This window comes from Schistocerca nitens, chromosome 6, assembly GCF_023898315.1.
Source record: "Schistocerca nitens isolate TAMUIC-IGC-003100 chromosome 6, iqSchNite1.1, whole genome shotgun sequence".
Lineage (NCBI taxonomy): Eukaryota > Metazoa > Arthropoda > Insecta > Orthoptera > Acrididae > Schistocerca > Schistocerca nitens.
The window spans coordinates 183609657-184186372 of NC_064619.1; the positions used below are offsets into that span (position 1 = coordinate 183609657).

Consider the following 576716-nt stretch of genomic DNA (forward strand, 5'->3'; position numbering starts at 1 on the left):
ACAGAATCCATCGGAAATTTCGTTAACACATGTTGTGATGCACTGTCCCAGGAAACCTACCAAAGGCTTGTGCCATACAGGATCGAGAAGTAATATGTCCAGCAGCACAGCTTGTGGCTAGATAAACTGCATGTGCTGTTTTTGCCTTACAGTGTGTACTAGGGTGGGTGATGTGTATTGCCTAACTGATGTATCATCAGAGAAATCTGATGTGTGATTCACTTAATTGCAGAAGGTTATTTATTCTGCTGCATATAGTGGTACAAGCGGTGGCTGGTGGCAGTGGCTGCCCATTTAGCTCAGTCCTGCTATTGAATTTGAAATATGTTGGCAGGAGAATTGTGCTACTGTAGCGGAAGGTAGAATTTGACCAGATAGTTATGCTTTGTGTCCAACAGGAGGCACTTGGTCTTACAGCTAGTGTGTCGACATGCTGGCCACAGTTGTTACGGACTTACAGATTCTTACAATGTAGTTGTTTTTTCAGTGTCTATATTTACCATGTTTTTTAGGGTTATGATTCGATTTTAAATAAGTATAAACGTTTATAATTCTCAAATGTGTATGATACATTGCTGTTGCATATAAGAATGATGCGTTAGTAAGCCAAGTGGTGTTGTAAGCCATGACTATAGCTTCCATCATAGCTCTCAACCTTCCTACATATAAATTTTTTCTTGTGAATTTTACATGCATAGTACATGACCCTATATTTTTCTTCAGCTTCAAAGTCATTTGCATAAGCTCCCTCAGAGTACAAGTGTGCATCACCTGACTTTTTTGTACATCCTTGTAGGATGTATGTATCTATTATGTCTTATGTACATATAAATGTACATTTTATATTTCTTCACTCTTTGAACAACGGCTGTGACTGTAGTATACTCGAAAATATACTAACAGTGGTGATTGGAAGCAATACTTTGAATTTTGAATTTCCTGCCATTTTATGTTAGCAGACTTGTTACTACCTGCAGGGTGAAAAGCTTAAGATTCAGGGTCTGAGGGGCAGTTGAGGTGCTAGACCCTGTGAGACGGCCCATCCCCAGTACCAATTGAGCAGTGAGCTAGGTGCTGTGGATGCAATGGTGATGTCTGTTGACATACGATCATTGGGCAGTGGGGGAACTTGACAGCTGATGACCCACTGGTGCTCTCCAACTGATAGCAGTGATGTGGATCAATCCAGCTCTTACAATTAGCATGCTACCATAGATAAGGTGGTGGCAGTGGTGGGATGGTGGTAAGGATTTCATGACCAGATTGGCTAAATTTTGCTAAAGCAGAAAGGGGCTCTCCTGGCCTGGTGTTTGTTTACATTAAGATGCAGTTGTTACCATTCTGTTCCCAGCAGTTGTTGGAATATAGCATAGGTGGACTTAAACTTAGGACAAGTTAGATTCAAACTTAGGATGACGGAGGGGTATGGGGAAATTGTTTAAACTTAATACAGCAGGACTTTAATTTGTGGGAGGCAGTATGTGACAGCCAGGAAAACTCGGTGGGCATCTTGAATTGGTTTGTACTCATATTTCCTCACATGTAGCTAGATGACCTTGCACACCACCAAGTACTTCTCACTCACTGCAATGAAACTTCTGTGGAAGTAAATAATGTGTTCTTCTGACCACATCATAGACTTTATACAACTTATCCCAAATATACTTAGCAGTTAACTGTCCACCTATGCAGACCAACAGTTTTTTACCGTGTAACAAAATGAAATGTTTCTTTGTGACATTAAGCCAGGTATCCACAGGCATGAATTACTTCCAATTGCGGTGGAGGTTCGAGTCCTCCCTTGGGCATGGGTGTGTGTTTGTCCTTAGGATAATTTAGGTTACGTATTGTGTAAGCTTAGCGACTGATGACCTTAGCAATTAAGTCCCCTAAGATTTCACACACATTTGAACATTTTTGAACTTCCAAGTGTATGCCCCAGTTACAACTCATGTACGTCAACCTACATGTGGAATCATTCTACTTGTACATTGTCATGCCAGCTTATGTGTAAGTTATGTAAGCTAAAAAGTGTTTAACTTTATTGCGCAAAGTTGTTTCGCCACCATCAACAATGAGCTTCAAAAATTGCTGCTAGGTGGATCTGTTCTCATTTTGCTTTTGTTTTTGTGACACCACAGATATTAATTCACTTATCTATGTACCTGAATAGTTACTGCCACTGCAAGATGTATCCCTGGTTTAGTCTTCAACTAAGTAAATAAATACTTTGTAAGTGCCTAAACGTTTTTAGACTGTGTGATAGGAATCTAACGTTCAGCAATTACTTATAATAACTTGTTTGTAATAAGGTAAAGCAGCATCATTTCCTCTGCAAAAGTGATTTAACAACTCTTGACCCTAATTAAAGTCTTGTGTGAATAGAATAGTGTTTGCATTGGCACAAACACTGATTTTTCTGCATAGGAATACAAAATTTGGTTATAAAATTACTGCATTGGGTAAAGATAACATTATATTTAGAGTACATATGACCTATCAGAAGCTTGATTAATTGTGAAATTAGAAGCAAAGTACAACTTTTGAGATAGAAACTTTTATTTCCTATACATGTATTGCACATAGCATCCAATACTTGACACAAAATTTTACAAGTAATGCTCTTTGGAAAGTGATACATGTATTGCAGAGACAATAAAACATATCCAGTTGACAGATATTGCAACATTACTGGTAACTAAATTGAGTTGGCTCATCACGTTACATACATGTTTTAGACTTTTGTATAGAGTCAGACATGTGGCTCAAAATGAATTCAGAAGAGATCTTATGCATCCAGCAGACAGCTCCCTTATTAGCATACTGGTTGTCTCCAAATGATTCCTGCAAGATGCCCATTTCCATACTGTACTGTTCAGCTGGAAGAGCCCATATGGAACTGCTGTGCCTCGTTCATGTCCATGGGTAGCAAGTGCTGTGCATTGTGGGAGTTGACTGCTGCTCTCTGGCGCTACTGCAGAGTTATGTATAACCTTTCAGCCGAGCACAACATGTTCTTTGTAGCCAATTTTCTCTCATGATTGATGCAGACTGAAAGACTGCTGGAAATTTAAGCATCAAATTGCCCACAAAATGCTGTCTGGCATAACATACCACGAGATGGGTCCTCGTAATAGCCTCCAAAATTGTGATGGTTCTTCAAATATGCATTGTCAAAATTATTTTTCTAGAGTCTTTGCTGGAGGTGCTTGTAAAATGTCACTGACGATGTGAACGTAACTGGAGAGGTTTTACAGTAAGGGTACAAATTTCTGTGTATCAACCACAATACCATAACACTGCTAAGTGAGTCTGGCAATTCGAAACCAAGCCTCCCGGCGGTATGGTTGAAAAGTAGGCGATTTAATCATAGGACGTGAATGAAACATCACTTCTCCAAAGCCTTGACCATAAAGAGCATGAAAAGTATGTCCAAGAACTGCACCAGACAACTCGATGTAGCAGCACACTGTGGAAGCAAGACCACAGTACACGACACACGGCTCAACCGGTACAGCACAGCTTTGTGACATGAACAGATTCATCTGCTCACTGTCTTGGGAGAACAGAACAGTACATTTATAAGGCCATCATATGGATCAAAGTATGTAATCGAAATAATACTCCAATGGTCTATAGCACCAACAGCAACGAACTGGCGTTTACTGGGCGAAGGTTGCTGATACCTGTATCGGTCACGTGCATGACCGCCGTTAGTAGCATTGTCTGTACACTGCATCATGACACCATTTTGATGTTTTAGTTCAATCTGATTAAGGTCAACAGGCACGAGAAATCTCGGTGGAGCATTCGCGCTCGCACTATTCTGCAGCAGTCATTGGAAAAATCAATGTTAATGTAGTGAATCGAATGTAGAATGAGCACTTGAGTGTCACACAAATCCATAATGGATGAACGAATTGCTCCACAGAAACGGTGTCAGCAATGTAGGTAATCCATAGCAGACTCATGTGGAATGAAGCCGCAACTCGGTATACACTGTGAATACTATTGTATTGCTATTAAACGAAACAAAACACACATGAGCATCTAATCACAAGGCAGTCCCAGGGCAGACTGCTTTAACACTGAAGATTATACATCATCTGTATCGATACTACTTCGTTGTTCAGTTGTATCATGCTAGAGTGAAGTTTCCACACACTATTGAATGAAATAAAATGTGAGGACTATGCTCAGACTTAACATTTTCTGGGAATGTCATATGCTAGTGTCGAACATCTATTGTAATATCAAATACTCGAAAATAGGACACAAAAATGCGGCAAACTGTACCACCAAGAAACGGGCTTTTAGTTACTCTTCGATTTTTGCAGGCAGTATTTATTATTTTTATACCAAATTTAATGCATTTAAATTTATGCTATCATTAAAAATTTGATAAAATTTAAAGATGGTTGTACTGCTATTCTGAATCGCCCTCTGCTGAAACAAATGCTCCGAGGATAATTTCGCACTTCCTTAGCTATGGTCGTCAATTATATATGTTTAGCGGTTCAAATCGTACATTTGTTTTGGCCCATTTGTCTTTATGACAGTCTCCTTTTCGACGCAGACATCTTCGTACTGGAACTGAACACACAAATCTTCTTCACGTTTGAGAACAACTTCTGGCAGTTGGCAAGTACTTGCAGCAAGATGTGAGGAACTGATTCTACAAACCTGTGGAAGCTACTTCTGCAAGTTGGCTAAACTTGGGAGGAGTCACAACAAGGGCCCATCCACATGCAACGATCTGTCAGCGCAGATATCTGTGCAAACAGCTGTGCATGCAACAGGGCACTGTAAATGTGGTATGTTCACATGACACAAGTTCCACTCTACTGCTCGCCCGCCATCTCTCGGTGTAGAAAAGAAATTTCAGTGGCAGGTGAGTACATTGTCGTACAGTAATCTCAAGCTTTATTTCATTTATTCATAAATTGAGGAAATTCTAATATGGCCTGTGTTCGCAGCTTGTGTTGCATTAAAAACTGTGAGAAGCAGAAACACGTATGAAAATGGCTTAAGCTAAGGCAGTTTTTGCACAAAAACTTCACGAGTTGCAGGGCGAATTCGACCACTGACATAGCAGTTTGTCGATGGATTTAAAAGTGTATTATTCTATTTTGACGCTCATAAGTCCTAGTATAATGCGAAAAAGCTTATATGAGGAGAACAATTTCTCCACATGAGAGGCTGACAGTTATGATAACAATCCTGGCAAACGAAGCTACAAGTATCTAGAATTTGCTGCTGCAATTTCGTAAAAAAAACATTGAGTGAATTCATAACCAACACATTTGAGCTATTTACGCTGTCCTGAACGATGATTTCATGAAGGCAAGTTAAGTACTGTACAGGTACTTCAATTCTGACAAGGTACAGATAATATTTTTTAATATTTTGGAATGTGTTTGAGATTATATTCTTAAAAGTTACATATGTGGCCAATGAGCTATAATTTGGTTTGTTTCTATTGCAAGATTTTCAGTTCCCTGCTTGAAGTGTACTAGCGAATTTTGCTCCACAGTATAAAATTCCGTTCTAAACTCTAGAAAGAAATTTATAGTAAATCTGGAAAATTTTACTGCTAGTATTGTGGTAGTGAATTCTACACCACATATAATATTAGGAAGTAAAAGAAATGTAAATAACTGTGTTCCTGAAGACACTGTTCCGATATCTTCCATTATCATTTGGACACGATATTTTGACCACTCTTCTTTAGAACAAATAGGGCTTAATTCTTTTTGCAATACTGTCACACTTCACATTAGATTATGGCATAGGATAGTACTGAGTGGAAGTATGCTATCAATTCCGCCACACCAGATTGAATAGATTTCATTACTTTGCTTAGCTCTTTGCGGGAAACAGTCCCCAAACCCTTTTCTTTAAATTAACTACCGTTTTCCTATTTGCCACAGTGTCAACTGTTCGTAATTTCTCTGTTAAATCACTATGAGCAGTTGCATTCTTATTACTCGCATTACGGGCTCTTAATTTTCCACGTACATGTATGAGTCATGTACAGTACATGTCGATAAATTCGGCACTGAAATATCTAGAATACTCACATGTATCTATTTTAAAAATCACTATGCACACACAGATGAGAAATGTCAGACTGAACAAACAGCTGACTAAACACGTTTCGCGCGCCAGATTTGCGGCGATCTCCTATTCACATGATTCATCTCGTCAACCTGTCTATGTATTGACCTTCTGAGGACACATATTTAACATTGACAATACTAGAAATATTGATGAGCAGTATTGATGGACCTCAAAATATTTTCTATATTATCAATACGTACTGAATGCGTGCGGTCAAATATTAATGGTTTGACAATATTCTCTGTAGTGTCGGCAGACTTGCCAACACTACGCACACTAATTGAAAGAGGCGGCCAAGATGCACGCGCTAACTCACGAAGGATGGAGTGAGGTCTGAAACAGGATACGTAATGAATGCTATAAAGAAAAGTACGTAGCTGCTATAATACTTAACTTTAATCCATCCTTTGTATACATCGTTCTTGATGAGACATCTGGAGATTGTGGCGATACAAGTGAGACTCTTTAGAAACAAGCTATCTAAGGCTAATGGCGCCTTGCTAGGTCGTAGCCATGGACTTAGCTGAAGGCTATTCTAACTGTCTCTCGGCAAATGAGAGAAAGGCTTCGTCAGTGTAGTAGCTAGCAAAGTCGTCGTACAACTGGGGCGAGTGCTAGTCAGTCTCTCTAGACCTGCCGTGTGGTGGCGCTCGGTCTGATCACTGACAGTGGCGACACGCGGGTCCGACATGTACTAATGGACCGCGGCCGATTTAAAGCTACCACCTAGCAAGTGTGGTGTCTGGCGGTGACACCCCATTCCTCCCCCGCAAATCGGCGAACGGTCGTGTTATAAGGCTTCCGCCCGCCGTGGGGAGGACCCCATGTTGACGTATGCGATGAGGTGGGGAGCCTAACAACAGGCGAGGCTGTGCCACCCGCACCCTGCCATTCGGACCGAGGGGAGCTAGGAAACGCCTGAAAACCTAGTCCAGGGTGCACGCCAACATGCGGTGTATGCGCCCGTAGAGATTCAGGAGGGGCCGAAGGGTCGACCTCCATGTGGTAGGGGCACCCGACGGGCGAAGACGACATCTGGTCACGGGAAGCGATCGACAGCGCGTGACCCAGGGAGGCGCCAGGCGGTAGCAGCGACGCGCCCTCTGCGGGCGGCGCCGGCGGGAGAACAGGCGGCAGCGGCGGCGCGTCGCCATGAGGCAAAATGGAAGGCAGCGTCGGTAACACCTGGGGATGAGGCGAGCCAGTAGATGAGTCCCCAGGGCGCTGACCGGACGGCACCGTCGCTGAAAGCAGACGGGGAGCGGCAGAACCCAGGCGACGACAGAGGCGCAGCTGATTGAGATGCCGACGCACCTCACTAGAGGCCCCCAAAACCAAATACATCGCGCGGCCGAGGCAGCGAAGAATGCGCCCTGCGAGCCAACGCCGTGAACCTCGATAGTTGCGATAGAAGACAACATCGCCAGGAGCAAAAGCAGGAGTCTGCCGCTGCACAGGAACCTGATGCGGCGGATGCAGCAAAGAAATCAAGGTTCGATGAGGACGACCATGGAGCAACTCAGCCGGCGAGCGACAATCGCGGGGCTGAGAGCGATACGAAGACAAAAAGAGCAACAACGCGTCCTCCCGCGAATGCGACTCTTTCAACTTCAACATCTGTGACTTGAAAGTCCGGACCAATCGTTCAGCGGCACCGTTTGACTGAGGCAAAAACGGCGCGGATGTCAGATGTTGAATACCATTGGCCTTGCAGAATGACTGAAATTCTGCAGACATGAATTGTGGGCCATTGTCGGAAACAATAGTCTGTGGAAGACCTTCAATGCAAAAAATAGCAGATAACGCTTGAATGGTGGCAGAAGACGTCGTGGAAGACATCCGGACAACAAAAGGAAAATTACTGAAAGAATCGACCACAACCAACCATCGAGCATTCCACAATGGACCAGCAAAATCGATGTGTAAGCATTGCCAAGGGGAAGTGGCTTTTGGCCATGCAAAGAATTTCCGCGATGGTGCGGATTGTTGTGCGGCACACGCCATGCAAGAAGAGCACATATTCGTAATCGCAGCATCGATTCCGAACCAAGTACAGTGCTGACGAGCAAGTTGTTTCGTTCGCACCATACCACAATGTCCTTGGTGGAGAAGCCGTAAAACAGAGGACTGTAACGAACGTGGGACCACGACTCGGGACTGATCATTATCAGAACGCAACAACAAAACACCATGTCGTACAAAAAGTCTCTCCTTGTGAGCAAAAAATCGGCGAACCAACGGATCCGCGATCCGTGACTTCGACAAGGGCCATTGCGTAGCAACAAAACGCAAAACAGTAGCAAGGACAGGGTCAGCAGCTGTGGCTGTAGCGACACGACGAAAATCAATCGGAAACGATTCGACCACGTTATCGGTTTCCGCATCAATGAACATACAAGCAAGTTCGGAAGAATCGAATGCTCTAGCCTCAGCAACAGGCAAAATTACTAAGGGTGAGGCCCAGAGAGAAGCCTGCACACGTTCAATTACACCTTGTGATTCTAAATCGTGTAAAGTTCTTGCGACCTCATCACGCAATGCGTGGGGAACATTGCGCGCTCTGAAAAATTTCGGTTGCGCGTTTACTTTCAGTTCCAAATGTGCTTCATAGTTCTTAGCGCAACCAAGGCCCGGTGCAAAAATGTCTGCAAATTCCTCACAGAGACGAGAAACACTGGCGGAAGGCACAGTCTCGTTCACTGATAGGACCTGATTTACGATTGACAAGTTAAACAACTGAAATAAATCTAAACCAAACAAGTTCACTGCAGTAGAAGAACGAATTACGTAAAATGACACAAGCTTCGTTTGTCCCTTGTATGTTGCAAGAAGAGTGCACTATCCTAACACAGGGATATGCTGTCCTGAATAACTACGTAACTGAACATTTGCGGCACGCAACGGAGGTGCGCCCAGTTGTTTGTACGTGTCGTGATTGAGAAGTGAAACCGCAGCTCCGGTATCGAGCTGGAATGGGATCACTTTGCCTGCAAAGTCCAAGAGCGACTTTCACGTGCAATTTGAACTGATACAGGTACAGAAGCACTTGCGACTTGACGGGATTTCCGGCGACGTCGACGCACACTTTTTGTGGGACGAACACAGTCACTGTTTGAGAAAGTGGCACTGGACGGGGTGGAATGAACTACATGAATGTCCATGGGCGAAGGTTCACGAGCCTGATCGTCCTTGGTTCGATTCCGGCGCGAAGCAAAGGGCCTGGAATGGTTGTGATTGTCTGATCTGAGCTTTTTCCGGCAAACACTTTGAACATGTCCTTTCTTATGACAGTAAAAGCAAATAGCTTGGCGTGACGGGCAATTGTCACGCGAATGTCTAGTTGCACACCGCGGGCATGATTTCACTGCATTTGCTTGCCTACACGGCTCACGTGTGTGAGAGCTAGGCCGCAGCTACGCGGACGTGCGCGAGGGCCGTTTAGCGTTCCGTGCAGCGCGCCCGGCGGGCCGGTTAACGTGACACACGGCTGGCAAAGTTTCAAATGATTCTTGTGCAAAGTCAAGTGTGTCTTGCCTATCCAATATGTCTATCACTTGTGGAAGGGAGGGATTAACAAGTTTCAAAATCTGTTCCCGTATGCGAACATCAGAAACATTCTGTGCAATTGCATCACGCACCATTGTATCTGAATAAGGGAGTCCACATTCACACTCAAAAGCACACTCCCTAGTAAGTCCTTGCAATGTTGCAACCCACTCCCTATTAGTCTGACCGGCCGTACGTTTTGTACGAAAGAACGTATACCTTTTTGCAACTACATTTACTGTTTCCTTGAAATAGGCATCTAACGCCGACAAAATTTCTTCGTAGGACAGAGTTGCTACGTCGCGCCGGGGAAACAATTTCACTATCACACGGTACGTTTGCACCCCTACACATGATAATAAGTGAGGCTGCCGCTCGTTACCTTGAATTCTGTAGGCGGCGAGATGAAATCCAAATTGTCGTGACCACTCCGTCCATGTATCCTCGTCCGCGTGAAACGGACGAAACTGGGGTGCAACAGCATGTTGTGGCTGCAGTAGCGATGAAGCGGCGGCGGCCGCATCGTTTTGCAGCGCACGTTGACCCTGGACGAGCTGTCCAAGGGCATCCAATAACGCCTGCGTCTGCTGATTCTGCAAGCGATAAAATTCGGACAGTACATCTGGCGAAGCCATGACACAAGGAAATGTAAGCAATTAGAAAGAACAAGATCCTGATTGATCCGCGTCGCCACAAATGTAGTGTCGGCAGACTTGCCAACACTACGCACACTAATTGAAAGAGGCGGCCAAGATGCACGCGCTAACTCACAAAGGATGGAGTGAGGTCTGAAACAGGATACGTAATGAATGCTATAAAGAAAAGTACGTAGCTGCTATAATACTTAACTTTAATCCATCCTTTGTATACATCGTTCTTGATGAGACATCTGGAGATTGTGGCGATACAAGTGAGACTCTTTAGAAACAAGCTGTCTAAGGCTAATGGCGCCTTGCTAGGTCGTAGCCATGGACTTAGCTGAAGGCTATTCTAACTGTCTCTCGGCAAATGAGAGAAAGGCTTCATCAGTGTAGTAGCTAGCAAAGTCGTCGTACAACTGGGGCGAGTGCTAGTCAGTCTCTCTAGACCTGCCGTGTGGTGGCGCTCGGTCTGATCACTGACAGTGGCGACACGCGTGTCCGACATGTACTAATGGACCGCGGTCGATTTAAAGCTACCACCTAGCAAGTGTGGTGTCTGGCGGTGACACCACATTCCTCCCCCGCAAATCGGCGAACGGTCGTGTTATAAGGCTTCCGCCCGCCGTGGGGAGGACCCCATGTTGACGTATGCGATGAGGTGGGGAGCCTAACAACAGGCGAGGCTGTGCCACCCGCACCCTGCCATTCGGACCGAGGGGAGCTAGGAACACCTGAAAACCTAGTCCAGGGTGCACGCCAACATGCGGTGTATGCGCCCGTAGAGATTCAGGAGGGGCCGAAGGGTCGACCTCCATGTGGTAGGGGCACCCGACGGGCGAAGACGACATCTGGTCACGGGAAGCGATCGACAGCGCGTGACCCAGGGAGGCGCCAGGCGGTAGCAGCGACGCGCCCTCTGCGGGCGGCGCCGGCGGGAGAACAGGCGGCAGCGGCGGCGCGTCGCCATGAGGCAAAATGGAAGGCAGCGTCGGTAACACCTGGGGATGAGGCGAGCCAGTAGATGAGTCCCCAGGGCGCTGACCGGACGGCACCGTCGCTGAAAGCAGACGGGGAGCGGCAGAACCCAGGCGACGACAGAGGCGCAGCTGATTGAGATGCCGACGCACCTCACTAGAGGCCCCCAAAACCAAATACATCGCGCGGCCGAGGCAGCGAAGAATGCGCCCTGCGAGCCAACGCCGTGAACCTCGATAGTTGCGATAGAAGACAACATCGCCAGGAGCAAAAGCAGGAGTCTGCCGCTGCACAGGAACCTGATGCGGCGGATGCAGCAAAGAAATCAAGGTTCGATGAGGACGACCATGGAGCAACTCAGCCGGCGAGCGACAATCGCGGGGCTGAGAGCGATACGAAGACAAAAAGAGCAACAACGCGTCCTCCCGCGAATGCGACTCTTTCAACTTCAACATCTGTGACTTGAAAGTCCGGACCAATCGTTCAGCGGCACCGTTTGACTGAGGCAAAAACGGCGCGGATGTCAGATGTTGAATACCATTGGCCTTGCAGAATGACTGAAATTCTGCAGACATGAATTGTGGGCCATTGTCGGAAACAATAGTCTGTGGAAGACCTTCAATGCAAAAAATAGCAGATAACGCTTGAATGGTGGCAGAAGACGTCGTGGAAGACATCCGGACAACAAAAGGAAAATTACTGAAAGAATCGACCACAACCAACCATCGAGCATTCCACAATGGACCAGCAAAATCGATGTGTAAGCATTGCCAAGGGGAAGTGGCTTTTGGCCATGCAAAGAATTTCCGCGATGGTGCGGATTGTTGTGCGGCACACGCCATGCAAGAAGAGCACATATTCGTAATCGCAGCATCGATTCCGAACCAAGTACAGTGCTGACGAGCAAGTTGTTTCGTTCGCACCATACCACAATGTCCTTGGTGGAGAAGCCGTAAAACAGAGGACTGTAACGAACGTGGGACCACGACTCGGGACTGATCATTATCAGAACGCAACAACAAAACACCATGTCGTACAAAAAGTCTCTCCTTGTGAGCAAAAAGTCGGCGAACCAACGGATCCGCGATCCGTGACTTCGACAAGGGCCATTGCGTAGCAACAAAACGCAAAACAGTAGCAAGGACAGGGTCAGCAGCTGTGGCTGTAGCGACACGACGAAAATCAATCGGAAACGATTCGACCACGTTATCGGTTTCCGCATCAATGAACATACAAGCAAGTTCGGAAGAATCGAATGCTCTAGCCTCAGCAACAGGCAAAATTACTAAGGGTGAGGCCCAGAGAGAAGCCTGCACACGTTCAATTACACCTTGTGATTCTAAATCGTGTAAAGTTCTTGCGACCTCATCACGCAATGCGTGGGGAACATTGCGCGCTCTGAAAAATTTCGGTTGCGCGTTTACTTTCAGTTCCAAATGTGCTTCATAGTTCTTAGCGCAACCAAGGCCCGGTGCAAAAATGTCTGCAAATTCCTCACAGAGACGAGAAACACTGGCGGAAGGCACAGTCTCGTTCACTGATAGGACCTGATTTACGATTGACAAGTTAAACAACTGAAATAAATCTAAACCAAACAAGTTCACTGCAGTAGAAGAACGAATTACGTAAAATGACACAAGCTTCGTTTGTCCCTTGTATGTTGCAAGAAGAGTGCACTATCCTAACACAGGGATATGCTGTCCTGAATAACTACGTAACTGAACATTTGCGGCACGCAACGGAGGTGCGCCCAGTTGTTTGTACGTGTCGTGATTGAGAAGTGAAACCGCAGCTCCGGTATCGAGCTGGAATGGGATCACTTTGCCTGCAAAGTCCAAGAGCGACTTTCACGTGCAATTTGAACTGATACAGGTACAGAAGCACTTGCGACTTGACGGGATTTCCGGCGACGTCGACGCACACTTTTTGTGGGACGAACACAGTCACTGTTTGAGAAAGTGGCACTGGACGGGGTGGAATGAACTACATGAATGTCCATGGGCGAAGGTTCACGAGCCTGATCGTCCTCGGTTCGATTCCGGCGCGAAGCAAAGGGCCTGGAATGGTTGTGATTGTCTGATCTGAGCTTTTTCCGGCAAACACTTTGAACATGTCCTTTCTTATGACAGTAAAAGCAAATAGCTTGGCGTGACGGGCAATTGTCACGCGAATGTCTAGTTGCACACCGCGGGCATGATTTCACTGCATTTGCTTGCCTACACGGCACACGTGTGTGAGAGCTAGGCCGCAGCTACGCGGACGTGCGCGAGGGCCGTTTAGCGTTCCGTGCAGCGCGCCCGGCGGGCCGGTTAACGTGACACACGGCTGGCAAAGTTTCAAATGATTCTTGTGCAAAGTCAAGTGTGTCTTGCCTATCCAATATGTCTATCACTTGTGGAAGGGAGGGATTAACAAGTTTCAAAATCTGTTCCCGTATGCGAACATCAGAAACGTTCTGTGCAATTGCATCACGCACCATTGTATCTGAATAAGGGAGTCCACATTCACACTCAAAAGCACACTCCCTAGTAAGTCCTTGCAATGTTGCAACCCACTCCCTATTAGTCTGACCGGCCGTACGTTTTGTACGAAAGAACGTATACCTTTTTGCAACTACATTTACTGTTTCCTTGAAATAGGCATCTAACGCCGACAAAATTTCTTCGTAGGACAGAGTTGCTACGTCGCGCCGGGGAAACAATTTCACTATCACACGGTACGTTTGCACCCCTACACATGATAATAAGTGAGGCTGCCGCTCGTTACCTTGAATTCTGTAGGCGGCGAGATGAAATCCAAATTGTCGTGACCACTCTGTCCATGTATCCTCGTCCGCGTGAAACGGACGAAACTGGGGTGCAACAGCATGTTGTGGCTGCAGTAGCGATGAAGCGGCGGCGGCCGCATCGTTTTGCAGCGCACGTTGACCCTGGACGAGCTGTCCAAGGGCATCCAATAACGCCTGCGTCTGCTGATTCTGCAAGCGATAAAATTCGGACAGTACATCTGGCGAAGCCATGACACAAGGAAATGTAAGCAATTAGAAAGAACAAGATCCTGATTGATCCGCGTCGCCACAAATGTAGTGTCGGCAGACTTGCCAACACTACGCACACTAATTGAAAGAGGCGGCCAAGATGCACGCGCTAACTCACAAAGGATGGAGTGAGGTCTGAAACAGGATACGTAATGAATGCTATAAAGAAAAGTACGTAGCTGCTATAATACTTAACTTTAATCCATCCTTTGTATAAATCGTTCTTGATGAGACATCTGGAGATTGTGGCGATACAAGTGAGACTCTTTAGAAACAAGCTATCTAAGGCTAATGGCGCCTTGCTAGGTCGTAGCCATGGACTTAGCTGAAGGCTATTCTAACTGTCTCTCGGCAAATGAGAGAAAGGCTTCGTCAGTGTAGTAGCTAGCAAAGTCGTCGTACAACTGGGGCGAGTGCTAGTCAGTCTCTCTAGACCTGCCGTGTGGTGGCGCTCGGTCTGATCACAGACAGGGGCGATACGCGGGTCCGACATGTACTAATGGACCGTGGCCGATTTAAAGCTACCACCTAGCAAGTGTGGTGTCTGGCAGTGACACCACATTCTCCATACAGATGTCGACAGAGCTTCAGGAACCAGTCACGCAGCGTAAGTGTGCAGTGTTTATTTTTCCAATTCATCAGTGTGTATATCATGTCTCAGATTCAATTTTTAAGGACTCTTTTAACATAAAAGAGTTTTAATAGGCCTATGCAAAGATAATCATTGGATATGACCACTTTAGAATGGTTAACGGAGGATTCTCTATGACACTGTTCACTTTATTAATTGAAAATATAGTACGCATTGTTGCTACACTGTAGTTTTGAAAAACACAAACGCAAAAAAACGATGTTAATTGCTTGAACACTGTGAGGTCGCTTCAGTACATTGAAGGTTTGAAAAACAAGTATTCTCAATAAATATTGAATGTGTGCAGGCCGCTTAAAACTGTGTCAGTGAGCTCAATACTAAACTGGAGAGACTATTCAAAGACGTCTTTGCCTGGAAAACCGCGATGCTCTTTCTTGGAGTCACCATATTGTAATAGGAGAGTAGTACTTCTTTTTGTTTTTCTGTACTTTAAAGTGATTCTGTTTCTTTTTCTAACAAACATGATCAAGAGTTATGTTGCTTACGGATGCGGTAATCGATGGACAACAGTTCCACCTGTAAGTTGCATAATCAATATATGGTAAAGGAAATAGTGTTCAAGAAATTCAAATACTGTAAAAAGATATCTAAAATGTTTTCAGTTTTTCTCACTTGCGCCTAGAACTTTTAAAGAAGTAGGTGCATGCACTATGAAGGGAATATTGGACTCCATCGAAACATAGCGTCGTTTGTAGATCTCATTTAGAAAAGCCAGCTGTATGTTTCGACCAGGAGCTGATAGACAGCTGCTGAAGGAAGACCGTACATCAAGTTTATTCAGTTTTCCAGGCCACTTCCAAGTGAAAATCAATCAGAGAAGTTAACTTGTTATGAGTAAACCATCAGTTTCAGAAGTGAAACCAAGTATTTAACTAGCAACAAGGATAAACATTGATGTTAATGTATCTTTCTGAATTTTTAGTAGCTAATAATTGTTGATGATGGATACTTTCAATTTCATTGCAGGAAATGAATGAGATACAAATGACAATACATTTTGTGAATCCAATGACAATCATGACAAGTGTAATGCAAGTGGTCAGACTGATGTCTCTCACAGAATTGTGGCCCTCAGGAAAAAAGTGAGACGATTACAGATGAAACTGAAGCGGTCTGTGTGTGTGTTTGGGGTGGGGGGGGGGCGTGGAAACAATGGTAGAACTAATTACATTGCTGAAAAAAGAAACCGTGTAAATGACAACCTGGAAAGTGTTCTCCATTAACATTTTAATTTCCTTTAGACTTTATTGTACCCAATCAAATACAGTAGTGCAAAGAAGCAAACAGGTGATACAGTGAACTAACCAAACAATTTACCCTCACTCTGCATGTCTATTCCCCTAGGGCACATAGATTTGTAAGCTCTATTTCTTTTGCCCCATACCAGTATTCTTCACGGTTGGGCGCCATTTGTAATTTGTAAACTTGACTATCTATGAGAGGTTTTCAACTATGCATAATACCATTGACTAAAGATTTCTTAAAGAATGTTCACTTATTTTTGATAGTATGCGAAGTAGGAAGCAGATTATGTGGAACAACAAAATAGTGTATGCAGGCTATGTTGATTTGGGCAAGATTGTGAATACGGATGCAGAAGAACTGGCTACTGAAGCTTTAGTTTTTCATACAGTGACATATTGAAAAGCTTAAGTGTCCAATTGCATATTTCTTTATGAATAAATTGTCATCAGATTAATGACTAAAATTATGAGAGTTTGCACACTGAAACCGTGTTCTGTAGTGTTCTTGTGAGGTCAGTGATATGTGATTGTGCTGTTGTTAACATTCAGACACTGAAGAGTATTGGGTACCCACTGAATCTGGAAAATTTTGCCCCTTACTTCAAGCATGCTGCCAGTGAAAGTAATGCTCATGCAACTCTTGATACATGTCATGTGCTGAAATTAGTTTGTAATGCTTTAGCTGAAAAGAAAATTATTAACTGTGAAGTTGGAGATGTGAAGTGGAACTTTATTTTGAAGGTACAATATCTGCAAGAGTGTGAATCCTTATAATTTGCCAGTTCAGATGTGAATTTCTATAATAAGAAAATGAATGTCTCTTGCAGCCCAGACAATGAGTTCCAGTGTTGCTGATGTCCATGAATTTCTAGAGTTCCCAGCTACGAATTTTCAGGACACCTCTGCCATTGTAGAATTCATCAGAAGTATTGGTAAACTGTTTGATGTGTGCAGCTCTAGGAATGTTCACGCTAAGGGCTTTAAACAACCGTTAGGAACCTTAAATGTAAGTTATTTGACTGAATTTCTTTGTCGTGCAGAAAACTTCCTTTAAGCATTGAGCATTGACAGTGTGTGTGCATTAGTATATCCGCAAACATTTGTGCTGGGATTTTTGAAGTGCATAAATGGTGTTGGAATTTTCTGTTTCAGGATACTCAAACTGTGAAGTATTTTTTAACATACAATGTCTCACAAGATCATCGAGGGCTCCTTTCTTCTTGCATCAGATCTAGGTTTCATTGGAACAATAATCCCATGACATTACAGTTCCAGTCTGCTCTGAGAACAACGGCACAAGGACAGTATTACTGCAGGTGGCAAGAGTAATGTACATGACATGGATAACGTGAGCTCCTCCAGTGCTCATGAAGTCATGTGCCATAAGCAGCAAAGTGATTAGATCACTGATGATAGTAAATATACTAGTTACTTTGAGGCTCTTGATTCAACAGTACTCAGTGAATGTCATGAGAATATTATTTATTATGTATCAGTACAAGTTTATATGCCAACTAGCTCTGCAGATGATGAAGAAATTGATGAAATGTATGACGAGATAAAAGAAATTATTCAGGTAGTGAAGGGAGACGAAAATTTAATAGTCATGGGTGACTGGAATTCGTCAGTAGGAAAAGGGAGAGAAGGAAACATAGTAGGTGAATATGGATTGGGGGGAAGAAATGAAAGAGGAAGCCGCCTTGTAGAATTTTGCACAGAGCATAACTTAATCATAGCTAACACTTGGTTCAAGAATCATAAAAGAAGGTTGTATACCTGGAAGAATCCTGGAGATACTAATAGGTATCAGACAGATTATATAATGGTAAGAGAGAGATTTAGGAACCAGGTTTTAAATTGTAAGACATTTCCAGGGGCAGATGTGGATTCTGACCACAATCTATTGGTTATGAACTGCAGATTGAAACTGAAGAAACTGCAAAAAGGTGGGAATTTAAGGAGATGGGACCTGGATAAACTGAAAGAACCAGAGGTTGTAGAGAGTTTCAGGGAGAGCATAAGGGAACAATTGACAGGAATGGGGGAAAGAAATACAATAGAAGAAGAATGGGTAGCTCTGAGGGATGAAGTAGTGAAGGCAGCAGAGGATCAAGTAGGTAAAAAGACGAGGGCTAATAGAAATCCTTGGGTAACAGAAGAAATATTGAATTTAATTGATGAAAGGAGAAAATATAAAAATGCAGTAAATGAAGCAGGCAAAAGGGAATACAAACGTCTCAAAAATGAGATCGACAGAAAGTGCAAAATGGCTAAGCAGCGATGGCTAGAGGACAAATGTAAGGATGTAGAGGCTTGTCTCACTAGGGGTAAGATAGATACTGCCTACAGGAAAATTAAAGAGACCTTTGGAGAGAAGAGAACCACTTGTATGAATATCAAGAGCTCAGATGGCAACCCAGTTCTAAGCAAAGAAGGGAAGGCAGAAAGGTGGAAGGAGTATATAGAGGGTTTATACAAGGACGATGTACTTGAGGATAGTATTATGGAAATGGAAGAGGATGTAGATGAAGATGAAATGGGAGATAAGATACTGCGTGAAGAGTTTGACAGAGCACTGAAAGACCTGAGTCGAAACAAGGCCCCGGGAGTAGACAACATTCCATTAGAACTACTGATGGCCTTGGGAGAGCCAGTCATGAGAAAACTCTACCATCTGGTGAGCAAGATGTATGAGACAGGCGAAATACCCACAGACTTCAAGAAGAATATAATAATTCCAATACCAAAGAAAGCAGGTGTTGACAGATGTGAAAATTACCGAACTATCAGTTTAATAAGCCACAGCTGCAAAATACTAACACGAATTCTTTACAGACGAATGGAAAAACTGGTAGAAGCGGACCTCGGGGAAGATCAGTTTGGATTCCGTAGAAATGTTGGAACACGTGAGGCAATACTAACCTTACGACTTATCTTAGAAGAAAGATTAAGAAAAGGCAAACCTACGTTTCTAGCATTTGTAGACTTAGAGAAAGCTTTTGACAACGTTAACTGGAATACTCTCTTTCAAATTCTGAAGGTTGCAGGGGTAAAATACAGGGAGCGAAAGGCTATTTACAATTTGTACAGAAACCAGATGGCAGTTATAAGAGTCGAGGGGCATGAAAGGGAAGCAGTGGTTGGGAAGGGAGTGAGACAGGGTTGTAGCCTCTCCCCGATGTTATTCAATCTGTATATTGAGCAAGCAGTGAAGGAAACAAAAGAAAAATTCGGAGTAGGTATTAAAATTCATGGAGAAGAAGTAAAAACTTTGAGGTTCGCCGATGACATTGTAATTCTGTCAGAGACAGCAAAGGACTTGGAAGAGCAGTTGAACGGAATGGACAGTGCCTTGAAAGGAGGATATAAGATGAACATCAACAAAAGCAAAACGAGGATAATGGAATGTAGTCAAATTAAATCGGGTGATGCTGAGGGAATTAGATTAGGAAATGAGACACTTAAAGTAGTAAAGGAGTTTTGCTATTTAGGGAGTAAAATAACTGATGATGGTCGAAGTAGAGAGGATATAAAATGTAGACTGGCAATGGCAAGGAAAGCGTTTCTGAAGAAGAGAAATTTGTTAACATCAAATATAGATTTAAGTGTCAGGAAGTCGTTTCTGAAAGTATTTGTATGGAGTGTAGCCATGTATGGAAGTGAAACATGGACGATAACCAGTTTGGACAAGAAGAGAATAGAAGCTTTCGAAATGTGGTGCTACAGAAGAATGCTGAAGATAAGGTGGGTAGATCACGTAACTAATGAGGAGGTGTTGAATAGGATTGGGGAGAAGAGAAGTTTGTGGCACAACTTGACTAGAAGAAGGGATCGGTTGGTAGGACATGTTTTGAGGCATCAAGGGATCACAAATTTAGCATTGGAGGGCAGCGTGGAGGGTAAAAATCGTAGAGGGAGACCAAGAGATCAATACACTAAGCAGATTCAGAAGGATGTAGGTTGCAGTAGGTACTGGGAGATGAAGAAGCTTGCACAGGATAGAGTAGCATGGAGAGCTGCATCAAACCAGTCTCAGGACTGAAGACCACAACAACAACAACATGTATCAGGAAATGTTGTGAGAAATATTATGCTAATGTTAAGATGTGCTGAGTGAAAAGAACTTATTACTGCTCCCTCCATGTGCCAAACTCCTGTGGCAAATCCAGCTGCCTTTGCTGTGAAGGTTGACAAAGGGGTTTGCTTAACCCATCTGAAGCAGTGTTTAAAATAGTGTAGCATACAGAAAAATGCTTTTATTCTGCTCTAGTGAGATATACTTTAAACTCAAACCATGTTTATGAGAGGATTATTAATTCTGTTTGTTGTTTCTTTGGTGAACAAGTCAATGTACTTGGCAAAGCACATATGCTAGTCTCTGCCATTGATTGTGAAGACGTGTGCGAGTTACGGTTAGTATGGTGTATTGCCACTGTGTACCTTCAGATGAGATTAAAGGTATGCACAAGAGGCAGCAATGCACAGGGTAACTATTCTCGCTTGAAGCAGAGGCTGGGGAAGCTAATTACATTTGCCAATGTATGAAATGTGAATAAATACTGAATGAAGCAAAGCAAGAAATAAAAATCTAATGTTTACTTGTTACTAATTTGACCACCACTTTCCTTTCTCAAAATTTTTGCCTGTAAATTGTTAACATAACATACTGTAAAGAGGTTCATATTAACATTAAAAAAATTTTCCTTGTTAGCAGCCGTAATTAGCAACAAAGCTATGTTTTAGCAGTTTTATTGCCAAATGAAGTGTACAGAACTTTTCTCGTTAGGTGTACAGAGAGATACACTTTTACATCAAATGTGCTATTGTGTCAAATTTCGCCACATATGTTGTCAGGTAACTATAAGAAGAAATTTTTCATGTCCATGTTTTGGTCATTTTGTATTGCTATATAGTTTTGTCACTGAGTGTGAAAAGTGAAAGCAAACAATCTGTTGCACAGAGGTAAAGATTTTTGAGAAGCATAATTTGAAGCAGCAGTATGTACATTACATATCTAAACAGCAGACTAATTGTGAAATTGATATTGCAAGGAAGGGTTAGAAGCTCCAAGGCAATAGCTAACACTGAACTATAAACCAAACACATACAGTGTACATAATTTTTTTTCCTAAGCAGCATTTGACACCTTCCCCCATTTAACATTATGACTGGGACGTCACAGTTTTGCTTTGTGTAGTAGTTTCTCCAGTTTAGTACACTGGGTAACTCTTGTTCGAGGTTACAATAAGAGGAGATGGCACTACTTATGCTGAGCAGCCGTCGATTGAAGGCAGGGTACCATCTTATTGATCCCAGGAAGTGAGTTTCTCGGTTAATTACTGTGTGGCACTTTCCGTCTTAGCACTGGTACGTTTAATAGCCAGTCATTTCTGAGTATGTATTTTGATAAAGCATTAGTGCAATACAGTATGAATACACACTCGACACCAAGTGTTATAGACACAACAATATGGAGATGGTGGCTTCACTTTCATGGCTTAGGGGCACCTACCCCTTAGCTGGGTTCACACACACAACGGAAGTGTCGCCACAGCTAGTGGCATACTCCAGTTGCATTGCAATTACTTGTGTGAACTCCCAGTTTTTAGTGTCGCTACTTAAGAGACGTAACTTTCCTCATGCCACAAAAAGTTCAGCTTGGTTGTATTGTGTTGCGCCCCTTTCCTACCACCACTGCTCCCTGGTGATGATATTTCGAAACACAAGCAATCTGTCACAGTTATCGTGGAGATATTGCCGCTATATTCCATTAGATCGCAATATCTTTTCATTTTATTACAAAAAAAAGTGAAAGCAATGGTCGACAAGTACACTTTCACAGCTACTCGAACTAGAAGAAAAGCAACCTATGTTTGATTTTCTGCATTAGTGTGTGTGACATTTTCGTGAATGTTATTTCTTTTAGAAATGTGTGATTCCCCTGATTTATCCCTGAGTAGTGATGGGCTAAACTGCGATTTTCCGATATCAGTGATTTCTGTGAATGCTACTTTTCAGTATCTGTTATTCTTAACTGTGATTTGTCGCAGTTAAGAGTCGCAGTTAAGGAACATAGGTCGTGTATCGGAACATAGGTCGTGTATCCCTTCGCCACTGCGATTTCTACTACTTCTGCGATTTCTGTGACTTCTGCTACTTCTGCGATTTCTGTGATTCCTGCGACTTACCACCGTATGAAAAAGTTACATCTGTCAACACAGAAAATTGCATCTCAACAAACCTGTCATTGGCAAGTATGTTTTACGTTTTTTCTTCCGTTGGCTTTAATTTTGTATTAAAGAAACAACTGTGAAAATATTAATAGTGTAATTAATATGTAAGTAGTCGTACAGTACCGTAATAGTTCGTATTTAGAAAATGAATTCTAACATATTGTTATGTTCACAGGTACCTGAACTACATTTCAGTCACTCAGTAAAGTGATAACTCAAAATATCATTGTCAACAGATCTGAAGAAATTACCACTGCATCTTTAGACCGTTTTCGTCAGACGAGAGGTTAGTTTCTAAGCGTTTTGATGGACTTAATTACTTCAGTGAGATCATTCTTGCAAATGTGATATTCATTATAGCAAATATTAGCAATCTACTCTGTCAATTATATTGCTAGTAATTAATGACAGCAAAAATTGTTTAATAATCCTTGTGTTTTTGCAGACACAGTTCTGACTCTGATTACTGGTTGCTGCATGTATCTATCCACATCAAGGCTGTTGAGAGAGACTCGTGAAGATTCAAGACAGCTCTTAGAGGATTTGCAGTTTAAAAGTGAAATAATTGTGAAATAAGTGTGTGAATGATTAAACTGTGTTTTATTGAAGTTGTTGTGCGATTTTAAAGGAATAATAAATGTCAAATACAGTGAGTGAATAATAAAAGTCTCATTTCCCACATGTTTAAGCCGTCCTATACCCATAATTTTCCGCCACTTACTTATTGGTAAACACTTGTTGGAGAGTGACATGCCGCCCCCCCCCCCCGCCCCCCTTTCTCCACAGTCTTGGTGTGACACTGACCTGTAACATATCCCGAAGTCTACAATATGCATTTTGAGGTTGTTGATATGAAAGTGGGAAGTACAGATCTTCCAGTTAAATCAGGAATAGCTTAAGTGCATTACTTGAAAGTAACACAGGAAAAGCTTACTTATGTAGGTGGTAGTAGTGTCGGCAAAAAGTTCTTGTGTGTGAAGTTGCCATGTAGAACACCAGGTGTAAAACTTTTCTCCCGAGTCTTGAACTGTGTCGGAACAAAAGTGAGGCATTCATATGACTGTTTTCATTTCTCTACACTTATAGAGATGTCTGAGTTCTGCTGTGTTAACATTGCAAAGTCCTGTAGGCATGTGGAGTATTAACCAAAACTGTCATATTGGAAGCAGAATCAAACACATTTGTTACGTTACTTGATATTTTCAGGAGAAAAAGGCAATGTTGCTTCTTATTAATATAATACATTCAGAGTCACAGCAGTATTTGACCAACCATAACTGATGCTGAATGTGCATGTCGTCATATAATATGAAGGGCTTATTTCAATAGTGGTACAAGTCCATTACCTCCACTTTTCTGTCTATAATGCTTCTGAAATTAGTGATCCAAACAAACATAAATAAAGGTTCATCTCTAGCAAGAAGCCATATGCTTGACTATTTCTGGTATCTCAACTGCAGATTTTTCAGCGCTCATTTAACTTTACGACTCTGTATCTCAAAATGAACAAAAATGGTCTTGTACCACAATTGAAATATAAGCCCTTCATATGCACACACAGCACATCGATCTCGTGAGGCACAAGGCTCTCATAACGAAGTACGTACGTCGGTCAACAGATGACACTAGGAAAAGTATGTTAACTGCGCTTTTTAGTTGCTACTTGCGACTCTTAGTTGCGATTTGTCACAGAAATCGCAGTTTGACTCGGTAGCGAATAGCTAGTATGAATAATCAAAATATCCACGGTTGTACTGCCGGTCTACAGTGTCCAACGGGCACAATATTTCGGCGATCATACATGTCGCCATCATCAGGTGAACTGACGGACTGAGCTCCTGTGAACGTGCCAGCACGGAGATCCGTACACTATGGCTGCTCAGGGGAAACTGGGTTCGGTCGCGGCGGCGGCCGATTTAAATACCCTCCGCCCGCGGCGCGCTCACTCCGCCGTCCGCGCCCCGCGCCACGTTTGCGCGGTGGAACAGATTGCGACGGCGTTGACCCTACAAAGAAGGTGGACAACAAGACGAGGTCGCTTCTCAAGGACGCAGATTTACCGGAGGGTGACGCTAAGAAATTGTTACCCCAAGGTCCGGTACCGCCTAGACTATATGGACTCCCGAAGGTTCACAAAGAGGGGATACCATTACGCCCCATTGTCAGCAACATCAGGGCACCTACATATTTGTTGGCCAAATGCCTGACGGGAATATTAAGTCCTTATGTGGGTAAATGCCCTCATCACATCCGTAATCCGTGGATTTTGTTAAACGCCTTGATAGCTTCACGTTGGGTGAGTCAGATATCATGGTGAGTTTTGACGTCGTTTCCTTGTTCACGAGGGTACCCCTGCGAGAGTCACTAGAATTGATTAGTCAGAAGTTTGACGAGAAGACCACTGAACTGTTTAGGCATGTCTTGACTTCCAAGTATTTTCTTTTTAATGGAGAATACTACGAACAAACGGAGGGAGTCGCCATGGGTAGCCCACTCTCACCGGTGATAGCGAATTTGTACATGGAGAACTTCGAGGAGGAAGCCCTGTCGTCATCCGAATGGAAACCTACTTGCTTTTTCCGTTACGTGGACGACACGTTCGTCATCTGGCCACATGGTATCGATAAACTCCTTGACTTCCTTACACATCTAAACTCCATACACCCCAACATCAAATTCACTATGGAGACTGAAACGGAGGGTAAACTACCTTTCCTTGACGTCTTGGTCAAGAGAAGGCCTGATGGCACCCTAGGCCATGGGGTGTATCGGAAGACAACGCACACTGATCAGTATTTGCACGCAGACAGCTGCCACCACCCTTCACAGAGGAATGGGGTGCTTAAAACTCTAGTACATAGGGCGCGCACTATCTCTGACGCAGAGAGTCTACCCCAGAAATTGGAACATCTGAGAACTGTATTTCGAAAAAATGGGTACTCAGAGTGGCAGATTCAACGTGCTCTCCGCCCACCCACTACAGCACAACCTGTGGAGATGGATGAAATCACGAGGGAGGAGGTAGGCACTGCGTTTATCCCATATACAGGCGCACTCTCGGGGAAAATCGCCCGCATTTTGAAGAAACACCGGGTCGGAACTGTGTTTTGCCCTCCGAATAAAACTCGTGCACTGGTGGGGAGCGCCAAAGATGACCTCGGTTTGAGGAAGGCCGGCGTGTACCAGATTCCGTGTCAATGTGGCAAGTCGTATATTGGTCAGACGATGCGTACCGTCGAGGATCGATGCCGTGAACACCAGAGGCACACTCGGCTGATGTATCCGAGCAAGTCGGCGGTCGCTGATCATTGTTTGTCGGAAAATCACGCTATGGAGTATGAACGCACGAGGATTCTGGTACAGACGTCGAGATACTGGGACAGCGTTGTTAGAGAGGCCATCGAAATTCGCACCAATGACGACCTCATAAACCGTGACTGTGGCTATAATCTTAGCAAGGCTTGGGAACCAGCGATTGGGTTAATCAAGAGTAAATTGAGCAAATGTATAGTTGTGACGACCACGGCGGACAGAGCCATCACACCGACGTCATCTCAGACGCCGTCGCAATCTGTTCCACCGCGCGACCGTGGCGCGGGGCGCGGACGGCGGAGTGAGCGCGCCGCGGGCGGAGGGTATTTAAATCGGCCGCCGCCGCGACCGAACCCAGTTCCCCTGAGCAGCCATAGTGTACGGATCTCCGTGCCGGCACGTTCACAGGAGCTCAGTCCGTCAGTTCACCTGATGATGGCGACATGTATGATCGCCGAAATATTGTGCCTGTTGGACACTGTAGACCGGCAGTACGCCCGTGGATATTTTGATTATCAAATACGCCGGGAGAAACTCAAGAATCACAGAGTAGTATACCGAGCGAGGTGGCGCAGTGGTTAGACACTGGACTCGCATTCGGGAGGACGACGGTTCAATCCCGCGTCCGGCCATCCTGATTTAGGTTTTCTGTGATTTCCCTAAATCACTCAAGGCAAATGCCGGGATGGTTCCTCTGAAAGGGCACGGCCGACATCCTTCCCTAATCCGATGAGACCGATGACCACGCTGTCTGGTCTCCTTCCCCAAACCAACCATCCAACCAACAGCGTAGTATGAACTTTGCTCAACAGATGGCAGTGCTAACTGCGCTTTTTAGTTGCTACTTGCGACTCTTAGTTGTGACTTGTCACGGAAATCTCAGTTGGACTCAATAGTGTGCCGCAGAGATGGGCGTAGTACGAACTTTGACCCACAGATGGCACTGTTAACCGCGCTTTCTAGTTGCTACTTGCGACTCTTAGTTGCGACTTGTCACGGAAATCGCAGTTAGACTCGATACCGTATCGCAGAGATGGACGTAGTACAAACTTTGGCCAACAGATGGCACTGTTAACTGCGCTTTTTAATTGCTACTTGCGACTCTTAGTTGCGACTTGTCACTGAAATCGAAGAAAGCAGTGCTAAATTCGACCAATAGATGGCTCACGTCTTTGAATGTGAAATACTACTTGTGGCCGGCCGCGGTGGTCTCGCGGTTCTAGGCGCGCAGTCCGGAACCGTGCGACTGCTACGGTCGCAGGTTCGAATCCTGCCTCGGGCATGGATGTGTGTGATGTCCTTAGGTTAGTTAGGTTTAAGTAGTTCTTAGTTCTAGGGGACTGATAACCACAGCACTTGAGTCCCATAGTGCTCAGAGCCATTTGAACCATACTACTTGCGACTGCTAACTGTGACTGAAATCGCAGTTAGATTCTGTAAAGTTGCTACTGTGATATCTGTGACTTCTCAGTCACTGTGATTTCTAACAGATACGCGATTTCCTGCCCACCACTATCCCTGAGTGAAATCTATTTTCGGATTCAACATTTGGGTTTCGTCTTCCTTGTATTTAACTCTTGACACAGTTAGCATGCTAATAATTTATTTTTTAAATAGCCTTCACGGTTTTGCCGCCGAGAGAGCTTGAAGAGTCACATTTTTTATCTTGTTAGTGTTGTTAACACATTCTGTGCCTTTCCTATGAATATAATACCAGTACTTCTGCAATGTTCGGTATTATTTTACAGTTCCATCTGATTAGAGAACAAAAGATGAAATAGAATATTTGGCTGTTTATTTGTGAACAGGTGGTTATTTCCGAGTGTGTTCTTAGGCAGAAACCTAACAGGACGGACTAAATTGCTGTGTAGTTCGGAGTGCGTGGTTACGTGGGAACCTAAGAGGACAGCGTAAACCTCTGCAAGTTTAATATTCCATGAAAGTGTTACAGGACAAAAATTGAAGATCCATTCCATTCAGGAAAAAAGTCAGCTTATATAAGTTCACCAAATCAAACACACTCACTCCTGACAGAGAATGCACTTATACTTTCATAACATCAAATATTACAGAAATTATTTCTATTCTTTTCATATGAGACACCCACAACAGTTTAGAAAATACTAAGTTGGGAAAAAAATTGGAAGTAGCAGGACAATAAACCCTCACTCATTCAAATGCCTGCATGACACTGTCCTTCAACTGACGACACTACGCTGTGAGTCACCCACAATTTGTTTTTTTTCTTTACTTTCGTCTCCGAAATGTTGACAATTATATTACAAATCGCAATAAGAACGATACTTTTCTTGAATCTTAAATGGACCATTGCCTTAAAACGGCTTACTTTCATTACACGTGAGTTATAACGCCATAGTACTAAGAAAGAAAATCTGGTGCTTAGAACAGGATACATGTAATGTATAACTATAAACCCATTGCATAAGGGATTCTGCCGAGCACGACAGATACAGTATGGCGTCATGCTTTCTGCATGTTACGTAGCCATGCGAAAGCGGCCCACGTCAAACGCTACAGGAAGTCGATAGCAATGCCTGCTGTCGTCGATATTGAGCGTCAAAATAACGTCACGTTTGCTAAGGGTTTTGCACTAACACTGGTACAGTTGGCCAAAAAACGAAACATGCGAAATGTGCAGAAGTGTCACGAGGGTACAACTTATACTGTATATGTGGAATGAGGTTCGAGTCTCCTTAGTCAGTAGTCACAAAGACCTCCAAGCTCCGCATCACAGTAAAGACAATTTGAAAACTGCTGTACGCACTCGGCTGATTTGACGTTTGTCTGCCGGAAGTCACGTGACTGTCCCTTCAGTAAACACTTTGCTGCGAGGACGGTTTTCATGCAGTTACATCAGTATGGAGACCACCGTGTTGCACACGTGAATACTGAAGGAATTAGTTAAGAACGAAGTAATTTCCATTTTATGTTTTAGTCCTTCATATTCAATAAACAGAATAGTGTAAAAGTTCCGCAGTAGGCCCATACTGAAATTTGTGTAATTGATGTATGTGCGTACAGATACGCCGAAATATTCTGCCGATTAGTGTCAGGTTTTTTTTTTCTTTTTTTCTGTGGATCTTAGTTGTTATAACGAAATGTGCGTAAAATATGGAAAATAAATGTGGTTAAAAAGTTAACACAAGGCTATACTGCTCATAAGTCTGCTACCTCGGTTTATTTCGCATTCACATGTAGGGGGACCAAACCGGGGAATATGAAGTATTTTTAATATTTTGGACGACGAAAAGCGGCCTTTAAGTAACCATAGTATAGTTCCAGCCCCGTTGAAAACCTGTATAAGGAATGCTGTATGGTGAAAAAAGATCATGGCTACACCTGAACAGAGTTATAATTTGTACTACTCTAGAAAACGTCATTAGCTTCCAAAAAAAAAAAAAAAAAAAAAAAAAAAACCTTCCCTAAACATAACAACTTATCAGCTGAAAATCTTGAAAGTGTTTACCCTGAGCTTAGACATAATGTAATGGATAATGCTACATGGCCCAAAAATATTGTGATGTATCGTTTTTTTATTCCAGAGTGTTGCCAATATTCGTGTGAAATACTCTTTTCTGCGACAAACAGAAAGAAGAATTAAGTGTAAACGGGTCACATACTGCTCAGAAAGTTACTCCCATAATGCCTGTGTCTTAGAACTAAACTTAATTTGTTATCACTTTTTATAGAAGTGAAGCCAATTTTACTGTGGCTGTGTAAACATTGGTTATCAGCACAAGAAGCAGGGTAGTATAACTGAATTGAATGCCTAAATTCAATAAGTGCATGGTGCAGAACACCTGCTTCCTTCGGTGGTGTATCTAAATATACCAACAGAAAATCTAGTGTTAAAGAAATTGACTTAAAAAGCTACTGTGTGGACCTAGATTTTGAGTTGGCTGCTTTGGACCCATTAAATCTTATTATAATAATTGTTGTCTAGTATACCATTCTCCAGATGGCAACTTTGAAAATTTTCTCATCTAAATAGAATCTTGGCTGTGCTATATTATGCACTTGAAATCAGAAATTGCACTGGGTGTTCATTTCAATGTACGCTTTTGCAAGGAGAGTTCTAAGGAGGAAAATTTATGAATCTATTAACAATTTATGGACTATTTGTAGCATGTCATTTACCAACCAGAGGTGATGCCTGCCTTGACACTGTTATCCCAAATCTAAATACATGGGACTATGAGATGACTTTAGTTGACCCAATGACGTCTGCCAACAGAGCACTAGTCATGGGACTTTATACAAAAAGAACTAATAATCAACCAGCTGTTTCCTAGCATTCTAATTATGTATTCACAAAAACGATCATTAACAAGGAAACATTAAACTCTTTTCAAGCAGCACTATCTGCAGTAGACGCACAGGTGGGATTACAAGTAATGGCTGTGATTAACGCATTCAAAGAGTTATTTCAGACCATCAAAACCAAATGTGATTATAGCTATCCACAGAAGACCAAAAAATGTCGCAACACAGGCAAACTCTGTGTGTGGTAAAGTATTTTCTCATAACAGACATGACATTTAAGCACTTTTGAGAATTTCAGCCAGTTTTCTTTTACATAGAAACTAAGGAAATACGGAAGCGTCCGATCACGCCCGTCTGCTTTGACCCATGACGTCAGAAATATGGCGGAAACAACCGTACACCACGATTCCAATATGGCGCATATAAAGTCGGTACGTACACATTATGAGGACGAAAATACATCGAAAAACAAACACACACACTTTCCACAAAAAGCCTAATGACACCAACGGGACAAGCGCCGGAAATGAGGTGTTTTTGGGTGGGGGGCAAACTAAATATAAACAAATTTAGACACCCACCCCCATACAAAACCACGAAAAAAACCGACATCACAAAACTCCCCAAATACACAATTATTATCTGGAATTGGACACTTCCCTTGACCTATATAGCTCAACAGCAGCTCCCGATCCCATAAATTATGATCAAACACTTCCTTTGGCCTATATAGCACAAAAACATCTCCCGATACCAATATCAATATACACAGCCACACATTGGGATCGAACACTTCCCTCGACCTGCGCACTGTTAATTTTATCCGTCATATCCATTCCTGAACAAAACCAACAACCGATTAATTTTACTAAAATTATCACACGATCTGCAGCGAACATCACTAAATTAACCTTCACACAAAATCGTTAACTCACTGAAACGAATTCTACTACAAACACAGCCGACACACTAACAATTCTGGATAATGAGCATAAGCAAACTGAGCCCATTACACCACACAAACTAAAACCCTGAACATACCACCAGACAGCACAACAAACCACAACACGACGACATCTACAAACACGCCACACTCACAAACCAAACTCCGCGCCATCATAACGTCACACACGACAACACTCTTACGTCACGGGTCAAAGCCGACGCGTGTGATCGGACGCTTCTGTCGACCCGAAACTAAGACTTGCTGTAGCGTGACACTAAATCCTTGATTTTTGTGCTCAAACACAGTAGTAAAATCATGACAAATTCCATTACTTTCTTTGTTGTCTTTTGTTAACTCAAATTCTTTACCAAACACTGTTACAGACCAATTATGTTTCATTGTGCAAATCAGTTTTATTTACACAATTAGATATCACTGAATTATAGAATACAGTTTGAATGAGCCAAGATGGTGGGACAGCATTATTTTAGTATAGCTACCATGATTAACAAAACTCAAAAAATGCACAAGTAAATTAAAATTTTTATTCACCTTCAACTACATGGAATCTCTCTCTCTCTCTCACACACACACACACACACACACACACACACACAAATTACCATAATGCACAAGACCACCTTTATGTGCATTAACAATATTAGGAAAAGGATAGTTTGTTATTCACTGTAAAGGTGACATGTTGAGTTGCAAACAGGCACAATGTAAAGACTGTTACACATTTAGCTTTTGGCCAAAGCCTTCTTCAGAAAAGAAAACACAAAAAGATTTACACACACAAGCACACTCCCTGCACACATCTCCACTATCTGCAGAGGGAGATATTGGTCATGTGTGCTTGCTAGTGTTAATCTGTTTGTGTTTTGTTTTCTGAAGAAGGCTTTGGCCAAAAACTAAACGTGTAACATTCTTTACATTGTGCCTGTCTGCAACTCAACATGTCACCTTTACAGTGAGTGGCAAACTATTTTTTTCCTAATATTGTTGATATTCCAACCTGGAGTTTACTTTTTTTTTTTCAACACTTAATCACCCCTCACAAAATCCTTCTCTGCTTTGTGGAAAAAAAAAATCTAGCCTGAGATTCAATCTTGGCATTCACATTTACTGTGTTTTCTTGTGAGAAAGAAAAATCTTTATTAAGATTGCCAATGATCTTCTTCAGATCCTTCAATACTTTGGCCTTAGTCTCCTGTCCACACTGTGTTCCTTTGCTGAGTGCAACTATAGTTTCACAGTGAAACATCACATCCTGTTCAAATGTGTCAGCAGATTTTTCTGAGTTGCCAGAAAGCAATGGTGACACATATTCATTGTCTGCACTAGAGGGCAAGGAACACTGTTCACTCTCCTGGACAGCACCAGACAATGATTTGGCACATGCATGTATATGATTACATATGTTAAAATTTAAAATGTTGTCTAAACAGCTGCATTTATACGAATGCACAAATGTTGCAGATGTTACATGTAAGTGAACATTTTCTTTCGCATATCAGTTCTGAATTTTTTACAACAACATACACTTCACAACCAGAGGAAGAAAGCACGTCCCACAACCCATCACCCCAGCATAAAATCATCCCATTTATTATATCTGAGCTATCGTTGTGGCTTGCTTTCACTCTTGACGCCCTAAAGCACTGTTTACGTTTTGAGAGCTTCACTAAGCCCTCATATACTTTGTCTCTCACTAAACATAACAAAGCTTTTAATGACTTGTCCAGCCTTCTGCACTTTTTTCCCTTCTAGATAACTGTATTTAATAACTTTATGTAGGGATTCCAAGTAATTGTTTGTATTAATGCCCAATCGGTGCCTAAAACAATACGCCCACTTTTCCACTCGCTGGCAGTACATGTTAAGAAAGTACCTGCCAAATTCTGCAGTATCCGGATCATTCAATAAGTCTTCCACCACTTTCTCCAGACTACAACTAAAAACATCTATATCCAGTTCAATCTGAAGTCGCTTTAGTGAACTAAACACTGCTGATTTTTTCTCACTACCCCCAGAAGTTCTCCGTAAATTCTGAGACCAGTTACGTTGTATATGCCAAGAACACAGCAACTGGTTTGGCACAGGTCCCATTACTGCTGACAATGCATTATAAAATGCTGGTGCATCGTCAGACATAAACACATTGGTCTTTACAGTGCCCACCCTTTCTCTCACACATTTTAAATAAAAAGACAGTAAGCACATGTCTCCCCTATTTGAAAAACAAAATGCAACTGGCATTCCAGCACCATATCTATCAACAACGACAATTGTAAAAAGTTGAAAATCGTATGCAGTCATGCCATGAGTGCCATCCACACATATTTTATCTTCTCCATACTTTAGAAGTTGTTCGGCCTGAAAGTCTGTCATTATAATAAGAATGAAGTCTTCATCTTGAAAATTAGGATCCACTTGTTTTTGCTGCTTGAAATACAGTACTGGGTTGTCACTTTGTCTCTTCATTTCTTCAACCCACAATTTCACACTCACTGCATAATTTTCATGCTTCTTCGTTGCATAACCAATATCAAAATCCCTTTTTATATTATGCAAATCTTTTTTCTCAAGGAGATGGATTCTCTCCACACTTGCAGCGATTGGTGCACTTCGGACATCTTGTAGAACTCGTCCAACAGGAACACCCTGTGACAGCCGTCCTGAAAAAAGAAAATAAAAATGAAGCACATTGATAGACCCTACGTCTGTTCACACAAATAAATTTGATAATTTCATGTTTCATGTACATACGTGTAACATAATCCATTTTACCTGCCAACTCTGCCCTCTAGTTCCTATGCAGAAATGTTCTTCCAACATCTTGGGTGTGTCCCATATGTTTTGGAAAAATTTAAGCAGCACTTGTCCTCTGTTATTGTCATTTGCATGTTGGATGGACAAGTACTGCCTATTTTATTCGTGCCCATACTTTTGACACACCTGGCACCTGTTCCTTTAGAATTGAAATTGAAAGAGCGATGGCAGTGGTAATATCGAACACGTTTTTCTAGTCACTCCTGCTCCGAACAATTCATTACATAACGAACATGGTTTACTTTTAAGTAAGAAATTTTCCACTCTTCAAAGTCTAAAAAATATGTTAAGGCAGTATTTTTAAGTCATGTACTTGGGACCAACAAAATTTACTAAAACGTGACTAACACAATAAATATAAAAAACAAACCTGCAAGACAACCAAATTCTATCTCCTGGCACTCAAAACTAACGTCATGGTTCTCTTGAATATGCGTTCTCAGTGTGTCATAGGTGAGAAACGAGAGAGAGCACTGTGGCATTTCCGACTGTTTTCCTCCGACTTCATGCCATGCACAGTTATTTGATAACGTTTTAATGAACTGCATCTCATAAATGCAATTCCGCACTGGGGACACAATTCATTGCCTTTTCCTTTTTTAGACACATGGATATCAAGTTCATGAACTTTCCTTATATGGTGTAGAGGATCTTTCGCGTTTTAAACTCTGAACTGCATTCCTCACACTTATAGAGCGTTTCGTGGGAATCACTCATGTTTACTAAAACAAACTAAACAATAATAAGAAACAATTACAAAACGGAACAGCAGCAAAGAAATAACAAGCAGCAGCAACAAACAACGAAAGCAGTTAAATGGAGGAGGATGCTAAGTTCACCCAACCTGGATATGATGTGACGTCATTATGACGTATAAACGCTTTAGTCGATTAACACACCTATCGACTTTTACGAACGTTCGAGATTGTAAACTGTCGTCAGCTAGTGGTTTGTTTTGACACGGTGCGATTCTGATAACAGCTGTGTGGCATCGTATATGTATTTCGCCAAAATAAAAGTAAAAGAGCTGGATATTAATAGAAATATTCCTGACCGTGGCCTTGAAAAAACCACGGACAACACGTTTCATAAAAAAGTGAAGTCTTCTTATGTCCCGACCAGATTAGATTGTGTGATTGTTGTATTGAATGCTTACGCCGAAAATAATATTTATTTATTATCAATATTTTAGTATGGTTTCATACAATTGGTCTTGTCAGTACATATCAGATTGTAGCAGCATACTCTTGCTGACTTTTTTCCTTAATTTACATAGCTGAAAGAGAACTCGTGCAAGTTTGTTAGCTAAGTAATTTATATGTCCATCCCAAGATAGTCTTTTATCAACCATAATTCCAAGTAATTTTACACTCGGACCGCAGAGACAGGTACCTTAGTGTCCAGTAATGACTGGTGTGTAGAATGATTGAATTTCGAACTGAAAAAGAAAAATATGAGGCATTGTTGAAGAAAAATCGTCGACCGGAGATGAAATACAAGGGGAAGTGGATTTCTCAATGTAATCTTAACCAAAGGTTAGTGTCTCGACGCATCTGAAGATTTTGGCTGCTGAGTGCTTCTTCTCACCGAGTACGAATAAATGACGCACTGCAGCTCGGTCAGAAGTACATCAATTTCTGCTTGAGATTCACAATAACCACGTAATTGCCCGTCGTCATCGATACTGAACTCTTTCAGCTTTTCTCTCATTAGTCTCTCGAATGCTGAACACATAATTAGAGACGAGCAAACGAAAAACAGCGCACAGGACACAAACACAGTACAATACACGATTTAAACGCAAGGAACGCAAAACACATTCAAACGAATGGCGCAGAGCACAGCGCCACCCTGTCACAACCTCTCGAAAGTTCACAAAAGTCGAATAGTCGATATACGGTTTGTATCGTTTTCGATGTAGCGTGTGTACGTCATAATGACGTCACATCGTCTCAAAGTCCGGTGAACTTAGCATCCTCCTTAAATGGAGCACAAGGCAAACATCAACATGAATGGCATCTTCGAACAGGATGCCTAGTCACGGGAAACTAACTTCCGGTCAGTAAACGTCAAAACAGCCAAGTGCGTACTGTCGGGAGACACTCCCCTGTGACCAATCATGATAACTTTACTCGAACGAACCCATTACTGTGACCAGTCCAGACTGCTTTTGGCGTCTTGGTCCACTGGAACTGGGAGAACTTCTCAACTGATCATGACTGGCTATGACCTCTACTCAAACGAATCCATCGTCGCCTATGGATCATACAGTATTACAGTCCGTTGCAACCAAGCGAATGCGTTCGACACAGGCATTCTCCCAGTTTCCGTGGTTTGTGACTGGGTGAAAGCTGCTCGAGTTGCGGCCAATGGACGGTTGCAGCCATTTTTGACTGATCAGACGAGATTATACTGTCTACAAAGCCTTTAATAAGCCTCCTCCAAAGAGATAAACGCGCATGTGCAGGGCTTATTGTGCAAGAGCCGATAATTGGCGGCCTCATACTATACTTATTGCTATAAATGACATGCGCATATTAAGTTGGCTCACTTTAGAGAGGATGTGGCATAGGTAAAAATAAACATGCTACGCTAGTGAAATTAAGCTGCACACCACATTCTTAACCAGTGGACATATTGCGGGCACTCCCTACCAACAAAACCAACGATTATTTTTCTTCAGATTAGATAATTTCCAGCATTTGTAATGTTTGGGCATTTAGTGTCTTGTTGTTTATTAACATTGGTACTAATTATCTGCGATGTATTATCAATCGGCAACAAAATATGTATTACCGAAATCAGAGAGACAAGTTAATCAAATTTTCTCTTCATATGCATATAATCGAAATATGTCAAATGGCTCTGAGCACTATGGGACTCAACTGCTGAGGTCATAAGTCCCCTAGAACTTAGAACTACTTAAACCTAACTAACCTAAGGACAACACACACATCCATGCCCGAGGCAGGATTCGAACCTGCGACCGTAGCGGTCGCGCGGTTCCAGACTGTAGCGCCAGAACCGTTCGGCCACCAGCGGCCGGCTCGAAATATGTCAAAGAAAACAGGATCGTTATTAGGAAAGTGGTGTCAGGAATATTTACGAACGTCTTTATTTAACATTTTGTATCAATGGTTGTCCAAGAAGTGCCGACCACAAGTGGGAAGCAGAAACTTTCCATCCTCATACCCGATGTTTTTGGGAAGCCTGCAACTGTCATTCATTCTTTAAATACAGCAGTGAAACACTGTGCTACTTACGTATTTTTTCACGCTTCGCACGAGGCATTTCGAGAATTTTTCATCGTCATGATCAAATATTTACATTACTATTTGTGTGTGTGTTTTTTGTGTCTGCCTGTCTTCCGCTGTTGCCGTCTTTTTGTGGTGTGCCTTTTCCATTATGCAGAAAATATGACACACATACGAACCATCACCTACAATGTTCGTGAAATTTCACACACGGCGTGTGCGCGTGCTTTCCTGTACAATGTAGCAGGCACAATAAGGTACCTTAACCTAAAAAAAGACGACACAAAACAGTTGAAAAGAGGCACAACGCGCATACAAACAGGACACAAAATACTTACTTAACTATATTTACCTGAAAATGAGAATAAATTCTGGATACGCGTATTGTCAAGCATGAAAAAAAAAATACCTCACTGGTGCACAGTTTCATATAAAACCAGAAACATTTGCGCAACGCGAAGACAATAGTGGAATAAACTGGCGCTAAAGGTGGTCAGACAACGAAACACGCGAAATATGCGTTCGAGTACACCCAAAGGGTTCAGATGGTCGAAACTATAACGAAGTTGCGCAAGCGCAGTATAAACAGTTTGAAAACGGTTGTGATAGCTTTACGCGAATGAACCTAGAGACGCACAGTTCACATATAAATGCAAGGACATATTTGAAAACCTCCTTATTGGTCCAATAAGTAACATATGCTAAAAATGGAGTGGCAGTGACTATTTTTCTAAACCTGAGTCTTCGTTGATTCCTAATCAAATGTTTATTCGTCCAATTGATCTTTGGTAGTAATAACTCAGGTACAGCTATCGCCTGTTGTGGAACTAGACGACGCGGTATTTTTGAGTGTTGTGTTGGTATACTACGAGTAGTAGGTATGACGTCACTCAGGGCCGTGTGGTTGTCAAGAATTTCCTTAAAGATTAGTTTTTTTGCATCTCTTTTACTCGTATGTAGCAATACAGTCGCGTCAGTAAGATTTATGAAACATGGAGGAACAGAGACTGACTAAACTGAAAGAATTGGTGAAGACCAATATTGCATCGTACCCCGATTTTCCGAAGCCGGGAATATTATTCAGGTAATTATCATTTTTATAATTTAGTGAAGCATCAGTTTTCCATAGGTATTTGATTTGGCAGATTAAAATACCCACGTGTTCTCATCTTTGTTTTAGAGACATTTTTTCTGTATTGAAGAACCCAGAAGCGTTCCACGCGCTACAGGAGTTGCTGTCAAGCCGCTTATCAAATTTAAATCCCAAACCTGATGTAATAACAGCTTTAGAGTCAAGAGGTTTCTTGTTTGGTCCAGCATTAGCTCTTCAATTGAAACTTCCGTTTGTGCCAATTCGTAAAAGAGGGAAACTACCCGGAAAATTGCACAGTGTGACTTATTCATTAGAATATGGGAATGTAAGTAACTTCATTTTCAATCTACGTTACAGACCACTTACATAAGCAATGCATTCGGTAAACAGAAGGTTATCGTTCTCCAATGTACGTTAAACTGGAATATGTAATTTCTTTGTTCAGACGAATCTTGATAACTTTCATTTGTGTGAAGCATTGTGTTCCTCTACTTCATTCTGTAGGATATAAACCTCCACCCATGTGCCATTTTTGTACTCATAGTGAATTTTATCACATTAATGTTTACATTGGATCACTATTTTCATTGCCTGACATCACTAAGATTTATCCACAAATTGGTTAACTCTACATATTGCAGGACACAATTGAAATACAGGAGAGCAGCATTGGAAAAGGGCAGAATGTTGTAATTATTGATGATCTACTGGCTACTGGAGGTAAGTAACGAAATAAATGGTCAGGAGGAATGTCTGTTAAGAGTTGTCAGCTTTGACCATTGATGTAATGTTGATGGCTGCTATGATGTCACTATTTGGTACATATATTTACTGTTTTGTTAGTTGGTGAAGCAAATGAATGTGAAAACAAAACAACGTGGTTTTGGTAACAGACTGATCTTTAGCTTAGCCCAAGATCTGGGTTAGTTTGGAAGGTGACAGTTTGGTTATTAGTCAAAGTTAAAAAACCTTGTTGTGGTGACAGACTGATCTCTGCATTAGACCATTGCAAAAAATCTTCACAGGGTGTGCATCTGTTGGGTGATGACATGCATGAGACTGCCAAGTTTTGTGCATTGCCCTCAGAAATGGAAGTGAGAGGTGATCTAATCATTGAGTATCAAATGACCCCATTGATTCCACTGTGACTGGATAATTTTAACTATAGGGGTCCAATTTTTATCCAGCTGAAAGCTGTTGTCACGATTTATAATCTTATCAGGTAGTAGCATTTCCACCAGTTCTGTAATTACTGAATCCCAAAAACTGTCATCATTTTGTTTACAGCATTTGTCGCTGGTCCAAGCTGACGACTCCTATCGAATATTCCTACTTATCCAAAATAATAATCTATAATCACCATATATAAAATTGATTTAGTAACTCAATTCGTCTCATTTCCAGGTACTCTTGGAGCAGCTTGTTCACTTATTGAGAAGTGTGGTGCAAATGTACTGGAATGCATTGTTGTGATTGAACTTCTAGATTTGAAAGGGAGAGATGGCATACATCAACCTATACATTCCTTAATACAGTTTTAGGCAAATAATATTGTACATTCCATGGCAGCACTTATATTTACATTCCATATACATGGAAGAAGTAATAAGTCCTTAATACATACCAAAAATGTTCAACAGAAGGCTGTGATGTTTTGAAATTGTTGTACTCATTCTATGTTGTATTATTTGATGCAAAACCTCAACTGTTGAATTAAATCCTTCAGTATTAAACTTTGTTTTGAAAACATTTATAACTTGGTACAAATTAAAATATTTATTTAGCAAGAGTAATTTTGTTACAAAATGCATATGTGGCTACCCATATTAGTAATATTGTGAGATTGATATTTTATCACAATTGGAAGTAATATTTTTTATAAGACTGGAGAGCAAATCACATTTTTTATTAGTTGTTATAGCTGTAGTTGGAGAGTGAATTATTGTACAGTGTTCCTGAATACACCAACAACAACTTAAATAGCATATGCCCCTTTCTGCCCGTGAAAGATGTACTTCACTTTATACCAGTTGTTATTCAAACATTGATTCTAAACAATGCTAGGTTTTACTGCTTGTAAGTTGGATCGAGACATATGTGCTGTGACGGGGCCCATCTCCAGAATGAAACTCATTTTCTCTTCTCTACAATCGAGAGCCCGTTTATTAGCTTTACAAGAGTACTTGCTCTTCAGTCTTTCAGCATACTGTTGCCTATCTCATTTGCTATGTATACACTGCAGCTCTATGCTGCTTTGGGACTTGAATCCAGATTTCTACATTCTCCAATTGATTTTTCTAAGTATTCCCAGTGGATTAACTGAAAGCTTTAGTTTCTCTCTCGAAATATCTGACAGAGCAGATCTGTTGTCTGGTGTCTTTTGACAGCTAGTGTGGACTGCTCCTACCACTCCTACACCAGTGAGAGTCTGAGATTGTTGGCTCCTGCTGTGTTGCCACTTCCACTGTGCAAAGCATTTTGTTTGCCAAATCTCAGCTGAGGAACTACTTCTGTTAACACTTAGGCATTTAGTTTTGCATGCCTTATGATGAAAGTAGTTGAAAGAGCAGCACATGGCAGACACTGATATATCAATGTCAGAATTTTTACATGAGTTTTGTAGGAGATACATACTTGTAAATTCATGCGTGTTGAAAGTTGAATATTGAAGGGGTAGGAGGCATTTCCAGGGGCAGATGTGGATTCTGACCACAATCTATTGGTTATGAACTGCAGACTGAAACTGAAGAAACTGCAAAAAGGTGGGAATTTAAGGAGATGGGACCTGGATAAACTGACTAAACCAGAGGTTGTACAGAGTTTCAGGGAGAGCATAAGGGAACAATTGACAGGAATGGGGGAAAGAAATACAGTAGAAGAAGAATGGGTAGCTCTGAGGAATGAAGTAGTGAAGGAAGCAGAGGATCAAGTAGGTAAAAAGACGAGGGCTAATAGAAATCCTTGGATAACAGAAGAAATATTGAATTTAATTGATGAAAGGAGAAAATATAAAAAATGCAGTAAATGAAGCAGGCCAAAAGGAATACAAACGTCTCAAAAATGAGATCGACAGGAAGTGCAAAATGGCTAAGCAGGGATGGCTAGAGGACAAATGTAAGGATGTAGAGGCTTGTCTCACTAGGGGTAAGATAGATACTGCCTACAGGAAAATTAGAGAGACCTTTGGAGAGAAGGGAACCACTTGTATGAATATCAAGAGCTCAGATGGAAACCCAGTTCTAAGCAAAGAAGGGAAGGCAGAAAGGTGGAAGGAGTATATAGAGGGTTTATACAAGGGCGATGTACTTGAGGACAATATTATGGAAATGGAAGAGGATGTAGATGTAGACGAAATGGGAGATAAGATACTGCGTGAAGAGTTTGACAGAGCACTGAAAGACCTGAGTCGAAACAAGGCCCCGGGAGTAGACAACATTCCATTAGAATTACTGATGGCCTTGGGAGAGCCAGTCATGACAAAACTCTACCATCTGGTGAGCAAGATGTATGAGACAGGCGAAATACCCTCAGACTTCAAGAAGAATATAATAATTCCAATCCCAAAGAAAGCAGGTGTTGACAGATGTGAAAATTACCGAACTATCAGTTTAATAAGTCACAGCTGCAAAATACTAACGTGAATTCTTTACAGACGAATGGAAAAACTGGTAGAAGCGGACCTCGGGGAAGATCAGCTTAGATTCCGTAGAAATGTTGAAACACGTGAGGCAATACTAACCTTACGACTTACCTTAGAAGAAAGATTAAGAAAAGGCAAACCTACGTTTCTAGCATTTGTAGACTTAGAGAAAGCTTTTGACAATGTTGACTGGAATACTCTCTTTCAAATTCTGAAGGTGGCAGGGGTAAAATACAGGGAGCGAAAAGCTATTTACAATTTGTACAGAAACCAGATGGCAGTTGTAAGAGTCGAGGGACATCAGAGGGAAGCAGTGGTTGGGAATGGAGTAAGACAGGGTTGTAGCCTCTCCCCGATGTTATTCAATCTGTATATTGAGCAAGCAGTAAAGGAAACAATAGAAAAATTCGGATTAGGTATTCAAATTCATGGAGAAGAAATAAAAACTTTGAGGTTCGCCGATGACATTGTAATTCTGTCAGAGACAGCAAAGGACTTGGAAGAGCAGTTGAACGGAATGGACAGTGTCTTGAAAGGAGGATATAAGATGAACATCAACAACAGCAAAACGAGGATAATGGAATGTAGTCAAATTAAGTCGGGTGATGCTGAGGCAATTAGATTAGGAAATGAGACACTTAAAGTAGTAAAGGAGGTTTGCTATTTAGGGAGTAAAATAACTGATGATGGTCGAAGTAGAGAGGATATAAAATGTAGACTGGCAATGGCAAGGAAAGCGTTTGTGAAGAAGAGAAATTTGTTAACATCGAGTATAGTTTTAAGTGTCAGGAAGTCGTTTCTGAAAGTATTTGTATGGAGTGTAGCCATGTATGGAAGTGAAACATGGACAATAACTAGTTTGGAAAAGAATAGAATAGAAGCTTTCGAAATGTGCTGCTACAGAAGAATGCCGAAGATGAGGTGGGTAGATCACGAAACTAATGGGGAGGTATTAAATAGGATTGGGGAGAAGAGAAGTTTGTGACACAACTAGACTAGAAGAAGGGATCGGTTGGTAGGACATGTTTTGAGGCATCAAGGGATCACAAATTTAGCATTGGAGGGCAGCGTGGAGGGTAAAAATTGTAGGGGGAGACCAAGAGATGATTACACTAAGCAGATTCAAAAGGATGTAGGTTGCAGTAGGTACTGGGAGATGAAGAAGCTTGCACAGGATAGAGTAGCATGGAGAGCTGCATCAAACCAATCTCAGGACTGAAGACCACAACAACAACAGGAGGCGGCGGCAAATGGTGTTCTCCATACCTTTTTTTAGACATCAGTCTTCTGACTGGTTTCATGCAGCTCGCCACGAATTCCTCTCCTATGCCAACCTCTTCATCTCAGAGTAGCACTTGCAACCTACACCCTCAATTATCTGCTGGATGTATTCCAATCTCTGTCTTCTGCTGCAGTTTTTGCACTCTTCAGCTCCCTTTAGGACTGGAAGTCATTCGCTGATGTATTCAACAGATGTCCTGTCATTCTGTCCCTTCTCCTTGTCAGTGTTTCCCACATATTCCTTCCCTCTTCGATTCTGTGCAGAACCTCCTCATTCCTTTCCTTATCAGTCTGCTCAATTTTCAACATTTGTCTGTAGCACCACATTTCAAATGCTTCAATTTTGTCCTGTTTCGGTTTTCCCACAGTCCATGTTTCACTACCATACAATGCTGTTCTCCGAATGTATATTATTAGAATGTATATTCTCAGAAAATTCTTCCTCAAATTAAGGCCTATGTTTGATACTAGTAGACTTCTCTTGGCCAGGAATGACCTTTTTGCCAGTGCTAGGCTGCTTTTGAAGTTCTACTTGCTACATCTATCACTGGTTGTTTTGCTGTTTAGGTGGCAGAATTCCTTAAATTCATCTACTTTGTGACCATCAATACTGATGTTAAGTTTCTTGCTGTTCTCGTTTCTGTTACTTCTCATTATTTTTGTCTTTCTTTGGTGTACTCTCAATCCATATTCTTTACTCATTAGACTGTTCATTCTGTTCAGCGGATCATGTAATTCTTCTTCACTTTCACTCAGGATAGCAATGGCATCAGCAAATCATATCATTGGTATCCTGTCACTTTGAATTTTAAGTCCATTCCTTTTACTTCCATTATTGCTTCTTCGATGTACAGATTGAACAGTAGGGGCGAAAGACTTCATCCCTGTCTTACTCCCTTTTTAATCCCAGCACTTTGTTCTTGCTCATCCATTTTGTACATATTGTATATATTACCCGTCTCTTCCCTATAGGTTACCCCTATTTTTCTCAGAATTTCGGACCTCTTGCACCAGTTTACATTGTCAAATGCTTTTTTCAGGTCGACAAATCCTATGAACATATCTTGGCTTTCCTGTAATCTTACTTGCATTATCAAGCACAACCTCAAAATTGTGTCTCTGGTTCCTTTAACTTTCCTAAAGCCAAAGTGATCTTCATCTAACACAACCTTGGTTTTCTTTTCCATTCTTCTGCATATTATTCTTGCCAGCAACTTGGATGCATGAGCCGTTAAATTCTTGCACATGTCATCTCTTGCAGCCTTCATAATTGTGTGGATGACATTCTTCTAAAAGTCAGATGGTATGTCGTCAGACTCACACATTCTACACACCAACATGAACAGTCATTTTGTTGCCACTTCCCCCAATGATTTTAGAAATTCTGGTGGAATGTTGTCTATCCCTTCTGAGTTATTTGATCTTAAGGTTCTCCAAAGCTCTCTTAAACTCCGATTTAACACTGGATCCCCTGTGTCTTCTGATATGACTTCTGTTTCTTCTTCTATCACATCAGACAAATCTTCCCCTTGATAGAGGTCTTCAATGTCCTCTTTCCACCTATCTGCTCCCTCCTCTGCACTTAGCTGTGGAATTCCAATTATGCTCTTAAGGTTATCAGCCTTGGTTTTAATTTCTCTGAAGGTTGTTTTAATTTCTCTGAAGGTTGTTTTGACTTTCCTATATGCTGACTCAGTCCTTGTGACAGTCATTTCTTTTTCGATTTCTTCACATTTTTCATGCAGCCATTTCATCTTGGCTTCCCTGCACTTCTGTATTCCTGCATTTCCCTAAATATTTATGTATGTCACTCTTTCATCAATCAGCTGAAGTATTTCTTTTGTTACCCATGGTTTCTTTACAGTTACCTTCTTTCTACCTACATTTTTCTTTCCAACTCCTGTGATTGCCATTTTTAGAGATGTCCATTCCTCTTCAACTGTATTGGCTACTGACCTACTCCTTATTGCTGTATCTGCAAACTTAAAGAATTTCAAGTGTATCTCCTTATTCCTTAGTACTTATAAATGTCAAATGCAATGCAATACTTTGCAAAGATCCATTTCTGAGCAAGGTATTTTTCTGATCAAAGTTAAAAAGTGTTTCAATGAGTTCTATAGTTTTTTGAGATGATGTGGCAAGTTTGAAGCTGTCCCATATGGGATGATTCCACTTTTTAAAAAATATATGAATATAACTATGTTTCTAATTAAAATTAAGAACTTATTTTTGACATGCTTTGGCACTGTTATGTAGATGTCTATGGCACACAGAAGTTTCAGACATTTAATGTTTTTTTGTAGGAGTTGAAGACTTTAAAACAATTTGCTATTACTGCGGAGAATGGAATGCTACGGTGGCTGCAAGCAGACAGTACATGTAGTGTTGTCACAACTTTGGACGTTAAATGTCCAATGCCAGCTAATTTGAATCAGACTACAGCATCTCTGAACTTCTAAGAGTGGTTCATAAGATAATACCAGAAACCTGAATTTCAAGTACATCATGTGAGTCCTTGAACCTAATTACTTTTTTCTCTTCTCATGCTCAGATAATACTGACTGGAAACCAAACCCCTCACCACCCAAGCTGAACTGCAGTGCCGTGTGTGTGTGTGTGTGTGTGTGTGTGTGTGTGTGTGTGTGTGTGGGTGGGTGGGTGGGTGGGTGTGTGCGCGCGCACGCGCGCATGTTTAATAAAGACGGATGCTTGGACAGCTGGTAACAATCAAAATATAATTTGATCTTTTCCATCGAAACATAATAACATTGTTAAATAAGAAAAATGAGCTTCTCATTTCACAATAGGAAATGGAACAAACAAAAAAGAGTTTCTAATGATGTGTTATCTATAACAGAACACCATTACGAATGTGCAGAAACTGAAAAACTAGACAGATGTGCATGGATGGGAGAATGGGTGTGTACATAAAAAATGGAATAAGATCCAGTATAATATAAGGAAACGGAGAGTTGCTGCATACACAAAAATTTGAATAAGGTCCCTGGCCATAGACTAAAATGAGTATGGCATTGAAAAGTTCGTAGAGTTGTACTTCAGTATTAGAATAAGAAACAACACAGCAACTCTTAGAGAATACTAGTACTAGTACGAGTACTAGTAAGATTTAAAAGAAATAACTAGTTAGTGTATGGGGATTCTAGTACTGGTTTAATCTTGGATAGTACTCAAGGGCCCTAGAGTTACTGATGACCTGCTTTCATTTGTTCCTCATGGTAACATTCGCAACAAGAGTAGGGTGATATACCAGAACAGCAGTTAATAATTTATTTGTAGACCTGTCTTTTGTGAAACAGATGTGAGCCCACAATAAATGGTTTGTTTGTCAATGATGGGCAATAAATCATCCCCACAAATACTGTTTAAATAAGGAGAAAAGCACAGTTCCATAGAATCATAATTGTAGAATTGGTCACACAATTCAGAGAGAATATATTGGATGAACAATGGGAAGACATTTCTTTACTACAAAATATCATTACATTATGAATATAGTTTTATTTTACAATGTGTAGTGGACAGCTTCAGCAGAAGCCAAGAGAGACAAGAGAGACGACATTTAACATTTGTGATCAAAGTATGTTTTGTGAGGAAGAGAGAGTTTTATTTAATTTGGAGGACTAGCTCTATTCAGAAATCCTTTCCAATTCAACTGCGTTCTCCCCAACTCTTGACTATTTTACGATAATGGAAATTTCACACATTGTCAGACACGCAGCAGAAAGTCGTTATGTCAGATGTAGTCAGAGTGGCTCTGAAAGGGCTACACATAGGCCCCTATGCTACAAGCAATGCCAGAAAATACTTCACTGTGCCATCAAAAAAGAAAAAGTTGCATTGCAGACAAAAACACGAAGTTCCAATAACAAAGCAAAATCACTCTGGAACATCATTAGGTATGAAACCAAAACCTGGTTTGAAAAAAAGATATTCAACTTCTTTATGACAGTACACATTGGACAGATGTTATAGATTCAGATGGTTGTTTATTTATTCAATGAATTCTTCAGGACAGTTGCAAGGGTGGGGGGGGGGGGGGGGGGGGAATAAAACCACTGAACAAAAATCAGACCATCGAACATAGATATCTTTAGAACAATTTTACAGTTACTTGCCAGTACATAATACTTTTTAAACTTCTACAAACAGAAAGAGATTCAAAGTGCAGCATACTCACCTGTTAGCAATTACTTTTAACACATTGAGTGCCAGCTCATGAGAAGACAAGTTCTGGGCTCTAATTCAGTGCTGTAATGATGTCCTAGTAGTCAAATCATGAAACCAGTAATTGGTTCCAAAGAATTACCATGTCATCCAACTTCACTAGAATTCTCTGGTGAAGTTTCACACAGCAAAATAAATCGCTCTACGGTTCTGTATGTGGCATGTATGACTGTCGTAATCAGTAATACAACTAAGTTTTTGTGTTCTCTGCACACCACTATCACAAGCTACTTGCAGTGTTTTCCAACTTGACATTTACAATTTATGTTGTAACTGCAGCTCAAATAGAATATAGAAAGAGACAGTTGCAAAGGTTCACAGGCATCATTGTCATGTAAGGTGTCTGCATTTAAAACAGGATGATCACATGCATTGAAGTTTGCATTAGCATACAGGGATATGGCAGTGTAACTACTCAATGTTCTAATACAAATAACTTTTTGAGCAAATTGCTTCCACACAGATACCTGTATAAGCATCAAACATAAGGTGCATTAACTACAGATTGATATAATTCCATATAGAATCTTCTTAGCTTTTGTTCACTTGTAGTCACTTGTGCTGTCCAAAGATAACATTTGATCACAGCCAGACGATGAATTGCAAATATCGGAAGTCTTCTCTCCATGCCTCTCATTGCTATCATGCATAACCCACCAATGTTAGTATTCCCATTATGAATGCCATTGAAAAGCATAGAATTAATCTGTTGCAATTAAATTTGATTTTTATCTGATCCTGCAGGATTACAGTGTGTGCATGTGTGATACAGGATAGGTCAAGAGTATTAAAATTCAGTCAGATGATTTAGAGTGAATCCATAGTGAAGAGATCCTCAAGTATCTCATGTTTATCAGAGCAGCAACTTCAGTTAGGATTTTTAGCACTGATTACTGTTGTTGTTATCTTCAGTGGTTTGACTGGTTTGATGTAGCTCTCCATGCTAGTGAATCCTGAGCAAGTCTCTTCACCTTCACTATGTATGGATTTGATTCATTAGGTAATCCATTACACTGCAATATTTCTTTTCCACTATACAGTTATTGAGTGTATATGGGAAGTTGCTGTTATGCATGAGATTGTGTAGGTTTTTGGGTTATTTTCTTACAACCTTGGTAAGCAAGTACTGAGATCATTTTTTACAAGGATTGTCTGTCAGTAGGATATGGTTTTTAACTGGTTTTATCATTCTTGTGTTGCGGGTATGGATGCTTACATTTGTATTCCCTCTAGACTAACTTTACTGAAAGATACAGTTGTTTTATATATAAGTACGGATAAGTAGTAAGTAAAGGTTAGGTGCCTTTTACCATTAAGTGATCCTTATTGCCTGTTTTGAAAAGCAAGCTCTTATTGTTTCCTAAATGTTTGAGCTTCCCCATACTATTACTCCATTATATACTGTGTGCAAAAGCTGTTTGTCTGCATACTGTGATAGCTGCTTCATAATGCGTAAGACTGAGCTTTGTTTTGAGTCACTCTTAAAGTGTTGACCCATATTTACATTTGACTGTGATCATGTTTCCTTCATAACTTTTACTATGTTTATTCTGAGGCGTGGCAGAATTACTTTCGTTGTAAATGCTTGGAAGGAGCTAAGTAAAAAATAATACAAGGCAACACTGATCCTAAAGCTTTTAATACATTTTGACAATTTTCCCCTTAATGTATACAAAAACGAATATATGGAGGAGAAACATTGCCGGCAAAAATCTCGCGAAGTTCTTGACAGACTTACTTCAGATTTTTACACGACACTCTAATAAATGTTTGGAGGGGCACAAGTTACATAGCATTTTTGAACAACAATGTACAGATTTTCTGCTGAAACTGACTGCGAGAAAGAGAATGTTGTGCTGTGAAAAATGTGCAGTTAATTTTCTATCATGCAGTCGGTTTTATGATAGCGGCACGTTTAAACCATTAGACACATCTGTTGTTTCTCTCTATGTATAATTTTATACAAACATTTTTTTAAACACAGCACTGTGTTGTTTTTGGCTTCTTTCTTCTGTTGGTTGTAACAGAAAATCTATGTATTAGGAAAGTTGTATTTATGGCTTATTGACTAATGATTACAAGACTATTATGTAATCTGAATCATCAGAAACACTGTAATGCTACTCATTTGCAGATTAAAACTACACAAAGTAATGTCATTAAAGGCTACTATCCTCACATGTCCACCAGCTGGAGAAGTGTCTCTCATACCCCGTATACCAATTGATTTAACCATTTCATTTAAGTGAATCAAGGTTTCATCTGCAGTAACAATAAAGAAGGCTCAGGATTGGACATTCAAATAAGTTTGAATTGATTTACAATCAGAGTGTTTTTCAGAAGGCCATTGTATGCTGTTCATTCATATACTGGTAGTTCAGAAAACCAGTTCTGCTCTTACCACACTGTATCCAAAAACAAAAGATGTTAAATATTCGGAAGTATTGTAATTGTATTTTGTATAAAAAATTAAAAAAGCATAAAACCAGTAAAAACTGCAAACAAACCAGTGTTTTTAATTTATATTCTATAAGATTTATTGTAACTTCAAGTTCCATACCTTCAAACTGGGAGAAGCTCCAAAGAAGCCAAAATTTGCACACTGACACAATTCCTGGGGGATAACTCAGATTAGGAGGTATATCCAATTCCCATACTTATTCAGCAATTGTGAAGCATTGCCAGGTTTGCAGAAAAAGTCTGTTTTTTCATGAGTTTGTATTGGATTACTCCAATACTTCTATTAACTTCATTGCAATATGTATTTCCCTTTCAATAACACACAAAAAAGTTGCCTTCTCAGCACCAATTTTACAGTTATCTCCTGCGAGCACATTGCTGTTCAGAAATTGAGGCTACACAATACAGTTACATACCCAGTGGTTCAAATGCACAATGGCTGTCATTTCAGCAGATTAACATTGCAACTGAACTACCGTCCCCCCGGTTCATGATGTACCCGTGTCCGGTTAATGGCTGACGCTACAGATCAGTTTGCATACAGATGAATTTATTTATGAAAATACAAAGTACAGTCACCAACAAACTTTACATACTCACATACTCCTTTACCTTTAACCCAAATAAATACAGACTCATTAACAGATATTTTTCTCTTATTACGAGTATACAAAGACAATGCAGAAGGAGAGATATAAGCAGATTTACCAAAGTCCTTATTAGCAAGTTCTGTCATATGGTAGGTATGATAGGCAATAATGTCTCTATCAACAAAACTTTCAAGTCCAGAAACACTAGGTACTCCTGTACCTCCACGTACAATGGCTACAGTGAGCCAACCATTAACATGATCGAAAGTATCGTTAATGTCAATACTAAAATTAAGTCTGCAACCACAGAAAACACAAGGTCTGTCGACAAGTGCAGTAGCAGCAACACTCTTAACTGGTATGCGGTTCTTCTTGTCTCCAGCTGTTGTGGCGAACTCGATGGTTTTATACACTGTCTGTTTAGAACGGCGACGAATTCTCCTGTAAACTGTTAGAATAATGCAACCTTACACCTAGGAATTTAGTGGATGTTACATCCTCTAACCTTGTTTCATCCACCTTTGTAGCCATATGCTCACACTTTTCTTTGTTTCTGAACACTATGGACATAGTGTCTTCAAGTTTATAGCAGTGTCATTTTTCACGAGCCAGTGAATGTGACATTGACCGAAATATATGCTCTTCTTTTAAACTATTCCACAATTGTGTTCACGTTAACAGAATACAGTATTTTCTGCTTTCTTTTCTTTCTCTTCAGTGCCTATACAATTTACAAAAAGATTAAACAGCATGGCACGATTACAGAATCTTGCCATGTTCATATCTGATTGTTTTGGCTACAGAGTGATGTGTTCACCAACATTTTTTAAACTGGAATGTTGATTTATTGCTTTCATACAGGCATGTTCTTGAGTTCATTCAGCTCACACAGTAACTTGTTTTGCAATTCCTATATTTTCAAAGTGTGAGTTAAGCTACTGCATTACAATTCAGCAGATTTCTTTCTGTAGAGCTGGCATTTTAATGCCTCAATGTCACCTAAGAATAACTTATTAATTTTATTTTTGGAGGCTACTGGACTTGCAAGATTTTATTTTCTCTATCTCTACACATAAGCAGCTGTCTCTCATTTGGGGAAAAATCATCTTTAATTACATTTAGGTTTCCTTTTGTGAAACAAGTAATTGCAGTTGACGCATAAAATACCTTTCATGAGGTGCTTAACCCATACTCTATAACTGACTATGACAAAAGACAATAGCAAAAATTGCTTCCATTTACAGTGGAAATAGATCAATTATAAACTTTAATGAGGCGCTTCCTAAGTCTGTTACTCTTCATTATGTTTAGAAACTTGTGAGTCTTCACTGTCCAACAAAACTGTGCCACTTTTGAGTCGGTCAGCAGATATCCATGTAGCAGGCACAAATTTTTAAACTTTATTGTACACAAAGGAGATACTTATGAAATTTTTCTTCTTTATCTTTTGCAACAGTAAGCATAATATGCACTCATAAATATGTTCTAATACTTTCTGAGTGACGCCTGATAGGGCAATCCTATCCAGGCTCCCATGCTCATTTGGTGTTATCAGTCCATAAAGCTATATCAATCTGACAGAAAATGTTTCATGTTTGCGAACTAATCCTCACAAGCAGCTACGCAAAATTATGTTTTCATACAGGCAGTGCCTTTATTTGTGGGTAAGACTAATACAACTGAGAATTAGGAACTACCCTTAGACTGTATATTATGATTGCCTCATGACAACATGTATTCATGTTCTAGGTGCAGTGTTCACTTAGAGGTGATGTGTAGAATGAAGGTAAGATCTTGAATTGCTCTACAATAACACATTACCCAATCACATTCATTGTGGTAAATAACCTATGGACAAGGACTATAAGAATGGCAATACTGACTAAACTCAAACTGTCAGAAAATATCAGCTTTCAAAGTCCATTAGATGACACACACACACACACACACACACACACACACACACACACAGAGAGAGAGAGAGAGAGAGAGAGAGAGAGAGAGAGAGATTTCCAATAGCCCTTTACCCTTCTTTACTTCTCCTCCCACCCCTACCACTGCACATTTCTCCCCATGCTGCACCTAGCAGCACATCACTCTCTACTTGCCATGCCTTTGCATGCTCCTACAATCAGCACTACAGCATCTTCTTTCACCCCCACCCGACATCTCTCCCTCTTTCAACCTAAGCGTCTTCTCTGGTCCCACTATGAACCCCATCTACTCATATATCTACATGACTACTCTGCAGATCACACTTAAGTTTTTGCAAGAGGGTTCATAGAACCACTTTCAGACTGTTCCTTGACCATTCCATGATCTCAAATAGCACTTGGGGAAAATGAACACCTAAATCTTTCCATTCAAGCTCTGTTTTATCTTATTCTATTACAATGATCATTTCTCCATATCTAGGTAGGGCATTCAGAAAAGAAAGTGGATGATCGAAATTTTATAAAAAGGTCTCACCACAATAAAAAATGCCTTTATATTAATGGCTGCAACCCTAACTAGCATATTGTTTTTGTGACACACTCACCTGTTTTGTGATATAAAACGAGCTGCCCGTCACTGAACTTCTTCAATGTCCTCTGTCAATCCTATGTGGTAAGGATTCCATACTGCACTGAAATGCCACAAAAGAGGAAGGGTGTGTATGCAATCTCTTTAGTAGATTTGTTGCATCTTCTCAATCAGTCTGTTCCAATGCTACCCCGTGTGGCAAGGATGCCCATGCCTGCCCCTAAGAATGTGCATTCTGCCAGTAAAACACAATCTTTGGTTTGTCTTCCCCACCACATTTTCTATGTGATGGTTCCAATTTATGTTGTTCTTAATTGTAAGCCCTAGATATTTAGCTGAATTGACAATGTCCAAATTGGTGTGATTTTTCATGTAACCAAAACTAAATGTATTTTTTAGTGCTCATATGGAGGACTTAACACTTTTTATTGTTAGGGTCACTTGTCATTTTTTGCACTATACAGATATCTTGTCTAAATCAGTTTACAATTTGTTTTGCTCTTCTGATGGCTTTGCTACACAGCCAATGACAGCATCATCCACAAACACTCTAAGAGGGCCGCTCAGATTGTCTCCTAAATTGTTTATATAGATTAAGAAGAGCAGAGGGCTTGTAACACTTCTTTGGGGAATCTCAAAATTCAGTTTCACTGGATTACTTCCCATAAATTATTACCAACTTTTATTAACAGATAGTAGCCTAATCTGTCGCATCCATAAAGAGATCATCCATGTTAGCTGTTCCTCTGACAACAGTAAACCTGTTAACCAGTCGGTGACCAGTACTCTGCTGATCAGCTAGTATACCCTGGCCTTGAAAAACTCAACCACGTACTTCACTTGGGCTTTGACTATCTCTCACTGTGCGCCGAGATGAGGGATATTCCCAGCACTACACAGGTGGGAATTCTCTCTCTAGCATATCCTCTATTCTTACAAAGCTTCTGGCCTAAACCTCTGCTAACCTGTTTCCCACTGCCTCCCCTTATATTTACCCTTTTCTATTCTGTCATTGTCCACAACACTCCTTAACCATCCTGATCATGTATTTTGTACACCTTTCCCCTCCCTGTCTCCCTCTCCATCTTCTCCCCCCATCCCCCTCTGTCCATCTCCTCCTTTCTATATCTCTTATATCCTCTATCCTGTCAGAACTCCTTTCAGTTTGTTGTATGGCTGCTAAGTGATCTGTCTTTCCAACTCCTGCCTCACACTACGCCCTCCTTGGCTTGCGTCTTTTCTTACTCCATACCCATAACCATCGGCCCAGATAACTGCTCTCAGAAATTGATAATCAATGTCGCCCCTGGTGTGGTTATGTGTGTGAGAAAGCTAGTGAACACTATCCTCTGTTAAGTATGTCTTTATGTCACACATCAGTCTGCCAAAGGTGATTGGTTGTCTTTACCTTATTTTATGTATTATTATGAACTGTGAACTTTCTGAGATGAAATCAAATCCAGTCACACAATTGACAAATGCTCCATAGGCAAGCAATATGATTAGAAGCCACTTGTGAGCAATTGTGTGAAATGCCTTCTGAAAGCCTAGAAATATGGAAACAGCTTGAGATGCTATGTCAGTAGCACTTATTACTTTGTGTGAATAAAAACCTAGTTTTCGAACAGTGTAAAATCTAGGATGGAATGTAACAATATTGGGAAAGGAAAGTTGCCACTCACCATATAGCGGATAGCGGAGATGCTGAGTCACGAATGGGGTGAGGGGAACACCCTGTCACAAATATAGCTTTCGGCCAGGAAGGCCTTCATCAAAATTAGACAACACACACACACAAATACGACTGCAGTCTCAGGCAACTGAGGCCACACTGCCTCAGCTGCCAGAGACTGCAGTCATGTGTGTGTGAGTTGTGTTTGTGTGTAATTTTGATGAAGGCCTTACTGGCCGAAAGCTATATTTGTGACAGTTTTTTTGTTGTACCTATCTGCGACTCAGCATCTCTGCTATATGATGATTGGCAACTTTCCTTTACACAATATTGTTAAAAACCTAGTTTCATTTCACAATAATGACATTTCCTGAATCCACGTTGATTAGATGTCAATTTGTCATTTTCTTCAAAGTATATTGCAATGTTCAAATGTAGCATAATTTCCAAAATCCTACTGCATATCGGTGTCAGTGATATGAATTTAGAATTCAACAGATTAATTCCATTTCCTTTTTTGTGTATTAGTGTAACCTGTGCACTTTTCCAGCCCTTAAGTATGGATCTTTTGTTAAGCAATAGGTTGTACATGATTGCTAAAAATGTATGTATACAAGGCTACTCTCCAAATCACACTCAAGTGCTTAGCAGAGGGCTCATCGAACCACCTTCCCAACAATTCTCAATTGTTCCACTGTGGAACAGAGTGTGGAAAAAACAAACACCTATGTCTTTCTGTGCGAGCTCTAATTTCCCTTCTTTTATTGATGATCATTTCCGCCTATGTAGGTCGGCATTAACAAAATATTTTCATATTTGGAGCAGAAAGTCAATGATTGAAATTTCATGAAGATCCTGCCGTGACAAGAAATGCCTTTGTTTTAATGATGTCCATCCCAAACCTTGTATCATGTTCGTGACACTCTCTCCCCTATTTCCTGGTAATATAAAACATACTGCCTCTTTCTTTGAACTTTCATGATGTACCCCATAAATCCTATCGCATTTAAGTCCAGGCTAAATTTTGAGCTTCAAAGCAGTACTCTAAAAGATGACTGACAAGCGTAGTGCAGGCAGTCTCTTTAGTATATCTGTTACTTGTTGTAAGTGTTCCGCCAATAAAACACAATCTTTGGTTTGTCTTACCCACATCATTTTCTGTGTGGTCTTTCCAGTTTAAGTTGTTCATCCTTGTATTTTCTAGGTATTTGGTTGAATTTACAGACTTTAGATTGATAGATTCCTTGACAGATTCCTTTTAGCACTCATGGATGACCTCACACTTTTCATTATTTAGGGCCAACTGCCAGTTTTCGCACCATACAGTTGTCTTACCTAATTTGTTTTGCAATTGGTTTTGATTTTCTGCTTACTTTACTAGGTAATAAGACAGCATCATCCGAAAACAATCTAAGACGGTTACTGTTCAGATTGTGTCCTGAATGATTTATATAGATAAGGAACAATAGAGGGCCTATAACACTACCTTGGGAATGCCAGAGATCACTTCTGTTTTACTTGATTTTTCATCAGTCACTACGAACTGCAACATGTCTGACAGAAAATCATGAAGACAGTCCCATAAGTGAGACAATATCCCGTAAGCACACAATTTGATTATTAGCTGCTTGTGGTACGGTGCCAAAAGCCTTCCGGAAATCTAGAAATATGGAGTTAGTTTGTGATGTCGAATGCACTCAACACTTCATGTGAGTAAAGAACTACTTGTTTTTCATAAGAATGATGTTTTCTAAATGTGTGTTGACTATGTGTCAATAGACCATCTTCTTCGAGGTAATTCATAATGATCAAACGTAATATATGTTCCAAAATCCTGCTGCATATCAGCGTTAATGATATGGGTCTGTAATGTAGTGAATTACTGCTGTTACGTTTCTTGAATATTTGTGTGACCTACACAACTGTCTAGTCTTTGGGTATGGATCTTTTGTTGAGGGAGTAGTTGTATAGGATTGTTAAGTAGGGTGTTATTGCATTAGCATAGTCTAAAAGGAATCCAATCGGTGTACAGTCTGGACCAGAAGACTTGCTTTTGTTAAGAGATTTAAGTTGATTCACTGCTCCAAGGATATCTACTTCTAAGTTACTCATGTTGGCAGCTGTTCCCAATTTGAATTCTGTGATATTTACTTTGTCTTCTTCAGTGAAGGAATTTCAGAAGACTGTTTAGTAGCTCTGCTTTATCAGCACCATCATCGATAGTATTTCAATTGCTATTGTCACAGAGAAGGCATTGACTGTGTCTTGCCAATAGCATACTTTACATACGACCAGAATCCCTTTGTAATTTCTGCCAGATTTCAAGAGAAAGTTTTGCTGTGGAAATTTTTGTAAGTCTCTGGCATTGAAGTCCAGGCTAAATTTCGAGCTTTAGTAAAAGATCGGCAATCTAGTGGGTTTCATGTTTGTTTAAATTTGGCAAGCTGCTTTGTTGTTTCTGCGACAGTCTTCTGACCTGTTTTGTGTACCATGGGGGATCATCACTGTTGTTTGTTAATTTATTTGGTAAAAAATCTCTCAGTTGCTGTTGACACTATTTCTTTGAATTCAAGCCACATCTGGTCTACACTTACATTGCTAATTTGGAAGGAGTGGAGATTCTCTCTCAGGAAGGCATCAAGCAAATTTTTATCTGCTTTTTTGGATAAATACATTTTTCATTTATTTTTGGTGGATTTGGGAGTGCATCTTCGGCTACGACAACCCTGTGTTCACTCATCTCTGTATCCATATTGATGCTCATTGTTAGCTCAGGATTATTTGTTGTTAAGAGGTTAAGTGTGTTTTCACGACCGTTTACTATCTGAGTGACTGCATGAACTAATAACTGAAATAATTTTCAGAGAATGCGTTTAGCACAATTTCGGGTGATGTTTTATGCATATCTCCAGATTTAAACATGTATTTTTGCCAATGTATAGAGGGTCAACTGAAGTTATCACCAACTATAATTGTATGAACCAGGTACGTGTTTGAAATTAGATTTAAATTTTATTTGAACCTATCAGCAATTTAATGATGTGAGTTGGGAGGTCGGTAAAAGGATCCAGTTACATTATTATTTTATTCCAGTTGCCAAGAATGAGTTCTACCCATACTAACTTACTATTGCCAACTATATTTAGCCTATCCTTTCGGAACACCGTTAGGTCCTTCGCAAAATGTCAGTTAAAATTATCTTCAGCTATAACAATATGAGCATCGGTGCTTTCTATTAGCACTTGGAACTCTGGTACTTTCCAATCACAGCTACGAACTTTGCAACTGTTATATCAATGGTTCCCAAGATCTACGTTCTTCCTGTATTCGACCTGCACCCTTTGAGACTGAAACCCTTCTTGTGCTTTCCTGAGGCTCTCTAACAACTACTTAGTGGAACCCGGAATGCCAGCACCATATGGCGCAAGCCAAGGAATCTGCAGACTACATGGTTGCAGAACTGTCTTAGCCTCTGATTCAGACACTCCACTCATTGACTAAGCTGCAAATGGTGAGCTCTGCTCGCATCTTGCTAGCAAGACTGTCAGCCTTTACCACTTCTGACAGCCACTTGAAACCAGTGAGAATCTCTTCCAATCTGTAGAGACACACATCATTTGTACCAATATGAGCCACAATCTGCAGTTGGCTGCATCCTGTGCTCTTCATGGCAACTGGAAGGACCCATTCCACATTTGGAATGACTCCACTCAGTATGCACGTGGAATGCACACACTGGCTTTCTTTCCCTCCTTGGCAGCCTGGTCTCTAAGGGACCCCATAATGTGCCTAACACTGGAGCTCTTAGCAACCAATAATCTCATCCTCAGTGACTGCCCATATCTTGCAGGCTGAGAGGTTTCCTCTGAAACAGGTCAAGCAACTGCACCGGGCTGAAGGATATTATCAGCCACAAATAGCACCTGGGACCTCTTCGTCAGACTACCTGGGGACGTCTTACCTTTGGCTCTCTGGGAAGTCTTTCACAGCTTGCTATGTCCTGAGGCAACCTCCCACTCGACCATGGGTGTGTGAGGGGTCAACCTCCGTGCGTGCAATAACTGGACTGGGCGTCAGTGTGGAGCAATTGGCAGACTCCTTGTGGGTCAAATGGATGGGGGAGATAGTGTTAATATTTTGAAGGAATGAAGGTTCCGTATCTTCTTCATAACTCCAAAAGATGAAGCTGTCATTAATGAATCTGCTCCACATGAATGGCTTTGGATTTTAAGTGGATATGAGGCATTCTTTGAAGTGAACATGTGATGGTGTGATGCCTGATATAATAGTAAGTACATATTTCAACAACACAGTTTATTTTAAAAATTATATATTGCACTTACACAGTTCTTTCCATTTTGTGTGTGTCAAGTGTGGGCTTTTCATTAATTTATGCTCAACAAAAATGCCTGTAATTATACAGTACAATGAAGAAATTACCATCTCTCTCTCTCTCTCTCTCTCTCTCTCTCTCTCTCTCTCTCACACACACACACACACACACACACACACACACACACATTTTGCAACTTACTAAAAAAGGTGAAACAACTGCTCTGCACTTCACTATGTGGCTACTGGTTGTATCACTAGTGAAACCACTCTATTAAAAATTGGTTACTTCACTTGTTTTACAGGTGGTTTCTTCAGGAAATGTTTATCTTCTTCCTCATGAACAAATCTGGTTCATATGGCACAATATCAGCTATCTCTGGAATCAGTCCCTGAAAATTACACGAAAATATCTTTATTCAAATAAAAAAATAGCTGAAGATGATTAAGTACAAGCAGGACACATTGTAACAAGAAAATTTGTAAAACGGAATGTGTCATTACTAATATAATACATGGGACACTGATATGCTTATAAAATACAGATTTCAGTGAATGAGCACAAATTTACTTAGAATCTATCTTGAAGAGAAAAGATATGGACAGCAGGAAACGTACATGTAATTTGTTTTAGTAGAGTATAATGATTTAACTTTACAACAGTGTTTTGCAGTCATCAGGACAAAACAACAAAAGAGAGAACATAATAAAGGCACTTCAGAATACCGTGAGTTAGGGGCTTCAGAATAGCTTAAATCTGATTCTGAGTTATTTTTCATCACCCAACACTGCTCTGTAAGTCTCTCTCTTTGTGTATCTATAATTCCACATAGATTAATTTGCCGAGTTCTTGTTTTCCCGTTAAAGCTTGTTCATTCCAGTATGAGTGCTGTTAAGAGCAAATAATGAATTCCCTCCTACATCTACATACATATTCTCAGTTTGAATATATAATAAACTTTCTAGAGACTGAGAATCTTATGTACACAAATCAGCATGGTTTTAGAAAGCTTTGCTCATGCAAAACTCAGCTTTCCCTTTTCTCACATGATATACTGAGAGCTATGGGTGAAGGGCAACAGGCAGATTCCATATTTCTAGATTTTCGGAAAGCATTTTACATGGTGCCCCATTGCAGGCTGTTAAATGAAGGTACAAGCATGAGGAATATGTTCACAGATACGTAAGTGGCTCAAAGACTTCTTAAGCAATAGGACCCAGTATGTTGTCCTTGACAGCGAGTGTTCAGCAGAGACAAGAGTATCATCAGGAGTGCCCCACAAAAGGGTGACGGGAGTGCTGTTGTTCTCCATATACATACATGATTTGGCGGACAGGATAGGCAGCAGTCTGAGGTTGTTTGTTGATGTTGCTATAGTGTGCAGTAAGGTGTCAAAGTTGAGTGACTGTAGGAAAATACAAGATGACTTAGACAAAATTTCCAGTTGGTGTGATGAATGGTAACTAGCCCTAAATGTGGAAAAATGTAAGTTAATCCAGATGAGTAGGAAGAACAAACTTGTAATGCTCAAATACGGTATTACTAGTGTCCCGTGTGACACAGTCAAGTTGTTTAAATATCTGGGTGTAACATTTCAAAGTGATACGAGGTGGAATGAGCATGTGAGAGCACTGTGGTACGGAAGGTGAATGGTCGACTTTGGTTTATTGGGAGAATTTTAAGAAAGAATGGTTCACCTGTAAAGGAGACTGCATATGGAATGCTATTGCAACCTATTATTGAGTGTTTGGGATCCGTACCAGATTGGATTGAAGGAAGACATCGAAGAAATTCAGAGTTGAGCTGCTGGAAGGTTCAAACAACACATACGTGTTACGGAGGTGCTTCAGGAACTCATATGGGAATCCCTGGAAGAAAGGTCACACTCTTTTCGACAAACACTTGAGAAAATTTAGAGAACCAGCATCTGAAGCTGACTGCCGAATGATTCTACTGCCACCAACACACACAGGGCATAAGGACCACGAAGATAAGAGATGAGAAATTAGGGCTCATGCAGAGACATACAGACAGTAATTTTTCCCTTGCTTTATTTGCGAGTGGAACAGGAAAGTAAGTGACAAGTAGTGGTACAGGGTACCATTTGCCATGCACTGTATGGTGGCTTGTGGAATATGTATGTAGATGTAATACCCAAAAGCAGTATTTCTGAAATAAGTGATGAAACCTTTAATTTTAACCACAATGTTATGTAGACTACAACCTGAGTATGGGCCAGCTGATATCTTAATGAAAATAGGCAAACCATTGTATACAAAAATTCAATCTCATATTCTCAATCGGTGCATTTTAATCTCTTAACAAAAAATCATGAGTTATCCCATTTGTCATACTTTAACTAAAACTGACAATCTCAAGTACACTTGGGAAACTTAACAGGAGTCTTTAAAAAAATTGAAGAATCACATATACACATTTCATGCTAAAAGAGCCATCCCCTCTTCCATGTCTAGCCTTCCTGTGAAGTTTTAATTGCACTTTTAACAAACAGATATATTCTTGACTGGCTGCATATTCTACGTAATAAAATCCAGGTCTTTAGTCACGTACTGTTGATTGCATAATGCATTCAAAATTGAATACTGATATCATTGAATAGTAAAACTAATGACAGTTCATCATGTGATTGCTTTTAGAAGAGCTTGCCAGTTATATGAAACACAGTAGCTGTACTACTAACAGCCACTGCTAGATTTCAATTCACATGTTTCACATTTGTTATTCCATCCCAGATTTTTCATAGATTGATATCACAAAATGGACAAATTAGATACACATTTGGAAAAGAACCTGATGACTTGAAAAGACAACAGAAATATTACAAGAATACATTTTTACATCTTCAAATTTGTTTTGTGGAATTCATTTCTTCTGCTTTATGCAAGTGATAGTAACAATAATCTCTGCAAATTCTACATGTCTGTTAATAAGAACACAATCACAAGATTTTTAAACAAGCACTGATCTTGTTTCAAAGGCAACAGGTTGCCTATCTTTAAGCAACAATCCATGGCAACTGATTCTTCAACATCACCCTTCATTGATTTCACCTACGACATAGATGAAATTAGACTGATACTTCCCTAAAATGTATTTAAAATGACAAAGAGAATGCACAAGAGTTGATGCCAGTGTTCAGTGGCTGGCATCATACTCTTTACTTCAATCCAACACAGCGTAATTTGGCCAAAAATTGTTCATAACAATAAAAGTACATGATCAAGACTGCACTTTGATTATAAAATTATAAAACAAGATTACTCTTTCCTCATACTTGCACAATGTCATCAATCTGGGGGGGGGGGGGGGGGGAATTATAAATTTGCCAGAGTCAAGTCAAAGCTCAGATCAAGAAGAAGAATATGTACAGTGATTGTAAATAGTATTCTGACACTTGCGAGTTTCCTAATTTGTAGCTTTTCTGCAAATGAATTACTCCAATGAGAAATATGCAACTGAAAGAATGGAAAATCCAGGGTGGAAAAATGACAATATTATGAAAAGGATAGTTGCTACTCACCATATAGCGGAGATGGTGAGTTGCAGACTGGCACTACAAAAGGCCTTGGTAGCCAGATACTGCGCTCATGTGCATGCGAGTTGCGTTTGTATGTATGTGTGTGACCTATTCTGATGTAGGCCTGTTTGGCTGACAGCTTTATTTGACAGTCTTTTTGCTGTGCCTATCTGCGACTCGGCATCTCTGCTATATGATGAGTAGCAACTATCCTCTTCATAATATTATCAAATATACTAACTGGACGTTTCAGATGCTACAGTATGTGTCTCGATGGGGAAAAAAGGTTATATCTTCATGGGTAAGATGTGAAAGTCATACAGCATGTCTCTTTTCTTTACTGTAGTTTCTTCAGTATGCTGTTGCCGCTATTTTAATATATTTTGTTCTGAATGATTCAAAATCAAGTCTGTATGCCTTTCGTTGTCACCGTAAAACCTACTTACATTATGATATGGCTGCCCAAAACTGTCATTGAACTTCTGTCGTGCTTCACAGTTGAAAATCTGTCTGGAATATTTCTCTTGGTGTTATATATACATTAACACATCCTAGGATATGAACAGTGTACAAGAAGACTTGTGAGATGCTATTCAATGCTAACGCTGTGTACAAGCACTGTACAGGCTGAAGGGCATGTAAGAAATTGGAGGAAATGAGAAATTTCAAGTTTGAAATAAGTCTCATCTGCTCTAGTGCCCTCAGTATCTCAATGTTGAACTATGAATTCATTTGGTAAGCGAACCTTGAGAACAGACTGAATGAAAACTGCTGTAACTGACAGAGAAATGGACACCAGTGAGGAAGGGGTCATCTGCCTACTTATATCAAGGATGGTGCACCAAGCTGGAAGCTTGGCATGACACTGTGGCTTCTCCAGGGGTAAAAAGAAATGAAGCACCATGACAATATGAGCTTTGTATGTACTATATTCCAACTCTTGAACTACTGGCCATCCTTATAACGACAGACTTCATAATGTACTTGGTTTATCAGTGGACACACTCCCTCTAGTTTTCATGTTACTCTGGATATTTAGCTTTTGGACTGGACATGTTTCTGATTTTGAACTAGTAACTCAGTATCTTGGATTCATGGACGATCTACACATAAATTGTGTTGTTTCCACAACACAGCACACAATACCTTACAATTGATAATGTCCTCCTGTTTGAAACTATCAGTATAAACAAAAGTATATCTAAAAACAAAGATGATGTGACTTACCAAACGAAAGCGCTGGCAGGTCAATAGACACACAAACATACACACAAAATTCAAGCTTTCGCAACAAACTGTTGCCTCATCAGGAAAGAGGGAAGGAGAGGGAAAGACGAAAGGATGTGGGTTTTAAGGGAGAGGGTAAGGAGTCATTCCAATCCCGGGAGAAGGTAAGTCTTTCCGCTCCCGGGATTGGAATGACTCCTTACCCTCTCCCTTAAAACCCACATCCTTTCGTCTTTCCCTCTCCTTCCCTCTTTCCTGATGAGGCAACAGTTTGTTGCGAAAGCTTGAATTTTGTGTGTTTGTTTGTGTGTCTATCGACCTGCCACCGCTTTCGTTTGGTAAGTCACATAATCTTTGGTTTTAGATATATTTTTCCCATGTGGAATGTTTCCCTCTATTATATTAGTATAAACAAAAGCATAGTTGTGGCTATAAGCTAAAATATAATAAAACACTGACATAAAAATATACTCTGGTGTGCATTTGTCCTGTACCTCAATTACTTTAAACTTACTCAGCACCTCTTCGATAAACAAGGGTGGGGAAAGGAGATGAAGAATGGCTTCCAACGCTGTTTAGAAAAGCAGTTTATTCCACACTGATTACTACTTAGCACTTTCTTCTGTGAATTCCAAATGGCTTTATTGCCCATTTATATGAAGATGAAATCCACTGCAGAATGAGCAGTGGTGGTAATGCTGGTGACAATGTGTTAGTCAGCCAACAGGCTATATATATTGCCCCCTCTCTCTCCCCATTCTATGAGGAGCTCCCACCAACCAGTGCCAAGATGTAGATGTCAACCTCAGCACAGAAGATCATTATTAATTTAGTAACCCTGCTGGACATGCGACTGGAAGATGCGAACATATCAATAGTTAATGGTGTCTGCAACTGCAGCTATCACAGGCCGATCACATGAATTTATATTGTGGGCAAATATAAGGTCACCTGGTGCCATTATTTTCTCAAGTTGCTATTACTCAAATTTGCTTCTACACGAGAACTACAACAGCTGCTGCTATTTACCTGGACTGATTTAGACTTGTAGTGCTTCAACTTATGACGTGTGGTTTCTGTCACTGCCAAGCTTAATGGGACTTTGCTTAATATCTTACCTACAATATGAATGCATTGTGAATTTGAAGTGCTTGGACTTTTATCAGTCTCTCATCTGGAACTATGACATATATTAACTTCCATCAAGAACTATTATTTTTTGGTTTCATGGACTAATAGACAATTTTAATCTGTTGTTGCAGAAGTTTATTTGTGTTGAATAAATATTGTTGACCCTACAGTGAGAGTTCTAACAATTAGGATGGTGTTAAATATATCTGTCATCAACCTAATACCCTCATGTTGAGTAACATAATATGAATACCTTACTAAATGATAAACCGTGCACCAATAAGCTATTCAGAAGCCCTAAAGTAATGGTGTGATTTGAGTAGACAGGCTCTTTCCATGCTGTACAACTTGTGTTTAAGTCACTTAAAAATGTTTAATACTTTTAAGCATTTTGCGCTTTTAGTTTGCTTAGGTACGACAAGCTTGTTAATATATTACATAATGTGAGGCATAGGTATCTCTCTGAATTTTTAAAATTAAGAACAGCGATGTTCATTCATAGTTCAGGTAGATTAAAGTAATTATGAGAACTGCTCAAATCAAGGTTACTGCTTTTCTACAAAGATAAAAACCACTAGTATGAGCAACCTTCTCCAACCTCTAGTCAGTTTCAACTGGTAGGTGGTAATTACAAGCCTAGAGGTGTAACATAAAATAATGAAGTTACTCATGAAAAATGAGCAATTTATGGATCCCCTCAAAGTGGAAATTATCACACTGACCATTGCTGCAAATAATGCAACACTTAAAACCAAGCCCTTAGGGATACAATTTTCTTGCTCATGGAGAAGAGTCATGTGGTATTTGAAATATGGTATAGACAAGGTCTACATTAGTATTGGAATCTGACTATGGAATTCCCATTTTTGGAGTTATTGTGCAGTGTTAATCCTCTAGTGCATATTTTTTTCAAAGTTGAAGCAAATACTACTAGAAGTTGCCTGCTCAGGGAGGCCTGTTATACAGCCTCCTCTAGTAGTGTCAATTGTTGAATGATATCTGATAAATCAACATCAGTTGTGACTAATGAGCTTTTCTGTTTTTAAAACCCAGATTAGCTCTTAATTCACAATGAGCTCTAGGATCATCCAACACATATCAGAAGGGCAGCACTGAGAGAACTATTTGGGCATGTGCAATCCTTCCCAGGATTCATGGGAGGGATGAAGATTCTCTTTTACCAATAATGTGAAAACTGTCCTGTATCCCAAATTGGATTAAAAAGTGTGAGAAGTTTTTTTTTTTTTTTTTTTTTTTTGCCTAACTATAAAGTTGTCACAATATACAGTACTGGACCCAATCAGCCCCATAAGCTGTATCAAGAGTGGACTCTAGATATCTGAGCACCTATTTTAGCAGCTTCTTTGCACTATTCTTTTATCATCTGAGCTGAAATTCCAGCTATGGCTTCTCCATGATCCATGTGATAATAAAATACTGGACCCACATGAGCTTCAGTTGTCACTCTACTATAAGGTTCTGTTGTTACCAGGCAACATATGTTTTACTTGTGCATAGCCTACATTGAGTATGTACAGCTGATACTCATGATCTGGAATGTGTGTTAGCAAACTACCTGTTGGCTCCCAGTACTTCCGAGGAGCTCGTCATTTGCTTGAGTTCAGAAACTCCTGCCAAGACCTCCTTTCAGCCCAAAATGCTGAGATAGTCTCTGTTAATGGTTTGCACTAGAGCCTATGAAACACTGTCAGCACATCACTGATTGCATTATTTCACTCACGTACAAGTTGCTTATGGTCGAACAGAAATGGATGAATCAGCAGCCTGGCAGATCAAACTTGTGATGTGATTCATGCAGTAATGGAGAGTGTCATGATGTAACACAGCTAGCTGCATGCTCAGTGATCGGTTGGCTATCTGAGCATTCATTTTAGCAGCTTCTTTGCATAGACTGCTCAGTCTGGGAAATGAACCCAGATGGAAAAGTCTGGTAATCAATTGAGGATGGTAGGACAGTAGCCAGACACGAAGTTCTTGAATAATGGAAATTGAAATCAACAGCTGTATTGTAATTCAAATGTTCTTTTTGCATAACATGCTACTAGTTAGAATGCAAAAAGGAGTCATCTTCTGACCCGAAGCGTAATCTGTTGTCAGGATACAATCTACAATGACAAAGACCAATGGAGTCTTCAAATGGAACACTACAACCTATTAAGCATATTATGGTAGCACGTGCAACTAACAAAATCGAGCACAGTTGAGTCAAAATAAACTGGATTCCTCAACTTACAGTAAAAAGCCCACCAATGGTCAGGCGACAACTGAAACTGGGAGTGACAGTTTCGGAGAGGAGCTTTTGGGCATTTTAGTGAACCCAGCAGGCATAATTCATTCTGCTGTTAATTTTATACTGTGTATGGTATCTGATAACATCAATTTTCTTTTGGGATTTTTGTTTCTTGTGTAATGACTCTGATAGGGTGGAAATGATTTGATATCAGTTTTAGTGCCTGGGTTCTTCTTGCCACAAGAGTCATCAACATCAAAAACCTGTGGCTATGATATGTAACGGTACAGTCGTCCACTGGACATCTCAAATGTACAACTCTGGACACTTTGGTTTTCCACCCGGAGGAAATATTGAAATGACACTGATATCTGCTTTCCAGAACCATTTTGCAGCCATCTCCTTTGCATACTGAATGACTGCACTGTTCCCCAAAGATAAATATTTTGTTGTGAGTAGTCACCTAGGTTCCAAAAAGCATCAAACAGATTTGTAGACTGCCCTTTTGTTATTCTTGCAGAGCATTTTAACTGACATGGGTAGATTCTGTTGGTAAAAACCTTTCCTTTAACCAATTGTCCTTTTCTTGTTATATACACTTGTCCAATATTTCAGAGAGTTTTCTTTTTGTTAGTCTCCCAGTTCTACTCTCTGCTTTAATGGCAATTGACTGTTCTCTATAATTCTCTATCTCAGCCCTATGACAAATAATATTATAAAAACCAAAAGTAAAATTTGAGACAAATTTGTGGTTTATATTGCATTAGCAGTTTCAAGATAGGTTATGTTGTCAAACAAATGGGGTAAGTGATAAAAACATGATCTATGTCCATAGTATGTTTTGAATTATGTTAGTTTACCTTCATTTTCTTCTGAACAGTTGTTTCTGTCCACAATAATAATTATTTGGTGTAATGGAACTACAGAACTTTGAATCAAGGCACACAGTGTGGACTTGATTTACTTGTCGTCAGAAATAATAAACAACTGTTTCAGTTGCTAAGTAAAATTCTGCATCCGGCATTATACAGCTCAACTAGGGACTTCATTCACTAGTCTGTGGAAAAGATTCCTTAATACAGAATGTACTACAACTCTTGTTCTCAAAATACAATTTTTGTGGACTTTTTTTTTTTTTTTTTTTTTTTTGCTCAGTTCCATTTCCTTCAATGAGTTCCTCCCTCACGTTGTTGTTGTTATTGTCTTCAGTCGTGAGACTGGTTTGATGCAGCTCTCCATGCTACCCTATCCTGTGCAAGTTTCATCATCTCCCAGTACCTACTGCAACCTACATCCTTTTGAATCTGCTTAGTGTAATCATCTCTTGGTCTCCCTCTACGATTTTTACCCTCCACGCTGCCCTCCAATGCTAAATTTGTGATCCCTTGATGCCTCAGAACATGTCCTACCAACCGGTCCCTTCTTCTCATCAAGTTGTGCCACAAACTCCTCTTCTCCCCAATTCTATTCAATACCTCCTCATTAGTTATGTGATCTACCCATCTAATCTTCAGCATTCTTCTGTAGCACCACATTTCGAAAGCTTCTATTCTCTTCCTGTCCAAACTATTTATTGTCCATGATTCACTTCCATACATGGATGGCTACACTCCATACAAATACTTTCAGAAACGACTTCCTGACACTTAAATCTATACTCGATGTCAACAAATTTCTCTTCTTCAGAAACGTTTTCCTTGCCATTGCCAGTCTACATTTTATATCTTCTCTACTTTGACCATCATCAGTTATTTTGCTCCCCAAATAGCAAAATTCCTTTACTACTTTAAGTGTCTCATTTCCTAATCTAATTCCCTCAGCATCACCCGACTTAATTCGACTACATTCCATTATCCTCGTTTTGCTTTTGTTGATGTTCATCTTATATCCTCCTTTCAAGACACTGTCCATTCCGTTCAACTGCTCTTCCAAGTCCTTTGCCGTCTCTGACAGAATTACAATGTCATCAGCAAACCTCAAAGTTTTTATTTCTTCTCCATGGATTTTAATACCTACTCCAAATTTTTCTTTTGTTTCCTTTACTGCTTGCTCAATATACAGATTGAATAACATTGGGGAGAGGCTACAACCCTGTCTCACTCCCTTCCCAACCACTGCTTCCTTTTCATGCCCCTCGACTCTTATAACTGCCATCTGGTTTCTGTACAAATTGTAAATAGCCTTTCACTCCCTGTATTTTATCCCTGCCACCTTTAGTATTTGAAAGAGAGTATTCCAGTCAACATTGTCAAAAGCTTTCTCTAAGTCTACAAATGCTAGAAATGTAGGTTTGCCTTTCCTTAATCTTTCTTCTAAGATAAGTCGTAGGGTCAGTATTGCCTCACGTGTTCCAACCTTTCTACGGAATCCAAACTGATCTTCCCCGAGGTCGGCTTCTACCAGTTGTTCCATTCGTCTGTAAAGAATTCGCGTTAGTATTTTGCAGCTGTGACTTATTAAACTGATAGTTCGGTAATTTTCACATCTGTCAACACCTGCTTTCTTTGAGATTGGAATTATTATACTGTTCTTGAAGTCTGAGAGTACTTCGCTGTATCTATCTTACCCCTAGTGAGATAAGCCTCTACATCCTTACATTTATCCTCTAGCCATGCCTGCTTAGCCATTTTGCACTTCCTGTCGATCTCATTTTTGAGACGTTTGTATTCCTTTTTGCCTGCTTCATTTACTGCATTTTTATATTTTCTCTTTTCATCAATTAAATTCATTATTTCTTCTGTTACCCAAGGATTTCTATTAGCCCTCGTCTTTTTACCTACTTGATCCTCTGCTTCCTTCACTACTTCATTCCTCAAAACTACCCATTCTTCTTCTACCGTATTTCTTTCCCCCATTCCTGTCAATTGTTGCCTTATGCTCTCCCTGAAACTCTGTACAACCTCTGGTTTAGTCAGTTTATCCAGGTCCCATCTCCTTAAATTCCCACCTTTTTGCAGTTTCTTCAGTTTTAATCTACAGTTCATAACCAACAGATTGTGGTCAGAGTCCACATCTGCCCCTGAAAATGTCTTACAATTTAAAACCTGGTTCCTAAATCTCTGTCTTACGATTATATAATCTATCTGAAACCTGTCAGTATCTCCAGGCTTCTTCCATGTATACAACCTTCTTTCATGATTCTTGAACCAAGTGTTAGCTATGATTAAGTTGTGCTCTGTGCAGAATTCTACCAGGCGGCTTCCTCTTTCATTTCTTACCTCCAATCCATATTCACCTACTACGTTTCCTTCTCTCCCTTTTCCTACTGCCAAATTCCAGTCACCCATGACTATTAAATTTTCGTCACCCTTCACAATCTGAATAATTTCTTTTATTTCATCATACGTTTCTTCAATTTCTTCATCATCTGCAGAGCTAGTTGGCATATAAACTTGTACTACTGTAGTAGGCGTGGGCTTCGTATCTATCTTGGCCACACTATGCTGCTGGTAGGAGCTTACCCGCATTCCTATATTTTTATTCATTATTAAACCTACACCTGCATTACCCCTATTTGATTTTGTATTTATAAACCTGTATCCACCTAACCAAGAGTCTTGTTCCTCCCGCCACCAAACTTCACTAATTCCCACTATATCTAACTTCAACCTATCCATTTCCCTTTATACATTTTCTAACCTACCTGCCCGATTAAGGGATCTGACATTCAACGCTCCGATTCGTAGAACGCCAGTTTTCATTCTCCTGATAACGACATCCTCTTGAGTAGTCCCCGCCCAGAGATCCGAATGGGGGACTATTTTACCTCCGGAATATTTTACCCAAGAGGACGCCATCATTTAACCATACAGTAAAGCTGCATGCCCTCGGGAAAAATTATGGCTGTAGTTTCCCCTTGCTTTCAGTCATTCGCAGTACCAGCACAGCAAGGCCGTTTTGGTTATTGTTACAAGGCCGGATCAGTCAATCATCCAGACTGTTGCTCCTGCAACTACTGAAAAGGCTGCTGCCCCCCTTCAGGAACCACACGTTTGTCTGGCCTCTCAACAGATACCCCTCCGTTGAGGTTGCACCTATGGTACGGCCATCTGTATCGCTGAGGCATGCAAGCCTCCCCACCAGCGGCAAGATCCATGGTCCATGGTTCTCTCACAGCATTAAGAAATTTCATAACCATAAAGCAAGTGAGTTTCTTAGCTTTCATATCTCCCCCCCCCTCCCCACCCCCCCCCCCCTCCCCAATAAAATACCTGACTCCTCCTTCCTTTTCAAAAAGTTTAATTAAGTACTGTAAGTACATTGTTAAAATTATGCACAGAGCTACTTTCGAAAATAAATCAGGAATTAAGAACCAAAAAAGATATGTGCATGGGACAAGTTGAATGTGGTGTCTCTGTTAGGACACTGGATCCAAATGGTCAGAGGATGTAGACACAACCAGTGCAATGAAGTGGCAAACATTGTAAGAGACACATTTTGCATCACGGTGTCGTATTTTGCTTCCTCCTAATCATACCTCAAAAAATATCATGAAGGTAAAATGAGGGATTCATGCTCAGATGGAGGCTTACCAGCAATCACTCTTCCCATGAACTACCAGCAAGTTGGACAGGAAAAGGGGGTGTCAGTGGCACATAAAGTACTCTCCGCCACACACACCATATGGTGGCTTGCAAAGTATAGATGTAGATGTAGACTAGATGTTAATGAGAATGAATTCCTATATATCTTAATAAATTTATCACAAACCTATCAGTATTAAAAGTGCTACAGAAAGATGGTGGTATAAAACACACACACACAAGAAGAATTATTGAACACTGATGTTTGTCAGAGGTGGAACAGAAATAAAATAATTAATAATTGATGATTACACAAATGGACAGAATACATGCATAACTTAATCTGGACAATTTTGTCGGGTGGGGGTGGGGGTGGGGGGAGTAGGAGGGAGAGGGGAAAGGGAAAGGGCAGTTCCTAAGTTCGAAACTCTTTCTATGGTGGTGGTAATGTAACTGCGAAATAGAACTTCCAGTTACAGATATTTCTGGTTTCTTTATGGTTAATACCAGACATGAATTTCAAAGCAGAAAAGACTTTCATTGACTTAGTAATTTAAAAAAATGTCTTTTCACATACAAGAACTGCAATGGAGTACTTACTACCTATGTTCTCATTATGTTCTGCATGTTGCTTGTTGATGCTGACATTGCTCCATATATTATGGCAATGAGGAGAACTAGAACACTGCAACTGATGAAGCAGCGAGTCAGTCAGATTCTTGTATTCTTCATAGGATCTGTTTTGTTCTTTTTGCCTTGTAGTTAGATCCACTAATTTGGAGTGTCCCTTTTTCATTCTCATATCCACCAACTTGCTGACTAGGTGTTCCACTTCTTCTTCCAGAGCTTTTGCTTGGGCTTCCAACTGGACTGCCTGCTTGAATCAGATTATATTTAAGAAAAAATTGATACGGTGTACTATACAAGCAAGTTATACCATCACAATGAGGCAATTTTTGCTTCCTTAAATGAGTGTTTCTTATATTGGGAAACATAGGAAAAATTTTTGCATATAAGCCTGCAAGCTTTTGAGGCCATCGTCACTGATCATAAAAGCTTTGACCTTCTTTAGAATTTTACTGGCATCCATGGGTGGCTGAATACTGTTGAAAGGCATTGTTACAGTCACTTACAAAAGGCTATCTTCCTGCACTTTTTTTTTTTTAAGAGAAATGGAGTTATTAGGTAACCTTCAGGTTGCACTTGGTAGCCACCATCATTGTACAAATACTGAAAGTAGATACTGACTGGAGGGGGGGAGGGGGTTGCATCCAAAATATTACTACATACATCAAAAAAGTTTTGCATCATCCCAGTTCTTTCCCAGAACTCCTCAAGGTAGTTGTTGACTGTGGATATTGTATCAGAGACACAGTTCCTTTGACTGTTTAGAGATGTCACTAAATCCACCCAAAGATTTAAACAACCACATGAGCAGTGCCTATTAGATGGAAGGGGTCCGACAGCTGATCAGTTCCGGTCATTCCACCAGGAAGGAGGCACATGGCTTGTGTTGTCTGTAGTTCAACCATGACTAGACGGTCAATACCATGGTTCGATTGCATCCACATTGTTACTTTGTGCCAGGAAAGGCTCTCAACAAGGGAAGTGTCCAGGCATCTCAGAGTGAACCAAAGTGATGTTGTTTGGATATGGAGGAGATACAGAGAGACAGGAACAGTTGATGACATGCATCGCTCAGGCCGCCCAAGGGCTACTACTGCAGTGGATGACACTACCTACGGAGTATGGCTTGGAGGAACCCTGACAGCAACGCCACCATGTTGAATAATGCTTTTCGTGCAGCCACAGGACGTCATGTTACGACTCAAACTGTGCGAAATAGGCTACATGATGCACAACTTCACTCCCGACATCCATGGCGAGGTCCATCTTTGCAACCACGACACCATGCAGCGCGGTACAGATGGGCCCAACAACATGCTGAATGGACCACTCAGGATTGGCATCACAGTCTCTTCACCAGTGAGTGTTGCATATGCCTTCAACCAGACAATCACTGGAGACGTGTTTGGAGGCAACCCCGTCAGGCTGAACACCTTAAACACACTGTCCAGCGAGTGCAGCAAGGTGGAGGTTCCCTGCTGTTTTCGGGTGGCATTATGTGGGGCCGACGTATGGTGCTGGTGGTCATGGAAGGCGCCATAATGGCTGTATGATACGCGAATCTGTCCTCCGACCAATAGTGCAACCATATCGGCAGCATATTGGCGAGACATTCGTCTTCATGGACGACAATTCGTGCCCCCATCATGCACATCTTGTGAATGACTTCCTGCAGGATAGCAACATTGGTCAACTAGAGTGGCCAGTATTTTCTACAGACATGAACTCTATTGAACATGCCTGGGGTAGACTGAAAACGGCTATTTATGGACGACGTGACCCACAAACCACTCTGAGGGATCTACGCCAATTCGCCGTTGAGGAGTGGGACAATCTGGACCAACAGTGCCTTGAAGAACTTGTGGATAGTATGCCACAATGAATACAGGATCAATACAAGAGGACATGCTACTGGGTGTGTACAGCAATCTGGACCACCACCTCTGAAGGTCTCACTATATGGTTGCACAACGTGCACTGTGTGGTTTTCATGAGCAATAAAAAGGGTGGAAATGATGTTTATGTTGATCTCTATTCCAATTTTCTGTACAGGTTCTGGAACTCTTGGAACCGAGGTGATGAGAAACTTTTTTTGATGTGTGTATTATTGTGCTGCATCTGTTGTTCTTACTAGGTGTTTACTTCTGTCCATGAATTAGTTGAACTATCAAAGAATGAGTACAGTTTCAGTAGAGAAGATAGCTACATGCTTCCATCTTCATGACTATCTGCTATCACTCCAGTAAACAACTAACCACAACAAACATAAACAGCTGCCAGAGCTGACAGGAAACAACAGAGGGAGCACAACAACAATCATATTTTGGATTGTCCCCCCTGTCAATATTTTCTTTCAGTATTTACCCAATGACAATGGCCTGAAGGTTTCTTTTTACAAAATAACTCTCTGAAAAGGTACTGGGAAAATAGCCTTTCATAAGTGAATGTGACACTGACTTTTGGCAGTGTTCTCCAGAGACACCAGTGGGTCCCTGAAGATCCCAGCAGATGATTCAAAACATCTAGCAGTGAAGAAGTTGAAGAGAAATATGAGGTGACCTAACAACTCTGAAGATTTTATCAACTGTGCGTAGTTTGTGCAAAGTCTTATCTTCTTAAAGTCTTTTATATGCCTTGTCTACTTATCTCTGAATTAAGCTATCAGTAAATTATGCCCCTTCTGTAGTGCAGTTTATAGGAAAAAGGACATAACAAAGAAATTCGTCTGAATCAAGATTTCTAAGAATTCTAAACAATGGCCAAAGTACGCATATTAACACATCAGAGTAAATATATCAGTGGTCTGCGTTATTTTACAACAAATGAAATGGTTAGACTGCTATTCACTGACTTCGTACCAATCTACTCATTTCATATTGTTGTTATTTCATCCCAGATTTTCCCTTGTTCAGTTTTCTTATACATATGCATGTTATGATACACAGGATGTCCCAAACATTTAGGGTAAAAATTACACAGATGGAAGGATATACTATAAACTAAGCATTCCGAGATAAGGAACAAATGGCTGAAAATGAGTATTTCAGGAGGCACAAGGTTTCGAATGAGTAATGTATGTCAGGCATGTGTTTGTATGTACACTGCTTATGTTGGTGGCGCTACATTGAAAAACAATACACAATCATCTGTGATGTGTCCATGGTGGATTTTCTTGTGGGCTTGCATGAAGTCTTTTCTGTATGACACACCAATAGAAACTGATATGGTACTGGATGGCAAGGTTGTAGCTGCATGTCTCATAGTTTTACACACCCTCATAATGCAAACATTTAGACTGTCAGTTGTTACTTTGAACAGTTGCTATGAGAAAAACAAACTGAATATTCATTGCTGACCATTAGTCCCTATCTATAAGTGCCCAGTTTAAGGTCATCAACTGTCTGTATTATTTTGACCATAAAGTTGTGATAGAACCTAATAAGATTTATAATTTAAGCAGCAACCAGCCACAAGCAAGGTTTGAAAAAGTTTATTTACACTCAAACCATTACCCATCAGATGAATTCGCAATTGGTAATAATGGCTACCATCGGCTATTGAATGGAATGACGATAATGAAAATTTGTGCCTGACCGGGACAAGAACCCAGATTTCCCACTTATCGCGAGCAGTCACCTTACCATTTGGCTATCTGTGCACAGCTCATGCCCAGACCCAAACTTCCATATGTCATCAAACCAAATTTTCACTGTCGCCATTCCATTTTACAGCCCATGTAGCCATTATTTGCAACTGCGAATTCATCTGATGTGTTTTGTAACAACTGTGGTCACCGCAGTGCATCGTCGTCTGAATAACACAGGCACTGCCATATTGCAAACAATTACTGGTTTCAAATTTATAACAAATCTGTCTTCAGATGACTCTTACAGCTTTCCTTTCTTTCCAGCTGGGACCTCAATTTGTACTCATTACTGGCTTGGTGCAGTGGATGTGGATGTTTCTGCCCAATGAGTTCGTCCTGTATATGTGTTATGTATTATAAAGTTTACACATGTTTGTCCTGTTTAATTCCCTGTAAACTACGATAACATGCACCATTTTATGTTTTTATGATAGCTTCACAGAATGTTAGAGTGATGATCCCAGCAGGAAAGAATGGAAAGCTGAACAGCTGTCTGAAGACAATTTTGTAATAAATCCACAACCTTGAATGCTTAGTTCCACATCTTTAAGACATTTATTAAAGGGCACCTTCTGTATGCCATGAGCTGCATCAGAAATATTTATTTGCAAACCAGATTTCAGGTTTATGACCCCTCATCAGTGGCATCTGATACATAGGAACAAACAACTGTAATGTACACCGATTTCTACAAAATGACAACTGTATGTATAGTAGCAGAAATATAGGTCTACTTCCATTACATACCTCTATAGCAGTGAGATCCTTGTCTGTTAATACAGTAGGATATGAAATCTGTTCTACAACATAGTATACAGGTTGTCATGTATGTTACTGCAGTCAAATCTTAGGCAGTGACAATCCTTGATCATGTCTGACATACTCTTATATAGTGTAAACATACATAGGATTGACAAAAAAACAGGTAATGTAGGCTCTTTGACCTGTCAGTTCCATGTTTACACTGTATGACAGTTAGGCAGTGATAATCCTTGATCACATTTGACATAAGATTTGGTAGCAGTAACATACATGACAACCAGTAGACTATGTTATTGGACGGATTTCATATACTACCATATTAAGTAACATGCATGCTACAGTGGTACATAATGTAAGTAGACCTATATTCTGGTACTATATATACAGTTGTCTTTTGTAGAAATCTGTGTATGTACAGTTGTATATTTCTGTGCATGAGATGCCACTGATGATGAGTTATAAACCTGAAAACCAGTTTTGGCAAATAATCATTCCTAGTGCAGCTCATCGTGTATAGAAGATGCCCCTCAATAAACCCGATACTGGTAATGGTTACAGTTAAATAAACCTTTTTCAAACCATACTTGTGGCTGATTGTTGCTTAAACTATAAACTTCAGAATTGTGCTACAGCTATGTTTCTCAACATGTCAACTTTTCATGAGACAGCATATGACCAGAATATTTTAAGCTATAATTCAGTTATGAGATAAGCCTTACCTTTACAGTATTGTGAACTGATGTGAGGTTCAAATGACTTTGGGCTACTTCTTTTGCTATTTTTGTTTCCACATTCTGCAACAAGTCTTCAGTTAGAGCTATACGGTTTGCCATATCCATCTGTTTTGAAAGATGACCATCAGATGCTGCCTCACGAAGCTATTAACGAAAATGTCAGAGGTTTAATACGGTAATGCTTAAAAATGACAAAGCAATACCAAAAAGACTACTAAATTAAGGAGGCCATTTAAATTTCTCTCATGGCAGTAATCATTATATGTGACAGGAATAAATATTATAGCCAATACTGAAATATTACTTTTGTAACACCATATACACATGTGTCCAAAATTAAAGCAACAAACCACTATTTCTCTGTGTTCTTTCTAATTCATGGTATAATCATACAAACTGCCAACAGATGTCTGTACAGTCGCAATCTGCATGGAAGGTAGCATTCCAGTCAATGGACAACCAAGCCAACGATGACTTCTGGGAACCTATCAAATGGGATAGTGTGTGTTGGGTAGTCCCACATCCACAATCACTGTGAGTACAGTCACAAACAGGGCAGTATGGCGCAAAGAAGATGCCTACTAGGTGCAAACTGATGTGGCCCAACTGCTTAATGTGAATCATTCTGTTGTTTCTCGGGTGTGGCGACAATTTATAGAGACTGAATCAATATACCAAAATCCAGGGCAGGGTCAACCATGTGTGACATCAGAAAGAGAGGAATGTTATTTAGCTGTAAGGGCATGACTGTACCGCCTTAGTACTGCACAGCAACTGGCATTTGACCTCACAGCATCCACTAGACATACTGTATCAAGACAAATGGTGACAGAAGGTTTTGACAGAGCAGCCATTATTGTTAGAGACCTGCTGTATGTGTACCTCTGATGGAATGTCTAGAGTAGAGTTATCAATATGCCACCTGGACGTTGAACAGTGGGCCAATGTTCTTTTCACGGATAAGTCCCAATTTGGTCTGGAGAGTGATTCTCCAAGAATTTACATCTGGAAGGAATGTGGAACACAATTTCAGGATCGTGGAAAGAGATTGGTATCAAGGGGATCCTTAATGGTGCCACTCAAATAAGTTTTCCTCAAATTTTATGAGTGAATTGGCAAGGTTTAACTGCTGTCAGGTATTGTGATGAGATCTTGGGACTCATGCAGTTGTTGCGAGGTGGTGTGGATCCAGACTTCATACTGATGGACCATGATAGACCTCATAGAGAACAGGTGGTTAGACCTCATAGAGAACAGGTGGTTAGGGTTTTCTTGGAAATGAAAAATGTTGCATGCACGGCATGGCTTGTTCACTCTCCTGATTTGCATCCCATAGAGCAGGGCTTCCCAACCTGTGGTCCGCGGACCCCTTAGGGGTCCGCCGGCTCTTTCTAGGGGGTCCGCGACCACCTTTCACCAAATCGTGTAAAATAATGAGTAAAATTGTTGAATAAAAATGTGAAAATCAAATTCATCACTATTTTTTTTCATGTGAAAAACATGTGTACTTTTACTTCAGGTCGTATCCCCAAGCAGCCTTTGCGGTTCCAAAGTGAGAACGTATACGCAGTTTAGTGCCGGAGAATGCGGCTTCTCTGATCGACTGTTTTGCAACAATACGCGGGTCGTTTGTGCGCCGGCTCACAGTGCTAGATGCGCTGAAACCTTTTACGCATGCGCGGAGCGAGCTTTGTCGACCAATCATAGTACTCGCTGGCACGTTTGCAGCCCCAGACATCATTAAATGTTAAACTTGCTTTGTCAGTGCACTACCTATTTCATAAGTCGAGTTTTGACCAGTTTACTACTACTAACATGGATCAGTGGCTGAAGTCAGAATCACTGAAGAAGGCTGCAGTTTCTACATCGCCTTCACAACAAGGGAAGTTTCCAGTTGAAATGAATGAGGAGGGAGGATGACCAAAGGAAGACTTTACATACATTTGAACATTTTTCTTTGAATTTCTCGAAAAACCACACACACACACACACACACACACACACACACACACACACACACACACACACACACACACACGACTGTTACGAAATACGCATGCTCCTTACAGAACAGTAGCCAAATAGTGGAAGTGAACAGACCATAAGCAACAGCTTGTCAACAGCGAACAGTTGGGATGTGACGTTGATTGCTCTTGGAGGAAGAAAGCTCCATCGTGTGAAATTTCAATTACCATGTAATTTTAATCAGTGTTGTTTTCATTCATCTCTAAACCAAAGACTATTGATACTTCGTGGGGGGGGGGGGGGGGGTGTCATTGGGAACATGGCACCTGCATTAAGAAGCTTTCAGTTCCCATGGGTTTCGCTCTGAAATTTGAAGTTACTGTGCTCTTGACTGACTAGGGGTCTGCCATGGATTTTCGACTGAAGAAGGGGTCTGCCAGCTGAAAAGATTGGGAAGCCCTGCCATTGAGCATGTCTGGGATGCACTAGGGAGACAGGCTGCATCATGTCAGCATTCACCAACCACTCTCCAAGACTTGTGAGCAGTTCTGCAGAAAGAATGAGCCGTGTTGCCTCAACATGAGATTGATGACATAATTCACAGTATGTCCCATCATTGTTGGGCATGTATTGCTGCCAGAGGTGGTCACACCCCATATTGAGCACATTAACCAGTTGTCAGAATGTGTGTGCAAATCCATTATGCAAAAAGCAGTTGTTTATGTTCTGTATTCTTTACATTATTTCTACTTTACTATCACCTGTTTATACTGTTTCATGGCAAAATAAATGCAACCTTGCAAAATTTCCATTTGTTGTTTTAAGTTTGGACACCAGTGTATATTACCAAGTATTGACTTGCCTTCTTAGAACAGAGAGCTGAGAGTAGCTTTTAGCAAGTTTGATATGACCAAGTACCACAAATCACCATACCTTAGAAGGTGAAGTGGTGATAAGGAACAGGTATCATTGCCAGGTTTAGCCTTTATTCTTGTCATGTGCACAAGCTCCTCACTGTGACATCAAGAGCGACGAGTCTGCTGTGCAATTATATCAAAAACAAAATGGCTCTGAGCACTATGGGACTTAACTACTGTGGTCATCAGTCCCCTAGAACTTAGAACTACTTAAACCTAACTAACCAAAGGACAGCACACACATCCATGCCCGAGGCAGGATTCGAACCTGCGACCGTAGCAGTCGCGCGGTTCCAGACTACGTGCCTAGAACCGCTAGACCACCGCGGCCGGCTATATCAAAAACAGAGTGTTTGGTTAAGCAATATGTGATTGGTGTGGTGGCTGTTCAAGGTAAGTGCATGGGCATTGTGCAGTGTAAGGAAATGGGGGAGCTACCTGGCTAGCCACTGCAGCCCAGCAATCTGGAAAGCCCCAGAGTGATAAGGAGAAGGTGCTGTAATGAGCTTAAGAAAGTGAAGCGATATGACCAGAAACTGACCATGATAGAACTTAAACGTATCATATTCTCTGGAAACACTAGAACTGTTTCCAAATACGCTGCAAAAAATCGAAATAAAATGTTGAATAACAAATGATATGACACACAATATAAACTTATGACACACAGGTGGTTAGGACTTGGTATCAGCAAGGGAATGATCTTGTCTAAATTGTTGTTGAAGAAATACACAAACTGTTATAAATAATTTACTGAATAATTCATAGAATAATGCAAAAGCAAAGATTCCTTCACATGCATATCACAAATGGTTACCATCAGCATCACTGATTTGCCATATTATTGCATTATCTGGAATTTATTTAGTAAGAATTTGGATAATGTACTGGCCTTTCACCATACGTTCCTAGCTCCCTATGGCCATCTGCTAAAGCAGTGAGTTTCTTCCTTCACTCATTTACTTCTCTTCCAAGCTGTCAACCCTGCCACGCAACCGGATACCTGCATACTGCAGTCGCTGGCTACCGGTACAAGACTATAACTTGGTCACAAGCGATGCTTTCGCCGACCTAGCCTCACTCTCAGTCTTAGTGTTCTCTTCATGGCGTCAACATTGACTTCTGTTCTGTGCCTGCACCCTGACGGACACTCCATGTGGCAACGCTAATTGGAAAGTTTCAATACACACCAGTGCCATTCTGTCTCTACACATACTATGCAGCCAAGTGTGTAAATCAGTGTTTTGCATTATGCCTTCTGCCAGAATATGATTAATTCCACATCCCATATCAAAAAATATTGATGTCATACTGCTGATAGTCAGGGATGAGGTTGTGATTTTGTTCAGTGTCCATTATTCCTGCTGTGCCGTGCCTTCAACTACTGCCTTGTGCTGCACCCAATTAACAAAAAAGTATGTCATATATGTTTGAAATACATAGATGTTGTAATATATATAATCCAACAAATAGTGGTCAAGCTGTAAGTTACTACACTGAATAAAGTAGTTGCTTACATGATCTAGGTTTTAAATATGCAGGCAGCACAGGTTTTATTGTCTTTGGTCTTAGTCTCTTGGTCGGTGAAGTCGGTTTTAGTACTGTCTCTACAGCCAAAGAGCCACTTGGGCTTAAGCATTCCTTGGGACTTTGAAATATTTCAATGTGTACAAGTTTGGTGCTTAGAAATACAGAATCTGCCAGAAAAATGTATATGCACTTTAAGGAACAAAAAGTATTATTTGTGTGTTTATTTTACTTTAAATGTTCAAAATGTTCACCGCTTGGCAGCTATACACATAAAGGAATGATGAGTGGTCACCGCTACTACATCAGTCAATGTCACAGTGGAGATCGCTGCACATGTTGCTGTAATCTCCTGGTAAAGTTCCTCCAGCGTGCATGGCTTATGTTGATAGACCTTATCTTTCATAGTCGTCCGCCCCCCCCCCCCCCCCCAAGTAAAAGTCCACAGGTGTTAGATCTGGCGACCATGGAGGGAACTCAATGGGCCCTTTTCGTCCAATCCAATGCCCCAGAAATTTGTCATCCAGGAAAGCTCGTACGGCTAGGTGGTAGTGTGGTAGCACCCCATCATGTTGGCAGAAGACCTCTTCATCAGCTTGTAATGTCCCCACAGAAAATACCCTCTACCACACACCAATTAATCATTGTCAATCAAACCATCCACATTCATTCACTTTGGAAAAGTATCTGATCTGATTTTCTCGTAACATATGCGGCGACAGCTAGACGACGCCAAAGTATTTTCTAGCGTGTTTATTCTTTGAAAAAACAGAGATGCATATATGCATTCTCCATGGTTGTTAGAGTGGTAACTAGGACAGCTTCTAGAGTATGGATTGAGGGATTGACGTGTTTCTGAGAGATACATATTCTGATTCTCTTCTCGCTAAATCGAGCCACTTAACATTTGTGCCACTAGCGGTTTGTTTGAAGAGAGAGAGACTGTAAAAGAAAAATAATTAAGACGTGGAATCACTGGAGATCTGGACATGTAATGGAGATGGATTTAATACACAATTTCCTTCATAAATAAGGTTTGTGACTGTTTGTTCCGGGGTGAATGAACGAATGAGTTTTTTCTGAACCATTTGATGATCACGTTGGCCCTGTAATTAGTGGGGAAGTTTAAGCTGTGTCGAAGAGAGCCTGCAATCACTGAGTCTGTGTTAAATCGCCCAAAAAGGCTTCGTACACATCTGGAATTAGCAATCTTTCGTAAAAGGAACAAATTGTCCACACGATTGATTCTCCCGACTGAATACAGTGTTTAACAGTAATAATAAATGTAAAGATCTCTTACAGCAAGCCAGCCGCTGATTACCAAGACGAAGGACTCCACCAAAGATCCTATTTGGCTGATTTCACGTAATGAAATATTATATTAAAAACTGTACATAGATAAAGGAGAGAAAGAGAGAGAGCGAATGAAAATAGAGATAATACTAATAATCCTCCATTAGTCTAACTTTTCGCCTGTCTTATCACGGATCAGCCAAGACACGCGAGGCCCTTACATTACTGTATAGATTTATGTGTGAAGGTGAAAGGGTCTTAAAGGCAACAGATACACGTCTATACAGACAAGACATTACACAAAGTTAGCGGCTAGCTACATTCATCATCTATTCTTAGATGAAGAGACGACAACTTATTATTCTTGTTAAAAGCTCCATAAAGCGCACGTATACCTGGCAAAACTGATGTGTGTAACATTTCCAGGTACACTTCTCCAGTGACAATAGCATCAAATAAAAAGGGTCCTATTAAGCCCCTAGATGACAATCCACACCACACATGACCCCTGGTAGACTGACCGCTTTATCCACATAAACATGTGGATTTTCCAGTGCCCAGTACACAATGTTATGCTGATTCACGGTTCCATTAAGTTTAAATTGTGCCTCATCACTCCACACTACCTTCGTCACAAACTGTTCATCATAAGTTACCATTTGCTGGTATTGTCCGCAAAATTGCATTTGGTGATCAGGATCGTCATCATTAATCGCATGCAGTATTGTGGAATGTAAACTTTCCACTTTGCAGCTTTCGGAATGCTTCATACACTTGTACTGCTAACCCCCACTTCATGTGCACATTGCGTAGCAGGCTTCTGTGGAGAATTAACAAATGTTTCCAACACGAGAGCCGATGAAGCAAGACTTGTAGCGTTACGCTGTCTTCCTGATCTTCATTTGTGAATATCACAAATCATTCCACCCAATTCAAACTTGTCAATGATGTGTTTAATTGTTAGGTGGATTCTGTTTAAAACTCCCGCCTTCACTGACATTGCACTTCAATGGCTTTATCAAACTTACAAAAGCACTTCACAATACATTTTCGTTGCTTGAATGTCAAGCGTGCTCCAGCCATCTTGTTTTCTCAATACCAAGATGAAAGTACTAACATCTGTTGAGCCAAAGACCATACTAAAACACACTCTTAACTCAAATTGAATGACAATATCAATATCTCGATAGAGCCTGACAAAGAGTGTATACATTTTTCTGGCAGACACTGTATTTTGGCACTCTGAGCACTAGCAGCCATAAATTCATAATAGGGCTATCAGTGGTTTAACTTTCCTGTCAATATGAATTCTGTTACTGTATAAAGACTTCTGTCCACGTAATGAACTTTATTATACAGGGTGATTCAAAAAGAATACCACAACTTTAGGAATTTAAAACTCTGCAACGACAAAAGGCAGAGCTAAGCACTATCTGTCGGCGAATTAAGGGAGCTATAAAGTTTCATTTAGTTGTACATTTGTTCGCTTGAAGCGCTGTTGACTAGGCGTCAGCGTCAGTTGATGCTAAGATGGCGACCGCTCAACAGAAAGCTTTTTGTGTTATTGAGTATGGCAGAAGTGAATCGACGACAGTTGTTCAGCGTGCATTTCGAACGAAGTATGGTGTTAAACCTCCTGATAGGTGGTGTATTAAACGTTGGTATAAACAGTTTACAGAGAATGGGTGTTTGTGCAAAGGGAAAAGTTCTGGACGGTCGAGAACGAGTGATGAAAATGTAGCACGCATCCAGCAAGCATTTGTTCGCAGCCCAGGAAAATCGACTCGCAGAGCTAGCAGAGAGCTGCAAATTCCACAATCAACTGTATGGAGAGTCCTACGAAAAAGGTTAGTTATGAAACCTGAACGTCAACTACCCGAGGTGATGGATCGGCCGCCAGGCAGCCCGTGACAGAGCACTTCATCACTGGCCTCCAAGAAGCCCTGATCTTACCCCCTGCGATTTTTTCTTATGGGGGTATGTTAAGGATATGGTGTTTCGGCCACCTCTCCCAGCCACCATTCATGATTTGAAACGAGAAATAACAGCAGCTATCCAAACTGTTACGCCTGATATGCTACAGAGAGTGTGGAACGAGTTGGAGTATCGGGTTGATATTGCTCGTGTGTCTGGAGGGGGCCATATTGAACATCTCTGAACTTGTTTTTGAGTGAAAAAAAAAACCTTTTTAAATACTCTTTGTAATGATGTATAACAGAAGGTTATATTATGTTTCTTTCATTAAATACACATTTTTAAAGTTGTGGTATTCTTTTTGAATCACCCTGTATTTTGATGCAGTTTACGAGATTTTATGCATGGTTCTGTGCCTTTAGTATAAATTCATTACTGCCTGCCAATGCTCTGCAAAGTGAATCATTTTGATATCTTGTTTCTAAAATGCCAGAAAAAACTAGCACCAAAAAATAACTAATGAAGAGCAATGAAATTTATGGAATACATTTGTCTAGGTAACATAATTAAGTGATTAATCCTGCAAGATCACAGACAAATGTAAATGCAAGATAAACCACTGCAAATGTGAAATGCTGGTATCTTAACAATCGGTGTAACTGCCAGAAAGTTGAATGCAAGCATGCAGATGTGCATGCATTGTGTTGTACAGGTGCCAGATATCAGTTGTGGGATGGAGTTCCCCGCTTTTTGCACCTGGTAGGTCAACGCAGGGTCAGTTAAGGCTAGTTGTGAATGACACTGGAGTTGTCAGCTGATGACATCCCATATGTGCTTAATTGGAGACAGATCTGCTGATCAAGTAGGCCAATTTCGACACACTGTAGAGCATGTTGTGTTACAACAGCGGTATGTAGGTCAGCGTTATCCTATTGGGAAACACCCCCTGGAATCCTGTTGATGAATGGCAGCACAACAGGTCAAACTGCCCAACTGACACAACTCTGCAAGCAGTATGTGTGGGATAATCGTGAGACTGCTCCTGCTGTCATACAAAATTGCACCCCAGACCATAACTCCAGGTGTAGGACCGAAGTGTCTAGCAGGCAGACAGGTTGGTTGCAGGCCCTCAACCGGTCTCCTCCTAACCAACACACAGCTGTCACTGATACCAAGGCAGAACCAGCTTTCATGAGGAAACACAATAGAGCTTCACCCTGCCCTCCCATGAACTGTCACTTGACACTACTGAAGTCACTAACGGCAGTGGTTTGCAGTCACAGAAATGTATGCTACAGAGTGCCTGGCTTGGAGCTGTCCTTGAAGTAACAAGTTTGCAATAGTTTGTTGTATCGCTGTGGTGCTAATTGCTGCTTAAATTGCTGCCACAGAATCAGTATGATGCACCACAGCCATAGACCAAACTCAATGGTCCTTCCTCTCAGTAGTGCCACATGGCTACCTGGAGACTGTTCTTCTCGTGAGCTTACAATCCTGTGACCACCACTGCCAGCAATCATGTACAGTGGCTACATTCCTGCCAAGTCTTTCTGCTGTACCACAGAAGGAACAACCAGCTTCTCATAGCTGCATTACACAATCTCATTCACACTCTGTGAGGTGTCGATTAATGACATCTGTCACCATAAAGACAGTCTTGACTAACATCCATTTACCACATCCAATCCCACAACTGTTACAATGTGTATTTAAAGTAAACCTGATATGCATCCTCTTAGTGGTGCTCCTAGTGCCACTCTTATGCAACTGACACAAAATCTGAACAGGCATCATGTTTCAGATGTAGAAAGCGCCTACCAACGTTTGTTAATGCCACACAACTCCTCCTGGGTGATACAATTTTTTTCCAGCAATGTATATTGCGTTCAATGATAATCTGTGGGAGACCACCATCTGGAATAAATCTGCATCTGATTTGAATAAATTAACAGTTACAATCAATTGTATGGTTGCATCCCACATTATTATCTTATTGGATTATAATCTTAATACTTTTACTTTAACACTCGCAATCCATTTATTAATTTAATTCACTGATTTGTATGTGCTAAATTAATGTGCCCCATAATACAGGGTGTACATAAAGTCCGGGAACATTTTCAATTATTTATTGCACAAGAACTAAACATTGTACAGATGCCATACATATTGCATTTTAAAGAGAAACTCTGAAAGTTTTTTTTTTTATTATTATTAACGAACATTCAATATGCGAACCCTGAGTGAACTGGCAGGTGTCAATATGGTAATCGAATTCTTGCCATACCCGTCCCAGCATGGTATCGTCGACTGTGGCAGTTGCTTCCCGTATTCTCCCCCTGAGCTCTGCTACATCACGTGGTAGAGGCAGTACATACACCAGATCTTTAATGTGTCCCCACAGAAAAAAGTCACACAGAGTGAGATTTGGTGATTGGGGAGGCCATTTCATGAAACAGCTGTCTCTTTCTGTAGCATGGCTGATCCATCGATGCAGCAGCTCCGTGTTCAGGTACCCACGAACTTCACGATGAAAATAGGGTGGAGCCCCATCCTGCTGAAAGATGAATGGAGAGTCCAACTGCATTTGAGGCATCAGCCATTGCTGCAACATGTCTAAGTAGGAATGTCCTTTGACAGTGCTCTCGGCAAAGAAGAATGGCCGTACAGTTTTTGACGCGACAAGGCACAAAAAGCATTTACCTTTGGGGAATTATGCTCAAATTCAATGCATTCATGCTTTGTACCCCATTCGACAATTATGCCTGTTCACTTTCCCATTAGTGTGAAAAGTGGCTTCGTCGCTAAAAATCAAGCGATCAACAATGCCATCCCCATCCTCATCCAATTGTTGCAACTGCGAACAAAACTCAAAATGCTTGTCTTTGTTGTCATCATTGAGCTTCTGCAATAGCTCCAATTTGAATGGTTTCACAGACAGCTTCTGTTGCAAGACTTTCCACACAGTCATTGGAGCCATTTCGAGTTCACAGGATGCATGATACACCGATTTCTTTGGACTCCTTATGAATGTCTCTCGTACGCACTCCAGATTCACTTCATACACACTGGGACGTCCGCTTCTCTTTGTAGGGCACAAGCAACCCATTGTTATGAATTTGCTGTGCCAGTGGTAAATGGTCTTCCTTGTTAGTGGCTTCTTAATGTACGTTGGTTCTAAACATCTGCTGAACAGCTGTAGCACACTTGTTTTTGTCGAACTCCAACACACAGAAAGCTTGCTCCACACCTGAACTCGCCATGTGTGCGACTAGCTCTGACTATCGGCAAATTACCGAACTGCACTGTGGCGGTATAAATGCAAAATCTTTCAGGATTTCTCTTCAAAATGACATATGTATGATATCTGTACAATGTTTGGTTCTTGTGCAATAAATAATTAATGTGTTCCCTGACTTTATGTACACCCTGTATATCACTGCTTCTGTAAGGGTTTAAAGCAGCAGTGCATGACCAAAGCACTCTTGTTGAGATTAGCCAAATACAAATTTAATGTAGTGTACTTGCCCTCTGTTGTTTAGGTAGCAAGGAATTGATCTCAACTGATGATTAATTTCTCATCATTAAATTGTTGCTGGCGTCCAGTAACATTGCAGTACCAAAATTCATGGGCAGCACTGCAATGGTAAGCCTCTGGACTCACAGGAGTGTAAATTAAAATTTTTAGCTACCAACTGTGATTTATTTTCTCCAAGCATTTCGTAGATGAGAAAGTGCAATACTCAGGCAATGAGCATTTGCAACTACAACAAGCTCCTAATTATCCAGGTTAATATGGAATGTAGAATGTAATTTATTCATCTCATAACATGCAGTTACAAATCAAATAATGGAAAATCCAGGATGGAATATAACAATACCAGAGAAGGAAAGTTGCTACTCACCATATAGCGGAGATGCTGAATCGCGATGCGCACAGCAAAAAGATTCACACAATTATAGCTTTCAGCCATTAAGGTCTTTGTAAGCAGTACACACATACACACACTCACGCAAACGCAACTTGCACACACGTCTGCAGTCTCAGGGAACTGAAACCATACTGCGAGCAGCAGCACCAGTGCAAGATGGGAGTGGCGACTGGGTGGAGGTAAGGAGGAGCCTGGGGTGGGGATGGGGAGGGATAGTATGGTAGGAGTGGCGGACAGTGAAGTGTTGCAGTTTAGAGGGCAGTATGTTTAAATGGTTCAAATAGCTCTGAGCACTATGGGACTTAACATCTGAGGTTATCAGTCCCCTAGAACTTAGAACTACTTAAACCTAACTAACCTAAGGACATCACACACATCCATGCCCGAGGCAGGATTTGAACCTGCGACCATAGCAGTCGCGTGGTTGCAGACTGAAGCGCTTAGAACCGCTCGGCCACACAGGCTGGCGAGGGCAGTAGCGAAGGTGCGGAGGAGGAAGGGGTAAGTAGCGGAAAGGAGAGAAATAAAAACAAATTAAAAGACTGGATGTGGCGGTGAAATGACGGCTGTGTAGTGCTGGAATGGGAACAGGGAGGGGGCTGGATGGGTGAGGTCAGTGACTACTGAAGGTTGAGGCCAGGAGGGTCACGGGAACGTAGGATGTATTGCAGGGAAAGTTCCCACCTGCACAATTCATAAAAGCAGGTTTTAGTGGGAAGGATTCATATGGTACAGGCTGTGAAGCATTCATTCAGAATGGTGTTATCATGTTTGGCAGCATGTTCAGCAACAGGGTGGTCCACCTGTTTTTTGGCCACAGTTTGTCGGTGGCTGTTCATGCAGACAGACAGCTTGTTGGTTGTCATGCCTTCACAGAATGCAGCACAGTGTTTGCAGCTTAGCTTGTAAATCATATGACTGGTTTCACAGGCAGCCCTGCCTTTGATGGGATAGGTGATGTTAGTGACCGGACTGGAGTAGGTGGTGGTAGGAGGATGTATGGGACAGGTCTTGCATCTAGATCTATTACAGGGGGATGAGCCATGAAGTAAGGGATTTGGAGCAGGGGTTGTGTAAGGATGGACGAGCATATCGTGTAGTTTCGGTGGACGGCAGAATACCACAGTAGGAGGGGTGGGAAGGACAGTGGGCATGATATTTCTCATTTCAGGGCACGACAAAAGGTAATCGAAACCCTGGCGGAGAATGTAATTCAGGTGCTCCAGTCCCGGATGGTACTGAGTTACGAGGGGAATGCTCCTCTGTGCCCAGACTGTGGGTCTTTGGGAGGTGGTGGGAGACTGGAAAGATAAGGCACGCAGATTTGTTTTTGTACAAGGATAATTACAGTCAGTGAAGGCTTCAGTGAGACCCTCGGTATATTTTGAGAGGGACTGCAGATGTGACGACCATGGGTGGCTAGGCTGTACGGAAGGGACTTCTTGGTATGGAATGGGTGGTAGCTGTCGAAGTGGAGGTATTGCTGGTGGTTAGTAGGTTTGATATGGACAGAGGTACTGATGTAACCATCTCTGAAGTGGAGGTCAACATCTAGGAAGGTGGCTCATTCGGTTGAGTAGGACCAGGCGAAGCAAATGGGGGAGAACTTGTTGAGGTTCTGGAGGAATGTGAATAAGGTGTCCTCACCTTCAATCCAGATAGCAAAGATGTCATCAGTGAATCAGAACCAGGTGAGGGGTTTAGGATTCTGGGATTTTAGGAAGGATTCCTCTAGATGGCCCATCAATAGGTTAGCGCAGGATGGTGCCATGTACGTGCCAATAGCCGTACTGCGGATTTGTTTGTAGGTAATGCCTTCAAAGGAGAAGTAATTGTGGGTGAGGATATAGTTGGTCTTGGAGACTAGGAAGGAGTTTGTTGGTTTGGAATCCATAGGGTGTCTGGAAAGGTAGTGTTCGATAGCAGTAAGGCCATGGGCATGAGGAATGTTAGTGTACAGGGAGGTGGCATCAATAGTGATGAGCAGGGCACCGCGTGGTAAAGGGACGGGAGCTGTGGAAAGTCGGCGGAGGAAATGGTTGGTATCTTTTATATAGGAGGATAGGTTCCGGGTAATAGGTTGAAGGTGTTGGTCTACAAGAGCAGAGATTCTCTTTTTGGGAGCACAGTAATGGGCCACAATGAGGCATCCTGGGTGGTTGGGTTTATGGACTTTAGGAAGCATGTAGAAGGTAGCAGTGCAGGGAGTGGTAGGGGTAAGTAGAGAGATGGACTCTGGGGAGAGGTTCTGGGATGGGCCTAAGGATTTGAGCAGTGACTGGAGATCCTGCTAGATTACTGGAATGGGATCACTGTGGCATGGTTTGTAGGTGGAAGTATCTGACAGCTGACGGAGTCCTTCTGCCATGTTATCCTTGCGGTTCAAAACAACGGTGGTGGAGCCTTTGTCTGCAGGTAGGTTCAATTTTTGGATGGTGGACTGTGGTTCTTTCTGCAGTTGTAAGATTAGTTTGCATGTTGAGGGATTTGGAGGATGGTGGTGAGGTAAGGCTCAAGGTTAAGAAATTCTGGAAAGTAAACACGGGTTGGTTTGGAGGCAGTGGGGGTAGATCACGGTTGGATGGAGGAGTGAATTGAGTTAGGCAAAGTTCAATACTGGCCTTTGGTTGAGTCTGATTGGCCGGGTAGTGGCGAAAAAGTGTTTCTACTGTAGGGACCGGAAGAAGGAGAGATGGTCTTTAACTAGTCCTGCATTGTTGAATTTGGGAGTGGGGCATAAGGTGAGGCCTTTGGAAAGGACTGATATTTCTGTGGGACTAAGGCATCTGGAGGAAAGGTTCATAACTGTGTTGCAGGTCTGTTTAGGTTCTGGGTTCCGCATGGTGGTGGGAGGGAGTTTTGGAGGGTGGGGTAAGTGTAAAAGGTCTGCGAGACAGGGGTTGTCAGCTATGAGGAGGTGTGGGGGAGGCTTAGAGCTTATTGTAGAAGTGGTGGACAGTGGGACTCCGAGGCGGGAGTAGGAATTGAGCAGCATGGAGAGCTTGAGGTGGCATTGTGTGTGTTGCTCTAGTTCCTGCAGGGCAAGAGTTTTAATGTGTGATATAGGTTCCAGGAATTTGGGATTACATAGCAGAAGAATTCTGCGGATGGAGAGAAAGTACTGCAAGGAGGATTGGGCTTGGTTGATATGGTTTTACAGGACTATGTTGGCAAGGGCTAAGGACTGCGGAATCTGAACAAGTGGAGGTCATTGTGGAAGGAGGGGTGGCAACCAGAGATGGGTAATTTGATGGTAGGGCCATTAGGGGGGATTTCATGAGCCAAGCAACAATGCAGGAACAGTGTGTGGGACTGGAATCTGGCTAGGGATAAGGAAACTTTTCTATACTGACACAGATGGAAGGAGCAAGGATCCATGGTGGTGCAAAAAAATGTGAAAAATTACCTAAGAAATTAGAATTACATCCGAAAACCTACGCAAAAATACACTCAAATACATTTGTAGGGCCGGCTGCGGTGGTCTAGCGATTCTAGGCGTTCAGTCCGGAACTGCGCGACTGCTACGGTCGCAGGTTCGAATCCTGGCTCAGGCATGGATGTGTGTGATGTCCTTAGGTTAGTTAGGTTTAAGTAGTTAGTAGTTCTAAGTTCTAGGGGACTGATGACCACAGATAAGTCCCATAGTGCTCAGAGCCATTTGAACCATTTGAATGTGTGTAGGAGTAGGTGGTGGTAGGAGAATGTATGGGAAGGGTCTTGCATCTAGGTCTATTACAGGGATATGAGTGATGAGGTAAGGGATTGGAAGCAGGGGTTGTGTAAGGATGGACGAGTATATTGTGAAGATTTGGTGGATGGCGAAATACCGCGGTACGAGGGGTGGGAAGGATAGTGGGCAGGACATTTCTCATTTCAGGGAACGATGAAAGGTAATCGAAACCCTTGCAGAGACTGTAATTCAGTTGCTCCAGTCCTGGTTGGTACTGAGTTATGAGGGGAATGCTCCTCAGTGCCCAGACTCAGGGACTTTGGGAGGTGGTGGGAGACTGGAAAGATAAGGCACGGGAGATTTGTTTTTTTACAAGGATGAGAGGATAATTACGGTGAGTGAAGGCTTCAGTGAGACCCTCGGTATATTTTGAGAGGGACTGCTCGTAACTGCAGATGCAAGGACCACGGGGGCAAGGCTGTACGGAAGGGACTTCTTGGTATGGAATGGGTGGCAGCTGTCGAAGTGGAGGTATTGCTGGTGGTTAGTAGGTTTGATATGGACAGAGGTACTGATGTAACCATGTCTGAGGTGGAGGTCAACATCTAGGAAGTGGCTTGTTGGGTTGAGTAGGACCAGGTGTCGCAAATTGGGGAGAAGTTGTTGAGGAATGTGAATAAGGTGTCCTCACCTTCAATCCAGATAGCAAAGATGTCACCAATGAATCTGAACCAGGTGAGGAGTTTAGAATTCTGCCCCCCACACTTTCTCTGTTCTATCCCTGTTCACACCCACTAACTCCACCTCATCCAGTCACATCTGCCGTCCCCCTTCTTTACTCTTATTCACCCTCAAACCTGCTACCCACAGTAATATAAATATATTTATTAATGATAAGTTATTCTCTACTTTGACCCTTGTGACTTCTCGCCAATTTTAGTGAGTTTCGCCTTCCACTATCGTCTTCTTCCTCAAATTTCATCTCTTTTTTTCCCCTTGTGCATCCATTTCTTCCTTTTCACACGTATTTGGGTGTATTTTTGCGTAGTTCTTCGGATGTAATTTAAATCTCTTACGTAATTTTTCGCATTTTTTGCACCACCATGGATCCTTGCTCCTTCCATCTGCGTCAATATAGAAAAGTTTCCTTACCCCTAGCCAGATCCCAGTCCCACACATACTGTTCCTGCATTGTTGTTTGGCTTATGAAATCCCCCCTAATGGCCTTACCATCAAGTTACCCATCTCTGGCTGCCACCCCTCCTTCCACAATGACCTCCACCTGTTCAGATTCCGCCAATCCTTAGCCCTCGCCAACAAAGTCCTACAAAACCATATCAACCAAGCCCAATCCTCCTTGCAGTACCTTCTCTCCATCTGTAAAATTCTCCTGCTATGTAATCCCAAATTCCAGGAACCCATAACACACATTGAAACTCCCAAATTCAACCATGCAGGCCTAGTTAAAGACCTTCTCTCCTTCTTCTGGTCCCTACAGTGGAAACACTTTTTTGCCACCAACCCGACCAATCAGACTCAACCAAACACTAATATTGAACCTTGCCTAACTCAGTTCACTCCTCCATCCAAACATGATCCACCCCCTCTGACTCCAAACCACCCCATGTTAACTTTTCAGAATCTCTTAACTTCGAACTTTGCCTCACAATCATTCCCCAAATCCCTCGACATGCAAACTAGCCTTACATCTGCAGAAAGAACCGCAGTCCACCATCTAAAAACTGAACCTGACCTTATAATCCTACCTGCAGACAAAGGCTCCACCACCGTTGTTATCCGCAAGGATAACGTGGTAGAAGGACTCCGTCCGCTGTCGGATACTTCCACCTACAAACCATGTGACAGTGATCCCATTCCAGTAATCCAGTAGGATCACCAGTCACTACTCAAATCCTTAGGCCCATCCCAGAACCTCTCCCCAGAGTCCATCTCTCTACTTACCCCTACCACTCCCTGCACTGCCACCTTCTACATGCTTCCTAAAGTCCATAAACCCAACCACCCAGGACGCCTCATTGTGGCCCGTTACTGTGCTCCCAAAAAGAGAATCTCTGCTCTCATAGACCAGCACCTTCAACCTATTACCTGGAGCCTATCCTCCTATATAAAAGATACCAACCATTTCCTCCACCGTCTCTCCAAATTACCTGTCCCTTTACCACATGGTGTCCTGCTCGTCACTATTGATGCCACCTCCCTGTACACTAACATTCCTAATGCCCATGGCCTTACTGCTATCGAACACTTACCTTTCCAGACACCCTAGCCGGCCGAAGTGGCCGTGCGGTTAAAGGCGCTGCAGTCTGGAACCGCAAGACCGCTCCGGTCGCAGGTTCGAATCCTGCCTCGGGCATGGATGTTTGTGATGTCCTTAGGTTAGTTAGGTTTAACTAGTTCTAAGTTCTAGGGGACTAATGACCTCAGCAGTTGAGTCCCATAGTGCTCAGAGCCATTTGAACCAGACACCCTATGGATTCCAAACCAACAAACTCCTTCCTAGTCTCCATGACCAACTATATCCTCACCCACAATTACTTCTCCTTTGAAGGCATTACCTACAAACAAATCTGAGGTACAACCTACTGGCACCGGCATGGCATCATCCTATGCCAACCTATTCATGGGCCAGCTAGAGGAATCCTTCCTAAAATCCCAGAATCCTAAACCCCTCACCTGGTTCTGATTCACTGATGACATCTTTGCTATCTGGATTGAAGGTGAGGACACCTTATTCACATTCCTCCAGAACCTCAACAAGTTCTCCCCCATTTGCTACGCCTGGTCCTACTCAACCGAATGAGCCATCTTCCTAGATGTTGACCTCCACTTCAGAGATGGTTACATCAGTACCTCTGTCCATATCAGACCTACTAACCACCAGCAATACCTCCACTTTGATAGCTGCCACCCATTCCATACCAAGAAGTCCCTTCCGTACAGCCTAGCCACCCATGGTCCTCGCATCTCCAGTGACGAGCAGTCCCTCTCAAAACGTATCAAGGGTCTCCCTGAAGCCTTCACTGATCGTAAATATCCTCCCATCCTTGTACAAAAACAAATCTGCGTGTCTTATCTTTCCAGTCTCCCACCACCTCCCAAAGACCCACAGTCTGGGCACAGAGGAGCATTCCCCTCGTAACTCAGTACCATCCGGGACTGGAGCACCTGAATTACATTGTCCGCCAGGGTTTCTATTACCTTTCGTCATGCCCTGAAATGAGAAATGTCCTACCCACTATCCTTCCCACCGCTCCTACTGTGGTATTCTGCTGTCCACCGAACCTACACAATATACTCATCCATCCTTACACAACCCCTGCTCCCAATCCCTTACCTCATGGCTCATACCCCTGTGATAGACCTACATGCAAGACCTGTCCCATACATCCTCCTACCACCACCTACTCCAGTACTGGTCACTAACATCACCTATACCAACAAAGGCAGGGCTACCTCTCAAACCAGTCGTGTTATTTACAAGCTAATCTGCAAATACTGTGCTGCATTCTAAGTAGGTATGACAATCAACAAGCTGTCTGTCTGCATGAACAGCCACCGACAAACTGTGGCCAAAAAACAGGTGGACCTCCCTGTTGCTGAACACACTGCCAAACATGATATCCCTCATCCGAATGACTGCTTCACAGCCTGTGCCATATGGATCCTTCCCTCCAACACCAGCTTTTTTGAACTGCGCAGGTGAGAACTTTCCCTGCAATACATCCTACGTTCCCGTAACCCTCCTGGCCTCAACCTTCGTTAGTCACTGACCTCACCCATCCAGCCCCCTCCTTGTTCCCATTCCAGCACTACACAGCTGTCATTTCACCGCCACACCCAGTCTTTTAATTTCTTTTTATTTCTCTCCTTTCCACTATTTACCCCCTCCGCACCCTCTCTCCTCCCCTCCGTCTAAACTGCAACACTTCACTGTCTGCCACTCCCACCACACTATCCCTTCCCCTCCACGCCCCCGGCTCCTCCTTACCCCCACCCAGTTGCCATTCCCATCTTGCACTGGTGCTGCTGCTCGCAGTGTGGTTTCAGTTCTCTGAGGCTGCAGACCTCTGTGCAAGTTGCGTTTGCCTGAGTGTGGGTGTGCGTGTGTTTACATGTGTCTAGTGCTGACAAAGGCCTTAATGGCCGAAAGCTTTAATTGTGTGAATCTTCTTGTTGTGCCTATCGCAACTCAGCATCTCTGCTATATGGTGAGTGGCAACTTTCCTTCTCTGGTATAGTTACAAATCAAACATTTTTATATTGGAGACACATCAAATTACTTTAAAAAAAAGGTTATAATAACTAACACATTTAAGCAGGCATTCTTGAATTTTTAGATATGAACAATTTAACAAGAACATATATAACACTTATGGTCATTTTGCAGCCTGCAATACAATTTATACACTATATTAACAATTTATTATAATACATAACATTTATTGTTTCTTTTATTTTCTAAATGCCAAACTATCCCACATGAGTTCTTCAATTGAATAACAACATTTTTCCACTAACAATCTTTTTAGTGGGTCAAACTCCATATTTAACAGATTTGTGTAATTTAATTTATCGTAAATTTTTAATCCTGTGTACAATGGGAGTGTTTGAGCATAAAGTTTTAAATTATGAGAGAGAAGTGTGAAACTGTGTCTGTGATGAGTACTGTAATTGTGGTTGAAATGAAAATTGATTTTTATATATGAACCATGGACCTTGCCATTGGTGGGGAGGCTTGCGTGCCTCAGCGATACAGATAGCTGTAACGTAGGTGCAACCACAACGGAGGGGTATCTGTTGAGAGGCCAGACAAATGTGTAGTTCCTGAAGAGGGGCAGCAGCCTTTTCAGTAGTTGCAAGGGCAACAGTCTGGATGATTGACTGATCTGGCCTTGTAACACTAACCAAAACGGTCTTGCTGTGCTGGTACTGTGAACGGCTGACAGCAAGGGGAAAGTACGGCCGTAATTTTTCCCGAGGGCATGCAGCTTTACTGTATGGTTAAATGATGATGGCGCCCTCTTGGGTAAAATATTCCGGAGGTAAAATAGTCCCCCATTCAGATCTCCGGGTGGGGACTACTCAAGAGGATGTCGTTATCAGGGGAAAGAAAACTGGCGTTCTACAGATCGGAGAGTGGAATGTCAGATCCCTTAATCGGGCAGGCAGATTAGAAAATTAAAAAAAAAGGGAAATGGATAGTTTAAAGTTAGATAGGTGAATACAGGGTTATAAATACAAAATCAAATAGGGTAATGCAGGAGTAGGTTTAATAATGAATAAAAAAATAGGAATGCGGGTAAGCTCCTACCAGCAGCATAGTGAACGCATTATTGTGGCCAAGATAGATACGAAGCCCGCGCCTACTACAGTAGTACAAGTTTATATGCCAACTAGCTCTGCAGATGATGAAGAAATTGAAGAAATGTATGATGAAATAAAAGAAATTATTCAGATTGTGAAGGGTGACGAAAATTTAATAGTCATGGGTGACTGGAATTTGGCAGTAGGAAAAGGGAGAGAAGGAAACGTAGTAGGTGAATATGGATTGGAGGTAAGAAATGAAAGAGGAAGCCGCCTGGTAGAAAATTTGCACAGAGCACAACTTAATCATAGCTAACACTTGGTTCAAGAATCATGAAAGAAGGTTGTATACATGGAAGAAGCCTGGAGATACTGACAGGTTTCAGATAGATTATATAATGGTAAGACAGAGATTTAGGAACCAGGTTTTAAATTGTAAGACATTTCCAGGGGCAGATGTGGATTCTGACCACAATCTATTGGTTATGACCTGTAGATTAAAACTGAAGAAACTGCAAAAAGGTGGGAATTTAAGGAGATGGGACCTGGATAAACTGACTAAACCAGAGGTTGTACAGAGTTTCAGGGAGAGCATAAGGCAACAATTGACAGGAATGGGGGAAAGAAATACGGTAGAAGAAGAATGGGTAGCTTTGAGGGATGAAGTAGTGAAGGAAGCAGAGGATCAAGTAGGTAAAAAGACGAGGGCTAGTAGAAATCCTTGGGTGACAGAAGAAATACTGAATTTAATTGATGAAAGGAGAAAATATAAAAATGCAGTAAATGAAGCAGGCAAAAAGGAATACAAACGTCTCAAAAATGAGATCGACAGGAAGTGCAAAATGGCTAAGCAGGGATGGCTAGAGGACAAATGTAAGGATGTAGAGGCTTGTCTCACTAGGGGTAAGATAGATACAGCCTACAGGAAAATTAAAGAGACCTTGGAGAAAAGAGAGCCACTTGTATGAATATCAAAAGCTCAGATGGAAACCCAGTTCTAAGCAAAGAAGGGAAAGCAGAAAGGTGGAAGGAGTATATAGAGGGTCTATACAAGGGCGTTGTACTTGAGGACAATATTATGGAAATGGAAGAGGATGTAGATGAAGATGAAATGGGAGATATAATACTGTGTGAAGAGTTTGACAGAGCACTGAAAGACCTGAGCGAAACAAGGCCCCGGGAGTAGACAACATTCCATTAGAACTACTGACAGCCTCGCGAGAGCCAGTCCTGACGAAACTCTACCATCTGGTGAGCAAGATGTATGAAACAGGCGAAATACCCTCAGACTTCAAGAAGAATATAATAATTCCAATCCCAAAGAAAGCAGATGTTGACAGATGTGAAAATCACTGAACTATCAGTTTAATAAATCACAGCTGCAAAATACTAATGCGAATTCTTTACAGACGAATGGAAAAACTGGTAGTAGCCGACCTCGGGGAAGATCAGTTTAGATTCTGTAGAAATGTTGTAACATGTGAGGCAATACTGACCCTACGACTTATCTTAGAAGCTAGATTAAGGAAAGGCAAACCTACGTTTCTACCATTTGTAGACTTAGAGAAAGCTTTTGACAATGTTGACTGGAATACACTCTTTCAAATTCTGAAGGTGGCAGGGGTAAAATACAGGGAGCAAAAGTCTATTTACAATTTGTACAGAAACCAGATGGCAGTTATAAGAGTCGAGGGACATGAAAGGGAAGCAGTGGTTGGGAAGGGAGTGAGACAGGGTTGTAGCCTCTACCCGATGTTATTTAATCTGTATATTTAGCAAGCAGTGAAGGAAACAAAAGAAAAATTTGGAGTTGGTATCAAAATCCATGGAGAAGAAATAAAAACTTTGAGGTTCGCCGATGACATTGTAATTCTGTCAGAGACAGCAAAGGACTTGGAAGAGCAGTTAAATGGAGTGGATAGTATCTTGAAACGACGGTATAAGATGAACATCACCAAAAGCAAAACGAGGATAATGGAATGTAGTTGAATTAAGTCGGGTGATCCTGAGGGAATTAGATTAGGAAATGAGACACTTAAAGTAGTAAAGGAATTTTGCTATTTGGGGGGCAAAATAACTGATGATGGTTGAAGTAGAGAGGATATCAAATGTAGACTGGCAATAGCAAGGAAAGAGTTTCTGAAGAAGAGAAATTTGTTAACATCGAGTATAAATTTAAGTGTCAGGAAGCCGTTTCTGAAAGTATTTGTATGGAGTGTAGCCATGTATGGAAGTGAAACATGGATGATAAATAGTTTAGACAAGAAGAGAATAGAAGGTTTTGAAGTGTGGTGCTACAGAAGAATGCTGAAGATTAGATGGGTAGATCACATAACTAATGTGGAAGTATTGAATAGGATTGGGGAGAAGAGAAGTTTGTTGCACAACTTGACTAGAAGAAGGGATCGGTTAGTAGGACATGTGTTGAGGCACCAAGGGATCACGAATTTAGTATTGGAGGGCAGCGTGGAGGGTAAAAATCGTAGAGGGAGACCAAGAGATGAATACACTAAGCAGATTCAGAAGGATGTAGGTTGCAGTAGGTACTGGGAGATGAAGAAGCATGCATAGGATAGAGTAGCATGGAGAGCTGCATCAAACCAGTCTCAGGACTGAAGGCCACAACAACAATATGAAAATAAAAATTTCATAGATGTAAAGAGGAGGAATGGTTAGTATTTTTAATTTTTTAAATAATGGGAAATATGATGTTCTTTTTTAGACTAAAGAAATGTTTCTTTTGATTCTCTTTTGAAGCGTAAGTAATCTCGGGCTGTTCATAGTTTCCCCAGAAATTATTCCCTATTGAATTATAGTTTCAAAGTAACTGTGCTATATTATCTTCCTGGTGTCCATATGGGTGGAAGCAGATAAGACATTCATCGCATAAGCTAGGCTGTTTAGTTTGCTTGCTAAGAAGTCTACATGTGCCTTCCAATTTAAATTTTTATCAAGATTTGGACCTAGAAATTTTACATAACTTGCTTCAGTCATTTCCTGATCACTGTATACTATTTTTATGGGAGATGCTGATGATGTTTTAGCACTGAACTGCACTAATTGTGTTTTTGTGAGATTGAGTTTTAATCCATTTTGCTGAAACCGTAATTTTAGGTTTCCTATTATATTTTCCACGGTGTAATGAATTTGTTCTAAATTGTCATTTTCAATTAAAACTGTGATGTCATCTGCAAATAAAATGGAGTGAACATCACTGCTTAAATGTAAATAATTTTTGTACAGAAGGAAAAGATAAGGCCCTAAAATTGAGCCCAACAGGACCCCTGTACAAATCTTTTTTCAGTCCAAGAATAACTTTTTTCCCTTTTTAGTGGAAACTGCTACTTACTGTACTTTGCTACAAGTCGCTCTTGAAAACTCACTGCATCACATATAGCTTACTTACTGGCAAGTACAGGGTTACACCTGAAACACACACACTATCTGGCATCATTTACTTCCAGTTCACTTTCAGGAAATAGTCATCCAATTTTTTTATGTTTCTGTTTTTCATTCACTTGTTTCCTATGTTATTTCCAACAGACGCAAAACATCAGTACAGTCAACTAAATTTTGTCCTGTGCACTCTAGTAACAGTTTAGCAAATTTCAGTGCTTCATTGAGAGTGAACGCAGGTTGCTTGATCACCTCATATTCGCCCTTTTCCTGCACCAAACACACATTGTTTACTATATCGGCATCACTTTGATATTCGAATCACAGTTGATAGGCATTGCTTTTAAGTACTTGCAGGTCATCTATGTCTTTACAACCAAGATCAGTCAGACACATATCACATTTAACACCACAACAAACTTAACTGAAACTTTCAGTGGAAAGTGTTGAAATTTTCTCCCAGAAGTGAGCTATTCTTGTTATCAACATATTGTCCCAAGCCTTGCAAATACTGTGGAGTGTGCTGAGTAGATTCAGTAATTTACAGAAACTGAGGAGGACTGAATCTTGTTTACTAGGTGTTTCATGGGATCAACCAGTGATGATGTTTTCAATTTTGATCACACCTTGGTCCTTGGCTAAACAAGTGATGTAACATAAGGTAACTCACAAAAATTGTTCCGCCATCCAAACAAGCACATCTTCTGTAGGAAGACAAATGCTTTCTCCAGTAAAAGAATAGCTCTCTCAGGCAAAATTTTCCCCTCAAAATACATTGCTGCCCATGAAAACTGTAACACTATGACAGCATGCTACAAGAGTCAAATTGGCATTGATATGTAAATAGTTATCATTTCACCACTATCACACAATGTGCGTAGGAGCAACACCAGCTATATTCTGTATTTAAAGACAGATTAAGCAGTGGTTACTCATACAGAAACTGCATCTGCATACTGTTTGTATGTGAAAAAAATTTTGCTATGCTTCATGTAAGAAGTAGAAACATCTACCAATGTGTGTCAAAATCCAATGGTAGCAGGATCGTGGCCTACTGAGACTGCAGTTTATTGTTCCACAATATTGCTGCTTGTGTCAATCGTAATCTCGTGACTCTCACGCAAATATGGAGCAGATGAGTTCAAGAGGGCTATACACCATGCAGTGTCTCAATGGCCTCCTATGGCTGGCACCCAAGAGGACACACACATCTTTGCAAGGTCATACAGCCACTCCATGTATGTTCAGTCAAGAAATGGAGTTGCTTGCAGCACAACATGCACCCACAGGAACATTTTGGCAATGTCTAGAGCACCAAGCACTGTCTGCACAGTGACCATTATTGCTGCTTGCCTCACTGTGGCAGCTGAAAGAAGTGGGCCCAAGGAGTAGCACTGGACACTGGAGTGTCACCAGTTATCTTTTCAGACAAGCCCCAGTTCTGCATACAGTATCACAATGGATATATCCAAATGTGGAGACTCAAAGGGGAATGAAATGTTGCGTTGCAACTATTTTACTTGGAATGGTTGAATAAAATAAAGACTCTGTCACAGTTAATGGAAAAGCTTCATGAAAGCGAAGGAGTTGGCCGGGTGCTTACATCAGGAGTGACCTGCTGGTACACCAAGTGCTGTCACCACAGAGTCGAGCAGCTGCCACATACCCCAGCCCAGCAGAGGGAGTTTAATATCTTTGATTCAGCAGAAAGGTACAGCCACTGTGGCTTTTTTGTGGCTTGTGTGACGGGAATCAATGCCTTCATTTCTACAAAGAAGTATGCAGTCTGATGGCTGTTAACTATGAGGGGAGGTCCATGGTAGTCTTTCAGCCAACATGAGTTTGCAAGCTTCCATCACTGGAGTCACCTGCTGCTAGCAGTAGCACAACTATTCATACTGAGTTTAATGCTGCTGACTTAGCATCCTTCAATCGGTCTGCCTCCTACAGGCCTACTTCACAGCTTCTGTCGGCTTCCTATGCTGGTGATTTACAGTTCCAGCCAAGGGTTGTGCAGTACCTCAATCCCCCAATGCCTGTGTGGGTAGATTCCTTTGTAGCCACCTCTGCTTATGTGGGATGGTACCGTTGCTAATAGCTTCCTCCCTAAAATTGAGTCCATGGCCTGATTCTGCACAGCCTGGCATGCCCTGTCCAGAGCCACGCCTCTGTGGTTGGCCTTGAGGGCTGCCACCAGTTGCTGGAATGAGCATTCTTGCCGAGTCACTGCCATCATCATTTCGTCAGATGAGTGATGCCGCAGGTGGGACAGCTTACACTTTAGTGGCATCATCATGACTGTTGTTTGCTGAGCAAGAAATGGATGTTTTAAAAATTCTGTGTTCATGACGAAATGTTGAACGACAACCAGGCATCCACTCCTGCTCCACCGTTAAGCCTGCTCAGAGTGGTGAACTACTGGCTTCCTGACATCTGACAACACAGCTCTGCTGGTTACCATAGAGGCCAACCAACCTTGGCCTCTACATCTGATGACAGAAATGGTTGCTGCCTCTACATCAGCAGTCACAACTCACTGCACAACAAACATATGGTAAGAGCAGTGGTGTTTTTTCTTTTTTTTCTCCTGCGAAATGGTTGCTGCCGCCTCTACATCATCAGTCACAACTCACTGCACAACATAACGTATGGTAAGAGCAGTGTTTTTTTTTCTTTTTTTTCTCCTGCAAAGACAATGTCAGCTCTCTGGATTTTTCACCAGGTATCTTATTGTAATTATATGTGCAGTGAACACAGGCACTCTTCTGAGAATTGTAGAATATGCATTTTAGTTTATGATATTTGGAATGGGCAATTATTTGGTTTTGAGCAGGGATATGGCTCCTTGTGTTTAAGTATGTAAAGTTAGAGTCATGAGTAGATATTCAGGAGGGATGATTAGTCTACTGTAAGAAGTGGTGTGTTGGAGGTATATTTTAGTGTACTCATCATTATTTTATGTTGTTCTCTTATTTTCTGTTTATTTTGTGTGTGACTGTTAGAGTGTAAATCATGTCATTTTTTATACCACAGCGTGCTAATCTGGGTGAAACATTGTGAATTTTAGCAGCTGAAGTAGTGCAGTTGCAAGCAAATAATGCAGATATGTGTAAACAAATAAAGGCTGTGGAAGCAGACCAGGCAGTCATATCAGAGAAAGTAAAAGCTGAAAAGCAAAGCAACTGAGACTGGCACAGTCAACTTACTCCAGAAGAGGCAGAGAACAGGGAGAGGGAAGGGGATGATAGGTGGGTTCAATGAGGCCAATATGTTTATCTGGCAGTAAAAAATATTAGGTTTTAAAGGACGCTTGAGAGGTTAAATAAGAGTAGTACTCATGTGGATGCAGAAAAGCATGGAGAAAGAAGAAAGCTCACATGATGCACAAAGTACTAGCATCATAAAAGATGGAGAGCGATGGAGAATTATCAGCTCCAATATCTGGTGGTATGCGGAATCTGAATTAGTTGTAGTAGCAGACTAAGCGTGTGTGCTGCACTGAAGCAAATGAGTGTGAGAGTAGTAACATGCATGTTATTGCTTTATGTTCAGCATTATCTACGCCACTGGGTGATAATGATTGCTGTTTAGAGGCTGTGGAGCCTGGGCCAGATGTCCTGGGAACTACATGTGCCACTGGTTTTCACGTAGTCCACAGTGTAGCTGCAGACAGTAATTTTGCTGTAGATACTGTGAATGATGCACACAGAGCTAATGAAAATGTTAGTTATGTTGCAAATGTTGTGGTTAATGTAGTAATATAGATGGATTTATTTACAAAGGATGTGGATTCATCACCACCTGTGATGGTGCTGCCTCCTCAGAACAGGAGGGGGTAAGAGAAGGAGGAGGAAAAATGCTTGTAGGTTAATAATCAGGCCGTAAAGACTGCATCATTTTAGGAGTGAGTAGCTGAGTATCAAGGACTCACTGGAGGTGATGATACAGTTTTAAAGGTAATAAGGGTAAGGTAAAATGTTATATAATTATTTTTTGGGAGCACACTGTCAAGCTCAACCAAAGGAGACTGCTGCAAATGATACTGAACATAGTTTTAAGGATGTGTTTTCTGAGGAAACATAAAGCAAAACTTCTGTCTCAAAGACAAAGTTCTGGATGATGTACCAAAGCAGCAAGTTAAGAAGTTGCCCGATAAATAGGGATCAATATCAGACATGAGAAGAAATTGAGTGGGACTATTTGCTGTACATGATCACTGAGGAGATTGTCAAGAAGGGAAAATTTGGTAATGTTACTGGACTAGGTTGGAAGTGATGATTCAACGGAATCATGTTCCTATGAAGAGGTAAGAAAAGTACCATTACAGAAAGTACCATTTCGATTAAGGAGCAACCTATCAACCCTGTGGTTTAAGCTGAACCACTGTAAAGGAAAAACTGAATGTACTGTATATAACTGTCAACTTGTGGGATATATATATATCGAGACTCTGCATTCACTGGATCTGGTGGGCCGAATCTTCTGAAGAAGGGAGGCATGTTGTGTTGCAACTACTTGACAGGGCTGAATAAAATAAAGACACGGCCATGGTTTTTGTAAGAGCCCCATGAAAGTGGGTCAGACTGAGGCTGGCCAGGTGAATACATCATGAGTGACCTGCTGATACAACAAGTACTTTCACCATGGTGTTGAGCAGTTACCACATAGCCTGGCCCAGAGTGGGAGTTGTAATATTGCAAATGTAATGAAAGGCAGAGCTGCTTCATTTACAAGCCACGGCTCTGTTGTAGTTTTGATAGGAATCAATGCCTTGGCAAAACAAGGGCAAGCTTGTATAAATATTACTCACTTCTAGACAGAAGTTTGCAGTGCGAAAACTGCCAGCTTTGAGGGGAGGTCCACACCATTCTTCAAGTCGACATAAGTCTGCAAGCTGTGGCCACCGGACTCTGCACAGCTAGCTGGGGCCCTGCTGTTGCACTAAATCTACTGCTGCTGACTTAGCACCCTCCAAGTGGAGGACCAAGTGTGGACCTGCTTCAGATACAGCTGGCCTCCAACCCAAGTGGTCTACAGTTTGAGCCCAGGGCTAAGCAACTGGTCAGCTGCCTTCGCCAGTGAGGGCAAACTCCTTGTAGTCTGCCTCCACTTGTGTGGGCACACCATTGCTGAGAGCCGCCTCTTCCACACTGAGTCCGTATTGTGATTCTGCTGCCCTGGCAGGAATCGTCGGGCTGCCTGTACTATGTGTGGCTGCCATTGTGGACTGCCACATGCATCTGGAGTCAAGTGTCCTTGGTGAGTCACTCACTATTTTGGGTGTCCTTACATTAAAATTAACACTTTGCCGTCCACACGTCTCATACAAATTTATTCGCTTGGCGCTGGCAGCACTAATTTGGATGACTTGGCTTGTCACTGGCCGCATGTCACCTTTCTGTTGATGACAAACTTCAAACAAATTGACTTTTGTGAGCTTTAATTTTTCCAGAAATCCTCTATTTTGCCGTATCGTTCCAAAAACTCGAATTTTCTTTTCAATTAACTTCTCTGCAAGTTCTATACTGTTATAATAATAATCCATGTAGAGGTGATGCCACTTTCCATATGAAGGTGTCAACAGTGCCTTCACTGTTTTTGATAAAGGTTGTCCAGCACCAGAATCTATCTTGAATGAGGAAATGTATCCCGGACTCGAATCACACAGCATCTGAACGAGTATGCCATATTTCGTGATTTTCAATGGATTCTAAACTTTTAAATTTAACTGTCCATGCCATGGTATCATTCCTTCATCAACTGAGATGTTTTGACTTAGATTAAACGTTTCTTTAAGCTTTTTGGAAAAATAATCAGTTATGAATTGCACTTTGAAAAACCAGTTGGCATTATCCGGTTTATTGTTGTTTTTGGAAAAATGTAAAAATTATAATATTTGTCTGAATCGGTTGCGGGACATTGTTTTGCGAAATATCGCTGTGTCTATCAATGGATTCGTTGACCCGTAATCATCGAATCTTGCTTTTTTTTACAATTCCCATAAGGACAGCAAAGCCCAAACCATTTTGTAAGTTCGGGTCCCGTAATGTCGATAAATTTGGCATTTTTTAAAATCCAGTTTCCTTCTATTACAGTTTTGACTGTAATACTTGTTGGTTTCATTGCTAATGTATTCAAATAGATCGTTCCCAATATATAATTCTACGATATCCACGGCACTCTGTGTATCTTTGGGAAATGTGTGTGGACCAGGAGATCCTTCAAATTTATTATTGGTCCTCAGTAAATCATAGTCTGTCTTCTTTGTCTGATTCATCCAAATCAGCTGTCAACCATAGCATTTGCCGAATTCTTCTTGGACGTATTTCACTATCTTCCAACGATTCTGCTTCACTTTCATTTTTTTGATATCCAACATAAACTTCACAATTGGCCAAGTCATCCGGAACATCACACAAGACGTCCGCACATCATCGTAAATAATCGCATCGTCTCTTTCGTCTGCCATGATGAAAGTGCACAAGTACTTATAGAAACAAAAAATATGTTGACGAGTGTATCTTATTGTTACCTAAACAAAACACCAACAGAATGAAAAAGATACTAAAGTGCTGTCACCGGCCACTGTGCGATACTATGCTCACGACACCACTGTAGTGTCATCGGCCACTGAGCGATACTATACACATGACACCACAGTGGTGTCGCCGACCATTGACAGCTATTTCGTTCACGACACCACTGTAGTGTCGCCGGATGGCAAAGTGTTAAGATTAATCAGTGGGAAGGCAATTGTTTGATTGATAAGGTAGCCTGATTTATGGTCTATGTGAACAGTAGTGCTTTGAGAATTTCTGCATAAATTCTAGAACCACTCAGCCTTCTACTATCTTGAACACACAAAAAAACAACTCTTATTCCAGCCTTGCTAGAGGCAAGACATATTTAATGAATCCTGTGATATAGAGTTACGGTTATTAAGCCAACTCTTTTGTGGATGTAATTAGATTTGTTTCTGATGTGAGGCAATACAAGTGACTTACAAGAACTCAGATGTTTATGCGAGGAGAGAGAAGTTTGTTAAAGCAAATTGGTAAAATCTTTGGTTCTGTTAACTTTTAGTATAGAACACAAACCCTTTGGACATGGATGCATAGTTACCACTAGTCTGGAAGAAAATATAGACTATGTTTGCAGATTCATACAAGTATATAAATCTGTTTTGTTTGTCAGGAATGTAGTATGTATGACGATGTGATTCGTAAAGTTCTATCTTATGTATTGTTGATTTTAAATCTATGCCACACTATATTTGCAGGTTCATACAACTATATAATTATGTTTTATAATAGCTCTGTGCTTTAGAATTTGATACATACACTCCTGGAAATGGAAAAAAGAACACATTGACACTGGCGTGTCAGACCCACCATACTTGCTCCGGACACTGCGAGAGGGCTGTACAAGCAATGATCACACGCACGGCACAGCGGACACACCAGGAACCGCGGTGTTGGCCGTCGAATGGCGCTAGCTGCGCAGCATTTGTGCACCGCCGCCGTCAGTGTCAGCCAGTTTGCCGTGGCATACGGAGCTCCATCGCAGTCTTTAACACTGGTAGCATGCCGCGACAGCGTGGACGTGAACCGTTTGTGCAGTTGACGGACTTTGAGCGAGGGCGTATAGTGGGCATGCGGGAGGCAGGGTGGACGTACCGCCGAATTGCTCAACACGTGGGGCGTGAGGTCTCCACAGTACATCGATGTTGTCGCCAGTGGTCGGCGGAAGGTGCACGTGCCCGTCGACCTGGGACCGGACCGCAGCGACGCACGGATGCACGCCAAGACCGTAGGATCCTACGCAGTGCCATAGGGGACCGCACCGCCACTTCCCAGCAAATTAGGGACACTGTTGCTCCTGGGGTATCGGCGAGGACCATTCGCAACCGTCTCCATGAAGCTGGGCTACGGTCCCGCACACCGTTAGGCCGTCTTCCGCTCACGCCCCAACATCGTGCAGCCCGCCTCCAGTGGTGTCGCGACAGGCGTGAATGGAGGGACGAATGGAGACGTGTCATCTTCAGCGATGAGAGTCGCTTCTGCCTTGGTGCCAATGATGGTCGTATGCGTGTTTGGCGCCGTGCAGGTGAGCGCCACAATCAGGACTGCATACGACCGAGGCACACAGGGCCAACACCCGGCATCATGGTGTGGGGAGTGATCTCCTACACTGGCCGTACACCACTGGTGATCGTCGAGGGGACACTGAATAGTGCACGGTACATCCAAACCGTCATCGAACCCATCGTTCTACCATTCCTAGACCGGCAAGGGAACTTGCTGTTCCAACAGGACAATGCACGTCCGCATGTATCCCGTGCCACCCAACGTGCTCTAGAAGGTGTAAGTCAACTACCCTGGCCAGCAAGATCTCCGGATCTGTCCCCCATTGAGCATGTTTGGGACTGGATGAAGCGTCGTCTCACGCGGTCTGCACGTCCAGCACGAACGCTGGTCCAACTGAGGCGCCAGGTGGAAATGGCATGGCAAGCCGTTCCACAGGACTACATCCAGCATCTCTACGATCGTCTCCATGGGAGAATAGCAGCCTGCATTGCTGCGAAAGGTGGATATACACTGTACTAGTGCCGACATTGCGCATGCTCTGTTGCCTGTGTCTATGTGCCTGTGGTTCTGTCAGTGTGATCATGTGATGTATCTGACCCCAGGACTGTGTCAATAAAGTTTCCCCTTCCTGGGACAATGAATTCACGGTGTTCTTATTTCAATTTCCAGGAGTGTATGTGCTATGACACTAAATGAGTAGCTCCTTTTACAATTCTGAATTGGGACAATGCCATTGAATATCTAGTAATAAACTTACTTATCTCAGAATACTGTTAGCGTTAAATACTGTTATTATTCCTATGTACTTTGCAGAGAATAATTAAATTTGCCATGAACTCTTTTGGGTAAAGTCATGGGTGTTCTAGTAAATTAAGTGAAGACTCATTTTATTCATATGTACTGCAAAAATTAGGAATAGTATCGTAGTATATCTGTGTATCTCACCTTACTAGTTCATTTTTTTCATTGCATTTAGATCAGTTTATTAAAGTTTTATATGTGAACACTTTCTAGTCCATTCTGATATAAACCCTGTATGCTTGTTTTTTTTTTTTTTTTTTCCAATATAAACAGGCAACGTATGCCATGTGATGTGAGGGAGGCATTGAATAGCATACTTAGTACACAAAACAATGTTTCAGGATTTGATGTGAATGCTAGACAGGAAGTAAGCTATCTGTAGGAGTGTAAGATGAGAAATCTTGGAAGGAAACTGGAAGATGTGGGTGAATCCACTCTTGACACTCATTGGCTGTACCTCAGCTGGACAAGAGATCATAGGTGATGGGTAATGTACTCAAGTATCTGTCAACTACGTCAGTGTTGTGACTGAAATTTGTGAATTGTTAGCCAAGAAATTACACTATATGAAGAATTCATGGAACTATTTGTTTAGAAAAGTCATCACTGCCATGGACAGTGTTATTCATATAAATGTATGTTTTTTCAAGTAGGGGGATTAACTTAAGAATACATTAGTTAACTTTAAATCAGTATGCACTTTTTTATCAATTGTAAATGAATCTTTTAGGCCTCTATGGCAGAAAGGTGGAAGGAGTATATAGAGGGTCTATACAAGGGAGATGTACTTGAGGACAATATTATGGAAATGGAAGAGGATGTAGATGAAGATGAAATGGGAGATCCGATACTGCGTGAAGAGTTTGACAGAGCACTGAAAGACCTGAGTCAAAACAAGGCCCCGGGAGTAGACAACATTCCATTAGAACTACTGACAGCCTTGGGAGAGCCAGTCCTGACAAAACTCTACCATCTGGTGAGCAAGATGTATGAGACAGGTGAAATACCCTCAGACTTCAAGAAGAATATAATAATTCCAATCCCAAAGAAAGCAGGTGTTGACAGATGTGAAAATTACCGAACTATCAGTTTAATAAGTCACAGCTGCAAAATACTAACGCGAATTCTTTACAGACGAATGGAAAAACTGGTAGAAGCCGACCTCGGGGAAGATCAGTCTGGATTCCGTAGAAATATCGGAACACGTGAGGCAATACTGACCCTACGACTTATCTTAGAAGCTAGATTAAGGAAAGGCAAACCTACGTTTCTACCATTTGTAGACTTAGAGAAAGCTTTTGACAATGTTGACTGGAATACTCTCTTTCAAATTCTGAAGGTGGCAGGGGTAAAATACAGGGAGCAAAAAGCTATTTACAATTTGTACAGAAACCAGATGGCACTTATAAGAGTCGAGGGACATCAGAGGGAAGCAGTGGTTGGGAAGGGAGTGAGACAGGGTTGTAGCCTCTCCCCGATGTTATTCAATCTCTATATTGAGCAAGCAGTGAAGGAAACAAAAGAAAAATTTGGAGTAGGTATTAAATTCCATGGAGAAGAAATAAAAACTTTGAGGTTCGCCGATGACATTGTAGTTCTGTCAGAGACAGCAAAGGACTTGGAAGAGCAGTTGAACGGAATGGATAGTGTCTTGGAAGAAGGATGTAAGATGAACATCAACAAAAGCAAAACGAGGATAATGGAATGTAGTCGAATTAAGTCGGGTGATGCTGAGGGAATTAGATTAGGAAATGAGACACTTAAAGTAGTAAAGGAGTTTTGCTATTTGGGGGGCAAAATAACTGATGAAGGTCGAAGCAAAGAGGATATCAAATGTAGACTGGCAATGGCAAGGAAAGCATTTCTGAAGAAGAGAAATTTGTTAACATTGAGTATAGATTTAAGTGTCAGGAAGTCGTTTCTGAAAGTATTTGTATGGAGTGTAGCCATGTATGGAAGTGAAACATGGACGATAAATAATTTGGACAAGAAGAGAATAGAAGCTTTCGAAATGTGGTGCTACAGAAGAATGCTGAAGATTAGATGGGTAGATCACATAACTAATGTGGAAGTATTGAAAAGGATTGGGGAGAAGAGAAGTTTGTGGCACAACTTGACTAGAAGAAGGGATCGGTTGGTAGGACATGTTCTGAGGCATCAAGGGATCACGAATTTAGTATTGGAGGGCAGCGTGGAGGGTAAAAATCGTAGAGGGAGACCAAGAGATGAATACACCACGCTGATTCAGAAGGATGTAGGCTGCAGTAGGTACTGGGAGATGAAGAAGCTTGCACAGGATAGATTAGCATGGAGAGCTGCATCAAACCAGTCGCAGGACTAAAGATCACAACAACAGGCCTCTATGTACATAGATTAGTTTGTATGAACAATTAGCAAACAGTGTGGCGGACATTTACAAGTACAAACAGTATAACAAGAGGCATAAATTTCTGTTTTCGCACAGTGACTTTGGTCCTCAAGCTAATCGATTATGTCATCATTCAAAGCTATTTATGATTCTGATTACCTGTAATTATCCCGAGTTCTGCATTATTGCATCTTGTTGGAACTTGAGTTGTGGGCAAACTCATGCTTAACTCTGTTTTGGGTAGCCCTGGTCATCACGACTGTGTGTGTACTCAAGAAGAGAGTGCAACTATTGATTGACACTAGATGCTTCCTATAATTATTCTTTACATATGATTGAACTTATTGATATAGGATTATGAACTTTATTCATTTTGTTGTGTCAAAACATATTTGCTTGTGTGTACCTGGGTGGTTTGGATTCATGGGTTGGTCCCCACATCGTAAGCTTAGGCCCGAGTATTTTTTTCATTATTTTATCCTTTCATGAGTCAACATATCCTTGCATACTCTGGTTTATGCGGCTGATTGATTTTGAGCTATATTCCAACTCATGACTGAGTATATTCTTCTGGTCTGTAGCTGTCGTCGTGAGTTTTTTGAGTTAGCTCACTCATCGTGCACTTAGGCTCTGAATTTTTTTCTTCTCTTTTGATGATTTTGAAGGTGTGACTTTATAGACATAAACTTGCAATTTGTAACTCTAGTAATTTACATTTCTATAATTTAGTGTTGTAATGTTGTAGTTCGATTTTGCGTCATTTGTCTTGTGACAAAATGTTCTACAGATCTGAAAATCTGAATGTCATGTCCTGATATATGTATAAATTATGACTTGTGGAATAGATATTTTTCTTATGTTTCTGTAACATGTTATCTATTAGATACTTCTATACATGTGTATTCTACCTTTCGGCAAAATTTTGTACACTATTTGGGAAACCTTATAGTAGGTCACAAAATATTGTTAACACATTGTTTCCATATTTTGTGGGGGGGATACTGTAAAGGGACATCCTCCTCTAGCATTACTTTTCCTCAACAGAAGTAGTCAACACCAGAAATATTTTCCGAAGTCTGGACAGGTTAATGTTGTCTCGGCTGTTTTTCTAAAAAAATTCATACGATTTTGTACACAATGTGTTGTTGTATTTCAACCTAAAATTTATGAAAAGGAATTATTTTGTTTTTGCAATCAATATGTACTAGCTCTGAATGTAGAGATAATTTTTTTTAATTACAAAATATTTGGCATACTTAAAACTTCTATTATTAATTACACAATCTAGTACTGTTTATTATGATTGTTCCTGGATTCATTTATAAAATAATTATCTGATAGAAATTCATTTGTCAAGAAAAATTGTAAACTCTTTGGATATTGTTATTACCGCAGAGTGAAGTAGTGAACAGCATGCCTCTGATGTGATCGGACATATTTTTGTAGTTTGGATGAACAATGTTATTTTGGTTTTGTTAAAGTGAAAATTCAAAACACAGTATACAGTAAAATGTGATGCAAATAAACATTGAAAAAACACAACGTCTGCGCAGACATTCTTCAAATTTATTTAGATCAATTGGACTATGAGAACTTAAAATGTGAAAATTTCAGCTCCAATAATCATTCCCCTAAACATGAAGAATGGGAGCCAACTATGAGAGAAAAGATAAGTAAAAAGTTTATTGTCATTCTTACTACTCTTGAATCTCATGCAAAGACTTCACCATCATAGACTGTAGCGACAACAAAGGAGGGAGGTGTAGATTACAATACAAATACATAAAAAGACCAATTGTCATAATGCAAGGCACAACCAGTAATGGTGCCACTAAGAACAAAAGTTTACTGATCTAAATTCAGATAAATGACGAACATAGGAACAGTGCAATAAGCAGTGGAACACAGTCTAAGAAGTAGTGCCAGCTGCACTGTCTTTATGTAGACGAGGACTCCAGCAGGTGGTGCGGAAGATGTGGTGCCATGCATGCTACTCTTGTGACCCACTGCAGATGGCCTCTGGTGCAGCTGCCATTGATGGCCTGGTGCTGCAGTGCATATCCTGGTGTTGTGTGTGGGGTTATAGTATTAACAAACAGGGATGGTGCACACAGGTTAAAAGTAGGATTGCAAGCGGTCACAATATTTTGAAACACACACACACACACACACACACACACACACACACACACAAAATGGAGTCAGCGCCTTCTAAGGCCACTCCAGAACATACATTCTTTTTTTTTTAAGAGAAATAATTTTTTTTCACAAGCCTTTCAATAATCTTTTCAAATCGGAGCCAAGGAACTGAAAAGCAGTAATAGACATTTACAATTACCGCACACCAAGTAAGGAAGCAATATTTATGCATGTCTTGCATGTTTGTGATATATTTCACTGGTGAATGAACTTTATGTTGCCATGCTAGTCATCGACACATAACACCTAAATAAGTACATTCTGGTGCATTATACTCTACCTGAAAGCACAGTGCCTTAAGCATGATACAAATTGATTAAAAGGCTTAGTTTTATACCATGGGTAATATCTAATCTGATCCCATAATGTTTTAACTGTTTCACTAAGACTGTTGATAATATGAAGATCCAACATAAATATGAGTAAGATATGTAAGGAACATTGTTATTACCTTAGCAAGCTCTGTAACCAATTGTCGCTGTTGCTTTTGCAGGACCTCTGCACCACTTGTGTCATCCACAAGAGACTGTGAAGCTAGCTCAGCTTCCAATTCTTGTTTTCGGGCAAGCAAATTAGTGTAATGCCATTGGATTTCCTCTTCAGTTTCTTTCAGTTCCTCTTCCTCTCTCTGCCTCTAGCAAATAAAAATCAGTAATCTTGCATCAGCTTCAATATCACGTAAGAGCGTGATTTGCTAGAAAGTGTATAAGATATTTATATGATGAAAATTATGAGCAATGTACAGATAAAAAATATTATGAAGACAAGAGATTGGAAAATTATTCTTCATGCTGAATTATATTCTATTTGCACACATTCTATTTGTCTAAAAAATGAATTATATCATTTTGAGTGTTACCAATGTGTTTATGAACACACAAAATATTGCCTGTCTCAGCAGAGTATGCCTCCATTTATACATATATAAAATGTTCTACAATACAAAATATTTTATATTAAGCAAGTCCCAGAACCTTCCAGAAATCACAAATGTCAAATGATAAATAAGCGCAAGAGGACGGAATTGAGCTGATCTGGAAGTTACCAACCAGCAACTATAAACACTACACCATGACAGACAACAAAGATTACATGGAATTGCTTCCCCTCCCAACAAATCAGCAAATCCCTGTTTGGAAGAGGACTATATCTTCATAGATCAGGACACAGTCAGTAGTTCTTGTATGGCAACAATGATGGATCCCGATGTTCTGTTCATGATGTTAGATCTTCATGGTCACTGCCAAGATCAACTGGAGTTGTTCTGTCAAAATATCGTGACTGTTGGGTAGGTCTTAATGTTCCTTGTATCAGAAGCCCCTACCATCAATCTGTGCCTCAGGGCTATGATAAGAGCATCATGTGAAAGGCATTAACAGTGTCTCAGTGGTTATGTCTCCACAATATAGGACAACCATCCTTAGCTTTGTAGTTAATATATGTGTGTGAACACACGGGACACCAGTGGTACAACCAAAGAGATGATCGTGAATTGCCAATGGTGAAGACATCAACATATGGAGGCAATGCGTGCCAGAAAGACTTTGATCTGATCAGAGTTATGTTTGGTTTGGGGGGGCACTCAACTGGATGGTCATCAGTGCCCGTATAAAGTCACAATTTTTTCATAGTCCAATTTCTTCACAATCCAATCTAGCCACTGTCATGAATGATGATGAGGATGAAATGATGAGGACAACACAAACAACCAGTCCTCGGGCAGAGAAAAATCTCCATCCCGGCCAGGAATCGAATCCGGGACCCTGTGATCCAGAGGCAGCAATGGTAGTCACTAGACCATGAGCTGCAGACTCTGATAAAAGTGACTGCATATGTTGAGGGGGCAGTGCAGTAACATGAGGCACTAATTTATTTGCCAGAGTAAACTGCAATGAGTGTGGTCTGTGTAGAAGACGTCCGAGGCAGAATGGGGGCTGTAGGTAGGAAGGAACACAGGGTACAAACCCATTTCAAGCCATTGTTGAAGTTGATTTAGACAGAGGTGCAATCACAGAGACCAGCATTGTTGTGCAAATATCTTGTCACGAAGAGGGACTGAAGTTGTCAGTAGTAGTTGAGGGTGATTTTGGCAACTGAAAGTGGTTGAAAAGGCATTGTGTTGCATTCAGTTCCTCTAGTGTGTTCTGGGTATGGCATTGTAGAGGACCATCCACTCATGGTAGTGTGTGGTAGTCTAAAGTATAACCAGGTGAATGTGGCCAGTGAGGTTGCTGTTTCTGTATGAAGGCCAGCAGCAGGTGGCGGTCGAGCTGTGTGCCAATGAGTCATGCATAAGAGTTGTGGTGTCAGTGTGCTGTACTGCCGGAGGGGCATGCACAATGATAACAGCAGTGGGGTAGCCGGGTGGCGAGGCGGAGCATGATGCAATGATGTGTGCAGGGCTGGTGACAGTGTGGGTACTGGGTAGTGCAGGGAATGGGTATGGACGGATGTCAGATGTTGTGTAACTGGGGCTGTGCACATGCTCCCATTCTCATTGTCACATTGGTTGTGTGTTAAGACTATGACATGCTCATGCACCATGCTTGGGAGGTAGATTTGACATTATTATGTTGTGGGAGCAACGTGTTCTTTGTATGGTGTGCATCTGATGTTGTACAGCAGTTGGTCTAGCATTGGTGGAGCACCAAGAGCTCATCAGCTGAGAATCACACTCCTTCTGTGTACGATTGGATGTACGATTGTCCTCTTGTTATTTGTCTTCAACAGTCACTGTACCAGTTAACAGTGGGGGTTGCAACGGCAAAAGGTCCTGGGATGCAGTAGCCCTTATCAAATTGCAGGAACACAGTATGTTGTACGACTGGGGACAAGTGGAAGTTGTGTAAAAAGTCCATCCCTAAGTTCTTAACAGAAAATGTCCATGTGAGGCAGTGAGACGGTGATTGTTGCAGGGTCTGGGTCATGCATCCGTGCACTGTGATGAATGAACTGACAGTGTCTTGCAGTTGCAATACTGCAGGTTCATCCTTTGTCAATGAACCATTGGGTGGTAGGGGATGAATGTTGAAACTGATGTCCACTGAAAGGTGGTGTATCTGAGGCGATGAGGAAGATGGTGAGGCTGAAAGCCTGATTCTTGGAAGTGGGACCAGCGGAGGTGGAAGCCCCATGGAATAATTGTCAGAGTCCAACTCAATGAGAAGGTCACATTCATGGGCACAATCAGAGGAGTGATGACCAGTAGCAGTCTTTGTCAGTGGATTGAGAGAAGATTCTCTGTCACGCAGAGTGTTGAGGAGACTATTGTAATCTTCTCAAATAGATGAACTTGTTATGTCCACTATCAAGTAGGCACGAGATAGCTGACAGTTGCATACAGTGTTGGTGAACTGGATTTGTACAGATAAAGTGGCATGTGGGGCATGGTTGCTTGGTGTGACACAGTTAGCTGGTCCTGCACAGGCATGAGCACAGTGTGCTTGGCTGTGTTCTGGGCTGAGTGAGGAAGCAGGGTTTTGTCGATATCACACAAAAGTCGTCGTTCCACCAGCACAATGATGTCCGAAATGAAAGCGGTCAGGCGATGTCAGTCAGGCTTGACCACTGTGTGGAAGTAAGCACGTTGAAGCTGGTATTGCGGCCTGTGGCGGCCAGCACTGTTGTCCATGGTAAGAAAGCACTGTCAGTGTTCAGTGAGATGTTTTTGATGTAACTATTTGTCTACTTGGGTGGTGATGTGATGATGTTGCTAATCACATTGGTATGTTTGTGCAGACTGCTGATGAGCATGATGTATTTTGCAGTGTTATTAGTGATGTCGAGTCGTGAGAATGCTGTACACTATCGCAAATCATTCAAAGGGCTGTTCCGAGCAAAATGATGGAAATTTGGGTAGAGCACTAAATCATGCAGGTTTTCTGTGGGAGAGATTGTCACAGTAACATGGGAGAATGTCCCTTGTCCATTTATGGCATGGCTGATAGTGCAGACAGACTGTGGCTGTGTGGGTGACTGTGTCAACATTGGATCAGAAAATAAGTTGTGTGGCATGGAAGAGTCTTCATTCATGACGGTGACTGCAGGTACAGTTGGTCGAGAGACTGGTTCAGTGCACGTCATTAACGGAACAGAGATGGCGGCACAGTCACACTATGAGTCCACCGTAGGGCACCACTGTTTGGCATTATCATTTACTGTCAATGCACTACACTGGCGAGTGTCACACTCACTGTGAATAAAAGGACTGACTCTTAAGCACAGTATGATTCAGTGTTGTACGCATGGGAAAACAATGGAAACTGCGACACGCAATGGCTGCACGTTGGATACATTGTTGCTGCACAATATCTGTTTAAGGATGTATCTGCCATAATTTGCAGTCATTGTGGGTCACCAATGCAATGAGAGTACAGCATGGGTATGATATAATTGAGGTACAAGACAGTACTAAATGATAATACAGTATAACTTCGTTAGTGCAAACTCACTCATAATGAACTCACACTTAACATGAAAAAAATATTGACCCCACCAGGAGTACATCAGTCCTTATTGGAAGTTTTATTAGTTAATACAAATTTTGGTTAAGGTGAAAAACAAACTCTTAATCAGTACCTAGCATAATTAAATTTCACTGTAACACAAACTTTGATGTTACAGTATTTTTAAGTGTTAATTTTTTTATGAAACGATTGATGGAAATTTAACAACAAAGTTAACAACCCATTGTTGACTCATTTCTAATGTATTATGGGTTGCAAGCCGTAATTATTACCTTAACAATCAGGGTGTCTGGTACATTCAAATAAACTCAATAACATATGCACTAACAATGAGAAACGTATCTGATGCCAGGCGTTCTTTTTGTGGTAGCCAAATCGAATCTGAAAACTGAATAAAAACCTACAAATAGTAGCATGTGAAACACAGCAATGGAATGTACAGGTAAAGCTTAAGATTCCATACGAAGTGGACTGTGGTATAAAGAAAATAGCAATTGCAGAGCACTTTGGAATTCCCAAATCTATGGGAAAAAAATCATTAATTCTGCTGCAACAGTTTCTGGAAACAAATGTAAATGACTTCATAGTGCTAAGTATGAAGACACTGAGACATAACTGTTTGAGTGGTTCAATTATATGCATGCATCTAACATACCTTTAAGTGCCCTTTTGAGTCAGTCATCAGTCTTCTGACTGGTTTGATGTGACCCGCTACGAATTCCTCTCCTGTGCCAACCTCTTCATCTCGGTGTAGTGCTTGCAACCTACATCCTCAATTATTTGCTGGATTTATTCCAATCTCTGTCTTTCTCTACTGTTTTTGCCCTCTACAGCTCCCTCTAGTACCATGGAAGTCATTCCCTGATGTCTTGTCAGATGTCCTAACATCCTGCCCCTTCTCCTTGCAGACTTTTCCACATATTCTGCACAGAACCTCCTCATTCCTTACCTTATCAGTCCACCTAACTTTCAATATTCATCTGTAGCACCACAACCCAAATGCTTAGATTCTCTTCTGTTCTGGTTTTCTCTCACTCCATGTTTCACTAACATAAAATGCTGTGCTCCAAATGTACATTCTCACAAATTTCTTCCTCAAATAAAGGCCTACGTTTGATACTAGTAGACTTCTCTTGGACTGGAATGCTCTTTTTGCCAGTGTTAGTCTGCTTTTGATGTCCTCCTTGCTCCATCCATCATTGGTTATTTTGCTGACTAGGCAGTAGAACTCCTTAGCTTACTTCATGGCCATTAATCCTGATATTAAGTTTCTCACTGTTCTCATTTCTGCTACTTCAATTACTTTCATCTTTCTATGATTTGTTCTCAACTCATACTATGTACTCATCACACTGTTCATTCCATTCAGCAGATCACATAATTCTTCTTCACTTTCACTCAGTAGAGCAATGTCATCAGAAAATCATATAATTGATATCCTTTCACCTTGAATTTTAATTCCACTCCTGAACCATTCTTTCTTTTCCATCATTGCTTCTTTGCTGTAAAGATTGAACAGTAGGAGCAAAAGACTGTATCCCTGTCATGTTGTTGTTGTAGTCTTCAGTCCTGAGACTGGTTTGATGCAGCTCTCCATGCTACTCTATCCTGTGCAAGCTTCTTCATCTCCCAGTACCTACTGCAACCTATCCCTTCTTCTAGTCAAGTTGTGCCACAAACTTCTCTTCTCCCCAATCCTATTCAATACCTCCTCATTAGTTACGTGATCTACCCACCTTATCTTCAGCATTTTTCTGTAGCACCACATTTCGAAAGCTTCTATTCTCTTCTTGTCCAAACTGGTTATCGTCCATGTTTCACTTCCATACATGGCTACACTCCATACAAATACTTTCAGAAACGACTTCCTGACACTTAAATCTATACTCAATGTTAACAAATTTCTCTTCTTCAGAAACGCTTTCCTTGCCATTGCCAGTCTACATTTGATATCCTCTCTACTTCGACCATCATCAGTTATTTTACTCCCTAAATAGCAAAACTCCTTTACTACTTTAAGTGTCTCATTTCCTAATCTAATCCCCTCAGCATCACCCGATTTAATTTGACTACATTCCATTATCCTCGTTTTGCTTTTGTTGATGTTCATCTTACATCCTCCTTTCAAGACACTGTTCATTCCGTTCAACTGCTCTTCCAAGTCCTTTGCTGTCTCTGACAGAATTACAATGTCATCGGCAAACCTCAAAGTTTTTACTTCTTCTCCATGAATTTTAATACCTACTCCGAATTTTTCTTTTGTTTCCTTTACTGCTTGCTCAATATACAGATTGAATAACATCGGGGAGAGGCTACAACCCTGTCTCACTCCTTTCCCAACCACTGCTTCCCTTTCATGCCCCTCAACTCTTATAACTGCCATCTGGTTTCTGTACAAATTGTAAATAGCCTTTCGCTCCCTGTATTTTACCCCTGCCACCTTCAGAATTTGAAAGAGAGTATTCCAATTAACGTTGTCAAAAGCTTTCTCTAAGTCTACAAATGCTAGAAACGTAGGTTTGTCTTTTCTTAATCTTTCTTCTAAGATAAGTCGTAAGGTTAATATTGCCTCACGTGTTCCAACATTTCTACGGAATCCAAACTGATCTTCCCCGAGGTCCGCTTCTACCAGTTTTTCCATTCGTCTGTAAAGAATTCGCATTAGTATTTTGCAGCTGTGACTTATTAAACTGATAGTTCGGTAATTTTCACATCTGTCAACACCTGCTTTCTTTGGTATTGGAATTATTATATTCTTCTTGAAGTCTGTGGGTATTTTGCCTGTCTCATACATCTTGCTCACCAGATGGTAGAGTTTTGTCATGACTGGCTCTCCCAAGGCCATCAGTAGTTCTAATGGAATGTTGTCTACTCCCGGGGCCTTGTTTCGACTCAGGTCTTTCAGTGCTCTGTCAAACTCTTCACGCAGTATCTTATCTCCCATTTCATCTTCAACTACATCCTCTTCCATTTCCATAATACTGTCCTCAAGTACATCGCCCTTGTATAAACCCTCTATATACTCCTTCCACCTTTCTGCCTTCCCTTCTTTGCTTAGAACTGGGTTGCCATCTGAGCTCTTGATATTCATACAAGTGGTTCTCTTCTCTCCAAAGGTCTCTTTAATTTTCCTGTAGGCAGTATCTATCTTACCCCTAGTGAGACAAGCCTCTACATCCTTACATTTGTCCTCTAGCCATCCCTGCTTAGCCATTTTGCACTTTCTGTCGATCTCATTTTTGAGACGTTTGTATTCCCTTTTGCCTGCTTCATTTACTGCATTTTTATATTTTCTCCTTTCATCAATTAAATTCATTATTTCTTCTGTCACCCAAGGATTTCTACTAGCCCTCGTCTTTTTACCTACTTGATCCTCTGCTGCCTTCACTACTTCATCCCTCAGAGCTACCCATTCTTCTTCTACTGTATTTCTTTCCCCCATTCCTATCAATTGTTCCCTTATGCTCTCCCTGAAACTCTCTACAACCTCTGGTTCTTTCAGTTTATCCAGGTCCCATCTCCTTAAATTCCCACCTTTTTGCAGTTTCTTCAGTTTCAATCTGCAGTTCATAACCAATAGATTGTGGTCAGAATCCACATCTGCCCCTGGAAATGTCTTACAATTTAAAACCTGGTTCCTAAATCTCTGTCTTACCATTATATAACCTATCTGATACCTATTAGTATCTCCAGGATTCTTCCAGGTATACAGCCTTCTTTTATGATTCTTGAACCAAGTGTTAGCTATGATTAAGTTATGCTCTGTGCAAAATTCTACCAGGCAGCTTCCTCTTTCATTTCTTCCCCCCAATCCATATTCACCTACTATGTCTCCTTCTCTCCCTTTTCCTACTGACGAATTCCAGTCACCCATGACTTAAATTTTCGTCTCCCTTCACTACCTGAATAATTTCTTTTATCTCGTCATACATTTCATCAATTTCTTCATCATCTGCAGAGCTAGTTGGCATATAAACTTGTACTACTGTAGTAGGCATGGGCTTTGTGTCTATCTTGACCACAATAATGCGTTCACTATGCTGTTTGTAGTAGCTAACCCGCACTCCTATTTTTTTATTCATTATTAAACCTACTCCTGCATTACCCCTATTTGATTTTGTATTTATAACCCTGTAATCACCTGACCAAAAGTCTTGTTCCTCCTGCCACCGAACTTCACTAATTCCCACTATATCTAACTTTAACCTATCCATTCCCCTTTTTAAATTTTCTAACCTACCTGCCCGATTAAGGGATCTGACATTCCACACTCCGATCCGTAGAATGCCAGTTTTCTTTCTCCTGATAACGACGTCCTCTTGAGGAGTCCCCGCCCGGAGATCCGAATGGGGGACTATTTTACCTCCGGAATATTTTACCCAAGAGGACGCCATCATCATTTAATCATACAGTAAAGCTGCATGTCCTCGGGAAAAATTACGGCTGTAGTTTCCCCTTGCTTTCAGCCGTTCGCAGTACCAGCACAGCAAGGCCGTTTTGGTTAATGTTACAAGGCCAGATCAGTCAATCATCCAGACTGTTGCCCCTGCAACTACTGAAAAGGCTGCTGCCCCTCTTCAGGAACCACATGTTTGTCTGGCCTCTCAACAGATACCCCTCCGTTGTGGTTGCACCTACGGTACGGCCATCTGTATCGCTGAGGCACGCAAGCCTCTCCACCACCATCTCTCCGTATAGCTTATCCCCATTTTTCTCAGAATTTCGAACATCTTGCATCATTTTACACTGTCTAACCCTTTTTCCAGGTCAACAAATCCTATGAATCTATCTTGATTTTTATTTAGTCTTGCTTCAAATTATCAACCACAACCTCAAAATTGCCTCTCTGGTGCCTTTAACTTTCCTAAAGCTAAACTGATCTTCATCTAACACAACCTCAATATCTTTTCCATTCTTCTGTATATTATTCTTGTCAGCAACTTGAATGCATGAGCTGTTAAGCTGATTGTACGACAATTCTCACACTTGTCAGCTCTTGCAGTCTTCAGAATTGTGTGGATGATATTTTTCCAAAAGTCTGATAGTATGTCGCCAGACTCATACAATCTACACACCAATGTGAATAGTCATATTGTTGCCACTTCTCCAATGATTTTAGAAATTCTGTTATCAGTCTCTTCTGCCTTATTTGATCTTAAGTCCAACCAAACTCTTTTAAATTCTGATTCTAATACTGGATCCCCTATCTCTTCTAAATCAATTTTTGTTTCTTCTTCTATCACATCAGTCAAATCTTCCCCCTCATAGAGGCCCACAGTGTACTCTTTCCATCTATCTGCTCTCTCCTCTGCATTTAACTGTGTAATTCCCATTGCACTCTTAATGTCACCACCCCTGCTTTTGATTTCACCAAAGGTTGTTTTGACTTTCCTATATACAGAATCAGTCCTTGTGACAATCTTTTCTGTTTTGATTTCATCACATTTTTCATGCAGCCATTTTTTATCTTAGCTTCCCTGCACTTCCTATTTATTTAATTCCTCAGTGACCTGTATTTCTGTATTCCTGAATTTCCCTGAACATTTTGGTATGTCCTTCTTTCATCGATTAAATGAAGTACTTCTTCTGTTACCCATGGTTTCTTTGCAGTTACCTTCTTTGTACCTACATTTTTTTCTTTCCAACTTCTGTGATTGCCCTTTTTAGAGATTTTCATTCCTCTTCAACTGTAGTGCCTATTGAGCTAATCTTTATTGCTGTATCTATAGCCTTAGAGAACTTCAAGAATATCTTGTCATTCCTTAATAGTTTTGTATCCCATTTCTTTGCGTATTGATTCTTCATGGCTAATCTCTTAAACTTCAGCCTACTCTTCATCAATACTACATTGTGATCTGAGTCTATATCTGCTTCTGGGCACTCCTTACAATCCAGTATCTGATTTCAAAATCTCTTTCTGAGCGTGGTGCAATTTAACTGAAATCTTCCTGTATCATGCAGCCTTTTCCACTCCTCCACTTGTGATTCTTGAACAGAGTATTCGCTGTTACTAGCTGAAATTTATTACAGAACTCTATTGTCTTTCTCCTCTCTCATTCCTTGACCCAAATCCATATTCTCCTGTAACTGCTTCTTCTACTCCTTCCCTACAACTGCATTCCAGTCCCCTAATGCTCTAAGATTCAGCTGAAAGCAAATGAGATTGCCAAAAATATAGGCATCTAAAGACACCAGTTGTTGTTCTGGTTGACTGTATCATTTCCAAAATAGACATTCAGTTTCATCTGTATAAATTTGCTGTGAAGCAAATTTTCCAAATCACATCCTGGCGATAAAATGTGATAAGTGTCATGGTAGAGTATGCAGCTAACAACATGTAACAGTTGCCCTAGTATGTAATGCAAACAGCAGTGAGAAGTTTTGTGCCTGGGTTATCAGTAAGTAAGAGAAACTGCATTGTTTTAAACACGTAAATATTGACATTTTACCTTGCATCTACTCTCACCATAAGAAATCTTGGATTGACGGCATATCATTTTGCAAGTGGCTTCTTCATTGCAACAGTCAAATGGTTGCTCAAAACAATCATGTCCTCCTTCCACTGCACAGATGTACAGCCCATAATGTACAGGATCTGAACATGATCAAGATTAAAGTCAGTTTTTTCCACCAAACACGGCAAGCTGCCTTCAGTCTTTGAACCAACGTATCATTTCTCTCATGAAGAGAGCTTATCACAAGCAACTTGTAAGAGCTGCACTTCAAGCAGCTTAAAAAAATATTGCAACCACAAACTGAAATCTGCTTGATGCAATAAAAGCATCTGCTGCAGCCTGGAGCCAGGTGACACAGCAACACCAAAAATGTCCATGAGTTAGACGATGCCACTTCACCTGACAAATGGACAGTTGTGTAAGACTGGGATTAGTTTTGAGGAATTCATTAGTACTGACAACAGTGTTGCTGTATGTGCTTCTGTGGAATCTGATGCACCAAAAGCTGTGTCTGAGGTGCAAGGTGGGTCATCAGAAGAAAGTGAGGAGGTTACAGATACCATTCGACCTACCTACCAAGAGATATTTACAGCCTTGGACAGTTTAGAGTGATCTGCTTCAACATTTGACATCACTGCTAGGTTTATGGGTGCTATAGTTACAGTTTGTTGTGATATTACAAGGTATTCATTCCTGTGAACGTCAGTGAATCCTGCTTGAATTTTTTCTAAGAAAATGGTGTAATTTGTGAGTACTTGTATTTTTAGTCAGGTGATAGTGTTATAAGTCTACAATAATGTAACTGTATTACACGTAACTGTAATACTCTACATATGTGCAAACTAAAATGTGTGTTTTCCACTTAACACGAATTTTTTTAACACAAACTCTAGATTTTTCAGTCCCTTCAGATTCATTTTAATAGGGTTATACTGTAAAGCTTTATTGGATGAATATTTACACAGTAAAAGATACACTTGCATTTTGCTTGGAAGCCTAGAACATACTTAAGTCTGTGGTCAAGTCACAGATATTCCACTTATCATACATCAGCGATGTATATCACAGTGGATGTTCCCATATGCTTCTGTCACTGGCATTTCCTCCTATGGTGTCCATAGCGTGACAGATTGGTACAGACCTGGACAATGCTACCTGCTTCTGATTCTTCACATCATTAATGATGCAATGTCAGTGTGTCATGGAATTCTTGAGTACTGGTGTCCACAAATGAGCTGGAATTACAACTATTTCCATCCAATTGGGTCATAATTTCTTTTATAAAATGTTTCATCTATTAACCTGATTACCTTTGATAGCTTCTTCCTTCTCTAGTGTCACTATGGTCGTTGGTACTACAGGACGTTCCCTTTGTTCAGCTGCAATGTTTGGTTAATGCAGCAATGACTGGAAAGTCACCAGAATTGTAAAATTCTTCAAATGGATTCCACAAAGGGTAGTCACCATCCTTATGTTTGCAATCATTTTAGTTCACAACTGTGACAATGCATTTCTAAAGCTTCCGTGAACTTGCTGATTGTCCTGGTGTATTCTTCAGGCTTATCAACAGTATGATGAATGGTGGGCAAAGGTACTCCTTCTCAGTCACAGATTAATTCTTCTGGGCCTCGGAGAGTATTCTGGACATGTAAGCAATCATTCTTACAACACCATCCTGGTTTCATACTAGAACTGTGCATATCCTATAACCACTACCATCTGTGTCTAGTACTGTTTTGACCACTGATGACTACTAGAAAGAGAGGGACACTCAGTACAGAGCTCTGCAGGACCCCATTCTCTTGGATAAGGGGGGGGAGTTACTCTGTGAGAAGCACCAACTTGAACTTGGATTGTACAGTGCAGCAGGAATTTCTGGATAAATATCATGAGCAGACCCCAGAGAACCCACTTGTGTAAGGGAGCAAGGATGTGGTGTTGCCACGTGGTGTCAAAAGCCTTTTGCAAGTCGAAGAAGACAGGTATCAGGTGTTGACATTGGGCAAAAGCTGTTTGGATGGCAGACTCCTGGTAAACCAGATTATCAGTAGTGTAATGGCCTTAGCGAAAACCACACTGGGACGGAGCCAGAAAACCCTGAGACTCCAGGAGGTGACATACGTAGCTACCATGTTTTCAAGCATGTTAAAGACAACAATGGTGAGACTTATTGGATGACAACTGTCCATCTCTGGAGGATTCTTACCCGGTTTCAGCACTGGGACAATGATGCTTTCTCACCAGTAAGGTGGGAACTCGCTCTCACTTCAGATGTGGCAAGGATATGATGCTGCCAATCCACTGACAGGTGCTCAATCCTTTGGTTTGGATGTGGTCCTGTGGTCCAGCTCGGAGCTGTATCAGGGCAGTGGGCTCCGACACTGACAAATTCACCCACACTGAATGGAGCATTATATTCTTCCAGATGACATGTAGTAGAAGATAATCGCTTTTACTCCATGTACTATTTTAGAACATGAAAGGCAGGTTGATAATTCTCAGACACTGAGGTTCGAGCATAATACAGAGCAAAATGTTCAGCAACAGCATCTGAGTCAGTGTAGACAGTGCCATTCAAGGTAGTACCAGGTACATCTGCAGGAGTCTGGTAACTGTACACACATCCAATTTTAGCCATAACTGCCAAGGAGAGGTACATGGCCCAATGATTAAAACGTGCTGTTCCCAGCATTCTTGGTTCCATCGTTTTATTAGGTGATGGACCACAGGGGGGCCACTTAATGGCAATGAGTTGCTCTATCAATGGGTGTTGCGTATGATGTTGGAGAGCCATCTACGGTCTCTAATGGCCTCTGCGATTTCTGATGACCACCAAGATACTGTCTTCCGTGGGGGAGGGCCCGAGAAACAGAGGATCACTAAATCAGCTGCCAAAAGAATGGCCTTTACTTGTATTCTGGACTACCTCATCAATATCTCCATATGGCAGGGAGCCAAGTGCAACAGCAATGGTGAAAGCACTCGTCAGCACTGCTGAGAGCCCATCTGGGCAGGCGTCCATGGGAGTGATGCTGAGGGAGGAAGAGGAAGATCGGGAAGTTGCCATTACCACACAGGTCATTGTGAGCTCTCCAGTGGATGGATGGGAGAAGGTAAGGGCCACCAATGGCAAGGTCAATGACAGAGAAAGTTCTGCATGCCTCTCCTAAGAGGATTTGATGACAGGAAGGGCTTCTCTGAATCGTTTCAGGTAAAGATGATGATCTCAGAGTCCAGAGACCAGTAGCCTGCGGCTCCTTCAGCCACTGGCTGGTGTCCGGTTGTAGACTAGCAGAAAACTTGGAAGGAAATGTCCCAAGGGACCCTCCTCTGGCAAGAAATGCCAAAGGAAGGTGATTTGTCTCCAGCTGGGCAGTGAGGAACAATGTCCCTGGTGGATGGGGAGCCATCAATCCCAAAGTAGGTCTGATGGAAGCAACAAGAGGGGAGCATCGAACCATCAGGGGGCAGGCACAGTTGAGCAGCACTGAGGGTCCACTGCAGCAGTTGTAACAGGCAGGAGTACTGTCGCCAAAGGAGGTGACATCATAGCTGTAGACATGACGCTGTTTGCAATGCTGGATGCAACTCCTCATACTACTTCTTGGCCTCTTGGTAACCTAGTTTGTCCAGAGTTTGTATTCTTGTACCTTCTTCTCTCTCTGGAAAACAGGTGGGTGGGGAGAATGGGGGTTCCCAACAGTTGACATAGATGGGGGGGGGGGGGGGCACAAGGAGCGTTCACATGCAGTGTTCATCCACAATCTCTACAGATGGGGCTAGGGCTGCTATGCAAAGACATGTTCTCGTATTTCAAGCACTGTATGGGGGATGGGGAGTGTGGGGGTGAGGGAGGCAGCGGCGGATGATTTAAGGTTTCACATTGTATTAGTATACCATCACCTTGACCTTTCCAGGCGATGAATTGCCCTCAAAGGCCAAGATGAAGGCATAGGTAGTGACCCTATTGTCATTTGGCCCCCCTATGTATATGATGGACAAAGTGTACACCCCATCACTCTAAGTTGGCGCATAACTCATCACTACACTGAAAGAGCTGGTCTCAGTGGAAAATGATGCCCTGATTGAAATATGTAATGCATCACTAACTCAAGGTATTTTTCCAGAGACACTAAAATATGCCGTTGTTAAACCCCTCTTTAAGAAAGGCGATAGGAGAGATGTCAGTAACTACCAACCTATTTCACTGCTGACATCATCTTCCAAAATTTTTGAGAAGGTGGTGTATTCTAGAATAGTATCTCACCTGGGCAACTACAATATCCTCAATAAATCACAGTCTGGGTTTTAGAAGGGTTGCTCTACTGAGAATGCCACTTACATGTCACACACCAGATATTACAAGCATTAAATAACAAAATAGCACTGGTAGGTATTTTCTATGACCCATCCAAGGCATTTGATTGTGTGAATCATCGTATACTCCTACATACATTGAAGATTTATGGGATTGATGGTATAGCCATGGATCATGTCATATCTATCCAAAAGAATGCAAAAAGTTGTCCTTAGTAGTAATTCAACCAACAGAATCCAGGGACATACTTCTGACTGGGGAGAAATCACATCTGGGGTTCCCCAAGGCTCAATCTTAGGTCCACTACTGTTTTTCATACATATAAATGATCTACCATCTATTGTACAACAAGCAGAATTAGTTCTTTCTGCAGATATCATCAGTATTGTAATCACTCCCAGTATACATACAGAAATGGAAGAAATGGTGAACAAATTTCTCAATAAATAATTGACTGGTTTTCTGCAAATGGTCTCACTATGAATTTCACAAAGACACATCATATTCAGTTCCGAACTTGTAGGAGTACGGCAGCAGTGATAAGTGTAAGACATGGTGATGAAATAATACATAGGGTGGAAACTTAAAAATTCTTGAGTGTCCATATTGATGAGAATTTAAATTGCAAAAGAAAATCACATTTTGGAACTCCTAAAACAACTTAGTTCAGTCATATTTGCACTTAGAACCATAGCAAATCTTGAGAAGAAAGAAATCAGTAAGTTGACATATTTTGCTTATTTTCATTCAATAATGACATATGGAATAATGTTCTGGGGTAACTCATCTTTAAGAAAGGTCTTCATTGCTCAAAAACGTGCTGTCAGAATAATATGTGGTGCTCACCTACAATCATCTTGTAGACATCTGTTTAAGGAGTTGGGCATTCTGACTATTGCTTCACAGTATATCTATTCCCTTATTAAGTTTGTTGTAAATAATCCACTATAATTTAAAAGGAACAATGAGATACGTAATTACAATACTAGAAGAAAAAATGACATTCATTACTCAACATTAAGGTTTCTTTAGCACAGAAAGGGGTGCACAACGCTGCAACAAAAATTTTTGACCACTTACCCAGTGATACAAAATGTCTAACAGACAGCAAGCTAACATTTGAAAATAAACTGAAAAAGTTTCTCCTTGACAACTCCTTGTATTCCACAGAAGAATTTGTACTTCTGTAATGTGTAAAAGGTGGTGGGCAGGAATTGCTATCTCAATCTGTGTATCTTGCTTTCATTTAGGGGGGAGGGGGGAATAATAATAATAATCCCCGTGGAGGCCCGGGAAAAGAATAGGCCTCCGGTATGTTCTGCCAGTCATAAAAGGCGACGAAAAGAACAAACCACTAATAGGGCTAACCCCCCTTTTAGTGTGGTTAGTTGGTTCAGGACAGAACTAAAGAAGCCTCGGACAAGCGCCGTCATGGTCGGGGATGACGCTTGAACCCTATGCCCGCCCACAATGGTAACGACACTGCTAGCCAACTGGAAAATGATTTAAATCCAAATAGAGGTGTTTTGCAGGATATGCTTCCTGCAACCACCCTAGAAGGAAAACAAAGACAGAGGATGAGATGGTCAGATGAAGTTAATCGACACCTCATGTTCTGTTATTACCAAGCAACAAACCTAGGAACCAACACAACTGGATATAGATCACAAGTATACACAACATTTATTACCAGATATACGACTACAAAAATCCGTAATTATTGATACATGTTCAATTACCCAGAAGTTCCTAAATGCAATATAACATATACCGTACAGTTAAAAGGAAGTTACGCTTGATCAAGGTCCGCGTCACTCCATTTTTAACCGGACTTAACGTCTGAGAAAGTGAAGGAAATAATAATAATAATAATATGGTGATGTTTAGAGTACAAATTAATTTCCACATCATGACTATTTACTGTGAAAATGATCCATGGGACATGAAAATAACTAACTAATTAACTAAGTAAGTAACTAATTAACTAGTGGAACTATAAACTTGCAGCACAGGCTAGGGGCCCATGATAGACAAGCATGTATTCACAAAAGAGTTGTAAGCCCCCCCCCCTCCCCGGGGGGGCGGGCTTTATGCATAGCAGAACAATTATTATTTCATGAATAGTTATTGTTGCTAATTTGTTAGGATTTATCCCACACGGTAGGCATAGCAACACAAAGTCCTGTACAAAACATCTTAAATTTTGGCTAAACTAAAACATCAATAATGCATTTTCAATCATTTACAGTGAAGTGAAAGACTTCACAGCAGACAGTATTTGTCACTGAAGAGAGCTACACTCTACTGTATTCTATTAACTACTTACTTTTCGGGCTATATCCTTGATAAGACGATCCAATGCAGCTTGACGTTGCTGAGTTTGTTGATGAAGTAGTTTCTCTCTAGCAGCTTCCAAGTGTTCTAGTTTCTGCATTCGTAGCTCATGACGAAGTGCAGCTAATTTCTGACGTTTTTCTGAAACTCTGTCTTCTTCCTCTTGTAGTATATCATGATAAACCTCTTCTAGGCCTGCAATTAAAACTGTAACTGACTTTTTTGTCCTGACACAGAATGAGTATTTTCATCCAATATGTGTAATTCTGAACTGCCCACCACACACACACACACACACACACACACACACACAAACATAAACACACACACAAACAAACATAAACACACACTGGACAAGACATTATTGTTGTTGTTGTTGTTATTTTCAGTCCTAAAGATTGCTGACTTACACACTAGCATAATATGTGCAAGCCTCTGCATAACTACTGCAATCTACATTCATCTCAAAACTTGCCTTGGTCCACCTCTGTAATTCTTGTCCCTCACACTTCCTTCTATCACCGAACTGATAATTCCTAGATACCTCAGATTGTGTCCTATCAACTGATCTCTTCTTTTAGTCAACACAAATTTCTTTTTCCTCCAGTTCAATTCAATACGTCTCTCAGGGGCACCATCTTAACGTAGCATGGAAGTGTGACACTTGTTAATGCACATGCACCAACAAGTATAAGTGTTGAGGAGGACAAAAGTGACTTTTATGAGGAACTAGAAAGAGTTTTTGCACTTCAATGAAGCTGAGAGCTATACTAGTGGTAGATTAGCTACTGCAGGTCCAAGCTAGCTGGAAAGATCTCAGCATAGGAGCCACACAAGGTATGCCTCATGATAACCCGTCTTCCCTATTTTTCCATTCCTTACCTACCCATATTTTTCTATTCCACAGGACAGAGGAAGCTCTTGAGGTGTAGTGAAACCTATGCTGCTTGTGGATAAAACCTTGATGACAAACCCTGCCAGCACAGGAACAATAAAGTGACAGCCCTGCTTCTGGGCTAACCCAACAAATCACCTTTAATGCGCCTCAGAATAGAATGGAACCATATAAGTTAAAACAGCTAGACGATTTGGTTCACAATTTGGCACATGGAATATCAGAAGTCCACATAGACCAGGAGCTGCCAAATTGTGGTGTCCAAGCTAGAGGAATATAAAGTTGGCGTCACTGCGTTACACGAAACTAAGATGATGTAGGGAAGGAATTTTATATGAGGATAAATCAATAATCTTTTATGGATGCTGCAAAGAGAATGGAAGGCATGAACATGGGACAGGATTTGTGGTGAGCGACAGTTCAGAGAAGCAAGTGAAGGACTCCAGCGCAATACAATAAGCAAGAGGATACTGTGTCTCACTATAATGCAGGAAGTGTAACACTTGTTAATGCACATGCACCAACAAGTGTGTTGAGAAGGACAAAAGGAACTTTTATGAGGAGCTAGAAAGAGCAGTGGGAAGCAGTGGTACTGGAAATATGAGGATCAATTTGGGATACTTCAACACCAAAGTGGGACAAGAAGACATGTATACACCAACAGTCAGAAAAGAGATTATGTGCCCAAAAACAAATTACAATGGAGTCTGTCTAATCAGTTTTGCACAAGACCACAACCTTGTAATAAGCTTGACGGTCTTCCCCCACAAAAAAAAAAAAATTACACAAAGGGACCTGGACTTCCTCAACTCTATCAATCAGATTGATCAAATGCTTACAGATGAGAGATAATGAAGTATATGAGAGGTGTTAGATCTTACAGAAGGGCTGATGCGAGTGCAAAACATTACTCAGTAATCACAAAACTGCAACTGTAGCTGTGCTATAAAATAAAAAGGAACAACATAGGCAAGAGACAGTTTGTTGTTGAGAAGCTTAAGGACCCAGTATAACATCAGGAAGCATAACAAATCTGAAGTTCTGGCATCAAACAACAGTGATATTGATCAAAGGGAAGCTATCAGATAGAAATTGTGCAGAAAAGTAGTAAGCAGTGAAGAACATAAAAAGAGAAAGAAACAGGATTCTGAGGGCAGAGAAACGTGACCAACATGACTAATGAAATGGAGAGGACAAATACAATTTTCGGCAGCATAAAAATGTTTCACATGGTAAAAGACGTAATGAATGATCAAAGAAATGAGGCATTAGTTATTGATGATAAGGATGGAAATACGCTTACTGAGAGAGAGAGAGAGAGAGAGAGAGAGAGAGAGAGAGAGAGAGAGAGATAAGATTACAGGCAGGTGGAGGGAATATTCTGAGGAGTTGCTGAATGCTGAAGGTCCTGAAAATGTCTTCTTGAAAGGAAGAATTGCAGAAGGCGTAGAGGAAGAGAATTTTAATTGATTCAACAAGATGTACACTATGTGATCAAAAGTATCCGGACACCCCCAAAAACATACATTTTTCATATTAGGTTTATTGTACTGCCACCAAATGCCAAGTACTCCATATCAGTGAGCTCAGTAGTCATTAGGCATTGTGAGAGAGTAGAATGGGGCGCTCCGCAGAATTCACGGACTTCGAATGTGGTCAGGTGACTGGGTGTCACTTGTGTCATACATCTGCACATCAGATTTTCATACCCCTAAACATCTCTAGACCCACTGTTTCCGATGTGATAGTGAAGTGGAAACGGGAAGGGACATGTACAGCACAACAGCGTACAGGCTGACCTCGTCTGTTGACTGCCAGAGACCATTGACAGTTGAAGAGTGTCATCATGTGTAGTAGGGAGACATCTATCAAGACCATCTCACAGGAATTCCAAACTGTTTCAGGATCCATTGCAAGTACTATGACAGTTAGACGGTGTGACGAAGCAAGCTGGGATATTTTTACTTCCCCTCTTGTTTTGCCATCTGCCTCCTTAAATTCGTTTTTCAATTTTAACTAATTACCATTAACATATGTGAGTATAATCTGCATTTTCATACAAGAGAAAGGTTGGCCCTCAGTTTTAAGGAATATAACAGCAGATCTAATTTTGTGCATAGTTTTATGTATGTAACTGGTTTTGTAATTCATTTCGACTGTCCCTAGTTGGTATCTTTTGTTATAGGGTGAAATCAGTAATTGTTTCATAACTTAAATTCTATTGTCTACATATAAACAAATATAAATTCTGTAGTAATTAAAAACATTTGGAGGAACAACTAATAGTATTCTTAAAGGATCTATTTGGCTCTATTCGAAAACATGTTAGCAAAGCCAGCTCTTAATTAATTCCAAAGAAATTAACAGTTATGTCCAAAGTATTGTTTGCATACTTATATTTGTTAATTTCATGATTTAAACAAATGAGCCTAACTCTTGTAGTAGAAGAAACTGTTAAAAAGACAGAATTTTTCATTGTATTCAGTTAATTTAATATGTAAAGTTTTAATTGTAACTTCTGTAAATTAAACTTCGAACAATGTGTAGTTTCAGCACCTATTATTGTGAGGATATATAAGGGCCCGATTTTTGCTCCCAAGTCAGTCAGTCAGTCCACGGCCGAGTTTCAGACGAGGACCCTGTACTGGTTAGATTAGCAACAATGCATCCATGAAATAAAGTGAAACACAATTAGGCCATGTGTTAAAACAATGACAGTATCTGCTCCATGTGTACCTGTCCATTCTTCAAGAACTGTGTAGTTAGGTTTTTACTGCTCGTAGATGTTCAATAGTAAACTATTGTAGCAGCTGGTGGAGGTTTGCCTGCAAACTATTAATGAGGCTTATGGAAAGATAAAACAACAGTGCACTGGCCATATATGACTGTGTATTGTTGGAGGGTTGTGAAGAGTGCAAGTAAACTACTGTGAAATGCAACTGTGCACCTGTCGGCTACATTAATTTAACCCTAGCACCACTAAGCTCAGATCTGTCATCTGGATGTCTTGTGGGGGGGGGGGGGGGAGAATTGCACTTACATTCTTTTCACTTTTTAACATTTTCTTTGTTTGTTTCTTTTGTTTTGATTATTTAATGAACTAGGAATTTCTTTACTAGGTTCCAACATACTTTCCATAGTTATCAGGAACATCATAACATATACAAATACAATAAATAAAGTAACCATATACATCAGACTTATATTAAGAAATCATAAAAGAACGTACAACAGCAAACCACAAATAAGAAAGCAAAAAATCAAAGTCAGAAATTACAATGTTTTCCTTCTTACTCACTTTCACTTTCAATTTCACATCCTTTAAATATGATTGTTTTTACAGAATGACTGGAACACACATACTTGGAAATCTGCAACAGACTATAAGACACTTTTGTCATCTTGTCATTATCCTTTTTAGAGTTTTTACTCTTCAAACAGACGTGACATCCTCCTCTTGAATAAAATTCAACTGATTGAACAGTTGCAGTAATTCTGGGCAGTGTTTTCCCTAGAACACTTTCCATTGCAGAGATGACAGGCTTTGTAACCCCATGATATTCTTTGCTCTCTCTTCCACACCTGGCCTAATGAGCTGTTGACCTAATTCTAGCAGATACAGCCTTCTTACATTATGCTTCTTCTTATTCCAGTTTGGGTTGTTTATCATGAAAATTGTTCCAGCTTTGAGACAGGCAATATCTGTCAAGGTGAAAAAGAGAGAGAATGGCCACCTTCTCGTCCCGCGTTTTACTGAATGATGTCGTGCCATTAGATCAATGCTGCCTATGCCCCCTTTGGTTTCATTGTAGTAGAGATTGATGTCTGACTTTTTTTCCTCTGTCAACTCATCCACCTTGTTATCATTATGTTGTGTGGAAGGAAGTAAGAGATTCTTAGTAGGCTTCAGTTTAGAGATGTATGAAATCAAGGTAACAGGTGCATTGCCTGTTTTCAGGTCTGTGAATAAGAACTTAGAGGAATAAAGCTCTCGAACCTGAGTCTTCTTTAGCTGTTCTGGTATATGTTTTCTGTTACTCTTCAACGTTCCAACCAAAGTTAACTTTTCACTGTAAAGCTCCTCGGCTAGGTCTATGGATGTATAACAACAATCTATTGTTACATTTCTTCCACTTCCTGCCAGTGGATTCACTAGGCATCTAACAACTGCCTTTGCACTCCATTCCTCCGCAGGTCGTTCATCCATCCCTGCATAGACCTCAATTTTTAGAACATACCAGGTGTGTGCATCTGATAACATCCTAATCAATAGGCCATACTTACCAGGCTTGTCTTTCATAAAGACCTTAAAGGGACATCTTCCTCGAAATAGGGAGAGCATTTCATCAACCGTTAGATCTGCACTTGGTATATAGTATTTCACAAACATTTCATCAATTTTGTCGAAAACTTCACAAAGGGGCAAAACTTATCCTGCTTTTGTCTTTCACTTCTTGTTTCTTTATCATCAAATCTAATCAGAGACAGAAGTTCTCCACATCGAATACAGCTCATCATAGCTACGTAGATATTCTTTCCTAGTACTTTCCTCCATAAGTCCATAAGTGGCAGTCTAGTGTCATTGTTTGTGCCCACGAGTATCAAAATACCAAAGGCGTACATTTCTTCTGTGGTGGTAAGTGTTAAGTTATTATTATGAGTTTCTTGGTTTGTATAGTCCATGATAATCTTCGTTATTTCCGGAGTTATAAACGTTTTGAAAGAGGTCAAGTCTTCATGAGTCAAACCTTCATGAAAATTCGCTATATTTTGTACTGATCCGCGTACTTGCCTTGGAGGCGCAGTAATATATTCCCTACCGCTTTTTGCTGTAACAACGATGCTAGAAGCAGCTGCATGCTGTTCATTAGGGGATGAACTCTGTGTGAACTTTACTCATTTTCAATAGTTGTGTCACTATCATACGTCACAACTGTATCATCTTCTTCTGGATCATTTTCATCACCTTCACTTGCTTCATTCATTATAGCTGACACTGTGAGAAATCTCTGACACTGACGAGACATTTTATTAGAACTGCGAGTAGTGTACAACTGCTCGAACAACAAAGGAGATTTATTTCAAAAACAACAATAGCAACACAATACAGTGGTACCAACAGTCAGAAACTACATTTCTTTCTGCCATATTGAGAAATATTGTAATGAGAAAAGTTGTCTCATTGATGTCTAAGAGGGGGGCAAAAACTGCCCGCACTTGAATTAAATATAATAGGCAGATCTACATAATTTACAAAAATTATAAAACCATGACAGCACATACTCTAGATATTTTTCTACAACTATCTAAATTCTTGCTTCTTCACTCCAACAAACAGATATATTACACAAATACTGCAGGCAATTTTTTGCCCCCCCCCCCCCCCCACCACCACACAATTGTGCTAGGGTTAAAGTAGTCAGTGTCATACTTCCACACCCCATTTTCCAGCCAGTATCACAACGCAGTACTTCGACACCGAGGACAACAAATGAAGAAATAAAGAAGGCAAACTGTCACAGTAGAAGGTGAGAAAACATGGATATCATGGTGAGCGGCTGCTCGTAAACCACACATCATGCCAGTAAATGCCAAATGACACATCGCTTGGTATAAGGAGCGTAAACATTGGACAAATGAACAGTGGAAAAATGTTGTTGGAGTGACGAATCACAGTATGTAATGTGGCGATCTGATGGTAGGGTGTGGGAATGTTGAATGCCCAGTGAATGTCATCTGCCAGTGTTGGTAGTGCCAACAGTAAAATTCAGAGGCAGTGGTGTTATCGTGTGGTCATGTTTTTCATGGAGGGGGCTTGCACCCCTTGTTGTTTCACGTGGCACTATCACAGTGCAGTCCTACATTGATGTTTTAAGCACCTTCTTGCTTCCCACTGTTCAAGAGCAATTCGGGGATGGCGATTGCATCTTTCAACACAATCGAGCACCTGCTCATAATGCATGGCCTGTGGCAGAGTGGTTACATGACAATAACATATCTGAAATGGACTGGTGTGCACAGAGTCCTGACCTGAATCTTACAGAACACCTTTGGGATGTTTTGGAGCACCGACTTTGTGCCAGGCCCCACCGACAGACATCGATACCTCTCCTCAGTGCAGCACTCCATGAAGAATGGGCTGCCATTCCCCAAGAAAACATCCAGCACCTAATTGAGCGTATGCCTGCAAGAGTGGAAGCTGTCATCAAGGTTAAGGGTGGGCCAACACCATATTGAATTCCAGCATTACCAATGGAGGGTGCCACGAACTTGTAAATCATTTTCAACCAGGTGTCTGGGTACTTTTGATCACATAGTGTAGATAGAGCAATTAAGAAACTGAAGAATAATAAGGTGCCAGTAGAAGATAAGATAGTGACAGAGATGTTGAAGGTAGGAAGTGAAACACACCAGAGAGAGATATACAATCTTGTAAGTGAAGTTTGGAAAAAGGAGGAGGGCCTGAAAGAGTGGAAGTAAACTAGCACTATCCCACTGCACAAAAAGAAGATGTGTAGCAATTATACAAGTATATTTCTGCTAAGTATACCATTCAAATGCTATCATTAATAACTACTGAAAAGCTGAAGCATTTTGCTAAAGACATTGTTGGAGATTACCAGGCAGGTTTCCAGGTGGGAAGATCAACAGTCATTCAAATTTTCACATGAGACAAATCTGGGAAGAGTGCTGGGAATTCAACCATCAGTTTCTGGTAACATCTCTACATTTCTCTAAAGCTTATGATAGTAGACACAGATTAAGTATGTACAACATCCTGAGGAAGCTTGTCATGCCAATGAAGTTAATTAACTTGATAAAAGTGTGTACAGCAGAGACAAAAGAAAAGGTGAAATACCAGGAGGTGCTGTCCAAGAAATTCAGCATCAGAACCAGTGCAAGACAAGGTGATGCCATTTCACTATTAGTTTTTAATTTGGTCTTGGAGAAAGTAATTTGGAAAATAAAAAAGAAGGTAAAGGAGTGAAGCTAAATGGAAGAACTACTGGGATATGGAGATGAAATTGGAGCCATAGTAGAGTCAGAGGAAGGGATGGCAGAAACTGCATGGTACTTAAAGAAGGTCAGTACAATTGGAAAGAGGATTAATGTGGAGAAGGATGAAATGATAGAAGTAGCAGCAGAAGCCCCCAATAATGCACCATTACAGGTAAGAATATGGAACATAGCCACAGTGGAAAATTTTAAATACCGGGCACCTGGTTCAACAGGCATAATATCCTAAAACAAGAAATTAATTGATTTATTGCCAATGAGTCTAAAACTTATTACAGATGGAACAGATAATATCATCAAAAAATATGTCAATTAAGACAAACTTAAAGCCTATAAGCAGCGATAGTACTGGTGTTGTTATATGGGACAGAAACCGTAAGCACTACAAAAGAAGATGTGGAGAATGTATTGATCTTTGAATGGAAAATCACGAGAAGGATCTTTGGGTCAATCCACAAAGAGAACACCTCAAGAAGTAAAAAGAATGAGGAGCTGTATGACCTGATGAAACAACTGATCATGGTGCAGAAAACAAAAGCATAGAGAATAAGCCTGGCAGGGCACATTGCCAGGAGGCTAAACACATGCTGGGCTAAAGCTGTGCTTATAGGAAAACCTGACTCATGATCATGAATACATATGTACCTTTTCATTAATTATTCAATCCAACCTTCAGCATTCTTCTGTAGCACCGGATTTCAATAGCCTCTATTCTCTTCTTGTCTGAACTGCTTATTCTCACACTTCACTTCCCTACAAGGCACCTTCAGATAACACTTAAATTTACATTCAATATTAAAAAATTTGTCTTTTTCAGAAATGTCTTTCTTATTTTGCCAGTCTGTTTTTTATACCCCCTTGACATTTAGTGTCTTGTTTCCTATTTTAATTTTAATCAGCATTGCTCGATTTCACTGACAACACTCTACAACCCTTGTTATACTTCTGTTGGTGTTCATCTTATAACTTATTTTTACAACATTATCTATTCCGTTCAACTGAGCTTCCAAGTCCTTTGCCATCTCTGACAGAATTACAATGTTATTGGCAAACCTCAAGGTTTTTATTCCTTCCCTTCAAATTTCTCCTTCATTTCTTTTACTACTTGCTCAACATAAAGATTAAATATCATCGGGGAAAAACTACAATCCTGTCTCACTTCCTTCTCAACTATTGCTTCCCTTTCCTGTCCATCATCAACTATCCAAGCTCCAGTCTGGTTACTGTACAAGCTGAAAATAAATTTAGGCCCCTGTATTTTATTTCTGCTACTTCAGAATTTCAGAGAGTTTATGACAGTTTGCATTGCCAAATCTTTCTCTTGTGAAGGTACAGAATTTGGCTGAATCAAATTATGAAATTTTTTCGTAATCATTACAGGTGCAAAATTTTCCATACCCTCCTCGTCTATAAATGAGCAAGTGACTCTACAACTAATTTTATTATAATATTAATAATAATCACACGAAACTAAAAGGAGTCCAAAAACATTTTATGTGTAGATATATATAAGTTCAAAGATGATGTGACTTACCATACGAAAGCGCTGGCAGGTCGATACACACACAAACAAACACAATCATACACACAAAATTCTAGCTTTCGCAACCAACAGTTGCTTCTTCAGGAAAGATGGAAGGAGAGGGAAAGACGAAAGGATGTGGGTTTTAAGGGAGAGGGTAAGGAGTCATTCCAATCCCGGGAGCGGAAAGACTTACCTAGGGGAAAAAAGGACAGGTATACACTCGCACACACACCCATATCCAACCACACATACACAGACACAAGCAGGAAAATGTCTGCTTGTGTCTGTGTATGTGTGGTTGGATATGGGTGTGTATGCGAGTGTATACCTGTCCTTTTTTCCCCTAGGTAAGTCTTTCCGCTCCCGGGATTGGAATGACTCCTTACCCTCTCCCTTAAAACCCACATCCTTTCGTCTTTCCCTCTCCTTCCCTCTTTCCTGATGAAGCAACCGTTGGTTGCAAAAGCTAGAATTTTGCGTGTATGATTGTGTTTGTTTGTGTGTCTATCGACCTGCCAGCGCTTTCGTATGGTAAGTCACATCATCTTTGTTTTTAGATATATTTTTCCCGCGTGGAATGTTTCCCTCTATTATATATATAAGTTCAAATATTTGATTTGTATTTTATTATTTGTTGAAGCATTCCCTTGGAAGCCCCTGGAGGATAGCGCTTGACTGCGGAAATCCCTACGTCATAGCAAGTACCACATGAAACTGTCAGCAGTATACAGAGTGCCAAGAAAGACCTCGGAGTATTACAACATGGTTCAAATGGCTCTGAGCACTATGGGACTAACTGCTGAGGTCATAAGTCCCCTAGAACTTAGAACTACTTAAACCTAACTAACCTAAGGACATCACACACATCCATGCCCGAGGCAGGATTCGAACCTGCGACCGTAGCGGTCGCGCGGTTCCAGACTGTAGCGCCTAGAACCGCTCGGCCACTTCGGCCGGCTATTACAACATGATTTGCTTCAATGGAATACAGTGAAACACAACAATAAAACATAAGCATGTTTGTTTTTTGTCACGCTTTTGGTGGAGTACAAGCTTAGCTATTGCTAACCGGACACTTGTACTCAGTTATGTAATGAAAGTTCATAATTGTTTGAAAATGGTAGAAGATATTTGAGGCAAATAATAACAGAAGATAACTAATTCATTATGATTAAAGGAGAGTTTTATTACTAAAAATGTTGATAAGCGAAGCTGAAGTAATTGGAGAAAGAAGATAACAAAAGTCTGCAATATTACACAGTTGCTGATTTTTGAAAATTCAGAAAGGAGAAGAGATAGAATTTAAAAGCAAGTATCCATCACTTTCATTTCGACTCTGACCCCGCTCTACATCTCCATATGCTATAAATGTAGGTTTGATTATATAAATGTTGGTTTGTCTTCCATCAACCTATCTTCTAAAATAAGTCATACAGTCACCATTTCCTTGTGTGTCCATACATTTCTCTTTGACCCAAACTGATCTTCTCCACGGTTGGCTTCTACCAGTTTTTTCCATTCTTCAGTAAATAATTCGTGTCAGCATTTTGCAATCATGACTTATTAAATTGACAGTTCAGTAATATTCACATGTCATCACTGGCATTCTTTGTAAATGGAATTATTACATTCTTGTTGAAGTGTGGGGGTATTTTGACTGTCTCATACATCTTGAACAAGAAGTGCAATAATTTTGTCACAGCTGCATCTCCCAAGGAGGACTTCAATAATTTTAAGGGCCTGCCATCTACTTCCGAGGCCAATGCTCTAGTGACCTCTTTTCGCAGTTTCTTATCTCCCACCTCATCCTCATCTACTTCCTCTTCCATTTCAATAAAACTGTCTTCCATTTCATTCTCTGTGTATAGTTGTTCTATATACACCATCCATTGAAAACATTCAAGGACTGATTTTATTCCCCACATGTAAGCGACGTAAGTGCAGTAACTATGGTCACAGATTGAACTAACAACTGCACATTTTCTGGAATGTTTTGAAGAACAGAAATGTAGGTGCAAAGTTTTTCCTGCACACCTTGACTCTCAAATGAAAATGACGACGCATTGATGGCTGCCAAGACTTGATATTACGAACCTATCACAAAATGACTAAGTTGAGAAACTTACATGAAGAGAAAATGATAAGACGACATAACTGACAGTGAAGGCAGTGTGACAACCAAATTGAACAATATCCTAAAGAAGAACTTTTAAGACAGTTTCACATGACTGACTGTTACACTCAAGTGGGGGGGAGACTACGTACAACATCTGAAGCATTAAAAAACCATCTTAACTTTTCTTTATTTTTTATTAATCTAGACTCAAAACTTCTTAGACTGATGGGATACTCCTTCCACCTTTCCCTTCTTGTCTTAGTACTGTCTTGCAATCTGAGCTCTTGATAATAATACAGCCACTACTCCTTTCTCTGGAAGTTTCTCTAATGTGAAACAACTAGCTCTTTACTCGCATGAAGTGCTGAGTGCTACTGACAAGTGATTTCAAATTGATCCCATATTTCTGGATTTCCGGAAGGCTTTTGAGACTGTACCACACAAGCGGCTTGTAGTGAAATTGCGTGCTTACGGAATATCATCTCAGTTATGCGACTGGATTTCCTGTCAGAGAGGTCACAGTTCATAGTACTTGATGGAAAATCATTGACTAAAACAGAAGTGATTTCTGAAATTCCCCAAGGTAATGCTATAGGCTCTTTGCTGTTCCTTATCTCTATAAATGATTTGAGAGACAATCTGAGCAGACAGCTTAGGTTGGTTACAGATGACGCTATCGTTTATCGACTAGTAAAGTCATCAGAAGACCAAAACATATTACAAAACGATTTAGAAAAGATGTCCATATGGTGAAAAAATTGGCAACTGACGCTAAATAACGAAAAGTTTGAGGTCATCAACATTAGTACTAAAAAGGCTCCAATAAACTTTGGTTACATGGTAAATCAGTCAAATCTAAAGACTGTAAATTCAGCTAAATACCTAATTACAAACAACTTAAATTGGAAGGAACACATGGAAAACGTTGTGGGGAAGGCTAACCAAAGGCTGCGTTTTATTGGCAGGACACTCAGAAAATGTAACAGGTCTACTATGGAGACAGCCTACACTACACCTGTCTGTCCTCTTTTAGAATACTGCTGCGTGGAGTGGGATCTTAACCAGATAGGATAGACAGAGTACATCAAAAAAGTTCAAAGACAGGCAGCACAATTTGTATTATCTCGAAATAGGGGAGAGTGTGTCATGGAAATGATACACGATGTAGGATGAACATAATTAAAACAAAGGTGTTTTTCATTGTGGAGGGACCTTCTCACGAAATTTCAATCACCAACTTTCTGCTGTGAATGTGAAAATATTTTGTTGACGCCATCCTACATGGGCAGAAACAATCACCATGATAAAATACGGGAAATCAGAGCTCATACAGAAAGATATAGATGTTTGTTCTATCCGCGTGCTATACAAGTTTGGAATAAGGTGATTTGACGAATCCTCAGCCAAGCACTTAAATGTGCTTTGTGGAGTATCGATGTAGATGTAAATGTCTCTTTGCCAGGCATGCTTCTACAGCCTCGCATTTTCTCTCTAGGCATACCTACTAAGCTATTTTAACATTCTTTCAGTTTCAGTTTTTAGATGCCTGTATTCCCTTTTGCCTGCTTCCTTTGTAGTGTTTTTATATATTTCCCCTTTTGTCAAATAAATTTAATATCTCCTGTGTTATCCAAGGATATCTACTGGGTCCTGTCTTTTTGCCTATTTCATAATCTGCTGTTTCTCTATTTCATCTCTCAAAACTATCCCTTCTACTGCATCCCTTTCCCCATTTCAGAATTTTTTGTCTATTTCTTCCTTTGAAACATTCACAACCTCCAATTCTTTCAATTTTCCACGTTCCATATCCTTAATTTCCCACCTTACTGCAATTTCTTCCATTTCAGACTGCAATTCCTAACCAATAAATTATGGTCAGTGTGTGACTATGCCCCTGGAAATGTTTTGCACTTAGAATCTGGTTTCAGAATCTCTTTGTTAGCTTTATATAATCTATCTGAAACATTTCAGTGTCTCCAGATCTCTTCAATACACACAACCATCTTTTATGTGTCTTAAATCATGTGTTAGCAATGATTAAATTGTGCTCTGCACAAAATTTTAGCACATTGCTTCATTATTTGTCTCAGCCCACGTTCTCCTACAACTTTTCCTTCTTTTCATTTTCCTACCATCAAATTTCAGTTCAGTATTTGTAAAATTACTCTTAGTGTTCATTAAAAAATGACGATCATTCCACTTGGGACCTGTGGAATGGTACATTAGCTTATTTGTTTTAATTGTAAATATTTGTCATGTATTGTTGTTTTTCTGACATGTTCCACATCCTGGAGGACCTCCTCACTACGGATCAATTGGAATGAAAGTAAATCTAATCTAATCTAATCTAATCTAATCTTCACCATCACAGTTAAATTTTCTTCTCCCTAAACTATTTGAATAATTTATTTTATCTCATCATAAGTTATTTGAATCTCTTTACTTTACCATCTGTGAAGTTAGTAGGTATATAATTTGTACTACCATTACGGGTGTTGGTTTCCTATCTGTTTTGGCATTCCCCAATTTACCCACATTTCTATTTTTTATCCATTATTAGATCTATGCCTGCATTACTCCTGTTGATTTTGTATTTATAATTCTGCACTCACTCGACCAAAAGTCCTGTTCCTCCTGCCACTGTTCTTTACTTCCCACATACCTATACATTTCCCTTTGTAAATTGTCTAACCTACTTATCCAATTAAAGGATCTAACATCCCACACCTCTGGCCTGTGAAACACCAGTTTTGTTTGCCTGATGACATCATCCTCCTGAGTAGATGCTGTCTACAGATCTGAATGTCGGAGATTTTAAATTAGGAATATTTTACCCAGGAGGATGCTGCCATCATCAAGCAAAACTGCTCACACTGCTTTGTGATGGGTCAGCACAGTTATTCCAAGCATCATCATCATCATCACCATCATCAGCCAGATGGTGCATTATCTGAAGATAGCCTACTATTAGAGGCTGTAACTGGGCATATTTATAATAAATGACTGTGCAATTGCGACTGTTTTTTACCACTTTTAGCTACAGAAAACCTGAATCAGAAACCCAGCCAGCAGTCAGAAGCTCTCAGACAGCAGTGTTACCCTGTGTTCCTCAAATAAAGATCATGACTATTCTTCATAACTTAATCTAAAGTGATTCCCTAAAGTTATCTAACAAAACTACAACTTTTTTTATGACTTTTGATTATTTCATATTTACTATTTTTTAATGATAATGAAAGAAAATTGTGACATGCATACTGCCTTACTTTGCAAGCGAGCCTTCTCGGCCTCTGTGCGCTTTTCTTCATTTCTCTTCTTTTCCTGAGCAGATATTGATTTCAGTAATGCCTCTTCTTTTTGTTTCAGTTCTTCTTTTTCTTTTCTTATCTGATCCATTTGCTGAGCCTGTTTGTAAAGTTTTAACAAAAGGTAAAATAAAATATCTGATAACGTTAAAAATATAACTATGACAACTTAACATTACAATAAGTTTACTTTTTGGAATAACAAAAGATAACACAAATATCTCGAAACCTTTTTCTGATTATTGGGACAAGAGGAGAACCCATAAGGAGGAGGGAGGGGGGATTGTCAACAGCAATACTAATGGTGCAAATGTGACTTTTTGATTTGGGAGACAGAAATTCAAGAGAACATTACAATAAATGTACAAGGACTATCTGTCTTCTTTGAAAAGATGAAGCAAACTACCTAATGGAAGATGGGTAAGTGGCATTAGAAGACATGGAGCAACATAGGTGCGTATAATTGGAGATCACAATGCCTGAAAAATTCTGGAGGAGATTTTTCTCCAGTAGTGAATGTAGAATGGCTGATGATGATGAATTTTCTTCAGGTATCATAACGTGTCTCCATCATTTCGAGGTTAAATACAGATTTTTAAATACAGATAACAGAAACAGGTAAGTTTCACAGTGTTTACACAGTTACAGTTCAGAACCTAATATGTATGGTTTGAACAAGGAAATTATATATTTACTGTAATGTGACAAAAGTCATGGGATAGCTCTTAAAACCATGTCGGACCTTCTCCTGCCTGGTGTAGTGCAGCAACCCAAGGTGGCATGGACTCGACAAGTCACTGGAAGTCACCTGCAGAAATACTGAGTCATGCTGCCTCTACAGCCATCCACAATTGTGAAAGTGTAACCTCTGCAGGATTCTGTGCATGAACCAACCTCTCGATCACATCCCATACATGTTCAAATAGTTTCATGTTGGGCGACGCAGGTGGTCAACTCATTCGTTTCAATTGTCCAGAATGTTCTTCAAACCAATTGCAAACAAATGTGGCCCAGTGACAAGGCGCAATGTCATCCATAAAAATTCCATCACTGTTTGGGAACTTGAAGGCCACGAATGGCTGCAAAGGATCTCTAAGTAACCGAACATAATCATCTCCGGTTAATGATCGGTTCTGTCGGATAAGAGGACTCAGTCCATTCCAAATAAACACAGCCCACCCCTTTACGAAGTCACCACTAGCTTGAACAGTGCCTTGTAGACAACTTGGGTCCATGGCTTCATGGTGTTTGCATGACACTCGAATCCTCCCATCAGCTCTTAATAATTGAAACTGGAACTCTTCTGACCAGGCCACAGTTTTCCAGTAGTCTAGAATCCAACCAATATGGTCACGCGCCCAGAAGGGGCACTGCAGGCCGTGCTGTTAGCAAAGGCACTTGTGTTGGTTGTCTGCTGCCATAGTCCATTAATGCCAAATTTTGCCCAATGGATATGTTTATCACGCATCCCACATTGATTTCTGCTGTTATTTCATACAGTATTGGTTGCTTGTAGCACTGACAGCTGTATGGGAATGCCGCTGATCTCGGTTATTAAGTGAAGGTCATTGGCCACTGGTTTGTCCATGTTGAGAGGCAATGCCTGAAATTTGGTGTTTTTGGCACACTCTTGGCACGGTGGATATCAGAATAATGACTCCCCTAACAATTTCCAAAATGGTATGTCCCATGCGTTTAGCTAAAACAAAACAAAGACATGGGAGGGGTAAGCAGTATGCACTTCCATAGTAATAATTATTTGTTTTAGTAATAATAATTATAATAAGCTCAAAAATCAGACCTGATTAACAAGCAAATCACAAGCTAAAGATTCAGAACTTCAGTATCTACAGAAATGGTAATGGGTCATGGTAACTAACCTTGTAGTCAACAATCAATGTAGGGTATTGTTTATATACAGGATACACATCTTTTGCAACTGGAGAAAATGCAGCTAGGTACTTTCTTGGATGTACATCACTGCTTGTCGTTTCCAATAAGTAGTATACTTTAGATATGAAGCGTTTCATATCAATTGGATTCTGGTTGCGATAGAAAAACTGTAACAGAGGCATCACAGAACATGGTAACACTCAGTTCCTGTATTAACATCCATTAGTACTCCACAACTCCCAGAGAGTTATTGAGATAGGACTGCAAAATTGCAAAATAACTGTTAAATCTTCCATAAATAATGTGTGTTGGAAATATTTTATTTTGGCTGTATATAATACATCATATCATACCACCACCACCACCACCACCACCACCACCACCACCACCACCACATCCTACGTCGTTCATCATATTTGATGGATCGGCGAATGAAATTCTCCACAAATTATGGTCCTTAAACTTCCCTTCCTCTTTGATGCTATCCTCTGTGCTCAATATCAGACTTCACCATATCACTGTAACTGAGTCTTAGTCATCGTCTTGGTCTTCTGTCTCCGAGTTTCAAATCAATTTATATATAATACAACCAAAATAAAATATTTTAGAAAGATTTCCTCAGGCTCATAATAGTTAATGGGACATGCGAGTCACTGAAGTAGCATCCTATTAGAAAAACTTGCACCATGTCATTGAGCCACATTAATAATAATAATAATAATAGTTAATTGCCCTGGGGAGAGCAGAAAGACAGCTGAATTAAGTGTGTTTTTCACATAACATATGGCAGTACAGTAGAGAGTAGTTTGGAAAGGTCTTCCAGTAGCAAGGCTTTACCTTTAAAGGCGTGCTTCATCTACATCTACGTGATTACTCTGCTATTCACAAAAAAGTGCCTGGCAGAGGGTTCAATGAGCCACCTTCAAGCTGTCTCTCTACCATTCCACTCTCCAACAGCGCGTGGGAAAAACGAGCACTTAAATTTTTCTGTGCGAGCCCTGATTTCTCTTATTTTATCGTGATGATCATTTCTACCTATATAGGTGGGTGGCAACACTGTTTTCGCAATCAGAGGAGAAAACTGGTGACTGAAATTTCATGAGAATATCTCGTCCCAACGAAAAAAGCCTTTGTTTTAATGATTGCCAATCCAATTCACGTATCATGTCTGTGACACTATCTCCCATATTTTGCGATAATACAAAATGAGCTGCCCTTCTTTGTAATTTTTCGATGTCATCCGTCAGTCCCACCTGATGCGGATCCCACACCGCACAGCAATACTCCAGAATAGGGTGGACAAGTGTGGTGTAAGCAGTCTACTAAAGAGACCTGTTGCACCTTCTAAGTGTTCGCCAATGAATCACAGTTTTTGGTTTGCGCTACTCACAATACAGGGTGATTCAAAAAGAATACCACAACTTTAAAATTGTGTATTTAATGAAAGAAACATAATATAACCTTCTGTTATACATCATTACAAAGAGTATTTAAAAAGGTTTTTTTTTCACTCAAAAACAAGTTCAGAGATGTTCAACATGGCCCCCTCCAGACACACGAGCAATATCAACCCGATACTCCAACTCGTTCCACACTCTCTGTAGCATATCAGGCGTAACAGTTTGGATAGCTGCTGTTATTTCTCGTTTCAAATCATCAATGGTGGCTGGGAGAGGTGGCCGAAACACCATATCCTTAACATACCCCCATAAGAAAAAATCGCAGGGGGTAAGATCAGGGCTTCTTGGAGGCCAGTGATGAAGTGCTCTGTCACGGGCTGCCTGGCGGCCGATCCATCGCCTCGGGTAGTTGACGTTCAGGTTTCATAACTAACCTTTTTCGTAGGACTCTCCATACAGTTGATTGTGGAATTTGCAGCTCTCTGCTAGCTCTGCGAGTCGATTTTCCTGGGCTGCGAACAAATGCTTGCTGGATGCGTGCTACATTTTCATCACTCGTTCTCGGCCGTCCAGAACTTTTCCCTTTGCACAAACACCCATTCTCTGTAAACTGTTTATACCAACATTTAATACACCACCTATCAGGAGGTTTAACACCATACTTCGTTTGAAATGCACGCTGAACAACTGTCGTCGATTCACTTCTGCCGTACTCAATAACACAAAAAGCTTTCTGTTGAGCGGTCGCCATCTTAGCATCAACTGACGCTGACGCCTAGTCAACAGCGCCTCAAGCGAACAAATGTACAATTAAATGAAACTTTATAGCTCCCTCAATTCGCCGACAGATAGTGCTTAGCTCTGCCTTTTGTCGTTGCAGAGTTTTAAATTCCTAAAGTTGTGGTATTCTTTTTGAATCACCCAGTATTATCTATGTGATCGTTCCAATTTAGGTTATTTGTAAATGTAATCCATAAGTATTTAGTTTAATTTACAGCCTTCAGACTTGTGTGACTTATCGCGTAATTGTAATTTAGCTGATTTCTTTTAGTACTCATGTGAATAACTTTACACTTTTCTTTATTCAGGGTCAATTGCCACTTTTCGCACCCTACAGATATCTTATCTAAATCACTTAAGTCGTTTTGATCATCTGATGACTTTACAAATGACAGCATCATTTGCAAACAATCTAAGACGGCTACTCAGATTGTCTTCTACGTCGTTAATATAGATCAGGAACAATAGAGGGCCTATAACACTTCCTTGGGGAATGCCGGATATTACTTCTGTTTTACTTGATGACTTTCCGTCTTCTACTATGAACTGTGACCTTTCCGACAGGAAATCACGAATCCAATCGCACAACTAAGGCGATGCTCCATAGGCACGCAGTTTGGTTAGAAGACGCTTGTGAGGAACGGTGTCTAAAGCCTTCTGTAAATCTAAAAATATAGAATCAATTTGACATCCCCTTTCGATATAGAACTTATTACTTCATGAGTATAAAGAGCTAGTTGTGTTTCACAAGAACGATATTTTCTGAATCCGTGCGGACTGTGTGTCAATAAATCATTTTCTTCGAGGTACTTCATGATGTTCGAATACAGTATATGTTCCGAAACCCTACTGCAAATTGACGTTAGTGATATAGGCCCGTAATTCTGTGGATTACTCGTACTTCCCTTTTTGGGTATTGGTGTGACTTTAGCAATTTTCCAGTCTTTAGGTACGGACTTTTCTGTGAGCGAGTGGTTGTATATAATTGCTAAATATGGAGCTATTTTATCAGCACATTCTGAGAGGAACCTGACTGGTATACAATCTGGACCAGAGGCCTTGCCTTTATTAAATGATTTAAGCTCCTTTGTTACACCAAAGATATCTACTTCTATGTTTCTCATCTTGGCAGTTGTTCTGGATTGGAATTCAGGAATATTTATTTCGTCTTCTTTGATGAAGGAGTTTCGGAAAACCAAGTTTAATAACTCCGCTTTAGTGACTTCATCGTTGTCATCGCGCAGTGAAGGTATTGATTGTGTCTTGCCACTGGTGTGCTTTATGTATGACCAGAATTTCTTTCGGGTTTCTGCCAGATTTCGATACAGAATTTCGTTGTGGAAATTATTAAAAGCATCTCGCATTGAAGTACGTGCTATATTTCGAACTTCTGTAAAACTTTGCCAATCTTGGGGATTTTGCGTTCTTTTAAATTTGGCATGCTTTTTTCGTTGCTTCTGCAACAACGATCTGACCCTTTTTGTGTACCATGGGGGGATCAGTACCATCGCTTACTAGATAACTAACATGTTTACGGAGGTGACAGTAGAACTTTTGGTTTGGTCACCACGTTGGTGCGGGCGTGGAGGGGCCCCATCTCTCTTTAAAAACTTATTAATTTATGTGGTATATATCTCTCAATTGTTGTCGATGTTTGAAAACATTCCACATCTTTTCTACACTTAAATGATCAGATTGGAAGGAGTGAAGACTGTCTCTTAAAAAGGTGTTAAGAGCATTTTTATCAGCTATTTTAAAGAGAGATACTTTGCATTTCTTTTTGATGGTTGTAGGTGTTACGTTATTCAGCCTAGCAGCAACTGCCTTGTGGTCGCTAATCCCTGTATTCGTCACAATACTCACTATTTGTTCAGGATTATTTGTTGCTAAAAGGTCAAGTATGCTTTCGCAACCATTTACGCTTCGACTGGGCTCATGAACTAATTGTTCAAAATAATTTTCTGAGAAAGCATTCAGTACAATTTTGGATCATGTTATATGCCTGCTGCCGGCTTTAAACATATAATTTTTCCAGCATATCGAGGGTAGATTGAAATCACTACTGACTATAATTGTATGAGTGGGGTACTTATTTGAAATGAGAGTCAAGTTTTCTTTGAACTGTTCAGCAACTATATCTTCTAAGTCGGGGGGAGGAGGGGGGGGGGGGTTTGGTAAAATGATCCAATTAATAGTTTAATCCAATTGTCAGGTATAACCACTACCCATACTATTTCACACGAACTATCGACTTAAAATTTCGCTACAAGGCAAACTACCTCTCACAGCAATAAATACTCCACCATCAACTGTATTTAATCTATCCTTTCTGAACACTGTTAGATTGTTTGAAAAAATTTTGGCTGAACTTATTTGCAGCTTTAGCCAGCTCTCTGTCCCTACAGCTATTTGAGCTTCAGTGCTTTCTATTAGGGCTTGGAGCTCTGATTCTTTCCCAACACAGCTACGACAATTTACAACTACAATACCAATCGTTTCCACAACTACCTTACTGTGTTTTACCCACCCACTTTTAGATGGACGCCCCTTCTGCGGTTCCCTGAGATCCTCTAACCTAAAAAACCGCCCAGTCCCTTCCACACAGCCCCCGCTACATGCCTCCTGTGTGTAGCGAACTCCTGACCTATTAAGTGGAACCCGGAAACCCACCACCCGATGGCGCAAGTCAAGGAATCTGCAGCCTACATGGTCACAGAACCACCTGAGCCTCTGATTCAGACTCTCCACTCGGCTCTGCACCAAAGGACCACAGTTGGTTCTATCGACGATGCTGCAGATGGTGAGCTCCGCCTTAATCTCGGAAGCAAGACTGCCAGTCTTTACCATTTCCACTAGCTGCCCGAAACCTGACAGAACCTGCTCCGATCCAAAGCGACACATGTCACTAGTACCGACATGTGCCACCACCTGCAGTTGGGTGCACCCTGTACTGTACTCTTCATGGCATCCGAAATGACTCCCCCCGGAATGCACATGGAGTGCACACTGACTTCCTTCCCCTCTTTGGCAGCCATGTTCCTAAGGGGCCCCATTACATGCCTAATGATTGGAGCTCCCAACTACCAGCAAACCCACCCTCTGTGAATGCCCAGACCTGGTGGGCCAAGAAGCTTCCTCTGGAACAGGGTGGACGACTGCATCCGGCTCAGAGACATTGTCAGCCACAGATAACCCCTGAAACCTGTTCGTCAAACGAACCGGCGAGGCCCTACGATCGGCCCCTCAGAAAGTTTTTCGCTGCCTGCCAGACTTTGGAATGATCTCCCACTCGACCACAGTGGAGGCAGTACCTGGGGAGGTCACAGCAAGGGACCAATGAGAGGACACGTGGGATGTGCTTAACGTCCCTCGCATCCTCACGTCCGTTCCCCCACAGTGACACCCCTTGACAGCAACATCAAGCTGTATTTCCTATCCATTACTGCAATCACTCCTGTTTGAAGCTCGTAAAAATATGTAACAAGCGAATGGTGTACTCGCCTTATTAGTAGCTGGAACTAGCGGTGCGCTCTCGCTGATGGTCTAACTGACAAATTGTTCAAATGGCTCTGAGCACTATGGGACTTAACATCTGTGGTCATCAGTCCCCTAGAACTTAGAACTACTTAAACATAACTAACCTAAGGACATCACATACATCCATGCCCGAGGCAGGATTCGAACCTGGGACCGTAGCGGTCACGCGGTTCCAGACTGAAGCGTCTAGAGCCGCACAGCCACACCGGCCGGCTCTAACTGACACTGAGCTGTTCTAACCAAACAAACAAAAGCCTGCACTATACGAGAGTTGATACAACGGTCGATAGCAATGGCGGTACTGTACACTACACTGTTGCTGAAATAAAAGGTTGTGCCTAGTAAGCACTCTAACAAGAAATTACAAAAATAAACTAGTAACTACACACATAACTGAAAATAAGTCGCTCCTGTTTGAAGTTCGTAAAAATATGCAACATACGAACAGTGTACTTGCCTTATTAGTAGCAGGAATTAGCAGTGTGCTCTTGCCGACGGTCTAACCAACACTGCAGGCATTCTGCAGAGTTACAAGAGTCCCACTTTCTGAATCCTTGGAACTAATTGCAAAAAAGTTGGAGGAATGTTTCACGGAACATTTTATGTATTTCCTGAAATCCACCTACTTCCTGTTCAATGTAAAATATTATGAACAAACTGATGCTGTGGCAATGGGTAGTCCATTATTCACCATTGGGGTGAACCTATACATGTAACACTTTGATGCAAAGGTTGTAGTTGAAACCAATGTGTTTTTATTGGTACATGGACAACAAGTTTGTTGTGTGGCCACACAGAACAGAAAAAGTTGAAGAGTTACTGGAATATTTAAAACCTTTCTCTGCTCAGAAAGCTCTGTGTGCTTGCATTTAGTTATAGTGTGCTAAAGCATAAAGATGTGCAAGCATTTACTGTGTATTGATCAGCGTTATGTGTGTTCTTAGTCTTAAGCCAGTCACTGTAAAGAACACTACTTACATTAAATAAATTAGTATTTTACTTGATACAAAAACATTGTTTGTCTTGGCAAATTTTTAAATACTTCATCAGGTTTTGGGCCTAGGCATCATGCAGTTTGCCTGAGAGAATTAGACAAACGAGACTCGAACTCTGACTTTTGCCTTTCATGGGCAAGTGCTCTACCAACTGAGCTACCCAAGCATGTCTCATGCTTCGTCCTCACAGCTATAATTCCACCAGTACCAAGTCTCCTACCTTCCAAACTTCACAGAAGCTCTCCTCCTCAGTTGGTAGAGCACTTGCCCATGAAAGGAAAAGGTCCCGAGTTCGAGTCTCGGTCCGGCACACAGTTTTAATCTGCCAGGAAATTTCATATCAGCACACACTCCGCTGCAGAGTGAAAATCTCACTCCAGAATTAGATAAGTTGTACAATGAGAAGTTACTCAGAAAAACAGTGTCAACTGTTACGTTTTGTTATTTCAATAGTGATCTGCTTGGGGAAAAAAGGTAATCTAAAATGGTAGAAGAAATTTCTGTGAAGCATATCATGAAATTATATGTGAAGAATTATGATGTCCTGGAAATTCTACAATACAGTACTTCTTAAGGTTTATGAAATTTTTGATGATGTGATTGGAACACCAATTCAACATAGTAAAGACAATGATGAAGCCATGAAAGCATGGATAAGAGAAAATGCAAAGTTTATTTACTGACAGACAACAATCAAAGGTAAAATGTATTACTTTATGAGAGAGCACATGGAATGTAGAATAAGTTGCATTTCATACGCAAGCAACAACCAGAAGCACATATGTTAACCTTAACTCAGCCGTTTCAGAAATATCAGATGAATGGGAATGAAACAATATTATGAAAAGGAAAGTTGCCACTCACCATATAGTGGAGATGCTGAGTTGCAGATAGGCACAACAAAAATAAAGCTTTCGGCCTATAAGGCCTTCATCAAAAATAGACCACACACAAGTACATATGCACACATGCGCGCAAACGCAACTCACACACACACTACTGCCATCTAAGGAAACTGTAGCCACACTGCGAGCAGCATCATCAGTGCATGATGGGAGTGGCGACTGGATGGGAGTAAGGAGGTGCCAGTGGTGGGGAGGGGGAAGGATATTAGGATAGGGGTGGCAGACAGTGTCATGCTGCTAGGGAGCACGTAGGGACAAGGTGGAGAGGGTAGGGCATTTATGTTTAGTCAGGAGGTTAGACAGAGGGCAGGGAGAGGTGGGGAGAGGGGGTAGAGCAAAAGGAGAGAAGTAAAAAGACTGGGTGCAATAGCTGAATGAGGGCCATATGTGCTGGAACGGGAACTGGGAGGTTGGGTGGGTGAGGACAATGACTGATGAAGGTTGAGGCCAGGAGGGTTATGGGAACATAGGATATATTGTAGAGAAAGTTCCCATCTGCGCAATTCAGAAAAGCTAGTGTTGCTGGGAAGGATCCATGTGACACTGGTTGTGAAGCAGTCATTGAAATGAAGGATGTCATGTTTGGCAGCATGCTCATTAACCGGGTGGTCCACTTGTTTCTTGGCCACAGTTTGTTGGTGATCATTCTTGTGGACAGACAGGTTTTTGGTTGGCATGCCCACATAGAATGCAGCACAGTGGTTGCAGTGTGGCTTGTAGATCACATGATTGGTTGCACATGTAGCCCTGCCTTTGATGGGATGGGTGATGTTTGTGATCGGACTGGAGTAAGAAGTGGTGGTGGGAGGATGTATGGGGCAGGTCTTGTATATAGGTCTATTACAGGGTTATGAGCGATGAGGTAAGGGGTTGGGAGCAGGGGTTGTGTAAAGATGGATGAGTATATTGTGTAGGTTCGGTGGACAGCCGATTACCACTGTGGGAGGAGTGGGAAGTATAGTGGGCAGGACATTTCTCATTTCAGGGCACAATGAGAGGTAGTCGAAACCCTGTCAGGGAATGCAATTCAGTTGCTCCAGTCCTGGATGGTACTGAGTTAAGAGGGGAATGCTCCTCTGTGGCCAGATGGTGGGACTTTGGAAGGTGGTAGGAGACTGGAAAGACAAGGCACAGGAGATTTGTTTTTGTACAAGGTTGGGAGAATAATTAAGTCTGTGAAGGGATAAGTGAGAACCGCTCATCACTGCAGATGCGACAACCATGGGTGGCTAGGCTGTATGGAAGGGACTTCTTGATATGGAATGCGTGGCTGCTGTCGAAGTGGAGGCTTTGCTGGTGGTTAGTAGGTTTGATATGGACAGAGGTATTGATGTAGCCATCTTTGAGGTGGAGGTCAACATTGAGGAAGGTGGCTTGTTGGGTTGAGTAGGACCAGGTGAAGCAAATGAGGGAGACGTCGTTGAGGTTCTGGAGGAATCTGGATAGGGTGTCCTTACCCTCAATACAGATTGCAAAGATGTCATCAATGAATATGAACCAGGTTAGAGGCTTAGGATTCTGGGTGTTTAGGAGGGATTCCTCTAGATGGCCCATGAATAGGTTGGCATAGGATGATGCCATGCAGGTGCCAGTAGGTTGTACCTCAGATTTGTTTGTAGGTAATGCCTTCAAAGAAGAAGTAATTGTGAGTGAGGATATAGTTGGTCATGGCGTTTAGGAAGGAGGTTGTTGGTTTGGAATCCGTCGGGCATTGGGAAAGGTAGTTTTTAATAGCGTTAAGGCCATCGGCATTAGGGACTTTAGTGTAAAGGGAGTGGCATTAACAGTGACAAGCAGGGCACCATGTGGTAAATGGACAGGAACTGTGGAAAGCCAGTGGAGGAAATGGTTGGTATTTTTTATATAGGAGGATAGGTTCCGGGTAATAAGTTGAAGGTGTTGGTCTACGAGAGCAGAAATTCACTCAGTGGGGGCACAGTAATTGGCCGCAATGGGGCATCCTGAATGGTTAGGGGGTTTATGGACTTTAGGAAGCATGTAGAAGGTAGGAATGCAGGGAGTGGTATGGGTGAGTAGAGAGGTTCTAGTATGACCTTAAGGATTTGAGGAGTGACTGGAGATCATGTGGATTTTTGGAATGAGGTCACTGTAGCAAGGTTTGTAGGTGGATGCATCTGACAGATGGCAGAGTCCTTCTGCCAGTTAGACCATGTGGTTCAACCACAGTGGTGGAGCCTTTATCTGCACGTCGAATTATAAGGTCGGGATCAGTTTTTAGATGGTGGACTGTGATTCTTTTTGCGGATGTAAGGTTAGTTTTCATGTTGAGGGACTTGGGGAATGATGGTGAGGCAAGATTCGAGGCTAAGAAGTTCTGGAAAGTTAACAGAGGGTGGTTTGAGGGCAGTGGGGGTGGATCATAGTTGGATGGAGGAGTGAACTGAGTTAGGCAGGGTTCAACATTGGTCTTTGGTTGAGTCTGATTGGTAGGGTTGGTGGTGAAAAAGTGTTTCCACTGTACGGATCATGAGTTTAAGATGAAAATCTGGCACTGCCACTACGGAATTGAACAAGCATGTAGGAGATAGCCAAAATGGCAAAAATCCTTGCATCATTGCCATCAAATTACAACACAATTAAAACAGCATGGAAGAGCATGCCAACTGGACAACAAGATGTATAAATGTTAATGGAATGTCTCATCAGAGGAGAATCCCAACTAAACATAGATGATGAATAAGTTGGCGTGTTTGTAGCATGAGCGATCAGTAAGCAAAAGGTTAAAACATTTCAAACTGACAAAAGTAACAGTTCTAAAGAGCCAAAAACACAATACACTGTTGAGTATCTTTACTCCAAAAAGAGTGGACATTTTGCTTGGGAATGTTGGAACAAAATCGGAGACATGGTGAAACATAAAAGTATCAGAGATAAATCAGACTGTGCTTTTATTGTTTCCTGAGGTAAAAGCATGTCCTGTTGTCAAAACATCACAATAGACTTGTGTGAAGTTGCTCGGATATGATCAATGAGACATAAGGTTGATGGACATTGGAGAACTGTGAAACATGACTTTTTGATGGGAATGGTTTTCGGAGGTTTGATCCTTAATGACAGAACACACATCACTCAGTGACAATAAAGAATGCAACGTCATCTGTATGGAAACTGTCACTGTCAAGAAGTTGATGGCAAATGGAAGTATCAAAAAGAATTTGTTTTAGTGTCCAAGCATGTACTTCAGCCACGTCAATACATGGACATCTCAGCAAATGTGGTCCCTACATTAATTGTGTCAGACATGTGTACATCACATTTCATGCATATGTGACATGTCTTACATGGGACAGACTATCAGAACAGTCAAGGAGAGGTGTAAGGAACATCAGTGACACACCTGACTAAAACAACTAAGCAAATCAGTTGTCACCACACATCGACTGAAATATAATCATGAAATCAAGTACAATGAGACCAGCATAGTGGTGCGAATCTCAAACTTCTGGGACAGCATAATTAGGGAGTCAATTGAACTAAAATTGACAAGAAAACTAATAAACAGTGACAGAGTTTTCAATACAAACAAGGTTTGAAGTTTAGCACTCCATTATTAAGATATCGCAGGCCACCATATCTGCCGGAGCAGGGGCATACTGAGAGAATGTATGTTTGGTGGAATACCAGTGTGGGCTTCAAAAAAGCAAAGAAGAGTATCAAAGGGTGTAATGGGAATCAGGAATCCAACTCGGCTTTTAATAGTGCTGTGAGACCAACAGTAGTTCACAGTTTGGTTGGTTTCCAGGCAGTGTGTACAAAAAAGACAAAACCTGCAGCACCTGAAGATGACAGTTGGATTGGTTGTTGAAATATTGTGCATAAAAAAAATCTCAGCAGAAGACTTGGAAGCACAGCAATGATGTTATGCTGAAAAAACCTGAGAGATCACATCATTTCACTCTACTGGGTGAAGAGAAGATCTCCCACAATTAACACAAGTTTATTAAGCTCTGAAGAAAGGTTAATTCCTCAGTGCACTGACCACGCTAATGAGATGCTGAAATGAACAAGTTGAACCTATGTTTGCTAATATCGAACGTCACATTAACCCATCAATGTCAAACAGGACTATGCACCATGCAAATCTGGCACTAGCACGAGAAAGAATTCATGGCATCCAACGAATGCTAGACGTCATTTCAAAAGAGTTTCTTCATCTTCACATTTACGTGTTGGGCTACACACTCTCCACTCTTGGAAATTGGTTGACAATAAAACATGCTGATGGAGCTGAAAACGTCTGCATATCACGAAGCAAAGTTCAATTGCTTGCACAAAAAATCAAGACAAGATACAGGGAGCTGTACTGTAGTACTGTAATTACTCTCGCTGACAAATATCTGGGCAAGGGCACAGTGATAACCCTTGCTAAAGAGCTACACTTTGTATCCATTCCAAAACTGCTACAGCAACAAATTACAGCAGCTCTGTTAGATATGTTGTAGTTTCTCTCCCACTGGAAACAGCCAAAGAGGTTTGCCGTGGAGCAGTTATCAAGATGTCAATGCTAAGATCCAGCATCCTCGAGAAAGAAAGAGTGGCACTAAAAAATCCGTGGAAGGATAAGAAAAGTGTAGTTCAGTCAGCTGATAAGGGCAACACTAAGCTCACAATGTCATGTGAGAACTATAATTAGAAGATTTTTGGTCCTTTGAATGGCACTGCCTGTAGACAGACAAATGTCGATGCTACGAATAAAAACGAGGGAAGATGATAACTCTTCTAAATGAGTCAGGCTTCTCACATAAAGTCATTAAGGGTGTTAGAATATAAGGAGCAGTGTCCCCATGACTATATGGCCTTTCTAGGAAGGAATTCCTCTCTAAGACTCACAGAAACCTTGGTGCACCTACATACCAGCTGGCAAAATACCTGTAACGCGTTCTCACTGAATGTATGGGAAGTGCGAACACCATACTTGCAACTCTGCTGACTTTGTGCAGTGCCTCAGTCAACTGCAGCTCTGGGATATGGCTATTATGGTCAGTTTTGATGTAGATTTCCCTCTGTATGACAGTCCCACTTTATGAATCCTTGGAACTAATAGCAGAAAAGTTGAACAATTGTCTCGCAGAACTTTTTAGGCACAAACTGATGTCAACTTCTTTCCTGTTAGATGGAAAATATTTTGGACAAACTGACGATGTAGTTACAGATAGTCCATTATGAACTGTCTTGGTGAACCTCCATACAATACTTACAATGCAAAGATACTAGAATCCACGGAGTTGAAACCAGGGTTTTTTTTCTGTTGGTATGTGGACAACATGTTTCTGATGTGAGCAGAAAAACTTAGGAACACTTACACTCTGTCCATTGTAATATAAAATTCACAGTGGAACTCACAACGAGAACACATCGCACAGAGACTTCAGACATACGTGGGTGTAGGCAATACACAACAAGCTTTCAGTAAGAATTTGGAAAGTATTAATGTTAGGAAACTGGTGAGGAGAAAAAAATGTTTTGTTGTTACATAGTTAAGCTACACATCAATGCAGGATGAACTAGGAATAGTTTTTGTATGTCCATCCTTGTGATTGGAGGTCTGGGGGACTTCAGCTGTTCCCTTATGTAATAAAATGGAACACCTACAGCCATCCTTATGGCTAACAGTTTTGGTGCATCAGTGCACCATCTTCAGGCCTTAGCTGATGCTGATACGCTGACTCAGTTGATAGTTGGAGAGACAATATCACTGTTACATGTAGTCTGCAAAAAAACAGTTATAGATATGGCCACTGATGAATGAAGTATACGGATGGTGTTAACCCCTTCAGTGTCAGATAAGGCCTGAAGATGGTGCTGTGAAGCACCAAAACTGACAGCCACATAATAAATGACATTGTAAGGATGGCGGTAGGTGTTTCATTTTATTACATACAGAACTAGGAATATTTACAAGATCACCAGGTCCAGGACACACAATATCATTGCTGAGTTTGTATATATTCTTGGCTGCAATGGTCGACCTCATTTAAATTCTAGTGTCACGAGAGAGTTTATTTGGCAGTGGAATGGCTGATTATGTTAGGTGCAAGGTCAAATGTTGGTGTGGTTCTTATAGATTTTATCAGTAGGTGGTATTGCAATAACCCTAGCCTTCAACTCAGTAGGGGAAGAAAAGGAAGAAAAAGTGTCTTGGATGACAGCAAAAAGTAGTGGGAGGGAGGAAGGCAAGGAAGGTGCTGCGATGAGTGGTAAAATATAGCATCGTTTTAGGGTAGGGAGGAAACATCGCCATCATCAGGTGCACTGATGAACTGACTGCTTAAAGGCAAGCACGGCACTTTTAACTCTTCTCCTCCTCCCTCGACCAGCAGCTCTGTCTGCGGTGTTTGCATCCAATATGGGTATGCATACTACTACTACTACTACTACTACTACTCCCACTGACAAGTTGCTCCAGCTGGGGTTTACACCCAGGTATGTGTGCTGGCCGCACACCACAAAATGGAATAAACGCAATGGCCACATCCTCCTGAGGCACCTCTTCTGTTTTTGTCAGTTGTACAGTTTATGTAGGATGTAGGGCTCTCTGAATTTTCCACTCTGTGTACCTGTTCTTCCAGAACACCATCTTCAGATAGTCAACTTCTTGGTTGAGACTCTCATTCTCAGAGAGGGTGTAGGCCCCACATACCAAAGTTTTGAGCCCCCTGTTCCTCTCTGATGCTGTGCCGAGTTGTGGCAGGTCTCAGCCTGTAATTTTAGATCGGTGTGTGTCTTCTTATGGTATACGCTGTGGCCCAAGGTGCTATTTGCTTTTCTTTCCAGAAAGGGGAGCACTCCATAGGCTTAGAATTCCATGGCAAAACTGATGTTTTGGTGTGTGAAATTCAGATGTAAGAGGAAACCATTCAGCTTGTCTCTTCCATGTGGCCACATGATGTAAGTGTTGTCAATATACTGGAAAAAGAGGTAGCTTTTTCACTGAGTTGATTCCAGGGTCACCTCCTCAACATGTCCTTCATACATGCTGGTGACAGTTGCTGAAAGTTGATTTCCTGCACTTTCCATCTGCCTGTAACCTCTACTGAGAAAGAAGTTGCTGTCATCTAGATATGCCTAAAAGGTTGACCGTCTCTATATCAAATTACTGGCCAGTGAGCTCCAAGGATTCTTGTCAAGGCACACTGAAGCACACAAAGTTGTGGGAATCCTTAAGTTTAAAGTAGTTAGGGTGCACAAGAAAATCCATGCAACTACAAATATGATGCAGGCATTTTCAGACACAAGGCCTAAGCAAATTTTTCAGGTAATTTAGTAAGTAAGGACGTCAAGGCACCAATATGCTAACAACTTCGGAATGCCATTGGAAGCTTCAGCTAGCTCCACTAAGGCTTTATGGACTTGCAAAGTTTCGCAAAGGTGGGGCGCCTTTATGCCCCATTGTTAGCAACTGGTGCCTTGATGTACTCACCTGCTAGGTACCTGAAGGATGGGCTTAGATCTTGCATGGAAAATGTCCACAACATAGTCACAACTCCATGGATTTTGTTGTGTACCTTAACAAGTTTATGCTTAAGGTTTCTGACGTCCTTGTGAGCTTCAACGTTGTCTCTCTTTCCAACAGAGTGCTTTTACTAGAATCCTTGGAACTTATTGGTCAGAAATTTGACAGAGAGTCAACAAAAACCTTTTATGCATTTTCTTCTAATTGTGGTTAGTACAAGCATATGGAAAGATTAGGCATGGGAAGTCCATTTTCAGTAGCTGTTGCCAACATGCGGAACATTGTGAGAAGTAAGCTGTGGAGTCAGCCCATTGGAACACTGCCTGTTTTTTCCAGTATGTTGACAACACCTTAGTCATACAACCACATGGAAGAGAGAAGCTGAATGATTTCCTCATCCATATACCATGAGCCACATGGAAGAGACAAGCTGAATGATTTCCTCATCCATATACCATGGGGGTCTAAGTGGATGGAGTGCTCCCCTCCATGGAAGTCTTGGTGAAAAGAAGGGCATTAGTGTGTACCATAAAAAGATGCACACTGACCTATTCTTACAGGCTGACAGCTGCTGCAACTAAACGGTGTCACCACCTGGTGCACAGGAATGGGGTGTCCAAAACATTGGTACACAGGGCTTGCTCCCTCTCCATCAATTACAGACTCAACCAAGAACTTTAATGTCTGAGGATGGTGTTCTGGAAGAAGACCAACAACACACTAGACTGCAGCAGCCTAACAACTCAGCAGCTGCAGAACATTGCCTATCGGAACTACACAGAATGGATAGACATCTAACTTCTGGGACTGTGTCATTAAAGGAACTATCAAGATTTGAGTAAGGGAACTGCTGATCAATCATGATAGTAGCTACATCCTTAGTAAGTCCTGAGAACCTATACTTAGTCTTATTAGGTAGATGAAGGTGATATCCCAGAACAGACTGACTTTGACTTTGGGAACATATGGAGCAAAAGCAGCACATAACCCTAGGCATGAACCTTGGACGTAACAAACTGCTGTAAGGTGGAGGAGATGCTGTACTTGCATCCAGGCCTGGGTGCAGACCGAAGACAGAGTGGCAGATGAAGAGGATGTAGAATTGCCATGCAAGATCCTAAGTAGTCAGTTCATCGGTGCTCCTGGTGATGGCAATGTGACTGCTTGCCAAACAAAAACTCTGTCTACTGCACACTGAAGTCTGCTAGTTCATCTGTGAACGATTTCGTCATGATTTATGCTGGGAGGAGCTGAAGAATCACAAAAGACATTCAGCTTGAAACAAATATTCAATTTGAAAAACTAATTAAATAGCATAATTCTACCATACTGCATTTATACCGAAGACAATTAGCTGATAATTTTCAGCAATTACCAGAATTGTTTTTCTGTCCAATTACAATTTGGTCAGTGTAAAATATCAGTTTTCATTTTTGCATCACAATATTCAAGAACTGAGGAGTAAAATGAATGAGCTGCTTATTTTCATGTATGACTCTGAGTAATCAAATGTATTTGATATAATCGGACTCTCTGGACACCATATGACTACAGGTATAGCTATGTTAAGTCTTATCCAGTTTGTTCCCATTTTAAATTTCCAACTAGGGTGATAAACTTCTTTAAAAAATCTTGTTAGTATGCTAATGAACAAAACTGTATTACAAAACCAATAGTCTGTGGTCACCCAGACGGTGACATGCATTTCCTTTTGCTAAGTATTAGTACTGCTAAGTACAATAAATTTGACTTTTAGGAGCATACTTATAACAGGGCAAAAACATAGTATTTTGAGATGCCAAAAGACATGCATTGGGGAAATGTTTTTAGTGTTCATGATACATGTGAAACATACCACACATGTATTAACAATGTTCTCCCCTCATTTAAAAACGGTTTTCCCCTAAAGTATTTCAGCTTAGACCAAAGTCTGTAAAATAAACCATTAATAATTCGTGGAATATAAGTATCTCATAACACAAAAAGGAATTAATACCATAGTTACTTAATTAATTTATGCTTTGATTGATTCATTCTATTCTGTAGGTCTTATCAAGAAGGAGAACCTTTGAAGATGTGAAACTAGTCAACACAAATATTGACTAAAGAGAAACAACTTGCAGAAAACTCTGTATACAGTATTAACAATAAAATATCACTATTCTGCTCATTATTACTGTCACATAGAATACAGAATGAAGTACCTGTTATGACAGCAGAAAAAACATCTATTGAAAATACTGTTACCTAGTCATGTACCATATATTTTAAAATTTTGAAAAAAATTGCTATTGTTCTTAATCATTTCTTCTACAAGACACTGTAATTGTTTTAAATTTTTCAGTAGAACTGAACTCAAACATTTAAGTTTTAGTTGTAGAGATGACTTTTCACAACAAGTGTCATATTCGTGTTTTCAGGTTCAGGACTATTCTTACATATTTAAATATATTTAAAATGTATGTTATGCATTAAAGGCAAGGACATTAACAAAATTTGTATTTTTTAAAATTTTTTTGTAGCTGTCATAAACTATCGCCTCTTGTTTATGGAAAATATGTTGGCATAGCTAAGATTGTTCTAAAAGCTATTTACAGATTCTGAAACCTACTTACACTTCAATACCCATTTAAAAAGTGTGTTCTTAGCAAAAATTTAACAAATGGTAACAAAAAAAGTTTTCTTAATGTCTTTGTTGTGGGCATAAAGTCTCCCCCCTTTCCCCCTGGTGGTACATGTTACAAAAAATACAGTGGTATTGCTAGGGTTAATGTTAAAAGATAAATAGCTGGAGAAGGCACGAATCAAACTGGTGATCCACACATGCCAGCCAGTAACTATAATGCACAGTATGTGGCACTGCTTGCCATTCTCACAAAACAATGACTCATTGTTTTGGAATGAAAAACAGCTTTGTGGACATGGTTCTAGTCAGTAGTGCTTTAGATGGGGGTGTCACTGCAATGTTCAAATAAAGTAGTTCTACTGAGACACCACGATTAACAAGCAGGTTTTCACATTCTATACATCTGAAGCCCATCAATATGCACCCCAAGACTATGATAGAGATTCACACGAAGGACATGCATGACTTCTTTGCACTTTTGTCTCCTTGATGAGGATCATAATCCTCAACATCATCGGTGATATTTGACAAGTGATACAGTATTCAGTACAGGTCAAAGTAGTTATAAATAATTTTTTTGAAACTCGACTTTCCGCACGGGTGTAAAAATACATACTACTCCACCTAGGTTGTAGCTTACATGATGGTGTTTGGTGTTATAATGTTCACAGTCCTCATCCTGACTACTACAATTCACATGCATAGCACCTGTCTTGCTTCTTCAGTTCTAGTAACTAAGTGTTTAATGTAATCATCCTGAGAACCATTAGGTTGAAATGGAAATAAAATATCCATTGCTGTTCAAACTCTTGACCATGGGTCATGGAATAGTATTTCAGACAAGACTGGTGTTAAAAGTAATGTCCCAATGCAACATCGTTCGCAGGATGACAACAAATGGTTGAAAAGTTGACAGACATATTGGAATCGATTACCGATTACAAGAGCAGATTCATCAATAAGAACTAACACTTCACGCTGAGAACACGTTTATTAAAATGAGCTGCCTGCTTCAACAGAGAGTGTGTTGTAGGCAGTAAAATGGCTTTTGCCACCAGTGGCTTCACCTTCTAGACTTTAAGGATAGCCTAAACTCCATAAAGAAGGCATTCTACTCTGTCTCACTGAAAGCACATCAAAGCACCACTGTAGGAGTTAGCACAACCCATTTGCTGGCAAACACCAGACAACATATGGAATTCAGTGCATTTTGTCCAGCAGCTTCAAAACTTCTGATTTGATCAAGGGAGCTTTGAGGTGGTTTCCTTCACAACTAGCTTATCTCTAAGAGACTCCCTCAACCTTACAGAAGTAAAGTTCAGGCAAATCCCCAATGAAACTCTAAATTCATTCTCATGTCAACCTATATCCTGACTGATGGAAATTACTATTACTGACAGAGTGGAAAATGGCTGCCTGCTGTCACCAATGGTAGCCCACCTATTTATGAAGGCATTTAAAAAGGAAGCCTTTGATTCAGCAGTCCACAAATCCTCATGTTACTTCTGACGATACATAAAAGATATGTTCACAATCTGGCCAGACTGAGGACAGAAATTACAAGACATTTTGCATGTATCTGAACTCATTGCACCAAAACATAAGGTTCATGATGGAGAGACAAGAGAGAACCAATTTGTGTTCCTGGACTTGCTAGACAAGTGAAGATGAATGCCACACTTGGGCATAGTGATTACTGGAAATTGTAAACCAATGCATACAGATTTATATAGAACGTCTCCAGTTGTCAGCTCCGTCATTATGAGAAGTCACCCCAGTATACTAATTAATAGGGCTAGTGAAATCCCAGACCAAGAAAGTTTAGCAATGGAATTGCTGCAGCTACAAAGTTTTCCAGAAGTCTAGGCCGCAGCTTCCAGAAAAAGGAGAGAAGCTTGTAGCAGTCGCATCCATGCTTTACATTGGTAACACATCAGGAAAAATTGAAAGAGTACTTCGGAAGTAAAATGTCAAGTGTGTATTAGGTCTGTTAAGGATGACCTAGGACTCCAGGAACCAACAGTCAGCCACATCCCATGTGGAAATATGTACATAGTTCAGACTAACTTAATGGAACAGAACAGTGTCACACCACAAGTGTCATACAGATAAAGAAAAACCAACAAAGTCAGCTGTCGCAGACCACTGCATCTCTAAATGCCACAGCATGAATTATATCGTCCCAAGTTGTTGAAACAGGCCAACACATTCTGGGATTGTACTTTATAACAATCTGGAGATGTCCTACTACATATGTTATGTATATAAAGCAGAGAGTATGAATGTATGTCTGGGATCTCCTCCCAAACCCCTGGATCAATTTCAACCAAATTTGGGACAGAAACAGCAGGCCTCATGCGTATGAGCACTGTGGTGTTTATAATCTCCTAGCTCAAATAGGAATGGAGATATAAGCAAAAACATGTTTTTTCCAGCCCCTGGCATGAAGCTCCCCAGCATGACAGGCAAGATATGTGGGAAATGTATCGACCTGCAAAATCAACCTGATTTGCATGGCGACCTATATGTCAGGGGCACGAAATGCTTTTCTGGCCCCTGACATGTAACCCACCCTTCATGGCAGGTGTGTTGTGGGAGTAGTATTGGCTTTCTTTATTGAAATGTATTGCAGGTGGTATATGTGGCAATCCCTGCCGCCGTTGGATAAGCAGCTGCAGCAGCAAGTCGTATACTCCTAGCTCACTCATTTCTTACATAGTTTAATTCTTAATTTCTTTGCGTGTTTTTGGTACTTGCATTGTTTGATACATAAATTTCAAGCGTATTATAGTATTTGAGAGTTGTAGCATCGCGTTTTAATACCTGAAGAGTGTAAATTCGCGTAGTCGTTTGTCTTTGTTTTGAACGGCCAGTGTCGGTTGGTCACAGTCAGTGTGCTCCCTGCCGCCGTTGGATAAGCAGCTGCGGCAGCAAGTCGTATACTCCTAGCTCACTCATTTCTTACATAGTTTAATTCTTAATTTCTTTGCGTGTTTTTGGTACTTGCATTGTTTGATACATAAATTTCGAGCGTATTATAGTATTTGAGAGTTCTAGCATCGCGTTTTAGTACCTGAATAGTGTAAAATCGCGTAGTTTCCTTCCGCTGCCGAGCAGTGTGTCAGCAGTGCGCAAGTAGCAGCATTACTGCATTTACTAGGCAATCTTGTATTTTAATAACCGTTTAAATTTTGTCGATTTGTTTGCGCTCTCTGTAGATTAGTTCAGACGTTCTTTGCAAAACAGTTTTTAGCATGGATAGGGACTGCAACTGCTGTGTTCGGATGCAGGCTGAGTTGGCATCCCATCGCTCCCAGCTTCAGGCAGTGTTGGCTTCGGTCACACAGCTTGGGGCTGTTGCCAATGGGCATCACTGTGGGGGTCCGGATGGGGGTTTGTCGGGGACGGCCAGCTCGTCCCTCGCATCCCCCGATCGGACTAAGGCTGTGGTTGCCCGGGATACTGCCCGCATTGAGGCTGATCCCTCACCTGTGGTAGAGTGGGAGGTCGTCTCAAGGTGTGGCAGGGGGCGAAAGACATTCCGGAGGGCTGAACGGAAGGCCTCTCCAGTTTGTCTGACGAACCGGTTTCAGGCTCTGTCTCAGGCTCATACTGATCTTCGGCCTGACATGGCTGCTTGTCCTGTTCCAGAGGTTGCTCCTCAGTCTGCAAGATCCGGGCTGTCGCAGAGGCTGAGACGGTTCTGCGACCATGTGGGCTGCAGATTCCTCGACTTGCGCCATAGGGTGGTGGGGTTTCGGGTTCCGCTGGATAGGTCAGGAGTCCACTACACGCAGCAAGCGGCTACACGGGTAGCAGGGGTTGTGTGGCGTGGACTGGGCAGTTTTTTAGGTTAGATGGCCTCGGGCAAGTACAGAAAGGGCAACAGCCTCAAAGGGTGCGGAGCAAAGTCAGGACATGCGGGGACCAAGCAGCAATCGGTATTGTAATTGTAAACTGTCGAAGCTGCGTTGGTAAAGTACCGGAACTTCAAGCGCTGATAGAAAGCACCGAAGCTGAAATCGTTATAGGTACAGAGAGCTGGCTTAAGCCAGAGATAAATTCTGCCGAAATTTTTACAGAGGTACAGACGGTGTTTAGGAAGGATAGATTGCATGCGACCGGTGGTGGAGTGTTCGTCGCTGTTAGTAGTAGTTTATCCTGTAGTGAAGTAGAAGTGGATAGTTCCTGTGAATTATTATGGGTGGAGGTTACACTCAACAACCGAGCTGGGTTAATAATTGGCTCCTTTTACCGACCTCCCGACTCAGCAGCGTTAGTGGCAGAACAGAGAAAATTTGGAATACATTTCACATAAATTTTCTCAGCATGTTATAGTCTTAGGTGGAGATTTCAATTTACCAGATATAGACTGGGACACTCAGATGTTTAGGACGGGTGGTAGGGACAGAGCATCGAGTGACATTATACTGAGTGCACTATCCGAAAATTACCTCGAGCAATTAAACAGAGAAACGACTCGTGGAGATAACATCTTGGACCTACTGATAACAAATAGACCCGAACTTTTCGACTCCGTAAGTGCAGAACAGGGAATCAGTGATCATAAGGCCGTTGTAGCATCCCTGAATATGGAAGTTAATAGGAATATAAAAAAAGGGAGGAAGGTTTATCTGTTTAGCAAGAGTAATAGAAGGCAGATTTCAGACTACCTAACAGATCAAAACGAAAATTTCTGTTCCGACACTGACAATGTTGAGTGTTTATGGAAAAAGTTCAAGGCAATCGTAAAATGCGTTTTAGACAGGTACATGCTGAGTAAAACTGTGAGGGACGGGAAAAACCCACCGTGGTACATCAACAAAGTTAGGAAACTACTGCGAAAGCAAAAAGAGCATCACTCCAAGTTTAAACGCAGCCAAAACCTCTCAGACAAACAGAAGCTAAGCGATGACAAAGTTAGCGTAAGGAGGGCTATGCGAGAAGCGTTCAGTGAATTCGAAAGTAAAATTCTATGTACAGACTTGACAGAAAATCCTAGGAAGTTCTGGTCTTACGTTAAATCAGTAAGTGGCTCGAAACAGGATATCCAGACACTCCGGGATGATGATGGCATTGAAACAGAGGACGACACGCGTAAAGCTGAAATACTAAACACCTTTTTCCAAAGCTGTTTCACAGAGGAAGACCGCACTGCAGTTCCTTCTCTAAATCCTCGCACAAACGAAAAAATGGCTGACATCGAAATAAGTGTCCAAGGAATAGAAAAGCAACTGGAATCACTCAACAGAGGAAAGTCCACTGGACCTGACGGGATACCAATTCGATTCTACACAGAGTACGCGAAGGAACTTGCCCCCCTTCTAACAGCCGTGTACCGCAAGTCTCTAGAGGAACGGAGGGTTCCAAATGATTGGAAAAGAGCACAGGTAGTCCCAGTCTTCAAGAAGGGTAGTCGAGCAGATGCGCAAAACTATAGACCTATATCTCTGACGTCGATCTGTTGTAGAATTTTAGAACATGGTTTTTGCTCGAGTATCATGTCGTTTTTGGAAACCCAGAATCTACTATGTAGGAATCAACATGGATTCCGGAAACAGCGATCGTGTGAGACCCAACTCGCGTTATTTGTTCATGAGACCCAGAAAATATTAGATACAGGCTCCCAGGTAGATGCTATTTTTCTTGACTTCCGGAAGGCGTTCGATACAGTTCCGCACTGTCGCCTGATAAACAAAGTAAGAGCCTACGGAATATCAGACCAGCTGTGTGGCTGGATTGAAGAGTTTTTAGCAAACAGAACACAGCATGTTGTTATCAATGGAGAGACGTCTACAGACGTTAAAGTAACCTCTGGCGTGCCACAGGGGAGTGTTATGGGACCATTGCTTTTCACAATATATATAAATGACCTAGTAGATAGTGTCGGAAGTTCCATGCGGCTTTTCGCGGATGATGCTGTAGTATACAAAGAAGTTGCAGCATTAGAAAATTGTAGCGAAATGCAGGAAGATCTGCAGCGGATAGGCACTTGGTGCAGGGAGTGGCAACTGTCCCTTAACATAGACAAATGTAATATTTTGGGAATACATAGAAAGAAGGATCCTTTATTGTATGATTATATGATATCGGAACAAACACTGGTAGCAGTTACTTCTGTAAAATATCTGGGAGTATGCGTGCGGAACGATTTGAAGTGGAATGATCATATAAAATTAATTGTTGGTAAGGCGGGTGCCAGGTTGAGATTCATTCGGAGAGTGCTTAGAAAATGTAGTCCATCAACAAAGGAGGTGGCTTACAAAACACTCGTTCGACCTATACTTGAGTATTGCTCATCAGTGTGGGATCCGTACCAGATCGGGTTGACGGAGGAGATAGAGAAGATCCAAAGAAGAGCGGCGCGTTTCGTCACAGGGTTATTTGGTAACCGTGATAGCGTTACGGAGATGTTTAGCAAACTCAAGTGGCAGACTCTGGAAGAGAGGCGCTCTGCATCGCGGTGTAGCTTGCTCGCCAGGTTTCGAGAGGGTGCGTTTCTGGATGAGGTATCGAGTATATTGCTTCCCCCTACTTATACCTCCCGAGGAGATCACGAATGTAAAATTAGAGAGATTAGAGCGCGCACGGAGGCTTTCAGACAGTCGTTCTTCCCGCGAACCATACGCGACTGGAACAGGAAAGGGAGGTAATGACAGTGGCACGTAAAGTGCCCTCCGCCACACACCGTTGGGTGGCTTGCGGAGTATGAATGTAGATGTAGATGTAGATGTAGCAGGCTGGAGACAAGTTTAGATTGATAGAGGAGGGAATGGATAGAGCAAGGGGGAGGAGGAAATGGACAGATAGAGCGTAGGAGGAGGAGATGCATGAGGCAGGTGGAAGATGTAAAGGTGTCGTAAGTGGGAAAGAAAGAGGGGATAGGCAGAGATGGAAACAGGAGGGGAGGAGGACATGGTCAGGAAGAAGTGGAAGGAAAATATGGTGAGAGGCAGGGGGTGGAGGAAATGGACACAAAAAGGGGGGAGGAGTAGATGAAGAGAGAGAGAGAGAGAATGGGGAGGAAGCAGATAGGCAGATAGAGGTGGGAATATGACGTGAACAGACAGATTGACTTGAGAGGGTGGAAAAGACTACGGTAGCTAAACAAATAAATAAAGACATGGTGGCGCCTACCTTCCAAACTTCACAGAAGCTCTTCTGCGAACCTTGCAGAACTAGCACTCCTGGAAGAAAGGATATAGCGGAGACATGGCTTAGCCACAGCCTGTGGGATGTTTCCAGAATGAGGTTTTCACTCTACAGCGGAGTGTGGAGCCGAGGTACTTGCGGTATTAAAGCTGTGAGGACGGGTTGTGAGTCGTGCTTGGGTAGCTCAGTTGAGAGCACTTGCCCGCAAAAGGCAAAGGTCCCAAGTTTGAATCTCGGTCCGGCACACAGTTTTAATCTGCCAGGTAGTTTCAGAACAAAAGGTAATTTGTATAGTGTGCTGGAGCAGACTACCATACAAGTGTCGCCAGAACTGTGAGTGATTCATTATCTGCATGTAAATTACTTCTTTTGATTGATGCATAAGTGTCAACACTTACTGTCATAAAAGAAAGTGTATTTACCCTCATTTCCAATTTCAAAAAGTCAATAAAACATTATTAACAATGTTTCTCAACTTTAAATATCATATAATCTACTGCAGAAAATGATAACTAGTGCTTCCTTATGGGCACAGATGATTTTGCATACACGAAGAAATCAGAAGTATTTATAGTTTTCTGTACCACATTGAAATATGTATTTTATTGGGCAGTCAAACATGAGGTACATGCTATACACATCCAGTGGGAACAATCTATCAGCTAAGGCTCCTGTGATGGCATGCAGTTAAAGGCTCTGAGGCAGGGCGATCACAAAACATAAATCTCTCAGTAATATATTACAGACTTTAAATTGTTATGACATATTCTTAATATTTTCCACATGGATTCAAATAGTGAGGGTCCACCATTTTAGAACTATTGATGTGGAGTGACACTTTTCAGACAGATAGCATGGGTTTGAAGGTGCAACTTCTATGGAGTATTGTTCCTGTAAGCTTCAAGGCGACTCAACTACATGTCGTTAAGGGAATCACACCAACATCCACATTATTTTTACATTCTGGTACTTACAATGAAGGGAAATCAACTTCACTCTTGAAATCCTGCTTCCATATACACTCCTGGAAATGGAAAAAAGAACACATTGACACCGGTGTGTCAGACCCACCATACTTGCCCCGGACACTGCGAGAGGGCTGTACAAGCAATGATCACACGCACAGCACAGCGGACACACCAGGAACCGCGGTGTTGGCCGTCGAATGGCGCTAGCTGCGCAGCATTTGTGCACCGCCGCCGTCAGTGTCAGCCAGTTTGCCGTGGCACACGGAGCTCCATCGCAGTCTTTAACACTGGTAGCATGCCGCGACAGCGTGGACGTGAACCGTACGTGCAGTTGACGGACTTTGAAGCGAGGGCGTATAGTGGGCATGTGGGACGCCGGGTGGACGTACCGCCGAATTGCTCAACACGTAGGGCGTGAGGTCTCCACAGTACATCGATGTTGTCGCCAGTGGTCGGCGGAAGGTGCACGTGCCCGTCGACCTGGGACCGGACCGCAGCGACGCACGGATGCACGCCAAGACCGTAGGATCCTACGCAGTGCCGTAGGGGACCGCACCGCCACTTCCCAGCAAATTAGGGACACTGTTGCTCCTGGGGTATCGGCGAGGACCATTCGCAACCGTCTCCATGAAGCTGGGCTACGGTCCCGCACACCGTTAGGCCGTCTTCCGCTCACGCCCCAACATCGTGCAGCCCGCCCCCAGTGGTGTCGTGACAGGCGTGAATGGAGGGACGAATGGAGACGTGTCGTCTTCAGCGATGAGAGTCGCTTCTGCCTTGGTGCCAATGATGGTTGTATGCGTGTTTGGCGCCGTGCAGGTGAGCGCCACAATCAGGACTGCATACGACCGAGGCACACAGGGCCAACACCCGGCATCATGGTGTGGGGAGTGATCTCCTACACTGGCCGTACACCACTGGTGATCGTCGAGGGGACACTGAATAGTGCACGGTACATCCAAACCGTCATCGAACCCATCGTTCTACCATTCCTAGACCGGCAAGGGAACTTGCTGTTCCAACAGGACAATGCACGTCCGCATGTATCCCGTGCCACCCAACGTGCTCTAGAAGGTGTAAGTCAACTACCCTGGCCAGCAATATCTCCGGATCTGTCCCCCATTGAGCATGTTTGGGACTGGATGAAGCGTCGTCTCACACGGTCTGCACGTCCAGCACGAACGCTGGTCCAACTGAGGCGCCAGGTGGAAATGGCATGGCAAGCCGTTCCACAGGACTACATCCAGCATCTCTACGATCGTCTCCATGGGAGAATAGCAGCCTGCATTGCTGCGAAAGGTGGATATACACTGTACTAGTGCCGACATTGTGCATGCTCTGTTGCCTGTGTCTATGTGCCTGTGGTTCTGTCAGTGTGATCATGTGATGTATCTGACCCCAGGAATGTGTCAATAAAGTTTCCCCTTCCTGGGACAATGAATTCACGGTGTTCTTATTTCAATTTCCAGGAGTGTATATCTCTATTTCTGTTTTGATACTCAAACTGCCTGGCAAATTAAAACTATATGCCAGACTGGTATCTGAACCTGGAACCTTTGCCTTTCTTGGGCCAGTGGTCTACCGACTGAGATATCCAAGCATGACTCATAACCTGCCCTCACAGCTTTGTTTTGCCTGTACCACATCTCCTCCTCCTGTCTAGGCAGTGGCTAAGCTGTGTTTCCACAACATCCCTTCTTTGAGGAATACCAGTCCCACAAGATATATAGGATAACTATAAAGTTCAGAAGGTAGCAGATGAGGTACTATTGAAGTGCTGAAGTAAAGATATGATGGCAGATTGTGAATTGAGCTTGGATATATCAACCAGTAGAGTACTTGCCTGGGAAAGACAAAGGTTCCAGTTCCAGGTTAAAGTCTCATTATGGCACACAGTTTTAAACTGCCAGGAAGTTTCAAGTCAGCGTGGCGTGCACTTCGCTGCAGAGTGAGAGTTCATTCTAAATGCCTTGATATATTATTAATATTTAATATTAATGTTTGAAAATGTTAAAGATACTTTTTTTGTTTCTGGTATTGGAAATTCCATCCACTGTAGAAATGGTATGGCCAAGTTTGTAAATGTCTCGCTAGGTTGCACATATGTGTTACTACCTACCGAGATGTTCACAAATGATTAGATGAAAGAACTGCATGAAACATGAGCCCTTATTTTCAGTTTCTGGCAAGTTGCTTTCCAGCTGAAGATGTTTTCTTGACAGTGTTTCTTTTCATTAACTGTGGTGCATTGTGATGATTTTTTACAAAGTGTACATTACATGGAACTGCCAGAAACACACACTCAGACATAACTGACGGGAATGAAAAACTGATTGGAGATGCAGTCACTCAATGGTCTGTCCACATTATTCACACATTCACAGTCCCTAGTACTGAAAGCATGAGCCATCTCTGCTACAAACACTGCTGTCCATTGAACTTCATTTTTAACTAGATAAGGCATATGGCTTCTAGCTGCCTTGTATCAATTGATCACTTAGGACATTTTTCAAACACACATTTTACTACATTATATGGATTTTCTAAAATATATATTTTCAATTTGAAGTACATCCTCTCACTATTGGTTACTGCATGGTTAACAACAACAATAAACATCTGCAGACTACTATTTATAAACTTAAATTATACAGCAAACATACAAACCCTTCCTGTCTAACAAGAAATAACATACTAATCTCCTCCAGGAAGTTAAGAAGCTTGTGTGCCATGTGTGCAGACAGTAAAGATGTCATTGATGAATCTGAATGAGATCAGAGTTGCAGATAGGCACAACAAAAAGATTTTAACACTTAAAGCTTTCGGCCAATGGCCTATGTCAACAATAGACACACATATGCACACACACACGACTGCAGTCTCAGGCAACTGAAACCACACTGCGAGCAGCAGCACTAGTGCATGATGGGAGTGGCGACTGGTTGGGGGAAAGGAGGAGGCTGGGGCGGTGAGGGCGATGAATAGTATGGTGAGGATGGCAGACAGTGAGGTGCTGCAGGTTGGGCAACAGGCACGGGAGAGGTGGGGAGGGGGCGAAGGGAAGTAGCGGAAAAGGAGAGAAATAAAGAGAAACAAAATAATAATAATTAAAAAAGGACTGGGTGTGGTGGTGGAAAGACGGCTGTGTAGCACTGGAATGGGAGCAGGTAATGGGCTGGATGGGTGAGGACAGCGACTAACAAAGGTTGAGGCCAGGAGGGTTAGGGGAACATAGGATGTATTGCAGGGTAAGTTCCCACCTGCACAGTTCCGAAAAGGTGGTGTTGGTGGGAAGGATCCATATGGCACAGGCTGTGAAGCAGTCATTGAGATGAGGGACATCATGTTTGGCAGTGTGTTCAGCAGCAGGGTGATCCCCTTGTTTCTTGGCCACAGTTTGTCAGTGGCCATTCATGCGCGCAGACAGCTTGTTGGTTGTCATGCCTACATGGAATGCAGCACAGTAGTTGCAGCTTAGCATGTAGACCACAAGACTGGTTTCACAGGTAGCCCTGCCTTTGATGGGATAGGTGATGTTAGTGATTCGACTGGAGTAGGTGGTGGTGGGAGGATATATGGGACAGGTCTTGCATCTATCTCGCCCCTACAGAAACTTGAGCAACATGCATGACACCACCTAAAAAAACTCTCTATCCTACTCCCACCTTGTAGTGCCACTGTCCACCATCTCTACAATAACCTCCAAACCTCCCCCACATCCCCTCATAGCTGACAAACTGTGTCTTGGAGACCTACTACACTTACTTCCCCCCCCCCAAACTCCCACCCACCACCACACAGTGTCCCCTCCAGAAGCCTTAGTCTCACAGAAATATCAGTCTTTTCCAAAGACCTCACCTTTTGCCCCACTCCCAAATTCAATCATGCAGGACTTGTTAAAATTCTCTCCTTCATTCGGTCCCTACAGTGAAAAAACTTTTTCGCCACCAACCCTACCAATCAGACTCAACCAAAGACCAATATTGAACCCTGCCTAACTCAGTTCACTCCTCCATCCAACCATGATCCACCCCCACTGCTCCCAAACCACCGCGTTAACTTTTCAGAGTTTCTTAACCTCAAACCTTGCCTCATCATCATTCTCCAAAACCCTCAACATGCAGACTAACCTCACATCTGTAGAAAGAACTACAGTCCACCATCTAAAAACTGATCCTGACCTTATAATCCTACCTGTGGACAAAGGCTCCACCACTGGTGTTCTGAACCGCAATGATTACCTGGCCTAAGGACTCTGCCAGCTGTCAGATACTTCCACCTACAAACCTTGCCACAGTGACCCCATTCCAGTAATCCAGCCGGATCTCTAGTCTCTACTCAAATCCCTCGGCCCATCCCTGAACCTCTCCCTGGAGTCCATCTTTCTACTGACCCCTACCACTCCCACACTCCTACCTTCTACATGCTTCCTAAAGTCCATAAACCCAACCACCCAGGATGCCTCATTGTGGCCGGTTACTGTGCACCCACTGAGATAATCTCTGCTCTTGTAGACCAACACCTTCAACCTATTACCCGGAACCTACCCTCCTATATAAAAGACATCAACCATTTCCTCCACTGACTCTCCACAGTTCCTGTCCCTTTACCACACGGTGCCATGCATGACACTACTGATGCCACCTCCCTGTACACTAACATTGCTAATGCCCATGGCCTTACCGCTACTGAACACTACCTTTCCCAACGCCCAATGGATTCCACACAACCTTCTTCCTAGTCACCATGACCAACTATATCTTCACCCACAATTTCACAGGGTTATGTGCACGACTTATCGAGTAAGAAACACACTGTTTGGGCGGGTCATATTCAACATTTTGAGAACATTATCAACAACTTGTGGAACGAATTGACAGGATATGCCCCATGTGAGCTTATGTTCAAAGAGAGACCCGGTATCATCATCTGAGAAGAAGTGGATTTCCCTCAGGCAAGTGAAGCACAACAAGATGAAAAGATCAGATTGGCTAAAGAGATGATGAAAAAGAAAACTGCATGAAGGAAGAGAAGGCATGACAAAGGAGTGATTCTGACTAGTTTCAGAGTAGGTGACCTTGTCCTTGTCAAATCCAAAGAAAAATCTAGGAAAGTAAATGATGACATTAAGAAGTTTTTGCATGTGTGTCATGGCCCTTTCAGAGTGGTATGCATTGCCCATGGCAACTCTTATGAATTGGTTTACACAAAAACTAACAGGATTTTTGGGTTAAAGAATATTATTGACCTGAATCCCTATATATCACCAATTAGAAGTTTGAATATTTATCCACAACAGTTTGAAACGTTTCTGAGCTTGGGTAGTATTGATTTTGCTAGGAGAATTGAGTGTGCATTGAACCAGAAGTAAGAGCTACAAGCAAATAGGGGGTTCAACATTCAGTGTTGGATTCATTATGTGGTGATAATGCTTACCAAAGCTGTCTGTCTCAATTTTCATGTTTCCTGAGGCAATCAAACTCTTCTCCTATCCTATCTGTAGCTTGTAAATGAATCAGAATTATGCTCTCTTTGACTTTCAGGTGATTATGTGCAGTAGGACACTTTAGTATTGGGATATGTTAGAAAAAGTTTCTCCAGTGTTGTTTATATATATTATGTTGTGTTAGCTATAAGTAATGGGATCATAATAGGATGGAAGAAAGTAAATTGGTACCATGGTTAAAGAATTTCTGTCAAACAATGAGGTAAGGTAAACTGAAAATAAAAGGTGTCAGCATATGTCAAGAATAATTAACATCTGAAGTAATCAGCTCATTGGTGCAGCAGCAGAGGCAATATGCAGTAAAAGTCCTCTTGAATACTTGGTCTTAATATTAATTGTGGTATAGTAGATATGTTAGTGTTCAGTGCAGTCAGTACACTAGTGCTCCCTGGCGCCGTTGGATAAGCAGCTGCAGCAGCAAGTCGTATACTCCTAGCTCACTCATTTGTTACATAGTTTAATTCTTAATTTCTTTGCGTGTTTTTGGTACTTGCATTGTTTAATTCATAAATTTCGGGCGTATTATAGTATTTGAGAGTTGTAGCATCGCGTTTTAGTACCTGAATAGTGTAAAATCGCGTAGTCTCCTTCCGCCGCCGAGCAGTGTGTCAGCAGTGCGCAAGTAGCAGCATTACTGCATTTACTAGGCAATCTTGTATTTTAATAACCGTTTAAATTTTGTCGATTTGTTTGCGCTCTCTGTAGATTAGTTTAGACGTTCTTTGACAACAGTTTTTAGCATGGATAGGAACTGCAACTGCTGTGTTCAGATGCAGGCTGAGTTGGCATCCCTTCACTCCCAGCTTCAGGCAGTGTTGGCTTCGGTCACACAGCTTGAGGCTGTTGTCAATGGGCATCACTGTGGGGGTCTGGATGGGTGTTTGTCGGGGACGGCCAGCTCGTCCCACGCATCCCCCGATCGGGCTACAACTGTGGTTGCCCGGGATACTGCCCACATTGAGGCTGATCCATCACCTGTGGTAGAGTGGGAGGTCATCTCAAGGAGTGGCAGGGGGCGAAAGACATTCCGGAGGGCTGAACGGAAGGCCTCTCCAGTTTGTCTGACGAACCGGTTTCAGGCTCTGTCTCAGGCTGATACTGATCTTCGGCCTGACATGGCTGCTTGTCCTGTTCCAGAGGTTGCCCCTCAGTCTGCAAGATCCGGGCTGTCGCAGAGGGTGGGCTTACTGGTAGTTGGGAGCTCCAATGTCAGGCGCATAATGGGGCCCCTTAGGGAAATGGCAGCAAGAGAGCGGAAGAAAACCAATGTGCACTCCGTGTGCATACCGAGGGGAGTCATTCCAGATGTGGAAAGGGTCCTTCCAGATGCCATGAAGGGTACAGGGTGCACCCATCTGCAGGTGGTCGCTCATGTCGGCACCAATGATGTGTGTCGCTATGGATCGGAGGAAATCCTCTCTGGCTTCCGGCGGCTATCTGATTTGGTGAAGACTGCCAGTCTCGCTAGCGGGATGAAAGCAGAGCTCACCATCTGCAGCATCATCGACAGGTCTGACTGCGGACCTTTGGTACAGAGCCGAGTGGAGGGTCTGCATCAGAGGCTGAGACGGTTCTGCGACCATGTGGGCTGCAGATTCCTCGACTTGCGCCATAGGGTGGTGGGGTTTCGGGTTCCGCTGGATAGGTCAGGAGTCCACTACACGCAACAAGCGGCTACACGGGTAGCAGGGGTTGTGTGGCGTGGGCTGGGCGGTTTTTTAGGTTAGATGGCCTTGGGCAAGTACAGAAAGGGCAACAGCCTCAACGGGTGCGGGGCAAAGTCAGGACATGCGGGGACCAAGCAGCAATCAGTATTGTAATTGTCAACTGTCGAAGCTGCGTTGGTAAAGTACCGGAACTTCAAGCGCTGATAGAAAGCACCGAAGCTGAAATCGTTATAGGTACAGAGAGCTGGCTTAAGCCAGAGATAAATTCTGCCGAAATTTTTACAGAGGTACAGACGGTGTTTAGGAAGGATAGATTGCATGCGACCGGTGGTGGAGTGTTCGTCGCTGTTAGTAGTAGTTTATCCTGTAGTGAAGTAGAAGTGGATAGTTCCTGTGAATTATTATGGGTGGAGGTTACACTCAACAACCGAGCTGGGTTAATAATTGGCTCCTTTTACCGACCTCCCGACTCAGCAGCGTTAGTGGCAGAACAGAGAAAATTTGGAATACATTTCACATAAATTTTCTCAGCATGTTATAGTCTTAGGTGGAGATTTCAATTTACCAGATATAGACTGGGACACTCAGATGTTTAGGACGGGTGGTAGGGACAGAGCATCGAGTGACATTATACTGAGTGCACTATCCGAAAATTACCTCGAGCAATTAAACAGAGAAACGACTCGTGGAGATAACATCTTGGACCTACTGATAACAAATAGACCCGAACTTTTCGACTCCGTAAGTGCAGAACAGGGAATCAGTGATCATAAGGCCGTTGTAGCATCCCTGAATATGGAAGTTAATAGGAATATAAAAAAAGGGAGGAAGGTTTATCTGTTTAGCAAGAGTAATAGAAGGCAGACTTAAGACTACCTAACAAATCAAAACGAAAATTTCTGTTCCGACACTGACAATGTTGAGTGTTTATGGAAAAAGTTCAAGGCAATCGTAAAATGCGTTTTAGACAGGTACGTGCCGAGTAAAACTGTGAGGGATGGGAAAAACCCACCATGGTACAACAACAAAGTTAGGAAACTACTGCGAAAGCAAAGAGAGCTTCACTCCAAGTTTAAACGCAGCCAAAACCTCTCAGACAAACAGAAGCTAAACGATGTCAAAGTTAGCGTAAGGAGGGCTATGCGTGAAGCTTTCAGTGAATTCGAAAGTAAAATTCTATGTACCGACTTGACAGAAAATCCTAGGAAGTTCTGGTCTTACGTTAAATTAGTAAGTGGCTCGAAACAGCATATCCAGACACTCCGGGATGATGATGGCATTGAAACAGAGGATGACACGCGTAAAGCTGAAATACTAAACACCTTTTTCCAAAGCTGTTTCACAGAGGAAGACCGCACTGCAGTTCCTTCTCTAAATCCTCGCACAAATGAAAAAATGGCTGACATTGAAATAAGTGTCCAAGGAATAGAAAAGCAACTGGAATCACTCAACAGAGGAAAGTCCACTGGACATGACGGGATACCAATTCTATTCTACACAGAGTACGCGAAAGAACTTGCCCCCCTTCTAACAGCCGTGTACCGCAAGTCTCTAGAGGAACGGAGGGTTCCAAATGATTGGAAAAGAGCACAGGTAGTCCCAGTCTTCAAGAAGGGTCGTCGAGCTGATGTGCAAAACTATAGACCTATATCTCTGACGTCGATCTGTTGTAGAATTTTAGAACATATTTTTTGCTCGAGTATCATGTCGTTTTTGGAAACCCAGAATCTACTATGTAGGAATCAACATGGATTCCGGAAACAGCGATCGTGTGGGACCCAACTCGCGTTATTTGTTCATGAGACCCAGAAAATATTAGATACGGGCTCCCAGGTAGATGCTATTTTTCTTGACTTCCGGAAGGCGTTCGATAGAGTTCCGCACTGTCGCCTGATAAACAAAGTAAGAGCCTACGGAATATCAGACCAGCTGTGTGGCTGGATTGAAGAGTTTTTAGCAAACAGAACACAGCATGTTGTTATCAATGGAGAGACGTCTACAGACGTTAAAGTAACCTCTGGCGTGCCACAGGGGAGTGTTATGGGACCATTGCTTTTCACAATATATATAAATGACCTAGTAGATAGTGTCGGAAGTTCCATGCGGCTTTTCGCGGATGATGCTGTAGTATACAGAGAAGTTGCAGCATTAGAAAATTGTAGCGAAATGCAGGAAGATCTGCAGCGGATAGGCACTTGGTGCAGGGAGTGGCAACTGTCCCTTAACATAGACAAATGTAATATTTTGCGAATACATAGAAAGAAGGATCATTTATTGTATGATTATATGATATCGGAACAAACACTGGTAGCAGTTACTTCTGTAAAATATCTGGGAGTATGCGTGCGGAACGATTTGAAGTGGAATGATCATATAAAATTAATTGTTGGTAAGGCGAGTACCAGGTTGAGATTCATTGGGAGAGTGCTTAGAAAATGTAGTCCATCAACAAAGGAGGTAGCTTACAAAACACTCGTTCGACCTATACTTGAGTATTGCTCATCAGTGTGGGATCTGTACCAAATCGGGTGGACGGAGGAGATAGAGAAGATCCAAAGAAGAGCGGCGCGTTTTGTCACAGGGTTATTTGGTAACCATGATAGCGTTACGGAGATGTTTAATAAACTCAAGTGGCAGACTCTGCAAGAGAGGCGCTCTGCATCGCGGTGTAGTTTGCTCGCCAGGTTTCGAGAGGGTGCGTTTCTGGATGAGGTATCGAATATATTGCTTCCCCCTACTTATACCTCCCAAGGAGATCACGAATGTAAAATTAGAGAGATTAGAGCGCGCATGGAGGCTTTCAGACAGTCGTTCTTCCCGCGAACCGTACGCGACTGGAACAGGAAAGGGAGGTAATGACAGTGGCACGTAAAGTGCCCTCCGCCACACACCGCTGGGTGGCTTGCGGAGTATAAATGTAGATGTAGATGTAGATGAGATAACTATCTACCCATGTGTGTCAAGGTACAGCCTTTTCTAACATTAAGGAATTCCAACTTTAGACATAGTTGCCGGGAGTAATGTGTGTGGAAAAAATAAGCAAGATTTGTATGCGTATCACCCTTCTAGCTAGAATGCCACGTAAATAATAGTTTTTCACGTAAATAATAGTTTTTCTAAGTGATAATTTTGTCTGATCAGTAATGAAAGTTAAGTTTGCCTTAGCATAAGGATCTGTAGAGTGGAGTGTTTTTCAGTAGAATCAATTGTGCATTAGATAAGCAGAGTAGGTGTTTATATATTAGATAATGAAGCAATAATGAATTAATAAAACAACGAATAATGTTAGGGTCTTAATGGTTAGAGAGCCTGTCTCTGCAGCAGAGATATTTTTTGAGAATGCAGTCCGCTAGCTAACAAGGTACGAAATGGAAGTAAAATAATGGAGCTGACAGACATGACTGAGTAATGGAAAAAATAATAGTATACAAACATATGTGGTGTAACTATACTGATGATCTGTTTGTGAACTACGCAACATCGGGTACTGTTTACATTGTGCAGTTCATGGCACTGTAGCTGCAATGAGAGATTAACAGAAAGAGCAATATTTACAAGTCATATAATGTTGCATTATCAGATCTATATGTTATCTGGAAACTTATTTGTGTTCTGCAGAATTATGAGCTTAAAGTGGTAATACTGGGATTAAAAAAAGTAAGTTTGCCAATTAACTGATAACTGTGGCGTTAGGATGATGTGAATATTGTGGCAGGTCAACTATTTGGTATCATTTCACGAGGATTTAATTTTTCTGGTTGGATGACAATAGTGCTCAGAAGTGGGGCAATATTTGGTACAACTTGCATCCCCTTGATCTTGATTTTAATAGTAATGAAGTTATGTGATGGTGACTCTATTCTTTTTCCATAACACAGTGATTAGTAAATCTATGCTACTGCACAACTTGAGTTTTTGCTATGTTTCAAATGGGAAAGAGACCCAAATCTTTCAAGTTTCAGACAGTTATGACTTCAAGTAATGTTTTGTAGTGTAATGTGTATTTGATTTTAAATTTTTACTAGTACAATAGGTGTAGTAAAATAGGTGTATTGTACTATAGTCAATTTTAGTGCTAATGTTGTAATGTTATGAGAACTATGTAATGTATTTATTTATGATGTAATGACTATCATTAGCCATTAGTGTCAAACAATTTTTGATTTACTTAGAAGTAAAAGTAAATGTACTAAAGTAGGATATTTTGTTTGATTCATTCATGTACAGTGGCGGTGGAGAACCACTTCCAAGCGAACTGATAGCAGTGCATTTCCTTACTAACTGCCACTTGGACCTGTACAAGGCATGGACAATTTGGTGAGAAAATTTGAAAAAGCTCATTAAAAGTGAGAAAGTGCTTGTGAAAAACAGTAAACATTGAGTAAGTGAAATTTTTGTCTATTGCAACCCATGAGGATTTATTATTGTAAGCAAGACAGGACTTGTGTAAAATGATATGTATCTTTAAATGTGATCTTCACTTACCCAAAAAGGACATCACTTATGATGAAGATGCATAATTTTTGTTAAAAGTAAAACTTGTGGATCTTTTGTGACATTGTACAATGCACTGTATGTAAATATTTTGTATGAGGATTTTCATATGGCCAGTTCATGTAAGTATAAATTTGAGAAAAACATATGTACTTTAGTTTTGTTAAGATTTCATATGTGATATTTTTCTGTGTAGATTGTGAAGCCCAATTTCTAGGGTCACTTGTGGTTATTGAATCACCCAGTTTGCTATTTGCAATATCTATCTGGTCAATCCAATGAAGGGGTGATGTGACGAAGCAAGCTGGGATATTTTTACTTCCCCACTTGTTTTGCCATCTGTCTCCTTAAATTTTTTTTCCCGACTAATTACTGTTAACATACGAGAGTATAATCTGCATTTTCATGAAAGAGAAAGGCTGGCCCTCAGTTTTAAAGAATATAACACCAGATCTAATTTTGTCCTTAGTTTTATGTATGTAATTGATTTTCTAATTTATTCCTAATTAGTATCTTTTGTTATAGGGTGAAATCAGTAATTGTTTCATAACTTAAATTCTATTGTTGACGTGTCAATAAATATAAGTTCTATACTAATTATAAACATTTGGAAGACAAAATGCTAGTAATCTTAAAGTATCTATTTGGCTCTATTTGAAAACATGTTAGCAAAACCAGCCCTTAACTAATTCCAAAGTAATTAACAGTTTTGTCAAAAGTATTGTTTGTGTACTTATGTTTGTTAATTTCATGATTTCAACAAATAATTTGGCTTAACCTTTGCAGTAGAAGAAACTGTTAAAAAGAACCAATTCTTCAATGTATTCAGTTAATTTAATGAGTTCAGTTTTAATTGTAAATTTCTGTAAATTTAACTTCAAACAATGTGTAAGTTCAGTACCTATTATTGTGAGGATATATAAGGGCCCGGTTTTTCATCACGAGACTGTCAGTCCACAGCCAAGTTTCAAATGAGGAACCTGTGTTGGTTGGGGGTGTCAAACCATCATATAATGTTGACAAAGGCCATTGGCTGAAAGCTTTACATGTGAAAATCTTTTTGTTGTGCCTATCTGTGACTCAGCATCTCTGCTATATGGTGAGTGGCATCTTTCCTTCTCATAATATTGTTACATTCCATCCTGGATTTTCCATTGTTTGAATGAGATCAGAGGCTTTCAATATCTGCGTGCATGAAATCCATGAAGAAATTTGCATAAGACTGAGCTTTCTTATTCTTACAGATGTGCTCCGGTTAGCTAGCACTTATGTCTCAGAAGCACGAAATAGCTGTTACTCACACGCACACATCTCCAAATGAACATTGTATCATACTTCTGAACAACACAGGCACTGCAATGTCTGTATTTATTTACTGACATTGGGCAAGTGGCTTTCAATTAAAATGTCTCCCCTGTACCAGAATATACATAATGGATGTACATGTACTGGTTGTTCACACATAGTTGACAACATAAGAAAGTTTAGGTCTGGCTGTGAAGAAAACATCTGAAATTTATCAAAGATCATACTCACAATGTTTAAAGAATGAAAGTGTGTTACTGAAAAGTCCTAGAATGAGTACAAATAATGAAAGGAATAAAAGGTAACTACTCATCATAGTTGAAGCAGTGAGTACTGATAGGCACATACATGAAAATGAAAACTTTTGGTGGTGGGGAAGAGGGGAGCACGAGGTAGCTGACGGCTGGGAAGGAGAAGCAGTAAGAGAATGTGGAGAGCAATGTGGCGTCAGCGACTTGCTCTGGCACAGGCAGAGAGTGTTGTGTGTGGTGCACGATGATGTGAAGGAGTGGACTGAGAGGTGGAGATAGATCAGAGGAAGAGGGAAACTGCCAAGAGGAGGATGTAAGTGTAGAATGAGAGGAATGGGGGCCATGGAGACAGAAGTGAAGGTGGTGGAGAAAGCAAACACTGAAGCTAAGCATGTTGTACTCAGTAGCATATTCCACCTCTGGGTAGTTAACTTTGCTCGCAGCCACCATTTAGTGGTGTCCATCCATTTGGTGGACATTAAGTTGGTGGACATCAAGTTGGTGGCCATGGCCACAAAAAATGCTGTTCATAAGTTATGTGACTGCTTTCACAGGAGTCCTTGCCTCTGGGTATGATATGCCTGTTATGTGACAAGAATAGGATGTGCGGTATGGTTCATATAAAAGGTATTTTACTTTGGTCTTCCACTGGGATATGACCCATATGGCAAGAAGTTAGGAGCAGGTGTATCACAACGTCAGAATATTTTGTAGATTGATGTGTGGTAGAACAACTACCCTTGGCCTAGATCAGTTACCTTCACCCCTATTTGTCTTTCAAGATTATTAAGTGCAGCAATACTGCGCACTCATGGAATCTGGAAAAAATAACTCTTAATTAAATAGATTTTTATAATTGTTGTTGCCAAAAATTTTCATATTAAGCTTAAATTCTTATTGGTTCTTGGTGCTCAAGATTCCATTTCGGTGCCTAGACGGTCCCAATGTATCAATAGGAATTGGCACATGAACTCTGAACTCAAGATGGGAGCAGGAAGGCATCATGATTTACTAGTGTGTTCACAGCGTCCATCAACAATCTTATTACACTGTGTCTAAATCTGGAAGCTTACTGAATTGTAACCTTGTGTCAATTTAGACAATATAAAATACAACATACAAGAGTGATTCAAAAAATAAGGCCTCCTATTTTTCAGAAATGAAAATAAACATTTATTTTTATTTCTCATATGTCATTTAATATCTTGAACATTCCTCTATTTTTCCACAAAATAGTTACTTGAATTAATGAATGCTGGATAATTTTGTCCATCCATGTTTGGACCCCATCTTCCACTTTAACACTCTTGTTGAAGTGATTTTCAGCCAGATGTTTTTTCAAATTAGAAAATAAATGTTAGTCACTAAATGAAAACTCCAGAATTAAGCTGAAGTGGCTGAAATCCTCAGTTCATATAGGTGGCTGGAGCGGTGGCGAAACTTGCTGGCCTAGCGCATGGGGTGCAAACAGAGCTCGCAATTTGCAGCACTGTTACCAGTGTCAACCCTCGTCCTTTGGTTTGGAGCCTAATAGAGGGTCTCAACCAAAGGATTTGTTGACTCTTTGATGGTCTTGGCTGCAGATTTCTGGACCTGCATGATCAAGTGGGAAATTGTAAGACCCTCCTTGACAGGTTACGGGATGCACTACACAAAGGAAGAAGTTATTCAGATATCAGAGTACTTTTGGAGTACACATGGGGTTCTTTGAGGTACTCTGATGAACACTCACCAGATGACATGCAGATATTGAATCAGACTGCATTCACAGTAATGACACTTCACCTGACAAAATTTTATCAGTAAAATGTCAAAGTATCCATAATGAAGTTTATAAATTTACTGTACTCCAGGAAATTTTTTTGTACTCAAATTATTCTCAGAACCAAGAGCTGGCTGATATTCAAAGTACGAAGCTCTGAGATATGTAGCGATTCATGGAATGTATATTAAAAAGACAGATTAGATGCCATAAGAGGAGGAGTGTACATAGCAGGTGGGAAAAATATTTTGTGTACCAAGATAAAATTTGAGTGTGACAATGAAGCTGTCTGGTCATGTATAACAGGTCTAGGTGAAATCAAGTTAACTGTTGGATGCTTTTATCAGCCACTCGATTCTGCTGTGAAAGTTTTAGTCATTCAGAGAAAGTCTGGTGCCAGTAGTGTGGAAATACCCAGATCACAAGTAATGCTAGTTGGACGCGACTTTAACCTACTGAGTATAAACTGGGACATCTATGGATTAATTACAAGGCATACAGACAGACAGTCTTGCAAAGTGCTTTTGAACATGTGTCCTGAACACTGTCTTAAGCAGCTAGTTTGACAGCCCACATGCAACAGAAATATTTTAGACCTTGTAGCTACAGACAGACCTGACCTTATTGACAGTGTCAGTAAAGCGATTGGGATTAGTGATCATAACATCATCATAGGGTTTAGGGTTGCAAAGGTTATTATATTAATCAAGAAGGCTATGAGATTATTTCTGCTAGAAGGAGCAGATAAGGAGTTTTTAGCACCCAACTTAGGTCCAGTAGGATGGACATAGAGGAATTATGGGCGAAGTTTAAACAGATTGTAAATCATGATCTGGAGAAGTATGTGCCAAGTAAGTGGATTAAGGACAGAAGAGACTCACAGTTGTTTAACACCCACATTCAGAAAATGTTGAAGAAGCAAATGCTGCTGCACTCTAGGTTCAAAAGAGAATGCAGAAATGACGACAGGCAAAGGTTAACAGAAATCCATGCATCCACAGACAGGTTGATGCGCAAAGCAGACAACAGATACCACTGTCATACTTTAAAAACAGCTCTTGCTGAATACCTGAGAAAATTCTAGGCACTTGCTGAATATCTGAGAAAATTCAAGGCACAAGGTCGAGGGCTTCTATCCAGTCACTCGTAAATCAGTCTGGTGTGGCAGTGGAGGATAGCAAAAGGAGAGTTGAAGTTTTAAATTTTGCATTTAAAAAATCGTTCATTCAGGAGAATTGTACAAATATATCATTGTCTGCCCATTGCACAGACTCTCATATGGAGGATGTAGTGATAAACATCTTTGGTGTAGAGAAGCAAGTGAAAAAGTTGAAAGAGAAAAAGTCACTAGCTCCTGATGGAATCCCAATTCAGTTTTGCAAAGAGTACTCTTCAGCATGACCCCTTACTTAACCCTACATTTATTACGAATCTCTCACCCAGTACTAAGTCCCAAGTGACTGGAAAAAAGCACACATGACTCCCATATATTGTTGTTGTTGTGGTCTTCAGTCCTGAGACTGGTTTGATGCAGCTCTCCATGCCTAAGAAGGGTAAAACTGTAGACCAATATCCTTAACATTGGTTTCCTGCAGAATCCTTGAACATATTCTCAGTCTGAATAAGACAAATTTCCTTGGGACAGAAAAGGTTCTGTTCACAAATCAGCATTATTTTAGAAAGTATCATTTGTGCAAAACTCAGGTTTCCCCTTTCTCACATGATATCCTGTGAACTATGGATGAAGGGCAACATGCAGATTCCATATTCCTAGATTTCTGAAAAGCATTTGACATTGTGCCCCACTGACTTAACAAAGGTGCAAGCATCTGGTACAGGTTCCTAGATATGTGACTTCTTAAGAAACAGAATCCAGTATGCTGTCCTTGATGGGGAGCGTTCATCAGGCAGAAGGGTATCAACAGGAGTGCCCCAGGACTGCTGTTATTTTCCGTACATATAAATGACCTGACAAACAGGGCGAGCAGCAATCTGTGGCTATTTGATGATGGTGTGGTTAAGGGAAGGTGTCGTCACTGTGTGACTGTAGAAGGGTACAAGATGACTTCAACAAAATTTCTAGTTGGTGTGATGAATGGGAGTTAGCTCTAAATGCAGGAAAATGCATGTTAATGCAGATGCATAGGAAAAACAAACCCATAATGTTCAACTACAGCATTAGTAGTGTGCTCTTTGACCAGTCTCATCAATTAAATATTTAGGTACAACACATTGCAAAGCAATATGAAATGGAACGAGCATGTAAAAATTGTAGTATGGAAGCCGAATGGTCGACTTCAGTTTACTGGGAGAATTCAGGAAAGTGTGGTTCAGCCGTCCATTTGTTACAACAGGTTCAAAAATCGAGGTTGCCACAAGTTTCCCTAAGCAAAATTCCCTGATTTCCAGACAAGTTTCAGCCGTTTTCCCTGACAAATTTTGAGATCTCAAGGGTCAGTTACGATGTAAGTTGACAATCTGTCTTTGTGGCTACAGTACAAGAAACAATAGTGCAAATGAGAAAACATCTAAAAAACCTTGCAAGTAGATGGCGTTTCCTGATGTGAGGAAAAATATTGCATACTAACATCAACATCTTTTGTAATGAATTGCTTTAGATAGAGAAAGCAAGCCATATGGTATATGTATTTAATTAATACCATTTATGTTATTTTATTTCAATAAAACAAAACACATTTGGTGACAGAAATATGCATTTCCTCGGAGTCGCAAGACAGATTTAAAATATCTTCACTGATTTCAGAAATAACCTCAGCAAAAAGTAGGCCTCTTGTATGAAGTGTACAAGGCGGGGAAGACTTGTGTAAACCAACACTGTACGTAGCCACCAATAACATGTTGGGTCTACTATGTTCATTATTGTTGGTTATTACCCCCCTGTGTTATATCTATTATTTTATGGGTGTTGTGCGATTTTTCTTTCGAGAAATATTTGAGTACATAGCGTAAAAACCATCAGTGACTGACAACTTTCTTCTTCTTATCATCCGTACTTTCTATCATATAAACTACTTTTGAAAAGCCAAAATACACTACAACAAATAAAATGTCTATCAAACACCACACTGTGCAACGTACTTGCGGTCAGATAGTGACAATCCTGAAACGCATGGCCTCTGGCCTGCTGAGGAGCACCGCATTCCTAGATCAATGGATAAACCATGAAAATTCGTTCCTTTATGCCACACACAAACAGAGCTGGCCTGCGGGCAGATCGGTGAGACTAGAGCTAATGGGAAGGACACTGGTGAAAGCAGTGATGTGATGTGACAGCTCTGCTGCAGTCACTGCACAGCTTTTTATATTGGTATGACTACCACCCAGCTGTCCATCAGGATGAATGGACACCACCAAACTGTGACCAAGAGCAAACTGGACCACCCTATGGCATAACATGTACCTGAATACAGCTTGCTTCATTTCAATGACTGCTTTACAACCCAGGCCATCAGGATCCTCGCCTCCAGCACCAGCTTTCAGGATTGCGCAGAAGGGACTTACCCTTACAACAAATTCTCCGCTCTCAAAATAATCCCCATCTCAGTCTACAATAACCTAATTTAATTTATAATGTGGCTTGTTGTGGGAGCCAGCATTACTCTCATTCTCAGTATTAATAGTAGCGGAATATTCATAAGAAGCTATTAGTAATTTTGATTCTCATTATATGAGTGGGCTTGATTTCTTCCAAGTTAAGACTGGTATTTCGGCATTGATATTCTGTCTACTGAACACAGAGTTATTTTTGAAAGCGAGAAGTGACCATTTCACACATAAGATGTTGAATATTAGCATCAGCTGGGAGCACAGTGTTTTGGTTTTGAGACTGTAGGAACATGACAGTTGTCTGGCCGTTCAACATTGTGTGCACTGTAGGGTAGCTGTTTCTTTGTGCTTTTTTTGTGTGTGTGTGTTTCTATATTTTAATATTCACATTTGAATTTTATTATCTACTCTCATTTCTATTTAGCCCTGTCTTCATCTTTCCTTTTATTTCTGTTCCTTAGTGCATTGATTTTTATGTAAATACTGTAAGAATAATTAGGACTTAATGCACCTGTCAATGACTCAATGCTTCTGTTATTCAGTGAGTCATCTCCTTTATTCATAAATTATTTCCATTCTGCTAGAACTTTCCTATCTTTACTTACCACTCTGTCCATTTTATCATATATTAACTGAAGCTAGCACAGAGATTTTTAACCAACTAATTTCGATCATCTGTGAACATCATTTTTGCCTCCCATCCCCCTCGTAACACACTTAGGATCTGAGTGGCATGACCCCTCAACCCCCTCTTTTCCAAACTCCCCCACTCAATCACATTTTCCCTTCTGCAGAACACAGTTATAATTCCAAAAAGTTGTATATTGGTTTCTGTATCTATTGTAGCACTGGAAGTTCTCTCCCCTAAATGCTGGAACTGGTCAAATTTTATTTCTCTTTGTAGTTTTAAAGCTGTCTAAGTGACTTTTCCATTTTATATAATCATACATTTCTTAGGCATCTGGGTCTCATGCAATATTCTTTGTGGTCTGATTTCTATCCTTAGGAATTTAAGCAAATAACTACTTTTTTCCAAATTTTAATATCTTTCTATTCCTACAAAGGTCCTGGAGATTGAATTCTAGTTCTTAAATTACATGGTTCTGCCTTTTTTTAATGGCCTTATCTACACATGAACATGTTACACCTATTAATTATGATACTATCAAATAATTTTTGTCCTTATTTTGAATAGCAAAATATAACCTACCTCAAAATCATCCTGTGTTTTGCAACTTGTAATAGCAGTCCTGAAAACTATATTGTATGCTGCAACTGCTATCAACAGAAAGGATGGCTCATTAGATAAAATGTGGTCCCATAACTGTAGCCATTCTGAAGTTGAAAGGACCTTAAACAGAAGGAAATGGGGAGCAACATGCAAAATATTAAGTATAATACTGTACGTATGAATAATGCTAACATACTTAGAGACAACATACCTCAGAAAATGCTACCTCTAACAGAGGCCATGCATAAGTCTGTGACGTAATGTTATGTTTGTAAAACCAAGACATCAATTCATTGTCCTGTTGACTCAGTACATTTTCGATCATAGTTAGAACATTAACAGGCGGAAAAGGAAAATATTCAAACCAGCGCTGGCACCAATTAACTGGAAAAATATTATTTTAATAAATACAAAAGGATAATATTACTTCAGTCAGCTATTGCTTCAAATAATTTTGTAGCTAAGTGCTGGCAGACAAAGAACAGTGGCAAGTCAATACATGATACACAGAAACCAATAATTCTTGTGAACTGGTGTTCCTCCTTTATAGCAGAGAAGTTATAACAAAAATTCTCAAAAACAGGTGTGGCTTTTGTAAAATAACTAAGCAACATAGTACTATGATGATGATACTAACTATAGAGAATGAAGATAAGAAAACAGTGAAGACATTAAAGAAGTTAGGAAGCATATGTATACAGCCAGATTGTGAAACGGTAGAAAACACTGACAATTTACAAGCTAATACAAGTCTCAGTTAACATGAGTATGTCCAAGGAAACACAAATTATAATTCTAGTGGGGAAATAAATTGAAGACAAAAAAATGGTTCAAATGGCTCTGAGCACTATGCGACTTAACTTCTGAGGTCATCAGTCGCCTAGAACTTAGAACTATTAAACCTAACTAACCTAAGGACATCACGCACATCCATGCCTGAGGCAGGATTCGAACCTGCGACCGTAGCGGTCACTCGGTTCCAGACTGTAGCACCTAGAACTGCACGGCTGAAGACAAATTTACAGGACTTTCTCTCTGATGTCATCATTCTTTAAAATAACAGAAGCAATTATAAAAGAGTAACTAATGCATTATCTAAATAAATACAATCTCTCGAGTGGAGCTAAGTTCGTTTCAAGAGGAGTAGTTAATGGACTGCAGAGGGATGACGACGCCAGAAGCATATTTTTAGATCATCCAAGATTTCTGACACTAATGACTACAAAATACTAATAAAGAAGTCAGAATACCATGCACGAAAATTAGTGAAAAATAACATATTACAAAAGACAACAAGGAGAAAAAGCAGAGGCAGCAAATAAAGCAAAAGTTTTAGTTGGATGGATGGTTGGTTGGTTTGTTGATTAAATGGACTAAAGTGCAAGATTATCAGTCCTGTTTTAGATAATCACACAGGTCTTGGACTAAAACCATACTGCAAAAGAATCCTATCGCCTGTAATCTGGGGAAGAAACAAAATGCATTAAACTATGCGTGTAACCACATTGGAGTAGAAAATGAAAGTAACAAGCCGAAACTGAAAACATAGATACAAGGTGTTAAACTATAAAACAGATGGCCTGGGTTTGCTGATCACAAGAATAGAAAAGGACGAGCCAACCGTTCTCCAGCACACTAAAATCTCAATACTACAAACAGAAGGCAAGAGAAACACAGATGGTGAAACAACAAACACCAAGTGAAACAGACAGAGCCAGAAGGAGTGAGGAAGAGTTAAAATGCCATTAGGGGGAGGCCAAGTTGCCCACCATGAAATAGAATGATAAAAAGCCCATACACAGATAAAACTAAAAACGATGGTAACTCAGGAGCGAGAGTAATGGCTACCTTGAGCGCTAGAGCTGGCTACCAGCTCAGCAGTGAAAACACTGCAGCAATCTGGCACAGAGAGTAAGTCGCTATGTCCTGCAAGAGCATAAGCGAACCCAGTGTGACCGTCAACCACTGAGCCATCCATGTAAACTACCTCTGAACCCTGGGAGCATCAAGAATACAGAGAAAGAGGCAGCAGAGAGGCACAGGATGAACTGAGTCTTTTGGGACTTGTGACAAATCTAGACGAAGCTGTGGTTGAGGTATACACCATGGAGGTGCATATGAGTGGACCTGGAGGAGAGGTGGTAGAGGGAAGATTCGGGTTCAGTGAGAAGGGACCGGACACACGTTGAAATTGTAATCCCCAATATGGGCCGCCGTTGCAGGAGCTGGATCATCATGTTATGGAAAAGGAGACAGTGATTTGGATGTTTACGCAAGCCGCAAATGTGTCTGGAATAATTGGCAGGCAGTTGTCACCAAATCCGCAATGGAGGAACACAAGCTCCCACACGTAGGCTGTTCACAGGGTGATGCTGAACCACACGCCAGGGTCCCATAGTCAAGATGGGACTGTACAAGGGCTGTGAACAGCTACACCAGTATAATCTGAACCCGAGTTGGTGCGACTCAGGCAATGAGGAGTGTTAAGATGCTGCCACCACTTTTGCTTAAACTGATGAAGATGGAGGAACCTAGTCAAGTGGGTGACAAAAACCAGTCCTAAAAAGCAATAAGAGTCTACTACATTATGGAAATGAACATCCAGATAAAGTTGTGAGTGGGGGTGAACTGTACAACAGTGACAGAAGTGTATGACAGAAGTCTTGGTAGCTAAAAACAAAGCTGTGGAAGAGGGTCCATGAGTGAGCCTTTCATATGGCTCCCTGCAGTTGATGTTTAGCCACACCAATAAAAAGAGAGGGACACTCAGTACAGAGCACTGCAGACTCCATTCTCTTGGATATGGGGGGAGGGGAAGTATGTGAAGCACTGACTTGAACTCTGAAGATGAAGAGGAACAAAAAGTTCTGTATAAAAATTGGGAGCGGGCCCTGGAGACTGCACTCATGTAATGGACCGGGGATGTCATGTCACCAAGTGGTGTCATAGGCTTTCGTAATGTCAAAAAAGACAGCAATAAGGTGATAGGCAGGAAAAGTCATTCAGACAGCAGACTCCAGGTGTACCAAGTTGTCAATGGCGGAGCAGCCTTGGCAAAAACCACCCAGGTACGGAGCCAGAAGGCCCCGAGACTTAAGGAGGCAATACACCCGCCGGCTCACCATAAATTCGAGCAGCTTCCGCAGAATGTTGGTAAGGCTAACACAATGATAGATACCCATGTCTAGCAGGGTATTACCAGATTTTAGTACTGCAACGATGATACTTTCTCGCCACTGTGATGTGAATTCCCAATTGCTCCAGATGCAGTTGAAGGTATCAAGGAGCTGGCACTGGTAATCCGCTGATAGATATTCAATCATTTGGTGATGGATGCGCTCTGGGGCCAGGGGTTGTGTCGGAAAAATGTGCAAGAGCACTGAGAAATTCCCACTCACTGAATGGAGCATTATATGACTCAGGTGGTGTGTAGTAAAAGATAGGCATTGTCGTTCCACCTGCTGTATGAAAGGCGGGATGGTAATTCTCAGATGCAGAGGTTCGAGCATAATACTATGTCACTGCATCTGGGTCAGTTCATACAGCTCCATGTGTGGAAATCTTGGGGTACCTGCAGGGGTCTGATATCTGTAAAGGCGTCTCATCTCAGTCCAAACCTGGGATGGAGAGGTTTGTGTTCGAATGGTGGAGACATACATTTCACAGCACTCATACTTTCATCTTTCAATAAGCTGACGGACCCGGGCATGCAGCCATTTGAAGGTAATGAGGTACTCCATTGATAGGTGCTGCTTATGATGATAGAGAGCCCACCTATGATCTCCAATGGTTACAGTGATATCTGGTGACCACCAAGGCACTTTCTTCTGCTGGAGGTGACCTGAGCGACAAGGGACTGCCAAATCAGCAGCAGAAACAATCATCATAGTAACATTCTGGATCACCAAATTGATGTTGCCATGCAATGGAGGTCCAATGGTGGTAGCAGGGGCAAAATCGTCCGTGTCAGCCTTGATATGAACCCATCGGGGCAAGCATCCAGGTGAGGGATGCTGGAGGAGGGACAGGAAGAGTGGAAAGTGGTCACTATCCCACAAGTTGTTGCAAGCTCTCCTGTGTATAAATGGTAGAAGGCCAAGACTGCAAATTGAGTGATCAATAGCTGAGTATGTGCCATGTGACACACTGAAATGAGTGGGGGCACCTGTATTTAGGGGGCAAAGATCAAGTTCAATTAATAGGTTCTCAACATCTTTACCACAGCCAGTAATCTTAGTTTCACTCCACAAAGGGTTGTGGGTGTTGAATTCATTCAAAAGTAGAAAAAGGTAGGGGGAGTTGAGAAATTAGAGCAGCCAATACCATTTTGTGGTAATTTCCTGCATTGTACTCACCATGACAGGCACAGCTTCTTCTAAAGTTGTAGGAACGAGCACAGGTTTGCAGTAGACAGAGTTAAAGACATGTATACATACTCAACTTGCCACCCTGTTGCAGTCATTACGATTTGTGGGTAGGGCTGGGGTCCACTTTGCTGGAAACCAGGGCAACACAGAAAGCAGGTGTAATGCTTAAGAGATGTCACAGCTCAGCCAGGTGGGGCGGGAACAACAACAACAACAACAACAACAACAACAACAACTGCACTTCCATTGGAGGATTTCTGTAGTTTGGGATGACATGAAGGGACCAAGGAGGCAGTTTACACCTCAGGGTCATCTGTGGCCACTGGTTGAGCGCTTGTATCAACTACCATTGCTTTGGAGTCACCAGTGAGATTGAGGTCCTTGGGGGATGCTAGAATCTCCACCTTGTCCTCAGATGCGGAACCTGTAGTGAGTGGGGGTTTGGGAGCCACTGAAGACTCAGGCTTCTTAACAATCTTCTTCTTTGTCTGTCTGCCCTCTCGCTGCTCTTTAGGGACTTGCTGGGAGGGCTTGCCTGAAATACCTTTAAGGACAGGTGAAGAGCACGAAACTCTTCAATCAGCAGCTTGTGGCTCCTTCAGCCACTTCTGGAATCAACTTTGGCGTGGGTGGAGACCTTGGAAGGTAGAGTCAGAAGGGACCCCTTCCACGTGAGAGGAGCCAGAGGAGGCTCTTGCTTCTCCGGCTGGGGGGGGGGGGGGCACCAATGTCCCCAGTGTTTGAGGGAGGGGGGAGGGGGGGCATTGCTCCCAAAGTAGGTGCTTTGGGAGTAACAGAAGAAGTGCCCCCAACCACCAAGGAGGGGGGAGGGGGGATGTAGTCGAGTAGCCTTGGAGGCCCACTATAGGAAGCACAGACGAAGGGACAGTTGGAGCTGCAGCTTATGACAACAGCAATCAAACTGGTTCCAAATAGCGATATTTCTTTTTAGCCTCTTTTTAAGTCAGCCTGTCCAGGGTTTTATATTCCATAATCTTCCTCTCCTTTTGAAGAACCGAGCAGTCCAGCTGGCAGGGGGAGTGGTGTTCTCCACAGCTGACAAGGTAGGAGGAGGGGCACATGAAGTATTCAGAACCAATTTATGTCTGCAATCTCTATATGTGGCACTGGAATTGCACCAGGGCGAGATGTCCCCAAATTTCCAGAACTTAAAGCACCGCTTAGTGGGAGGGATGTATGGTTTTATGTCACATCAGTATAGTCACCTTGATCTTCTCAGGAAACGAATCATCCTCAAAGGTCAATATGAAGGCACAGGTAGCAACCCTATTACCTTTCGGTCCCCTATAGACACGCTGGATGAAGTGAACACCCCGTTGATCTAAACTGGCGCGTAGCACGCCATTGGACTACAATAAGAGGTCTTGATGGGAAATAATCCCCTGGACTACGTTTAGGCTTTTATGGGGAGTGACAAATGGGAATATCACTCAGCTTGTCACAGGCGAGCAGCACCCGTGACTGGGCTGGGGATGCTGTCTGAATCAAGAATGACCCATTTCTCATTTTGGAAAGTGTTGCTACTTTCCCAAACTTATTCTCTAGGTTGTCAACAAAAAATAGAGGCTTTGTAGCCAGAGAGGAGTCCCCATCAGTTCTGCTGCAAACTAAGTACCAGGCAAATAAAGCTCTCTTTTTTTTTCTGTAGCCCTACATTCCTCCAATGGTGTCGCTAGGGAGTGGAACTATTTGGGAGTCAAACTTCTCAGCATTGAAATCAAGCCTTTCTTTCTTAGAGACTGCTGGAGCCATTTGGCCACCAAAGACAAATTGGTCCACTTCATTGCGGGTCATCCACCCTGATGTCACCCACTCTGATCAGGGGCTCTCCCCAATGGCACCATCCAGCCTCAACATAGGCAACCTGGCAGGATTGTCATTGCTGGGAGTCCTGATGCCCCAGGTAGATGGGCATCTACTCCTTCACATACACGGGGAGTTTGCAGCTCAGGTATCAGACGTGTGGTCCCTTTGTTGTCAGGTGGCTACAACCAAGTGGGTACATGACTGCCCCTCCACAATGGATTGGCTACCACGCTGGATATTTGATGCAAAAAAATCCAGTACTATCATGGTTGCAGAAGAGGACAGCGAACAATGGATGTAGAATATGCATCCCATAAGGTTTCCTTGTCCAGATAGCTGGATACCAGGTGGAGTTGCAGAGCCATGACAATAATCAGTGGTTCAAATGGCTCTAAGCACTATGGGACTTAACATCTGAGGTCATCAGTCCCCTAGACTTAGGTTAGTTAGGTTAAAGTAGTTCTAAAGACATCACACACATCCATGCCCGAGGCAGGATTAGAACCTGCGACCGTAGCAGCAGCGCGGTTCTGGACTGAAGCGCATAGAACCTCTCGGCCACAGCGGCTGGCAATGATCAGTGCAGAAGGTCTCAGTGCACAAGGGTTATATGATACACCATGTAAGACTTCCTCCCCGAAATGGCCTGCACTTCTGTAGAATTTTGCAAGTTGAAGGTCAAACCCTAAAAGGGGACCATAATTTAACAAACCGGAATGTAGGAGACTCCTTTTACTTGCCTCTTATGACAGACAAGAATACTTCAGGGATAATCTAGCCCCCAAACCTGCAGGGGGTGAAAACATTTTAGTGAAACATTCATTACATCAATAAAGAATTAATGCAAAATTTTTACATGGTGGCAGCTTATGACAGTAATGTTCTTTACATACATCATAAACCTCCAAAAATAGATAGCAACGTTGTATTCGCAGATAAAATACTATAACTCCTTGAAGAGAAAGCAACTGAAACCCTCAAAGATCTTTACAATTTGTCAACATGACATGAACAAATTCTGATCAGCAAACAGTATGTACTCTGGTGTTTACATCACCCTCACTTAAAGTGAAGTGAACAGACAAATACACCAGTAAAGAAAATGTCATCAGCACACCAGAAAAGGGAGACAGGGAAGATAGAATTCAATATCCTGTCAACAATGTGGTCAGTCAAGACTGAGTATAAGACTGAATTGACGAAGGAAATGTCATGACATTTTCTGAGGGCTCACCACAGCATTTTCCTTAAGCAATTACCGGAAATCAGCGTAAACCTAAATCTGGATGACTCGATGGGAGTTTGGACTGTCGCCCTCCTAAATAAGTCCAGCATCTCAACCGTTGCGCCTTATCACTCGATAACACATTATACCCTTAGGGTCTTGTCATTAGAGGTAACAGTAAGTGTCCAATAGTTACATACTATCCTTAAGTACAGCTGGACTTCCAGTATGGAATTGTCTCTTGGGGAATATATGCACATACTAAAAACTACAGAAGCAGATTTGTGTAACTGGCCGCAGTATGAAGACGACACTTTTTTTGTGCACCAGGATTTTTGATATTGTTAGTTTGGTAAGTAGACACTATGTTGTTCACTGCAGGCATGCTAAGATCGAATGTGTCAAAAAAATTGGGTAATTCATGCATTTCACATCTCTTTATTTACATTTACAGTGCTGGTCATTAAAACTGCAATACCAAGGCAACAGCAAACCCAGAAATCTGACTGACATAACATACAGAATAGTTGGGAAAATACATGATCAGATTTGTCGGTGATTTATAGGTGTACACAGTGCAAAATTTTGTACCCACAGTTGCCATTTATGGAAGCAATAATTGCTAATTCCTCTAACCTAGGCAAACACAGAATTGAACTTGGGGGGGGGGGGGGGCTGATATGGGTACATCATTCTGTGCAACTTCAGTTCTACGCCTGAACTCATGAACTGTAGTGGTCGGTATGGGAAAGCATTCTAGCCTCTCAGCAACCCATGTTCTCAGTGGGTGAAAGATCTGGAGACATGCTGGCCAAGACAGCAATCAAACTCCCTCTGTATCAAGATAGGGTAGGAGAATATGAGCGACATGTGATCTTGTGTTATCTAGCCAAATGTAACACTATAAAGTCCTTGAAGATACAAGGCATGTTCAGAAAGTAAGTTTGCTGTATCCATAATGGGCCGCGCTTCTTCTTCTTCTTCTCTCTCTCTCTCTCTCTCTCTCTCTTTTTTTTTTTTTTTTTTTTTTTTTTTTTTTTTTTTTTTTTTTTTTTGTTGTGACAACACTGAGTGGTAGAGGGGACTTAGAACAGCTGACAGAGCAGCACAAGAAAAATTAGGTCAATAGTGCCCAAGAGCTTCTTGAGTGACTTGAAATGGTAGGTGAAGATTTTCTGAGCTCTATTGTGACTGGAGATGAATCATGGGTGGCTCATTACACACCTGAGACAAAGACAGTTGTCACAGAGGCGTCATACCTATTCCCCAGCTGCCAAAAATTTAAAATCACAATTTCAGGCAAAAACATTGTGGCCTCAGTCTTTTGGGACCAAAAAGGCATAACTTTTGAACAAATTTCTGCCTCAGGGAGAGACCATCAATGCATAATGACAATACTCAAAAGGAGCATTCAGAACCACAGGAGGGGAATGGTGATGAGAGGAGTGTGCTTGTTGCATAACAACGCCTGTCCTCATAAAGCCTTGGTCAGCAAGGAGTTCTTGGACTCATCTGACTGGGATTTGTTGAACCACCCACTGTATTCCACTGACATGGTGCCTTCAGATTATCTTCTTTTCACCTCCCTGATAGCACATGAGTAAAATTAAATTTTCAACCAATGAGCAGGTGCAGAGAGATGTTCTGAAGTGGGGGAAGGAACTGACAGGAGAGTTCTTTGAGGAGGGTATAAAGAAGCTTTTATCACTGCTCACCCCATGCACTGAACAGGGTGGTGATATGTGAAAAAACCGTCAACAGGTGTTTCAACAATAAACTGTAATTATTTTCAAACACAGTTTTTCTAAGGAAATGTAAAAATCTAGTACACTTACTTTCTGAACATGGCTTGTGATATAGAGCTGTTGGCCTTACATGTCAGAGATATAATGATTGTTGTGTCATTACACAGATAATCAAACCAGAAGTGATCAAGTTGTCTACCTGGTGGCACCCCATACCATCAAGCCAAGTGCTTCACCCGTATGATGAAGTAGTATATAATTTGGCAACATTCATTTTCCTCCAAATCTTCACTCACGGATACTATTACGGTGATGCTATTTGCAGAACTGGACCTCAACTGATAAGATCATGTGGTGCCATTCCAATCTCCAGTGTTGTCAGGCACACCACTGCCAGCACACTGCTCTCTGTTGCTGTGTTAAGTAAAGTCACAACAATGGCCATTGTTCTGACTCTCAGTGACACTTCACGTGTTGTGTCAATGTATTTGTGGTTACTTGTCTTACTGCTAATGAGCCCATGTCATGAATGAATGTATGTGAGAGCATTGTAAAATCCCGCACAGCCAAGTAAACAATGTATTTGTCCTGTCAGGATATCGTCATCTGGGCCCATTGACATCTTACAACACATAGGGGAATAGCTCTCCTGCATTAATCAATTGCATATTTGGATGACAGTCAAGGGATATCGAACAACATGAGCAGTAATATTGTGGAACATTAAACAACAGTCTCAATAGGCCATGACCCTGCCACTGTTGAATTGCGACATGAGCTGGTAAATATTTTAAGGAGGCATGATATGTTGTTCTCATGAACAAACAACATTCAAATGTGATTTCTGCATGAGAAGCCTGTTGCAAAATCTTTCCTAACACACAGAATGTAGAAAGTGTAACTGGCACATACTTTGTACAACTGCGCTGTAATGCTAAAGACATATATATCCAAATATGCAGTACATTTCACGCCAATCTGACATTTGTTGTATGCAGCTTTCAAGCTGTTGCAGTTTTACTTGCCATCAGTGTCTATGCAGACTTCTGGTATTTTCTTTGTATGTGAGTGGGACCATGTATCACATAATTTTATTTTCTAAATACAGAGACAAACATTTTACACAGAATTTAAACATGCTATTTGAGTCATTTCCCCATTATCTTTCACTGACTGTATCAAATATTATGTCTGTGTATTAGGATATCTTGTGTATTTTCAATTGCTGAGTTCTCCAAAAAATAAAATTCATTCATCAATTGTAAACCACATTTGCACTTTCTACTAATTTTGGCAGTAGCAGCCCAATTCACGAAACTGTTTCCCTTAGTTCAGTTTACACCAACAAGAATAAATGTATCTGAGAATTTTGGGTGTTTACTAGTGTCATGCAAATCAACAGTTGTGAGTTACCATTGTCCATTTAACAAATTTTGGCTACAATATATAGTTTAAAAATCATTTTCCCTAAATAGCTGTGTAGGTACTTGCATGATTACTGCAATATTTTCACCTCTTCCTGCTCTCTAACCATTTTCTTCTAAGAAAATGTTGAAAGGTTAATGTAATGCAGTTTTAGCTATACTGACTGCTGCAGCAAACTTATTTGTTATGCTCATACCATAACCGTTATATTATCATGCATTAAGGTGCGCCTTTCGATGGCAGTGTAAACTGTCTGCATATGCAATAAACTTGCGCAATTTTTGAGTCTTTTAGTGAGCACAGCCATAACAATAAAAGACCCAATTAACTTCAGGATGTGTTGTTGCTGTTGCTGTGGTCTTCAGTCCCGAGACTGGTTTGATGCAGCTGTCCATGCTACTCTATCCTGTGCAAGCTTCTTCATCTCCCAGTACCTACTGCAACCTACATTCTTCTGAATCTGCTTAGTGTATTCATCTCTTGATCTCCCTCTATGATTTTTACCCTCCACGCTGCCCTCCAATGCTAAACTGGTGATCCCTTGCTGCCTCAGAACATGTCCTACCAACCGATCCCTTCTTCTTGTCAAGTTGTGCCACAAACTTCTCTTCTCCCCAATTCTATTCAATACCTCCTCATTAGTAATGTGACCTACCCATCTAATCTTCAGCATTCTTCTGTAGCACCACATTTCAAAAGCTTCTATTCTCTTCTTGTCTAAACTATTTATCATCCACGTTTCACTTCCATACATGGCTACACTCCATACAAATACTCTCAGAAACTACTTCCTGACACTTAAATCTAAACTCGATGTTAACAAATTTCTCTTCTTCAGAAATGCTTTCCTTGCCATTGCCAGTCTACATTTTATATCCTCTCTACTTCGACCATCATCAGTTATTTTGCTGCCCAAATAGCAAAACTCCTTTACTACTTTAAGTGTCTCATTTCCTAATCTAATTCCCTCAGCATCACCCGATTTAATTTGACTACATTCCATTATCCTCGTTTTGCTTTTGTTGATGTTCATTTTATATCCTTCTTTCAAGATACTGTCCATTCCGTTCAGCTGCTCTTCCAGGGCCTTTGCTGTGTCTGACAGAATTACAATGTCATCGGCAAACATCAAAGTTTTTATTTCTTCTCCAGGGATTTTAATACCTACTCCAAATTTTTCTTTTGTTTCCTTCACTGCTTGCTCAATATACAGATTGAATAACATTGGGGACAGGCTACAAACCTGTCTCACTCCCTTCCCAACCACTGCTTCCCTTTGATGTCCCTCGACTCTTATAACTGCCATCTGGTTTCTGTAAAAATTGTAAATAGCCTTTCGCTCCCTATATTTTACCCCTGCCACCTTCAGAATTTGAAAGAGAGTATCCCAGTCAACATTGTCAAAAGCTTTCTCTAAGTCTACAAATGCTAGGAACGTAGGTTTGCCTTTCCTTAATCTAGCTTCTAAGATAAGTCGTAGGGTCAGTATTGCCTCACGTGTTGCGATATTTCTACAGAATCCGAACTGATCTTCCCCGACATCGGCTTCTACTAGTTTTTCTATTCGTCTGTAAAGAATTTGCGTTAGTATTTTGCAGCCTTGACTTATTAAACTGATAGTTCGGTAATTTTCACATCTGTCAACACCTGCTTTCTTTGGTAATGGAATTATTATATTCTTCTTGAAGTCTGAGGGTATTTCGCCTGTCTCATACATCTTGCTCCACTAGATGGTAGAGTTTTGTCAGGACTGGCTCTCCCAAGGCTGTCAGTATTTCTAATGGAATGTTGTCTACTCCCGGACCTTTGTTTTGACTCAGATCTTTCAGTGCTCTGTCAAACTCTTCACGCAGTATCATACCTCCCATTTCATCTTCATCTACATCCTCTTCCATTTCCATAATATTGTCCTGAAGTACATCGCCCTTGTATAGACCCTCTATATACTCCTTCCACCTTTCTGCTTTCCCTTCTTTGCTTAGAACTGGGTTTCCATCTGAGCTCTCGATATTCCTACAAGTGGTTCTCTTTTCTCCAAAGGTCTCTTTAATTTTCCTGTATACCGTATCTACCTTACCCCTAGTGAGATAAGCATCTACATCCTTGCATTTGTCATCTAGCCATCCCTGCTTAGCCATTTTGCACTTCCTGTCGATCTCATTTTTGAGATGTTTGTATTCCTTTTTGCCTACTTCATTTATTGCATTTTTATATTTTCTCCTTTCATCAATTAAATTCAATATTTTTCTGTTACCCAAGGATTTCTACTAGCCCTCGTCTTTTTACCTACTTGATCCTCTGCTGCCTTCACTACTTCATCCCTCAGAGCTACCCATTCTTCTTCTACTGTATTTCTTTCCCCCATTCTTGTCAATTGTTCCCTTATGGTCTGCCTGAAACTCTGTACAACCTCTGGTTTAGTCAGTTTATCCAGGTCCCATCTCCTTAAATTCCCACCTTTTTGCAGTTTCTTCAGTTTTAATCTACAGTTCATAACCAATAGATTGTGGTCAGAGTCGACATCTGCCCCTGAAAATGTCTTACAATTTAAAACCTGGTTCCTAAATCTCTGTCTTACCATTATATAATCTATCTGAAACCTGTCAGTATCTCCAGGCTTCTTCCATGTATACAATCTTCTTTTATGATTCTTGAACCAAGTGTTAGCTATGATTAAGTTATGCTCTGTGCAAAATTCTACCAGGCGGCTTCCTCTTCCGTTTCTTACCCCCAATCCGTATTCACCTACTATATTTCCTTCTCTCCCTTTGCCTACTGACGAATTCCAGTCACCCACAACTATTAAATTTTTGTCTCCCTTCACTATCTGAATAATTTCTTTTATTTCATCATACATTTCTTCAATTTCTTCATCATCTGCAGGGCTAGTAGGCATATAAACTTGTACTACTGTGGTAGGCGTGGGCTTCATATCTATCTTGGCCACAATAGTGTGTTCACTATGCTGTTTGTAGTAGCTTACGCGCATTCCTATTTTCCTATTCATTATTAAACCTACTCCTGCATTACCCCTATTTGATTTTGTGTTTATAACCCTGTAGTCACCTGACCAGAAGTCTTGTTCCTCCTGCCACCGAACTTCACTAATTCCCACTATATCTAACTTTAACCTATCCATTTCTCTTTTTAAATTTTCTAACCTACCTGCCTGATTAAGGGATCTGACATACCACGCTCCGATCTGTAGAACGCCAGTTTTCTTTCTCCTGATGACGACATCCTCTTGAGTAGTCCCCGCCCGGAGATCCGAATGGGGGACTATTTTACCTCCGGAATGTTTTACCCAAGAGGACGCCATCATCATTTAACCATACAGTAAACCTGCATGCCCTTGGCAAAAATTTCGGCTGTAGTTTCCCCTTGCTTTCAGCCGTTCACAGTACCAGCACAGCAAGGCCGTTTTGGTTAGTGTTACAAGGCCAGATCAGTCAATCATCCCTGTTACTACGGAAAAGGCTGCTGCCCCTGTTCAGGAACCACACGTTTGTCTGGCCTCTCAACAGATACCCCTCCGTTGTGGTTGCACCTACGTTACGGCTATCTGTATCGCTGAGGCACGCAAGCCTCCCAACCAACGGCAAGGTCCATGGTTCATGGGGGGGGGGGGGGGGGGGGGGGGGCGGGGGGTTTATGAGAAAATTTTGTCTCAAGTTTTTCTATTGTTACAATGTAAAATAACTTTCGTAACTATTAGTAATGTCAGTTCTTACACAGAACTTCTAAACCTTGTATCAAAACATATTTTGAAATTAAGAGAGAAATAGTAAGGTTAGTTTAAAATTATTCGTTTACCATTCAGAAAAACATTGCTCCAATCATACTGCATACCCACAGCGAATGTCGTTTTCAAGAACAGGATGAGCTGGTTGCTGCTCCTAAGCAGCTGCAAATTGCCCTGCTTGCCGTCATGCTATTGGAAAGTGCAGCTAAGGGTGTGTTGTGCACACTGAAGAGAGACATGTACCGGACATCTAAAGGACCTTCTGTAAACATTGCTTCCTCCATGTAATACAGAACCTATCACCAGTCATCTTAAATTTTGAGTGGCATGTCGGGGACAGGTCTACAATTCACATACAGGGAAGACAAGGATTAGGTAGAACTCAGTTTTTAAACCCATCTCTTTATCCAACAAAAGAAGATGCTGTCTCCCAATGCAACAAACTGAGCCAGTGCCGCACATTTCATCTGCCGAGAAGCCTGAAGTATCCCTCAGAGGAAGACAAACGAAAAAAAAGATAATGATCTGTCAATTGCCAGCATTTCAAGCATACAATGAATAATGGTACTCTTTTGGTAAATGTCAACAAGGAAAGGGGAGGAACACTTAGGAGTGCCATTCAATATGCTGAAGAGGCTGTTCCAGCAGCTGTTGAGGGAACAAGATGCAACCAGCTGCAGATTGTGGCACACACTGGAACTGATGATGCCTTTTGTCATCCGTCAGAGAAGGTTGAGAAGACCAACTCTGCTCACAGAATTGATCATTGAGTGAGTCAAGTAGAGGGCTTGAGTCACAGTGTTCAAAAATATCGTGACAAGCTAGGCTGACTTTTTGATCTTGCACCATAAAAACAAGAACTGTAGATGACCCCCCCCCCCCTCCCTCCCCCAAATGGCTCATGGCAGCACTATATATCAGCAGCTGCTATACTGGGAGCTGACAGTGTGTGAGGTCCATGCAGGGCTTCTCCGATTACGCAACTCTCCATCCCATCCAAATGATGATCTGTCGGAGAACCTGTCGTATCTGTGTAAGCTCCAAATAAATGATCCACACAGCAAGACTATAAAGAAGTGATCGACTGCCAAAACATTCACAAGAAAGTCTCAGAGTTTTAAGCACCTTCAAGAAGCAGTGGATCATACATATTAATAAGTAGATATAACTGGTTTAAACCAAAAATTGGCAGTACTGAAATTTTTATTTAATTTAAATTATAAATTAAAATTTATACGTGTATATTGAGACGATAGGTTAATATGAAGGTGGTGTATATGTCACAGTAGAGGAGCAACTCAGATCCAATGACACAGAAACTGAGGCCAGAAACTTCAGTGAAATGCTTAACTCATTAATACATATATTCCCCAATCATACTGTCAGTGTGATGGAAATACATTAGATCCAAAGAAAGGCAAAGACCTGACCTCTTTCAGGATGTCCAGACTGATATTAGTACCACTGAGCATGGAGCACAGGCATCAGCAATGAATACCAAAGTTGAAAGGAAAACTAGAACAAGCAGAAAGATTTACATACTCAGTAAAGTACATAAATATGCAGCAGTGCCATATCATAAGGAGGCATCTGAAATAATTAGCTTTCCATAGCAGCATGTAGATTAACTATGACTCATATTTAAAAGAACAGCTGAGCAAGTACTGGGTAGAAACGATCCTATTACAAAAGTTCATGATGTGAGTGACCCTTCGATGTATATAGCATGCGTAAGGAAACTTCTAAAGAAACATCAAGTGCTGGATGTGGACAAGAGGTGTAAAAAGGACATAGGTGTATATAGCTGGATGCTAAATGAAATGTGTTTAGCTGTCAACAGAGCGATGCAAGAGGCCTTCAATGACTAAAACAGCAGAAGTTTATGAAAAGATCTTTTACATAATCAAAGAAATTTTGGTCATAAGTGAAGGCTGTCAATGGCACCCAAGCGATCGTTCAACACTCATGGACGACACTGGAACTGAAATTGAGGTTACCATAGCAGATACACTGAAGTCGCCTTTCAAATTTTCCTTTACAAATGAAAATCTAGGAATACTGCCCCAGCTTAGCTCTTGCACCACCGAAAAGATTGCTGACATAGACATTAGTGTCAGTGAGGTAGAGAAACAATTAAAATTGGTACAGCAAAACTGGTCACATCTATCTACAAGAAGGGTAACAGAAGTGATTCATGAAAGTATGAGGGTTGACTGAAAAGTAATGCCTCCACCTTTGTAACTCTTCAACAGTTGGCAGCATTGGTAAGCGGCAGGCACTGGCTTGTTCCGTAGCCTCTTCTCTACAGCTCCAGTTGACGAGAAGTCTTAGCACTGAACGGTTGTTTTGTTACAGTGTAAAGTATGGAACCCTGCACAGACGGTTTGTCAATGCGATTTAAGCAACATGCAGTCATTGAATTCTTGACAGTAGGTGTCACCCCAAAGAAGATTCATCAAAGAATGAAAGCAGTTTATGGTGATTGTGTTGTTGTGAGTACTGTGCGTCTTCATTCTCGTAACACAAGAGGAGTTCCTGGCAAATTACAAGTCTGTTGCTTTCATTTCAGGCGTCAGCATCTGGGGTATCCATCACGCACAGATCTTCTGATAGCCAAGTAAAGCAATAATGTGACCCACACATCCTTGTGAAAGGCTGATTGTGCTTGCAATTTCTCCCTTAGTGATACGACAATCGTCCTAAATCCATCTGTCAACATTTTGCTTGTGAAACTTGGTGGTTGCTGTCACAGGACATCCAACTCTTTGTTTGTCACGCAGGTCAGATGTTCCCGTCTCAACATCTTTACATTATTCGCCCAACGATGCATAGCACTCTTATCAACACAATCACCATTAACTGCTTTCATTCTCTGATGAATCTCCTTTGGGGTGACACCTTCAGCTGTCAAGAATTCAATGACTGCACATTGCTTAAATCACATTGACCGACCGCCTGTGCAGGGTTCCATACTTTACAATGTAACAACACAACTGTTCAATGCTAAGGCTTCCCACCAACGGGAGCTGAAGAGAAGAGGCTATGGAACAAGCCAGTACCAATGCTGCCAACTGTTGAAGAGGTACCCCTGTATCATCAAATATCAATGTCATCCTTCTGTGCAGAATGTCATAACATACTGTGAACTCAAACATAAAAGGGCTCTCTCGAGCAGAATGACCATCCAACCAGTATGGTTTACAAAAAAATCAGTCATGTAAAAGCGACATAGCACTTTTCTGATATGACATCTAGAAAGCCATGGACTGAGGCAATCTGGTAGATGCAGTATTTCTTGACTTCTGAAAACCTTTTGATTCTGCATTGTATCAAGGCTTATTAAGAAGACTAACACAACAGAGATTATCAGATGAAATATGTGACTGGAATGGCGATTTCCTGGTAGGGAGGACATAGCTTGTTATCTTGAACGGAGAGGTGTAGAAGTTACTTCACGCATGCCCCAGGGAAGTGTGGTGAGAGCCTTGCTGTTCATGTTGTCGTTAACAATGTGGGACACAATATCAGTAATAACCTCACGCTTTTTGGAAATGACACAGTAATCTACACTGAAGTAACATTTGAAAAAAGTTGCACAATATATTCAAAAGGGATTATGATAGCTTTTGAAAATGATGCAAAGATCTGCAATTTGCTTTAAATGATCATAAATGTGTATGCACTACACAAAGTGCAAAAGCATAGTATTCTATTAGTACCATATCAATGAGTCATAAATGGCATCATTCAACTCTTACATATATCTGGGTGTAACAACTTTTGAGAATATGAAATGGAATAATCACACAGCCTCAGTCATAGGTCAAGAAGGTGCAATCTTCAGTTCATTGGTAAGATACTGCGAAAAATGCAGTCAGTCTACAAAAGTGACCAATTAGAAAACAGATGTGTGACCCACTACAGGTGTGTGACCCATCTACTTCTAATACATACTAAGTAAACCACTGTTAAGTTCATCACAGAACGTACTTATCTTGTATCACATATTAGGGTTTCTTCCTGTTATAGTCATGTATGGAGTGTGGGAAGAATACCTCCTTAAATATCTCTGTGAGTCCAGAATGAGATTTTCACTCTGCATCTCTGTGAGTGTTGTAATTAATCTAATTTTGTCTTCACAGAAGCAATTTATAGAGGGTACAACAAATAAGGTGGATGATTTCCTCCTGTTATATTTCTCTCCACCCCCCCCCCCCCACACCAAACCCCCGGTCAAATACATATATCCTCCCATGAGCCATGGACCTTGCTGTTGGTGGGGACGTTTGCATGCCTCAGCGATACAGATAGCCATACTGTAGGTGCAACCATAACGGAAGGGTATCTGTTGAGAGGCCAGACAAATGCGTGATTCCTGAAGCAGGGCAGCAGTCGTTCAGTACTTGCAGGGGCAACAGTCTGGATGATAACTGAACTGGCCTTGTAACATGTGAGGTAACAGGCGAGTTATGGCGCCCTGAAAATGTTCTAAGTTTGGAGTTGGCGTGGCCGCGCTGGGACCTCTCGGCGGGCCGCGGCTCTTTGGCGGTCACGTGGTGTCAAATGTAAGCTAGGGTCCAGGCCGACAGCGTGGCTGGGAATTCCATGGTGACACTGTGTCAATGAAGGTGACATGCCCGGAGTGCCAAAGATGGCGGACTTTGTGAAACCATAATGGCAGACATTTCGCAGTTCATATAGAAATTAATAATACCCTGAGGAGTCATGATACCCTAAAAAGAAACATGTATGTTACCATTATTTGCACGACAATTCTAAGCGTGGCTGGGAATTCCATGGTGACGCTGTGTCGATGAAGGTGACATGCCTGGAGTGCCAAAGATGGCGGACTTTGTGAAACCATAATGGCAGACATTTCGCAGTTCATATAGAAATTAATAATACCCAGAGGAGTCATGATACCTTAAAAAGAAACATGTATGTTACCATTATTTGCACGACAATTCTGATGGCGTAATCAGATTTTCAATATCTTTCTTAGTTTAAAGTTTAGTATCTGACTGTAAATTATACAAGTAACACCTAGCAACGAATTTCCAAAATCTAAATGGTTCATTCGATTTTGTCAATCGATGTGTCTTTAGAAAGCTATTAGTGTAAACCTAAATTAGTATAAATTACACAAGCATGTAACTTGAATAGTACACAAGTTATTGGAGGCCAAAGTGGCCGATTACTATTGATCGCATCAGGCCATTAAGTACTCCACAGTCTCATGAAAAAACGGTAGCAGCATGCTTATAAATATATTTATTCATCTATGTCTTTGTTTATATCTGATATATATTATTCATGAAGAAATTGGTTAAATATTTACTGTGTTTTAGAAAGCACAGAAACATTAGGCAACTGATCTACCGTTTGCTTCTATTACTTTGTTACATGTTAATTTGATTTGTTTATGTATTTAATAATGTGTGTTAGAGTGTATTATGGTCCAGCCATAGGAATATTTATTTAATTTCAAGTTATGTAAATGTAAATCCAATATTTCAAATGTGTTTCAAAATGTTTGAGAGTGTGCGTTGGCTTTGAGACATGACGGAGGGCTATCGCCAATCAAAGCGGTCATTACTAATGGAGACGACTACCGAAGTGAATGGAGGGGGAGTTCTGAAGAGGGTGGCGTGAGGGACAGTCACACAGGACACGGAGAGTTCTGGACAGTACGGGAGAGGACACAGAGTGCTGGACAGTGCGGTGTGAGGGATAGTCGCACAGGACACAGAGGGTCCTGGACGGTACGGTGCGACAGACACATGGTCACGGGAGAGACTTGGATTGGAGTAGTTTGCACATGGTTGCAAGAGATAGAAATATTTTGTAGTGCCAACTTGTGTACTTGTGAGATTTCCGTGGCTTCTGCAGTGAAATGTAGTACGCATTTGGAAGTGAATATCTCACAAGCTATGTTGTTATTCATAACTCATTACGTGAAGTAGGAATCTATTGTTTCCCTGTTATTCAACTAATATTTTTTTAATTGCTGGACCATCAACACCAATAAGTATTTTACAGTAATAAAGGGCGTTCTTAAAGGTACTTCTGCTATCGTGCTCATCATTTAAAGTCATTAAAATAGTACCTGCAAAATTTATTTAATTGCAATCTTTCATTTATAAATTTCTATATAAAATTCAAAATTCACAACTGCCGAGTGATCTGAATGGGGAACTATTTTCCCTGCGGAATATTTTACCCAAGAGGACACCATCATAATATATGTTATATCCTAGCCAGTAATGCCACCCGAGCCCGCTGCCAAAAGGTTGGCAGCATCAAAGTCCGGACGCCGTCCGCATAAGCAGCGCCAGCGAGACAGGAAATCGCCGCAAGTCTGCGCGCGCCACCGCTGGCTTCTGGCTTCTTAAGCGCTGGAGTCGCGAGCGCTAGGACAGTTCTGTATTCGCCGCTCAGTTGTATACTCGCCACCGAATTGTGTACCTGCTAGTCAGTTGTGTGTTCATCGCAGCAGAGTTGTTGTTTGTCGTCAGCCGACGCTGACCTAGCCGCTCCGACTCGAACTAGACAGTTTTCTGTAGACCATGTTCACCACTGTGTTCTGTATCGTCGTTAATAAAGATAAGTACCGACTTTCATTTAATCCGAGTGTTTGGGTTCTCATCTTTCTGTTCACTGTTCCAGCGGACCGGTCGGCCCGCTATTAAAAGTGTGGCGGTGACTTCGTAGGCCGTTTCTACAGCGAAGTGTTGTCGCTACGAAGGCCGTCACAAAACTGGCGACGAGGACTTCTGAACTCGTGTGCAGGGCTGGTTCAACTTGTTTCTTGAGATCGAATTTTGGGGGCTGGTTTCATTTGTGTTCACTATGTCTGCCGAATTACAACAGTTGATCTTGTTACAGAGTCAGCAAATACAAAGTCTGGTGGAAGCGATAGCCAAACAAGCGGCTAATCCACCAACACAAAAGGAACAAGCACAGGCAGCACCACCCTTCCGTGCTTTTGATGCCTCACGGGAAGAATGGGGAGAATATTTCGCGCAGTTGCAGGCACACATGACAGTCTACAAAATCACAGGTAAAGAGCGGCAGCTTTATTTAATTTCCACTGCAGGCGTGGAAGTCTATAGACTACTTTGTAAGTTGTGCCCGGAATCCAAGCCAGAAGCTTTAGACTATGACGTTGTGGTTACCAAGCTTGCTGAGTATTTCGAGTCGCGAGTTCATGTGGCAGCAGCCAGATTCAAGTTCTTCAGATTAAAGAAACTGCCACATCAATCTAATAAACAGTGGTTAACAGATTTACGGGGCCTCACCCGTCAGTGCCGATTTAATTGTGTGTGTGGAGCTTCCTACAGTGATGTCATGTTACGAGACACTATTACTCAAAACATTGCAGATTCTAGTATTCGTGCTGCTATCTTAAAGTTGCCTGACTCGTCATTAGAGACTGTGATGAACATTATTGAAGCCCAAGATACTTTTGACTATGCTGAGTGTGAGTTAGATCAGCCATGTATTTCTCAAATTGCCTGTGCTAAGCAAGTTATGTCACGCCCGCGGCCCCATCGGCAGAGTCAGACTGTAAACACTAGCCGGCCGCGTCATGTTAAACACATTCGTCAGCCGCGTGTGCAAAATGATAGGGTTAAGTCTTGCCCTAAGTGTGTTCTTGCTCATCCTCGTGAACGTTGCCCGTTACGAAATGCGGTTTGTCACTTTTGTCAAAGGAAAGGACACATCCAGACTGTTTGTTTGCGTAAACGCAAGAACAATTCTAGTGCTGCCCAGCCCATGGATATTCATGTTCTTCAAAGCCAGCCCGCCCAGAAGGTCGCGTTTAAAGACTCTTCCACGGTTCGTGTGGGTGATAAACTTGTTCGCAATAAGCCACCCACCCGGCCCTCTGCTATGCGACCCAAGCGTAATTCAAATGCTGTAACACGTAATGTACAGACTGCAAGTGAAGCGGGAGTTGTTGTTCCACCCGCCCAACCCATGAGTTGTCGTAAGCAGCGAACACGCGCTAAACGCGCTGATTTTGTGTCTTCCGCCTCCACTGCTCCGATCCAGAGGCAGTGTAATAAACTATTTGTGAAGCTACGCATCCAGGATAAGACCTTCAATTTTCAATTAGACACTGGTGCGTCTGTGACTCTCATAAATAGTGCTACGTATGCGGCTATCGGCCGCCCTAACCTTTCAGCGGCAAAACATTCTTTGGCTACTTATAGTGGCGAACACATTCCTGTGTTAGGTGTATGTAGCGTGCCAGCCACATTCCGTGGCAATACAAAAACAGTTTCCTTCACAGTGCTCCGCGCTACAGACAGTGTAAACATTTTCGGATTAGACTGTTTTGACTTGTTTGGCCTGTCTATCCAAGACAATGTGTTGCAACTTAATTCTGTTGTTGTTCCTCAAGACAGCATAACCGATTTGTGTAAACGATACAGTGACATATTTAAAGACGAACTGGGTTGTGCTGCGAACTTTGCCGCTCATATTACGTTAAAAGATAATGCTCAGCCTCGATTTTTTCGTGCTCGTCCAGTGCCTCACGCCCTCCGGGCACCTGTAGAAGATGAACTTCGTCGTTGGCAAAACGACGGTGTTATTCAACCCATTTCAGCGAGCCAGTGGGCTTCTCCCTTAGTTATTATAAAGAAACCGTCTGGCAAGTTACGGTTGTGTGCTGATTTTAAGTCGACCGTTAATCCTCAGACTGTCATTGATTCTTTTCCTTTGCCTAGACCGGACGAGCTGATGGATAAGTTAGGGGAAGCTCGTTTCTTTTCCAAAATTGATCTCCGTGAAGCATATTTGCAATTGCCCCTCGACAAGCAATCACAACAGTATTTTGTCATAAACACGTCGTTGGGGTTGTTCCGTTTTCTGCGTTTGCCTTTTGGTTGTGCGTCGGCTCCAGCTGTTTTTCAGCGTTTTTTGTCACAACTTCTGGCTAATTTGCCATCGTGTTGCAACTATTTAGACGATATTGTTGTGTCCGGTCGGACGCCTGCTGAACATTTCCGTAATTTGGAGTGTTTGTTTACAGTGTTGTCTCAGGCAGGCCTACGTTGCAACATCGATAAATGTTCATTTTTCCTTACGGAGTTGGAGTATCTGGGACATGTTATTAATGCTCAAGGCATTCATCCCTCCCAGTCACATTTAGCAGCTATTCGTGATTTGCCCGCCCCTCGCAATCTGCATGAATTGCAAGCAGTTCTTGGCAAATTGACATATTATATTAGGTTTATACCTAATGCATCACAGATTGCTGCACCGTTGCATCGTCTCCGCCGTAAGAATGTTCCGTTTGTGTGGTCAGCTGATTGCCAATCAGCCTTTCAGCAGCTAAAAGAGGCTTTATTGAATGATCGTTGTCTGGTCCATTACAACCCTAACAAGCCTCTGGTGTTAGCTTGTGATGCCTCTTCTTTCGGCCTCGGTGCTGTGTTGTCTCACCGAGTCGGTAACACTGAACGTCCTATTGCGTTCGCATCTAAATTGCTAAACAAAGCTCAGTGTAATTATAGCCAATTGGACAAGGAAGCGTTGGCTATTGTGTTCGGTGTCAAAAAATTCCATCACTACCTCTATGGTAGACCATTCTATTTAGTAACAGATCACAAGCCCCTGACGTCACTGTTTCATCCGTCTAAACCAGTTCCTCAGCGGACAGCTCAGAGACTACAACGTTGGGCTCTTTTGTTATCACAATACCAGTATGAGATACTGTATCGCCCTACAGCTCAGCATGCAAACGCTGACGCGCTTTCTCGATTGCCGATTGCTGCGGATGAGGTCTTCGATTCCTCTGACGACTCTTGCCATCAGATTGACGCCGATGAGCATCAATCCCTCCGGGATTTTCCGATTGATTATCGTCAGGTGGCACGTGAGACAGCTACGGATCCTCATCTGAGTTTACTATTACGTTTTGTTCAACGTGGTTGGCCGTCCAAGGCAAAGGACATATCGGATCCTGTGGTTCGTCGCTATTATCCGCAACGTCATCTGTTGTCTGTTTCGCACGGAGTTTTGCTGTTACGCACCGAGAATGACCAGCTTCGTGTAGTGGTTCCCCAAGTGCTCCAATCCAAGGTCCTCGACTTGTTGCACCAAGGTCATTGGGGAGTGGTCCGCACCAAGCAGCTTGCCCGCCGTCATTGTACATGGATCGGCATTGATAAGCAGATTACGCAGATGTCTACAGATTGTTTGACGTGTGCCGAACACCAAGCTGCTCCGCCTCAACGCTATTTTGAGTGGGCACGCCCTGCCGGTCCCTGGCAGCGAGTACATATTGATTTCGCTGGCCCATATTGGCATTCTCGTTGGCTCATCGTGATAGACGCATTTAGTAATTTTCCGTTTGTTGTGCCCATGCAGTCTACAACGTCTGCACAAACTATACAGGCGTTGACTTCAATTTTTTGTATTGAGGGTCTTCCAGAAGTTTTAGTGTCTGACAATGGTCCACAATTTACCTCTGCTGAATTTGAAGGTTTTTGTTCTGCCAATGGCATTCGCCATGTTCTTACTCCGCCGTTCCACCCGCAATCTAATGGTGCAGCGGAACGTTTTGTACGCACATTCAAGGATCATATGGACCGCCTTTGTGCTACGCACTCTCGTCAGCAGGCCCTCATCACGTTCCTGTCGTCGTACCGGACCACGCCACGCGACGGCCCTTCGCCTGCGGAGCTTCTCCACGGCCGTCGTCATCGCACCCTACTACGGTTGTTGCAGCCCCCGGATCGACCCGCCGCTTCTGAGCATCGCACGCGTTTTCAGCGCAACGACGCCGTTTTTTTCAGAGTTTATCACGGTCGCCGTCGTTGGGAACGTGGTACCATGATAAGTGTCCAGGGTCGCGGTTTTTATATTGTTCAAGGTGCTACTGGGGTGCACAGGAGGCATCAGAACCAGTTGCGCCGCGCTGGCTGCCCGGATTCTGCCGCTCGTTCTTTGTCCACAGATTTGGTCCGCGGCGGGTTCCAGCCGCGCCTTCCGACTTCGCTGCCGCCCCCAGGGCAGCAGTAGCAGCCGTCGCCGCTACCACGCCGACAGCCCGTCCCGTTGATGCCTCCCGCGCAGCTTCATCCGGGAGCTGCCCCAGGTGGTCGCTCCGGCGCCTGCGGTCCCTCTTCAGTCGCCACCGCCTTCGGAGCTGATGGACGTCGACGCCTCAGCCGCGCCGCCTTCCCAAGCGGTGGCTGTGCAGCCTGTCCTGCAGCCGCTTTCCTTGGGCACTCCCAAGGAGTCTGACACCGCAGCGCCTTGTCCGGCGCCCACTCGGCAGCCGTCGACGCAGCGTCAGGAGACGCTGCCTCTCTTCGTGGGTCCCGACGCCCCGTCGCGTCCAGTACCAGAAGCTGCGCCCGTGGTCACAGGCGTGCACCCTGACCTCGGTTTTCAGTCGGTGTTTCCCGAGGCCCCGCGCAGCCAATGCTGGTGCGGACCGGGGACTGCCACCAACAACAGTCTCCGCCCCGGTCTCTTCTGCTACGCCTGCGGCCAGACCCCTTCCCCGCCGTCGACGCTCGCCACGTCATTATTCAACGACGGTGCGGCGATTTGGGGGGGAGGAGTGTTATATCCCAGCCAGTAATGCCACCCGAGCCTGCTGCCAAAAGGTTGGCAGCATCAAAGTCCGGACGCCGTCCGCATAAGCAGCGCCAGCGAGACAGGAAATCGCCGCAAGTCTGCGCGTGCCACCGCTGGCTTCTGGCTTCTTAAGCGCTGGAGTCGTGAGCGCTAGGACAGTTCTGTATTCGCCGCTCAGTTGTATACTCGCCACCGAATTGTGTACCTGCTAGTCAGTTGTGTGTTCATCGCAGCAGAGTTGTTGTTTGTCGTCAGCCGACGCTGACCTAGCCGCTCCAACTCGAACTAGACAGTTTTCTGTAGACCATGTTCACCACTGTGTTCTGTATCATCGTTAATAAAGATAAGTACCGACTTTCATTTAATCCGAGTGTTTGGGTTCTCATCTTTCTGTTCACTGTTCCAGTGGACCGGTCGGCCCGCTATTAAAAGTGTGGCGGTGACTTCGTAGGCCGTTTCTACAGCGAAGTGTTGTCGCTACGAAGGCCGTCACAAAAATATAACCATACAGTAAAGCTGCATGTCCTCGGGAAAAATTACTGTTGTAGTTTCCCCTTGCTTTCAGCTGTTCGCAAGGCCATTTTGGTTGGTGTTACAAGGCGAGATCAGTCAATCATCCAGACTGTTGCCCCTGCAACTACTGAAAAGGCTGCTGCCCCTCTTCAGGAACCACACTGGCCTCTCAACAGACACCAATCTGTTGTGGTTGCACCTACGGTATGGCTCTCTGTATCGCAGAGGCATGCAAGCCTCCCCGGCAACGACAAGGTCCATGGTTCATATATATACTACAAATATCTCCACTAGTGTTATTTTTATGGCATCTCCACAGTTCCCAAAATCTTGAAAGTTAGCTCAGGGTTTGGCCAACTTTATTATTCATTACATTCTTTTGGTTAATTGGAACTCATAAGTATAACCAGATTACACAGAAATGTACTAATGGGAAAATACCAGAAATTTAAAACTTCATTAACATTGTTCCTTTGTAAATATCTACCCAGTTGCTAACATTCAGTTGAAGCAGATCAAAAGTCTACAGAAATAAGTGAAGTATCTACACAGCTAATGCTAGAAATGTGTTATCAACTTTTGCACTCATTTAGTTCCAGAGTAATTAGCATTCTTATCTAAAACATTGTTACTGAAGTAGAATCCATATTTTGGCAACCTAGACAGCACAATCCAATCACAAGTTATTGTTTTATCTAGAAGTCCCCAGTCAAACAAATCTTGTTCCACTATTCAGTTATTCATAGATACAATGACAGAAAAAAAAAAAATGCAATACCAAAGAAGAAATTAATGTAAAGCAATGAAATGTAGATAATACATTGTCTGGGTAACATATTTAAGTGATTAACATCACAAGAGCACAGATTAATGTATGCACAAGATAAGCCATTACAAATGTAAAGTGCTGGTACATCAATAACTAAAATAACCACCAACAATGTTGAATGCAAGCATGAAAACCTGCAAGCATTGTGATGTGTAGGTACCATATGTCAGTTTGTGGGACGAAGTTCTATGCCTGCTGCACTTGGTCAGTCAATACAGGGATGCTTAATGCTGGTTGTAGGGTGGTCTCCAGTCGAGCACATAGTGCTCGACTGGAGGCAGATCTGGTCATCAAGCAGGTGAAGGTAACATGTCGAAATTCTGTAGAGCATGTTGAGTTATCCAGTTGCAAAACACCCCCTGGAATGCTGTTCATGAATGGCAGCACAACAGGTTGAATCACAAGATTGACATACAAATTTGCAGTCAGGGTGCATGGGAAACCGCAAGAGTGCTCCTGTTATCATACAAAATCGCAGTAGGTTTTGGCCACAGATAGATTAGTTGCACGCCTTCACCTGGCCTCCTCCTAACCAATACATGGCCATCAATGGCACCGAGGCAGAACCACCTTGAACCGGAAAACACAACCCTGCCCTCCAATAAGCACTTGCTTGACACTGCTGAAGTTGCAAACGGCAGTTGTTTGCAGTCAGTGGAATGCATGCAACAGTGTGTTTGGCTCAAAACTGTTCTTGAAATAACAGATTTGTAACAGTCTGTTGTGCCAACTGCTGCTAAAATTGCTTCCTACAGACAGTACAATGCATCAGAGCCATACACCGAACTCGATGGTCTTCCATCTTGGTAGTGCCATGTGGCCATCTGAAGCCTGGTCTTCTTGTGACAGAACATTCCTGTGACCACCGTTACCAGCAATCATGTACAGTGGCTACATTCGTGTCAAGTCTTTTTGCAATACTGCAGAACAAACATCCAGCTCCTCATAGCCCTACTACATGACCTCGTTCACACTCAGTGAGGTGGTGACAATGGCACCTCTGTCATCTTTTTGACTAACATAAACTCATCATTTCCAATTTCAAGATAACTAATGCTCACAACTGTTACAGTGTGTATTTAAAGCAAACTTAATTCACACCCTCGTAGCGGTGCAACTAGTGCCACTCTTATGTGACTGGCATGAAATTTGATTGGTTGGTTGATTCGGTCCCATCAGATTGGGAAAGAATAGGAAGGAAGTCAGCCATGCCTTTTCAGAGGAACCATCCTGGCATTTGCCTGAAGTGATTTAGGGAAATCACAGAAAACCAAACTCATGATGGCTGGACGTGGGTTTGAATTGTTGTCCTCCTGAATGGAAGTCCTGTGTGTTAGTCACTCTGCCACCTCGCTTGGTCTAGAAATTTGAATAGACATCATCTTTCAGATGTAGAAACACACCTACCAACTTTTGTTTATGTCACTCAACTCCTTCTTGGTGTTATGATATTTTTTCCCATTGGTGTACAAATCTTGACCATAATTTGTAAAAAGACAACAAGCAACGATAACTGAATGTACTGCTAATTATTGTAATCTTATAAAAGGGAGGCTGCTGGGAAACATTTCAGTCAGTCTGTGGCAGGTTACGAGACAGGCAAGATATGTGTCAAAAACTATATCAGAGATGAATTAACACATATTACAACTTGAACAGTGTACGGAGTTTCATCTAAATTTTGATTCCAGAAGATCTTCCTGAATCTCTATGAGTATTTTTCAATGACTGCTGGTGAGCTTTTAATCAGTTTCATGACATGTGTTAATCTTCAATAACATTTAGTGTGACAGTAGTCAGTGAATTGTGTTATTTCCAAATGATATTTACTGTGCAAATCGTTTTCGTTTTGATATGACCATCTACTTGAGAGGATAGTGCAATTGGGAATGTGTTAATGATTTACTTGCCACACATGAACTTTTGCGTAACTTTAGTGTTAAATTACTGCATTTGAATAATCACAATACAGGGCATCCACAGACAGTAGTATGTGGCTTGAACTTTATCAGTGCATAAATTGTAGTAAATGATACTCAATCTGGCCAAGAACAGTAGGTTATTTAATACCAAAGTGCAACTGAAGATTTATGAACTGCAAACAATGTGTGGACAACATATTTTGAAACAGCTGACTTTTGCCAATTACTTTTCAGCCAGATTCAACAGAGGTGCAGCTACTGGAGGCATATTGGCATAGGTAAATAGGGTAAAGACACAGGGTCTGAAGTGTATTCCTAGATTCTTCACTTAATATTTGTTCTTGAAGCTTTGTAAGCAAGCTTTAACAGGATAATTGACATGTCTTCACGCAATGACTAATTAAAATTTTTCAGAATTTTCATGATGCTCACCATTAGGTCTAGCAAACAAACTCTTCATGCTGCACTTCTTTGTTCAGTTTCAGTATCTCCTGTTAATCCTATATGGTAAGGCTTTCCTTTGGAAAGCGACTTATTTTCCTAGTAACCAACCACCGAACTGAAATAAATGTGTAAGCTTTCACAGCTGGTGTCAAACCTGAGAGCCATGATCAGCTCCGGGAACACTGCTGCCGATTGTGAGTTGTTTTAGAATTCAGTAAGCAAGGCTCATCTTCTATGAACCAGGTAAAAGGCATCATTTGTTCCAATGTGCACTAGAACCTGAAACTGGTTGCACTCTGTTTCCTCAGGGGCTGATACTCTTAGACACATTGAATGAGGCCCACAGACAATTCCACTGAGTGCACACGGTGATCCCTCCCATTGCTTGTTTTCATTTCCCTGAAAGGTACCATTATTTGTCATATGTTTGAACTGCAGACGATTGACAGACCCAAATGCTGCCTGAAAGACACAGCAAGCTTCTCAACATGTGAACTATATCACACTTGCTCAGTTGAAATTTCAGTGGTACATAATGCTCCAACCTATTGGTAAGAGAGATGATTATAGAAACTTGAGTTCTCCCTTGTCCCTGCCTTACCCATACACAACCTCTAGATCTACCACTCACGGTTCTTGTTGTTGAGCAGTGACAGGTTTTGTATTGTGCACACAGAAGACAGTATCCAATGGAAAGGGTAGCACCTGAGATATGACGTCAGTATTTCACCCAATACATTTGAAGCAGCTTCCAATTGCTTGACAGCAGTCAGAGAAACTTCCAACTGTTTGTGAACATCATCTAATTTATCCTGAACAGCTTAAAATACAGGGTGTACATAAAGTCCTGGAACACTTTCAATTATGTATTGCAAAAGAACTAAACAATGTACCAATGTCACACATATTGCATTTTGAAGAGACACTATGAAAGTTTTTTTTACAAACATTCGATATGCGAGCCATGAGTGACCCAGCAGACATCAGTACAGTAATCGAATTCTTGCCACACCTGTTCAAATGGCTCTGAGCACTTTGGGCCTTAACATCTATGGTCATTAGTCCCCTGCCACACCTGTCCCAGCATGGCATTGTCAACTGTGGCAGTTGCTTCCTGTATTCTCTCCCTGTGCTCTGCTACATCATGTGGTAGAGGCAGTACATAGACCAGATCTTTAATGTGTCCCCACAGAAAAAAGTCACACGGAGTCAGATCTGGTGACTGGGGAGGCCATTTCATGAAACAGCTGTCCTCTTCTGTAGCACAGCCGATCCATCAATGCGGCAGCTCCGAGTTCAGGTATCCATGAACTTCATGATGAAAATGGGATGGAGCATCATCCTGCTAAAAGATGACTGGAAAGTCCGATTATTGCAATTGAGGCATCAGCCAATGCTGCAACATATCCAAGTAGGCATATCCAGTGACAGTGATCTCAGCAAAGAAGAATAGCCCGTACAGTTTTTGACATGACAAGGCACAAAAAACATTTACCTCTGGGGAATCACGCTCAAATTCAATGCATTTGTGTGGAAGCTTTGTACCCCAGATTCAACAATTATGCCTGATCACTTTCCCATTAGTGTGAAAAGCGGCTTCATCACTAAAAATTGAGCGATCAAAAATGCCATCCTCATCTTCATTCAATTGTTGCAAATGCGAACAAAACTCAAAACGCTTGTCTTTGTCGTCATCATTGAGCTTCTGCACTAGCTCCAATTTGAATGGTTTCATAGACAGCTTCTATCGCAGGGCTTTCCACACAGTCACTGGAGCCATTTCGGGTTCACGAGAAGCATGATGTGCTGATTTCTTTGGACTACTTATGAATGTCTCTCGTATACACTCCACATTCACTTCACTCAAACTAAAATGTCCGCTTCTCTTTACCGGGCACAAGCAACCCGTCGTAATGAATTTGTTGTGCCAGTAGTAAATGGCCTTCCTTGTTGGTGGCTTCTTACCATACTTGGTTCTAAACATCCGTTGAACAGCTGTAGCACACTTGTTTTTGTCGAACTCCAATACACAGAAAGGTCGCTCCGCACCTGAACTCGCCATGCACTGACTATTGCAAATTACCAAAATACGCTGTGGCACTATACATGAAAAAAAAACCTTAAGTGTTTCTCTTCAAAATGACATATGTATGATATCTGTACAATGTTTGGTTCCCGTGCAATAAATAATTGAAAGTGTTCCCAGACTTTATGTACACCCTGTATTGTTAAAGTGTATGAGACCCTTACCAAATACGACAAACAGGGGATACTGCAAGCATGCAGAGCAGGACAGCACAAATGGTCACACGTTTGTTTAGCTCACAGGCGAGCACAACAGTAATTCTGAAAAATCTGAAGTGAGACACCCTTGAAAATAGATGACAACTGTCATGTGAAAGCCTACTTACAAAGTTTCAAGGACTTGTATTAAGTAAGGAATTTAAATATATACAACAGCATGCTATATCTTATTCCTACAGTCCACACCATATGGTGTGGACTGTAACATTTAAGAAGACATTCTTCCCACATTCCACATGCAAATTGAAAGGAAGAAACTGTAATATAGGTACATGGTATAATGTGAAATACTCTCTGCCATGAATTTGACAGTGGTTTGTAGAATATAGATCTATCAAGAGCTTATAATTAAATTTGCCATGTTCGGAGTTCTGTAGTGCCGGCCACATACATCACAGGGTGCTGAAACATCATAGGTATGTTCATTAATCGGTGCACCCACAGAGACCACTGAAAAAAATAATAGTTCCACTTTCTGTCACCAGGTGAAAATATGGCAAATGATCATACATAATAATGGTGTTTCTGGCAAATTTACTGGTGTGTTAGGATATGGCCACACATTAAAAAATGTGTTCAATATGGTCTCCTGACTCAAGACCACACTGCATCTGTAACACGGCATAGTCGACAGTTGCTCGCAACATATCTGGTATAATCAGAGTGATGTGTCATCATATGCTATTCTTCAGATCAGGAAGTGTTCAGATACATTTCTGATGGACATGATCTTTCTGATATGCCCCCCAAGTCAGAAGTCACATGGATTTAGATCAAGGGATCTGGAAGACTACACATATTGAAGTTGCCTAGAGATGACACAGTCATTACCGAAGTTTTCTCAACACAAATCTCTGGTAAGCAATGTGTGGTAGCCCCATCTTGCATAGAAATATCGGTGTGGACATAGCTGTATTCCTGCGTAGCCAGAGTCACGTGTTGCACAGGGAGGTCCTTATAACATGCAGATGTCATTGTACACATAACAGGCACGTGGGGCATCATCTCCTTGAAGGAAAATGGACTGAGAGTTCGGACACTTGAGAAACCACACCAAATAGTCACATAAGATGACTGCAGTGGAAGTTCCTGCACAAGACACAATGGAGCAGACCCTCATGCGCAACAGTTCTGTGCAGTCACTGTACCATGCAGAGTTAAATATGCCTTGTCTGTTCAAAGAATATTTCCTGGCCACATGCCATCCATTTACATACATGCGAAAAAGGCATGGTGTTGTAGCCTATGTTGTGGCTTCGTTTGATGCACATTCTGAATACCAGTGTAAAATTTGCTACAAAATTTTTTGAACTGTTGACCAGTGAAGAGAGAGAAAACCTGCAACACAGTTCAAACATTGGCTGCAAAATTTGAGACAACAGCAGCATGGTCAGCTACAACTACAGCTACAGCACTTTTGTGGATTTTGTCTGTGACTCAGTAGATAGGCAAACACTGTGCTAAAGTTTGGAACACTTGAGTTTAGACAGAGAATATATAAAGTATATCCAAGGAACACTACCTGAGACCTTCAACATCAAAGATAGAAGCAGACATACTGCACCCTCGACTATACGATGAGAGATTGGTGACAAGAATCAAGGAATGGAAGGAGTACGTGGAACACAAGATGGATGCAAGCTGGCATTTCCAGGAGACATTGTGATCTTGTCAAATCACTTCAAGAGGTGACCAATCAAACCATTCAGTTCCAGAGACAGGCAGCTAGAGAAAGATTACACAAGTAGGAGGAAAATTCAGAAGGTAGACAAATTTAAATGAAATAGCGCAACTGAAAATAAGCTATAAGAGGACAAATCAACATCTTACAAGAACCACCTTTTACTCAGTGCCAAATTATGACATTAGCAGACAGTGATCTGACTTGAAGCCTTGTATGGAGCAGGAAGTCTGAATCTTGAAAGAATAGGATTATGAGAAAAAAGTCTTTTGCAAAGGCAATGTTACATAAAACATTCTCAAACTTCTTGCCGCATCACTTAAGGGCAAAACATCAAGCTTTCAATGATTTCCACCATCGTCTTTGTCAGGAGAAACTGACCGAAAATTGCAGCTGTGATGGCCTTATATAGCCCTAAGACAGCTTCCTGTTGGTTGTTAGTTACATCATGCTGTCACAGATGGTGTCAATGTATATGCTGGTGGAGCACCGTGATGAATATCTCTGGCTCTTCTCTTCATTGAGAGCTCACTTCCATGCACCGCTAAAATTATATCTGCCATCATAGTTGAAGGTTTTCTCACACACTCTTATTTCTACAGCCTCTTTAATTACATAGTCCCAGTTAGTGGAAGCTGAGACAAAACTTTAGTTTCTTCATATAGTATTTTATGTTTGTGTGTGAGGCCATGCTCAGCACCTTCACATTTCTCCAGTTCTTGATTTTTAATATGCCGTTGATGTTCTACACACTGGTCATAAATGGTGGGATGGACTGACCAATGTAATTGCTTCCACACTCACATGCGATGTTGAAAACCCAAAGAATCCTGAGGCTGAGGATGTCCTCAACAGGGTGTAGTATCTGCTTTGTCTTCTTAGGAGCAGCTCTTGAGCACTTCCAGCAATATACGGACAGCATGCACCAAAACATACAGTTCACCAGTGACACAGAGAAAGAGGGAAGGCTGCTATTTTCAGATATTCTGATACAGCAAGATTTGGATGGACACCTCAGCCACTCAGTGTACCACTAGCTGACACACTCTGATCTACATCTTGGTGTCCAGAGTTTTCACCATGCTGTCCAGAAGAGAGCAACTTAAAATACTCTGGTACATAGAGCAAAAACCGTTTCTGACTAGGACCACAACCATTCCAAAATTAATCATCTGAAGTATGTGTTCCAAAAGAATGGCTATGGGTCACACGATATCAAGTCAGCATTCTCCAACAAAAGGAAACACGAAAATGTTAATGTTCACGTGTTGAGCCAGCAACTGCATTCCTTCCCTTTTGTGACATTACATCCAGATAAATGAGGAGAGTCCTAGGAAGCTGAGGTATCAGATGTATTTTCCAGCCTCTTAAGAAGAAAAAGCAGATACTACGCCCTGTTAAGGACATCTTCAGCCTCAGGATTCTTTGGGTTTACAACATCCTGTGAGTGTGGAAGCAATTACATCAGTCAGTCCATCTGCACCATTTCCAAGCAGTGTGCAGAACATCAACAGCATATTAAAAATCAAGAACTGGAGAAATCTGCAGGTGCTGAGCACAGCCTCACACACAAACATAAAATACTATATGAAGAAACAAAAGTTTTGTCTCAGCTTCCACAAACTGGGACTCTATAATTAAAGAGGCTGAAGAAATAGGAATGTGTGAGAAAACCTTCAACCATGATGGCAGATATAATCTTGGCAGTGCATGGAAGCAAACTTTCAATGCAGAGAAGTGCCGGAGATATTCGTCACAGTGGCACCACTAGCGCATACATTGACACCATCTGTGACAGCATGATGTAACTACCGACCAATCGGAAGCTGTCTTTGGGTTATAAAAGTCCACCACAGCAGCAATTTTGACAGTCAGCTCCTGACAAAGACAATGGTGGAAATCATAGAAAGCTCAAGGTTTTACTCTGAACTGGCATGGCAAGAAACCAAATTAATAACTACATATCTGGACAGAAAAGATCCTGGCAACCATCAGAAAAATGGGAACACCCTTTTCAGACACTCTTACAAATGAACCAGGAGAGACTGAAAAACATATCAGATAATACAGTTGCTTGTAAGCAAGAAAAGAAGATTACACAAGTAGAAGGAAAATTTCACAAGGTGACAAATTTAAATGAACTGGTGCAATTGAATATAAGCTATGAGAGCACAAATCAGCATTTAACAAGAACAATCTTTCTATCAATGCAGAATTAAGACATTAGCAGACAGTATCTGCCTTCAAGCCTTGTATGAAGCAGGAAGACTGAATCTTGTAGAACACAGGATTACTTAGGAGGCTACTAATTGTGGAATGAAATGTTCTGAAGAAGTTAAGTGATGTCAAAGAAGAAGAGAGGACCCATGTAGAACACCAAACTAACAATTACATATCTGTACAGAAAAGATCTTGGCAATCATCAGAAAAAAGGGACGATCCTCCTCAGACACATTTACAGAATGAAGTACGAGAGACTGAAAAACATAAAAGATAATGCAGTTTCTAGTACGCAAGAAAATCAACAAACATGGGACCTAATAAATAGAAAGGAATCTGGAACAAATGAGAACAGGAAAGAGATTTGCAACATAGTAAGTTTAAAACTGAAAATCATTGCTGCCACACATTTTCAGGGCAGAATTGCACTGTAGACAATATCATCACAGACAGAGAAGCAAGGCTGTAAAGTGCAAGTATAAAAGAATACTGGACAAAGCCAAAGCTCAAAGAAAAGAAACATTGGAATTTATATGATCCAGAAGGTTGAAAAGTGTTAAAAAAAAAAAAAAAAAAAAAACACTTGATGTCAGCTGAGTAAGTGTGTGTGTGTGTGTGTGTGTGTGTGTGTGTGAGAGAGAGAGAGAGAGAGAGAGAGAGAGAGAGAGAGAGAGGAGGGGGGGGGGAGAATTTTTTTTTTCCTCTTGTAGTTTACAAGAGGAAAAACAGGGGAAGCCAGTAAAATGAGCAAAACTGCCATGTTTGAGGCAATGAAATCTTTTAGTGTGAAAATACAGCTGCATGTGAAAAACAGTTCATGAGCCTAGAGAGACGCAGAGTGTGTGAAGCAGTTTGCTTACTGGCCTTGGGTATGTGCAACCAACAGCCAAATAATGCCAGAACATAACAATGCTTTCATAAGGTCAGCTCACTTTTCTCTTTATTAACCTGACATGTGTAACAGAACATAATCAACAGGTATGCATTGTGATCAACAGTGCTCAATTTGTGACAGTTCATGCCAATACGCCATACTGGTATCTCTGGGGGAGGGGTTCAGAACTGCAGATTTAGAGATGTGGTATGATAGAACTGTATTTTTTAGCAGTACATATTTTATATTTCAACTTTTAAAATGCATAAAAATAGCTTTTCAAAAGTCTAAATTTCAAAAACTCCCCCTCTTCCCCAAAATCAAGCACTAGGGAAGAATATCAATCATGTTCCATCAAGGCATATACTGAGAGAAGATAAACCACTTTTTCATTTATGGCAATATTACAGTATTATTTAAAATATAAAGGATTGAATGAATGATTTGGTAGTATTAGTTGTGGCATTATCAGTTACACTGTTTGCAAGTCTTTATTTGCAACCAGCATTATTCACAATATATTAATTATTGTCAAATATAGACCTTTAAATAATTATGAGGGTGCTTCAAAAGAAAAGTACACATTGTTATGGCAAACCAAGTCGCTTTTATTGAATGCTGCACTACACTTCAAAGTGATGCAAATACATGACAGTATTTTTCAACAGTCACCAAATTGCTGTAAACAACAGTCAGAATGTTCTACCAACCGTTCAAATCCTCAGTGCTGGATATCTGCTCCTTGGTCAAAGAGCCATCTGAGAACTGCTGTGTGAATGTCCTCATCATTGGAAAATTTCTTTCCTCCATATGTTCCTTCAGCTTCCCAATTGCCTGTACATTGTAATCTATGTCAATGGGCTTCCCTCCCAGCCAGCATCACCCATGTCTGTGCAGCCATGGTCACACTTCTGGTATCATTTCACTTCAGATGGATGTGACATTGCATTTGGTACATATACTACCAGAACGTGGTGTGCAATTTAGATGTTTTGCGCATAAAAATCATACTGTCCCACTTACTTCAACTGAGAAGTATATTTTCAGCTGCTGCAGCATTTCACACCACCCACATTGTGATGCACCTGTTGTCTGTACTGCTACAGAACTGTGTGTGCAAGAAACCTGGAACATTTACTCTCTCCTGACAATGCAACACTCTTGTTGCGCAATGGTCTTAGCACGAGACAACATGCATAACTTACCAGAATGAAGGTAGGAGGCGAGGTACTGGTGGATGTAAAGCTGTGAGAGCAGGATGTGAGAAGTTCTTGGATAGCTCAGTTGGTAGAGACCTTGTCCACAAAAGGCAAAGATTTCAGGTTTGAGTTCCAGTTTGGCATTCACCTTTAATCTGCCACAAAGATTCACGTGTAATACATACTTGTATACACTTGCCTATTATGTGTCTTTCATGTTTCACTTAATAGAAAAAATAATCTGTTCATAAACATGTTTCTTCTTCTTCTTCTTCTTCTTCTTCTTCTACCACCACCACCACCACCACCACAACAACAACAACAACAAATGAATTTTTGTTACTGATGTTATTACACATACTGTCCTGGAAACAGGAAAAAATGCAAGTCTTATCTTACAGAGTTCCATGTTTAGTAACACACAGAGAGCTGGGAAAGAAAGGGTTAGTTGCCTTTGTGAATACAAGTTCCTGAAATGTAGTAAACGATTTCTCTATCTAGCTTGTCCTCAATACAGGTGGCTCCCTCACATCCTGCCATCAGAGTGACCTGCCCTTCCTTTTTATCCTTCCCCAATGTATACTTTTCTTCTCCCCAAGGAAGGAACTACTAGTTCTGAAAACTAGATAGTGTTGCACCATTTTTACTTTTTGTTTGTGCCTGTCGGCATTGCTCCACATTTCACCTCCCGGAGGTGAATAAGAAACATGTCTGTTTCATAAGTGAGCGATTCAAGGTTTTGCCTGAAGAGGGCTTTTTTTTCCTGTAGCAATTTCCCTTACCGAAATTTTTTTAAAAAATGTGGGAGCTGTAAAATAAATATGTTCCTAATATATATATATATATATATATATATATATATATATATATATATATATATATATATATATATAAAGATGATGTGACTTACCAAATGAAAGTGCTGGCAGGTCGACAGACACACAAACGAACACAAACATACACACAAAATTCAAGCTTTCGCAACAAACTGTTGCCTCATCAGGAAAGAGGGAAAGACGAAAGGCTGTGGGTTTTAAGGGAGAAGGTAAGGAGTCATTCCAATCCCGGGAGCGGAAAGACCTACCTTAGGGGGAAAAAAGGACGGGTATACACTCGCACACACACACATATCCATCCACACATATACAGACACAAGCAGACATATTTCTTTAAATATATATATATATATATATATATATATATATATATATATATATATATATATATGTCTGCTTGTGAGATGTCTGCTTGTGTCTGTATATGTGTGGATGGATATGTGTGTGTGTGCGAGTGTATACCCGTCCTTTTTTCCCCCTAAGGTAGGTCTTTCCGCTCCCGGGATTGGAATGACTCCTTACCTTCTCCCTTAAAACCCACATCCTTTCGTCTTTCCCTCTTTCCTGATGAGGCAACAGTTTGTTGTGAAAGCTTGAATTTTGTGTGTGTGTGTGTGTTTGTTTGTGTGTCTATCGACCTGCCAGCGCTTTCGTTCGGTAAGTCACATCATCTTTGTTTTTAGATATATTTTTCCCACGTGGAATGTTTCCCTCTATTATATATATATATATATATATATATATATATATATATTACATGGATTTTTCCTACTGAAATTTTTATAACATCTTTGACTTTAATTGACTGGTTGAAACATTTATTATCTCTGGTTATGAATCACAGTTTTAACACTGCTTGAGCAATTCTGTTATTTATCGTGTCATCTTTGGTACATGTATTTCTTAACAGTCTCTGAAATAAAGTATTTCTTTTCATAAAAAAGGAGTGATTTCTAACAACCCTTTAAACAACCATTTAAAATCTCAAATCTTGCTGTTCTCTCCACCAAACTACTTCGTTATAGTTACAGGTTTACGTTTCAGACGAGTCCATGTTCTCCATATGTGATGAGAGTGTGGGAGGAGAGTTACAGATGAGGAGTTTACTATGTTATATGTGACTAAAACTCCCAAAAACTCAACTTTTGTTGTGGTGTGGGGCATAATTTTTACACGAGGTATAGGTAGACACTATGTTCTTAAAGGTTCAAAGAATCAATAGAAATTAAAAAAATTCTGGAAAATAATCTGCATTTGTTGAATGAGTGGTTTTCTGGTGGTGATTATCTTCATGCACGATGCATGGTGCCCCACCGTGCCATAAAGCCACTGTGTTGCACTATTCTTGGCTGCAAATGGCATAAACATTGTTACAGCATGGGAACAGCCAAAACATGAACCCAAATAGAGAATCAGTGGGCAGTCTGAAACTAAGATTTAAGAAGACCTCCAGTAAAGGGAAGGTGCAATTCATCGAGCAGCTTACAAAAATATAGCACTTCGATCTTTGCCACTACTAAGAGGAAGTGTGGCAAAGAGGACTGGATAGTTAACAAAAGTGAACAATATGTCCACAAACACTGATGTAATACTCAACTGTTAAATGAATTAGTATGTACCAAGAGAGTTCATTTTTGCATCAGTTTTGCTTAAGTCTAATACTTCTCATATTTTGTATGCCATGTAGCTTTAAAGTGAACAATACTACTTGTTCTGTAGCTAACGGGAATTTTCAATCCTTGAGTCCAGATAATGAGAAAATTTGTAAAAAGAATGGCTGTAAGATATGTATTTTGTATTTTCTTTTGAACTGATAGGGATTATAAATTATATGCTTTACATTACATGGAAACTTGTTGAATACCTTCCATAATTCCTCTCTGAAACCTAAACATGAAGGGCAAGGCCTACATGAAAATTGGCAGTGAGTCTTGTATTGTGACTGTGTGAAATATAGTTCAGCTAAAGCTAGTTTTTATTATCAGCAGTAACAATAATTAAGAAATGAATGTACTTGGCAGAGAACATAAGAATTTCAAGATTTAAGGAGGTCAACGCATAAGACATTTGTTTATCTATTTTATACAATACACACTTTTGTCTTTAAGTAAATACTATCAAATCGTTCTGAAACGAACTTCTTGATTAGTTCATGTTATGTGTTGATTCCCATTGGATTTCAAAGAATTTTACACACTGTATAATTTTGTGCAAGGTTTACCAGTTTTGGTCTCTTAGTGTATTCAAGTTAAGGTTCAGATTGTAGCAGCTTTGGATGTGTATTTTGCAGACATTATAGGATCACAGTTCATGTATGGAAGCCACTCATAGGAAAAATGTTGGACAAAATGCACTGTCATAAAAGTGGACTATGAAATAAAATAAAATAATTTTTTGACCAAAAAGCCAGTCTTCCTCTGCAGGACAAACAAAGTTTAATTTTTCCAAAATGAAATTTCCTCTTTGCAGAGCAGAGCATGCACTGATATGAAACTTTCTGGCAGTCTAAAACTGTGTGCTGGACTGAGAGTCAAAATCAGGAATTTGCCTTTCGGGAGTAAGTGCTCTTCCAACTGCACACACAATTCAGTATCCATACTCAAAGCTTTACTTCCTCCAGTACTTCATCTCCTACCTTCCAAACTTCATAGAAGTTCTCCTGTAAATCTTAAGGGACTAGCACTCCTGGAAGAAAGGAAATTTTGCAGACAGGGCTTAGCCACAGACTGGGGGATGTTCTCCGAATGAAATTTTCATTCGGCACCAGAGTGTGCACTGATACGGAACTTCCTGGCACTCCTTTCTTCCAGGAGCAATAGTCCTGCAAGTTTCGCAGGAGAACAGCTGTGAAGCTTGAATGGTAGGAGATGAGGTACTGGTGGAAGTAAAAATGAGAAGACAAGTCTTGAGTCATGCTTGGATAGCTCATTCGGTAGAGCACTTACCCGCAAAAGTCAAAGACCCTGAGTTTGAGTCTCAGTTCAGCACACTATTTTAATCTGCCAGGAAGTTTCAAAGTTTCATCTGGCCATATTATATGTGAACAAAATTTCATGCCTTTCTGATGGTGTGCAATAACAAGATGAAATGTCTATTGGCAGTACACAATGAAACCCTGTTTGAAGAGAAGTTTTTAGGGCTTTCTCTTAGTATAATTCACTTACAGTGACACATATAAACAGCACGCACTAGAACAGTTCATCCAGGAAACTTTGGTAAGACAATGATGATGCAGTTAATTATCAAAGATCATACACTGAATAAAGATAAGAGATCTCATAAAAACATCAAAGATACCACATTCTTTATTTAGCTCTGATCTAATTTATCTGAAAGAAAATGTTAAGTCACAAGAGCCACTTACTTATTATTGTCACCACAGATTCGAAACAAACAACTGGGTCACTCTGAAACACTTTGATGAAAGGAAAAACAAAAAGTGGTAAAAACTTCGTTTCTCCGAATAATGGACACCAGTGTGCCAAGCAGGATAACAATCTAGAAGATGGAAAAACAATCATTACATCACATCATGATCAGGCTTTCACATAAAAGATTTATTTTACATTCCATTTTTTGAAACAATTACTTACTATTGATTGGTTCTTAAAAAGTAGCTTTACATCTGCAAATGCCTGTTTTACCTACATGCAATCATTTCTTCATCTGTCTAACTTGCAGACATTAAGCATCACATCCACTTTAACCTGACTAATTTTAGTTTTCCTAAGCTTTTATCCTGGCTTTAACACAAAAGCTGAAAAAAATTGAGCAAGTTCCTGCCTCTAATTTGTATTTGTTTTTATTCATTCACTGCGTTCCACAGATCCCATCGAGAAGCAGAAACTTCAAGGATATAAAGAAACAAAGCACATCTAAGAAAATTATAACAAATCTTAAAGCACACATTTTGCTTCTGTTTGAAAATCTTGATCATATCTTGCAACCAGCGCATCATGTGCAAATATCACAAACTCTGATGATGGTTTTTAAAGAGATCCAAAACAAGTCATAATAAATTAAAAGAACTCTTTGAAACAGACAGTGTATAAATTATATACATTGTGGATGGTAACAAACTAAACTGTTTAAGAAATCATTGAATCTTACTCTGCATTACGGATTAAAAATGAACTAGCACTATAGTGCTTAATGGTATTCGTGCTTAAGCCAAGTAAACTTAATGAAATAAAATTAGAAAGAAGGCTGCAAACTTCAGAAAAACAATTAAATAGCTGCCATTTATCTCATTCCATTAACTTAATATTTACTTGATTATAATGAACTCTGCTACTTGTCATATATTTAAGAGAACTTTCCGCTTCTTGAAATTAGATGTTCAGGTAATTTGTAGGAGTGAGTGACAAACTAAAGTTTTAATGTTCTTTTGAATGTTTGGGATTCACAATATCTTGCTTCATGTTAGATGGGAGCTTACTGTATACTTTGATCTTGAGCACTGAACCACAGACAAGGAGGAAATATTTATATAGGAATTATTTTGTGTTTTGTACCGTGATTGTGTCACTGATTTCTACGGTCAGCAACAAAAACCATCATCAAGTCATAAATATATCAGGAAGTAGTAGACAGCTGGTAGTCTAGTGGCTAGGACCGCTGCTTCTACATCGCAGGGTCCCGAGTACGATTCCTGGCCGGGACGGAGATTTCTTTCTTTGGGAGCTAAATGTTTGTGCAACATTCGTCATTTCGTCTCATCTTCACGACAAGGACGCACAAGTCAAACAGAAATACTTGCACCAGGGCCAAACAATCCTAGATGAGGTCTTCCTGCCAATAGTACCATGTGCTCATTTCATTTCGTTGGAAAGTGAGTGTAAGAATTTCAAGATCCTTAAAGAGATACCTCCAAGAAGTGCTATTATCTATATTGCAAGTTCCTTTTTTCTATTGAATAAATATTTTAACTTAGGTGCACCACCCCATAAGATGACAAAAGTACTTCTGAGTCGTGTGTGTGTGTGTGTGTGTGTGTGTGTGTGTGTGTGTGTCAGAATCGATATCTGTCACTTGTCAAACCTCTCAAATAATTAGTGCTTCCCTTTTGCCATCATGGTCACAGGTTTGCATCTTCATAGCCAGCATATTTCCTGCTTCTACTGATATGGTTGTGGATGCTGAGCTGCCAGTACTTACAGCCAAGAACGATAGTAGAAAGAAAAATGATGAGCACCTGTTGTTACTTCTGACTAAGGTGATATAGAGGCTGAATTTGCAGTCTCATCTGCGGCAACATCTAACTTTGACCAGTGACCATTATTTTGGTCTTAGTCGCCCAATGTAGATCAGCATTCCAGGTTGCCAGTAAAGCCCGAGTCACTTTAATCCCACTTGTCAAAAGGAACCAGAATTTACATTTTAGTCTTGATTATTACAATTTATTTCTGTTGTTCTTACTTTGTGTATAAGTGGTTTTAAGTTTTACTCTCTCTCTCTCTCTCTCTCTCTCTCTCTCTCTCTCTCTCTCTCTGTGTGTGTGTGTGTGTGTACACTCTACAATTACTGATCCAAATGAAGGGATGAAACGATGTCTGGGCTGAGCTCCAGGTAGCTGCCTTATGTTAAGGTCGGTTTAATGAACAGATGCATTTGTTTCAGGTCTTTCAACTCTGATAAAAGTCATTATTTTTCTGTTTAAAATGTCTTTAAAAGAGATTCTCTTACTAAAAAAAGTTTGCATATCTCCAACAAATTTCTTTAAGAATTTAATGACTTAAATTATCTTTTTCGTTATGATATGTGTTAAATGTTTTATAATGGTTTCTTATTGGTTATTTTGCAAATTTTAAAATTCCACTCAAGCAAATACATAATGCTAAGAGGCTCTCTAATTTTTGACTCAGTGCTTTAAACTCCCAACTCCAGGTTACCTGCCATTTCATCTTCAAAGCATGAAACTGGGCTCCTTGATTAGCTTATCTATGAGCTGACTCAATTTTTTTTTTTTTAACTGGACCCCAAGAATTTTACACACAATATTTCAATTAGTACTGGTATATGATGACTAATGTCTGCTTCTGATGGTAGCAGGTCATTTTTGCTTGCTTTAATTACATATTGTGAGTTCTGTGAGATTTAGACATATTGGTTAGCTTGTACCACTTGTAGGCTTATTCAGCTATCACGTGAGATTGTCCGATAAGGTTGAGTTTGCATGTTTGATCAGTAATGATTGTGTCATTAACAAACATTATGGTTTTTTGTATCATCCAACATTTGTAATGGTTTTTATATGAAATGCACTTACATTGTGATACAGGGAGATGTTTGTCAGATAGGTACATGAAACCATCAGAAAAACATAAAACTGTGATCCATTTCAAGAGAATTTATCCCTTTTTCCTTGTCACACTGAAACTTGCAATGATCATGCACCCTACAATGAGGTACTGGGTACTTGCTGTACTCTAGTAATGATAATATGGTTGGACAGTTTCCAAAGATTTATTAAGTAATACCCTACTACCCTACTCCAAAGCTATGTATAGCCACAGAACAAGTTTTATACCAAGGTCCATTATAATAAATTACTGCCTGTTTTCATACTTCTTCACACTGAAATCTGCCAAAGCACAATTTTGATGTGTATCATGGAATGTCAGTACCACAAATTGTAGTACATTTCAACACTTGCAAATATAGGACACTTACCTTTTTAGGTGTTTCAGAAGTGATTTGTTTTCCAAAGGGTATTGGTTTTCAATATCAGTGTATGCTGGATGACAATCTCTATTTACAAGAGAAACATATGCTGACTCATTATGAGGCAACTGCAATATTGTCTTCCAAATCAATCTCCTATAAGCTTCAGGATATTCCCCAAATTCTCTCAGTATTGGCTTTAACTGTTGCAAGTCTAGCTTCATCTGCATCTGAAATGATAATAGCAAACAAGATGATTATGTACTCAAATTTATTTTTATTCTGAATGGAGGACATTATATATACAACAGGAAAATGCTTGTTTAATACTTAAAAAGGGATATAAATTCAAATTTCCATTGTTTAATGGGTGTATATTCATTTACTTTATGTAGTTAGCATATAGCTTAAAGAATTATTTTTTAAAAGTACATACAATTACGTTGATATAAGATAAAATTATATGAATTAGTACATGCATATATAGGGTGATTCACGAAGATATGCAAATATTTTAATATGTTATTCTACAAGTAAAACTAAAGAAAAAAGTTCATATAAATGTAGGTCCATAAGTGTTTAGTTACAGGGTTACAGCCAGCAGAAGATTTTGCCTGAAATTTAGCAACTTTGTTAATATGTAGCCATCGCAAAACTGTATGAGCTTAAAGTAAAGCATGATTTCCATTTATTTTGTTGTTATTGATATGGTGAATCTAATAAAACATGTCCCAGATGTGTATCTGCAGTTGTTTCAGAAGATCCAGAGAAGCAAGGATTATTATACAAGAAAATTTGTTTACTTTCCATTAGGAATGTAAAAACGTTTACGTCATTGTTGGCAACCGTACATGAGTTGTTTCAGTCATTTCCTAACCTTGAAACGAGTTAGTTTTCTATACTGTTCAGTGAAAGAACATAATAACAACAGTGTATGTAAGTGAAACTGAAATGAGCAACAAAATTTGTTCATACAAGCGCAGCTAAATGCATTGAACTCGGTGGAGATATTTTTGCACATTTATTGTGAAAATGTATGTACACTGTACAACTTCTTTAACACTGAGCTTTGTTTTTTCCGGTTTAACATAAATTCACCGTGTGCTATGGTATTAATAAAAGCAGATTATCCAACAAGTTCATACAGTTTCAGTTAACGTCATTACCATCATTTTTCAAAAATTAAATTCTCTACCATTTCTGTCGAAAATTTTGTGCAATTGTCTGGAATTTAAAGAACAAATTGAGTCAAATAGTTAATAAGTTAAAAAATTTACGAGATCTTGTTTTTGCTTCTAAGGATGTTCTGGAAAACTACTGCAGGTACACATCTGGGACATGTTTTATTAGATTCACCAGACCAATAACAACAAAAGAAATGGAAATCATGCGTTACTTTAACCTCATACAATTTCACAATGGCTTCATATTAGTGAAGTTGCTAAATTTTAGGCAAAATCTTATTAGCCATATCTACATAACTAAACTTTTGCAGACCTATGTTTATATGAACTTTATTCTTTATTTTACCTGCAGAATAACATTTTGAAGTATCTGCATATCTTCATGAATCACCCTGTATATTATGTAATTGGATAGACAAAAATCTACTCAGCAGGTGGCAGTAGAATACATACATAAAGTTGAACTTGCAAGCTGTAGGAGTCAGTGGGTTCATTTTCTGGCAGAAGAGTAGAAGGGGAAGGATGAGGATTTACATATAAGGAACAGTGAGGATTAGGAAATGGGCTGAGTTCGGAAAAGTCACCTAGAATCCCAGGTCAGGGGAGACTTACCAGACGGGATGAGAGGAAAGGCTGATTGTTGGGGACTGCACCGGACAAATTTTGAAAACCTGTGAGCTTAAAGGAGGAAGATAGGGTAATATGCAAAACAGTGAATACTGGCAAAACATGTTTGAGTTAATAGGAGCAGAAAGCTAACTGCATTGTACATGACAGAGATGGGAGGGGGGAGGGCACGGAAAAATAGACAGGTCAGAAAATAAAATATAAAGAAAATGAAAAGGGAGAGTAGAAATGGATAGTTACTGTGAAGAAATGCTTCTGTCTCTGTGCCGTTCATTTTTGGAACACAACTTACGACCAGCTTAGAGACAGAAGGGATGACACTTTCTGCAGCACCTGACCATCATTTTGCAGGACAATGCTCAAGCATGTACAGTGCAAGCTGTTACTGATTTGTTTGACTGCTGGGGCTGCTGAGTGCTATACTACCTACTGCACTCCCATGACTTAAGTCCTTGTGAGTTCATCTCAATTTCTAAACTGAAGGAAACACTTCACGGCATTTGCTTCACAACTGCTACAAATTCGTCGGGCAATAGACTGCGCCGCTTGAACTGTCAACACAACTGGCACTGCCAAGAGTATCCTACGACTTCCACATCGCTGGCAATGGGTTATACACAATGCTGGTGACTACTATTGCTGGCAACGGGTTATACACAATGCTAGTGACTACTTTGAAGGTCAGTAAAACTTTGAAACACATATCTATTTTGTACGAGCTGTAAATAAATAGTTACCACTATTAAAGTTTCAACCCTCGTAGTTTCAATAAAAGATTGTTTCAAATCTGACTTATGCATATTTCTAACATTTCTGGTCCCAATATGCATTTTTTTCTCAAAATCACTAATGTTCAAAAACTTTTGAGCGATAGTGTAATCCATCAAAGTCAAAGAAAACTACCAGCATGGCTTTGTCATTTGACCTGACTTGACCTGACCTGATGAGCTTTTTTGGTCTTATAGAACCATTCTCATCCCACTGTGGAGATTGAACCTTAGTCTCAATATCATAACCATAGACCCACATCTCATCACCAGTTATGATTCTCTGAAAGAACATCTCATTTACCATCTGCATGATCCAAAAGCTCTTCACAGATTGCAAGATGAAGGCCTTTCCGGTCCTGACTCATGAGCTGTGGGGTAAACTTAGTGGCAACACAATACATACCAAGATGCTGCGTCAGGGTTTCACGACATGATAGAACTGAAATGTTACATTCTTCTGCAATCTCTCAGAAAATCAGTCTTTGATTGGCATGCACAATTTCGTTGACATTCCTGACATGACAGTCGTCGGTAGACGTCGAAGGGTGTCCTGAAAACGGATCATCTTTAACTTCCATCCCGCCATGTTTAAACCTTGTGAACCATTCATAACACTGAGTACGGTTCAAGCATGTATCACCATAGGCTACCTGCATTATTTGGTGTGTGTCTGTCTGTAACGGTTTTCTTGAGTTTCACTCAAAATTTAATGCAGATGCATTGCTACTTTAACTCTGCACCGCACCTCTGAAACTGTGCGACACTACGTTCTACTCAATACAGCACTGAACAATAACTAACAAACATACAACAATGTAACTTACTGCAATTACACATTAAACACAGGTATGTGCAGGGATGCTAACTGCATTTCGCTCCAACACACCATGGGCACGATATTATGAAAGTTCTGGAATTTTTTGAACAGACCTTGTACAAGGTTAAAAATGTTAAATGATGGAAATTATAAATTAGCAGCTTCCTGTTGCAGAAGCAATATGGAGAAAGAACAAGTTGTTACATATGTGAAAAAATCATAAATTCAAAACTTTTGGACACAATTAGTATTTGCTCAGAACAACATACACAAGCATGTGCCTGTGAAGTCATACTGTCTAACAGCACAATTAAAATTATTATGCTTTTGGATTCCCACTGGTTATTTTGAAAAATTCATAGAAAAATCTGAAATTCTATTGGGTCACCTACATTATAAAAGGAGGTGAATGATAATTCGTCGTGATTTCAATATTAATTTTTTAAAGGCTTCTGAGCACTAACACGGTACAGTAATTTTAAATTGCAAACTTTTGCACCAAAACTGTGCTCAGCAGCGCAATCTACTAGACAACATTTTTGTATGTGAGGACACAGTCAACAAAGTTAATGTTCCTCAAGTTTTAAAAGGTTTACTGCGCCACAATGGCCAATTCGTCATACTAAACAACATGACAATTCTAAATAAAAAATGAAAACCATCATAAAATCGAAAAGTCCACAGGTGTACTGCCAGTTCACAGTGTGCAACATGCGCAATATTTCGGCGATTAGACATGTCGCCGTCATCAGGTGCGCTGACAAACTTAGCTCCTGTGGGTGGGCAGCCGCCTTACATCACCTCCCCCCATGGGCCGTTCTCTCCGCAGTCTGTGCCCGCAGGCACATGTCAGTAGTCGCGGGTACGCATGGGTCAGCATCTGTGGCAGTGTTGGTGTAGTTGCTGCTTCCGTCCAGCTCGCCAGATCGTTTTCGTTACAGAGTGTCTTCTTAATTATACTCAGTGCTAGTTCCCATGTCTTGCTAAGATTATAACCGCAGTCTCGGTTGACGAGTTCATCCCTGGTGTGAATTTCGATGGCCTCTCTGACAAAGCTGCCCCAGTATTTAGAAGTCTGGGCCAAGATCTTGGTACACTTGTAATTCATCTCGTGTTTTTCGGACAAACAGTGGTCTGCGACCACCGACTTGTTAGGATACTTCATTTGCGAGTGCCTTTGATGTTCACGTGAATAATCTTCGATGGTGTGCACTGTCCGTCCAAATAAGTCTTACCACACTGACAGGGAATCTGCCAGACACCGGCCTTCCACAAGCCAAGATCATCTTTCATCCTTCCCAACAGCACTCGTGTTTTATTGGGGGAGGGGGGGGGGGTAAAGACAGTTTTAACTTGGTATTTCTTTAATATGTGTCCGATCTTCCCTAACAGTGGGCCAGCGTACAATATAAATGCAGTAGCTATTTCTTTCTCCATGTCTTCTTCCATATCCAAATGTTGTACTGAAGTGGTGGGGTGGAGAGTGCATCTAATATGCCATTCAGAGTACCCATTCTTTTGGAATACAGTTCTGAGGCATTCCAGTTCCTGGGGCAAACTCTATGACCAAGATGATGTGCGCCCTGTGTACCAGTGTTCACCAATTCTCTGAGAAGAGTGCTGTGTTTCCTTCCTGTACACACTGTGACCCAGCCTGCCATCAGCTCATTTCTTGAACATGACTTCCAGGAAAGGTAATCTTCCTTCCGCTTCGGTCTCCATTGTGAATTGGATGTTGGGATGTATGGAGTTCAGATGTGTAAGGAAGTCCAGGAGCTTGTCCCTACCATGGGGGCAGATGACGAACGTGTCATCCACACAATGGAAAAAACAAATAGGTTTCCATTTGGATGACTGCAGATGCATGCCCACGAGCACGGACTGCGGAGGGAAAGGCTGTGAGGGGAAGGGATGTATGGAGGCCGCCTGCCCTCAGGAGCTCAGTTCTTCAGGACACCTGATGGTGGCAACATGTCTGATCGCCAAAATATTGTGCCTGTTGGACACTATGAGCCAGCAGTACAGCCATGGACTCTTCGATCAACAAATATGCCAGGAGAAACTGAAGAATCACCATCATAACAGTTAATAAACTTACAACAGATATATTTAGGAGGAACTTGGAAAGCATTAGTCAGTAAAATGTACATGAGGCACTGTATGCGTTTTCTGCATTTAATGCATTCTAAGTAAATTTCTTTGCATCTGTTTCCGAATGAAAAGTGCAAATCATTGCACCAGTGGTGTATCAAAGAAACTATGTTAACAAAAAGCAGAAGTACAATGTAACAGAAAGATAGAACTGTATCTAATGGTTGGGTTGGCAGAGACGTGCAGCTGATTACATGTTACTGAAAGTATAGTTCTTTATTGAGAAGAGTTACAAGAAAGCCAAAAAGTTTGTACGTCATGTTACAGATTGATAATTTCAAAAACAGAATCAAAATAATATTAAATGTAATAAGCAGGTAAATGGGAAAGTCTATCAGAGAACAAGACAATCTAGTAACTAAATATGACCAAATGACCTTTGACACCAAACATATAGCAAACCTCTTTAACAATTACTTTCTAAATGTAATAGAGGAACAGACAGTCAGCTCAAAATAAAAAGTGCATTGCTGTTTATGTGATATCAGTAACACAATCAATATGGGATCACTCCAACTTCCCCCTGCAAAATCAGGAAAATAATTAACTCTTTTTAAAAGTAAATAGTATCATATAGCTGATAACAGTTCAGCCAAAATATTAAAAGCATGTACTTCTGTTATAGCTGCTGTACTCAGAGATATGTTTAATCCATCATTACACAAGGTATCTTTCTAGACAGATTAAAGTATGCCATTGTTAAGTCTCTCTTTAATAAAAGGAGTAAGAACTGTTTCTCTCCTAAGTTCCTTCTCAGAAGTTTTGGGAAAGTAATGTATTTTGGAACATTAAAATAAAGGTCTTTTGGGTATGGTACCATGTCATATTGTAAACAACAATTACTGATAAAACCAAAGTTTCGGCCATGACCACTGTAACTGTGGCTGAAACTTTCATTTCATTAGTCATAGTTATTTACAACATGATGTAGTATTAGATCCAGGAAATGTATGTATGACTCTGGCCATGGAAGCCTACACAGATATATTTAAGAATGGTTGAGAATATCTCCAAATATACAATTCTGAGTCAGTCATAATTTGGATTCCAGAATGGGCTGTCCATTAACATGCCATATACCATTTCACTGGACATGAATTAAAACAGCTGAATGACAAGATTTCACCTACTGGCATTTTCTGTGATTTATCTAAGACATTTAACTGCCATAAATCACAGCATTCTTTTGGAGAAACAAAGTTTATGGCTTTTGAAATATAATAATAATTTAACTGAAAAGACACAATTCTAACAATAAATTTCCTTGCGAATGTGGACAAATTACTACAAGCATTCTACACAGTTCAATTCTGGGACCACTCCTGTTCCTGCTATATATAAATTATCTTGTATCTTGCACTGATAAAGCAGAAATCGTGTTCTTTGCTGATGATTCAAGTATTATAATGAAACCATGAAACCAACAGAACAAGCAACACATTAAATTATTTCAGAGATTTTAATGATTGGTTCTCGGTAAATGCTCTATCATTGAACACAGAAAAAAAGAAAACACAGTTTATTAAAATCTGTACAAGGCAAGACATATCATCATCAATAATGACACAGCATTGGAGGAAGGGAAATACGTAAAACTGATTTTTCAAAATTCCTGAGTGTGCATGCTGCCCAAAATTTGAAATGGAAATCATATATTACATATCAAACAATGGCAAGTCAAAGTTGTACTATCACTACCAACATTACAGGGTGTACATAACGTCCGGGAATACTTTCAATGATTTATTGCACAAGAATCAAACATCGTACAGATATCATACATACATCATTTTTAAGAGAAACCCTGAAAGTTTTTTTTTCATGTATACCACCACAGCTTAGCTTGTTAATTTGGTGATAGTCAGCGCTAGTCACAAACATGGCGAGTTCAGATACTGTTTCATGAAATGGCCTCCCTGATCATCAGATCTCACTCCGTGTGACTTTTTTTCTGTGGGTACACATTAAAGATCTGGTGGATGTACCACCTCTCTGGGAGAGAATACTGGAAGCAACTGCCACAGTCGACGATGCCATGCTGGGACGGGTATGGCAAGAATTCGATTACAGCATTGACGTCTGCCGGGTCACTCATGGTTCGCATATCAAATGTTTGTAAAAAAACTTTCAGTGTTTCTCTTCAAAATGCAATACGTATAACATCTGTAAAATGTTTATGTCCTTGTGCAGTAAATAACTGAAAGTGTTCCTGGACCTTATGTACACCCTGTATTATGAAAAGGAGTGTGTCCTACTCACCGTAAAGATGACATACTGAATTTGCAAACAGGCACAATGCAAACACCGTTACAAACTACGCTTTCAGCCAAAGACTTCTTCGGAACACAAATATATATTCACACAAGCAAGCACAGCTTATGCATACATGACCGCTCACTCTGGCTGCTGTGGCCAGAAAGCAATGGTGTTGCGTGGAGTGGAAGAAGCAACCTGGAGATGGGCAGGGAAGGAGGAGGGATAGCAGCGTACAGGTGGAGGAAGAGGAGTCAGTGCTGTCTGCTGGAGCATACACAGACTAGATGATGGTCAGACAAGGCTGCCTGGCACAATGTTGGGAGGCTCTGGGGGAGGGGGATCAGAGAGAGAGGAAATGGGAAGTGGAAAAGGAGAGTAGCAGAGAAGGGAAAAAGACAACTGGCAGTGGCAGAGAGCAGAGGGCAGTGAGGGTGGAGGATGTGAACTGCAAGGAGGAGATAGGACAGTGGGCCGAAACTGTTTGGTGATGGAAGTGGGGACAGTGGGTTACATTAGGCTGAAGCCTCTGTCAACTGCCTGAATCTTTCACCTAAAAAATCTGCAAGAGTGATCCCATCTCAGAAGTCCAACATAACAGACAGTCTCTGCTAAAAGCCTTAGGTCCTTCCCAGAACCTCTTCCCTGCACCCATTTCTCTCCTCACCCCTATAACACCCACCACACCTACCTTCTAAATAATCCACAAACCCAACAATCCCTTGGATGCCCCATTATAGCTGATTATTGTGCCCCCATTGAAAGAATTTCGGCCCTCATTGATCAACACCTCCAACCAACTGCCTGAAACCTAGCCTCCCATGTCCTAGATATCAACCTTTTCTTTCACCGACTGTCTACCAACCCCATTCCTTTACCTCCTGCATCCCTACTCGTCACTCCTGACACCACTTCTCTCTACATCAACACTCCTCGTGCCGATGGTCTTGCTGTTACTGAACACTACCTCTCTCCCAATGACCTTCAGATTCCAAACCCACTACCTCATTCCTCATATGCCTTACCAACTTATCCTAACACACAACTACTTCTCCTTTGAAGGGAAGGTATACAAACAAATCCATGGTATGCTCATGGGCACCTGCATGGCACTTTCTTACACCAATCCGTTTATGACCCATCTGGAGGTAACCTTCCTAGCCTCTCAAGGCCCCAAACCCTGGTCTTGTCCAGGTTCATTGGTGATTCATGATCTGCACTCAGGGCCAAGACATCCCGTCCTCATTCCTTCATACCTCAATATCTTCCCTCCCATCCACTTTACCTGGTCGTCCTCAACCCAGCATGCCACATTCCTGGACATTGACCTACTCCTCTCTGATGGCACGATCCACACTTCTGTCCACATTAAACCCACCAACCACCAATAGTACCTTCATCTTGACACCCAGCATCTCCTCTACACCAAAAAATCCCTCCCACACAGTCTGGCCACAGGGGACAGCAAATCTGCAGATACACGAACTCTCTTGACCAGTAAGCTGAAGGTCTCACACAGGCACCCAGACTTAGTCTGTTAACAAATTTCCCATGCCATACACTCACACATCTCCAAACTCTCCACCATTCCCAAGAATCAGCTACAAAGAAGCTTTCCCTTCGTTACCCAATACCACCCGGGGACGGGAATGACTGAACCACCTCCTTCGTCAGTGCTTTTAACACAGGATCCTTCCCACCTCTTCTAAAGTGGTGTTCCACTGCTTATCCAACCTCCACAACATCCTAGTCCATCCCTATACCACTCCCAGTCCCAACCCATTTCCTGTTGAACACCCAGGTACAAGACTTACCAAATCCGCCCACTCAGCACTTCCTATTCCAGTCCTGTCACAGGCTTATCCTAATCCATCAGATGCTGGGCCACATGTGAAATCAGCCATGTCTTATACCAGTTCTTGTAGTAACATTAAACAGCTTTCTATATTGGTATGACGACCAACCAGCTTCCTACCAGGATGAGTGCCCACAGCCAAAGTGTGGCCAAGAACAAAGTGGACATCCTGTGGCAAAACATGCAGTCAAATGTAACACGCTTGATTTCTATGGCTGCTTCACAACACGAGTTATCTGGATCTTCATCTCCACTACCAAATTCTCTGAATTACGAAGATGGGACTTGTCCTTATAACACTCTCGAAATCATACAGGCCTTAAGCTAAGGTAACCTGCCGTCCCCACACCCTCTATCCAATAGTATCTGCCCCCTCCGTCCCCCACCCTCACCCTAATGTGCTCCACTCTCTGCCAATGCCAACAGTCTTTTTCCCTTCCTTGCTGCTCTCCTTTTCTGCTCCCCACTCCCCCCTCTCCCTTCCTCCTCCACAGCCTTCTGACACTGCACCAGGCAGCCTTGTCTGGCCACCATCTAGTCTCTCCATGCTCCATCAGGCAGTGACAACTCCTCTCTCACAATCCATACCGTGCTATTCCCTCCCTTGAATGAGGTGCGTTTGCTTGTGTGTGTGTGTGTGTGTGTGTGTGTGTGTGTGTGTGTGTGTGTTAGTTTTCTTCCTTTTCTTTTCTGAAGAAAACTTCAGGCAAAAGCTTAGCGTTTAGCAGTCTTTTGTTGTACCTGTCATCTTTAAGATGAGTAGCAATTTATCCTTTTCATACATTACATATCTCAAACGTACCTGTTTCTGTAGATGTCTAAGTTTATCTTTCAATGGTTTTGTTACATTACTTGTGGAAGACCTAATTTTCCTTGAAGCTCCCTCATGTCTAACATTTTCTTCTTGGGACACTGTTTTCTCCACTGCTGCAGCTGGGCTCAGTTGCTCCACATTGTCAAGAACAGATGAACTTTTGTAGACATTAATCTCCCCCATATTAAGGACTGTCACTAAATATTTTCCATCTTGACTGCATGTAAAGTGCCCTGAAATTGGCATCATTAAATAGCAGAAATGAAACATACAAAATCTTTATGATTAAATACCAATTTTTTTTTAATTATTTAAGAAAAATATGCTAGAAATAAGGGCAAAATCACCAGTGACAGGTGAGTATATGGCGTGAAGTTTGGCTCAGTAAAATAATTACTGATAAAGTACCTAATTTATGGCATAATCATGAACATTAGATGAATACTTGAGCAAGAAATGAGCCATGCCAGCAGTCTGCCTGTCCTTTCTTTGTCTGCAGCAAAAAAATAAAAATAGCACACATGAAAATATCATTTAATTACTTTTTTGACTATCATTAACATTAGAAAATTACTGTTAAAATGAAATTTGGCTTCCTCTGATTGCTTTGGCAGAACAAAGTTCTGAGTCCTATTGTAGAGCAGTTGGAATCTTTAAGAAAACTGGATGACATCCACACTGTACATTTCCAATGCAAGCACTTTTGAAGCAAATACCTTACACTGACAGTATACCAACACATTCATGAAACCACCATATTTCCGTCATTAGCGTACTGGAGCTGCTTGTTTACGTATCTTTAGCTTCTACAACACATCACTCAACTTCTTCATTACCTCTCCACTATGATGTTCAATTCAGATAGAAGGCATGCTACACAGGAGGGGCAGGGAGGGGGCAGGGGTGTAAGGAAGAAGTTTCTTGAGGTCATTTAGCTTTGCCTCTGTGAATTCCTCTTCTTTCTGGATACAACACCATGGGTTCTGGCGCACTTGTGAGAGGAGCACTACGTACCTTCCGACTAGCAAAGTTCACACATTTCCATGCTTCGATGTCACCAACTGGATATTTACATTCTATATGAAGCCTCAATTTTACTAGCTATACAAGCAAATAGATGAATTTGAAGTGAGGTGCTTAAATTACTCACATATCTTACTACAAATAAATTTTACTTAAAAAACAACTCACTGTTGTGTTTTTAATTACTTTTATCATCTTCAGAGAATCACTGAACAAGGAACCCCAAATCACCATATGCAATTGTCAACACTGGACATGGTTCATTATGTTACCAAAAAAGATCCCACTTCTTTGAAGTACACATATCTGTGAACATATGGCCTGAAAAGACACAATCAATGACACTGTCCATTTTTTCCCTGGCAGATCTCTCTCTCAGCTGTAAGAATCAGAGTACAATGCAAAAATGGACATGGCCCACTTTTTAAATCAAGTGTCAATATAGGTCACAAACAATACCTGGTTGACTACCAATAAATGATGCCTGACATTAATTTCTCCAACCTGTGAAAGGTAGCTTATCAGCAGATCTGGTTAATGTGCAAGTAAATCAGAACTTCCTACTAGTGTGCTCCCTCTGGTTATTTACTGTTCTGTGATTGCAGGTGATGAATAAACACAGTCATTTGACGAAATATAGAGAAATGATATTGGAAGCGTGCGTTCTGATACTGTTCACATATCATACAGAAAATCAAGTATGTTGCAGTTTAAATAGATCCATGAATTGTTCTAGGTGAATGTGCTTTACCCAAGAATATTATTGTATTTGTAAACAGAAAAACAAATATTTTTTAGATATGTCAAAAAAGAGATGGGATGGGTAGAAACTTTTTTATATGAGTGGAGGACCAAAAATAAACTTTATTTTTGTGCCTACAATAACATTTAGTAATAAACAATTAACTGACAGTGTACCAACTTAAGGATAATGCACAAAGAGCAGTGGAACTCATCTAGAACAAAAACTCTGAAAAAAAAAAGAAACAATGTGTAGTTTAATAGTGATTTTCCGTCAACATGAAAATAGATTATCAATATCTTTAGTGTATACAAAGATATATAAATTGAAAGAGACGGTCCATCTTTTTTGTAGGATTCAAGGAAGCAACAATAACCCAAGTTCACAGAAGCTCGTTATTCGAAATTTCCTCGCTCCCTATTCAACTGGGACAACTATGAGGCTCCACCTGAAGAGGGGTGAAAACTTCACCTCAGAAAAAACAGCTGCACAACCACCACTGCTGGAGGGCATTTCTGCAAACGACCTGTGCCAAAATGGCCTGAACAGTCTTCCAGTAATTCCACAGAATTGATGCCATACTGTTTGTTGGCCAATCTTACAGAGATACTTTCTTTCATCACACATAACACAAGATGTCAATAATTGCTGTACTGCAGTCAGAATTCGACATGAATAACAATCTGTTCAATTGTCAATAAGAAACTTGCAAGTTTGAAAGGATAATGGCACAAATTTAGTTACATGAGACTCACCTCATCTGATGTATGACACTATCTGCAGCTGTATCAGTGAAGAACTATTTGCTTATTTCATCATGGCGTGTTATTTTTAACTTCTGTCATAAAATTGTGACTTCTTTACTGATGGACAGCTACATCTGACAGAAGGCATAGCTGACTGGATTCTTTGGTTGGTTCTTTATTTATTCATTCAAAATTAAGACGTTCTTCTCCATTGTGTATATATACACAAATCAGCAGTCTAATCATAAGAGGCAATGTGAAAGGAAAGAATATTGGAGTGCACTAGGTCCCTGAATAAAGACCCATTGCTACATTCAGTGATTTATTTGGTGCACTTATCAATATACAGTGAAACCTCTCAAGAAGACCACCCCTTTAAGCCATCCCACTCTCTAAAAAACCATATTTTTAAGGAGTGGAAATAAACTTCCATAAGATCAATGCATCTTTATACCCTTAAGATGACCACCCCTTTTCCCGAACAAAGATCACTCTTTAACTAACAGTGTTCTCCCTTTAAGATGACCATGAACTTTCATAGACGAGAGAATGGCATTACTGTACGGTTTCTCACTGACAATGTGACACAACAATCACTAAAATTTTGCTGTCATTTGTACTTATAATAGCAAGCAGTTCTGATTTTTCCTCTGTAGTGAACAGGCATGGCCAATTCAAATAACAGAAAACTTGCTGTTCTTTCATTAGAAAAGCGAATTTCTGCTACTAAAGAGAGTGCAAAAGAAAACTCTCAATGTCATTTAGCAAGTGAATTTGATTGTCGAATAAGTCAAATACTGAATACAATTGCAAATCATGGTAGATAAGTTAGGGAATGGGAAGAAAACATCGACAAAAATTCAAAGAAAAGATGGCGGCAACCATTTGAAGATATTAATGCTGCTCTTTCAGAGTGGTTTAATAGAACATGTGCCAAAGGATTGCCCATTAGTGGACCAATGCAACAAGAAAAAGCTCTTACATTTGCTTCTGATCTTGGAATTCCTAATTTCAATGCAAGCAATGGCTGGCTGGACCAATTTTGTGTTTGACATGGGACTGTTTTCCGACCACTCTGTGGAGAAAGTGTAGAAGTTAATCAAAATGTTGTATCCCTCTGGAAGTTGAGACTCTCTGTAATTGCAAGTGCTTATTGTGATAGTGACATTTACAACATGTCTGAAACTGGTCAATTTTTTAAAGCTATTCCAGACAAAACACTAACTGTGAAGGGTGATGAGTGCAAAGGTGGCAAAATGGCGAAACAAAGATTAACGATTGGTCTTTGTGCTACCCTTTGAAGTGAAAAAGAAGAACCACTAGTGATACATACAGCAAATCATCCACGGTGCTTCAAAAACAATGATATTTCCTTGCTGTGTGTCTCTTGGCATGCAAATAAAAATGCACGGATGATGAGTGACATTTTTCATTCTTGGCTGAATAGCGTAAATTCAAAAATACACGACAGTGTTCATCTCACTGAACTTTTGCTTGTTACCGTGAGCTTCTTGAGCAATTTGTTACGATGAGCTTCTTGAGCAATTCTGGGGAGCATTTACCTCATCACAGTATGATGTATTACTGAGTAACAAAACAAAAACAAATTCATCTGTGATTTTCTTTGTCCAAATTGGCAAGGATCTTGCTGCTCATGAACTGCTGTTCTACAAGCACTGTACTTACAGACAAAAAACAGCATGCAATGGTTTAACAGGTCAGACTATACTCTTGGTAGCCAATCAGAATCTGCCACCACAATGAAAGTGGTAGTTTCTTAGCTCTAAGGCAGAGACTCGTTTTTGAGTTAGTTCTTTATGGATGCTTTGTTGTCTAAAGCTTGAATGATGCTCTGTGTCCTAGATAGTAAGATACGACAGGTTGGCTGATTCATAAACCACATAACCATGACACAGGTAAGACTGAGCAGAGAATGGTACTGGTACTGCAAATTCCACTGCTCAAGCAACTGAGAATGCTTAGGGACATCATAGGTCTTTTAAGTCTGTAGGCTTCTGCAACCATAGTCAGTTAAAATAAAAGCTTTTTGGATACGGTGTCATCTAATATTGTAAAACAAATACTACTGGACAGTCACTGAGATGCACACACAAAAGAGAAAGTGATTTTAATAGCTCCTGGAAGAAACCCTTTGATGAGCAAGAGTACACCTGAGAGAGAGAGAGAGAGAGAGAGAGAGAGTGAGTGAGAGAGTGAGAGAGAGAGTGTCTATTTGTACTCTATCTCATCAAAGGATGTCTTCCGAAAGCTAGGAAAGATTCCATTCCCTTTTCTGTGCCTCTTGGCTATTTACGGGATCAGTTATGTTAATGCAATGGAATTTGAGACGTGATTTCTTGATTAATTATTCTCAGGAAATCAGTTTAGTACTATGTTCATTTCAGGGTGGCCAGTTGACAAATTTATCACTATCATCTGGCAACTTCTTGCGAAGGATTCATCAGTGCGATTCACCAAGAAAACCTGTATGTTCATTAAGTGAATTTCTTCCTCTGTCTCCTGATTGTTGCATTCAGTCAATAAGGAACACTATGGATACTACAGTAATCCAAATGATTGACACACAAGGTACTTTGTTGAGGAACAGTGTTTTCTCTAATGACTTGACCAGAGTACATATTACCGACAACATATCTGAGAAAGCACTCTGAAAGTAAGGAATACAACAGCTTTGAGGAATATCCAAGTAAATTATGACTATGAAACAGTCAAAGGATGTGCCTCAATGTTGCATCATAGATCTTATATGTCAACAAAGGACAGTTGAGAGTATTGCAGCATCCATTAGGTGCAGGTCCATAGCTACCTGAGTGCATACTGGAAGGAACAGGTGAATCTGCTGGTCCTCAGAAAACAAACATGGCATCACTTCAGATCCTTGGTCTCCTCTCTGCAGTTACTATGATATTATGGCAGCTATCTGTTACCCTTCTCTGGTTTCAAAACAGGAGACATTACTGCCAATTTCCATGAGCATGGCTACTTTCCAACAACCAGATTCAATAAAAAATTTTAATCAAGAAAGTTTTTGAATATAGATGCAAAATTAATAATATGTCATAATGAGTACGGTCAGGAATTGGAGCTGCATTTTGTGCCTCAGACAAGGTACTTGCCACACAGAAACAGCCGGTGTATGTATGCCCTTTGGTTGGTGGGATTGAATATTGATCCCTGTGCCTCTATGTAACTTGACCGTATGAACATTACACTTGGCAGATATCATTCTCTAATAATGAGATATGTATCAATTGTTTTGGCAATATATAACATCAAGCAGCATTTGTTGTGCACTATCTAACATGGAAACATACAGTTAATTAACTTACGTATACCATCCTCTGGGCTAATAACGCTCTGCAGAAACATTGTTGAGTCAATGTTAAAGAAGTGAATTTTGCATCGACTGGAAAGTAAGCACAATATCTGAAACAAATCATTGAAGACAAAGTTTGCAACACATTTTTAAAAAGTTTGAATTCTTTATACTTTCTAAACAACAGTATTCAAGAACAGGCACTGCCAACAGTATTTAAGAATATAATCAGTACAAGTCAGGAAAGATATGCAACGGAAAAGTGCAACAACAGTTAAACAATTTTGTAAAACAATGAGAAAAGTGTGTATCCTTATACACCCGGCACTGCAACAGATGGTATGTTGCTCTTGTGTTACAAACTTCATATTATTGATCCCCTTGCACCTTATAAATTAGTCACTCTTATTGGTGAACATTGTTTCCAATCTTTCTTATACTGGTGGAATGTTTCCTAGAGAGTTCTTTCTCTCACGAAACATGAGGATTAGAGTTTAAAACACATGGACACAGAAAAGCTGGGGCTAGGGAAGGAAATCAGTGGTGGTCTTTCCCAATGATACCAGCATATTTTTTGATAGCACAATTTGTCATTGACACATTTTATACGTGTTAGGCATGATGTCTTCATGACATAATTTTGAGTTCAAGAAACAGATAAAGTCACCTAGATCCAATCTGACGCAGGTGACCTGGGCATGACAGATAACTGTGAATCAGCAGCAGTCCCACTCATGTGTCTGCGTAGTGCTTAAAGGGCCTGGTATACAATGAGTAGATGTCTTTTCCTCACACCACTGTTTACATTTTTCTTTTGTGTTGCTTTAAGACCTACAACACACAGAATAACATAACAACTAGCATCTTATCATTTCATTAGTAATCTTCTCTGCAGTTCATCTTCTTCCTCTTGTATTTGTCTGGTTTTTATATCAAAATGTTTCTTTTTGAAGAAAGGAGGAAAGATCTCACACAATGTCTAGTTATTCAATGTAATATGATAGCAACAGAATTCTGTGAAATTGCAGTGGAAATTTACCAATAATCAGTGATACTGAAATGGTCTTATGCTAAATCAGAACAAAGTAAAGAAAAATTTTCTCTTGTTTTTGCATAAGAGCATGACCTCCCTCACTCTTGTTTTGTCTTTTCTCCACAAGGATGTCGTATTGAACAGACAGGCTGTGTAAGTTCTGTTTAAAAGATATCATTTGATCAGAAGGTAATTAAAGGAGATATCTGTTTAGAACTACCATAATTATTCTAAATCTACCTACTTCCTGTGTGGATAATTACACTGTTACAGATGGCGACCAACAGAGTTGGTTGATCATTGTGGAGAGAGGTAATGACTGAACGCGTAACTTCACCATCTCAAAATGACATGTTATCCTTCTCAGATCCCAATGCATCACTATTCATGAAATAAACAATGGTGGACATTTTTCATATTTTTTCATAACTGAAACAATCAATTTTTGACAATATAATTTAATTGGATAGATAAATCACTTCCTAGATCATCTGAAATCTGAGCCCATCCCACTCCAACCACACACACCTCGTCACCACCGACGCCACCTCCCCCAAAATCAACATCCCCCACTGCTGCTGAACATTTCCTCAGTCAGTGCCCATATGATTCCAAAACTCGACATCCTTCCTACTCACCTTAGTCAACTTCATACTTATCAACCACTACTTCACCTTCAAGGGGCAGACTTACAAACAGATCAGGGGTATGGCAATGGGAACCAGGATGGATCCTTCTTACGTCAGCCTTTTCATGGGTCACTTGGAGAGAGCTTTCTTGGGATCCATAAATCTTCAGCCCCTGGTTTGGTTTAGATACATTGATGACATCTTTACCACATGGACTCATAGTGAGGCTCACCTGTTAAAATTCCTGGACTCTCTGAATACCTTCTCCCAATTAAATTTCACATGGTTCTATTCCAAATCCCATGCCACTTCCCTTTATGCTGATCTTGTCCTCAGCGAAGGCCAGCTACACACTTCCGTCCACATTAAACCTACAACAGTACTTACTTTTTGGTAATTGCCATACTTTCCATGTCAAACGTTCCATCCCACACCACACAGCCTTGACATACGAGGCAAACATATTTGTTCAGATGCAGACTCTACAGCAATACACCACCATTCTCACCTCAGCCTTCACTGCACGTAACTACCCCACAAGCTTAGTTACACAGCAGATTTCCCGGGCCATCACATCCAATCCTGGTACTGCTGATCCTCCACAAAACAGCTTCAGAGCATACCATTGGTGATTCATATTATCCTGATCTGGCATGTGTTAATCAGCTGCTTCGACAGGGCCATGACTTTCTAAAATCATATCCTGAAATGAGATCCATTCTGTCTGAATCTCCACAATATTCTTGTCAGATCCTATGCTCCTGCACTAATCTCCCTACCCTATGGCTCCTACCCCTGTGACCATCCCCGCTGCAAAACTTGCCATATGCACCCACCTAGCATGACCTATTATAGCCCTGTAACTGGCAAAACATATACTATCAAAGGGAGAGCTACCTGCGAAATGACACGTCATATACCAACTATCATGTAAACACTGTTCGGCCTCCTAAATCAGCATGGCTACCACCAAATTATCAATTAGGATGGATGGGCATAGGCAGAGGGTGTATACTGGCAACTTGCAATATCCTGTTGTAGAGCATGCTCTACAACATGACAGTCATGACCTAGGTGCCTGTTTCATCACACGTGCCATCTGGATTCTTCCCCCAGATACCAGTTTCCCAGAACTCCACAGGTGTGAACTAGCACTACGACATATCCTTGGTTCTCACCACTCACCTGGCCTTAATTTATGTTAATTTCTTCTGTCTCAGCATTTATTCACAGTAGCTACTCTTTTCTTCACTCTATTTTAGTTTTCTACACCTTTCATTGTCTTTCCCATATATTTTTCACCACCCCCTCCCACCTCTGTTACGTACAATGCACTTAGTTTTTCACTCTTTATTAACTCACACATGTTCTTTAAGCACTAATCTCTCTCTTGCGTATTGCCTTGTCTTACACCTTTACGCTCTCAGGTTTTCAAATCTCATCCAATGCAGTCCCCAACAATCAGTCTTTCCTTCTAATACCATGTGGTAAGTCTCCCCGGACCTGCAGTTCTTGGTGTCTTTCCCAAAATCTACACCTTTTCCTAGACCTTTCCAGTCCTTTTCCTTCACTCCTATTCCTTCCACTTCAACCCTTGTGCCTGAAGAAGGAGCCATTGGCTCCAAAAGCTTACCTAATTACAACCTCCTTTTACATGTGCGTTCTACCGCTGCCTGGTGAGTAGATTTTTTTATCAATCCAATTGAATTATTTTTTTCATAACTGAGGTGTACTGAATAAGAAGTACTTGATTGAGTCACATGCATGATCACACATTTTGTAATGTTACCTTATTGATGAATATGTTGTGTGGAACTATATAAAAAGCCTGCTAAATATCAATAAGTATAGGAACCACTGGATTACTGTCACCTATGGCAAGAGTATCTACTGAAAGAAGACAGCTTGTGGTAGCTCAGCAGATTGGTTTGACTTCAGAAAAGTTATCATATTTAAGCACAAAATCAAGAAATTGGAAAGAATGGTACTAAAACTTTAAGTCCCCTGAAAATTCGCATCATGCTGGGATTTAAAAAAGAGTGCGTGAATCAGTGTGTGTGTGTGTGTGTGTGTGTGTGTGTGATATGTGCATAAAGATGGATCTGTAGATGACAAATTTCAACAATTTTTGCCAATGATTTCATTATTAGAGAACATGATGGCAGCTTAATCTTGTACAAAAATTTGATACCATTATAATGAGACATATTAAGATTATCAGATTCTGTTTATAACTGTGGAGGGAGGAGGGAAGTTGGAGGCAAATGTATTGGTGAGAAGGGGACAGAGGGTTAGTGGCAGACATGGAGAGTGAAGGAGCTAGGGGAAAAATAAATAAATGCAAGGTTTGAACCGGGGAAGAGTAGCTGAGAAAATGATGGCTAGGAAAAGAGGGGTAAGGGTATAGGAGGTGGGGATATACAATGGGAAGGGGATTAGAAAAGCTATAAGCCAAGGTGAATGTGACAATGGAGGATATGTTGGAGAAATTGTTCTCACTTGTGTAGTTAAAAAAAGCTGATGTGGGAAGGAGTATCTAAATGGCACCAGCCACTGAATTAATTGGTTTTGTGACATGCAACATGTTCAGCAACTAGTTGGCCAAGTCTGCAGTTTGCTGACTAATTGTCATTCCTACACAGAATGTTGCAGAAGAGTTGCAGTCTGCCTGCATGGAGGGCCACCACCAAACAGCGACAACTGAGAACTCTGCCAATCAGTTGCTGAACATGCTGTACATTACAACACCAACTACCTCAATGGCTGTTTCAGTACCCACACTATTTTGATCCTCCACTACTCCATGCCTGTTCACTCCAACACCCACCCTCCTCTTACTCTCAGACTCAGCACCCCCCCCCCCCCCCCTTCTTCTTCTTCTTCTTCTTCTTCAATATTTTCTGTGGATGCCACCTTCCCAGTTCTCATTTTGCTTCTAATGCTGAGTTACATGTCTCCCATTCTACCCATATTCTACCATATTTATCACCCTCTCCTTGCCTCATACATCTTATCTCTTCTCAGTTGCCACATGTCTTATCACTCCACCCTCTCTTGTGAGCCTAGCAACATCTCAAAACAGATTACTACTGCAGCCAGAAATAGGTCTATTTGGGCATCTGCGTAGTGATGCTTGTGAGAATGGGTACTTATCCTTAAATAATAGCAGTGGCTTGAAAGCTGTTTTTGTCTCTGTGCTATTATGTGCGCCTATCTGCCACAGATAAATCAGCTATAGGTGAGTGGTTATCTTTTGTTATTTGTGTTTATGTGTTCATCCTGGAGTTTCCATTATCATAACACATTTTAATTTCATACACATTGGCTATTATCAAGCCATAAATGACCCTGACTCTGTGTAATTGTGCTCTATTTTTTGGCCCCACAAATCTCTGTTTTCGTTCCACATCTGCTGTTCCTACTTCAACCTCGTGATGCCTGAGTCTCAAGATATACTGAGCAGTAAACTGGCCTCTGCAATATGTAACCATTGCCGTGAACCTTCCTAGCTGTTCATGCGGCAGGTTTTCAGTTCTTACACAGCTTTTATTCAGAGCACCAGATACACTGGAACATTACATTCCTATGCTGGATTGCGATGACTGACAGTTACTGGTATTAGTGGTTATTTAAAAGAAATAGCAATGGGGCCAAAATATTCACTGGGATTTTGACAGACAAAAATATCAACAATTTGCAAGTAAACAGCTTCCTCTATTACTGGTTGCATGAAAAAGGCGCGAAAGTGAACCTAAAATTCATCAGTGATGATATTCCATGGACATGCTACATTTGCTTACTAGTTGAAACAGGCAATATTATTAGTACAGTGGATTCAAAAAACGAAATTATAAAGTTGCTGCAAAAGGACATTGAGCCATTAAATAGTGAAATAGTGACTATAAAAAAAAGAAAAAGATAGATTAATATGGGAAAAAAGGCGGTTGTGTGTGAAATCGAAATAAAAGAAGATACAAAAAACAAAATTACAAAACAGCTACACAATGACATTGAAGCATTTAAAACTAAATTACTGACTACAAAGAAAGAAAGTGATAGATTAACTCAAGAAAAACATTTCTGTGTGTGTGATATCCATCAAACGGAAATTAGCAAAACTGAATCCAGGGTTTCTGAAAAACACCAGCCACATACGAAACGAAACCTTCAAACTACACATGGTGTATGAAATGTGATCAAAAATAATGTAGAAAACTCACCCATCGAGCTATCTGTAAACAAACATAAATAGGAAACAGTGACACACAAAAAGGACAAAGGTGGAAGTGTCGCAGTAAAACCAATTGAAAAAAGGGACTCTCTTGTTGTTGGCAACTCCATACACCCGGCTGTGAAATCGATGTTCATCCCAGATTACAATCGCATCAGATCAGCAGACACTTCCAAAATATTCTAAACTCGAAACGAAGTGAAACTGAAAGTGTAAATGAAAAATAAGGACGAATACGAAGGTGTTTTCATTCATGTCAGAACAAATTCCATCTGGAACAGCAGTGAGGAAGAAATAATCAGTGAAACATGAAACTTGATCCGCTCAGCAAAAAGTGTGTTTGCAAATTCAAGAATTGTCGTTAGTGTAATTTTACACAGGTCAGTGATACATACATAAATAAGATAAACAGTGGAATCAGGGAACAATGTGACAAGCTGGGTGCAATTTTTGTGGACTCAAATAAATTTGTAAGTGGTAAGTGTCTGGGAAAGGATGGGCTACACTTCAATATGTTAGGTTCAATGACTTGCAGCAAAATGATCGTAGACATCCACAGAATCATTAAATGCAAAAGAAACTGAAAACTTTTGAAAGGGGTGAAAAAACAGAAGTGGCGACCCAAAATGGAAACTGTAAATATAATGGGACATGTGAAACTCTTCAAAGTATAAACAAACTAAAAATTCTATCTTTATGCATCTAAATATAAACGGTTTAGCAGAAAAACATCCAAATTTAGGTCACTCTAAAATTGATGAACTGCAACTTATACCTTCTGAACTGGAAAACATAAATGTAGTCTGCTTAAACGAACACTGGCTCACATAAGAATGTGTAGACATTCTAAATAAAATTAGTAATTTCAAACTTGCCAGCAGCTTTTGTAGGGGGGAGGGGAGGTGGGGGGAGAAAAAAATACTTATATATATCTCGTGGGGCTCCTGTATCTTACTGCATGCCTACTTAAACTTGAAAGTGAAAGAAGATTATAGTTACCTAAATGAAGAATGTATTTTTGAAATCTGTTGTGTAGAGCTGTGTGATTTAAATACTGTGATAATATCAATATACAGAACCAGGAGTTCTGCTACTAAATTGTTCTTAGAAAAATTTCAAGATCTCTTACATAAACTTAAAAAAGAAAGCAAGAAAAAGATTGTGATTGCAGGAGACTTCAACTTAAATAGATTAATTGAAAGCAGTGACATTGAAATATTTCACGGTTTCATCCAAAAATCTGGTTTCAAGTTAAACTTTACTATGTGTACTAGAGAAAACTTCCACTCAGCAGCCTGCACAGATAATATTATTACAAATTATCAGTTTGATGATACAAGGAAGTTTTGCCTAGATCTAGGGAGGGATATCTGATCACTCAGCTTTGTTTATAGAGCTCCCCAAAACAGAGAAACTAAAATCTGAATCTTATATAAGAAGGAATTTTAGCAAAGAAAATTTAGAGTTGTGATAAATTAAGTGTTATAAGCAGGCTTTTAGACTGCTGTGATTCAAGCAACAAAAATTATGATAAATTTCTAAATTGTTTTCTGGGTGTATTCAATGAAACATTTCCCCAAAATCTTATCAAAAGAGGGTCAGGAATAAATGAAGTTGGATTAAACCAGGCATAAAAATTTAAAGTGCCAGAAAAAGACAGCTGCACAATAAGCTCAAAGTAAACAGAAACTTTAATTTTGTAACTTATGTTAAGTGCTATAAGACTATATTCAAAAAAGTGATACTGGCAGCAAAAAAACTGGCAAATAGTATAGTCACAAACAAACAAAGAAATAAAACAAAGGCAGTCTGGTCTGTTGTGAAATCAGAGTTGGGAGTCAACACTAAAATTAAAGAAATTCTCAAATTCGGTTTCAGGGTGATATTATTGTAAATCATGTTCAAATGTCAAACTGCTTCAATGATTTCTTTGTCAATATAGCAAAATCAGACATAGACATGGACAGCCCATCAGGACAATATGATTTTGAGGCATAGAGATGTCATACAAATCATCATTTTTTTAAAAAAATTCCAAAAATCACTCAGAAAGATGTGGAAGACACAGTATTATCACTGAAAAACAAAATTTCAGCTGGATGGGATGGAATATCTTCCATGGTAATCAAGGCAGCATGCCATATTATTTCATACCCAATGACTATTATTGCAAACCACTCCTTTGAAAATGGGTCTTTCCCAGATGTCCTAAAATATGCAGAGACTAAGTCATTATTTAAAAAGGGATCACCAGAAGATATGGGAAACTACTGGCCTATCTCTCTCCTTCCTGTTTTTTTCTAAAATATTTGAAAAACTTGTGGCAAAACAACTAGAACATTTCCTTACAGTAAAAGACATTATTTGTAAAAATCAGTTTGGTTTTCAAAGAGGAGAAAGCACCATAAATGCCATCAGAGAATTTACAGAAAAAAATAAGCACATCACTAGTCCAGCTTTTGACTCGGTGAACCACTCATTACTACTTCATAAGCTGAAGAGCTATGGGACTGAAGATGCTGCATTACAGTGGTTCAACTCTTATCTGACATAAAGGAAACAAAGAGTTGCTTTAACACTTGCAATCTGAATGGAAAACAATTTCCCAAGGAGTTCGACAGGGTTCAATACTGGGTCCTTACCTGTTCTGGTTGTATATAAATGATTTACCATCAAATATTGATGCTCATTCAGTCTTGTTCACAGATGACACCTCAGTCCTGACAGAAAATGATACGATAGAAAAGATTCCAGGTAGTATAGAAAACGTTCTGGGGAAACTGGAATCCTGGTTCCATAAAAATGGACTGAAGCTCAATGTCACTAAGATCCAGATAATGCAATTTGTCTCTACATTGTCAGCAATATGTCCTGTACAAATATCCCATAATAATCAACTGATGAGCCATGTGAAATTCTTGGGCCTAAACCTTGAGAAAGTTTAAACTGGAAGACACACATAGACTTCCTGGCAAATAAATTCTCTAGCTTTTGCAATGTTTATTACATCTGGTGCCACTCATATGGATACAAGAAAGACAGTCTACCACAGTTATTTTGAATCTGTTATTCGGTATGGGATACTTTTCTGGGGAAACTCTAGAAACAGTACAAGGCTACTAATTCTTCAAAAGAAAATCATTAGAAATGTGTGCTGCCCACAAAAATGAGTCAAGTCACCCATTGTTCAAGAAATTAAAAATACTAACAGTTACTTCATTGTACATTTTTGAAATTTTGATTTTTGTATATAATAATCCGCATAATCTTGAAAAGTTCTGTTCTAAGCATAGCTATGGTACTCGTCACAAGGAAAACTTCAAATTTCCTTCACATCATTTAAAGCTTTATGCTCAGACACCACTGTACATGGGACTAAAAATATATCACAAATTAAAAGGAAGAAACATATTAACAATGGACCTTGATTCGCTGAAAAGTTTACTCCAAAATATTTTAATAGAGAAATGTTACTACATCATTGAAGAATTCATGGAAGACAGTCTGACATTTGAACAATAAAAATCTATAGTTAATACTGCAGTGTTGTCTGTGTACAACAAAGGAAATTGGTAAATTGTTAATTTATAGTAAATCTAGTTAATGCTATAGTTATGTTAATTTATAGTAAATATAGTAAAACTCCTTCACATATTTGGAGGCTGACAACAAACTTCTCAGTGGACCAGTAAAATACATTAGGCATTGCAAGAGCCATGCCCTAGGAAATGTTTTCAAAGTTCTCTACAAACAGGTCCACTGTGGATGGAGAACTCATTATTTCCATCCACAGTGAACATGTTGTGTTGCTGTCCATATGACTGTATTACTGGTTCTCCATATAAAGTGATAATGATGTCTTGTTGTAGCGTATCTTTTCCTACGTATGCAAGCAAGGTGAAACTGCAGTTGTGGCACTAGTTTCATCTTCACGAGGAGTGGGGGTCCAAATCTCTATTTCACTGTTGTCATTCCATCCTAGATTTTTTTGTTGTTTGATTAGTAATCTACCATATTTCATTGGTGTCATTCCATTCTGGATTTTCCATTGTTTGATTTTGCCTAGTGGTTTCTCTTCCATCCCACAAGCCAGTGCTGTTTCTCTTTGTTACCATTCTAAATTGCATTACATTACTCAGTGACAGTCTTTTACTTTCTCTAATTTACTATTATTCTGTTGCCTCTGAAATTGCAATGCTTTCCATCCATTTACCACACAACCTATGACACGCTGTCTTTCAACCCCCCTGTAGCAATGGTCTCATCTATTTACAACACACAGCAACATTCCGGTGCAGACTGTAGGTATTGTGGTCTGTGTCCAACATTCTCCCTGTAGACAATATTCCTGGATGTTCAAACTGATCCCAGCACCACCTTTCATCCACATATTTCTGGCACCTCATATATATTCCCACTCTTCATACCTGATAGCCATCTCCTCCCCCACATTCATTCATGCACCATTCTGACCTGCCCCCGCCCCCCCCCCCCCCTGCATTTATACCTGCTGCCCCATCTCTACACTCACGTTAGCCCACCAACCTGCAGCCCACACAGTTACGAACTTTTTATATATTTTTTTATTATTTGGATTTCGATCTCATTTTGCCTACACGTTCCATCACACTTTTTTGTAATGCTTCATCTGGTTTCATCCTTTTTTCCTATACTTCATTAGGTTTCATTTTTTCAAAGCCTTTAAGACAATCCCATATATCTTTATATAATTTTATGCATTCTTTATCTTCCACAATGGATCCTTGCTCTCTCCATCTGCACAAATACAGGAGAGTTTCCTTAACCCATCCACACATACTATTACTTTATCTTTCCACAATGACCTCTAACTGTTCAAATTCCATCAGTGCATAGCCCTCACTAACCTAATCCTGCAAAACCACGTATCTCTGGTCCAAACCTCATTGCACTACCTTTTCTCCATCTGTAAAGTCCTCCTGCTCTTCTATCCCAAATTCCTGCATCACATCATCCAGATTGGAACCCTTGCCCTCCTACGATTGGAGCAGCATGCACACAGGCAATTAAAAAAACTGTCTAGTCCATAAACCTCTGCTCCTGCCTTGGACTATTGTTATCTGCCTCCCCAGGTCCCCTTATAATACCACAACTCTGTGGATGATCATATATTTTCTGCATGTTTTACAAAGTTTGTTTTATTAGTTGTGCTGAATGTTAGTCTTGTAAATATGTTGTCAAGTTACAAATGCTATTTGTTATTGGTTGGTTTGGGGGATCAAAGGGACCAGACTGCTACGGTCATTGGTCCCTACTATTTGTTATTCATGAAAGAGAATACGCATGGAACGTTAACATTTTGTCAGTAGACAAGCTGGCCTAGCCAGTGAAAAGCTATTGTCAAAGTGTACAAAGAGTATAGTAAATTGAATGCATTATTGCTGAGCATGTAAATGAAGGGGGGCGGGGGGGGGGGGGAGGTGGGGGGAGGTGGCAGTTCAGAATAGCGAGGAGACTGTTGTTGTCGTTGGTTGTATGTATTCGCCAGTGTGGCTATGCAAAAAGTACGGAGATAAAAAGTCTGTTTCCGAAGCGCGGAGCAGTGAAAACTGAAATGGTTGTTTTGGTGGATGTTTAATATGGGCAAGCTATGTGTATGGCACTTATTCGGCACAGTACAAATGCAGCAAGAGTAATTCACATAACATCAAGAGTACTGTGGGCCCTTGTTATTGGCTATGGTATGGTAAGATGATCAGACCAATGACCTCGTAGTTTGGTCCCTTTCCCCCATCTTTTAAACCAACCAACCAACCAAGAAGATCAACATGTGCCCTATATTTTACCCCTAAATGAGGCCATTTGATAAACCAACGGCATCATAAGGTGAAGTAAAATCTAGACTTTTTATAACTAGAGGCGTAATAGGGAATTTTATGGCTTAAATAACATTGTTTTCATGTGTATTGTCAAGTAAATAATTTTCCTAAGTCATTATCCAAGCAGTATCCATCCCATCCCTTTGTGCAAACCGAGATAATCAGAAAATGAATTGAAAATGAAGTGAACATTAATTTATTAGATTATCAAAACATAATTTTTCCAACTTTTGGACAATTCCGTAATAATAAAATCTTTGGCTGATGTATGAATAGTGTCAGAAATAGAATGATGCAAAAGCCAGTATTAATTCATTTGCTAAAAGTAGAGTAGCTCTAATAATAAAAAGTTGATGATAAAATTTTATGTAGCCTGGACACTGAAATTCACTGTCAAAGCAAAATTTCTAATTTATAGCTTGTGGCATAATTTATAACTTTTATTACAAAGAAATATCAGAGCAACTGCTAGGTAAATGACAGTCCTTACCAATGAGTAACTTCAAACAATCTTTCTGCTTGCTACAATTACAACAGTCAGTATTACAATGAGTAACAAACAAAAAGTTTCTGTCCACAGCCAGTAAGCAATCTTATTTTAACTGATCTTTGAAAATTAACATAATATGTTGCACGTGTTTTCTATTTGATTATTATCTGACTACTGTGGTGTGAAGTACTTGAAAGTGGCATTAGGTACTCTTCCTACATTGTGACGCAACTAACTATTATTACATATGGTTGCATACGAGTATGAAGTTCAGTCTCAATTTAATTATTCTTGTTCCGGTGAGGAACTGACGACTGTTGGTTGTTTTCATTAATGACATACTTTGGAAATCTTTTTTTCCAAATTTTCCATTAACTACTGTTAATTAAAAATTAGTTTACGTAATAAAAATATTTAAAATTAACCAAACTTTGTTTCTAATCGTCATTGCTAAAGTACTGAGCAGTAGTGATTCGGTTATAACTTCATCTACTTCTCTCAGTTTTGCATTATTCTTCGGAGTAGATGCCTTTTCCCCATAGATTAGGGGCTTTAGGTGTCATATAGAAAAGCCTAATTAGCCAGAGAGGTAGGAGGGTTATACCCTCATAGCCAGCAAACCCTGCCACCCTACACAACCTGCAGCCTAAACAGACCATCCAAAGAAAAATCTGACCTCTCCAAACGTTTCACTCTTTCCCCTCACCCAAATTCAGTCATACTAGGCTTGCTAAAGACCTTTTCTCCTTCTCCTGGAGCCTACAGTGGAAACTATTTTTAACCACCAACCAATATTGACCCCGCCTTACTCAATTTATTCCTCTGTCTAACCATGATACAACCTCACTCCGCCTCAATCATCATCTGATAATAGCCTTAGCTCAAACACTGCATCACCATCATACCCCAAATCACTCCACATTGCAACTAATCTCACATCTGCAGAACCAACTACAATCCACCACAGAAATAATCCTTCCTGCGGACAAATGCTCCATCACTGTGGTTATGAACTGCAGAGGTTAGGTGGTTGAGAGGCTCTATTATCACTCCATTCCAGAAATACAGCATGATCTCCAGTCTTCCTCAAATCGCTAGGTCCATCTCAGAACCTCTCTCCTGAACCTATTTCACTACTCAACAGACTCCTACCTTCTACATGCTTTCTAAAATACATACACCTGATCACGAAAGATGCCCCTTTGCGGCTGGATTCCTTGTGACCACAGAGAGAATCTCTTGTCCTTGTCGAACTGCCACCTGCAATTTATTACCTGTAACCTACCTACCTGCTCCCAACCACTTCCTTTACCAACTCTCAACATTTCCTGTCCCTTTACCACCTGATGCCCTATTCGGCACAGCTGATGCCACCTGCATCTACACTAATGTCCACCATGCCCACAGCCTTGCTGATGCTGAAAACTAGCTTTCCCAATGTCTGATTGCTTCCAAATCTACAATCTTCTTCCTCGTCACCATGAACATTATATTCTCACCTACAATTACTTCTCTTCTGTAGGCATCATCAACAAAAACTCCATGGTATGACAATGGGCACCCACATGGCAATATCCTATGCCAACCTATGCATGGGCCATCTAGAGGAATCCTTCCTAACCACCCAGAATTTCAAACCCCTCATCTAGACCAGATTTAATGATGACACTTTTGTGATCTGGACAAAGGGTGAGGACACCCAATCCCCATTCCTCCAGAACCTCCACACCTTCTCCCCTATTCACTTCACTTCATGTGGCCCTCCTCAACCCAACAAGCCACCATCTTCCACATTCATTCTACTTCAATAATGGCTAAATCAGTAGTTCCGTCCACACCAAACTTACCAACCACCAAAAATACCTCCAGTTCGACAGCTGCCACCCATTCCATACAAAGATGTCCCTTCCATATTGCCTAGCCTCCCATCATTGCATCTGCAATGATGAACAGTCCCTCTCTAGATATATTGAGGGCCTCGCTGAGGTCTTCAAAGTCTGAATTTACCCTCCCAACCTTATCCAGAAATTGATCTTCCTCATCCAGAAACCAATCTTCCACACACTGTGTTTCCAGTCACCTACCATTCCCTACGTACTCACTGATTGGGCACAAAGAAGTGACCCCCTTGTGACTCAGTAGCACACAGGACTGGAGCAACTGAGTCACATTCTCCATCAAGGTTTTGAGTACCTCTCGCCTGTCCTGAAATGAGAAATATCCTCCCCACCTGTTTCACAGCCATATCCCACTGCCCACCCAACCTAAGAAATCTCCTTGTCCATCCCTGCTCCTAACCCCTTGTTAAAGGGCTCAAATCCCTGTAATAGACCCAGATACAAAACATTTGCCTACAAATCCTCCCCCTGCCACCTTCTCCCACCCTGTCACAGATATCTCATATGTCATCAAAGCTACAGCCACCTGTGAAACCAGCCATGTGGCCTACTGACTTAGCTACAAACACTGGGTGGCTTTCTACAGGTTCATGACCACCAGTAAGTTAGCTGTATACATGAACAGCCACCACCAAACTGTGGCCAAGAGACAGCGGGCCCACTCAATTGCTAGGCATGTCACACAACATGGTTTACTTGACTTCAATAACTGCTTCACCGCATGTGCCATCTGTATTCTTTCCACTAACACCAGCTTTTCTGAATTGTGCAGGTGGGCACTCTCCCTACAAAGTATCCTTAGTTCCTGTAACTTTCATAGGGTTACCTTCACTAGTCCCTATCCCCAACTGCCTCATCCTCTTTCTTACTCCCACTCTAGCCTGACACACCCCTATTATTCCCTCCCCCCCCCTCCCCCAAGTACACCTGCACAGTCTTTCCTCTTCTGTGTTCCTCTAGCCTCCACCCCCCTCCCCCCTCATACTGCAGCCTCCATATGCAACTAACAGCCAAACCACAATCCTACAGGCATCACTACAACATCTTCCCCACCCTGCTCTGCTCGCACGGCTCACCACATTTGGATCTCTGCAATCAGATGTGACAGTGGTAACACGTGAGGACTTGATCGGACAGCTAATAGTGAATACGGTTTCATTTATTTACTTTTAAGAACATTTGAATTCTTTATCTCTGATTAACAATGAAACATATGCTTGTATAAACAACAATAATTCTCATCTTCATGTGATTTTAAAGCTATGTTTGCAATCTAAATTAGGCATTTCGATACTGTCTACTGTTCAGCCAAACTAAAATTTTTACTGCCCAACATGTATGAGCACATGTGTGTCATTATCTTCTGTTCAGGTCTTATTCTTTACAACATTAAGTTCTTTAGGACCTTCTGTAAGATAATGTACACAAGGCCATACAGAACCAAACATTCTAGTGCATAAATTATAGTAATATGGTTCTACTTTTAATCACTGCACAAATGCCAAAATTGCGGACATCGAGATAAGCGATTGCAGAACATAAAAGCAACAACAATTGTGTAACAGTGCAAAAGGCATCTGGACCAAAGAAAGAACTGTTATATTCTAAAGAGATTATGTGAAATAAAATGCAGCTCTTCTAGCTGTAGTTCACTGGAGCAACAACACATACCTAGACACTGGAAAAGAGCACAAGTCATTCCCATTTTCAAACCAGGTCATAGGAAACATGCAAATAATTATAGGTTTATACTGCGGATGTCAATCTGTAACAGGATCATAGAGGATGGTTTTGCTCACGTATTTTGAGGTTTCTGGGGAATGAAAATCTCCTCTATAGAAATCAACATGCATCTTGGGAAACTAAGCTCACTCTGTTCCTCCTAGAAATTCTGAGAGCTGTAAACAAAGACATCCAGGTCAAAGCCATGTTCCTTGACTTTAGGAAGGCATTTTATAGAGTGCTGCATTGTCATTTAGTGGATAAAATATGAGCCAAACAAGTATGGGACAAGATTTGTGACTGGATTCGAGACTTCTTTACAGATAGAGCTCAACAAGTCATTCTTAACAGAACGGAATTGATAGATGCAAAGGTAATACATTGTTAGATGACTGTAGTGTATTGCAGAGAGACCTCCAGAGGATCAGTGATTCATGTAGGATTGGCAGTTGACCCTGAATATAAATAAATGTAATACAATGTGCAAAGACAAAAAATTCAACTACTGTATGATTACATTATTGGCAGCAAATCACTGTAAATAGTAACCACCTCACAATATGTAAGAGCAACCATCTGAAGCAAACTAAAGTGAATGACCACATAAAACAAATTGTAGGAAGTGGAGGTGCTGGATGAGAACCTTTGGAAGAATCTTAAGGAAAGCTTATTCACCCATAAACGAAGAACCTTACAAAACACTCTTTCAACCGATTTCTGAGTATTGCTCAACAGTCTGGGGCCCTCACAATGTTGGAGACAAGGAAGATCTAATGGAGAGAGTACACTCAGTCACGAGATCATTTACTCAGTGTGAGAGCATAACAGAAATCTTCACCAAAATCCAATGGCAGAAATAGCAAGAGAGATGTTGTGCACCATGGAAAGGTTTGCTATTGAAATTCCAAAAACAGTATGTTCTGGGGAGAGCTGGGCAACATATTACTCCCTCCCACATATGTCTCATGAAATGATCAGAATGAGAAAATCTGAGAAATCAGAGCTAATATAAAGATTTACTGAGAATCATTTTTCCCATTTGCCACCTGTAAATGAAACAGTGAAGGGGTAAATAGACAGTGACACCAAAAGTATCTTCCACCAAATCCATAACATGACTTTTGGAGTATATGCAGCTGCAGAATATCTTAGGGCTGTAAAATAGATTAGTTGTTTGCACAAAAGGCAGGCCAGAATTCACTTAAGATAGTAATACTGAATGGTGTTCTGTAAACCTTACCTTATTGCAGCCTCCATCAAATTGTTGTGGCAAAAATTCAATGTGTCTCACACCTGGAATAGTCTTTGGAAGTTGAATGACCTTTGTTATAGCCCAGCTGTCCAAGGAAATAACTGTCATTGTTTGTGACTGGCAACCAATTACCATAGCACGCCCATTCCTGTGAATTTCGATGGAAATAGGTTTTCAAAAAGTGAAACTAGTAAGCTGCTGTATAGCACAATACACTATAATTTTAAAAAAGAATACTATTCTGCTAATGATAAATAAAAATGAGGATGTCAACAGAACTGCATTTTTGTGCCACCTTAAATTAGCATTTGTTTGTTCACACCTGATACATAGAAAAATTTTTGTGTCTTCCTACAACCATAGTTTAATTTTGGAAAATCTCTTCTTCTTATACATCAAATAACTATCATCATTCCTACTGCTGACATGCGTGCTACATCTCTCACTAAAGACATCCCAATGGACTGCACATTTTCCATTTAATTCTTTTTGTTGTGCTAAACAAATAATGTTAGTGAAGTCTGATGCCAATGAATGAAACAAAAATTATAGAAGTTTTACAGAGAAATGGAACATACTTTATTTATACAACCAGTTTTAGTTGTCTGACCATCATCAAGTTCATAAAAACATTCATAGCACCATTTTAGGCAAAATATAAAATCATTATCATCAGGCAAATTGTCACACAGTAATATAAATTAAATCATCTCACTATAAAAACTGTGCCACGCTGTGTACTCTTACCAAGTTTTAACTTGAATGAGTACACTCCCTAGCACAGTTTTTATAGACTGACAATGGTATCCGTATTACAGTATGATAACAGTGTGTTATTCATGGCTTTATCACCTGACAATAAAGATTTTCTATTTTGCTGTGAATGTTTTTATGAACATGATGGTGATCAGACAACAGAAACTGTTTGTATAAATAAAGTATTTTACCAGCAGTGCAAGACAGTAATAAGACTTTTTTGAAATTTTACAAGACATTAAAGTCACACAACACTGCCTGTCAAAAGGACATACAAAGGGCAAAATAAGGGGGAAAGTTTCTGGGTTGTCCTGTCCCAACATATCTCCATTGAGCATTACACTATGATTACTTGCTTACTTAAGTTTTGAATGTTCCATCTACCTCATCAATTTCTCTCTTTCATCATACGAATGATCTGCCTCAACTACCCCCCCCTCTCTCTCTCTCTCTCTCTCTCTCTCTCTCTCTCTGCAGGTTCACATTATGATGCTGGACTCCCCTTTCTTGTTCACAGTATTGTCAAGTAGTATCTCAAAATACACTGGAGTTTGATCCACATTACCAATTTGCGGTAATATATAGGAGTGTTTGCGGCACAAATTTGTCACTTAGCAATGAAAATTCACTCTCTTTTCCTTATGATCAGCTGAAAGGCATTGAGTGATGATCGTTTTCCTCTGGACTCCTAACCCATTTCAACTGAAAAATCTTGATAGCCTGCCCAAGCTAACTTGGAAACCAGTGATGCCTAGTTCTTTAGCTATAGCTAATGCTTTGAGTTGGCATATTTCACTCCCCACCATCCATCCATATTGTTGTTTCTCATCTATATAACAACAGAGCATTTTTTTCAAGATCTGGATGCTTCACTTTTTGACTGCAAAATGCCTGGTGAACACCGTTCATTTCCTGAAGCCTCCAGTCACAAATACAACCCTCACTCACACCATATTTTCTTCCCGCTGCACTGTTTCCAATGTTCTCTGCTTCTTCAACAACTTTTCCTTTAGCTATGTACAAGCAATAACAAGAACTTGTAGCCATAATTGACAAGTGTCCTCAGAGTCTTTCATGGTGGCATGCTTCAATAAAATCCTCTCAGTTTACAAGCCACATCAATGGTAAGTTAACACATTGTTAATACTTCACTTCTAACATACTACTGACAAGTCACAGACTGAAGCCGCAACAATGCTATCATATAACAGCATCTATAGTTTGAGGTGGAGCAGTACCAACCTTATTTCAATTGTCTGCACACCACAGTTTTTCGTCCTTAAAATCAGGAGTAAATATGTAAGGATTATTCACGTATATACAGTATGTAGCCTTTATCTTCCCTTTGGTAGAAAATTTGAAGTCTGATGAAATCATCTTGGGTCACCAGGTGAGTCATAGTATCCAACTGTCACAATTTTTTGACTAGTTTTCTACTTCTCATATTCAGGGGAAGTGTTGGGTTCATGTCCAGTTCATTACTTTATAGCCAAAGGACTGTAAACTTCTCTATCGAGGCCCAGACGATGTGACAATCTCGCGCCTCTGGGAGAGGTGTTACAGCCAGCAGTATGGGGAGCACCCCCAATGGTTTGGAGGGGTCTCTGGGTATCAAGTACTCATGCTGCCTGTCTATTCTGCTCACTGCCTCCTTTTCTTTTGACAAGATCCTCATGTAATCTTATTTTCAGTGTCTCTATCATGGCCAAAACCCAGAACACTTTGGTATGGCACAGCACCAGTGTTCAAAAACAAACGTGTCATTCAGTGATGCTCTGGTCCACAACTGTTGACTTGTTGGTTTGGTCAACGTGAACACTCCTCAAATGTTCTGAACAACACTGTGAGATGCATTACTGCATGTGGCTGACGTGCAGCACATCGTACGCCCAACTGACGCCATAGACACTAGGTGCCCATAACCCTAGTTGGTTTTGGCTGCCTAAGCATACCCTTGATTTTAATGGTTTTTATATTATGCTCCTCCATTATTCTGGCAATCTTGGCTGTGGGCAGCTCTGGATACAGAAGGAACAACAGGTGCTTGGTTCCTTCTTCTGGACTGTTTTCCTTCTTCTTACTTGGCTGAATAGTGCATCTTATTTGTGTCTCTGGGCAGCCATTGTTGCAAACGGTTTCACGCAGGAGCTGTATTTTAATAGACAGACTTTCCCTGTTACACATGGCTCACACCATGTGTACTATGGTGGTAAGCAAACATTTACATTGCACTGGATGGTGGCACCGACTGGTGTTTAGGTACACATCCATATGCATCTTCTTCCTGCAGATGGAACGACCCTGTGAGCCACCAGTGTTCTTGTTTATCAGAATTTCTATAACCCGATGAAAATTTTTTTGTAATTGACAGATTGCAGTGGCATGGAGCCGTGTTGCTGGCATGGAGCCAGCAATGCATCAAAAGAATCTGGATGAAACCAACAAAATTGGCAACAAAGAAAGCACACTATGCTCGAGAAAAAACTAAGATGGTGGGTGGCTCCTACCACTCATCTTGCCGAAACATCAATCACAAAGTAATTTTAATTGGAGAATAATAATATGGGTTCTTCTTTACCTGAATGTCTAGGAACAGTAAGCTCCATTGCGAACCTGATATGAACACATCTGTTCCAGAAGCATGACTCTTTGTAGAAAGGTTTGTGCTCCAGCATTTCTAAATGATTGACTGAGGGGGTTATGAGACTAAACAGTGAGGTCGTCAATCCCACAATTCAGAGTCACTTGTGTAAGATAGAGGGTCTGAAGTTAAAACACACACAGCAGAAGGCATAAAAGGGTAGACAAAATCCAAAAACTGGAAAAACTAAGGGATAAAAAAGTGGTCATACGGCCCAGACCTAGAGAAAACGTAAAAGAGGCCCCAACCACAATCACCCTGCCCCTTCTGCAGGTGCAAAGTAAAACCTTTTAACTGAAAATAAAAACGATTTTCACATAGGAAACTGAGGATCAGTTCAACCACCCACGAATCGTCTCCCAATATTAAAAACAATTATGAATGCTATACTTAGTACAAAGGGCCAAAAGAAGGGGACATTCCTCCTACACATCAGGTACCATCAGTCTGGCTCCACAGCCACATTGTGGGGGTGGCTTGTTACTCAAGAGAAAACAATGGATGAGCCTAGTATGACCGATGCATAGATGGCATAAGACAGTGAACTCTTTTTGAGAGGATCGGAAGGAAGAGCACCAAACTGTAGTAATCTCCTTGATTGTGTGGAGCTTATTATGAAGAGCAATGGTGCGCCAGGTGTCATTCCACTTTGGGGCAAAGAGACATTTGATATGAATCTGCATATCTGCACCTGGGATCAAGACAGGGAATTGGGTAAGTATTTGCTTCTCTAGCCAGACGGTCAGCCAGTTCGTTCCCTGGGATTCCCACATGATTTGGGACCTAGAGGAAAACAACAGAGCAGGCTGCATGGGCAAGGGCAGAGAGAAGGTCATGGATAGAAGAGACAAAAGGGTGATGAGAGTAGCATCAGTCTATAGCCTGCAAGCCACTCATTGAGTCAATATGTTCTAAAATGCTTTGGAGGAAAGCCTGACAAACAAAATGGAGGGGCCTGTTAATGACTAGCAGCTCTACTGTGAAGACACTACATGATCCCAGCAGTAGTAAACAGTGTTCCATACCAGTAGGAGGCGTAAAAGAGTACCCCACCTTATCTATCATTAGAACCATCAGTGTAGAAGATCATAGCAGCCTGGAACTCTTCAGGGATGCATTGTACAAGATGCCAGAATATCATAGGTGCAACCGAGATCTTGGGACCCTGGAATAAGTCGGCCCAAAATCGTAGTCAAGGCACCATCCAGGGGGGGTTACGGGTGCATGGGATATACAATACAGGATGGTCAGGGAATTGTCAAATGGTGATTGTGTAAGAAACTATGAGTTGGCTCTGTCAAATTTGTAGGGGTAAATCTCCATTTCTGCAAGGAGACTGTTGACAGGACTAGTGTGAAAGGCCCTGACAGCCAGATACATCCCATAATGATGAACAGGGTCAAGTAGTTTCAGACTGGAAGGAGCTGCGGAGCCACAAACGTGACAACCATAATCTAGTCCGGACAAAACCAGAATGTGATTAAGATGGAGAAGAGTTGCATGGTCTGCAGCCCAAGGTGTGTGTGCCAGGAGGCGGAGAGCATTAAGCTTCCGCATGCAGGTAGTCTTCAGGTGGCAAATATGGGGCAACCACATCAGCTTTTTATCAAAAATAATGTCCAATAAATGGGAATGTGTTACTACATCTAGGTGATGATCACCTAAATAAAGTTCTGGATCGGGGTGTACTGGGTTGATGGCAAAAATGTATAACCCTCATTTTGGAGGGAGAAAACTGGGGGCCATGGGAGAGGGTCCATGCAGAAGCCCATTGGATGGCACCTTAGAGTTGATGTTCAGCAGATGCTACCAAGTGTGAGCTGCAACAGATGCAAAAATCATCAACATACAATGCTGGGATAACGAGAGGCCCAAAAGAGGTCACAAATCCACTGATAGCAATGAGGAAGAGAATGACACTTAACATAGCACCTTGTGGGATACCGCTCTCCTGGACCTGAGGGGTGCTGAGTGAAGGGCCAACTCAAATCCAGAAGAGCTAGTGGGGTAAAAAGTCACGGTTAAAAATCAGAAGGGGGCCATGAAAGCTCAAGTCATGGAGGTAACTAAAATATGACAATGTCAAGCTGTGTCATATGCCTTTTGTAGGTCAAAGAAGACTGCGACAAGGAGCCAGCAGTTAATAAAAGCCTGTATGATTGTTGTTTCCAATCTGAGGAAATGACCAGTTGTAGAGTGTCCTTCTCAGAAGCCACACTGATATGGGGACAAAAGGTCCCAAGATTCGAACACCCAACTTAATTGGAAGCTAGCCATCCTCTCGAGCAGATTACAAAGTCTATTTGTCAGGGTAATCGGGTGGTAGCTGTTAAGAGACATTGGATTCTTCCCAGGCTTAAGAACAGGGATAACTATACTGCCTCGTCATTACAAGGGGAAGGCATCTGTGCAGTAAATATGGTTGAAGACCCTGAGGAAATGTTGCCTCTGTGTAATGTCCAAGTGTTGGATCATCTGGTTGTGGATGGAATCCAGGCCTGGGGCCATGTCATGTGAAGAGGTATAAGCCTGCAAGAACTCCCATCAGTAAAGGGTTCATTATAGGATTTGGCCTGGTGGGTGTTGAAACAGAGGAGGGTTTGTTCAAGTCTGCATGTCTGCTCGAGAAAGGTACCAGTATAGGAAGAGGACACCGAAGCTGTCGCAAAGTGTCTCACAAGGTGTTTTGCAAGGACCAATGGATCAGTAAGCAGAACACCCTGTACGAGGAGACCCTGGACAGTTAATTGTTGCTGGCGGCCCAGAAGTTTACGGAGCTTGGACCAAACTCGTGATGAAGAGGCACACATCCACAGGGAGGAAACATTCCTTTTTACTCTGCTTAATAAGGTAGCAAGCCTTAACTTGGAGATGCTTAAAAGCGATAAGGTTGGTCTCTGGAGGGTGTTGTCAAAATCATTACAGCGCCCGTCGGTGGTCCTGGATAGTGACTGCTGTATCCTTGGTTCACCACGGTACTGGTCAATGACAAGGGGGACCTGTGGATAGGGGGATAGCAGTGCCAGTGGCATGAAGAAGAGGGCAGAGATGTCTTGCACGACCGTGTCAATGCAATCTGAGAGACAGGTGTTGAAATGCACAGCAGACACGTATAAAGGCCAACTAGCTCTGCGGAATGCCCAACGCGGAGACCTGGTGGCATGATGGCAGCAGGAGAATGATACGATCACTAGAAAGTGGTCACTGTCACAAAGATCATCATCAAGTGTTCAATGTAGGAAAGCTACAAGAGCAGGGGAGGATATCGGGAGATCAATAGCAGAAAAAATGCCGTGAGTGGCACTGAAGTGGGTAGAGGAACCATCATTAAGAGAAATAAATCAAAGTCTGTGATAAGTTGGTCAATTGGAAGACCCCTACCCATCAAAGTGGCACTCATTCACATGGGGTGGTGTGTACTGAAGACCCCTACCCATCAAAGTGGCACTCATTCACATGGGGTGGTGTGTACTGAAGCCCCCGAGGAGGAGCTGAGGGGGGCAGGAGTTGCTGTATTAAGGTATGCAGGTCAACATAAAGAAGTGGCCTACCAGGAGGAGATAGAATTGCAAATGGTGATTGCTGGGGTCGTTTGCACTTGCATCGCTATTGCTTCCAGGTTGGTATGAAGGGGGATCCAGTCACTAATGACATCAGTGAGAACCAAAGAGCAGACCCCTTCACACAATCCCGGGGGGGGGATTCTTTTTTTCTTTGTATACACTGGACATTCCGGTGAGTGGGGAGAATGGAGACTAGAGCAGTTTGCACAGTTAGATGGTGGGGTGCAAGGGCTCCCCACATGAGGAGGGCGCACACTACTACCACTGGGGCGCCTACAGTAACTACAGACGGGAGTGGCATCACATCGTGAAGACATGTGGCTGAACTTGAGGCAACACAAGCAATGCATGGGAGGTGGAATGTATGGTTTGACGTCACATCTATATATCATTATCTTGACCTCCTCGGGCACAGTATTCCCCTCAAATGCCACGATGAAAATGCCAGTGTCTACATGCAAGGGCTTCTTAGGGCCTCTGTGGACATGCGAGATGAAATAAACACCATGCTGTTCCAAATTAGCCCTAAGTTCGTCATCGGACTGGAGGAGAAGGTCCCTATGGAAAATTACACCCTGTGTTATTTTGAGAGACTTGTGTGGAGTGATGTTTACTGGGATGCCTCTCGCAGGCACTGAGGGAGGCCGCCTGACTGGCAGAAGTTGTCTTTATAAGGAAGGAGCCAGATCTCATCTTGCTTAAGGACTTAACTTCACCGAACTTGTCCTCAATGTGTTCAACAAAGAAAAAGGATTGGGTGGCAGCAAAAGTCTCCTCATCAGTCCTGGTAAACACCAGGAACTGCAGAACGGGTTTCACCCCAAGCCAGTGGGTCTGGTATCCAAGGAGGGTAAGGCTGGTAAGGTGGAAACAGGAACAGAGACAGAACTATTCTTAGGAAGAGACACAGTCACAGAAGAGTGGCCATATAGTTTAAGATGTTTTGTGTTCCAAACATCTGCCCTGGCACCATTCACTCCGAACAGGGGCTCGCCTAGTGGGCACCACCCACCCACAGCAATGGCTGCCTGGCAGGACTGTCTTTTCTGGAAGTTCCAATGGCCCAAAAAGACGGGCAACCACTCCTAGGCTAGCACAGGCATTCACGGCACAGGTACCAGCAGTGTGATCCCTTTGGTGTCAGGAGGCTCAGCCAGATGGATACGTAACAGCCCCCATGAACTAGCTACCAAGCTGGTGACCTAGCAAGGAAGCAAAAGGGCTCTGGTGGGGAGGGAGGGAAAGGGGGAAGGGGAAAAGGAAGAGAAGACTATGCCAAAGATGCTAGGGAGGGAATTCTTCCACATCTGCCTCACACTACAGATTTCAAATGGAGAGATGGAGTTCATACCTCGGAGGGGGGAGGAAAAAAGAAAAGCCAAAAAGAGGAGGAAAAGAAAACAAACCAAATACACAAGATGAAGCAAAGTCGGGAGGATAGCCAGGCCAACAAAGAAGAACACCAAGATAGGGAAAGGAAAAGGCAAAGTGAAAGGAATAAGGACAGGGAAGGAGAAGGAAGGGGAAGGTAAGGAAGCTCGGAAAAGAAGAAAGGCTGCAATAGCTCATACACCCATGTGTGCCACACATGTACCTAAAAATGAGCTGTGGGGGGGTCTCTAAATGAGTGAACTGGACATGTGCACAACTCTTCATCTGAAGAAGACTGCTAGGAAACTTGTCAGAACATTGCAACAACACAATGCCATAACTCTGCTGACAAACCGAGAAGAATTTGTCAATGAAATTTGCCGAGCAAGTCTGCATTACCAAATTTAAAGTTTTGTTATTATTTATTTTTGTTATACATGCATTTCTAACATTTGTTTGTAAAATATGTGCAATATTGCCCCATAGATTCAGCCCTAGAAATATGAGTTACAAGAGAGGGGGATGGACATATAATTAATTAGTAATCATATGGTCTTCTCTGGGCTTGTTGAGGAAAGTACCTCTGGATAATTAAAAGGCTTTACAATTTTGGATTAGTGTAGCAAGCATGCACTGTTTTGCAACTAAACAGAAGTTATATAAATGATCATACACATTTGAATGAGAATGGCATAAAAAGTTCATTCATGTAAGAACATAGAGTTACTTGTCTTCAACATACAATATTTATTCATTTATTGTTTAAATTCTCACATGCATTTATTCTTCTGTTAACCTCTTCCATCCAATCAAACCGATGATGCAATACACATCTTTACCCTTCTTGCATACAATGTTTCATTCTTATTGAACTCAGACACATTTTCTTTGTGTCTTTTCCCTCCGAGACTCCTCTTATTCCATTCTGTTACTACTACCTAGTCTCTTTTCCCACTGTAGCCTATTTATTTTTTTCCTTCTTTCCACAGTCTTGTTTCTTTGTTTCCTTATTTACTCACCTTGCTATCTCAGATTGCTCAGCTCTTACATTTGGACACTCAATTCATATGCTGTAATTTTAGATAAAATTGCAGATGATAAATTTTTATATTTCAAACCAAATGTTTAAGGCTCAGCCTAAGAACTATGTTATGACACTTTTGCACAATGGCTATCTATTTATTCACTTTGGATAATTATTTCTTCCATGACTGAAAAGATAACTTCCATTTTTAACAATTGTGACTTAGATGTATGTGTTCTACTTCATAATCTTAAAATTATTACCTTGTGAAAGCAATACAACGTATGTGATGACTCTTCCACATTTCAGGAACAATTTGTTTAAAACATTCAAAATTTCCATAACAGTCAAGTTTCCAGATGTGGATTGTATCATCTTGGAAACACGCAAGAATATGATTTAGCACCGGCATGAAAAATATCTGAAACAGTTTAAAAGCATTAAGTAATGAAAACTGTGCATCAGAAATTATTACCAAGTGGAAATATATTGTGACTTAGCTTAGGTTCTGTAAAAAATCACATCCTTGTACAAAATTTAAAATGCTATGGAACAGGCAAAAAAGTATCTTTTTATCCTCTTTGTACTGCACACATAGTGTGTTTCAGTTTCAAGTTGTTTACAGAGCAATAGGTAGTTTGAAAGTGAAGCAATCTGGCATGGTGTAGCACAGCGTTTTATCTTTAGTTCTTTGTTGTTTTTAATGTGAATTAATGAACCTTCGATTTTACTGTCACAAGATCTTCATTTTGTCCTTTTTGCAGATAGTAAAATTATAGGACTAGAAATAATACCTGTGTTAATGACAAATCTGCATACAATAAAATATTTGGAAATATCAATATATGTTTCAGGGAAAATTTTAGTGTTGAATTTTGACAAGAATGAGTACATATATTTCAGTGCCTCCCACAAAAATACCAGAACATATCATCTATTCAAACACAATAACTAGACCATAATTTATACAGACAATGTGATAAAAGAAGTTGCTAGTGTTCAAAATTACAAATAGATCTTAACCTGAATTAGAAAAGTCATTTGATGGACTTAAAAGTTTTTTAGTTCAGCTACATATGTAGCAAATACAGGAGGAAAGTCCTGACAGAATTTACCCCTTCTGACCTCAATATCCACTAAACCACTGTCCTCACACCATCCAGCCAACAGTTTCCCCTTCGTCTGTACCACCAACCCACCCAGTTTCAAGTCACCTGCACCATGCACAGCATTCCACCAGCTCCAGTACCCACGCATCATATGCCTAGCTCGTACATCTGCCATCACTCCCTCCTGTATTTCCTGCCAGCAACCCAATAGCTGCCCACCCCAACCTCTCTTCCTGCCTAGCTATTCTCTCTCTACCCACCCCACTTGAACTCCCACTCTACCCTAGTCCACCTGCAGTCCAGCTGGCACAGTGTAGGGGCACGAGGGTGTGTGTATTTTTACTCTAGCTCAACAAAGGATTTATTCTGAAAGCTGACAAGTTTTCTTTCTCTTCTGTCTGTGCCTGCCAACAAATCAATGCTTCTATTATTCAATGACCGGTCTCGTTCACATTTGCAGAAAACATGATTACATCTCTGGGAGAAAACAACTTGTTACTTTGACAACTGTTTCACAATATATATCAGGATTCTTGTCCATTTGCCATTAGTGATCTCAAAGAAATAATAAAAAAATGCAGGTGCCACGAAGACTTCATGTTACTACAGAAAGCAGCAGATGCAGGGTTGCCCATTTATTAAATGTATGCCAGTACAGAACACATGTATTGTGGATAATGTGGAGGAATTGGGTAACTCCTCCAGTTATATCGAAGAATATCTTGATACGGATTCTTGAGGGTAATATATTTGGCTATATTATTATTATTATTATCATCATTCATACTAGCACTGTATTGTATTTTACTAAAATACAATGTACATCTTTCATTTCTTTCTACACCCCAGAGACTCCTTTCCATGGCATCAACAAAATACGGTTTCTGTATGAGAAAAGAGAAGGCAACAATTTCTGAAATGCTATACTTTTACTTACAAATTCAAATCAAATAGGTATCAAAGCACACTAAGAGGAATTAGAAGTGAAAGAACGTAAGATAATGAGGAAAATCATAGGATCAAGAACTAAAGATGGGGTACATTATCCAAAACCCAATGCAGAAATATATAAAAATATCTCCAAAATAACAGACACAATGCACATGAGAAGAATCCAATTCATGGGGCACTTAGAAAGAATGGACTCAAACAGGTTAACGTACAAAATCCATACATTTTTAAAGAACAAAACTACAAGACCGAACTGGTACAAACAGACGGAAAAAGACCTGAGAGAATTAGGGTCTCCAAATCTACATGACAGAAATGAAATCAGAAAAATCACAAACACACGGGGTTTTGAGGAAGAAGAGAGAAAAACTAACCGACATACATGGTCTACGCAACGAAAGCTAGCCCATTCGTTGTTTATGAAGGAATACTGGGCGAAAAGGAAGGCCAACAAATGTTGATTACGCGTGGTCCTAAGTGATCCATCCGCGAAGAAGAAGAAGAATATGGAGGTAAAGTGGTAGTGGTGGCGGGTTTGAGGTGTGGGATAGGGAATACACAATGCTCTTGTAAGGTCATACTGGGAATCAAGAGAACTAATACACATTTTAGTAGCTGAATTCAAAGCACTTTGAGAAATATTTCTGACTGCGGTGTAAAAAACTTCAGTTCTCTACAAGCTGGATGTTGATAGTATTGTAAATCATTTCATTAGATGACAGCAAGAATGGAAATTTTCATGGATGGAATAATATCTAAAATGTAGGATAGGAAATCACTGACCTATAGCTGACTGCAGTCTTACTGCGGATGCAGGTCAGTCATCAGTAGGTAATACATTTCTTTTAATTCAAGATCAACTTATTTCATCATACTGTTAAGAAATGCAGTGCACTGACTTCAGAATGAGTAGGGTGCAATATTCCTGTTTCAATTGGTTAGTACAGTAAACAACATATTTGAAGTACAGAGCATAGAGTATATTGTGTGGGATACATCTTACAACATAATATATCGATATGACAAGGTTAAAAGGATAATAAAATAAAATAAATAAGTCTTCATTATAAATATGCATGTGGAACACTATTACTCTTTGTTGTGCACAGTACAGATTAAGAAACTGTGAAATGCTAAGCTTCATCAATATAAATTTCGGTTAAGAAAGTTGTATGGACATTATGCAATTTCTGTACAGTGGGCAACTGCCTCATCTTCAACACAACAAAATAACATTTGCGTGTGACTTTCTTGATAAGTTTATCTGTGTGTTTGTGTTAATTCAAGTTTACTCTGTTATCCAGTTAGACCTGAAGGAATTGTGCACACATAATGTTTCAGAGTACGATAGTTAATCGTACCACAAGGTAACTGTTGCTGGCTTCAATTGCAAAACACAAACGAGTATATTGGGTTGGTGCAGAAGTTCATGTCATTTTTCCTTAAGTTTAATAAACACAAAGATACACATAATGGAGACTTCAATCACCAATAATAATATATTCTCTTTCACTATTTATGACAGTCTGCTTATGCTGGGGTAACTTTTCACTTACATAACTGTAGAAATCACACAGTTTTGAGGCAAAGAACTCGTCAATCTATGTTTGGAGCACATTTTCCTGTGGAAACAAAGTTCCTTGAAGTTTGTTTGATACAGGGCAGAAAAGCTAAAAATCTGAAGGGGGAAGATCAGTTGAATAAGGTGAGTGTGGCATGACTTCCCAACCCAACTTCTGCATAGTGTTTTTTGTCAGTCTAATTGAACGTCAGCAGGTGTTATTGTGGAGTAGTAGCATTACTTCACGCAGTCTTCCTGGTCATCATTCTTGGGTTGGCGTCTCCAAGGCACTCAGTTGTTGACAATAAATGTCAGTTGTGATGGTTACATCTCGGGGAAGCAATTTATAGTGCTCTACACAGCTGCTATTCCGCCAGATGCACATCATTATCTTTTGGAGATGTGCGCAAATCTTTTTATGGGGAGTTGTTGCTTTGTTTGAGCTCAACCATTCCTTTCTTTCTCTTATTGTTGTTGTTGTGGTCTTCAGTCCTGAGACTGGTTTGATGCAGCTCTCCATGCTACTCTATCCTGTGCAAGCTTCTTCATCTCCCAGTACCTACTGCAACCTACATCCCTCTGAATCTGCTTAGTGTATTCATCTCTTGGTCTCCCTCTACGATTTTTACCCTCCACGCTGCCCTCCAATACTAAACTGGTGATCCCTTGATGCCTCAGAACATGTCCTACCAACCGATCCCGTCTTCTGGTCAAGTTGTGCCACAAACTTCTCTTCTCCCCAATCCTTTTCAATACTTCCTCATTAGTTATATGACCTACCCATCTAATCTTCAGCATTCTTCTGTAGCACCACATTTCGAAAGCTTCTATTCTCTTCTTGTCCAAACTATTTATCGTCCATGTTTCACTTCCATACATGGCTACACTGCATACAAATACTTTCAGAAATGACTTCCTGACACTTAAATCTATACTCGATGTTAACAAAGTTCTCTTCTTCAGAAACGCTTTCCTTGCCATTGCCAGTCTGCATTTTATATCCTCTCTACTTCGACCATCATCAGTTATTTTGCTCCCCAAATAGCAAAACTCCTTTACTACTTTAAGTGTCTCATTTCCTAATCTAATTCCCTCAGCATCACCCGACTTAATTCGACTACATTCCATTATCCTCATTTTGCTGTTGTTGTTGTTCATCTTATATCCTCCTTTCAAGACACTGTCCATTCCATTCAACTGCTCTTCCAAGTCCTTTGCTGTCTCTGACAGAATTACAATGTCATCGGCGAACCTTAAAGTTTTTATTTTTTCTCCATGGATATTAATACCTACTCCGAATTTTTCTTTTGTTTCCTTTACTGCTTGCTCAATATACAGATTGAACAACATCGGGGAGAGGCTACAACCCTGTCTTACTCCCTTCCCAACCACTGCTTCCCTTTCATGTCCCTCGACTCTTATAACTGCCATCTGGTTTCTGTACAAATTGTAAATAGCCTTTCGCTCCCTGTTCTTTCTCTTATGTTAGCATAAAGACACTATTTCTCATTATCAGTAACAATACAGGTTAGGAATGGTTAGTGTTGTTCATGAGCCAACTGATGATGAGCAAGCACAGATGCACATATGGATGCCCACCGATTCTTGTGATTTTGGCTTATAGCTTGCGGTACCCATAAACTCCATTTTTGAACCTTACCTATTGCATGCAAATGTCACATGATGGTGAAAGGATTACAGTCACCACACTTGCCAGTTCTCGAGTATAATGATGTGGATTATTGCGGATTGATGTGTTTAGACAATCTTCATCAAATGCCAAAGGTCTTCCCAAGTGTGGAGTGTCACCCATGTCAAAATGACCCTCCTTCCATACTCTGTCCAATGGCATTATCCCCATATGTAGCACAAATGCTTCTGGCTGCCTACATTGCTGTCACCATTCTGCTGAACTCAAAACAAGAATACATCAGAAATGTTCCAATTTCTCCACTTGGCACTCCATTTTTTAGCATCCACAACTCCACTCACTATCACAAAATGACAATATTTAAACTCAGATAACTACAATGAACTGCAAATAAAAAATGCCAATTGATAAATAAACCCATAGCAACCAGAATACCAACTTGCAAGACAATGAACTTACGCAACAACCAAATATTTATGGAATTAAAACTTAAACTGTTTGCTGTGAACCGGTTGACAGCTTGTACAACTATCATATGGTCTGTGACTGCTATGTCTGTATCTGTGTCACTAATTATTATGTTTATGTCATCTGCAAACATTCAAGTTTTCGGACACTCCTTTAACACCTTTGGAAGGTCAATTATGCAAATTATGGCCATGAGCAGACTGAATACCTAACCTTGTTGGACTCCATATCTTGTGTTCTCCTGTTTCGAGTTTTATTTTATTTCTATGGTACAGTTGGTCAATGTGACAATCTAGTTACTGCTGTAAAGGTTCCATCTAATCCATATTTCATATTCCCTGTGTCAAGTGTAATTTAATTTCTGTAGCGTAGTTACTCAGTGTAATACCCCTGTGCTTACTGTTATAAAGTCATGGCAACAGCCATCCAATAGTAAACCCATTACTAAAAAAAATTTGAATTCTCAAGAAGAATTATGTAGTCCACATCACCAAAAACCTCAAAAAGGTCAAAGAATATACCAACAGGTTGTATATGACTTTATCTGTAGATAATAGTTCACAAAACCCGCACCGATGAGCAATTAACAATTAATGTTGGGAAAATTAGTGTTGAATTGTTGCCCACTTTCTCAATTTTTTTTTTGAACAGGCTAGAACACGTGAAATGGACCTGTAATTAAAGGTAATTTTCTTATCTCAGTTTTTATTGGCATGTGTAACTACTGCATATTTAAGTCTGTGAGGAAATACTTCTTGAATAATTAACTGAAGCTCGAAGATGGTCCTGTTGTGCCAGAACAAGATTTTAATAGCCTGCTAGAAACACCATAGTCCTAAGACATATACGTCTAAGGAACATATGCTTTTCTAATTTCTTTAAAGTCTATATTTTTAAACTGCTGTTTGTTCACGTTGGAACCAAGTACTTGTGGAGTAAATCTCATGCAGCCACAGTTGGTTGTATGCAACATTTACTGCCGCTGAACGACAGTTATGATTGAGGATAGTGCCAGTAATCTCAATACATCATCATTTCTGTGACAATACTGTCTGTGGGTTCAATTTCATTCAACTCAATGTTCATATTCATCTGTAGTTTGTGGATGCTCCATGTTGTTTTTACTTTATTTCTGGAGTGACGTTGTTTGTGTGCAGCACCAATGATTTTGTGTAACACTCTACTACATTGTACTATATAGGTAGTAACAGTCTTTCATCTACAAATTACAGCCTGTCCAAAATATTAAGTAGGCTTCCTGCTATATGGAAGGAAAGTCCGCAGTGTCAATGATCATGGATTCCAAAATCACTGATCACGTGAAACTCAACTTGCACTTTTTTCACATGGCATTGTGAAAGCCATGGGTTAAGGTAGTCAAATAGATGCCATATTTCTCGATTTCCAAAAAACATTTGACTCATTACACCACCTACACACATTATCAAAGTGCAATTGTGTGCTCTATGAAATGAAATTTGTGACTGGATTGAGGACTTTTTGGTAGGGAGGATGTGGCATGTATTCTTTGATGGAGAGTCATCGACAAATGTAGTTTCTTACAATCTACCTTGGGAAAGTGTGTTGGGGCCCTGGTTATTCATGTTGTGTATTGATGGGCTGGCAGACAATACTGAAGGTACCCTCAGACTTTTCGCAGATGTTGCAGCTCTATGAAATACTCTCTGAGAAAAGCCGCGTAAATATTCAGCCAGATCTTGATACGCTTTACGGCCTTGCCATAGTGGATACACTGGTTCCCGTGAGATCACCGAAGTTAAGCGCTGTCGGGCGTGGTCGGCAGTTGGATGGGTGACCATCCAGCCGCCATGCGCTGTTGCCATTTTTCGGGGTGCACTCAGCCTCGTGATGCCAATTGAGGAGCTACTCGACCGAATAGTAGCGGCTCCGGTCAAAGAAAACCACCATAACGACCGGGAGAGCGGTGTGCTGACCACACGCCCCTCCTGTCCGCATCCTCAACTGAGGATGATACAGCGGTCGGATGGTCCCGATGGGCCAATTGTGGCCTGAAGACGGAGTGCTTTTTGATACGATTTCAAAGTGTTGAAAAAATTGGCAACTTGCTTTATATGCTGAAAAATGTAACATTGTGCAGTTCATAAAACAAAAAAGTGTAGTATCTCATGACCACAGTATCAGCAAGTCACAGTTGGAACTGGTCAACTCATACAGACACAAATGCCTGGATGTAACAATTTGTAGGGATACGAAATGGAAAGGTCACATAGGCTCAGTTGTAGGTAAAGCAGGTGACAGACTTTGGTTTATAGGTCAAATTCTAGGGAAATTCAATCAATCAACAAAGGAGAGTGCCACCTATCCTAGAATATTGCTCAAATGTGTGGGACCCATACCAAATAGGATTACCGAATGCATACACGGAAGAGCAGCTTGAATGGCCATAGGTTTGTTTGACCCATGAGATAATGCCTCACAGTTGCTGAAGAAACTGAACTGGAAAACACTTTAAGATGACACAAACTGTAAATGGTGACTAGGAATTTACTACAACTGCCTATGTATCGCTACCATAAGGCTTGTGGAGACAAGATTAGATTAATTACAGCTTGCATAGAGGCATTTAAAACAGTCAATCTTCTGTGCTCCATATATGAATAGAAGGGGAAGAAGCCCTAATAACTGATACATTGGTAAGTGTCCTCTGACAAATCCTCAGTTGGTTCCTGAAGGCATGTGGCACCAGATGTCTATGCATAGTTATACATTACAGACCAGCATTTTGTGGGTGCGGAGCTGGTGCCGTGTCCCAGATGTGTTCCATCAGGTTCACATCAGGCTAATTTTATGGCCAAGACATCAGCGTAAAGTCAATATTGAGCTCCTCAGTCCGCTGTAGGACGATTATGCCCCTGTGAGATACGCAGTTATTGTGCTGGAAGATGCCAGGTGTGACATTTCCATTGAGCCATAGACCACTCTCAATGGTCCAGTGCCCACTGCAATCATAACTGATGTTGACATTGAGTCAACATGGAAACATGTAGACATTGTAGGCTGCAGAGCCCATTTTCAACAATGAGCACTGACAGTATGTCCTGAAACTTTATTGCCTGCTCCATTCATCAACCACTTTCTTTAGATGCTCGTGACAGTAGCACACAAAAAGCCGATCAGTCTGGCTTTGTTCAAGATGTTTATTTTTGGTGCCCTTGTCAACGTCACTTATGTCGGTAGGCTTTACTCATTTGTGCTTTATATAATCAATAGAATGATTCCCCATTCACCTCTGCTTTGCTTATACACTTTCTGTACCAAGTCATGTGCCTATAATGCCACCAGGCTGAATTCAGTCTCTCAGTAGGCATAACATTTTGGTTAATCAATGCAGAGAGTTGTATACCACATTGAACTTAAAGCTGTCTGCTTTCACTATGCCAAATTCTTCTATGAGTTTATCAGGTCACTTGCTAAAATTTCATACTCGATGTGTGATACTGATATGCCAAACGACTGTACACAAAGGGGCAAGTTCATTTATTTTATTTATAATAATAAAAATAATCTACTGAGACAAAGAAACAACTCTCTCTTTTCCAGAATTATTTTTTTCTAATGGCATTCAATAACTAATTAATGAGAATATGTTTCCAAGAAGGTTTGATGGCTGCTTTTCAAGAGCTTTATAGATCATAAATGCAATGGACAATGTCTCCTTTTCTTCAGCAATCCTTCATGAAGTGTGTAAAGTTTCTCAAGAACACATGGCGTATAAAAACACATTCCACAAAAGTTGACTATAGAATCATATGTGTGTCTTTATGCTGTGAATAAACTAGTTAAAAATATGGCGACAACATTGAGACGCTACCACTCTACAACTGTCCATTTAATTGGATAAAGCTTAAATTGACTCAAATGAAGTTCTATTTGGGAAACACCAAACAAAAATATTCTATGGCAGAAGCAGAGAAGCTTATGAGGGGCACTCCAAACAAAACTTCATCATTGGAGTGGCACGATGATGTGAAACACAGGTAGAAAGTAACAATGAAACTGAGGGGAGAAAGAATTTTCAGCAGAAAATAACATTGACCAACTTATTATTTCATTAAAATCTGACAGAGATTCTGGAGACCGTACACATATACCACTGAAAGTGAACCTGAAGGATATTTGTTCATGGTATAGCCCATTGTACCAAACCTTCAGTTGTACACATGCCTGATAATTTTTTGCTTAGTTTTACTACCTTACTGTTTAGTATGTTGCCATGTGTACTTTGTGATGTGACACAGTCATTGAGGCAATGGATTAAGATTTAAGAGAAGAAGGGTCAAACTCAAACAGTTTTCCAAAACTGATGAAAGCAAATTACAAATTTTTTTACAGGATGTACTTCCACTCTGCAGCAGTGTGTGAGCTGATCTGAAACTTCTTCACACATTAAAACTGTGCATCAGGCTGGGAATTTAAAGGAACCTTGCTTTAAGGCTGTGAGGTTCCAGTATCATCACACAAGTTGTGCAAGTTCCGACATAATTTTTTATCTTATCTTTCCAGTTACTTGCATCTCCGGTGAGAATGTAGGTAGATAATGTTGCGCATTACTGGTGAGAGGTAATACAATACAGAGCGTGCCTGTAGCGAAGTGGTATGAAATGACAATGAATATCTTTTATTTATGGATTGAATTTTATAACTATATGCTACATTCTGTGGTATTTGCAGTGAATAAATTTTGAGTGTTTCACTTGTAAAACTGACTTTAAATTCAAAGACTACAAATTCTGCTCCTGCCCAATACTCAGTAAGAGAAATCACAAGAATAAATGGTAAACAGAGTCCCATTTGTTGGTTGTGAAAGGAAAGAAATATATCTGGCACCACTCACGTAGTAATAGAGGCAGACAGCGTTATAACCGCTCAAGTCAAAGTTCCAGGTTTGAGTCTTGGTCCAGCACAAAATTTTAATGTTTCAACACTGTGTACACATACACTCAGCTACAAAGTTAAAGATTAATTGGCTAACCAAAATATGTACAGAAATCGTAGTAAACATCAAATATATAGTAATATGGATTGGAAATAATCATTTTGATCCAACACAGGAAAGAATGAACAACAAGTGTGATGAACCATGTTCTAAAGACTTAAGGCTGTAGATCAGAAAATCTTTACAGTGGTCACATTAAAAATTAAAGTACATTTCGGTAAAGTGACTGCTTGCAAGAAGAGCCATTTTTACTATACAAAGTTACATGTTTAGGAAAACTTTGTGTATTAACTATAAAATATAATTTAATTTATGAGACTCCTAAAAAAAGCAGTAGCCATATTTTAAGTTCTCTGTTCTACCTTGTTGAACATAAAAGGGCCAGTCTTCAAGATGTGTACAACTCGATGGGACATTTCAATCTATGGCCAGTGCTCATTGGATCCAGGCGATGATTATGATAAGAGATTTCAAAAATAAAATCAAACAATGGAAACTCCACTAGGAATATCAACAATGTAGGAAAAGATACATGGCTACTTCCTGTAAAAGAGACACATTAAGTTGAAGACAGGCACAGTTAAAACACACTTACACACAGCTTTTGACCACAGCCTTCATCAGCAAAAGAGAAACACACACCATTCACACACACAAGCAAGCACACCTCACGCACATGAGGCTTGGGCCAGAGCATGTATGTGAAGTGTGCTTGCTCATGTATATGAATGGCGTGTGATTCTCTTTTGCTGATGAATGCCATGGCCAAAAGCGTTGTGTAAATGTCTTTCAATCATGCCTGTCTGCAACTTAACGTGCCTTCTTTACAGTAAGTCGATTTAGAAAATAGATTTTTCCCTGTTACTCGAAAAACAGTAACCTGTGCACATAAGGCTTACGTACATCAATTTTTTAAGAATACCTGAATAGGCATATGGGGATGCAAATTAAATTAAATACTGAAAAATCATAGAATAATAATGTGACTGTGAACAATGGAATACAATTGTGACAGACTGGGAACAGGTTGTGAGGAAACAGTGACCCAGACAGAAACACAAAATATTGTATTAACATAGCAATGACTACTCAATACTTTATGTTGAACCAAATTTCCTTACATAAATACTAGCTGTCTTGAAAAATTACACTTACTTGCTTCAAAGCAACTCCTTCCCGCATAGACAATTTATGTATCTGCATATTTGACTTTAAATCCCAAATAAAAGCTTCTTGAGATGATGCAGACAAACAGTAACTTGACTGAGAAAATGAAATTTGTGTAACGGGAACAGTATGACTATCCAGATGGTTTTCTATGTTGCCTGTCTCTAGAAACACAAGACATAATTACTTATACAGATGCGGCATTGAATATTTTGAACTGCAGTGCTGAAATGTAAAAGAGCACAGTTAGCATTGATAATGGCTTGTTGCTTGTTTCAATGACAGTATCCACAATACCATGCAAGTATGAACAATTTAACATTTCAAACTTTCTCTCTCTGTTCCTTGATTGTTTACACTTTGGAATAAATAAAAGCAACAGTCACTCTTACATTCTCAGCAATGTAATTCTCCAGAAACAATTTGAAATGTGCCACTGTGGTTTTCCTTAAAGGAAGGGATATCAATAATGTAAGATGGAGTTACACAGAATTAGTATCACCACTGACTGATAAAAAGCACATCCACTTCCATACGTTAAATAATCTTAAAAAATCCAGGGCACATGTTTGTGGTAAAAGTTGCCTTTCAGCTCACACTCACACGTAGGCTATCTAGGCTGCAGCCTAGGGGTCCACATCAAAAAAATTTAAATTTAAAAAGTGACTTTCTTTTAATACTGTAGAGCGAGCTATATTTTAATTGTCAAAGATGTAGATGAAATTACTTTGTACAGGCTTATTTGGCTGAATTTTCAGTGGACAGCTAATATGTGACTCAAACCATGCACTACCTCATGTCAAATTCCCAGTGGCGCCCAGTCAAATGTACGGCAATCAGTCAACAAAACTGCTTAAGTCTTTCCAAAGAACGGTTAACAGAATTTTGACAGTCTGAATCAACTTTATAGAAAACCTATTTCTTCCATAGCTCAATTCATGCAAACAAGGACCTGTAAGACATTTTTTACTTTGTGTTGCAACTGTGGATGCTCAAGTTCTTGAGGTTGGGGAAACCAATTTTAAATAACATTATTCTGTAATGAAGTTTTGCAGGAAAAACATAATATGCCTTAAGATCCATACTGTACAACATATCTACAAAATAATCAGTTTTTGGAAATATAATTGGATAGACAAAAAAATGTACTCACTAAGTGGGCACAGGAGAAAACACACAAAATTTAAAGAAATGTGCAAGCTTGCAAAACCTGTGGCTCCTTCTTCTCGCAAAAGGATTGAGGGGAAAGGAAGAGGGATGAAGGTAATTCTCCCCATTTCCTAATCCTCATCAGTCCTTTTCCTTCACTCCTCTACCTTCCGCTTCAACCCTTCTGCCAGGAAGAGCCACTGGCTCCAAAAGCTTGCAATGTCATTAATTCTTATTCATTTTATCCCGACACCACTTGGTGAGTAGGTTTTCTTTGTCTATCCATTTATATTATAGATCCACACTGTCTGACAGATAGTTAATTACTCATGGTGTCACAGCAAAGTCATGTGACCACTGTGAGCATTTAGTGGGAAGTGCGGAAGTCACAGAAATAATTGTATTTTTTTAATTATGAAAGTATTTTTATAAAACTTTTACTGTCATCATAATTATACTGTTATCAATATAATGTCAACAGTGATGTTCAGGTACTTGTACAGAAGAGGGAAGACCAAACAATTAGAAGGTGCTGCACATATCAAGTTATCATAAGATTATGATATATCTGACATTATGCATCACTGATGCACACTTTTATCAGGCACCTTGTTGTCTGCATTCATCTTCACCAGCTGATGGTGGCTCCCTATTAGCAACTTTTGCTTCATGCCGCCTGTTTCCAACTCCATAAATTTGATTGTTGTTAGCTCCCTTTCAGTGTTCTGGTGCCCAGCAACTGTTAAAATGGCCGATAGCATAGGAGGACCACTGCATAATTTGGTTTCCAGCAAGGAACCATCAAAAAGTAACCATTAAATGATCTGGCACCCAAAATAGATCCAGCGAATCATAACCACTACAGTTCATTTGGAAAGAAGTCTGATAGGAGAGGCAGCTGTATGGTGGAGGTACCACATTTGCACGTGGTATGCTGGTACATTCTGTTGATGTGTGTTCTCCATGATTAATGAGTCAGAGAAAATGAGCTGTAACATGGAAACAAATTGTTTCCAAACTTATGTTTACAAAACATACTTTGTCTACATGTGAGCAATGTGTCCTGCAGTTTGTGCTGTACATTTTTGTTACAGCCTGTAAACTATGAAAGTGAGTGCGAATGACATATGTCTTGTACCAGCTATTACATAAATACTGTTTGTTCTTTTACGCTGGCCTAACTACACGAAGTTATCAAGTTACAATAAATGGGTATAGACTGTGGGTTTATACTGGCAACACAGATTATTCTGTTTCAGAGCATGCTCTGTAACATGACAGTCATGACCTCAGTGACTGTTTCATCACATGTGCCACCTGGATTGTTCCCCATACACCAGTGTCTCAGAACTCCAAAGTAGGAACTGTGCTACAACATGTCCTAGGTTCTTGTCACCCATCTGGCCTTAATTTATGTTAACTTCTTCCATCTCAGCATTTCTTCACTGCAATTATTCTTTTCTTTACTCCCCAACACTCATTTTTTCTTCTCATCCCATATGGCAAGTCCCCCTGACTGGGAGTTCTTGGTGACTTTCCCAAACACTACCTCTTTTCCTAAACTTCACCATTCCTTTTCCCTCACCCCTCTTCCTTCCCCTTCAACCCTTCTGCCAGACAAAGGAATCACTGGCTCCAAAAGCTTGCAATGTTTAATACCTTTATATGTGAGTTCTCATGCTGCCACTTATATTTTCAGAATTCAGATATGAGTAAAAGATATGTATCATAACAAATATCTCTTACACCTAACATAATTTATAGATTGTGGTGAGAATAGAAATTAACAAACTTTAGACAGCAAAGAAACTGCAGAATTTAAAAGAGTTGTTTCCTTTTCTAAGTGGAACTGCATGTTAGCTCTATCACTTTTGATAGGGAGAAATCAAGGAGGATATGCCCTTAGATATGATGTATATACATGATCGACTAACATCCAGGTATAGCACTTAGTGGCCCCATCAGTCAAACAAATCAGTAACAGCTTGCACTGTATGTGCTTGAGCATTGTCCTGCAAAATGATGGTCAGGTCCTGCAAAAAGTGTCATCACTTCTGTCTCTAAGCTGGTCATAGGTTGTGTTCCAAAAATGAACAGCACAGAGGCAGATGTGATGACACTTTCTGCAGGACCTGACCAGCATTTTGCAGGACAATGTTCAAGCACGTACAGTGCAAGCTGTTACTGATTTGTTTGACTGATGGGGCTGCTAAGTGCTACCCTACCTACTGCACTCCCCTGACTTAAGCCTTCCTGAGTTCAACTCGATTTCTAAACTGAAGGAAACACTTCACGGCATTCGCTTCAGAACTGCTACAAATTCGTCGGGCAATAGACCGCGCTGCTCGAACTGTCAACACAACTGGCACTGCTAAGAGTATCCTATGACTTCCACATCACTGGCAAAGGGTTATACATAATGCTGGTGACTACTTTGAAGGTTAGTAAAACTTTGAAACATATATCTATTTTGTACAAGCTGTAAATAAATAGTTGCCACTATTAAAGTTCCAACCCTCATATTTGTTATCCAAGATCCCATTTCCATAGTAAGGGTGATTATCTAGGAGAAATGTTAAGGAACTTAGTCAATGTGAAGCATGTACCTATGATTAATAGTTTCCACTAAATGGTGGAGCATTCCACACTTAATAAATATGAATAAATGTGTTCATTGAAAATGTGAGATAGTTACAACTGTAATGGTATACTAACGAGGCAAATAATTTTTAATACTTGTAGTGAAGTTGGAACTTGTTGTTCCGTTAATGTTGCAACACAGAGACTACATCATTCACCTAAGGGGAGAAATCTGTGGCGAATATATTACTTTGATGAAGTGATGAATTGCACAAGCATTTTTCAAATCGATGAATGGTGAACATCACAATAAAAAGTTTATTTTTGTAGTGTATGAGATACTCCACTGTTTGGATGTATGTTTTATTTATGCACATTTGTCATGAGATAGATGGATGCAGCTTATCTGCAAGCTCGAATGACGATAATCATTGTACTATGTTCACCGTACCTGGTGGTTGTGTGGCTTATTCCTTGTCACTGACTCCTGCCTTGGAAATGTGGTGCATGCCATAGAGGAAGAGTGACCGTGATGGTGGCTATGTCGTCACAGTGACAAGAGAAAAGTAGTTGTGTAGATACATTCAATTGGCATCTGTTAATGAAGACAGAACATTTTTGGACTTTGACCTTATCAATGTTTTTGTGATGTTCCACATAAGGCAATAACTTCGTAATGCACAGTTATTGTAAACATGGATGCAATATACAAGTCAATGTTAATGAGAAGCCTTATTCTGAGAGTTGGTTGTTGTATTTGTACCTGTACGCTTAACTTCCAACATCAGCTGCAGAACTTCAAGAAAAGAAGTCTGATCAGATGAAGTTGGCAAGTATGCTGTAATAATAAGGTGAGCAAGATTAAAGAATAGGAAATCATTGGTTCTCAATCAGACTTTACTCCACCATCTGATATCACTGTAAAGAACAAGCAGGACATCACACTGTGCATGCTCCTGCAAGGAGACTAACCACATCAGATGTCGCTGGTGTAGTGCTGTGCATGCACTGCAGAGGTGGTTACAGTGGTCAGTGACTGGGCTGCTGCTGGATGCCAGCTTGGATAGTTGTGAGTGTGTCGTTTGAATGTTGGCGAGTACTACACTTGCCATAGCAAACCTAGCTGTTTTCACAGGCATTAGTGCATTTTTATGTCTTTCCTCAGCTCTACAACAATTTTTCTTGCTGCCATCACTTTTGTGCCCCCTATGCATCAATCAACTTCCTTGTTTTTATCCTCCTAGATTTCATTTTCCCTTTTACAGGTGTCCTTGTTTACTTCTGTATTCATTCTAAGCTACAAGACTATCATGTTTGTCATTGATCTCGTCCAATTATTATACATATTTTTTACAGTTATCTTTTCTTCAGTGCTTTGAGTCCATCACTGTGGGGGCTAGTTCCCTTCTTCTTTTTGTTGCACCAGTATTTCATATGTCACTTTCTGTATTCACTTTTTAATTCATTGGTACATATTCTCCACTGTTCCTTCTTCTAGGTGCTTCAGTTTGTTTGCTACATGTGATTTATAAAGAAATTGAATACACCCTTGTTCAAACCATCTACATTGAAATTCATAGTGTCCACTCATTGTACTCACAGGAATATTTGCCTCTTTAATTTGTCTTTGTTCCTCAGATGTTACTACCACCTTTGCACCTGACAAGAAGTTCTCTGAACCACAGTCTGCATCCCTGCACATTCTAACATTGTTATGTTCTTATACTTGAATTTTTATTTTGAATGATATAGTCACTGACCTGACATTTCCAGAAGGACTCTTCCAAGCACACTTGCACATCTACTTGTGAGGAAAGAAACCATTTCAGGCAACTCCACATACCACAACTCAGAGGACAAAGTCCCATTTATGAGTGTAGACAAATGTACATGCCTTCTTCCAAGGGGAAAACGTGCCCCTGCTAAGGTGAAAAACGTGCCCTTGCTAAGGGGAAAACGTGCCCTTGCTTCACTGGAATGCAAGTTTGCTTAATAAACTGTCCATCGAACAAATATGGGACATGATTTGTCAGCAATTTGTTCAGTAGGGTCCTCCAGGGATCACTACTGGTGCTTTGTGACCTTGTATATACATTGAGGACAGGGAAATCCTCCAAGAAGATTGAAGCCTCAACATTTAGAAGCTCTGATAGCAGGATCAGGAGGGTCCGTGTCATATTGGTAATTAGAAGTCACATACAGGAAATAGATCCTCTTAAATGATTAGGCATGTCAATTATCTAAGCTGCAGTTAAGAAAGATAGAATGATTTATTGCTTATGTTCATGAATTACTTCTATGGGTCACGACATGTGAAGCACAAATGTAGATAAGTCTCATTTACCTTGTATATAATCTTGTGAGGAGAAAAACTGAAACAAAAAATTACAGCCTCCTATCTCTCAGTCAACGAGTGCTACAAAAAATGTAAAGTGTGAATATACTATGTCCTAATGGGAGATAATTTTACATACAGTTAATAAACAAATTTGTGTGTAACATTGATCGTTATATGAAACTAAAGAATGGCAAAATATTTTATGCAAACCTGTATTCACAAAAAGTAAACTGCCATTTTGTATTCCAACAAGCAGTTCATTTTTCTTCCTTGTTGAGAACTTAAGGCATGTGCACGAATCCAGCTTGATTAACAGCCAAAATCTGAAACAGTGTTCAATCATTTTTCTTTCAGTTGAGGAAGACTTAGGTGCATTTCAATAAAAGACTCTTGAAGCAAATTACAAACAATGAAACACATTGTTCTCCATCCTAAAGCTACTGGAATTTTAAACCATATGTAATAAGAACCAAAACCATGATAACAAACATAATTAAAACACATTCTCCACCTGCAAGAAAATTGAATACTGGAAGATATCTAAGACACAGCTAATATTTCTATATATCTGTACTGATTACATCACATGTTTATTTCAGGTTTACATGATATCCACGTCCACCTCCGTAGTTGAGATCGCTAATGTACTTTAGTCAATGGCACTCGATGCAAAGGTAGTCAATGTGGATCCTGCTGAATTTTCATCATCAGTGTTTGCTGAGCAAGAGCAGGAAAGATGATACTGTACAGTTCCTGATTGCCAGTCTTTCACACAATGTTCTGGGTTAAATTCCAAACCTTTCTGCAGTGTCTTGTGTGGTGTGATCATGTGGCACTGTTGATGGTAATCTGTCCGTTAGATGAGGACGTTAAGACTGGCCCTATCTGAGAGGAGTAGCATAGCATTTCACCATCTCCCTTCTTTCACCATCTTACAACACAAACAGGACACTCCGCTATACATACACCCATTACAGTTTCCTTCATTCATCAAATACGTGTAAACACGCAACCCACACACTTCATGAGGGAAAGTGCTGTTGTGCACAGAGGAGGAAAAGCTTTTTCAACTAGACAACTAAGCCTTCCCCTTGGGGTCTCCCAGCCACCCGCACCATACATGTTTGGGTATTTATGATATGCATGACTTCATTAAACATGTCAACAGATTTCACTAAATGTTCTTCTTTAATTTTTATGTTCATATTAGTCTGAACAACTTTAGAAAGCCTGAAGCCTGAAAAAAAAAAAAAGTGAATAGTCACAACAAACGTTTGAAACACAAAATCCTGTAAATACTCTGTACAACAGCAGAAAATTAAAAAAAAACTTTTTACTATTATTTTGTCTAAATAATTGTAATTTTTTTGTCAAATCTCAATCCGCATATACTGTTCAATTACTCCTACCAAGAAATAATACCCACCAAAAACCGGAAAATTGTGTTTCAAATTTCTAAAAGGAATTTCCACATATTCTTCAATTCAGAAAACATGTTGAACAATCTACAACATCTAACCGGATAGAGAAAAAAACCTACTCACCAAGTGGTGGCAGAGCACACACGTAAAAGGCTGTTATGATTTGCAAACTTTTGGAGCCAGTGGATTCTTCTTCAGGCAGAAGGGTTGAAGTTGAAGGGGGAGTAGAAGGAAGAAGGGTGAAGGAAAAGGACTTGAGAGGTCTTGGAAAAAGGACAGATTTTGGGAAAGTCACCCAGAACCATGGGTCAGGGGAGACATACCATATGAGATGAGAAGGAAAGACTGATTGTTGGGGACTGCACTAGATGAGATTTGAAAATCTGAGAGCTTAAAGGTTGAAGACAGAGTAATATGCAAGACAGAGTACTTTCAAAACATTGTGCATGAGTTAATAAGAGTGAAAAGATAAGTACATTGTATGTAACAGAGGTGGGAGGACGGCAGTGAAAAATAGATGGAAAAGACAATGAAAAGTGTAGAAAACTAAAACAGAGTGAAACAAAAAGTAATTACAGAGAAGAAAGGCTGAGACAGAAGAAATTAAAGTAAATTAAGGCCAGCTGGGTGGTGAGAACCAAGGACATGTTGTTGTGCTAGTTCCCACCTGCGGAGTTCTGAGAATCCAGATGGCACGTGTGGTGAAAAAGGCGAATAGGTGGTGGTGGTGGTGGTTAGTGTTTAACGTCCCGTCGACAACGAGGTCATTAGAGACGGAGCACAAGCTCTGGTTAGAGAAGGATTAGGAAGGAAATCGGCCGTGCCCTTTCAAAGGAACCATCCCGGCATTTGCCTGAAATGATTTAGGGAAATCACGGAAAACCTAAATCAGGATGGCCGGAGACGGGATTGAACCGTCGTCCTCCCGAATGCGAGTCCAGTGTGCTAACCACTGAGGCGCATAGGTCATGACTGTCATGTTGTAGAGCATGCTCTGCAACAGGATATTGCGAGTTGCCAGTATACACCCTCTGCCTACGACCATTCGTCCTAATTGATAACCTGGTGGTAGTCATACCGATTTAGAAGGCCAAACAATGTTTACAGAATAGCTGGTATATGATGTGTCATTTCCCACGTGGCTCTCCCGTTGATAGTATATGTTTGCCAGTTACAGGGCTATAATAGGTCATGGTAGAAGGGTGCATAGGGCAAGTTTTGCAGGGGGGATGGTTACAGGGGTAGGAGCCATAGGGTAGTAAGATGGGAGCAGCAGCATACGGTCTGACAAGAATACTGCAGAGATTGGGAGGGCGACTGAAAGCTATTCTAGATGTGGTGGGCAAAATTTCAGACAGAATGGATCGCATTTCAGGGCACAATTTTAGGAAGTCATGGCCCTGTCGAAGCAGCTGATTAACACATTCCAGACTAGGATAATATGAGTCACCAATAGTATGCTCTGAAGCTGTTTTGAGGAGAGATCAGCAGTATCAGGACTGGATGTGATGGCCCGGGAAATCTGCTTTTAAACTAGGCTGGTGGGGTAATTAAGAACAGTGAAGGCTGAGGTGAGAATGGTGGTGTATTGCTGTAAGGAGTCTGCATCTGAACAAATAATTTGCCTCGGATGCCAAGGCTGTATGGAATGGAACATTTGACACGGAAAGGACGGTAATTGTCAAAATGTAAGGACTGTTGTTTGTTGGTAGGTTTAATGTGGACAGAAGTGTGTAGCTGGCCTTTGGTGAGGACAAGATCAACATAAATGGTAGTGGCATGGGATTTGGAATAGAACCATGTGAAATTTAAGTGGGAGTATGCTCTGAAGCTGTTTTGAGGAGAGATCAGCAGTATCAGGACTGGATGTGATGGCCTGGGAAATCTGCTTTTAAACTAGGCTGGTGGGGTAATTAAGTACAGTGAAGGCTGAGGTGAGAATGGTGGTGTATTGCTGTAAGGAGTCTGCATCTGAACAAATAATTTGCCTCGGATGCCAAGGCTGTATGGAATGGAACATTTGACACGGAAAGGACGGTAATTGTCAAAATGTAAGCATTGTTGTTTGTTGGTAGGTTTAATGTGGACAGAAGTGTGTAGCTGGCCTTTGGTGAGGACAAGATCAACATAAATGGTAGTGGCATGGGATTTGGAATAGAACCATGTGAAATTTAAGTGGGAGTATGCTCTGAAGCTGTTTTGAGGAGAGATCAGCAGTATCAGGACTGGATGTGATGGCCTGGGAAATCTGCTTTTAAACTAGGCTGGTGGGGTAATTAAGTACAGTGAAGGCTGAGGTGAGAATGGTGGTGTATTGCTGTAAGGAGTCTGCATCTGAACAAATAATTTGCCTCGGATGCCAAGGCTGTATGGAATGGAACATTTGACACGGAAAGGACGGTAATTGTCAAAATGTAAGGACTGTTGTTTGTTGGTAGGTTTAATGTGGACAGAAGTGTGTAGCTGGCCTTTGGTGAGGACAAGATCAACATAAATGGTAGTGGCATGGGATTTGGAATAGAACCATGTGAAATTTAAGTGGGAAAAGGTATTCAGAGAGTCCAGGAATTTTAACAGGTCAGACACACCATGAGTCCATATGGTAACGATGTCATCAATGTATCTAATCCAATCCATGGGTTGAAGACTTATGGATCCCAAGAATGCCCCCTCCCAGTGACCCTTGAAAAGGTTGGCATGGGAAAGAGTCATCCTGGTTCCCATGGCCATACCCCTGATCTGTTTGTATGTCTGCCCCTCAAAGGTGAAGTATTTGTTAGCAAGAATAAAGTTGATTAAGGTGAGTAAGAAGGATGTCATAGGTTTGGAATCAGGTGGGTGGTTACTGAGGAAATGTTCAGCAGCAGACAGACCATATACATGGGGGATATTGGTATACAAGGAGGTGGCATCAATGGTGAAAAGCAAGGTGTGTGGTGGGAGTAGTGTGGGCAGGGATTTCAGACGATCTAGGAAATGGTTGGTATCTTTGATGTAGGAGGGAAGTCTTTGTGGGTTGCAGGTGTTGATCAAGGAAGGCAGATACACATTCGGTGGGTGCTTTGAAGCCAGCACTATAGGACAGCCAGGATGACTGGGTTTGTAGATCTTAGTAAGAAAGTTAAAGGTGGGAGTGCATAGTTTGGGTGGTGTGAGAAGTTATATGGATTGGGTTGTTAGTCCTTGTGAGAGGCCTGAGCTTTTAAGGAGGGACTGCAAGTCAGTTTGAATCACAGGGATGGGCTCTTGATCGCAGACACTGTACGTAACGGTGTCAGACAGCTGGCATAGACCTTCACTAACATACTCCCTTTGGTCAAGTACTACAGTGGAAGATCCTTTGTCTGTTGAGAGGATAATGACAGAGTCATCAGCTTTTAGGAAACGTAGAGCCTGGAGTTCTACAGAGGATAGGTTAGGGTGATGTTGTAGGGACCTAACAGAGGCTCGTGAAGCAATGCTGGATGTGAGGAATTCTTGGAACGCTTGTATGGGATGATTTTGAGATAATGGTCGTGTATCAAGTTGGGATTGTGGTATGAACTGTTCAAGACAGGGTTCGAAGTCAGGTTTGCTGTAGTAACTTTTGAGGTTGGGTTGCAAAGTGATATTTGCAATTGATATTACGTGTTGGTTAGTAGGTTGGTTGGTTTAAAAGAGGGGGGAGGGACCAAACTGCTAAGTCATCGGTCCCTTGTTCTGATTAAAATAATTCCACGAGGGTGGGAGTAAAATAATCGAGACATACAAAACACAGCTGGAAGAAAGGAGAAAACCACAAGACTGACAGAAGGGTGACAAACACTAAAATGGACAAAATCGGACAACAAAACCACAGAGAGACACAAGAAACATGTAGAAGAGATCAAAACAAGACAGCAGATTACCATGGCTGGCTGATCATGAGAATAAAAAGGGTCTTCTATTCCACTATATTTCTTTCTTGCTAGAGAAATCTGCAGTCTGGTAAACAAGGCAAATGGTGCTCTCTGCAGCTGACACAGATGGGAGGTGGGGCACAGGGAGTATTGGGATGTGAAGGCCGTCCACAATCCCGACAGGCGACGCTGGAAGTACGGCGGGAAGACATATGGCTGAATGCCCAGCACTTAAAGCACTACATCGGGGGAGGGATATATGGCTTTACATCACAGCAGTAGACTATCGACTTGAACTTCTCAGGTAATGTGTCACCCTCGAAGGCCAAGATGAAGGCACTGGTGGCAACCCGACTATCCCTCGGACCCCGATGGATGGGCTAGATGAAATGCACCTCACCGCTCTAAATTGGCGCGCACCTCATTGTCAGACTGCAAAAGAAGGTCCCTGTGAAATATGATACCCTGGATCATATTTAAGCTCTCATGCATGATGGAAACATAAACACCCCCCAGCTTGTCACAGGCGATTAGTGCCTGTGACTGGGCAGAGAATGCTGTTTTGATCAAGACCGACCCTGGCTGCATTTTGGACAAGCCCTCCACCTCCCCAAACTTGTCCTCTAAATGCTCCACAAAAAATTGAGGTTTCATTCACAAGAAAGATTCCCCATCAACTCTCGTACATACGAGGTACCAAGATGAATAAGCTTCGCTGCCATTCCTCCCATGGTGTGGCCGGGGAAGGGGGGGGAGGGGGATGATTTGTGGTCATATTTCTTAGCACTGAAGTTAGACCTCGACCGCTTAGAGACTGCTGGTGTTTGACCACCAGCAAGAGATGACTTACTATGCTTCATGGCGTGTCATCCGCCCTGATGCCACCCACTCCGACCAGGGGCCCTCCCCTCGGGCGCCACACAGCCGCAGTGAAGGCCATCAGCCGCAGTGAAGGCCATCTGGCAGGATGGCCATTGCTGGGAGTCCCGATACCCCAGGGTGACGGGCTTCTACTCCTTGGCATACGTGGGGAGTTAACAGTGCAGGCATCATCAGCGCAATCCCCGTGTGGTCAGGGGGTTACAACCAACAGGGACATGGCGGTCCCATCACAATGGATTGGCTACCGTGCTGGATATCAGGTGCAAATGAGCTAAGAAGTCCATTAACATCAACAGCGAAGAAAGCAATACTGCACAGAGAATGGAGGAAAACGCATCCAGGAAGGTGACCTCGCCCAACAGCTGGAGATGGAGCGGAAGTACATATCCACGTCGACGAAGGACGCGAGAGGTCTCAGCGCATGATGGACACTATGCACCATGTAAGGCGCACTTCCGCAATTGGCTCGCTCTTCCGGAAAATTTTGAAAAATGGAGGTCAATCCCTACAAGGGACCATCACATAAAGGCTCAAGTGTGTGAGACTCCTTGTAGTCGCCTCTTAGGACAGGCAGGAATACCTTGGGCCTATTCTAACCCCCGGACCTGCAGGGGGGGATATTACATGTGATGGAAAGGAGGTCCTTGGGAGAGCACTTTAGATGAGAGGTTAAGGACACTGTCCTGTTGTGACTGGTTCTTGGGATTATGGGTTATTCTTGGTCTAGCAGGCAGTTGTGAAGGCTGTGGGATGTTAAGGAGGTTTGACAAGCTCAGTTTGTGGGACAGTAGTGGTGGTTGATGGTGTGGCTGTTTAGGGAGCTGCAGAGGGACAGGAAGGGAAATACCACTGTTCAGGTAGTTTAGGAGAAGGTGGGATAGCTTTTTGAGGTGAAATCTGTCATATTGTTGCAGTTTGAAGTTGGCTCGGCAGATGATACCATTCAAGGAAACATGAGGGGCAGATAACTACAGTATTTTGTAGAAGGAGGTAAGTCTGTTGCAGAGCATGCTCTAAAACATGACATTCGTGACCTCAGCACCTGTTTCACCACGTGCCATCTGGATTCTTCCCCTACACACCAGTTTCTCAGAACTCTGAAGGTAGGAACTAGCACTACAACATGTGCTTGGTTCTCACCACCCATCTGGGGCCCTATTCTGTATTCCTCATACCGATCGATGCACTAGGTTAGTCTCGGTAGTGACATCATTTTCAGTTCTTTATCCGAATTTCCTATTCTGTAAGCTTCTGAGACCTGTTACCGAACAGTTCTCCCGCCACTTTTTCGACAATTGTACTGAGAGGTTTTGGATTTCAGTACGGCCCTGTCGTTCGGTTAGCTGTGGTTTATTTACACCTATAATTTGTTATTTTAAACATATTGAGTGGTTTTAGCTTTGGATTTAGTGATTGCTTTACTAAAGAATGAGCACAGGATGTGTCTGATTGGAAAGTGAGTTCATAATAGAATATTTTCCTTTGTTAGAAATATGGTTATATTAGGTTGTTACTGTGAACGACTACAACATAAAAAAAAAAAAAAAAGTTTTCAGTCAATATTCTGTCAAAATACCTGTATTTTATGCAAGTAATCGTTTAAAGATCATTAAAAATCAAGACATCAAATCTACTTATGTATATTACAAGAGTGTTAGCTGAAGCTTCTAGTGACTTCGCGTACTCTTTTCCGCAAATGGTTTTCTTATTAACTCTCGAAAGGCGTTTAAAACTTTTAAGTAACGATGCAAAGGAATTTTGTGAAGCCTGATAGAGGAAACCTCCATAAATTTCATGCATTTATGGCTTACACCCGCATCATTAGGCAACGAAGTCAGCCTGCGTCTCTTTCGCTGGGAATTACATAAAATTAAGCAGCGGTAGCCTGCAAGCTGTATGTAGCGAAGTTGATAAGATGACAAACTGCCATGTCAAAGGACTGGGTTTGTATACTGCTACAAGCGAAAATATTTGTTTTCCCCCTTTGTGTTCGAAACGCATTCTGGGACTTTATTAATTGTCAAAGTTAAGCATTTTTCTGAAATATTCATTGTAATTTACACATAAGAGCGCACTTTCTAATTAATGAGTATCTCCGATTTCCTGACTTCCATGTGTTCGAGAAATGAAAGATGAAATTACAGCGAGTGAAACAGCTGACAGTGATAATTCACTATTGCTTTTCAATACATGGTGATTTCCGAGAGTGTGGTCAGACATGAATCTAAGAGCACAACATAAATTACTACAAATGAGACTAGCAGCAATCGTCTTTATACTTTCGCTTGTCGTAAGCATTTATCTGTGATCAAATCGTTAACAACAGTAGACAGAGATGAAAGGTTACCGCCACAATATATTCAGACTGTACCACCATATATGAAACATTTTGATTCATCAGATGCATTTTATAAACTACAACGAACTTCTTTAGCTGCAGTCACCACACGTTCTCGAAAAGGCAATTTTTTAAATTTTGTTTTAATGAACCAAATTGTAGATGTATCAAACAGGGAAGTAGGCTACTTCATCATTTGGATTTCTAGGAGCAAGCTACAACCAAATTTTATGCATCTTCTTATTCTTTCACACTCTTCAACAATCTCTCGGGCTCTTGGAGACGTGTTCCGCCTATGCAACTAATTGAAGGCAGTTTATTCTCATACGCGTTTCACTTCTTTTATTTGTGAAGCATCACCACAAATAAAGGAAGCGAAACGCGGATGGCAATAAACAAACTGCCTTCAATTAGTTGCATAGATGGAATGTACCTCCATGAATCTTAAAGCAACTAAGGAACGGCGGAAAACAGAAAAAATGAATTTTTCAAGTGTTTCTATAGATGTATTTGTACAATGTGGTACTAAACTCCATTACCGAGCGAGGTGGAGCAGTGGTTAGCACACTGGACTCGCATTCGGGAGGACGACGGTTCAATCCCGTCTCCAGCCATCCTGATTTAGGTTTTCCGTGATTTCCCTAAATCGCTTCAGGCAAATGCCGGGATGGTTCCTTTGAAAGGGCACGGCCGATTTCCTTCCCAATCCTTCCCTAACCCGAGCATGAGCTCCGTCTCTAATGACCTCGTTGTCGACGGGACGTTAAACACTAACCACCACCACTAAACTCCATTCCTAACTCATATTCCAAAACAAGATGCTGATGTGAATGAGAATAAGATGACACAACACAGTCAATATTCTGTCGTTATCATGCATTCATGGAAGGTCGCCGTCAGCAAAATCTGAACAGTATTACGTACTCTAACCACACTTTTCAGTACTGTGAAGAATGGCGTGCTTCTGTTGGCTGCTAGCCTCTTCGAGTTCATGCCACTGTGGTGCTGCAGCGCGCATGTACAGATCTGATGCAGATTGCTTTTCATTGGTTAGCGGAAGGAGAACTGACAACAGCATGTCGGTTTGTTAGGACCATTCGGCATCACTTTCGAAATGCGTACTGAATAATGCTAGGGCTCTGTATCAACAACAAGACTGTTTGGTGTGCTCATGTACCAAACCGACCGGCAAAATGGCGGCCTCTGGCCTTGATTTACGTTAATTTCTTCTGTCTCAGCATTTCTTCACAGTAGTTACTATTTTACGCACTTCATTTTAGTTTTCTATACCTTTCACTGTCTTTTCTGTCTATTTTTCACCACCCACTCCCACCTCTGTTACGTACAATGCAGTTAGTTTTTCACTCTTATTAACTCATGCATGTTCTTTAAGCAGTAATCTCTCTCTTGCATATTGCCTTGTCTTACCCTTTTAAGCTCTCGGGTTTTCAAATCTCATCCAATGCAGTCCCCAACAATCAGTCTTTCTTTCTCATCCCGTGCGATAAGTCTGCCCTGACCCGCAGTTCTGGTTGTCTTTCCCAAAATCTACACTTTTTCCTAGACCTCTCCAGTTTTTTTCCTTCACCATTCTTCCTTCCCCTTCCCTTCAAGCCTTCTGCCTGAAGAAGGAGCCACTGGCTCCAAAAGCTTTCAAATCACCAGTCTTTTATGTGTGTGTTCTGCCGCTGCTTCGTGAGTAGATTTTTTTCTCTATCCAATAAAATAATTTTATCAATAATTGATTGCTTTTGATGTTATAATGTACAACATCTGCATCCTTAACCATTTTTCAGAATTCTATTCCAGTTTACTATGATCACAACTTCTTCTATTTGGAGGTAAGCTGCAATTTTTCTGATTTAAATTTTCATATGTACTGAAATGTTGACCAAAGCCAGTGAAGATAATTTTGTATCATTTCTAATATAACAAAGCAACCAACAGGTTAGCGGAAAGTTACATCTGTGAACCTGAAGACAACTCTAATTTGAACCCACACCTTTCACAAACATAGCCCTACATACCCCCCCATGAACCATGGACCTTGCCATTGGTGGGGAGGCTTGCGTGCCTCAGTGATACAGATGGCCGTACCGTAGGTGCAACCACAATGGAGGGGTATCTGTTGAGAGGCCAGACAAACATATGGTTCCTGAAGAGGGGCAGCAGCCTTTTCAGTAGTTGCAGGGGCAACAGACTGGATGACTGACTGATCTGGCCTTGTAACATTAACCAAAACGGCCTTGCTGTGCTGGTACTGCGAACGGCTGAAAGCAAGGGGAAACTACAGCCGTAATTTTTCCCGAGGACATGCAGCTTTACTGTATGATTAAATGATGATGGCGTCTTCTTGGGTAAAATATTCCGGAGGTAAAATAGTCCCCCATTCGGATCTCCGGGCGGGGACTACTCAGGAGGACGTCGTTATCAGGAGAAAGAAAACTGGCGTTCTACGGATCGGAGCGTGGAAAGTCAGATCCCTTAATCGGGCAGGTAGGTTAGAAAATTTAAAAAGGGAAATGGATAGGTTAAAGTTAGATATAGTGGGAATTAGTGAAGTTCGGTGGCAGGAGGAACAAGACTTCTGGTCAGGTGACTACAGGGTTATAAACACAAAATCAAATAGGGGTAATGCAGGAGTAGGTTTAATAATGAATAGGAAAATAGGAATGCGGGTAAGCTACTACGAACAGCATAGTGAACGCGTTATTGTGGCCAAGATAGACACGAAGCCCACGCCTACTACAGTAGTTCAAGTTTATATGCCAACTAGCTCTGCAGATGACGAAGAAATTGAAGAAATGTATGATGAAATAAAAGAAATTATTCCGATAGTGAAGGGAGACGAAAATTTAATAGTCATGGGTGACTGGAATTCGGTAGTAGGAACAGGGAGGGAAGGAAACATAGTAGGTGAATATGGATTAGGGGTAAGAAATGAAAGAGGAAGCTGCCTGGTAGAATTTTGCACAGAGCACAACTTAATCATAGCTAACACTTTCTTCAAGAATCATGAAAGAAGGTTGTATACATGGAAGAATCCTGGAGATACTAAAAGGTATCAGATAGATTATATAATGGTAAGACAGAGATTTAGGAACCAGGTTTTAAATTGTACGACATTTCCAGGGGCAGATGTGGATTCTGACCACAATCTATTGATTATGAACCGTAGATTAAAACTGAAGAAACTGCAAAAAGGTGGGAATTTAAGGAGATGGGACCTGGATAAACTGACTATACCAGAGGTTGTACAGAGTTTCAGGGAGAGCGTAAGGGAACAAATGGCAGGAATGGGGGAAAGAAATACAGTAGAAGAAGAATGGGTAGCTCTGAGGGATGAAGTAGTGAAGGCAGCAGAGGATCAAGTAGGTAAAAAGACGAGGGCTAATAGAAATCCTTGGGTAACAGAAGAAATATTGAATTTAATTGATGAAAGGAGAAAATATAAAAATGCAGTAAATGAAGCAGGCAAAAAGGAATACAAACGTCTCAAAAATGAGATCGACAGGAAGTGCAAAATGGCTAAGCAGGGATGGCTAGAGGATAAATGTAAGGATGTAGAGGCTTATCTCACTAGGGGTAAGATAGACACTGCCTACAGAAAAATTAAAGAAAACCTTTGGAGAAAAGAGAACCATTTGTATGAATATCAAGAGCTCAGATGAAAACCCAGTTCTAAGCAAAGAAGGGAAAGCAGAAAGATGGAAGGAGTATATAGTGGGTCTATACAAGGGCGATGTACTTGAGGACAATATTATGGAAATGGAAGAGGATGTAGATGAAGATGGAATGTGAGATATGATACTGCGTGAAGAGTTTGACAGAGCACTGAAAGACCTGAGCGAAACAAGGCCCCGGGAGTAGATAAAATTCCATTAGAACTACTGACAGCCTTGGAAGAGCCAGTCCTGACAAAACTCTACCATCTGATGAGCAAGATGTATGAGACAGGTGAAATACCCTCAGACTTCAAGAAGAACATAATAATCCCAATTCCAAAGAAAGCAGGTGTTGACAGATGTGAAAATTACCGAACTATCAGTTTAATAAGTCACAGCTGCAAAATACTAACACGAATTCTTTACGGACGAATAGAAAAACTAGTACAAGCCGACCTTGGGGAAGATCAGTTTGGATTCCGTTGAAATATTGGAACACGTGAGGCAATACTGACCCTACGACTTATCTTAGAAGCTAGATTAAGGAAAGGCAAACCTACGTTCCTAGCATTTGTAGACTTAGAGAACGCTTTTGACAATGTTGACTGGGATACTCTCTTTCAAATTCTGAAGGTGGCAGGGGTAAAATATAGGGAGCGAAAGGCTATTTACAATTTGTATAGAAACCAAATGGCAGTTATAAGAGTTGAGGGGCATGAAAGGGAAGCAGTGGTTGGGAAGGAAGTGAGACACGGTTGTAGCCTCTACCCAATGTTATTCAATCTGTATATTGAGCAAGCAGTGAAGGAAACAAAAGAAAAAATCGTAGTAGGTATTAAACTCCATGGAGAAGAAATAAAAACTTTGAGGTTCGCCGATGACATTGTAATTCTGTGAGAGACAGCAAAGGACTTGAAAGAGCAGTTAAACAGAATGGACAGTGTCTTGAAAGGAGGATATAAGATGAACATCAACAAAAGCAAAACGAGGATAGTGAAATGTAGTCGAATTAAGTCGGGTGATGTTGAGGGAATTAGATTAGGAAATGAGACACTTAAAGAAGTTTTGCTATTTGGGGAGCAAACTAACTAATGATGGTCGAAGTAGAGAGGATATAAAATGTAGACTGGCAATGGCAAGGAAAGCGTTTCTGAAGAAGAGACATTTATTAACATCGTGTATAGATTTAAGTGTCAGGAAGTCATTTCTGAAAGTATTTGTATGGAGTGTAGCCATGTATGGAAGTGAAACATCGACGATGAATTGTTTAGACAAGAAGAGAATAGAAGCTTTCGAAATGTGGTGCAACAGAAGAATGCTGAAGAGTAGATGGGTAGATCACATAACTGATGAGGAGGTATTGAATAGAATAGGGGAGAAGAGGAGTTTGTGGCACAACTTGACTAGAAGAAGGGACCACTTGGTAGGGCATGTTCTGAGGCACCAAGGGATCACAAATTTAGCATTGGAGGGCAGCGTGGAGGGTAAAAATCATAGAGGGAGACCAAGAGATGAATACACCAAGCAGATTCAGAAGGATGTAGGTTGCAGTAGGTACTGGGAGATGAAGACGCTTGCACAGGATAGAGTAGCATGGAGAGCTGCATCAAACCAGTCTCGGGACTGAAGACCACAACAACAACAACAACAGCCCTACATAGTGACTCACATGACTACAACTGATGGAATTACTTAAAGCTTCAATTTACCACTCATTCCTCTCCATTATCCCATAATCATAATATTCATTATGAAGTATTAATTATTGTTAGACCATGTAGAATGATCTTGGTGTTGTATGAATAACAGTAATGTGATCTTGGTGAACAGATGATTGGAGATTACACAAAACAGAAAATTTGAGACTAAGTGGCAAACTAACGTCATCAGGGTCTCTACTTCCATTAGAGTGTATGAATTATTATGCTTTATTTACATAGTGTCATCCTTTTTCCACAAGTACGTGTCTACATAACTCAACTACCAATGTATCTGGAGATTCAAGGTTATACACAATGTAATACTGTATGGGTAACTAACTGATCTGTGGCTCCTGTGATACTTATTTTGGTCTAGACAAACTATTTATGCTTATAATTTCATCTCTTTTGTAAGTCATGATCTCTCTCATCAGATTCCTTGAGGCTAGTAGGGATTTAATGTCACATACTACTTTATCAAATGATATCGATAGATAAATGTAGCGAACCAGTCATAGTTTAACATTGAAACCATGATGATATGTTTAGTATTTTTAGCCCCCACTTGATGACCCACTGTACTGCTTTCATGAGAAAAGACAAACAAAATCGTAGAGTAACAATATTCATTGTAAAAATAAAACTACAAATCTGTAGCACCTAGCAGCTATAAAGTTAAAGGAACTGAAGAATTCTTAGCAATACACCTACAACGGGAAAAATGAATTACTTGTGTGTACTGAGAACCTGGAACCTAATACATTTATCTAATAAATATCAAAAACTGACAGCTGTAAGGTCATCTCCCATTTATGTTATAGGCTACAGTTTTGGCAATGTAATACGCCATCATCAGGCCTGAAGCAACAAATTTACAGTATTATTAACAACCAGAATTATGTAAATAAGGATACTATCAGCAGGTACACGAAATCATATGTGTCATTAATTAATAAGATATGTGTAGGTTTGCAACATGAAGCCACCAGTATGGTACACAGCTAGTTCGCCCTCACAGGGCCAGATTTGGTATCCCAGCGTAGAGATTGGTATCCTGATTAGTCTATTATATAATTTTGTAATGCATATGCATACTAACATTTCATCTGTAGTACAAATCTGAGGTTGTACAGCCTTCCTTGAAATGTAGGACAACTGGTAATTTATTTGTGACTGGTTGTTTACTTCACGGCATTTAAATGTACGGAACACTATTATAGATGTTGACATGATAATAAGTCATCTACTTATTTTGTTTACCTACAAGAATGCTTAAGTGTTTGTATATACACCTACTGACAGACATACAAGTGTGCATCAAAATCAGTATGATGCGCTGTTAACAGATCAGATTGGGTTTTTCATCGTAGACATTATTACCCCAGTTAGCACCGAGCGAGGTGGCGCAGTGGTTAGACACTGGACTCGCATTCGGGAGGACGACGGTTCAATCCCGCGTCCGGCCATCCTGATTTGGGTTTTCCGTGATTTCCCTCAATCACTCCAGGCAAATGCCGGGATGGTTCCTCTGAAAGGGCACGGCCGACGTCCTTCCCCATCCTTCCCTAATCCGATGAGACCGATGACCACGCTGTCTGGTCTCCTTCCCCAAACAACCAACCAACCATTATTACCCCAGTTAGCAAGTTTTTTACTTCGTTCGGATATGCATGTGTGTGGTAACATCACATCTGTAGTACAAATTGAAGTACACTGTCTCCCTCATAATGCAGATCGACTGGCACTTTTCTTGCAATTATTTATTTACTTCAAGTGAGTACAATGCACAACACACTACCACGGATGTCAATCTGATTAAAGTATTTTGTTATTTCTGTTGCTTAGAGTACAACTAGATATTTGTAAAAAAGTCAATACATGGACATACAAGTAAGTTTTATTTTACTGTAACTGACAATGCTGTTACTTGCTGACTCGTTGTCATACACACAATTTTGCCTATTATGTTCCATTATATGATGAACATATACACATATGTTGATGCACACATATGGTTCTGGACACACATGTTCTCCGTTTTACTCTAGTACTATGTTTATGTACCCATTTTCACACTTTGACTTCTTTTCAATGCAGAGATAGATAAGTCCCTGTTAATATTTAGTAGAGAGCAACTTTAAGTGCATACTTACCGTTACGTAACACTATTATTTTTCGGGACTGGACTTGTCTTTTCTATACCTTGAACACTATTGCTATTCTGACCCATATAGTGGTCACTATTTTATTATCTTATGTGATTTATATCAGGTTTATTCATTATAACCTGGTGTCGTTTCATGAGGTTTCAATAATACTCCTGAACAGATGACTGTTAGCTTCCACATTAGATTTAGGTACCTATTTAAGGCATCTTCAATTGCAATTGCAATGGAGAGTGCCCTTGCCAACCATGATAGAGGTGACTATGGTTACTGGTATTCAAATAATTTGCTACTTAGTACACATATGAGGTTTATCTTCATGTAGAGTTGTGTGCTCTGACTGGGACACAGATTTTGTGTTTCATTATAGGGGCTATTCTCCTAGTTAGCTGGTTCTTAACTCTTGTTTTGTAATGCATATGTGAATTAACATCCCTTCTATTACACAGCTCCTGTGGTTTATAGACTTTCTTCAAATGTGGGACAATTCCACTTTACTTACTTATATTTCCCTACTTGATGTGTACATAGTATAAAATACACTACAGTAATCTTTGTTCTGATTAAAGCCCTGTGTTTACTTCTGTGTGGAACATACTTTATTCCTATTGCATTCTACTCACTTGACAGCATATCACTACGAGGATTGTCACTACGAATAACAGATATTGTACAGGCATATAGTTCATTTCACTCTTTCCACTCTCCAATGCCAAGTCTACTTTGCTTTTTGATAATGTATAACCAGTATGAATTGCATTATTGTAGTCATACAATGTTTCCATTATTGAAATTACCCCGACCTATGTTTAAGATTTACTTGTAGTGAGCCTAGTCTTCCATCTTTTTGTTTACTCATTTTATTGTCATTTTAACCTTTTGGTGGCATAATTGGAACATGCATTTTACAAACAGTTTAATCGCTTCTGGGTGCTCCTCATTTTTCATATCTACATAATAAACATAGATTTTTGTGTTACCTTCATATTTGGTGACTTCATACTGCAAACCTACTCATACTTACTGATTAGTTACAAATATGATTTTGTGTATCTGCATTTATTATCCTTATTCTATAAGGAGCATTCAAATGAAACCCTATCACTAGTGTGAAGTAATGGTAATGATTTTATTAACTCAAAAATGTAGTTATACACAGTAGACATACTCAAAAATAGAATGAGATTTTCACTCTGCAGCAGAGTGTGCGCTGATATGAAACTTCCTGGCAGATTAAAACTGTGTGCCGGACCGAGACTCGAACTCGGGATCTTTGCCTTTCGCGGGCAAGTGCTCTACCAACTGAGCTACCCAAGCACGACTCACGCCCCGTCCTCACAGCTTTACTTCCACCAGTACCTCATCTCCTACCTTCCAAACTTTACAGAAGCTCTCCTGTGAATCTTGCAGAACTAGTACTCCTGAAAGAAAGGATATTGCGGAAACATGGCTTAGCCACAGCCTGGGGGATGTTTCCAGAATGAGATTTTCACTCTGCAGTGGAGTGTGCGCTGATATGAAACTTCCTGGCAGATTAAAACCGTGTGCCGGACCGAAACTCGAACTCGGGACCTTTGCTTTCGCAGGCAAGTGCTCTATCAACTGAGCTATCCAAGCACGACTCACGCCCCGCCCTCACAGCTTTACTTCCGTGCTTGGGTAGCTCAGTTGGTAGAGCACTTGCCCGCGAAAGGCAAAGGTCCCGAGTTCGAGTCTCAGTCCGGCACACAGTTTTAAATCGATGTCTGTGAATAGCGGTCGAAACACTTGAAAGTCACATGGTGAAAGGTTAGGACTGTACAGTGGATGTTCCAGCATTTCCCACCAAAACTGCTGCAATGTTGTCTTCAATGAAATTGACCGTGTTTGGGCAGGCATTATCATCATGAGGATAACACCATTGGACAACATGCCTCAGTGTTTCGACTTGATGGCTCGTCTAAGGTTTTGTAAAGTGGCTTGATAACGTTGGGCATTGATGGTGGTTCCCCATTCCAGGAACTCTGCAACAGTGGGCCCAGTTGTCAAAAAAGGACGTAATGACCTTACCAGAACTAGTGTGCACGGTCTTTGATTTCTTTGTAGGTGATGGAAGTCGCATGTTTCCACTGCTTGCTCTTATGCTTGCTTTCTGGTTCAAAATGGTGACATCATGTTTCATCACCTGTGACAATACACGACAGAAAGCCATATTCCTCCTCAAGATAACTTTGCAGATGACTCAAAGACAGTGCCACTCAAGTATTGCGCTGTTCAGCAATCAGTTGGTGAGGAACCCACTGTGCACAGATTTTTTGAAATTTCAAGTGTTGATGCATTATTGTGTTGGCGGCACCCACGCTAATACCCAGTAACTGATGGACCTCATCCACCATTTCACAGTCTCCAACTCCCTCCACCGCCAAAAATTGAATCACTCCTTGTTGTTCCCGCTTACTCACCTGCATGTTCGATAGTGGATGATAATTTGTGTGATCATCTTCTCTTCGGCATGAAACCACACTGGCGCTATGTAACATCAAACAGTGTGTACGCGTCAGTCTCTCTACCAATATATGGCGCCACCATACCCGCAGTTATGTGGTGCCACCTTATGTGTAAGGCACAGGTAGACACACTGACCAGGTTTCATTTGAACGAACCTCATACGTAATTCTTGTTGTTCAGACTGCTGTACATTTTTTGTTCAGGGCCCAATGAGGGCATATTATATCATACAAACCAATAGCCTATAAAATTGAAGATGAAATTACAACTGAGGCTTTTTCATATATATTGGCTCTTGTCCCACCATCCAACATAGCAATAACAGATGTGCCTATCTTAATACAATTATCGGCCTGGAGCAAATGGTGACAGCTTTCTCATTTCATTTACAGATCTGTTGATCTGTGTAAGCAAGAAAAACATTGAAAACTGAGGCTGTGTAAATGCAGTAATTTCCAAAAACAGAAACCTCAATGAGTTGACAAATGTTGTCAACAAAAAAATTATAGCTTACATTACATGAATTTGACATGACTCCACTGATGAAGGGGCCAAACAAGGAAACTGATGACACAAAGATATACCTGGATATCACAATAATGAACATGTTCAATTTTTCTTATAGGACAGCTGCCATGAAGTTTTTCATCTCCCATCCCTACATAGTTTAGCTTCAGTTCCACTCAGATGATAACCTCCAAAAAAGGTACATAAGTAAAAGACTTACATATAATGGTAACATCAGTAGTTTCATGAGCCCACTTGAATTCATTTCCTTGCTCAGCAAAAAACATTTTACTTACAATTGTTTTGATACCGATGCAATTACTCCTTGGATGTCATTTGGCCAGAGGCCGCTAATGCTAAAGAAGCAGAAACATACAACCAAGTGTAGTTGCATCAATAATGATATTACACTTCCTAGAAAGAAACTGTAACTATTCCAGTAACGATAAAAGGCAATACAAATCCCAACTAAAACCTACCTTTAATACTTACTATGAGTATCAAAAATTTTGTTGGCTACAACCATAAGTTATTATGTTGCTACAAAGTTTCAAATGCAAATAACTTACTGTTGATACATAGAGTATAACTAATAGTTTTACAGCAATAAGGTGGCAAACAGTACCATAACTTTGGGGACAGATGACCTAAGATGTTACGTCCCATAGTGCTCAGAGCCATCTGAACCATTTGAACCAGTACCATAACTTTAGTGTGAACCAGAATCAAAGTCTTAAAAATACCAGCATAAAACTGCAATATTTTGAAAAGGGTAGACTGCTACTAACCTTATAAAGGAGATGTTGAGTAGGAGGCAGGCACAACAAAAGACTGCTAAAAATGTGAGCTTTCGACCAAAAGGCTTTATGTTGCACCTGTATGCGACTCGGCATCTCCTCCATATGTTGAGTAGCAATCTATCTCTTTCTGGTTATAAACAAATCTACTCACCAAGTGGCAGCAAGAAAACACACACATAAAGGAAGGTTACACTTATGCAAGCTTCCAGAGCCAGTGGCTCCTTCTTCCAGCAGAAAGGCTGAAGGAGAAGGAAGAAGGGTGAAGATTTGGGAAAAGGGGTAGACTTCAGAGAAGCCACCCAGAACCGTGTGTCACGGAGACGTACCGGATGGGATGAGAAGGAAAGACTGATTGTTGGGGACAACACCAGAAGAAATTTTAAAACTTTGTCTCCTGAAGGCAAGCAATGGCCGGTCATTCTCTTTGTAATTTTACAATCAAACAATGGAAACTTCAGATAGGAATTCAACAATGTAGGTAAAGACAGATTGCCACTTACTGTAAAGAAGACATGTCAAGTTACAGACAGGCACGATTAAAAAAAAACACTCACATATAGCTTTCAGCCACAGCCTTCATCAGTAAACACACACACACACACACACACACACACACACACACAAAAGCAGAAGCACGCACACCTCATGGACACACGACTGCCAACTCCAGCATCTTGGGCTGGAATGCAACATCACGTGGGATGCAAGCAGCAATCTGGAGAGTCTGGGGAAGGGGAAGGGACGGTAGCATTCGGGTGGCGAGAGAGACGAACACTGTCTGGTGGAGTGTGCTGGGACTAGACTGCCAACAGGTGCAGTATCAGGAGGTTGTGGGGTAGGGAGGTATGGAAAAAGGGAACAAAAAAGGAGAGGAGCGGGGATAGGTGGGCAGATGCATTAGCAGAGGGCTGCAAATAAACAGGGTGGGAAACGAGAATAAGGAGACGACAGGATAGAGGGGTTGGAAATTGTTGGGAGGAGCTATATGCGAGTGTCTTAATCATGCCTCTCTGCAATTTGACATGTCTTATTTATGATAAGTAGCAATCTACCTTTTCATATATTATTAATTTTATAATTAGATAATTTGTAGAAGTGACTGATGAGATATGTTTTGGATTTTCTTTTCATTTGGTAAGGATTCCCAGTTTCTTATTTTATGTCAGACAGGAGCTTGTTGTAGACATTTGCACCAAAGCACGTAACTGCATTCTGAACCACAGACAAGGACTTAGTCTACATGTTGATAGCCCTTTTATTTCAGCCAAACTTCAGATCAGCTACATAAGAGGCAAATTCCACTAAAAAGTTCTCTGAATGCTAAGGGATGATTTTTCAAAACTTACTTGTTACTTGCGAAATCAACAATGAAGATATTTGCCCTGTGATCTGATGCAGCCAACTTTTCTCCAGCATCTTCAAACGCAATATGTACAAAACGAATCTGCTGACTTTCTCCACGAGATCCAGGGATTGTGTGATGTATCTGCAGTATAGGTCTATATTGGAACAGACATTAATAATACATGAATATTGTTTACAATCCTTCTGAACATAATACACCACAATAGAACGTACTAACAGCTAATAAAAATGAAACCAGTTCTTATACAAAAATAAATAAAAAAAAACACCACAAAGACTTAAAAGCAAAATTACTGAACAATGATCCCAATTATTTACACTGGATAACACAGACAGCTCTGGTTCTTTAATAGTAATCAAATTATTAGCCCTCTTTCAGCTCTGTCTGTTGTCAAATAATATACATTAAATACATCAACGAAAATAATGTCCTTTTTTCCCCCTAAGGTAAGTCTTTCCGCTCCCGGGATAGGAATGACTCCTTACCCTCTCCCCTAAAACCCACATCCTTTCGTCTTTCCCTCTCCTTCCCTCTTTCCTGATGAGGCAACAGTTTGTTGCGAAAGCTTGAATTTTGTGTGTATGTTTGTGTTCGTTTGTGTGTCTGTCGACCTGCCAGCACTTTCATTTGTAAGTCACATCATCTTTGTTTTTAGAAATATATGTAATTGGATAGATAAAAGTGGAGGCAGGAGAGAATGCATGTAAAGGTATTGACATTTTCAGACTTTCGGAGCCAATGGCTCCTTCCTCTGTCGAAAGGGTTGAAGGGGAAGGAAGACAGGTGAAGGAAAATGATTGGTGAAGTTTAGGAAATGGGAGAGTTCAGAAAAGTAACCCAGAACCCTAGGTCAGGGGAGACTTACTGGATGGGATGAGAAAGAAAGACTGACTTGAGTTAAGAAGAGCAGAAAGCTAAGTGCATTGTACATAGTAGACACGGGAGGGGGGAATTACACAGGTCAGAAAATAATAGATATAGAAAACTAAAAACAGAAGAAAGAAATTGTTACTGACAAGAAATGATAAGATGTAAGAAATTAATGTAAATTGTGGCCATGTGGGTAGCAAGAACCAGGGACATGTTGTAACACCAGTTCCCACAGGCAGAGTTCCATGAAATAATCAAGATGGCACATGTGGTGAAACAGGCACTGAGGTCACGACTGTCATGTTGTAGAGCATGCTGTACAACAGGATACTGTATGCTGCCAGTATACACCCTCTGCCTATGCCCACTCATTCTAACTGATAACTTGATGGTATTCATGCCAATGTAAAAGCACAAACAGTGTTTACACAACAACCAGTACACATATGGCTCTCCCTTTGACAGTACGTGTTCTGCCAGTTACAGGGCAAGTGTGGGTGGTGGTAGGAGGGTACACAAGTGCAAATCTTACAGTAGGGACAGTCACACGGGTAGGAGCTTTAGGGCAGGGAAATGGGTGCAAAAGGAGCACAGGGTCTGAGAGGGTATTGTGCAGGTTAGGAGGGCAATGAAAAGCTATTCTAGGAGGGCTGCACAAAATATCAGACAGAATGGACCTCATTTGAAAGCATTATTTTAGGAAGTCAAAGGCCTGACAAAATAGCTCACTTATCAGATTCACAAGTGATCATAAAGTGCAGGATTTCACGACCAGTATTTGCATCCTTGGTGAATTTTACTTTATAGACATTGGCCTATGGTCCATTACTTCTATGCTTAAATTTTGTCACCTAATGCTGAAGGTGCCATCAGAAGCTATGAGGATTCTGATAGCAGTTTCAAACTTAAACAAGCTCAGCAAGCCAAGCATCCAGCAACAGTCAGGTCAGGTAACAATGAGTGACAAGAAGTATACTTCTAAGTTGTGTTTTTGGAGGTATCAGAAGTACCAGGATTGGATGTGATGGCCTGGGAAATCTGCTTTTGAGATAGGCCAGAAGGGTAATTACAAACAGTGAAGGCTGAGGTGAAAATAGTGGTGTAGAGAGTGCATCTGAACAAATACATTTGCCTTGAATGTCAAGGCTGTACGGGAAGGAACATCTGACATGGAAAGGATGGGAACTGTCAAAATGGACTTACAGTTGTTTGTTAGTAGGTTTAATGTGAACAAAAATGTGTTGCTGACCCTCTGTGAGGATGAGATCAACATCTAGGAAAGTGGCATGGGATTCAGAATATGACCATGTAAAATTTAATTGGGAGAATGTATTTACAGATTACAAGAACTTAAACAGTTCAGCCTCACCTTGAGTCCACACAGTAAAGATGTCATCAATGTATCACTACCAAACCAGAGGCTAAAGGCTTATGGATCCCAGGAAAGGCTCCTCGAAGTGACCCATGAAAAGGCTGGCATAGGAAGGAGCAATCCTGGTTCCCATAGCTATGCTCCTGACCTGTTTGTATGTCTGCACCTCAACGGTAAAGTAGTTGTTGGTGAGCATAAAGTTGATTAAGGTGAGCAGGGAGGATGTCATAGGGAATCAGGTGAGTGCTGACTGAGGAAATGGCAGCAGCAGACAGACCATGTACATGGGAGATGTTGATCAACATCTGAGATGAAGTCTCCTATATTAACAACACCAATCATTTCCCAGATTGTCTGAAATCTGTGCCTGTCCCACTCTCACCACACATCTTGCTTATTACCAATGATACCACCTCCCTCTACACCAACATCCTGTAGTGCTACGAGAATTTACAAGTAAATTCCTTTAACCAGCATTATTTCTTCGGAGAAGAAGTTGTGGACATCGACGCAGCCGCATACCCAGAGAAGAGGATCGGCTAAAAGTTTCAAGTAAGTCAACTGCAGTAAGAGAAGCATGAAGTTTGCAATCCAGCTTTGCATCGCTTCTCTTGTCTCTGAAACCGATAGAATCCCCCGTGTACCTTAAAGTAATAAGAAAGTGCCATGAATATTTGCATACTGCAATGGATCTACATCTGATGCTTGCCAAAGCAGAAGTACATAAAGTCTGTAGCACATGTAGTCAGTGTACACACAAACTATAAAAAGAAGTTTTAACACTCGGCTTAAGGAACACAAGGGCAACTGTCATCTGGGAAACACAGATAAATCGGCGGTACCTGGTTATGAGACGGACACTGCAAGTGAAATGTCAAGAACATTTATTTGCTGCCAAATGCCAGAAAAGATTCTTGTCTGAAATTTATCATTTCAAACAATGGAACTCCGGGTTGGAATATCAACAAAAAAGGAAAAAGATAGACTTCTACTCACCATAAAGATGACATGTTGAGTTGCAGATAGGCACAATGAAAAGACAGTTATACATTTAGCTTTCAGCCAAAGCCTTCTTCAGAAAAGGAAACACACACACATGCATTCACACAAGAAAGCACACCTCACGCTTTCCGGTCTGAGTTGCTAGCGATGGTGGTCAAGTGTGTGTGTGTGTGTGTGTGTGTGTGTGTGTGTGTGTGTGTGTTCCTTTACCGAAGAAGGCTTTGGCTGAAAGCTAAATGTGCAACAGTCGTTTCGTTGTGGCTGTCTGCAGCTCAATATGTCACCTTCACAATGAGTAGCAAACTATCTGTTACCTTATATTATCATTTTAGAGTGCAATTATAAATTTTAACAATAAAAATTTAGCATTATTAATATAATTACAGAATGAATGTAATAAAAAATATTTCAGCTGAGCTGATTTAAATTGCAGTCATGACCAGAGAAGAAGTATAATTTTCCAAATCTTCATTTATATTTACATATAGAGTCATGAAACATAATACATAGAAAAAGGAAAGTCATAAGATTGGCCTACCCATCTTTCTGAGCTGTCTTCAGCTGGAATATTTGTTTCAATACACCATTCGAACGAGGAGCAGCCTTCAGATCAAGATTCATGACTGGAAAAAATGATCCTTTTGCAGCACATTAAAAACTGATAGTATTTGCGTAAAGATTTGCATGACAAAATATTATGAATACAGCATTGTGTATCTAAATGGGATACTGCTACAAGGTAATATGAATTCTTGTTATGGAAAACACCAGAAAGATTCTTTTCCCTCTTAATACCCCACAAGCATTTAAGAAACTCTTGTAAAAAGAGCATACCAAACTAAAAAACTTTACAAAAATTTTCTTCACACTAACACAATCATTTTAAAGGGCCCTATTCTTTGACTCTACAACAGGAGGAGGAAAAATAGGAGAAGGGTTTATTCGACATTAAAAATATGTACCCATTCTAAAAAGAGTATCATCACTGTTATCACTGTTGGACAAATATTGTGGATTGAACTGATTGTGTTTTTATTTCCAAACAAATCATCCCAACATTTATCTCAAGTGATTTCGGAAAATGACAGAAAACTTAAAACAGTGATATCTTGATGCATTTCCATACAGTGGCAAGTTGCAGTGCGTCCACAATAGCACAATTTGTCTCACAGAGCAAGGAAATCCACAAATCGGCTACAATTTTATTAAATTTATTAGTGAACCAGAAGCTGTAAATATTTGAATCTGGGCTGCTAATAAATTTCATAAAATTGTACCTTTTTGAGGGATTTCCTACCTCTACAAAATAAGTATGGATGATGGGAGGGGGTTAGAAAATTGATTCTTTTATGTTCACTGAATAACTGTTGTCATGGTTCATTTGGCAGATACTAGATGGATACCTGTTTTGGAAATAGGTAGATAAGTAGTGCAAAATGTTGGTAGAATGTGGAAATCATTTAGAAACTGGGGTCCAAGAAAAGACTGCTATAGAATGGGCAGGAAGAAACGGATTCCACAGTGTTTCCTATAACACTGTTTCTCCTACTGGAATATCTTGCTTTATTTGCCAATATAACTGGAAGTTTTCACAGCATATCAGTAGTGGGATGGTTGTACTGAAAGGTACCAGTTAGTCTGTCAATAAAAATACTATCAATAAAACTACACTTCAACATTACAACTTTTTACTTTTACACAGTCTCAACTGCAATTAATAATTTTGCAGGATCATAGTTTCAGTCCATTGCAGTCATCAGCAGAGATGGTAAAAAAAGTAACTATCTTACAATAACACAAATGGAGTGGTCATATAGCACAATAACAATACAATTTTAAAACTTAAATTACAGTATGAGATATTGTGTAATGAATACAAGTGTGTTACACTGGGGCGACTGGCAGGAATTTCTCTAAACATTTCAGGCAACTAATGTACATGCAGAATAAGACCACATTTGGCTGGTTGGTTGATTTGGACAGGGGGAGGATGCAAGGGACCAAGCAACAAGACCATCAGTCTCTCAGTCTGAGAGACATCCACAGAGAATGTTTCCTGCTAGTCCGGAGGTTCTTAACAGTAAAAGCAAGAAAGCTAAAAACTTAATGGATATCTTTTGTACTGTCAAGAACAAAAGCAAGATGAAAGAAATAGGGCAGTCAGCAGATGGACAAACACGGGACTCTGCAAGTGACAATAAATGTCCCACCCACAGCTGTCCCACCCCTGACCCACTACAGTCAAGAGCACCCACCACTCAACAGAGTGAGACACCTAGAATGGAAAACAGGGTGTGCCAGGAAGGAGACAAATTAAATCTAAAATCAATTAAAACAGAGCAAAAGAGGTTGAAAGAGTAGCCTGGTATAGGGGGTAGGGTCGGGGAACCTGCACACCTAGTGTACAGCAGCGGGAGATGCACCATTCCCATCCAGCCCTCCCCTTCCCTGCTCCAGGGGTAGATTAAAACCTTATACCTAAGAATAAAAACTATTTTCACCGAGAAAACTGAGAACCAGATCATCCATCCATGAATCGTCCCCCTATATTAGAGGCAATAAGTCCGTAAGTCTATACTTAGCACAGTGGAGAAAAAATGGGGGGGGGGGGGGTGGACCCCAAAACACGAGCTACTTTCAGTAAGGCTCCACAAGCACAATGTAGGGGTCACTCATTACACAAAACAAAACAATGGTTAACATGATATGATCAATGTGGAGACAACATAGGACTGTGGATTTATTCTGGGAGAAATGGAAGAAAGAGCACCATGCTGCAGTAGGCTCCTTGATTGTCCATAGTTTACTACATGGGGCAATAGCCCACCAGACATCATTAGATTTCCAAGTGAACAGAGATCTCAAATGCACCTGCAAATTCCCACATGGGATCAGTAAAGCAAGTGGGGAGAGAGTAAGTGCTCCTGTAGCCAAATGGTTGACCAGTTCATTCCTCAGAATATCCACATGACTTGGGACCCAGAGAAAGTCAACTGAAGAGGCAGCATGGCAAAAGTTAGCGAGCAGATCACGAATTGCGAAGACCAAAGGATGGCATGAATAGCATCAATTGACAACCTGGAGAATGCTCATCGAGTCTGTACGCTGTCAAGGGAGGCTCTTTTAATAAAATCCGCTGTCAGTTTTGCCACAAACATACTACAGGGAATAATTCTCCATATCAGCAGGAGAAGTAAAAGCAACCCCACCTGATCTACAGTTTTAGAACATCATTGTAAAAGACTGGTAGCATCCTGTAACTCCTGAAGAACCTAACGTAACAGACGCCAAAAGCTCATGAGGACAACTGAGACTTTAGGACCTTGGAAGAGATCAGTCCTCATCCATAGCCTGACACACAGGAATTCACGGGAAAACATGGGGAGCATAGTCCAGGGAGAGGAGATGGAGATCTTGGCAGTGGAAAGCGAAGCGCATTCCAACTTTTAATCCCATTCGAAGATGGGTAGCAGGACGAGGACACCCTTCATAGGTAAAGAGAATGGGATATAAAAGTTGATCAGGGAGTTGTCGAATGGTGATTGCGTAGGCGGCCAAGAGCTGGTACCATTGAATCTGAAGAGGAAACAGCCCCCCCTCAACAAGGAGAATGTCTATGGGACTAGTCCGAAAGGCACTAGTCATCAGATGCACAATGCTGAAGGAGCTGCTGAGCTACATGTCTGGCAACCATAGTTCACTCGGGACAAAATCATGAGCCAGTAAATACAGATAAGAGTAACATGAACCTTGCCGCTAGATGTTTGGGCAAGGAAGCAGAGTGCTTTAAGGTTGCACATGCAGCTAGTCTTCAGGCGACAAATATGGACAGCCAGGTCAGCTTTTTACTGAAAACAACGCCCAAGAAATGGACTGTGCTTCAACATCCAAGTGTTGGGTATCTAAACAGGGTTCAGGGTCAGGATGGACCATGGTACAGCAGCAGAAATGCACGGCCCACATTTTTGTATGGGCGAAATGGAAACCATGGAAAAGAGCACATGCAGAGGCCTACAGGGTGGCACCTTTGAGATAGCATTCAGAAGCGGCTACGTAAGGGAGCAGCATCAAATGCAAAAATCATCAACATACAACACAGAGGTGACCAGTGGCCCAACAGAAGTCATTCATACAGAGTCCTGTGGGATGCCATTCTCTTGGACCCATGGGGAGCTGAATGAAGTGCCGACAGTGGGACAAAGCCTCACAAATAAAAATCGGTATATGGCCTCTAACACCACTGTCATGGACAGCGAGTAAATTGTGATGATGCCAAGAGGTGTCATATGCCTTACTCAGGTCAAAAAGGACTGTGATAATGTGCTGGCATTTAGAAAAATGCCTGACTCATTGTTGCTTCCAACCTAAACAGATGGTTGGTTGTAGGTCATCCCTGCTGAAAACCACACTAATGGAGAGGCAAAAGGCCACGAGATTTGAGGACCAACATAATCTGCGGGCAACCAACCTTTCAAGCAGCTTACAGAGTAAGTTGGTCACACTAATCACCCAGTAAATGTCGAGAGACGTTGGGTTCTTGCCTGGCTTAAGGATTGGGACAACTATGCTATCTTGCCATTGAGAAGGTTGGTTGGTTGGATTAAGAGGGGGGAAAGGGACCAAACTACAAGGTCATCTGACCCTTGTTCTGAATAAAACAATGCCACAAGTGTGAGAATAATACAAACGAGACTGACAACTCAAAACGGAATGAAAGGAAAAATCACAAGAACAATGAAGGGCAACAAACATGTAAATGGGCAAAAGGGGACAAGAAAACCACAGAAATGCAAGAAATGGGATGAAGAGATTAAAAGAACAAATCAGATTACCATGGCTGGCTGACCATGAGAATAAAAAAGGAGAAACCAGCCACTCAAACACATTAAAACCTCCACCCTAGAAGCACTAGGGTGGAGAACACAGAGGTATGAAGGACATGTGCTAAAACTTAGATCAAATGATATAACCAACCCGCACAAATAAAACGTAAAACTAAATCAACCGATGAAGCATTGTCAGATAAAATTAGTGGCAACGAGTCTGGAAACCCAAGATTTCGTCGCAGGGCAGTCAAAGTGGAACAGTGCACCAGAATATGGGCCATTGTCAACCAGGTGCCGCACCGACACTCAGGCGGGTCTGCACGGCGCAGGAGGTAATCATGGGTCACCCAAGAGAGGCCAATGCGGAGACGGCAGAGGACAACTGATTCCCTGAGAGAGGCCTGCATGGAAGTCTTCCACACATTCGTAGTCTCCTTAATGACATGCAGTTTTCTGTGTGTACTGTCATGCCACTCCGTCTCCCAAAGCCGAAAAACCCTACGGTGTAAATCAGAACGCAGGTCAGGTTCACATATGCCCATCTCCAGAAGCGGTTTCCATGTAGCCTGTTTGACCAGCCTGTCGGCAAGTTCATTGCCTGGGATGCTGACGTGTCCTGGGGTCCACACAAACACCACTGAACGACGGGACCAGTTCAGGGCATAGATGGACTCCTGGATGGACGCAACCAAAGGATGGCGAGGGAAGCACTGGTCGATAGCTTGTAGGCTGCTCAAAGACTCAGTACACAGAAGAAACGATTCCCTTGGGCATGAATGGTTATACTGAAGTGCACGACAAATGGCTACCAGCTCTGCAGTGAATACACTGCAGACACTGGGCAAGGAATGCTGTACAAAATGGCCTCAGTGAACGTAGGCGAAGCCAACATGTGCATCAGCCATCGAGCCATCGACCCATCAGTGTAAACCACTTCAGAGCCCATGAACTTGTCAAGAATCGAGAGGAAGTGACAGCAGAGAGCGGCAGGAGTAACTGAGTCCTTAAGGTCATGCGAAAGGTCCAGACGAATCTGCGGCCCAGGTGTACACAATGGACGTGTATGCGGACGGACCTGCATGGGAGATGGTAAAGGGAAGGACTCCAGTTCAGACAGAAGGAATCGCATGCGAACCGCAATCGTTAGCTCTGACCTGGGCCGCCGATGCGGGAGATGAACTGCCACGGGTGGAAAAAGGAGACAGTAATTCAGACGCTCAGGAGAACTACGAATGTGTGCAATGTAACTGGCGAGCAGTTGAGCATGTCAGATCCGCAATGAAGGGACTTTAGCCTCGACCAGTACACTGGTCACCGGACTTGTTCTAAAAGCTCCCCATCGCTAGGCGAATGACACAGTGGTGCACTGGGTTGAGTACACACAACACCGAGGGCGTCGCCAAACCATAAACCAGACTCCCATAGTCAAGGCGGGATTGAACAAGGGCTTTGTAGAGCTGCAGCAGAGTGGAGCGATCTGCACCCCAGTTGGTGTTGCTCAGGCAGCAGAGGGCATTGAGGTGCTGCCAGCACTTCCGCTTAAGCTGATGAAGGTGAGGTAGTCAAGTCAAACGGGAGTCAAAAATCAGTCCTAAGAATCGATATGTCTCCACTATAGTGAGTGGATCATCATGAAAGTAAAGTTCTGGTTCTGGATGAATGGTGCGAGGCTGACAGAAGTGCTGAAACACGACTTAGCGGCCGAAAACTAGAAGCCATGGGCGAGAGCCCATGATGCGCTTTGTGGATGGCTCCCTGTAGGCACTGCTCAGCAACACCAGTACTGGTGAATCAGTATGAAATGATGAAATGCAGACGTTGTCTGCATACAGAGAGGATGCGACAGATGGCGTTACAGCTGCTGCTAGACCGCTGTTGGCCACTAAAAATAGTGATACATTCATTACAGAGTGTTGTGGGACCCCATTCTCCCAGATATGGGAGGAACTGTGGGATCGGACATGGAAAGCACGGATCGACAGGAAATTCTGGACAAAAATCGGGAGCGGGTCTCGGAGACCCCACCCATATAATGTGGCAAAGATATGATGTTGCCAGGTGGTGTCATACGCGTTGCGTAGATCAAAAAAGATGGCAACGCAGTGTTGGTGTCTGGAATAGGCTGTTCGGGTGGCAGACTTGAGGGACACAAGATTATCAGTGGTAGAGTGCCCCTGGCAGAAGCCGCTCTGACATGGAGCCAGTAGGCCACGTGACTCCAGGACCCAACCCAACTGCCGACACAACATACATTCCAGCAGCTTACAAACAACGTTGGTGAGGCTGATGGACCAATAGCTATCCACTTCAAGTGGGTTTTTAAAGGGTTTGAGCACTGGAACGATGGTGCTCTCCTGCCATTACAATGCAAAGACATTGTCACACCAAACCTGGTTGAAGATGACAAGGAGATGGCGCTTGTAGTCAGACAAGAGATGTTTAATCATCTGACTGTGGATCCGATCTGGCCCAGGAGCTGTGTCGGGGCAATGTGCAAGTGCACTGAGGAGCTCCCACTTCATAAATGGAGCATTATAGGGTTCACTGTGGCATGTAGTGAACGAGAGGACTTTCCTTTCCATCCACCATTTGAGGGTGCGAAAGGCTGGGGTGTAGTTCTCCAATGCAGAGGTTCGAGCATAGTGCTCAGCAAAATGCTCGGCAATCGCATTTGCATCAGAACATAGCATGCCATTGATGTTAACGCCAGGGATACCTGTTGGGGTCTGGTACCTAAAAAGATGTCTGATCTTCGTCCAGACTTGGGAAGGTGACGAATAGCACCCAATGGTCGACACGTACCTCTCCCGACACTCCTGTTTCCATCGTTTTATAAGCTGGCATACACGGGCACAGAGCCGCATAAAGGCTATCAGATGCTCAAGGGAAGGTGCCGCTTATGTCACTGTAGAGCTCGCCGATGCTCCTTAATAGCCTCAGTGACTTCCAGCGACCACAAAGGGACTGTCTTTCACTGGGGGCACCCTAAAGAGCGAGGATTCCTGTTTTCTGCCACAGAAACGATTGTGGTAGTCACCTGCTCAACCATAACATCAATGTTACCATGTGGAGGAGACTCAACGGTGACATCAGAGGTGAAAATTTCCTAGTCCACCTTGTTTAAAGCCCATCTGGGCAGGCGCCCGTGGGCCTGACGCCAGGGCAATGACAGGGAGAATTCCTGGATTGCAAATTGATAAATTAATGACCGAGTAACTATCCTGAGCCACACCGAAATGTGTGGCGGCCCCAGTATTTAAGTGGCAGAGGTCGAGTTGTGACAGTAAACTTTCTCGACATTTCTGCCTCGACCAGTAAGCACGGTGCCACCCCACAAGGGGTTATGGGCATTAAAATCTCCCAAAAGTAGGAAAAGTTTAGGGAGTTGAACAATCAGTGTAGCTAAAACGTTCAGGGGTACTGCACCATCTGGAGGAAGATATACATTGCTGACAGTTATTTACTACGTCATCCGTATTCTGACAGCCACATCTTCAAAGGGGGTTTGAAGGGGCACAGTTTCACTACAGACTGAGTTTAGCAGATAAACGCAAATTCCACGTGACACTCTATTATAGTCGCTACAGTTCCTGTAATATCCTTTATAGCCGCAGAGGGCAGGGGTCCACATTGCCAGGAACCACATTTCCTGGAGGGCAATGCAGAAAGCAGGTGTAAGGCTTAACAGTTGCCAAAGCTCAGCCAGACAGTGGAAAAAACCGCTGCAATTCCACTGGAGGATGCCATCATCATGAGACTGGGAAGGCATGGAACATTCAATGAGGCAGTTTACACCTCAGGGTCACCTGCTGCAACCAACTTTTTGCCTGAACAGTCTATATCCATTGTGTCTGAGGGTCTGGCGAGATCCAGGTCCTCAGCGGATGCCAGAAGCTCCACCCCATCCTCAGACGCAGAGCTTGTAGGTAGCAGTGGTGTGGGTGCCACTGTAAGTTCCTTGGTCCGGGGGTCTTCTTTTTTGATTTCTTGCGCTGTTACTTGGGTTTCTCTGGTGTGGAGGACTTCACTGAATCAGTCTCAGGGACTGAGGATGAGCGTGAAGCCCTACGAACAGCTGCTTTTTGGCTCTTCAGCCAATGGCAGGTGTCATCTTTCCCACTAGCAGAAACCTGGGAAGTGAGTGACCCAAGAGACCCAATCCTATGCAAGAGGAGTTGAAGCCTTATGCTTCTCTGTTTCAGAAGTGGGGACTGAAATCCCTGATGGTTGGGGGGGGGGGGGGGGTGTTGCTCCCAAAGTAAGTGGTGCGGAAGCAACAGGGAGGGAAGTGTGGCCCACCATCAAGGGGGCAGCTGTAGTCTCCCACTTCTGAGGGGCAGCAGGAATTCGAGGAACTGATGGGGCAACAACTTGTTCGTAGCGGCGGCATATGAGGTGGTCATAGCCACAGGATGTAGGCGTTCAAATTTCCTCTTAGCCACAGTGTAGGTCAGTCGGTCCAGGGTCTTATATTCCATGATTTTCCTCTCTTTCTGTAAAATCCTGCAGTCTGGTGAGCAAGGTGAATGATGCTCTCCGCAGTTGACACAAATGGGAGGTGGGGCACATGGAGTATTGGGATGCGATGGACATTCACAATCTCGACACGTGGGGCTGGAAGTACAGTGGAAAGACAGATGGCCAAACTTCCAGCACTTGAAGCACCGCATTGGGGGAGTGACATTTGGCTTGATGTCACATCACCTTGACATCCTCGGGCAATGTGTTACCCTCGAAGGCCAAGATGAAGGCACTGGTGGCAAACTGGTTATCCCTTGGACCCCAAAGGACGTGCTCGACAAAATGAACACCTCGTCGCTCTAAATTGGCGTGCAGCACGTCATCAGAATGCAAAAGAAGATCCCTGCATGATGGTAACAAAAACATCCCCCAACATTCCACAAGCGAGTAATGCACGTGACTGGGTAGAGGATGCTGTTTTTATCAAAATTGATCCAGAGCGCATTTTGGACAAGCCCTCCACCTCCCCAAACTTGTCCTCCAAATGCTCCACAAGATTTCCCATTCTTGTACATACGAGGAAACGGGACGAATAAGCTTCACTGCCATCCTTAGCCTGGCATTCCTCCCATGGTGTGGCCAGGGAGGGGAATGACTTGGGGTCATATTTCTTGGCATTGAAGTTAGACTTTGCCCACTTAGAGACTGCAGGCGGCGGACCACCAGCAAGAGATGACGTACTATGCCTCATGGCATTTCATTTGCCCTGATACCACACAATCCGACCAGGGGCCCTCACCACAGGCACCACTCAGCCGCAGCGAAGGCCACCTAGCAGGATGGCCATTGCCGGGAGTCCTGATGCCCCAGGGTGTCGGACATCTGCTCCTTGGCATACGTGGGGAGTTAACTGTGCAGGCATCAGCAGAGCGATCCCTGTGTTGTCAGGGGGCTACAACCAGGGTACATGGCGGCCCCACCGCAACTGACTGTCTACCGTGCTGGATATGAGGTGCAAAGAAGTCCATGGTCATCGTTGGGACAGAATGTGACACTGCATAGGCATGGTGAAAAACGCACCCAGGAGGTGTCCTTGCCCAAGAGATGGAGAACGGGCTGGACTGCAATGTGATGACGAGACAGTGGGGGGGGGGGAGGGGGAGGGCCGGCGGGGACAGGGAGGGGGCACGGGGGGAGGAGGCGAGGGGGGAGGGGGCGCGGGGGGAGAGGGCGAGGGGGGAGAGGGCGAGATGGACGGAAGAGGGCGAGATGGACGGAAGAGGGCGAGATGGACGGAAGAGGGCGAGATGGACGGAAGAGGGCGAGATGGACGGAAGAGGGCGAGAGGGACGGAAGAGGGCGAGAGGGACGGAAGAGGGCGAGAGGGACGGAAGAGGGCGAGAGGGACGGAAGAGGGAGAGAGGGACGGAAGAGGGAGAGAGGGACGGAAGAGGGAGAGAGGGACGGAAGAGGGAGAGAGGGACGGAAGAGGGCGAGAGGGACGGAAGAGGGCGAGAGGGACGGAAGAGGGCGAGAGGGAGAGGAGAGTTTGAGGGCAACGAGATGGGGAGGGGAGATAGGGAGGGGAGAAGGGAGAGTAGGGGGAAGAGTAGGGCAGAGGGGCAGGGGAGAGTGGGGTGGAGATGGGGGAAGGGGAGGGGAGAAGGTGAGTGGAGAGGGGGAGGGGAGGGGAGAAGGTGAGTGGAGAGGGGGAGGGGAGGGGAGAGGGGAGGGGAGAGGGGAGGGGAGAGGGGAGGGGAGAGGGGAGGGGAGAGGGGAGAGGGGAGGGGAGAGGGGAGGGGGGAGGGGAGGGGGGAGGGGAGGGGTGAGGGGATAGGGGAGGGCGAGGGGGGAGAGAGGGAGGGGAGGGGGCAGGGGGTAGGGGGAGAGAGGGAGGGGGAGGGGAAGGAGCTGCGATATGGAAGCGATGGGAGGTGGAAAGAATGTAGCAGAGGCAGAAGTTGAAGATAGTGACATTGGATGGAGTCTCTCATACTTCTGGCAAGCCTCAGCATAAGACAGACGATCCAGGGATTTGTACTCTCGGATCTTCTTCTCTCTCTAGCAAGTTGGGCAATCCCACGAGCAAGATGAGTGGCGGTCATAACAAGTGACACATACGGGTGGTAGAACACAAGCGATTCCCTCATGGAGTCACGGGTGGTAGAACACAAGGGATTCCCTCATGGAGTCAATGTCCACAGTCACCACAAGAAGGGTCAAGGGTACAGCGGAAAGACACAAAACCACCGAAAGCACCTCATGCATGGTGGTATGTACTGCTTTACGTCACATCTGTAGCACATAGCCTTGTCCTTATCTGGGTGTGTATCCACCTCAAAAGCCAGAATGAAGGCACCAGTATCAGTGTGGTCGTCTTTGCAACCCTTCTGCACATGTCAAACAAAATGAATGCCGTGTCACTCCAGATTAGCACAGAGTTCCTCTTCAGTTTTCAGGCTGAGGTCACTATGAAAGTTCACTCCCTGGGCCATATTCAGAGATTGGTGAGGAGTAATAGACACTGGGGCATTGCCAAGATGATCACAAGCATGAAGAGCAGCAGACTGGTCAGCAGAAGAAGCTTTGATTGACAGAGAGACTGACCGCATCTTAATATGAGACTCCAGTTCACCAAACTTGTACTCGATATTCTCCACAAAAAACAATTTCTTTGTGGTGGTGAGTGTGTCCCCATCTGTCCTAGTACAGATGAGGTAGCATGGAAAGTGTTTCATCCCAAGACGGTAAGCCTGGCTCTCCTCCCATGGTGTAGCCAGGAACGGGAAGTTGCCAGGTCATACGAAGCAGCATTCAATGATCCTTCACCATTCAAAGAGACGGCTGTTTGAGAACAGCCAGATTTTTGCAGCCTGATGTGCTTCATGCGCCAAGCATCTGCCCTGATACCACCCACTCTGATCAGGAGCTCCACCAATGGGCTCCACAGCAAGGGCCGCCTGACACGGCGGCCATTGCTGGGAGTTCCAATACTCCAAGAAGATAAGCAACCACTCCTTGGCAGACATGGTGAGGAAACAGCTCGGGTATCAGTACTGTGATCCCTGTGTTGTCAGGGGGCTCAGCCAGATGGGTACATAACAGCCCCACCACATGGACTGGCTACACATGTTGGTGACCTAGGAAGGTGGAAGGGGCCTACAGTGAGGAAGGGAAGAGGGAAGAAAGGGGGGGGGGGGATACGAATCCACACTGCAGACGCTAGGGAGGGAGTTCTTCCCCAAATGGCTCATACTAAAAACAGAAAATTTAGAAGTGGAGGTCAAACTTCAAGTGTGGACCTAAATGCCAAAAAGGATGAAAGAACAGTCAGAAAGAACAAAATTCCAAACAATACAGGGAACCAGCTGAATAGCCAGGTTGATATAAATCAGAACACCAAGAGAGGGAAGGAGGGGGCAATGGGGAAGGACCGAGGATAGGAAGGGAGGGCAGGGTGAAGGAAATGCAGTCAGGGCAGGAACAATAGGTCAGGGCCCCATGTAAGCCACACACAAACTCACAAAAGAACCGCGAGTCCCTGGGCAGACCAGTATAGCAAAGTCAAATGATTAGGGGAATAGATTATTAGATTGATAGCTGAAAGGGTGCGGTGGGAGGCCCCTACCAGATTCCCCCGTAACGAGGGGTGCACATCGAAGTTCTCAAGCAGTAAGTACGTGGCCTGCATGGAGGTAGGTAAAGGTTGCAAATGGTAATCACTGAGTCATTTGCTCCGGCACTCAGGGGCCAGGATTACCGGTCATGCTGCACGGGCACTGCCTGTCACCAGTGGGGATCGAACCACATTCAAAACATCGGCTCAGAATCCGACTGTGTGGGGGGATCTAGCATGCCCAGATGCACTGGAAGAGCCTTGTCCCAATTATTATTCTTCTCCCTTTCCTTTGCAACCTTTGGTAGGCCGTGTTTGTTCAAGGGGCTGTCACATTGAGTGTGGGGACAGATGAAGAGCAGACAGCCCTGGGACCCAAAGGCCATGGCTCCTTCAGCCATTGTTTGGCTTTCCTTGTATTTATATAAGGTAATTTAATTTTTTTGTACATCATCAAAAAGACTATAGAAAATGCAATGACATACATGACGACAATACTGGAAATAAAAAAAAAAATTGCTTTAGGCAAAGAACTAATCTAAAAATAGCAGACCACAGCCCATACAGCAGTGGTCAAATATGGTTTAACAAACTGCAAAAGACTTATGTGTGCATCATGGAAATCTCTTAAAAAGGTAACTCAAATTATTCCTGACAAAGAAATGTTTGTACTCATTTTCTGAGTTCTCAGTTGAAAATGTGATCTTACAGTTTTTATTACACATATTTTGATTGGATGCCCACCTTTGTGGCTTACATTCCCTTTTGTGTGCTTGTCTTGCAGTTTTGTTAATTCATATCAACTGAGCCAAGCCTCCAGCGGCACTGGAGTACAAGCGCCTCTGCTGCCACAAATTAGGAGGGTTGGCGGCAGCCCCACATCCCACTTGCACTTGGAGCCAGTTCACTACATAACACTATGCAGGACGATGATGATGATTGGTTTGCAGTACGCTCAACTGCACTGTTATTAGTGCCCATACAAAGTACCAATCATTACACAGTACAATCTCGTCACATTCATGAATGATGATGAAATGATGAGGACAACACAAACACCCAGTCCCCAGGTAGAGAAAATCCCCAACCCAGCCAGGAATCGAACCCAGGACCCCGTGAACCAGAGACAGCAACGCTAGCCACTAGATCATGAGCTGCGGACACACTATGTGGGAGCTGCCTAGTCAGGGCTCCAACTCCATTGTTCGTGCTTTAGCAGAGAGAGCCTCATCCTTGTTGCTATTGTACGAGCGGGTCTCTATTTCTTGCTGCATTATTTGTAATGAGTCTTTGCACACTTTGAGAAACACAAGTTAAGTAAATCTTCTGTTTGCAGTGACAACTTTTTCACTAATCATTTCTGCTTCTGTTTACCTTTCCTACGATGACAGTTGCCACAGCACTCTGCAGCCCAAAATATTGTACACAACAGTAGATGGGTTAGAAATAGTGTTTTGGCTTTGTTTGGGTTCTGTGTTTTGTGAGATGTTGGACGTGTTTTTGGGAGATTTAGAAATTGGAAAAGGTCAGCAAGCCATGGCCAGGGGTCGGGAGGATGGGAGTGGGAGGGTAGGTATTGATAGGGAGTGGTACTCCAGAGCAGGAGCAGGACGCCAGTAAATTGAAAAGCTCTTGAAGGTGGTCTCTGGAGCGCTCTTGCAGGAGTCCTTAGATTTTTACTCAAATCGAAGGATGACAGGGGACCCAGCTGTTGTGAGGATGAAAAAATATCGACAAAATTCCTCAACATAGAATTAATAAGTAGAAGATGTGAGAAGTTGGTTGGTTGGTTTAAAAGAAGGGGGGGGGGGAGAGGGGGAAGGACCAAATTGCTAGGCCATTGGTCCCTTGTTCTGATTAAAATAATTCCACAAGCGTGCGAGTAAAATAATCGAGACATACAAAAAACAGATGGAAGAAAGAAGAAAACCACAACAATGACAGAAGGGCAACAAACACTAAAATGGGCAAAATTGGATAAGAAAACCACAGAGACACGCAGGAAACATGTAGAAGAGATCAAAACGAGAGCAGATTACAATGGCTGACTGACCATAAAAAGAAGCCAGCCACTCTGCAACACATTAAAACTTCCACCCTAAAAAAGCATCTACATCTACATCTACATCCACATCCATACTCCGCAAGCCACCTGAGGGTGTGTGGCGGAGGGTACTTTGAGTACCTCAATCGGTTCTCCCTTCTATTCCAGTCTCGTATTGTTCGTGGAAAGAAAGATTGTCGCTATGCCTCTGTGTGGGCTCTAATCTCTCTGATTTTATCCTCATGGTCTCTTCGCAATATACTGCTTGACTCCTCGGTGAAGGTATGTTCTCGAAACTTCAACAAAAGCCCGTACCGAGCTACAGAGCGTCTCTCTTGCAGAGTCTTCCACTGGAGTTTATCTATCATCTCCATAATGCTTTCGCGATTACTAAATGATCCTGTAATGAAGTGCGCTGCTCTCCATTGGATCTTCTCTATCACTTCTATCAACCCTACCTGGTACGGATCCCACACTGGTGAGCAATATTCAAGCAGTGGGCTAACAAGTGTACTGTAACCTACTTCTTTTGTTTTCGGATTGCATTTCCTTAGGATTCTTCCAATGAATCTCAGTCTGGCATCTGCTTTACCGACGATCTACTTTATATTATCATTCCATTTTAAAATCACTCCTAATGCCTACTCCCAGATAATTTATGGAATTAACTGCTTCCAGTTGCTGACCTGCTATATTGTAGCTAAATGGTAAAGGATCTTTCTTTCTATGTATTCGCAGCACATTACACTTGTCTACATTGGGATTCAATTGCTATTCCCTGCACCATGCGTCAATTCGTTGCAGATCCTCCTGCATTTCAGTACAATTTTCCATTGTTACAACCTCTCGATATACCACAGCATCATCCGCAAAACGCCTCAGTGAACTTCCGATGTTATCCACAAGGTCATTTATGTATATTGTGAATAGCAACAGTCCTACAACACTCCCCTGCGGCACACCCGAAATCACTCTCACTTCGAAAGACTTCTCTCCGTTGAGAATGACATGCTGCGTTCTGTTATCTAGGAACTCTTCAATCCAATCACGCAATTGGTCTGATAGTCCATATGCTCTTACTTTGTTCATTAAATGAATGTGGGGAACTGTATCGAACACCTTGCGGAAGTCAAGAAACCTACCTGGGAACCCGTGTCTATGGCCCTCTGAGTCTCGTGGACGAATAGCGCAAGCTGGGTTTCACACGATCGTCTTTTTCAAAACCCATGCTGATTCCTACAGAGTAGATTTCTAATCTCCAGAAAAGTCATTATACTCTAACATAATACGTGTTCCAAAATTCTACAACTGATTGACGTTAGAGATATAGGTCTATAGTTCTGCACATCTGTTCCGACATCCCTTCTTGAAAATGGGGATGACCTGTGACCTATTCCAATCCTTTGGAACACTACACTCTTCTAGAGACCTACGATACACCGCTGCAAGAAGGGGGCAAGTTCCTTCGCATACTCTGTATAAAATCGAACTGGTATCCCATCAGGTCCAGCGGCCTTTCCTCTTTTGAGCAATTTTAATTGTTTTTCTATCCCTCTGTCATCTATTTTGATATCTACCATTTTGTCATCTGGGCGACAATCTAGAGAAGGAACTGCTGTTCAGTCTTCCTCTGTGGAACAGCTTTGGAAAAGGACATTTAGTATTTCGGCCTTTAGTCGGTCATCCTCTGTTTCAGTACCATTTTGGTCACAGAGTGTCTGGACATTTTGTTTTGATCTACCTACCGCTTTTACATAAGGCCAAAATTTCTTAGGATATTCTGCCAAGTCAGTACACAGAACTTTACTTTCGAATTCATTGAACGACTCTCGCATAGCCCTCCTCACACTACATTTCGCTTCGCAAAATTTTTGTTTGTCTGCAAGGCTTTGGCTATGTTTATGTTTGCTGTGAATTTCCCTTTGCTTCCACAGCAGTTTTCTAACTCAGTTGTTGTGCCACGGTGGCTCTTTTCCATCTCTTACGATCTTGCTTGGCACATACTCATCTAATGCATATTGTACGATGGTTTTGAACTTTGTCCACTGATCCTCAACACTATCTGTACTTGAGATAAAACTTTTGTGTTAAGCCGTCAAGTATTCTGAAATTTGCTTTTTGTCACTTTTGCTAAACAGAAAAATCGTCCTACCTTTTATAATATTTCTATTTATGGCTGAAATCATTGATGCAATAACTGCTTTGTGATCGCTGATTCCCTGTTCTGCGTTAACTGTTTCAAATAGTTCGGGTCTGTTTGACACCAGAAGGTCTAATATCACAAGGGTGGAGGACACAGAGGGACAAAGGACATGTGCTAAAACTTAGATCAAATGATAAAACCCACCCTCGTGAATAAAACGTAAAACTAAAGCTCTGTTGAGGCATTGTCACCCAACACCGAAGGCAGGGTGCTGAGAAATTTAAAAGTCCACCACAGAGTGGTTTAGCAAGAGCAGTCCAGCAAGAGGTGGACAACCGCCATTTGTGAGCCACAGCGACACCAAGATGGGTCCTGTACATTGTAGCCTGCTGACTACACGGGAATTGCTTTGCTGATGACTGAGCCGTTAACTACCCATGTATGCCAAGGAGTAGATGCCCATCACCCTGGGGCATCGGGACTCCCAGCAATGGCCATCCTGCCACATGGCCTTTGCTGTGGCTGTGTGGCACCTGTTGGGATGGCCCCTGGTCGGAGTGGGTGGCATCAGGGCGGATGACACACCATGAATTGTAGTACGTCATCTCTTGCTGGTGATCAAACACTAGCAGTCTCTAAGTGGTCAAGGTCTAACTTCGATGCTAAGAAATATGACTCCAAATTGTTTGCCCCTCCCTCCCTTGTCCACACCATGGGAGGAACGCCAGGCTAAGGATGGCAGTGAAGCTTATTCACCCCAGTAACTCATATGTATGAGAGTTGTTGGGGAATCTTCCTTGTCAATGAAACCTCAATTTTTTGTGAGCATTTAGAGGACAAGTTTGGGGAGTTGGAGAGCTTGTTCAAATTGCGGTCAGGGTCGGTCTTGATCAAAACAGCATCCTCAGCCCAGTCACGGGCACTACTCGCCTGTGACAAGATGTTTCTGTTTCCATCACACCCCGTAAGAGCTTAATTATGGCCAAGGGTATCATATTTCAGAAGGACCTTCTTTTTCAGTCTGACGATGAGCTGCATGACAATTTAGAGCAGTGAGGTGTCCATTTCGTCCAGTTCGTCCACCGGGGTCCAAGGGATAATCGGGTTGCCACCGATGCCTTCATCTTGGCCTTCGAGGGTGACATATTTCCTGAGAAGCTCAAGGTGGTGGTCTACCACTGTGATGTAAAGCCATATATCCCTCCCCCCATGCTGGAAGTTTGGCCATATATCTTCCTGCTGTACTTCCAGCATCACCTGTCAGGATTGTGGAGGGCCTTCACATGCCAATACTCCCTGTGCCCCACCTCCCACCTGTGTCAACTGCAGAGAGCACCATTTGCCTTGCTTACCAGACTGCAGGATTCTTCAGCAAGAAAGAAAAATAATGGAATAGAAGACCCAGGACTGACTGACCTACACTGAGAGGAAATATGAGACGTCAACCTACACCGCCGCTATGACTCCGGTTCTACCATCTTCCGTTCTGCCACCTACAGTTGGCTCTCAGAGCCGTCAGACTCCACCTGTCCCCTTGATGGTGGGGACACTTCCCTCCCTGTTCCTGCACAATCTATTTCAGGAGCAACCCCCCCCCCCCCCCAACCATCGGGGTGGTCAGACCTCACTTCTCAGCCAGAGAAACGTAAGTGTTCTTCGGCTCCTCTCACCATGAAGGAATCCCTTGGGTCACTCCCTTCCCAGGTTCCTACCAGTGGCAATGCTGACACTCACCAGTGGCTGAAGCAACCGCAGGTAGCTGGTCGTAGGGCTTCACGGTCCTCCCAACTGGAAGAACCTAAGGAGCAGCCAGAGAAACCTAAAAATAAAAAGACCCACAAGAACCAAGGCACTGCAGTGGCACCCACACCACGACTACCTACAAGCTCTTTGTCTGAGGATGAGGTGGAGGTTCTGGTATCCACTGAGGACCTAGATCTTGGTGGGCCCTCAGACACAATGTATGTCGATCGCACAGGTACTCATCTGGTGGCAGCAGGTGACACTGAAGTGTTGAGTGCCTCATTCAGTGTTTCATGCCTTCCCAGTCTCACGATCATGTAATCATCCAGTGGAATGGTGGCAGTGTTTTCCACCGCCTGGCTGAGCTCTGGCAACTGTTAAGCTTTACACCCGCTTTCTTCATTGCCCTCCAGGAAACCTGGTTCCCGGCAATGCGGACCCTTGCCCTCCATGGCTATAACGGATATTACAGGAACCGTAGCGACTATAATAGAGTGACAGGCGGAGTTTGCATATACGAGGGTCGGTCAAAAAGTAATGCCTCCCATTTTTTTTTCTACTTAAAGAAATTAAGTTAAGTGACAAATTTGAATTTGGCGCCATTCCTCAAACCTTCTTCTGCAATCCACTGCAGTAGTAACTTTCTGTGTCAACAGGTGGCAGCACAGCAGAAGTTTGTAAGATGGCCGACATCGATGTTCGTTTGAGACAGCGTTGTGTGATTGAATTCTTGAATGCAGAAGGTGAAACGCCCATACGCATTCATGAAAGACTGAAGAAGGTGTATGGTGTTGTGACAGTGGATGTCAGCACTGTTAGACGATGGGTTCGTCGTTGTAAGGAAGCTGAAGGGCAAACACCGTTGACTGACGAAAAGCGGAGCGGCAGGCCGGTGAGTGCAGTGACTCCACACAACATTCAGCAAGTTGATGACATCATTCGTGGTGACCGTCGGGTGACTGCAGATGAAGTGTGTCGCATTATTTCTCTTAGTAAAGGCAGTGTGATCACGATTATTAAACAATTGGGGTACTCAAAAGTTTGTGCACGGTGGGTTCCAAGAATGTTAACCAATCAGAATAAAGAGGCAAGGAAAACAATAGCCTCCCAACACTTGCAGCGCTTCCGTTTGGAGGGAGATGAGTTTCTGAAAAAAATTGTGACCGGGGACGAAACATGGGTGCATTTTTTTGAACCCGAATCAAAGAGGCAGTCAATGGAGTGGCGTCACACAAGCTCGCCGAGGAAGAAAAAATTCAAAACTGTGCGATCGGCAGGGAAAGTTATGGCAACAGTTTTCTGGGATACAGAGGGTGTGATTCTGGTTGATTTTTTGGAGCAGGGATGCACAATAAATTCTGTTCAATACGTCACAACCCTCAAAAAACTTAAAGCACGTCTTCAGCGAGTTCGCCCAACAAAATCAATGGCAGATGTTCTTCTTTTGCATGACAATGCAAGACCACACACCAGTCGTCACACCTCTGACGAGATTGTCAAAATTGGATGGGAAGTTTTGCCTCATCCCCCATACAGCCCTGACCTGGCACCATCAGACTTCCATCTGTTCGGGCCACTAAAAGAAGCTCATCGTGGGATTCATTTTGAAGATGAGGAGGCCGTCAAAACATCCGTGCGTCAATGGCTTAGGAAGCAGAGCTGTGATTTTTACCGTGCTGGGATACATGCCCTTGTTCAAAGATGGACCAAAACTGTAGAGATGGGCGGAGATTACATTGAAAAATGACAAAATGATCCTCAATGTTGTGGTTTTCAACCTATGTAATTGCATTTAAATTTCCTGACAATTAAACGTAGAAAAAAAAATAGGAGGCATTACTTTTTGACTGACCCTCGTATGTCCTGAACTCAGTAAGTAGTGAACATGTGCCCCTTTCAAACCCCTCTTTAAGCTGTGACTGTCGGGATAAGGATGACACAAGAAATCCTTCCACAGTGTATATCTTCCTCCAGATGGTGCAGTAACCCTGAACTTATTGGCTGCACTGATTGATCAACTCCCTAAACCTTTCCTACTTTTGGGAGATTTTAACACGCATAACCCCTTGTGGGGTGGCACCATACTTACTGGCCAAGGTAGGAATGTCGAAAATTTACTGTCACATCTCGACCTCTGCTTCTTAAATACAGGTGCCCCCACACATTTCAGTATGGCACATGGAACATATTCAGCCATTGATCTCTTTGTTTGCAGTCCTGGCCTTCTCCCATCTATCCATTGGAGAGCACACGACAACCTGTGTGGTAGTGACCACTTCCCCGTCTTCCTGTCGCTATTCAACATCATGCCCATGGACCCCTACCCAGATGGGCTTTAAACAAGGCAGACTGGGTAGCCTTCAACTCTGCTGTCACCGTTGAATCTCCCCCATGTGTTGCTATCGATGTTGTGACTGAGCAGGTCACTACAACAATAGTTTCTGAGGCAGATAATGTGATCCCTCATTCTCTGTGATGTCCCTTGGTGAAAGACAGTCCCTTGGTGGTCGCTGGATGTCGCTGAGGCAATTAAAGAGCTTCGGCGAGCTCTTAAGCGACGTAAGTGGCACCCTTCCCTAGAGCAACTGACGACGGAAACGGGAGTGTTGGGAGAAGTATGTGTCAACCATTGGGTGCCATACATCTCCTTCCCAAGACTGGTCAAAGATCAGACGTTTTTTTGGGTACCAGACCCCAACAGGTGTCCCTGGCATTAACATCAATTTTTGGACAACATGGTTGTGTAGATGAAGCAGCAATTACTATGATTAATCAATTATTCAAAAACAGTCTTAATTGCATTTATTATTATTATTATTATTATTATTATACTGCCAACCAGTTTCAACTCAACGTAGGTGTCATCTTCTGGGTGTTTACACCATTGGTCGACTGCTGGTGGGGTCACTCCTGTCTACATAGTTTCCTGCTGTTATGTAGACAGGAGTGACACCACCAGCAGTCGACCAATGGTGTAAACGCCCAGAAGATGACCCCTACGTCGGGTTGAAACCGGTTGGCGGTATAATAATAATAATAAATGTGATTAAGACTGTTTTTGAATAATTGGTTAACATCAATGGCATGCTCTCTACCGACGCAAATGCAATTCCCAAAGACTTTGCTGACACTATGCTCAAGCATCTGCATTGGAGAAGTACCCCCAGCCTTTTGCGCCCTCCAACGGTGGATGGTTAGGAAAATCCTCTCATTCACTACATGCTACAGGGAACACTATAACGCCCCATTCACAGAGTGCGAGCTCCTCAGTGCCCATGCACAATGCTCCGACACAGCTCCTGGGTCGGATTGGATCCACAGCCTGATGATTAAACATCTCAACTGGATCTGGTGCGATGGTGTCTTTTCATCACAATGGTGGGAGAGCACCATCATTCTGGTGCTTAAACCCAGTAAAAATCCGCTTGATGTGGATATCTATCGACCCATCATCCTCACCAACGTTGTTTGTAAGCTGCTGGAGTGTGTGGTGTGTTGGCGGTTGTGTTGGGTCCTGGAGTCTTGTGGCCTACTGGCTTCATGTTAGCGCGGCTTCCCCCAGGGGCACTCTACCACTGAAATCTTGTGTCCCTCGAATCTGCCTTCCGAACAGCGTTTTCCAGACACCAACACCTTGTTGCCATCTTTTTTTGACTTACATAAAGCATACGACACAACCTAGCGACATCATATCCTTCCTACATTGTATGAGTGAGGTCTCTGAGGCCCTCTCCCGATTTGTATCCAAAACTTCCTGTCACTCTGTACTTTCCGTGTCCAAGTTGGTGACTCTCATAGTCCCCCCATATTCAGGAGAATGGTGTTCCGCAGGGCTCCATATTGAGTATATCTCTAGTTTTAGTGGCCATTAACGGCCTAGCAGCAGCTGTAGGGCTGTCGCTCTCCCCTTCTCTGTATGTGGGTGACTTCAACCACGAAGTTGTGTCTCATGAACTTCTGTCGGCATCATACTGTTCATCTGGAACCTGAACTTTATGTTAATGACGATCCTCACTGTGTAATAGAGATATATCGATTCACAGGACTGGTTTTAATGCCCGATTGGCTTGGCTACCTCACCTTCATCAGCTTAAGCGGAAGTGCTGGCAGCACCTCAATGCCCTCCTCTGCCTGAGCAACACCAACTGGGGTGCAGATTGCTCTACTCTGCTGCAGTTCTACAAAGCCCTTGCTCAATCCTGCCTTGACTACAGGTGTCTGGTTTACGGTTTGGCAGCGCCCTCAGCGTTGCATGTACTTGATCCTGTGCACCACTGTGGCATTTTCCCAGCGACTGGAGCTTTTAGAACGATTCCGATAACCAGTGTCCTGGTGGACGTCGGAGTCCCTCCATTGAAGGTTAGGCATGCACAACTGCTCGCCAGTTACGTTGCATACGTTCGTAGTTCTCCTGCGCATCTGAATTACCGTCTCCTTTTCCCAATCATGGCGGTTCATCTCCCGCATTGTCGGCCCGTCTGTCTGAACTGGAGTCCTTCCCTTTACCACCTCTCATCCAGGTCCATCCGCATACACCTCCATGGTGTACACATAGGCCGCAGATTCTTCTGGACCTTTCGCTTGGCCCTAAGGACTCCGTTAACCCTGCAGCTCTCTGCTATGACTTCCTCTTGATTCTCGACATGTACCGGGGCCATGAAGTTGTTTACACCAACGGCTCGATGGCTGACGTTGACGTAGGCTTTGTGTATGTTCTTGGAGGACATATTGAACAGCACTCCTTGCCAGATGGCTGCAGTGTTTTCACTGCAGAGCTGGTGGCCATATCTTGTGCTACTGAGCACATCCGCTCATGCCCTGGCGAGTCATTTCTCCTGTGTACTGACTCCTTGAGCAGCCTACAAGCTATCAACCAGTGCTACCCTCGCCATCCTTTCTTAGCATCCATTCAAGAGTCCATGTATGCCCTGGAATGGTCCCGTCATTTAGTGTTGTTTGTGTGGACCCCAGGACACACTGAAATCCCAGGCAACGAACTTACTGACAGGGTGGCCAAACAGGCTACGCGGATACCGCTTCTGGAGATGGGCATCTCCAAAACTGACCTGCGTTGTGTCTTACACTACATGGTTTTTTGGCTATGGGAGACGGAATGGCATAGCAGTCAGCACAACAAACTGCGTGTCATTAAGGAGACTACGATTGTGTGGAAGTCTTTCATGCGGTCCCCTCACAGGGAATCAGTTGTCCTCTGCCAGCTCCACGTTGGCCATAAGTGGTTAACGCATGGTTACCTCCTCCGTTGTGGCTACCGTGCTGGATATCAGGTGCAAATGAGCTAAGAAGTCGGTTATCGTCAACAGCGCAGAAAGCAATACTGCACAGAGGATGGAGGAAAATGCACCTAGGAGGGTGACCTCGCCCAACAGCTGGAGAAGAAGTGGAAGTACAGATCCACATCGATGAAGGATGCGAGAGGTCTCAGTACAAGATGGACACTATGCACCATGTAAGGCACTCTTCCCCAATTGGCTCACTCTTTGGGAAAATTTTGAAAAATGGAGGGCCTATTCTAGCACCCGGACCTGCAGGGGGAAATGAGAAGTGGTATTTATGCTCCACACAGGACATCACGCTGCCTCATACCTTCTTGATACAGAGGTTTTCCTTTCTGTGGAGGCAGTTGGCTTCTTGCACAGGGGAGTTGGATTGTCTAGAATGTCTTTCCTGTGTTTTAAGTTCTAATACATCAGCACATATTGTAAACCTACTTATGAAACACTGCAGCATGAGAATCATTTCCCCTCCAACTATCTCCCTCTGACTGCAAGAAGTGATCCTCAAATGGTTCCTTTGAGCCAATATTAAAGGCCAAATATTACACATGCAGAAGAGTTCATGATCAAACAAAACAGGTGCTATGTGGTCTGTCTTTAGGCTTCGAGGTTCTCCTCATAAGAGCTATGTAATGCCCCCTTTCCTCACATTTCTCATAGTTGATCTTATAACATATGTTCATTATATGCATAAAAATTGTCAGAGACTTGTCTGTTATGTAATATACATTTTTTGAATTCACCTGGCTGTTTCAGTTATTTAAAACAAAAAGTGCACTAAATATGGAGCAGAAATAGAGCTTGGACTACACTACAGATAAATCTGCTACGACAACTTTAAGTTCATGTTCGTAAGGATCGTAGTTGAGTCAGACTCAGTAGCAATAAAATGCGGCAATACATTATGAAGCGACACAGAATCATAAGCAATTTGAAGGACCAGTGACAAAAAAATACACACACACACACACACACACACACACACACACACACACACACACACACACACACACACACGAGTCAGCAAGAGAGACTGTTGAGACAAAAGCTAATGATGGAATCTGTACTTCCATTATGGAGCAGGATAGGAATGACTGCCAAAATGCCTCTGTGTGCATTGTAATTGACCTGATCTTATTTTCAATGTCCTAGCAGTTGTAATTTGCAGGGGGCTGTAAAGTATTCCTTGATTCCTCACTTAATACTGGCCCCTGAAACATGTTAAATAGACTCTTATGGGATAACTGATGTTTATCTGCAACCATTTGCCCGTTGAAGGTTTTTTTAAAAAAAAAAAAACAACAGTGCCCTACTTTGTGTCATACAGTGTTCCATCATTTACCATGTGTAGTATGCATCCCCTATACTTCAGGAATATTCCAAAAAGAGTTAGTTCGTACGAAACCTCTTCTGAAGACTGACTATTTTTTCAGTATGCAACCAATGAATCAAGGCCTGTCATACACTTCACCTACGACTGAGTCTACATGATCATCACATTTTATTTCCCACACCCAAATATTTGTATTAGTTAACTGATTCTAATCGTGACTCATTGATTTTATAGAATTTTTCGATATGATACTTCATTTTTGCTTGTGGTAAGTGCACAATTTTACATTTATGAACATTTAAACAAATTTTCAATCTTAGCACTGCTCTGAAAACTTATGAGAAGATTTTGGCAACTTTTTCAAAAGTAGCAGTTTTTCATTACAAATACCTGTATGATCTGTCAAATGTCTGAGATTACTATTACTATTCTCTGCTAGATTATCACAAAACACAAACAGTAAAAGATCTCATGATATACTTTCCTGGACCCATGCCTTACAGTACTTCTGCATCTATTGAAAACTCTTCATCCAAAACAACACGCTGCATCTTCTTTATCATGAAACCCTCAACCCAGGCACAAATTTAATTTGACAGCTCACAGGCGGTGTTTTTGTTCATAAGCTTTGGGTGATACTGAACCAAAAGATTTTCAGAATTGAAGGAATACTGCTTCCACCTATTGCTTTTACCATGGCTTTTAAGGTGCCACGTGAAAAAACCAAGTTAGGTTTTGTATGACTTACGTATCTGGAATCCATGCTGGTTGACATGATGTAGGTAGTTCTGTTCAAAATTCCTTATTACGTATGAGTTCAGAATGTGTTCCAAGACTCTACAACAGAAGATGTCAATAGGTGTTTGGCAGAAGTATTGTGGGCCACTTACGCTACCCATTTTGTTTATGGTGAGGCCTGTAAGAGTTTTCAAAAAATGGGTACAGCTTCTGATTCAAGATATCTGTAGTATACCAAGATTAAAAAAATAAAAAAAAAAAAAAAATACGGGCTAGTCCAGATGGAAAATTCTGTGTGGAATCTGATTCAGTTTTAACAATTTCAGTTGCTTCTTAGTGTCACAGTGCTAATATCAGTATATAACTCACGTTTTCAATGGTGTGAGAATTAAACTTGGATAGTACTCTACGATCTACCTTCATAATTGAATATCTGAAAGTGGAGTTCAATATTTCCTTCTGCCTCAAGCTAGCCTCTATCTGGGCTCCTGTATCACACATTAGTATCTGAGCATGGACTTTCATGCTACTGGTAGCCTTTGCATATAACCAGAATTATATGGGTTTTATGAGGCCTTTTCATAAAATTCTGTTATAGTCATCAAAGGATTCACATATTTCCATTTTGACATTTCATTCTGCATATAAACTACTTGTCTATAGCCCTACACTTTTCTTTACAAGACTAACAGACGATATCGGGGAGGGCAGTACAAAAGGTCAGAGATTTGTTTTACCCAGGAAGAGTGTCACAGAAATGCTGATGAAACTGAACTGGCAGATTGTTGACGATAGATGCAAACTATGCTGAGAAAGCTTCCTTACAAAGCTTCAAGAACTGGCTTTAAATGATATCTCTAGGAATATACTACAAAACCCTATATATTGTTCTCTTAAGGATCGTGAAGAGAAGCAGATTAATTGCGGCACACACACACACACACACACACACACACACACACACACACACACACAGGCATGTAAACAATATTCAAACAAACACTCTTCCTGTGCTCCATACGTGAATGGAATGGGAAAAAACCCTAATAAATGGTACAGTGAGGGCTACCCTCTGCTATTCACTTCACAGTGTTTTGCAAACTATAAAGATAGATGTAGCTGCATACAATGGAGGGTATATTCCATTATGAATTGTTCCACTAGGTACATATCTATCCAGTGCTTGTTTCTCTATTTTTCTAAACTAGAGCTACAGTTCCTCTACATGATCCTACCAAGTGCTAAATCTTTCGACTTATTCCACGAGATATGAAACAAAACAATTTCATGCAATTTACTGAATATTTAGGTCTTCCTACTTCTTTAGTTGCCATTTGTACTTTGGTAATCATAGTCGCTACTGCCTCTTGGTCAGTTATAGCTGACATCTTTACTGTAGAGGTTAGGTTAAATCAAACTGAACTTTATTTGATCCTGTAGGATTACACTATATACAGCAAAAGTGTATGTAAAATAGAACTCACCAAAAACAGAAAACATTCACTGTCAGTTATATCTTAAGGAGCAACCATTCTGATTACACTCTCTATCATCATTGATTATAAAGAACAACATACACAAATTTATGTTAGCAAATACCCTTTAACACTGTAAAATTCCTTTTCAGTAACATAGTCTTTAAGTTTCTTCGGAAAGTTTGTGTCATCTACATTATGGTGCAGGTTTCTAGGCAGACCTTCTCTTTAAAGCTTTGCCTATCGGTGGGATCTGCTTTGCATATATCGTTCTTCCACCATGTGCTGTAGGTAAGTACATTAGCATTTGTAATCTGCTCTGTATTGTATTTGTTGCCACTGTATCTAATATGTTTTTGTCATGACTGTGTTTCAACAGTGTGCAACCAACTACAGATTGTGGTGCACATTGGAACAAATAATGCCCGACATCTACGCTCCAAGGTCATACTTGGATCAAATAGGTAACATGTGCACTACACATCAAGGCAGCTACGCAAGTAACTGACTGTGTATGGTCTGCAAAGAATGACATTTTACAATAGGCAATTCTCAACTCAATACAGTTAACGATAGCTGTAGGAAACCCATATATATCAGTATAAGATCCAAATAAATGCCTCCTGCAGATGAGCATACGAAAATTCTAGAGGATAATTGCTGAAGCATTCGCAATATAGTCCTAGAGTTTGAAGTGCCTCTAAAAAGCACTTAAGTTCACATAATATTAGGCACAGAAAGCTGAGAAAAGTGACACTAAAAATAGCGAGATCTATGTGGAAAATTTAAGCATATTCTGAATGGATAGTAAAATGAGAAATGGAAGTGGCATTTTTCTCACAGGAGGCAAGAAATTCATATCCACCGAGACAAAAATTGAAGCCCCAAGTGAGACTGTTTAGGCAAGACTCAATACCAGGGGTGGGCAAAAAGTTATGACAGAGTCCTTCTATCAGCCACCTGATTTTCCTCCTGTTGAAAACGAAGACTTTAGAGAAAATGTCAGTTCACTTGTACCTAAATTCCCTAATAATACTGTAATCATTGGAAGAGACTTTAATCATCAAACAATCAGTTTGAATAATTATAGTTTTGTTAGTGATAGACATGTGAAACATTAATAAAGGCCTTCTCTGACAAGTACCCTGAAAAAATAGTTTGGAAAACTACTCATGATGGAAATAGGTTTAATGGCAACAAACAGACCTGACCTCTTTGAAGGATATCCACATTGAAACTGGTATCAGTTACGACGACATAGTTATAGCAACAATGCATATTAAAACACAAAATGCAACTAAAACAAGCAGAAAGATTTATATATTCAGCAAACTAGACAGTGACACAATAGTGTCACACACCAATGAGGAACTTTAAACTTTTAGCTCAGGACAAGAGCATCTAAAGGAAATACTGCTGAAATTTAAAACTATAGTTGACCATGCACTGGATAGATATGTATCCAGTAGAAGAGTTCATAATGGAAAATATCCTAAATGGAATACGCTCACTGTAAAGAAACTTCTAAAGAAACAGAGACTACTGTGTAACAGATGTAAAACAAAGCACAGGGATATAGATAAAGAGTGTTGCTGAATGCAACATGTTTGGCAGTCAAGAAAGCAATGCGTGAAGCCTTTAGTGTGTCGCGGGATATTTTGCCAAGCGCGTGACTTAAAAGTATGTACGAGTTCATAAAGTAAATTTGCGTCCAATTATTGATTGCTTACCTTTACTCTGCAAATCAGAAAGCAGGGCTACGAAGCATACCCCTACTGTCAGCAGTTACATTCTCAGCGTAACCTGGTTCTTTAAAACAACTAAAATACTACAAATGACAGGCAGTAACAAGTTCGTTTAACCAGCCACATCCACTAACCATAACAAACATCATTTCATAATACTTGTATACCTCGACTTGAAACTGGCGGCACAAAATACAAATATGTCACACCAATCGTTTAATCACAAACATCTCTGATACGTGTAACACAGTTTTTAGCATCTCTTTTTTTTTTGTATACGTTGGAAGAATAAAACGCGAATGTGATTAATAAATTGAAAGTGACAGCAGAAATGATTTCCTTGAAAAAATTGTGTTTTTTTATCTCGATGTGGTCAATCGTGCAGCGCGATAAGGTCGATAAATTGTGCATCTGAGTGGGTTATCCTTGTGTTGACCACTGCAAGTGATGATTCTTTGTCATCGTGTGAAAATCTGTTTTGGGTGTAGATTGCTGGCCAAAATATTACATTGAAGTGTAGATATTTGCGTGATTTACTGAGCTGACACTTTTAACGAAAGGCATACGAACGATTTAGTAGATTACGGACTTACCAACATGAGTTTTTTAAGCAAGGTATTTGGTGGTAAAAAGGAGGAGAAGGCTCCCAGCACTGGCGAAGCAATACAAAAGCTGAGAGAGACAGAAGAAATGCTTATAAAAAAACAGGAATTTTTAGAAAAGAAAATCGAACTAGAAATCGCAATCGCACGAAAGAATGGAACGAAGAATAAGAGAGGTAAGTGACGTGGTTTGACAGTTGTACGATTGTCATTATTTTTGTGGTAAGATAACGTTTAAGATATTCAAAAATAAATAGTTAGGGATGATAGCAAAGCAGCAAGTTTCGTTGTGAGGAACCGTACCGTTTAGCTATGTACATTGCATACATTATAACGACATGTGCTTCACTACCATAGCTGTCTGTCTGTCATTTTGTCGACCAGTGACAACAGAAACTATTTTAAGATGTAGGTTACAATTTACCGAGCGCAATATTTTTAATTGATATTGCTGCTGGGGAAATGGAAAAAATTTCCGCATGTAAATTATAGGTAAGGAACGAACTGTCAGGGTGTAGTGTCAAAAAATCTATGGTAAAGCTAACATTTATGAACTGTTTTCCAATTGGTTGGTCTTCTAATTGTTTTATAGATCGTGATCGTGAAGGCTGTGTCATGACAGCCAATCGACACGTTTTCCAACCTCTGGCTCATTACAGAGGTCCCAGTAGAATTATTGGATCCCTAGGAAAGCAGTCAAAATCACTTGAAGTTGAGAAATGAAAAATATGTGCCAGGGGGTGGGGGGAGAGAGAGTAAGACAAAGTTCTTTCTGATGGAGTAAGAAAATAAATACTTGTTTTTCGTAGGATGAGTTCAGAAGTCTGTGCTTGTCTGATGTCAGACTTGAGAGTGATTCCATGTCAAATCAACATACGAGAGTATGGTTTTCAACCTGACCCTTTTGGATTTATTTGAAATTAAGTATGCCTGTATTACTCATAAATAGTTACACAAAACAACTGTTTTCATATTTTTCTGACGAAAGTTTACAGAGTTGTGAGTGCTAAGAAATTTACACTGGATAATAATGATTTGTACACAACTTGTGTTCTTATTAAGCTACAACAATGATGAAACTTACTTCATATAAAGCTCTTTTAAAGGCTCATTGGGATCATTATCGGAAGTAATTTTATGTTTAAGATGGTGCGGTAAAAACCTTCAAACTTTATTATATTGTAAATATCGGGCATACTTCTCTTCAACTATGGGGTGTATAAGAATGTTCAATACGAGCCATCAGCCCTGACCAGTGACCTGGGAAACATGCGCCAAACACTGTAAACAACAAGGCGACTATAACATGATGATGTTGCCTTTTTTATGAGATGAGCTACAGATCAGTCTATCAGCACAACTAGTTTTTTTTAGTATCATATTTGTTGGCTTCACCAACTCTCGACCAGACTGTCACCTTCCAACCTAACCTTGACGTCAGGCTAGGCTACAGATGAATATGTAACTACAACCAGTTTTTAAAGTATTATTACTATTATTTTCTTTCATATTTGTGGACTTTGCGAATTAACAACAAAACTGTTAAAATACGCACGAAAAGGTGATGCGACAGCAGTCATTAACATTATGTCACTGGCCAAAGCTGATTACTGATATTGAACTTTCCTCTTGACCCCAGCTATTGTACAGCAAAATAAAATAACTTGTAATAGATAGTTGACAAAAACAATATTTGCCTTATCAGTGTTTAATTAAAAAATACAAGAAGTTGCAAACCTACAGAAACAAGTGAGTATAGCTGAATACCAGAGAGAGAGAGAGAGACTTAAAATCAGATAGTTATTAGTTTTTGTTGCTGAATTGTATCAGTCCAATTCATCATGCTTCTAGTCAGTCAGTGTGTTGCACATCATCATTTCAGCCTGTTGCAGTCTGGGGGTTCACGGTTGCCTTTACTTCTCTGCCTGTTACAGAAGAATGTCTGTGTGGCAAGGGAATGTGAAAAATGTGGATGTAAGAAACTGTGATTTCATCATTTTCCTGTGATGCCCTCCTCCTCCTCCTCCTCCTCCTCCTCCTCCCCCACTACACAGGCTAACCACCAGTGTTCATTATATTCAGAAGCAATATATCCTTTGATGTCATCAAATGATATTGAATCACTGTCAATAACTGTCACAATTCAGAATTGCTTTCATTAGAGTCTGAATAAGCTTTTGTTATTGTTTTGTTCTTCCTTATGAGAATGAAGATGTGAAGTTTCTGTGTCCGAAAAATTGCGCAGCATTCCTCAAATCTCTGTAGGTTTCCGTTTTTCAGTTTCATAATCTTCCAAAGTAGCGTAATTGAAACTGATCCCTTCTACGCCCCTGTTTGTGGCAAACACATATAGTTGTTTGGGTGTCACAATTTGATTGATGTATGGACACTGCAGATTTTCTCAGCAGCCAGTTGCTTGATTGTTCACCAACACCATCGCTAGCTTCTTTACCATGCCAATTGGCTGAAAAATGCCACTGGATTTCGCTATGGAAATTATCTTCTTGATAACACTGCTTTTTTATTCTTATAATTAGCTGCAACTCCATGGGAGAAGTAGTATATTTTGCTTTTTTTGCCAGAAAATCAATCAAATAGAATTGCAATAAACGCCCAGCAACAGTGTCATGTGAAGCATTGTGCTATGATGATAAGACTTGTGTGCTAAAGTTGTCACCATCCTTGTAATAAGCTACAGAGGGATGAATTATTACTTGTGGTTGGTCCAGTGGTAACCCTGAACTTCATCCTGTCACAACAGTAGTGTAATTCTCAACAAAATCAAAAAAAATACCAAGAGATCACCTTCTTTAAAAATTCCTCTTGAAGCTTCTTGACATACCATTGTGTATGTAAAACCGTGATAATCTAACTCTTCTTCATCAGAAGGCGGCAACAATACTTTGCCTCACATAGTCATTTTTTCTTAACAGCCAATTCACCAACAAACTGCAAAGAAGCATTCAGGATTTCTAGGGTTGCACTTGCAACAGTGTCTTGTTCATCACTTCAGCTTAACACCTTTTCGCTGTTTTGTTTGACATCAGAACACACTAGATTGTTACCATTTGCAATGCGGAGACATATCGGAAACTTCAATTGGTTTGGCACTTGTCACATACTTTCTGAGTTGATGTTAGGAGAGGTTTTCTTTCTATTGTTCATCAGGAAACAGGATGCAGGCTTTCTTATAATTATTGTGACCCATTTCATTAAAAGTATTACAGCACAAAATTGAAATTTTAGGGATTTTATGTCATTCTGAAATGGACAGTCTAATTTTTATGAAACATTTTCAAAGTTCTGTGCATTAGCTTCTTGTAATCAGTAATACACAACATTACTTCTCCATTTTTTTCACATCCGGGATAAAATTTAAGGTCTTGTTAATATTAACTGGTTGTAAGCGTATAAGCATCTACACTTTTGTGAGAATTGTACAAAAGTACCTTTAACCTAATTTCAAAATACAACTCTTCAGAATTAACCACAGTACTTCACTTAATAGGCTGTGTCACACCAAACAAAAATGTACATGTCACTTTCAACAACAGGTGACTACAACTGACAAGAGAACCTCCCCATTGCACCCCCCTCAGATTTAGTTATAAGTTGGCACAGTGGATAGACCTTGAAAAACTGAAAACAGATCAATTGAGAAAACAGGAAGTAGTTGTGTGGAACTGTGAAAAAATAAGCAAAATATACAAACTGAGTAGTTCATGGGAAGATATGCAATGTCAAGGAGACTGAGAACGCATGAGCGCCGTGGTCTCGTGGTAACGTGAGCAGCTGCGGAACGAAAGGTCCTAGGTTCAAGTCTACTGTCGAGTGAAAACTTTAATTTTTTATTTTCAGTTTATGTGACAAACTCTTATGTTTTCATCACTTTTTTGGGAGTGATTATCGCATCCACAAGAAAACCTAAATCGGTCAAGGTAGAAGAATCTTTTTACCCCTTCGCCAAGTGTACAAGTTAGGTGGGTCGACAACATATTCCTGTCATGTGACGCACATGCCGTCACCAGTGTCGTATAGAATATATCAGATGTGTTTTCCTGTGGGGGAATCGGTTGACCTATGACCTTGCGATCAAATGTTTTCGGTTCCCATTGGAGAGGCACGTCCTTTCGTCTACTAATCACACGGTTTTGCGATGCGGTCGCAAAACACAGACACTAAACTTATTACAGTGAACAAAGACGTCAATGAACGAACGGACAGATAATAACTATGCAAAAATAAAGAAAATAAAATTTTCACTCGAAGGAGGACTTGAACCAAGGACCTCTCGTTCAGCAGCTGCTCATGCTATCACAGGACCACGACACTCCTAAGCTCATTTTGTCCATTATGTTGCCTATGCAACCCGTGGACTACTCAGTTTGTATATTTTGCTTATTTTTTCACAGTTCCACACAACTTCTTCCTGTTTTCTCAATTGATCTGTGTTCACTTTATCAAGGCCTATCCACTGTGCCAACTTATAACTAAATCTGAGGGGGGTGCGATGGGGAGGTTCCCTTGTGAGTGAATATTATCCAGTGACAAAATATCACAGAGATGGGAGATAGGCACACCAACCAGTCATTTTATATGCAGTCTTTAAAATGAGGTTTTCCTGCTTGCATTAAGATACATATTTTAGACGTGTATGTCAAATTATTAATTTTGAGTTGTTAATGTAGCTAGTGCAATGCTTTAAAACACACTTTTTTGTATGAAAAGTACAGTTTTGTAGCTTAAGTAATAAATCCCACTATGATTCTGTAAAGTTGATATTTTATATCATGGGAAAGCCCTTTAAAAGATCTTCCTCCCCTCCCCTCGTCTCCTACTTCCCCCTCGCAAGCAAACACAAACACACACACACACACACACACACACACACACACACACACACACACTACTCAGTTACCCTTGGTAAGAAAAAGTGAAGAAATTTGTTTTGTGTTATTAGTTATGAATACTACGTGCGTACTTTCGAATAGATCTAAGGTGGTCAGGTTATAGCAGTTGTTGATTTGGTATGGAATAATTCTTGATGGAATAAAACCTCAGAACAAAACCAACTGTGCGCTGATGACTGTGCAGTTGAGTGTCCCACAAACCAAACATCACCACCCAAACCAACTGTTGATAAGCAATTCTAATGAAATGTTCATTACTTATTGAGACAATTCTATGAAATTGTACCAAAATGTCATGTTGCTTCTTCAGTTGTCCACTAATTGTGTTTTTGCATCATTTACAAAGACTATAAATTGTTGATGGATTTGAAGAAGTGCAGCCTGAATCAAAAGCTTGCATACTGCATCAGTGTGAGTGCTGCTTGGAAGAAATTCACGTATATTGTACATTTCAGACTTGCACAAGGAATTGGACTTGAGGAAACAGTGGATCCAAGTAGATTATGTAATAATAATATACATTCAGCAACAGAAAGATTCACATTAAGCAGAAAGGAAGGAGGAAGGGGATTTATCGACATATAAAACCTACATTATGGACAGGTAGACAATTTAAGAAAATTCTTTATAGAACCAGCAGAAACTAGCAAAATACACAAAGCAATCATTCATATAAATACATTGGCTACACCACTACAATTTCATAACCACTTCTACAACCCTTTAGATCACATAACATCAACAGATACGAAGAAAGTAAATTGGAAAAAGAAAACACTACATGGCAAGCACCCGTATCATCTAACAAAGCCACACATCGATCAAGACGCATCCAACACATGGCTAAGAAAAGGCAATATATACTGTGAGACGGAAGGATTCATGATTGCAATACAGGATCAAACAATAAACACCAGATATTACAGCAAGCATATTATTAAAGATCCCAATACCACAACAGATAAATGCAGACTTTGCAAACAACAAATAGAAACAGTAGATCACATCACAAGCGGATGTACAATACTAGCAAATACAGAATACCCCAGAAGACATGACAATGTAGCAAAAATAATACATCAACAGCTTGCCTTACAACATAAATTTATAAAACAACACGTTCCCACATACAAGTATGCACCACAAAATGTACTGGAGAATGATGAATACAAATTATACTGGAACAGAACCATTATAACAGATGAAACAACACCACATAACAAACCTGACATCATACTCACCAATAAAAAGAAGAAATTAACACAACTAATCGAAATATTCATACCCAATACAACAAATATACAAAAGAAAACAGGAGAAAAAATTGAAAAATACATCCAACTGGCTGAGGAAGTCAAGGACATGTGGCATCAGGATAAAGTTGACATTATACCAATTATACTATCAACTACAGGAGTCATACCACACAATATCCACCAGTACATCAATGCAATACAGCTACATCCAAACTTATATATACAACTACAGAAATCCGTAATTATTGATACACGTTCAATTACCCGAAAGTTCCTAAATGCAATATAACATATACCGTACAGTTAAAAGGAAGTCACGCTTGATCAAGGTCCGCGTCACTTTCCATTTTTGACCAGACATAACGTCTGAGGAAAGAAAGAAACAGTAATTATTATTACATTTTTGTTGAAGAGTCCAAATTGAATCAGCCAGAGTTTCCAAGCAAGGAAGGTGTTCTTTGGCTTCAAGAGTTCTCAGAAACAGGAGATAATCACCAGTTGGCTCTTATTGATTTGATAAACAAAATTCAAGTGAAAAGGGAAACTGATGCTTTCTTATCATTTATTGCCGAAATATCATGACCAGCTAATAGTCTCCCAAATTTTGTGGTTTTAACACTGCAACCAGGGCAGTATGCTACATATATGTATGTATAATGTAATTGGATTTATAAAAAATCTACTTGCTACACGGCAGCAGGAGAACACACATATAAAGGTACTGAAATTTGTAAGCTTCTGCAACTAGAGGCTGCTCCTTGTGGCGGAAGGGTTGAAGAGGAAGGAAAATGCGTGAAGGAAAAGACCTGGTGATGTTTAGGAAATGGGGAGAGTTCATAAAAGTTGGTCAGAACCCCAGGTCAGTGAAATCTTACGAGGCGGGATGAGATGGAAAGTGTGTAAAGAATAACCTCCAACTACAGAAGTCCTGAGTTTTATTAGGCACTCTGGCAATGTAGCATGACATACCTAGGTGAGAAAGTGTATACTGTTAAAGATCATTGCCAAGAACACCAAGAGCGCACCAGACTGCAGCAGCCTAACAAATTGGCAGTCAGAGAACATTGCCTATTAGAAGTACATGGAATGGTTTACGACTGTACTAAGTTTCTGACATATAGGTGTAACTTCTGTGACTGTTATTAAAGAATCTGTCGAGGTTTGAGTAAGGGAATGCCCGACTGATCAATTGTGATAGTGACTACATCCTTAGAAATGCCTGGAAACCTGCAATTAGTCTGATTAAAAAGAGAAATGAGATATCCTACAATTAAATCACTTTGGAGGCAGGTGATGGAGCAGCAGAGGTGCCACCAGCACGCTGTAAACTGGGGAGGAGAGGAGATGCTGGAAGGCAGATGGTGGACAGAGCAGCGTATTTGGGGGGGGGGGGGGGGGGGGCAGCTGTTAAGCAGTAAGCAGTCAGTTCATCAAAGCACTGGATGATCGCAATGTAGTTGCTTGCTGAAAGATTATGCCTGTAGGACACTGGCATCCGGCCGTTCGCCCATGAACAATTTTGTCATGAAGTATGGTGAGAGAAGCTAAAGAATCACATAGATTGTATTTGTTTGTATTTGACATGATTGGGACTCAAATTCTGGTGTGTCCACTGTATTTAAATTTCTGGTGTTTTTCATGCCATTTCACGCAAGAATCAAGGTGGTTCCTTCTGTGTGACAAATCAGTCCTTAGCTCTGTTTGTAATGACATGTTAAACACTCATGTTTCTTCCCCCCCCCCCCCCCCCTCATTTTTTTTTCCCCCAAAGCATCATGTTACTACACAAAAAATTAAATACTGACATCAGAAAATTCAAAACTTTCTTTATGGTCCAGTAGTTTATGATGACTGAAATGCTAATTAGAATTGTGGCAAGTTGTACTTATATCTTTCCAGTACAATTGACTTATGAGCATAGAGGGTGTCCATTATTAAAGTTCCAGTTTCAAAACACTGCAGAAAGAGAACCACTGATTAGAATGACATCAAATTTGAGCAGCATATTATTGACACAGGAGGAAATGTCATTGTACAGAGAGAGGAGGGGGAAAAGGAAAAAAGGTGGGACCGATAGATGGTGCTGTATCAGAATATGCACACCAACAGACGCTTCGCATGCAGCTGTTCCTCAGTTTGCATCCAGGACGCCCAGTATGACTCTCCATTGAAGACTACTAGTAAAGCTCTTTTACAAGAGCAGTCAATGTGTGCCTGTAGCCCTGCAGAAGTTCTCGACTCCCAATAATATGAAAAAGGCATTAGTCTGATGTCTGCTAAGGGTCTGTAGAAAATGATTACAAAATTCAAAATGACAGGTTCTTTTGAAGTGCCGTGTGACAGAGGGAGGAAAACAGTTGATCCAACATCTGAAGATGATGTGGGCACAGCATTTTGGGAGGGGCGAGCGGTGGTATGCAGATGTGCCGTGCATGGTGAATTGCCTGAACATTGGACATGGCTGCGAGCACAACTTATAAAATACAAAGAAACATTCTGCATTGCTGTTCATACAAAGTCACACATTAATTTCTTGCTCGTATGGAAGTGGACAATAAATGGCCGTGGAACATTCTGTGGACAGACAAAGCCCATTTCCATCTCCCAAGGACGTGTCAGTACACAGAACTGCAGAATGTGGACAATGGAAAATCTGCACACTCATAAACCAGTATCACTTCATTCTGCAAAGGTAACTTTGTGATGCAGGTTGATAGCATTGTTTATCATAGGGCCATATTTTTCGAGGAGATAAGTCCTGTGGGTCCTGTGACTTGTACCGTCATTGGTAAATGTTTTGAGAATCTTTTGCACACCATAATTTCAACCCTCCAGCTTCATGACTGTGTGGGTAGGATCATTTTTGTTCAAGATGGTGCTCCTGTGCATTTTGTACAATCGGGAAGCAGCTGCTGCAGAAACATGTCAGAAATACTACAATTATCAGCCGTCATTTCCGTACAGCCTGGCCCCCCAGATCAGGTGATCTTAAGCCGTGTGATTCTGGCTATGGGGTTATCTGAAAGATGTTGTGTTTAGTGCTCTGATTATGAATGCAGCTGAATTCAAGGTACACATTGCACAAAACACACTGAATGCGACTCCCTAGACACTCAGATCTCGTGACTTCAACTTGCGGCAGAAAATAGAGGACAGCTTATTGAACATGTCTTGCACTAGTCTCACGACAATTAGAAACCGGTGTCAATTTGCTTTTCATATGGTTTTTGACCCCAGGGCTATTAAAAAGTGATAATTCTCATCTGTCTCATCTGAATGCGTACGACCTTGCTTTGATGGACGGGCTTACCTAACAAACATTGCCGCAACTATTGAATGCTGAACTTGGGCAGTCATGCGCATTGAACAGTATGGATGGTGTAATGTGCAACCATGTCTGTCATAATGTGATTCATATGTCATTTGTAGCCAATCTCATTTACATTAAGACGCATACAACACGGTCTGTTGGCAAAATTTTCGTTAGCTTTATTTAGTTTCACAATGTTTCCCCCTTTGTTAATAATATGCTACTCAGATCTGTGATCATTCAAAGCAGCAGTTCTACTTCTACAGTGTTTTGAACCTGGAACTTTAATTATGGGCACCATGTATGTGAATAAATATTGTGCCATGAGCATACAAAAAAACATATTATCACTGCTAGCACATCAGTTGTAAGTATTCCACTGAATTATTTGATTCAGTGTATTCTGACCATAAATTATTAATATTTCAACAATGGAAAATTCAAAGTGGAATAAAAGCAGTATCCTACACACACACACACACACACACACACACACACACACACAGACTGTGAGCAACTGCCCGATGGGAGAAGAATTCAGTGAGTGGTGGAGGTAAGGAGGAGGCTAGGGTGGAGAGGGGGATCGATAGCACGGTGTGGAGATGCGGGATAGTGCAGTGCTGCTTGTGGGAGCATGCAAGGATGTGGTGGGAACAGGGTAAGCCTGCTAGGTGCAGTCTGGAGAGTCTCTCTCTCTCTCTCTCTCTCTCTCTCTCTCTCTCTCTCTCTTTCGAGGGGGAGGGGGGAATAGTGGAAAAGCAGGGAAATAGAGGATAGGAAAAAGACTAGTGGGTGCGTTGGTGGAATAGAAGGCTGTAAAGTGCTGGGATTGGACCAGGGAAGGGGATAGGTGGATGAAGGACTAGTATAGTGAGATTTCCCACCTGCACAGTTCAGAAAAGGGTTTCACTCCAGCACTTTACAGCCTTCTATATTCCACTAGCACACCCACTAGTCTTCTTCCCATCCTCTATTTCTGTCCTTCTCCACTATCCCCACAAGGACCCATGTAGCTCCAGGCTGCATTCCATTCAGTCTAGCCACTGTGCCCGTCGCATCTGAAGAGACAAGCAGTCCCTCTCCAAATATACCAAGGATCTCACTGAGGCCTTCATCATCATCATCATCAGCCAATTCAATCATTAGATGATGTGGCCTCTTCGAGTTGTGGATTCAGGTAGGCTTTCAGAAGTCTTCTCCAAGTGGGACGGTCTTGGGCAGTTCTCTGCCAGGTGTTACCAGCGATCTTCTTGATGTCTTTGTCCCATCCGTCTGGTGGTCTTCCTCTAGGCCTCCGGTGCTCTCTCGGACTCCACTCCAGTACTAGCTTCATCCATCTGTTGTCTTTTCTTCTTGCAACGTGGCCAGCCCACTGCCATTTCAAGGAACCTACTCTCTCTAAGATGTCATTAACCTTCGTCACAGACCGGATGTCATCTGCCCTTTTCCTGTCCTTTCTTGTATAGCCCAGCATTGATCTCTCCATGGCTCTCTGTGCTGTCGTAAGTTTCCCTTTTGTGAATGAGTTCAGTGTCCATGTCTCGCAGCCATACGTCATCACAGGGAGAATGCATTGATCAAATACTGCTTTCTTCAGATTTACTGGCATTTTTGATCTGAATACTTTTGAATTCTTCCCAAATGCTTGCCAGCCAAGCTTGATGCGTCGATAGATTTCTGGCCTTATGTCTCCCTTCATATTTATAATCTGGCCAAGGTAGACATATTCACTGACCTCTTCTAGTAGACTGTCCTTGACTTTCACATCTCCAGCTGGGACCCATTTGTTGGATATTACTTTTGTTTTGGAAAGGTTCATGTTCAAACCAACCAGCTGACATTCCGATGCAAGATCTGTAACTAAGTTTTGGAGCTCTGCGAAGTCTTTGGCCAGTAAGGCAATATCATCAGCAAATCTCAAGTTGGTAAGCCTTCTTCCATTAATTCTAATTCCCTTACCTTCCCAGCTCAGCTTTGACATAGCCATTTCCAATACAGCAGAGAACAGTTTTGGGGAGATGGGATCGCCTTGCTTCACACCCCTCATGATGCGGAATTCTTGAGTTGATTCGCCGATGTTAACATAGGCTGAAGAATTCTCGTAGATTTTCCTGAGCACTTCAATGTATGCTGCTCCCACTCCTTGCTCACTCAAAGCTTGGAGGACAGCTACATGGCTAACGGAGTCAAATGCCTTTTCAAAGTCAACAAAGACAATGCAGAGAGGCAGTTGGTATTCATTCGCTCTGCTTATCACTTCACTAACGGTCAGAATGTGGTCAATAGTGCTAAAATTGCTTCGGAATCCAGCTTGTTCCATAGGTTGGGCTGAGTCTCGGGTGGAACTAATTCGGTTTAGCAAGATCTTTGTGAAAATTTTGTACAAAATTGAGAGCAAGCTGATAGGACGGTAGTTTTTAATATTGTGAATACTTCCTTTCTTGTGTATCAAAATAATCTTAGCCTTGTTCCACGATAGTGGGATTGAAGCATAGTGCAGGCAGGAAGTAAATACTTTTGCCAAGTGATTTATTGTTACCTCTCCTGCCAGTTTGAGGATGTCAACGCTGAGCTCATCATCACCCGGCACTGTTCCCTTCTTCATGCTATCTAGAGCACACTTGACTTCCGATGGGAGTATATCTGGAACACTAGGTATATCATTTAAATTAGATACACTCAAATTTTCCCCTGGATTGCTATACAAATTGCTATAAAAGTCTCTGATGAACTTCAAAACCGCCTCCTTTTCAGTGATTCGACTGTCATTTCCATCGAGTGCGATAATCTGCTTTTTACCGATTGTGAGTTTGCGTTTGGCTGACTTTAAACTTGTCTTGTTCTCCAAGCTTGCTCGTAAGGTGTCTTCAGTGAATTTCTGTATGTCAGTTTTCATTTCTCTTCGCACTGCCTTAATTAGTTCGGAATACGCAACCATGTCACGATCGGTTTGGATTTTCATTTCTCTCCTCTGTTGTAAAAGGGTTTCAGTTTTGGCACTGAATTTCTTTGGTTGTTTATTTTTTTGGCATAGGCCACCGACTTCTTGTGCACTTGAAACAATCATTTCCGCCAAATCACAATCTTTAGTTACGTGGAACTTGCTTTGGAGGACTTTTTGGAATTTCGAGGAATGTTCTTCCAGGTTTTTGAGGTTGATTACCCTTCTCTTCCCTTTCATAAGTTTACTCCTTTCATTTCTTACATTGAGTTTGACCCTTGCTCTCACAAGACGGTGATCACTGCCAGTGTTGAACTGATTTAGCACTGACACGTCTTTTACAATCTGCGGAATATTTGACAGAATAAAGTCTATCTCATTTTTGACACTGAAATTTGGGCTCCTCCAAGTCCATTTTCGGTCAGGGTGCTTCTTAAAGAACGTATTCATGATGGACATACTGGTATACTCAGCGAACTGGACTAATCTCTCACCTCTATCGTTTCGGTCGTCAATCCCATAGTTGCCCACCACTGTGTCGCCTTGTTTCTTGGTGCCAACTTTTGCATTGAAATCGCCAATGACCATCTGGAAGTGACAATCGCTACCTTTTTTACAGGTGTTATCCAGACGTTCATAAAACGATTCAATTTCTTCGTCAGGGTGACTTGAGGTGGGAGCGTACACCTGAACAATCTGTATTTTATACCTATTCGACACCTTCAGGACCATTCGAGCTGTCCTGCTGGAAGTTCCTTCTAAGACAGATACTCTATCAGCAATATTTTTGTTGATTAAGAACCCAACTCCATTGAGTTTTCCTTCTTGGTCGCCACAAAAGTAAAACAAGTTGCCAGAGCGCAAACGGAGACAGTCTTCCCCTTTTCGGCGTACTTCGCTTAAACCAACAATACTCCAGTTGATTTTTGTAAGCTCTTTCTCGATCTCTTCTAATCTGTCGCTGCCTATTAGAGAGCGACAGTTATATGTACAGACTTGAAGAGTCTGTATCTTCTTCTCAGCACCACTTGGTGTTTAGGACATCAAAGTTGCTCCCACCTGGAGATCCGAATGTGGGGCTATTACTCCGGAAAATTTAACATTAATGTCACACAACATAACTCGAAGGTGAGAAGCATAATCGGCACGCTTGCTTCAGAACGGATTGGCGATATAATTTCCAGGCCGCCTCTGACATGGGGTACAGGCGCCTTTGGTAGGCCGCTCCACTAGAGTACAGACGCCACCACGCTGCTAGTTTTGGTCCACCCCGGGTATTTCATTTCCCCGGAGCCACCCATATCTGGGAGGCTTTCCCCTATCCGCCACCTGGGGAGGTGCCCGATGGGGGACTAGCAACCCCACACGGGCACTGAGGCCTTCACAGACCGAAATTTCTTTCCCAGTCTTGTACAGAAACAGGATCTCCCATGCCATGTCTCCCCAGTCACCTCCCAAATTCCCACTGTCCAGTCACAAGGGAGCATTCCCCTCATGACTCAGTATCACACAGAACTGGAGCAGCTGAATCACATTCTCTGCCAGGGATTTGACTACCTCTCATCATGCCATGAAATTAATATCCTACCCATTATCCTTCCCTCCTTTCTCATAGTGGTGTTTCTCCTCCTTGTGCATCCCTGCTCCACCCCTACTTCCAGCCTCTTGGCACATGGCTCATATCCCTGCAGTAGACTTAGGTGCCAGACATCCTCCCACCACCACCTACTCCAGCCCAGTCACAGTCGTCACCTATCACATCAAAGGCAGGGCTACCTGTGAAAGCAGTTACGTGATCTACAAAGTAAGCTGCTTCCTTCATGGGCATGACAGCTGACAAGCTATCTGTCGACATGAGTGGCCACCAACAAACTGTGGCCAAGAGACAGCTAGATCACCCAGTTGCTCAACACACTGCTCAACACACTAGGCTTTCATTAGCCCTTGCCCTTCACCAAACTGTCCCCTTTCGTGGTCCAACACACCCACATCTTTTCCCATCCTCTGTTTATCTCCTTTTGTGCTTCCCTCCCTCAAACCTCTTGACTGCAGCTAGCAGTCCTACACTACCCCCACCATGTCCCTGCATGCTCCCACAATCAGTAATTTACCACCCCCACCATCCACAGATTGCTTTTTCCGTTGGTCGCAATTTGCTCTCAGCGACCAGTGGCAGAGGCCATGTGAGTGTAAGGTGTGAATGTGTGTGTTCATGCACTTCATACTTTAGAAGAAGGCGTTTTGGCCAAAAGCTCAAATGTGTTGCACTCTTTTTGTTTTGGCTGGCTGCAACTCAAACATCTTCTTTATGTAGTGTGTAGTAGTCTGTCCTTTTCATAACTATTAACACTATACTTGTTTATGGAACTAGTTTCCGAAGTTATTCTGAAGAGTAGTTTCACTTCTATAGCAATAGTCGTAAAGAGCTTTTTCTCTGTTTCAAATTTGTAGCAGTATAGACTGGTAGGTTAAGTCTGGAAAACATTCTGGTTGAAACACCACGTGAACCTCCAACCATGTACACTCCTATACTATTCCCTTGTCTCCTTGTCCAGCTGCTCATGTACAAGGACAACATTTTGTACTATTATCCCTTTGTGGAAGAGATTATATACATGTAATTTATTATATGAACAGCTTATCGTTCCAGTTGATGTCATCTTTAACTTCATTTTCATTATAGCGGCTATACAGGCACTCAAGAGAAAGAAACGATATGAAAAACAGCTGCAGCAGATTGATGGAACGTTATCGACAATTGAGATGCAACGAGAAGCTCTTGAAGGAGCAAATACCAACACTGCAGTACTCCAGACAATGAAAAGTGCCTCTGATGCTCTTAAAGCTGCTCATCAGCATATGTAAGTGTTTACTTTGTGTTAACATAATTTGTGAAGGATGGCAGATTATATATAACAGGCACCATCATAATCCTTGTTTTTCCCCAAGTAAAATGAATTCATAGGTTAATTAGTAATAAAACATTATTGCTGTTGCAGTGTTTCTTATGTGGAGGATCATTTTACTAATACAAATTCCATTGCCTTTTAACAGGAATGTTGATGATGTGCATGACATGATGGATGATATTGCAGAACAACAGGATGTAGCAAGAGAAATCTCAGATGCTATTTCAAATCCTGTTGCATTTGGACAGGATGTCGATGAGGTATGTAACACATCAGAAAAAAACATTCTGTTTAATGAAGTTATACAGTAATTCTTACTGAAAAAGTGTGTTACTTGTACCATTGTTGTACATTCTGTAACACAAAAAGATGTTCTGAATGGTCAGATAACAAATGGTGTTGCCCCACTGGTGGAAATGATGAAATACATGCCATTGGGAATATTGCTAATATTTTGTCTCAAATCATGAATTTTTGATCCAGGATGAACTCGAACGTGAATTGGAAGAATTAGAACAGGAGGAACTGGACAAAAAGTTGCTCGACACACTCCCAAGCACAGCAAAGGAATTGCCCGAAGTGCCGACAGAAGAAGTTGCTACGAAACCTAAAGCCAGTAAGTTATTCTGTAATCACATGTTCAGCTTACCTGTCGGATATTTAAGCTAATTAGAGAAGAAAGTTGCTACTCACCGTATAGCAGAGATGCTGAGTCGCGATAGGCACAACAAAAAGATTTACACAGTTATAGCTTTCGACCATTAAGGCCTTAGCAACACACACACAAACACACACACACACACACATACACACACACACACAACTTGCACACATGTCTGCAGTCTAAGATAACTGAGACTAGTTTGGGATGCTATAGAGAGGAAAATGCAGTTTTATTGGTTACACTTTTACTCACATATGTTTTCACTGTTGTTCAGCTATTACCTGTGGATTTGTTTAGCTTTGTACAGGAAACAAGTGATCTTGAAAATACATACACACGGTCATGGTCATAAATCTTACTGAACAACTGTCTGTTAATTGTGGCTGTATGTAACTCAGTGTGTCTTCTTTACAGTAAGTAGCAATCTTACCTTATTCATATGTTGTTGGTTTTACTGAACATTTTGTAGGATGTGTACTGTAGCTCCACTGAGTTGTTAATATGGGTTTCTTTCATATATGGATAGGTTAAAGTTAGATATAGTGGGAATTAGTGAAGTTCGGTGGCAGGAGGAACAAGACTTTTGGTCAGGTGAATACAGGGTTATAAATACAAAATCAAATAGGGGTAATGCAGGAGTAGGTTTAATAATGAATAAAAAAATAGGAGTGCGGGTTAGCTACTACAAACAGCATAGTGAACGCATTATTGTGGCCAAGATAGACACAAAGCCCATGCCTACTACAGTAGTACAAGTTTATATGCCAACTAGCTCTGCAGATGATGAAGAAATAGATGAAATGTATGACGAGATAAAAGAAATTATTCAGGTAGTGAAGGGAGACGAAAATTTAATAGTCATGGATGACTGGAATTCGTCAGTAGGAAAAGGGAGAGAAGGAAACATAGTAGGTGAATATGGATTGGGGGGAAGGAATGAAAGAGGAAGCCGCCTTGTAGAATTTTGCACAGAGCATAACTTAATCATAGCTAACACGTGGTTCAAGAATCATAAAAGAAGGTTGTATACCTGGAAGAATCCTGGAGATACTAAAAGGTATCAGATACATTATATAATGGTAAGACAGAGATTTAGGAACCAGGTTTTAAATTGTAAGACATTTCCAGATTCTGACCACAATCTATTGGTTATGAACTGCAGATTGAAACTGAAGAAACTGCAAAAAGGTGGGAATTTAAGGAGATGGGACCTGGATAAACTGAAAGAACCAGAGGTTGTACAGAGTTTCAGGGAGAGCATAAGGGAACAATTGACAGGAATGGGGGGAAAGAAATACAGTAGAAGAAGAATGGGTAGCTCTGAGGGATGAAAGAGTGAAGGCAGCAGAAGATCAAGTAGGTAGAAAGACAAGGGCTAGTAGAAATCTTTGGGTGACAGAAGAAATATTGAATTTAATTGATGAAAGGAGAAAATATAAAAATGCAGTAAATGAAGCAGGCAAAAAGGAATACAAACGTCTCAAAAATGAGATCGATAGGAAGTGCAAAATGGCTAAGCAGGGATGGCTAGAGGACAAATGTAAGGATGTAGAGGCTTATCTCACTAGGGGTAAGATAGATACTGCCTACTGGAAAATTAAAGAGACCTTTGGAGAAAAGAGAACCACTTGTATGAATATCAAGAGCTCAGATGGAAACCCAGTTCTAAGCAAAAAAGGGAAATCAGAAAGGTGGAAGGAGTATATAAAGGGTCTATACAAGGGCGATGTACTTGAGGACAATATTATGGAAATGGAAGAGGATGTAGATGAAGATGAAATGGGAGATATGATACTGCGTGAAGAGTTTGACAGAGCACTGAAAGACCTGAGTCGAAGCAAGGCCCCGGGAGTAGACAACATTCCATTAGAACTACCGACGGCCTTGGGAGAGTCTGTCCTGACAAAACTCTACCATCTGATGAGCAAGATGTATGAGACAGGTGAAATACCCTCAGACTTCAAGAAGAATATAATAATTCCAATCCCAAAGAAAGCAGGTGTTGACAGATGTGAAAATGACTGAATTCTCAGTTTAATAAGTCACAGCTGCAAAATGCTAACACGAATTCTTTACAGACGAATGGAAAAACTGGTAGAAGCCGACCTCGGGGAAGATCAGTTTGGATTCCGCAGAAATGTTGGAACACGTGAGGCAATACTGACCCTACGACTTATCTTAGAAAATAGATTAAGGAAAGGTAAACCTACGTTTCTAGCATTTGTAGACTTAGAGAAAGCTTTCGACAATGTTGACTGGAATACTCTCTAAAAATGGCAGGGTAAAATACAGAGAGCGAAAGGCTATTTACAATTTGTACAGAAACCAGATGGCAGTTATAAAGAGTCGAGGGGCATGAAAGGGAAGCAGTGGTTGGGAAGGGAGTGAGACAGGGTTGTAGCCTATCCCCGATGTTATTCAATCTGTATCTTGAGCAAGCAGTAAAGGAAACAAAAGAAAAGTTCGGAGTAGGTATTAAAATCCACGGAGAAGAAATAAAAACTTTGAGGTTCGCCGATGACATTTTAATTCTGTCAGAGACAGCAAAGGACTTGGAAGAGCAGTTGAACGGAATAGACAGTGTCTTGAAAGGAGGATATAAGATGAACATCAACAAAAGCAAAACAAGGATAATGGAATGTAGTCGAATTAAGTTGGGTGATGCTGAGGGAATTAGATTAGGAAATGAGACACTTAAAGTAGTAGAGGAGTTTTGCTATTTGGGGAGCAAAATAACTGATGATGGTTGAAGTAGAGAGGATATAAAATGTAGACTGGCAATGGCAAGGAAAGCTTTTCTGAAGAAGAGAAATTTGTTAACATCAAGTATAGATTTAAGTGTCAGGAAGTCGTTTCTGAGAGTATTTGTATGGAGTGTAGCCACGTATGGAAGTGAAATGTGGATGATAAATAGTTTGGACAAGAAGAGAATAGAAGCTTTTGAAATGTGGTGCTACAGAAGAATGCTGAATATTAGATGGGTAGGTCACATAACTAATGAGGAGGTATTGAATAGAATTGGGGAGAAGAGAAGTTTGTGGCACAACTTGACAAGAAGAAGGGACCGGTTGGTAGGACATGTTCTGAGGCATGAAGGGATCACAAATTTAGCATTGGAGGGCAGCGTGGAGGGTAAAAATCGTAGAGGGAGACCAAGAGATGAATACACTAAGCAGATTCAGAAGGATGTAGGTTGCAGTAAGTACTGGGAGATGAAGAAGCTTGCACAGGATAGAGTAGCATGGAGAGCTGCATCAAACCAGTCTCAGGACTGAAGACAACAACAACAACAATGGAACACACTTAGTTTTTCTACCATTTATCATCTAATAATACTTTTATTTTAATATCCTTTTTATTCCCAAATTAGATCTTTTAATTGTATTTTTAAAATGCGATTAATTGATCTTCTTTCCCACCCTTGTGTTTTACTTAGCTACTATTAACATAGTGTCCAGTTGTTTCCTGATAGGCATATAAGTTAAAATTTTCATTGCTGTTCTTTCTCATAAGTCAAAAAATTAATTATTTGGGTGAATCGACCAATGGAAAATCCAGGATGGAATGTAACAATATTATGAAAAGGAAAGTTGCTACTAACCATATAGCGGAGATGCTGAGTCGTAGACAGGCACAACAGAAAGTTTGTCACAATTAAATAAAGCTTTCTGCCATTCAGGCCTTCGTCAACAAGACACACACACACACACACACACACACACACACACACACACACGCGCAGGCCTCAATGGCCAAAAGCTTTATTTATTTGTGACAGCCTTTTTGTTGTGCCTATCAGCGACTCAGCATCTCCACTATATGGTGAATAGCAACTTTCTTTTTCATAATATAATTATTTTGATGGTAAGTTGTGAGCTTGGAGTGTTAAAATTTTAAAATAATTACGTTCTGATTCAGCTTACTTTGTTGGCATTTGATTTGGTTCACAAGGGGGCAGTATTACCCAGTCACAATATTATTGCACTTGGCCTTCCGATTCCATAATGGCTTTCTCATTCAGAAATGCTGTTTAAATTTGGTTAAGAAGGTGAAATTTCTACCATTCCGGTTACATGCTGACTCATGATAAGCCATCTGAGACACTTTCACTCCGAGGTGCAATAATATTGTGGTCAGCTTACAAGTAAATATCAAAGCAATGTGTTTTGTGTACAAAGAAATAATTGATTGGAACAGAACTAACACTAAAACAACAGCAACAACAAATAAGTTGAAAGAGAACAAAAACTGCTTGTGGCTCACAAATTTAAAATCAAGTACCATATATTTTCAACTCCTAAGCAAGAAGATTTGAAAATCTGTGATACGTACCTTAAAGCAACTGGACATCATTTTAACCATAGTTCAGAAAAAATAACAGATCACAATACTTTCTGTGTAAAAGCAGCTCAAACAGTCACATTCCAGTAATGTGACTCATATCATTGACAGCACAAGCAACAATAGCAGCTTTTTAACATCCACTGCTTGGTAAAGTCCTGTTCTATACTTTTTATGCATTACAGTCATCAGGTATATGTTTACATGTTACTCCTACATGATTTATAATGCCATAATATCCCATTAGGTCATTCTCTTGATCTTTTGTATCTCTTGAAATCTAGCAAAGAACTTCTATGGGCTATGTACCACCTACTCTCCTGGTTACATGTCGTACCCTCTCACATTTCATTTTAATTACATACATTTACTTCTTTTGCTTCTCCCTGTCCCCTCTCCCATTTTCTTAGTTTTTCCTGTCTCTCAGTGATTTCTAACATTTCTTCATGCTCATTAAGAAGCCCTCAATATTTGATTGGTTCTTGCATTATAAGTCTTAATATTTCATTAGTAATGTGCTTTACTCGAGTTTAAGTGGAATACTTACTCAGTGAACCAGTGTGCTTCTATGGGTCCTGATTAATTAATTAGCGGTTTGAATTATGTCAAACTGTACAGTGAGTTTTTGTGTGTGATTTTCATCAATGAAGTAAGTCAAGGGCCAGGATGGCTCCTTTGAAAAGAAGGCTACTCATTTCTGTCTCGATTCTGGTCCTGCTTGAGTTTGTGTTTCATCTATAATGAAATCTTTATTGACCACATGTTAAACAATAACCTTCCCTCCATCTTTCATGACCTGCATTTCTGATCAAATGAAAGGAGAAAACTGCAACTCGCTGGACATTGAAGTGTATCTGTCGATGGAGACTGTTGTGTAACAAAGTGAATTTTTGTTCACAAAAATATTTGATTGCTTTTTACTACACTTATTAAATGACGTTCCCTAATGATGCTATTGTCTTTAGGAAACTATCATTTAAGATGAATAATAGACGAACATAGATAAAATAGGAAAATAAAACAGTAGTATTTATTTACAGTAATTTAATGTGTTGCACGTAATGATACAGGTGATGGGAAATTGGATGGTTACAAATGTGATCAATCACATTTTTCGAAAACCAGTAAGTCAAGCCTAGTTGACTTACTTGTGAAGAGTAACTGCCACATGTCAACCATTTTTGATTGCTGCCACTGATATTTCAGCTGTTTGTGCTAGTGTAGTAGGTACTTCTTTTAGTGTATGTACAGTGGGTTAAAATATCAATGAAAGAAAAAGTGCTTCATAAATCCAGTTCTTCAAGCCTAAACCAGAATCAGTAGACATAGACCCACAAGCTGTTTAGCAGAGTGTTGCTGGGTTCAAAGAAAGAACAGCTGACTTCTATGCTTCCAGTGTGAGAACAGTGCAGTGACTCACCAATCTGTTGTGTAGAACTGACTATTTTAGGGACAGGAAAAAAATATTTTATTTCGTGGACAATGTCAGCATGTGGTTTTTTTTTCCCCCTATTTCTGTATTATTTTTTGCCTATTTTGGTATTTGTTTCTGATAGATAATTCTTGAAGTACCATGTGTACTTTATTTTTCTCGCACACTTCATTGTTTTACAGTATTTATGTTGGAAATAAAAATATTTCTATAAAGTGCATCATACTTATTGGCACCAGTGTCATATTCATTTACATTATTACGAAAAAGGAAGTAACATTTACATAAAACGTAGTAACGATAATCAGTTTAAAAAAAACCTCTGTAACTATACACATGGAAGTTTTTCAAAAGAAATCGTCATCATATCTTCAAAGTTATTTTGAAACATTATTCCATCAATCTATCAACACTATAGTGCATTTTTTTTTTATGGTATTTGTCTGTAAGAAGCTACAGAGTACTCTCACTGCTTGATATAAATCCTCATATGTGACAACAGTGATATTTGTGTGACATCATGTATCATGCACTGCAATTTGCTGATAGAAGCAAACTGAGTAGACACTATTTTCATCTACCTTTTATTTTTTAAAGTGTCATGTTTGGGTTTTCTAGTATTGAAACTTATGTACTAAGAAAATATGAGGTTTTATTGATGCACTGCATTAAAGGTCTTTCAAAAACACATCATTTCTGGTACATTTTGTTGTGCATGCAAAAGTGCCGGGAAATGTGAAGTTGCCGATTAAAATTGTTAACCTGAATGTATTTCATTGCAAGGAGGAGGGTACTGTCGTTTTACGCCACAGTTTTTGAGGCAGGAAATTAACTCTTGTCTTAAGCTTATATATGAACCTCAGCCTTGAGAAGAATATGAAAATGCAATTTAAACTTTCAATGACTATCGGTTTCCAATATTAGTAAATTGCTTCCCTCAGATTTATATTTGTATACAGCAATGAGGAAAATTTCAATTTTTGTGACGTTTTATGTAAACCACTAATTTCACATTACATCATCTAAAACCATAAATTTCACATTATATTTCACCTTATTGTTTACATGAAATTTTCCTGTCGCTAACTATTGTATAAGTCCATGCACTTTAGTCACATTGGTTACACCATATGTTACAAAATTTTCGCAATTGCACCAAGGGTGAATGGATTAATCTAACACTCAATGCATAATTCTTTTAAGAATTGTGAAAATTGTAATACACAGGGATTGGAGAAAATTGCAGCTTGCATGATCTAGCCAGTCTGTAGGAAGACTTGAAGGAATACTGAGGTGTGTTGCTTATTGTTTGTCAGTATGAAAAAGATGATCTTACTGACGGTTGTTCTGTAGATTTTATGAACTGGCAAGCTTTATTTCTACTGCTTCCATTGCAATTTATTAATTCTTAACAGTTCAGGAAGAGTCTTCTCATCTCACTCCTTTTGCAGAGAGAATAGAAAAAATGACCTAGTAGTGATACAAAGTGCCTCACACTCTGTATGGGGTAGTCATAAAGTTGTAATTATCGCTTTGGGGAAAAATGTTAATATAATTAATGTTTCATTTGTTTTCAATTCCATGTCTGTAGTCCTGATACAAAAATCTCTAGTATGCCACTAGAAGAGCCTAAACAAAATATTAATAGTTAAAATTGATTTAAAAAATATTAATTATGTTACTTTGTTTTTTGAGTTGTTAATTAAAACTTTGACATCCCACAGACTTTGTAGTGGTGTATGGATGTGGGTGTGAAGCATTATGTAACCATAGGCAGATTGAGGTGTTGTAGTATAAGTATAATATTAAGAGAAAAAGGCAATTTTTATTTTAAAGTCTTACAGTGCAATACTTCACCCAGACAATTCATCACAACCTGCAGCACTATATTTTAATAGAACATACACATCCATCGTAATTTTCTGTTTCATCTCGCGTCAATACTCCCTAAAAATTGTATGTTGTAGATACAGCTTAACAACTGCATAAAGTTTGGATTCAGTACTGTTATTAAAGTTCCACAGAACTCACTGGAACTTGCTAGAAGATCCTCAGTGAAGAAGTATCCGACATCATGGTTGGTTTGCGGGATTAAAGGGACCAGACTGCAACGGTCATTGGTCCCTATCCGACATCATGGTTTGACATTAATGAGTCATTGCAGTTGTACAACAAGAACTCGCCTGACGATTCAGATGAGATTAAAATATGTTTAAACTTTTCCCCCAATTTTCAAGTACCTGTTGCTCCCAGGCTAAATAGAAGTAAATACATTCTAATATTGCTACTTTATAACACTAATTTAAATTACATGTGTTATTTCAGAGCAACGTGTGGATGATGATGATGACCTAGAAGAGCTCAAAGCGTGGGCCCTGTAAAGATGAAAAATGGAGGGCTTCATATATAGTGCTTCGATGACTGTGGTTCTTGGAAGTCTTTCCTAGCCTGCTTCTTAATTCTGCCAATTAATTTCTGCCATAACGGTAGCTATTGACAACTGTATGTGATTGGATATGGTGAATTTTGTGGCAGTGTATATAACTCACAGAATCAGCTCCTATATTTTTGATTGTGAACTATTAACATTAAAGCCTTACGTGGTAATTTTTGCTAATGTATTATAGATTTTATTTAATGAAGAATGTGATATGATAGCAATTTGAAATGTCATTAAAAATAATGCTTTCAGTCTGAGTAGTAAAATATCTCACTCAAGTGCCAGCTGGAAACATGCAAGGTTGCAGCCCATGTCAGTATTTGTTGGGAATCCTGCTTTTGTTGTTAAGAATTTGTAGCACACCTTGAACTCACTTTACGGTAAATTTTTAGTTATAATTCCACATCACTGAAGATTTAATGCCAGTCAGAAATGTGTTGTTATATGAAGATTTGTCATTTATGTACTTTAATTTTCTTCCTCTAGTTATCAAATAAAGATTTTATTTTATATTTTTCAGATATATGTATATATTTGATGAACACATTACTTTCAGCTCTGTTTACTAGTGTATATCTTGCTGTATTGTAAGTAGATATTACTGAAAAACATTATTTTTATATTGAAATTGTATTTATGAGGCACAGAGCACAAAATTCAGCAACTTCAAGTTATATTGTCCTATTCGTACTAATAGCAGTGAGAGTTTGCGAGAAATTTTATTATGAATCATAAAACTGGAAAGATAAGAAACTGAAAAAGTTAGTAAAAACTTTCAAAACATTTAAATCAAAATAACAATATTTCTGCTATATTGTGTGAGTTTTACATGTTTGAAGAATTTCATCATGTCACTTGTACAATCTTGATTTGTATGTTTGACCACTACATGTTGGAAATTAAAAGAAAGTTATATACATTGTTAGAAGTAGTTACTGTTTTTGAGAACTGCAGTATGTGTGAATGAATGAAGACAATGGATTAGAATAACTGTTTCATTTTCAGCAGTGGAAATTCTAGGGCGAACACGTAAAACAAAAGCTGAAATACTTACTCTGTTTTCAAATTTTCCTTTATAAAGGAAATCCTTGGAGCATTGCCCCAATTTTCTGTTATACCACAGAAAAGAGGAATGAAATAATTATTAGTTCCAGCAGTATTGAGAATGAGCTGAAAGCGTTAAAATTGAACAAAGCTCCAGGGCCCGATGGAATCACTATCCGGTTTTATACTGAATTTGCGACTGAGTTAGCCCCCTTTTCTAATTATAATCTACCGTAGATCCCTCGAACAAAAAACTGTGTCCAGTACTTGGAAGAAAGCACAGGTCACATTTGTCTACAAGAAGGGTTGCACAAGTGATCCATAAAACTACTGTCCAATATCCTTGAAATCAATTTGTTGTAGAATCTTAGAATGTGTACTGAGCTCAAACGTAATCAGGTATCTCAAACAGAATGGTTTCCTCCATGCTAACCAGCACGGATTCCAAAACATCAATCATGCAAATCCCAACTCTCTCTTTCCTAACATGACATACTGAAAGCTTTGGATCCAGGTAGGTGCAAAATTTCTCGATTGCTGAAAAGCATTTGACTCAATTCCACACCTATGCTTATTGTGAAAAGTATGATTATATGGGCATCCATTGAAATTTGTGACTCGACAGAGAACATTTAGGTAGGGATTGTGCAGCATGTTATCTTGGATGGAGTGTCACCGTCATTTAGAAGTAACTTCAGATGTGTCCCATGGAAGTGTGTTGGGACCCGTGCTGTTCATTTTATATATTAATGACCTTGGAACAGTATTAATACTGTATGTACTTGAATAATGTGTGCACCCTAATTTTGAGGGAGAGAAAAAAAATGCTTTAATTTGTTTTATTTACACAAAAAATTGTTCTAATGTAATGGTGTGTTCAAAATAATGTGCTAATCATTCATCACAGACTGAGGCCACAACAATGCAATAGTACAATGGAATCTATTGTTGGAGGCGGAGCAGTACCAACCTTGTTTCGAATAATCCACACATCCCAGTTTTTCATCCTTAAATTAGGGAAAAAAGTGTGTGGATTATTCGAGTTTATGTGGTAGTAACCTCAGACTTGTTGCAGATGATGCAGTTATCTATAATGAAGTTACTGCCTGAAAGAAGCTGCATAAATATTCAAAATATTTCAAAGTGGTGACAAGATTGGCATCTTGCTTTAAATGTTCAGAAATGTAAAACTGTGCACTTCACAAAACAAAAAAATGAGTTACAGTTGGAACTGGCCAATTCTTACAAATATCTGCATGTAACACTTTGTACAGATATGAAATGAAATGATTACATAGGCTCAGTTGTGGGTAAGGTATGTAGTAGACTTCATTTTATTGCTGGAATACTGTGGAAATGCAATTTATATGTTAAGGAGATGGCTTACAAATCACAACCACGAATAAAGCTCAAGAGTCTGTGGCTCCTACCAAATGGAACTAACGGGGGATATTGAATGTATCTGAGACGGGCAACATGAATGGTCACAGGGTTGTGTGACCTATGGGAGAGTGTAGGAGAGATGCTGAAGAAACTGAACTGGCAGACTCTTGAAGACACAAGTAAACTATTCCGAGAAAGTCTATTAATAAAGTTTCAAAAACCTAGTAATATACTACAACCCCCTACTTACTGCTCACATAGGGATCCTGAGGACAAGATGAGAATAATTACAGCGTGCCCCCCCCCCCCCACACACACACACACACACACGCAGGCATTTGATGTCTTTCTTCCCACAATCCATACATGAATGGAACAGGAAGAAACCTAATAACTGGTACAATGGGATGTATCCTCTGCTATGCATTTCATGGTGGTTTGCATATTATAAATTTAGAAGTAGAAAAGTGAGTAGTAGTGTCAGTTCATCAAATAACAGCTAGGAAATGTAAGTACGGTAACATACATTTTAACATCGGATGCACGTAGTTTTAATAGTGCACATTATTGCCTTTACATTGCATAACTACTACAACTTGTATTTTGAATGGTTGCTAGGTGATCCATGTCAAAGGGGGAGGAGAGGAAAAGGCTTGTAGGCGCATTGGCAGTATAGAAGGTGTTTGTATTCTGGAGTGGGAGTAGGGAAGGGGGTAGGTAGGTGGGGGACAGTCTGGCAAAGGTTAAGACAGCGTGGTTTGGGAACAAATTGTATATTGTAAGGAGAGTTTTTGCCTGCACTTTTCTGAAAAGTTGATGGGAAGAATCCAGATGGCACAGATTGTTATTCCATCTGAACCTACCATTGTTTGATATTACTTTTATTTTGTTGTAACCCGTATCAAAATCTAAAAAATGGACATGTATACATGTCATTATTGCATTCCTTTGTAGATGCTTTCTCACAGTTAACGTTACCCAATGTACAGACACAACATAATGTCTGATATTTTTTGGATCTTTACATGTACTAAACCACAGGTAGAGGGACGAGAAGGGGATGGATAGAAAGGGGGAGGAGGAGATGTATGCGATATGTGTGTTGAATGCATTCATGAGTAAATCTCTCCCTCCCTCCCTCCCACCCTGCCCCTCCTCTGTGTGAGTCAGCATCTCTTTCCAAACTTGTGGATCAATTTTAATGGAATTTACCGCACTCCACCCACGTGTATCAGTGCTGTGGGATTTAGAACCTCCCAGTCCCGATAGGAGTGGAGATATGGGCAAAAATGGTTTTTCAGTCCCCTGCATGTTGGTTGCTTTCACAACAGGTGTGTTGTGTTGGACTGGTATGGACTGCTTTAGGCAACACATAGGGAGTGATGAAGAGACAGAGGGGTGGGAGCAGGAGATGCACAATGTGTGGAGGAAGAGATGGGTAGATAGGAGGGAGGATAAGGTGAACAGAGAGACGGTGAGAAGGAGAGTGGACATGGAGAGGGTGAGGACAGGATGTGTGCAATATAGTTGTTGAAGGCACATGCCATACGCATGCTATGAAGTGAGTGGCATTCTACAAGGTGATTTTTTTCCCACTGTGTACAAACTCGAGGGACTGACTGATGAGAGGATATGGAACAAAAAAGTTCTAATGAACTTATGTCCAGAAATGCGTGGTTTCCATGCAATCATACTTTGTTACAGCGACTGTGATCTAATATGTGATGTATTATGCAGCCACAGTTGCAGTATGCACGATTTCCTCCTTGAGGGTGGTACTGTTCCTCGTATGTCATGCCCTAGTGCCCACTCCTGCCATAGTAACTGGTAATGTTCTATCCGATTCACTCTTTTGCTGACTCAACTGTAGTGGATGGGATACAGCATTGTACACATTGGTTCTGTATTCGAATTGAGAGCTTGCCAACATAGTCTTTACTTATGGAAAGCCAAACGGCAACAGACGGCAGAGAGCATGGTTGTATCAGGAGACCTATCCTCGCCAACAACCGCTACAGCATTAAATGTTTGCAACAGTGATTAGCCATTTATCTGAGACAGGGTCATTTCAGGAAGCAGAAAATCATACCCAAAGTGTTTGAACACCAGACATGGAGGAAAATGTGATTAGTACTGTGGAAGGCAGCCGCCATTTCAGTACCAGGCAGTTGGCCTGCCAGTACAGGTTAAGCCAGACGATCATGTGGAACATTCTCTATGACAATTGTTACTACCCATATCATTTACAGCTTTCCACACGGGGGAAGTTTTGTCAACAGTTTCTTCACCAGACAACCATGATTCCGGAATTTGTGTCACCCATCCTATTCACAGGTGTGGCCACCTTTACATGCAGTGGTATCTTAAACTTCCATAATAGTCATCTGTGGGATAGTAGGCAGAACCCCCATGGTATGGAGATAGCGAATCGTCAGCATTGGTGCAGCCAGGATAAATGGCGACCATATTACCAGCCTAACAGGCTGGGACTATCAGCATTTCTTGCAGACGACTTTGCCTCCCTGCTGCAAGGAGTGCCTTTGGTGATTCAAAGGGTTATGTGGCTGATGTATTTCCTGGTCAATGGATCAGACAAAGAGGTCCATTTACATAACCCACTCGTTCATCGGATCTCAACCCATGTGATTTCTGGTTATGGGACCATTTCAAAAGTATCATGTATGCAGAGCCCATTGCAGATGTGGAGACACTTGAGCAGTGTATGCATACTGCCTCTGAAACTGTTCGGATGCAGCCTGGTCGATGTGAACGTGTGAGACAGAACTTGCTACGGGTGTCTACATGCATGCGTTGAGGCACATGGAAATCATTTTCAACACATACTGCAACTGTGGCTGCATGGTACAGTGTCAGGGTGTCCAATATCCTGGAAAAGCCAGAATATTTTTGTTCTGGAAAACTCGGGGAATTTTTGGAGTTAACAAAAAAAAAAAAAAAAGAAAAGGCTCAGTGCCCGATTCACATTTCAGCCGCTCAGTACCTGCTTCGTTTTTCGACAGAGCTGTTCAGTGCTGTTATCCTTAAGCCGGCCGATACATAAACCTATCTAAATACACTACTGGCCATTAAAATTGCTGCACCAAGAAGAAATGCAGATGATAAACGGGTATTCATTGGACAAATATATTATACTAGAACTGACATGTGATTACATTTACACGCAATTTGGGTGCTTAGATCCTGAGAAATCAGTACCCTGAACAACCACCTCTGGCTGTAATAACAGCCTTGATATGCCTGGGCATTGATTCAAACAGAACTTGGATGGCGTGTAAAGGTACAGCTGCCCATGCAGCATCAACACGATACCACAGTTCATCAAGAGTAGTGACTGGTGTATTGTGACGAGCCAGTTGCTCAGCCACCATTGACCAGACGTTTTCGATTGGTGAGAGATCTGGAGAATGTGCTGTCCAGGGCAGCGGTCGAACATTTTGTGTATCCAGAAAGACCCGTACAGGACCTGCAACATGCGGTCGTGCATTATCCTGCTGAAATGTAGGGTTTCGCAGGGATCGAATGAAGGGTAGAGCCACGGGTCGTAACACATCTGAAATGTAACGTCCACTGTTCAAAGTGCCGTCAATGTCTTGCAAACGTCCTCATCTGTTGACTCAGGGATCGAGACGTGGCTGCACGATCCATTACAGACATGCGGGTAAGATGCCTGTCATCTCGACTGTGTAACGTCCCTTAGCAAAAGACATATTTTGTAGTAAAGAGAAAATATTGTGCATCGTATTCTGTTATTGTATGGAATTATGTATTTTTTTATTAGTTATTTTAGATAATATCTGTGTCGGCGAGTACTGAAACCGCACAGACGATAAATATCAGCAAAGATAAGAATATATCACTAGTATAAATAATACAGAACGAACATTAATTTCTCTGTCTTCTTCTTGGAGTTGTACGAGTAAGATAGCCTGTGAAGCTGCAGTAAATGCTAACGTAGTCTTCTTTTGTCATGGTCAACAGATGTACGCCATTACGTACTCATTGTAACATATTTGAATGTTTTGAATAGAGTTATTTAATGAAACCTTGCATTATTATTTGTAGTAGCTTGCTTAGAATATTATCCCATCCTTTTAAGACATTTTCAGTTATTTAAATATTATCCGTGGTGCAGAGCTGCGCTACGAACGAGCCGCTGCCGCGGCGCATTCAAACTGCATTAAAAGAAATCGATCATACCGCAAAGAAGCGGGAAGGTAACAGTGAAATAAAATCATCTCTTTCAGCTTCCGGACTTGCAGAGCAGAGCAGCAGATTTTATGATGTGTTTTGCAGGTTGACGCGGGCTGCTGATAATATATTGCTAACAGTACAAAAGAGATAATTTACCTTCGTAACATAATAGGAATTTTGCTGTGCTTAGTTCTGGTCTGGCAAACCTTATAGTGAAAACGTATTTTTCTCCGACAATAGTCTCATGTTCTTGTGCTAGTCGTGGTAATTATTGGTGTTTTACTCTTAACAAAAATCCACTGCAAAATTTTGATGTTGAACAATCTTCGTGAACTGTAACATCAGTATTTCATAACAAAGTAATTTTCATTTTCAATAGCTATAAAGTAGGGAAGATATGTTGACTTTTATAGTGAGTTACAGTAACGGAAAATGTTCCTTTAATAGAAAGCCAGATACAGAACAATAAGAATCCAATATATTCTGTTTGTTGAAAATTAATGATTATAAAGAAATTCAAGGCACAGCATTACTGAAAGGTATTTCGCGGCTCTTTTCGTATATGCGTTATTACGTGAGCAATAATAAAACAAAATAAATAGAAAAGAGTATTTACGAGTCGCGAAACTGTCGCCCAAAAACGCGGGGCCCGAATTTGCAGTGGCCACGAAAATAAATGTTTATGTAATTTCTTTCAGTGTCTATTGTTATATATATGTATGTATTTAGTGATAAATGTATGTATGTGTATCATGATTAATGCCATGTATTAATGAATGTACAAAACTTTTTCATGAAAAAACGCACCACTGCAAGCGAGTCTGAGGAAACGATCCTGATAGTACTGAGAAACTGTAACGACTACATAAACCGGGGGCAGCCGAACCCCGAGATCAGATAGATTAAAGGTAAGACTACAGTGTAGTTGTCCTGTTTGTAGAAGCTTAACTCCAGTGAAGTGATCTCATATCGCTAGTGGTGTGTGTAGTTTGATGTTAGTGTTTATGACAGGACAAAGTTGATTGTAGATAGCAATTTTTAGTGTGCAGTGTATTGTAGATAAACTAACATATTTTGTGTGCAAGTGAAAACACTGTCAGGTCTTGTGTTCGAGTAGGTAATTTATGAATATGATTAAATTGCATAGTCAACGTCCGAGCAATATGGATACTGAGGAACAGCCATTAGTTAGTGCAGGAAATGTAGAAACGGGTGCATTAAGCTGTACAAGTACTCTCTTTGAGAATATACCATGCGAAAATGTGGGGGCAGGGGCACAGGAAGTGATACCACCGCCCACCAGTGCTCAAGGAGAGGTAGATAAAGAAATTACACCACCTCCAGAAAAGCAGGAACCAGAGAGTGGTAATCTGCCTGGTGGGTATTCACTTCAGGCGATATTAGAGCGCGTGCTGGATTACCAGGCAAAATTTGCGCAACAACAAGCTGAAAAAGACGAAAAAATTGAGATCTTTCTCGCACAGCAAGCTGAGCAAGATCGCCAGCAGGCTGAGCGAGATCGCCAGCAAGCTGAGCGAGATCGCCAGTTAGAGGAAAAGTTTCTTGCCCAGCAAGCTGAGCGAGATCGCCAGTTAACAGAAAATTTACTTGCCCAGCAGGCTGAGAGGGATCGCCAGCAAGCTGAGCGAGATCGCCAGCAAGCTGAGCGGGACCAGCAACTCGTACAATCGTTAGAAAATATGAAAAAAGAGATTGCCTGTATGAAACAGAATTATGAGTCGATACCTAAGGCCGTGCAGGAGTTGACTGTACAGGTCAACAACCTGTAAGTAGCAAACACTAACAGGGTAGACGAGATAGGTGTCTTAGCCAACCGGTTAGAAAAGCTAGAGGTAGATTCCACACAGCTTGTAGAGCAGAAGTGGAACGAACAAGCGACTAAAATTGAAACCGAATTCAACTCATGGCTAGAAGTGAAGGAGAGTGAGATCGAAAAAAATATTAATTCTAAGGTACAAGCAGCCATAGCAGATAGAGATTCCGAATCGTTCAGTACCGCAGTAAATAGTCAGGTACAGAACGACGTGCAAACCATCAAACAAATACTCAGTGAGGATATTCCGCAGTGGCAAGTGAATATTAACAAACGGATATCCGACTTGGAAAAAGGTTTAGCACAAAGTAGCAGACATCTTGAACATGAAACTATGTCGCCAACAGCCAATGTTTTTGGCAACGCACAAACTTATACGCGACGCAACAATGGTGAATCTTTAGGCGATAATGCGAAGAGCTGTTGCTTCGGTTCAGAGCACACAGCCTATGTCCCAGGAGCAAACCAGTATAGCCCAAAAATATTAGTTGAAGAAAGTTTGATAAAAAATAGGCAGTTTCAAACGTTTACTACTGAACGGAAGTCAGTACACCCAGTAGTATTTATAAAAAGCTTTAAAAATATCTTGCCTAGTGTGTGGAACGAAGCACAGAAAATTCAATACGTAATGTCATACATTCAGGGTGATGCAGCGTTGTGGGCTACGGAAGTAGCAGACAGCTGCATGACGTATGAACAGTTCAAGAGGGCGTTTTTGTCGAAATACTGGTCGCCTTGTATACAAGAGCGGCTAAGAAAAGAAGTATACAATCCCGAACCGTACTCACCCCGTCTTGGGAATCTGAGACGGTATTTCGAGAAGTACATAAACAAAACGCGTTACTGGGACGAGCCTATCTCACCAAGAGACATAATAAGACTCCTAAAATCACATTTACCCATTCATATCAAAGAGAAATTAATACACGTACCAGAAAGCGACATGGAACATTTCCTGTCTGTTCTAGATTCAATAGACTTAATCCAGGAAGACGCAAAAGCAGCGTGTGATCACTCGCGGAATAATGGATCAGGATGTAAACATGACAGAAATAATAGTGCACAAAACCACAACCATGGAAATGGTGGGGGTGGTAACAAGCGGCAAGAGCATTCGCAAAATTGTAATAATGGTAGAAGTCAGAACGGGTATGGGCAGCCGTCCCATAATAAAAAGCGTCGATTTGACGACCGGTACGATTCCGGACTGCCAGGGACCAACCGCTGGAAAAATGCGCGAGGTCAGTGGCATAGCAATTACAATGACGGTAATCGTAATTGGAATCAGAATCAGCGACCAAGCCCAGAGCGGCAGGGTAATGACCGGTACGATGCCTGCATTCTGGGAGTAGATTTTCTCCGTGAGAGGGACGCAGTGATCGACCTCTCCTCGGGAAAACTAAGTATAGTTAATAAAGGTAGGAGGATTGAGTTGTCTATGATGAAATCGAAGGAGGTACTTGTGCCATGTTGCAATCGAATTAATATCAAAGGTAGGAACCCCTGGGTACTACACCTTAATGATTATTCACCTGTGACGGATCTCTATTATCCGAATATAGGAGATAGAAATTTTGAACCAAATGTTGATGAATTTCGAACCAAAGTACAGGAATCTGAAAGTTTAAGCAACATACAAAAGCAACAGTTGACGCAGCTGTTATCGGAATATACCATGGTATTTACCGACCGACCAGGAATAGTCAAAGGGTACCACTATCACATAGAGGTGATGCCTCACAAAACATACTGTCGCGCATCTTACTCCATCGCTTGGTCGAGGAGGGAAGTAGTGGCTAAAGAGATTAGGAAGATGTTAGAATGGGATATCATTGAGCCCTCTCTCTCTCTCCATATGGTAGTCCTCTTGTAGCAGTGGCGAAAGCCAACGGAAAAATCCGGCTAGTGTTAGATGCACGGGATATCAATAAAATCATTATACCCGTCAGAACTCGCCCAGAAAATTTAGATGAGCAGATACAAAAATTCCACGGAGTACAGTACTTGACCTCGGTTGATCTTAAAAGTTCGTACAGGCAAATCCCACTTACACCAGAATCAAGGAAGTACACAGCCTTTATATTCGGAGGGCGAAGTTACCAATTCAAGGTACTGGCTTTGCCAGTAGGACTTTAACTAGCTGCGAGAGAGCCTACTCGGCAACGGAACTGGAAGCGCTCGCCGTAGTCTGGGCTGTAAAAAAGTTTAATTACTACCTATATGGGAAGGAGATTAAAGTGTATAGTGACCACCAGGCGTTAAGTTTTTTGATGTCATGCAAGCTATTCCATACCCGACTAAGGAGATGGATGCTTACATTACAAGAATACTGAATAAAGATTATGTACATAAAAGGACAAGATAACATAGTAGCGGATTCTTTGTCGCGACTGCCGGTAGGATTACCGGAGTTAGCAGAGATGCTCGAACAATCCGCCGAATATCAAGTGCTTTTAGTACGAGACAATGCTTACAGGAAGGATTTTCTATATATATATGTCAAAATATGTCTGAACTACAGAGGTCAGATCCGATCTGGGCAAAAATCATTAACAATATTGAAAATGGTGTCAACAGTAGAGATGAGCAAGGTCTTAAAATTGTGGACAATATTTTGTATTATAAACTTAGCACGAAAGAAGACGGCTGGGCAGTATGCATACCTAACCAGTCTGTCAAAGTCATAATATGGCACACGCACTTGGCATGGGGCCATGCAGGAATCGGGAAGTGTGCAGAAATCATGACGAGATACTGCCACTTTCCCCGAATGAAACACCAAATTCAGGTAACAGTTAGGACTTGCGCTATATGCTAGAAAGCAAAACACTATAATAGGTCCACCAAATTTGAACTTCATCCCATAGTTCCACTCCGGCCGCTTCAATTAGTATCTGTGGATGTAGCAGGTCCCTACCCTATGGCCAGAGGAGGTATGAAATATATACTGGCCATGTACGATATTTTTTCCAAATACTTGGCAATTTATTGTATAAAATCAGCTACTGCCAAAACCGTGGTCAGACGGATCAATCAAGAATACTTGCCTCAAGTGGGGAAACCTGAAGCCATAACGACTGACAATGCCACTTATTTCACGGGTCACACTAGGAAAAATTACCTAATGGAACAAGGTATACAGCATATTCTAGTATCCCGGTTCCATCCAGAAGCAAGTTTAGTCGAAAGAACGTTCAGAGAATTGAATAAGTTCCTTAGAATTTACATAGGGAACCGACACACAAGATGGCCTGAGTTGGTACCTAAATTTGTAGAAATCCACAATTTAACACCCCACTCAAGTACAGGATACCCACCAGTAGAGATATTGAAAGGGGTTAATGAGACACAGAATGAATGGCTCACGCCTTTACCGAGACTACCAGCCAGGGTAGAAACAAGAGAGGAAAAGATAAAAAAGATATGGGACAACCTAACCAGCTGTGCTGCAAAGAGAAAAAAGAAGTACGACCGAGGTGTAACTAACAAACAGAAATACAATGTAGGGGACATGGTGCTTATTCGTAACCACCCCAAATCCTCAGCCACCCTAAAGCGAAATAGTAAGTGGCAAATGGTATATTCAGGGCCCTTTGAAGTAATAAAAGTGCCACACGAATGTAGCTATTTGTTAGGACATCCCCAGACGGGGAAAATAAAAGGACAGTATCCACGTAAAGATGTAAAGTTATTTATTCAGTGACATGTCTGATGTAAATAGTAGTAGTAAGAAGATTTCAATTGTGTTTTAGAGTATAAGTATGTTAGTTTTAAGAAAGAATTTGTGTATAGTTACAATTTTGAGGAAGTAGAATCAGTAAACTGAGCAATAATATGCAAATGGAAGACTTTGTTTACAGACAGTTAGTGTCATTAAAATACTACATGCTCTTCAAGCAATGAATAATCTTTTGTTGATAAAATAATGATTAATTTCTTGAATCATTTTGTAGTAAGTAAGTACAATTAATGATGAAATCTCATATAAATATGTAACAGATGTAATTGTGTTAGAATTAAGGAACCCTGAGAGAGAGTCTATACTAGCCAAAAATTGACTTTGTAGTACGAAATAATTATGTGATGTAATGTTTACTGCCAATAGTGATCTGAGAACGACACTGGAGCAGAATTCACTCAAAAACAAACCCGTTCCGTGTAACCTATGCTTTGTATGTATTAATGCTTCAATTGAAGCCTGTGTACTTGGTACACGTTCTTGAATATTCATTACGCGGTACGCGAATCAAGTTACGCGGAAACTACACTGTAGTCCTGTAGGACAGACCGTTAAAAATAATACTAGTACTAAATGAAGTATTTATTGAACAATATGCCCAAGTCAAGCTGTCATGCACATGGTAAAATCTGTTTGCTAGATGGGTGATAACCTGGCAAGCTACACTAAAAGAGGAAAAGAAAGCTATGTACAAAAAATCACACACCTTTAAATAATTACAAAAAAGCAATATATGCCTAGTAATAGTATTAAAAGTGTGTAATGAGAAGGTAACACAATGGACTCAATGTAGATGAGAGTGATTATGCCAAGAACAGTTGTTATGCATTAAAAATAAACTGTGTGCATAAACAATCTAGGAAAGGACGGAATATTGTGTGTAGCAGGGACAGAAAATGACTGTTGTATCTGCACCAATATATACGTCGGTATAAGTTAAGTGTTGAGTGACTAACTGTCATAGTGCAGTGCTCAACGAACAATACACTGTGAGTAAAAACGGTAGTTAGTGATCCGTTCGGAGCCGATACAAACAAACATCGCTCGACGGAAACATTTAGTGTGTGTGTGAACCGAAACATTTTCGCGTGTTGAGAGACGCTCTGGCAGCGAATCGACCGTGAGAACAAATGAAAGTGTGTAGTACAATGTGCGTGTGACGAACCCTAAATACAAGTGTCACAAGAAAACCGTTATCACGCCAAAACAGCCTGTGCATACCAGCGAAGCGACGGCGTAATGAACAATAAACGCATTTAACCAAAGTGCATTTTCTTCCACAGCTAATAAGTTGTATCCTTAAAGACAGTACACCGTTGTGGAATATTTGTTTCATGCGTTACGACGGGGAGCCATGCGGAGAAGCAGTACTGCTAGCAGGTCGTCGACCTCAGCGGTCGTTGGCACGCCGCGCTCCAGACGACGCTACGCAACAATTGCTTCGCGCCGCCCGCTCCGTACGACATTGTTGACGTTCAACCGAACATTACCAACTACGTTGTTCATGTACTAATATGAAAATGATTTATTGGACACGAAATTACGTGACAAACATTTTTTTTTCCTTTAGTTTACTGAGTATAAACTCATAACATTCACTTGTTCGATGATATATGTCATGTTTTCGTCATATTAGTGAAACAAACTGACACGAATGCCATACAATGGTAGAACATTTGTCGTGAGTACGTGTAGAGACAATCCATTACATTACTGTAAAACTGTTGAATGATTGACTTTCATTGTGACACAGAACACAAATGTGAAAGAGTGTAGAAGGTACATTTTTAACAAGGAGACTAAAGGTTTAACATTTTGTTATCTGTGAACATTGGATAAAGTCCAACCGTTTTTGATTAACAATAAAACGGTGATTTAAGACAAACCATGCGAGATGACCATGGCTCCGGCGCAGTTTTCCCTGGTTTTCTGACCGCACATAGCCCAAATGGGGGAGCCAGAAAACTGTAATGACCCTGGGACTAGGTTTACGGTCACCTCGCCAAGTGTGAAAAAACTATAAAGAGTGTAATTAAAACTATAATGTAAAAGAGCAAAGAAGTGAACAGTGAATATTCCAAACAAGGTGATAGACAATGACAAAACGGACGTTAGTGGCAGCATATTGCCGAACATTCTTAACGTTAGTCAATTGCTGCCAGGGGGCATTGTAACGTCCCTTAGCAAAAGACATATTTTGTAGTAAAGAGAAAATATTGTGCATCGTATTCTGTTATTGTATGGAATTATGTATTTTTTTATTAGTTATTTTAGATAATATCTGTGTCGGCGAGTACTGAAACCGCACAGACGATAAATATCAGCAAAGATAAGAATATATCACTAGTATAAATAATACAGAACGAACATTAATTTCTCTGTCTTCTTCTTGGAGTTGTACGAGTAAGATAGCCTGTGAAGCTGCAGTAAATGCTAACGTAGTCTTCTTTTGTCATGGTCAACAGATGTACGCCATTACGTACTCATTGTAACATATTTGAATGTTTTGAATAGAGTTATTTAATGAAACCTTGCATTATTATTTGTAGTAGCTTGCTTAGAATATTATCCCATCCTTTTAAGACATTTTCAGTTATTTAAATATTATCCGTGGTGCAGAGCTGCGCTACGAACGAGCCGCTGCCGCGGCGCATTCAAACTGCATTAAAAGAAATCGATCATACCGCAAAGAAGCGGGAAGGTAACAGTGAAATAAAATCATCTCTTTCAGCTTCCGGACTTGCAGAGCAGAGCAGCAGATTTTATGATGTGTTTTGCAGGTTGACGCGGGCTGCTGATAATATATTGCTAACAGTACAAAAGAGATAATTTACCTTCGTAACATAATAGGAATTTTGCTGTGCTTAGTTCTGGTCTGGCAAACCTTATAGTGAAAACGTATTTTTCTCCGACAATAGTCTCATGTTCTTGTGCTAGTCGTGGTAATTATTGGTGTTTTACTCTTAACAAAAATCCACTGCAAAATTTTGATGTTGAACAATCTTCGTGAACTGTAACATCAGTATTTCATAACAAAGTAATTTTCATTTTCAATAGCTATAAAGTAGGGAAGATATGTTGACTTTTATAGTGAGTTACAGTAACGGAAAATGTTCCTTTAATAGAAAGCCAGATACAGAACAATAAGAATCCAATATATTCTGTTTGTTGAAAATTAATGATTATAAAGAAATTCAAGGCACAGCATTACTGAAAGGTATTTCGCGGCTCTTTTCGTATATGCGTTATTACGTGAGCAATAATAAAACAAAATAAATAGAAAAGAGTATTTACGAGTCGCGAAAACTGCTAGTGATACGAGGCCGTTGGGATTCATCACGGCATTCCGTATTACCCTCCTGAACCCAACCGATTCCATATTCTGCTAACAGTTATTGGATCTCGACCAACACGAGCAGCAATGTCGCGATACGATAAATCGCGACAGGCTACAATCCGACCTTTATCAAAGGCAGAAACGTGATGGTACGCATTTCTCCTCCTTACACGAGGCATCACAACAACGTTTCACCAGGCAACGCCGGTCAACTGCTGTTTGTGTATGAGAAATCGGTTGGAAACTTTCCTCATGTCAGCACGTTGTAGGTGTCGCCACCGGCGCCAACCTTTTGTGAATGCTCTGAAAAGCTAATCATTTGCATATCACAGCATCTTCTTCCTGTCCGTTAAATTTCGTGTCTGTAGCACGTCATCTTCGTGGTGTAGCCATTTTAATGGCCAGTAGTGTAATAATATCAAGGCAAATCAAAAATCGGACCGCCACATTGTGAAATGTCACATTGCATGCCATACGCTTATGTCTAAAATGTGCTTACAAATTAACTAGCGCATAAGACCTAGTAGATTGAAACTACAAAAGATCGGAAATAGTTGCGGATCGACGATTTTTTATTAAAAGAACAATACGCTGTCGTCACATGCCGTAGTGTAGAAACATAGTATAGCACATTGTAATTTATATATGAAAAAAATGGACGCAGATTAGTGAGCCAATTAGGAGACACAGACTTCAGAAAATTGACTAAATTTGCGAATCTGCCAATTTCATACTAAGTTCCGAACATCGTAAGTAAAAGACTACATGGTGTCGCTGCATGCCCCTGTTTTCATACATAGTATAGCATTTCCTCAGCTTGTTCCGAACAAAAAGAATGAACGCACTTTAATGAGCTGATTGAGAGATACAGGCTCCAAAATATTCGCCAAATTGCCGAGTCTTACAGCAGTCCAAACTTGGAATGAAATAGGCCGTTTCCGAAATTCGGCCGATTTTCAGGAGTGTATCTCCTAATCGTCTCATTGAGACGCGGTTATTTTTTCGCATATATTTGAGGACATGCTATACTATGTATGTACGCTGCCTTATGTGATGATATCGTATAGGTATTTAGTTACGCCGTTATAAACATGCTATGAAATCGTTCGGTTCAGAATTTTGGCCGATTTCGGGAGTCTGTATCACCTAATCGGCTCGTTAATCTGATTTCATTTTTTCACATAAACTATGAGAGTACACAGGGACAATTTGCACATTGTACAGTTAGAAACGCTCCTCGAAACTTAGTATAAAATCGTTAATTCGCAACTATTTCCGATCTTATGCAGCCCCTGTCAACTAATTTGCTCGTTACTTTGTGATCACATTTAGACTTAGTTGAGGATATGACTTGCAATAGATTATCATTGTGAAATTTGGCGATTACGAGTATTTGCTTATGGCAAGCCGGTTTTTTAATTGATTTGATGAGGTTTTCGTTATTATTATGAATACAATATTATTTTATTACTAGTGCAATGGTGGAAATTGCTTTTTGTTTTGCTACATATGTTCTCCAGTTTGTACAGCAACTACGGTGTGGCTTTATGGTTTATTTCGAATTTTAACAGTTAGTAGTAAGGCAGAACCGTACGGATCCGAGCCTTGCCTAGCGAAGTAGACTGTTCCAGTCACTGGTCCAGTAGTAACCGTGCAGTGCCTGTGACAACAATTGTTGTGCTGTGTTGTGCGTACGCGGTTTTCTGATTAACTGAAGAATAATTGTCGTGGTTCACATTTACAATTGTTCAAATGTAAGTATTGCATTGTTTTGACACAATATGATAACAGAGACGTGTCCAAAAAGGGAATCTCACGGCCAATTCGAATCAATTTATTTTAATCATCCCGTGCCAAGTGGTGTAGAGACTCCAACATGAGCTTAACGCATTTTCATAAAATTTGTGTGAACATTCGCACATGTTCCTAAAAAGCATCAGTCTAAAGTGGCTTAATTTCTGAAGAATTTTCGGCACTTACGCAGTTTAGGAAGTAGAGTGATTACTCCTATTACAGATAAGCTACGGACACAAATTACTCGTACATCTCAAAATCGGGAGTGAAGTTGCGCATCATGCAGCCTATTGCGCCCAGTTTGAGTCGTAACACGATGTCCTGTGGCTGCACGAAAAGCATTATTCAACATGGTGGCGTTGCTGTCAGGGTTCCTCTGAGCCATAATCCGTAGGTAGCGGTCATCCACTGCGGTAGTAGACCTTGGACAGTCTGAGCGAGGCATGTCATCGACAGTTCCTGTCTCTCCTCCATGTCGGAATAACGTCGCTTTGGGCCGCTCCTAGACACCTGGACACTTCCCTTGTTGAGAGCCCTTCCTTGTACAAAGTAACAATGCGGACGCGATCGAACCGCGGTATTGACTGTCTAGGCATGGTTGAACTACAGACAACACGAGCCGGGTACCTCCTTCCTGGTTGAATGACGGGAACTGATCGGCTGTCGGACTCCCTCCGTCCAACAGGCGCTGCTCATACATGGTTGTTTACGTCTTTTGGTGGGTTTAGTGATATCTCTGAACAGTCAAAGTGACTGTGTCTGTGATACAGTATCCACAGTCGACGTCTATCTTCAGTAGTTCTGAGAACCGGAGTGATGCAAAACTTTTTTGTGTGTGTATTTCGTATGTGGCTTGGCATCCTAAAGTATTCCAAAATTTTATTCGATCAACGAGTTGAATATGGAAATATCGATGTTCCGATATTATTCTCGTGCCATCGATGGGTCGATGTTTTAGAGGACTTAACAAAAATGTAAAAATTTCCTCACTACACTTTGTTGTTTATCTAACATGGATATCGATCATCCCTAACATGGTATTCCGAAAAATTATTAGTAAAGCAGGCCAATAACTAGGTATCTGCTGTTATCTCTGTATATAAAAGACAATGTCCTGACTGACTGACTCATCAATGCCCAGCCCAAATCACTAAGAGTAGAAACTTGAAATTTGGGGAGGATGCTGATCTTACACTGTAGGCGTCGTTTAAGAAGGGATTTTTCGAAATTCCACCCTTGAGGCGGTGAAATAGGAATGAACATTTTTTGGAAATATGTAGATAGTAAGGCAATTTTGAAGGTAGAACAACGAAGTTGGTAGTGTAACATCCACGAGATAAATTTAAGCTACAGTGCGACGAGAGGAAATTATGCTTCTAACAGTTATAAACATTATCTATCTGACATATGAAAAACAGTTAAATAAAACGAGGATAAATATTTATTATTTATGTCATATTTTATGATGTAATTGGACATATCGATGTGTATCACACAAAGACAATGATAATTGTAAATTCCTTTCATAATCTGCATTTGTATCCCTTTGCTTTTACCTTTTGTTAGTTGGCGTTTGTAGGTTGCGGACGCAAGACGTATATCAAACTGAGGTCTGTTAAGAAATTGTAATTATTTGTTAATTATTATTTGATAATACAGTTCATTATTATTATAAATATAAGTGAATAATTATTTGTAACTTTAATTCCTCTCTCAATAAGCATTACCTGTGTTAATTATTTCTTTCCGCTGCAAGGACCGCAGCCATTGATGATAGCGATTTGTATCGCGTTTTTATGTGTGTTTCTTACGAAAGTATCAAAAGTTTGCTTAATGAAAATTAGTCTAAATAGTGCACAATGTGAATGCAAAGTTCAATAAGCATTGCAAATACTTATCCTGTTAAAAGGAAATTTACTCTAACAATAGAAAGTGTCTCTCAATTGTCTGCCACTATCTTAACAAATTATCTCAGCGGCAAATTCAAATTACAGTGTGTAAACTTTTAGATGGCAGACCTGTCCCTAGCCCTGAATCGGTAGAAGTCGGTAAACGTCGGGAGGCTTCGGTAGGCACGCAGTTTCGACTGCTGCCAACATTACGTAGCTGACTGTGTTGTACAAGGTAGCCATTGTCGTCTGCTTCGTTATTGCTTTGCGCTGTACTGTTCCGCGTGTTTTTATTGTACAGTTGTGCTAAACATTATCAAAATGAGTGAAGAGGCAGTTGCTGGCCCATCTCGGGAGTCGCCAACAACCCCTATCGGTAGGCCTACGGTTAGAAGGAAACCAGTATTACGTAGCGATGCTTGCAAAATTATCGAATGAATGGTTTGTGAGCGCATAGTAGACAAATATATATATATATATATATATATATATATATATATATATATTTTAATGTACATGACGATTTCAGTTTCGTTTACGAACAACATTTAAAGCGAGTTTTACTTCCAAGCCTTTCGTCTGCTTTCGTGTAAGCATGACGCACAATTTGTAGTGCCAGCACTGCAACTAGTAGGCGTGCCTTGTCCCCCCCCCCCCCCCCCCCAACGGCACCACTCACCTCGCCAGCCAATGCTTGCTTCCTCCTCTCCCCTCACAACTCTTCCGTCTTACTGTTAACACACTGTACGCAACTCTGCAGACATAAATGCCGAAGGTAATAAAAATGTGTAAAAATAAATGTGCACCGGTGGTCCCAAACTCATTTTAATGACAATAATTCGAATGAGATTGGTTCTTTAAAAAACAGTGCTCATAGCACGATCCATATAACAAATTTTTCTTGCTGTTGTATGGAGCCGAAATTAATTACACACGAGTTGCGAAGAATATTGTTTCAGGTAACATATGTCAGTGTTGTGCGTGGCTGATATTCGGTGGTATTAATGATCATTTTGCTGAAGATAACTGTTTCCATCATAATAGTTATACAGAATCTGTTGCATGAACTGTAATTTAGTGACACTTACAGACAACACTTTAACACAACGTTGGAGTTCTTTAGCAACTTGACCAAATCTCTAGCCGGGAGAAAAATTATTTAGGAATTACTCACTGTAATAAAATAAGATTATTGTTTTCATTTACAAATTAGTTAAATACCAAACCACTGAATAACACAATGAACGCCACAGTATTTGGTTTCTCAATCAGAAATTAAAATATACATGTTTCAGCATTTTTGTCAAATCAACCCTGAACGGGGGGGGGGGGGGGGGGGGTGAAATAATGGGTTAAATTTTTTTGAAAATAATCCTTGTTAAAGAACAACTAAAGCATTGTTAAAGCTATGTCTATGAAAATTGTTATTTGACTTCTGGGTTAGAAATAAATAAATAGCTAGGTGTTTCAGCATTTCTGAAAATTCAACCCCTAAGGGTGAGAAAAAGGGGAATGAAAATTTCATAATATTCTGTTACATGAAACAAATTTTAAAGATAAATCTACCAAAGTAGGTATTTCACTTATCTGTTACTAATAAAAATATGTTTTAGAAATGACCATGACAAAATACAAATTCGATTAAAGAAGAACAAATAAAATCTATGCTGTCTCGAATAAGTCTTCACGAGCGAAGCAGTAGGCTCTCAGCTAGTGTATGAATAAAACTGATTCTGGAGTTTTAGTGGTATGCATAAAATAGTGTCTGAATGTGTTTGTGTGCTTTTGGACACGTCTCACTAGGGCCTATATTGTTTACGTAATTCTTTCTAATGCATATGTTAACATAGGTCGCAATCAAAAAACTGGAAGTGTGCTTTCAACCCTCGCTAGGCTGAGGATCCAGAATTTTGGTGGGCCACTGAGCACACATCTGAAAAATTCAGTGTTTGTTGCGTGCTCTACAAAACGAACTTCTCCCTCAATTATATGGGCAAGCAGGCCTTGTCCAGCCATGCAAGGGGTAAGAAGCACACTGGGCTTGATGCTGCTAGAAAGAAAACAGTGCCTATATCCAAGCTGTTTGCTGGAAACAGCTGTGCTTCCAATTCTAGAGCATCAGTCATAGCCATGGCAGTGCCGCCTGCCAGCTTACCATCAATGTTTACAATGAAAATGACAATTGTGACAGTGCACTGAACTAGATAGGTGCATTATAAAAGTAAATTATTAATTTCAATGGAGAAAAGTAGAATCTCTAATTCGTCTCTGTGTAGTTTTAGTTCTCTGCGATGCAGGCAGGGAGTGCATCGTGCAGTCATGATGTGGCCAAGCAGCCAGGTTCTAATCTGAGGCAAACTCATCAGATACCTACTGCAGGAAGTTCTGGGCAGCGGCCTACGATGCTAGACTACACACATAGGGATGCCATGACCAAGGCAGAAATCTGGCTGTGTCTGTGGGCTGCTGTGAGACACCAGTCTTCATGGGGCATTGGCAATCTTGTTAGTCTATTACCAGATATGTTTCGAGACGGTGACATAGCCTCCAAAGTGCAGCTTCAAAAATCAAAAGCAAATTGTAGTATTGTGTTTGGACTGGGTCCATTTTTCACTAAATAGCTACAAGATATTGATGCTGCCTGTGACATTTCACACTTGGCTTTGATGAAAGCCTTAACAAGATTAGCCAAAATCAGCAAATGGATCTCTCTGTACATTTCTGGGACAGTTTGTCAGGACAGGTATCGAGCAGGTACCTCACATCAGTGTTTTTGATGAAAAGTGCTGCAAAAAATTTAATTGAAGCATTTGAACCTGATGCATCCCAATCTAAAGTAGATGTGAAAAAGTAGGTTGTCCAAGTGTCCATGGATGTCCCTAATGTTAACAAAGCATTCCTAAAAGAACTAAAGAGCAAGCTTAAATTTCTAGGTAATCTGGAAGATCCCATACTTTGGGACATGTGGATTGCACACAATTCATGGTGCTTTCAAGAGAGGTTGTGCTAGTGCTGAGTGGGACATTGTTCAGTTTTTGAGAACATTATATAACCTGTTCAAAAATGTTCCCTCCCACAGAGCTGATTTCACCAGTATTACAGGCACTTCCATTTTTCCGCAGAAGGTTTGTGCCATGCGATGGGTGGAAAATAAAGTGGTGGTAGTCAGGGCTCAGCAGATTTTAACAGCGGTTCAAAAGTAAATGAATGAAATAGAAAAGCTAAAGAAGGAACAGGAAGAGGTAAAACCTAAACCTAAGATCAATATTGGAATACCTAAGAATCATAGATACAAAGTAGTGCACAAATCTTTGAGAGACAAGATGCTGAGAGCCCGTCTCGCCTTTTTTGAGACTATAACCGCCCATGTTGAGCCATTCCTGACTAAATTTCAGTTGGATGCGCCTTTTTTGAGACTATAACTGCCCATGTTGAGCCATTCCTGACTAAATTTCAGTTGGATGCCACCTTAGTGCCTTTTCTTTACACCTTCTTCCACTCTATGGTGAGAGAGTTAATGAAAAAATTTGTCAGACCCAAAATTTTGGAGAGGCAGAGTATCTTCAAAATAGATTTGAATGAGAGCACAAATCTGTTAGGACCTTAGAAAGTGGACAGTGGTTATGGAACCAGAAAAGAGTATGGTATCCAAAATTCTGGACAATTCACCCCTCGCATATTCCTTCACAAAGGGCATCACATGTTTGGACCCAGACGTGGCCATTAACTGTGTCCTTGTACAGAGACGTCTAAGCATAGCATTAACAAATCTGATAGACTTCAGTCGCTTTGACGGTCATGAGGCTGATTTCATTGCTAGGGAATTCCAGAATCTTCTAGAGACTAGCACCACAGAGACAGAGAAAATACTGAAAGAATTTGATGCGAATCTTGACTGAATTGATAAATTCAGGATGATGATCATTTGGGATAAGAGGGGATATGAAAATTTGAAGAAATTTGTCAAGCTTACTTCCATACTCGTCCATGGCAATGCCAGTCTTGAAAGAGGTTTTTCTGACAACTCCTCCATTCTTGTTGAAAATTTGACAGATCTGTCTCTCACAGTCCTTCGTACTGTTAACGATGCAGTCAAGGTTGCTGTTGGTGTTGGATCCGTACCCATCACGAAACAATTAACCCAAAGCTTCCAAAACGCACATAGATGCAATGAAGCACTAGCAGAGAAGAGGGCAGCTGAGAACTCCTCAGAAGAAAATGAGAGAAAGAGGAAAGATATTAATGAAAAGTTAAGAGAGCTACAAATGAAAAAAACTCAACTTTTAGAAAGTGCCGATAGACAGATTGCTCAGATCGAACAAGAAGTTATATCATTAAAAAATGCTTCTCTGTGATGTGAATTAGTGTTCACATATGTGTCTTACCAAACAAATGTTACTATTTTCCAATAATGTTTGGGTTGAAATTGTATGTGAATTTTATTTCTAGAGCTGCTTGTGAAAAGTATAATTTATACTGAAGTAGATAATGCTTTTTTTTTACATCCTTGTGTGCTACCAACATCTATTTGTTCATAATGGAAATGTTTTAATAATAATGTTTTATTTCATTTGAAACCTGTTCTCGTCTTGTAATTTTTTGTCCATATTACTTTTGGCACTTGAATTATTTTGTCAAACACTGGTATGTTTCTTTTTTTAAAACAAATGAAACACATTTATTTCCAGGGTTTTTTTTCATTCAACTAGTATAGGGTGTTCTTTTCAATTTCATTGAAAAAGGGGACATTTAAAATAAATTAGAGAAAAACCTGGGACAATGAAGAAAAAAAAAAAAAAACAGGACATAAATATTGTATAGACTAATTTAATACACATACAAGTTTACCTTTAAAACGTGCACTCAGATCACCCCAAATAACTTTTTACAATTATTCTGCCACACTATCACCGTACTTTTCACTTTTATGTACTTTATCAAGAAGTGTATATTCATTTGAAATTGTATCATAAAAGTTAGTTAAAGTGTGTTTTGACAATGAGCAAGGCCCTCACTGTTTCAACTTTCATTCTGGTTTCTTATCTGACCACAAAGAGTTCACTAACGAAAACACATGTTCCACAGCAGCATTTGGCCCAGGAATTGCCAGACAAAACTCCACCTAATGAGTCATGTTTTTCATGTTAATGTTTTTACTTTTGAAATAAGCAAATATTTTAGACCACATTGCACTAACACTTTCTTTGTCTCCTTCTTCATTTTTTATGAAGTTCATGAAAATTCATCAAACAGTTCGTCTTCATCAACAGGAAAATTTGGTACAATACTTTTAACAAAAACACAACAGTCCTGAATATCCTTACTATAGCTGCTCCTTTTCAGTATTAACCCAGTCAAATGCTAAAAAAGGCATGAGAAATGGTAAACACCATTCTTTAACATACTCAATGCAAGAATCATAGAAGATGTCAGCATAAATATGGAATTGTTCTACAGTAATTTCACCCTCTTCTTCCAGCTTTCTCATATACAAAGGATGTGGGAAATCTTTCAGATTTTCTACATTGCAATTTGCCCAATTATTTGATTATTTCTTGATAAACTTCCACTATTGTGATTTCTTGTTTCTCAATACATTTAATTGTTGTGGAGAAAGGTTTTAGCTGGCTAAAAGAAAATGTAGAAGAACAATAGACACAAGGTTATCAAAGAATTGTTTAAGGATAACAGGACACTTATCGAGGGAAATGAAATATGATTTCAAAGCAGGAAATATCCCTACAATTCTTTCCAATGCTGGTAGCAGAGATAGCCACCTTGTCTTGCTGTGCCCAAGTACAGTTTTGTATACAGTTTCAGTAAACTTACGGAATTACTTCAGAGATTCAACCCTTACTGTATATATTTGGAAATGCTGGTAGATTTTGTTTACAATTAATGGGAAGATGATGGGTAGGCAATCTGAGCCAGTTTGTAAGGAATTGTGCACCACATGTGCTGGACAGCCAACACATACTATATTATTCACTGTGTTCTGTTGCAGTTTATAGAACAAATTGTTTTTTTCCTTTCCTCTGCTTGCCACCAAAATTGGTGTTAGTGTTGTCTGCAGAAACTGCAGTCACCTTTCCCTCAAGATCATATTTCTTTAAAACCTCCAGCACATAATTCTGAAGTAAATCTGAAGTTTCTCCAGCTAAATTAAGCAATTCGAGCACTTTCACCGTGATGCCATTTTCAGGGTGAAAATACCTGATAAGGAGAGGAACCAACTTCAAATCCAGATGATTCGATGTATCAATCATTACAGAAATGAATCGAGCACTTTTCAGTTCATTTAAAACCTGCTGAGCTGCATACGGTGCAGTATTATTTGAAATGATTGCATTACATTTTGTGTGTCCACATGTGAATTTAGGATTGAAAAGTTTTTTAACAACTGCTGTAGTACAGTTCATTGACTTAAAGCTGTGGTTATGCATTGCACTGTGGTATGCAAACATAGCTTCTTGTGCTGCCAACTGCCTATCCATTTCTGCTACTGATTTTAAGTTTACATAGTAGTCACTCATGCATTTGTTTGCTCTTTTCATTTGATCACTCATGCGATGTTTCTTAGTCTTAATGTGATTCACAATGTCAGACCTTACACCATGATCAATAGCAAATTTTGATCTGCACAACGTACATTCTACAGTTTCTCCACTACCAGTGATAAAAGGAAACTTGCTTTTTATATTGCTGTTAAAATTACACTTTCGTTTTGGCATAATGAAACAGTGATTTCACAGGGCAAAACATTAACAGTGAGGTGATGAAAGTCAGAGAGCAAGTATTAGTGGTGTAGAATATCTCTGGACCGAAAGGACGGATTCAGTGGATCGAATTAGAAGAGAAGAATCTTCGTTGTTATTCGTAACCCATAGTGCGTTTAAAATTACTTGCGATTGTTGACAGTTCGGTACATGTTTGGGGTATGCTGAAAGTCATCACACGCTTCCTAGCGTAAATAATTGAGCAGTTAATTACAAGTCAAACAACCAGTAGTGTAAAATACTCTAGCCAAGTGGAATCATAAAAAAACGGGACATTTGAGCGTCCCCAAAAAAACTTTCTGGACAGCGGGACATTTTGGTAAAAAACGGGACTGTCCTGGGAAAATCGGGACGAATGGACACCCTAAACTAGTAGTAAAGGCCCCACTATGTTCCTATATATAGACAAAAGTGTTAGGGACTAAGCACAACAAGACCCTGTAAAAATACAAAAATTGACCTGGAAAACTCAGGGAATTTTTTTCTTAAAATCGCTGGACACCCTGAGTGTCTGTGTAACAATGTATGACTGTATAAATGGTCTCTAGCATGGAATCCATGCATTTCCAGACGTAAGTTCATTAGACCTTTTTCGTTCCATATCCTCTCATTGATCAATCCCTACACAATGGAAAAGAGTCACCTTGTATATGTACACTGTTTTTGCATTTTGCAGTATATTACTTGATCATGGCCAAAATTGTGATAATACATTGTATGAATAAATAATTTTACAGTCAAAGGTGACCATGATGTCACTTACAGCTAATGTCACTTACAGTTAATCCGTAACTTGAAGGTAGTCGTCGTTTGACCGACACAGGCTGCCTGTGAATAAATATACAATTACTTTAGGTGCTGCATGATGCTATTCTTTAATAATATTCTGCAGAAGAAACTAATCGATAGTCCTGGTTTGTGAACTTTAAGAATTTTCACTGGCGAAGAGGACATCAAAAAAGTGTTTGGATTTAAAGATGAAGTAATTTGTAATGCTCTATTTCAGGGTACAGGTGGCAGTATGCTGATGAGAAACAAATCTTGAAGAAGGAACAGCTCACAAACAATTCATTATTTGATGGATTAGAATTTTCATATCATTTTGTACTCTTTGAGAGTACTGTAAAAATGAAAACCACTGGAGTAAAATTAAGGTTTAGTTATTACGTACACCAGAAAACAATTAGGAATATCATATGACAGTATTGAAAGAGAAATGAATATAGAAACTAAATGCAATGGAAAAAAATCAGAAGGGAAATTTGAGCTTCAGATTGACAAACAGGAATACAAATGTCCTTTAGGAGGAGGGTGCTCCATGATGTCCTTCAGAAAGCACTGGGGTAATTTGATCCAAAAAGTTACTGCAAAAAATGAAAGAAGACTATGAATGGAATGAAGTACATCTTTCCAAGTAGCCATCCTTGTTAAAAGTATGGAATGAAGGCATACAATTAATCACTGTGACATGTTGAGTTACTTATAGCACAGTAAGTTTCACACAAGTTCCCAAGTTCATGTTTGATTAGTACCACCATTCCCCTAAATCTATAAACTAAAGCAGGTTGCAGCATTTATTGCTGGACATATCAATGAAGCTTTGTTACCTGGGTTGGAGTGAGGAAAAAAATCTTGCTTAAGAAGTACCAACTACTTCAAGATGGACATTATTCCAGTGGTATACCTTACTTCAATATAAGAACTGATATGTATACTAGCTTACGAGGCATCCTTATTTGTGTTAGGCTTACACAGATATACATAACTCTGTATAGGTCGATGTATATTGCCTTGGATTTATTGCAATCACCCAAAAAATGATTAAGTTCTCAACAAATTGAAAATTCATAGTGGAATATAAGTGCTGCTTGACCAATAGTGTAGGAAGATATTTCTCTTCAGGCCCCACAAAATCTGTATGCTCAATACTGTAGTGTTGTTACTCAGTGTTTTAACAAAAGTAATCGGAAATAGTGAGAAGGCTCCTGTGAACTATTACATTAGTAGCCACAGAATAACATACATGTAAGGGGATTGCAAGATGAGACTTGCCGCAATCAGCAGAAAACTTCACTGTGCAGTGGTAATGGCTGTTGCAGATGGGTCTTTGTCACCACATCTGGCCAATGTGTCTCGGGACAATATAAATACGGCCCAACAGGTCAGCGACGTTGCACAGCAGTTTCTTCAAAAATTTCCTGTGATTACAGACTCAGTATTGGTAATGAGCCAGTGGCAACATTCCTCCATCCACCACATTCACACAATGCCAGGACAGCCTGTCGCTTTCCACCCATACCAACTACTTTGGGGAAGTTAAGGGTGGCTAAGCTGCTTTTGGAGCAGTGTCTCACTCTAACAGTGCATGGGTTGCCCACTAAAAAATGGTTCTCAAAAAGGATAATTCTTGTCATTTGTGCAGTGACTATAGGGGACTGAACTACTGCTAGACCGGTGCCCAACACTGAATGTGTTGGATTTTACAAGCAGTTTAGAAGGTGCCTCCATGTTCAGTGCCATAGACTGTGCTAAGGCTTTTGCACAAAGTCCGATGGCAGAGACAGACAAGCACCAAACCATTGTCACATTGCCTTTCAGGCTATTTCAACACAATGTCATGCCCTTTGGTCTTTCTAACATTGCTCAGATGTGGCAGCATCTTATGGACAAGATTCTGCATGCCTTAAGCCACATTTTATGCTATGTGGATGATGTGTGTTGGTTTTTTATGATAATATGAGAGAGTGGCCATAGTTCCCATTTGAATGATGCTTTCTCTCGTCTTGATGCATACGGCATCAAAATTAACGTGGATAAATGTATATTTGTTAAGAACAAATTACGATTCTCGGGTTACCTTGTATCAAGAGATGGTAGTTCTTTTACCCCTCAGAGGGTGTCAAATATTTTGCAGATGCCCCTTCCCATCACATTCAAAGAGATACACATTTTTGCAGGTATGGCCATTATTACTGGTGACACCTGCCAAAGTTTGCAGAAATTGTAGAACCTATCAATGACCTGCTAAAGGGCAAACACACTTCTGGAATCAGAAAAGTCTCCTGGACATGTCCATCCCAGGAGGCTTTCAAGTCCATGAAACTGTCTTGAGCAAAGGCTGTATTACTTGTCCACACCGTTTCCGGTGCACAAATGGCTCTTTTTGTTGATACCAGCCAATCAGGTGTGGGGGCAGTGCTCCAGCTATTAGCATCAGGAGTGTGGCAGCCACTGGCTTTCTTTTTGAAAGGGCTATCTACACAGCAGAAAAACTGGAATGCATTCGACAGAGAGCTCCTTCCTATATATCTCTCTATCAAACATTTTTGACAGTACCTGGAAGGTGTGGAATTCAAAATTTACACAGACCACAAGCCCTTAACTTCACTTTCAGTGGGTGTCTGTATTGAACTTCCAGTGTCAAATCTGTGACATGCAATTTATACTGATGTCAGCCATCCTTTTCAGAATGACCATATTGTTGTGAATTGCTCATCATGCAGTTGTGCATCTTTGACGTGTATTGATTGGACAGCTATCACAAAAGACTAAGATTCTGATACATTTTTACAGTGTCAGCTTGATTCTGCATCCACTAGTCTGAAACTTGAATATATGCCAGTACACAGTTCCCAATCCCTTCTCAGAATATTTTGCACCTGTTTATTCCATTACACTGACAATGCACCATCTTTGATGTTTTGCACGCCTTGTCACATCCTGGCATCAATGCTTCTTCCAAGTTTGTGGCCTCCAAAGTGGTATGGCTGGGAATACAGAAAGACTGCTGGTGCTGGGCACATAATTGCATACCCTGTCAGAAAAACAAAATTGGTCACCAAAGACGTCTCCCATGGAATGCATTCCTGCCCCCTACAGTTCATTTTGCCCACATTCATGTTGACATCGCACAACCCCTTCCTTGCTCAGAGGGTTTTCTTTATGTTGTTACCTTAATTGACAGGTTCATGAGGTGGCCAGAGGCATGCCCAGTGTCTGACATTTCTGCTTGCCCCATAGCCTGAGCTATTATATCTGCACAATTTGCTCAGTACACTATTCCTACAGCAATTACATCTGACAGAGGCTGTCAATTTGATTTCCAGTTATATAATTAATTGCTCATATGACAGATTGCAAACACCTCCAAACTAGAAGCTACCATTGGTGTAGCAATGGAATGGTAGAATGTATGCACCGTAATATGAAGAGTGCCTTGGTGCGCCTTAGGGGGATGTTGACAGTTGCCTTATCTGTGGTTTTGTTGGGACTCTGTAGCATGATAAAGGAGGATATTGGGTGTTCTTCGGCACAATTAGTCTATGGCAAAGCTTTGAAGCTGCCTAGTGAATTTTTTCTTTCATCCCCTCTGAGTTACTGGGGAACAGGTGAAAATGGTCAATTTCTACATCAACTCCAGGTTGCAATGTGCTTACTACATCCTCCTTCCCCATTGTGGCGCAGTTCTTGTCCATTCTTTTTCCCCAAAGACCTCTTCACTTGCTCTCAGATATGGTTTAGGGATAACTGGCAGGTCCCCATTGGCTCCTATTTATTTAGGACTATTCACTGTGATTACCTGTAACACTAGGACTTTTGTAGTCAATAAAAATGGAAAACATGTCACAGTCTCAATTGACAGCCAAGTTATAACAGTCCTCGTGGCATGCAGATCCTCTGGCCAGTCCTCTAAGCCCCTCGAGCCAGATATTCCAACCCGTTCAGCCCCTCAGACCCATTCTGGCAGATACATGAAATGCATCTACCCTGAGTTCTTGGGCACTCCAGGTTTCCAGAGTGACAGTGTCTCATTTCTACATCTACAGCTACATGGATCTCAGCAAATCACATTTAAGTGCCTGGCAGATGGTTTATCAAACCACCTTCATAATTCTCTATTATTACAACCTCATATAGCATGCGGAAAGAATGAACACCTATAGCTTTCTGTACGAGCTCTGATTTCCCTTATTTTATCATGGTGATCGTTCCTCCCTATGTAGGCCAGTGCCAATAAAATATTTTCGCATTTGGAGGAGAAAGTTGGTGATTGGAATTTCGTGAGAAGATTCCTTAGCAACGAAAAACGCCTTTCTTTTAATGATGTCCAGCCCAAATCTTGTATCATTTCTGTGACACTCTCTCCCATATTTCGCAATAATACAAAACGTGCTGCCCTTCTTTGAACTTTCTCGATGTGCTCCGTCAGTCCATCTGGTAAAGATGTATTCTAAAAGAGGACGGACAAGCGTAGTGTAAGCAGTCTCTTTAGTACATCTGTTACATTTTCTAAGTGTCTTGCCAATAAAATGCAGTCTTTCATTAGCCTTCCCCACAACATTTTCTGTGTTCCTTTCAATTTAAGTTGTTCGTAATTGTAATACCTAGGTATTTAGTTGAATTTATGGCTTTTATATTACACTGATTTATCGTGTAACCGAAGTTTAACGAGTTCCTTTTAGCACTCATGTGGATGACCTCACACTTTTCGTAATTTAGGGTCAACTGCCACTTTTCGCACCATCCAGATATTTTTTCTATATCGTTTTGAAGTTTGTTTTGATCTTCTGATGACTTTATTAGTCGATAAACGACAGTGTCACCTGCAAACAACCGAAGACGGCTGCTCAGATTGTCTCCCAAATCGTTTATATAGATAAGGAACAGCAAAGGGCCCATAACACTACCTTGGGGAACGCCAGATATCACTTCCGTTTTACTCTATGACTTTCCGTCAATTACTACGAACCTCTCTGACAGGAAATCACAAATCCAGTCATATAACTGAGATGATATTCCATAAGCACGCAATTTCACTACGAGCCACTTGTGTGGTACAATGTCAAAAGCCTTCCGGAAATCCAGAAATACGGAATCGATTTGAAATCCCTTGTCAATAGCACTCAACACTTCATGTGAATAAAGAGCTAGTTGTGTTTCACATGAACGATGTTTTCTAAACCCATGTTGACTGTGTGTCAATAGACCGTTTTCTTCGAGGTAATTCATAATGTTCAAACACAATATATGTTCCAAAATCCTGCTGGATATCGACGTTAACGATATGGGCCCATTACTCCTACTGCCTTTCTTGAATGTTGATGTGACCTTTCCAACTTTGCAGTCTTTGGGTACGGATCTTTCGTCGAGCCAACGGTTGTATATGATTGTTAAGTACGGAGCTAATGCATTATCATACTCCAAAAGGAACCTAATTGGTAAACAGTCTGGCCCAGAAGACTTGCTTTTATTAAGTGATTTAAGTTACTTCACTACTCCGAGGATATTTACTTCGTCTTCTTTTATGAAGACATTTCGGAAGGCTGTGTTTAGTAACTCTGCTTTGGCAGCACTGTCTTCATTAGTATCTCCATTGCTATCGCGCAGAGAGGGCATTGATCGTTTCTTGCCGGTAACATGCTTCACATACCATCAGAATCTCTTTGGATTTTCTGCCAGGTTTCGAGACAAAGTTTCGTTGTGGAAACTGTTATAAGCATCTCGCATTGAAGTCCGCGCTAAATTTCGAGCTTCTGTAAAAGATAACCAATCTTGGTCATTTTGCATCTGTTTAAATTTGGCATATTTGTTTCGCTGTTTGTGAAACATTGTTCTAACCCTCTTTGTCTACCAAGGAGCATCAGATCCGTCGTTTGTTAATTTATTTGGTGTAAATCTCTCAATTGCTGCTGATACTATTTCTGTGAATGTAAGCCACATCTGGTCTGTACTTATATTATTAATTTTGAATGAGTGGAGATTGTCTCTCAGGAAGGGGTCAAGTGAATTTTTATCTGCTTTTTTGAATAGCTATATTTTTCGCTTATTTTTCAAGGATTTGGGGATTACAATATTCAATCTCGTTACGACAACTCTGTGTTCACTAATCATTATATAGGTTTTGATGCTCGTTACTAACTCAAGATTATTTGTTGCTAAGAGATCAAGTGTGTTTTAACAACCGTTAACTACTCGCGTGGGCTCATGAACTAACTGCTCGAAATAATTTTCAGATAATGCGTTTAGCACAATTTCGGATGATATTTAATGAGTATCTCCGGAATTAAACATGTATTTTCTCCAACATATCAATGGTAAATTAAAGTCACCACCAACTATTATCATATGAGTCAGGTTTGTGCTTGAAATCAAACTCAAGTTTTCTTTGAACCTTTCAGCAACTGTATCATCTGAAGTGGGAGATCCAATTATTATTTTATTCCGGTTGCCAACAATGACCTCTGCCCATACTAACTCACAGGAAGTATCTAGGACTACTTCAATTTCGCGACAAGTTAAACTACTTGTAACAGCAACAAACACGCCACCGCCAACCGTGTTTAGCCTATACTTTCGGAACACCGTTAGGTTCTCCGCAAAAATTTCGGCTGAGCTTATCTCTGGCTTTAGCCAGCTTTCAGTGGCTGTTAAGATTTGGGCATCGGTGCTTTCTATTAGCGCTTGGGGCTCTGGTACTTTCCCAACACAGCTACAATTTACAACTGTTATACCAATGGTTCCTGTATCTACGTTCTTCCTGTTTTCAGCCTGTACCCTTTGTGACTGAAGCCCTTCTTGTGTTTTCTCAAGACCCTCTAACCTAAAGAAACCACCCAGTCCACGCCACATAGCCCCTGCTACCCGTGTAGCCGCCTCCTGCGTGTAGTTGACACCTGACCTATTCAGCAGAACCCGAAACCCAACCACCCTTCGGTGCAAGTCAAGGAATCTACAGCCTAGCTGCTCGAGCATAGCTGTTCAAAATGGGGAGGGGGGGGGGATCTAATGTGGCAAGTGCAATAGTCAATGAGCAAGAAGTGAAGCATTATATTGTGTGTTATATCTTTGTATCTTCTTTGTACAACTGTCTGTGAAAACACGCCTCTGTTGTGCTCTTTTGTTGGGAAGTAAAGTGTGATAAATAAAGGAGAATTAATTAAATTGCATACTGTGTACACTTGTCACCCATAACATCATTATTTAGCCATAGATCATAAACACATAATTCACCTTTTTCCCATTTCAAGAGGTAACCTCTCTTGACGTTCATGTTTGGTACCTGAAGTATTTTTATCAACTGCACATGGTGTATCAATAGAAAACAAATAAAGAAACTCAGTTCCTTAGTAGTGTCCTCGTGTATCTCCACAAAATTTCTTACAATAACAAGTATCTTCATCAAATCCTAATGTTTCTAATTCCTCCTCAAAACAAACAAAATATGTCTTTTATCATCTACCACTAAGGCACCATATTCATTTTTCTTCCTACTATCACAAACACCATAAAAATCTCCTTCCTCATTCTTTCAATACTGCTTGTACACCCAATTATGTACATTCAGATTCTTCTCAATTAACACAGTGTTCACATCTTACTTAGCTGGTTCCTTCATCAGCTAGATCATTATACAAATCAGTTACCTATTCATTTTCTGACAAGTGACAAGTTTCTATCTGATGATAAAATTCTGTTAAGTTAATTAGCCTACATCTTATGTTCTTTACCAACATGTGTGTGTTCATTTACCTTACCTGAATGTTTCAGATTAACTTGCTGACATACCTGTACTTGTGTTTCAGTAGACATTGTATTGATGGGCTAGTACACATCTTTAAAATAATTACTAATTACTTCACATGAAATCTTGTGTTCTGTATTGTTGCTATCAGTGTACTATTTATTATTAAATTCATTCACCTCTACCATGTGCACTGACAATGGAGTTTGAGCTAGTTTTTATTTTCCTGAATAGCTCCATTACCATGTCTTCTTGTGTCATTGTGTTCATGCCAACTCAAATTCCTATTGTCAAAGTCTCTATTTCCATTTATATTCCAAAGAGCTCCATTATGTCCCCATGGATGAAAATTGCTACCATTATTATTTCTATTATAGTTCCTTGATTGAGAATTATTAAGCCAAAATCATTGTGTTCTTTTCTGTGATAATTGGCATTTTTCCTACTTTGATCACTTCCCCTCTATAAATAATGGTGAATGTCATGGTGTTGACTGCCTCTTCTTTCCATAACTCTTATCTAGTTTATCCACATACCAGGTGGCTATAATTAAACTTTCCCTATTTAACATGTTATAACACAGAAACTAATTACCGTATGAGTACCAAACTTGGTAGCACTAATGTCCAGAGTATGGATTGTATGACTTCCATGCGTCACAGTGCCAAGGTACAGTTCCAACTATGGCCACCATGTGCAGTGATCAGTCATCATGATTCATAGTCTAACACCTGGCTAGTCGCAGTGCACTTGTTGATGTGTCAACATGAGCTTGGACAAAAGGAGCAGGACCTTATTGGTGAAGCTCTATTATCAAAACAACAGTAATGCTGCAGCTGCACTTCGACAATATCACTAGCTGAAAGTATTACCGAAGTGTCCTCTTTCCCCGTTTGCTGTGTGGAGTATGATGAAGAAGTCTGATTCAACTGGAGAACTTTGTGTCACTCAAGGAGAAGCTGAAGACCAGTTGCACAACAGGTTGTTGATTAAATCACTGTTTCTATGGCAGACAAGGCTGGTGCAATCCCGGATTGTCAGGCAGTGTGCGTGCTATGTCATGATGGTTGAACATTCTGTCGTCAACTGTATGAAAAATGCTTCGAATCATTCTTAAATGGTATCAGCCCAAGATCCATATCATACAGCAGCTTGCACCACAGGATGCACAACGATGTGTTGACTTTGCTCTCCACTTTCTCGCAAGGACTGAAGTTGATGAGGACTGCCCCTGGACCATTCTATGGACAGATGAACCTCATTTTTCTCTGGAGTGTGAGGCGAACACACAGAATTGCTGAGTGTGGGAATCTTCATCTCCAGTCACAGTGCATGAAGTTCCCTTATATGGTGAACATGTCATCGTACGGTGTGGCTTCATGGCTACATTCATAATTGGCCCTTTCTTGTTTGAACAGGTTGGCACTCAAGGACCAAAGATGTCCAATATGACTGTACAGCATTACTGCAAAACGCTTTGCCAGTATGTCATACCTGCCTACAGGAGAGGGACGCTTTGAACTCAACAGTCGTCATGCACAATGGGGCCCCAGCACACATCACTCATGGAGTTCATCTGCTTCTCTGAAACAAGTTTGGAAATGACTGAATTATCAGCTGATCATTTCCAAATGCTTGGCCAACACGATCACCTGATCTCACTCCCTGTGATTTCTGGTTGGGGAGGGGTGCTACCAGAAGCACAGGGTTTTCCAGGGGAACATTCATACATGTGCCTCACCAGAGTGCAGCATATCAAGAGAGGTAGCCAGCATATCTACGGGCATGCTTCGTTCTGCTATGCAGAATGCAATCCTGCACTTTCAGACTCTTCTGGATACTGATGGGCGCCGTATTGAGCCCTGTTTGTGGCAGTAATGGTACCAGTATGTAATGGTACATTGTACCATAGCAGCATATTAAAAATGTTTCAGTTGAATTGATTCTGCATTATTTCTCTTCCTCATGTCCTTGACATTAATGCTACCAAGTTTGGTCCTCATACAGTAATTAGTAGCCAAGTTATAATGTGTTAAATAGGAAAAGTCTAATTATAACCACCTCATGTTTTAAAAATTGATCTATAGTATCATCTGGCCCATACGCTAAGTCCCACTATATTCCAATTGGTATCCTCCATTTTAAAATATCCGTCTGTGTTAACCCATCAAATGTTTCATTTAAATGTGCTAATTTTCAATCTGATCTTTGCAATATTGTTTCTCATTACTATGTCCTTCCCTGTAATTTGGTCCATTCAAAAGTTCTCTTTTTATTCTGGCCTACTCGGTTTCCATCCAGAACTTATTTAAGAACTCTCCTCAAATTCTGGATAAGACTGTGACACCAATCAACATTGCATAAACTTTTGACCTGACCAACTTGAGCGATCTCCCAGAAGCCAATGTTTTTTAGACAATTTTTTCTTAACTTGTTTTGTATGCGCACACTGTTTTACTCTGTTCTGTAATCTATCACAAATAAAAAGTGTTTACCTGAAGTTGCAGTATTTCTGTTGTACATCAATCATGCATAGTTTGGGAATACCCACATTGGCGATTCCAAGCTGTTCATTTCATGCAATTTGTTCCAATTCTGCATCTTCAACAGTTTGTGTCAACAGACAATGGATCACCAGCAGGGGAGTCATTCAGTGCCCGTCTTTCTGAGTTCCATGCCTAGATACAACTGGGGAGTCACAGTACCATCACAGACTCTACTAAAAGACACACATTATCCTGTTCTTTCTACTCCACACAGATTTCCTATGGCCTACCTAACCTCTGTGACCCCACCATGGAGGGAAACATGTGTGCCAGCATTGCTGAAAACACATGGCCATGCTGACCACTGCTTCACATCCATGGTGACAGCCTTCAGTTTTCTTATACTTAAGCCAGACCTTACTGTTAACTGTGTGACAATTCGGAATTTCTTTCTAGAAAGCATATATTTTATTGTTTTCAAATACAACCTTAATCTCCTTCGAAGTACTCCCCATTAGCATTAATACACTTGACCAAACGTTCATTCCAGTGTTCAAAGAACCTTTTAAATTCGTCCTCTTTGTTACCTGCTAGCACTTTCATGACATTGGGTTTTACGTCTTCCACATCTGCGAAACGCTTCCCTCTCAAGTCTCTTTTCATCCTCGGGAATAGGAAGAATTCCGAGGGTGCTAAATCTGGCGAATAGGGCGCGTGGTTCAAGGTAGTCGTCTTCATTGAGGCCAAAAACTGGCGAATGCTGAGAGCTATGTGCGCGGGAGCGTTGTCGTGATGCAGGAACCACACACCAGAATCCCACAAAGCCGGACGTTTTCACGACAAACTTCTGCGAAGCCGTTTCATAACCTCCAAATAGAACTGTTGGTTTACTATCTGTTTTTCAGGGACAAATTCAGAGTGTACGATCCGTTTGATGTCAAAAAAACAGATCAACATCGTTTTCACATTCGATTTCACTTGTCGAGCTTTTTTTGGTCGAGGTGAGCCTGGTGACTTCCACTGTGATGACTGTTGTTTACTTTCTGGATCGTACCCATAGCACCATGACTCATCACCTGTAATGATTTTGTTGAAAAAATGTGGATCATCTTTGAACGCGTCCTTCGTTTCGAGACAGGCTTGAATGCGACGATCCCTTTTATCTCTGGTAAGAAGCTTCGGCGCGAATTTTGCTGCCTTCTTTGCATCCCCAAATCGATGGTGAAGATGCGCTGAATTGAGCTCCAGGATAACCCGGACAAGTTCTCGGGTTGGTCGATTGTCCTGCGTCGAGCTTCACTGATGATCCCACGGATTTTGTCGATGTTGTCTTCGCTTCGAGCAGTTGAAGGTCGACCGGAATGGGGCTGATCTTCAACTACCATTTCTCCCTTTTTAAACCGAGAAAACCATTCGTATACTTGCGTTTTACTAAGAGCATGGTCTTTGTAGGCTGTCTGAATCATCGCAACAGTTTCTGCTGCGTTCTTGCCGAGCAAGAAACAAAACTTCACTGCCGCACGTTGTTCGTAAGAACTAGCCATTTCCTCGTGTCACGTCTGCACTGTACGCGTGGCAGAATGACTCAGCAGAGCTCCTACTACAACTCTCTGGCGGCGCAACCTGCTAAGATAAACGGACCTTCAGGATTACGTGTATATGTTCAACATCTAACATTTATAAATTTTGATTACATCCGTTTTGTTACCGCTGTTATGCTTGGAAATTGGTAACACGATTGTATTGTATTGTATTGTATGGAACTGGAGACCTGGAAACAACAGAAGGCTTTGTCCCTGCTGTAGCCCGCAGTGGTACACAACCCCACAACAGGCTACAGCAGTCCACTCATCTCACCGCCGTCCCACACCGAACGCAGGATTATTGTGTGGTTAGGCCCCCAGTGGAAAGGTATTTATGTGTCCAATTATGTCTCATTGCTGGTCTTAACTGTGTTCTCATGAACCAAATAGTTTGTTGTTTATAAACACAATGGAAACCTGACGATACCAATCGTATCGAATACTTATTCAGTGTTTAGAGTGCACCTCAGTATTTACTGATTATGTTCAGCGTATAAAGGATAACCATTTCATATGCTGAAGTATACAGAAGTGTATTATCAATACTATTTGCCATGTACAATGAGCGTAAAACAATGTTTATATAAGTAGCAAATGTGTACCAAAAAAAAAATCAATGTTAATCAGGTGTTTGTCGCTTTCATGAGTAGTCGACACTCATAGTACGGTAGTTAGTTATAGACCCCTTCATTATTTGGTAGTGCTCCACCTTAGTTCAGCATCGTGATATACAACGTACTTCTTCTACACATATTTTCACACCATAACATTCATACATATCATAAACTTACAACTATATTTACTTGCGGTAAGGCCCTTTCTTTTGTTTATATGGTACCTTACACTCGACAAGCTTCTATCTTTCTTCACGTTAGGATGTGTCGACACATCTTTCCCTGGGAAAAAAAACTTACTACTAACTTAAAACTAAATCTTCATACATAAGTGTACAGTGGCTCGATGTTATCTAATACCTCTTTTATACACGGTTATTACAAATGATTGAAGCGATTTCACAGCTCTACAATAACTTTATTATTTGAGATATTTTCACAATGCTTTGCACACACAAACAAAAACTCAAAAAGTTTTTTTAGGCATTCACAAATGTTCGATATGTGCCCCTTTAGTGATTCGGCAGACATCAAGCCGATAATCAAGTTCCTCCCACACACGGCGCAGCATGTCCCCATCAATGAGTTTGAAAGCATCGTTGATGCGAGCTCGCAGTTCTGGCACGTTTCTTGGTAGAGGAGGTTTAAACACTGAATCTTTCACATAACCCCACAGAAAGAAATCGCATGGGGTTAAGTCGGGAGAGCATGGAGGCCATGACATGAATTGCTGATCATGATCTCCACCACGACCGATCCATCGGTTTTCCAATCTCCTGTTTAAGAAATGCCGAACATCATGTGGAAGTGAGGTGGAGCACCGTCCTGTTGAAAGATGAAGTCGGCGCTGTCGGTCTCCAGTTGTGGCATGAGCCAATTTTCCAGCATGTCCAGATACACGTGTCCTGTAACGTTTTTTTCGCAGCAGAAAAAGGGGCCGTAAACTTTAAACCGTGAGATTGCACAAAACACGTTTACTTTTGGTGAATTGCGAATTTGCTGCACGAATGCGTGAGGATTCTCTACCGCCCAGATTCGCACATTGTGTCTGTTCACTTCACCATTAAGAAAAAATGTTGCTTCATCACTGAAAACAAGTTTCGCACTGAACGCATCCTCTTCCATGAGCTGTTGCAACCGCGCCGAAAATTCAAAGCGTTTGACTTTGTCATCGGGTGTCAGGGCTTGTAGCAATTGTAAATGGTAAGGCTTCTGCTTTAGCCTTTTCCGTAAGATTTTCCAAACCGTCGGCTGTGGTACGTTTAGCTCCCTGCTTGCTTTATTCGTCGACTTCCACGGGCTACGCGTGAAACTTACCCGCACGCATTCAACCGTTTCTTCGCTCACTGCAGGCCGACCCGTTGATTTCCCCTTACAGAGGCATCCAGAAGCTTTAAACTGCGCATACCATCGCCGAATGGAGTTAGCAGTTGGTGGATCTTTGTTGAACTTCGTCCTGAAGTGTCGTTGCACTGTTATGACTGACTGATGTGAGTGCATTTCAAGCACGACATACGCTTTCTCGGCTCCTGTCGCCATTTTGTCTCACTGCGCTCTCGAGCGCTCTGGCGGCAGAAACCTGAAAAGCGGCTTCAGCCGAACAAAACTTTGAGTTTTTCTACGTATCTGTAGTGTGTCGTGACCATATGTCAATGAATGGAGCTACAGTGAATTTATGAAATCGCTTCAATCATTTGTAATAGCCCTGTATATTCAACAGTGTATTCATTTACTTCACTGTGCAGTTGTGCTATCACAAACTCATTTAATGTCATGTGTGGATCTCTAATTACCTTGTAAATCTGAAATATAAAGTGTAATATCAGCGTGGTGCGACCGCTTATTCATTTCGCCACTCATATTGTACTCGCTTGTTTACCTGCAGCAGGGGTTTTCTGGCCCCCTTTAGTATAATTATTGCATGTACTTTCAATACTTAAATTTGTAAATATATGGATATGGTGTACATCGTAACGTAACTTCAGTAAATACAGGGTGTCGATAAAGTCCCTTTACAAATTCAAAATTTTATTACAATGGCAGTTGTTGAAATATTTTAACAACATTTCTTTTATTGTAACCAGTGTTTATAAACGTTTTTTGTCAGTGTTAAATAGAACTATATATGGGCGCCTTCAGTTGCACGAACCACATCAAGACTGTACTCGATGTGTGTGTGTTGGGGCTTACGGGCGCTCAAACTGTACTCGATTTCTTGCCATGTTCATTGTAGCATAGCGTCATCAGTGGTGGCAACGGCATTACGAATCCTTTGCTTCAAGTCAGAAATGTTCCGTATCTGTGTTTCATGCACGATATCTTTTACATACCCCCATAAAAAAAGTCCAAGGGAGTGATATCTGGCGAATGCGGTGGCCAAGGGATTGGCCCATCCCTCCCAATCCATCTGCCTGGATATGTTTCATTGAGGAACCGACGAACATGCAGTCCCCAATGTGGGTGCACCAACTTGTTGGAAAGTGATAGTTGGTTGTAAGACAATCAATTGTGGTGCTACACATTCGGTCAGAAGGTCGAGGTAAACATTTTCAGTAATTGTTGACTCGTTGAAGAAAAATGGACCAATTATTCGTTTGTACATGATTCCACAGTACACATTCACTTTTGGACTATCCCAGCGAAGCTCCCTAGTCACATGGGGGTGTTCAGATCCCCAGATTCTCACATTGTGTCTGTTTGATGTCCCAGAGACATGAAAAGTTGCCTTGTCACTGAAACAAACTCGCTTGAGGAATGCTTCATCCTCCGAAAGGCATTCGAGGATGTTGAGTGCAAACTCTGTCCGTTTTGGCGTGTCATTTGGCTCAAGTGTCTGTAACAGTTGCACTTGTAAGTGTACAACCGTAAGTTCTTGTGGAGGACCTTATGCACAGTTGAACGTGGTAGCTGCAACTATCTGGCAGCAGTGTGGATGGACTTCATAGGTGAACGAGTGAAGACGTTTAAAACGCGATCGATGTTTTCAAAAAAATGGTTCAAATGGCTCTGAGCACTATGGGACTTAACATCTGTGGTCATCAGTCCCCTAGAACTTAGAACTACTTAAACCTAACTAACCTAAGGACATTACACACATCCATGCCCGAGGCAGGATTCGAACCTGCGACCGTAGCAGTCGCGCGATCGATGTTTTCCTCGGATGTTCTTGGTCATGTGCTCCTCCCTTTATCCAACACTGTCCCTGTCTCCATAAATTTTTTGTGCCATGCACAGATTGAAGGGCACGACGGTGGATCTCTTCCATACTTCGTACTGAAGTTTCATTGAATCTGAACACCCGATTTTGTCTCAGTAAACCAGGACACACATTGTGCCTTCTCTTGAGGAGTTGCCATTTTATAGAGGTTCAGTTCCTTCCGTCAACAGAGTATCTGAAACACAAAATTTTAGTATATATAAAAACTTCAGTTAACAGTGACAATAAAAGAAATTTTGTTAAAATATTTCAACAACTGGCGTTGTAATAAAAATTTGAAGTTGCAAAGGAAATTTAATGAGACCCTGTATTTCGTACTTTGGGATCCCCTTCCTTGTATATAATTGCTTAGTTTATCTTTGTGTATTTTGTAGATAGTCGTAGTATAGACTCTCCCTTAATTTTCTGTGTCCCAGTTTATGCAACAGGATTTAGAAATGCTAGTGCAGGCTGTAAGGTTTGTTTGTTTTGGGTGCTCCAACACTTTCAGCTGTGAAACTTCCTGGCAGATTAAAACTGTGTGCCCGACCGAGACTCGAACTTGGGACCTTTGCCTTTCGCGGGCAGAAGTGAAGCTGTGAGTACCGGGCGTGAGTCGTGCTTCGGTAGCTCAGTTGGTAGAGCACTTGCCCGCGAAAGGCAAAGGTCCCAAGTTCGAGTCTCGGTCGGGCACACAGTTTTAATCTGCCAGGAAGTTTCATATCAGCGCACACTCCGCTGCAGAGTGAAAATCTCATTCTGGAAACTTTCAGCTGTGTCTGGGACGCACGCGCTTGCGGTTTGTGGACTAACTTTCTCCCCAATGCGCATGCGCTGCGTTGCTCTGTTCCCACTAGTGTGATGAGTTGTGTATTGCAGTGCGCGCTACCGCGTGTTTCACAAGTTCGTTTATTCATTTACAACTGGGCTACGTGCAAGGCGAAGCGTTGTGTTTAAAGTATCGTCCTCTCTAGACACATAAAGTGAAATTCTTTCTTGCTATATCCACTTACCTTATCATTTATACGTTTGACATATAAGAAAAAAACATAAACAAAAAATTTTCCTTATCAACCAACAACATAAATACTGGAGTGTGATTTTCCAGCATCCTAAATTTAATATTACTATACATATATGCAACTTAGAGGTGTACAAATGGCTGCATACCTTCTTCTTGAATATATAAGTTTGTGTGGGTAACGGCCCTTGTCTTTACCCTTGTTCACGTGTGCCAATCTGTATGCTATTGGGTAGGGGATTTTGGTAACTGTGTATGGTCCAGTGTATAGTAATTGCCACTTATGGTTCAGTATTCCAGTTTTTGTGGATTTGGGATATGTTCTAAGTACCACCTTTTGTCCTACGTGAAACTGTGGTGTACATTTCAGCTTTCTGTCGTTAGTGAAAATATCATACATGCCTACTATATATTTTACTCCCCCTTTACCTCTGGGATAGGGTCCAGCCACATCTAATGATACCTTTTCTAGAGGTTTCTTAGCCACAATGGGGTGTAGTTCTATATGTTCGGGGAAGTTAGAATGTTTTATTTTCTGGCAAACAATATTCAGTAGTAACACCTGTATTACTCTTCGACTAAGGTTGGGGAAATAAGAATATTTAGCTATTTTATCTGTGCATTTTGTAGTGCCATAATGGCCCCAAGTATTGTGTGTGTATAAGATAAAATCATCCACATATTCCTCTGGCAAACACACGCGCCACGTCTCTCATTCGGGAGGTTTCCTATGGAACAAAACACCTTTGTGAATAGTGAAAAACCTTTTTAATTTTTCATCGCCGTTATGTGCAAGTTTTGCTCTTACCTCACTCCAGCGCGTGTCTTCCTGCTGTAATTGCTCCATATGTTTGCACATATGGAAATAGTGTGGTCGGAGTGTTTTGTCCTCCATCAACATAGCTCTTATTTCACCTTTCTGCTCTAAAAGACCGTTGAATTCCTCTAAGCCTTGTGGTAGTCGAGAAAGAGCATCAGCTATTATGTTTTGATTTCCTTTTATGTATAGTATTTCAAAATCGAATTCTTGAAGATCCATACACCACCTGGCTATCCGTCGGTGCAACAACTTACAAGTTAACAAAAATGATAGGGACTGATGGTACAGTACACTTTTGTGTGCTTACCCCAAAGACAATATTCAGACTTTTTAAAGAACCAAATTACAGCCAAACCTTCTAACTGCGTGACTGAATATGAACGTTCAGCTTCGGATAAAGTGCGACTGGCGAGCCGGCCGCGGTGGTCTCGCGGTTCTAGGCGCGCAGTCCGGAACCGTGCGACTGCTGCGGTCGCAGGTTCGAATCCTGCCTCGGGCATGGATGTGTGTGATGTCCTTAGGTTAGTTAGGTTTAAGTAGTTCTAAGTTCTAGGGGACTGATGACCGCAGCAGTTGAGTCCCATAGTGCTCAGAGCCATTTGAACCATTTTTTGCGACTGGCGAAGCGAATTACTTTAGGGATGAGATTTCCTAATTCTTCTACCATTTGATAAAGGCATGCACCCAGACCGTGAGAAGATGCATCGGTGCATAAACAAAAATCTATTTTCATGTCTGGTTGAGATAAAATATTAGCATTTAATAAGGCTCGCTTGATTTTTTCGAAATCGGTTTGACATTGCTTGTCCCATACCCAAGGTCTGTTTTTCCGGAGAAGATTTAGTAAAGCATCATTGTTCATAAGTTGGTTGGGGATGAATTTCCTGAAAAATGACACTAGACCTAAGTATGCCTTTAATTGTTTCTTGTTTTGCGAAATAGGGCAGTGCATAATTGCATCAAGTTTTTTAGTATCTGGCAGTATGCCTTCCGAAGAGATTGTGCATCCTAAAAATTTCACTTTTTCTTGTCCGAAATTAGGTTTCTTGAGATTTGCTGTTCCTCCATACTCGGAAAAACGGCTCAATACTTGTTCAATTAATCTTAAATGTTCTTCCCAAGTGGGTGTAGCGAATAAAAGGTCGACCACGTATACTGTTACCTTACTCAAAAGTTCGGGCCCTAGCATTCTGTCAAGTGCAGAGATAAATACACCTGCACTTATGTTCAATCCAAACGGTAATACTTGAAATTCGAAGCCCCTGCCCCCACATACAAATGCGGTATACTTCCGACTTCCGTCATGTAGTTTTATTTGCCAGTATGAAGACCGGTGGTCGATTATAGTAAGAAATTTAGCATTATGGAATTTCATAAGCTGTTCCTCTAAATTGTTTGGACGTGTTCGTACAGGTACAATAATGTTATTAATATTACATGCATCGAGGACCAAGCGCACCTTGCCATCTGGCTTACTCACAGCCAAGATGGGACTACAATATGGGGAAAATGATGGTTGTATTATGTTCCATTCAAGCATCCTGTTAATCTCTTTTCTTACTGCTTCCCTCTTTGTCCATGGTGTAGGGTATGCGGTAGAACAAAAAGTTTCATCAGGATACACCTCCATTTTGTACATGAAATCCTTAATAATACTTGGTCTTTTCTCAAATACATGTATATAAGCAAGTATCACTTCGCTAAGTTCCGCTTGCTGTTCTTTAGGCAAGAACTTTGATTCACTTACCTTTGTGCTTATTGTGTCGACGTTTATTTCTTCTGCTGATGACTGTACGTTATTGTATGTGTTGACAAACATAATTATTGGGTTTACCAATTGAACTTCAAGGTCGTGAGTAACCTCAGTTTTACATCTATTAGTACATCCCCTGATCAGGTCTATTACAAATAATTGATTATTTACAGTGAAATGACATTGGCCCTTTCCTATATCAATTTGTACTTGGTGTGACCTAAATGTATCCATACCGTTTAAGCAATCATTTATTAATTTATCTATTATCAAAAAATTTGCATCGTACAGAAAACTGTCCTACTTGTATGGGAATTAAGGCTTGTATCTTGACTCCTTTCGATTTCTAACCAGTGGCAGTTTGTACCTTGCAATTTTGCACTGGCAGTGTGGGTATACTTCCACGTTTCTTCAGTTCTTTAAAGAATCCCTGCGACATCCAATTAGTCGTAGCCCCTGTGTCAAGTATAGTTGGTACATCAAGGTCAAATATTTTGGCTTTAATAGTAGCTTGTACCTTGTCCTGTGTCCAGTTTTTCTGCGTACCCTCATTACCTTCATACAGATCATCTCTTACATCATTACCGTGATCGTATCTGATAAAGCAAGTCTCGATCAAGCTCGTGCCCCCACTCCCCTCCAAGGTCACAGAACGGGAGCCTACCGTGACCGGTTCAAGTTTTCCGGCGTCGCGGTGGCATCGACCTCTAACTTCCACTGTGTTGACCCTTGGTGTTTGGTTACGCCAATTATTGTCCTGAGAGGCTCTCGACTGAAATTCTCTTTGCCTTTGCGTGTTTTTCGGTATATGTATGTTACTTTGCTGGCCGAATTCCGCTGTTTGTGGGTTATTCGGTTGCTTTTTATCGTTTGGCGCTTACCAGGCGATCAGCTGATTATTGCTGCAAGCTTGTGTCTGTACAGGCTGGCATCCGCTACTCGCCCAGTGTAAAGGTTTTTGCTAAATTTTTGGCCCATTTCTTTTATATCCATCTTTGTATTTACGGCTTTCTCCATTGCTGTTGCGATTACCGTTACCATTACCATAGGTCTGTGTGGGGTAAGGTTGCCATCCGTGTTATACTACGAATTCGTTGTTTACTTGTTGGTCCGTAAATGTTCATGTCGCCATCGGCGTATTAAATGGCTTCTGTTGTACTGGTTTCTCGTCATATATTAAATCTATTGAGTCCAATACAGACAAAAAGTGTTCGGTGTCGTGTTCCGGGATGGTAATGAGATTTTCCCTAAGGTGTGCAGGAAGACGGCTCTTTAAAAATTTTCAGTACGTCTACTTGAGATACCGTGTCCGTCCAGCATCTGGTTTTATTCAAATATTTTTCAAAATAGCCTCTTAAGCTTCCGTACTTGCTACTGAACGGGGCTGGATTGAATACTTCACGTTTGAGCCTCTCTTGTACGGCCTCAGACCGGTACTTATCCAGAAATGCCCTCTCACACTGTTCATAGTAGTGGCAACGTTCCGCCATGTCCGTGGCCCAAGCAGAACGTCACCCTGTGCAAATCCAACAACAAATCTAATTTTCTGGGCTTCGGTCCAGGTACTAGGTAAAACATTTCGAAATGCTCTGATGAAGACCACAGGGTGTGTTCTTTTCCCTTCAGAAGTAATTATCGGGAATTGTCGATGCCTAAGTAATCCCTCATCAGCGAGTAATGTTGACGAACACGCCGCGCTGTCAGTGAAAGGCGCGTTTATGTTCGGTTGGAGCTAGTGCATGGCAACTGTGCTAGCTTGACTGGTGTAACTGCCGGAAGTGTTGTTGCATTGTGCAACCTTCGGTATTTTCCTTCGACGGGCAAAGCCCGTGTTGTGGGTACCAGTGAAGGTATCTAACTTCTCCAAAAGCATATGGTTCAAATGGCTCTGAGCACTATGGGACTTAACATCTGAGGTCATCAGTCCCCTAGAACTTAGAACTACTTAAACCTAACTAACCTAAGGACATCACACACATCCATGCCCGAGGCAGGATTCGAACCTGCGACGGTAGTGAGCGCGCGGTTCCAGCCTGAAGCGCCCAGAACCACTCGGCCACAACGGCCGGCTCCAAAAGCATAGGATTGTTTTCTGTCATATGTTGATTTGGAATGTCAGTAATTTTAGCAACAGTGCCTCACAACCTTTCGTGTGCTTCCTTTAAACCTGAATCTACTTTAGCTAGAAGTTGACTTTCCTTCTCTTTTAGAGCTTCTTCTACGGTATCCACATAAATTTTCGTTTGTATCGGTAACTTTGAATTAAAGCAGTTTTATGAGCATTTGCATTAATGAACCTATGTATTCTCTGATGCAGTCCTACTGATAAAGTCTTACAGAATTTGCAAGAATTATTTTGCACCTTAATGGTAACTGTATACAGATTTTTGTCCTTTATAGAGAATTGCACTTTCCGTAAAGGATATTAATTGGAAGGAAAAGAGATTATTTACCGCGAGAGAGACGCGCCAAGCGCGGACATATAAGCATACAGCGTAGCAGCTTCTTACCCTTACCGCTGAAATCAGCATTCCCGGCGCGTCTCGTTTGTAGGCAGTATTTAATTTTTCTTTGCTCCTTCAAATTGTTAATATTTCCAATCTCATGACATGTAACAAAGGCCTCATTAGTTTCTTGTAACGATAAAAATGGATCATTTATCTGAAAAAATTTGTATCTCAACAATTGACAGGACTATTTATATTCCGCTCGGCGCCGCCCTTTGAACAGTCGCCATTGAATAGTGATGGAGGGACTTGAAATGTGACAGATACATTGGAAATCTTAATAAAAATGTGCTGCTTAAATAATTAAAAGGGAAATTTATAAAGAATGGTTAAAAAAGGATTGGAAAGTACTAATACTCTGGGAGAACTTTAACTGGCACTAATATAAACAGACCTTCAGGATTACATACATATATTCAACATCTAACATTCATAAATTTGAGTATATCCGTTTTGTTACCGCTATTATGGTTGGAGATTGGTACGACGATACAGGCTTCGGATCGCCCATCCTCTGCTCACGTGAATTCTTCTTGTTAGCTTCCGTTTGATGCCGGATTCTGGGCGCGTCGCGGAGATATGAACAGACGGATATCGTCGGCGTGATTTAATGAATAAACTTTGTTATCTCGATAAGCGTTTTTAATATTTTCTAACGTACAGTTAGAATACACACTTCTGAACAATACCAATGCAGCGGAACTCGTCACGCGTCCACCGAGTCTAAAAAATTGAAGAGCATCTCTCTATCTCTCACTCTTTTTCTTATATTAATATTATCTATGGTACAAAATTATTATTATTTTTTATATATTTCTTATATGTATAAAAAGAAAAGAACGAAGGAATAATAATAATAATAATAACAGAAACACTGGCAAATTTTACATACGCAGAACAGATAGAAAATCGTGAAAGAAGAATTGTGAGGACAATTCTTGGACACAGGAAAATAACAGATGATCAAGGCAAGCCTGTATACAGACTAAAAAGCAACAAAGAAGTGTATACGAAGTGCAGCAAAATTACAGACGAAATTAGAAAAAGAAGATGCTCCTTTTATGCTCACATCATGAGGATGAACCCGAATAGGCTTACAAAACAAATATTTTCGTACATCGCAAATCTAAAAAATAAAAATTTATGGTTTATCAACACAGAAAGAGATCTAAAAGAAATGGACATAGATCAGGAAACAACATTTAACAGAAACCTTTTTAGAAAAAAACTGAATTCATTCACGGGTTTCGGTGTGAAAATTAAGAAGACTTGTGGAACTAAACGGTCTGAAGAGAGAAAAGCCGCCTTCAGCGCAAGAATGAAAGAAGTGTGGACTGAGAGAAAGAAGACTTCCCAGAAGCGCAAGAAATAACTGTTTTCACGGTCTTTAACGGCCAAATTTGTATAATAATAATAATAATAATATGTTTCTTCACAGCTGCAAATTCATCATGTGATGACCAGTGTATGTTTCAGACTGCTGCCCTGTCTCTCAAAATATTTTCACCTGCAATCATGCAACATCGGTCATTTCGTCCGCAATAGTAAATATCGCTCCAGTCCCTGTTGCGCAGTGCAATACGTGTGGCCATAACTTCACACTGGGCATCCAGATCTCGGGTGACAATGTACACAGCACTCGTGCTCCACATGGCGTATTCAATTGAGATCTCAAACTTACAGTCGCCGTTTCTTCAAGGCAGCACCCATCCACCATTCTTTGTGTATCACCGAGACAGTTTGTGTACCCTATGAAAATTCAGCTAGTATAAGCAGGCAAATTATCCAAGTTTCCTCAAGACCTGGTTGATTTTAGGTGACAATGTTCTCAGTTTATGTGGTAGCCTGAATGAAGATGCTCAGTTTATTTGCGTGATCAGTCACCTGCATGACTGTACAGACCTAATAAGTGATTTGCTGCTATCACCGCCAGTGCATCACAAGTACGTGATGACAAAATCAATTGTCACAGAGTACTTGTTCTGCCCTCCAGCTGAAGCCATCTGTAGTAATCACGTAATACATGAAACTGACTCAAGTAACACAAATGTGACTTTATTCATAAACCTCTGAACAATAAACAAGCCTCTCGTGACTCCAGACAAAACAAGTCTAAGGAATCATACAGAAGGTGCAACATAAGCAATACACAGAATTGATGTGAGTGGTACAAACTAAAAGAACATAGTGAGAGTGAGTCAGCACTGCTCTGCACATACAGTATATAGGTCCAAGTTACCAATAGAAAGTGTGGCGGAGACTGTGCCATTTGCACACTTCCTACAGGCAGCATCTATTGCCTGGCCAAGGCTGATATAGTTGGTGGTTGATGTAAGTGTACATGTACAGTGACAAGACGCTCAATGCACTTGCACTCAAATCCACGAGTAGCAGGATACAGCACCACCAACCACCAGATTCACTATGAACACCTAGGATCCAGGACACCCTTCCAGATCTTGCATCACCTCAGTGCTCTCATTGATCCTGAATACATGCCAGACATTGTACTGTGGACTTTGTGCTTAGTTAACTTCCCACATGATCTGCAGCTCTAGCTCTTGTCACATGCATCTGAACTTATTGAAGTAAAGTTCCAGTCCATTCAGAATTATACAACACAGGTAGCTTCCACTAACAGTCGCTTCAGGGTTGGGGAGTGAGGTTGGTAACAGTGTGTGACCTTCCCCTCCTCTCCCTTGTTCTGGCAGCAGGGGTTGTGCAAAGTCAGCTGCACAGCAAGGGCAGCATGCTGCCACTTGGTGGCCACCACCTAGCACTTCCAGCTCCGGAACCCCAATCACCACGGTCTTCATATGTACACCTATCCGAACACACCACTGCCACTCCAAGAGGTGAAAGGGACAACACTGCTGCAACACCTCATGCTCCGCATCCAGCATATCCACTATGTTGGTTTCACATGACATTTGGAGATGCAGCAAGAAACTGCTGTGTGGTGTGTGCATACCCAAACGATGCTTGCAAGTTGATTTACGTGTCACGGCTTGCAACAATTCCTCATGGAGCCATCATAATCAACAGTCAGGTAATACATCCACAACACCCAGGGCCTTCATCGAGCAGGCACTTCCTCATTGATACCAGAACAGATGTAGGTGATCTCGCACCCTCACAACCTCCACTGCCAATAAGTTCCTCATTGGCGCCTATGGCACTAGTTACCTTTGCGTTGTCTTCATACCTGATAAAGTGTTTCAGTGGAAATTTCACATGGCTGACGTCGAAAAACCCATCGTACGCATCGACTTCCTTAAAAACTTTGGTCTGTCACTGGATCTATGAACCACTATCCTATCACACGACAACACCAGTTCCCGTATACCTGGCTCGTAAGGCTGCCCTGTGAATACTGTTCCTTCACTCGTGACAGATTCCTGTCCACACTTCCTGAGTGCTTCTCTTTGAATCATCACTCAGTTACTCTATTTGCCGAGCTCTCCTGTGAGTGAGCTGATGTTGTTGCCTTGTGAGCTCACACAGATGAACAAAACTACAATGGAAAACCTGGCACAGGATTACCTATACAACTTAGCTGGCTCTCAGTGCACAGTGTCACCATTCGACTGCTACCGATGTGCAGCTGATGGAACCTTAGCCTCCAGACATGAAGGTTAGTGACTTTTCCTCTCCCATTGTGTTGTCCAATCAAGCAGTGCTCTCCCATGAATGAATATTCTCTCTTGAATGAACTTCTTTAAATTAAAACATATGGTGTATAATAGAATGTACATTAGCAACTATAACTGAAGCGTTCAGCTCGGAGCAGTTTTCACAGTGCTGAATGTTTCAAGCAATGTATTTGCCTTTTTTTGCGTATAATTATATTTGAGGTTGGAAGAAGGCAAATAGCTCATGAAGCATATTCAGTTGTAAAACAGGTTAGTTTTAATTCTGGTTAGCTTATGTACTGCCTCAAGCTGTTCGCGAGGAGTTCCCAGAATTAAATTTAAACGTGAGTTGATATTTTTCTCACCAGACATTTTCTTTCATCCTCCATTTCTTCTTTACGTTAAAATACCAAATATATTGCATATCTCCACAGCTCTCTCAGCTGCTTTTGTGAGTAGAAAATCGTGCTTTTCCTAACAAAATAGTCAGCACTTTCTGCTTTTGAACACATTAACAAAGCCCAATTCCTATTTGTCATAGGTATATCTGAGCATCACTCACTTTAGGAAGCCCTGGATTCCAAAAACAAATGAATGCGAAGAAAAGAGAGATTATAATGCAAACCAACAAACTGCCTGCATCTCCTTTGGTTTCTGGGATTTCTTCTGATCCATCCATCAAGACTACCAAGTTCATTAAGCACATGTACAGATTCATGCTTAGAAAACCATCTTGTGTCATATAATCATTTCACATTAATTCAAACATGTTATTTAAGAATGCCCCACCTATGTGTAGAGCATAAGAAAAATATGTGCACTCTTTGCACAGTGCCAAAAAAGTCACCAATTATGTTTCAACAATAGCTGCATGTACTCCAGCAAGACTGAGTGATTGTCACATTGCAAAAACACTGCTTTGGGGTTTATACCCAAAATACATCTCTCAACACCACTAATGTGTCCAGCCACAGCTGCAGCATTATTATATCTTTGTCCATGGCAATACTTCAGTTTTAGACAATCTTCCAACTTGTCACAATTTTTTCTGTCATTTCATTATTAGCCTCATCCCATGTAAATACTGATGTCAATATAGAATGCCTCTACTGTAGCTTCTGAACCTTGAATATGTACATAATGAATTATTTGAGACATTTGGTCAGTATGTGATATATCTAGTATACTATCAAAAATGATAGAGAAATACTTAACCTTAGTAATTTTCTTAAATATCTCTATTCTGATATGTTCACCAAGTAGTTCATTTTGGTTTTGTGGAGAAAGATAAGACATGACACAGCCATCTAAACTTTGCTGAACTTTGTGTAGGTGATGATACACAGGTGGATCATATTTAGCAAGTAGCTTAAAAGTCTCAAAGAAATTTCCATGATTGCCACTGCCACAAAGATCTTCTGAGTGGCCACGCAAAAGTAAGGACTGTCTGGGTAAATACAATACACTATCATGAACTCCTGTTAATACAGCTTTCCATTTCTCAAATGACTTATGTTGTTGTAACTGAACACCATCATTGACTGTTTCACTTAGCTGCAGTCACATTTCAAGCTCTTCCCAATTTTCAAATGTTTCAACATGATGACAACTTTTTTCATGATGTAATACACTGTGGTTAAGCTTTTGCCTTGCTTTAAAACCACGTGGCTGTACAAAAGAATTTTTTTTAAATCATACAACAAAAGCAATACATAGCACATTTCACATGTTCTTACAACAAAAATGTTCTTAAGACTCTCTTACCACTTTCTAATTTCACATAAACCTTATAAAATGATCTGCCAGTATACTCTGCTAAAAATGCCTTTTCGTTTACTATAGTTAACATGTTCCTCTATTAACAAGCTCATTTTTCAAAGTCTTGCTTGTGTTTTCTGGCCAATAACTAATATCAGTGAAAACATGCAAATCAACCAGCTCTGAGAGAGTGACTGCACAGACAATGAAGCATTTTCAGGAAAAGTTGTCTTTGATCCTACTGTGCAGAGTGAATAGTTTATAGGCTTTGGGTTATATGAATTCTGCTACAGAGTGAAAATCTCATTCTGGAAACATCGCCCAGGCTGTGGCTTAGCCATGACTCTGCAATATTCTTTCTTCCAGGAGTGCTAGTTCTGCAGGGTTCCCAGAAGAGCTTCTGTGAAGTCTGGAAGGTAGGAGACAAGGTACTGGCAGAACTGAAGCTATGAGGATGGGTCATGAGTCGTGCTTCGGTGGCTCAGTTGGTAGAGCACTTGTCCGCGAAAGGCAAAGGTCCCGAGTTCAAGTCTCGGTCCGGCACGTAGTTTTAATCTGTCAGGAAGTTTTAATTAAAAATTGTCTCTTAACAGACATTTCTATAGACAAAAACAGAAACATGTATTCCATTATCTGCAAAAAAAATTGTGAATAATAAACTTGGTTAGGGTAACTTAGATATCCCTCTGAAAGGGGTTAAGACTAACCTTAATAGCTATTGTTTCCTATGGGAAACTAGTTAAAACTAGTAATTCGGAACAGCAGCTTTTCTATTGCCAAGCACTGGCAGTTAAAAAGCTGCTATTTCCGGAATTCAGAATCAAATTTATTAATAAATACTCTTTCCTATGCTCCATTCAGTAAGTAGAAATGTTATTTAGCTGTGTTCTCTCTAAAGGCTACATTTTTCTTATGAACTTTTACTTCTGATGTAGGCTACTAGGGGGAGCCTTTATTTCCTGAAAAGAAACCTAACAGTGGAGTCATGAAGTAAGTGAGAGCACTTGTTTTGCACATGCAAAAGTGAATCACTCCAAATGACCAGAGATCTCATGACCCACTTTTTGAGGGCACTCCCACTCCCACAACCAAACAGGTACAATAATAATTGTTAGACAACTGTTAGCATAAGACATCAGTGATGAAGCAGATTGTATATAAACCCTGAAATATCATATTTTATTTTAAGATAACAATTGAATCTTACAATGTTTTGTGCCTGAGCCATCTGCCTCACTGACCTCCCTAATGATACACCACTATTTGGTTGGAAGCATCAGAATTTTGCTATTATGTCATACAATCCAGTAATGTGATGGTGGCTTATCAAGGGATTTATCTATTGCGGTGTGGTATACATTGCAGAGATCGGGAGGGCGATGGGAAGCTATTGAAATTTTGCCCACCACACCTAGGATAACTTTGCGTTGCCCTCCCACTCTCCTCAATATTCTTGTCAGACCCTATGCTCCTTCTGCACCCATCTCCATACCCTAAGGCTCCTACCCCTGTGGCCATCCCCACTGCAAGACTTGCCTATGCACCCTTCTACCACTGCCTAAAATAGCCCTGTATCTGGCAAAACATATACTATTAAAGGGAGAGCCACCTGTGAAATGACACATCATATACCAGCGATTATGTTAACACTGTTTAGCCTTCTACATAGGCATGACTACCACCAAATTATTGATTAGGATGAATGGGCATAGGCAGAAGGTAAATACTGGCAACTCGCAATACCTTGTTGCAGAGTGTGCTCTCCAACATGACATTCGTGACCTTGTCTCCTGTTGCACCAAACATGCCATCTGGATTCTTCCTCCAGACACCAGTTTCTCAGAGTTCTGCAGGTGGGAACTAACACTACAATATATCCTTGGTTCTCGCCACCCACCTGGACTTAATTTACGTTAATTTCTTCTGTATCAGCTTTTCTTCACTGTAACTACTCTTTGCTTCACTCCATTTTAGTTTTCTTCATCTTTCGTTGTCTTTCACATTTATTTTTCACTGCCCACCCATCTCTCTTATGTACAATGCACTTAGTTTCTCGCTCTTATTAACTCGTGCATGATATTTTGGCAGTAATCTCTGTCTTGCATATTACCCTGTCTTCCATCTTTAAGCTCTCAAGTTTTCAAATCTCGTCCGATACAGTCCCCAACAATCAGTCTTTCCTTCTCATCCCGTACAGTAAGTCTCCCCTGACCCGTGGTTCTGGGTGACTTTCCCAAAATCTACCTCTTTTCCTAGACTTCTCCAGTCCTTTTGCTTTACCCTTCTTCCTTCCCCTTCACCCCTTCTGCCTGAAGAAAGAGCCACTGGCTCAGAAAACTTGCCAATCACAACAGTCTTTTATGTGTGTTCTGCCGATGCTTGGCAAGTAGATTTTTTATCTATTGAATTAAATAATTTTATCAGTAATTTATTGTTTTAGTTGTTACTATGATGTCATTAATATGACATGGTGTCATTATTTCTAGCTACGTGTTCATTTGTAACACAAACACTACTATGTCTCACATGTACTAGTAATACAGTGGTGCCTGAGCAATGATAATTAATTCATGAACATGCTGCACTTTGATTGGCTCAGAGCATCATGACATTGAGCAACATTGGAAACAGCAGGTTGGAGCTCTCATAATCAGATAAAATGTGAAAAAAGTACAAAAATGGTTGAAAATATATAAAAATTTGAGACAAATGAGAGTACTTACACATCTACCTAGGTGTGGTTCCTGCTGGTGTGTCAAATGACAAAACATTAAAATGTTATTAACAAACAGACCTCAAGGGACTAGGATAAACATAATTTGTTATTCACAAAAAGACACAACCTGAGTCTCTCCTTATGCTTCCCAGCTGCAGAGTGAACCCTACCCTTTCAAGTGTGCTGGTTATAAGAGGAAAGCTGTGGAAAAATATGTGAATTTGTGGAAAATATGGAAAAATGTGAATATGGGTGAAAAATGTTAAATTGGGGAAAATACAAAAAAATGTGAAAAATATAAACAAGTATGAAAACTGTGGAATGAATGGCTGTACTTATAGATCTGCATGGGTGTGGTCTCTTTCGGTACCTTGAATGACATAATATCAAACTGTTACTAACAAAGAGACTTTGAGCAACATGACTTGGTGTAACTTGTTATTAACAAATGGAAACAGCCTACAACATCTTCTTATGATGCCCAGCTCCAGGGTGAAACCGCCCATTCAAGTGTCCCAGTTATAAAAGATGAAGATGGATGCTCAAATCTGATTGGTAAAGGTGGGAAGGGAGGCGGTTTTGGTTCCTCTGGGTGACCTTAATCAGTTCCTGGTGGGAGTGGAGGGGGGATGACATTGCTTATAAGTCAGCTAAACGTATAATTTGACACCAGATCTGTAGCCTGACACTACCTTATCTTATCAATGGCCTTGAGATAAGAAACCAGTTATAACCAATCATGGGCATGTTCTCTCCTTCCTAACCTATTATTAACTTTTGATGGTTGGGGTTTATAGTTAGGTAGCACTTTGTAAAAGACATTGTGTTAATTCCAGCAATGATATGGTAGAGGTTGAAAAGCACCAACAAGCGATTCATTATCAAAAACTTTAATGAAATGTAGAACCACAACATGAATGAACAACTCATAATGGTATGTGGACACAAATACAAAGAGAGTGGAGTCACAGATCATAGCAGGAAAGATGAATAATAGTGTTTGGTCACCACAGAACTTCCCCCCAAACTCTGCCAGCAAGTAGCAAATGCAGAGCATGGGGAAGGTGCAGAGCAGGCAATGCTATAGATGATATCTTACATCCACTCAGGTGGGCAAAATGGATGTCCCATGTGGGAACAGGAGAGGTCATTGGTTGGAGCGATGTCCATAACTGGAGGCTGAATGGGAACAATAATTGAGAGTCAGTAGTCGGAAGCGTTGGGACGAAGCTCGAAAGAGTTCAGAAGTGGGATGTACACGGTGAAAGCATTTTCTTAAGGTGGTGGTGGGATGACAAAGATGAAGGCTGTTCTGTTCCTGACCTCAATAGAGAAGCCATACATGTTGACACCCATGACATTAATAGTGAACACAGCAAGAGTCAGGTGTGCAGAGGCAGAGGTGGGGGGTGACAAATGGTCCTTCACTATTGTTGCACACTTCACTTGAAACACTGAGGGGTGAGGTGGGAACCCCGATGGGAAGTGACTCACTGTCAGTATGTATATCATACATCAGATCACTGAAAGGTGAAGCTGAGGCTGCAGTAGGCGGGGAGGGGTCATCGTGCAGGTCTGGAGAGACAGTAGATGTGGCCTGAGTGATGCTGTCAGACATTTGTTGTTAAGTATGATGTCAAAGATACTCTGCCTGGGAGCAAGGTCTTTGTAAACACGTTAGTAAGGACGTTGGAATGATTCATGAACAGAGTCATCATGCACCATCACATAATCACAAGTAGCCAAGTTCTTTGTTGACAAGAACATGAGTTAGAGAATGTGGTAGTGCAGATGGCATATGGATGTGCATGATGTGTGCACATACAGGATCAACTAGTGCCAGTAACTCATCATCCTGTGGGGGAGTAAGAGAGGCAACGAATTCAGCAGGCACGACAAGGAGCTTACCATACAAGATATCTGCAAGTGATGCCTAGAAATCCTCCTGGTAAGAGCTTATCCCTAAAAGGGTCCACATTAGCGCTTCGGACCAGGAATGACAATGGCACATGAGTGTTGCCTTAAGTGTGAGGTGCCACTGTTTCACAAGACCATTGCACTTTTGGTGGTAATTAGTGGTGTGAAATTTGTCGACACTGCACAGCTCACAGAGTTGTGAGAAGAGCGAGGACTCAAAGTGGCAACCCTGGACAGTTGTAATTGACGAGAGCTAGCTGAAGTCGGCAGATCAGGAATTATCAGAAGTATAGGAAACTGTTTTGGCTATGATGTCTGAGAGGGGTATGACTTCAGCTCTCCTCATGAATTGATTGATGATAGACAGAATGTAGCGAAAACCATATGAGGATGTTAATGGTAACACAGTGTCAATATGGAAGTGGCTTAGGTGATTCTTGGAGATGGTGAATTGTCCACAAGGTGGTTGGTCTTGCTGTCCCAACTTATTACACCGACAAAGGATACATGCATGCGTCCAAGTGTGACAATCATTTTTTATTCCTGGCCAAACAAAATGTTTGGTGATCAGTTTTGTCGCAGCTTTGATAGCTGCATGGGGGCATTCTATGCAAGAATGCAAAGATTGTGTGACATAGAGGGACAAACACATCTATGTGGTATGCCCCTGTCAAGGTGTCATGCACGATGGGTGTGGAGGAACCTGGGAGGTGTTGGTGTTTGAGCATTAAAAAGCATTTTGTGCTTGTCAACATTTTGGCTAAATCATCTGTCTGCAAGAATACCAACTCGTTCATGTCCAGTGGAGTCAAGATAATGTTTAAGCGGGACAAGTAGTCTGTGACATCATTATAACAACTGCTTATATACCATACATCCAAGTAATACTGGCACATAAGATCCATGTGCTGGAGCTATCAAGGAGGAACATCCTTTCCAGGGTCACAGATGGCATCTGCTAGCAGATGTTGGTGCATAAAGATGGTGAATTCATGTCCTTCAATATGGTTGTGGAAGTGTTTAATTGCCTCATAGACTAAGGAAATTTGTGGTCAAACATTCACCATTTGTGCTGAGAGGGCAAAAGTTTCTCAGAAAAGAACCAAAGAGGCTCAGCCATACCACCAATATGCTGCTGTGGTACTGCACCAATTGATGTACTGCACACATTTGCAATAACCGAGATGTGAGTGTCAGGCACCTAGTGAACCACTTAACAGCATAGTCAAGAGCAGTCTTGAGTGACTCAAAAGCTGTGATCATATCATTTGTTCAAGCATCTTTCTAGTACCTGAGATGTTCTTACCAATGAGGACATAGCTAAGGGCGGCTTGGATACAGGTGGCATGTGGGAGATGGCAGTGTGTAAGGGTACAGACATAGTTACTTGTTGAATATCAATACCTGTACTTTAGACATAGCAGCCTAGAACAGCAGCACTGCCACAGGGGAGCCCCCAGTGATCAAGAAGTTCGGTTTGGCACCAGCTGTTGTGGGTGGGTTTTTCTTAAGGAGGCAATTTAGGAAACCTATTGGATAAAACTATTTGTGTATGTGTTGGCAAAGAAGGTAGACCTGTAGTGATGGGTGAAAGTGGTGCAGCATTGGCAGCAGTGATATTTTGATTGAGCAGTTGCATGTGTCCCAGTAGGCAACACGTGAGGTTGTTGTGGGGAGGTTGATGTGATGACCGCATGTAGCACAACAAGGTAGGCATGAGAGCACGATAGTCAGTGCAGCGGGGAAACTGTGGTCATTGAAGCTAGAGTTGCATAAACCTGGGAAGACAGACACACTGCGATGTGTCACCCAAGGCCCACATTGGAGGGCTGAGGATTCGTGATGCGAGAAGCAGGGAAGTGATGTTGACAGTCAAGGGAGGTAAGCTGTAGCTACAGAATCTGAAAACGGAGAAGTTGGAGCACATTGAGTCGGGGAGTGAACAGAAGTTGCTGTAGAAGGCAAGTAGTGTACAGATCCTAGGCTGCAGAGCAGCAGTGATGAAGGGTGTGCTACAGTAGCTGCACATTCTGAGGTAACATCAGGTGGAGAACATACATTGTGAAAAGGTTGTGTGATGTACAAAGAGCCGAAATCAACATTACTGTGTGGAAACACTGAAATCGGTGCACTGTTGTCCCGTCAGTGAGGTTAGAGTGCCCATTCGATTAACATAATGGCGGAATTGTTACTTCTCCAGTATAACAGTAGGATGTGAAAGATGACACATTTGAGATTCATAGTTACAAGCACAACGTGGTGGAATGGAACAGAGTTTGACACGTTGTACATTGAAGGATTCGTAGTTAGTAAGGTGCACATGCGGAAGTAAACAAATACCAGAATAACATTCGACAAAATGTAGGCAAGTCTGGGATTGTTAACACTTAAGTTGAGAAAATATACACTAATCACATTTCCAGTACACTGCATCAAGATGTGGTGAACTGTAAACCGTCAGGTGCAGAAGGCCAACAAAAGATAACCACACAGCAGTCCGTGACAAAAATGGCTCTGAGCACTATGGGACTTAACATCTGAGGTCATCAGTCTCCTAGAACCGAGAACTACTTAAACGTAACTAAACTAAGTACATCACACACATCCATGCCCGAGGCAGGATTCGAATCTGCGACTGTTGCGGTCGCGCGGTTCCAGACTGCAGCGCCTAGAACCGCTTGGCCACACCGTCCGTCCGTGACAAAGCGCAAGTCTGCATTGTAGGTGTCAAAAATGATGTTTGTTAGCATTGTTGGGATCACCAATCTAATAATTCCAGTCCTAACAGTGATATGGTTGAGGATGGAAATCACAAACAAGCGATTCATTATCAAAAACTTTAATGAAACATAGAAGCACAATGCAATGAAACAACCTGTAATGGTGTGCAGACACAAAGATAAAGAGAGCAGAGTCATCAAAGATGAACAATAGAGTTCTGGTGGCTGATGGTCGCCACAACATCAATTTCACCATTGAATGTAGAAATTATGTGTTTTCACTCTTGTAATTTCTGCCTTATGACCATTATGAAGTGGCATATTGCAAAAGACTGTGCTTCAGCAAAGGTCAAACTTTAAAAATGCTCAGATTTTGTCGTTGTGTCTGGGCCTTTTAACATTGTTAACATCCTTAACACAAATCCCAATAAGACACAGTTCTTGTATGCTGTTTACATGTAAACAGGAGAGTTGTATTAAGGAAGTTAGCAGTGTCGTCAGGCTCAGAAACGATGATGACATGTACATGTCAGGGATTTTTAGTTTGAAATGTGCTGAAGCATAGTCTTTTGCAGTACATCACTTGATAATGGCCTTAAGGCCGAAATTGTAATAGTGAAAAAAAATAATTTCTGCAGTCAGTGGGGAGTACGATGCCTTTTAAAAACTACAAATTGCTGTGGTGATGTTTCTCTTGATGAAACTGCATTATCCTCCTATGACCCAGTCGGTGAATATGACAACCATCAGCAGAGAGAACATGCAGTAAGAAAAATGCAAAGAGCAAGGGAAAAGCTAAAGGGAATGCCAAAGGAAACTCTGCTTAAAAAGTCTAAAATTATTTTTTTCTTGTATATGTGCAGAACACGCAGATAAAATGTCCACTTGCAGTTCTGTGCTCAAGCCTACATCAGAATTCATTTCCACAATTCAGGAAGGTTACAGTGAAGAAATGTCTCAGACAAACACAACAGTTTTCCCTCCAACTCTTGCGTGAGTTTCCCCTCTTCCAGGAATAAGTTCCAATGAAAAACTGAAAGCTACAAACAGTAAAAACAATATTCTGAAATTTTGATAGGAACTCCTATGAAAGCAGCATTAGAGAAAATGAAGAATGAAGATTGACTTGAAAAAGTGAAGGGAACAGAAAAAATCAGAGAATCACCAAAGGAGTTAAAAATATTGAAAAGGAAAATATAACAAAGATGCAGAAAAGTAAGTGCAACAAATGAAAGAAAACATGCAGAAGACAGAAAACATTTGAAGATTCACCAGAATATGGCATTAATGATGATAACAATATACATGTATGGGCAATAGTGAGAATGACGACTGACTGCTCCATTTTGTAATGCAACAGAACAACGTTTAGTTTGCGGACAGTTTGGTGGGAATGAATTATAGTACACGTGTGTCAGTTGTAAAAAATGGGAATATGCTCAAGCTTTCAGAGCCAGTGGCTTCTTCTTCCAGCATAAGAGTTGAAGGGAAAGAAAGAGGGATGAAGGAAAAAGACTGGAGACGTTTAGGAAAAGAGATACCGTTCAGAACATCACCCAGAACCCTGGGTCAGGGGAGACTTCAAAAAATATTTATATAGTGCTGAGGGTGTTCATCATTTTATGATTTTTGTGGTACAGCAATGTGTCTGACATTCCCAACTTACACAAAGCACCACGAACCTTAGGGTGCAGTTATTCTCCCATTCTTTCCTAAAGCTCCATGATATGTGGTGGTATTGTCCAGTATTTAATTAAAATTTTACAATATTTCGTCGAGTGATCCAGATTCTGCGGTCAACTCACTGCTGGTCACATTGCCGATTTTGCTCCTCTGCACGTTCTAAAACCACTGGGCACTGAAAGGGAGGCAAAGTCAAGAGGAAGGTGATTTCTCGATTGCTTGCCACCATCACAGAGCACCTTGCGGTTAAGATTCTCGCATTGGCCAGCTTTGCAAACAGTGAAGGACAAAGAGGATGGAGCCAAGCTACTGCTGACAGAAGCTTGCCTATGTTCCAAAGTACTGCAGAGGAGGCCTGGTATGTATGAAGCTCGCACACACATGCATCTTTATGAAGACGTCTGATATTGCCTCAAACTATGTCAACTGCAGCAGTGCACACACAGCTAATTTTTGTGGCTGCAGCTACATTACGAACTGCAGCCACAAAAAGAAGAAGACCCATCTGCAAAGCTGCCAGTGAGTATGAGGTGACTGCCAGCAGTATTGAGCAGGAAGAAATGGTGGCTGCCTCCCCCTCCCCCCCTCCACACGCACAAACACACACACTCATTGGGTGAAGGAGGCCGTGCCACTGCGAAGACATGGCATGTGCGATGTGTGCCTTGCTGTGTGCTGCTTCTGATGATACAATGGTGGAGAAGTCAAAGACTGCTGTTCCAGCCCCAGCCCCCACCCTACAGGTGGAGGCTTCACAGCAGGCTGATGCAGATGCTGCGACGCCTGCACTGGTCCCTCCTATTGCTGATGTGCCAGTGGTCACACGGTTGGTCCCAAACTGGCTAGTTCATTGCTGCTCCCCAGGATGCCTGTAGCAGGAAACACACTAGCTTGGCCTCCTCTACTACATGTGGAGAGTGTAGTGCTGGTGCTGCACAAGATCGCCAGGTCACTCCAGGATGGCTCCTACCCACACCACTTCAGTGCCTACCCATTCACTCCTGCTGACCAACCTAAACTTTCCTTCCATCAGAAACTCTATCCCTTCACTCCTGAGCAGCTACAGGTGCTGCTCCAAATGCTTCATCTGGAGTCACTGAGCCAGTTCAACGCCCACATCATCTTCGCCCCTTGTGACTGAAAAGTCTCGTCAGTTATGCAGAGGAGAGGCAAAAAATCCTCCTCCACAGTGGTATGAAGACCAGCACGGATGAAGGTGAGGCCTGCCCGAACAAGGCAGGTACATCTGAGCAGCCGTTGGGAAAGCTGTCAAAGAAGAAGAAGAAGCGGATGTTCGAGCATGGGTGCTAAAATTACCACGCCAAGACCTCCCAGCTCATCTGTACTAATCCGCTAGATTGCTAAAAAAAGTCTTTTGTTTATTAGGTAACCAGACGCCAACCCATCCAGAGAGGCCACAACTACAAACACAAGAGCTTAGCCTGCACCAGCTCAGGCCAAGGACAGGTCTGTCATTAAAGTGACGAAGTGACATACCCTGCCGTCTTCGCTTTTATACTCACCTATTTTTTTCCCGTAACGAAAACGTTCGTAGAACCGAGAGAGAGAGAGAGAGAGAGAGAGTAAACAAACATGTTAGTGCCGTTATCAGCTGTGCGCATGTAAAAAGGTCCCAATATGATGTAATAAGCTAGTTGTACTCGGAAAATAGGAACAACAAAGAAATACGAGGAACTGACGTTGTTACGTGATCCTAGTTGTCAATACGAAGATTAAAATAGGATGCTTTTATATAACCATTCAGCTATTTTCGCCAGCACTAAAAAAACAAAGTGGTGTTAAGGTAACGAACCATAACAAGAAATAAATACATACTGCAATGAAAAAATATAGGAAAATGACAAAAACGTTACCAAACTAATAGTACTTCTACCTGAAAACGTCTGCTTACATTCCTTATTATTGACTGGTCCGTCAGTATATTCCGATGAGGTGCACAAAGATAACACGTAAATAGTCATCGTTCCGATGACATTATAGTATCAGGCATACTGCTTCCAAGTATAGTCTCGGATATATTAACACCATGCGTCCTTCCAAGTATAGTCTCGGATATACCAACACGATGCGAACGGCTTCAAAAATACTGTGAAATCGCATATTTTCAGAAAGAGTGACATTTAAACAGCAAAAGCTACACATAAGGTATAATAATCTTGCGCAGGAATACCGATGTCCGACAAATGCTTCAATACAGTGAATAACTTTAATATTCGGACCCTATGATATGTTAACCTTGTGGCATCATAACTTTATTCGTAACAAAACAAACAAAATATATAACCAAGTATTATATTCCGTGATGTGTCTAGTAAATAACAGCATAAACTTTATTAAGATAACGTATATAAGTTCTTTTATAATACGATTTAAATACAACTCGGTTCTATATTGACATTACTTTAATATTCGGACACTAACTTATCATTTTAAGACAAGATTTTGTGGAACATTAAATGTTTCAGTATCTTGTCGGGTAACCATTCCGTTTTATCATTTCTTTCAAACGCTGCGGCATTCTGCAAATGATCTTTCTTAAATAGTCCTCATGTAGACTGTCCCATTCTTCTTTTAATCGACGCACAGTGCGAGCCTTATGTTTCGGATCATTGATCATTGTCCTGGTAAAACTTGAACGTGTTTGATATCCCCACGGCTTCAGCAGTTTTCCGTAAATTGTTCTTTAGTATGTTCAGAAAGACATATTTATTCATAATACTGTCAGTGAACACCAATTAGCCCGGTCCAAATATCGACATACAGCCCCAGACAGAACACTGTCGCCTCCATGCTTTACAGTCGGTTTAATATTTGTGACTGAATTCTCCGTTCTTCTTCCGCCACACCATGCTTCGTCCATCCTACCCAAAACGTCAAATTTACTATCGTCGGCAAAAATGGCATCGTTCCACCATATTTTATCCTACGTAATAAACTCCCTCTCTTCTTTCGATTCTGTTCATTCACATACGGTTTCTTCCTGGCCACTCTTCCATTGTGGCCACTTTCGTTCAATGCTCTGCGAATCGTTTGAGGATGTACCTTCTTGCCAGTCTCGTTTAGCAGCTTACGTGCTAATCTGGGTGCACTAAGCGTAGGATCCTTCTTTATTTTCCGTATTAGCTGCCTCTTGTCACGTGCATCCAACTTCGGTGGCTGGCCCTTTTGCGGTATATGGTCGATACGGTCCTCATTTTTTTTAATCGTCTGACGATATCTGCCACAGAACTCTTACTTATGTTGAGCGTGGCAGCAATTTGTCTATATGATTTACCTTTCGCGTTGTGAAAAATCACATGCTGTCGCATCTCAAAACTACGAGGGCAGTTCAATAAGTAATTCTTGTGGAATATTTTCAAACATTCCCGCTTCGTCTCGTATAGTTTCATTGACTTCCGACAGGTGGCAGCGCTGTACGGAGCTGTTAAAATGGCGTCTGTAACGGATGTGCGTTGCAAACAACGGGCAGTGATCGAGTTTCTTTTGGCGGAAAACCAGGGCATCTAAGATATTCATAGGCGCTTGCAGAATATCTACGGTGATCTGGCAGTGGACAAAAGCACGGTGAGTCGTTGGGCAAAGCGTGTGTCCTCATCGCCGCAAGGTCGAGCAAGACTGTCTGATCTCCCGCATGCGGGCCGGCCGTGCACAGCTGTGACTCCTGAAATGGCGGAGCGTGCGAACACACTCGTTCGAGATGATCGACGGATCACCATCAAACAACTCAGTGCTCAACTTGACATCTCTGTTGGTAGTGCTGTCACAATTGTTCACCAGTTGGGATATTCAAAGGTTTGTTCCCGCTGGGTCCCTCATTGTCTAACCGAACACCATAAAGAGCAAAGGAGAACCATCTGTGCGGAATTGCTTGCTCGTCATGTGGCTGAGGGTGACAATTTCTTGTCAAAGATTGTTACAGGCGATGAAACATGGGTTCATCACTTCGAACCTGAAACAAAACGGCACCCACTCCCCTACCAAGAAAAAGTTTAAAGCCATACCCTCAGCCGGTAAAGTCATGGTTACAGTCTTCTGGGATGCTGAAGGGGTTATTCTGTTCGATGTCCTTCCCCATGGTCAAACGATCAACTCTGAAGTGTATTGTGCTACTCTTCAGAAATTGAAGAAACGACTTCAGCGTGTTCGTAGGCACAAAAATCAGAAGGAACTTCTCCTTCTTCATGACAACACAAGACCTCACACAAGTCTTCGCACCCGAGAGGAGCTCACAAAACTTCAGTGGACTGTTCTTCCTCATGCACCCTACAGCCCCTATCTCGCACCGTCCGATTTCCATACGTTTGGCCCAATGAAGGACGCAATCCGTGGGACGCACTACGCGGATGATGAAGAAGTTATTGATGCAGTCCGACGTTGGCTCCGACATCGACCAGTGGAATGGTACCGTGCAGGCATACAGGCCCTCATTTCAAGGTGGCTAAGGCCGTAGCATTGAATGGAGATTACGTTGAAAAATAGTGTTGTGTAGCTAAAGGATTGGGGAATAACCTGGTGTATTTCAATGCTGAATAAAACAACCCCTGTTTCAGAAAAAAAATGTTCTGCATTACTTATTGAACTGCCCTCGTAGTATTAGCCTTGCGTGGCATCGTATCGTATGGATAGTCGACTGCGCCTGTAAACACACACTTGTCTTCTGACTCCAAGTATTTACCCCGATGTGAACGGTGAAAACAAGTGCGGCACTGCCTTCTGTCCGGATATTAAAGTAACGTGACCATCGAATAGTGCTTCATTTCAATCGTATTATTTAGCAAGTGGTATACTTTGTGTAAACATAATTCATACTATTAATTACTAGACATCTACCATCATATAATATGTGGATATATTTTTGTTTTATTCAGAATACAGTTACGATGCAGCAAAGTAAAAATCTCTTAGTGTCCGAATATTAAGGTTACTCACTGCATATGCCGCGCGACTCTAACGGTGACAGCATTGCGTAGCGCTTATGCCTACACGAACGTTTGTTTCTGTATTCCGCAATCGGACTGCCTCGGAACGCTTTCACTAGTATACCGTTTTCACCCTATTGACAATGGCTGCACGTATCTGACAATGTTGTGTGCATGCCAAGTGTCTCTCGTCGCTGTCCAGTGTCCACGCTGTAGTCGTTCGGAAGCTACTGACGGGACATGCCGCAGGTAGGTTTCTTCCTTTACATTTTTCTTTTCTTTTTTATTACTATTACAACAAAACAACTGAGTGCACTGCTTACATGTAAGCGCAGGAATGTGTCTGTAGATGGTGAATGAAATCCCGAGAAAAGTTAGTTAAAAACTTTTTCATTAAGGTGTTTTTCATCACAATTATTCTTGACATCAGTAAGTCGTGTATTGCCGTGAATCTACCGTTTCTGAAAAATAAGTATGTTGCAGCTTTGGTGTATTATTTCGTAGTTCCAAAGAAGAAAGGGAATGGGAAAGACCCTCAGTGCAGTTACGGGCAGACAGGCGTGCGTGCATTAAACTCCCGGTGTTCGGCAGTAGCCTCCGATATAGTCAATTCAAATGAAGTTTTGAAGCGTTCTTTTTAATGTTTCTCTCTTTGTTGTTCATAAAGCGTTGCGTTGCAACTTAGATGAAGCTTCTTTGAACTTGAGATCAATTCTAGAACAACAGCGTTTGAGAGGGTGAGACCCAGCTAGAAATAACATTTTAAGTATTCATGGTTAACAGTTTACCGACGTTCTGATAAGCATATGCGAATTTACGTCTGTGTAACATAGTCCGCAGTTGTTGTAAAGCAGTCTCGCAGAGATATGGTTATGGGCTGAACATATTTATTTCTGGTGATGTATTAAAGAAAACGAAAAAATCGACTGCGTTAAATTTGTATCCCCGTACTTGCAGTTAACTTATACAGATGGACTGGAGTTCGAGATACAACTCATATATATGTTAACTGAGGTATTCCATGCTGCCGTTACTTCTATCCTTCTTTTTCCTTTATTCTTTACAGAAGTACTAGGACTCAAACAAGCGATGTCCTTAACATTATGTTCGAAATATTACTGGACGTGATATATGTGTATCACCTGTTATCTCTTCTGCATTCCTTTGTTTATGAACACTCGCCTTTGCTGTTAAATCTGTGTTAGATTAGATTAGATTAGATTAATACTTGTTCCAACACTTCGTAATAAATCATGTCTGGCAAATTCTGACGTCATTGGGCAAAGCCGACGGATTGTATCCCGTTCTTCAGTAGTCCCCCATTTGCCACGTTCAACATTCACGGTAGGATAAAACTTCTGTTTACGAGCCGGTTTGTGAGGCATGCACATAGGATTTAATTGGAGTAGAGTTCCTCGCGAAAGGACAGTGTTCGAATTCTGGCCTGGGAATCAGTTTTAATGTGTCATTAATGTCCATCAAAGGAAATCGTTTGTTTGTGCATTTGTTAGTTGTCAATCATTTGGGTCATGAAGTGAATAAAGTCAGATATCTACAGACAAAGCCAATAAACCAAATACAGCGAAAAACATTTAACGCGAAAACGATCAATTTGAAAAATCCGGTAACACGATATAACACTACGGTGCCAATGAAATACTATGTAACTTTATATATTTTTTAAAACACTAAAGAGAAATCGTTTAATATGAACAGATTACGCTTCTCGGGCGCAAAAATATACTTTCCTCAATCAAGGACTCTCCCAGATGTATAGGTTTATTTATTTATTTATGAGACAAAACCAAAGTTAACAATTGTTTGGAAATTTTGAAATTTTTGGTAAGATCTTATGGGACCAAACTGCTGAGATCATCTGTCCCTAAGCTTACACACTTCTTAATCTAACTTACTTAGGCCTACGCTAAGGACAACACACACACCCATGCCCGAGGGAGGACTCGACCCTCCGACGGGAAGACCCGCGTGAACCGTGACAAGACGCCCGAGACCACGCGGCTAACAATCGTTGCTGTGTTAATGCTTGTAATTGGGTACTGCCGCATTGTTTGTTTTTAAATAGCGATATTGTAAGTTTATTTTCTAATTTGCAGTGCCAAGGAGATTTGTAAAGTTTCTAAATTATTTGACTGTTCTACAGTATCACTGGATGAATTTGTTGCATTCGATGATATACACACAGCACCGACTAACAGACCAAGACATTTTGTAGATCGTTCAGAGCTCAAAAGTTCGCACCAATGTAGGCGCAAAAGAATTGGACAATGTAATCAACGGCGCAGTTCCTGCACTCCTTGTACTAGGAATACGGATCACATCTACTTACAGACACATTCGAAGTGATTGCGTGCGTCGCTATGTGACGACGTGAAATGTTATCTTATATTTCTTCAGGGCCACTGTAACTAATGAACTGTAGTCGATCATACAGCTAAGCCGAATTCTCCCCAATTTATTGGAATAGTTCAAATACTGTAGTCCCAATGGTTCATGCAGGATGGAGCATTCATACATGCAGTCACTACCATGACTGAGTGCTACAACACAGATATGACTTTCATGTAATGTATTTCAGAACGTTATGAAATTTGAATTTTAAGGGCCGTCGACGACGAATTCTTTAGAGATGGAGCAAGGCCTCGAACTTCAAAGAAAGAGTTAGGGCAATCACAGAAAACATAAGTTCGGATGGCCGGTCAGGTGCATGAAACATCGTTCTCTCGAATACCAGTGACTTACCGCTCTACCTCTGCATTTATATGTACATCCATACTGTAATAATAATGACGTGTGGCTAGGGCCTCCCGTCGGGTAGACCGTTCGCCGGGTGCAAGTCTTTCGATTTGACGCCACTTCGGCGTCTTGCGCGTCGATGGGGATGAAATGATGATGAATAGGACAACACAACACCCAGTCTCTGAGCGGAGAAAATCTCCGACCCAGCCAGGAATCGAACCCGGGCCCTTAGGATCGACATTCTGTCGCGCTGACCACTCAGCTACCGGGGGCGGATATCCATACTGTGGAAACAACAGTGAAGTGCATGCCAGTGAGTAGTTCCCATTGTACCAATTATTAGCGCTTCTTCTCGTTCCACAAACGTATGGAGAGCAGAAATAATGACTGTTTAAATGCCTCTGTGCTTGTTGCAATTAACCTAATCTTGTCCTCAGGATCCCTGAGGAAACGATACATAGGGGGTTTTAGTATATTCCTAGAGACGTCGTTCAAAGCCAGCTTTCGAAACTTTATGAGTAGACTTTTCTGAATAGTTTGCGTCTGTCTTCAGGTTTCTGCCAGTCAAGTTTCCTTAGCATCTCTGCAACATTCTCCCATGTGTCAAATAGACCTGTGGCCATTCGTGTTGCATTTCTTCGTATACGTTCAACATCCCCTATTAGTAGTGTTTGCTACGGGTCTCATACATCTGAGCAATATTCTAGGATGGGCCACTACAAGTGATTTGTAAGCGGTCTCCTTTGTAGACTGCCACCTGCTTTGTCTACGAGTGAGTCTATGTGATCGTCCCATTTCATATCTCTACAAAGTGTTACACCCAGGTATTTGTGTGAATTGACCGGTTCCAATTGTAACTTATTGATACTGTAGTCATAGGTCACTATGATTTGTTCATTTTGTGCATGGACGACTGCATCATCTGCCAAAGTTCTTGAGGTTAACATGGTCCTCAAGATCATTAATATACTACATCGACAGCATGCATCTCAACACAATTCCCCAGGACACACCCAAAGTTACTTGTACATCAGTCAATGCCTCACCATTCAAGACTACTTGTTGCTTCCTCCCTTCCAAAAAATCCTCAGTTCAGTCACAAATTTCGCTTGATACCCGATACGATCGTACTTTTGATAATAAGCGTTGATGTGGTACTGAGTAAAATGCTTGTCGGAAATCGAGGAACACTACATCTACCTTACTATAAGATCCATGGCTTTCAGTATGACATACGAGAAATATGCAAGTTGGGTTTCACATACTATATTTTCGAAAACCACGCTGGTTGGTACAGAGGACGTCTTTCTGTTCGAGATATCTCATTACGTTTGAGCTCAGAACGTGTTCTAGATTTTATATCAAATGGACGTTTAAGATATTGGACGATAGTTTTGTGGATTGCCTCTGCTACCCTTCTTGTAGACGGGCATGATCCGTGCTTTCTTCGAGTCACTGAACACGGTTTGTTTTTACATAGGATCTACAGTAGACTACATGTAAAAGAGAGGCTAACTCAGCCACAAATACGGTACAAATCTGATAGGAATTCCACTGGACATTGGAGCTTCGTTAAATTTTAGTGATTTCAGTCGTTTCTCAACATCACTGGCACTGATATCTATATCACCTTTGCAGTAGTTCAAGAATTAAATTGGGACAATATTCCCGGATTTTCATTTATAAAGAAACATAATAATGAATTAAGGATGGGTCCTCCTTTTAGCAAAAAAAGAAAATAATAATAATACATTGAATACATACCAGTGAAGTGCATAGGACTTGACAGGTTCTTGCCAAAAAACTAAAATCCAAGAAATACACACCAGCGTTTTACACTAAGAATACTGTTGGCCACCTTCTGTTCAACAGTAAAGATAAGATTCCACCTCTAGAATAGAGAGGGATTTACAGAATTTCCTGCAATCTGCTTGGCAAATTATATGTAAGTCAGTCAGGTAGGGCTATATGTAGGTCAGTCAGGTAGGGCTATAACTACTAGACTGACTGACCTTGAAAGGAGTTGGAGACTGAGAAAGAAAGATCGATCTTTGCTGAACATGCTCTGAATAAATGCCATACATACTGATGTGAAATGTGATACATTCCAGTAAGAAACCTAACATTATTTGAAATCCTGGCCATTAATAAACACGAATCAAAGAATCCTGATGTGATCCTTAATTACCTAACACAATTCCATTACTCACCCTTATTAAAATAGTTGCAGCCATTAGATAATAAGCTTGTTGTTACTGTTCCACACCTACATTCTATTGACTTCTTTCTCCGCCCTCCTCTTTATATTGGTTTGCTCATCACATTCACCAGTTCGTCTGTATGACTCTGAAGCCTATGCCCTTGCTCACGAGTGCAACATTTTTGGCATATACATTCATATATCTCAAAACTGAGACCGACAAAATGGCTAAGCAGGGATGGCTAGAGGATAAATGTAACGATGTAGGATATATCACTGGGGTGTAAGATAGATACGGCCTACAGGAAAATTAAAGAGGCCTTTCAAGAAATGAGTACCACCTATATGAATATCAAGAGCTCAGATGGAGAACCAATCCTAAGGAAAGAGGGGAAAGCAGAAAGATGGAAGGAGTATAGTACAAGGGCGATGAAGGGAATGTTATGAAAATGGAAGACGATGTAGATGAAGATGAAATGGGAGATATGATACTGCATGAAGAATTTGACTTAACACTGAAAGACCTAAATCGAAAAAAGACCCCAGCAGTAGATAACATTCCATTAGAATTACTGATAGGGAGAGTCAGTCTTGACAAAACTCTTCCATTTGGTGAGCAAGATGTATGAGACAGGTGAAATAACTTAAGACTTCAAGAAGAATATAATAATTTGAATCCCAAAGAAAGCAGGTGTTTACAGTTGTGGAAATTACCGAACTATCAGTTTACTAAGTTATGGTTGCAAAATACTAACATGAATTATTTACAAACGAGTAGAAAAACTACTAGCACCTGACCTCGGAGAAGAACAGTTTGGATTCTATAGAAATGTTGGAACACGCGAAGCAATACTGACCCTATGATTTATCTTAGAAGATAGAAAGGCAAACCTACGTTTGTAGCATTTGCAGACTTAGAGAAAGCTTTTGACAATGTTGACTGAAATACTCTCTTTCAAAATCTGAAGGTGGTGGGAGTAAAATACAGGGAGTGAAAGACTATTTACAATTTGTACAGAAACCAAATGGCAGTTATAACAGTCAAGGGGCACGAAAGCGAAGCGGTGATTGAGAAGGGAATGAGACAGGATTGTAGCCTATCCTCAATGTTATTCAATCTGTATATTGAGCGAGCAGTAAAGGAAACAAAGAAAAATTTGGAGTAGATTCAAAATCCATGGAGAAGAAATAAAAGCTTTGACGCTTCTGACGACATTGTAATTCTGTCAGAGGCAGCAAAGGACTTGGAATAGCAGTTGAACGGAATGGAAAGTGTCTTGAAAGGAGAATATAAGATGAACATCAACAAAAGCAAAATGAGGATAATGGAATGTAGTCAAATTAAATCAGGTGATGCAGAGGGAATTAGATTAGAAAATGAGACACTTAATGTGGTAGTAGACGAGGTTTGCTATCTGGGAAGTAAAATAACTGCTGTTGGTGTTGGTCGAAGTAGAGAGGATATAAAGTGTAGACTGGCTATTGCAAGGAAAGCGTTTGTGAAGAAGAGAAACTTGTTAACATCAAGTAGAGATTTAAGTGTCGGAACCTTTTTTCTGGAAGTATTTGTATGCAGTGTAGCAATGTCTGGAAGTGAAACATAGATGACTAAAGTTTAGACAAGAAGAGAAGAGAAGCTTTTGAAATGTTGTGCTACAGAAGAATGCTGAAGGTTAAATGGGTAAATCAGGTAACTCATGAGAAGGCACTGAATAAAATTGGGGGGAAGAGGAGTTTATGGCATAATTTGACTAGAAGTAGGAATTGGTTGGTAGGTCACGTTTTGAGACATCAAGGATCACCAATTAAGTACTGGAAGGTAAAAATCGTAGAGGGAGACCAACAGATGAATAAAGTAATCAGATTCAGAAGGATGTAGGTTGCAGTAGTTACACGAAGATGAAGCAGCTTGCTTACTCGGAGATTTAAGTGGCTTGCACAGGATAGAGTAGCATGGAGAGCTGCATCAAACCAGTCTCTGGACTGAAGATCATAACAACACACATTCGTATAGTTTTAATATTTGAATATATTATACTACAAGATTTATTTGTTCAGAGTCTCTGTAGGTGTTATATTGTGCTTATGTTTTGTGTCTGTATAGTCATGAACTGTCACTTATCTTTTGTACAACAATCTTCATGCAGCTATGAATTCTTGCAGAAGTTGTGTTTAATATTAAGTGGCCTAAGAAGCCGCAAGCTGTTTCATACCGAACTATTAAATATATATTTCTATAGAACATTAGTACTGTGCATTCAGGTTATTAATATGTCCATGTTCCTCCGAAAATAGCTAGAATATTCCATAAACACGAATTATTATTTTGCTTTATTACCCAACCATGATTCATCACAGTTATGACATTCTCAGTGTTTTTTTAAAACTATTTTCCTTTTAGTTTACATTGTATGTGTCCTGTGGCTGCCCATCAAAATCAGCCACAGATCTAAATTTGTACACCATGTCTTCATTGTAGTGATTTGCTAGTCCTTAGCTATGGGAAGTTTGTTTTTATATACCAAACGTGTTTTTGTGTAGTTGAGCTGAACATTTTCCCCTGTTCGCTTTTACATACTGAGTCCTGTTCAGCCGAACTACATAAAAACACATTTGGTACATAAAAATAAATTTGTCGCAACTAAGAACTAGCAAAATACTCCAGTGGTGTACTAATTTAGACCAGTCCCTAATTTTGGTTGGCAGCCAGAGGACTCAAACAACGTAAAATAAAAGTAAAACAATAAAAAGGCCACTGAAGTTTCTACAGCTGCGGTGAAACATGTCTGGATGATAAACAAAACAATAATTTGTGTACTTGCAGAAAGGTGAACCCATCCTTAATTCGTTATTATTTTTCTGCAAGCACGGGAACTGAGCTCAAAACTCCAGTATGACTGTATAAAGGAACATTCGAAAACCGAGTTCAACATTTCTACTTTTTCTGTGTTATTCTCAATTTCACCCCCTGTCTTGCCCATGAGTATCGCTAACTTTGCTTTATAACAGCCTTTACACATGACTAGAATTTTCTTCGATAATATTCTGCTATAGCAGTTGTCGAGGGTTTCATGCATTCCCCTTTTAAAGCCAAACGCAATTCATGCAGCATCTACCTACCTCTAGCCCTCTGCTTTATTTTACACCTGTTACACGATGAGTACGGTACCCACTGTTTCTTTAGAAGTTTATTCACAAATGGCTGTATACCATGGAGGGTCCCTCTCATCATTCTCTGTTCTACTTGGTACATATCTAACAAGTGCATGTTCAACTATTCTTCTACATCTGAGCCACAATTCTTCTACATTGTCGTCCCCAGGACTAAGTGGTTTGAGTTCCTTATTGTGATACAACACTACTGCCTCTTTATCTAGTTTGCTGGAAATACAAATCCTTCTAATTTAGTTGCTCTTTGTGCTTTGGTAATCATTGTTGCTACAAGGGTATCATAGTCACTGACTCCAGTTTCTCTGTGGATATCCTCAAAGAGTTCAGGTCTGTTTGTTGCTACTACATCCCATATATTTCCATCATGAGTGGGTTTACAAACAATCTGCTCTAGGTACTTGTCAGAGAACCCATTTAGTAATGATTCATAGGACATCTCATCACTCTGACCTCTTACAAAACTGTAATTTTCTCAACTGATTGTTGGATGATCAAAGTGTCCTTCAGTGATGACAGTATGATTGGAGAATCTATGCAATAGTGATCTTAGTGTTTCTCTGAAGTTTTCAGTTACATCTGGAGGTGAGCCTGGTGGTCGATAGTAGTTTCCAACGATAAGTTGCTCACCCTTGATACTGAGTCTTTCGAAGGCAATGTTGCCTGTAGTTTCAATTTCTATCTCAGAGGACTTGAGTTTCTTGCCTACTGCGACAAATATGCCATTGCATTTACCATTAGTCTATCGTTTCGGTATATGCTTAAATTTTCCCCAAATATCTCACTACTGTTTCGTGTACGTAGTGCAGTGCGAGCTCCACAACTTTTTCTGAGCTCTTCAGAGTCTGGTAGTTTTCTGTGAATGCTTCAGCAGTTTATCACTGTGATTTTAATGCTCCTACCTGTAAGGTGTATTTCTTTGTATTTTATACTGACGCTTCCAGGTCTCCTTAACTCTATGGATAGAGAGTCACCTAATCCAAAAAAAACCTTGTGTGAACTACACACCCAGTCAGCTACCTGGTTAGCAGCCTCTGATATCCAATACACCTTCAGGGGGACTCTGCAGTTCTCAACCCAATGGTGTGAGTCCAGGATGTTCACACAACCTTTTAAGTCTCTTGTTCAGTCCTTCCATTTGGTTCATAACCAGGGGGCCACAGTCAATTCTGAGGACAATGACGCCAATTGTGAGCTTCATTGAAACTCCATGTGTTTAAAAAAAAATGGCTCGGAGCACTATGGGACTCAACATCTTAGGTCCTAAGTCCCCTAGAACTTAGAACTACTTAAACCTAACTAACCTAAGGACATCACACACACCCATGCCCGAGGCGGGATTCGAACCCGCGACCGTAGCAGTCGCGTGGCTCCGCACTGCAGCGCCAGAACCGCTAGACCACCGCGGCCGGCTCCATGTGTTTATTTGGTCTTCTCAACCTTATCTGCCAGTTGCTATAATCATTCCAAAGCCCAGATGACAGGCATCGTTCATTGCAACATGTGCCACAATCTGCAGTTGGTTACACCTTGTTGCCTCAGTGGCTGTCAGAATAGCCTCTTCGGTCATTGGGACATCAAGGTGACCAAATGTGACCACCTCGAATAACCAACGTTGAACTATGTGACATTTTTTTATTGGAATTTTCTCGGAGAAATGACGAAGTACAGGAAACTCGAAAATACAGCACAACTTAGGTCCTTCAGTGTGGAATGACGCCCTGCCATATCTGGAGATTTGTGTCACAGACATCAGAATCTTGTGAGGCAGAATGGCAAACATATGGAACATGTAATACAAACGCAGGTTTTTTTGGTGCTGTAGCGTTTACTCTGAAGTGAATTCCGTAATGATCTTGTATAGCATTATTAATAAGTACCTCCAGGGTTTCAGAAGATGACTATGTGAAAACCACTAGACACACAGAAAAATGACACATATAAGTGGATAGAGCATCTCTCCAAGTTTCGGTTAGTAATATAGGGTGTTTCAAAAAGAATTACGTTATTTCAAAACACCATATTTATTGATAAGAATATACTACAAACATGTCATGAATTGCAAAATACTCAAAAAATCTTAAAAGTTTTAGCTGTGCTGTTATGAATGCTCTGTGTGTCCACCAGCAGCAGGATGAATAACATCTAGACGATAGCTAAATTCGCCATAAACTTTACACAATGTTCTCTGCTTTTACAGAAGTTATGGGGGCTGTTATTCTGTTCTTCACTTCTTCAAAGTAAAGGGAAATGAACATATTTTCGTTCAAATATCCCCATATGAGGATATAAGATGAACATCAACAAAAGAAAAACGAGGATAATGGAATGTAGTCGAATTAGGTGATACCTAGGGAATTAGATTAGGAAATGAGACACTCAAAGTAGTAAATGAAATTTGTTATTTGGGGACCATGATAACTGATGATGGTCGAAGTAGAGAGGATATAAAGTGTAGACTGGCTATGGCAAGGAAAGCGTTTCAGAAAAAGAGAAATTTGTTAACATCGAGTACAGATTTAAGTGTTAGGAAGCCTCTTCTGAAAGTATTTGTATGGAGTGTAGCCGTGCATCAAAGTGAAACATAGACGATAAACAGTGCAGACAAGAAGAGAATGAAACTTTCGAAATGTGGTGCTGCAGAAGAATGCTGTAGATTAGATGGGTAGATCATGTAGCTAATGAAGAAGGACTGAATAAAATTGGGGAGAAGGGGAATTTGTGGCACAAGCTGACTAGAAGAAGGGATCGGCTGATAGGACACGTTCTGAGGCGTCAAAGGATCACCAATTTAGAACTGGAGGGAAGTGTGGAGGGTAAAAATCTAGAGGGGGACCAAGAGATGAATACACTAAGCAGATTCAGAAGGATGTAGGTTACACTAGGTACTCGGAGATGAACAACGACGTCCTCACAAGAACAAATCGCATCTTGGCGATCTTGGCGTCCAAGAATTCAGGGCAGTGTCTTGGGGTCTCGGACGTCCAATCCAGCATTGAGGCAGAGTGTCATTGAGAAACTGATATACGTTGTCGTGCCAGTGTGCTGGAGCCATCCTGTCGGAAAATTAAGTCATTGGAGTCCTTCTGAAGTTGTGGAAAAAACCAGTTCTGCTGCGTTTGAAGACAGGTTATTCGAGTCACTGTGTTTCCGTAAAATAAGAAGGGACCAGACCCTTTTTCATAAGAAATGGCATAAAAAACATTAACTTTTGGCTCAACAATATCATGAGGATTCTGAAGTCCCCATATGCGCACATTATCTCAGTTTACTGTACTGCTAACTTGAAATGTCGCTTCATCACTGAAAATTAACAGCGGTAAAAATGAACTGCCGTCCATGTCCTGAAATCATTCCATTTACTATTATCACCAACCCGAAGAGCTTGCCCGCACTAATTGTAGCTGTTTAGTTTACAGACCAAGAGACACCTTAAAACTCGCCAGACAGTCGTATGAAACACTGACAGTTCTCTTCTTACACACTGAGTAGACTTTCGTGGACTCTTTTCACAACGTTTCCCGAATTCTTCCCACCATGTCACCTAGACTCTTACCTTTGCATAAGTATCCTATCTCTCCAGGTTGGCGATACAAGTGGCGAATGTTTTTGGGTGCAGGCGGATCAATGCCAACACGCCGGCGAAACGCACACCAGACCAAAAACAATGACTCTCTCTTTGCAAACAGCAGCACACAAAACGCCTTCTGTTGAGTGGACGCCATCTTACTTCTGACACTACAATCTGAGTAGACGCGTTGTCTGACATCTGACGGTGATTTTATGGAACTTTCGGCCACGACCATTCAAACAACACACATTTGTTTTCCGGCACGTCCCTGGTTTCGTAATTATTACCGTCTAAAATGAGGTCTTCTTTTTGAAACACCCTGTATATGTCGTGGCGTAGTTTCAGAGCGCAGCATAGGGTATTTGACTGTTTTCCTGGAAATTGTCTTAAATGATTAATTGTGTAATTTTGTGCTCCTAACATGCTTTTCTCCTCTTGAATTCCAGTATTCTTGTATAAAAACGGAAATGAAATTTAAATAATTCGAACGCCTGCTAAAATGCTCCATTCGAGTCATGTGATGCCTATGACGTCACTGGCTAGCTCGCTGCTCCTCCTGTCACAATACTAGTTCATAGTGATGTCTTGTTTTCGAATCTACGTTTCGGAAAATGGGTTACAAATGGTGTGCAGTACTATACTGTGCAAATACATCTACAAAAACTCCTGAGTGTCTTTGAGTGTTCCAGAGAAGGAGAAGATGCGTAAAATGTGGCTGCACTGTATCAGCAAATTACCACCATATAGATGCACACGTTTACTAACTTAATTTAAAATATGTTGCAATGTGAAGTTGACATTTACTTATCTCTGAGGTATGCTATCCCACTGTTACAACGAAGGGTAGCGTCTTTCAACGAAATTTAAACACCTAAGTTGTCGATTTACCTGCCTACACCTCAATTATTCGGGAGCTCAGCTGTTACAGCGGTAAATAGTCGAATTTTATAAGACGATGCCCATAGGTCGCTGGTTCGAATCTAACCCGAAAGAATATTTTAACGTATTTGTAAAACGACTGGACAGCCCTCTCATATGAAAACCAAAACACAATTACAAAACTTCATCACACCGATCAGAAGCAGAATATTATTGTATTTTCCTTGCTGTTTACATGTGCTTACATTGGCAATCGCTGTTCACATTCGTCACGTTCAAAAATATATTTTCTAGTTAATGTGACCATACACGTTTTACTACGAGGGCTATCCACAAAGTACATTACGTTTTGGAATTAAAAATAAATAAAGTATTGGAAAATTTTTTATTATATACAGATGAAAGCCATACTTCAATACTACTTTTCTACATAGTTGCCATTTAAATTAAGGCACTTATCGTAGCGATGGACGAGCTTGGAAATTCCTTCATCGTAAAATTCGGCCGCCTGCGCCTTCAACAACGTGGTTACCTCTTCTTGAAGCTGTGCGTCGTCATCAAAACGCTGCATAGCCAACCATTTCTTCATTTCTGGGAATAAGTGGAAGTCGCTCGGTGCCAGGTCGGGACTGTACGGCGGATGAGGAAACAACTCCCACTTAAAAGATTCGAGAACTTCACGAGTGGCATTTGCCGTGTGGGCCCGGGCGTTGTCGTGGATCAGCAAGATCTTTGAGCCCAACTTTCCCCTGCGCTTGTTTTGTATTGCTCTTCTGAGGTTGCGCTGAGTTTGGCAATACCTTTGAGAGTTCATTGTAGTGCCTCTTTACAGGAAATCCACAAAAATCGTATTTCTACCGGGTTACTGATTAACCACGTGGTTGAAGGCGCAGGCGGCCGAATTTTACGACGAAGGAATTTCCAAGCTCGTCCATCGCTACGATAAATGCCTCAATTTAAATGGCAACTACAGGGTGTTTCAAAAATGACCGGTATATTTGAAACGGCAATAAAAACTAAACGAGCAGCGATAGAAATACACCGTTTGTTGCAATATGCTTGGGACAACAGTACATTTTCAGGCGGACAAACTTTCGAAATTACAGTAGTTACAATTTTCAACAACAGATGGCGCTGCAAGTGATGTGAAAGATATAGAAGACAACGCAGTCTGTGGGTGCACCATTCTGTACGTCGTCTTTTTGCTGTAAGGATGTGCTGTTCACAACGTGCAAGTGTGCTGTAGACAACATGGTTTATTCCTTAGAACAGAGGATTTTTCTGGTGTTGGAATTCCACCGCCTAGAACACAGTGTTGTTGCAACAAGACGAAGTTTTCAACGGAGGTTTAATGTAACCAAAGGACTGAAAAGCGATACAATAAAGGATCTGTTTGAAAAATTTCAACGGACTGGGAACGTGACGGATGAACGTGCTGGAAAGGTAGGGCGACCGCGTACGGCAACCACAGAGGGCAACGCGCAGCTAGTGCAGCAGGTGATCCAACAGCGGCCTCGGGTTTCCATTCGCCGTGTTGCAGCTGCGGTCCAAATGACGCCAACGTCCACGTATCGTCTCATGCGCCAGAGTTTACACCTCTATCTATACAAAATTCAAACGCGGCAACCCCTCAGCGCCGCTACCATTGCTGCACGAGAGACATTCGCTAACGATATAGTGCACAGGATTGATGACGGCGATATGCATGTGGGCAGAATTTGGTTTACTGACGAAGCTTATTTTTACCTGGACGGCTTCGTCAATAAACAGAACTGGCGCTTATGGGGAACCGAAAAGCCCCATGTTGCAGTCCCATCGTCCCTGCATCCTCAAAAAGTACTGGTCTGGGCCGCCATTTCTTCCAAAGGAATCATTGGCCCATTTTTCAGATCCGAAACGATTACTGCATCACGCTATCTGGACATTCTTCGTGAATTTGTGGCGGTACAAACTGCCTTAGACGACACTGCGAACACCTCGTGGTTTACGCAAGATGGTGCCCGGCCACATCGCACGGCCGACGTCTTTAATTTCCTGAATGAATATTTCGATGATCGTGTGATTGCTTTGGGCTATCCGAAACATACAGGAGGCGGCGTGGATTGGCCTCCCTATTCGCCAGACATGAACCCCTGTGACTTCTTTCTGTGGGGACACTTGAAAGACCAGGTGTACCGCCAGAATCCAGAAACAATTGAACAGCTGAAGCAGTACATCTCATCTGCATGTGAAGGCATTCCGCCAGACACGTTGTCAAAGGTTTCGGGTAATTTCATTCAGAGACTACGCCATATTATTGCTACGCATGGTGGATATGTGGAAAATATCGTACTATAGAGTTTCCCAGACCGCAGCGCCATCTGTTGTTGACAATTGTAACTACTGTAATTTCGAAAGTTTGTCTGCCTGAAAATGTACTGTTGTCCCAAGCATATTGCAACAAACGGTGTATTTCTATCGCTGCTCGTTTAGTTTTTATTACCGTTTCAAATATACCGGTCATTTTTGAAACACCCTGTATGTAGAAAAGTAGTATTTAAGTGTGGCTTTCATCTGTATATAATAAAAAAAATTTCCAATACTTTATTTATTTTTAATTCCAAAACGTAATGTACTTTGTGGATAGCCCTCGTATATTAGGAACTATGTTTTTTTATCTTTGTACTACCTAGCTATTGCTTAAACTTTTGCAGTTTCATCATCTTACATAAAGATGAAGCAAGTCTGCTTCACACGCTAGCGTTAGTTTACACTCACAAACATGACAGCGCTTACCATTGTGTTACCTGACTGTTGTATACGCTTATATATCTCTCCGTACAACCTCATTGTCCTATAACTCGTTGCACTGTGGACGTATGGTTATATCTTCATTGCTAGCAATGCTTTCCAAAAAGTGAATTGTTTGTTCGCAAAGTAAATGCATTTATCGTCTGTTGTCCGTTTCTCAGACTAAGACTAATGTGAAGCTATGTAGAATGCACCCCACAATCGAAAAAAACTGCTAGAATCAGTTCTTGTTGACGACATTTCCGTATTTTGTGTAAAACTTAAAAATATATTTGACCCTTCCAGGATTCGAACACGCGACTTTTTACACAGAAATCGAATGCGCTGTCCGTTGCGCCACTTTATTTATTTTATTTGCTGCAGTTGTTCGCTGCATACGTCCCGTAACACCCTTTCAAGTTCATTGTTGATCCACTCGCTCAGTTCTTTTATTACAGAGGGCAGATAACTTTTTTTTTGTATTTGGTCGTACCGGACGTCACACTACATCAGTTGAAGTTCGTTGTTGGTCCCATCGCTCAGTTTTTTTATTACAGAGAGCAGCCAGCTCTGTGACCGAACACGCTAAAGCCTAGTTCACACGACGACACTAGGTTGCAGGCAACTGCGCTACGGGCCACTGCGCATGCCCGCCGCGGGGTAATAATGTTCGCTTTTTGGATATCTATGCTTTGCATAGGTGTTTGTGGGATCTGAGTGACGCTGATTACAAAAATAAGCAATATATTGCTGCTCCTGAGACCTTCACGTGCGATCAGAACACAGAAAGTTTGAAAATATCTGAGCTGCAGGGCAAAATTTATTGAATTAGAAGCACATATACAACTGAATTAAGAAAAATACAAGAAAATGTAAATCTAGCTGTGGAAATGCTCTCGTCTACAAGACTAAAATCCTATAGTTCAAGTTGACCGACTCTTTTTTTTAAGGAATGTTGTTGACAGGAGGGAAGGCTACACAAGTCAAGAAGCTGCATTCTTTATTCAATGTTCATCTGTTTAAAACGTCGCAGCGGGTCGCAGTGGCCGAGCGGTTCTAGGCGCTTCAGTCTGGAACCGCGCAACCGCTACGGTCGCAGGTTCGAGTCCTGCGTCAGGCATGGATGTGTGTCATGTCCTTAGGTTGGTTAAGTTTAAGTAGTTCTAATTTCTAGGGGACTGATGACCTCAGATGTTAAGTCCCATAGTGCTCAGAGCCATTTGAACCAAAACGTCGCAACAGTGCTCCCCATTCACATATTTTCAAATGGTTCAAATGACTCTGAGCACTATGAGACTTAACTTCTGAGGTCATCAGTCCCCTAGAACTTAGAACTACTTAAACCTAACTAATCTAAGGACATCACACATCCATGCCCGAGGTATTAACATATGTTTGAATTTTGAAATATTATCACTGTACAGAACTTCAAGGCAGTAGTTTGCATACCATTCTTTTCTTAATGAGGCCTGTTCGAATAATTACTGCTGTTAATGTTAGTAATTATTACTGTTAATGTTGATAATTAGTGCTGTTAATGAAAAAGTTTCATCGCCAACTAAATCCGCATCTTATAGCATGTCGAGTGTTCTCGATTGTAATGCACGCAATGTGATATGTAATTTCAGTTCTGGCGAAGTGCTTCATGCATTACAGTATCTTTATTCCTTACCGCAAAATTAACTCTATTTAGAAGAAACGCGAACAGTTCTGGTGACATTCTAAGATAATTAAAAGAACATCTTGCGCCCTCCATTACAAATTATTTGAGCAAGAATGCTGAGCAACCGAGCTGACGTCTTTTCTTCATCCAGTCACGAATCGAAACACGTTCATTATTTTTTTTTATTATGCAGCGATTTCACACAACAAGCTTTAACTCCATCACAACTCGTGCGACGTGCAGCTGCCAAAACTTTCGTTCCAGACACGACTCAGGAACCCACAAAACGATGAAACTGAAGTGCATACTGGTTTCGCCGAGTCTACAGTCAATTTGCGTGCAACTCGTTCCACGCAACGAGTGGCGCAACCCAATGTCGTCGTGTAAACTAGGCTTAAGCTACGGTGCCAGCTCGCCACGGTACGCCTGACGGAAACAGCATCTCTGCTGAGCGTCTTCTACACAGGAAGTCAGCACCAAGTTTTGCCAAGAATAATTTGTGCTTTGGGTCGTAGCTCATGACTGATAGCTGACAGTCTAGTTATAAAATACGGACTCATCTGCAAAAGTTCTACAGTTCCCTAGTTTTTAGCGAGTTTAATGATGTTGCAGGTAGCAGGGTAAGGAACGTCCGTCGTTGGCCATATCAACTCTCTAAATCGGTGGAGCATAAAAGCATCAACTTTCGCAAGGCTGCCACCATCAGCATTCACCAAATTCCTTTCTACTGTTACTTAAAAGTTGTAATTGCTATTTCAATCACTAAATAGCTAAACTGTTTGCAGTAAAGTACGTAAAAACCACGTAACGTCGGCTAACGCTACTATACCACAAGTGCAGCTTCGTCTTAACTGCTAGCTTGCGACGTCACCAGAGCATTGGCTAATAACAGAGCGTTTTCCATCACGTGACCAGATCTTGATATTTAATAATTTTTAAGCTTTAATTACATAAAAATAACATATTATGTGAGATTATTGACTGTAAATGCTATTTAAATGTTGCAATAAATCAGAATAACAACAATACGAACCATATTTTTAACATAGGAAAATAGTCTATTATGGAGCAGATGTGTCAGAACCTGTAAACAAATCGTCCGATCCGCATTGTCGTAACTAATTAGTTCGCACTTTTACGGTACCGGTACGTTGATAATTTTTACTTTTGGACCATCTAATTACAACTGCATGAGACAATTTTCGTGCAGTACACGTTTCACTTTTATTCTTTGCGAGGCATCTTCAGTAGCCTGGAATATGTACATATTTTTATTACTTAGTTTACATCTTGGGACGATGTATATATAGGCTATGAACGGTACCAATGGTTGGCTTTTCCATGGCGTAGTAATATTTTAAATTCTGCTTACAGGTTCCACGGATGATATTCTACATGTTGTGTTTTTGTTCTATTTTTGGCGCTGTTCTTCTTATAATTGCCACTTGAGTTTTCGTTTTCCAGACTTCACAGCTCCGGGAACTGAACACTTGTTTTGATGCAATGTTGTGGTCTGTGTTGCCAACTGTCGAATGTTATTGCCAAAGATCGAACATTATTGCTAACTTTTGAGTGTAATTTTTGAGATATCTGTGTGTGTGTGTGTGTGTGTGTGTGTGTGTGTGAGAGAGAGAGAGAGAGAGAGAGAAGACAAAGGGGGGGGGGATCAGAAGGTGGTAAGAGAGAGAGAGAGAATATATGTATTCATTTTAATGTGGCAATTATAAGAAGAAGAACGGCGCCAAAAATGGACAAAAACACAACATATAGAATTTAAAATATTTCTACGCCATAAAAAAGCCAACCACCAGAACTGTTTATAAACTATATGTACATTGTCACAAACTGGAAACTAAACAGTAAATATATGCACAAATTCCAGATCACTGAAGACGCCTTGCAAAGAATAAAGGCGGAAGGCGTATGGCACTAAAATCTTGTTACATTCATTTGTAATTAGACGGTCCAAAAGTAAAAATTATGAACATACGTTATATTACGCGCAAATGAGGACGAGAGGACTAGAAAAGTTGAAGGTGTTACTTCGCACTTGCAGATACGCAGTCCAATGAACAACTTTCCTACGTTGGCCGCTCTCGTTTTACCTTCTTGCGCAGTAGCAGCAGTGGCTGCAATGAACTCCTGACACATTTTGACGTTTGCCGTGTCATAAGCAGTGTCCATACCGAGCACCTGCAATGCAAGTTAAAACATTGGAGAGATGCCCTGTCCACTTGTATGTGTCAATTCTTAAGTCTTGTAGTTCTTATGCAGCTGTCTTCGGAAATCACAGCGGTACTTATTAATAAACCTGTATAAAAAGTCTGATCTACAATACAAACCGAGGAACATTTCGTATGCCGATTAGAACACTGCGTTGATTTTTACCGATGTTGCTGTTCTGGTATAATCTTAATGGCATGGAGGTCAGCCGAAGAGAACGAAGCACCGTTCTATGTTGTGCATACGCTTTGGTAGGTATATGTATTCGGGAGAGCCGCAGTTCAGACCCCCGTGTGACAACCCAGATTTATCTTTTTCGTGATTTCCCTAAATCAGTTAAAGAGAATGCCCTGATGGTTGCTCTGGAACGACGCGGCATATTTCCCGCCCTATCCGAGATTGTGCTCAGTCTCTGACGCCACTTCGTAGACGGCACTTTAAGCCCTAACCTTCCTTCCTCCCATGTTGTGCGTACAGTCATTGTTTCAGTTACATATGTTGGAACCTTTCCCACTATGAAATTGGAAGATCGCTAATTAGTCTCATGTTCCCGTCGTTTATCACTCTCAAGGATAATCCAGAGCTTTGCACATCTTATCTCGCAGTGAGGTCACGAGATGAATTTTAAAGTCGTCCAGAAAACATACGTGCACTGCGAGTATCTTTTGAAGCTGTTCTGCTCTAAACAAACAGATTTAAAAAATTTCAAATATGTGTTATTCTTTATCCCTCTCCTCCTGTCCCCCTTCTATTTATTTATTCTACTTCTTCAGAGTTCACTACCTATTTGAATGATTTCACGAAGTTTTAAATGGTTGTGTTACAAAACGTAATTTGGTTGCAGTTTCTGTACACAATGCTGCACAGGTTCAAATTCAAGGATGCCCATACCCAGGGTAAGGGGGAGGGGGTGGGTCGCTCCTCGCCCCTGCAGCTCTCAGGGAAACAAAAAAATATATAGTGTAGTCATGTGTTATTTCTAAAATCATTGGGGGAAGTGGCAACAAAACGACTATTCACGTTGGTGTGTAGAATATATGAGTCTGGCGACATACCATCTGACTTTCGGAAAAGCATCATCCACACAATTCCGAAGACGGCAAGAGCTGACAAGTGCGAGAACTATCGCACAATCAGCTTAACGGCTCATGCATCGAAGCTGCTTACAAGAATAATATACAGAAGAATGGAAAAGAAAATTGAGAATGCGCTAGGTGACGATCAGTTTGGCTTTAGGAAAAGTAAAGGGACGAGAGAGGCAATTCTGACGTTACGGCTAATAATGGAAGCAAGGCTAAAGAAAAATCAAGACATTTTCATAGGATTTGTCGACCTGGAAAAAGCGTTCGACAATATAAAATGGTGCAAGCTGTTCGAGATTCTGAAAAAAGTAGGGGTAAGCTATAGGGAGAGACGGGTCATATACAATATGTTCAACAACCAAGAGGGAATAATAAGAGTGGACGATCAAGAACGAAGTGCTCGTATTAAGAAGGGTGTAAGACAAGGCTGTAGCCTTTCGCCCCTACTCTTCAATCTGTACATCGAGGAAGCAATGATGGAAATAAAATAAAGCTTCAGGAGTGGAATTAAAATACAAGATGAAAAGATATCAATGATACGATTCGCTGATGACATTGCTATCCTGAGTGAAAGTGAAGAAGAATTAAATGATCTGCTGAACGGAATGAACAGTCTAATGAGTACACAGTATGGTTTGAGAGTAAATCGGAGAAAGACGAAGGTAATGAGAAGTAGTAGAAATGAGAACAGCGAGAAACTTAACATCAGGATTGATGGTCACGAAGTCAATGAAGTTAAGGAATTCTGCTACCTAGGCAGTAAAATAACCAATGACGGACGGAGCAAGGAGGACATCAAAAGCAGACCCGCTATGGCAAAAAAGGCATTTCTGGCCAAGAGAAGTCTACTAATATCAAATACCGGCCTTAATTTGAGGAAGAAATTTCTGAGGATGTACGTCTGGAGTACAGCATTGTATGGTAGTGAAATATGGACTGTGGGATAACCGGAACAGAAGAGAATCGAAGCATTTGAGATGTGGTGCTATAGACGAATGTTGAAAATTAGGTGGACTGATAAGGTAAGGAATGAGGAAGTTCTACGCAGAATCGGAGAGGAAAGGAATATGTGGAAAACACTGATAAGGAGAAGGGACAGGATGATAGGACATCTGCTAAGACATGAGGGAATGACTTCCATGGTACTAGAGGGAGATGTAGAGGGCAAAAACTGTAGAGAAAGACAGAGATTGGAATACGTCAAGCAAATAATTGAGGACGTAGGTTGCAAGTGCTATTCTGAGATGAAGAGGTTAGCACAGGAAAGGGATCGTGGCGGGCCGCATCAAACCAGTCAGTAGACTGATGACAAAAAAAAAAAAAGTCATGTGTTTTTCTTTCAAGATAATTATTTATAAGTCCTTATTACGCAGGTTTTTAACAGGGTCAGAACTGGAACTTTTGTATGACAACTTACAAGTCGCCATTTGTGTTCCAAAATATTAAAATTACTCCACACCCCAGGTCCCGCTTCTCCCCCTCCCAATGCCTACACACCGTCGTATGGGCGCCCTTGGATTCAATGTACACTAGTGTGCAAAACTTAAGGATGAAAGTGACTTTCGCATCATTGGCAAGTAACATAGCTCGATGAAACTAGAACCATACTTATAAATAATGACCAGAGTGTAGTACAGACGGTAACTGAAAGAAATACGCAATGAGACGAATAGAAATAACACTTTTATTCAAAGAAAATACAAATACAATGTAGAAGCATATATCAATAGGGGTAAGATAGATGCCGTCTACAGAAAAATTAAAGAAACCTTTGAAGAAAAGAGACCCACCTGTATGAAAATCAAGAGCTCAGATGGTAAACCAGTCGTAAGCAGAGGAGGGAAAGCTGAAAGATGGAAGGAGTATATAGAGGGTCTATACATGGGCGATGTACTTGAGAGCAATATTATGGAAATGGAAGAGGACGTAGATGAAGATGAGATAGGAGATACGATACTGCTTGTAGAATTTCACAGAGCACTGAAATATCTAAGTAAAAAAAGACTGCAGGAGTAGACGACGCCGGCCGCTGGTAGCCGAGCGGTTCTGGCGCTACAGTCTGGAACCACGCGACCGCTACGGTCGCAGGTTCGACTCCTGCCTCGGGCATGGATGTGTGTGTTGTCCTTAGGTTAGTTAGGTTTAAGTAGTTCTAAGTTCTAGGGGACTTATGACCTCAGCAGGTGAGTCCCATAGTGCTCAGAGCCATTTGAACCATTTGAGTAGACGACAATCCGTTAGAACTACTGATAGTATTGGCAGAGCCAGCCATGATCAAACTCTTCCATCTGGAGGGCAAGATGTATGAAACAGGCGAAATACCTTCAGACTTCAAGAAGAAAATAATAATTCCAATTCCAAAGAAAGCAGGTGCTGGCAGGTTTGAAGATTACCAAACTATTAGTTTAATGAGTAACGGTTGTAAATATTAACACAAATTCTTTACAGCCGATGGACAAACTGATAGAAGCCGATCTCGGGGAAGATCAGTTTGGGTTCCGTAGAAATGTAGAAACACGCGAGGCAATACTGACCCCACGACTTATCTTAGAAGCTAGGTTAAGGAAAGGCAAACCTACGTTTCAAGCATTTGTGGACTTGGAGAAGGCTTTTGACAATGTTGAGTGGAATACTCTCTTTCAAATTGTGAAGGTTGGCAGGGGTAAAATATACCAAACGACAGGCTATTTATAATTTGTACAGAAACCAGACGGCAGTTATAAGACGTGAGGGTCACGAAAGGGAAGCAATGGTTGAGAAGAGAGTGAGACAGGGTTTTAGCTTATCACAGATGTTACTCAACATGTACATAGCACAACCAGTAAAGGAAACCAAAGAAAAATTTGGAGTAGGAATTAAAATCCAGAGAGAAGAAATAAAAACCTTGAGGTTTACCGATGACATTGTAATTCTGACAGAGGAAGCAAAGAACTTGGAAGAACAGTTGAACGAAATGGACACTGTCTGGAAAGGATGATATAAGGTGAATATCAACAAAAGCAAAACGATAATAATGGAATGTAGTCGAATTAAATTAGGCGATGCTGACGAAATTAGATTAGGAAATGAGACACTGAAACTAGTAGACGAGTTTTGCTATTTGGGCACCAAAATAACTAAGGATGGTCGAAGTAGAGAGGATATAAAATATAGATCGGCGATGGCAAGGAAAGCGTTTCTGAAGAAGAGAAAATTGTTAACATCGAGTATAGATTTAAGTGTCAAGACGTCTTTTCTGAAAGTATTTGTATGGAGTGTAGCCATGTGTGGGAGTGAAACATGGACGATAAACGGTAAACGGTATAGACAAGAAGAGAATAGAAGCTTTTGAAAGATGGTGCTACAGAAGCATGCTTAAGATTAGATGGGTAGATCACGTAGCTAATGAAGAGGTACTGAATAAATCTGGGGAGAAGGGGAATTTGTGGCACAACCTGACTAGAAGAAGGGATCTGCTGATAGGACACGTTCTGAGGCATCAAGGTATCACCAGTTTAATACTGGAGCGAAGCGTGGAGTGTAAAAATCTAGAGGGAGACCAAGAAAGGAATACAGTAAGCAGATTCTTAAGGCTGTATGTTTGCAGTAGTTACTCGGAGATAAGAGGCTTTGTGACGTATAATTTTATATATATAAATTTTCGGTGCCTACAGTGTCACGCCTTTCAGTGTCACACAAATTTTTATTTTTAAAGGGGATCACTTAAGACTATTTTCATGGGTTCGTCCCTCAAATTTCTCCCTCATATCACAAAATTGTCGTCTGATGTAGTACAAACTGAAGAAATAAATTCCTTTTCAAGCACAGTTTCGTAAATAATTTATATTCAAAACCTTACACCTTTGTCACAGAACAAATCCTACATCGAGAATACTTTACACAAGTCTAAGGGAAGAAATGCTTCCGATAATTATTACAGTATTTAAAGAACATCAAAATATGAACAGGCTGAAATGAACAAACAGTACATGAGACTATGTTAATCAATTCAACTGTAAAAAGCTAAGGAGAATATTATTAGCAAAATGAGAAATATGCAAAAGTGAAATGCCAAAATGAGCACGTCTCAATTGGGAGTAAATCAAAACAATCAGAACGGCTAAAAGAGAGCACAATAACATGAGCCATAAACGAATAAGAGCTAAGCAAATAAGAGAATAGGCAAAAATGAGATGCCAACAAAATGAGAGCTGGCCGAACTCCGTCGGCACTTATATACGGTTGCGCTCGTGGCGGCACCTCGCGGCCCGTACGCAACACGCGCGCCTGCGTTCGCAATGCACTCTTAGCGGTCGCGGCGGCGTCTAGCGGCCCGTACGCAAGTTGTGCGATTGCTGTCGCAGGTCGACCCTTAATCTATGATGTTACAGCTTGCACTGGATAGGGTAGCATGGAGAGCTGCATCAAACCAGTCTTTGGACTGAAGACCACGACAACAACAATCACGCTAAAAGTCACCGGGATTTTTGATGGTCCCCTGGCCATTAAAAAAGGCTGGGTATGATCCTTAATGGTATGTATGATCACCACGGACGGCAATACATTCTCTGCAATGCCACCAGCGCCGTTGACGAATGAATACTGGATGGTCGTTGGTGCATGTCGGCGTGCTGCAAGAAGTCTTCCCAATGTATTCGACAAACAGTCGATGGGATTTAAGTTGGAGAACGGGCAGGTCACGCCACTCGCCGAATATCCTCTCGCTGCAAGAGCTCCTGCAATTGCCCTGTTCGATGCGGTCGCACATTGTCATTCACAAAACTTTAGTCAGGGCCAAATGCACCCGTGAAAAGACACAACATTGGGAAGGAGTAAACAACAAAGCTGGCGGTGAGCGCACCATGTTCAGAGATTTGGAGATTAGTACTCCTGGATGGCCAAAATGATCATGTTCGACTATGCTGGACGGAATCTCGTACGGAGAGTAGTGGCAACACAAAATACACTCAGGAACATTGTGGAACATGATTGTTTTGGTGGTCCAGGTGGAATGGTATGGGGGAGCCATTATGTGTTGCATGGGCGTACTGACCTCCAAATCTTTGAACACGGTAAACTGGCTGGTCGACGTTATTGTGAAGCTGTGCTTCTTCCCAATGTGCGCCCTAGCTTCATTTTTATGCCTGACAATGCGCGGTCGGATCGAACACAGCAGATGTAGGAGCTCTTGGAACGAGAAAACATTTGGCGAAAGGACAAGATACTCAACGAATGGTCTGACTTGCCCTTTGCAGGATGCCTTGGAGAAACGTACTGCAGCACGTCCGTATGCTCCAACGACCACCCGGCAGTTGTCAAACAGTGTCGTTGGAGGAATGGAACGCCTTACCATAAGAGCTCCGTACCAACTTTGTGGCCAGCATGGGGGCACGTAGCAATGTACGAGTATGCATCGCCATCCCAAGTGGTCACACACCCTACTGAGAACCATATCCTCTCTTTTGTAATGTCCTGGCCACCGTCACAAAACGCAATGACTTCAGCATAAATGTTGTCTTTGGATAAAAGTGTCATTTCTGTTCGTCGTCCGCAGCTCGTGGCCGTGCGGTAGCGATCTCGCTTCCCGCGCCCGGGTTCGATTCCCGGCGGGGTCAGGGATTTTCTCTGCCTCGTGATGACTGGGTGTTGTGTGATGTCCTTAGGTTAGTTATTAGTTAGTTTTAAGTAGTTTTAAGTTCTAGGGGACTGATGACCATAGATGTTAAGTCCCATAGTGCTCAGAGCTATTTGAACCAATCTGTTCGTCTCATTATGTATTTCTTTCGGTTACCTTCTGCATTATAATGTATCAGTTACACTGAAGCGCCAAAGAAACTGGTATAAGCTTGCGTATTCAAATACAGAGATATGCAAACAAGCAGAATACGGCGCTGCAATCGGCAACGCCTATATAAGACAAGTGTCTGACACAGTTGTTAGATCTGTTGCTGCTGCTAAAATAGCAGGTTATCAAGATTTAAGTGAGTTTGACGTGGTGCTACAGTCGGCGCACCAGCGACGGCACACAGCATCTCAGACGTAGCGATGAAGTGGGGATTTTCCCGTAGACCATTTCACTGTGAATATCAGGAATCCAGAAAAACAACAAATATCCGACATCGTAGCGGCCGGAAAAAGATCCTGCAAAAACGGGACCAACGACGACTGAAGAGAATCGTTCAGTGTGAGAGAAGTGCAACCCTTCCGCAAATTGCTGCAGATTTCAGTGCTGGAACTTCAAGAAGTGTCAGCGTGTGAACCATTCAACGAAAAATTATCGATACGGGCTTTCGGAGCCGAAGGCCCACTCGTGTATCCCTGATGACTCCACGACACAAAGCTTTACGCCTCACCTGGGCCCGTCGACACCGACATTGTACTGTTGATGACTGGAAGCATGTTGCTGGTCGGACGAGTTCAAAATGATTCAAATGGCTCTGAGCACTATGGGACTTAACTGCTGAGGTCATCAGTCCCCTATAACTCAGAACTACTTAAACCTAACTAACCTAAGGACATCACACACATCCATGCCCGAGGCAGGATTCGAACCTGCGACCGTAGCGGTTGCGCGGTTCCAGACTGAAGCGCCTAGAAGCGCTCGGCCACTCCGGCCGGCAACGCTTTTCAAATACTGTATGTCTCTGGACCGCAATTTATCAGAAGTTATGTTAAAGGGACGTACTAACAAGACATGTAAACAAATTATTATAATATTAAAACATTTTACATATGCTATTATTATTATTGGAGATATCTGTGGTACATAAAAAAGAGATGGGTAGGAAAAGTTAAATGTGGGAGAGAGAAGGCTAAACAAACTGTGTTGAGGGAAGGTTGCTTGCCATCAAATATATAACTGATTTTAGTTGCACTATCTAAGATAGAGGCACGTGGATTTATTTTCTTACACACGTGTAAGTGAATGACGCTGCAAATAATAGCAATTACATATTGTATGTGATGTCCTTAGGTTAGTTAGGTTTAAGTAGTTCTAGGTTCTAGTGGACTGATGACCTTAGATGTTAAGTCCCATAGTGCTCAGAGCCATTTGAGCCATTTGAAAAGCGTTCGTTGGAAAATTTCAAAAGTACATGTGTCATGCAGTTTATTTCAGAACTGTAATAGCAACTAAATCTCACAACTCTGAGAAGATCAAAATTTACGTTATATAAAATCGAAGTGTGCACGCACCATTATCATAAATGGTGAATGGCGTTTCTTTCCTCATTTCCACCTACTTCCCAGAAGTCAGTCTTTCTGTTATATTTCTCGTAATGGAGTGTGTTTCCCCTTCCATGTTGCCTTACTCAACTTTCTGTGATTGAACAGTTCTGCCTTTGGGCCCACGAACCATCTCACAAATGTCGGCACGTGGTTTAAAAAGAAACTGTTAAGGATTTTGTAATAAACACAACATGTAATTTCCTCTAGAACTCCTGGCCATTTTAGAAACTCTTAGTTTTCATGTTACTTTATTCTTCGAAAGTTAGCTGGCAAATTGGGAAGTTGGTGTCTGTAAAAAAATAACCGCCTTTATAAAAATATTTCTTCAAGGAGGGGAGTGGGTGGAGGGGGAGAGGCGAGTGTCCTGACACTCGTGACCCCTTGAGTTCGCTGCTGGTTTTAGCCAAAGTCGAGTATTTCGTGCGGAAATTCAAAACTGCAGTCTTATTGGAAGAAATGAATTAAGATTATGTGAAATTACGAAATCAAGAAGTGTGTCTTCGTGTCATGAATCCGACAAACGAATCTGACAATTGCACGTCAAGTGATGGCGTGGTGAGTACCATTACAATTACATTTGCGGGTTCGGGCTTGCGTAACGTAAAGGTCTACAACCTGCCCTTCGTAATTGCTGACCATCGGCTTAAGAAAGCTTTATCGGTATTTGGAACTGTGTACTCTATTACACGTGAGAATGGTGTAAAGTCTGAAAGGATGGAACTTAAGCAGCGTATCTCTAGTTTGTTACTGTGCGACGTATGAGGGTTTGGTCGTACATGAGGGACAACCCCGCGGGTGCGCCGTGTGTAACTCTGCCGGCCGTTTCCGCGCAGATTGTCCACTCAAGCGCTCGGTGCAGACCACGTATTTTGACGCTGGCCTACGCGGCGCGCCGACATTCGGCCGATCAAGGTGGATTCACGCTTGGAAACGTCACCGTCGCGTAACCGTCACGTGTTTGAGTGTCAACGGTCAGAGGAATTCCTTAGCATTCACACTACACCGTATGTCAAGGTTGACTTTCAACATAGTGCTCCTTCTGGAAGGAGCATTACAAATGCCGTCTGTACCCTTTGGGACATCAGCACCACCTATGCAAAGTCCAAGGAATCTGCTGCACTTATTTTCTTGGACTTTGACAAAGCGTATGATCGCATGAGTCATGATTATTTACGTACTACCCTGCACACAGTGTGTTTTGGTCTCCGGTTCATGGACATAATCCTAAAGGTGACTACGAATGCAACGTCTCACTTTATGATAAACGGACACTTAAGCCAGTCGGCAACAATCGAGCGATATATCGGGCAGAGATGCCCCTTATCACTGGCTTTGTGCCCCTTATCGATGGCTTTGTGCCCCACATTAACAGAGGAAACGTCAGGGCTGATGATTAGCAATATCAGGCATCGATGTACATCTTATGCAGATGACCTACGCGTTGGAGTCACATCTCAACAAGACGTCGTAACAGTTGGCCATGCCACTCACAAGGGAACCTCCCCATCGCACCCCCGTCAGATTTAGTTATAAGTTGGCACAGTGGATAGGCCTTGAAAACCTGAACACAGATCAATCGAGAAAACAGGAAGAAGTTTTGTGGAACCGTGAAAAAAATTTGTAAAATATACAAACTGAGTAGTCCATGCGCAAGATAGGCAACATCAAGGATTGTGTGAGCCCAAGAGCGCCGTGGTCCCGTGGTTAGCGCGAGCAGCTGCGGATCGAGAGGTCCTTCGTTCAAGTCTTCCCTCGAGCTAAAAGTTTAATTTCTTATTTTCGCAAAGTTATGATCTGTCCGTTCGTTCATTGATGTCTCTGTACACTGTAATAAGTTTAGTGTCTGTGTTTTGCGACCGCACCGCAAAACCGTGCGATTAGTAGACGAAAGGACGTGCCTCTCCAATGGGAACCGAAAACATTTGATCGCAAGGTCATAGGTCAACCGATTCCTCCACAGGAAAACACGTCTGATATATTCTATACGACACTGGTGACGGCATGTGCGTCACATGACAGGAATATGTTGTCGACCCACCTAACTTGTACACTTGGCGAATGGGTAAAAAGATTCTTCTACCTTGCCCGATTTAGGTTTTCTTGTGGATGTGATAATCACTCCCAAAAAAGTGATGGAAACATAAGAGTTTGTCACATAAACTGAAAATAAGAAATTAAACTTTACACTGGAGGGAAGACTTGAACCAAGGACCTCTCGTTCCGCAGCTGCTCACGCTAACCACGGGACCACGGCGCTCCTGAGCTCGCACTCTCCTTGCTGTTGCCTATCTTGCACATGGACTACTCAGTTTGTATATTTTGCTTATTTTTTCATAGTTCCACACAACTTCTTCCTGTTTTCTCGATTGATCTGTGTTCAGTTTTTCAAGGCCTATCCACTGTGCCCACGTATAACTAAATCTGAGGGGGGTGCGATGGGGAGGTTCCCTTGTCAGCAATTCGCATTAGCATCTGGGGCCAAGCTAAACGATACAAAAACCGTTATTATGCAAAACGGAGTGGACGTCCTTATGATGAGGACATGGATTGGTGCAGCGCTAGCAGTCTCCTTAAGTCACTCGGTGTTCACCCGGACACAAAGCCAGCCAGAATGAACACCAGGAAATGGGCAGACATGTTAAATCAAGTTAGAGGAGTCGCTGAAACTGGGAAAACATGTTAAATCAGATTGTGACAGTCCTTAGAACGTGTGGGAACTAGCAACACGATATACCGCAAAAAGTTCAACCCATTAAACTTACAGTTATGAGCTTATTGAGTTACCTGGAACAGATTCTTCCCGCACCACCCCCTGTAGTTGCCAGCATTCAGAAGGCTTTCTGCTGGTTTATAACGAGGAATAATATCTTCAAGGTCGGCTTTGAGACTATTGTCTTTCCCCTCGAACGTTTCCATACGTAATAGTGTATTGTCTAGAGTTCAGTTACATCTATGAAGACCGTCCGTCGCATTCAAGTTCCGCTGGTTTATGACGTCCTGTCAAAAACCACCAGAAAAAACCCAGTTAGACACAAATGGCCGCATTACAAATGGAACGTTATTTGGAGGAATATCTTCAGTGACATCCTGCCTAGTGCTACTAAATCCAACTGGTACATGACAGCCAATGTCAAGGTAGCTACTAACGACAAGCTGCAAAAAATCAATCTGGCGGCTCCTCCTACCTGCACTTCCTGCGGATTTGTGGACACTTTAATTTACCGACTCACTTGTGGGCCTGCTAAACTAATTACTGATCTTTTATCCAAGAGATTGGCAATTATCGATCGCTCCACCGAGAGACACACTGACAAGACGGAACTTCCGTGATCGCAGTAGTTGCGCTACCTCGGAACAACAACGCTGCGATGTGAATGCTGGGCCACACCATTGCTTACATCATCCAAAACCGAACAGCGACTTTGACGGACTACTGCTCTTACATCGAATATGAAAATATTAAAATCAAACCTGGCCTGTACTACTCTTCGAAGTGTGGGAACATGTTAGACATTATGACAGCGAAATCTTGAACCACGTACTGAGTTTAAAAGAGTTTCAAGCAAGTTACAAACGAACAAACATCGAGAAGAAGCTCCTTCATTTCATGATGTAACAAGAAGCCTTTGTGTTTAGCTGCCTTTTACATTCACCGAGAGTATTGTAAAAGTATATTTATTTCAACTTAATCAATAAATATTTTTTATTTGAAGAAGAAATCATTCTTTTATTTTCACGAAAGGGAGAATTTTATTTGCCGTATCATCACATCTGCTTACTTTTACTCAAGAATATGGAGTTTATGTGTATCATCACAAGGAAGGAATTATTTTTTATTTCAAGGAAAGATCATTTATTACGTCTTTAAAGACAGTTATTGAATAATACGTATAATACATATCGCTGTGTTCCTCTCACTTGGCGATGCCAAGTCTTACAAATACAAGTTTTCTGTGGTTTCCCTGAATCGCTTTCGGTGAATGCCCAGATGCTCCAGATTTCTGACATTTCTCAAAGAATACCGAATTTACTTTGCGTGACACAATCTATATGAACGTCAGTGGCACAGTGGAAACCCTTTTAATATGCGATGAAATGCATTGTTGGCCAGGATGCCCCGTCGGGGAAAGTTCGGCCGTCGGGTGCCAGTCTTATTTCAGGTGACGTCACATTGGGCGACTTGCGCGTCGGTGATGATAAGAGGATGATGATGATGACAGCACAACATCCAGTCCACGGACGGAGTACATCTCCAACCCGGCCGGGAATCGAACCCGGGACCACAGCATTGGCAGACAAGCACGTTACCACTCAGCTAACCGAGCGAACTTAATATGCGATATCGTCATGGCAATGGAAAAAAAAGTGAAAGTGCTGTAATAAACTAGCGTCGGAATATTCTTGTAACGGAAAAATCGCCTTCTAACTGGATGGCCGTATGAAGTCTGTCAGTGGGAAAGAGAGAAGCAACTTTCTTTTTCTCACGCTTCGTTGGCACACACCATGTTTGTACCAGTGAAATTTGTGGGTAGACTTCATGACATCACGTGGTTCGCTGAGGAAGCCTTTCTTTGTAGACGCTACATGTCGTCATCTCACTGGGTCGGAAAGCGTTGCGAAAGAAGAAAGTTTCCGATGTGGACACCAGCTTACAGTGTACTGAACAGCAAGTTGGCGACATCCATTTCGGTGACTAGTTTGTGTATTCTGTTGCTACACTAGATTGAGATGACACTGTGTACCAATAAAAATCATTTTCTTTTTTCGCCAACAGAAACAATCATGCAGGACATTGCGACTATGATATACAGAACTGGGACGAGTGACAGATTTACTGCATTTTCTACATTATGATTGCACCCGACTTCATGACCGAATTTACTACGTGCTGGGACGTTCGACCCAGAAGCCGATTTGAGTCAACAAGATGGAATAAACTTTCATCTTCAGATTTGGAGTAATTTGTGCCTATATTCTGGGTTCAGTTCTCCATCTTACGGCAGCCTTTTATGAAGTAAAACAAACAACAAAAGAGAGCTCAGTTGATGACGATAACAATGTGGACGGGGTACACGCTTAGACTGCACACGGATGGCAAAGAAAATCAGCTTTTCGAGAAAGGGTCCAGTGTCTTGTCGATAGCGCCACCTAGTACGGAAACTTGAGTGGGCATAATGCACTGGAGGCAAAATAATGTGAACACCTGTACTTACTTGGAAATTGTTTATTAATAAGGGGTTGGACCCCCATTTGCCCGTAATACAGCTGCGATTCTCCTTGGAATACTTACATATAATGATTGTATAATCTCCAGTGGAATGTTATTCCACTCTTCTAACTCCTGTAGTGACGAGTGAGGCGGAAATCTGCTCCGCAGTCTGCGCTCCAGTACTGCCCACAAGTGTTCGATAATGTTCAAGACCGGGGACTGCGCTGGCCAGGCAAGACGCTGCAGTTCAGTTGCATGCTCGTCATAACACGATTATACTGCCCTGGCTGTGTGAATGGGTGCATTATCGTCCTGAAATATGGCACCATTGTTGCGAACAACATTTCAATCAGGGGGTGCGCCAGATCACCTAAAACGTTTACATAATCGTTGGCGGTAACACAGCCTTTGAGAGTAATGATGGCACATCAGAATCCTATGATATGCTTACCCAAACCATCCGTCTTCCACCTCAATGCTTAGCATGAAATGATAATTAAATCAAGATACTAAGCTGTCGACAGGCGTTGATATACATCAACGGGGTCAGCTTTATCGCTGGCGCGGCACTTCGCAAATGAGTGCGCTAAATTAGGTTAATTTTCTCGAGACTGGTAACAGATAAATGCCTCTACCCAAATCTAAACAAAAGTTAAATATGTTAGCTAAATTTAATACGCAACGACATTGTTTGTAATAGGCACCAAACGCAAAATCATGTCAACTCCTATTTTTCATTGCGAACTTTTCCGAATTTTGCACAGTGTTTTAGTTGCACGTAAATATCACAATAACTATGACCGTTAACGAAATAATGGGCACATCATAATGAACCTGACATATAAAGCTACAAGTAAGGCAAAAATGAAATTTCTTATCGAACAGTTTTTGTAAAATCGTTTGAGAAAGATTGCAGGTCGTGCGCCTCGTTTCTGTCATCGCAGACCTGCCGAAAGGTGGAACATTTTATCGGCCTCCCCTTCTGGACCAACGAATGAACTAGCCCAGCGCTTTGGACGAAAACTGGTCACTGTGCATCGGCCACCGTATCCTGCACGAGCTGTTTTTTTTTTTTTTTTAACTACTTCGCGTTTTATGTGCACTGTGGACATGCATGCATGCATACATACATACATACATACATACATACATACATTAATCCTTGTTCCATAGATCATGAATATGACATTTCGTAATGATGTGGAATGTGTCATTTTAACATAAGTTTTCTTTACACTAATTAATTAATTAATTAATTTTTTAGAGTTACTACTTTATATCGAAGAATTCATCTATTGAGTAGAAGGAGTTGTCATTCAAAATTATTTTAATTTGCTTTTAAATGTTGGTTGGCTATCTGTCAGACTTATAATACTATTAACCAAGGATTTTTGTGGCAGCATAATTCACCCCATTCTGTGCCAAAGTGAGATTTAATCCAGAATAGTGAATATCACCCTTTCTTCTAGAGTTGTAGCTATGCACTTCCCTGTTATTTTTGAACTGGAATGGGTTATTAATGACAAATTTCGTAAGTGAATATATGTATTGCGAAGGTACTATGAATATCCCGAATTCCTGAAATAAATGTCTGCAAGGTGCTCTTGGGTGGGCTCCAGCTATTATTCTGATTACACGCTTTTGTGCAATAATAATTTCTCTCTTAATGACGAATTGCCCCAAAATATGATGCCATATGGAAGCAGTGATTGAAAATAGGCATATTAGGCTAATTTACTGATATGTTTATCACCAAAATTTGCAATAACCCTAATAGCATAAGTAGCTGAACGTAACTGTTTCACCAGATCATCGATGTGTTTCTTCCAATTCAATTTCTCATCAATGCACACACCCAGAAATTTCGAGTTTTCTACCTTAGCAACAGGCTTCCGTTCATAGTCTATATTTATCAATGGTGTTATGCCATTTACTGTACAGTATTGTGTAAACTGTGTTTTCTAGAAATTAGTGAGATCCATTTGCAGAGAATCACTTAACAATTTTCTGAAGGACATTATTTGCAATTTCCTCAGCTGATTCTTGCTTCTTGGGTGTAATTACTATACTTGTATCATCTGGAAATAGAAGTAACTTTGCATCTTCATGAATATAGAGTGGCAAGTCACTAATATATATTAAAAACAATAAGGGACCCAAGACTGAACCCTGTGGGACACCATTCTTGATACCTCCCCAGTTAGAGGGCTCTGCTGGTTTTTGTAGACTATCTGTACTGTTAATTTCAACCTTCTGCATTCTTCCAGTTAAGTATGAATTAAACGATTAGTGCATTGTCCCTCTCATACCACAATACTTAAGCTTATCTACTGGGTGATCAAAAAGTCAGTATAAATTTGAAAACTTAATAAACCACGGAATAATGTAGATAGAGAGGTAAAAATTGACACTCATGCTTGGAATGATATGGGGTTTTATTAGAACAAAAAAAAAAAAAAAAAAAAAAACAAGGTAGATGCATGAAAGATCTCTTGCACGCGTCGTTTGGTGATGATCGTGTGCTCAGCCGCCACTTTCGTCATGCTTGGTCTCCCAGGTCCCCAGACCTCAGTCCGTGCGATTATTGGCTTTGGGGTTACCTGAAGTCACAAGTGTATCGTAATCGACCGACATCTCTAGGGATGCTGAAAGACAACATCCAACGCCAATGCCTCACCATAACTCTGGACATGCTTTACAGTGCTGTTCACAACATTATTCCTCGACTGCAGATATTGTTGAGGAATGATGGTGGACATATTGAGCATTTGCTGTAAAGAACATCATCTTTGCTTTGTGTTACTTTGTTATGCTAATTATTGCTATTCTGATCAGATGAAGCGCCATCTGTCGGACATTTTTTGAACGTTTATATTTTTTTGGTTCTAATAAAACCCCAGGTCATTCCAAGCATGTGTGTCAACTTGTACCTCTCTATCTGCATTATTCCGTGATTGATTCAGTTTTCAAACTTATACTGACTTTTTGATCACCCGGTAGAAGAATTTAATGATTCACACAATCAAAAGCCTTTGAGAGATCACAAAATATCCCAATGGGTGATGTTCGGTTATGTATTGCATTTAATATTTGATCAGTGAAAGCATATATAGCATTTTCTGTTGAAAAGCCTTTCTGAAAAGCAAATTGACATTTTGTTTGTACTTCATTTTTACATATATGTGATGCTGCTCTCGAATACATTACTTTTTCAAGAATTTTGGATAAAGCTGTCAGAAGTGAGATTGGGCGGTAGTTGTTAGCATGAGATTATGCAATGGTTTAACAATAGCATATTTTAGTCATATACAGGGGCGATGTTCTTGAGGACAATATTATGGAAATGGAAGAGGATGTAGAGGAAGATGAAATGGGAGATATGATACTGCGTGAAGAGTTTGACAGAGCACTGAAAGACCTAAGCTGAAACAAGGCCCCAGGAGTAGACAACATTCCATTAGAACTACTAACAGCCTTGGGAGAGCCAGTCCTGACAAAACTCTACCATCTGGTGAGCAAGATGTATGAGACAGGCGAATTTCCATCAGACTTCAAGAAGAATATAATAATTCCAATCCCAAAGAAAGCAGGTGTTGACAGATGTGAAAATTACCGAACTATCAGTTTAATAAGTCACAGCTGCAAAATACTAACGTGAATTCTTTGCAGACGAATGGAAAAACTGGTAGAAGCCGACCTCGGGGAAGATCAGTTTGGATTCCGTAGAAATGTTGGAACACGTGAGGCAATACTGACCCTACGACTTATCTTAGAAGAAAGATTAAGGAAAGGCAAACCTACGTTTGTAGCATTTGTAGACTTAGAGAAAGCTTTTGACAATGTTGACTGGAATACTCTCTTTCAAATTTTGAAGGTGGCAGGAGTAAAATACAGGGAGCGAAAGGCTATTTACAATTTGTACAGAAACCAGATGGCAGTTATAAGAGTCGAGGGACATGAAAGGGAGGCAGTGGTTGGGAAGGGAGTGAGACAGGGTTGTAGCCTTTCCCCGATGTTATTCAATCTGTATATTGAGCAAGCAGTAAAGGAAACAAAAGAAAAATTCGTAGTAGGTATTAAAATCCATGGAGAAGAAATAAAAACTTTGAGGTTCGCCGATGACATTGTAATTCTGTCAGAGACAGCAAAGGACTTGGAAGAGCAGTTGAACGGAATGGACAGTGTCTTGAAAGGAGGGTATAAGATGAACATCAACAAAAGCAAAACGAGGATAATGGAATGTAGTCGAATTAAGTCAGGTGATGCTGAGGTAACTAGATTAGGAAATGCGACACTTAAAGTAGTAAAGGAGTTTTGCTATTTGGGGAGCAAAATAACTGATGATGGTCGAAGTAGAGAGGATATAAAATGTAGACTGGCAATGGCAAGGAAAGCGTTTCTGAAGAAGAGAAATTTGTGTAACATCGAGTATTGATTTAAGTGTCAGGAAGTCGTTTCTGAAAGTATTCGTATGGAGGATAGCCATCGAGTAAAACTGAAGTGATATCAGGTGTTCCCCAGGGAAGCGTCCTGGGACCTCTGCTGTTCCTGATCCATATAAATGACCTGGGTGACAATCTGAGCAGTTCTCTTAGGTTGTTCGCAGATGATGCTGTAATTTACCGTCTAGTAAGGTCATCCGAAGACCAGTATCAGTTGCAAGCGATTTAGAAAAGATTGCTGTATGGTGTGGCAGGTGGCAGTTGAAGCTAAACAACGAAAAGTGTGAGGTGATCCACATGAGTTCCAAAAGAAATCCGTTGGAATTCGATTACTCGATAAATAGTACAATTCTCAAGGCTGTCAATTCAACTAAGTACCTGGGTGTTAAATTACGAACAACTTCAGTTGGAAAGACCACATAGATAATATTGTGGGGAAGGCGAGCCAAAGGTTGCGTTTCATTGGCAGGACACTTAGAAGATGCAACAAGTCCACTAAAAAGACAGCTTACACTACACTCGTTCGTCATCTAAGAATATTGCTGCGCGGTGTAGGATCCTTACCGGGTGGGATTGACGGAGGACATCGAAAGGGTGCAAAAAAGGGCAGCTGGTTTTGTATTATCACGTAATAGGGGAGAGAGTGTGGCAGATATGATACGCGAGTTAGGATGGAAGTCATTAAAGCAAAGACGTTTTTCGTCGCGGCGAGATCTATTTACGAAATTTCAGTCATCACCTTCTCTTCCGAATGCGAAAATATTTTGTGAGCCCAACCTACATAGGTAGGAATGGTCATCAAAATAAAATAAGAGAAATCAGAGCTCGAACAGAAAGGTTTAGATGTTCGTTTTTCCCGCGCGCTGTTCGGGAGTGGAATGGCAGAGAGATAGTATAATTGAGGTTCGATGAACCCTCTGCCAAGCACTTAAATGTGAATTGCAGAGTAGTCATGTAGATGTAGATGTATGGAAGTGAAACATGGACGATAAATAGTTTAGATAAGAAGAGAATAGAAGCTTTCGAAATGTGGTGCTACAGAAGAATGCTGAAGATTGGATGGGTAGAACACATAACTAATGAGGAGGTATTGAATAGAATCGGGGAGAAGAGGAATTTGTGGCACAACTTGACTAGAAGAAGGGATCGGTTGGTAGGACATGTTCTGAGGCATCAAGGGATCACCAATTTAGTACTGGAGGGCAGCGTGGAGGGTAAAAATCGTAGAGGGAGACCAAGAAATGAATACACTAAGCAGATTCAGAAGGATGTAGGCTGCAGTAGGTACTGGGAGATGAAGAAGCTTGCACAGGATAGAGTAGCATGGTGACCAGAATCAAAGCAGTCTCAGGACTGAAGACCACTACAACAACAACATTTCAGTCTTTGTGGAAAAATTCCCTGTTTCAATGAGCTACTACATATGTGGCTGAGAATCCTACTTATTTGTTGGGAACAAGCTTTCGGAAATGCCATCAATTCCATGTGAGCTTTTACTTTTGAGTGACTGCCAGTGGCGGGTCTCCGTGCGGCAGGTGCGGGATTGGCTGCCGCTGCTGGTGCTGCTGCTGTGGACTGCCGGCGGCGAGGGCCAGCGGCTGCCGTCGCTGCCGGTGCTGGCGCGGCAGCTGGTGGACTCCGTGGTGGCGCCCAAGTTCCTGCTGGCTAAGGCGCAGCCGGCGCTCTTCGACCCGGCGGCGGGCGCGCGCAACCGCCGCTCCTACGAGGCGGCGTTCGGTCCGCGCGCCGCCGCACTAATCGACTGGTACGGCCGCGGCTTGCCCAGGAGCGAGCTGGTGCGCCGCGGCGCGCTGGACCGCTAGCTCCGCCCCGCCGCTCGCTCCGGCGCCACACGATGGCGACCCGCCCCAGACGCCGCTTTCTAAAGACTGATCTCGTGTTAATAGATGAAATGACTCAGCTGCTATAGTCGTGTACTTATATCAACCTCACAGTCACTTTTTTGATGCAAAATATAACAAAATATTCCCTCTTTATTCCTAACTTGTTTCATTTTCCTCGGACCTGCTGAAGTTACCAATGCTTTTATAGCACAATTTTTCGGAGTACTTCTACATGTTGACGCTTTACTGCACGGTAAGTACACTACTGGCCATTAAAATTGCTACACCACGAAGATGACGTGCTACAGACGCGAGCCGGCCGCGGTGGTCTCGCGGTTGCAGGCGCTCAGTCCGGAACCGCGCGACTGCTACGGTCGCAGGTTCGAATCCTGCCTCGGGCATGGATGTGTGTGATGTCCTTAGGTTAGTTAGGTTTAAGTAGTTCTAAATGGTTCAAATGGCTCTGAGCACTATGGGACTTAACATCTATGGTCATCAGCCCCCTAGAACTTAGAACTACTTAAACCTAACTAACCTAAGGACATCACACAACACCCAGCCATCACGAGGCAGAGAAAATCCCTGACCCCGCCGGGAATCGAACCCGGGAACCCGGGCGTGGGAAGCGAGAACGCTACCGCACGACCACGAGCTGCGGGCAAGTAGTTCTAAGTTCTAGGGTACTGATGACCACAGATGATTAGTCCCATAGTGCTCAGAGCCATTTGAACCATTTTTTACAGACGCGAAATTTTACCGACAGGCAGAAGATGCTGTGATATGCAAAAGATTAGCTTTTCGGAGCATTGACACAAGGTTGGCGCCGGTGGCGACACCTACAACGTGGAAATGAGGAAAGTTTCCAACCGATTTCTCATACACAAACAGCGGTTGACCGGCGTTGCCTGGTGAAACGTTGTTGTGATGCCTCGTGTAAGGAGGAGAAATGCGTACCATCACGTTTCCGACTTTGATAAAGGTCGGATTGTAGCCTATCGCGATTGCTGCTTATCGTATCGTAACATTGCTGCTCGCGTTGCTCGAGATCCAATGACAGTTAGCAGAATATGGAATCGGTGGGTTCAGGAGGTACGGCGGCGCAGTTCTTTCCGTCCCTTTACGACGGACCTGCACCTACCTGTGAACATTGTCTCAGTAGATCATCAGTACGAAAGCCGAGTGAAACCTACTGTACTTCGACGTGAACCAGGCGGCAATTTAAGTCACTAATCTACGTTTCGGGAGAAAGTTTTCACGCAAATGAAAGTTTGCAAATTTTGTCCTCAATTAATATATTCTGAAACTTAGGTGAACAAGTGTCACTGCCAAGCCCGAGCTAGTCATAACACAGTCACTCATAATCCCTTTCACTCACGTTAGCAAGTTTATGGTGTTGCATTTCCCGAAAACGTAATAGCTACAAAATTACTGATTGATTTTGATTGATAATGCTCGCCAAATATTAAGTCTGTCGGTACCAAATGCAGTCACAGTTTTTAGCCACCGACCTGCTCAATACGCCACGCAGAAAATATACCTTTTCTCGTCACAAAATTCACTTAAAAATTCCAAAATTTCTAAACACACATCGGAATAATTATGCCGTCACTTTCCAACACTTTTGATGTATGAAACACTGCTAGATCCGGCAACTTATCGTTTCCATCGGAACTACTACCACACACGTCCGATCTGTTTCATGGCTAGGCTTCGACTCTCTCTAGAATACTCTGTCTTCTCTACCAGCAGAGAAAGGTGCGCGAAGAATACTGCTTTAACATTGGTCAGTTTACTCAACAGCCAATAGCAAAACAACATTCTCCCGCGTCAGTCCGCGCTTTTCATCAATAACCAATCGCAAAATAATAAACCTAACGACTGCACTTTTTACCGACTTAATTATCTAATATTCTAAAGTTTTGCTTATGCATAAAGTTATTTATTATTGTTATTTATACCTGAATTAACTTTCCCTTTACCATAAACTTACTTTATAAATCTATTCTACAAAAATCCCCTTTGTCCATATCCATACTTCTTTGAAATTTTCCCACACTAAATCCTACTACACAACTCGTTAAACAATTATCTTCATATTAACCTTAAACCACACTCGCGCATCATGCATACTGCTAAAACACATTTATAACATTTTACATACACAAAAAGACATAATAACACTTTATGAAAATACTTCTGTGTTTGCATTTTGTATAACCAGCAAATTAAATACTTAAATATTCTAACAGCTTAATACACACATTTAAATTTATGAAGACACTTTGTTTACACCTTTATCTTAAAAAATGATGTGCTAATAGCTAAAGGTTGGATGTGGTCACTCTGTATTGTCATTCAATATTTTTATGCAACCCTACTTCAGTGTTACTGAGTTACATAATCAATTTTCCTTTCATAACTCTTTGTACTTAACTAATTCTCAGTTATAACTGACAGAATTTTATCTTTACATTATTCAAAACTTAAACTTGCAAAACCGCAGAATTTATGCTTGACGAGTTCGTCTTTTTAGCAAAACTTATTTACTCACTTTCACTTTACGTATTACCACAGAGAGAGTAAGAATATAAAAATCATTAAATTTGTCTGAAAACATCTACTTCAGTACTTAAGCAAAATTTCACTTCAGCACTTCTACTACGTAAATCATACAGTACTTTTACCTGCATTTTAAAAGTTAGTCCCCAACAATTATTTTCAGACATTTATTCAAAGATGAAAATTAGTGTTTCTAGATACTGCATAAAGCACTTCAATCGTTTTTATAACAGGTTTACTCCGAATAATCAAACGCCAGGAAAGGACCTTATATACGTGAATGATTAAGAATAAAATAACAGAATGAATCAAACTTTTTGTTTAACATAATTATTATTAAAAAAGTTAATTTTGAATTAATGATTCACGCTTCTACAATTATAATTATACAGTTCGTAAAAAAGGTACTTTTAAATTAATGGTTCACGCTTCTACAATTCTAATTATGCAGTTCGTAATCTGTTCGTTGTAGACTGAGTGTTGCGGATAGCAATGGTGGCCACACTGCCCATGGTACGGCGTACAAGTTTCTCGAAGAATGGACTAATTAGTTCTTCTTGGCGACGTTTTAATGTCCATAACGTAGTCCAACAACTTGTACCAAAGCCGTAATTATTCAACAGTCGTCATCCGAGGCTACTGTGCAACAATTTCCAGGCAGGGCATCTCATGCTCCGACCGAGTGTTGCCTCTTTCACTGCCCGCTCGCTCTGCAGGTACCAAGTCAAAAACAGAAGCAACCTTTTATACTTCATACAGTTACTTCCGTACAGTACAAAAGCACTCCATCTTTTACATATCACATATCCTACATATTTTCCCAAAGCATGCACCATTTCATACAAATGAAAACTGGCACAAATGTATAAAATTACATATACAAACATTTCAATTTCATTAATCCATGACAAAATATTATTTAGTAAATTATACATTTCACATATTTCTTTACATAAGTTACAAACAAACATTGGCAAAGCACTCTAACATCACATATATCACGCGTTCTATATAGTTGAACGGAATGGACAGTGTCTTGAAAGGAGGATATAAGATGAACATCAACAAAAGTAAAACGAGGGTAATGGAATGTAGTCGAATTAAGTCGGGTGTTGCTGAGGGAATTAGATTAGGAAATGAGACACTTAAAGTAGTAAAGGAGTTTTGCTATTTGGGGAGCAAAATAACTGATGGTCGAAGTAGAGAGGATATAAAATGTAGACTGGCAATGGGAAGAAAAGCGTTTCTGCAGAAGAAAAATTTGTTAACATCGAGTGTAGATTTAAATGACAGCAAGTCGTTTCTGAAAGTATTTGTATGGAGTGTAGCCATGTATGGAAGTGAAACGTGGACGTTAAATAGTTTAGACAAGAAGAGAATAGAAGCTTTCGAAATGTGGTGCTACAAGAATGCTGAAGATTAGATGGGTAGATCACATAACTAATGAGGAGGTATTGAATAGAATTGGGGAGAAGAGGAGCTTGTGGCACAACTTGACTAGAAGAAGGGATCGGTTGGTAGGACATATTCTGAGACATCGAGGGATCACCAATTTAGTATTGGAGGGCAGCGTGGAGGGTAAAAATCGTAGAGGGAGACCAAGAGATGAATACACTAAAAATATTCAGAAGGATGTAGGTTGCAGTAGGTACTGGGAGATGAAGAAGCTTGCACAGGATAGAGTAGCATGGAGAGCTGCACCAAATCAGTCTCAGGACTGAAGACCACAACAACAACATACAGTCTTTGGACATCAGTTATATTATGACAAAATTTACAGGTACTTTCTTTTATAAATTAGATAACCGATTGAATAATATGAATTAACCATTTCAGACTCTCTGGCTACAGTTGTGTACATTAATGTTTGCTGTGTATTAGCTGAAACAGAATTTTTTTTTCTCACTGGAAGCCTCATGTACACATTTGTCAATTTCAATCATTTCACCATGCACAAGTGTTGCCACGTGTTGGGCATAGCCATAAAAATATCAACAAGTGAATGTAGCAGTACGCACCAGTGTGGCACGGAAATGGTTGGTCAGTTTCCTTCCACTGTATCATTGACTATTATTATTGTTATTTTGCATGGCAATTATTGAATGATCAGTTTATTTATTACGACAGTGAATATTTCAAAATTTATTATTTTAGTCCATTAAAAGAAGACAAATTTACAAAGCAAATTTTGAAATTCTGACATTGTACTATATGAAAAAAACTTATGTAAAATTTTCATAGAAATCTTTACAGGAACACAGCATAATTGTTGTGGTATCTTACGAAGATAAAATACGGAAGACGACTCTAACAAGATTATTCGAAATATCAGAAGAACAAAAATAGCCGACGAACGAAATTAGTCTAACGTTTAAATTTATCTTGCAGACATGGGGTTTTAATGATCAACACAGCAAAATAAGCGAGTAAATTCGGAGTATGTGGACAGGTGTATTGTTTACATATTATTCTATGAAAAATTGATAACGTGTAAATTCTGGTAGACAAGATGTAAAGTACAATGTCTACATCTACAACAAAACATTTTCGCATTCAACGTAGAAAGCTGGTGATTAAAATTTCGTGAAAAGATCTCGCTGCAAAGAAAAATGCCTTTGTTTTAATGAGTGTCACACCAACTCGTGTATCATATCTTCGACACACTCTCCCTTATTTCGCAGTAATACAAAACGAGCTGTTCTTTGAACTTTTTTGATGTTCTCCGTCAATCCTATTTCGTACAGGTTCCATACTACCCACGAAAATTACAGAACAGCATTGACAAGCATAATGTAGAGAATCTCTTTAGCAGACCTGTTGTATCTTCTAAGTGTTCTGAAATAAAAGGAAGTTTTTGATTTGCTTTCTGCGCAACATTTTCTGTGTGACTGTCCCAATAGTTTGCGTCTATCGTTAAACGTCTGCCAGTCCAGTTCTTTTAGCATCTCTGTGACACTCTTCCATGAGTCAAACAAACTATAACCATTAATGCTGTCCTTCTTTGTATCCGTTTAACATCCCTTGCTAGACCTATTTCGTTCGGGTTTCACACACTTGCACAATATTATAGGATGGGTCATGCAAGTATCTTGTACGAAGTCTCCTTTGTGTACTGATTGCGTTTCTCGAGTGTTCTACCAATGAACCGAAATCTGATACCTGTTTTACCTAAGTCTGAGCTTAAGTCATCGTTCCATTTCATATATCTACAAACTGTTACACCCAGCAATTTGTATTAGTTGACCGATTCCAACTGTGATTCGTTGATACTGTTGTAGTCGTAGGTTACTACGTTTTTTTCCTTTTTTTTACGTCAGTGAACCTGTTCACGTTTTACAAATGCTGAGTGTGTGCTGCCATAAATCATAAAACGGTGTATGTTACAGCAGTTTGTAGTAAATGAAACAGCCGTTACATAGTGCATGTGCAAAAACGTGTTAACTTTATAATGCAGAACTCAAACACAGGACAAATTCTTCACACGAGAACATCCACCACTGCATCGTACCAGTTACGAAACAAAACGACGCCCCGACACGAAAAAAGGAAAGCTGTAAAAAGCCCTCTGAAGACGGACTTGTAAAAATCCGAAACCGGTATTGGTTTGAGTTGAATAAACTTGTTTACCCATACTTGTGGCTAGTTGCTGTTTAAATGATAAACCTCGTAAGTTGTCAGTCTAAGCACCACTTTGAAATCTCATAAATATCTAACTATTTGTGTAGCTTTTTTCGGGCAATACATCACTATAGGTAAAGGCAATACTTCATTAGAGGTAACTGCATCATCTGCCAAAAGTCTGAAGTTAATTATCTGCAACGTCAATATACGACATGAACAGCAGGGACCCAACACACTTACCTGGGGCACATCTGAAATGACTTCTAAATTTGTCGCTGACTCTCCATCCAAGTTAAGTTGCACCATCCGCTCCACTAAAAAGTCTTCAGTCCAGTCATAGATTTAGTTTGATACCCCATTCGACCGTAATTTTTATAACAAGCGTACACGTGATACTGAGTCAAACGTTTTTCGAAAATCGAGATTTATTGCAACTACCTGGCTGACTTGATACACGGCTTTCAGTATGTCATGTGAGAAAAGTGCAAGTTGATTTTCTCGTGATCGATGTTTTCGGAATCCATCGTGGTTGGTATGAAGGAGGTCATTCCGTTGAAGATACCTCATTACGTCTGAGCTCAGAATGTGTTCTAAGATTCTACTGCAAACGGATGTCAAGGCTATTTGGTGGTAGTTTTGTGCATCACTTTTGCTCCCTTCCCGTAGACGGGTGTGACCTTGTGTTTGCTTCCAACCACTGGGCACGGTTTTATGTTCGATGTGTCTACGATAGATTATAGTTAAAAGAGGGGGAAACTCAGCCGCAGATTCAGTATAGAATCTGACAGGGACACCACCACGACCTGGAGGTTTGTTCAGTTTTAGCAAGTTCAGCTGCTTCTTAACGCTACTGACAATAATATCTGTTTCACTCATCGTTCCAGTGGTAGGAGAATTGAATTGCGACAGTACTCTTCGGATTTCCTCTGTAAACGAACACTTGAAAACGGACCATTTGTGCTTACGCTTTGTAACCCACATTTTCAATTCCTGTCAGGTGCAGTGCGAGCCTGGTCAGTCTAGTGAAGGTGTGGACGTCTTCAAGAGGCTTTTAATGATTAAATGTAGATTTTTATGAACCAATGACAAGTTTATTGCTTGTACAGGACACCTGGGGGCGCCCAAGCTGGCTTGCAAGGCGCTAGCCAGACATGGCGGGGTCGAGAGGTGATGCGTTAGAAATGTGAGTTAGTCATTACGGAACTAAAGACTGCAAAAGGAGTTAGGAAGGAAGCACCCGCCAGCTAGCTGGGAGGTGATGCCACAGAGAGCTTGAAGCGGACACTGTCTGGCGGCGATCAACTATCAACACATTCTTCGTTTCCCACGATCCCTGTTGGCAACACACAGAGATTACGTAAGTAAGTCACAGTATCGTGTAAAACTAATAAGAACAATTGAATAGCCGGCCGGTGTGGCCGTGCGGTTAAAGGCGCTTCAGTCTGGAACCGCGTGACCGCTACGGTCGCAGGTTCGAATCCTGCCTCGGGCATGGATGTGTGTGATGTCCTTAGGTTAGTTAGGTTTAATTAGTTCTAAGTTCTAGGCGACTAATGACCTCAGAAGTTAAGTCGCTTAGTGCTCAGAGCCATTTGAACCAACAATTGAATAACTGAATCATATCTTCAGCCTCCTCTGTGTTAACGATATAATTTGTTCTGGGAATGCATTACACGCGAGGTACCTAGTTACTTTCACCGGCTTCAAGGAAATACATAGAGTTCTGTCAATTTTGACCAACCTCCTGTCTTCTAAGGACATCCACTGTACATACAGCAGCACGTAGATCGTAATGAACTGTTAGCGAGAAACTGACGTTATGTAAATAATTGGTTTGTTCACTATTGAGGGATGCCTCTCGTATTTATTTTTAGTAGGATACTAGAAGTACAAGTTATAGATGTTATTCATTGTCTTTTCAACAAGTCATACGTTATTAATATATTTACAAACTTTCTTGCAGCATCAGTAACTCATTACATATTACGGATTCTTACTGTTCTAGACTCATTATTCCTTCACAAGACTAAGATTTGACCGACCGGACCATACAACACGTTTGTGCCCGATGACTACTCCTTTCGATCTGATTAACACTTTAATGAATTTGCATAAAAACTGAAACATAACTGCCCACGTCACACCACACGTCTGTGCCCCATGACTACCCCATCTGATCTAATTTACACTCTAATCAGTTTGCCTAAAATTGTAATAGCGCTAAACTCACCGGACAACACGATCTGTCCCCACGACTGCCCCCTCCGATCTGGTTAGACAACACCGCTGCTTCACTTGGGAGCCCGATCTAGGCGGAGCACCGAAGACATCCAAAGAGCATCGTCTGCGTTTTCGTTTAGGTCTCGTTTTTAGTTTTCATGTTATTCTAACGTTCGAAGTAATCAGACCATAGCTTGTTTTCAGATATACCTATTCCATAATGTTAAGCAAGTTTAAAACATTAATGGAACAAAGTTAGCTTTTTGGTACGCAGCCTTCCAACGTATCAGCCAATCACAGATTCTGGCGGTCTTTCCCACGAGAAAAGTGCCATCTGCTACTGGTACCTCCCACCACTTATTACGTAATATACACTCATGCTCATAAATTAAGGATAATTGCAGAATGCGGTGCCACACAACGTGGCACTACACAATACTGGCGCAAATAGCATAGGCACATAGGTAACACACACGACACAGATCTGTAGGTCCATGGTATTGGTGTTAAGTTGAGAAAACCGTCCCGAAACACATGTGTTACAAAACGCGGCTGTTTCCTGCGCATGTACCCAGATATCAATATGGAATATGATCACCAAGCGCACGTACACAGGCCGCACAACGGGTTGGCATACTCTGGATCAGGTGGTCGAGCAGCTGCTAGGGTATAGCATCCCATTCTTGCACCAGTGCCTGTCGGAGCTCCTGAAGTGTCGTAGGGGTGTGAAGACGTGCAGCGATACGTCGACCGAGAGCATCCCAGACGTGCTCCATGGGGTTTAGGTCAGGAGAACGGGCAGGCCGCTCCATTCGCCTGACATCTCCTGTTTCAAGGTTCTCCTCCACGATGGCAGCTCAGTGGGGCAGTGCGTTATCATCTATCAGGAGGAAGGTGGGACACACTGCACCCCTGAAAAGGCGGACATACTGGTGCAAAATGACGTCCCGATACACCTGATCTGTTACAGTTCCTATGTCAAAGACATGCAGGGGTGTACGTGCATCAGTCATAAGCCCACCCCACACCACCAAACCACGACCTCCATATAGGTCCCTTTCCAGGACATTAAGGGGTTAGTATCTGGTTCCTGGTTCACACCAGACGAAAACCCGGCGAGAATCACATTTCAGACTATACCTGGACTCGTCCGTGAACATAACCTGGGACCACTGTTCCAATGATCATGTGCTGTGTTCTTGACACGAGGCTTTACGGGCTCTCCTGTGACCAGGGGTCAGTGAAATGCACCTTCAGGTCTCCGGGTGAATAAACCATATCTGTTCAGTCGTCTGTAGACTGAGTCTGGAGACAACTGTCCCAATGGCTGCGGTAAGGTCCCGAGCAAGGCTACCTGCAGTACTCCGTGGCCGTCTGCGGGCACTGATGGTGAGATATCGGTCTTCTTGTGGTGTTGTACACTGTGGACGTCCCGTACTGTAGCGCCTGGATACGTTTCCTGTCTGCTAGAATCGTCCCATAATCTTGAGATCACACTTTGTGACATACAGAGGGCCCGTGCTACGATCTGCTGTGTTTGACCAGCCTCCAGTCGCCCTAGTATTCTACCCCCCATAACGTCATCAATATGTGTTCTTTGAGCCATTTACAACACACAGCCGCCATTAGCACGTCTGAAAACGTCTGCACATTTACTCACTGCACCGTACTCTGACATGCAGCAACACACCTCAGTGTATGTGGACTGCTACCAGCGCCACCGTGCGTTGACAGCAGGTCAGATGCACCGCATGGTCATACCCTGAGGTGATTTAAACCCGCAAACCGCCCACCAGAGCGTTGTTTCACCATGTATCAGCATTATCCTTAATTTATGAGCATGAGTGTACTTAACGCCGAACCTCCACTGATCTGAACAAAGAATCTTGGAGATACGGTGGTTGCTAAAGCCAGAAATATCACAATAGTTCATGTGTCACGAGAACAAACAACCTCTGCTGATGCGACGATCTTACTTTCCGTGTAGAACACAATGAATTATACTTGAATATTACGAGAAAATATTTTGATGAAAAATGGAAATAAGTGTCAGATTGGATGGGCGATATATAAACATTTTCGTTTTAGGCTCCAAATCTTGCGACATACTCGCCAGCCAACGTATTTATGGTGAGCTCTGGGTACCTGGGATGCTGCACCTCAAAGAGTTATAGTTAGAAAAGCTGTTATGACGACACAAACTTGAAGCTGATGTCCGCCATGTTAGTTGCCCCAAACGTTAGCTTCTGATGGAAGCGATTTGATAAAAAATACCAGCTTGCGTCATTTACGAGTGTACTAATCATTCTTATTGTAGTCTAAAGCAGGGGTCCCCATACGGTGGTTTGCTACTACTGGTGATACGAAAGATCATTTCAGGTGGCACTAGCATAAGTAAACAAAACACTTATTGATATAAGTAAAATTTTTCTCATACGTTACTTTATTAATAAAGTAAAATGGTAGTGCTAGCGAGAAAACTGACTGATAAAAGTAGCATCTACATAATGTTAAAGAAAATGGATTCAGTGCAGAACGTTTGTTTTTGACACAGGAAGGTCGGATTGTATCCACCTCACCTCTCCCTTCATTAGTCGGCGCTGCCTTGGCTGGGACTGATTCATCTTGTTTTGATGTTGTCGACATTTTAATCGGGTTGTTGGACTGTGGTACTTTTATTTTGATAGTACTAACTGTGTTCATAGGGATCTCAACGATAAGTATTATATTTTACTGCACACATTTTTAGTCAGTGACTTCCATATTGGGTCGCCACCCATCCTGACATATCGAAACCGTCACTGGTGCGGACCTTCTTGTCCCGACATCCTGACAAGACACAATGTTTTCCCAATTTTGCAAAATACTGTTACGAGCTTGGGTCGGGTACTGAAGTAACGCCATCTGCTAGCGTAACATGTAAATGCAGCCTCAGTCTGTTTTATTTATGTCAACGAGCGTATGTTGACAAGGTCGTCTCACAGATGACGTTGCATTGTGCGTATCCTGGATCGACGATGCAAGCTCCTTCTAGATCTAGCGCCATTATTCGAGAAAATACCAGACTACGGAGCTGAACTATTTAATGAGCGCCACGGGGATGAATCAGGCAGTGACCATTTGAATGACGATCTGATAAGGCCGTTCTTTCGAAACGTAATACCAGCAACGAGTGCAAGTTAGTAAGGTTCGAAGTGTTTACTGTGTGCATATAGGGCTTGAAGTCTATAGGGATGTGTACTTCGATGACTAAAGTGTTGTTGTCGACTGTTTACCGTCTAATAAACTTTTCTTATCATAGCTTACGGAAAATAATTATATTAAATAAATTTTTTACTTCATTTCTACACCCCCATCTCAGAGTGTCCCGACGAGATCCCAGCTAGATACGGCAACCCTAATTCCGTTCCATGAATGTGTTTGTTCACTGTGTAAAGACCTGTGTACTTTTATTTACCTTTTTCTAAATAAATGTGGTTATATGGGTGGTTTTCGAAAGTTTTTGTCCCGCTTTGCAACCGCTGCCAACTTAAGCTGTATACCAGTGTGTGACATTGCAGTAATTTATTGTCATTGTAGCTTTGTTGGGCGTTACGTTAAATACCATCGTGATACTAAGGAAGCTCGCCTCTGTAACTAGAGTGTGCGTAACACAACGAACTGATTCTTGATTATTATAATTGTGATGTGAAGTTTAACTTGATTGTGTGACTTATAAGTGACTGTATCTGAAGTTAAACATAAAGCTATTTTTAGGCCAAAAAGCTCCTTCTACCTTCAAGGATGCAGAAAAACCTACAAAAACACCTAACCGCCGGTATGATGTAAGCTACTTACAGTTTGGTTTTACAGTAAAGGCTGGTACAGAAACCAGTGATAATCCAGTTCCGCAATGCGTTTTATGCTTGCAAACCCTTTCAAATCAAAGCATGAAGCCTACTTTATTACAATGACATGAAAGTTCTAAGTACTCTGAGTTAGTTGGTAAACCTACTGACTTTTTTTTTCAGTGGAAACCTGCGTTTTGTAAAAGGAATCCGAATGCATGGCAAATTTTTTTAACTCTGGTAATAAGTGGATAAAAGTCTCGTACCTGGCTAGTTTTAGAACTGCAAAAGAAGGAAATCCTCATTGAATTGATGAGTCTCTATAACTGCGTGCGCCTAGAGACATGGTCCAAACACTTTTTGGGGAGAAAGCGGCCAAAGAAATACCGAAAGTTGCATTATCGAACAACACGGTAAAAAATTTATATTATTCACTAGAAATAAGTACCATATGTGAACATGAATTACTCTGTAAAAAAGTGCTCCCACGAAACTTTATTATTTGTGTATGTCACATTTCTACCATACATAGCTGTTGATCGACACGACGTAAAAATCAAATGTGTGTTGTCAGCACTGAGCAACATAGCGAGAATTGTTCACTTCGTACCGTTCCTAACCTCAGCGCCTGTAGTCGCTCAATCTGCCGTACCCCCCCCCCTCCCCCCTCCACTACTCCAGGGTTCGTTAAAAGATGAACAAGTTATAGTGGTATGCCCAAATTCTTAAAAATGTCAAGTGGAATGCCGTTATAGAAAGTTTGTGTACGCCTGGTCTAATGCATAAAAGAATCACATTTCATTCATAAGTGGACTCGTTCAAGTGTTATTTTCTTTTATGTATATATACAGGAATTATGCTTGCGCGGTTTACTTTTACTGTACTGGTTTTATTTGTGTCATCTGACTTTAGATTTCTCATCATACCAACTCGAAATGCTGTCTGGGTGAACACAGTGAGAAAGAAAGGAAATTTGTGGTAAGCTTCTATGGGATCAAAATGCTGAGGTCATCGGTCCCTAGACCTACGCACTACTTAATCTAACTTAAATTAACTTACGCTAAGGACAACACACACACCAATGCTCGAGGGAGGACTCGATCCGCCGACGGGGGAGAAGGGGGGGGAGGAACCTCGCGAACCGTGACAAGGCCCCTAGACTGCGCGGCGAGAAGGAAAGATTGGAAACCGACCAAACATAACAAAATATGTTCTCAGCATTTTCGAGAAGAGGACATAGACTGAACATCAGTTTCGCCAGTTTTCATTAAGGAAACTTCTGGATTGCGAAAGCAGCCTTTTCACATAATATCCTACTGTTCTTGATTATTAGCACCGTATAACAAAAAGAGAGTTACATTAACGAGGTGATTTGCTTCGTATTCGTGGATCAAATAAGCATGAAGTTTGAATATGTCTTCTTGAGGCTGTGTAATATTTTCTATTTAGAGCTGCTCCTGCCTGTCGAAATTAACAGCAAGAAGCAATCGTAAACAGTAGTCTGCTAATGTTTTGGCGCATCTAACATGGCGGATCTGGCTTTCAAGCAACATACTGCGTTGATTTACAGAACAAAAATCCGCTTCAGTTGCCAGTAATTTCTTAATTTATTCCACGACCGGTTTCAAAGGATAAAGCTTCATCTTCAGGTGCCACCAAATAACTGTTGGAATATAAATGTGTGGCGATCGGGCCAGTCAGTCATGGTGGTCGCACCCATGCCTAACAAATGTATGGGAGCGTAGGAGCTGAGTCACTTCCGTGTCGTGCTGCACAGGCGGGCGCTGTGGTTGGTCCCAAGCATTTGTTCCACACGACTGTGACCTCCATGAATGACTGGCCCGACCGCCACACATTTATGTTCCCACAATTATTTGGTGGTACCTGAAGATGAAGCTTTATTCTTCGAAACTGGTCGTGGAATAAATTAAGAGATTACTGTCAACTGAAGCGGATTTTTATTTTATAAATGTGTTCTCAGTTGCGGATTTTCGTTTGACCAAATATTATGTTCAGCGTTATGCTCGTAGTGCCATTTCCCCTTATTACACCCCCCACGTGCGTCACAGAAAAACTGGAAGAACAGCAATATCATCTCTGCAGCATGTCGAAGCCAACGCCGCTGTCAGCGTACTGTTCTTTACTTGCCAGGCACCGGCGGAGGATCGTTAAGGCGATAGCACCTCCATATTACTTAAAGCTAACCAAATGAGACAGTACAAAGAGGCAAAATTGTCTAACTGGTGTTCTATGTAACCAATAACTGTCAAAGACGACGTTATCGCACAAATCACTAAACTGTGCCGAGTCGTATTAGTCGATCACAATGTTATTGGTCCCGGGAATGAGGACGCTTCAGTCGGCTCGTGTGTTTACCTGTGCGCTTGAAGCCGATCAGATTGTTCTCTGCTGTTTTAACGACCAGACAACTTGCTCTTGAAGCTATTCGGACTTCCACAGTGTATGCGACAGTCGAAAAAATGGTTGTGGTTTTTGTTTACTGTAATGTCAATTGGATTAAAATCAGTGTGGGTTTAGTCCTCTTAGAGGTTGTCAGGACCAGATCTTTAGCTTACGGCAAATAATGGAGAAGTGTTATGAGTGGAACAGGGAACTGTATCTATGCTTTATAGATCTAGCAAAGGCATATGACCGGGTTCCTAGGAGGAAGTTATTGTCTGTTCTACGAGATTATGGAATAGGAGGCAAACTTTTGCAAGCAATTAAAGGTCCTTACATGGACAGTCAGGCAGCAGTTAGAGTTAACGGTAAATTGAGTTCATGGTTCAGAGTAGTTTCAGGGGTATGACAAGGCTGCAACCTGTCTCCACTGTTGTTCATATTATTTATTGATCATATGTTGAAAACAATAGACTGGCTGGGTGAGATTAAGACATGTGAACACAAAATAAACAGTCTTGCATATGCGGATGACTTAGTTGTGATGGCAGATTCGATTGAAAGTTTGCAAAGTAATATTTCAGAGCTAGATCAGAAATGTAAGGACTATGGTATGAAGATTAGCATCTCCAAAACGAAAGTAATGTCAGTGGGAAAGAGATATAAACGGATTGAGTGCCAAATAGGAGGAACAAAGTTAGAACAGGTTGACAGTTTCAAGTACTTAGGGTGCTTATTCTCACAGGATGGCAACATAGTGAAAGAACTGGAAGCGAGGTGTAGCAAAGTTAATGCAGTGAGCGCTCAGCTACGATCTACTCTCTTCTGCAAGAAGGAAGTCAGTACCAAGACTAAGTTATCTGTGCACCGTTCAATCTTTCTACCAACTTTGTTGTATGGGAGTGAAAGCTGGGTGGATTCAGGTTACCTTATCAACAAGGCTGAGGTTACGGATATGAAAGTAGCTAGGATGATTGCAGGTACTAGTAGATGGGAACAATGGCAGGAGGGTGTACACAATGAGGAAATCAAAGAAAAACTGGGAATGAACTCTATAGATGTAGCAGTCAGGGCGAACAGGCTCAGATGGTGGGGTCATCTTACACGCATGGGAGAAGCAAGGTTACCCAAGAGACTCGTGGGTTCAGCAGTAGAGAGTAGGAGAAGTCGGGGCAGACCAAGGAGAAGGTACCTGGATTCGGTTAAGAATGATTTTGAAGTAATAGGCTTAACATCAGAAGAGGCACCAATGTTAGCACTGAATAGGGGATCATGGAGGAATTTTATAAGGGGGACTATGCTCCAGACTGAACGCTGAAAGGCATAATCAGTCTTAAATGATGATGATGATGATGATGATAATGTCAACGTGCGTTTCCGATAACGGCTACGGGAAGCCAAGTGCAATTATGTCATGGTAGAGTAGTATGTGGGTAATTTATTTACTGTTTTATTTAACCTGCTGACGAAGCATTCTACACATTTTCATTCCATTCATTACAGTTCCCATGTTATAGGTTAATCTTATATACGAGATTATAAGACCTTGAATAATTACTATAGTACAGAAAAAAACACCGTTTACATTCGTCTGTGAACAGTGCAACAAAAGAGAAATTACAGGGAGGTAGATTTAATCTATGAGGGCTAGATAACAGAGGACATGAAGGAAAAAATAGAGGAAAGAGAGAGAGAGAGAGCGAGAGCGCAGTGTGATAAAAACTCAATGGTAATAGAGGAAAAGAAAGTGACGTGACTGACTGGGAAGTGAAAAGATGAAGAAGTGTTAATGGGAGAAGATGTTAGCGTCGGGGGAAATATTGAAGAAGGAAAGAGAGAGAGCAACGCGATGAAACAAAATGGATAGTGGGGAAAAGAAAGTGACGTGACTGACTGAGAAATGGAAAGATGAATAAGAGTTAATGGTAGAAGGTGGGTGCATGAGGGGAAAGACTGAAGAAGGGGGAGAGAGAGAGAGAGAGAGCAACACAGAAGAACACAGTGGAGATAGGGAAAAAGGAAGTGACGAACTGACTGAGAAATGAGAAGCTGAAGAAGCATTAACGGGAGAAGATGGGTGCATGAGGGTAAATATTGAAGGAGAGATATAGCAACGCGATGTAGCACAATGGAGATAGGGAAAAAGGACGTGAGTGACTGAGAAATGAATAGATGAAGACAGAGTGAAAACTGGCCACATCCGTTAATATTTTGGGAAACGTTATGAAGGTAATGGAAGTACTTGAGCTTCTTCTTAAAAGCAGCCGGGCACTTAACTGTGCAAAGAGTGGAGGGTAGTTTGTGCAAGAGACGGACAGCAACAAGAGTGAAGGAGTTTGTGAATGCGGGAACAGCTACAGTACTAAATACGTGAGATCTCGTATTTTGATTATGATGAGAAGACAAATACTTGATCTCTGATGTGAGGGACTGTGGTGCACGAGCACTGAGGTGCCAACGAAGTAAACATAGCGTTTGGTAGTCTCGTAACGTATCTGATCGCAACCATGCTAATTGGGTGTAAGAGGCATTGACATGATCAAACAGACGGATGTTGCAAAGAGGTATCTTCAGCATGTCAGTACGCTTCTTAGAGGCACAGTCAACTCTGAGACTGACTTCCATAGAATAATGCATTGTGAGAACTTTGTACAAGACGGGTGCCACGTTTGTGGAATGGTGACAAAAAAAAAAAAAATAAAAATAAAAAATAAAAAAAATAAAAAAAAAATGCGAACCCGCATTGCTCGGACCAGTGTCGACTTTTTTTTAATTGAACTGATTTTGTGCACCGAATTGTTACTGTAGATGAGACTAGGGTCTACTATGTCAGATCAGAAATAAAACAGCAATATAAGCCGTGGATGGAACCCGGTGTAAAAAAAAATAAAAATAAAAGGCCGAGCTGATTAAATGTCTAAATGGTTATGGCTATTGTTTTATAAGATACAAAATGCATTCTTCTTGTTGATTAACTTTCAAAGAGTGAAACAACCTGCCGAATTCTATGCGAGATTTCTAGGGCAACTGGATGAATTCCGCGAGCAGAGAATTGGATTGCAAAAGAAAAAAAGTCATCTTTTATCAGAACAAAGCAATGAGGAAAAATAAATTTTGGTACGGCGACCCTATCCATCAAATTAGGCACACTCGGACTTTCGTCTATACCCTCGTCGGAAAAAAAATGCAGATTGCTATAGATGGGCATTTTTTTAGGCCACTAAATATTTTCCTTATCTTCTTAAAGGTTTTTGAGACCATGACATGATTAAGGTATAATATACTGAAATCTTAGCTTAATAATGAAGATCTGTGTGGCACGGATGTTTCTTCACCAATACTGGATATTATTTTTGTCGACCGACCTGATACGATTTAAATGGGCTACTGCTGACATTCACATGTTGTTAAGTAAATTCTCGTTTTTATTTGCCTCAAACTACACTCCTGGAAATGGAAAAAAGAACACATTGACACCGGTGTGTCAGACCCACCATACTTGCTCCAGACACTGCGAGAGGGCTGTACAAGCAATGATCACACGCACGGCACAGCGGACACACCAGGAACCGCGGTGTTGGCCGTCGAATGGCGCTAGCTGCGCAGCATTTGTGCACCGCCGCCGTCAGTGTCAGCCAGTTTGCCGTGGCATACGGAGCTCCATCGCAGTCTTTAACACTGGTAGCATGCCGCGACAGCGTGGACGTGAACCGTATGTGCAGTTGACGGACTTTGAGCGAGGGCGTATAGTGGGCATGCGGGAGGCCGGGTGGACGTACCGCCGAATTGCTCAACACGTGGGGCGTGAGGTCTCCACAGTACATCGATGTTGTCGCCAGTGGTCGGCGGAAGGTGCACGTGCCCGTCGACCTGGGACCGGACCGCAGCGACGCACGGATGCACGCCAAGACCGTAGGATCCTACGCAGTGCCGTAGGGGACCGCACCGCCACTTCCCAGCAAATTAGGAACACTGTTGCTCCTGGGGTATCGGCGAGGACCATTCGCAACCGTCTCCATGAAGCTGGGCTACGGTCCCGCACACCGTTAGGCCGTCTTCCGCTCACGCCCCAACATCGTGCAGCCCGCCTCCAGTGGTGTCGCGACAGGCGTGAATGGAGGGACGAATGGAGACGTGTCGTCTTCAGCGATGAGAGTCGCTTCTGCCTTGGTGCCAATGATGGTCGTATGCGTGTTTGGCGCCGTGCAGGTGAGCGCCACAATCAGGACTGCATACGACCGAGGCACACAGGGCCAACACCCGGCATCATGGTGTGGGGAGCGATCTCCTACACGGGCCGTACACCACTGGTGATCGTCGAGGGGACACTGAATAGTGCACGGTACATCCAAACCGTCATCGAACCCATCGTTCTACCATTCCTAGACCGGCAAGGGAACTTGCTGTTCCAACAGGACAATGCACGTCCGCATGTATCCCGTGCCACCCAACGTGCTCTAGAAGGTGTAAGTCAACTACCCTGGCCAGCAAGATCTCCGGATCTGTCCCCCATTGAGCATGTTTGGGACTGGATGAAGCGTCGTCTCACGCGGTCTGCACGTCCCGCACGAACGCTGGTCCAACTGAGGCGCCAGGTGGAAATGGCATGGCAAGCCGTTCCACAGGACTACATCCAGCATCTCTACGATCGTCTCCATGGGAGAATAGCAGCCTGCATTGCTGCGAAAGGTGGATATACACTGTACTAGTGCCGACATTGTGCATGCTCTGTTGCCTGTGTCTATGTGCCTGTGGTTCTGTCAGTGTGATCATGTGATGTATCTGACCCCAGGAATGTGTCAATAAAGTTTCCCCTTCCTGGGACAATGAATTCACGGTGTTCTTATTTCAATTTCCAGGAGTGTATACACATTCCTGCCCCTTACACAACTGACCTCGAGAATACGAGCAGTCCGTGGTGTAGAGAGATGGCACTGTTAGTTTTACCGTTGTAACGTGACGTAAGTATGAACACTTTTCTTGAAAGCAATCGGCCATTTTCTTGTTGCATGAAACGAGAGGGAAGAATCACAGAGTCAATCTACTTTTGCAAGGTGCCACAGTTGCACTAAATTTCACGAAGAAATACATTTCACCATGACTGTTAAAATTTTATTTTCTACAATTGATAAATTGAGGATAATAAAATTTTTAAATGTACTTCTTCAAGGAACAATCATAACATTATATACGGTAACAATGCAAAAAACCTTTCTGTAGCTATCACAATGTCATCATTCCAAATAAAATTCTTTTGAGGCATAAATTCTGGTTCAACAAGTTTGCCAAATTATATTCAAAATTTCTGTTTCCCTGTAGCGCAAGGAACCAAGTGTATACACACTGAAGAACCAAATAAACTGGACCACCTGTCTAATATCGTGTAGGGCACCTGCGAGCACGCAGAAGTGCCACAACACGACGTGGCATTGAATCGACTGATGTCTGAAGTTGTGCTGGAGTGAACTGACACTATGAATCTTGCAGGGCTGCCCATAAATCCGTAAGAGTACGAGAGGTTGGAGATCTCTTCTGAACAGCACGTTGCAATATGTTCACTAATGTTTATGTCTGGACAGCGGAAGTGTTTAAACTCAGAACAGTGCTCCTGGAGCCACTCAGTAGCAATTCTGGGCGTGTGTGGTATTGCACTGTCCTTCTGGAACATCCCGAGTCCGCCGAAATGCACAATTGACATGAATGAATGCAGGTGATCGGACAGGACGTTTACGTACGTGTCATATATCAGAGTCCTATCTAGACGTATCAGGGGTCCCATATCACACCAACTGCACACGCCCCACACCATTACAGAGGCTCTACCAGCTTGAACAGTCGCCTGCTGACATGCAGGGTCCATGTATTCATGAGGTTGTCTCCATACCCGTACAAGTCCATCCCCTCATACAATTTGAAACGAGACTCGTCCGGCCAGGCAACATGTTTCCAGTCATCAACAGTCCAATGTCAGTGTTGAAGGGCCTACCTAGGAGAGGCGTAAAGCCTTGCGTCGTGCAGTCATCAAAGATACACGAGTGGGCCTTCGTCTTCGAAAGCCCATATCAATGATGTTTCGTTGAATGGTTTGTATGGTGACACTTGCTGATGGCCCAGCATTGAAATCTGCAGCCCTTTGCGGGATGGTTGCACTTCTGTCACGTTGAACGATACTCTTCATCGTCGTTGGTCCCGTTTTTTCAGGATTTTACCCCGCCGCAGTGATGTCGGATATTTGATGTTTTACCGGATTCCTAATATTCACGGTACACTAGTAAAATGGCCGTACGGAAAAAATATCCACTTTATCACTACCTCGGAGACGCTGTGACCCATCGCTTGTGCGCCGGCTTTAACACCACGTTCACACTCACTTAAATCTTGATAACCTGCCATTGTAGCAGCAGTAACCGATCTAACAACTGCACCAGACACTTGTTGTCTTATATAGGTGTTGCCGACCGCGTCGCTGTATTCCGATTGTTTACATACATCTGTATTTGAGTAGGCCGGCCGGGGTGGCCGAGCGGTTCTAGGCGCTACAGTCTGGAACCGCGCGACCGCTACGGTCGCAGGTTCGAATTCTGGCTCGAGCATGGATGTGTGTGATGTCCTTAGGTTAGTTAGGTTCAAGTAGTTCTAAGTTCTAGGGGACTGATGACCTCATCAGTTAAGTTCCGTACTGCCCAGAGTCATTTGAACCATTTGTATTTGAGTACGCATGCCTATGCGTTTTTTTTGTTTTTTTGGCGCTTCAGAGTAATATCACTTTTCATTTACAGTTCGCTTGAAACGTACGTATTTTTCATCCTCTGCAGAATCCCAAAATGTTTTAACAGCAGAAGGCGGACTGTTCTTAAAATTTATGGAGTATTGAGCCGCCTGAAAGTGCAGCGAGTGTAGAACAACAGGAAGATATGTTCAAATGTGTGTGAAATCTTATGAGACTTACCTGCTAAGGTCATCAGTCCCTAAGCTTACACACTACTTAACCTAAATTATCCTAAGGACAAACACACACATCCATGCCCGAGGGATGACTGGAACTTCCGCCGGGACCAGCCGCACTGTCCATGACTGCAGCGCCTTAGACCAACAGGAAGATAGCTGTGTAGCATCTGATGTCCATAAACCAGGTATCTGGAGTACAGAAGGTACTCCAACAATAATTATGGGGATAGGAATGTCGTTGCTTAAAAGTTCAGAAGTAGATTTTGCATATTGAAACAAAAATTTTTGCAATAAAAATTCTGTAAATATACTGAAGTTTTATTTTGCACATAAGATCATATCTCAGCTCTCTACATGGAAATGTTACATAATGGTGCAATTATTTTATTCAGTAGAATGTTATTATTCATTTGATGAAGGTGGCATTACATGCATATGTAATTATGATGCACCACAACACTGTATGCGCGTGGAATTGGCTGAGGTTTGCAGGTGCTGATAGCCCGCCACAGTCCCTTACTTTTTCCAGGCAGGTAGCACACGAAGGGTAGGTACGGGTGCTGCCGCCACTACAGGTGCGTACGGATACGTGTAGTAGGGATACGTGTAGGCATACGGGTAGTAGTAGGGCACTGTAGTCACGGCTCCTGTAGAGTCCGAGCGGGCCAGCTGCGACGGCGCTGCCAGGGGCACGTAGTACGGCCAGTAGTAGGACGGGTACGGCGTCCTGAAAATAACAAACATCTCTTGTCTGAAACACATACAGAATTGGCGAAAAATATGTTCCTTCGATCTTCTTTCTACAGTTCGCAGCATTTCCGTATTGCATCATTATAGTTCAGCTTCTGTTGTGTACTCCACCAAACGATCCAAATACGAGATACCTGTTCACGATTAATACATCAGTTCCTGCCCCATATGTCCTACGTGATTCTTGTTACCGTTGTCCCAGAAGCTAAATAAACACAAATCCGTCATTCTTGTCACCCTGGCATCTCACAGCATGGTTTTTTAAATCTGCAAACCATCAGAGCATAGTGAGTCAGTCACATCCACTTTAGAGCCCAATGACCAGTAGTTCCCCACTGCCCCACTGCCCAGATAGGAGGTTATGTCCAGACCACTGTAGCCCACACCCTTCTCTGCGTTGTTGTTGTCTTCAGTCCAAAGATTGGTTTGATGAGCTCTCCATGCTACTCTATCCTGTGCAAGTTTCTTCATCTCCGAGTACCTACCACAACATACATCCTTCTGAAACTGCTTACTGTATTCACCTGTTGGTTTCCCCTACGATTCTTAACCTCCACGCTTCCCTCAATACTAAACTGGTGATCCCTTGAAGCCTCACAACGAGTCCTACCAACCGATCCCTACTTCTAGTCAAGTTGTGCCACAAATTCTTCTTCTCCCCAGTTCTTTTCAGTACCTCCCCACTAGTTATGTGATCCACCCATCCAATCTCCAGCATTCTTCTATGGCACCACATTTCAAAAGCTTCTGTTCTCTTCCTGTCTAAACTGCTTATCGCCCACGTTTCACTTCCACGTATGGCTACATTCCATGCAACTACTTTCAGAAAAGATTTTCTGACAGTTAAATCTTTACTCGATGTTAACAAACTTCCCTTCTTCAGAAACGCTTTCCTTGCCATTGACAGTCTACATTTTATATCTTCTCTACTTCGACCATCATCAGTTATTTTGCTGCCCAAATACCAGAACTCATCTACTACTTTAAGTGTCTCATTCCCTAATCTATTTCCTTTAGCATCATCTGATTTCATTCGACAATTCCACTACCCTTGTTTTGCTTTTGTTGATGTTCATCTTATATCCTCCTTTCCGTTCAACTGTTCTTCCAAGTCCTTTGCTGTCTCTGACGGAATTACAATGTCATCGGCAAACCTCAAGGTTTTTATTTCTTCTCCCTGGATTTTAATTCCTACTCCAAATCTTTCTTTTGTTTTCTTTTCTGCTTGCTCAATATACAGATTGAATAACATCTGGGATACGCTACAACCCTGTCTCACTCCCTTCCCAACCACTGCTTCCCAAATGTTCAAATGTGTGTGAAATTTTATGGGACTTAACTGCTAAGGTCATCAGTCCCTAAGCTTACACACTACTTAACCTAAATTATCCTACGATCAAACACACATACCCTTGCCCGAGGGACTCTAACCTCTGCCGGGCACTGCTTCCCTTTCATGCCCCTCGACTCTTATAACTGCCATATGGCTTCTGTACAAACTGTAAATAGCCTTTCGCTCCCTGTATTTTACCCCTGCCACCTTCAGAATTTGAAAGAGAGTATTCCAGTGAAAGTTGTCAAAAGCTCTCTCTAAGTCTAGGTTTGTCTTTCCTGAACCTATCTTCTAAGTTATTTCGTATGGTCAGTATTGCCTTGCATGTTACTACATTTCTACAGAATTCGAACTGATCTCATGAGGTCGGCTTCTACCAGTTTTTCCATTCGTCTGTAAAGAATTCGTGTTAATATTTTCCATCTGTGAGTTATTGAACTGATAGTTCGGTAATTTTCACACCTGTCAGCACCTGCTTCTTATTACATTCTTCTTGAAGCAAGTGGGTATTTCACCTGTCTCATAGATCTTGCTCACCAGATGGAAGAGTTTTGTCATGGCTGGCTCTCCCAAGGCTATCAGTAGCTTTAGGGGAATACTGTCTACTCACGGAGCCTTGTTTTGACTTATTTCTTTCAGTGCTCTGTCAAGTTCTTCAGGCAGTATCTTATCTCCCATCTCATCTTCATTTACGTCTTCTTTCATTTCCATAATATTGCCCTCAAGTACATCACCCTTGTATAGGCCCTCTATAGACTCCTTCCACCTTTCTACTTTCCCTTTTTTGCTTAGGACTGGTTTCCCAACTAAGCTGTTGATATTCGTACAGATGGTATTTTTCTCTCCAAAGATCTCTAATTTTCTTGTACTTGGCATCTGTCTTACATTCTTATATTTGTCCTCTAGCCATTCCTGTTTAGCTGGAATGGCTATCCTGGAGAAATTATCTATTCAGATACCCACCTCTCCCACCAGCACTCACATATCTTCTTGTAGTGTAACCTACATTTTGTTGTCAAGTGATTTAATGTACTGGTGTATGAAGTGCACCTTTGTCACAAAGCAACTTCCTCATCATAGCCAAATAAGAAAAACAGCTGTAAAGTGACGCAAATATTTCATCCATTCCTTAAGTTCTGTCACGTAAGAAACAGTGAGAAGATATAAAAGATGTTGTCACAGGAATGGAATCTCCCTTACTCTATCTGCTAACGGTTGGGTCAAGGTAGAGATAAGTTTTCATTCTGATTGTGGTCGCTGTAGTAGAGCTTAGGAAGTTACTCTGTGAAGTGCAGTGACGGATGAGTGGACTGGTACTCACGGGTAAATGGGAGCTGCTGGGACGGCGCTCCTCTCACCGATGTCGACTGCGCCTGTCCTGGAGCCGAGCTCCACCCCTTCCCCCTCCACCTTTGCCACCACAGGCGCCATCTTGTCCTCCATTTTGGCCACCACTGTGACGGGCTTCTCCTCCACCTTCACTGCTTCCTCCGCAACGGCCGCACCCACCAAGACAACCAACAGCTGTCAACATGACGCAACCTCATGGTTATCTTTGTACACCTACAGCAACAATCTGGAAGGCACCTTAACATATGTACAGGAGGGTTCTTCGCCTACTGCTGATCTGCATTATGCTTTATCATATACGTAAGTAATAACTCCATCTTTTGAAACTGGATGTTTCATTTGTTTGTACCAAACATATTTCACCTATTCGTGCCAGGAATATTTAGTGGACTATAACATACAAGAAAATTATTTAATCACGCGTATTTTGACAACAGATCTGTAGTGATTCTTCGCTTCTCCTTTTATTGTCTAAATATTTACTACTAAATTGTTGTGTTTTTTACACGTCATTTTTGTGCCCTTTTAATGTATCCACATGATTTTTTATTATGTATATGATAAAGCATAATTGAAGAGGCAACTGAGGATAAATGGGTGCAGATATTGATAATACTATTTGTGGTGATACGAGGTAGTACAGATGACCTTAAACTAGTAGTGCATTGGCTAAACCAAATATGCACGAATTCAATCTTAAAATCACCTTACATAAAGCAAAATTTATGACATTTTTGACAAATACCCAGTACAGTCACTGGTAGTAATTAACAACAAAATGCTTGTTCATACATCACATTTTAAATACCAAGGATAGCATAATGATCTATGAGCATGCTAATGATGCAGATGTTATGTTGCACAAATGTAAAGCAATATGTGGAACAATAAACAGAACATGTAAGTTAACTTTGGGGCAATTTTTAAGACAGTATTAAGAGGTAATACATATCTATGCATATGGCTCCAAAACCAATTACTATGTCGGAAGCGTGACTGCATACCATGTTTGCAGAAGTCTGGGTTGCTCAAATAACCAACAGAGGCAAGTAATGTGACCGCGACACTAGAAACACTTCGTTTCTGCTCGCGGATGACAGCATCGTATTTCCTACTCAATTTAGTGACCCTTTATTTGCTGTAACAGTACCTTTTTAGCACCCGTTTGAGTGAAAACTCTATTGTATAGACCTACAGGATTATCAAAATGTTGGAATCAATGCATGAAGGAAGCAAGCCCATTAATTTCGCTCAGGTGAAATCACACAGTGGAATCACTGGCAATGAAGCTATGACCGATTAGCCAAAGAAGCTGCCTCGGCAGGTCACACCATGTGATCTAACAACTACGGATTATCCGTATGTCCTATAGTATGCAGACGCATGACAGAAGCCCGGCAACGAAATTGGGAGGAAACAACAAGGCACAAAGGTAAGAAGGACGTAATAGTCCATCTGGCGGTCTCCTGTTCCACGAAGTCTCATAAATTCAGTGCTTAGGAAACTCGCCTTTCTAACAGGCAGACTCAGGTTCAATGACGGATGTTCCCGCAAACATCTTAATAGGCTGCACATCGTAGAGATACCCTTCCGCTGTTGAGGAGAGGAAAATGACGCAACAGCTTTTTCTGTGAAGTACTACAATCCTTTTACAAGAACTTGTGCACCTTGCCGGCCGCTGGTGGCCGAGCGGTTCTGGCGCTACAGTCTGGAACCGCGCGACCGCTACGGTCGCAGGTTCGAATCCTGCCTCGGGCATGGATGTGTGTGTTGTCCTTAGGTTAGTTAGGTTTAAGTAGTTCTAAGTTCTAGGGGACTTATGACCTCAGCAGTTGAGTCCCATAGTGCTCAGAGCCATTTGAACCATTTTGAAGATGGTAGGTGGAGCACTCTTCTCAGCTGCTGTGATGTACAGATTCACGATTACCAGGTATCGACGTCTACACCACCATTTCAATGAGAACTTACTGCATAAAAGTGTTCTACAATTAGTGGTTTGTAACTATGCGTGTTCTTTCTACAACCTCTGGTGTGCGTGCAAACTAACAAATATTCTAACACCAATTTTCAGTCAACGCCTGTATATTTCTTGTAAATATGAACTGGCTGTATGGTGTATGCCAAAGGCCAAAACACTAAATAAAAGAAGTTAACTATAAAGCTCTAAAAGTATAAAAAAATCAAATGTTATAAAACTATGACGACAATGTTACAGGGAATCAAGAGGCAGATAAATAAAAAGACAGACGACAACAAAATACAAGCAGCAGAAGTGATGTTCTTGAGGGGACTGAAGGACGGCTTAAGAAGGAAACTAATCGGATTTTAAAACATTCATAATGAGTCGAAAGTGTGTTCTGTTAATGAGAAGATTATTGAATTCAGAGGTACTGGGAAGCAGATGTGAACGGAGTGAGGTATGAAAGGCTGCCGCAGGAAGTCATGAACGAAGATTGGAAAGAAAAGACAGAGGGCGACGAAGGAAATGGTGGATATAAAATTTGTGAAGACGACACAGGCAGACGCCTCGTGCCTGCATGAATCATGAGCGGGAAGAATGGCTGTCTGTGGCCGATGGTAAGGCATCGAATTTATCTGATTTTCTCGTCTCAGTTATTTCGCGAGATATGTGTGGCAGGTATTAATATACTGCTTGATTCTTCTTGGAACTTGCTTTTTCTGAGTCTTAACAGTAAATCTCTCGGTAGCGCACAATGCTTCTCCGATACCATCTGCCAATAGAGATCGATGAAACCTCTGAGACACTTGTCTCTTATTTGAATTTTCTCTATCTTCTGTAGCAATCGTAGCTCGTGAGTCTCCTACACTGACGAGCAGTTTCCAACAATCGGTTGAACTATTCTGTTTTAACCTACCTCCTCGGACCGAGCGAGGTGGCGCAGTGGTTAGCACACTGGACTCGCATTCGGGAGGACGACGGTTCAATCCCGCGTCCGGCCATCCTGATTTAGGTTTTCCGTGATTTCCCTAAATCGCTCCAGGCAAATGCCGGGATGGTTCCTTTGTAAGGGCACGGCCGACTTCCTTCCCAGTCCTTCCCTAAACCGATGAGACCGATGACCTCGCTGTTTGGTCTCTTTACCCAAACAACCCAACTCCCCTACCTCCTCGGAAAATAATGAACATTTTCTTTGGATTCCGTCTGTCAATTTCATCCTGGTATCTGTCCTGCCTACAACTAGTTTGATGTAATTTCTTTCGCTTTAAACTACTCCTGAAGCTCTATAGGGAAAACTTCAGGACTTCAACAACAGCATGCAGCACTAATAACAGGTAAGTAACAAGTGTCGCAGAAAAAAACGAAAATCAAAGTCGCCATGTATTTTATTTTACAAATTTAGTATTGCAATAGCCAGTAATTCTTCATCCTTCATTCAGTAGGCAACCAACGTGTCTCAAATACCTGGAGCAAAATATTAGCACCATCCCACAGAATGTATCATCACTAAACTAATAGAATTTAAGTGTAATAGTCGCCTGATGCCGTGCGGCGACATACTTTACCTAATAATAAGATGAATACAAAACAAAGTAGCGATTGTTTTATGGATAGTATCGAAACTGAAAGAAATCTGTATGATCAAGGGCTCTAATCGCCTAACATAGCAGCAGATTTTCTAGACAGAATTTTTCTTTAGGATTTCATAAAAGTTTCTTGTATTGCTCTCTATAAGTTCAGTTTTGCTTCATTCAACTTGTGTTTACCAATGAGGCGCTGGCTTCGGTTAAATCTGTGTAGAAGCGCGCTTTGCTTTTTGAGGACTTTCGAAAATGGGTACTGAACTGCAGCGGGTTTTTTCCATCACATTTAATGAATGCAAGAGCGATAGTTTTTGCTTGGTTCAAAAGTGTCTAAATATTACCGTATAAAATTCTTGATTTTCATCCACTGGCTTCGAAACTGTTTATATATTAAAAAATCTTAAAATATTTATAGTTTTATCATTCCAAGTATTGTGATGTTATCATGGTTGTACCACTTTTTAACTTCAATTAAAATATGTGACGTACGCCAGAGAAGTTACTGGTTTCAAAGACAAACCAGACAGACAACTTTTTCTAAATGAATCTAAGTAAAAATATTCACGTAACAAACCAACAATGTTCTAAAAGAGAATTAAATTCAACGTACAACAAAACTTTACAGTGTGCTGGTTGTAATATATAAAAGGACAGTATAGTTTTATTATTAGAATGACTATTAAAGTCGCTTGCACATTACAGTAAATTATACGAAGGTCACAGCTTGTTCCGAGTGCAGGTAGAGCTTAAAATGCGCAGGATAGTTAAACGATTTTGCATAGATGGTACTGAATGTAAATAACTAGTCTTTAAGCGCCATAATCCAAACAAAAATAATTCCAAAAATTTTCCATTAACAACCGTGGGGATCAAGGAACACTTTCCACGTACACTGAATATCTAAAGTTGTTTTCTTTACTCTATGCATTCCTGTGACACTGTAACTGTTTCTTCAGCTTCAAATCCCACAATCCAGAAAGTGTTCTGATCTCTCACCACTCCTGTAACCTCTGGTTAGGAACCTGTTGACATTCCAGAGGCATACGATGGTCAAACTTTGAAATAGGCGTCAGTGATGCTGTCCATTTTACCGTTCACTTATGCTGGATCGGATATATCCATCTGACCTTGTTAATGCTATTACAATTTGCCTTCCGCTCGCCACAAGTAGCAGTAAACAACAGGAGACGCTAGAATTACAGCAAGCAACGGGCTGCTTTTTTGAGCACAATCGGTCCCCATAATAGCATCATTGAATGCAGCAAGTTGAATTGTCTATGGGATCGCTCACTGAAGCAGGTGTGAGAATGACTAACAATAGTAAAACGTGGAACTTAAAACTCGTATTCGATAAGGACGTTGCTGCAATGTAGTACGACAATGACTCAAAGGAACAAAGAGAAACGAGAAACGAAAATAAGTGAGGCAGTAAATAACGCAACTGGTTTGTCAACCAGCTTTATCAAGCGACGCCATGGAGACAAGTTTTCATCAACAAACACGTTCATATATTGTTTTTCAGTCATTATCTCTGCGAATGCAATAGTCTCTCTTAACAACAAAACATCCACAGTCTTTTCTTGGAGTTAGAGACGATAGAGAAGGTATGTGGCGTACAGAATGTGCATCCGAAACGTGTGTCTGTAGTCGTATGGTTTCATACCTTAACGATTTGTGCGTTGTTTCTGAAAACCATTTTGTGCACCAGGGCAAGGGATGTTAATTATGCGTGAATACCCTATGTGGAGGTGGCTCCCTCCTTGTTTACCATATTATCACTCTACATATTTGGCTATACGAACTAGTACATATTCCTCGATAATTCTTGTTTGTATTACTAGGATCAAGTTTCTACGGCAGTGACACGGTGCTAACTGAAAGAGTTTTTCATGCCACTTACTCATTTTTTTCCCTTTTGACCCACTGGCATCCCTATTTCACGCAGTTACTACCGGCTACTTTCGCATGGCAACTTTTGAAATTATTGATGCATATACAGGATTGTGGAAGACTAAAATTGACTCTAAGCGAACTGCAGTTTCCTGCAATGATTCATATGATATGCTGACGTCCAAACTAACGAACATGAATTCCGTAAATGCTAAAACTATATTACTTCATGTGCACATGCAGGATAAAACACATTTCGCCATGATCTCTCCATCGTCCAATGCAACGTCGGCAACTCTTACTAAGCAACTGAATTCCGGTAAATAAGATTTAAAAAAAAAAAGGGTTAAAATGGCTCTGAGCACTACGGGACTTAACTTCTGATGTCATCAGTCCCCTAGGACGTAGAACTACTTAAACCTAACTAACCTAAGGACATCACACACATCCATGCCCGAGGCAGGATTCGAACCTGCGACCGTAGTGGTCGCGCGGTTCCAGACTGTAGCGCCTATAACCGCTCGGCCACTCCGGCCGGCAAATAAGATTTCATGTGAGAACTATGCGACCATTCTTGCACTGCGTGATGTGCCTTTTCATTCGAACAGAGCTATTTGCCACCCAAATGCTTCTTCGAGTAGTCCAAATCACACGGAAATCGCTTGGGGAAAGACTTAGTGAGCATAGTGTATGCGAAAGTAACTCAGACCTCAGGTTTGTGATTATCACAGGTGGTGTTTGGAGTGCGGGGTCCGTGGATTATCACACCTGCAGAAAGAAAACCAGGTCGAAGATGATAACTCCCAAATGAGGACCAGAAAAACTTTCCTGCTGATTACTGCTGTTCGAATTTATTTGGTTTGGACTACGAGGAACGACGCCATTCCTTACTCAATCTCAAGAGCGCCCGTGCAATAGTTTTTTTTTGGGAGGGGGGGGGGGGGGAGGCGGGGACTTAGCAAGCCGTCAGAGTATGGAGTAATTCTAATGATTTGGAAGACGAATGGCGACATACAAAGTTCTAGTTCTGCTCCTGTCAAAAACTCAAGTAATACCGACTTTTAAATAATTTTCTTGAAAGAAAAACAGCTGATTACACTATATTTTTTCCTTTTGTTTTTTCCTTTTGCTGAGAGCTTTGCGGGGACGGGGGAGGGGGGGGGGGGGGGGGCTAGCCACAGGCTTCGGGTGTCCTTGCACGATCTGCTCGTTTCTATTTTACAAGAGTATTTTTACCTCATGTACTGAATTTGTAATGGAACAAGCAGGACACGATACTGAACAAAGCTGCAAAAGAGTACCAAAATCACATCTTATATTGTCTTAAAATTTACTAAACTTGTACTTGGTACTTACGAAGATCGCCTTCATGGTGGTTAGTGAGAGTCGCTACCGATTCGGAACTGAGAAGCTAATGTCCAAACAGAGCGTCCTGTGGCACATATATATAGCAGTAGTCGTTACCCTAACTTAGTCTCGTATCTTAATTGTCTCTCTACTCCGGGCCATCTACACCTACCGCGGGAAAATTTGGTCATCAGATAGGTATTTTGTGTGACGGGGTTGCGGGCAACGTAAATCCCGCAATGAATGAAAACTAAGATAACTAATGGAGTTTTCTGTTGCGGCTAGGAGCCGTAAAACCCAGCGACAAGGAAATGGCGCCGAAATACCTAATTGATATGAACAGATTCTCCCACAGCCTTCATGTCCGTTTTCTTCAACTAATTTGATGTTTCTATTTTGCTTAATTTTCTTTTTAATTCGTTATTATAACTTCGACTTTTCTTTGCTGAATACAATATTCGCTTGCGTAATGCAAATGTTTTAGTTATTGCGTGATGAAAACTGTAAAATGTAAAATCAGTTTTAAAATACTGAGTTATAGGTCTCTAAATATTCAAAAAATTAACAAAAAAGACTTTAGAGACACACGGAGACGACTTTCTGTTATCCACCAACTGCAACCACTATACGTCAATGGATGTAAATCTCGGAAAAAGTCGTACATTTCTTATCGCAGAATGTCAATGTTTTCACTTTCTATGGAGAGGTTAACTCGAACAATGCAGTAACCAAAATTCCAAGGATGAAAGGAAACTTCACGCTAAATCGTGGCGTGCTTTGTAGAGAGGCTTACAGCAAACTATCACTACTTTTTATTTTATAAATAATTCAAAAGCCAATATCGCTTAAATACCTAATATACCTAATACAAAATTTGCAGAACGAGTAGTGAATTTAACAGATATCGTTTTTAGTCAACAAGAAGTGGAGTTGCTTAGCAAAGCTTTGCAATACAGTATTCCCCAAAATTGTAGCTCTAAGCAAGTTAGCGAAGTCGTTGCTCAAACGAAAATAGCGTTACAAGTAGCACGTTTTAAAGAGAATGAAGTAATGGCCACAGCTACCAAGGTAGCTAAGATATTGGAAGATAGTACGAAATTCCGGACTCAAGTAAGTAAAGAATGTAATACATTAAATTGTACAAATCAAAAATTGGTAGAAAATCGCGCTATTGCGGTCCCAGCAGATAAGTCTAAGGCCACAGTCATCATTCGGGAAGCTATGTTTCCAAAACAGAGCATTTTTTTCGCGAAAACAACATCAGGCAAATGACTAAGAATCCAATTAATAAGTTTAATACGGAAGTTAGGAAAGCAATAGATCGGTCACATTTTTTGCTGGATGATAAAACTAGGCGTGATTTAAAAATGATGGCAGTCGAATTACGTAACTTTAGGCCCCAGGTTAAGACTCACAAAGTAGAAAAAAGCATTAGCCCGATTGTGGATGGAAGGAAAGCTCCTAATGCCAAGTTGAACAAATATCTTAATAATAAGTTGAAAGACCTATATGTGTTTGAAACCTCTTACAGTTTAAAGAATAGTTATGAGTTGGCAAGTTTCCTTACGGATGTAGCAGTACCAGAGGTACTGGTATGTTTTGATATAAAAAAATTGTATACTAATATTCCAATTAAAGGGTGTTTTTAAGTGGTTAAGAATAATTTCATAAAGCATTGTAAGCTGAGCCAGGCCGAACTTGTGGAATTTGTCGATCAAATAGAAACGTCACTATCATTTAACTGCTTTCAGTTTAATAACAAGTATTACAGTCAGCGTGACGGCTTAGCAATGGGCACTTGCCTAACTACTACGCTGGCCGATATATTTATAAACAGCCTGGAAAGTAAGTTATTCAGGGATAATATAGCGCTAAGAGAGAAAACGGTTTATTATGAGAGATATGTAGATGACATTATAGCCCTCGTGATAGGTGATAGAAAAGACTTCAATGATTATTTAAATGCGCTGAATGCTATGCATAAGCAGACCATATTTACAGTAGAAGTTGAAAGTAATAATAGTATTAACAACTTTGACCTCACTATTAGTAATGCAGCCGGCCGTCATACGTTTAGAATTTACAGGAAACCAGTAGCTACAACCTTGTTATTCATGCGCAATCCAACCATCCATCTAAGTATAAAAAGTCCTATTTTTGTTCAATGATACATGGGCTCTTAAAGTTGCCGTTGCAACGGAGCAGCGTTAGGCAAGAGATAGATGTTCTAAAACTTATAGCCAGTAGCAATGGTTATGATGCGGCCATGGTGGACAGGTTGCTTACAAAAATTTTAAAAAAGCAGGGATAAGAAGGAATGGACACCTAACAATAGTAGGGGTAAAAAGTATGTTCCAATGACATATCAAGGCCCGTTTTCTGACAAGACAGACCGACAGTTTCGTAAGTCCGGCGTGGTCCTGGCATTTAGCACGAAAAATAGTTTGCGCTCGAAGCTTAGGCATACGATTGAAGACAGCACCGATAAATTTAGAAACACGGGGGTATACAGCTTGCAATGTGGCGGGTGTCAAGGCTTTTATGTGGGGCAAAGGGGGTGATCGTTTTTTACGAACGTTCGTGAGCACACGAGTGCACACAGTAAGTCCGCTTTGGGTGACCATCTGCGGGACTCTAACCATAAAATTACTGATATGCAATAAGGTATGAAAGTCTTGCATAAAGCACCTAAAGGAAGCAAACTCAACGTTTTGGAAAACATCGAAATTTACAAAAACAGAAAGAGGTTTCCATGCGAATTGTTGAATGACCAGTTAGAATTTCTTTCACATATTTGATGCGGTGCTCTAGAGATCCTGTGCGGCCTGTTCACAAACTATGATTGGTGTTGTGTATCTGTTATACTCGGAAAACCACCTACAGAGTTCTGCTAAAAACTTTTCTGACCTGGCCTCCCTTAATTTCATGTGCCTATGCAAGTTTTCATAGTCGGACTATAATGAGTGTATAGATGGTGAGAGCCTTTTATAGCACGTTAGTACTTTTTTAGCGTTTACAATACCTAAGACCGTAGTGCCCAGACAGGTAAAGCCCAGCATATAGGTTTTAATCACTCGCCACATTGTATCTAAGTTGTGTTATGAATAGCTTACTATGTGTAAATTCCTGACTTCCATGTATGAATAAGGGTAAATTGTAATATGTAGTTCTGTATGGCGCTAATATGGATAATGCCTTTGCTTCATATGCTTTTACTCTGTAATTGACGTACTTCATAGTATGTAGAGTATGCATAGCATGTATAGTATGTACAGTAAGTGCATGCGAAAGCTTTGCATGGGTATTTGATTAGCAGTAATAGTAAAGCTGTTTTGTAGTAGTGATGATGATGAGGTCCCATACTCCGAGGAGCGTAGGGGACGATGCGGGAGACCCGCACCGCCGACTAGGCAAGGTTCTAGCGCAGGTGGTTTGCCATTGCCTTCCTCCGACCGTAATGGGAATGAATGATGATGATGATGAAGACGACACAACAACACTTAGTCATCTGAACCGCTGGGAATCGAACCCGGGACCCCGTGCGCGGGAAGAGCGAACGCTACCGCAAGACCACGAGCTGAGGACATTGCAGTAGTAATGCGTGATTATACCGTGGGACTGTATGTGCACTGCTGGGATAGCCGGCCGGTTGTGAACCACTAGAATCGCAGCAGGTATGTTGCAGGCCAATTGAGACTCAAGTGACGCTATAGAGGGTGATTAAAAGGATGCACACAAAGTGAAATACTGAGAGGAGCCGGCCGCTGTGGCCGAGCCGTTCTAGGCGTTTCAGTCCGGAAACGCGCTGATGCTACGGTCGCAGGTTCGAATCCTGCCTAGGGCATGGATGTGTGTGATGTCCTTAGGTTACTTAGGTTTAAGTAGTTCTAAGTCTAGGGCACTGATGACAGATGTTAAGTCCCGTAGTGCTAAGAGCCATTTGAACCTTTTTTTTTTTACTGTGAGGAATCGACATACAATAACTTTGGAATACGAACTTATGGCCATGGTAGTATCTTGAGCCAGTGCAAACTTTGCAATGTCAGGAACAACAAGGCCAATCAGTGTACACGAATTGGAAAAATTCTTTCAATAGTCCGTCCCATGAACAAAGTGTAAGAACTAAAGAGAAAGAAAAACGTCGATTACCCAAAGTAACAAATAACCTTGAAATTGCAGAAATTGATTGAACGCTGAAATTTAGTTAAAATAGTGTACGGAAAAATAAATGTTATTATGTGTTATCTATGTATTGTAGTAGCCCGTTCTGCGACACTGAACTAGGTCTCTGATGCTAAAGAACAGTGGTCTTTATTCTTTTTTTTTTCCTGTTCTGGAAGCGAAAAGCTACGTACTTTTCTTGTGGAGGTCGATAGTACGTAAGAGTTTTCACACGTAGTTGTGTGTTCCTTAATTTCATTTCCCATCATGTGAGTTAATGAAGAGGATAATAATATAAGAAAACTGATGCGGAGATTCTTTTGGCCATCTGTCTTTCGTCTGTCGTAATGGCGCACAGGCAACCATTACGTTAAAGTTAGAAACGTTGATTACTTGCGGCCTTCACTCGACAATATGAGCAGAGAAATTAACTTTAAACTGTTTTGCTTCCTATTTGAAAGTCGTTACATTTAAGGCAGGCTGATTACAATTTGAATTTAACTGAGAATAAATTTCAAAGCTCTAGCCCAGGCTGTTCCAGCTCGGCTCCGTTGTGAGCCGCGGAGCGCTCCCTGCTCCAGGGAGCCGTGTCGCTCGTTGTGACCAGTCAAGTGGGCCGGCACTCCGGCACGCGTCCCTTAAGACGTGCTGACATGCTACACCAGAAAATACGATGTTCAGGAAATAAATAAAAAACAACTGTTTTACAAGAAATTGCATACTAAATTTATTGGGCCTCTGTAGCTTGACATTTTCTTTTCATTACAAGATCGGAAGTATCAGGCGTCAAAGTGTTTGCAGCGTTAATGCGGAGGACGGCCTTCATTGTAGCATCCTGAAGAAACGATCGTTCCTTACTTTTTACTCTTTTCATTGCTGAGAAAAGCTGCTCCCAACAATACGTAGACCCAAACATGCACACGATGTGAGCGGCATTGTTGTGAAGCTTGGGAAATGTTTTTTGCTGTAATGAACGATACCATCGTGACAAATCCAACGTGTTGTAGTACTTCTCTTTCAACAAAGTTGAATTTTGCAAATCAATAATCTCCAATTGAAGTGACGATGACAAGTCATCGGGGGAAACTGAAAAAGGAGTGCTGAACACCTTAAGTTCCATTTCCAAACTAGTGAGGTCTCGGGATCGTGTTTCAAACGACGTAATGAGCTACTTTAACTTTGCTTGATAATCCCCGAAAGTAGTACCTTCAGGTTGTTTTATAGAAGCAAGACGATTGAAGAACGTTAAATGTCCATTACTCATCTGCCTCTCAAATAAACTTAACTTTTCCATGAACGCTTTGATCTGGTCGTGCATGTCAACGATTATTTGCCTTTTGCCCTGCCATGACAGATTTAAATTATTCAGATGCATAGTTATGTCAGCTAGGAACGCCAGATCTGATATCCATTTTATATCTTTCAGACAACGCATTTCTTCCCCTTTCATTTCGAGAAAAGGGGATATTTCCTCACGAATGGCAAAGAAAACATCAAGAACTTTTCACCGACTCAGTGAACGAACTGTAGTGCGGTAAGTTATATCACCATACTCCGCTTCCATATATTTCAGGAATCCTTTGAATTGGCGATGATACATACCGTGACGCCGCACAAAATTCACGCACTTCACATCTTTCATTACGCCACCTAGCTCTACTGTTTCAGCACACAGTGCCTCTTGGTGAATAAAACAATGAAGAGTCAAAATGTCTTTCCAGAATTCGTTCCTGAGGTTATTTTTCAAACGAGAAGCAAAACCTTGCTGACGCCCGATCCTTTCTGGTGCACCGACTGTCGCTACAGAATGGAGCTAATCCCACGGCAAATTCATATTGTCCACTGATTCACAAACAGCTTCAAAAATGTCACGTTCTGTTGCGGTGTAATCGAGCGGTACCACATCCAAGTTCTTCAGTTACTTGCAGCTCCAGGTCGACACCACGCACAAAGATTGCAAGCTGAGCACATTCCGATACGTCGGTGCTTTCGTCAAGCGCTAGCGAAAATGCAACAAAGCTCTCCGCCTTTTTTCTGAACTGTGTCTCTAAATCCGCTGCCATGTCCACGATTCGATGAGACATTGTTTGCTTCGAAAGGCAAACCCTTCAATTGCCTCCACCTCCCTTAGAAAAAAACATTCTGCAACTGCTACCATGCACGATTTTACGAGTGGTCCCACCGAAAACGGCTTGCTACTCGTCGCAATGATGTGAGCGACCCTGTAGCTTGCTCGAACTGCATATTCAGTAGTGTTATTTCCGCTCTCATTCACCTGAAAATTATAAACGCATTACAGAACACCAACTGTGTTGCATGTTTTGATACCCCCCGTATTACGAAACCATTTTTATACTTACGTCTCCTGGTACGCCGTTCTTAAGCCTAGCTACCAGTTCTCTGCGTGCAACGCCTTCTACCTGATCGTAGTGCGCTGCTTGAAGACGTGTATAATGTCGTTGTATATTGTACATCTTCGCAGAATTAAATACTTTATGACATACAAGACACTGCGGACGACCATCCCTCTCAGTGAATAGAAAGGTATCCTCCAATAGAGGTACAGGGCTACCGCGGCTAGTCATAGCTGTAATTGAACACGGATTATTGCGTCAGTTGCGGCTGCGTGCGGCCAGGGGGCAGTCAGTTCGCTCACTTCTTACCTCCATGAAGTCGCCGGATATATTTGCTCTTACAATAAATTTTTCCGGCACAGCTCTGTGCAATGCTGGCCGACCTATCTGTCATTTATGAAAGGAAGCAACTGATTTTTCTATTGCAATAATCGGGATGATCATGGATGGGAGAAATTAGTAAATTCTTTAAATTGAAATGAATGGTTGTTAAAAGTTACTTTTTATGAGAAAGATTATTATTACGAGATTTTTAAAACATTTACATGGGACTTATATTAATACTCAGGCTCCGACATCGCTGCACCGCGACCGGGCCAGCCAACACGATACACCATACCAGACCAGAGCAGACTCCAGACTAGCAACAACTTACTGCTACAGCTACACAGTTCCTACTGCAGTCAACACTGCTCTCTGGTCAGAGATTTTCTTATACCTTGCATATTGCAGGAGCAATACACCTCTTACAAGACAAACTTTCTGGCATTTGGGTGCACTTGCATCCACTGAATAGCATAGTTCTGAGTCACTTAGAAGATTGTACAAATCATCTGAAAGCACTTGCTCTCTAACGTCTGCCATAAGTGGACAAATTAATACTACGCACTCAGGAGACCTGGCCCGTCAACAAACGGACGTTTCTGAGTGCCGTTTCCCAAACCCTTTCTTGCACTGAAGTCTTTTGATAGTAATCTTCCCCCGTTATCACAAAATAAACAATGAATACTTTTACGAGGGCGTGCTGGAACGTAACGCCTCAGAGTTTTGTATGTGAAAACTCTGAAAGATTTTTAAATAAAACAAGAGATATTAACATTCTACAACTTCATTCTTCATGTCTACATATTTGCAGCCCTCATCCGTTAGAGGGCTCCCAATTGTAGCGTGTAACATGGCGGTTTGTAACGTAACTATGTCCGTGCGTGAGAAACGGGGTGCTGTAATCGAGTTTCGAGTTGGAGTATTTCGTCCACACATGGAGCACGATTTCCTTCAGCATGACAATGTCGGAACACAAAAGGGCGCTGTGTTATCTGCAACAATTCGACGTCTTGCGTTCACTGCAATCGGTCATCCTCCGTACAGTCCCGACTTGGCCCCATCCGATTTTCATCTGTTTCCAAAACTTAAGGTACACCTTCGAGGACTTCATTTTAATTGTGATGTAGCGATGCAATCAGAGATGATGATGTGGCTACGTTAGCAAAGTCAAACATTCTACAGCACGGCTTCACAACATACGTGCTCACGGAGCAAGCTGTGAGCAGCAAGGCGCGAGCACGGAGCAGCGCGAGCACGCTACCCCCACTACCAGACCAGAGCGGAGAGTGGGGAGAGTCACGTGGGGTACACAACAGCTGCCGCCAGTCGATGTAAATCCGCGGCCACCTGCAGGGATATCACTCACGAATTATTACTGCGACAAATGAAACAAATAAAGGAGAATGTAGACGTGTCACATAATTTTACTAGCTTAGTGTATGCCTCTACCATCTGTAGACACTGAAACTAAAGAATTCCACGACAATCCTATATTTTCAACACTTTCTTCAACGCTACTTAAAATATCACCTCCGGTTGTAGTGTTCTTCATGGCTACTACATCGAGGAGCTCCTCCCTCACCTGAAGATCTCTATTAAGACCTCTAATAAATATGGCAAGCTGCGCTGTTCCAGTGATATCAACACTTTCGTCCAGAGCTGGAGAATACGCCATAAAATCTTTACAGATATTTGCAAGCTGGCTCTGGACGTCGTCTGCCATGTCCTGTATGCGACGCATAATGGTCATGTTAGATAATGGCACAATCGGAAATTGTTGAACTTGAGATGGACACAAATGTTCCGCTGCAACTAACAAACATTCTTTTATTAAATCGCCATCAAAAAGGGGCACAGGGATTTTGCTAAAAGCAAAGCAGTTTTGTAACCCACTCTGAGAGCTGCCTCAGTTGATTTTTCTTCGTCGTCCAGATCTTCTTCGGATAGCTTCCTTTTAAGTTTAATAACTTCCTGTGCACGATCTGGTCAATCACATTTTCCACGTCCGTAGTCTTTCGCGTGGTACGACATATAATGTCGCTGCAAATTAAATTTCGTAAAAGAATTCAGTGTTTTGTGACATACTAAACATTATGCAACACCATCTTTTTCTGTAAACAGATACAATTCCTCCCAATGGGGGTTGAACTGCGAAAGCATGGTTGGGGTTACACAACGGCGACTTCACATGATTCTTAACCAGCGAAGTGACTGTTAAGAGCTGATCGTAGTACTTTAAACATTACACAGTCGGCGCGAATTCAATAGGCACGCTGCGGCCCTATTCAAACGTGCGCGCGCATTTCCCCTCCCTCCCCACCCTCACTACTCCGCGACCTTGCAGCTGCTCGCGAGCACGTGCCCGAGCAGACGCGAGTACTCACGCTCAAAACCGGCCAGTTGTTAAGCCCTGTTCTACAGTGACGGTATCAACAAACTGACCTCTCGTTGGGAGAAATGTGTTCGTCAGCATGGTGGCTACATTGAGAAACAAATATGTAGACATGGCTAGTAAATATGTAGAATGTTAATAACGTTTGTTTTATTTAAAAAGCCTTAAGAGTTACCATGTAACTAATTCGGGAGCTTTACTTTTCAGCGCACCCTCGTAGTTTGAGTTTAGTCGTCCCACTCACGTTACCTCTCGTTTATTTTGCAGAATTTTGGGTTTTAGAAATTAATTTGATTGTGACTGACAACGTGTTATTTTCTTCATCAGTGATTCTCGAACCAATAATTCCATAGTACTTGTTTAGTGCGAGACAGCAGTGTACATCCTATTTATGTTGATTGGCCATACTCTAATATAACGGGCAGTGAAACAGAAACGAGATATGTGAAAAAAATAAGTAAGCTGTTTATTATTCCATAAGTAGTCGCCATAATTGTTAAGACATTTATTCCATTGTCAGACAAGACGGTCAATGCCTTCTTGAAAAATATTTGCAGTGTGCGTGCCCACGTGCTGCCAAGGTTGTTTCGAGCACGCTGCGGAAGTTTCGCTAGGAAACACACATCCTCCGTACAGTCCCGACCTGTCCCCAAGCGATTTCCGTATTTTTGGACCCGTGAAGAAAGACAATCGTCGCCGTCTACTTGCTTCCGCCGAGTAGGTGCACGCCTGCGTACAATTGTGGTTCCGTAGGCAACCGCAAACATTTTTCCATGAAGGCACTGACTGTCTTGTCTGATAATGCAATAAATGTCTTAACAATTATGGCGATTACATTTAAAATAATATATGGTTTACTTACTTTTCTCCATACGAATGCTCCCGATAATCACAAATAGGGCTGCAGCCGGTGTTGCTTTGAATTCTTTAGAGAATCCTACGTGTACATTCGTATCATTCGTCTCAGTGTGGACCTGAAGTTTTCAGTAGTGATCCGTGCACCCAATCAATCACTCCAAGGCTGACCGAGCGAGGTGGCGCAGTGATTAGCTCACTGGACTCATATTCGGAAGGACGACGGCTCACAGCCGCGACCGGCCATCTTGATTTAGGTTTTCCGTGATTTCCCTAAATTGCTTCAGGCAAATGCTGGTTCTTTTAAAAGGGCACGGTCGATTTTCTTCCCCATCTTTCAATAATCCGTGCTTGTGCCCCGTCTCTAATGACCACGTTGTCGACACGACTTTAAACACTAATCTCCTCCTGCTCGAAGGCTGATTATTGCACTGATATGATATTGTGATACAGAGAGAGTGTAGCGGTGTTTTGTACTCTGCAGTGATGGCATGGCTATCATGTCGATAAAGGCGGTAAGCCTTTTGGTGCGGTTACACATGCCAGAATTTTTTTTTTGTCAGTATGCACACCTAGACACTAGCACACAATATTTCTTTTTAATGAAATACCATGCAACTTAACACTGGGGTTCCTAGTGACGGAGAGTCTACTCTTAAGCAGCAGTTACGTAGTTTCTTGTGGAGCTTTTTTCAATTTATTTTCCACACATTATTGCTGATTTTGTGAGATGGCCTCATCCGCTCTTTTACCTGACTTCAGTCTGTATTCAGAAGACACTACAATAATGATGTGGTCAACATAGCCAACTGTTATGTCCACTGTATTCGCCCCTTCTAATAGCCAACAAAGTAGTGTAGCCTGTAACTAGGGAGCAATGGTAGTCAACTTGGTCCCTACCACCAACTAGTAGCCGTTCGAGCTTCCATGGTGAGCGGTAGGTAGTTGGGAGTGAAAGATATTTTCATTAGGTTTTTATAAACTTTAGACATAAAGTGTTTGGTAAGTAAATATCAATACAGCTTTAACTTCTTGCAACTCTGATTCATAAATAATATGACATAAAGTTAGTTTCTTACTGTATAAATCACCATTACCATAGAACTGAAAGACAGTTAAAAAAAATTTTACTACTGACAGAGATACAAAAGTGGGTGGTACGTAAAAAAGATTAGCTGTAGAGTAGGGTTGTAAGTGCAGCCACCATGCAGGTTCTAACCAAACTACACCTCCCTCTCCCTAATTCCCCCCTCCCCCCCCCCCCCCGCCAATTTATTGCATTTTGTTTGTTTGTGTCATTGTATATTGTAAATTACATAAATGTAGTATTACATTTGAATTTATTCTTTTCATACTGAAATTTCCATATCGTGAATGTTGAAAGGTGGCTACACTGAGTCACAGCGCCAGAGATTGCGCCAAAGATTATTATTCCGCCGCCTCCACTGGGCAGTAGTAGTTCAGAGGATGTCGAGGGCAGTAGTTGTTCTGTTGGGCGAGAGAGTAGACGCTGTTCGGTTGGTGTAAGGTATAGATGGAAGAAGTTGCAATTGTCAGAATATATGTGAGAAAGGAGATGGGCTTTTGATTTATGATGCTGGTGTAACGGAATATTTTCGTCAATATATAATAAGGTAAAAAGGTATTACATTATTCTTTAATGACAATCCCTCTTGCTTACAGGTACAGTCAACAAAGCATCTGGCTCATGTTGATTTATTAGACTTGTAATTCTGGTTTCTATGTGCAATTATAGTATTTCTGGTTTTTCAATTAGTTCATCGTAAATGGTGTTTAAAATATTTTGTCGTATTGAGAAAGAACCGAGCCAGATACATGTGCGTTGAGTCACTACCACACACAGAACAGTTACACTTGTGCTTTGTTGTTTCGTATCTTTTATAGTTGCAGGGGACTTAATTAATCAATTGTGTTAATGGAAATTCCTTGTCATTCTTTATTTTTATTTTATGCAGTCAGATTGCGTGCTAATACTAGTCAGGGCCAACCGGTTACGAGACTTCGTAACCGGTCACACAGCTACTAAAATTATTGCATTTAGTCATTAATATTAGTCCCTTCCTTTTAATTAAGCCCCCATGCACGTGGCGACCGCTGCTTTGGATCGTCCCTTGGAATTCTTTTGATAGTAAAAATAGTAGACAGTAGTATTGTTGTAGTAATTTGTAGTTTAGTAATTGTAGTCTATATTTCACGTGTAGATTTTGTAAGTGAACATTTGTAGTTGTCTTGTCATTCTTCTGATGGCATTTTTGTAGAATTTAATTTTTGATGTGTCGTATTGTGCAATTGACAATTTTGTGCAGTTATGAAGGTTTTAATTGTTCGTTAATCGTGTTTGTCGGGAAGCATTTCGTGTGAATGGTATTGTTGGTGATAAAGTGTTATATTGCGTGTAATTTTCGTATAGTGACGAGTTTTGTATGTTTTGTAAATGATTACGCGATCGATGAAAAAGGCAAGAATGATGGATAGTCAGAATAACGAAATTGTTAACATAGTGAACTCACCAACACAGGAGAACAGTATGGTGAATAATGAAGTAGAAAACAATTTAATTACCCGGGGAAATAGTCCGGAATCAGTTCAGAATTTTTCACAATCAAAAATTTTTCAGAATACGAGATTAACGATAGAAGATTCTGGAATAGTATCGAACACAGATAGCTTTACGGCTATGACGAACGAAGTTAGTTTTACGGGAAATGTTATGGGCGAAAAGAATTTCGAACCAGTTAATATGGAGCAGTTGATGAGTACAATATTGAATTTGGGATCACAAATAGGAACAATTAAAACTGATATGGGAACAATGAAAACACGGTTAGACTCACGAATAGTGATATGTTTTAAAAACATGAAAGATCAATTAAAGAAAGAAATTAGAGAAGAAGTGCAACCGATTTCGAATGCTCACAATAATAGATTAACTTCAATAGAAATTAGGCAAAAGGAACAGGATAGAGAACAGGAAGGAAGAGATCGTGTGATAGTACAAAAATTTTCAGAGTTAAATTTACGTGCACACGATAGGGAAGAAATATTTGAAAGAATCGAGGAATCCGTACCAAATGACAGAATAGATAACCTAACACAACAATATGAACAGTTAACTACTAAATGTGTCAATACTGAAACCCGAGTCGCGACACTTACGGAAGACGTAAATAAACAGAAAGAACAAATAGGTGACTTAAGGAAAGAGTTGAGGAGATTTCAGATAAATTGACTAGTCTTAATTTAAATGGGAACAGAAATTCAGATGATACAGCTCCATTGCCATTTGCAGAAACAGAAGAGTACCAGAATATAAATAAACATGTTGAAAATCAGGGAAAATTTAATGAACGCGTTAAAAGGGAATTTGAGGCTATACGGAAGCAAGTTAAACAAATTGAAAGCGAAATCGTAGGAAAAGACAGTAGAAGAAATTTAGAACCACTGATAGCGGGGGTTTTTGAAGAAAATAATTTATTTCATTTACGAAATGCAACATGAGAGCGCCAGGCGCGCGAACTTCACAGTAATTGACAGTCGGACTGGGACAGACGCGGTAGGTCTTTGTCGCCACGAGGCGAAAACTTTGACTATAAACACTTTTTAACTGTTCGGAAATTTACGATCTTTCGCAATTCTAATAATGACATACATCCGTGTTCATGGTTAGATCAATTTATGAACGCACTTCCGCCAAATTGGCCACTAAGTCACAAACAGGAATTTATGTGTGGATATTTAGAAAACGAACCGGCGACGCGCATGCGCGCTTATTAGAGATTGTAATAATTTAAATGATTTTTATCATGCATTTCTATCGGCATATTGGTCCGAAAACACGCAAGACAGAGTCAAACATAGTCTTATTATGCAGCGTAATTTTAAACAGTATGAGTTCCGCACGCCGGCAGAATACTTTGAAGACATGATTCGAAAGAATCAATTCCTTTCCAACCCTTATAGCCCAACTGAATTAATTCGTATTTGTTTAACTAAGCTGCCACAATCGATAAGACACATTGCATTAGGCGGAAGATGTAAAGACGACATTGAAACTTTTAAGTCTTTGCAACAAGAACTTGAGTATGACAACGACGACGGAACTTCTTGTAATTTTTTCAGTAACGGTAATCACAATAGATTTTCATAGAAAAGGGATAATGATCAGAACGGACGTTATAGCGGTAATTTTTGAAAATGACAGACGAAACAGACCGGACAATACATACCAGCCTTATGACAATAACAGACGTTCTAACAGAAATTACACAGAAAATTATAATAACAGAAATTCTACCGGAATGATCAATCATATGGAAACAGTAATCGGTATCATCAAGATATAAATTATTCATACAATAATAGAAATTCTTACTACAGAAATAACCAGAGTAGTAGATATAACAATAATTTCAGAAGTGACAGTCGAAATTACACAAGAAGTAGTCATGCAGATATCCAGGAAAATAGAAATTTTAATAACAGACACAACCAAGAATTTACATGTAACAGACAGGAGGGACCTAATTGGCATCCTCCACGTGACAGAAATTCAGGGAGACAAGTGCAAATCGTAGAAATTGATCCGCAAAGTGACGCGAATAATCAAAGACGTGACGCAAACAATCGACAGTGACTTGTAGCTTCGGCTTCTGGCAGCAATATACACAGTTGAGAAAGTAATGACACTACGACTTTACACCACGTACGCTTGGAAGACATGAGAGATATTTTGCTAGACGAAAAGGAAAATTATGTAGACGCATTTTTACGTCCTGTTATTGAAGTATGTGTGAGTAAGAATAAGTACACTGCGGTTTTAGATTCTGGGAGCCCGTTGAACGTTATTAGTGAATCAGTTTTTCGTATATGTGTAAGAACTATTGCTTGTCCTGTGTTACCTGTTTCTAAAACCACAATTCGAGGAGCTATTTCTGGAAAAAGTGTTGAAGTCAAACAACAGACCAACTTAAATTTCATTTGTCAGGGATATGAATTTTCTGCTAATTTTATTATTGTTCCATTACTCGGTAAACAAATTATTAGGTATGGAGTTTCTTAACACATATAAAGCAATTTTAAACTTTAAGGGAGGAAGTGTGAACTTGACTGTTGCCGGAATGCCGAGATGTTTGAAATTTTTCGAGTGTGTAACGAAATCTGAATCAGACACAAATTGTTTAAGGTTTCTTACTTCTGATGTTCTCGCTGAGTATTATGACGACAATGTGTTCATTCTTGACAACGACAATAGATACAGAGACGCGACGGATGATATGATTAATAGTGAAGAATTAATTAATGAAAAGGTTAACAAAGCTGAAGTGACAGATGACGTTGCAAGAGAAGAATTACACCAAATTTTGACTTCCCATGCTACAGCTTTTAGTCATCACACAGGAACTATACAAGGCTTACAATATTTATTTAAAGTAAAAGAAGCAAAGCAAACAATTATTGTTTGATGTATATTCAAGGAGATGCGTTTGAAAATTTCATTTCGTCTTCGCTCCAGGACATCGCTAAGGAGCAAAACAAGGATCAAATCTGGAAGGACATTAAGGAGAAGTGGAGGAGAAAGGAAAGCGTAGCGATTAGCCCGTGTTATTTATTTCGTAATGATATTCTTTTTAAAAGAATATAGGTTGACAACTCTGTTTGGTTAGTTTGCATTCCTGATGAGTGGGTTAATAAATTGGTTTGGTATACACATTTCAGCTATGCACACTTTGGTCCCAGAAAATGCTATCATAAATTACGAGAAAATTGCTACTTCAGTAATATGGAAAAACGTATTCGATTTGTTCTTGCTAAATGCAAATTATATCAAAACGCTAAGCCGCCAACCGTTTTCTCACAAAGCACCGTTGTTTCCTATCATTCCAGCTAGATTAAAGGAGATGGCAGCAGTCGATTTGTTCGGTCCAGTGGTTCGTTCTACTAATGGTTTTGCGTACATTATGGTAGTAGTGGAATTGACTTCAAAATATCTGTGTTTTACACCTTTACGCAAAGCAACAGCTCGTTCAGTATCTAAAGCTTTCATCAAACATTTTCTTAAAGAAGACGGTCATGTTGATAAAGTTATATCAGATAATGGATCACTGTTTCACTCTAAAATTTGGCTTCGTACTCTACGGCGTCGTAAGATTAAACCAATTTTCATTTCACTTTTTCACCCTCAATCTAACGCTTCAGAGAGATGAATGAAGGAAATTAATAAATTGTGTCGTCTTTATTGTCATCATAATCACAGAACGTGGGATCGGTATCTTCATACTTTTCAAAACATTCTGAACGAACTCCCTAATGATTCGCCTTCTTTACTGCCTATATTGATATTAAAGAATAAAGCACCAACAAATGGTATTTCTGAAATCGTTCCTTTTCCACCTACACGGAAACTGTGGCATTCTGAAATTGTCAACCTGGCTCGACAAAATATTGCATCTGCGGCTGCTAGAAGAGAGAAGTCATCTAAACGTTCTGGTCGTTTAAAAACTTTGTCAGTTGGTCAAAAGGTGTTAATTAAGTCTCATCGTTTGTCTCACAAAGGAAAAGGCTTGTGTCGCAAATTTTTTCTGCATTATAACGGTCCATATAGAGTTCGCAAAATTATTCATGATAACACTAATGAAGCTGAAACTTTTAAATCACGGCGCTCTAAGGGAATACATCAGATATCGAACGTTAAAATTTTTGTGGAATGACATACTTTTGAGAAAATTAACAGTTACACGTAAACACGCAGAAAACACAGGGTTACCACGCCATGTTCTAGCAGCAGCACATACACAAAGCGACAGTCAGTCCGCGCGTTGCACAAGGGAGCCGTTTACCGCAAACAATTACTTCCTACGTCACACTTACCTACAGCTGATCGAGCGCTCAGTGCAAATGCACTGACAGCCGTAGACAAATACACAGTATAGTTTCTCTGGTTAAATTCAGTATAAAGCTATAGTGACTTGATAACTTATGTTATTAACGTTCAGTTTTTCCAGAATACAGTTGTACAAAATCTTTAAGAACTACAGGTAAATCCTCTGCGTGTCCGACATTAAGAAGACATGCTATGGTGAAAATTTCAGGAAGAATGTAATTTCGAGGAAGAAAGTAATAAACTAAAAAGGTAACTATTGATTGAGTTTATTTTTCAAGTAACATATTTCTACATAGGTATGTACTTTATAGGTAATTTGCTGCTCGCGATTACGTGATTTATATTTTGTGTTAAATTTTATGCTCTATGAATTTACTTGTGAAGCGACATGCTTGCATACATTTGCTGATTTTGACAATGTTTTATTAACGAACAGGGTTGTTACTTGTGTATATTATGCATCGCTTGGCTGCTATGCTTTTTCACTGATGTCATATTTTTATTATGTGCCTGCTGTGCCTATTTATTTAAATTATATTTGTCACCTGATTAGTTGTGCTGATATGGCTACGTATGTAAGTTATACTTTGTGATTTATCTGCTTGCGCCTTCATGTTTACTTATTAAGATTACATATAAACATTTATTTGCTTATGCTGATATGATGGTAATGTCTTATTTATTATGTAAGATATATACTTGCTGCTTTGCGTATGGATTACATATTTACACGTTTCTGTTTTGTTGTCATAACTACTCTTTAATTTAGTATATAGAAATGCTTATATACCGTGTACGAAGATAGAGTTTAGGTTACACTATGGTATTAATTATAGATTGTTCGCTTGGCAGATCCTCGTTGTAGGGATTGTGCTGCATCCACTTGTTGACATTCTGTTCTCTACTGGTATATTTACTCGCTATTGCATGTTTTGCGTACGCTCAGTGCTTTACGTTTTAAGATAAGAAAATGAACTGCTCTAATTCTACAAACTACATGGGTACAAGAAATTTCATTGAAGTCACATGAACTGGAGGTTTTATGGAAGCTGTATAAATTCATTATTATAGGAAGGAAGCTAACGACATGAAATACCGACATTAGCTTTAGGCCATTGACATTTATTACACTGCATTCTTCGTGAGCAATTGACATAACAAGTGACACTTGACACAAAGAAATACTCCACATGTTTGCTTCTGTTTTGCCAATGTTCTTGAAGTGGTGTACACATTGTGAAATATTACGATTTATTCATTCAAATTCTTATGTGATCATTAACACTGTATACTCGCACCTACTTACTGAAAGTTATTCAAACTGAAGGCTGTTAGAGGTCATGTATGCATTTATTTTATTTTATGATGGACAAGGTAACCAAAATCTATTTTATAATTCATAATGAGTAGAAGATTTGTCTCTGGTGGATTACACAGAGGTTGTGTGTGGACATTGTGTCTTCGGATTGTATGGAATGACGAATTGAAGTTTGCACTAGGATTTTATCTGCACTTGTTTGAGGAGACTGCCTAGAAGAAAGAGTTGTTATGGAAGTGAAATGATATTAGTGATAAGGTTTTTATGTATTGACGTATTGAAGAGGTATTATTAAGTATTGAGATTGTGTGATGCTGATGATTATTGGAGTTTTGGTGGATAAGAGGTAAGGTAAATGAGGAGCATAATTTTTTTTTTGGTTCATATAGAACAAGAAGGATGAAGATGGCAGACTAGAACACTCCAGTGGAAGGAAGATCGTCTACACACACATAGTTAAATCAATAAGCAGTATATACTTTTTTTTTGGGAAAGGAGTATTTCCGTATGTTCGCAAACTGACAGCTGTTCAGCAACCGTATATTTTGATGTGGCTTGGCAAACATTGGTCTTGACATGATGACTATGACGTTGACTAACTACCATTGCCTATTATACACTGCTGCCACTACTAATTGATACACATGTTAAACAACAAATTTTGACATAATTGCATAGTTAACACTATTCAATTACACAATAGTATGTGGATGAAAGATAAGTGAGTGTGTTTTGTGTGTTTTCCTTTTCTAATCCCAAATAATTGGTACAGACCTACCTCCTAAATATTATTTTACTTATTTGTTGTGGCTTGCACTGACACCCATAAATATTATAGGTTAACTGATATTTGTGTATTTGTAATAGTTAATTTGATAATTATCTGATATCATTTGTGTGTTTATTATAATTTGTATGTTCAGTGTAAGAGCATTGATAATAATTTTATAAAAGCAATTGTGTGTGCATTCAAACTGTTGTTCGTGCTTACAACTATTACCCTTGGTGGGTGCCACTTGGAAATGTTTAATTTCTGCTGATGAAATGTGATGAACTGTTTAATTTCTGCTGATGAAATGTGATGAACTGTTCTATTTCTGCTGACAAAATGTGATGAACCGTTTAATTTCTGCTGATGAAATGTGATGAACCGTTTAATTTCTGCTGATGAAATGTGATGGACTGTTTCATTTCTGCTGATGAAATGTGATGGACTGTTTAATTTCTGCTGACGAAATGTGATGAACTGTTTAATTTCTGCTGATGAAATCTGATAAACTGTTTAATTATTGCTGGTGAATATTATGGACTGTTACCTGCACTTGTTCAACATTGATGGGTGCCACTGTTGGAACTGCTGCTACTGAGATGATGTAACTTGCTGCTGTCTGCACCTGTTCAACATTGTTGGGTGCCACTGTTGGAACTGTTTAATTACTACTGGTGAATTTTAGGGGACTGCTGTCTGCACCTGCTCGCCATTGCTGGGTGCCACTGTTGGAACTGCTACTATTGATGTGATGTCACTCATTCCTGCCTGCACCTGCTCGCCATTGCTGCATGCCACTGTTGGAGCTGTTCAAATACTGATGATGAAATGTTATGGGACTGCTATTTGCACCTATTGACCGTTGATGGGTGCTACTGTTGGATCTGTCGACTACTCTGAGGAGTGCTACTTGTTTATTGAACTATTGAAAAGATTTTATGTGAATATTTGTGTAAACTGATTTATTGTGTATTTACTGTTTATGAAATGTTATGAGACTCTTATCTGCACCTATTCGTCATTGCTGGTGCCATTGATTGAAGTGTTTAACTACTCTGAGAAGGGATACTTGCTTAAACTATTATGTAAAATCAAATGTATGCAAGCATTTGTATTCCTTATTGTATTTTTATGTATTAGGTTATTGAAGGGTCAGTGCAAAGCCAAAATTTATTTAGTTATGTGATATTTACTTATTAATATCATCTTTTATTTTTGTCTGTGTTTTTTGGACAAATTTGGTGGTACTTTCACCACCAATGCTGGCAAAAATACCACCAAATTCTAGCCTGTGGAGGAGGGGCATATAAAAGGTGGCTACACTGAGTCACAGCGCCAGAGATTGCGCCAAAGATTATTATTCCGCCGCCTCCACTGAGCAGTAGTTGTTCAGAGGATGTCGAGGGCAGTTGTTGTTCTGTTGGGCGAGAGAGTAAACGCTGTTCGGTTGGTGTAATGTATAGATGGAAGAAGTTGCAATTGTCAGAATATATTTGAGAAAGGAGATGGGCTTTTGATTTATGATGCTGGTGTAATGGAATATTTTCGTTAATATATAATGAGGTAAAAAGGTATTACATTTTTCTTTAATGACGATCCCTCTTGCTCACAGGTACAGTCAACAAAGCATCTGGCTCGTGTTCATTTATTAGGCTTGTAATTCTGGTTTCTATGTGCAATTATAGTATTTCTGGTTTTTCAATTAGTTCATTGTAAATTGTGTTTAAAATATTTTGTCGTATTGAGAAAGAACCGAGCCAGATACATGTGCGTTGAGTCGCTCTACCACACACAGAACAGTTACACTTGTGCTTTGTTGTTTCGTATCTTTTATAGTTGCAAGGGACTTAATTAATCAATTGTGTTAATGGAAATTCCTTGTCATTCTTTATTTTTATTTTATGCAGTCAGATTGCGTGCTAATACTAGTTAGGGCCAACTTCGTAACCAGTCACACAGATACTAAAATTATTGCATTTAGTCATTAATATTAGTCTTTTCTTTTTAATTAGGCCCCCATGCAATGTTATTAAGAAACTGTAGCTTAACTACTTAGTTGCTTCAATCCTGTACAAGTCGATCTTCCCATGAGGGAAAATTACCCTAATATGTAGAATTTACATGACAGCAAACCGGTTTTTGTAATTTTTAATTTACGTTATGTGAAGTTCAGAGCTCAAATATCAGTCTGCTTCAACAGTTCGATGTAACTCCCAAAATTCTTGAGAAAACCGAGTTTGGAGTTTACGAAAGGACTATAATTCACAAAAACTAAGGCAATATGTCATGACGGGCTACAGGGATCACTAGGTAGCACATCATCAGTTATTCTGCTGTCCAAATGACAAAATACGTCCATTACTTTAAGTATTTCGTTCCTTAATCTAATTCCCTCAGCACCATCTGATCTAAATCAGTTACATTCTATTATCTTTGTTTTGCTTTCTTGATGTTCACCTTATATCCATCCTCCTTTCAAGACACTGTCCATTTCGTTCAGCTGCTCTACCAAGTCCTCTGATACAATTACAATCTAATTATCATACCTCAAAGTTTTTATTTCTTCTCCCTGAACCTTAGTTCCTTCTCTAAATTTTTCTTTGGTTTCCTTTACTGCTTGCTCAGTGTAAGATTGAATAACATCGGGGATAGGCTACAAATCTTTCTCATACCCCTTTCAACTACTGCTTCCTTTTCATGTCACTCGAGTCTTGTAATTTCCGTCTGGTTTCTGTACAAGTTGTAATAACGTTTCGCTCCCTGCATTTTACACTTGTACCTTCAAAATGTCGAAGAGTGTATTTCAGTCAGTATTGTCAAAAGCTTTGTGTACGTCTACGATCACTAAAAATGTAGATTTGCCTTTCTTAACCTTTCTTCTAAGAGATGTCGTAGGGTCAGTATTGCCTCAAGTGTTCCTACATTTCTCCGGAATGCAGACTGATCTTCCCCAGGCTCGGCTTCTACAAGTTTTTCCATTCTTCTATAGATTATTTGTGTCAGTATTTTGCAATTATGACTTATTAAACTGATAGTTTCGTAATATTCAGACCTGTCAGCAAATGCTTTCTTTGGAATTGGAACCTTTACATTCTTCTTGAAGTCTGAGGGTATTTGGCTGGTCTCACAAGACTTGCACACCAGTGGAATAGTTTTGTCATCAATGGCTTTTCCAAAGATACCAGTTATTCTGACAGAATGTCGTCTATTCCAAGGGCTTTATTTTGACTTAGGTCTTTCAGTTCTTTGTCAAATTCTTCTCGCAGTATCATATCTCACAACTTATCTTCATGCACATCCTCTTCCCTTACTGTAATATACTCTTGCACAACCCCTCTATATGTAACTTTCACCTTTGAGTTTTCCCTTCTTTGTTAGGTACTGATTTTCCATCTGCGGTCTAGATATTCATATAATTGCTTCTGTCTTTTCCAAAGCCCTCTTTAATTTTCCTATAGGCTGTATCTGTCTTTCCCCCAGTTAAATATGCTTCTATAGTCTTGTGTTTGTCGTCCATTCATTCCTGCTTAGCCATTTTACAGTTTCTGTCAGTCTTATTCGTTAGACGCCTGTATTCCATTTGGCCTGCTTGATTTGCTGCATTTTTATGTTTTCTTTTTTCATGAGTTTATTTAAATATCTTCTGTGGTATCCTCTGATTTTTACTGTGCCTTGTCTCTTTACCTATTTGATCCTCTGCCACGCTCACTATTTCATATCTCAAAGCTACCCATTCGTCTTCTACTATATATCTTTCCCCCGTTTCAGTCAGTCGTTCCCTAATTGTCCCATTGAAACTCTCAACAACGTCTGGTTCTTTCAACTTATCTAAGTCCTTAACCACTGACCCTTCTGCAGTTTCCTCAGTTATAATCTACAGTTCATAAACAGTAAAAATATTGTGGTCAGAGTCCACATCTGACTCTGGAATTGTCTTAAAGTCTAAAACCTGACTTCGAAATATCTGTTTTAACATTATGTAATCAATGTGAGACTTCCTGGTGTCTCCAGGTCTCTTAAACGTAGTACAGTATTCTTTCACGATTCTTAAACCAAGTGTTAGCCATGTTTAACATAGTTCAGTGAAAATTCTACCACACGGCTTCCTCTTTCATTTCTTTCAGTTCGTTCATATTCTCCTACTATTTTTCCTTCTCTTCCTTTTCCTACAATCGAATTGCAGTTCTCCATTACGGTCAAATCGAATGAGCTGTCACAGGCTCTTACTGCACATATAGGGGCTGTGACGCAATCTGCTAAGCATAGCCATCGTGCAGGAACTCCAACTGGACAGGCGGTGTTCTGTGTTACGCTCTTTTGTCACCTCGCACCTCGTTTTCAGTCCTCCCTCCTTCCCTGTCGCAGGGAGATGGTTCTTACCCCATATTGTTGCGTAGTCTAGCAGTTATGAGTCATGTTTAAAATTTCAAATTTCTAGTTCATCGGAAAGTTAGTTTAAAATCAGTTTCAAATTTTGTACCAAACAGACAGAGAGACAAGAAAACGACCTAATAAAATGTGTTAAAAAACTGCACACCTAAGACATTAACAACTGTCTTTCAGAAACGCATTGTAGCTGTCCACTTTCTTTCTTTGTCAGGCATTTCTTCTTCATCATCTGGGGCCCAAGATGGATATAGATGCATCAGTGTTAGTTAAAGTTAGAAAAAATGGAGGCAAGTCCGCTTGACGATGAACTCGTTAAAGAAAGTCCGTGTGCTAAGATAGGACATGGATGGGAACGGAAATCGTCCATGTCTTTTGCAAAGCAAGCATTCTGGTATTCATCTTAATCTTAGGGAAAACTTTTCACTGCATAGGAGTTATTGCTGTATTCTGTGTTTCTAATATGAGCTGTTTTGCGAAACACTACTAGCAATTAATTTTTTGCTCTTAAATCATGCATCTTTAAACAGAATAAAATCTATACTGATAAATTATTATGTTCTTATTCTGTTTGAAGATTTGTGATTTTGTCTAAATTCCTCTCCCATGAACTATGGACCTTGCCATTTTGGGGTGGCTTGTGTGCCGCAACAATACAAATAAGTGCACCATAGATGCAACCACAACAGAGGGGTATGTGTTGAGAGGCCAGACAAACGTGTGGTTATTGAAAATGGGTAGCAAACTTTTCAGTAGTTGCAGGAGCAACAGTCTAGACTGATCTCGCTTTGTAATATCAGCCAGCATGACGTTGCTGTGCTAGTACTGTGAATCACTGATTGCAAGGGGACACTGCAGTCGTTACTTTTCTCAATATTCAAAGTCATGTAAATACGAGGCGTGTTTTTTAAGTAAGGTCCATTTGAACGTAAGTACACAATGAAAGGTTATTTCAAAAAAGTAAATTTATTTTCAGAAAGTACATACTTCACTCTATTTTTCGACATAGTTGCCAAGATTGTTGAAACACGTATCATGCCTCTCAACCAATTTTAAAATACCCTCTTCATAAAAACTTGCCACCTGCTCCGATAACCAACAGTTGTTTTCACATCGTCGCCATCATTGTAACGGTTGCCACTGAGGTGTTGTCTGAGGTGGAGGAACAGATGGTAATCGCTCGGCGCTAGAGATGGGGGATCCGCTCCTGAACTGATTCATAGAGTTGAATCTTTCAAAGGAGTGAACAATCAGTGATTCAGAAAAAAAGAATGGTAGCTCCAAACGTTTCCCACAGCAGAGAGAGAGAGAGAGAGAGAGAGTCGGAGCAGATCAGCGGGGCCTCTGCTGGTCAGAGCACCCTGCACGCCACACAACACAGCCAGCGCCGGCCTCTGCCCTGCTTCTGCCTTGGGTGCCTGCATTGTGCACTGCCCCATTGGATTTTGTGTTTCACATATGCCGTGCCATCTCTGTGCTTCCTCTGCCGCGTGCAGTGTCTGGCGCACCTTAACTTAGCATCCCACTCCGTCGGCGATCATTTCAGTCGCACATCCTGCCCTCTGGGCAGTTGATGCGAGCAACAGGACAGAGAGCCTCCTAGCGGAGAACATAAGAACTACTTGCAACAACCTGCTCGCAAGAGAACGGACGATTCGTCTCAGAGTAGGTGACTGGTGGCCGTTCACCGCTCCCCCTACCCTCGGAACTCGCCCGCTCAACGCTCACCCCACCCTTGGAACTCGCCCGCTCAACGCTCACCCCACCGTTCTCGACTCAAGCCAGAGCGTTGAGCAAAGCAACTCAGGTGTCACTCTGGTCTCTGCGGTCTTAGCTCACACAGTAATACAGCTCGCGGCTTGACCTGCTTGACTCAGCGCCTCTGCATCGGAGTTCGTCTCTTCTGGATATTGTTCTTCGTAGTAATATCGTTATGTATATTACATAATTATGTTATGTATACATCATTTGTTTTTATTTTATTTTTATTTGTTTAAACTGATCAGATTAGGTTCCTGACGGCTCCTCTTACTATAGGATTTTTTATTATGGACACTCGAATTTACGCTTTAATTACGAGCGAACCGATAAACGTATAGCAAAATGTGATACACCAATATTTTCCTTGTTTTATTCTGCGGAAGGCTATATGCAGCACTTTGGTCTTACAGTCAAATTTATATTTTTTTTTCTTATTGTAGTACGGATTTTGCGATTTTAGGCGTCTTCGGATGGAAACGTTCACTTTAAAAATATATGGCTTGTGATGTATTTGTACGAGGCTAATGAAATTTTAATACATTATAGCCAAATATATTGTTAATGTAAATCTCAAGTTACAACATTTTCTGATCACCCAAAAACCACGATAGTGCAAAATAAATCAATAATCAAAAACTTTGTCATATCGTGGAAATTTCAATAAACAATACAAAATTCTTACTCATTATCTGTGTTACTTCAATATAGGATCAAATAAGATCAAAATACAGGTATAGTACTGGAATAAACCAAGTTTAAAGAGCAATGTGCCTTCCATTTATTTTCTATTGTGAATGAGTGGTGAGTCATGAAAAAGAGCTAGTTCATTTCAGGGAGTGAACAGTTCTGATCCGATCTCTGAAAAGTACAGTTTTGCCCATCTCTACTCGGCGCAAGATCAGAACTGTAGGGTGGGTGGACTAAAACTTCGCAGCCAAAACTGTCCAATAATCGCGGGTCTGACCTGCAGTGTGAGGTCTTGCATTGTCATGGAGAAGGACAATTCCCTTTGTCAGCCTGCCGCGTCTTTTGTTTTGAATCGCTCTGCGTAGCTTTCTCAGGGTTTGGCAGTACGCTTCTTCATTGATAGTGGTTGCTCGTTGCATGAAGTCGACCAAGAAAACACCACGCCCATCCCAAAACACCGACGCCATGATTTTGCGCTGGGACAGTCTGTTTGTCCTTCACCTTTACAGGAGAGTGTGTGTGTCTCCATTCCATGGTCTGTTGCTTCGATTCGGGCGTGATATGCGGAACCCATGTTTCGTCTCCAGTTACGATCTGACTCAAGAAGCCACCACCTTCTTCGTGATAACGAAGGAGTTCCAGAACCCAACGGGAGCAAGCTTTCCTAAACTTTAGGTGTTCAGAAACAATGTTGTAAAGCACTGATCTCGACACGTCAGTAAATTCGTTTGAGAGACCTGTTATTGTGAAGCGCCTGTTCTCACGAATCCTTGCTTCAACTGAAGCCACCAACTCGTCTGCAATCAAAGAAGGGTGACCAGAGCGGTCCTCATTATGGACGTTGTCACGCCCGTCTTCGAATTCTCGTACCCACTTCCGCACTTTGCTTTCACTCATAACAGTATCACCGTACACTTCGCAAATCTGTCGATGAATTTCTGCAGCAGACAGGTTCCTTGCTGACAAAAACCGTATCACTGAGCGAACCTCATACGCGTTGGGCGAGTTGATAGTCTTAAACATTTTGAAAGCACAGAACAAAACCGTACAGGTTAGCTATAGAGCTGAAACTGAGCACAGTTGTTCCCAAGGCACCGGTACACGACGCACGCGCTCGTTGCGGTATGCCCGTGGACTACTAGTGTCTACAACAAAACGGACCTTACTTAAAAAAACACGCCTCGTAATAACATTAGCCACGTGAGCAGGCTTTGTCCTGGCATTTCATGCGTTCTGTGTAAGGATTTTGCTCAGCTTTGAGCGTGTCTTTTGTTCTTTCTATATGTTTTGCCGAGTTTCTCGTGTGGTTTTGAACTGATCCACAATTATACGCAAACTCTGATTGTATCCTGAGTATAGACATTGTTGTCCTACCCCACATAAATTTATTGAAATCGTCAAGATTTTACGAAATCAGACAAGAAACGTGAAAGAAAATAATATTATTGATACCAAACTCATTTCTCTAAGGGAAGTTGGACGCAATTCCTACAGAACGATGTATACGATTAATTCTGTAAACATTTTTACCTGTGACTAACTTTACTAGAGATAACTGAGATCCGTGGGGGTGACGCGAAAGCATGTGCTATAAATAATACATGCTGATAAACTCTGACGTAGTGATTTCACTTTCTAAAAGGGATGTTGTGTTAGTCAATATACCAAGAAGATATGGGACACTGATGAATACACCTCATGAAAAATTACTGGGCTGTCACTGTGTTTATATGGACAACAAAAAACTAAAACGCTGAGGGAAGCTCTAAGAAGAATCCTGCACTTACCTGATATCAACTCAGCGATCTGCTGTTCACTTCTGGCATAGTTCAGCATGATGAAATACTCTTCGTGCGATGTGGCACGATTTGACTCACACCTTCACAAGCATTAAGGAACTCAGATGCTCCGGCGTGCCTGACATGGTTGTCGCTATGAATAGTGGGCGCGTCATCACTATTTATTTGAACTGTATATTTAAAGAAATATAAAATTGCCCTGCAGAGATACTTATCAGTACATGTCGTGGAGATTAATTACAAAAGTCCAGAATGAAATTTTTACTCTGCATCTTAGTGTGAGTTGACATGAAACTTCTCGGCAGATTAAAACTGTGTGCCGGATTGAGACTTCGAAACTACGATTTGGGAGTCTTGTATTTGGCGGGCAAATGCTCCACCAAAGGTCCCTAGTGGGAGTCTCTATCCAGCACACAGTTCTAATCTGCCAGGAAGATTTATGTCAGTTCACACTCCGCTGTAGAGTGAACATTTCGTTCTGGAAATGTCCCCCAGGCTGTGGCTAAGCCATGTCTCCACAATATACTTTCTTCCGGGAGCGCTAGTCTTGCAAGGTTTGCAGGAAAACTCCTGTGAGGTTAGGAAGATAGGAGACCAGGCACTGACCGAAGTGAAGCTGTGAGGACTGGCCTTGAGACGTGCTTGGGTAGCTCAGTCGATAGAACACTTGTCCGCGAAAGGCAGGGGTCCCCAGTTCGATTCTCGGTCCGGTACACAGTTTTAAGCTGCCAGGAAGTTTCAGTTACAAAAGTGATTTCGATTCTATGCCCACCGGCAGAGAAGACATACAGAGAAACCTGCGCAACACAGAAGCCCTATCACTTCGGCTGTATGGATTACCTAAGATCCATAAGAACAACGTTCCACTAAGACCGTTTGTTAGCGCTCCTGGCTCACCGACGTATAAACTGGCAAAACACTTGGCCTCTCTGCTCCAACCGCACGTGAGGAAGACCGACACATACATAAAGGACTCAGGACATTTCATTGAGAAGCTGAAGAAACTAAAACTTGCACCAAGCGACATCCTGGTCAGCTTTGATATTGTTTCTTTGTTTACGAAAGTGCCACTCAGTGACGCTTTATAGCACATCGCTTCCATTTTCCCGCAAGACATCGCAAAGCTCTTCCATGCATGCCTCACCACGAGCTATTTGACGTGGAGTGACAATTTCTACGAACATTTGGAAGGCGTTGTCATTGGTAGCCCTCTTAGTCCAGTGGTGGCCAACTTCTTCATGGAACAGGCACTGGACTCGGCGACTTGTAAACCTAGGGTGTGGTACAGATACGTCGATGATTCTTTCGTTGTGCGGAGCCATGGTGAAGAACAGCACGGAGACTTCCTAAGACACTTGAACAGCCTCCACGCCAACATAAAATTTACCATGGAAGTAGAAAAGGACAAAAAACTACCATTTCTAGATGTGCTGGTCACAAGGGATGGCGAAAACATGGGACATACCGTGTACCGAAAACTGACACACACCGACCGATACCTCCACAAACTATCAAACCACCACCCGAGCCAGAAAAGAGGCATGATTCATACGCTAGTAACTCGAGGAGGACGAACATGTGAGCCGCAGCACCTCAAACGCAAAATGCAACACCTGGAAACTGTTCTGAGGAGCAATGGGTACTCCACAAATTATATTAGAGCCGAACACTAGGCAAAGTAAGAAATCAGAAAAAGAAATGTCGGGCACGGCCTTTCTGCCATATATTCCCAGAGTGACGGACAATTTTCAAACCGACAAGGAAGATCAAAGAATGTCTTAGGTCGGCAAAGGATAAAAGGAGAGCGTACCGCATACCATGCACATTAGGAAAAGTTTATGTCGGAATGACTGGACGATCAATCAACACCAGGATCAAAGAACGTAAGCGACATTGTAGGTTGGGGCAGGTGGAGAAATCGGCCGTGGTAGAGCACGCGCTGAGTGAGACCGACCATGTAATAAAACTCACCGACACGGAAGTGCTGGCTGTAGAGAAACACTATCACAACCGCTTGTTCAGAGAAGCTGTAGAAATACACAAGCACGCAAATAGCTTCAACAAGAAAGAAGAAAGCATTAAGGTAGACGGATCCTGGCTTCCCGTACTGCAGCTAACGAGGAGAACCGCACCGGAAATGACCGCGGAGAAGCCCTCGGACATGGGCGCCCCAGGTACATATAGTCTGCGGCCGCGAGCTCGACTCCAGTTCACCACCGGCAATGGAGGGTGAAGCTTTGACAATGCCAGTCACTCGTGCTGGCGAAACGTCAATAAAATCATCAGACGAACGTCGGCCGAAGAACCCGAGACAGAAGCAAATAGGCAGATTGTCAACACGTGGCCACGAAAGCCTTAACAATTTTTAAACAGTCTGTTATAATCAAATGAATTACCTAAACGTCATGAAAAACAAATTAGTTCTTTCATGTTAGTTAACGGTAACGGATTATCATAAGTCTTTCTATATCGAAAACAAATAAGTTTTCTAGAAGAGCTACCGTATAATCAACTAACTGGTACTATGTAATTGCTAATACAGTATTGTTATGCTGTATCAAACATCCAGCCCCTAAAAGCTGTAACACTGAATTGCGACTCCCAGATATCGTCTTCGCCATTCAAAGGAGCACTGTAGAGAATCAGTATATTTAAATCCTTGAAACAGAATTATCTCTTTGTAATAAACTAATATATTTTTTCAAATTACGAATGCGTCCTGTTTTTTTGCTAAGAAAAGCAAAGTACAAAAAGTATTGTTGTTAACCCTCTCGTATCCGACCACCAACCAGTAAGCTCATGTATCTGTTACGTTCTGTACTTTGGTTGAATAATAACTGACATAATTTAGTTGAATTTATGTCTGTTATTATTTATTATTATATAATGCTTACATTCATTAGCCACGTAGTGATCCTTTCTATTAACCTCGTATAAAACATATATTAATGTTTCGGACCGTCAAATTACACCACTGGCCATTAAAATTGCTACACCACGAAGATGACGTGCTACAGAGGCGAAATTTAGCCGACAGGAAGAAGATGCTGTGATACGCAAATGATTAGCTTTTCAGAGCATTCACACAAGGTTGGCGCCGGTGGCGACACCTACTACGTGCTGACATGAGGAACATTTCCAACCGATTTCTCATACACAAACAGCAGTTGACCGGCGTTGCCTGGTGAAACGTTGTTGTGATGCCTCGTGTAAGGAGGAGAAATGCGTACAATCACGTTTCCGACTTTGACAAAGCTCGGAGTGTAGCCTATCGCGATTGGGGTTTATCGTATCGCGACATTGCTGCTCGCGTTGGTCGAGATCCAATAACTGTTAGCAGAATATGGAATCGGTGGGTTCAGGAGGGTAATACGGAACGCCGTGCTGGATCCCAACGGCCTCGTATCACTAGCAGTCGAGATGACTGGCATCTTATCCGCATGGCTGTAACGGATCGTGCAGCCACGTCTCGATCCCTGAGTCAACAGATGGGGACGTTGTTTGCAAGAGAACAACCATCTGCACGAACAGATCGACGACGTTTGCAGCGGCATGGACTATCAGCTCGGAGACCATAGCTACGGTTACCCTTGACGCTGCATCACAGACAGGAGCGCCTGCGATGGTGTACTCAACGACGAACCTGGGTGCACAAATGGCAAAACGTCATTTTTTCGGATGAATCCAGGTTCCGTTTACAGCATAATGATGGTCGCATCCGTGTTTCGGGACATCGCGGAGAACGCACGTTGGAAGCGTGTATTCGTCATCGCCATACTGGCGTATCACCCGGCGTGATGGTATGGGGTGCCATTGGTTACATGTCTCGGCCACCTCTTGTTCGCGTTGACGGCACTTTGAACAGTGGACATTACATTTCAGATGTGTTACGACTCGTGGCTCGACCCTTCATTCGATTCCTGCGAAACCCTACATTTCAGCAGGATAATGCACGACCGCATGTTGCAGGTTCTGTACGGGCCTTTCTGGATACGGAAAATGTTCACTGCTGCCCTGGCCAACACACTCTCCAGATCTCTCACCAATTGAAAACGTCTGGTCAATGGTGGCCGAGGGACGGGCTCGACACAATACGCCAGTCACTATTCTTGATGAACTGTGGTATCGTGTTGAAGCTGCATGGGCAGCTGTACCTGTATACGCCATCCAAGCTCTGTTTGACTCAATGTCCAGGCGTATCAAGGCCGTTATTACGGCCAGAGGTGGTGGTTCTGGTTACTGATTTTTCAGGATCTATGCACCCAAATGGCGTGAGAATGCAAGCACATGTCAGTTCTAGTATAATATATTTGTCCAATGAACACCCTTTTATCATCTGAATTTATTCTTGGTGTAGCAATTTTAATGGCCAGTAGTGTAATTAGTGGTGGTTGGTTTGGTGGCGCCATCAGCGCGGTGTCGTTTATGCATTTTCATTTTTACAGCTCTAGAGTGCAAGCTAATGTTCTTTACTAAGTGCAATTATTGCTGTTATTCTAATGCAAATCATTTTGTTACATTGAAACTAAACATTAGCAAGGTCTTGGGTTACCAGATTTTTCCCCTCTCCAACAACTACTTCTAGGTCTGATTGGTCGTTTTAATGGATATTTAATACTTTACAAATATTAGTCAAAGTAGGAGAGCGTGATTTTAGATCAGCAAGTCTTAGAGTCATCTTTTTGTGACTATATTCTCTATTGTTGTCATCAATGTGAAGCGGCCTTACTTCCAGTTCTAAAAATTAATAAAATCCACATAAAGCATAGCATTATATCATGAAGTGTTCTTCTTGCAGGTATATGCAAATGATTAACATTTCTGCATAAGAAGGTAGATACATGTAACGTAATCTGTATTCTGTCTAAGGAAAGAATCCGCAGTGAGTTTCTTACTTATATTTCGCTTTTTAGTGTTGTTTGTGTGTGAGAAGATCGTATTATGCAACGTATAAGAAAGGGAAACACCTACCGGTGCTCGTCAGAATCCGACAGTAGCGAGATCATGCTCTACTGAGGCTGCCGTTAATCACTCTGAAGTATTGCTCCACCTGATGCGTGGGATCCCATGACTGTAAAGCGAGTAGGGAACCGATGGTTTCAGGAGGGTAATACTCAACGCTATGCAGAATCTCAGAGGCCACATGCGATTAGCGTCCGAGAGGTGTGAATTGTATTTAGCTCAGCCGTGCATGATCGTACAGTGACGTCATCTACCTTGTGTCAGTAAATGGACTCGTTTGCAACAAAACGACTGTGCAGACGGACAATACGACCAGCCTTCGCATTCCAAAAACTACCAGCACAGCGAAAGTTGTTGTGGCTTCACTTGACATGGGAGCACACCGACTGTGGTGCTCCCAACAACAATACTGGACATGTGAGTGGCACCATATCGTCTTTACAGAAGAGTACCGGTTCTGCGTACAACATCACGATGGACATATCTACGTGTGGAAGTGCAAAGGAGAGCGAACTTTCCCAGCTTACAATCTTTATTGTAATATTGGCCTAACAGCTGGTGTGACGGTATGGGGTACCACTAGATGCTCAATATGATCATCTCTCCTCGCATGGATGGCAACTTGGACAGCAGTTACTGTCTACTATTTTCTAGGTCTCTGTTATGTTACATTTCAACGACATAACGCAAGACCATATACTGCCCGTGCTGTCCTCTCCTACCTCGCCTGGCGTGTACGTTCTCTAGATATCTCATCCACTGAAAATATCTGGTCATGGGTTGCCAACCACAACGATTTAAACCTTTTCCAAAGAGCTGAAGTAGAATGGAATGACGTACCTGCGTCTCTCACTCAAGCTCAGGTCTACTCGTATTGACTTTCCCTCTTTCCTTTCTTTCCTTGATGTCTGGAAGCAGGTGACGAACACTCCAGCCAGTTTTAAGTGTGGCGAGGGAGTTATCTTCTCATGTGACACTTCAGAGTGTATCCATAAACAGGTCAGTCAAGTCCTGGCATAGCCAGCATTACATCGTAGCCCACGATACAGTGATCTACTGCTATTCAAGGCTGATCGTGCGCTCAGTCGTAGATAGTTCACAGCTGTGTTACATAATGTCTTACGGAACATTACACCAGGCGCTCAAACACCGTAATGCCAGCAGCCGCAATAGGCTATCACTAACGACAGTCCCAACAAGAACAACTGACTCAAGTAATGATGCCAAAGTCAGCCGACGCCTTACATTCTCCGAAAACTCGGACTCAACAATCCTTTGGTTTCCCCACCTAATTTCCATCCGTGGTATGCTGCCTCGCGTGTACGAATACATTCCATCAACTCAACACCAACACACACGCCAACGAAATTCCAATCGAATCGTTGTGAATAAATCTCAAAGAAGGTGTAACGACGATAAATCAAGTTCATATATTTTAATTATGAAGATAAACACACAGAACTAATTTGATATGTGTAGAAAACAGGGGTCAAATTTCATTAAGGTGTGCGCAGCTGACTATTCGGATACGATGTACACATACAAATTTTTCATGGTATGTCAGTTTAGTCTGTATTTGGCCTCCCAGTATGTCACACAATCTCGTTATGACGTAATCAGAATATATCTAACAGATGTATTCTGCAAGCCACCATACAGGGTTGCAGACGGTACTTCTGACACCATTAACTTTAATGTATTAAGGAAAAATGTGAATGGTGGAGCTGCGACTTAGTGGAGCAAACATGTGAGTCATCCGAAGAGGCGGCAGGTTTCCATTAATCCCGAATCCCGATGGTTCCGTGCCCACTGCAGATTTAATTGCCGACGTCGCTGGGTCAACATGTGAACACATAGGAGTTGTCTGCAGCGGAGATCCATGTTCAACAATGTCCGATCAACGGTGTGTTCCGAAACACTTGTGCGTGCACTAGCATTGTGCTCTTTCGGAAGAGATGCCTCAGATCACCATTTATCCTGCTTTACAGAGCAGACAAGTCCCCGAAACACACGTTCTGTGAAGAGTCGTGAACGTCCAACCATTTTACTCCTAGTGGTACTTTCACTGTCCTTCTACCTCTTTCTGTAGGTGCTACAAATGTAATTATTCATGTTGAATGTTACTTAAGTTTGTACTGCCTGGTCCATTGATGAATGAATGCGAAATTTTCATGCTTCACAAAATTTATTCACTTTAATTGACATCCGAACTGCACACTCGTCATGTAAACAAAACATAGACAGACTTGACTGATTTCTTTGACTTCCAAAAGTAACTTCAAAACTGCCAATCGCTGCAATTCTTTATATAGAATTTCAACAATAACTTCCAAAATAAAGCATTATTAATTTTGTACAATTTTGATGTTACTATTAAAATTTACAAAACGTAAGAAACTGATGTTACAGCCGAATAAGGTATAAAATACAATATTCAATCACAATATTTTATAGTAATATCTTTAGTTTTCCATAAGAAAATCCTTCTGGACTTTAATTATAATAACGTCTCTCATATTATTTTAATTACATAATTAAGTACAGTTTGGGTTTGGTTACTAATATTCAATGGTAGTACAGAGCTCGTGCTTTATCCGATTACATACATAAAATGCACAAATAAAGCCTCAAATTCTCGAAATTGGAAAACTGTGAGATGTAAACAACTGTAGAGTCAATTAGAAATATAATTACAAAGAATATTAATTACAGAGGAAGACATAAAAATAAATAACAAATGAAAATAAATCGCTTGGTAGTAACTTTTAAACTGTTTCTCAAGATAGTGAGGTCTTCTGTTACTGGATTTTTAGATTACCATTTTGTTAATTAGAAGCATTGATTTTTCATGCTAACATCTCTGCAGTCTAGTTATTTATTGCTAAGAACTTATTACTGCAATTTTTGATTAGTTACTTAATTTAGTATATGTACATAATTTTATCAACGACACCAATCCACCGATAATTACGACAACGCACGTCCTTCCAGAACATTCCACACGCCTTCGCAATGAATATCAAGTTTTTTATCAAATAGGACAGAATGATATACATGTAAAGACACACATACAAGGCCTTAGGAAGCACTGAATTGTCCGATAACTATCCGGATGCATATAAAAAAAAGGTAGAATCAGACATTTCATATGAATTTTGGGGAAGGCTGTATCGTTATACAAAGTTGCGGTTGGCAGTAGTCTTGATGTTTTGGCTTTTCACTGTATATTCTGTACGTACTTTAAATCTCTATTTTTTTGATTTTGTTTAATGATACGCTGTGTAGCGGGGACATCTGTATGATATACTAAATAACAAATAATAAAAAAAGATATGCGTAGCTCCAATGTTCTCTTTCATTAATTTTGACATTTTTTACTGTCACCTGATTTTTGTTGATATTTTATGTAACCCTATACTTTTTACTAGTTATCCTCAAAATATCGATCATATTATTTCAAGTAACCTCTGTGCTCACGATCCGTAGGGTTAGATCGTGATTTCAGTTCTTTGTGACGAACAATATGTCACGGTCGCCCCAATTAACTGTCACGGAAGCTTGTGCAGAACTCACAGAACTGCTGGCTCTGACTATGTTCCATATTGGGGTTTCTGGGTTTATCAAACACAGCTCGTGCCACGGTTCACCGGTATCCATGAGATTGTACAGGTTGCATACTCGCATGTATCACATAGAAAGTTTCCATTGAGGCAAGTACAGCTTGAAACGGCACACTTAAACTAAACCACCCCGATACGTCGCGCAGGTGTGTTTCTATTCTAACTGTTCCTGTGCCGATCGGAAGATTACCCCTGACGTTGTTTGCAAACATACAGTTACGGGTAGAACGTCGTACTCGAGTGGATTGCAGCATTTAAGTTGAAAATAAAGCACCAGTAGGGACGTATTAGAAACGTCTGTGGAACAGTACAGTGATCATCTGTCATACCACGAAGGACAGTCGCGATCAATGATCGGGTCCGTATCATCATGTTACGCTCAGAAAGCTTATCAGCGAGGGAAGTTGTTCGGCGTGTACACCAAAGTGATGTGGTGCGGAGATACAATGTGCGGAGATACGTGGGCTGAGTGCTCCTGAACTAAATTCGACGTTCGCAGAAGCTACAGGGCCTCATATTTCACACGCAACTATTAGGAAACTATTGCACCATGTCACCATTCCTGACGACCATGGCGAGAACTACGTCGTACCTACAACACCACGGACTCCCTTACAGAAGGGCAATAAATCGTGCATAATGTGTGGGTCGGCGGCTGGAATTAATGTTGTTGTACAAATGTTTGAATGTTGTTAAATGTTCCTATTATTTAGAATGTTATTTATGCTGTCTTTCGCCGTTCTGCCGGCCGAAGTGGCCGTGCGGTTAAAGGCGCTGCAGTCTGGAACCGCAAGACCGCTACGGTCGCAGGTTCGAATCCTGCCTCGGGCGTGGATGTTTGTGATGTCCTTAGGTTAGTTAGGTTTAACTAGTTCTAAGTTCTAGGGGACTAATGACCTCAGCAGTTGAGTCCCATAGTGCTCAGAGCCATTTTTTTTCGCCGTTCTCAACACTGGCTCTCTAACTACAATATTGGCAACCAGAAAGTGATTAACAAAACGTGAAGCCTGTAATTAGAATTCCTAGTGCCCACTTCATCTGAGAAACACACTTATAGCTGCAGCTTATAGCTCTGAGGAATTAGGAGATTGTCTGGGATTTATAATCAAAAACGGTCGTGAAAAAACGTTCTGTATTCTGAAAGTCACAGATGAAAACAAAAGAATCCACACAATCTAACTAACAGAGCAGTTCAGAGTCTAATGCGCTGATGCAACTATAAATGTCCAAATTAAATGTTTAAATGAATGCTCGCCATAATTTGATGATAATGTTTCATCAAACGCCACGCTAAATATTGGTAGAATGTCTGTCCCGCGACGGCACGTGAAAATACGACAATACGCAAACTGAAGATCGATAACTAATGTCATCCCAGAATTAACACTTCACTCGAAATTGATTTCATGGTTACGCGTATCTAGAGTAACTTAATACGGCATCCGAGGCCGTTTGTAGCAATGATACCGACGCGACGCGATTCCCGACACAGATGGCGTGCTATTCAGCGTCTGGAGAGAACTGGGGCTTTGCTTCCTCGTGCAGCGTTCTTGTATATAAAGCCGCGGTGCGGACGGCTAAGGGAACGCCTGATCAAATCGGCTCTCCCGACTAGCCGCTGGCCTAGTAATGCACCACCTTAAGTTATTAAATAAATCATAGCTTCTCTTGCTGATGGCCGATGAAGCTCTTAATTTAAATGTGCATTCAGCATACAGGTAAGTAATCATAATAAAATTTTGATGTGGCTAAGTTAAATATTTTGGGCGAGAGAATTAATTTAATTACACTGCACGCAGTAGACGAGCTCTGAACTGGCCCTTTGGAGATACGCTATCGCTATAGTTTTATAGGTATTCAAATGAAACTTCTCACATCTTCATAGTTATAGCGGATCTCCAACCTACATAAATATAAACATCCTAGCCTTATTTATTAGCCTACTTAATCTATCTTGCTTCCTTAAGTTGTAAGACGAAAACCAGAAAATCATGAATTTCCACTAAAATCTTAATTTGTGAGATCCAGAAGACTGTTTTTATTAAATAATTATGAAAGATGAATCTACATATAAATTTTGAAGTCTCTAGCTCTTTTCTGTTGCGCCAATGATTTTTACAGAAAAAGTCCAAATTTCGAAAATGGTTAAAGTTATCGAACTGATATTCAACACATATTAATTTAGTATTACTCCTGACATGCTAGAAATGTTTTAGGTTATTTGCTTGATTTTTAAAGTATTGCGCAACATTTATGACGTCAGAGCTAGTTACAATGGACTGGCTGGCACACAATGGAAAGACTGATGTGAATTTACTACGGCGTGAGTAGGCTGCTTCCCTACAAATGGATGTCTCAGTATTGGCGCCGCGTGTTCTTTGCAGATGGAACTCGAATTTGTTTGTGTCCTGATAGCAAACGACATGTTTGGAGACAACCTGACAATTTCCAACGCTTCCAGCACTGTCCCACATGTGCAACAAGATCATGGTGGAATGATGGTGAGATGGCTTTACGAACAACTCTCCTGTTTGTCGAGGGAGATTTAAGTGCACTGCGGTACATGGGTGAGATACTGCAACCAGCAGTGGGACTGTATCGCCAACATTTCGCTGACAGTTTCATCTTGATGGATGTTCATCAGGCGTTCCTCGTAGACATGAAATGAAATCAAATGGGCGTATGGCATTGCTGGACGGGAGGCCCCATCCGGGGAAGTTCGGCCGCAGAGTGCGAGTGTTATTGCAGTCGACGCCACATTGAGCAACTCGCTTGCCGGTGATGAGGCTGAAATAATGATGAGGGCAACACAACACCAAGTCCTCAAGCGCAGAACATCTCCAAACAGACCGTAAATCGAACCCGGGCCCATTTCTCGTTCACATATTCTGTCACCATGCAAGGATCAAGACAATAGAGTGTCGTGCCTGTACCCCGGACATGAACTCAGTCGAACATGTGTGGGATCGATTGAAGCGAGCTTTTGTTGGACGACGACAACGACCATACACTCTGCACCACTTGCAGAGAATCGCCATTGAACAGTGGAACGATATGGACCAGGGCTGGCTTGATGATGTCATCGATGGTATGCCACGAAGGATTCAAGCCTGCATCCGAGCAAGGGGACTTTCCACCCCGTACTGACGTTGCTCCGGAGTGCTGTGATAAACCTTTCGTGGGAAACAGACGACTTTGTCGTTACACAAATGATTTTTCTTGGTTTGTTTGGGGAAAGAGACCAAACAGCGACGTCATTGGTCTCATCGGTTAGGGAAGGACGGGGAAGGAAGTCGGCCGTGCCCTTTCAGAGGAACCATCCCGGCATTTGCCTGGAGCTATTTGGGAATCACGGAAAACCTAAATGAGGATGGCCGGACGCGGGATTGAACCACCGTCCTCCCAAATGCAAGTCCAGTGTGCTAACCACTGCGCCAATTGCTCGTTTATTTCTTGATTTTGTGATCTAGACACATTGCAAATTAAGATATACGGTAGCCTCAGGGCCAATTTTTGTTTTCTGTGCTATGAATTTCGAAATACCAGGGTGCAAAAATTTGTTGATACGAGAGTTGTCCAGAAAGTAAGTTCCGATCGTTCGCTAAATGGAAACAACAGTGAAAATCAGAAATATTTTATTTTCAAGAGTTAGCTACACTTTCCAGATACTTCTCTACGTAGTCGCACACCGACTTAGACATTTGTCGGAGCATTATACCAAATTTCCAACACCATCGTCATACAAGGCAGCCATCTGTGCTTTCTGATAATTCTCTACGCTGGTCTATATCGCATAGCCTGCGCCCAAGTGTTGTCTTCGTGTCCAGCGTTTAGTGTGAACAGAGACGATACTCAGGACAAGCCAATTAGGGCCGTGCTGTGGGTGATCGAACACTTCAAATCGAAAAGGCTGCAAGAGCGTCATCACTGCCCCTGCAGAGTGCAGCTGATAATTGCCATAAAGAAGGAAGTGCATGGCAGTTGTGTTGGGTGGGCTGCATTCATTAAGGCGAAGGCTCTCAGTGGGCCCTCCTACTTGGCGGGAGACATCGTTGTTCTAGGCACCTTTACTCGCTCACAGTGCGCTCACAACTGAAAAGAGGGTCTTGATACGATCGACGGTCATACTAGAGACACTACCCAACACATCTGTACAAAGCTTCATCGGGTTTTCACTGTTGTGTCTATTTCGCGACTGATCGAATCTTACTGTCTGGACAACTCTCGTATATACGAGAGCATGCTGAAAAGTAATGCCTCCGAATTTTTATGTGAAAACTCTTTAAGCTATTTAATTAAAACGAAAGTTGTTAATTTTCTACGCCTTTAGTCTTCATATCTACATATTTGAAGCCTTCTGCGGCTAGAGGACTCCGAATTGTAGCGTGTAACATGGCGTGTATAACGTAAGTATGTTGGTGTGTCAGAAACAGCGGGCTGTAATCGAGTTTCGAATTCGAAGTGTTCGTCCACATAAGGGGCACTGACTCCTTCAGCACGATAATACCAGACCACACACCAGCGCTGCGACATTTGCAGCTTTTTTGAACCTTTGGTTCACCATGATCGATCATCCCCCGTACAATCCCGACTTGGCCCCATCCGATTTTCACCTGTTTCTAAAACGTGTAGGAAACCTTAGATGGCTTTACTCTGATAGTGATATGGCAGGATGACTACGCTGAGAAATTAATATGGAGACATCAAAAATAAAGTTGAATGTTAATAACGTTTGTTTGATTTAAAAAACTATAAGAATTTTCTCGTAAAAAATTCGGGGCCTTACTTTCCAGCACACTCTCGTCTTGTAGCAAACCCGGCAAGTCACAAAATTTACAAAAATAAGTTGAAGTTATCAATTTAAAGTAGAAATATATCACTACCAGGTAAAACAAGAATATGTTTCAAAATCGGTGATTTCTTCATGATACAGTGCACTGAATTCTTGGTCATGGAACAGAATGGGCCAAGTCTTGCAGGCAGTGAATTGATAACCTGCCATGTCAAAGAACGAGCAACAATCCTCATTACGCAGCATTTTCGCCTGAAATCTTCTGTTGTTAGCTTACGCAATAATGTGACCAAGTCAGAAGGCAAAATAATTCCTTGTACTGTGTATAGCATAATGTGTATATGTTCCGAGTGGTGAATTGAAAAATTGACTTTCACACATTGTGCTACATAATGGAAACATCAATAGATGAAACTCCTAGATCAAGTGCAAGAAAGAGACACATCAAAGTGGAAGTCACAACTGCTAAAGCGAGAGCGGTAAGAATAATAATTCCTGCAGAAACACTTTGTCCAACGTGGTTTAGAAGCTGCTGAAATTTCAAAATTCCTCCCTCTGCTGACACAATCAGCTGCCGAGTTAGTGACATATCCAGTGACATGGGAGACATTTTGAATGAGAAAATAAAGAGCAGTCGTGAGTTCTCTCTTCAGATCATCGAGTCAACCTATACTGACAGTCATAGACAGCTTCTTTCTTACATAAGGTAAGTTGCTCGGAATGTAGCTACAAGTAATTTCTTTTTTTGCGAAGAACTACACAAACGAGCAGCTGGTGAAGAAATATCTTGTGTGACTAATGAATACTTGTTCCATAATGAATTAACATGGGAGGATTCCGTTAGTTTTTGCATGGATGGAGCTGCTTCTATGACAGGCCAAGTATAAGGATTTATGGGTTAAGTACGTAAAATAACTTCTAAGCTACGAACTGACCAATGTCTCGTTCACCATGAAGCCATTATTGCTAAGTCTTTGCCATCTTCTCCTAGGGTTGTGAAATCTTGCTAGCATTCTGCCTACATTGAAGTCCTTATGAGTCATATTCCAAGCTCATGTGGGATACAAATTGGGAAGGAGGCAGCTCCAGTCCTCAAAGCCATCATCTGCGAGCTCACTTTAAGCCTTTTAAGGAAACCGTGGACAATCTAAATCTGGATGCTCGAACAGAGATTCGACCACGGTCCTTCCGAATACAGGTCCAGTGCCTTAACCACTGTGCCTCATCTCTCAGCAGAATTACATGTAAGATTAGATTAGATTAGATTAGTACTTGTTCTATAGATCATGAATACGACACTTCGTAATGATGTGGAACATGTCAGGTTAATAAAAGGTGTTTATACAAGATGTTACATTACACAAAATATTACATGACAATATTTTTAATTTTTTTGTGGGGTTTGGGGAAATTACCCACTTACTATATCCAAAAATTCATCTAATGAGTAGAAGGAGTTGCCATTAAGAAACTCTTTTAATTTCCTTTTAAATGCTATATGGCTATCTGTCAAACTTTTGATGCTATTAGGTAAGTGACTGTAAGTGACTGTTGTGACAGTATAATTTACCCCCTTCTGAGCCAAAGTTAGATTTAACCTTGTGTAGTGAAGATCATCCTTTCTCCTAGTGTTGTAGCCATGTACACTGCTATTACTTTTTAATTCGTTCGGATTGTTAATAACAAATTTCATAAGTGAATATATACACATATTGTAAGGCTACAATGAAGATCTCTCGCTCTTTAAATAATTGTCTGCAGGATGATCTTCGATGAGCTCCAGCAATTATTCTGATTACACGCTTTTGTGCAATGAACACTCTTTTACTCAATGATGAGTTACCCCAGAATATGATGCCATACGAAATCAGAGAATGAAAATAGGCGTGTTAAGCTAATTTACTGAGACGTATATCGCCAAAATTTGCAATGACCCTAGTAGCATAAGTAGTTAAACTCAAACGTTTCAGCAAATCTTCAGCGTGTTTTTCCAGTTCAACCCCTCATCAATGCATACACCTAGAAATTTTGAATATTCTACCTTAGCTACCGATTTCTGATCGAAGTCTATATTTATTAATGGTGTCATTCGATTTACTGTGTGGAACTGTATGTACAGTGTTTTGTCAAAGTTTAATGAGAGCCCACTTGCAGAGAACCACTTAATGATTTTCTGGAAAACATCGTTTACAATTTCACCAGTTAATTCTTGCCTGTTGGGTGTGATAGCTATACTTGTATGTTCGGTGTTGTTTTCAAAGCAGATGCCACCATTTGTTGAATAGTAACCCAAAGCGAAAGAGCGAACTACTTGTTCACCAATGTTTGGACCATTTTGAAAGGAACACAACTGATATCGTGATCAGAAAGAAGAACGGAAACAAGTTTTCTGGCTTTCATTTCATAATTATCAGCCTTCAGATAAGACGGTTCTTTTAGATAAGGCTTAGAACTACAAATGCAGATGACGAGTAGTTGTGCTAGATTTAGAAAAATTCTGTTTGAATGTTTAATTAATTTTTTACAACTTATTTGACTCCTTCATAGCAACTTTATGTGATGTTGTAAATACTGTGTATGAATGTAGAAATTTTATAGTAGATGTAGGTAACATGATGTAGATGTGTAATCGTAAGTTAATTAATAGCCGGAGATAACACATGTGCAGCCATCAGTTGTTCACCACCAGCCAGTCTATGCTATTGAATAGAACAATGTCTTCATTGTTTTATTGGTATTGTTTTGACAGTGGAGTGACTCGTCAAGTTCTGAAGCACAGAAGAAACAAGAGAGGTTACGGACTCATTCCATAAATAGTGACAGATATTTAGGAGAGCTTTTTTCTTTACATAAGAACTAAAAAATTTTATTTGTTTTGTTGTTGTTGTGATCTTCAGTCCAGAGACTGGTTTGATGCAGCTCTCCATGCTACTCTATCCCTTGATGCCTCAGAACATGCCCTTCTAACGAATCCCTTCTCCTAGTCAAGTTGTATCACAAATTCCTCTTCTCCTAAATTCTATTCAGTACTTCCATAGCCGGCCGCGGTGGTCATGCGGTTCTAGGCGCTCAGTCCGGAACCGCGCGACTGCTACGGTCGCAGGTTCGAATCCTGCCTCGGGCATGGATGTGTGTGATGTCCTTAGGTTAGTTAGGTTTAAGAAGTTCTAAGTTCTAGGGGACTGATGACCACAGATGTTAAGTCCCATAGTGCTCAGAGCCATTTTAACCATTTTTAGTACTTCCATATTAGTTACGTGATTTACCCATCTAATCTTCAGCATTCTTGTTTCGTAAACTTCTATTCTCTTCTTGCCTAAACTATTTATCGTCCATGTTTCACTTCCATACATGGCTCCACTGCTGCTACGGTAGCAGGTTCAAATCCTGCCTCGGGCATGGATGTGTGTGGTGTCCTTAGGTTAGTTAGGTTTAAGTAGTTCTATGTCTAGGGGACTGATGACCGCAGATGTTAAGTCCCATAGTACCTAGAGCCATTTGAACCATTTGAACCATACATGGCTGCACTTCATACAAATACTTTCAGAAACGACTTCCTGACACTTAAATCTACACTCGATGCTAACAAATTTCTCTTCTTCAGAAACGCTTTCCTTGCCATTTACGGTCTACTTTCACATTCTCACTCCTTCGACCATCATCAGTTATTTTGCTGCCCAAATACCAAAACTCATCTAGTACTTGAAGTGTCTAATTTCCGAATTTAATTCTCTCAACATCGCCAGATTTAATTGGACTACATTCCATTATCCTCGTTTTGCTTTTGCTAATGTTCATCTTATATCCTCATTTTAAGACACTGTCCAATCCGTTCAACTGCTCTTCCAGGTCCTTTGCTGTCTCTGACAGAATTGCAATGTCGTCAGAAAACCTCAAAGTTTTTATTTCTTATCCATGGATTTTAATTCCTACTTCGAATCTTTCTTTCGTTTTCTTTACTGCTTGCCAAAAATACAGACTGAAAAAAGTCGGGGATAGGCTACAACCCTGTCTCACTCCCTTCTCAACCACTGCTTTCCATTCATGCCCCTCGACTCTTGTAACTGCCATCTGATTTCTGTACAAGTTACAAATACCCTTTCGCTTCCTGTATTTGACCCCTGCCTCCTTCAGAATTTGAAATAGAGTATTCGAGTCAACATTGTCAAAAGCTTTCTCTGAGTCTACAAATGCCAGAAACGTGGGTTTGCTTTTCCTTAATCTATCTTCTGAGATAAGTCATAGGGTCAGTATTGCCTCACGTGTTTCAATATTTCTACGGAATTCAAACTGATATTACCCGAGGTCGGCTTCTACCAGTTTATCCATTCGTCTGTAAAGATTCGTGTTAGTATTTCGCAGCCGTGACTTATAAAACTGGTAGTTCTGTAATTTTCACACCTGTCAACACCGGCTTTCTTTGGGATTGGAATTATTATATTCCACTTAAAATCTGAGGGTTTTTCGCCAGTCTCATACATCTTTCTCACCAGATGGTAGAATGTTGTCATAATGGTATCAGTAGTCCTAATGGAATGTTGTCTACTCCCGCGACCTTGTTTCGACTTAGGTCTTTCAGTGCTCTGTCACACTCTTCACCCAGTATCATATCTCCCATTTTATCTTCCTCTGCGTCCTCTTCCATTTCCACAATATTGTCATCAAGTACATCGCCATTATGTAGACCCTCTATATACTCCTTCAACCTTTCTGCTTTCCCTTCTTTGCTTAGAACTGGTTTTCCATCTGAGCACTTGATATTCAAACACGTGGTTGTCTTCTCTCCAAAGGTCTCTCTTAATTTTCCTGTAGGCAGTATTTATCTTACACCGAGTGAAATATTCTTCTCCATCCTTACATTTTGCACTTCCTGTCGCTCTTTGTATTTGTATTACAAAATGAATAATAATACATTTTAGTAAGTGCTCCAGAACATTCAAGACCAAATTTCGGAACAGAACACAAATTTTCGCAGGAGTATAACAGCAGAAAAAATTGTGTATAATAATAGGGTAAGATTATTTAGTGTATAATCATTGCCCCGAAATATAACTTTGTACAGAACTCCTCGCCCTCAGTTCATTATTTTTCAAGGTCTTGTATTTTAAAGGTTTTAAATTTTCGGTTCTGAAGAGCAAGGGAGTTACTGGACTCCTGAGACGCACTGTAATGTAGCTCCTGAATGCTGCATATTCAATGACTTATACTCATATCGGACATTAGTCATTATTTTGAAAAGGATTGCATCGAAAGGCCACATCCACACATGAATAAATCAAGTTTTACTTAGTCGATTAGCTTGGTGATGGCATGATAGCATCTACAGGTTTTCTTCTAATATGGAGAAAATTAACTGATGAAAGGTTTCAAATCGTATAATTCTCGAAATACGAAATGAAGTAAAGCGTCTGAACATTTAAACGTTTTTATTCTGCATTTCACATATTATGACAGCACAGTTTAAACAAACAAACAATAAATTCATTGCTTTCTGGAGCCTCATAACGCGACTTGACTTCCATTTGCAACCCACTTCCTGCCAAGTATCCCCACAATGAAGAAGAATAGAGATACTATACAAAGCAAAGAGTTTATATTCTTTTCAAAGACAATAGCTGGTCTTGTATTTAACAAAAGTAATAAAACTGAATTTACAAAGTTTTATATTAAAATTTCAACATTATTTTAAATACATGGAATATAAATATTTAGGCGTTAAATAATTGGTCTTTATGGACAATTATTTGTACAGAATTTTTCATTGTGTAACCAAAGATTTAGATACCAGCAGGTATCGTAGCGTTCCTAATGTATCATTGGCTTAATTACATAACAACATAAGGAAGTAACAAGCATCGTCACCTTGTTATTAATGTCTTGGTGTACATTCATCAAAGGTACTTTGTCTATTTCGAGTTGCAAACATTCTTCAAGATTTTTGCCATTAGTTTTTTGCTTTTTTCTTAATGTTGCATCTCTTGCCAGTGGAAATGGTTCATCGGCTGGAGCCATTTACGACCTCTCAGAGTCTTCTCATCTCGTGAGACAGGTGTAGTGATAGGTGAAAATTCTTGAGATATTGCCATCTGGGTTGGTGGCTTCCACTAACAAGGAACTCTGCACAACTCTTGGAATTAAGATATCATTTGAGAAATTAATGTGTGGAACCAAGGCCAAGCGGAATTGCATTTCGACGAACTTTCCATGGGTCACCTGAAATCATTTTGCCAAGTTCCTTAAGTTCTTCTCTGTAACTTTATCTAACGTGGTCCCCTTTCGATATTACCAGTTGAATGTGAAGAATAATAAAAGGATGTAAGACTATATGGCTCTTTAAATTCCTATTGTTAGAGATGCAAGAAAGTAGATGGACTAAGTAAATGTAAATGGATTAAGTACCTTTGCATGTATCATTACAATACTTGTAATGTACCCTCGCTGATTGTCAAAAGTGGAGCTACTTCTTCTTTTTTTTTTAAAAAAAAAGTCTTGTGCAGTAACACTTCTGACAGAAGCAGACTGGAGACGTCTGATACGTTGACTGCAAAAGCTGGGGCGTAGCATCGGCTCGCCCAGCATTCCAAATGTCGTCGGCGCAGGTAGGCTTTAGCCTTCCTGTTGTAGCCCGCCGGCGGTTGTGAACACCGCTAAGCAAAACAATGGACTTGATATTCCGACGTGTCACGGCTCAGCCCGGCATGTCTCGGCCTTACGGATGGTGTGAACAGGCGTGAGTCTTGGCTGTAAACGATGGTACCCTCACGGCAGTCTACCTCTTAAACTTCGTCGTGCATTTTGTTGAAGAATCATTTGCATTACAAAACAAGACGTAAATATTTTTTCCTTACTCACAACGTTTGAAAACTATAGGACAAGAAGAAACAAGTTATTCAGCAAAAACAATATTCGAAAACTACGATCTAGAATTAAAGGTTTCTTCGCGTTTTACATTTTTGATATAGTGATGTGGGCATTCCGCAATGCTATTATTGTTTTCGATTGGCCAGTGATCATCTTCAGTTTACCGAAAGATAAAAAGGGAATACAAGGAATCATTGTATCTCTAATCTATTATATAATGTATGTGTGAACATGTGTATATGTGTATGTTCAGGATCTCCTTCCAAAGCCCTGGATCGATTTCAGCCAAATGTGGCAGAGAAAAGGCAGGCCTTATGGCTACTAGTGCTGTGTGACCTATAACCTCCTAGCTCCAATAGGAGCTAGCCCCTGTTGTATAGGCTACCCTGCACTATTGGCAGATTGTGTGGTAAAAGTATTGGTCTGCCAAGCCAACTTGCTGTGTAGGGCAGCCTACATGTCAAGGGCATGGAAATAGTTTCTCTGGAGCCCCCATCTGGTCTACCCTGCATGATGGGTGTGCTCTGTTAGAGTAGTGTAGGCCTGTGCTGCATTGCAGCCTGTACGTCAGGGGCAAATAAATGATTTTCAAGCTCGATGTGTAGCCTGCCTTGAATGTCAGGTGCGTTGTGGGAGTAGTACTGGCCTGCTTTATTGAACTGTACTGCAAGGGCTACATGTGCCAATCACCTTGGCTGAGGACATGTTCAGAGGGATGGAGGAAGGAATGGACAAGAGCAAGGGGGAGGAGGAAATTGATAGAGCAAGGGGAGGATGGGAGATGCATGTGGGAGATGGAAGGTGTAGAAGGGTAATGGGCAGGTGGAAACAGAAAAGAGAGAGAGGAAGGAGCGTATAGTCTGAAAGAGGGGAGAGAAAGACAAGGTAAGAGAGAGGGGTGGAGGAAATGGACTAACAGAGGGGAGGGAGTATTTCAAAGAGACAGAAAATGTGGGGAGGAGGAGGTAGACAGATAGAGGTGGAAGTATGGTGTGGTGGGACAATTGCAGGAAGTAGTGGACACAGAAAGGAGAAGCAGGAGCTGTGTTCACCTGCCCATTACCCTTCTACACCTTCCATCTCCCACATGCATCTCCCATCCTCCCCTTGCTCTATCAATTTCCTCCTCCCCCTTGCTCTTGTCCATTCCTTCCTCCATCCCTCTGAACATGTCCTCAGCCAAGGTGATTGGCACATGTAGCCCTTGCAGTACAGTTCAATAAAGCAGGCCAGTACTACTCCCACAACGCACCTGACATTCAAGGCAGGCTACACATCGAGCTTGAAAATCATTTATTTGCCCCTGACGTACAGGCTGCAATGCAGCACAGGCCTACACTACTCTAACAGAGCACACCCATCATGCAGGGTAGACCAGATGGGGGCTCCAGAGAAACTATTTCCATGCCCTTGACATGTAGGCTGCCCTACACAGCAAGTTGGCTTGGCAGACCAATACTTTTACCACACACAATATATATATATATATATATATATATATATATATATATATATATATATGTTAAATGCATAAGTGGGTGAAGCTGTGGGGAAAAGGGTAATCCATACAAATTATAAAAATGTATGTATGTATGTTCCACACCTCCTCCTAAATCACTGGACCAACTTCTGCCAAACTTGGTACACACATAATTTATTGTCTGGATTGAATCACTGTGGTGTTAAGAACCACCCACGTATCTACAGGATGGGGGTGAAAAAGCAGTGTAGGCCATGCTGTGAGAATACCCTTACTTTATTCATTCAGCATTTGGGAATGTGGGCTCTTATAGACTTGAAACAAACGTAACGCACAATTTCAAATCTTTACGAGACTTTTCTCGCTGTCAACCCCCGCAAAATGATGGAAGGGAAAAAGTGCACCACTTGCTACATTTTCACTGTTCATGCAAGTAAAACTGCCGTATGAAGCATGGCGTTTTAATTGATTACACTTTTACTACTAACTGTATTCATGACACATTTTGCAGACAGTATCCACATATGCCACTGAATGTACCAGAAAAATTACATAATTTTACGGCTCTTAGTTCAGGCGATATGAATTCATGAACTCTGAAACGTGTGAAAAACTGCCACATCGTGCAAGGCGTTTAAATTTACCACTTCGTTGCTATCTACTCTATTCGCAACACTTTTCATGGACAGTGTATCCACATCAACCGCTGAATGTTCCTAGAAAAATATATCAGGAGATATGACGTCATAAACACTGATCTATGTGAGAAATCGCCACATCACGCATGACGTTTTAATGTATACTTCTTTACCACTAACTATATTCGCAACACATTTGCAGACTGTACAATAATATACCACTGGATGTACTTGTACAGTACATAGTTCCTCCATGTGTGACTTAGGCTTTCGTAGAAGGGCGAAGCACAGGGGGATGTGGCTTGTCTACTGCAGGCAAGTGGATCCTGTCTCTCCCCTCCTCTCCTACCACCCACATATTGGGGCCAGGCTTGCTCCCTCAGCTTCCCGTAATCCTACCTGGCTGCTGCCAATTCTCATACACTTACTGCACTGCACAGAACTTGCAAAACTGTTGGTTCTGTGTAGTTCCACTACGGATCGTTGGATTTGGCGAACGTAGACGCTGCCATCGGTAGTTGGGCTCTATGAGCTGGTTACCTTTTAGAACCTCACAGGGCTAGGGCTGGTTACATGTGAGTTTTCTCGAATTTGCCCTAGTTTTTGGGCGCCTGGTGACCTCTTGGGTAAAGGGCGAGTGGGAGGGTTACACAACAGTCCAGAGTAAACCTTGTAACCTCCCCGCAAAATATATTTAAATAATATGAATAAATATCGTCATTCAGTGTAACCTGCCCACAAAATTCTTTCTCATTTAATCTCCCCACAAAATTCGTTCCCATTTATAACCTCCCTACAAAGTTCTTTTCACCTTAACCTCCACACAAAATTCTTTCTGATTTAATCTAAGCTCAAAATTAATTCACATTTAGCGTAACCTCAAAACAGAAAAATTCCTAAACCCCTCAACAGTAAAAATTATAATTATGTCGTTCACATTCAGTGTAACGTCCCAATAAAAAAATAAATTCAGTAACCTGGTAATAAAACAATGTAACTAACCTCTCAATTAAATTGTCGCTCACTTATGACTTTTCAATAATTCACTGTGAATTTAACCTGGTAAATTTTGGACGACAGCAGTGCTGCGTCATGGCCCTGAAAGATCATTCTGAATAAAAAAGGGAAAAATTCTTACCTCAATGAAGTCGCCGGATATATCTGCACTTACAATAAATTTTTCCGGCACAGTTCTGTGCAATGCTGGCCGACCTATCTGTCATTTATGAAAGGAAGCAACTGATTTTTCTATTGCAATAATTGGGATGATCATGGATGGGAGAAATTAGTAAACTCTTTAAATTGAAATGAATGATTGTTAAAAGTTACTTTTTATGAGGAATATTATTATTACGAGAGTTTTAAAACATTTACATGCGACTTGAGATAACATTACTACATATGCGCGAGGCTGCTTTTTACCTTATACAATAATACTCAGGCTCCGACATCGCTGCACCGCGACCGGGCCAGCCAACACGATACACCATACCAGACCAGAGCAGACTCCAGACTAGCAACAACTTAATGCTACAGCTACACAGTTCCTACTGCAATCAACACTGCTCTCTGGTCAGAGATTTTCTTATACCTTGCATATCGCAGGCAGCGCATGAGCAATACATCGAAATTAAATCTGCTCGGACCTCTTACAACCTGGACATTATTTTTGAGAGCACTCCGTGGCGTCTTGAAGGAAGGAGAGCGGCAGCGTTATACACATTTTTGTGTGCCTGGAGAAATTCGATTGATGGGAAATAAATAGATTTTAATAAATATTAGTTAAAATCTACTAAATGGGGAGGGGCATGTAGCTATTTCGTTTGTTTTACCGGGTGATCAAAAGGTCAGTATAAATTTGAAAACTTAATAAACCACGGAATAATGTAGATAGAGAGGTAAAAATTGACACACATGTTTAGAATGACATGGGGTTTTATTAGAACCAAAAAAAAAAAATTGCTAGACACATGAAAGATCTCTTGTGCGCGTCGTTTGGTGATGGTCGTGTGCTCAGCCGCCACTTTCGTCATGCTTGGCCTCCCAGGTCCCCAGACCTCAGTCCGTGCGATTATTGGCTTTGGGGTTACCTGAAGTCGCAACTGTATCGTGATCGACCGACATCTCTAGGGATGCTGAAAGACAACATCCGACGCCAATGTCTCACTTTAACTCCGGACATCCTTTACAGTGCTGTTCACAACATTAATTGAGCATTTCCTGTAAAGAACATCATCTTTGCTTTGTGTTACTTTGTTATGCTAATTATTGCTATTATGATCAGATGAAGCGCCATCTGTCGGACATTTTGTGAACTTTTGTATTTTTTTTTGTTCTAATAGAACCCCATGTCATTCCAAGCATGTGTGTCAATTTGTACCTCTCTATCTACATTATTCCGTGATTTATTCAGTTTCCAAATTTATACTGACTCTTTGATCACCCGGTATATTAACAAATCAGCAGTAAGCACGCTCGGGCGCTCTTCTATACAGATATTTTCCATACTTCTTTATTGAGAACAACGACAAGCAGCTGACAATCGATGATTGCACGCACCGCACCGCCACGCCATTGGACGACTTGTCGTAAGCACACTGTAGGTATCCAGAAAATAACGAACAGTCCGCCGCTTTGGAAGCTCTTGCCCGAGATAGGCAGTTTAAGTGGTGACATACCTGCACAGGGTGCATGTACAACTATTGGAAGCTACGGCCATAAGAAGCATTACCCACAACCGCACAGCTTATGTAATGTACCCACTGATTCTCCTGTCTACAAAGTTGTATCATAAATTCATGATCATTACTTCACGTCGTTGGGGTCATTTTTAAAGACGTTTTCTTTTCATTACCATACTACCTGTATCCCAACGACTACATTTATTCCAAGTCATTATTTAAAATTATAAAAGTGTGAAAGTTCCGCACACGTCCCCTGGTAGGAAACTACCACGGAAGCTACACCAGAAAAACCAGTTTCAGTCCTTGCTGATCAACCCTCGTACGTGCAACTGTTGAACAACTAACCACCCAGATGACCCAAGGAGTGTCTCCTAGATGACTGTACAGCGAACGTTGCTGCATCTGGGCCTCTGCAGCTGCTGCTTGGTTCTTGCACCCATGCTGTGCTGTTCTGTGGAGACGAAGGTTGGAATTTGCACGCCAGTACCTCAACTGCTCGTCCACTGAGTGGAAACAGGTGGTCTTTTGAGATGAATCACGTTTTATGCTCCATCAGACAGATGGCTGTTGGCGTGTACAGCTAGAAACGTCTGAAACCAAACACCCTGCATCAATCGTTGGAACGCTTCATGCCGGAGGAAGGGGTTTATAGTCTAGGGAATGTTTCCGTGGTATTCCCTGGCTGCTCTCGTCAATCTGCAAGACACAGTGGATCGACGCAATTATTATGCATCTTTACTCGGGGGCTTGTCCACCTCTACATGCCGTGTGTTTTTTCCTCGGCACGATGCCATCTACCAGCAGGACAATGCAATGTTTACACCACTCGCAGTGCACGTGTGTGGTCTGGAGAGTACCAAGATGCGTTTACCATACTCACCGGATTTAAGCCCAATAGGGCGTCTGGGGACCAGTTCGATCGGGCTGTACACGCTATGGATCCTCAATGGACAAATATAGCGCAGATTGCCAACGTGCTGGAGGAGGCATGGCTCCACATTCCCGTCGGTACCGTCCAGAACTTCGCTGACTCTCTTCCTCTTCGCTGCAAAAGGTATTTGGGTTCTTAACAGGTGGCCACATTAATGTGACTGCACAGTGTACGTCCATTATCAGGTAGGCAGTTTTGGCTACAAATGAGATAGAGAGCACATGTCATTATATGGTATCAACATCTCGATGAGCTGACAGATAGACATCAGTTGCACGCTGCTTATCCAACGGATGTTAATCTTTCTTTGATGTGGTCTTATTGTTTTGGTGGTGTATTATGCAACATTTGACTGCCTGTAAAAATTATGGACGAGAATAATGCGTCGTTCCACAGGCAAAAATGATTTAGAAATACCAAAATTTTGTTAAGACATTTCTCGAGATCAAGTAATAGAATTATAGCATGAAAGTATGGAGAAATATCACTGCTGAACAGATCTGGGCGGTCTATTCACGAGTAACTACTTGTGTAGCAATGCCGTGTCTTTATTTATAAAATAGTTTGTGTATCTGTCTCATAAATGTACGTGTAAGGTATTAATAGATCGTCATTCATTTTTTCTGTCCATGCTACGAACATCTAAAGTTCTTTTTACATAATTGTAAATTCTTAATGGTTTTTTGCTGATTAAATACGAAGGAAGATTTAGACCCACGTGTTTTATGTCGGAATGAAACTATATCCAGATGCTGTGTCATCGTATTTGGCACCTGTTGGAAAAAAAGGAAAAGTCATAATTTCAGAGAAAGCTGCAATAAGTACCAGTAGGATTCTAGGATAAAGGGTAGAGTATTATTTTATGTGTACTTTTATCCGTATGACTGTAAAGTAAATTGTTATGCAAAGGTTTCAACAGCTTACAGCTGCGGTCTCATATCATCTGAGACTTTATTTAGCTGAAGCTTGCTTTATTCTGATAAAAGAAATTCCTATATATTACATGAGCTGAAAGGTAGGACTGAAGTGGGTGCTCAGTTTCAAAACTCGATGAATGACTAACTTTCTGAGGTGATAATATATTAATATTATCTTACATATGCAAGATATTTCTGAAAACTCAACGTTTTGTAATATACTGTATTCTGTTTCTTGTCTTCATATTATTTCAGTATCTGTACTACGTTTACCAAAAATCATTAAACGTAAGCGTCTTTGTGTAAAAACCGCCCATAATGAAAAAGAAGCAGATGTCATTTCTGACAGCAGCAATAAATCAGTTTCACACATTGTCTGCAGTCGAAATTCTTTCACAAACATTGATAATCTCACAGAAATTACGATAGTTGCTGCTCGGTCTTACTCCACTCTAGGTGACTTCGATGTTCGTTTTAAAGCACAACACTGCAAAGATAGAGGCATGTGCAGTCTACAGAGTAGCAACTGTCTTGTAAAACTGACCATGTGTTGTTAGTTGATGAGCTATGTTCCAGCGTCCCTTTGTATAGTGCTTATTACTGAGCAGCAACTTCTCAGGCTGTTTTCAGACATACATTTTCCTACTGTGTGCTGGCGACATGTAGCTGAGCAATTTTTTAATTTTAACACCAACATACGTAACTTAATTTGGGTTAACACAAAAAGAAAGGTTATCGATCAGTAATAACAGAAAAAAACGTTGGGATAGTTTTGTTTAATATTCAGAGTGTATCAAAGATAATGTTGCAGGTTCCGTGTCGAACACTATCTCTGTTTAGGGACGTTAAAAGAATATTCTACCCCTTGCCAACTATGCTAATCGATCTAGCCTGCAGTTTTTTTAAATTATTTCATCGAACATACATGATACTTTGATGTCTAGCCTGGTGTGAATGGTACAGTTGGCAGTGCTTTTCTCTGCAAACTGTTTGAATCTGACGTAAGTACATCAGAGCAACAGAACATAATGTATCTTGTCTCTGTACAAAAAATGATAAAGGTTTCCTTCTAAGGCAACTAATCGCTAATAAATAAATCAGGAAGAGAGAATGAAATTAATAATTAAAATGTTCACTTTTCTTGATTCAGTCAGTGACGCTGTGACAGTTATAAATGTAGTAAAACTACAGGAAGCAACGTTAAATTGGTAATCACACAGTTCTCACAGTCATTTTTTGGTATTTGTTTCACCATACAGTCATTTTGTATTTAATGCAATGGAATTGTGGAGCCCTTGTTATTTCCGGTTAATGAGATTTTTTCACTAAACTGTGTTCCACATCTACATGTATATCCGCCCTCCGCAAATTACATTACGGTGTGTGGCGGAGGGAACCCTGTACTACTACCTGTCATTTCTTTTCCTGTTCCACTCGCAAATAGAGCAAGGGAATAATGACTTTCTATATGCCTCCGTATGAGCCCTAATTTCTCGTATATCATGTTCGTTGCCCTTACGCAAAATTTATCCTCACAGCGATAGAATCTGCAGTCAGCTTCAAATGCTGTTTCTCCAAATTTTCTCAATGATGTTCCTCGAAAAGAATGTCGCATTCTCTCCAGTGATTCTCCATTTCCGTAACACTTGTTTGTTGTTCAAGCCTGCCGATAACAAACCTGCCTCTGAATTGCTGCAATGTCTTCCTTTAATCCGACCTGATACGGATCCCAAACACTTGAGCAGTACTCAAGAAGAGATCGCACTTCTATATTATATGCGGCCTCTTTTACAGATGAACCACACTTTTCCAAAATTCTCCCAATAAATCGAAGTCGACCATTCGCCTTCCCTGCCATAATCTTCACATCCTTGTTCCATTACATATCACTTTGCAACATTTCGAACAGATATTCAAACGGCATGAATGTGTCAAGCAGGACTATACTAATCCTGTAACCGAACATTATGGATTTTTTCCCCTTCTGATCCCCATTAACTTACATTTTTGCTCTACATTTAGAGCTAGGTGGCATCCATCGCACTACATAGAAATTTTGTCTAAATTATCATGTATTGTCCTACAGTCACACAGTTTCGACAGATTACAGAGCCCATTGCATCATCAGCAAACAACTGCAGATTGCTGGCCACCGTGTTCGCCAAGTCATATATATATATATATATATATATATATATATATATATATATATATATATACTCCTGGAAATTGAAATAAGAACACCGTGAATTCATTGTCCCAGGAAGGGGAAACTTTATTGACACATTCCTGGGGTCAGATACATCACATGATCACACTGACAGAACCACAGACACATAGACACAGGCAACAGAGCATGCACAATGTCGGCACTAGTACAGTGTATATCCACCTTTCGCAGCAATGCAGGCTGCTATTCTCCCATGGAGACGATCGTAGAGATGCTGGATGTAGTCCTGTGGAACGGCTTGCCATGCTATTTCCACCTGGCGCCTCAGTTGGACCAGCGTTCGTGCTGGACGTGCAGACCGCGTGAGACGACGCCATCCAGCCCCAAACATGCTCAATGGGGGACAGATCCGGAGATCTTGCTGGCCAGGGTAGTTGACTTACACCTTCTAGAGCACGTTGGGTGGCACGGGATACATGCGGACGTGCATTGTCCTGTTGGAACAGCAAGTTCCCTTGCCGGTCTAGGAATGGTAGAACGATGGGTTCGATGACGGTTTGGATGTACCGTGCACTATTCAGTGTCCCCTCGACGATCACCAGTGGTGTACGGCCAGTGTAGGAGATCGCTCCCCACACCATAATGCCGGGTGTTGGCCCTGTGTGCCTCGGTCGTATGCAGTCCTGATTGTGGCGCTCACCTGCACGGCGCCAAACACGCATACGACCATCATTGGCACCAAGGCAGAAGCGACTCTCATCGCTGAAGACGACACGTCTCCATTCGTCCCTCCATTCACGCCTGTCGCGACACCACTGGAGGCGGGCTGAACGATGTTGGTGCGTGAGCGGAAGACGGCCTAACGGTGTGCGGGACCGTAGCCCAGCTTCATGGAGATGGTTGCGAATGGTCCTCGCCGATACCCCAGGAGCAACAGTGTCCCTAATTTGCTGGGAAGTGGCGGTGCGGTCCCTTACGGCACTGCGTAGGATCCTACGGTCTTGGCGTGCATCCGTGCGTCGCTGCGGTCCGGTCCCAGGTCGACGGGCACGTGCACCTTCCGCCGACCACTGGCGACAACATCGATGTACTGTGGAGACCTCACGCCCCACGTGTTGAGCAATTCGGCGGTACGTCCACCCGGCCTCCCGCATGCCCACTATACGCCCTCGCTCAAAGTCCGTCAACTGCACTTACGGTTCACGTCCACGCTGTCGCGGCATGCTACCAGTGTTAAAGACTGCGATGGAGCTCCGTATGGCACGGCAAACTGGCTGACACTGACGGCGGCGGTGCACAAATGCTGCGCAGCTAGCGCCATTCGACGGCCAACACCGCGGTTCCTGGTGTGTCCGCTGTGCCGTGCGTGTGATCATTGCTTGTACAGCCCTCTCGCAGTGTCCGGAGCAAGTATGGTGGGTCTGACACACCGGTGTCAATGTGTTCTTTTTTCCATTTCCAGGAGTGTATATATATATATATATATATATATATATATATATATATATATATATAGTGGTCCTACCACACTTACTCCTTACGAAGAGCCGGCCTGAGTGGCCGAGCGGTTCTAGGCGCTACAGTCTGGAACCGCGCGACCGCTACGGTCGCAGGTTCAAATCCTGCCTCGGCCATGGATGTGTGTGATGTCCTTAGGCTAGTAGGTTTAGGTAGTTCTAAGTTCTAGGGAACTGATACTGATGACCACAGCAGTTGTCCCATAGTGCTCAGAGCCATTTGAACCATTTTCTGA

General features: G+C 41.1%; 4 protein-coding genes across 7 annotated transcripts; 2 read left to right on the forward strand and 2 right to left on the reverse strand.

Moving 5' to 3' along the window:
• Window positions 1-37635: 37635 nt before the first annotated feature.
• On the forward strand, window positions 37636-39905 carry LOC126262498 (adenine phosphoribosyltransferase). The gene is made up of 4 exons (XM_049959164.1): window positions 37636-38163; window positions 38260-38497; window positions 38814-38892; window positions 39577-39905. Exons 1-4 carry the CDS (start codon window positions 38072-38074, stop codon window positions 39711-39713), a joined length of 546 nt encoding a protein of 181 aa, XP_049815121.1. The 5' UTR covers window positions 37636-38071; the 3' UTR covers window positions 39714-39905.
• An 18977-nt stretch (window positions 39906-58882) lies between these two features.
• On the reverse strand, window positions 58883-355015 carry LOC126262288 (TBC1 domain family member 31). Of its 4 annotated transcripts, none has more exons than XM_049958808.1 (20): window positions 354706-355015; window positions 325838-325922; window positions 322036-322188; window positions 301057-301169; window positions 294768-294943; window positions 283158-283315; window positions 273528-273687; window positions 256440-256536; window positions 250567-250811; window positions 240117-240337; window positions 236809-236942; window positions 194905-195077; window positions 194673-194813; window positions 149061-149240; window positions 147142-147280; window positions 132315-132517; window positions 115201-115383; window positions 77341-77499; window positions 72187-72460; window positions 58883-59307 (listed from the first exon to the last, which is right to left on the reverse strand). In XM_049958808.1, exons 2-20 carry the CDS (start codon window positions 325918-325920, stop codon window positions 59285-59287), a joined length of 3015 nt encoding a protein of 1004 aa, XP_049814765.1. In that variant the 5' UTR covers window positions 325921-325922; window positions 354706-355015; the 3' UTR covers window positions 58883-59284. The 4 variants fall into 4 exon arrangements, with proteins under 4 accessions (XP_049814765.1, XP_049814766.1, XP_049814764.1 ...); XM_049958809.1 differs by having other exon boundaries at window positions 72190-72463; XM_049958807.1 differs by having other exon boundaries at window positions 72187-72463.
• A 146-nt stretch (window positions 355016-355161) lies between these two features.
• Window positions 355162-380044, forward strand: LOC126262289 (charged multivesicular body protein 4b). The gene is made up of 5 exons (XM_049958812.1): window positions 355162-355498; window positions 370423-370600; window positions 370794-370908; window positions 371132-371264; window positions 379411-380044. Exons 1-5 carry the CDS (start codon window positions 355318-355320, stop codon window positions 379464-379466), a joined length of 663 nt encoding a protein of 220 aa, XP_049814769.1. The 5' UTR covers window positions 355162-355317; the 3' UTR covers window positions 379467-380044.
• A 128369-nt stretch (window positions 380045-508413) lies between these two features.
• On the reverse strand, window positions 508414-546025 carry LOC126263707 (uncharacterized). Its single transcript, XM_049960849.1, has 3 exons — window positions 545897-546025; window positions 511393-511595; window positions 508414-508715 (listed from the first exon to the last, which is right to left on the reverse strand). The coding sequence occupies exons 2-3, from the start codon at window positions 511512-511514 to the stop codon at window positions 508505-508507; spliced, it is 333 nt and encodes a 110-aa protein (XP_049816806.1). The 5' UTR covers window positions 511515-511595; window positions 545897-546025; the 3' UTR covers window positions 508414-508504.
• Between the last annotated feature and the right edge of the window lie 30691 nt (window positions 546026-576716).

Excerpts from the sequence above, each read along its gene's own strand:
- LOC126263707 (XM_049960849.1), bottom strand. The coding sequence starts at position 511,514 with ATGGAGGACAAGATGGCGCCTGTGGTGGCAAAGGTGGAGGGGGAAGGG. Across the intron at positions 508,716-511,392 it reads CCAGCAGCTCCCATTTACCC|GACGCCGTACCCGTCCTACT; the intron begins GTGAGTACCAGT and ends TGTTATTTTCAG.
- LOC126262288 (XM_049958807.1), bottom strand. The coding sequence starts at position 325,920 with ATGAATCTTGATCTGAAGGCTGCTCCTCGTTCGAATGGTGTATTGAAA. Across the intron at positions 322,189-325,837 it reads AAGACAGCTCAGAAAGATGG|ACCTATACTGCAGATACATC; the intron begins GTAGGCCAATCT and ends GTTCCAATATAG. Across the intron at positions 77,500-115,200 it reads TGGTTACAGAGCTTGCTAAG|CTTCGTGAGGCAGCATCTGA; the intron begins GTAATAACAATG and ends TTTCGTTAATAG.
- LOC126262289 (XM_049958812.1), top strand. The coding sequence starts at position 355,318 with ATGAGTTTTTTAAGCAAGGTATTTGGTGGTAAAAAGGAGGAGAAGGCT. Across the intron at positions 355,499-370,422 it reads TGGAACGAAGAATAAGAGAG|CGGCTATACAGGCACTCAAG; the intron begins GTAAGTGACGTG and ends TTTTCATTATAG. Across the intron at positions 370,601-370,793 it reads AAAGCTGCTCATCAGCATAT|GAATGTTGATGATGTGCATG; the intron begins GTAAGTGTTTAC and ends GCCTTTTAACAG.
- LOC126262498 (XM_049959164.1), top strand. The coding sequence starts at position 38,072 with ATGGAGGAACAGAGACTGACTAAACTGAAAGAATTGGTGAAGACCAAT. Across the intron at positions 38,164-38,259 it reads AAGCCGGGAATATTATTCAG|AGACATTTTTTCTGTATTGA; the intron begins GTAATTATCATT and ends TCTTTGTTTTAG. Across the intron at positions 38,498-38,813 it reads ATTCATTAGAATATGGGAAT|GACACAATTGAAATACAGGA; the intron begins GTAAGTAACTTC and ends TACATATTGCAG.